This window comes from Fringilla coelebs (genome assembly GCF_963513975.1).
Source record: "Fringilla coelebs genome assembly, chromosome: Z".
Taxonomy (NCBI): Eukaryota; Metazoa; Chordata; class Aves; order Passeriformes; family Fringillidae; genus Fringilla; species Fringilla coelebs.
The window spans coordinates 18,908,913-19,472,338 of record NC_140031.1 but is presented as its reverse complement, the minus strand read 5'-3'; the positions used below and the strand labels follow the sequence as shown (position 1 = coordinate 19,472,338).

Sequence of the window (563,426 nt, the reverse complement as noted above, 5' to 3'; positions counted from 1 at the left end):
AAATAGTGTTGAATGCTTTGAGGAGCCTATGCAGGTAACTGTGCTTTTGTAGTTAAGCCCTAGCCTTAATGGGTGTGCAAAAGAAAGGATATTGTGAAATAATTTTGCATTAATAACTATCATTTTATGTGCTTCCTAGCTCTTGGCTCTAGTAGCTTAATATGCCGTGTTTTGTCCATAGCACAATGACTGTTGTCCAGTACTTCTGTCGTTATATAACCCTCAGGTTTGTGAGAAACTCTTCAATTTAATAAACCTTCCTTTAGCAAAAAGAAGCAGAAGTGGGTACAGGAGCAAGTGCTCTGAACTGACTTGGCTTGGGTCCAGGTGAACTAAAATTAACACAATTGAACTTGGACTGTCTAAGCCGAAAAGCACCGAGGCATTCGCGCTGTGCTGCTCTCCACACCTTTGGGGAACACAGTGCAGGAATGCCTGGTATGTTTTGGAATGAGAGGCCTGCTTCTCGCACCAGTGTGTAACCTCAGCTAGCAACCTTTTCAATCTGCATCCAGAATGGCTGTGCAAACTTACCTCATGCATACACTTACTTCAAACAAGAAATTTGTGTGAATGGAAATACACTGCTATCTTTAAGTTCTTCTGGGATGCTATCAAACAAGCTCATCCTAAATCTTCAAAACACCTGAATTCTTTTACCCAGTATGTGTTTCTGAATTTCCACACATAGAATTAATCAGAGAAAACATTGACCCATTTCTGTTCTTAGCAACAGAGCATGGTATATTGTGAGGCAGATAAACAAAATGGCTATTTTTCTGGCAAAATCCAGTTTATTTTTTCCTACTTTGGGGCAAGAAGAGGGTGTGGTTGGTTGACCCTGCCTGACTGGCAGGTGCTCACCACAGCTGCTCTCTTTCTCTCTCTCTCTGTCTTCTCTACTGGGCAGGACAGAGAACATATAACAAAAGGCTCATGGATCAAGATAAGTCTGGGGACAGATAACTCACAAATTACTGCCATGGGCAAATGAGTCTTGACTCAAGAAAATTTATTTCGTTTATTACCAATCAAATCAAAGCAGGATAATGAGAAAAATAAAAGCCAAATCTTGAAACACCTTGGCCCCATCCCTCCCTTTTTTTTCAGACTCAACTTTACTCCTAAATTTTCTGCCCACTCTCCCAGCGGTGCAAGGGAATGGGTAATGGGAGTCGCACTCAGTTCATCAAGTTATCTCTGGCACTCCTTCCTCTTCTCACTCTGCTCCTGCTCCATCACAGGGTTCCACCTGTGGGAAACAGTCCTCCCTGAACTTCTCCATTGTGGGTTTCTCCTATGCTGATACAGTACTCCACAAACTGCTCTCGTGTGTGTCCCTCCCGCGGGGTCCAGTTCTGCAGGAACTGCCTGCTTCAGCATGGCTCCTCCACAAGTTCTGCCTGCAGACCTGCTGCAGAGTGGGCTCCTCTCGCTGTGGGGCCGCAGGTCCTGCCAGGAGCCTACTCCCATATGGGTTTCCCATCCACAGCCTTCTTCAGGCATCCACCTGCTGTGGAGTGGAGTCCTGCAGGAGCTGCAGGTTCATATTGAGTGGTGTTTTTTCTGTAGTCAGATAATTTGTGATGATGTGCATCCGCTTACCGTCGTAGTACTTTCTTACAGCGCTCTCACTTTCTTAGGAAAGAAGGAGGGAAGGAGGGAGTCAACGTTTGAGCCAGGCATCCTGTTGTACTGCCTGATTTCCCAAACTATTCTGCATACTTGCTTGCGTTTGATTATACTCATAATATTTGCAAAATATTAACTGATCTGAAATAACTAATGATTTATTCCAGATTACCTGTCTGCTTATTTTACAGGTATTTAAGAGCATAAATAAAAAATTCTGTCAGGTTTTATCTGCTTTCTTGTCAGGAAATTGAACCAAAGGAAAAGAAGACCTTTAATGAATTTCAATGTCAATTGTGTAAGAAAAGACCAAAATAGACTTGGTTTATAACATCAGAAAAAGTTTTCTTTCTATATAGCTTTATTTATTTTCACAGATAGAGGACAAAGGCACAAATGTGAATCATCCCTTTTTATGAACTTTAGGAAGAGCTTTGTATTATTTTTTTCAGCATATATTCTCCAAGGTGTACACTTTTGGTGGGAAGCGTTTTTCAAAATATGTAACTATCTTTGCTTGGGGAACATAGTCTTTTTGTTTGTAACCACAAACTTCTGTCACTGCAGGCTTTAAGAAATTGGAAATTGCCTAACCATAGCATTGCAGAGTTTAATTGCATAGCATTCACATTTTTTTCTGATGCTAATATATCGAACACTTAGACATGCTCTGTTATCAGAATAAGGACCAGACTCTATGTATGACCTCTATAATTCCATCTCCTAACTTGTTTCTTATGAATCAAGTTCTCTAAGTGTGATTCCGTGATTGCATTTGATTGCCTACTAGAACAGCAAGACTATTAGTCTATGTATGTAGAGTGTTAGCTTGAAACATTGCACAAAACCATAGGTCAACAGCTGGAGAAAGGTCTAGAAAGTGAGTCCTGTGCGAGGAGCTGAGGGAGATGGGGGTGTTTATCCTGGAGAAAAGGAGGCTCAGGGGAGCCTTATGGCTCTCTATAACTGCCTGAAAGGAGGCTTGGCTGGGTGAAGCCACAGCCCTCCTTTCCCAGGCAACTACTGCCAGAATGGGGGGGGGCACAGCCTCAAGCTATACCAGGAGATGTTTAGACTGGACCTAAGGAAGAATTTCTTACTTGGAAGGGTGGTCAAACACTGGAATAAGCTGCCCAGGGAGGTGATGGAGTCACCATCCCTGACCATGTTCAAGAAATGACTGGACATGACACTTAGTGTTTTGTTCTAGCTGACAATGCGGTGTTTGGCCAAAGGTTGCACTCAATAGCTTTGCAGATCTTTTCCATCATTAATTGTTCTGTGGTTATGTAAGTTTGGAAGAATAAGTGAAATTGTTGAGGTTAATGCAAAGAGGGGATGGGGGGAAAACACATTCATGTAGAAAGGTGAGACATAAGAGTAGATATTGTTTGGACCAAATAAGTGGAGTAATATTGGAAGGAGCTGCGCCTTTTCGCACTGTCAAGATGTCTGCTATAGTTATGTGGGAATTCTCTGGCACTGTTAGTATGGTTTCATTCAGCATTATACATGAACGTATGAAAAACAGAAATTAAAATAATACACAAGAGGGTAATCAAAAAGACTCAGTAATGAGACTAGCTGAGTTTGATATTCTCTTAATGAATATTAAATTAGGAGAAAACCTGCAAAGCAGAGATGTTTACCTGTGGGTAGCTATGGATTTATCAGGAAAGAGGAAAGCCCATTATCTTTTATTCTTTTCATAGGTCTCTTTGAAGGCCAGCAGTTGGCTGGGTGGTTTTCACCTGGGAACATGTTTCTGTCTTCACCAAAATGAAATATAAAGCTGTGGGAGGGAAAAGGTGTCTAAGAGTTCTTTGTGAAGAACTGCTGAAAGCTAACATGTGCTCTGGAGGCATCTTTCATGCAACTTTTTAAAGGACTGTTAATTTGTGATAAACAATAATAAAACCATGTGGTGTTCTGTTACCAGAAAAACCCTTGCAAATTTACTTGAGAGAAGTAAAAAAACTACTAAGCATTTTCAGGGACAAAGCTGAAGCTGTGAATTGTTCTGTGCTACCTGTTAGGATTAGAGGCATATCTCCACTGTTTCAACCTTTCCAGTGTTACATGCATTTCCATATCTAAAGAACAGGGAAGTTGCAAAAATATGCCATCAAGAGTTCTTTTAGTCTTGTGTTTGCCTTTCAATATATTGCAGAAAATATTTTCTGTAAGGATGCTTGCTTTGCAATACTATGCTGTAATATGAATTGTGTTTGACTGCTGTGGGTTTCAAGAAAGAGATTGATGGGTAGTCTGCATCTGCAATACTTCCATGGGCAGAGATACCTTTCTATTTTGGATCCCATTTTAGAAATCTTTGTAGCAGTAGGACAGTTATTTCCTCAGATTGCCTTAAAAGCTTAAAAGGTGCTAACTGGTATGTTGTTTTTGTGAAAGCAGTTTTGAGAGATACAAACTGGTGGGTTAAATTAGGAACTTTTTCACCACTTCTTTTTCTTAGTTACCTAGCGGTGTCTGTGGGGAATATTTTGCTGTTACTCTATAGCAGCCTCAAAAATGTATGAAGAATAGGTATGCTATCGTCTAAGTAATAGACAGCAGGTTTTGTGTTCCTGGAGCCTTGATCAGGGCAATATCTTTGCTCAAGAGGTCTAAGGATTTTGACACATAATTGTAACTGATGCTTGCAAATTCTTGCAAAAGACCAAGAATCAGTCCAGGTTCTAACTGCCATTCTTTTGCAGGGAATATATGAGAATGATGTTTTATCACAGGCAGAAGTTCAACCTATATTACAATAACAGTAATTTTTGTTTCATTTTTTATCAAAGAAGTATCTCTAGGATGATCTATATATGAATAACAAACTGCACAGGATTTGTAAATATGTTTTATTTCTTCAAAATATGCTCTATTCTTACTGTAGCTTTTGCAATCTTTTAGTATTATGGATTTTATTTTCCTTTTTATGCACCCTATTCCACCTTCTCTTTCTCTCTCATACCTCAAAGATGCTTCTTTCAATAAGCCTATGTCATTGCCAGCTCTTTGGGAGGGTCTTTAAAAGATTCTGATATTTTGTGCAATTCTAGTAATTCTAGTAATTTCAATGCTGCTGAATTCAATCTTATGTTTGGAATTCTATTCTGTTTCATCTTCTTTTTTCAGGGGAGTTTTGAAGATACTGTGCCTCTTTTGGAGGGTCACTGAATCTTTGAGGGATTTGTAATGGCACTATAATTCTGGGAAAACAATAATTTTGCTGCAGGCTGTCCTGATTTTACAGGAAGCTCTGAGGCATTTCCTTAGATGGTAAAGAAGCAAAATGTTTTGTTTTGTTTTTTTAAATCTTATGCACACGTACCGTAGTAGTGCTTGAAATGCCTCACATTAACCATCCTTTAGATTTTTACTGAGACATGGGGTTTCCTTTGCTTGGAGCAGTTGCCTGTGAGTCTCACTGATTGGCACCATGCAATTGCCTTTGCAGGGCTGCCAGCCCTCCAGTATGCGCCACGCCTTTGAAAAGCACAAGAACATATTTCTAAGTTGTGTTTCCAAATGCATTTCTTTCAGTTAAATAGGTAAGCTTTTATCCAGAGTCTCACACCAGTGAGATTCTTCAGGCTAATGTCCAAGCGTCAAAACTTGCATCAGCTACAGCTGTTCAGCATTAACCCCAGTGTGCTGCATCTCTCTACTTGCAACAAGTCTTTTGCTCCCCTGCCACCCCATGGATCCTTTGCCTCCCCCATCTTAAAAACCCAAACTGACTTTGCTTCTCTGACTACAGCCTCCTGAATTATTTCACTCTTCCTCTTTCTTGTGAACACTTCTGTTTTTAGCGACTGTATTCCTTTGTAACTCTTTCCTAATTGCTGCCTTGGTTAACTTCTTTCTTGGCAAGCAAATTTAGGAATCCTAACAAACTGTCCTGGGTAAGGGCTGTCATGTTTACACAGTTACAAATTCTTTGACTTCAATCTGGGTAGCTTGTCCTAAAGATTAAAGTGTGTGTTCTTTGAGCTGAAGTTTCAAAAAAAAAACCCTTCTCTCCTGTACTATCTAAAAGTTGAGAATTTTCATCTAGTATGCCTAAATGTCATTATTTCCTTCTATATTTGTCCTTTTAATTTATTGTATAGTTTATAGTAATGATGTTCCTAACAAAAGATCTGCATAACATTCAGAGTATTTCAAGAGACAACTGCATCATTATGAAGAGAGAAATTTTAGTAACAGGATCTCGTTGTCTAAGAGATGAAGCATAGCAAACTAAATCAATTAGAAATCCAACTTAGACAAATCTGGATTAGAGTTTAGGAGCCAATTATTTTTTATAGTAGTGGAAACAGGTAGCCACTGAAAATGCTTACAAAGGTGTTGAATCTTAAACAACACCTTAAACAAAAGAATCTTTAAATCAGTATGAAGTAGTACTTGAAAAGTTTATAAAGTTTTTGTCTTTTTTCCCAAAGCTCAACTTTTTCCTGTTCTGAGTCAGCCAGCCATTATTCTTAATTAAAACAAGAATTGTTTTCCTGCATTAAGTGTTGCCTTCTATACTGGACCACCTAGGTCCCTTACATTAATGAAACAGCCTTTCTTCTTTCCTATTGCATGGTTCTTTAGTAAGATTCAATTTCAAATGTCTCTCACATTGGATAAATCCTTCAGCAATTAAGATATTGACAAATACACTCACTAAAAGCATTTAAGAGTTTGTCTCTACAGTTTGTAGATAATTTTCATAGAAACATTTCTTTATTTATAAATAAAATTAAGTATGAATAAGTATCTCTTTATTTAGACCCCCTATGACATTAATAATGTAGATATTATTGATCTAAAAACCGTATCTCAAATGCATGTTTCCACTGGCTTGTCAGGGCAAGACAAGTTTCAGCTGTTAAGTTTTTTTGAGGTAAAAGGGAGTAGATTCAAAAAAGGGGTAGTTTCTCCAGTCCATTTTTTGCCTAGGAAAATGAGGAACTCCTTTGTGCTGATGTCTGCTGACATTAAGGTGAGATGCAGGAAACTCGGTTAATGGAAAGCTGTGGTTCAGCCATTGATGAAGGCTCCTTTTTAAAGGCTGTGGTTTGGCACTGTGGGTTGTTTTTTTGTTTGTTTGTTTTGTTTGGCTTCGAGGTTTTTTGGGGTTTTTTTTTGGGGGGGGGTTAGGTTGTTTTTTGTTCCTTTGTTTGTCTGTTGTTTTTGGTTTTATTTTTGTCTTCAGTAGCTCCTGAACTTCATAATATGTATTATAGAAACAGGACTTATGCAAGATTGTGTCTAATGCCAAATCTATACATATTGAAAAGTGCCTGATAGTCAAGTAAATATGCTCTAAAGGTCAGCTGGCTAGGATGCACTGTCTAACATTTTAGTTGCCAAGGAACTTGAACAATATTTTTTAAAGAGTAAAAGATACTCTGCTCTTCCATTGTGACACCTAAAAAGGTTATAGTATAAATTACTTATAAATATCTAGACACATCTCAACACTGGTGATTTTGTCTCATTTTTTTAAAGAACAAGTAATACCAGTGAAAAAATCTAGTATTCTGTATCAGAAATGAAAGATGTTTCTAAAGGAACTCGGAATCCTATTCATTACATTGTGATTTATCTGTAAAAAAAAAAAATCTCTTCCTCCCTGGTGTATTTCTTGAAGAGCCCTTTTCTTGAATATGAAAAATGGAAAGTTATTTAAACTTTTACACTGGACATAGAATAACTTTATTTATATTTATACATCTTTAACTATGTTCGGATTGGGGAACAAGAAGCTGGAAAGATGAGCTGTGGATTAGGGACCTGGGGGTTGAACATGAGCCAGCAGTGCCCTGGCAGCCAGGAGGGCCAAGCGTGTCCTGTGGGCATCAGGGACAGCATCAGCAGCCGGGCAAGGGAGGGGATTGTCCTGCTCTGCTCTGCACTGGGGCAGCCTCACCTCGAGTGCTGGGGGCACTTTTGGGTATCACGTATATGAAAGTCATTAAACCATTAGAGAGCACCCAAAGAAGGGCAGGCACTGATCTCTTCTCTGGTGAGCAATGACAGAACCCAAAGGAATGGCCTGAAGTTGTGTTCAGGGAGGTTTAGGCTGGATATCTGGAAAATGTCCTCCCCACAGAGGGTGTTGCCTTTTAATTTTTGTACGCGTCCTCTGGTTCTGGGGTGGTTTTTTGGGGAAAATATGTTTTCTGTTATCCAAAGGGAGCTTATATAATGGTTTTCCTAAATCACTTTTTATATATAGAGTTCTCAGCACCTCTAAACTCTATGGTAGCCCTCTCCTACTTCCCATTTATGATCTATCTTCTTGATTACTGAGTGGTCAGAATAGAAGAGATGAGAAAATAAAGTGGCACTGTAACACTCAGTTCTTACTCTGTTCTTTCCCAAAAGCAATTTAACATTTCTTCTGACATTTGGCAGCTTGCACATTTTGTGCCAATTGTTTCATTATGTTGTCACATTGCTAAATTTTTAGGTTACGCAGATGTGACCACAAACTGGTGTTGACTCATGACTGGCCGAGCCTATGGAATGCAGTTGGTGCAATAGTGCTCTCCATTTGAATAAGGTGATTTGCTTACTTTCATTGCTGGCTGAATATGCAAAGAAGTTCTTGTGGATGCTTTGCAAGCCCTTACTTGTGGCTTGCAATATACTTTATGGGAAATGTGATCTCCAGTGAACCATCAACCACTTTGAACTCTAACAACAAATTCATCATTGTTATCAATTTGTATACTTTTCTCAAATTATCATAAAACCTAATCTGGTTCGACAGTAATTACCAGAGTTCCTCTGTAAATATAGCTTTCTTAGAAACAGAGGACAGTGAATTAAATTTCTTCTTTTAATACCTGTATATTTGAAAAGTCACCATATTATATTTTTTTTCTTTTTCTCTTGTCTCAGAGGATGGACAATATCTGCCTAAGACTACCCACTTGTCATTTCTTGCCTTGTCAGACAAATCTGTGTGAATCTGTTTAAAAATCAAGGTCATACAGTTTTTCTGTGTGATAGCTATAGCCTTCTCTTCTATAGATATCTGGGTTTTTGTGTGGTTGTTTTTTTGTTTGTTTGTTTGAATCTCTCAACCCTTCCTCCTGACCCTGGGTAGTGTAGCTGCGGTACTTAAGGCACAGCCTAAGGATAATTGGGCAATTCTGTATACTGTTTATTTTTTAGGAGTCTATAGCAACAGCCGTCTGTTTTCCCTTGCTACTCTAAAAAACAGACCACAGAAAGATGGTTGAAATTTTCAGTGATTACAGAAATTGGTCTTTTGCAGTACAAGATAATTAACAATTATGGATTAGTATGAAAATTTCTCCTCATATTGACTATAAATTACAGTATCTTATATTATTTCTGGGTCTGTGTGTATGTAGTAACATGTTTCCTCTGTTAGGAAGAAAGATAAAGATCCACTCAAGACTATATGGCTTCTGCTCATTTTATGTCCATAATCTTCAGAATAAGTTATTTTCTGTTGCTTTATATAATTCTCCAGTGTAGTGGGTTGACCCTGGTTGGATACCAAGCTCTGTTTGTCACACCCCTCCTCAACTGTACGAGGGAGAGGAAACTAAAGTTCCATGAATTGAGATAAGATCAGGGAGAGATAACTCAACAATTATGCTCACAGACAAAAGCAACTGGACTCGAGGAAATAAATTTAATTTATTACCAAAGTAGTGTAATGAGAAACAAAAACAAACTTTAAAATACCGGACCCCCAACCCTCCCTTCTTCCTGGACTTCACTCCAGAATTCTCTACCTTCTCCCTTGCAGCAATGCACCAGAAATGGGCAATAGGGATTATGGTCAGGAGCTCTCCAGCTCCTTCATCCTTGCACTCTCTCCCTGTCTGCCATGTGCATCCCTCCTGTGGGGCTGCAGCTCTTCATGAACAGTTCCAGCATGTGTTCCTCCAGCTAGGTGCAGTGCATCATTAACAGCTTGCTCCTGAGTGGTTTCCCTGCAGAGCCACAAGTCCTGACAGCAAACCTGCTGCTGGAATGACAGCTGCAGGAATGACAGCTGCTGGAATGACAGCTGCAGGACACTGATGAACTGCTTTTAAATACTGGGCACTTGATTTGGCCCTGAAATATATTTTAGCCTGGAAGACAACTGATTTTACTTTGCTAACACAAATGTATCAGTTACATTGTTCTCAAATCTTTAGATAGGTTGTGTGTTGAGAGGAATTGTCTCAGAATGGAAAATCTAAAAAATGTTCAGAATATTATTGATATTGTGATAATCTATGAAAACTGAGATTTCTTCCTATTCTTCATCTCCAAGTAACCACTGCAGGGAAACATGAAATTGGAATATACACTTTGTGTTCTAGGATGTTTGATCTTTGCTTCAGAGATCTGGCCGAACATAATGAGCAACAATGTCATGGGATTTTTTCTTAAGCAGTTTTATCACACAAAGCTAAAAGATGTACAAAAGGAAACTATTGCTATTCCAAAGATGTCATTATTTTTTTAAGGAAGTGAAATTATTTACATATATTTACCAAGGAGAGAGAACTTGCAATGGAGATACCATCTTAAACAGGTAAGCCAGATATATAGTCTTAAAGGCCAAAGAACTATTTTAAGTGGCAGTTGATTCTCAAAAAACAGCTTAGAATTTTTAAATTAATGTGTATGAAATTATGTTCTTAAATTGAGTTGAATTCCTTGTGTTAGTTATGTGAAACTGCAAGAGTTTTCATCACATCCCTCAACTTGTTTATTCTTCAACTTCAAGTAACAGTTTGAACTAGTAATTTTTGAACTCATCCAACTCTATAAAGATCAGACTCGTGCCTGCACTTCCAGTGTCTACTGTCAAATAGCTTATCATGCTATGTGAAACAGGGTTAAAGGTTTAGTACCAGGCTTAAACAATGGTCTTCCTTACTGCTAAGGCTTCAAATTTCATTTAGGGGCTGATTACACAGATGCCCTGAAGACTAATTTCTCCCACTCAACCTGTGCTCAAATGCAAAGGTCAAGTTTTCACTGTATGTGACAATAAAACAAAACTAGTCATTATTCTGTCTCCCAAGTGGGATGAACAGATTTCAGTTCCAACAGCAACTGAAGAATCTCAGAGAATTCAACAGTTTTGCAAGACTTTAGCTAGTACACTCTCTCTGAAAATGAACAACACTGAATCCAGGAACTTAATAACCTCTGATGAATTTAATAATGTCTAAAAAAGAAGTTTATCACAAGGATGGTTGAGAAACTGATAGCACTAGAAAGAAAACTATTAAGACTGCTGCCTTGCCTGCCAAAGCAACTTACACTAACAGGGAAAAATAATAAAAGTGCTGAAAAAGATCTATCAAAAAGATCAGACTCAGCAACATTAACAGTAGTGATGTAGCTGGTAAATTACTTATTTTAAGCTTAAAAAGAGAAATACTTGGAATTTCTGGGTGTGATCTTCAGTTAGAAATTAAAGTTCCTCTATCTGTGATTCAAATTGCTGGTCCTTTAGTGTAAATCAAAAATTCTGACAGACACAGTGCAGCAAGAGGCTTTTCTATTATTTTATTACTATAGAAGAAGGAATGTCCTGATTTTGGCCATCCCACTCTAATATAAGTGGGAAGAGAATGAGGATAGATGGGAATCTTTTTCAGTTCTAGAAAGTGTACAAGTAGATGTAAATTGTTTGATGGATAGGATATTTTTTCCTTCAGTATAAGATATATAGCAATTTACTATGAAAAGAATATTGCTATGCCAATATAGAAGTTGGTAGTGTGGTCATATAGAGAATATTGGGATGGCTTCCAAATGAGAAATGACTAAAGAGACCAGCACTTGTCAAGAGAATGGATGGTGGAGGAGTAGAATTGATGTCTATAATATAATGAGAGAGAAAAAGAATAAGGAACAATTATTTGTTACATCTTCAAATAGAAAAACTGGGAATCATCAGCTGACCTTTGGGTGAGGTATTGCATTTGGAGCTAAAAGACATGGGTTTTAATACGTTCTAGTTAAACTGTGGCCTTCTATCTAGCAAGTTCTGGTAAGTGCTTAAGGCTTATGTGGATTTAAAGTGTGACAATAAAATAATGGAAGAAAATAATTAACTGGGAGTTATTATTAATCCATGATGATTTGTCTCAGTGCATTGCTGATCCATCACTTGCTGAAGTGCCCAAATGCATTCTGGAGAGATGTTTTTCACCTGTTCACTATTTTAGTGGCATTTTCTACTTGCTCATGTGAGAGAGGATCCCAAATTCTTTGAAACTTAAGTCTGACATGTGTGGCATTCTTACCACAGAGCTGTCCACTGCTATGGAAACCAATGAAGTTTCAGTCTAATGCGATTTCAAAGCTTTTACCCCCTGCAGAACATAACAGACCTGACTGTTCCAGCTGGAAGGAACCTACAACTCTAGTGTGGCTACTGGTGTCTGCTAGGGCTTAGTGCTGTGCCCAGTCCTGTTCAATGCCTTTATTGATGATCTGGATGGTGAAAGGATTGAGTAAATTAGTAACTTCACAGCACAAAGTACAGCAGGAGTGTCGATCTGCTGAAGAGTAGGAAGGCTCTGCAAACAGGGGTGGAGAAGAGCAATAGATAGGGAAAGATGTGCAGTGTGACGTTTAACAAGACCAAGTGAAAAGTCCAATACTTCAGCCATAACAATGCCAGGCAGCACTACAGGCAGGGGAAAGAGTGGCAGGAAAGCTGCCCAGCAGAAAATGATGTGGAGGGCCTTGCTGACAGTGGCTGAACATGGTCCATGGTGTGCTCAAGGGGCCAAGAAGGCCAGTGGCATCCTGTCTTGGATCAGCAATAGTGTGGCAAGCAGGACTAGGGAAGAAATTTTCCTGCTGTACTTGACACTGGTCAAGCCACACTTTGAGCCCTTTTCTGGGCCCCTCAGTTCAGGAAGGACAATGAGATAGGACAATGAGACTCCAGAGAAAGGCAACAGAGCTTGGAACGATCTGGAGAGAGTCCTGTGAGGAGTGGCTGAGGGAGCTGGGGATGTTTGTCCTGGAGAGAAGGAGGCTCAGGGGAAACCTTGTCACTTCCTACAATGGCCTGAATGAAGGCAGTGGGGCCAGATGGGTGTCAGTCTCTTCTCCCAGGTCACCAGCGACAGGAAGACAGGACACAGCCTTAAGCTGTGCCAGGGGATGTCCAGGTTGGACATGAGGAAGAATTTCTTCACAGAAAGGGCCATTAAGCACTGGAATGGCCTGCACAGGTAGGTGGTGGAGTCACTGTCCCTGAAGGTATTGAACGAAAGACTGGATGTGGCACTCAGTGCCATGGTCTAGTTGACAATGTGGTGGTGTTCAGCGGGACTTGATGATTCCAGAGGTGTTTTTCAATATAAATGATTCTGTCATTTTGTGAACAATCATCCACTCCCACTGTCTGACCACTTCAGGGTTGAGGAAAAGCTGCAGCATATTTTCAAGGGCTTTATCTAAATGCCTCTTAAACACTGACAGTCTGGGGGTGTCAACTAACTCTCCAAGAAGCGTATTCCAGGATTTGAACAATCTCCTGCTGATGAAATGTTTGCCAATGTACAGTCTAAACCAGTCCTGGCTTAGCTTTGAAGCATTCTCATAGTTCACAGAATCACAGAATTGGTAAGATTCAAAGGGAACACTGGAGATCAGCTAGTACACCCTCTCTTCTCAAGCAGGATCCCCCAGGGCACTTTATCCAGGAGTGAATTCAGATGTTTTGAATAGCTCCAAAGAGGAAGACTCCACAGACTTTCTGGACACCTGGGAGGAGAAATCAGCACCTGTGTCTCAAGTTCCTCTTCTCAGGGAGAGTAGACAGCAATGAGGTCATCCCTCAATCTCCTTGAATCTAAACTAGACGAGACAGAAGTCCTCAGCTTCTCCTTGTAAGACGTTCTTTCCAGCCCTCTCACCAGTCTTCTTGCTTTCCTCTGGATGCATTTGAGTACTTTAATGTCCTTAAATTGTGGGGCCCAGAACCATACACAATACTCAAGGTGACTATATTTACATTTACAAATTTATTGAAATTACGTTATGAAGACAGAAAGACATTGCCTCTTTTTGGGATGAGTTTAAGAAGACACAGAATGTTCAAGTGTTCCCTCTGAAGTTTTCAACTCTATATGAGTTAAAAACCTCCAGAAAAGGCTGCGTATGATCTATGTCTAGACAGGGAATACACTGTGATGACTTAAAAAAAGGATGAATTGAGCAGAATGTGCTTTAAACCATAACTCAGCTTGCAGGCTATTGCTTTTTATGAGCAGAGCAAGAGAGAAGAAAGGTTGAAAGGAAGAGCCAGCATTGTTTTGCCTGTCACAGACTTATAAAATTTGATTGCGGTTTAAAGATGACACTGGTAGTTCTTAAAAACTATTTCACGCTCTTCAGACAATTGTTTTCAGTTAGTGTTTTGCAACCAATGGTGTGACCTGCTCTGCTTACAACTTGATTGCCTAATATTTTCCCACCAGAGAGAAAACTCTTAAATCTCTTACATCCTTGTTCACAACATTTGTTTGAGAAAACGAATACCAGGACTGAGAGAACTGCTTTGTTTACGGCCTTTTTACTCAAATCTTATCCAGAACTAGCTGAGCTATCCAAAGTATTTAATTGCCAGTTTTTTTTTTTTTTAGAAGAAAGAAAACGGCAATGTGCTAAAATAATTGCACATGTGAACTCAGTGAGCTGGGTTCACACTGCTGCTGCCAGAGTGACAGCTGCTGCTTCACTGAGAATATCTGAGACTGCCAGAGGGGGTGAAAAGAAAGACTGGGGCAATAGTCCAGCCCCTTACAAATTTGTCGCTACCATTGAACTTGTGGGGCTCCCAAAAAGGTAAAATGCAGACTGTTTTTTATTCCCCTCCTCTTCTCCTTTGACTTGTAACTTTATTTTCTTACTTGACAGCCTTGAACTATTCCCTTCTATCTCACAGTGACTTAGTGGGGGTCTCAGAAAGTATTTCTTTTTTCTCTGCTGCTAATATGACTCTGCATGCATCTCCTGACTCATACCACCCCTGGGAATTGCACTAGACAGAAAACATGCTGTTTTAATCTTCCCCACTCTTTTGTACCTGGTTCTATTTATAGGAGATCAACATACAACAAGTAGTTCAAATATTTCTATTTTACCCAACTGGAAGCAAGGAAAGAAAAGCCTGATATTCTCAGCTTAAGATACAGGGAGAGATAATGGCAGGGCTCATTCTACAGTATTCAGTCTCACTCCATGAGCGCCAGTGCTTAGCCTCAGTGATACATCCATCCAAGTTCCTGGTCTTGTCAATAATATCTTCAAATGGTAACTGTGCTTATGTGCTTACTCTGCTGCGTAGACCAGCAGCTGTCAGAGTTCCCTAACCATGATGGAAATTTTAGAGTGGCAGATATAGTGCACAGTGGTTTTTTCTGAGTATAAACGTGGGAAGCAATGTACAAATCACTTTTCTTCTATCAAGAAAAGTCTCCTCTGAAAATCCTGTACAAAATACTACAGTTTCTAAAATCCAGTCTCAGAAGTTGAAAAGGACGGGTTTTACAGCTAGTCTCTAACACTGCTGCAATCCCTTCCCAAAGGACTCCAAACTTCCTTCCTTCAGGGACTTGAACGCATCAGTTTTGTGCCTAACTGTACAGCTGTCATTTTTAAACTTTCTAGGGCCTAGATTGGTTGTCAATGCAAAAAAGTTCTAGTACAATCAGATTTTTCTGGGAGTAAGAAAGTAGAAGCTTTGTAGGGCTTCCCCAGCTGGATACTTACAAGGTTTTTCAACAGGGTGGCAAGCAGATTGGGTCTGCTATGTTCTGAACTTCAGTTAGCTGCTTTCATAGCTTATCTGGCATATGTCTGAGCATAAGGTTTATCATTCTTTTAAAGACATGCTCTCTTAGTATCTTGGAGATAGTTTCTTCATTCCTGACCAGATGTTACTAGTTACTATGGAGAAAATTAGTCCTCTAGATTATGGAGTTTCTCTTCCATCACTTTATCTTTGTTTCTTTCCTTTGTGGAAGAAAGAATATGTCTAAGTGAAAACATTTATTTTTAATACATATCTGTCTTCCGTGAGCCTGTCCCTTCAATCAAGCTTCCTGTGGATCTGTACGAGTCTGTTTGTCTGCAGCTAATGAGACTTCTAATGCTGTCCCCATACCTTCTTCTCTTTCTGGAATAGTTTTATTACTTTACTCCCTTCATCTACCAGCCTTTGTGGGTGAACTGATTTCCCTTGCCTCCAGCCTTTCATTGCTCTAAATGTGACTGCTTTCCAGATTTAACAGTCTTTCATCATTGCTACTCTGGGATATAGGTAATACAACTTTAAAATCATAAAGCTGATCCTACACATGCAGGATGTTCAGTCCTACAGAAGTAGTTTATACAAGCTCATGGCCTCCTAGGTAGTTTTTAAGCTATAACTTGCTGCAGTACGTAGGGATGGAGGTGGGTGTCTTGTGGCTTAAATTCTGAAGTAAGAGTCAGAAGATGGAATTCAATTCCAGAGTCAGTGATCACAGGAAAAGTTGCTTAATATTGTGTCTCCCTCAGCATATGTTAAACTGAGAAGAATACTACACTCCTACAATTTTTAATACGTATCGTATAGAGTGTGTGTGTTTCCATTCTCTGTATGTGAAATGAATTTTATATCTAGGATTTATTAAAAGAAAAAGTATGTTTATAATAAAACCTATTTGCTTTCTTTTTTATTCTTTTCTATCAGTTCTTTTCTGTTTCTTGGAGATGGAGATGGTGGACATGTCTTCCACTAAGTATCCCATATAGCTCACTTTCAAATGTGGGCCTTTGGGCTGAATTAGTCAGTCTGGCTTAGTGCAACTGTTCTATTAACAAAATCAGTAACTTGTTGGTTGAGCTGCTGAAATAAGAATATTTACTAAATACCAAATTGGTTTAGAATTTCTTTATATATATATATATATTTCTATAAATCAGTCTTAAAGTATCTCCATTCTGAGAAAAGTACAAGCACATGTGTATAATACAATATATTTCATGCAGGCTCAAGGCAGGCTAGTAATACAGCCAAAGCGTACAACTCTGTTCTTCCTCTATGCAGAACTCAAAATTCCTATTGAATTTGCCAGTTAACTGGGCATCTAGTAGTTTCTTTAGCACTGGCTAAGCTTTTTCATGTGCATGTGAACCTGTAGTACAGATGAATCCGATGAATACCTGGTTTCCTAAATGAATTCATGCATATTTTAATCAACTATTTTTTTTTTTAAATTTGCTATGTGTTTAGTGTTTCTTCAGCTTGTTTTCTGTAGACACATAATGTAACCTGAACTAAAGGTTGTTCTTGTTTACTGTAAGCAGGAGTTCCACATTCTTTTGTATACTCTCTTGCTAAATCTTTATAGGGTTACATGCTGGATGAAGTCCTTCTGCTTCTGACGTAGAATGTGTATTCATGGATCATATGTTCCATTCCTTGCATATTTTCCATGTTTTTTTGTGTGCAGTTCAAATGATTTCCTTCACAAAACTGCCATAAAGAGTACAAAATTATTTTATGATCTGGTGTTTGTTGGCATTGCTGCTGTATCAAGTAAAATCAGCATCTGGAGACATGAACAACTTGTTTATTAAACTACTGTATGCTTGGTTATACATCATTCAGAACACAGTGTTTGTTCCCAAATAGTATCAGAGCAACCTTATTCTTCATGTAATATTCAGCAGATTATATCTGCTGATTAATCAGATGAATAAAGAGTCACAATTTCTCTTGTAGCCTGTCTGTAGATCTCTACTTCCATTGTTCATATCTGCAATTACTAAAATGCCCTAGCATGTAGAGTTCCGCTGCTGTTTTTAGAGCAGGGTGCGATAGCAATATGGCTATCTGTTAATATATTGCATGTATGCATTGCAAGGGGTGATTTTGTAACTTATATAGTTAGCCCACAGAGATAAACTGGTAGCAATTACTTCTGTATGAACGTCATGGATTGCAGGTAACCTTAGGAGAGCAAAGCACAAATGCACTCTGCGAGAGCAAGTACATCTGCAGGTGTCTAAGCTTGCAAATACCTTGTCATCAGTAAGACACTTTTGGAGCTGCAGGAATAAAGGCGTGTGAAACCTAAGGGACGAGCAGCAAAATTCACGGTGGGCTTGAAAGTGGGTTGAGAAAATTAATATACATGGAAATGTAATTTTTATGGTTTAACAGCAGCTGGTAGCTAAGCTTGGTCACTCATCCCCCACTAAGATGGGGGAGAAAATCAGAAGAGCAAAAGTGAGAAAACCTGTGGATTGACACAAAGGCAGTGTAACCACTTTCCAAGGACAGACAGGCATTCAGCTGTCTCCAAAAGAGTGGGGCCCCGTCATGTTTAACAGTGATTTGAGAAAACAAACACCATCACTCTAATCATCCTTCCCCTTCCTCCTGCTGTCCCCAGCTTTATATGCTGAGCACGTTGCCATATGGAATGGGATATGCTGTGGGTCAGTGGAGGTCAGCCTTCCCAGCTGTGTCTGTCCTGTAGCTCCTTGTGCCCCCCAGCATCCTGGCTGGTGAGGAGGGTGAGTAGCAGAAATATTTTTGATGCTGCGTGGGCCCTGCTCAGCAATAGCTGATATATGTTTGGGTTATCAAGGCTATTTCCAGCAAAAATCACACATATAAACACATGCCAGCTATTATGGAGAAAATTAAACCAAATCAAAACCAACATGTTAACTTAATTGTGCATTCTTCTTTTGGAGAACCTAATTGCCACTGACAAAAGTAGTCCTTTTTTCACAGGTACCAAGTGAGCTAGGAGAGATGAGGAATGAAGTGCCTTCTATCAGCACTTTCCCATAAAGACTGCTGTAGCTACCAAGCTGCCTCACTCATACCTAAGCTGTGCCTGCCTCTTCTAGCCAGATCAGTCTACTATGCCCAGACACTTTAATGTATGAAAATGGGATTCCCCTTCAGTTTGCCAGAAAGATTATCTCCAGGCAAGTAAGTGATGAAGTTCTTGCTTGACGTTTTCCCTTTAAGCAGTATGCTACAGCATTTTAAAAAGTTTTCAGCTAACAAAATAATTTCAAACATTGGCAAAGAAAAATTCTTTGTGGATGAACCATTTAAAAAAACTGTAACTGGCAGACGAATGCATGACTTTTAAGGGTGCTGACTTTATTAGTTGATGTGAAGTTGATATCGGTGTGGCAGACTCAGAAACAAAATAAATCAGGGAGTTCTGAAAGGCAGCCAAGTACAGAAAGAATGACTTACATGCAGAAAACTCCTATTATGGAGATGAATAATTTAACAAGATAGAAAAAGAGGATATGTTATCTTAAGTACTGAAGGATTAACTGTATTACTTTACCTCAGACAATCCTTATTCAGTGAAGACTTTTCTCAAGTGCAGATATTATTTCAGTTAAGTTATTTGATTTTAAATTGAACTACAGTAAACTGGCAATGTGATACAGTCCACAGTTATACAGCAAATAAGGGAATGGTACCAATTTCTTGCAGTACTCAGTGAATTTTGTTTTCAAAACACTGAATGTGGGTGTCAGGTTACATGTAAAACCCTGCGCCGGTGGAAATGGTAGGAGTTAATAGTCTTTGTGATCTTGAGAAGCAAAACGAGAGACTGCCACTCTTTGAAGATATATCTGAGAGTTGTGGTAGGTTCCTTTGTTGAAAGACTTAGAGCTAACACATTTGCATTTTATTTGGGAAAGTTATTAAAAGAAGCAAAAGGTGTAAAAAGGATGTTTTTGATACGGATGTGGGGGAGGCATTCCCCCTCTAACCAAAGCCTTTTATGAAGCCAGTGTCTGGTGGGGCAGAAGGGACAACTCTGAAGCCTGCTTGGGTGGAAAGGCAGACTGCTACTTGAACTAATCTGAGAAAAAGCACTTTAGCATGTGTGTATATATATTCACTTGCTTTTTTCATTAGCAAGTGCTTTTCTTTGGAGGAGGTTATTCCTCAGTCATGGAAAAAAAATCAGCTGGCAGTTGCTTTATTTTCCTTGTGTATGGAAAGCAGGGAGCTGAAATTGAAAATTATAGGGTTTTCTTCTTCAGATCAGAGACATGGCTTGCAAAGGTAACTAACTCAAGCTCTAAACCTGTGAAACCATTTTGTTTGTCAAATAGCATTTGGGCTGGTGACAAGGTGAATATAGAATGTTGAATATGAACAGATAACTGAAGATTTTGTACATCCCATAGGTGTGACTAGAATACTTTCAAATTGATAGGTTATATTGTATAATATTATCCCTTAAAAATATATTTTTAAGCAATCAATTCACCAATGCTCTTTGGTTTACCAATGCTGTTCTTTGGAGGTGGCTGCTCTTTAGTCCTGGTGGAACTGTAGAATCTTGAAATGAAGTCATTCCTTTCACATGTTGCTCAAGAATCTGTGGAACATTGAGAATTTTTTCTAATTAATAGAAACAACACAACTGAATAGCACCTTCAGTGTCTGTTACAAATTGTTAACATTCAGCATACTGGTTTTTTTCCTTTTTGCATTGTAAGTGTACATCAAGACATATTTAAAAGGATGCAGTGCTGAAAAACTTCATGATTACTATAGTAGACTCTAAACCTGGGGAGGAGCCTGCCTTTGCCTACATTTGCAAAAAGACATGATTCATGAGAGTAAAGGCTTTTGTCTCCCTAATTTAAGTTATGGTGCCCAGCAGGACAAGGTGGTTCAAGTGGTCATCTGTAACTTCTAGCTGTCTTCTGGGAAAGAGTCCAAAACTACAAAATATCTCTAGAATCTGTTTAATATGGTATCATGACATCAAACACAAGAGTCTGTTTTATACAATGCATTTTGTCCAGGAGATTTTAGAAATTATTATGGTATGGATTGCAAGAGGAAGAAGAAAAGGAAAGGAATATGAAGAATAATTCTATCTGGAAGGGATTTAATGATGGACAAAACAAACCTACATGATTTCCATTTTTGTCAAATTCATGCAGTTACCCCAGGTTATCCATATTTTCATTCAGTATCACTAGGATTTCTGTATAAGCAGGCCAACAGCATATTTCAAAAACTATAGCTTTTTATGTATTAAGGATAATTTCTTATCTTTTTAGTAGTAGAAATTTTAACAACACAGAGAATTCAGTGGACATATTTATAGAAAAATAATTCAGTAAGGTCCAAATTTTTATCTTGACAGATTTCTCTGTTTTTCATTAGATGAAAGTATACATTTTATTTTACACTGCTTTATGAAATAAACTATAATAATAAATATTTCCATGTTTATTTAATATTAAATATCTAATATTAATTAAAAATAAATTGATTTCTCTTAATCTAAAGCACTTCATTAAAGTTATTTATCAGAAAAAGAAATCAAAATAATGTCAGTTTCAAATTGGTCAAACCCAGGTTTTGAAACCATGGAATGTCCCAGGAAGAACAACTTTGGCTCCATATGCTGTAATATGCAACTTCTGGTCTGTTCATATTGTTTAAAATGTTTTTTTTTCTTGCTTATTACAATTAATAATGTGTCTTCAATAAGACTCATTCTATTGTGCCTCTTTCTTAAATGATGGTCTTTTAAATCTTAAATCCTAGGACCATGCAGATGGCTTTCCAGGAAGGATGGCTTGTTAATGCACTGAAGCCACCTGCCATCTGTAGAAAGAATAATCTTACTCTAATCAGATTTTATGGAAGGATGTTTCACATTTAGATGTAGCATTAAATTAACAGCAGCAGAACAGTGAAACAATTGCGTAAGAAATATAAATCCAGTTTTATAGCTTTTTGTCAGTATTGTGAAAAATAATCACTGCTAAGGAAGATGGTGGTCTTCTGAAATGTTTTAGCAGATGCTACAAATATTTGACTACAGTACTGGCCATCAGACTGCAATGGAGGATTTTCATGTTGACTGGAATTTATTCTGTTTTTTTTAACAAATGAAACTGTGATTTTCCTTTTTTCCCCCTCTCCTCTTTACATGCTTCCCTCTCTCTACACAGAAGGCAATCCTAGATAAGCAGATTAATATGTGGGATAGCTCCTCTTCATTGTTCTGTGCAGCACTTTCAGCTTTTCATAGCCAGTTGGACTTGTTAGGAGAAGCTGAGCGATTGGTTGTTTCCTGGGCTCCGTTTCATAAATTATAGCCCAGCATGCATGAGCATGATTCCTACGGTTGCAGTAATCCAGAGGCCTGTCAGTTCCTGACTTTATGCATGTTTATTTCTACTCGTTCTATAATATTGCACTGGAATTTCCTGTCTTAGATAGTTTGCTATTGCATCGCCAGGACTCTGTGAGTAATTTTGACTTTTTCTACTCTGTTAATTACGTACTGTAAACAAGAATGCTTGTGTTTAGGAAGTAGTTCACTGGCAGCTAACATTTGAGATTCTGTGCTGTTTAAGATCAGGTAAGCAAACTTTGTAGCTCTTCTCTTGCTAGGTTTGAAACATGATGTTACATGTGGTCAGTGGGTTTGGTGTTCACGCGTGTCTGAAATAGACTGTCTTGCCCCATAGATTTTATTCTTCAACAATAAAATATAGTGGTGTTGCATTACACCTCATTTGTGCCTAGTTAATGCATGTGGCATGTCTCACATTTTCAAGAATAATGTATACTAGCAATTGTGGTAGAACTAATGAAGAAAGGCACCGATTCTGAGCTTGTAATATGCTAGAGAATTCTCACTCCTTTCACACTCCCCCCTTTTCCTCTAAATAAGAACAGACATCAGTAAAAAGGCAGGATAGTGTTAACAACTGCAAGGTTTAACACCCTCCCCTGACCCCCCTCCCTCCCCCACCCCTTTTTTAAGTGCTGTGATGTTTTCCTTAATTTGTAGAGATTTTTTTTTTGTGGCAAGCAACATGACAGCATGTTGGAGTTCAGACTTTTAAAAGCAAATTCTACCCACAGTGAACTAGAAACCTGTGGGAAATGCTGTACTGGACCTGTGGTTTAATCAGATGGAGTTATCACAGTAAATCCCTTGCTGGTTTCCTGAGATTATCAAGTGTTACAGCTGCACAACTCAGGTTTAAAACAATAGAGCAACAGATTGAAGTCAGAAATTAGAAAGCTACTAAGGTAATACTCTACACTTCTCTCAAAAATGCTCTAAGATCTTTCATTGCTATAAACACATGTCTATGCAAAGAACTTTCCAGGTTGCTTTTTTTTCCAATGGAAATGTCACTTTGCTGTGCAGTGTAATAAAGCTAGTGTTTGCTGGTAAATAGCTTGGGTTATATGAAGAAGCACAGACGTTCTGCTAGCAATATATAAACCTATGCTCTTTCTTATTAGTTTTCTTTTTTGACTTAGCTTTTCAGATAAAATTGTGTGACTAAATAACTTTAAATAGTAAATATTCTTCAGACACTTGCCTTGATCTTTCTAGTATATATTATTGCTCCTGGTTATATAAAGAACCCTTGTAAAACTTCTCTAGATATCTTTTTTTGCTAGCAAAGAAATTATTTTTCGACCCTGAAATAGAAAAACAGAAATGTAATTTTAGCAATATTGCTGCTTACATGTCTTGCATTGTAATGCCCAGATGCTTGCAAGATTAAAGTGACCATCACAAACTGAAAATGAACACTATGTTGATTCTGCCTCAAATATCTTTGTTAGATGTGGATCAGCAAAGTGAATAGCTTAGCTCCTCTAAATGGCTTTATGAAGTTTAACAAAAGAGGTTTGCTTTTACAGACAATATTTGAAGTAACGTTTGCCAATTTACCATAATGGTCATATAAAGCAAGTAGATATGCTACTCCGTTTGTTAATATTAAACCTAAAGCACAGTGAAATCACTTTGACCAAAATGATATGCATTAAATGAGATCATGAACTACATTATAAATTAATAATTCCTATGATATTTATGGAATAAGAAATAAGAATACAAAGTTCTCTTAGACATGTAACCTGGTCTCAGCAGATTTTCTCTGACTTATGTGATGCACAAGGAATTAAGCTGGTGAGACATTAAACTTGGAGAATGTGGTATTGTAGTCTGAACAGCCTTGTCATGTCTCATCTGAATGGAAGTTATTTCTGCCAGGAAATTTTTTTTCATATAGTCAGGCTATTTAGCTCTGAACAGTGCTACTTTGCATCTGTGCTCAACAGAAAAGAGGGACTGTGGAAAAAAAACTGGCAAGTTTGAGTGTCCTATGATGCTGTGTTTGCTGTGATCCTAAGGTGAGCAATGTGCTGTTGCCAAGCACATGGGCTGCTAGCAATTCTGTTAATACCATGTTTCTAGCTGAAACTGTGTTGAGACAGAATTCTGTATGTGCTGTTTGGAATCTAACATATCTCAAGCAGTGCCTTCAGGCTGGATCAAAGTCCTATTGTGCTGGATGCTGTTCAAACAAGTAGTGAAAGGAAGTCCTTGCCCTTATGAGATTATAAGCTAAACAGGGTGGCAGGCACAGGATGGGTATGTGCACAGCTTAAACATAACCTTGGGCAAGTCAGAGCAGGTCGGCAGCTAAAGAAGGAATGAAATTCTGGAATATATTTGCAATATAGTGTTGTATTATTCATATCAGCAGCAAAGACCTGAGGCAGTGAAGGTCCACATTAGGACACATGTTTGATCCAAGAAGCAGCATAGGTGCATTGTGCCAAAGCTAATTAGACCAGAATTAGCTTGCACTGAACATTTTACTGCTTCTTGTCTAGAGGCTCCCATAATTCATAGCTCAGGGCCTCTGATGCTACTTAAAAGAAACTTTTTGTCTTCTCTTAAGCGAACTGATTCTTGCAATGTTTTACATCTACTTTAGGAAGGCTAGATATCTAGAGTTTTAGAAATCTTTGGAAAAGTTTTCTCAAGTGTTTAGAAGTAAGGCTCAGATTTGCAGCCTTGTTTAAGACACGCCAGAGGCTCTTTATAAATGCAAGGGAGTTTAACTTCAAAAGGAAGACACCAGAAGTTATAGCTTTTACATAGTACCTAGCTTATGTCCTTCTGTCTTTTTTGTTTGCATTCGTGTATAGCTGAAGCAAGTAAAATTCATGTGTGTTAGTCTCCTTAAATTTAAGGTTGATATTAAGAAATGCTTTACATAACCTGAAAAAAGGTATAAAAATAAGCTCCCATTGAAGATCTGGTGTTTTCCATGTGAATGCAGATGTCCATGTCAGCAACGGTTAGCCCATATTCAATAATTCATGGCAGCCTTGGGAATTAAGCACTGGTCAAAGTTAGTAGAGGATCAGACAGGACCTTCTGTTGCTATTCCTATAACTATGTAATTTTGTTTGAAAATATTAAACGACTTCATGTGTGGTGCTATTTGTCTGAAACAAATATTTCTGCATACCTCAATTTAACAGATATAAAATACTTTTTGTTTAAACAAGAATGTATTTATGTGACTGTACTGTCATGGTTCTATGTTGTAACCTGTCATAGAAAATGTTATAGAAATTTTTTATTCACAAGAAACTATAAAGAATTTTGCTGAGCCAAATGTATACTGAGCCTTTTCTTCTCTCATTTACAGTGGTCTCTCAAAATTTCGAAATTAATTATGCACTCTGTCAAGATTATTCCAGAGCTTAAAAATAAATAAATAGGTTAAGATTAAAAAATATTTCTTTTTTCTTTTCTTTTTTACTGGAAAATGTTTTGCCCTCTTCCTGGATGATCATTAAGCATTTGAATGGTCATGGAAACAAGCAAGAAAGTGCAATAGTGCCTTGTATCCTCTTAAAACAGCATAAACCTACATCTTTGATGTCTGTATGTTCTGATAGGCCATCCAGCAGATTGAAAAGTGTGAGGAGGGCAGTGGGAGAGAGGAAAGAAGGAGAACTAGAAGGAAAAACAAGCGAGTTCTTATCACATTTGGAAGAAACCAAAGGGAATAACAGGGAATATTGAAATGAAAATTAGCTGTTCTGACCCGTACCTTAAAAGTATCTTTAAAATGTTGATTTATAGTATTAAAATATGTGATGCAATGTGAGGGGAAAAGAAAAAGTCTCTAAGTCATATTAACAAATCAGCTCTTGGCATCCTTCTGTAATTTTTTCTTTGTAGTCACTTTGTGTATGATAGTTATGCAGTGAACTTACTGATAATAAAATATACCTCAAAGATGAATGTGTGGATGCTCATAGTAGGTGAGAATTTACATTTGTATAGACGTGGAAAAGTCTTATTATTTGCAGGTATTTGCATTCTCAGGATCAAGGACAGAATTGTTTTGGGTTTTTTTGTGTCAAGATTTGAGTTTTGTGCATCTCAGGTAAAAGTAATTCTCTGTTCCTGTGTCCCTGCTTGCTCTGCTTGAATGAAAGTATTGTTACCCAAAGTAGAATACAGATGTATTTACATTTTCAGGCACTAACACAAACATTCTGCCCAAGTAGCATAGCTCCTGGCTTGTGTGCAGAACATGCTGTTCACTCAGGGCTCGCTGGAACTTGCTGTTCTCTACATGAGAAATGATGGTGTCTTTTACATTAAATAATTTGCTAGCAAGTTTTACCTGTCATGATGATTTGGAAAGCTAGCAAAGCTCAACCTGGCTGTAGCCTGGAATCTGAATTTTAGCCTGCAGACAGTCTGTTAGCTTTCTTGATGCATCATATTCTAAATACAATCTCATTTATATCTCCAGTTCTGACAAAGCAGACCAAAATATTTTTGAATATTCAGGGTCCTAGGCTCTTGAGTAAGGACTGTAGGTCTATATTTTGTAGTTTGCCAAAATGAAAAATGAAATTATTTTAGTTTAGTAATGGATTTGAAAAGCTAAAGGGAGAAAAACAGCTTTTTGTGTATTATATGTATTATATGTACAATATTAGCTGTGTATAAAATTTTTATTAAAGTGTGGATGACAAAAATTGTATTTGATGTGTGTTTGTATGTGGTCTGAGGGTAAGATAGGAACCGAAGTGGAAGAAGGTGGTTTTATGGCCCGTGACAGAAAAGGATAAAGATGGAATAAAGGGACTCTGCTGTATAAATCGAGCTGACAAAGCTTGAAAGCTGTTTTATACTCCATTTCACTGGTAAACCAGAATTTTGAGAACATAAGGGATGTGCACGCTGTGAAGTGTGATTAATCAAATCTATGTTTGTCTGCAGTTGTAGTTATCCTGAGCAGTTCTCCCAAGTCTTTTCTGGTTAGTTAAGAAAAATTGCGTTTGACTGCAGTACATAAATGTCTGGCACAGTAGAGGAAAGCAATTCACAGCTGATCTTGATATGAAGAATTTCAATATGTGACTCAATCAGTATTTGGTGATAAAGATATTTCCCTTAAGGTACCATATTTTGCAAATGCAATTAAAAATAAAAGTGTTAAATTTTATGTTATAAATTTGAACACATGGGCTTTTTTAACATTAAGTGCCCTTATATATTTCTTTGTACACTATTTAAAGTACTACATGTGATAATTTATGATGATTAACGCCCAAGCCAGAGTTAGCATGTGGCTGTACATGTACAACAATTTACATGAACAACTAAAAATTGAATTTTTTTGATGATGATTTTGCTTGATGTTTTTTAATCCTTGAATATAAAATTTCATTCAATCTGAATTAAAAAAAAATTCTTATTTAAAATGAATATGTAATAGTTAAGATGTCCAAGTGTAGTATGTCAATTCCTTATCTTATTATCTAGGGATCTTCTCCCTAAACTCTTTGAGTTCTGGGCATTGATGTCAAAGTTTGTGGTTTCATTAATTTATAGCCAAGGAGTCTGCACTGATTCCTATCTTTCTGTCTCTTCCTTCTGCTTTCATGAGTAAATTGATATGGAAAAGAAGGTATATTTGCATGAGAATGAATTTTCTACTTTCTTTACCCTCAGTACATGCATACATTGATATAAAATTAGTGTGGTGATTAGATATTTAAGAGCACAAACCATCACTTACACAAAGAAAATCTATAAAATGAAAATTATACTTGAAAAACCTCTTAAAAATTAAATCAAACGCCGAGTTTTTTAATATTTGCACTTTTCAGAATCTGAATACTATATGCAGCTTCTGGACTCAGCTCATGTGGAGGTTTGAACATCTGTGGCTCATCCATGCAAACAGATGGTGAGATCTGTGATGTCCCAGGCACTTGTGGTGAAACGTGGTGTCTGACAGAAATGCATTTGTACATTCACCTATTTCTGACCATTAAAATGACTGGCTTTTCTCCAGCCTTCTTGTATATGAAATTTCTAGAAGTGTGCAGCCCTTGATCTGAACATACTGTTATTTGCCTCTGTTATCCCCATATGGATGCTTCCCATCAAGATATTTAATTACGAAGAGAGGGGAAATTGTTAATCACTAATCTTTTTTATAATAGATTCCCAGTTAGTGGATATAGCGCACCATGTGTGTATACAGTAAATGAAACAATTAGCTGAGACCCGAAAACACCAGTTATCAATAAGCTCTGATTGCAATTAAAATTAAAAGTTATAGGAACATATACCCCATGCCCTGTTAATTGATATTGTGGGGTATTTTTATTTAAACATAAATCTTTCCTTTGAAAAGCATCTGTTGCTCTGAATAAAGTTTATTTTGGATGAAGACAGTTGCTTCCAATGGCAAAACAAAATCTTGAAACATAAATTGTGGTCATTACAGTAATTTCCTGAAATCTTCTCACACAAATAACTCTAAGGCCCTTTATTCAATATTCAGATTGAATTGCTTTTTTGTGTGCATAGCTGTGGGAATACTAGTGTATAGGATAACCCATAGGAAGAGATAGTCATAATACTGGTGTTCACAAAAAATGCAATAGAGAATGATCATCAGTCTAGTGTTTTTTCTGTGGAAGAGAAATAATGAAAGGCGAATTTTAAAATACAGGGAAAATGTAGCACTAGAAGAGAGCTACTGCAATGGGATGAATTCAGTCTCCTATGTCCAGGTTTGCAGTGCAATAGGAAAATTCAGCAGGAGTAGAAAGGGAAAAAAGAGCCTCCTATAGGCTATTTGACAACATTCATTAGCATACTTGGTAGGGCAGGAAAAGAATAAGGTAAAGGGTAGAAAATAAACTAGGAAATGTCTACTTTGCAATGTGTTAGACTGAAAAATTTGAAGGTGATATTTATGGATAAAAGACCTGACTTTTCTTATATTATCTTCTTTCTGAATGCGCTGTTTCAACAAAGGAAGCTAGCTTCAGCCACTGATTCTTAATTCTGCCTCTTAGTGAGTCTTATTGCAGCTAAGAGCAAAATACCACCTTCAAACTCTGTTATTAACATGTGATAAAATCATTCTAAGTACTTCCCAGTCCTTAGAATGGCTAAGATTCTAAGCTTTTTAATATAATCCCTGGGTTTAGATACTCTTGATCTATCTAAACTATGTTGAGCATTATTTTAAATAGTCATCTCTTCACAGAAGATGCTCTTCAAACTTAGAAGGTTTTCATGGCTCATTGAAGTTTCCTCTTTCAGAGATACGAAGCAATATAGCATGTCAGTTGTATTAGTGTTAGGACAGCCTGTTCTGGGGAAAAAACCATACTTATGCTCTCTGGAATTTGCTCTTTCATAGTCATGGTTTGCTGCAAGTGGACCACTTAGAGTTATAACGATACTTTGCTGATGGAAAGAAAAGTGTGTTTTGCTCTTGTGACTTTTTTTTTCTTTTTAAAGCTGAGATCTGTTTGCAGAACTGCAAGGTTAGAATCCTTAATAATTCAGGTATGAATTTCCCTATGAAGTTAGAAGCATGCACTCACCCATGTTATGCAGCTCTGTCTTGTTCAGGCTTCATTTGTTTATTTATCTCTCTCTCCACTCCCCATATTCCCCTCCCTCATGAAAAGTATCTAAAACTGTTTTGAAAATTATGCTTCTGTGCAGAAAACTTCTTGCATGTGAAATATGAGTAGTATGAAGTCTGACACATCCAGTATGCTCTGGAGTCTGGTGATGAGATACTTAAAGATCAAACAACAGCCTAGGACAGTAAGAGCTGGGGGAGACAGACACAGTGAATATTTGTCTGTTCTTCCTTCTGGGAACAGGACCCACCATGTCCTGCCTTCCAGACCATGCTAGCTGGCAGGGCTAGTACAATGCCAGGAAACATGTTTGTAGGTCCTGTAGTGGATCATATGCCCAGGGCTCAAACTTGTGCCCCAACCACACTTTGCTTGGCTTTTGGGAGTTCAGGTCTGTCTGGTGTGTTTGCTTATAAAGCTGCTGTGTTGCCTTTTGTCTGGGTAACTTCTCAGCCTGCTTCCTACACCAGCTGACCAGCTTCCTGGTCAGCTGCTCTTTGCTTGCTTGGAAACGCAGGTCCTCCCCAGCCAACAGCCTTCTAGTTGTCCAAAGAAGGGCATGTCCATGAGGAAAACCCCACAGGTAAGAGGAAATGCTCTCTCCAGAGCAGGGACTGCACATTCAGGATGCACACTGCCAGGGGAACCCACTGCATGCTTTGCACAAAATTTGTATGTGAGTGCTTTGGGCACAGTCTGCGGCTGACCTGAGAGTGCCCAGAGGTGTGGCTCCACAACAACCTCCTCTGTGCTTCAGCTGGCTTGCTGCAAGTTTGCTCTAGGAGTTTTGTGTAAAAAGACTTAAGAAAACTGTGAGTAAACACTGGATTGAGACTTTGCATGGGAAGCTGTATATGAGCTCACATGTTGTTTATGTTTACAACATATAGAGATAGCAAAAAAGGAAACAGCACAAAATATTTTAAAGTTTAAACAAGAAGTTAAGCTAATGGCTTTCAGTAGATTTGTCTGCTGGGAATTAGGTACTAATACGGTACCTTGCTGTTTTGTGTTAGCAATGCATTTTGGATACTCACAGTGAAAAGTTTGAAGAATGCATCTTTTGCCTGCTTTTGCACCTTGCAGTATATTTATATTAAAGCCTGCAGGTTTTTGTCTGTTTACCATAGGGATAACACATGACAACTTAATGTTCATGAATTTTTTCAGCACTTTGTATTTTCTTAGTCTGTTATTGATTTGATTTACACCATTATATATCTAACTATTCAACATTGCATATGTACTTTAGTTTGGATAAAGTTGTTTTCTCATGTGGGGAAAAAATATTATCATTCTGCTTCAGGGAATTGTTTGACATATGCATTAAATAAAAATTTAAAAATTTGGATTGGTGATTCCTTAGAAGATCTGAAATCATGTTGTTTGAGAGAGTTATTCCATAAACAGACAGACTCTAAAAATATAAATACATGCACACAAACATCCAGCACACAGATATATCACTGGGTGAGAAAAATCTGAGCCCAAATCTGAACCCTACTATTGAAGAACCAAACCTTACAGGTACCAATTTATGTGCAAATTCTTGCTGACATACTCTGAAAATGTTTCAAAGTAAGCTGTACTGTGTGATGATCACTAGTGACTGAATTTAAGCGCAAGCGATTTGGAAGGCTTACTTTGACAGAATGACAATTTCTAGTAATTTATAGGTCTTCTTATTCTTATTCTTTATTTTTTCCCTAGTTGCTACTTAAACTCATTTTCTCATCATTCAGATTTCTAAGTCATTCACTGTCAAACAGTAATTTTGGAATTCAATTATTCTTTTACTAATAAAATTCAGGAAAAGAGCTTAAACAAAACCATATAAATTATCAAATTGCAAATAGTCTATTTTAAAAGTAGCATAAAGCTAAAATAATTTGTAATATTAATCAATTCATGAAATTAACTAGATAATTCTAAATGTTTCAAGGAAGCCAGTTACATGACAAGATTTTACATGGAACTAGATTCGAAGAAGTATAAACCAGCATCAGATTTTAGCATGTTGTGCAGCCAGCCCATGCTAATTTAAATTTAAATCTTTAAAAGCAAAATGCAGGTAAAACATGAGACTGTAGTAAAATTTTAGGACTCCTACTGTAAGTTACTCCTGTGCAGATGATTCATGAAGGGAAAAGAAGGGAAGGAAAGCAGATATGATCAGCAGTTTCATCTCCATTTGCTGCCTTGGGACAGAGTCTATGGGTTTATTTTCAGGTTTTCTTCTGTATTATTGTCCAGCCTAGAGAAGTCTCTTGGGAGACCCTTTTATCATTTAGGAATATTTGCAGAGGTAGTTAAAAGCACATTCCTATGTGCTTCACCTATGGAAATTTTCTTATTGCTTTTTCCATATTAACTGAACTCTTTGGCTAACCTGTATTCCAAAAATTCAGTTTGAAGTACACATGGGTTGAGGGAAACCTCACTCCAAACAAAAGAAGCTTTGCTAAATTTACCAGTGACTGAAAATAAGTTTGTATAAGGAGAAGAGTAAAGGAATTTTTATCTAAGAAGTGTATCCGGAGGGTGCTTATCAGTGGTTACCACATGACCCTTCTGTGGTTGTACCCAAAAGCAGCAGTCTCTTCAGAGAGCAGAGGGGAAGGGGAGCCCCTGGCGCAGCCCAGAGTCACAGCGGAGTTGGGGCAGATGGCAGCAGCTTCACAGTGAGGAACCACTGCAGCAGTGGCTCTGTCAGTATTTGCTGCCTTGCTGCCTTCTGTACTGGGAAGTGCTTCACACATTCACCCCTGAACCAGGACAGGCGTGTGTTTGTTGTTGTCTGACAAAGCATATCTGTGTACCAGCATTAGCCGGGCTTGAGATGCAGCTGACCATCTGGACCCTGAATTTCTAAAGTATTCTTTCCAAATCAGGCTTAGCATTCCCCTCTGCTCCATATTCATCTGGTTTTAATTCTGTTTCTTGGGAAATATGTTGCTGATAGATACTGGGCAGATCCTGTACAGCCGGAAGTTTTCACCTTCATGTTTTAAAGAGCAAATAATAATTTTGAATCCAAACGTTTGCAGACTTGTAAGAGATTCTTTAGACAAACTTCAGTAAAAATGTGGTTATGAATTGAAAAGAATTTTTAAAAGCTTTGCACAAGGTTTTCAGAGGAAATGAATGTTTTAAATTGAATTCACGGGTTTAATTCCTCACAGCCATTCTGTTATATGTAAATGATTACATTATTTAGATGATGCAAATATTAAGTACCACTGTTATGATACTTGTATTAGTTTTGTTTAAAAACCACTGAAAAAAAACCAAAATAATATTTTCTTTTTCCTGGTTAAATATTGGGTGAATGATGGAAGGAAACTGTATGGATAGTTTGGCCAAATGAAGACAGCCTTTCCTTTCCAAAGCAAGGTCAGGAATTAATCTTCCTGTTGAAATAAATGCCAAAGCTACTGAAAGACAGGTAAAATGCATAGGATTCCTTTAGCTCCTTAAGCGAATTTATGTGCTGTTGAGCAACTGACTAATGCTTATAACAATTTAAGTTGCATGTATAACCTAAAGTCATACATTCTTTTTATCATATTTTTTGCCTAACAATCCCCTGTTTGCTTTTAATTACAATAGAGAGAACCACAGAGTAGTCATGGCTGGATGGTTTATCTGGAGATCATTTGGCTCAATCCCTTTGGTTACCTAATTGGGCTGGCCAGATCCATGTCCAGCCCCTTAACATTTTTGAGTACTTTAGCTCCTTTTGCTTTTTTAGGTTTTTTTAATCAAGATATTTTTCCAAATTAAGTTCAGCACACAAAAGTGCCTGTCATAGTCTGTTTGCGTAGAACAGACTTTCTTTGTTGGAAAAAAAACTTCTTTTGGAAGATATTTCTCTAAAAAAAGATGTCCTTTTTTCACAACAGGAACACAAAAAGCTCGCAAACTATGGAAACAGGAAAGTTTGAAAATTCTTTTAAAAGAAAATTTGTAATGAGAGAATTGCCTCGAGGCTCACCCAGTTATCACAAACACAGAACTCTGTCTACAAAATAATCAAGGTGATCTACAACAAATAACAGGGAATCTTGACTAAGGAAGCAAACACTGGGGAAAACAGGAAAGAAAAAGAACCTGTATCCAAGTTTGTCCCCAAACAGTTTGTAGATGAAAGGTTATTTTCATTAAGGCATGTACTTGTGGAAGGAGCAGAGTTGCAATTTGTTGACAAAAAGATAAAAGGCCTTCAGGTCTTCATATGTATTTCTATAGTAAAAATACACATTGACAAATTGAGAAGAATGGAGCAGTAAATACTTGGATATTTACCTATGGTGGAGTGTAAGCACTGCCTGTCCTAGTTTGTTCTTTACTTGTGTTCTTCTTCCTTTACTGAATGTTTGTGTATTGCACAGATGTTGGCATTTCTAACTTTCAGGTTAATCTCAATATGCCCTTTGTCTAACTCTTTGTCAATACAATGGAATGGGGATCTAGAGGTAGAAACGCATGGGATAAATCTCTTGTACAGTAACAGGTAATGTAAATAGAGTATTTTTTTATGTGTTTACCTTAAAAGTTAAAGGCACTTTTCTATTTTACGCTATAATGTAAAATAGAAAATCAAATGAAAGACTGAGCATCATGATCTTTCTAGATGTCTTTGTCATGAAAAGAACTCAATAGTTGGGAGGAAATCAATGTCCTTCAAGGATGCCTCGTATCACCAGGTAGGCTCTTCTAAAGTTTATGAGTTAATCCATAAATATTTGGCACTGTCTGTGCTTCAGCTGAATTTTGCCAGAAAGTTTTGCAAGATTTTTTTCTTTTATGTTAGGCCGCTTCTCTCACTGCGGAAATGTGTCAGAGAGTTTGCTGTACTTCTGTCACATTAATAGGTAGGATTGTTTTTGTGCTTAGAAGTATTTGGGCTGATGCTCCCCTCAGCAGAATAGTGTTCACAATCTCTCTGGGCCATCTGTGCTGATGAACAGCCACCTTTATAGTGTGCCTGCTGCCCCTGGCTGTGGCAGCAGAGCTGCTCTGCCCCCGAGCCTACTCGGCATCCCCACCACGCCCTGCCAAAAGGTGCAAAGCGCCTGCCTGAACTTTCCTGCCAGCAGAGACAAAAATGCAAACAAGCTGCATGAGGGCAGTGGGAGATGGGAGGTAAGGGCCTCCCAAGGGCGTCCCTGAAGGCTGAAAAGTCATCAGCCAGCTCTAAGGCTGTCTCCAGTGCCTCTATCATTCCTGTCCCCTGGAGAGCCAGCATGACTTGGGATAGCACAGGGTACCTCCATGAGGGGTTTGGGAAAACTGAACAGGCCAGAGGAGCCACTGATGCCCACAGCTTTGGGACAGCCACTGTGAGGAGCCACAGCCAATGTTCTCCTCAAATGCAGCACTCCTGGTTAGGATCACAGGTCCACATCCTTCCTTTGTGTGTGCCCACCAGGGCTCTGGACTAAAAACCACAGTAAGGGCAGAGAGGGCAGTGCCATGGCGGACAATTCCCAGAGATGTCACAGGGTTCAGGTGAGGACAGCAGATACTACAAAGCTGGAAAGACTCTGCTTCAGAGGATCTTGTCCTGGCCCGGTGGGGATGGTTTACCTCAGGTCCGATTCCGTGGTGAGAGGCCAATGACTGTGAACACAAGGGCCTGGCAGTGGGATCGCACACGTGGGGAATCCTGCTGGCTTCCTCGGTGCAAAGAAGAGCTTTGACTCAGCTTCCCTGAGGGCTGTCATGGGAGAAGGACTCACCTGTGGTGTCCACTGGGAAAGCCCCGCAGAACACAGAGAATGGTTGAGTCTGGAAAGGTTCTGTGGAGGTCACCTTGTGCTCAGGCAGGGCCTCCTAGCGCCGGCTACCCAGCACCACGAACAGAGCCTTTCCAAGGGCCTGCAAGGAAAGGAACCCCACAGATTCTCCTGTGCCCAACATTCAGAGCCAGCCAGCTGAATTTCAGTTCTTATCCCTTGCCCCTTCTCTGGTCACTGGGTAACACTGGCTGACCATTCCCTCAGCTGTTCCTCCTATATGGGTAGTCCATTCACTGGAGCTCAACCAGTCCATCTTATTGACTCACTAGGGGAGTCTCTTGAGTATTTCCTTGCATTTTTTTTGTCAAATGTTTTCAAATTGCCATTTCAAAGATGTTTGAAGTTTTTGTAAAGTGTCAAATAACAGTAAAGGAAATCAAATTTAGTCCCCATGACCTAATAAGATATTTGATAGGATTGGAGTAATGAAGTAAATTTGCTGAATGATGTGACTAGGATAACTCTATTAACAGGCAGTAATGTTTCAGGCTGTGATTATAATTTGAATAATTAGTTCTTCCTCTTCTTTCATAACCCCTTCCAGCCCTCCCCTTTAAATATTCAGGAAAGTATATGTCTTTGACCTGTGCCAGCAGTAGGCCTCAAACTATATTTATTAAATTCTTTGAGGGGTCACAACCTACAGGATGCAATAAAGAGCTGTGTAATATTGTGCTGCGGTGCAACTCTTACAGCTTCCTGTGAGTCCTCTTGAAGTGCGAAACTATCTTAGCTGGTATTTATTTAGCAACAAGAGCACCTGTAGAAATGAAACCAGGATCTAGCAGAACTGAGAATTATGGAAATGTTTGCCTTTGGATGACAGATTCCATCAAGGCAGAAATTAATTTTCAGTTTATATACAGAGTGGTTTTGCGAACTGATTCTCAGTACTATATTTTTTTAAATATATGAATGTATCTTAAACATTTTTTGCTATAGGCAACAGTGTTGATCCTGGCTGTATTCTATTGGAGGTTTTTGCCATTTTATTCTTGTCAGTTTCAATAAAGAATGTGAGTCAGAATTTTCTCCTTCTCTCCAGGGTCCAGATAAGGCTTCATCTCCCTGATGCTTTGGGAAAAACAGATATGCCAGAGAAAAAGAAGCAGAGCACATTTTCCTTTTTCTATTAGTGGGATATTTCTGAAAAATGAAGGAATTGTTGGCTTGGGAGAAATTTGTTAGAGAAGAATGTTCCTGTTTTTTCAGATTACTTGGTGCTAATCAGTGCAACAAAAGTAACACTATTTGTAAGAAAATTTTATAGCATTTAAATGAGCTAAACTTAGGGCTCAGAGGGGATGGTGAATACCTCTTTTGAGAGTTTGTCCCCAAAATTGTCTGATAAAGGTTTTGCTGCTGGGCAAATAGAGGGTTCCACAGGCCCTGATAAATGTATTGGCTGGGGTTGAGTGGAGTCATCTGCTAAAGCCATGCACTGTAGTACTCTGGGAATTCTAGACATTTATTCACCTATGCACGATCACCTCACTTCTTATGAAGTAGCGCTTGAAGTCATTCAAGTGCCCTCAGGATCAATTTTTTTTTTCCATTACTGCCTTCTACTATAACACACTGAGAAGGAAAAACACTCAAATAAGTTGTTTGATAGTCTTATTTTACTGTTCTTTACAAGAACGGCCTACATATTTGGATAATATATTCTTAGAAACAATATGTCTGAAATACTTGCTTGGTAAATTTTCTATTTTCATCCTGCAACCTGGCCTTGAATACAGCTCCTGTATGACAGCCTGAAGAGAGGGGTGAAAACTAGACAAAATGTGCCAGTGGATGAAGAGCTAATGCTCCAATATGGAAAATGAAACAAATATATTTCAGTTGGAAATGTGGATTTCAAGGTGATTCTTCTGTTGACTGAGAACTGAATGAGGGTTTTGGACTTCTGTGAAATGCAGTGAAAATTGCAGTAAGTCCAGGAAGGTGAGCAATAGGCTTTTTCTGAGAAGAGAGTGAGTAGTGTGAGTACACACACATACAGGACTTTATGTTTAATATATAGTGCAAACATGTTATAGATATGTGTGCAGGGCTTCTTCTGATGCTGTCCTTAAAAGCTGTGTCCACATAATTGCAGTAAATAGCCAAAAGTGAGAAATCAAAGTAGTGCTGCAGAGACATCCAAGAGGATATGTCAGTAATGGCCCAAATAAATTTTGCAAAAACAATGTAAAACTACTAGTAGAAAATATCCAGAACAGTACATTTGAACTGACTGAGAGTATTTGAGAAGATGAAAGATACAGTACAAAAAATCAGGGATTTTTAACTTGTGAGCAGTAGCTGATTACATGAAGAAAACTTTCAGGAGACAAAGAATCACTAAGTAGGAAACTGACCATGCCTTTCCAAGATGCAAAAAGGACCCTGCAAATGCAATTCAGATGTCAAGCAGCATGCATAATTGTAATGAAGCTGAGAGGCAATAACGCCTCTAAATATGCTTCTAAAATAAAAAAAAAAGCCTTTTTTTTTTTTTACTTTTTTTTTCTTTTTTTTGATTTTCAGTATGAGAAAATTAAAGGAAGCGGGGAATGAAAACAAAAATTGTCTCAAATTAATTGCAAGGTAGAAATCAAATATGACTCATAAGCTAGTAAGGATGACTCAGTTGTCAGTTTCAACATTTTCAAAGAAAGGGTGACATTTGCACTAAAACATAGCTGTGGATTTTGTTGACCGAAAATGAGAATAAGGAGGTTTGAGTGGTGGGAACTTGCAATTTGCAAAGTCTGTGTTCCCTGACTTTGCATTTCTTAGTTCAGCTACGCTTCATCCAGGAAATTTTATTATGAGTGGGCATGCCTGCCAGGATGGTGCCATTTAGGGTTAAACAAGAGAGCCTGGTGTATAGAGCTGCTCAAGTACACCAATGTTTCATGCTGATTTATTTTCCTAATGGGGCAAGTTTTCTAAACTTGGCTTTAGCTAAGTACTGAAGGATGATTTCAAATGTCTAAACATGGGGACCCACACAAGAAAATTTTAGGCCAACTTTTATACAACTTCACGGTATCTGAAGATTAAAATTCCCACAAAGGGAATTTATGCTCCTGTTTCCCCTGAAAAACTTATTAGTTGTGTATTTACACAAGGAAGTGCCTAGCTAAATTTTAAATGTGCTTTTATTATGACAGTCATTATGTACATTGGGAAAAGACATGCAAGAAGCTAAATAGGAAAAGTGCCCTTAAATTGAAGATATTTCTCTTCTTGACAGTTCAAAGTTTTTGTTATGCATCTTTAACAGGAAAATCCCTGAAATGAATTAATAATTCATCTTCAAGTGTGTCTGGCTTAGCTAGCATTGCTCACTGACTTTTTAATGTATCAGACATGAATAAGAATAGTTCAAGTAAACTTGGCATTCTGCAGAGAAAATTTGAAAATATTTATTTACTTTCATGTGCTACCCTTCACACAAAATGGAGTGCAAATACCAATAACAAAATGATTTACAGCAGGAGGCTGGCAAAATTATACCTAATCTTCTATTTTTCCTCAAAGGAACTTAAAATTTGCATTTTTTCAGAGAATATGCTCAAGCTGTTTATGGTCAAGTATGACAAATCTCACAAATTGGTAGAACATATCTTCCAGCCAATAAAGCATAATCTTATATTTCAGTAGAAAATGAAGCCACTATTTAGAGTAAAAATTTAATTAAAGAAATATTGTCTCTTTCTGAATGGAAGAACTCTACAATAAATGACATAAACAACAAAAATAAGATTTTTCACCTCTAAGGTTTCCTTAATTTAAGGTTGTTTTATGATTTGAAAGCAATTAATCCTCATTAGGTGTCCTGTCCCTCGCATATTTTATTAATCCTAAATTAACCAAATTGAGGTACATCATAGTTTAATTATTTGTCTGAGTTAAGAAAAAACCCTTTCATTTATATAACAATCACAGATTGTATATTTCAAGCCTTTTGAGGCTGTCCAGTGGAAGTATTTGGGTTTCTTTGTATTTTTGTACGGGCATCTGAAGCCAGTACTTGGGGAAATAAGGAAGAACACCATATGACATTAGAGCTCAGACCGATTTCTCCTCTTTCCTCTGTACCAAGAGCGAAGGTCCTCAATTTGTCACAGGTACAGTAGGGCATGAAACTGGTGTTGCACCCAAAAGGTTCCCTACTGCTCTATGGGAGACACATGGTTAAGGTGGAGTAAAGGTGATTGTCCACATTGAAATTCAATGGCAGAGATAAATTCCTGACAAAAACTTGATGTTCACAGGGGGGCCATAGTGTTTAAATGAAAGAAGTAAGAACAAATACAACCTTTTGGTGCAATGTAAAGATGAAGAAAAGAAGAAATCTGCATTTCTAATCTTAGATACTAAGTTTATTCTCTCGTGTCATAATTTCTTGTGTCAGTAGAGTTATTCTGTTGATTCACTGTACAATGGGACAGAAACAGATTTTAGATGTTCTGTCAGTCTGATATTATCTGATATTTATTTACTTTTTTTACTTCTCGTAAGAGTAGTTTGGATCCTTATGATTTAAGACTTGTCATAATTAGGGATTTTGTACTTTCCTGCCTGGAAAGTTCAGTGCAGACTGTATATGGCATTTTCAGGCATCTGATAAGAATCAAGGGAGATGCAGGGCAGAGGACTGCTTTATTTAGAAGTGTATATAAAAGGAAATGCCCTAAGAAAGTTGCTTAGTTGGAACAAGAATTGTAAAAGTAAACATGTTAGTTCATTTCAAAAAAGTACAAACCTTGATAATATACGTGTGTACATAAAGACATTGAAGCATCATTTTAAATTATGGTCTCTCACACTACCCATTTAAGAGCTTGAAAAAACTCCTTTTTTTATTTTTATTTAAACAGTTTCTTCTCAGAAGCTAAAGTTTAGTAGTAACTCTTAAAAATATCACTGAGAGCATGTTTGTTATTGGTATAACACCCCCCAATTCTGGTGGACAAAACCATGTTTTAATTTGGATGATATATGCAAAATGGAATTCCCTAGATGTATAGGAAAGCAATAATGAAAGTTCCTGCTTTAATTTGGTTGTGGTTTTAAGGGGTTTCTGGCTTTTAGATCCAGAGTTCTCTTGCCCTGGAATGGCCTAGTGCAGAGTTCTGCAGTCAAAGCTGCAGATATTGAATCTGGTTTTCTAAAGGGGCCGGAATAAAGGCTTTTTGCTGTCCTTCTCAATGGCAGAGTTGCAGTTTCATTTTGTAACAATCATTTTCTGAGCTTTTTGCTCTACCAGTTGTTGGACAAATTTTGCCTGGATCTGTATTGTTTGACCCCTTTGCATGAGCTGATATTAGCTCTTGTCCCATTAGTCAGAGTTCAGCAGAGATGCAGACTGTTTCTCAGAACATCATTGTCTGTCTCTCAGAAAGGTTATGAGTTTCTTTAAGCTGGTCATGACATTCTTCCATCCACCCCCTCAGGGTCTACAGGGTAGTAAGGAGCTGTGAAGTTTGACAAACTAGATAAATATATGTCTTAAAGCAAAGCAGCTGTTCAACTTCCTCCTTCCCCCTCACTGTGCAGTTCTGGGAGTGCAGCATTCCCATCACTATATTCCCACACTTCAGTGGTCAGTATCATCCTGACTTGCAGTCCTCTCTTCTAAGGATTGGTTTTTACTGTTTATTTCTTTTCTGGGTAAAAATGTCAGCTGATTCCTTACTTCAGAACAGACAAGAAGGGCAGTTTCCTTTCTTTTCTATGATGAGAGCAGTCCCATGATGGACATGGAAAGCAAGCTGTAGCTCTCCAGAGTTTAATCACGTGCTTAATGTGTTCCATTACAGGAAGGGGGTCCATGTGTTCCACCCTAGCAGGAGAGGAGCTGACCCTTTGAGAGCCTCTGAAACACTGGAGCACATTGACATGTGCAATCATGTGCAGCAGCTATCTGTTGTCAAAGCTGCTGGCACAGCCTCTATCTTAGGACAACTTCAACGCTGAGCATCTTTTACTGCCTTGTGGTTTTCAGATGCCCATCACTCTTCAAATCTGATATAGGAAGAAAAGTGCTCATCTAGCTGCCTAGGAGCAGAAAAAGCATTCAGAAACAAAGGCTATGTAATCAAACCAGAAGTGTTTATGAGAGTCCATAAGCAATAAGTACTGTGATACTGCAATCTGCATGGCTGTAACTATTAAACATCACTCAAACCTTCCAGACATTTTTCCCATCTCTCCCACTCTGCATTAGTATTCTTTTCATTCTTTTGAGAACAGATGAAAGGAAACAAGTAGGCATTTGTAAAGCAAATGCCCTTTTCTTCAAAAAGTACAGGGCAAATAGGCAGTAGTTTGTGTAGGTATAGAAGTCCAGTATGGCTCTGTTTTGTGCTGCTGGAATCAGTGCAGTTATTATTAAGGCTGTTTGGAGTATTGCCTTGTAACAATGTACACGAGCTCAGTTTGGCTACAGGATGTGATCAATACAAGGAGCCATTTCATGGCCATTTCTGGTCACAGTTACCTCTGAATGTTCAAGTGGTCCTGGGGATTTGGCTCAATTTGCTTTTTTGCTAGTTCTCTTTTTTCCAGCAAGGTGTTTTCTAGTGGCTTATTTCTTTGGCTCCTTCTAGGGTACTAGCTTCCTTTTGGCTTTGCTGGGGATTAAAAGCCCCTGCTTACCAAGAATCATCTGCATCTATACCTTCCTGATTTTCTTACAGTTTTCACCGTTAAAAGATATTTTTGTTTGCTAGATACTTTACTTTATGTTTTGGAATTTTCCATTCCTTTGACCTGCCTCTTTTCTTCCTACCAGCAAAATAGGGAAGAATGGATTTCACCAAGATATAACGTACATTTCAGGCCAGGGCTCTTTATGCACTAAAAGTCTTTCCCTCTTTGTCACTAAATTTCCTTATTTGGAGTAGGTATGCATACACTAGCATCCTTGTCTCTTAAATTCCAGGAATGTTTCTGGCAAAACAAAGTCTTGAAAACAAATACCTAGAAATTACTGCGAACTGCTACATTAAATCACACTTTTTTATAGACTCAGTTCACATATTCCCAATGCTTTTTGCATGTTTTACTACTGAAGGAGTTAAATTCAAGTTAACCATTATTTTCCAGAAACCTTACATAGCACAGAAGTGATATCCTTGAAAAGAAATGTAATGTAAAGTAAAACAATAATCTTGTACATGGGTAAACAAATGGTATAGCATTTTGCTTCAGTAATTCATGTGAACCATAGTTGTTTCATGAATTCTGAGCCAGAGTTACTTTACTGTCTGCAGTCTGACTTGTGGCCACCCCTATGTGGCAACAAATGCAAGTGAGTAGCATGTGCTTAGGATCCTTCTTCTAATATATGCTATGGCTTGATAAAGCAGCATTAAATGTCTGTTTCTTTCTGCATCCTCTGGAAAGCAAGGGGGGATCCTTAAAACTCGGAGTACTCGTATTGGGTATAATATTTGCAGCTCCCCTCATCAGTGTATTTTGGCACAATAAGGACTTGAACTATGTGGGATCTTGGCTTTTATCTGCAAATCCACAGTTAGAAAAAGGTCATGTCTGTCACCAAATCTAATGAAAACAATATGTTTCAATGTTCACAGTGAAACAAACCCTGGAAACTCCTTTCAGGTGACATGAGACGTTTTGTTTCTGTTTTAATGATAATTCTATGTTCTCTAAAACTATAACAATATGAGTTCTGTTGAATGGCAGATAAAAATGTTCCTTTTCTAAAAAGGTCAAAGCAATTCTTCAGCTATATCAAAGTGTATTTTAGCTCTGAAAATATCTTTCTGAAGCAAACTTACTTAGAAATGAATAAATTTCCACATAGTCAATTTTCCTTGATGAAATACCTCCTTGAAAATTTTTGACTAGTTTAGTTAGTACCTAAAGAAATACCTCAGTAATAGCTCATGCTTCTTAGGACTCTGGATGGAAGCTGTTTTCATCTGGAACTACATTCATTCTCCTCAGGTTTGCACTCCTGGTTGTTTCAGTGATGAGAATAAAAATGTATTTTTTCTTTCAGGTTCATTTTTTGATACAGTCGTGTGATGTGCTGCCAACAGTTTCACCCAGTCTGGATTAAGATTTACAAGGACCCAAGTGGGGTGTCCTCTGTGCAAAGCAACCAAACATCTGTGTGAGACAAGTACAACCACAGGCCACATGGATAACCAAGAAATTTTCTGTACAGCAGCAAACACAGCCAGAAGTTTAGAGACTAGGTTGGCAGCAGCCTTAGAGCTTTTTGATGTAGAGCAGAAGAAAGTCATGAATGGCTGTTAAGCCTGGTTCCAGTGCAGAAAAAGGTTTAGCTGCATGCTCAAAAGAAAAGGATGGAGTTAATTTGTAATTGGTAAGAGAATTTTGTAAGGAAATTTGCCATCTTCAGCTGAAGATTTAAAGTGCATTCTAAATAAGGAAGGAAGCTGAGGCATGAAAGTATCCAGTTTGGAAAATTATGGTGATTCTTGATATTGAAGTCTCTTGGTGGAAGTATGCAACAGGAAATGCAGGTGAATAAAGCAACAGTGAATAAGTACATGTGGAACTGAGAATAGATCTACTAAGATACAAGCCTCTGAAAGAAAAAGAAAACCTTTAGACATGATGTTTTTGTTTTGATGCAGTTGTCACATTTAAAAGTTCCAGAACAAAATTAGCAATCTTTCTTTCTAGAGGAAAATTATGCAAAATTAGCATACTAGTGCTAAGCTGGACTGCCAGGCCTACCGGTCTCTCACTCCTTATTTCCAAGTGATTGACTCTAATTCTTTTGATCAACTGAAGTATATCTAGCAGATGATTCAATTTGCCATAGTGTAATGGTAGAAGCAATAACTGTCTCTATAAATATTTTTTATATTTAATTGAAATTAGAAATGATGGACATGGCTCTTTAGAATTTTAAACGGTAGTTTAAATTGGTAGTTTTAAAATGTAGCTGCCGATGTAACCTTAAATGTCTGGTTTGAAATTGCTTCATTACAGAACTATAAGGAACATATAGGGAAACGGCAGATGAAATTAATGCATATGAACAATCACCCACATGCGTACTGATTCCCTACTTTAATTTCACTTTTCCTGTGTGCTGATGAGGTAGTTACTTTGTTTTGATCTTTGAAAGCTCATTAAGAACACTCATTAAGCCTCAGAATACTCAGTGAAGTATAGCTTCTGCTGTTACATGCAGGGTACAGTTCAATAACCTTTTCAGATTATAACAATTTGGAGGTAATCAGGAATAGTACCCCAGAGACAGGGTTACTGAAACATGATATAGATAAAAACAAACATAGAGATGTCAGGCTGATGTCTTGTCTAGGCTGGCACCACTATCATATTTTAAGATGCTCAAAGTTAAGCTTTGTCACAAATAGATTGGAAACCAAATGAAAAGTACTGACACTTCGGCTGTACTTGTGCAAATTGGTTATTTTAATATCAGTCTCCTTCTTGCTCTTTCTTTCTTGTTAACTTGAATTCCTTTACACATTTATTCTTCATTAAATTCTAAATTTTATCTGTGTTGTTGTCTGTCCCCTCCTGCTCTCCAGGGAGGAAATCTTTTAGGCCCCTTTCTAAACTCTTTCCAAACTTTCTGAATTTTTAGTAATGTGTGCCACATCACTCCTGCCAGCATCCTCAGATCTTTCCTATGAGGCTAGGGATCTGTTGCTTTTGAACTGAAACAGCATAAAATATTGCATTTAAATGTATGACAGCTCATAGAGCACTTAGAAAACAACAAGAGTAGGAGTGCACAAGCAAGCTTCGGTTTGCTGAGGGATGAAGCTCATACAAAATTCCGTAGGGTTAGTTTTCCTGTTCCTGTGTTAAGGAAAATCATGCTTATCCCTAAATGAAGAATGCAAAACTTTACATAAATTATTAGCTGAGAATTATCATCTGCAACTTTTCTTGCACATAATAGACCCTTTTCTTTTGGTTCAGTCTTATCTCTCAGTCCATTGCTATCAGCTTCTCATGAGGCATCAGTCCCTTTTCCCCATGATGCTCTGCTTCACAGGTTTCATGTTTTTTGGCTCATTCTGCAATTAAGATGGTTCCTGTCTCTGCCATCCTTTCTCCTCCCTGCTCCCTTCTCCAAATGTGCTCAACAGCTGTTTGCTTTCTCTGTTGCACATTTGATTCTCTGACTCATGCATCAATAAAAGAACCTGCCACAGATGAATGGGAGCAAAGCTGAGATGTCTCTCAAAATGGTTGCTTTAAAAAGTCTGCTTGCTTCCTTACACCTATGTCACCTGGAGGGTCTGACAAGTCTTGATAAACTTCTGAAGGTTTAGGCAGTCCAGTGACTGAATGAGGAAGTCAGGAAGCAAAGGCATTGGGATTTTCTGTCTGCTGTAGCCCAGGGAGACTCAGAGGGAGACTGTTCAGTTCCGGTCCTTGGGCTGGGCAAGGAAGAAGGAAGTGCCCTCCTCTGTTAGCAATCCTGTGTTGTCAGAACAGGGAATTGAGTGAAATGGAGGCTTAAGTAGGGACATGGCTGAGTCTTAGTGTCAGCTGAGCACATGGTTTACTGTGTCCGCTAGCTAAACTAAGAGTCTCCCTTTTTGGCAGTATTGAACTAAAACATCAGCTGAGGTTTTATCTCTGATTTAGCTTTTCAAAACAGCTATTTTTTTAATCTGGGGCAGGTATACCTCATAGAATTGTTGCTGGGGCTCCATTTCATCTTTGAGCCAGCAGCACTCAGAGCCCAAGGGCAAATGAGTCACCTAAGGAAGAAGGAGCAGTGGCAGAGCTGGGCTTAAGCAGGAAGAGATCATCACAGGAATCTCTATCTGATGTAGATAGACTTTTCTTAACCTTAACCAGAAGATCTGCCAGAGCAGTGGCATGATGCTACAAGAATTCTCTTAAGTCTTATTAGGCTCTACCCAAGGGCAGTGAATAAAAGGCTCCTGTACAGTTGTGAATCAATGAATTAGAAAAAAAAATTGTTTTCATATCTTTACAAGCATAATGTTTTTATTTGCCACTGCTAATTACTTTTCCAATTTGGAATAATAAGTAATTAATTTAAAAATAATTATATTCAAACTCAGCTATAACTCAGAATTAACTTTTGTTAATTGCCAAACGAAATAAAATTTTGGTAGTCAGCATGGCTTTTGAGGGGAATGAGAGATCATCAAAGTAAATTAAATTAGGAGCGCAATTGGGAAAATAAAGGCTTTTCAGTATACAGATAATTTCAATATTCAACGTTTATTTTTTGAGGATATTCTGTTTCAGATTTAAAATATTCTAAGTTTTTAATATCAAATAATTTTCATATTAAACCAGGTCTTCCTGGATGTTTGAATTATTATTTCCACTTATTAGATTGCATCTTTACATGACCTCTACCTTGAGATGACTGTTCCTTAATTTAGCATGCCAGTGTCAGAAAGGATTATGTTGCACCACAGAAGGCCATTTAGAAGAGAAGTCTGATTCACCCCAGATGGGGTTCTCTAGAGAAATAAAGTATAACTTCAGCACGCAATTCAGATGCTGGAATTTTGTTGAAGTGTGAATGGTGGCAAAGGTCAAGGGCCCATTTTTCCCTCTAACATAGGATCATAAAATGTTTTGGGTTGGAAGAGACCTCAAGATCAGCTGGGTCCAAAATCCCTGCCATGGGCTGGCAACCTTTCATGAGACCAGGTTACTTAGAGCCCCATTCAACCCAGTCTTGAGCACCTCCATGGATAGGGAGTCCCCTGCCTTTCAGACAGTCTGTTCCAGTATCTCAACACACTTACAGCTAAGAATTTCTTCCTGATATCTAATCTAATCCATCCTACCCTCCTTCAGCTCTTCCTGTGTCCTAACCTACATGCCATTCTCTAGCCTTTTTGTAAGCCCTGTTGAAATACTGAAAGGTGCTGTAAAGGTCTCCCTGAAGCCTTCTCTTCTTCAGTCTGAACAACCCCAGGTTTCTCAGTCTCACACAGGGAATGTACTCCAGCTCTATGATCACCTTAGGTGCTCTCCTCTTCAGTCATTCCTACAGGTCCATGTCTTTCTTGTGTGGGGGACCCCAGAGTTGAACGCAGCACGTGTGGCGTCTCACCAGAGCAGAACAGAGGGGGAGAATTCCCTCCTTTCACCTGCTGGCCACACTGTTTTTGATGCAGCCCAGGATGCAGTTGGCAAGTGCACATCGTTGACTCATACTGAGCTTTTCATCTTCAAACACCAAGTCTGTGCTGCCAGGCTTGTTCTCAGCCCATTCTCTGCCCAGCCTGTATGTGTGCTTGGGACTGCCCTGACCCAGGTGCAGGATCTTACACTTGCCCTTGTTAAACTTCACGAGGTTTGCGGAGTCTCACCTCTCAAGCCTGTCAAGGTACCTTTGGATGGGATCCCTTTCCTTCAGTTTCTTAACTGTGCCTCATAGCCTGCTGTCATTGGCAATTTGCTGAGGTTGAACTTAATCCCCCGTGTCCAAATTGCTGGCAAAGATGTTGGAAAGATCTGGTCCCCATACTGACCCCTGGAGAACAATACATGTCTCCACTTGGACAGCATGCTGTTGACTGCAACTCTATGTCTGTGACCATCCACCCAATTTTTCATCCACCCATCAAAATCTGTGTTTCTCTAGTTTAAGGGCAATGATGTTATGCAGAACAGTGTCAAATGCTCAAGTCCAGGTAGATGACATTTGTTGCACTTCTCTAATCCCCTCTGCTGTAACCCCATCACAATAAGCCAATTTTGTCAGGCATGATTTGCCTTCAGTTGAATCATGTTGGTTGTCACCATGTGCTTTGTATAACATGGTTATTTCCCATGTGCTTTAGTGTAGTTCCCAGAAAGATCTACTCCTAGATCCTGCCAGGCACTGAGGTGAGACTGGCTGGCCTATAGTTACCTGGGTCTTCCTTATCTCCTCTTTCAAAAATGGGGGTTATGTTTCCCCTTTTCTGGTCAATGGGAACTTCACCAAGCTGCCATGACTTAAATATGACAGAGAGGGGCTTAGCCACTTCTTCGGCCAGTTCCCTCAGGACCTACAGATGTATCTCCTTGCAATTGTTTACTTTCAGATTCCTTAGACGTTCTTCATTCTCCCAGTCCCTGCTTTCAAATTCTGCAACTGGAGCAGTGTGGCTGGAATGCTTGCTGGTAAAACACTGAGGCAAAAAATCATGGACTGCCTTGGCATTCTCCATGTCCTTTGTACCTGGGTCTCCTATATCCCTCCTGAGAGGAGCACATTTTCCCTCGTCTTTCTTTTATCATTGATACACCCAAAGAAGCTTTTTTTGTTACTCTTGATAGCCTTGGCCAGGTTTACTTGTGCCAGTACTTTATCTATCCTTTAACAATCTTCTGGATATTTGGGCCATTTTTCTGCATTGCTCCCCTGCAGGATACCTGTCCCTTTTTCAGCGTCCTGTTTATCCAGGAGTTCCTTGTTCATCCATGCAAGCTTCCTGGACTTCCCTAATTTTTTCTTCATAGGGATGCATTATTTCTGAGCCTGGAGGAGAAAATCATCCAGCTTGAATATCATCCAGCTCTCTTGGGTTCCTGTTTCTTCCAGGATGCTATCCCATGGCACTCCACCAGGGAGACCCTTGAAGAGAACAAAGTTTGCTCTCCTTGGAGTCCAGGGTAATTAGCCTGCTGTGCACCCTCCTCACTACCCTAAATATCTCAAACTTCACCATTTCATGGTCACCACAATCCAGACTGGGCTTGAGCTCCACATTCCCCACCAGCCTGTCCTGGTTGGTTACAAAAAAGACCAGCCCAACACCTAGCCTTATTGGCTCCTCTATCGCTTGGCAGAAGAAGTTGTTAACGTGTTCCAAGAACCCTCTAGATTGTTTAAGCCCACTGTATTGTCCCTCCAACAGATATTGGGGTGGTTGAAGTTCCCCATGAGAACCAAGATATGTGAATATGAGGCCACTCCTCTCTGTGTGTAGAAGATCTCATCAGCTTGATCTTTCTGTTCAGGCAGCCTCAGAGACTTACTATAGAATCACTTGTCCCTGCTCTCCCTTTAATCCTGACCCATAAACTCTAATTCAGCTCATCATCTATCCCCAGCTGGAGTTCCAGGCACTCTGTTATCGTAGAGGGCATCACCACCTTCTCATTTTCCCTGCCTGTCCCTCCTAAAGAGCTTATATCTTTCCATTCTGACACTCCATGAGTTTCTGTGATGCCAATAAGTTCAGAGGCCTGCAGGCAAGTGCAAGTCTCTAGTTCCACCTGGGGAATCCCAAGCTGAGTGCATTATGACTTTCTGTCTGGAGTGTCTGGAATTCCTCGGGGCTGTGCTTCATGTATTTTCCTCTGGACCTGTGTAGCCCCTATAGACTCTAAGCATCCCTTGCTGTCTCTGGCTCACTGGTGTGAGTGGATGGCCTGTCATCCCATGCCTTATCACTGTTAAACCTGATGATATCCACCTCTCCCATCATATCTCATTTAAAGCCATAGAAACAAATCTCGGCCAAAGATGATTTTTCCCTTTTGAGAGAGGTGAACCCTTTCTGAACTCAGCAAGTCTGGCGCCACTTAGGCCATCCCATTATCAAAGATCACCAAATTTTGGTGGTCACGAGGTCATTTATTAGTAGACTGAGTCTATCTGTTTTCTGTCTATGCTGTCACCTGCACCTGAAAGAGCAGAAATAAGAATAACCTTAGGATGTGATTCCCTCAAAAATTGTACCAATGCCTTGAAGTCTCTTTTGATGACATTTCTACTATGTCTTGCATTTTTATGGCGGTGCATAAGGAACACCAGCAACAAGTAATGGCTGAAAAAAGGAAAAAGAAAATTCCTGAAATCTGAATCTTAGTTTCCTATCTGAATTTTGGTGGAAGAGTGTCTAAGAAGGATGCAGAACTAGAAAAAACACAGATAATGCTTCCCCTTAATATTCTTCTAATTTGCAACACACTCCAAGATGTCCCTATGCTGAAATAGATGTAGATGTAGAATTTCCTGAATCAGACATGTTTTCTGTTTGGGTCAGAATCATACAGATCAATTTTTCATGTGAAAACCCATCTGCAACAAGCTTTGTCTTACCCACCTCCTTCTGTAAGCACATCTTCCACTGGCAATGAATGAGAAATTAAATTTAATATTGGACTGTTTTAAAAGAAATGTTTTGCCTCTTTCCAGTTCTTTCAGAATATGCTGTGTTTGTTCAAATCAACCAGAACTAAATAAACGAAATGCCTATTTTTAAGTGATTTTTTTTTTTTCTTTTTAAGATTGAATTTTATGCTGTGTGGAAATAGAAAAGAAAATCTTCAGTAACGAAAATCTTAGTTATCTGCTATCCTGCTCTTGAAAACACTCCCAAAAAAGAGAGAGTAGTGATTTTTCAGTAACCAATTCTGAGTTTCAAATAATAAATCAATAATCCTTGAGCAAGATTGAAGTCATTTTGTTCTTTGTTATGCTGGTTTGTCACAACTTGTTAGGAGGATTTATTTCCCTTTGGGACCGTGACACTGCTGCCATGACAACAGTAATTCACAAAGCCAGATTTATCCCATGATATATAAAATTATGGAAACTGTCTAGGATGTTGCTAAGTATTATATATTTTCTTTTCTTTTGTTAGTAATTTAACTTGGTGGGTGGATAATAACACCACCAAGTTTGGAAGCTTTCAGATGCCGATTTGCCTATTTCATTCTATATGGAAGTTTTCTTGCAGAAAGTTCCAAATCTGATACAAAATTTGTTTTGCACATGATGAGCCTTCGGTAAGATGCAACAGCATTAGCAGAAGTCCAGGTAATTCAACCGGATAGGTTTAAGTGCGTGATCTTCATAGCTATTTTTTATGACTCAACGTCATTTTCTATTACATTTTGGGTAGAAAGGGAATGTTAGCACAATTTATTCACTACCATATGCTTGTTCTCAGGCTATATTACAAATAGGTCTATTTCCTAGGCATTACAAGGGGCTTTCAGCAGTAGAAAAGTCTGTTTTGAGCTCAGGAAGCATCAAAACAGTTCCCATCCAAGTTTTCTTTCTGTAGGAGAAGTACTGCACTTTCCAGTGCAAGCCTGATATCAGCTTGATAAGTAATGGTGATTTTGTCAAGCCCTTTCCATCACATCTCTAATTTGTCAAAGCAGAATAAGCATGATTTCCTTGCATTTCATCTGTTCTCATTTTCCACTTAATGATTTTTTTTTTCCCTAAAAAGTGTTAAGTGACAGTTAGCAGTGCTGGCACTGTTTCCCGAGACATTTAAAAAGTAAAACAAGGGGAAAATGTCCCTTCCCATTTCCAAAGTTTTTTATAAGGATTAATTTCACCTTCCAGTGTCTTGTGCAGGATTGACAAATGAAAGCAGTGGAGTCACCAGTTTTCTGCTCTCTAGTTTCCACATATTGCCTGCCATAGTGATATGGAGAATCTTTTAACTTTCTCCTTCCACTACTCTGTTCAGGCTGTTTGGGTTCTGAGCTGGCAGCCATGTGTAGGTTTGGGTGGTTAATTGGCTGGTGGTAACACACGGAACTGAGAGTTGTTTCTTCTTTACTCATCAGAGAAAAGACTGAGCTGAATGACATTTTTTAGCAAGATGGGTTGGTCCATGTGCTGTCAGTCAGACCATGTTAAAATTAAAACAGTTTGTGCGCTCTTGCAGTTCTGCTCAAAATCTCCCAGTGGTACTTTGACATTAGGTACTTTGACCTTTGCTATTAGGTCTGCGAGCTGCATGCCTGGAGTTTTGAACTGGGTTTTGGATCAGCCCCATGGCTATGAAATCCATAGTGACCACTTTTCCCTTGTCCTCTATGAGTGGAATTTGTTACATCCCTTCCTGAAGTGGAACCAGTGGCAGTGAGCATTGCGTTGTTCCTGAAATATGCCTCTATGAGGATAGGTAATCCCACTGAGATTGTTCTGGTTTGTGTTTTTTAATAGAAAACAATAGACTGTTAAATAAAATAAAGACTTTGCACTGAAGTAGAGTGATTCATTTAAAATATTTTAGATTCATTTTAGACTGGACAAAATGACATTTATGTCTGCCATTTCTTATAGCTATTTGGTTCAAATTTCTGTGTGCCCTTTGGACTTTGAATCATGATCCTTTCAAATTTTCAGGTCTTTCATGGTGTGTGGAACATTTCAAAAATATAACATTCTTTGACCTCCTCAGTCTCTGGAATTTCCCTTTTCTCCCCCTCCATATTCCTGCATCCATTTTCTAATTTTTTTGGTGGATGAACTTCAGTCCCTTCAGGAAAATTCTACTGCACTCCTCCTTCTGTCCTTCTCTGTCCTTACAGGCAAGACAGAGCAAACTTGGTTTCATAGATCATAGGTTTTTGGCTTTTCTGTGTTGTGGCCATCCCAGGAGTGATTAGGAATGAGTATTCCATGCCTCCATCTTATAGAAATTTTGCAGTCTTTGCTTCTAACCCTATAGCAGAAGACAGAAAAATTTTATATATCTTGTGATTGGTATTCAGTATTGCAATAACTTCTTTAAATCAACCAGAATCAATAGACTTTTGTGAGATAAATTTTACAATAATTCTGGAGGTGCTGTAGAAATCAAAAGTAAAATACTTTAGATTTCATATCCATGCTTAGAACATATGATTGCTTCAATTTTCTCTTAACTATTTACTGTGTCCTTCTAAGGACTTCTGCTTCTAAGTATCTTTATCTGTGTGGGGTCATTCTGACAGTAAGTTAATGTGGCATCTTCCATAATGTGGGTCTAGGGGTGCTCGAAGTGAGATTCCCTGGATACAAATCTGTGGCTATTTACTGTGGATGTCTTTGAAAACCTTTCTCAAATCTGAGCTGCAATTTTAAAGTATTTTTTTAAACTATTACATACTTGTTTATCACTTCAGCCCCTCTCTCATTTTCTTGAATACCTGTGCTGCTTTCTTAAATTTGGTTTTGATCTAATCTTTATGTAACCTGCCTGTGGATAGCACAGCAATCAATCTTTCCCCTCATCCTTTACAAAGCTGATAGAACAGTGGCAGCAGCAAAGGCTAGTGTTGAGTCTCGCCTACTGAAAAGGAAAAAGTTGGACTTGCTGGCGAGTATAATTAATATTAAATAAAATATCTCCCCACCCCCTTATCATATGGGCTTAGATGATAGCGCCTTCTTCCCTTGCTCTTTCTTATAATTTTCCCTTTTTATTTTTCAGGGAAAGAGAAAAAATAAGCTTGCATTTCATTTGAATAAAAATTATTTTGCAACATTAGAAACATTGGGAATAGTCCCATTTTCAACCAATTCCAGGCATGGCTTTATTCTTTGCTTGTTTGATTAACATGATGACTTGGGTTAGAACATTTTTTTCTCAAATCCTTTACCTACAATTTCTGCTGTAGGCACAAGCTGTTTTCTGGCACTTTTGAATGGCTCAGTGATCTGAGACTCTCTGGATGCTGGAAGTTGAGTTTAGGACTCCAGAGGCAGTGAATATTTAGGACTCTTGTTTACTGTAACACATATGGTAATATGACAGTCTCCACTTGTTTGCATCTCTTCTAGGGAATCTTATTTAAATTCATTAATCTGCATTCAGCAGTGAATATCAAGCATTGCCACTTCTTAATACATGACATGCTGCCTTGCATAACCACCATTGCTATATTAGTTAACTTTCAGCTAATTATTTTTTGACTGCAGTATCATCTATGACTATTGTCTCCACATAATTAACATGCAAAGACAGAGACCTGCTGGTTTGGCTTTTTTTTAACTTTGTGAAAGAAGGAATTATTGTAAGAAGTGTTATTAATGGAAGAGAAAGTGGATAAAAATCAATCAATAATATATATTAAAAAAGAGTTTTTCCAAAGGAATTCTAGAGACAAAAGTTATTACTTCTACTGGTTAGGATTAAGACCTTTGCCTACTGAAGTACCATTTGGGCTGAGTATCAAAATCCTGTGCTCCTTATTTGAATATTAAATACCAGCAGTTTGATATGGCAATTACTGTTCAGTTCAGTGCAAATACAGGAAGGATAAAAGTTTGTGATATATCTTTCCAAGGCAAAGTTCTCTTGTGGTAAAGCTTTGTAATGTGAAACCAGAAAGACACTTCAGAATACAACTTCATTAGAGATCTGAAACTTAAATAATTTAATTTATAAATTGAAAACTTCATTCATTAAGAAGGTTGAATTAGGAGAGTGAAATAATGTTCAGAACAATTTGTTTTAAAAATATAGAAGAAATCATGGAACAGTGAAAGCATAGCTGTACTCAGTTGCACTGGTTGATGTGCCATGGCTTTGATATATATATATTCAGAAAATGTACAGAATCCTGTTTACTTTTGGATTTAGATTGGTAAGGACTGCATTTTTATCTGTATATCTGGTAGTTGTTTTCCTTCAGTAGACCAAAACATATTTCTTGGTAAAATCACGGTGAGGTCTGAAGTGCACCATGAAATATGCAAACATGTACATGAGTGGATTTTTACAGTGCCTCATGAACAGTCTTTAGTTGCTGCCTTTCCCTGGGAACTTTGGTCACCTGCTGTAAGTCAGCTATTTTGAACACATCCCATTGCCTATTTCTGGCAATTAAAAAATATTTATTTAGTATTTTATTTTATTTACAAGGTAAAACTATTCTGACACTTTTCTATAATTGGGCTTTCTTTTAAATGTAAAAACTGCTGAAAATTTTTGCTGGAAAGACGGATTTATTAATCTCTAGTTATTTTATTAAAAATATTTTAGTTGGATGGATGATTTTAAACTGTACTACTTTCATTACACTCTTCATATAAATGTATATCAGTATCAGCTCACACTGAAAAGTAGGTGCACAGGGAATGTCTTAACCAGATCGTGTGTGTGGGGAAGGCATATGTGTTTTCTATAAGAGAAGATAAAAGCTGTTGAACTGCCAGAGGAATGAACTTATTTATTTCCCTGAAGTCTCAGCTCAGATTTCATTAAATATTTGAGCTTCTAAGGTGCTGGTGTATATTGGATTTTGAGAGAAGAATGTGAACATAGTCTGGGGCAAGTCTGTCCCACACAGGTTATCTTCAGCTGCTCGACTTGACAGAATCAGAGACAGATTCAGGGCCATTAAAGTAAAAAGTTTAAATGAATAAATGATATTTCTTAATAGAACAACTCTTTACTTTTAGTACTGGGTTTCTAGCTGTCATCTCTACATAACATTGAAGTTACTAACCAGCACCTGTCAGCACAGGACTCTGTTACATTTCATGCTGAGCCCTTGGTGAAATTGATTGAATTATCATTCTTAAGATTGCTAGATAACCATGAAAAGCTTTTTTTTTTTTTCTGATGTTGAATTATCACTTTATTTTAAATTCAGTTCAACTGAAGAAATTGTGGAGGTAAGTTTTTTACTACTCTGTTTTCATACATGTAATCTTGTTTTCATGGAGCAGTTTGTTCCTGTCCTTAAGAAACATTATTTTGCTTTGAAACATTAGAGTGACAATAGGTCCAGGGAACTCTGTTTAAAAAGTAGAGGAGAAATAAGTTAAAGGTTGTTAATCAACCAATAATTAGCAGGTTGAGTACAAAGCATGTAGGCCAAGGACTCTCTCAGTTGGGGTGGCTACCTTCTTGTGTTTTCATTACTTCAGACTTGACATAAGCATGGTGCAATACCGAATGGCTCCTGAACTAATCGCTGGGCATTTGATTTTCTTCTATTTGTCTGCCTTTTCTCAATGCACCTGTGGTTCCCATTCTTCCTGGCATAGTCCTGAAGGTCAATGGTCAGAGGAACATGAGTACCTAGGACATGTGAAAATTCTCTATTAGGTGCTTCTCAGTCTTTAAAGATTACATCAAATACTTCTGTTCTAGTGTGAATGGTTGTGAAGGATCAGAGCTTAAATGTACAAGCCATGAGACTTGCACATATGGATAAAAGCATTGTGGGCTAATATAGGTAAATCCAACTATTCCTAGATGTATCTGCACTTCCTAGATGTATCTGCACTTGAACATGCATTTTTTGGACTTCTCTTTCATCATTCTGCTGTTTGATGAAGAATTGTTGCTTGTGCATTTGATAGCATAATTTCATGGCTGACAAAGGAGTGAACGAAAAAGCAAACAATTCTATATAAGATACTCAGTTTGCTATTGAGTGAATGTAATATAAGGGAAGCTAATCTCTATGAGGATAGGGAAGTTATATTTTGAAATTGTCCATTTATCCTTTTAGTTTGTATAGAATTTATTTGTGACAGAGCAAAAAAATCAGCTTTAAACTTGTAGTAATGATAATGTCAACTTCTGGAGGAGGAAAAATCTTTCTTAGATGTTCTTCAGTTTTAGTGGTGCAAATGTATGTTCAGTTTTGAGCAGCTGTGGAATGCATTAAGAACTCCAGGAATAAAAATAATCAATATTAATTTATTTTCCCGGTGTTTCCTTCTTATATTACTTTTTACTCATTTGTACTTTCCTTCTTTTCTCCTGTGTCAGTGATGCTACCTGTTAACCATAAAGTCTCAGTCACCCTAAAACTCTGCTGAGTGCTGTATCCTGACAGTGGCCTGAAGTGGACATTTACAGAGTACAAGAGGGCATGTACAGAACAATGCTTTCTCTGACATTGCCTCCTAGCTTCTGATACAGAGATATGCATTGCAAATTAAATTAGGACTTTGTATTCCAAATAAATGATTTGTTTTGGGTTGATTCCAGAAAAGCCCAAACAAGGGAAATCATAAATCATAAATAAGTAGATTTTTCCAATTCTAAATATAAAACTGTCCCCACCTTTTGATGAATAAAGGACTGTTGCTTTGCAGGCACTAGTTCTTAATATGTTGTGAATATTCTTTCACTTTATAATCTGTTTCAGTAAAATACTATCTTCAGGAGAATATATATATATAAAAATGATATATTTTAAAATATATGATTTATTTATTACATATATACTTATATATTTTTAAAAGAGTAAAATGTGTTTTAGTGCTTTATGGGTTGCAGAATAACTTCCCAGTTGCTTCATGTAATTAGAATTTTGAATGCAGTATGAACAATAGGGTCTTTATTTCTGATGGATGAAAGTAACGTGAATTGTTATCCTATACTTATTAAAATATAGAATTTCATGCCACTTATTATCTAATATGTATGCTCATGCTACTTTATTTCTGTGCTTTATTTAGAATACAATTAAACATGCACAGTTTTGAGAGTAAACATGCATATTTCTTCCCAAAATGTGCAAGAAAACAACTAAGATACACTTGGGCTAACGGCTTGAAGAAAATATCTATGTTTCAAACAGGTATAATAACAGCAACTGCTGAGATATGCTGCCATAGCAGTATGCCTGCAGCGTATCATTGGTGGAGCTGTGTAATTGTTTTCCATGTGTCCTAAAATAGTTCCTATAATATCAGCTTTGTGGGCATATTTACTTGAAAATCAATAAAATTCTTGCTAAGAGTAAAATTCCTTGTAATAAATACCTACAGATCTGTTTTTTTCCTTATGAATTTGTTAGTACTGCTAGCTTAAAAATTGGTTTCAAAATCCATGCATGTAGTAACCTGTGTATGCCCTCATATTTCAAATAACCTTCCTTATTTTTGTAGCCTCTAGGTTTGGCTGGACAAGTAGCATAGGATATCTAAGCTTTAGGGATTTTGATTATCACCTTTAGCTCAAAGAATTTAGATGGTTAAACTCATAAGGAAATGTAAACTTCAGGGACTAGTTTCCGAGCTCTTCTTTTTTCAATATCACTTCTAAGTCTCACCACACACATACACACACAAAAACACCCTGTCTCCTTCACCCCCACCCTCCATCTCCCGTCTTTGACAAAGAACAGATTTTAAAGAGATTTATAATTCTGTGCAGTCCTTTGCCTTCAGTGGTCTTGAATGAAAACAAGCTGGCCTTTTTGCCTGCTAGCTAATTTGTGTCAACTATAAAACCACAGGATGATGAACTGGATTAAGGTATTCCACACATTTCCCAGAGGCCACCAAACAGCTTTTATTTGATAGTATAAGAGATGTGAAAAACTATGCAGAATTAGACCCTAAAGCCAAGCAACATATAACAAAATTTTCTTATTATGTGACCATTTATCCACCTAGTTCTGCAAAAACCCTAACACCCCACTTCTTCCCAAAACAGAATGGTAATATAATAGCATGAGGAAGAAAGATTAGGAGTGCAACTAGTTGATTTATACATAGTAACATTTAAAACTGATTTGTGTTTAGCTGTCTTGCTATCACTTCTTATGTCTAAACTGTTTTAGTGCTTATGATATTTACATACTTTTACTAAATTGTTATTTAAAGGAAATATTTTCTATTGCACTTCTGAAGGATGGTTAAGCTAAACGAAAATCATTGCTTATTTTCTTGTTTAATTTCTCCTGCATATGAATATGACAACCTTATTCAGGCAGTTGGTAGATAATATTAAAGCATCCCTGAATTTTTAGTCCAGTCCTCAGTACTGGAGGGTTAAGTCTACTGATGTTCCTCTTATCCAACCTGACATATGTCAAACAAACAAGGCAGGTCTAGAGCATAGATTTCCTGGGGGAGAGGATGAGGAATAAGAAGCTTGCATGTGGCTGTGGTTTGTGATGATGACTTTCTGCTGCAGATGCAGCTTCTGTTCCAATTTGCTCCTGGCTGGTGTAAGGGTTTCTGTGCCAGCAGGCTCAGTAACTGCTGAAACTAGGAGGAAACCTCCCAAATTACTAGCAAGCTTATTTGTGTGAGAACCATTCAAATAGAAGAAGACAAATTTTAAGCATGTTCCTGTAAGGTAAAGTAGTCACATTTCTGTGCTTTTAAAGATCACTTGGTAATTAGCATCAAATTTTTTTCTCCTAAAGTGGTGACAAAAATTACTGTTGTTTACTGACATATTTTATAACTGTAGGCATATGATTTGCTGTAGAGAAGCTACTTAAGTGAAGTTACTTTCTTATCACACACTCTATGTCCACATGCATGTGATTTTGTGCTGGTAGTACTTGCCTGAATGCAGTCATGACCATACTTTTATTTTTCCTTAGCAATTGGTAGCAGAGGAGCAAGAAGTCTTCGAATGGTTTCTAGTGTCTGAAGATTCATCTTATTTTTCTCCCTCTAGAGAAGGAAAAAGTTTTCTCAGCAAAAGGGGGAGAGCATATGATTATTCAGGTTTCTCTTCATGTACTTTCAGTTTTGACTGAATGCTCTAACCAAAGGTTAAGAAGGAAATTCTGGTAGTCTATTAATCTGCTGAATCTTTCAGCCTGAGACTGAGACCAAGGGTATGAAGTTCAATAAACCAAGTGTTGGGGTTTTCACTTCAGTCACAACAACCTCAGGAAGTGCCATGAGGTGGGATAGAGTGGCAGGAAACTTGTCCAGTGGAAAAGGACCTGTGGGTGCTGGTGACAGCAGCTGAGCACGAGCCAGGCTGTGCCCAGGTGGGCAGGAAGGGCAATGGCATCCTGGCCTGGATCAGCAATGGTGTGGCCAGCAGGGCCAGGGCAGGGATTGTCCCCCTGTGCTGGGCACTGCTGAGGCCACACCTCGAGTGCTGTGTCCAGCTCTGGGCCCTCCCTGCAGGAAAGGCCCTGAGGGGCTGGAGAGAGTCCAGAGAAGGGCAATGGAGCTGGGGCAGGGTCTGGAGCACAAGTCCTGTGAGCAGCAGCTGAGGGAGCTGGGGGTGTTTGTCCTGCAGAAAAGGAGGCTCGGGAGACTCCTAAACTGCCTGGAAGGAGGCTGTAGCGAGGTGGGGTTGTTCTCTTCTCCTGGGCAGCCTGTGACAGGACAAGAGGAAATTGCTTCAAACTGCACCAGGAGAGGTTCAGGTTGGACATGAAGAAGGATTTTTTCACAGAAAGGGTTGTTAAGCATTGGAAATGTCTGCCCAGGGAGGTGATGGAGTCTCCATCCATGGAGACTTGTTCAAGAAATTACTGGATATGGCACTTAGTGCCATGGCTTAATTGACATGGTGGCGATCAGTCAAAGTTTAGACTTGATTGTAGATGTCTTTTCCAACCTAAATGATTCTGTGATTCTGTGAAAACTCTGAGGGATACTGCTTACTGGGATCTGGTGTCAGCTTACTGCAACCTGTTGCAAGTTCTTTTAACAGTCAGCCTGTAACAGACGCAAGCAATTAGACATTCCAGGGTGTTGAAATAGTGTCTCTTGTACTTCTATACATAAGGCACATAAAGTAAAACCAAGGAAGGTAGTAAAGTGCTGGTAGCAGATAACACTGATATATATTTAGTGTAATGATAGTTATACAAGAGTGTATTAGGGTCAATCTGCTAAGGTGGGAAGAAAGGGCTGGCATTTCTCATTTCACTGAGATCCCTGCAGTAGCAAAGTTAGCATTTTTAATGTAAAATAACAGATGCAGGTAAATGCCTCTTCTATTCCTAAAAGATTTTGTAGCTTATATGAAACTTTCTTCTGACTGTCTAGTTTAGTTTACATGTATTACTAATGATTTTATGTAAATTGTGAGTTTTCTGCTGTATTATAAAATGACTCACATAAAATTAATTGATTCAGCATATCCCATACTTGTCTGGAATACTGCTTGTGTGTGTTTAATACTATCGAGATGGCTTTCAACACTTGTTTAAAATCCATGAGTCTATCATTTCTGGCATCCTTTTTTTACCACGTCTCTTCATTAATTTTTTCATGCTTCAAATGTGGGCTTGCTAGCCTGGTGATTGCAGGCCTTATTTTCTTGCTCAGTGGGCCTGAAGCGCTGTAATCTTTCTGTATCCATTAGATCAAGAGTATTAAATATTTCCTATGAATACTGATTGAAAATGTACTGTGTCAAGTGCTCTCTTGACTTCTATAAAAGCAGCGCTACTGTTCCTGAATATTCACCATGATAAATATACCAGCCACTGGCCTTCTGCTTTTGCTTAACTTGTATATTTCAATGCATTCAAAGTAAGCATTCTGTGTGGATATCTATATTAGGGTTGTACATTTTCAATTTATGTAGAAAAATATATTGTTTGTGAATTTACAAAATTAAAAGAAAGATAACACCTTTTTATAACTTTACTGTAGTGCAGAATCATTTTGGCTATGAATACCCTGAACTATATATAAATAAGGATAAAAAATTGCAAAGTGTGCCCTCCTTTAAAAAACTTAGATAGCAGAACAATGAAAAGAATGAAAGTAGCTTTTTATTGACCATAGTATGTCTGGAAATGACCTGTCACATCTGAAAAAGGTGGCTATTTTCAAAGGTACTGGTGTGGGGGAGGGAGAGAAGCAGGTTACTTCAGGGATGGGGAGGGGGGCAGAAATCACGTTGGTTTCCAGGCAGCTAACATTTGAAGAAGTGACATAATCAGCAGAATAAACATTATTTTTTGTAGGCAAGAAGTATATCATATAGACTTCAGAAAATTACCTCTAGCAATTTAGCCTTCTTGTGAAATGATTTTAAGTAAGTCAAGGTGAAGTACCTCAGTTTTTGAAAAAGCCGGTGAAGAAGAGAATGGCACCAATTCAGACTCATTTCTCCTCAGTGAAAGGAAGTAATCATTCAGCCAGTCTTTGCAAAGAAAATGGAGGAAGCACTAAGCCGTCTGAAATCAGAAAACACGGCAACTTTGAAAAGAAATGCTATTGATCAGAAAAATACAGCTACAGTTATATAGGTTACTATTAAAGTGCATTCTTTCTTGTTACCTTGTCCTACACTATTTCCAAGCTATTTCACACTGATTTGTTGGTTGCAGAGTGAGATTTTTCTACTGTGTGGCTGCAGAAGAAATACCTGTGTTAGAAAACATCTTGTAAAAGAATGAAAAGTTTTGGAATTGGAAAAAAAAAAAAAACCAACAATTGTTGCTTGTCTCCTGACCAAGATGGCAAGAAAAGTATTTTTATGGATTCTCATGATCACCATAATTGAAACAAATCAGTATTTGGAGACAGACATTATTAAATAATGCAAAATTAGTTGAAAATGAGACAGAACTACTCAGTTGCACTGGGCTTTTTTGTCTTAATTATTTTCATGGTTTTATAAGCATGTTGTTCTTTATAACTTTAAAGACATTGAGGCATGGAAATGAGTAATGGTTTCCTGAAGTTGAGAAGCTATCCCAAGCTAGCCACAAGCAACAGTATAAAAACTGCATACTTGTAATCTTTGATAATCTTTAATGGTGACAATTTAGGTTCTTGTGAAGAAAATAATTAGCATGGATCTTTTGCATCCAGGTGCCCAGCATTTAAATTTCTCCTCTTTGGTGAAACAGATGTTATTTCTCTTAAATGATTCCTTCAAGAAGAGTCTTAATTGGAATAGAGTACATTCATAATCCATACTGAACCAGACAGAAAGTTATTTGTGATTTCTCCCTCTCTCTCTACCTCTCTCTCCCTCCCCCTCTCTCTCTTCCTCTTTCTTCCCTTCCTTCTCAGGAAGGTTTGATTTTTCTTGTCTTTCTTTTCTGGCATAGTTTTTCTCCTTCTTAATTGTCCCCTGTCTTTTTCCATGCCAAGCTAGGGAAAAAAAAAAGTATGGTGAGAAAGAGAGAGTTGAAGAATACATAAAAACACAGAATCCATTTTTCTGGATTATTTCCAACCTTGAAAATACTGTAAAGACCCATGATTGTGTCTGTGATGTAGTATGGCAGAATCCACAAAGAATATTAAAGCTCTCCATGTAGCCCCATGTCCTGTCAGAGTTAGGCTTCTAGTGAGTTACTTTGTCTGTAGCCTGAGAGGTTTCTGGAATACAAATGTAGGCCTTCAGATCCCCCTGAAGTCACTCCTGATCTGTTACTCGTCATCTTGTTGCCTGTGCTGATCAACAAGTCTGCCTCTGATGAAGGGATAGTAAAACTGCTGCTTATATTCCTTCAGGCAGTCAGTTGGGCAAGATTAAACACCTAGTGAAGGTGGTCTGAGCTGCCTTACCTGGCCTGAATGGTGAGTGCCCCATAACCCATCCCTTCCACTGACAAAACCATTGAGAGGTTTGGTAAGGTTTAGAGGATGGTAAAAAGGTTTAGATGGATGGTGAAAACCGACTCAGGGACAGGTAATACCTTAAGTTATGACATATATTTGCTAAGTTGGGTGTTGATTCATCATGAAATGTTTAACAATTCTTCAGACAGGTTAATAGCATTTCAGTCTATGCTCACATCTAGAGGCTGCAATGTGTAATTTATGCTAGCAAGTGCCACTCATGGTGTCTGCTTCAAGGTCCATTTTAAATTGCACAAAAGTAATAAATACACACCACTAGTTGAGACAACAAGCAATAAGAGCACATATAGTCCTTAATTTTTACCACCTTGTTTTACACAAATTTCACTTTGTGTTCATGCTTATCAACTCTCCATCTGATTGCAGTTTTGCTTTTTAAAAATATGTTCTTTTATTTTGTTGCTATTCTATTGTTTCTGTTCTGATTATTAAACATTATAACTAGGGTATTGACACTTTCAATCAGTTTTTCCTTTGAATTCAGACATGTTCATGTGTCTTTACAACATGAACATCTCAATTTCATACCACTCCTACTATGTTAGGTTTTTGAAACAGCAGCCTATTTTAGGAGACTGGTCTACTATTCTTGATCATAGAATCATAGAATTGTTTGGATTATGAAAGTTCAAAGGTTCATGTCCAATTTTCCTGAAATAGGGACTTCTTAATCTAGATAACATTGCTTTGAGCCCCTTCCAGCCTAACCTTGAATGAGCCTTGACTTTGAATTCCCTGATCCAGGGGCAGGGTATCCCCCATCTTTCTGGGTGACCTGTTCCACTCGTTCACTACTCTCACCATAAAAATTTCTTCTATATATTTATACTGAATCTATCTTCTTTTAGTTTAAATCCATCACCCCTTGTTATGTCACAACAGACCCCATTAAAAAGTGTGTCCCCATATCCCTGTCATTCCTACTGGCCCATCCAGTGCACACTGATGGATCAGGTCCAGTTTTTCATCCACCAGTACCCTGAGACATTTTTGGCAAGGCTGCTCTTGGTCAGTTCATCCCTCAGCCTGTGTTGACAACAGAGTTGCTCTGACTCAGGTGCAGCACCTTGCACCTGGCCTCATCAAATCTCCTGAGGTTCACATGGGCCTCCTTCTTGAGCTTGTCCAGATCCTTCTGGATGTCACCCTGTCCTGCAGGGGGGTCAACAGCACCACTCTGCTTGGGGAAAGTTTTCTGAAAGCTTGTGGAAGTTTTCTCCTCTCAACCCCTCTATGTCATCAATGACGAAATTAAATAACACTGGTCCCAACCCTGGTACAAACACCTGATAGCACCACTTGTCACTGATATCCACCCAGACACTGCGCTGGGTACCACTAGTCTCTGGATGTGCCCATCCAGCCAATTTCTCAACCACTAGTCCATTCCATCCACTAGTCCAATGAATAGTCTGTTCATTGAAACCATCTCCTCCCCAATTTAGAGAGAAGGAGCAATGGAAGTCCAGATAAATGACATCTGTAGCCCTTGCCTTGTCTCATGCAGACACTGCATCACAGAAGGCCACTGGCTTGGTCACGACTTGCCCTTGGTGAAGCCATCCTGGCTGTCCCAAATTCCCTCCCTGTCCTCCTTAGCAACAGCTTCTGGGAGGGTCTGTTCCATGATCTACCCGGGCACAGAGGGAGGCTGACAACACATTAGTTCCCAGGGTACTGCTTTCTAAAGATGGATGCAATGTTTCCATTTCCCCAATCTCTGGGGACTTCACCTGACTGCCATGATTTGTCAAATATCATGGAAAGTGCTTGGCAGCTACATCAGCCAATTCCCCCTGGAATCTGGGATGCAATGTTGTTTGTTACTGCTCAGCAGTGCCTTTCAGACTCAGTCAAGCGGATTGTATAGAGCTGTCTTTGACTGTTTCATCTTTGCCTTAGAAATGTGATGGAGAGTAAGAGAGTGAGAAGGAGAAATACTTTTAAGAAAGGGTTTTACTACATAAAATGTACCCCTCAGCACAGTGTCTTTCGCCAGACTGTTTGGGGTATATGTTTTGTTTGCTAACGCTCTACCTTATTAGTACGGACTTTCTGGGAGTCTCGACAGTAGTAAACTTGTAGTAAACCTTGTAAAAAACCAATTTTTACAAGGTTTTGAGACACATTTGCAAGTGCTTGATACTGCCTAAATGACTAGTTAACCACATTTCCTCCTTTCCACAGCGACAAGTCAAGAAAAAGATAGTGCTCGAGGGGACCCATTTCTGACAATCACGGCCAGCATGAGTCAGTCTCTTAACACCAGATGGAGCTGCGGTTATGCAACCCCATGTGTCTATAGGTGAATTAAGGAGCAAGCAGATCTCCTTTCCCCCAGGCCTCAAGTCAGGTGCCAACTTGTCTGATGCACTTGGTACTCCTCTGGAAGTGCTCTATCTAAGAGCCATTTGCTGAGTACAGGAGTAGCAGTGTTTAAATTTAAAAAAATCCCTCTGAATTGTTTTAAATGGCACCATAAGAACTTGAAAAAAAAGGAAATCATATTTTGGGGAGAGGGGAGAGCTGCTTTTGTCCTTCACCTTTTTCTCCTTTAAGAAAAGGTGTCTAGAAAACTCTGGCTGTCATTCTCTGTGCTTTTAGTACAGGGTGGGGGTGGCAGTAAACACAGATTTTCTGCAGGGTAGAAAGGAAAGGCCTTGCAATCTGAAGTTGATGACTGAAGTGACAAAGCATTATAATAGTGCTGCAGCTGTTATCTTGTCATGAAGACAAAAAAATTCCCGTTATAAACTCAGTATTTTGTGTTTGGATAGGAAAGCTAGCTGTGCTTCTGTACGTCTCCAGGAAGCAGGAAGGAGAGATTACACTTCTAGTTAAGGTGGCACCCTTCTCTTTTTATTGGCTCAAAATTTCATTTGTTGGTACTTTTGAAAGTACTTTTTGCAAACCACTTAAATTTGAGTTTTTAAATACCACTTTTAAAAACAACAAATAACAGGGTAGTTGCACCATTAAAAAAAAGTAAAGAAAATAAAGGCAAATATCTGCTATCTGAACTTGAATTTGAATGCCCCAGACCAAAATTTTGTTTTACTTGCATGCAGTCTCAGTGTAAGTAGATAATGATGCAGTTACATTTTGTCAGAAAACATGTTCTAATGAGTATGTTTCAAGGCAGATGCGAATGAAGAAGTATCAGTAAGTAGGCTGTGTTTAATATCTGAGGAGACAGGCAGCTGGCAACTAGACCTGCTTCATCCTCTCTGTAGTCGCAGCAAGGTGAGATGGCTAACACCAGGGTGCCTCTGTCTTAGCATGTCCCTAAGCCTTCAGCATTAAGGAAATACATTACACATAATGATTCCTGTCTAGTCCTTGAAAAACTCATTATCTGGGGAGCTGAAGCATTGGTAGTGATTGATTTTTAAAAAAAATTTAACAGGTAGTTGTAGTCTATTAAAATGCTGAGGGACCTTCATCTTACCACTAAAATCCATGTCTCTGATAGTATCAAAGGATATCTCCCATTTCTTTAACCTGAATGACTGCATTTGATGTGAATTCACAGATAATACTGATCCTACTGAAATTCTTGCTGTTCACTGAAACTTCCTGTTTACTGAAAGATTTCTCTTCATCATGGTTGTGAGGGCCATGAATCTTAATCTCAGTGGCTTGCAGATTTGGACTCGCTTGTTCCTTCTAGTTCTCTTTTGCCTAGATTTTTTCTCTTTGGCTGTCACTGTGTTAGTCAGATCTGAAACTATGCAAATTCAGGAATTGTACTGCAGTTGAAAGTGTTTTCTATTTTGCACTGGCATTTCTTTCAGAGTTCAGCAAAATCTTCAAAATGTTCAGGCATCTCTTACCAGCTGATTTGAGTTTCTACCTTCTATCCATGACATACATTAGTCTTTGGTTTTGTTGTGGCGTATGTATCACTTCAGTACTCCTTGACTGGTAGACTCAAGAAAGAGTTAAAAGTAGAGATGTGTTTAAAGGGCAGTCTCTCACATTTTCTATGTAAAGTGTGTGTAATTTTCATGTCTGACAGATAGCATTGTATTATCTGGATGAATTGAAAGGGAATATTGTTAAAAATACTTTCAGGTTTTGTCTACGTATCTTGTCTTATCAAGCAATTTTTTATATACTTGTTCAATAGTAGAGCTATTGAACTTTGTGTAGGAATTCTTTGCTTTTTTTATTCAGAACCCACTGAATTTTTTGCTATAAAAATATTCACAAACAATCCATCCTCTCAATGAGTTTTAGATTTTTTCACCAGAATCTCCAGCATTTGGTTCATTTTTTTCTCACTTATGGCTAGTGGAGCAATCCACAAGTAAATGTTCTTCCTTGAGTCATTCAACCTTGTCTTGGCAGAATGGGATATAAAACCTTTACTATGATGATGATTCAGCTCAGAATATGCACATTTGACAGAAAAGACGCCTCTCATGTGAACTGAGAGTGTGCTGGTAAGATTATGGATTGTTTCCAATGTATTCACTTCAACTTCATGCAGCAGAAGTGAAAGTGTGTAGTTTGTTGTCTTCTCTATTTGCACTTTAAAAATATATTGAAACTGTAGCAATTGAATAAAAGATTACAGATTCAGTGTTTGCATTTACTGGGAAGCTTTAAACATTGAAGAAATTATCTCTGCAGGATGTGTGTCCCTTTACATATAAATCTTCATTTCTGCTAGGTGGAAATTGGAATTTAGTCCAATCTTAAACCACTCTATACTTCCCACTTGTCTATTTTCAAGTTATCTTTTCCTTTTGGCCACCCATGAGGCCTCTCTGGTGATTTTTCTCTGGCAGCTCCCTGCTGCTCCAAGGCACTCCAGGCTGTTATGCAGCAGACAGATACTGGCAGAGCGTGGGTGTAGAGCAGCAAGTGTGCTAATCAGCTGTGTGGCCTTCATTATGTCAGAAGTGACCCTGAGCACACATCCTCTACCATCTAATCCAAAAAAAATATAGAATACTTTCTTGAAGAGCAAGGATGAAGGGTAAATCTGGAAACACATTATTGAGGAATGTGCTTTGCTAAAATAGATTGCAATCACAAAGACCCCATCAAAAACCCCCACCAAAAAACCCCCAAACCATGTCCAAGTAGAGTGTTCTGTGATAGAGTGTTCTCTTCTTCCAGGGCTTTCCCTTGCACCAGGCAGCTTTAATGCACAGGAAGCAAATGTGGGTTATATTAGCATATTGTGGTTTGTTAAGTGTGAAAGAATAATTGTTATCAGATAATCAGACAGTTCTCTTGCCACAGATTTAATGAAGCTAGTGTGATCTGCATTATATTGAACATGTGTGGTTAAAATTCTATTCCTATAAACGCTTGTACTAGAGGATAGAAGTACATATGTGAGTCCTCAAAGTCCAGGACAAAGCATCAGAAATATACTGGTTGTGTTTCATAACTGAAGTGTCTGTGTTCCTTTTTGCTCTCCTTAAAGATACCACTTTTCAGTTCACCACATCTGGGTACCTAATCTTCTACATATTTTCCTGTTGCATAGAAATAGAAAGAGGGATTACAGAAATTTCAGAGAAATTTCTTGTCAGTGCAACAGCTCAGGAAAAGATGATGCAATATACTGTTACATAAAAATGTATTAGTTACTTTACTGTGACACAATCTGTTAGTTGCAAAATATATTTGCCAACACAGAACTACTTTCAGGCCACTTTGAAATGAATTGATAGTTTTACATTTCTGCTTTTCAGGTCTCAGTACTGAAAGCAAGTCTAGCAAATGTCTTTCTTTGGTTTTTTTTGTTGCTATTTAATGCAAAACTAAGGAGTGCTGCTCTTTCATCCTCTGTGTGCAAAAATGCACCTTTCCTTTTAATTGATTTTGTATATGGGGCAATATTGCAGTCAACCTGAATCTTTGTCATCATGTTTTGGATAGACTCTGAGCAGGACCTTGGACAGGACAAAAACCTCTTAGGTACAGTTGGCATTCTGAGAACAAGAAAACTAATCTTGCTTTATGATTTTTGGCAAAAGAGCTTCTGGAGACATCTCAAAGAACCACAAAGATTTGTAAATAAACAACGCTGGATACTCTGGAAAAGCATGGGGTATGCTTTTTTGCCAAAGAAAACTGGAGTTTACCTGCCAGAAAAAAGGAAGCCTGCCTTCCTTCAGATGAAATAAATACAAATGGAACTGTTGTCAGCTCCATCCATCCTCTGCTAAAAACTATGGAGCCTTTCCCTCACTAAAAAAGCTCTTTAAGCATTCTAGGCTTATCTGCAGTCAAATTTAGCAGCATGTATCATCAAAGGGGACAGTGTGGTGAGTGTTTCAGAAAGCTGCTAACAGCTGAACTGCGGCTCTTCCCCAAATGTCACACCACAGATAAATCAGAGCAGCCAAGCGCATACATCATAAAAAACTAACCATCCAATAAACCAATCAAATCAATAAAACAAAAAAAACCCAAACCAACAACAGCCACAACAACAGCAACAACAACAACAAATCTCCACAGATTACCTCTTTTTGAAAACATTTAGCAGCAGGACTACATAATGCAGGTTTCCAGGAGCGAAGCTTCAGTGGCAGGAACAGTAATTGATTGGTGCAGGAGAGCCACAAAGATTGTGCGGAGAGTGACAGCTTGTACTGACCTAGGTACTTCATAGTAAACATTTATTTTTATCCCTAAAATGAAAGATAAACCAAATTTCACAACAAGCAGCACCCTACAAAATTGTAATTCTTGGAGGGTGCTGCTCCAATTTTCTCCCATACTTCTTGCTAGTTTTTTTTGTAATAGGGATTAAATATTATTACTCCTACTTAGCTATGTCTCCTGCGACACTGGAGCAACAGTTTTTGCCTGTGGTATAAGTGATTCTTCAGATTTAGCCTTGAATAGATCTTTGGATTCTGAATGCAAGATTCCTTAGCCTGTCAATCTAGGGTACTACAGTATGTCTGGAATACTTCGTACACTCTGATCTAGATGTAATTTATTTATCTATTCTGTTGCTGTTTCAGTCCCAAGTGTTTCAAAGCATAAAACCACAAAGTTCCTGCTGAGAAAATAATGGTGAAATGAAAGGTCAAACCTTTTAGTACAGTGGCAGGTAAGCGGGGAATTTTGGCTGCCACCTTCAAAATTGTGGTAGATGTTATTTATGCTCTTAGATACTCTGCTTCATCACCACTTGCACTCTTTTCTGAGACAGTTTTAGACGCTGTTTAAGGAGGTGTTTAAGGTATTTTAGTTATGACTGCTCCCTCTTGTGCTCACACGGTTCTGCTCTCTTCTGTTGCATGGCCAGACAGATCAGGCTCTTGGATTTTGTGCTGAAATGGAAGAGATGCAGTAACTAGCTGGGTCAGAGCTTGGTCTCAGTGATTAAATGTCAGATGATGTGAATCACCATCCAAAGAACAGCATATACGGGGCGTTCAGCCTCCCAAAGGACAGCTGACTCACTTCTATGTCCTGCTCATCAGAGGGCTGGAATGAGAGCCAAGGCTGTTTGAACAGTCTGTGAGTTATGGATAATGCTTGGACTGGACAAGGAGGCTCTAACTAAGCGTGCAAACCCAGCCTGTTCCTGTGCAGCTCTGCTCAGCTGGCAGCCTGCATGGCAGGCCTTTGCTGTGAGTATTGCAGTGAGATGTTTGAAAAAAGAAAAAGGAATGCTGCATGGAATGAAGGGTTAATTGCTGGTTGCATATGAACTAGAAAGTGCCTTCAGGTGTAGGCAACAGAGTGGGAAGTGAGTAAAGACGAGCAGTGGAATATGCAATGCTAAGAAATTATGGAATTGTACCAGATCATTATGTCAGCATAATTCAATTCCATCTTTACTCAATTAACATACTTATCTGCCTCTTCACCAAAAGGCAGATAATATGGAGCTTCTATAAAAGAAAAGTATGGACTTTAATTTCTATTTACACTTGTGGAATCTCAAAGAACATATACAATGTATATATGATTAGAATGCAGGGGTTGAAGATGGTTGCTGACATCAGTGTATTAGCAGAAGATCAGTTTGAACTTTGAAAATAACCCCTCCCAGAATGAAGAAAACACCTTTTAACCTCTGAAAACTGTGCAACAAGGATGCCTGTGCTCAGCTGAGCAGTAGGGATGCAGTTCCCCAGGAGTGACATGCTGTGGCTGGCTGTTGGGGCAGGGTGGAGTGGTGGTTTCCCCTTCTCCCATCCCCTTGTCCGCCTTCTTTAAGAACAGATTAAAGGACTGGGATGGGGTTTTGCAGGTTGTGTGCGTACACCTCACCTCGAGTGCTGGGGGGAGGTTTGGGCAGCACAATGTAAGAAAGAAATGAAAGTGTTAGAGAGCATCCAAAGGAGGACAACAAAGATAGTGAAGGGTCTGAAAGGGAAGTTTTAGGAGGAGCAGCTGAGGTAATTTGGTTTCTTCAGCCTGGAGGAGACCAAGAGCAGACCCCATTGTTGTTTTCAACCTCCTCCCAAGAGGAAGCAGAGGGGCAGGTACTGATCTCTTCTCTGGTGAGCAGTGACAGGACCCTGAAGTTGTTCCAGGGGAAGTTTAGGTTCCATATCAAGAAAATGTTCTTCCCCCAGAGGGTGACTGGGCACTGGAACAGGCTCCCCAGGGAAGTGGTCACAGCACCAAGCCTGGCAGAGTTCAAGAAGTGTTTGGGCAATGCTCTCAGGCACAAATGTGATTCTTGGGGTGTCCTGTGTACAGCAGGGTAAGGAGTTGAACCAGGGATGATCCTTTTGGGCCCCTTCCAACTCAGTATATTCTATGGTACTGTGACTTTCTCATATCTCATTATCTTGTAGATGCTAAACACATCATATTGCATTGTACTTTTTTACAGTTATGTCATGAACCAGGGAAAGACAAGATAAACTTCAATGTATTGTCCTTGAATTTTTTGGTAGTCTTGGAAGCAGAACTTTGCTTGCTATAACTGAGTGCTTGCACTATTTTCTTGAGTGGCTCTGCCATTGCATGTGACTGGAAGGTGAAAATAAAACTCCGATGTGTTAAGGTTGAACACTGTTAATTTTGCTGTCTGTATTTGTTGGGCTGTACTTGATGTGTAGGGAACTTCCACTGCACTGGGCACTCATCCGCCCACGATTTCACTAGCTCACAAAAATATGTTGTAGTCACTGGGTTGGAAGAGAATTTGTTTTTTTCTGCTGCTGTCCCACAGCACAGGCAGATGTACCTATATTTCCACTTGAAAGAGGTTTTCCAGGAGCTTTCCAAAGAGGAAGGCCATGGTGTTTTCATTTAGTTATTCCATTACACTGCCTTCTGTGCTGTCAAATTTGCCCTAATATCAGCTCTTTATCTTTCTAACTGAAATAGATGGATTTAATTCTGTTTGCCATAACTGGCTGCAGTCTTGAGAAGATGTTCAGCTATTTATATTCCATTTATTTGAAACATTATTTATGCTAAATACTGAGGCAGTAGACTTGAAGACACCAGTGGGCCATTCACTGTTGTGGCTGGTGATTTCTTTGCAAGTCTGAATTATGCAAAACTAAAAATGATTTTTTGCTTATGTCTATCAAATTTTGATGTATATATATTTCTAATTCATAGATCAGTCTTGGGAATTTCACTCTCTGTAATGGGAATTTAGGGTCCAGATAAGTCATGAGGAAAAATTTGTGAACAAAAGGCACTCTTGTGATTCCTGCTGCATAGAGATAAATGCTCCAGATACTGTAGGTTATTTAGATTATCATGGTAATGTCAGTGCACTTGCTATGGAATTCAATTTCCTTTTTCCTATTCTCTTCCTAACACCATATTTGTGAATCAATTCACTAAATCCAAGGAAAATTTACTCGCATTTAAGTACACTCAATTTACTTAGGAGTCACAGTTATGCATACAAAATGCTATTTTGCTAGTGGTTGTCTTCAAAAACTGTGAAAAGTCCTCAGCTACTAATTATTTAATTAATTAATTGAAAAATTTATTTTAAATTAACTTACATGGATTTGAAACTTGACACTACATATTCAGGATTTGATTTACTACCAAATACTGTTAAGGCCTTTGAATTGTTCAGTAGTAATTTGATGGCATTATTAACCAAATCTTTTGAGGTTTTTGATCTGCAAGTTTGTAACATAAACTACTGAAAAAAGCATTAACATACGAGTAATAGGAGAAAAAATTGTCTCAGTTTTCCCTACATAATTTTTGTGTTTTGTGGTTTTCTGTCTTTTTGTTTGTTTTTGGTTTTGTTTTTCTTTTGTTTCTTTTTTTCTTTGTTTGCTTCTGTTGGTAAATTATGCATTTTCCATGAAAGTAGGCTCATGTCCTCCAATATATTATACTACAGTTGTATTACATCTTTTTTCCTTCTTGCACCCATTGCATTTTAAGAATAACTGGATAGGTACTTTAGCCTTTGAGGCAGTTACAAAGCACAAAATCATGTACAAATTTAATAATAATACTAAATTGCTGGCATTTTCAGCTTTGCATGTTACAATACAAGGAAGCATTACTTTTGACATATGTTTTTCAGTTTCTAGTCTTACTGGTACCTGTTGTACAGGTATATGTCTATGCTGCTGTTCCTTCTGAAGCTGCAGAAGGGACATCATTGCCACTCTGCATTTCATTATGTTTTAAACACTGAAGTGACTCATTAAGAGCAAATATTGTATTGCTTTTATTAGACTGTGTAAACCAGAAGTATTGAAAACCATTTCTCACTTTTAGTCTGTCACCAGATAAAATGTTAGATCATTAAACCAGTGCTATCATGTCTATAGCTTATCATGTTACCATTTAAAAGAAAAATTTTTATTTGACTCAAGTAAATCAGAAAACAAAGTTAAAGTAAAACCAAAATATGTTTTCTAGATAACTCTGCAATTTATATTATGTTTTATTAAGTGTTTTCTGCTTCTCTGTGGTTATTGCATGCGAGCAATTTAATCTTTCTTCAAGTACACCAGACACGGAAAAGAGTAACTCCAAAACGCATATATAGGTCCATTTCCCCAGCCATGGTCAACAAAATTTTTATGCAAGTACTACTTTGAAAACATTGGACTTTTCTCACAATGTGATTCAAGTAAGTTGTCCTGTACATTCTGTTTTTTGGTAAGGCATAGATCTTAATTTAAAAGAAAATGTTCCTCTTAGATGTTTTCTTTATCCATTTGTCAAACGAAAAAAGTGGAGCAGCATTTTTGGACACTAAAATTAGTGTTCATTGCCAGCCTGTTTCTGTGTTTGATGCATAGGAAAGCTCAAGCAATAAATAGCTCAATAAATGATCTGTGATATTCTATGAATACTGAGTTATACTATAAAAGTCTGAATCTCATGCATCTGGACATTTGCTTCAAAACTCTGAAAATACCCTATGCCCATTTTTTAGAAGTAACTACTTCCCCAGGAAACAAGTTTCTTTATCAGAAGTCCCACAGACACCTACAGACTGAGCTGGGCAATTCCTGAAACTTCAAAAAGTACTTTTTCCTGCAAAACCCATGGAAACCAACGAAACACAGATGCCTTGAAGTTTTCAAAGCTCTCACTGGGTAATTTTTGCAACCAGCAATTCTTTGAATATCTTTGATGTTAAAGTTTTATCCTGATCTGTGCTAACAACACTTATGGTCTGATAAAAATCTTTAGATAATAGACAGATAAATTGGAATTTCAAGGTAACAATTTTTTTTGAAGGGAAACTTATTTAAGAGATGTAATAACATTCAGTGATATTAGGATTTTAGTATAAAAAAAAATCAGAAAATCTCTTTGTCTTTTGTAAACGTTGTTTAAAAATATTTTCCAAAATGTCTGTATTCTTTGAGGTCTCTGCAGTAATTTCCAAGTGTGATGTCATGATTCATAGCCTCTTGAAAGTAGTATCTTGAATAATGGTGTGTGAAAAAAGACTTTGTTTACATAAATGGAGGTAGGTTATAAACTATAGTTCTTGCAAACTAGTCTAAACTATAGACCAGCAAGTACCATGTGATTGGATTTTAAAATTGTCAGAAGATATAACTTTTCAGCTTTATTTTTACTCCACACTGATCAAAGGGAATATATAGTATTTGATCTTCATTTTATGGGGCAGAGAATAGGCAGGGCATAGAGCAAAATTTTGATGTATTCAATTTTACTGGAAACCAATCAAAATCCTTGTCAAACTATACTCAGTTTTAAGGGACCAGTGTTGCAAGGGAGAGGTTGGTTAGACCCAACCAAGGTTTTCTGTCTGTAAGTATAACCAATCGGGTAGTCAAAAATCATACTGCCTTTTAAAGGTCTGATTCTGAAGCCCAGGCTAGGCATCCGGTCATCCTATGCAGCTGGAAAAGGTTAAGATGGTAATCTCATCCACAGTAACTTAATGCTGGCAGCAGCAGTAAAGTGAGTTGAGGGCTAGATCCCACCTCAGCCAGCTTTTCCTAGACAGAAATTTACTGTCCTGTCAGCTGCATCAGGAGACCAGGCTGCAAGCCACTGCACTGCAATGGCAGCGGCTGGAATAAAACAGCCCCCTACAAAACACATGTTGGGTGAGAAAGGCACTTTTATTCATTGAAGTGATCTGGTTTGAAATGTAGTCATGACAGATGTGTTGTGTTGGTGTAGCTGTGATGATACAAACCCCAGTGACACAGAGGGACAGGAGATCTGTAAAGCTCCTTTGCTGTGACACCAAAGTGTCTGCCACCTCTGTCCTCACGTCCTTTCTGTGGCTCACTGGAAGAGCTAAGTGACTCTATCAACACCTTACATCACAGTTGTGCCTCTCAGATAAATATGTGTAACATGATGGTGTGGACACCCTCTGTACTCTTCTTAAATTACAAGTATTAACTATGCATAATAAATAGGAAATGAGGAATTTTTAATGTAAAACTTATTGTCCATTAATTCCTAGCCCTTGTGAGGAATATTATAGAACACCTTAGAAATGAAATAGTCCATTCCATGGAAATAATAGTGATGTGTGTTTTTGTTTTTCTCCAGTTTAAACATTAAAAGGATGGTTTTTTCTTTCCTTTTTTCCCCCCATCCCTATTTTGGTGTAATTGTGTTATACTGTAAAATGAAAGATTTTGAAAAAGCCAGATATTTTGAAAACCTAAAATGAGGGGTTACAAATAATGTCAACAGCAGGTGAGTTGGGTCAGATCTGCTAATAAAAGGGAATAATTTTGTCAGCCAAAAGCCTTCTCTTTCTTCAGCTGTTCCAATACTTATCTCAGCCTAGCCCTGCTCATGTTTTTCAAGTCACCCTCATAAAAAGACATATCTTAGGCATGATTATGCTAAACCTATTCTGCTCACAGATTCTTGTCCTTGCTGAAAAGCATAAATGAAGAATTAAGTGGAAGGCTTCTGTAATCATAGCATGAATTTTTGTGAAAAAGTAATGTTATCACCTGTCTTCATATTTAAATTTTCCTCATTTTTTAAAAAAGGAAAAAAAGTTCTGGTGTAAATTAGCAATCTTCTTGCAAACTTTGAATGAACTTAAATTATTGGTATTCTGTAAAAAATGACACAAATCTGGAGATAAATCTTCAATAATAGATAAGTCCTGTTCTTACCAGGTGTCACTGTAGCACACTGTAGCAGAAATCTCTGCTCTTGCTAGCACACACAGATTAAGATTTCTATCTTTCCCTGTAATTGCTTATAAAGGAATTCCTTTTATTCACTTTAGAAATGTAATAGGGAATACAAGGAATTGGGAAGGTAATGTTATTTTTTCTAATCCCACCTTTTTTCCTTTGAACTGTGAACTGGTTCTGATAACTGAACAGTGTATTTGCATTTGGCTTTATTCACGACTGGTTTACTATGCTATTTGTGAAGGCAATTAAAATAATTGCAAATTCAATTGAAACTCAAATGTTTTCACTCCTGGCTGAACTTGGCTTTGCCTTTTGTTCTTGGCTAGCAGTTGTAGCTGCGTTGTCTAGACTTAATTTACATTTTGATTGAGTTCTAAACCTTCTTTACAGATGATGATGTACCAAGAGATTACACAACCATTTCAATAATGGGGAGAAAAGCACTTTTTATGATTTCTTTTAAATATGGAAGACTCAGCCATAAGGAAAAATATGTTACCAACGGAACAGAAATTAAAATTTGATAGCAATTTGACAGGAAACAAATTACACCAGAGGAATCATAGGAGCCAGATTGTAAAACTGATATTTCCCATAACTGTCAGCATTAGAAATCTTACCACTAGTACCAGCTGTATATCTACAGGCCATACTTATTTTATAGTCAGCTGAATTACAAATGGAAAGGTAGTTGAAGTAGTTTCCTTCTAAGATTAAAATTTCATTTACATTATTCTTTATGACATTTTAATATCATAACTGCCATAGATACAAAATAGCAACCTTTAAGCTACATAAAGAGAACTTTTTCTTAATTTTCCTTCATGGCACTCTGGTAGGTAGCTGAAAACCAAGATTTTTATATTCAATTTGTAGTTCTACAGAAGTTTTATTGGAAGAACATAATGAAATCTTTGATTATCTTGTTTGTGCTGATAGCCAGTATCTATACCTTTTGGTAAAGAAGTGCTGTGTATGTCAGTTAAAAGAAATTAATATAAAGCAAGATATTTTAGAAGAGAAATAGTGTTTTATTCTCCTAGGATTCAGGACTCAGAATGAATGCTGAATGTGTTTGTAAGTGAAGAGCTTCTAGTTGTGTTCTGACAATGTTTCCTTTTAAATTATCTGTACTTTTGTTTACATGTGAAGACAAAATTATTTGATGGTTGAGTCAAAAATAGTTAAAGGATCTTTTGACATTGGTTGTAGTTTCCCCCCATCTATTAAACAGGTAAAACAAAGAGATGTAAGGAGGTAGAGAAGGGAAATAGGAAAGAGATTTATTTATTTATTTATTTATTTATTTATTTAGTTAGTTAGTTAGTTAGTTAGTTAGTTAGTTAGTTAAACACCTTGTATGTGTAAACCCCTGCAATGCATCTCCTGTATGCTTAGTTACTTTGTTCTATTGTCACCTTTTCATTGCAACTTCTGAAACTGCCTAGTTACTAATTCCAAACAATGAGAAGCCTTATGTTCTACTGTAATTTGGAAAATTAGCCCAGCTGATTATCACAGTTCTACTAATGTAATTTAGCAGAGAAATATATAAAACTAATTATTGTAAAATATGCTATGTTGTTATATTTTAGTGAAGGACTAATAGTTCTGAAAAGGAAAAGAAAAGCAGTTTGCATCAAAATAACTTAAAAGAGGCAATTTACAAATGTACCAAGATAGCAAATTTTTTATGCTTGTGCTACACACTCATAAACCGAAGTACAGAGGAAAAGCTGACTTACTGTTGCACTCACTCTAAAACAGAGAAATAACAGGAATCTAATTCAGTTTTCTGAAGTCCAGCTGCAACAAAACAAGTTTACTTCTAATTTTACAGTTATAGCAGTTGCTAAGCCATCCTAAAATCATGGGCAAGATCTGATTCAGTTCTGTTGTTTTAATGGGATACTGCCTGTAGTTGGGCATATAAGAAAAATCAGCACTAACGTGATAAGCATTTTGTAACTTCCTCACTCGTTAATCTTCTAAAGCAGCATAATTGCATTAGAAAGGTACAATTAAGAAGAGTACTTCCTTTCACTGTGTTCCTTCCTATCTCAGCTAACTCGCCTGCATAGATGTTATTTGTTTGCATGACCTGAATCAGACCTCACTCAGTATCTAGATAATGGACTGAAAGTTCAAGATATACTTTAGTAAAGGAAGTGAACCTGGGACCATAAGTAAAAGTGGTGATATTCTAGTGAACTACTTGACTGGACTATTCCAGATGGAATTGTTTGAAGTATCTCTCCACTCTGTTTGAAAGTTGCATGTTTTCCAGTACTGCTTTCTGTTGTCCTAGATGCAAGCCTTAGCCTTTTGTCTCACCAAGAGAATCTCTTCAGCTGTTAGGTGGTAGCTGGTTCTTCTAATTCCCCTGTTGTGCACATAAGAACATGGGAAGTTACAGTCCTTGGCAGTAGGTATAGATTTCCAGAAGAATATTTTAGTTCATTCCTGTTGGTCTCCTAATAGAAAGTTAGAGTTTTGCTCAGCACTCTTAGTGAATGGATTTCAAAACAGTAATTGATAACTTACAAAGCTTACTGCTCTTTTAAGCAGGTTTACTAGACTAATGAGTCTACAGAAGATAAGCTTATTTATTGCAAAAGTTGGTCTGGAATTGATTATTTGCATTTATTGATAAACCAATGCAGTCATACAATGATTAGGAGCTTGTAGCCGAAGGCATGTACATGATATATTTGCAATAACATTGTGTATAAACAGCATTCTTTTAAAGGCTAGAAGGGACCATTGAGGACTTACAATCCCACCCTTCATAACACAAGCTTAGTCCGCACTAAGTCTTGCTCTGGACCCAGTCATCCAACCTGAAATAAAAACTTCAACAAAGATTAACCAAATGTGTCCCTTAATAAATATCCTAATTGTTACTCGACATTATTGTATTTTTCACTTGTAGGTTGAACCTATCTAATGTCAGTGGGATCCTTCTAGTGGTTAGAATCCTCAACACATTTCTAAACATGGAATCAACATCCTGATGTTATTCAAGTGTGATGAGCAGATGGCAGTAAGGTTAAAATATAAGTAAGGAACAAAGGAAGAATTTAATAGTCAGCTCAGGTATACTCATCACATCAGTGCTTTGCACTTAAGTGGTCTGCTTAAATTTAAACACATTTTTCTGCCTAAAAAGGGTGGTGACTTGCTGATGAGTACTTATTTAGATTCAGAGAGTCACTTCTTTCCAATTCTCCCTAATATGAGAAGATTGCTTCAAGTACCACTTAGGTCTCCCAAAAGATACTAACACAGAGGACTGCAAATTTGGTTTGGAATATTGAGAGTACAGTTACATTACATAGTCTATGCACAACTAACCTGAATAAACCTTCTTTTCACCTTTTCTGGGGTTGAAATTGATACTCAAGAGAGTGGATGCTTTCAGCTAGTGCTCTTGGAAATGATTGATTAGGCAGGTCTGTGCAAACTCTCATACAAGACAGGAGTGAAATGCCTCTGAACAATCTGTAGTATTCCTGCTGGTCCAGTCTGAGGCTCTCTTGAACAGAAAGCACAAAGTGTCCTAATTTGTGCAAATTTGTATCTCAGACTGTGTGGCGGTTTCTTCATATGCCCAAATATTAATTGATGTTTAGGTTAAGTGACCTCACTTGCCTTCCCACAGGTCTTGTGACTTTTGCATTACATACTGTGAAGAATCTCAGCTATTACCAACTAGAATACAGATTGCTGACTCACATTTAAGCATAATGCACTTGCCAGCTTGTGTAGCACGCAAAAAATAAAGAGGGTATTTACTATAATTCTGCACCTCTCACCACCAAATGCAAGCTCACCACCAAATGTTTTCTTTAGGCAAAACAGAAGAAGATTTTTGCAGTGAGGATGGTGAAATTCTGTAACACGTTGTCCAAGGAGGTGGTGAATATCCCATTCCTGGGCTCCTTCATGATCAGGTTGGACTGGGCTCTGAGCAACTTGATCTAATCGAAGATATCCCTGCCCATGGCAGGGGGATTGAGTTTGATGACCTTTAAAGGTCTCTTCTAAAACAAACCAATCTAAGATTCTACGAAATCTGTTCCAAGATATTCCTTAAAAAATGATGAAAAGATTTAAATGACACGTACTGACTTAGAAAGTGGAGCCTGATCTTAATTTCCTTTATTGTTTCACACGTATGGTTCAGTTTTTAAAATTTTTTGTTTTCCTTTTAATAGAGCTGGTGGTATTTTTGTGGTAACTGCTTCAGCCTCATACAAGTGTGCTTTAACAGAAAAACAACGAGACATTTAGCTATTCTTAATTCATAAACAAATGTTAAATAGCTCATGAGGTATTTTTCTTTTGAAATCAAGCAAAGTATGGGTAATCACAGATGAAGATATTTCAAACAGAAAAGCTTGTTACTTTACTTTTAGCTTCTCTTTTAGAATTGTTATAAAATATGGCCTGGAAACAGTACTCTAATCTATATTAGATTAGTGGCTCTCTATCCTCCACCTTCCCATTTTGCATATTGCTGTTTTAGGTCTTCTTTTCAATTCTTGGAAATATTATTTTTATTGGGAAAAATTTTGCTTAAGTAGCAGAAACATTAGGAGTAAATGTATTTGTCATACACAAAATGAATGTCTTTTTATGTCCTTGTAGGTTATTTAACTAATTTCCTTTTTGGAATGCCATGTTGTCCATGAATCTTGGTTTAAAATGAGACATTTCTGTAAATGAAGGGAAGACAAATGAAATGACAGAAACTTGCTGGATTTTTCTTGCTTGCAGGTGCTTTCTTACTCTCTTGTTTCCCACAGTTACTAGGTAGTGTTTTGGTTTTCATTTGTTCTTCTTACTTTGTTTTTGTTTTTGTTTGCTTGTTTTTTAGTTTGTTTTGGTTTGTTTTTTCCCCCTTACCCTGAGTTTCCCTGAAAAAGCAGGGATTTACTGTGTTAGTGATTCCACTTAAAATCCAACATGGTATATGAATTGCTGTTTTGCTTGTGAGTACTCATTTCTCTGAGCAGAAAGCACCATTAATTTTACATTATCAAACAGCACAATTGGCTTCTTTATCAAGGAATTACATGCTGAATAACCATATTATCAGTGATAGCACAATAACGAGTAAAGGAGTGGGTATAGGTTTGTGCTTGAAGGGGGTAAAATTAGACATTGAAGAGGCGAAGGGATTTCCTCAAATTATTTTTTTAAAAACTGATAAAACTGTAGCTGGGTATGCTTTCCATCTATAGGTTGTTCTCTAGAATGAATACCAACTAATGCTAAATACATTCTCTCTGTGAGATTATTTGTATACTAAATATACTAAGGTATATATAGATATTAGGTATAGATTGATATTACTGGTGTTGTTTTTTTTATAGTTATTTATTTTTTAAATTCAGAATCTCTCAAATATTATTTCTTTCTCAGACTTTAGTGGTACTAATACAAGTGGTGTCTTTCTAGTCTCAAGAATTCATGGTACTGCACAGGGGAATTTATTAATAATTAACCTATGATTTATCTTCTTTGGGGGACCCTCTTGATTTCAGGAAGAATTTCTAATTTATTTGAAGAATGTGAGACTTTGTTTTATCAATGCAGTGAACATTCTAATTTTAATTATTATTTTAATACATTTAAGGAAAGGAAGAAAATACGATGTTTCATAACTGTGAGATACAGCTTGTATAAAGGACAATTCTACTGTGTTAAGTGATTGTGTAGCTCTTAGGTGGCATCTAAGTGATCTGGCTATGTCTGGTTAGCTGCATGTGCATTGTTTTAGAGTAGTGTGGCAAATGATAATCCTATTATTTTAGAACCTGTATTAATCTGAAAAATGTTGCAGGCCTTTATTTGTCAACCTCTAAGGAGAGAGACTTAAATGGAAGACAGAGAATGAACACCTACACAGCTGCTATTACATATTTATTTCCAAAAATACTTTGAAAAATCTGTCAATGCCTTTAGAATTCACATTCTGTTTAAGTTTAAACTGCTCTTTACTTGATGCTTTGTCAATACACTGATTCTTAGTTTTCTCAGCTGAAAACTCAATAGCCTCTTAGACAATTTTATACTTGGCATTCAATGTTTCTTGAAGCAGAGGAACAAAAATTAATGCAAACATTACATTCTTTAAAGGATGCAATGGCAGTTGATGAAGTGGTCTGAGGCTTTAAAAATAATAGGCAGCTAATCTCTTTGTGACCACATCATTGTTCTCTGAGATTCCCAGTGAGACTGCTCATGACATACCCTGATATATGTCTTGTTGGTTTCCAAGGTGGAACAATTCGTGATCTATTTCTATATGTTCACTTGTCTGTCCTGTTCTTTTTGCTGCAAGTGGCTCTAAAAATGTCAGGAAGGACTGTGAGAAGCAGTGCAGTGAAGCACTCACTGTGGGCCTGCACAGAGAGATCGGAACACAGAAGGGTGAAGGACAGTAGCTTCTGCAATCCTTCCTTTATCTCTTTATCTTCTTCCAAATATATTGTATTTTGGGGCAGAAAGGGCTTAAACAGAAATATAGCAGGCTTGCAACGATGAATATAATGTACTTCGTTGTTATTTTTTAAATAGCCCTTTTGTTTTAAGCTGCTCTACAATTACATGTCAAGTCAGAATTCTTTAGTTTCACAAAAAACAGTGTTAACCCTTTTTTTTCCTCAAAAAAAATCAGTTTCTTGCCTTTTTTCCCCCCTGTGTATTGTGATAGCATATTCAAGAAAAATTAGAAAAATATGATAACAGTTGAGCAGGGCACCTTCCAAAAATGATGTAATAATGAAACTGAGTGTCAGCCTTCAAAAAAATAGAAGGATGTACGAAGGATATAAAGGCTTGCTATTTAAAGCCTTCCAATAAATGGCATTTATCATGCTAGTGATGAGTCAGTAAGTTTTTTGTTTCCTTGCTTGTTTACTTCATTTTGTTTGTTTGTTTTCCTTGTGAGGTCATGTTTTTGCATGGTTTGAGTCTTTCAGTTTGATCCTGTAAAAGCTAAATTAAAACACAGAACTGCTGAAATAATTTTTTCTTATGGTCTTCCTATAGATCATTTGCAATCCTGGCTTGAGTGTGTTTGAAAACCATATTAATGAAAGGAGAGGAAGCAACACTCCCAACAGGGAGAATGACTGCTCCTGCATTTGGCTCACAGACCCTGAGGGTTAATTCTACTTGGTCTGTGCCGGAAACTCCACAGCCAAAGGCCACTTATTCAGAAGTACTGATGTGAGGAAGTCCCTGTCACTTTCTCCTCATTCTAATTTGACCCATGAAGCCTGTGCAGTTTCTTCCCACTTCTTGAGCTTCTGCATCTTTCCAGATGCACGTACTGATGAGTGACCTCACCAGCAAACCGTGCTCAACTTTTCTGCTGGTAGAAAAAATATTGCTGCATATTCCATTTGCTGCACAAACATGTTTTACTAGTTACAATATCAATCAGACAATGTGAATTTACATAACAGCTACATAATCAGGCAAAACAGGAGATGAGATTAGAAGACGAAGGTTTTTGTGCTTAGCCAAAGATCCATAATACCATTTCTGAGCTTTATGCATTTCTAAGGACTTGCTGACTTGTGTAGGGTATCTAACTACATTTCAAGTAGAGTCTTTAATCTTGTCAAAATGCAATAATTTGGAGCTTTTATTGCATCAATATAAGTATTGCTTTTAGATGACAGGAGTGTGAAACTGAGGTCCTGTTCACTTTTCATCATTCAAAATACCATTGGTCTGTTGAAATAAAACAAGGATATAAAAATCTGTGTTTGGACATGGATTCTGAAACAACTATTTATGACAAATATTTCATAATTTAGGGCTCTTTCTTATGAAATACCATAAGGATTTATTTTGCTTAAACTGAATGCATTATATAACCTCACATAGTCTGGTTCACAGAAGCAAGGAGACCTAAGGTCTTAGATGCCTTGCATTTATCTCTACTCCAAAATGGAAAATACTTGCTCTCCAGGCCTCATGTAATACATGGCTGCTTTGTGTGAAAGCACTTGAAGAATGATCTAGATGCAGACCATATTATATTCTTCTAAGATTGGATTTGTAACAAGGCCAATCTTCCTACTCAATTTATCTTTCAATTTGCGAGTGAGTTAGTGGAGTGCTGTTTTGAATGATGGAGACTTAAGTTCAAGGATAATGAAAAATTAGAAAATACTTGGGCAAAATGACCTGACATGACAAGACTCGAGGAGTTCAATCAAATGGATTAGAGAAGACAGAAAGCGGCACAGCATTAAAGGTCCAAATACTGAAGAAAAGCAAATTTGGATGATTTAATATCATAAGTTATTTTGTAGAATTTGAGCGCTGTCAATCACAATACTAGTTTTAAGATTGTCATGGAGTCTTCAACGTGGCAACATTTTAATCAAAATTTGATATTTTAAGAGTGAATCTTGTAATATAAATGGCAATTAATTCCATGCGAACATTTGGATTGTGCAGGTAATTGAGTTTGATCAAAATGACAACTTTAAATTTTGTAGTCATGCAAGTTGTTTTAAATTAGAAATAGAGAAAGGAAGAATATATAGGGATGCTTTTAGAAACCTGTATGTGTATAAAACTTTTATATTTTTCAATGACTTTTCAATTAAATGCATACAGCTGAAATGGAATACATTTTGAAATTTTTAATGCATTGAATTAAATTGTCTTTTAATAAAAGAACATCTAAAGGTTGTGTAATGATCTAAGGATGTCTAATCTAAGGATTTCTAATGTGCAGTATTTTATCTCTTTGAGGCACAGAAAAGCTGTTTGCTTCAGAAGTCCTTGTTTGCTTGCTGACATTTGTAAAACAGTGAGAAGTTCAGCTAAAAACATATTGAGCCATACATGACACCACTACATACATGCCATACATGTTGAGCCATACATGACAGCATGCCAACATATTGAGCCATACATGACACATCATTTTTCTTCTGTGGGATGAGTGGTCATATCTTATATTAACACTTAGATGCCAGTTGTTACTTTGATTTAAATAAAATGTGATTTTGGCATTTGTTATCTAAACCAAGTATTTTTCCTACTGCTTTATACTTAAATTTGTCAACAGAACAAGTAGAGCAGAATGAACACTTTGTGTGATGTGCTACTTTTGAAAGATTGCCTTCTGCTCTTCTTCAGTTACTTCAGTGCTTTGTGCCGTTTGGGTTTTTTCTTTTTGTCTGTCGTCTTAATTGGATCACAATGTGCTCAACATATAATAGACCTGCACTACAGTGTTGGTCTTCTAAGACATTGATACATGTTTTAATTTGTATAATATTTCAGGTATGTTTTGCCTGTTTCTGTCAGCATAATAGTTCCATTTCAACTTGTTAACTCAGTATTGCTATATTTTATTTTCTGGCTTTAAACTGTCTGTTTTTACAGTTACAAAAAAAAATGCTTAAAAGTGTGATTATTAATTCCTGAATTGTTGACTTATTTTGGTCATGGTCACTTGAAATGCACCAAGCTGAGAGATAGGCTTTCCTATTTCTTATTGTTAGACTCCAGAGTTTGTTAGATGTCTGGTTAAGACTTTTACAGTAAATGAGTGTGGGTCTTTTGCTATTCTCAAGGTGGGGTATTGTTGATTTTATCTCAGTTTCATGAGAAAATTCTTGGAAAGGGACAAGATCAAAGATAGAAGCAGTCTCAAGAGGAATAATAAAAAGTTCCTTCAAAGACAAATATTAAATCCACAGTGCATTCTCCTTTTCATTCTTCATTGAGCAAGTAGACATCTTTTTCTGGGGAGAAAAAGACATGAGGTATTCCAAAAGCCTTTCAGCTGGTCAAATGTTATGACTTACCATTGCCAGTATTTTATCCCTCTCTTACTACCTCTACTATATTACTCAGACCATCTTACCAATGATCTAAGAGAGAACATTTTTACAGTTCAGTCTCTTTAGATTTAAATAGCTTACAATTTAGCATGACATTTATTTACCTTTTTATTCTATAGAAGAGAGTGATTATTTGAATCTGTACAAAAATATCATGTAACATTTACTTTACCATACATTTTTTCTTTTTAACAAATATATTCAATTACTCTTCTCATCCTATTTCATTTTAGCCCCTAAAAAGAAATTGAAAAAATTACTTCAGTTCTGCTCCAAGAAATAACTTTTTGATGACGGTGATGTAGGCTTGCATGTTTATCTTTGCACTTTTTTTCTAGGCAGTTTGTGATATAAGCGGAAAATATACTGTAACAATAGCCAATACATTACTATATTAAAATAAAGCCAGGATGATTTTGTTTTCTTCATTCAAAACTGACAAAGAATTTGCAAATTAAATATAGCAATTATCTTTATAATCTAGAAATTGAAATGGATGTCATTTATGTTTTGTTTTACTGTGCATTGTGAGGTTATATACACCGTAGGAAAAAACCCACATAACTAAGAATGTAAAAAGGGACCTAATCTATTCCCTTATTGTTTCTTTGAATTGAAAATGTATTTATTTGAAAAGCATGAATATATCTGTAGTTTTCTAGCTGATAAAGTTTATTCAAACTTCAGGAGACTTAATTTATGATAAACAAATGTATCAGAGGCATTTTGAATACCAGGACAATACTCTGGCTTATGTTGTTCCTGACCTGGAAGTTGCTGGAGTCTTGGAGATTGTGCAAGGATAACATCATCTATTCTCTTGCTCCTGCATGGGCATCTGGTGAAAAAAAAATAGATTGTGTCAAATGGGCTTTTAATCTGATAATTTTGACCCATTTTTCTGCTTGTTTAATTATAGTAATGATTTGAAATAAAAGAGAAAATTGTGGATAAGTAACCTTATGCAAAAATTTTCATGCCAACTCTATTTCTAATTGTCATTTTTAGTTACTTCCTTTACTCTAATATGCAGGATACAGTTATTGTCAGACTCTGGATTCCAGTGAGGTATCATAAAAAGTTACCAGCCTTATGGTTACCACATTAGCTGGAGTTAGTAATGCCGCATTAAGAGCACCTTCCTCCTCTCAAGACAAAATGAAACAACTGGTACAGCTTTCACAGTGCTCATGGGCATTTGTTTTACTGTGTCCAACATTAGTAAAGTATAGATGGCCATTATGTCCTTTCCTACGGTTTTGTGAGTTCTTCCTGCACTAAGAACTGTGGTTTGCAAAGCAGTTTACATGCACTCCAAGGAGTGTACGTCTGTCCCTGCCAAAAACACCCTTACCAGAGCTTGGCTTTCTCTTCTTGTGATCCTTTAATGCCAAGAACCTTTAATGCCATCTCACATGCAGGGTGGGATGGCTGGCTGTCCAGCTTCATGATGGTGGCAATCAGTATAACCTGTGTATGTCCCTGAGAAGGTAATTTTGTCTGGCATTTCCTTCATGTTGTAACAGATAGCATGCTAGATAAAGGCCTTGTGTACAAACAGAAGTGAATTAATTTAATTAAAGCAAGTTGGTCATTTTGAGCAACTTCTGTATTGATGTTCTTGATTCCTTAGCTTAGCTAAGCTCCTTTTCAAAATAACCTTTGTTAATCCTGATTTAAAATGTTAGTTATTATCAATCATTTGAAAATAGATGAACTATCAGTATTTAAATACTTCTATTAAAATTAATGACTTAAATCTTCTTCAAAGAGTCAATGCGAGTCAAAGCTGGTTGTAGATTGGACATGACCCATATTTTTCTCAATTAGGATAAAGACAGACTAGTAATGGTCAGACTTGACTGTACAATGAGCCATAAAATATTCTAGAAAGATATACATCTGAATTTTCATGATTTGGTAAAGTAAGTAAGCCCAAACATTTCAGTTGTATTTCATTTTTAAAGGAGCTTCTGCAGACCCTGGGCTCATTATTTATTTTGGAAGGACGGCTTTTGGATTATGTTTGTTGGTGGGTTTCTTTAAAAATCTGATATTTACTTTTACTCCCAAATCCTGTGTATCATCCATCTTTTTAATATTTTTAGATTTGCTATCATGCTCAGATATTTAAAGAGTAGGATATCGACTTGGAAAAATGAAATATAATCTCAACTTTAACACAAACATCTTGACGAGGGAACTCATCTGCGCCCATTCTGTGTGACAGAAGAAAAAAATAATAAATAGAATATTTGGGGATGCCTGAAAACACAAAGAACAGATCTAAGCCATCTCCATTAGGATTTCTGTGCTGAATAGTAACTGGTTAGTGCCACGGGTATAGCAGCTACCTTTCTTTTCAGTGAGGGGACAAAGAACAACCTTTTCTTCAGTAAGCACTTAATCAGTGGAGGCTACTGCCCTTAAAGTCTGCCTGCAGAATGGACTAAGCAAAAGATGTGGTGTGGAAGCTGTCAAATTACTTTCACAGCTAGCTTTTAAGGATCGTCAGGACAAAACAACAAAGCACAGGGTTAGAAAAAGATATGGGCATAGCAAATAATTTTATAGTTGGGAGTTAGAGCTCTAAGAAAAGGTACTGAATTTTACTTTTTTCTGATGAGCTCTCTTCTCAGGGATCTCTCTTCTCAGCCACCTGCAAGAATAGTTGGGATTGCATCAGAGATGAAAAACACTGATGTTATTATGAAGTTTTTCTGCAGTGATATAATCTGTGAATTTTGGGCTATATCTTCCTTGCAAGTGCCATAGTCACAATTTTAAAATAGAAAATTAGATACTTCAAAAAAGAGTTTGCTACATTTTTGTCATTAAATGTATCATGAAATCCCTTATTAACATTCTTACCATTTCAGAGAATGGGCATTTAACATAAGCATATCAGTATCTATTCCAGAGGTTGTAATAATTTTTGTGAGAGAAAAAGGAAAGAAATAATTTTTTCCTGCTTTTCCCTGATGTACTAAATCATAAGCTATTTTTTAAATTTTTCACCAATTTGTGTTCTACCTGTAGTAGCATTTGCTGCACTTTGTATCTGATATTTCTAACTCCTACGCTACAAAATCCCTGAAGTTCCACTAAGAGAGGACATTGACAAAGTAATAAAAATGTTTTTGCCTTTTTTTTTTTTTTTTGTTAATCGTGCACTGTACACAGCAGAGCTATCTTGGAGTTGTTTGTGTATTTTTGGCTCATTTAATCCCAGTAGAGAATCGCTATGGCTAACTAACTCCAACCTGTGGATTCTAGTGAAGGTGTAACAACCCTCTTTATTTGTTTCTAATTTATCAAAAATAGTTAATGCATCTATATTGCTCTTCATAGCAGTGACTGAATATAGGTGCAAGGATGGATATTTCTAGTGTCATTTAAATGTGCTTATACAAGAACAGTGAAGAAATTTGGTTTTGAACGCCAACTGTTAGTTCTCCTTAAAATTTAGCAGTTCTAGGAGCTTATCCCGTTACACAGATGTAAGCTAAATGTGAAAAGGAAGCTTTGAAAGGTCCCAGACAGATGTTTACGATGGAGCAAAGTGAAACTGAACAAGTTGGTTGTCATGGTTTGACCCTGGCGAAATGCCAATGCCCCCATGAAAGTACTTCCTCCCTGGTGTCTGCTGTGAGATGTGATCAGAAACAGAGCAAAGCAGGCTCCAACTTAGGAATAAAAGGGGAAAAACTTTATTAACCTACAACTATATATAAAGAGAAACACGCAGAACTCGGAATGAAAACCTTCCAAAAACATTCGTCCTTCCCCCACCCCCCCACCAAATTTCCAATACATCCACCCCTCAGATCATCAACTCTCAGTCCATCACCATCTTTTAGATAATCAATTCTCAAATAATCAAGGAGAGAGGAGTCTCTCTTGCACCACGGGCTTCCCCTGGACACACAGTTGAAACCTCTTGTGTTTCCCTGTCACACGTGGCACCGCCCGGAGATCATTTGCCATGGTGACATCTTCCTTCCATGCCCAGTGCTCTCACCACTGCGCATGGACGAGAGCTCTTCTAGGGTTCTCCTTTTCAAGGGTGTTTGCCCAGTTCCCAAAAAGCACAGTCTCTCACTTTTGGGACACCTGTCCCCCCCAGATTTCACCCCCTGGGGCCGAGGGGTCTCGAGAACAGAGATCTTCTTCTCCTTCCCTGAAGATGGAGGGCACCACCACCACCCTCCTCACCCGTCCTCTCTGTTCGTGCACTCCTTCACAGAACATCCCTGCCCTCTCTTGGCTCCGAGCCATTGCCTCCCCCTAAATGCAGTCTCTGTGCCACAGGAAAAATGGTTCTGTCCATGGCTGTACAAGAAAAGTCCAGCCAAAGGCCACTCCATCACCTCCTCCCACCTAGGATTCTTCTCTACTTCTTCTCTCGTGGCTCATTTCCTCTTATCTCATCTCTATCTCTCTTCTCATTCAGCTCCAGGAGGAATCAGCATTTGCAAGGTTCCCATCACCCAAAAAAGGGTTAAAAGTCTCAGGCTCGGCCTGTCCGAACTCCCCCGCTGGCCCTGCCGGCGCCTCCTCCCCGCACCCCCCTTCTCCTTCTGGGCCGGCCGTGCTATCAAATCTCAGGGTGGCACAGGCACAGACACCGGCTCGCTCTCTCTCTCTCCTGGGGGTGCTGCCCGATGTCTCTCGGGGTTCCTCCACCCTTCCATCCTGCAGGGCCTTCTCCTCCCTTCTCTGTCCAAGGCCCGGCCTCCCTCAGCGGCCGCATGGCCTCCACTCCCCGCCCAGCCCGCAGCCGGGCAGGGCAGCTCTGAGCCCTTCCACAGACGGAACCCAAGAGCTTCCCCCGGGAGTTCTCAGCTTTTAACCCCCTGTGTTCTCACAGGCGTATCCATGTCCTCAGTGGCCACACCAGCTGCCAATATTCAAATCTTGTTGGTTTGACCGCAGCATCCCAAAAATCCCACTTCCTCTCAAAGCACGACATTGGTATAAAAAAGGTAAAATATATTCATTCCTTGAAGGAAAATTTGTGAAAATTTTACCATTAGGGTGCTTGTTCACACATCCTATTATTGTCAGTGTTTGCCTATTAATTTTTTTTTTTTAGTCAGCCCGGATGCTAATATAGAAAGACTGAGAAACAAGGAAGAAGGGAGACAATAATAATGCACAATTAATATTGTAACTTACTTGACATAACATAGATTTGTGGGATAACTTGACAGGAATAATACTATGAAAGAGGGAACATATAAAAAGGAAGATTTCTGCTGCTCTATTATTCACATATATATGCTTGGATTGGACTTCAGAATGCAGAAGGAACAGGATCTGCTGAAATTCCATGGACAATAATAGAAGGACAAACAATCAGGGGCACTATTGTGTTGATGCTGCATGGCATACCCCCAGATTTGTAAGGACAGGTAAACAGCGCTTTCCATGACCAGCTACAGACTAAATCAAAGCAGTGAATACTGCAGTACAAAATACTTGCCAGATATCTTTTCTGGGAGGTGTACTACAAGATGCTAATGGCCTATCAGATTTTTGACAATTTTGTTACAGCTTCTCTGTGTAGAAAACTGTAATACAGCTCAGATGAACACCAAGCAATGGGACTTAGTTGAGAATGCGGAAGTGGAGGACAACTACTTGAAGCTAATGAAAAGAAAAGAAAGTCAAAGAACAACAAAACAAAACCAATAAACTAGAAGAAGACAGACTCCAGACTTCAGTGCTGTTAGAAAGCTAATTGATGAAATTTCTTGTAATGCAAATTTAGGAAAAGTTGAGCTGTGTCAGACTAACAAAGTGAGAACAACAGCAAAGACACAAACTAATAGTAGATTTAGTGAAGGCAACATGAAAATAAATGAAGCTATTTTTATTGTCCCCAAAATGTCAAACATCACATAGGTATGCTGCAGTGTAAAGTGATGCTGCAGAGATGAAGAAGAGTGCATTAAGTAGGAATGGACGTGTGATATTTGTATATGGGAAAGGTTAACTGTATTTTACACATACATGGCAATGTTGAAATCAATATACCATGAGCTTTTCTGTGTAAGTTGGTTGTTTCCATACCAATATATGCATATTCTTATACTCAAAATATTTATGATATTTTTAAGGAATACTTTTCTTGAATTTAAGTATGTGCATATTTTAAAATCTGTCCATAAATTACAGCATTTAGAGAATATTTCCCTTTAGTTGCAATCTCTCATTTGTATGACTGTTGAGGGTTTTTTTATGTATTTATTGTACATAGTAGAGTTAAATTAAAGTGTACCACAGCATTCTTGTTTAACATCTCATATACTGAAGAAGTGCCATTTTGATAATTTTTATAACTTTGATCTAGGAAGAAATTGATATGATTTTTTTTTTTGTCTCATATTTTTTTAAAATGAGTATGCCACCTAAACTGTGTGGTTTGTGATAGAAGTGGCATATTGAATGGATTTTGAGCAATAATTTTTTTCAAGGATTTCAAATCTAAATATGCAAAATTATCCATTCAGAAGTTCTGATCAATGCAGATCCTCTTATCTAGTTGGGAAAACATTTTCTTCTGGATGAGATGGATCAGATGCTTTCTCACCTTCATGTGTTTTGCTTGAGCTGTGAATTAAATCCCTTCTTTATGTAAGTACTGTTGATTTTTATGGCCTCTCTTTAAGTGCTTCATGAAGTCATAGTCACACAAATTATCTTAGTCATAGTCCAATTAAATAGAATGAGAGCTCTGTTTGCATTTCAGAATTCTGTCTCCCACTCATCATAAATATAGCAAAATGTGTGTATTTTTGCACAGGCAAATATATGTGTGTATCACTATATATGAAAACATGTAAAAATATAACAGGCCTCACAGATTTGTTCCCAGACTGAGATCTCAAAATAGAAAGCAGTAGGATTGAAAACTAATTTTGATTTAAACTACGGGTTCTAGTGGTTAACTTTGCAGTTGGGTATAAAAGCCCAGCAGATCTTTGCTACACTGCAATATAATGCTAGATAATGAAAAAAATAGGCATACAGAATTAGTTTAGGATGATGGTGATGGACATGAAGACAGTTCAGAAAACCAGAAATTTTTTGTGCATTGTTCATATTGCGATTATTGTAACAGTCGTTTGTTACACAGTCTTTGAAGAAAAGCTTGAAGTTTGAGGAGAAATTTAAAGAAATAAAAAAATCTTATTATTTTGATTGGTGGAAGAACAAAAAACTTCTCACCAAGTCCCAAAATACTATCCTTGAACACAAAAGAATATTGTAGAAATTAATACAAAAACCTAAACTTACAGATTTAATGTTCAGTTTTGCAATTGTAACAGGATGATATAATCCAGTACTGAGCATATTACATCTAATAAAGAATGTCAAATGTGTACAATTATACTTGTTTACTTTCTAAAGATCCACTTAGGTTACTAGAATGGAAAAACAAGAGTGGGTCTGTGCCTGATGTAGGCTCTGTGATGTAATTTCCTATAATTTCATTATTCAGACATAAAATGATGTCATGTTGGAAACTACGACCACAAATATGTTTGCATTTGTTATGTACAATTCTGCAGTATTTTAGACTTGTCCTAATCCTAAAGAATTTATGAGTATAAACTTATGCCATTTCTCTAATCTGGTAAAAAGTCACGCCTCTGAAGTGCCAAGGACACAATAAATGGCCAGTTCTTTGTTTGACAGACCTTCAGTGCTGCAGGTTCAACCAGTTTACAGACTGTAAGTTGCAGTCTTTATGGGATTGTCATAGTTATTGCTATAGCCACAGTTCAGACAAGAACATACTTAATTCAAGAGAATAAGCTTCCAGAAATATTGACAGCTCCTCAAGGTGCACATAAAAGTAATTTTGCTGAATTTGTTGTGACTACATTCTGCTATTTATTTTTGTTCTGTTTAATTTTTCTTAACATTTTCTTTATCTTTACACTGAAAAATTTAGCAGTATCTCTACTGAGTAAGAACTTTAAGTCCCCAACTTTAAGTCCCTTGTAAATGCCAGGTCTTGCTGCTTATGTTACATGGTCCATATAAAGACCCAAGGCGTGGGTCCCCATCTTTTGTTCCCTGTTGCTTTCTATGGAGTACTTAGATTTCACGAGCCTCCCTGTCTGTAAAATTACTACTGGAGCATTTTACTATAAACACTCACCAGTGAAGAATTGGCAGTTAAAGCTTTTCATGTCTAAATTTCTGTAAGGAAGATTTAACTGGTATCTTGCCTGTGGGAATTAGTGTAGTAATCATTCTATGATTATGGATTAGTGAACATGTTCACTTGTGCAGTAAGCCAGTGGATGTACACATTCTGCATGTCAGCTTCTTTCTAAAAATTAAAAATCATGTTCTCAAAATCATCAAATCATAGAACATGCTGAGTTGGAAGGCACCCGTCAGGATCATCAATCCCAACTCTTGGCTATGTGCAAGTCACCCCAACAATCACACCACATGCCTGAGAGCATTGCCCAAACACTTTTTAAACTCAAACAAACTAGGTGCTGTGAACACTCCTCTGGGGAGCCTGTTCCAGTGCTCAGCCACCTTCTGGGAGAAGAACCTTTTCCTGATATCCAACTTAAATCTCTCCTGGCTCATTTTCATGCCATTTCCTCGAGTCCTGCCACTGGTCATGGGAATGAAGAGATCTTTTGCTTCTGAGGATATTGAAGAACACAGTGAGGTCTCCCCTCAGTTACCTCTTGTTCAGGCTGAGCTGACCAAATGACCTCAGCTGCTCCTCATATAGCTTCACTTCCAGACCTTCACCATCCTTGTTGTGCTCCTTTGGACACTCTCTTGCTGTTTAACTAATTTCTGGTACTTGAGCACCCAAAACTGCACACAGGACTCGAGGTGAGGCGATTCTGTGCCTGATGCCAGGCATGGATCCTGACCCAGGACATGTATGTCCCTCCTGGCTGTCAGGGCACTGCTGACTCATGTACAACTTGCCATTGACCAGGACCCCCCAGGGCCCTTTTTTGCAGTGTTTTTTTTCCAGCCTCTCACTTCCCACTCTGTCCATACACCCAGGGGTCCCATTGCAGGGGCAGAATCCAGGCCCTGCCCCTTTTAAACTTCATATGGTTCATGATTGCTCAGCCCTCTAATTTGATGAGGTTTCTCTGCAGGGCCTCTTTGCCCTTGAGGGAGTCAACAGCTCATCTCAACTTAGTGTCATCATCAAACTTAGTATTCTTCTAAGTTCTGTGTCAAAGTTGTTTATGAAGATGTTGAAGTGGGCCAAAGATGGAGCCCTGTGAGACCCCACTGGTGACAGGTTCCCAGTCTGATATCATCCCATTCACCGTAACCCTTTGTGTCCCACATGGGAGCCAGTTGCTTGCCCATTGCATAACACCATCCAGCTGTGGGCTGGGCATTTTGTCCAGGAAGACACTGTGAGAGATGGTATCAAAAACTTTGTTGAAGTTCAAAAAGTTCAAAAAGTTCACATCTACTGGTTTTGTTGATTAGCTAGGTGAGCTACCCTGTCTTAGGTTCAACAAGCAGGCCATTCATCTCACGAAGCTGTGCTGTTACCAGTGACTGCCTTGCCCCTCAGGTCTTTTTCAATACTTCCCAGAATATTTTTTTCTATTAATTTACCAGGCAATGAATTGACACTGACAGACCTGTAGTTTCTGGGGTCCTCCTTCCTGCCTTTCTTGAAAAGACAGTGTGTGCTGGCCTCCAGTCAGTTGGGACCTCTCAGGAGTCCCAAGACCGCTCAAAAGCCATTGAGAGAGGCAATTCAAACACATCATCCAGGTCTTTGAGGATTCTCTAATGAATCAGGCCCCATAGATTTGCAGGGATCCAGCTGGAGCAGCCAATACTGCACAGTTTCAGGGTCAGCTGGGAGCCGATCAGTCTCACAGTCATGGTCTGCCTGCTCAAGGTGCTGAGACTCCCTTGGTCTGCCATCAGTGTTGAAGACAGAGGCAAATAATGTGTTAAACACCTCTGCCTTGTCCATCCCCCTGTTTGTGAGGTGGCCACCCTCATCCTGTTGATGTTATTTTTACACTGCCTGTTGCCATATATTGCAATATATTTTTTTAAAAAAAGCCCTTTTTAGTGTTTCCCACAGTTCAGGTGGCTTCAACTCCAGCTGAGCTTTGGCTCATGAATTTTCTCTCTACAGTGGTGAGCAGCATCTCTGTATTATTTCCATGTCACCTGACTTTGCTTCCACTGGCCAGAAAACTTCCTTTATTGCTTTATTTCCAGGAGAACATTCCTGTTTAGCCAAGGTGGACTTCTGCCTCACCTTCTTGACTTCTGACATTTGGGAATTTCCTATTTCTGTGCACGAAGGAGGTGATGTTTAAAAAGCAGTCAGCACTGACAGAGCCCCGCACCAGCAGAAGCTTCTTCCCAGGAGGACTTTACTTATTAATCCCCTGAGCAGCCTGAGGTCTATTTTCCTCATGTCCAGAGTTCAGGTTTTGCTGGCACTTTTCCTTCTGTCAACAGAGATTTTAAAATCAATCTTTTTGCTGTGGCCAAGTCTCTGCTTTGCTCATGAGATCCACCCTTTTGGCAAGCAACAGATCAAGGATAATGTCTTTCCAAATCAGCTCTCTTAGGACTTGTTCCATAAAGTTGTCATCCAGGTCTTTAAGGAATCACTTGGCTCAGGCTGCACTAGCTGTGTGATGGTCCCAGTTAAATTCTGGCAAGCTGAAGTTCCCCATGAGGACAAGGGCAGTTCACCTGGAAGGCTCCCTTTGTTTCCCTAAGAATAATTCATCCGTGCCATTGTCCTGGCCAGGAGATCTATAGTAGATTCCCATTATGACATCCAGATTAATTGTTTGCCCCTTGATTCTTATCCAGAGGCTCTTGATTCAATCCAGAGGCTGACAACTGTGCCAGACATTACATACAATGCCACCCCTCCACCTCTTCCACCCTGCCTATGCAGGGCTGTAAGAGCTATAAGAAGAGCTTGTAAACAAACCAGCAAACCTGAGTCCTCTCTTCTTGAGGACTGTTTTTTGGAGTTTCTCTCTGTTTCTTCTGCCAGATGAGGGAGAAAAATTTGATCAAATAAAAGTATTTTTAGCCTTTCCTGAGTGTGTAGAGATAAAGTTTTAGATTTATCTTTGTTGTATCTAAAATCAAATTCTTTTCCTGAAGTTGATGTGATTTAAAAGAGACCTTATCTACACTGCTGGGATGATAAAAGTTATGACATCATGAAACTAGTGCCAGCTATAGTTTTGAAAGCTGCTGTCCAGCTGGAGATGAAAAGCCAGGAAAATCAAAAATACTAGACTACACCTTGTACATAGAGGAAACTGGGATTTCTCATTTGCAGTTGTTTGGGAGCGTGTTTGGGGTTTTTTTTGGTTTGTTTTTGAATTTTCTTTCCCTTTATTTTGTACTTCAAGTACTTTTAATGTGGATGCTTTTAAATTTTATTTTGGCAACAGCAAATTAATTGCTTGTATATTCAGAAAGCTGTGTTTTAGCTACCCTGTGAAGATTCTTCTGTTACTGGTTTTGACCACATTAGCTCCTCTTCCATAAGGAAGCTGCCTCCCATTGACAGAGAGTAAATATGATAAGCAGAAAATTAAACTTGTTTTGTAATAAAAATCTAGTAGTTCTATTAAAATAATGTCTATTTTAAAAATACTGAACCGCAGGTAAAACAAATTGATTTTGAGCTCCAATCTCCTTCAATTTCAGCCAAAGAAAGAATGACATAAGCTTGTATTTTATATGCCTTCTCAGTCCACTATCCTATAATAATAACCTTTCAAATTCAGGTGTGTCAAAAATAAGGACAGCTCAATATCAGTCACCTGAAGTAATTTCAGAGTAATTTGCTTCTCATTTTTTTCAAAATTTAAGTAAATTATGTAAGATCATCAAAAGATAGATGTGTGTCTTGTTTTATGATAGTCAAGATCTTTGTTATTAATATATTTGTGTTTTGGGGTCAAGAGCAAGAGATTAGCAATTTGACCTTGACAGTCATTGGTATGTGACAGGAATATAAAGCAGGAGGTTTATTTGGTGCAAACATGTCTGAAATTTTTCTAGTCTACAAAATCTCCTAACTATGTAATTCACTATTAGACAAAAAAGTATTAAAATCATGGCTGATTCAGTTGTTCCCTCAACTTAGATTTGCCAGCCCTGATTTTACTCCACCTCTTCTGTAGCTAAGTTCTATCCAAATACAAGATAGAAAATTATCATATATAAATGTTTTACTTCCAGCTTTTAAGAAATCTCTTCATCTGTTCCCAGCCCTCACCTGCATGAAGAATCTTACTTGCAAACATCTGTCTTAAATGGCACAACTGTTAGCCTTGCATAGCAAGTTTCAAGGATTTGTCACTTGGATCACACACCTCTCTTTAAGCAGTCATTTGTATGCAGTGTGTTATATGTTTTGATACAAAGCCAAATTCAGAGTTCCATTGCCTTGTACCACTTCAGTCTGGACCAGTTTCTCTGAAAACGCCCTGAGAAGATAATAGCATGAATTTGAGCAGCTTGGGGCAAAGAGACTATTTTTTAATAAACTCGAACAATGAAAAATAGGAAATATATGCAGTAGCAAATGTGAACAGAAGGAGGAAAATTACAATGGGTTTTAGAAAAGCACAAAGTGTGAAGAAATTACAGTGCTTTGAGGCACAGGTGAAAGTTAGTGCTGCCCATAAAAGAAACAAACCCCATTCATTATACAGCTACTGGGTTGCTCTGTAAGATCATAATGTGAATGCATATCATGGGTTGAAGGCAGAAAGCAACTACTGATGCCTTATAGTAAAAACATTTTTAAACTGGATAACATATGTTGATTTTAAAATATATTTGTTTTTAAGGCAAGCTCAAGTATGAATTTATCAAATATGAATTTTGTGTGCTAGGACTGCATCAGTAAATTTTATGAGTTGTAGTTACAGGAAGAAAAGTAAAGGTGGTTGTGTTATTCTGAAATGGTGTTATTGCTATCCTTTATTCAAATGAGTATAAGTAGAGATGGGGAAAGCGTGAACAGTTCCAGAAAAAGATTTCAAAACTTGTATAAGTAATATTCCATCTCCGCAATGGTATTCTCTCAAGTGCTTTCCATATTGCATGCAAAAATGCACGGAGAAACAGAGGGACAGCATTTCATCTTGTAGATGAGAAAATCAAGAACAAGGGATTCATGCCTTTAGAACAGAGCAATTCTATTTAGAGGGATAGGCTTTATCTGAACTTCAAAGGAAGTAGGCAACATATCAAATCAAGAGATTGTACTGAGATTTTTAAACCCTTTGAGGTGGATTTTTATCTGAGGTTTTAAATTCAAGATTTTGGGAAGGAAGATAATTCTGAAACAGCACATTTCAAAATGATGCATTCCCCTAGGTAATTTTTGTATCTCTAAAGAAAAGTAGATAGAGGTAGAAAATTTTTATCAAATAGGAAATTGGAAAAGACAGAAAACAGTGACAGGATTATTAGACACAGTGCAGGAGAAAAATGATGTGGTTTTATAATTTTTGTGTGTGTGTGTGTGTGTGTGTGTGTGTGTGTGTGTGTAGAACTTATAGAAGCCTAAGAAAAACAACTGAGGGGATATGAATATATAGTTTGCAATTTTTTGGGAAGTGAAAGAAACCTGTCATGGGAGAAAAAAAATGGGATAAAGATAGTTCTTGCAAAGGCATCCTTGAAAAATATGAAGTTTTGCCCAAATGAGGAAAATACAAAAGGTTATAAAATTTGAAATAGTACATATAAAAATCTAATGTGAAAGACCAAAATAGGGCAATAGAAACTAAAGTATAAAGATATAGGAATCTTTTAAGAAACCTCCTCGAGATCAGGAAGTCAGCTAGAGAGGTTGGAAGGACATAAGTAAAATAAAAGGAAAATTTAACAAAGGTCTACTACAGAAGAACTTGCAAACTCTCTTATGACAGGAATTTTCCTTGTAAGGTACATCAAAACCTGGCCCAGATTTAGGCAATAGTAGAAGAAATTGTTAAATAAGCAGATAAAATGGGCAAGGACTATCAAAAGAACACTTCTATAGAAGCCCACAAATTAAACAGATTAATTACTAACTCTGAAATATGAGCTTGCCAGGAAGCAGAGCTTTGTGCTGTTCTATATACTAAAAAGGTTTTGGGAAAAAAAAAGAGAATTTGGTAATACCAAGCTATCAATGGCTTTAAAGACAACTACACAAAATTGCAAAACTGCAGAATCTGATAAAATAGCAGATGAAATCTAAAACGAAAAGAAATACGAAGTGATGAGCACAGCAGTGGGAGCACAGCAAGTTTGAAGTTGCATGATGGACTTGGAATGAGCATCACTGTGTAGAAAAGGGTCTTTGAGCAAAAGCAAACAGATGTATGAATATGCTAGCTTGATGCTCAGAGGCCAAGGAAGAAGATGAAATATTAGGAAGTGCATGGAAACCAGCAGAATATGAAGCAGAGGTTGTTATGCTGGCACATATGTACCAAGACTGCCTGCATGTTCAGCAGTGCAGGAGGTTCTGGTCAGTTCTCTTGAAGGGTATGCATTTTTGTTACATAAATGTATCATCCATTCAGTGCTAGAGAATAGGCACATTGGAGGACTTGCAGACTATTACAGCTATTTTCAGACAGTTCCTCCATTAAAAAGAGTGCAATCTTGGAACAGTCATTACCCAACAGGCATAAACCTGGGACTAGCAGTGCCTGACCTTGTCAGTGCTGTTGTGTGGTGTGTGGTGTGAGGACACACACAGTGTTCTCTTGCATGTGTAACAGTCAGAATGTTTGTGAGAGAAGTTAACCTCGTACATAGAGTAGGACTGCGTGTACTTTGGGGAAAGACTGTGCTGTTTTGTTCAGTCTTGATGCAGTCCCTAGGACAGAATCAGACCAACCCAACAGCTGAGTCCTCAGTACTAACACAGAAGTGATTAATAAAATGCCAGCAATTGGTCTATAAGCTTAGAAACAAAGTTATCAAGTATACAGTCATAAGGAAAATATATTTAGGGGGAATACTCTTACCCCGAATTGCTTTTTCATGTCCCATCCCTAGATTCAAAACCTGACTAATTTCTCCAGCTTATATGTCTCTGTCTATCTGTTCTAAGGCATTTCTTGGGGTAAATGCTGGATACTTATTCTGGGATGAATGGACATTACTTGAAAAAAAAGGTAAGAAAATGCACTGAGTGGCCCTAAGTGTCTCTCTAGAGCTCATGCTGTATTCTGCTAAAATCATATTCCCTTGTCTCCAAAAATGAGACTTTATGATTTTAGCCCAGGAAAGAAAAAAAATAGCAATATTTTTACATTCCTCAGTGCTTTGTAACCTGCTACAGCAATTTTACTCCATCTTTTTTTTATTAAAAAATCCAGCATCCTTCTGGGCAGTACATTATCTAATACATACCTGTGATTAATGATATTTCTAGTAACAAGTCGTCCAAATTGTCTGGCATTGGTACTCGTGTTGTATCCATACAGCAATATGTCTTCAAAAAGCTTATGAAAATATACTCTCCTTCTTGTGTAAGCTGCTAGTGCTTCCTGAAAAGTGGTTCTCATAAACTTATTTCATGATTTTCAAATGTAAGAGAAAACTTAGGGCAAAGTAATTCTGCAGTGTTAACTTAATTTTTTTCCATAATGTCTTGGGAATTTACATTGTATCACAAAGAGACTAGAGTACTTAACAATGAAGGACTGACAGTAAAATTATTTAGTGTTATTGTTAAAAAAGATAATGGTAAATATTGTTTTGCTTTGAAAAATTAAAGAAAAATGCTCCTGCAAGTGTGATAAGAGTTTATGTCTATTCTGCTGAATTTAAATGTTAATGTTACTTGAATCAATGTCAAAATTAGCATTTACTGGAGAGAGACTGTTTACCTATCATTCATGCCTACAGAACAGGTTGTTGTAGAACAGGACATTTAAAAAACCCACTAAAATATTAAAACAGTTATTATTTAATTCAGCTTAGTTGACTGAGTTTAAAGTTTAAAGGCCATTTTCACACACTGTTCAGAGATGTTAATATTGTGTATAGTATATTTCTCCATGTAGATTCCATATAGTTTTGAAACACTGGATTTTATAGTAGTGTTTTTAAATTTAGAGAATATAAAGAAAGTAGAATTGATACAAACAAGGCTTTTATATATATATATTTAAACTCATGTAGCAATGACTTTTTTGATGGGGCATTCATAGTCTTGCTTGCTCTGCATTTAGTCAAGTAAAGTGGAATGGTCACACTCATGGCAATTATAATTTATTTTAAAGTAGTATAAAGGCTTTTTGAATATTGAATTTTTTGAAAAATGCCTACAATGAGAAACAAATTATTTAGAAAATATATAATTGAATTAAAGAAGGCAAAAAGCTAGTCTAACTAGGCAAGTTTGACTGATTTCTGGGTTATGCTTCAGACTTCTAAAAGAAATAAGAGACCAAATATATTCCTGTTATCATGCTACTGGTCTCTTATTTAAAGAAATAAGAGACCAGTAGCATGATAACAGGAATATATTTGGCTCTGAATATTCAAGTGTTTATTTGCACAGTTCTCTCTTAATAAGAGATTTCTCATGTCTCAGCCTATCTATAGAAATTGCTTTTTCCTACCCAGACATAACCAGGAAAATACAGAAGCTTGCTTAGCGTAGGAGACAGCATGTGCTGATGAAGGTTTTACCTTTCTTTCACATCTGTTCCAGTTGTCTAGGTCTTTCACAGCCTGTTGCTTTGGAGAATTTCTTCAATTGAGCTTAGCAGATTCATTGGAGTGTCTCTGCTCTTTTGTATTGGCTTTTTTTTAGTCCTTTTATTTTTTTTTTTTTGGTATGTGCTTGTGCTAGGGAAACTAGTCCAACTAAAATTATACAAAACATATTAAAGTGTTCCAGAAGTGGTCCTGGACACTGAATGAGTCATACACTGCAGATATAAGCTCAGGCCTTTCAGATCTTTATCTTCAGTTGTAAAGTGAGTGTGCTTTGCTTGGCTCTGAGATTAAAATCTGTAAACAACACATTTTTTCAGAGAAATGACAGTTTTCTTACAGCAGATTGGAGAGACAGAAGATCATCCCAGAGCTCTCTGTCCTGTATGATAATGTGCTTTTTTCCCTATCTATTTTACTGAAAGAAATTTGGCTACCTTACCAGCCCAGAACAGAAATAGAGACATGTCGAAGATAATCAGTATGAGTTCTTCATCTCACTCGTGTAAATGGATGTTGGGTGGCAACAGTGATTAAGCTCTATCTCAAATCTTTGTTGCAACTTTTATAGAAAGACTTTAGGCAGTGATTGGCAGCACAAATCACCGTTGAAAATCTTTCTAGATCATGAATATTTCCAAATGATTAAGTATAACATTGTGTGGTTGTCAACCAGAAAGGAGGAGAAAACTTTTATGGCTAGTGTTGTATTTTGCTAAACACAGCTCTGATGCAGACACAGGTGACCCTGGAGTCAGACTTAGTATAACTAACAATAATCTTGCCAGCTTCCAGCGGTTCTGCTCCCCAGAATCACTTCATTCTACATTGATATATTGAAAACCCTTTGCTCAGCTATCAGATAGCTGCCTAAGATAAACCACCTTAAACATCGTATATAAGAGTGAGCAAACACAACATAGCATGCAGAGTGTCAGTTCCTGATGGAATAAAATGTCTTCATCTTAGTTTCTGTTAAATTCCTGTTAGAGGGATGGATAGCTGTTGCACACAAGAGAGATTGTTCAAGGTCAAGTCATATGTGATAAATGGCATAAGAATTTCCCAGCTAGTTTGATGCATTCCTGTGCAAATTTTAGGGAGTTTAAAAAAAAATAAACACTAATAAAGAAATGTGAGGTTGTCTAACAAGTAGGAAAAGTGTAAGTTGTTGAATTGTGCAGCAACTCCTATTTTGCAGTGTTCTATAACTCTCTTGAAAGAAAATATGTTTTTTCTATAAAGAGACAGACATGCATGCAAACAAATAAACAACAATATCCCAGATGTCACAAGAACATAAATCTCCTGATTTACCCTGGAAACTGCTCAAGCAGTCTGTCAGATTTTTTTTGTTGTTTTTTATTCCTCCTCTTATGATATTTCTCTAGTATTTTTTTTGTAAATTTCTTACAACATGAATTGGTAACATTTTGTTCTGTATGAATGTGCCCTTTGCTTAATGGAACTTCACACCCTGAAAATATCTTGAAAGAGTAGTGAAAACTAGAGGTAGAAACAGATCATAAAGGCAAGCTGTTTTTATTGATTTTCCATCTCTTAATCACCTGTTCAAAAAAAAAAAAATTGTAATTGAGGTGAAATGCTTCAGTAGAAGCATTTACATTTTCATTGTCCTCTATAATTTAAAAGATAGACAATATCAGAAAAATCCTCAATTTGAAATCAACAGCTGTTTTGTTAATCTTTGTGGTGCTAACATTTTTTATGTATTTTATGTAATTTTTATAAATAGTTATTGTTTAGTCTTAATGACAAAGGTGATGAAATAAAAGTTTATATATATTGTTCTGCTTGTAGTCCAGAATTAATATCTTCTGTGTGAACTATTTTTTTTGCTAATATTTTGGACATAGCATGTTCAACAGGAATAAAATGCATAATACTTAAATGAAAATTTGGAAAGCTTGTAAGGTCTGGAAGAAGGGCATCTGTCTATACGACTCATGTCCCTGTTACAATAAATGGCACCAGTCTGGTGCTGCAAGTACCTCTGGGCTAGTTCAGTGAGGTCTTTTCTTGCGGTGTTATGTGTAAATTCTAGGAATTGCACCCACAGAAAAATGGAGATTAGGGCATCTTCTTCAGTCTCTTCAATCAAATGTACACAGAGCGAGAAATTACCTCTCCAGACTTCAGCCTAGTACTGAATAGCCTTCATTTTTCTCTTATTTTAAGAGCTCTACTATCCTGCTTTCTGGCTGTGACACAGACTGATGTGTTATGCCTGTTTTATGCCATAGAAGCATGTCTGTAACTGTCTACAACAGAACGTCACGTAATATGTAAACAAACATTTTACTCTCATTTAATGTGCTAGTACAACTTTCCTCAGTTAAATCCATAAACTTGTACCTTGATTTCATACATAGTTCTAGATATTTTATTGGACTTCTATGAATTTTGCTAATGCATCAACTAGTTTAATTAGCTACATGTATTTCTCTCTTGTGCATATTGCTGGAATAGATTGAGCAATGATTTATTTACTTTTGTGTCCATTGAAAAAGTAATGTGGGGATGCTCTTGTGGATACTGATTTTTGCTGATATAATTGATGTTATATTAGGATGTTTTACTGTAGCATCTCTGTTGGTCAGAAATTATACTTTATTTTGTCTGTGGGTGGCTGAGCTAAAGAAAAAAATATGTACAGAGATGTATCTGGCTCAAATGAGAATATCAATCTTTTAACTGTCTGATCTCAGAGGATCTGAATTTCCCTTTAATTGCACTCTTCCATAGTTATTGCAATGCATGTAGCCAGAGGCTGACAAATGCTTCTTTTCAAAGCTGTGATGCCATCCCATCATCAGTTGCTAGGGTATTTTGCTTAGTTATTGTTTTAATACAATGACAGATTTTTCAAATTCTGACAACTATATGAAAGTACCCCAGTGCTGGTTTAAGCATTTTTAGGCTCCTGGATTTGAAAATTAGTCTAGATGATCCTTTTTCTCTGAATTTTTAGCCTAACTCATGGTCTGAATAGCATATAAGTTTAAAAAATGCCATTTGACTGAGAAACTGGATAAAAATATCCAATAAGCCTTATTTTGTTATTACAAACAATACTGCCAATGTCTAGTTAAATGTAATTGTGGTAAAAAGCTTGTAATCAGAAGCCTGGAATCTTTTGCAATTTTTTGAGTTGGTATGCATCTGTTATTGACTGGAAAGCATGATCTATTCACGGGTATGCTTGCTGTATGGTTCAGGGCAACTATGTGTTGAATGATGTAGTGAGGCATGAAACATTTGTTCTGGTGGATCTTAGAATATGTGCAGCTTTTATACACTGATGAAGTGTCTCATGCCTGAATCTAGAACTTGAAAGGCCTTTGTTTTAATTATATAAATTTATTTCTTTCAGTAGAGAAGCTATTTGGATGATTGAGGGATAAAACCTCACCTTTGACTTGCAAAACACTCCTGATTTAGTCCTAGTCACCATGAATAAGAATACCTGTAGTCTACGTGGGAAGAGCAAGAGTGTAAGTAGAAGGTTTTCTTTTTCTTGCTTTTTTATTTAATATCAGTGTTATGCTATGCTACTTCTGTGTTGTATTAGCCTTTCAAATGCCACTTTCTGAGATGGAATGATAAAATCATTGTTATTTGTACCTTATTATACCTGTAACCTAAATAAATATGTGTGTGTCTTCAACACCCAGAGATAAGATTATTCAATAGTAGTGTGGTTTCAGTGACATTTTTCTATTATTTTTTTGTAATTTACACATTAATTTTCCACAATTTATTTTTCAAAAGGTTATTATTTTCTTGAGCATTCATTGAAATATAAGATTATATAATGTCCACATTGTACTCAGTTGCAAATGTATGCCCCTGCACTGATGTCAAGAACTGTATTTGATTTGATATGAAATATTGACTGTGAAGTATTCCAGGAGATTGATGAGAAAATAAGCTAATTAGATAAGCATCTTGGATATGGCTTAATTTTACCTATTTTCTGGTCTTTTTCATGTGTTTTGTCCTATATATATATATACATCTCTCTGTATCCAAGAGTACTTCTGAAACAGAGAAGTTTCGACAGTTCAGACTCTGAAAGATATTTTTTAACCTGCAAAATAAACTTCCTTAATTTCGTGTGAAGTCATAGAATATTTTGCTCTGTGAACTTAGAACCATCTGCAACTATTTTTTCTTTGAACTGGTTACATATAATATTTACTACTGCTTGTTGTTTTGAAATGGTAAAATACATAGTCTCAGAGAAATATTTTAAGCTATGTGGTGTCATGCTACATAAATAATTTTTTGACTACTGCTTGTAGAGGAATAGTGAAACTATTGAACTATTTCAACAAAAGTGACTTTGGAGAAGCCTCATTAGACTTGGTGAGGACAGCCAAAGATTTCATATAACATATCAAATCTTCCATTGTTCCACATGCCTGTCAATTTGAATTTTCATTGTCAAAGTCATCCCTGGTCTGCCAGACCAGTCATTTCATGAAAAGACCAACTAGTGAATAAGTAAAAATGCCATCAGTTGAATAATCTTAAAAAGAAAGATAGAATATAACTTCTATTTTTATTTAATGGGATGTTGTCACATATGTTCCAAGAAAGTTTTTGTCCTTTTAGGAAGCACAGGGATCAAGGTATTGGTTCAGTGGTTTCAGATGTCAGTGGACATAATTTACTTAATATGGAAGATGAACCTGCAGATATGTGTAAACATTTGGGTATTTTCACCAAATATAAAACTCAGCGTGCATCTTGAACTAACTGAGGCTAACTTTAACAGTGCAGCATAAGAGAAACTGCTGGTAGAAGACACTTTCCATTACTTTTCTGATAATACAATATCTATAGTACTGTTAAAATAATTTGCAAGTGATCTTGTAATTAAAAATATGTCTTTAATATTTATTAACTGTACTTCCAGTAGATTTTTAAATTCTATTACTTAACTATCCTCAGATGGCACATTATGTCTAATCCTACTAGACATTCTCTCTCTCCCTGATGGTTTGCACAGTATTACCACTCATTCTTTCATTGGTAGCCTATGGAGTTGCATTTAACTGCATTTGTGAAAAGGGTTTATATAATAGTAATTTCTTTCTTTCAGTGCTGCTCAAGCATTCAGTGAGGACATCAGCATCCATGTCCTTTCAGCCTGTGTGTACTATTTGTCTAATGCTTTTTCTTATGTATCCTTAGGTAGCTCTTTATTTCTTTTACAACTTTTCCTCTTAAATAATTTCCTCCTGTCCTTTTTTTTTTGTTCCTCTTTTCCCAGAATTTTCAAGGTATGATATTCTAGGTGGTCTAATGCTTCTAATTCCATGACTTACCATCTGGTACTTTTGAAAACACAGCTAAATCTTTGTCTCTCCCTGTCTCCTTCCCTCTCTCACTCCCTGCAATTTGTTTTCCTCCTCCATTTCCACCCCCTCCCCACGACAAAGTTACTTCTAGTAAAAAATGTAGTTTTAGTTAGTACTAATCACCCACAGAATGAGATCTTTTTGTGAACAACTTTTATAATAAAATAGTGAACTTGATTTTTTTTGTGTTTCAGAAGGGCTTAATATTATTTTCATAACTGCATAAGCAAGGCAAAGTATTTCCACACACTATTTCTACAGCTTTGCATATGTGCATATAATTGGTTCTTTATCAAAAAGCATGATGAAGTATATTTATTGGTACTTTCAAAATCAAACTTCCAGCCTATCTTCAATAAAACTAGCATAGCTTTACTGCCAGTTAGTACACCATTTATAATAAATAACTTTTCAACAAAGTATTGTGATAATTAGATTTCTTTGGGAGTATATTGGAGCATATTTGGTCAGCTAAAGGAAGTAAGAGTACTTTCAGGTGATAAGCATGCTAGTATCAAGAATGAAGTCTGAATGTCACACTGTGTGGGATTTTATCTTGGAATGTTGTGTCAGAAGTGAGTCAATCCTTGTGAAATCTGAAAGTAGCTATATCGCAAGAAAATGAACCAAGAAAGATAATATATTTAGCAACTGGGTCTGCTTAAACTGTGGCATTTTAACAGCTTCAACAACAACAAAAGAAAAGGAGTGGGGGGCAGGAAGCAAAATTTGAACTTTAAGGATTGTTTGTCTGCCTTTTAATTTATTATTATCTGTAAAATCCTAGAAGTGGAAGACTTTGAATTCATAAATATAAAAAATGTATTTTCAACAATGATAGGTTCGGGATAAACTACAGATCACTAATAGGAGACAAAGTGGCTCATAATTTATGATCAAAGCTGTAAAAGCAAAGTTTTGACCACTGGGGTCAAAAATGGTAGACCTCAAAATGGAATGCTCGCCGAAGAGAAGTTGCAGGAAAGATTCTCAGCTGCATGCAGAAGTTGTGAGCAGGGGGAGGTAATGGTGGAGGTCGCAAACCATGCAAATGCAAAGCAGGCAGGGAGCATCCATAGAAAAGTGCAAAGGAGGGCAGAAAGCTATTTTCAAACAGCTGACTCACAGAGATGTTTTCATCCAAAGTTCTTAGGGCTAGATTGTTATAACCTTTGCTTGTGATGTGGAGGAGTGAAGAGAAGTTGCACACTTCTTTTGTTCCTATGTTCATTTCTCCTTAGATGATGAATCTCAGAGAAGACAAGGGCCAAGGGCTCTTTGTCTGCCACTCCTCCTGAAGGGAGAAGGAATGTCATCCTGTCTACCCCAGACAAATGCACTACACTCCTCTGCTCACCAGCTAGAATAGTTAGTCAGCATCAGGGTAAGACTCAATACAAAAAATAGAGTGATGTTGTTCTCCACTGAGAGTGTGAAGGAATTGCAAAGAAGTTCAGTTCCAGCCCCTTTTCTGGCACAGCACTGTTCTGTCAGATAGAAATTCTTGCTTTAGGTCAATAGTTCTAAGTAAGCAATTTGTCAACAGAAAAACTTGCAGTGCTCCAGAAGTATTTTTCATAATAAAATTGCATTAGTTACAAATAAATTGATTTTTCTCTCATCACCAATGGTTAGGTCCATTTGTTATCTGATAGAAGGATACTTAGAGGGAGATGGCTTGGACTAACCATTCTTAATTAATGGGAAGCAATTACATTGCATATTCTTTGCCTTCTTCCACCTCTCTATCTGTAATACAATCTTTGCAAATGAAACAAGGGATAGAAAAGGCAAGGTGGGACATTGCTAAAGGGCAAATTGAAATTCATACAGTGGTGCTATTTTTCCCTTAATGTCACTGGTTGACTGGCAAAATGGACATTTTAGGCAACATGTTTCCTTACGTAAACCAGCAACTTTTGTAAGAAATCCCTGGCACAGCTTTCATCCTTTTTTTTTAACATTTCTTCTACAGGGCTAGTAGTTAATGCCTATTGTGAGACTCCAGTCTGAGAAACAATAGCTGGATTTGGATCCTATTAAATTAATTCTGTTATGTTAATTTACTATATTCACATAATATCCTTTTAGTTGTGGGATTACCTTTTGAAAACAGAGGAAAGGTACTATAGCAGGAATACATTAGTTTATTCCTGACAAAGATATTGTACATGTTCATTTCCTCCTACTCATTCTGGATTTTTTAATTTTAGTCTTCCACCCTCTCCAGTGGTGGAAGTTTTCTTCATGGAAGTTCAGGCTAATGTTTCCAGCTATCCTGTTCTGTTCAGATCTCAAAATCTATTCTCCTTACTCTTCTTTCTTCTGACTCTGACATTTCTTTAATTAATAGACATGCTTTTGTCATAAATCTCTCTCTTCTTCTCTTGACTCTTCTCCTAGCTCAGCTCCTGCCTACGCTCCTAATTAAGTTCCAGCCTTTTTGAAAGAAGTCTTACCTCCTTATCTAGGGCCTGGGCAGTACTTGCAATTTTGAGACATAACTGCAGCATTTTGGAACATGAAAATACTCCCACTCATGTGCTAACAGACATAAAAATCCTAATCTGTAACTCAAATGTCATCCACTATTATGCAGATTTAAATAATAATCTGTGGGGCAATGGTATTTATTTAGTCCAAATTACATCAACAGGAAAAAAAATCTCTTAATGGTTTGAGTGTGTCTGACAGAGAGTTTTATAGCTCAGTTATGCTAGCAAACTCCTGAATTACACCCTGGTCTCTATTTTTTGCAGTTGTTGCACATTTGTGTCATTGTCATCTCTTGTCCCAGTTCTTCCTATCTGCAACCATGATTGTCTGCTGGGAGGTTATGTCTTCTCAGCAATACATTTACTCAATTTTACTCAAATTTACTCAATTCTCCCACCCAGTGCTTGATTTCATGCTGTCTTGGAGAGGCACAGTATATGGTTCAGGCCCCCTTTCATGGGAAGAATTGGGAGGTGTCAACCATTTGTATCACAATTACATCTACTTTTTTGTTTTGCTCAGAGTAATTATCCCAAATCTGACACCAGATCCAGCCCTTTTGTTTTTACTGTTTGATGGAAATTGCTCCTACCTTTGGAATACTTTACTACAGTGGTAAAAATAATATTAAAAACCCCTGAAGATCTCACTGTATGACTATAAAGAAAAGATGCTTAACTTAAATAGTATAAACTTAAATGAAATAGATGTTAAAAGGTTAGAAAAGGAAAACATGGCTAGATTACTGGGTGTTGGAATAGGCAAATTAGGAGTAAAGACAATAAAGATTAGGACTTTATACATTGCACTTCACACTGAGGACAGCTAGTGGTCAGGGAAGAGTAAAGGAAAGGCAAGAATGTGGTGGATAATGTAATTAAAACAGAGTAATATTAAAGATTTATTGATCTCCCTACTTTTGCCTCCCACTTACTCATTATAGTATATTTCTAATCCATGACTGAGTTTCTAGACACTCTTCTTTCTTGAAATATGAAGATAGTCTTTCTGGCTCTTCAGTTTGCAAACACTGCATCTTTTGATTCCCTCTTTGAGACTAAATTTTGAAACGGTGCCTAGAAGAAGGCTGACTGATGCTGACAGAGTGAGGGATATAGGAGAATGAGCATGTAACTGATGCACACTGTATATGGATGGAAATGCCATATTGTGTAATTCCTTTTTTTAATACAAATTCTGTTCTTATTTGTCCCTCACTTGTGTTTTTAAATTGCAGGTAGTGATTGTCAATATCTATGCATCTGTCAGAGTGCAATGGGTATTGCATATTCAGATTCTCCTGCATGACAAGGGCCTTTAGATATTTCTAATAGAAATATTCAATATTTTCAATGGAAATTTAAAATTTCAAGACTTTGGAAGTATGATAGATACAGAGTACTAAACAATGGTAAGTAGCAGTCACATGGAAAATGTTTTTAGAGGAACAAATACTGTAGTAATGGCAGAACAATTTGCTAGATGTTTTTGTTGAAAATGGAAATGGCTTCATACTAGTTGTTATGTCAAAACAGATAATTCCCTGGCAAGGATTATTGTTCTTTGGCCACTGACAGCAAAAGGAGACATGAAGAACTAAAAACAATGAACAGCTGAGTAGTATTAAAACCTGAGTAGGTTGACAAGAGCAGTATATTCCCAAATTAAGACTGCCCTTCAACTCTTAGATAGTGGTCTTGCTGTTGGAGTTTTGCAACTTCTATTTTGTTTCTTCAGCAATGGCTTCAGAAACAGCTGTGACTGTATGTAAAAAATGAGAATTTTTTTCTTAATATTGTATTGTTCTTCCCTTGTGCCACAGGCAGTACATCTTGCCTTTTATCTATGCATGCATACATGTCTGTATACATAAATATAGAGCCTAGAAAGGCAGAAAGCATACGCTGTGTATGTCCATTAGGAAGCCCTTAATGAAGAAAGAGCATGATCAGATTTCCTTAAATGAATAAGAAGTTCCATTAAAAAAATCAAATCTCGTTCTGAAGAGGGCTAATATCAAACTTGCCTTTCTATGAAATATGTGGCTTCTCTCACTGAAATTGAAGCCTGTTACCTTACACAGGATGTCAGCAGGAACACTGCAAACTGCCTATGAACAGTGAAACCTCATTATCTGTAGCCCCTCAGCAGATGCATCTGGTGGCTTGAGGTTGAAAAACTTAATATTATCGATGAAAGGGCTGGTTAAATCTTCAGATTCTCACTTACTTCTTTCAGCCCTGGGAATTTCAGTTTTGTCTGTTTCTCTTCTATCTCTCTCCTTTTTAAACTTTATTATAACTTGGATCAAAACTCTGCTTAAGGTAAGAAAGAGTATGTTGGAGATCTGCGGAATTTCTGCTTTTCATTGAATCCTTTGATTCTATGATGCAATAGAGTTTGAGAACACAGTCAAGAGAAACAGAAATTTTAGGTCAGTTGCAGCTGAATATTTGTGGATAGATCTAAAATAGTATACTCAAAAGATCAAATGAGGCCTATTAAGTGTTTGTTTCACATCTCTGTAAATAGAGGGGTCAAAGAAAACAACTTTTTCAGTTTTTCCTTCCATATTCCACTTCTGCTGTTCGCAATTTTCACAATTAAATACGCAAAATAACTAGAAATTTCCCAGCTCCTCCCTTATAGAACCCATAAGTATTGTCCCTCAGTTAGACACTCCTAACAAAGATGAATTTTTATTTTGAAACCTCCAAAAGGCTGAGATTTACTGCCTCTGCCCTGTCAGTCCTAAGCTGGAAAAATAAAGGAGGCTCAAACTTGCTCTAGGGCTAGTACTTATCTCATATCAGATCATGCATTCCAGAAAATGATTTGATTTTGATTTTTCAAATCTGTTTTTCTTTTTTTTTTTTGCTGCTGCTGCGTTCTGTTCTCATACCCCCTCCCCCATCTGTGCCTTTTTTTTTAAAGTCAGGATAACTTGCCTAGAGACTAAATTACTTACCACTTCACCTTTTCTTTATAAGTATATAAAGCAATGGAAGCCTTTGAATCTGATGGATTTTCACTGTGATTTGTGGCCCTCCTGAAAACAAGGCATTCTCTGGTATAGCTTCTAAGCTTTTCTCTTGCTTTGGTTCCTAGCTGTTAGCTTGAACTTAGGCTTCTGACAGATGCTTATAGATTTTTCATGGCCGTATTTGCTTTTTTGGAGCATTTTCTGGGTCTCTGTTAGGATGCTAGACCATACATCTTCCTTTCCTATTCAAGATCCGGAAAGTAATGAAGGCAGTGCTGCAATGTCCAAAATAATTAGTCTGTTGCAATGTACAAATTAAACCAGATTCTGTCAGCTCTTTTGTCAGATATTACAGGTCAGAATATTGCAACACTTCATTTGGACATTTTGCTGTAATAATATGATATAATAATAAAAAACAGAGTTAAGATAATTAGGGCTCACCTGAAAAAGCAATATCAAAGAAATACTTAATTTAGTATTAAAGAAACACAGGTAATTTGCATGGTCTTAAATAAGTACAGACTACAACTCATTGCAAGATGTTTTTAAAAAACAAATTAGCATACATAGTATTTTTGGCTAAAGAACTGAAAAAAATCATCAAATTTTGTATGAGATGGGTGATATTTTTCGTTATACATGTTATGCTACTTATACATTTTAAATTACCATGCCCTGAGAAAATAGATTTCCAAACGTAAGTGAACAATTGAAAATACTGAAAGGCAATAATTTCCAATTCCTCCATTAGGTGAATAAACTACAGATTTCTACCTACATAATTTGAAACATAGACAAAAGCTATGACACTCTTATCTACATCCTTTTCTCTGCATGTTCTTCATAAATAATGGCAATTAATAGGAAACTTTCATCTCTTTCTGGAGCAGAAAATTGCATATCATTGATTTTTTAACCAGGGATCAATATCTGAATTGCATGGCACGTGCCAAGACCTAGATTTTGCTTAGTAACAACAGTATCTGAATATTAAAGTAAGAACAAATGAATTAGGATGGGAAGGGAAATTTAGATAGTGAGGAAAAATTTAGATTAAATTGTTGTATATCTACAAGTATCTGCTTCTGGCCTTGTTTTTGGTGTCTTTTCTTCAGAGAGAAGATGATAGATTTTTTTCATGATGCCTTTGAAAATTCCTCTAGAAATAATTTTCACTTATTATTCTCTTCATGAGAAACCAGCTCAGTGTCACGATCCAGAGTAGAAGATCAAATCTCAGTGGTTTTGCTATGCTTTTTTCAAAATAAAACAATTGTCTCAGGGCAAATATTCTTACTTAATGATCCTCTCTTGAGAGAGCAAATTAGGATTTCTCTGTTCCTCTTTTGAAACAGCAGCTCCTCTGTACAGGAAGTGGTTGTTTTAAAAAAGAAAAACGATAAACTTCATAGGAAAATGAGACTAGATAAGGCATTGAAAAAATAATATTTTTGCAGAATGTGTGGTTTTCTAACAGAAAACCTGTGAGAGGAGATGTGTGATGACAAAAATCAACATAGCAGTACCCAGACCTTCATCCATGTTGCTTTCCAGGCAGTTCTGGCATCTCTCTGTATGTTATTGAGCACTTTTTGCTTTCTTGCATCTTCAATTGCATCTTAGAAAAAGGAAACTCGTATAAAGGAGAGACAACAAAAATACCTGTCACTTATCCATGTAATTACTCTTATAGCTCTTTTCCATCCTGTGCCTTTGGGGTCGCTTCAGAGTGAAAAATCTCAGTTCATAAAATATATATAAAAATAGCAGTCTTTTCTATTCTTTTTGCATTTTATCTTGATCAAATAAAAATTGCTATGTTACTACCTGGACTGGTACATAATAGTAGCAAATCAAAAATAATTGGAACATTTAAAATTTTTTTGAGTCTCATTATAGAAGCCATAAATATCTCTATCAGAAGTGATCCATGTTTTCCAAACTACACTCTGGTTTCTTTGGTTGCACAGTGCCGTGTGTCGTGAAGCAGTCCCAGTTAACCATTTGCATTTTCTTAATCAGGAATGCATCAGAAGTCTGATCAGAACTGTTGCTATTTTACAAGCATCTGCTATTTTCATGATTGTGTCTTCCTCTTCATCTGCAATTCGGTACAAAGATTTAATTAAAGTAGTTAAAATAACAGACAACAGATGTGATCTACTCAACTACAAGTAAGCAGTTTGCGATTCCTCTGTGGATGAACAGAAATTAAAACAATTAAAATTCTGTAATTTATTTCAATTACTTTGTCTACCAAGTTTAGCTAAACACTGTTGTCTTGCAACATTGCTTTCCAATAGCTAATCATGTGGAATTCTTAGGAGCTGCCAACAGTTTTCACTATTTCATTTTGGAGATCAGAAATTCCTGCTTTTTTTCTGATTCCCTAATGAGAGTGTACCTTATCATTCTTTAATTCCTGGACTTTTTCTACATTAAGTAATCACAACACTATGCTCTTGTATGAGTTACCAGCAGCAAAAGTAGTGATTGGAATCTCTAAATCTTAATATTGTCCTAGCAATATAAGTAGTCTCATCTGCTGCATAAGTGTGGCTTGAATAATTCCTTGAGAAAGGTGTGTTTTGGTTGTTTCAACTGCAAGCTCAATTGTGAGTTCAATTGCAAGTTCAGTTGTGTCTGGGTATGCCTCAAGCCTTCACTTGCTTTCTTCAGCTACAGGATTTTATATTTGTAGAAAATTCTTTGCATACAGAAACATAAAATAATTTTTTTTTAAACTTTTTTTCTCTCAAAAAATGTCTAATTAGAATGAAATATATACAAATTAATTAGCTTGTGCTGACCATAATGTCCTAAGTTGTTAAGTTGCTGCCCAACAGACTTAATCACTCATCAGAGTAATCAAGATAAAACGGGATGCAAATTAGGAAGTAAATATATTGGATGTTTGTACCCTAATCATGCCTTTCCCTTCTTCCCCCCAGTGTTCACAAGTACTAGGTCTCTGTTCATTTTTTTCTTTAGTTAATCATATGTTCTTTTTCTGTTCCTCAATGCATAATAATTCCTTCTACTCTTCGAGTTTCTCTTTGTGATTCTGTTTTAAATTTTAACGTCTCTTCTGGCTGTGTTTCTGCATGAATATCCCTCTAAATAGTAAATGTAAAGTAACTAAAAAAATAATTCCACTATGTTGTTTAGGGTTGACTCAATGAATAGAGATGTAATAGACAAACCACAGTAAGAGTAGTGAGTTTGGGAAAGAATATTGTTCTCTCTATCAAAACATTGCAAACTAGCTGTGGTGCATAAACTGAAAGAATTAGTATGATGGAATTCATGCATCTCTGAATCACTACGGAAAATGTAAAATGCAAAAAAAAGTGCAGTTAAGTATCATATGGTTAAGTAGACCAAAGTACTACTTTCACAGAGCTGAATGATATTCTCTCCTCTGGAACAAAACTACTCTCTCAAGAAAAATATCTATTGACTTAGTAATATTCCTTGAAGATTTGCAAAAGAATCCTCAGAGTGCAATTTGAAATATGTTTAAAATCAATTTATTAATTTGCCATGGCTCTGGTAAGGTACCTTGTGATATGTAATACCTTAGGATATAAGGATGGTGTCCCTTTCACACTTAGCTTTGGTTTTTTTAGCTTTTCCATTATGCTTTACCTATAAGCTTTGGTTTTTTAGCTTTTCCATTATGCTTTACCTATAATGAGATCCTGCATGCTGGCTTTCAGTCAAGAGTAGTCTCAGTTAAAGAATGAGTGGTGGGACAGCACACAGTTACTAAAAGATACAGATCAGACAACCATGTATAAATGCTGTCCACACAACATTATATTTTCCCCTACCAGCCTCATCTATGTGGCAATAAGAGATAATGTTGGTGGAAGTTAAATTTTAAAATGGTGGTGTGAGAGCAGAGACATAAGTAAAACTTTCTCTCAGCCAGGCATCACAGATTTGTTAATGACACACTGACAATATTTTCATCAAATTGTTTGGAAAGAACCTTAAATATCATCTAGTTCCAACCTTCTGCAATGGGCCAGAACACCTGCCAGTAGACCAGGGCTCAAAACTCCATTCAGTCTGGCCTTGACCTGTGGATGGGGCATTCACACTTTCTCTGTGTGCTGTGTTCTAGTGCCTCACCAGCCTCACAAGAAAAATACTCTTTCTAATATCTACTCTAAATCTATCATGTTTCAGGCTAAAACATGTCCTGTCCTGTCCCCTTGTCCTGTCGCTGCCTTTGTAAAAAGTCTCTCCCCATCTTCCTACTTGGCTCCCTTCAGGTACTGGAAGGTGGCAATTATGCTGCTCCAAAGCTTTGTGTTCTGCAGTCTGAACAATGCCAATTCTCTCTGGAATTCCTTGTATGGAGGTGCTCTACCCCTTGATCATCTTGGTGTCCTTCCTCTGGACTTGCTCCAGCAGGCAGATGACCTTCCTGTGCGGGGGACCCCAGAGCTGGATGCAGCACTGCAGGTGGGGTTTTACAGGACTGTAGTTTGAGGACAATTGATGAAACAAAAAGAAAACTGTTGCTTTACATGGAGAATTTGCATCACAGTCTTTGGATCTTTTTCAGTCTGAAAAACCCGCAGAAATAAAAGCTACAAAAATTGCTGTGGTTGTTTCAGTGTTCAATATTCTCTCCTTACTTCCAGGAACAAAAACCAGGGAAAATAAAATAATGCTGGTATAGCAGTATAGCAACTCTTGAATCATCCCATAGGGAACAAGAGTTTGCTAACACAGTCTTATTTCCAATGCAATGGTGTCTACTTCAGGGTGTGTGTCAAGGATACTGGCAACTGCTCCAAGCAATAGCTCTCTATTCTGTCTTTTTCCATCCCTGACAGCATATGGCCCCCTGCCCCTCGTAGCTCCTTCTTCAGCTTTAAAATAAACACTCGTGTTACAGAAGTGTTTTCAGAGGGTGAAAACACTTTGTTGGTGTGAAGGTGAAAAGTTTGGGGTTACAACTCGGGTGAAAAGTTTGGGTGTTAGAATTATCTGTAATACAACTTGCTCACACAACTCTCATCAAAATTCTATTGTGGCGTTTTTCCCTTACAACAATCTATCATAGATGTCCAGCATTATTAAAATAAAAATCTATTTCTATCATAGATATCCAGCATTATTAAAATAAAAATCTATTTCACATGCAAGAATCTATTTAACGGGAGTAAAATTCCATTAATAAGGAACTCAGAAATAACATTGTAAGCATGCTTTCTTTAGAGGTGTGATAACCTGAAATTGTGGAGATCACAGTAGTAGCAGCAGATGTATTTGAAAGCACTTGTTCTTAGGTTGGTGCTCAGAGGTTGCAGGGCTGCCCAATAGCATGATTGTGTAGTGACTTTAAGTTGCTAGCTAGGTTAGTAAACAGGAGCAGTGAAAGACTCAAGAAATTGTATTTGTAACCATTTCTCTCTATTCATGAAGCACTAAAGAGTGTAAATTTTTCAAAGTACAGAAGAGAATCTAGGAATCTCTGTCTCTAGTGAAATCAGACAAAGTAAGATACATGACCTAGTGTCAGCATTTGATAAGCAGAAGAGTGGGGAAAAATGTTTGAAAGTCAGGATTTCTTACTGGAACATACATATGAAACAAACAGTCTAAATGTATGCAAAGAAAAATATAAATAATAAAAATTCCTTTATAAGCTCAGGACTTCTGGAGTTATGGCTATTTGTTGCCATTCATCTCCTGGAATAAAAACATGGAATGATTTCTCCTGCTGTGTAATTTTTTAGAGAAACTGTGCCTCAACATTTTTAACTGTGCATAAATGGATACATAAGATTTTCTAAGAGATTAATTTTTGAAAGCTTGCAGACTATTGCTAGAGAAGTCTTAAATTTTGTAAAAGGACAATATTTTAAATTATGTGACTAAGTTTGTATAATGTCAGTTTCAGAATAGGTGAAAATTTTGTCAATGTATGGACTGAGATAAGCTATTTGTCTACCTTGACCTCTGCTATATGGCACTACAAATTTTATCCAGATTTTGTACATTTTTATCTCTCACACCTATCCAAATGGTAAACCATCAACTTCCTCCTCCTCCTTTCCCCACAGTACATAGGGATTTTTTTATAATTTTTTTTTGAAAATAATGACTCTACAAAAAATAAATTTGTAATGCTATTGAATGAAATGGCTACAATGAGTGTAAAATAGATTATATTTGTAAGCACATTTATTGTTTGTGAAAAATAACATGTTAGCTGTTAATTGCCAGATTCTCAGGTGAAAACATTCTTAAGAAATTTTCCTGCCCACATGTTGAGTTACAGCCACTCTTTATGTCTGTACAGCACTGCATGTAGTGCCAGGAATGTGTTGCTCTGTCACCACCCATGCTTTGGGAGACTGGGAGCTCAAGCAGCAAATCTGTATTTTAAGAGCTGCAGAAAATTTTAGAAGTAGACACAAGGAGTGTGGATTTTATTGGTACTCAACAGCAGAAACCTCTGTACATATGTCTACTGTTACAATCTTTTTTTCATGCTGCTGTAACTTATATTTTTAAAATATAACACTTCTGTGTTCAAAGATCTGTGTATGACCAGAGAGATTGATGGCATAAAGAAGAATGGAAAGCAGTGAGGGAAACGTCTAGGATTTGAAGTGATTCCATAGTTCAGATGAGGTCTTATATTTTGGCATTATAACACCATTTTTATGGTGGTTATTCCAGGGGAAAACAAATTAAATAAATCAGTCTGATTTTGTTGGCTTTTTTTAAAGGAAATACCTTATAGAAGTTTTGTTGAAGATGCTTACAGTAAAATCTCCTTACTGCTTGGAAACTAAGGGATTTTAAATTAAACAGTATGCAAAATAGGTGGCCATAACTCATGTCTCATTGATGATGAGACAATGATGCCATAACTCATGTCTCATTTTGTTTTTTTATTTTTTGCATTTTAAGCAGATGAAGACTCTAGGATGATAGAGGCAATGTTATGGCCCCAATTCTGTCCTCTTCAAAGCAAGTTTTCAATTTTTCAATATTTAATATTTGCAGAAAGGAATCTATTGTGGAAGCCATTTGGAAATTTGGTTTTGGAGCAGGCCTCCCTTGTGTCCAAACACTAAGATGTAGGATAAATTGCTGATATGGCAGTGCCAAATTCAGCACACTGCAGCTCTTCCTGCTTGACCAGCTGTTATAAAACGTGACAGGTAACACAGCCTGAAAATGATCAAGGCCTTATGTTGACATAGGAGGGCATTTCAACTGTCACGCAGATGAGAGCTATTGACATTTACCTTTGCTTCATTACGTAGTTAATGTGATGTTTGGAAGTGATAGAAAATACTATTCATCAGTAGAGTGGTATATTTACAGTGGTCTGAGAAACTGCAGCAACAGTTAGATTTTTATGTACCCTACACTCAGTTGAGTAGATGGAACTATCAATCTCCCTCCTTTCACTGCTGGAATGAAAAGCATGAGGATGTTATTGCTTGTTTAAGAAATGGACAGTCTGTAACTCTTGAACCTCATGCAGCTTGAAAATGGTTACTAAAGAGAGTAGTTTAATTTGTAGCTTGATTCTGACAATTTATTCACTGATGTTAAATCATGCCTCAAACAGCATGGATTTAAGCCTGCTGCATGCACTGCATGTGTTGCAGTTGATTAAATAATTTGGCTTTAATAATTTATTTAAACAAATACTACTATGAAACAGCATGATTTAATATAAGGACGCATTAGTTAACCCTTGAGTCTTACTCTTTCTTTTCATATGTCTATGCCTACTCTCTGTCTAAAGGAGTAGGTCTAAAGAAGTATTCTCTAGGAAATCTATTAATGTGGTCAAATATTGAATTTAAAAGTCCACTGAAATACCTTTCAATCAAAAGATTTGGAGTAGTGGCCTTTTTCTAATTAAAACTGTGTATTAATCTCTAACTCAGTATAAGGCTCAGACTGGCCAGGAGAATTTAATTAAGTATCTCCCTCACAGCTGTCAGAGCGCCATGCCCTTTTTATCCGCCGAAGACTTGGTTTAAAACTTGACTACTTGAAACTTGTGGGGTAACATAATTAGTTCTTTTGGACTGCCTTCTCTAAAGCAAAATCAAGATCTTATAAAGCATTTGGAACGCCTGTGAGTGATAAAAATGGAAATGAAATATGTGCGATATTATACATATTGTTGGTAAATTTATACTGTAACTTGAAAGCTAATTGTGTTTCAAACACAATTTATCCATATCAGAGAAGAAATTGACTGTTCTGGAGATATGCCATTATCAAATCATACATATAACATAGAACTTCCTACGAAGCAATTTCTAAATGGAATTTTTGTGGAATGTATTCATTACTAACTTGAGCTAAAATTCCTAATGAGATACAGCTATGAATTCCTACCACTGAGGTAAGCCTAAGAATTTCCAAGTTAATTGTGCATAAAAAAGTTAAAATATGGAAATATGTAGTAGTAGCCTGCAAAAAGGGCTATGGTATACTTGAACCCATATGAAAAAGAGTGAAAAGGAGTATAAGCATTTTAAAGTAATTCAGATCTATAATTTTTGTATAGGTCATAAAATGTCTGAATCAGAAAAATGTGCTCTTGTTAATGATTTTCTTTCAATAAAATTTTATTTCAGCTGAATCAGAAAATGTTAAATCATAAATAAGTGTTGAGTAGAAAAAACTACCATAAAAATATTTAAATTTTGAATGAAAATATTCTTTTAGAATACAGTCCCTATAGAATGATTTAAGATAATTTGAAGTATATAAAAATGCAGAATCATGCCTTGAATTTCTTATCATGTTCTTCCTTCTTGTCATGTCTAAGAAATAGTTCTGCCCAAAATGAAAGTATTATTGTTTTTTTAAAAAAGATATTTGCTTGCTGTGTCTGAAATATTTTCCCTTTATGAATTATGGCTTTAAAAATTTTAATACTTGCTTACTGTCATTTAGGGCGGGGGCACTACAGTGTCCAGAAAAGTTAATTGAGCATGCTTTAAAGTATAATTTAAAAAATATGAGTTTTAAACCAGAATAATTTTAAAATGCATGATTGTTTTGCAATAGGATGCTTTAAGGTAATTATTTTATTTCATTTTCTATATAAGAAAATGCAACAATTTTAGTTTAGTTAGATTTCATTGGAACATTGGAACATCCCAAATTTGCTGATTAGTTAGTATGGAGAAGACAATGATCACTTTAAGAACCAAAGTTTGGACAAAGAATTATCTAAAGGATAGGCAGTAGGTTTTATTGAAGTGATATCTACAATGTTAGCGGGAGGTTACATAAATATTTCCTTTGTGGTTTGGTCAACTTGATTTATTTCAAGTCATGAAGCGTCATCTATAAATGGAAGTCTGTGACTATCTCCTGTGAAGATGTTACTGGCTTAGTGGTCTAGCTGAAATATAAAAAATTTAATAACTTGAAAGAAAAGTCACGCACATAGGGGAAATAATTACAAATAATCCTGCTTTAAATTGAAGGCTTGCTAACTTCAAAATACCAAAGACAAGACAGACCTCAGCCTCTTAGCAGAGTACAGATTGACTATGTGTTAACAACATGAACCTGCTGTGAAAAATGAAATGGAATTTTAGAACACATAAAGCAAGCTCTTTCTACCACTGAAATGAATACTGTTGTATTGTATAATGGAAAACATCCAGCTGGAATATATTATGCATTTCTCATTGTTTGAGCTAGTGAAAGGTTTTAATATATTGGGAGCACTATGACATGGACTAGTAATATGATGTCGTGCTGCTGAATACTCTTAGTGAAGACACTAGCAGTGACAGAAATGGATAAATAAAGTCTGGGAGCCAGGAAGAAATAAGATCTTGTTTAAACTGAAGGAAATATCAGTACCAAAAATAAAAAAATGGAGTGGTTATAAAGAAATTTAGATATTCAGGTAGAAGATATCAGAAAAGTGAGATTTCAAAGCAGACTTCTAACTAAATGAGTTGGAACAAATAATAATGATTATTTTGTGAAAGGAATTATGGATGCAGTAGTAGCAGAAGGCTTAATCTGGTGACAGAATAAGATTAATAGAATTTTTAACAGCAAGGTAAAGTAAGAAACATTTTATAGTTTGTGACCAGTGGATCAACATTTGGGCCTTCCAGGTTTACAGAATATGAAGTTGACAAGTTTCTTAATGAAGTTTCATTTGTCAGCCTGACAAGCTAGTTACAATTTCTGGTGAAGTAAATGATAAAATTTTTCTTGTGGCTTCCAGTTAAGAGAACTTTCGGGTATCAAAAAAAGAGTTTCTTAAAATACTGTCACTTTTGGGATATGAAGAGGGTCATTGTCAGTCATACCAGAGACATTCTGCTCAGGTCTAAGACTGGGAGCTGTGTTTTCTTCTGATTAGGAGACCTCCAAGGCAATTAATAATATCTAAAATGGGAGTGTGCTCCTTTCTCTGTGTAATAGGTAAAGAACCTCACTTCCAGACTGAAGTTACATTTAATCATTCAGACAATGAATATCCACGTCTGTGTTAACCTGTCTTTCCTACCCACTTCCTTAGACTTAGATTCTTTCCACTTGGGCCTTTATTTTCAAGTGATTGAGAAGCTACTGGGAGTGGAGCAAAGAGGAGAAAAATAAGTGATGTAAAGACAGAAGGAAGAGGAAAATAAGTGGTATTAGGACAGCATCAGACTGGTTTTTTTGCCGACTTTACATTTGGTTTTCCAGCAAAGTCTGCACATGTAGATTGCAGATGCAGAGAAAAATGTAGCTGCCCAATATATTTGTTTTTATATGAATCTGTGTTGCTGTTCTAATACAATCAAGTCTTAGGTGAGGACGTGCCTCGAAACTAGAAAAACAATGTGATCTTGTGTCTTCATTCTGAAAAAAAAAAATCTCCCTAATCTACTAAATTTAAAACAAGAATTTAGTTTTTGAGACAGGTAAACATGAATATACCTGCTCTGGCTTTTAGGATATTTACTTCTGTTAGTGAAATTTGGTGATTTACTTTGCGAAATCTGGGGGTAATTCCTAATACATCATTTACTTCCTCTGCTGGGATTTGTGTTTGGTTTTATATGACAACTTCTTTCAGTAGTGTTTGTTCTGAAATGATTTAATGCATAATGACTGATGTAATGAAAGATTTTATGGAGCTCTTAGACTGCATTGTGTGATGCATTCAAAGGTAGTTCAAATATATTTGGTGGAATTAGAAGATATGTCTCTGTTTCAAAAGAGATATATTTGGCATACCTTTCAAGTGAAAACAGGACAATGTAATAAAATCTTTCTCTTTAGGAAAAGGAATTTATTTTCTAATGTGTTTTTATCTCTGCCAGATTTTTCATGCTTCTGGCTGCTGAATTATTCAACATTTTTCTGCCACTCAGCATAAAAAAGAACACAAATGCCCACCTCAGCCCCATTTCCCCAAAAAACCTTAAACAAACCCACCAACCAGTCAACCAACCAAAAAACCCCACAAACAAACAAACAAAAAACCGAACAAACAAACTCCCCCAGGAAATAACAATAACAACTCCCCCAATCCCAATGGTATCTTTCCATCTTTAAAGAAATTTTTGGTCTAGAAAATTTTAAAATTAAATTGCTTTAAGTTAACATTATAGGAAGTTTGTTTACATCTCAATGTGAAATTCAAATAGCTTTTTATACTCATAATAGTCAAAATGTCAACACCCAGCTCAGTAAATACAATCTCTATGGGCATTACTTTTCATTCATGGACTCTGCAATATAGCAGTTTCTCTCCAGCTACAAGTGGTCCTCCAGCATTGCCTTTCCCTGTGTGTGTGCTATTTTCTTGCTCAATATGTCATATTTGATGAGTTCTTGAGGATTTTTGTCTAAAACACAATAACTATTAATGGCATTCCTCACAGAAGCAGACATGTCAGTTTTATAAGAGTTATGTTACATTAATATTTTTGGTGTTGACTTCTGATAAAATATTTCAAGTTAAAGCTTTTAACTTCAAGGTCTGTTTGTTTTTAGGATGGCACATAAACAGCAGCATTTCTCTGAGATGAATAATTATGGTCTTCAATTTTGGCTTTTTTTCTCTGCTTTTGTATGAGGGGGTTTATCTTTTTTCTTCCCCCATTCCACCCTGATGAACTCATGCTCTGGAGTCCATTGATACAACTCACAAAACAAGACATTTGGAACAATTTTTAATGATCAACAAAATATACTGAGGAGAAATTCAGTATCAAATGTGTTTAGTGCTGTAGATAGACAGTAAGTGCACCGGAAGAGGCACTTTGGGGAGATTTTAGGAGCACTTTGAATGTAACAAGTAGCATTAATCCCTAGTGTTCAAAAGCACTGAGATCTGTTTTCATAGCAGCGTGAGGTCTAGCACTCTTGAATAGGCTTCCTGCCCATCAGTACCATTATGTATAATGCCTCCTGAGAGTTGATGTTTTTTTGACAAATCTTCACTTGCCTGCAAGAGAGGATGCTTCAGCCAGCATAGGCGAGTTTTTCAGAGGTAGATTTAAGAATAATGGTTTTTAAAACTGTGAAGAATTTTGTTTCATACCCAATTGTGTAAATAAGCTCTGGGAGGAAGATGGGTTATCATTGCACAGAGTTAATAAAGGGAAAAACTGATCTGAAAAATTGGAACCTACAGATTACCATCAGCTGTGGGCATGCCTTACCAAAAACTGTTGGTTTAAAGCACATTGATGTAAGAATAGTTGTGTCAGGAGAGAACATGGGATCATTTAGCCAATATCAGGTCTCCTAAACTTCATTACTGCATTATTCTTCTTCAAGTGGATATTCTGGGTCTCTCCTTGGGCACACATAAAAACTTACAGTCTGCAATAGTGTCAGCAGTGTTCCATGGTTCAGCCAACTGTGGGGAGACTTATGTTCCCTTGTCTGCTTTGAACCTTACTCCTGCCATCTTCATTTGATGGTTCCTCCCTATTTACTTTATATACAAAAGAAATTTTCAAAGGTGATCCAATTCACTGGCTTTCACTGGTTTTGCCTGGGTATGAAGAAATTCCATTAATTTACATTTACTTCTATTTCTTGCAGTCTGACAAATCAAGGAGTAAATGTAGATGAATATTTAAAAATTAATCTACAGTCCCTAGTTTACAGAGTTCAGGAATGCAGAAGTGTTCTCTGTGCTTAGAACAGATAGAACTATAAAATTGTATGATTATCCAGTAAAAAATAATACTTCTAGTACCCCGAACTAGTACATTAAGAATGTAACCTGTACAATTTGCATGAAAATAGCCCCCTGAAAAAACATTTCTTTCATTCAATTTCTGTTTATTTTTAAAAGAAGAACTTTAGTTCAGATTTAAAACTCTTTCCCCTAGCAATTTCAATAGATAATACTGTATATTCTGGAGAGAAAGTATTTCAGTACCTGTCTTCAAGGGCCTTGTATTCAGCCTCACTTTGAGTGCCTCTGTAACCCTTCACCTAATATAACACTTGGCTCCTGATTTTCTGAGGCATAGAATTTGATTAGAGTAATGCAAAAAGAGCTGCTTGTAAATAAGAATCAACAATATAATCTGTGTTAGAAGAAGTTTAACCATTCTTTAAAAACAAACTTGTGATTTTGATTTCCTTATCTTAAATATAGCTCCAGATTTTTTATATAGACCAGCAGGTTCCTATCACTTGGCATACTCCTGCTAGTATAAACAGACACTCTTGTATACCATTTAATGTTAATTCTTAAAATTAAATTAGTATACAGAATGCATCTGTAGAGAATTGTTTTGCCAAATAAAGTTTAGAATTGTTAATACAATATGATTTTTCTACAGAGTGCTAAGGATATAAAACCTTTTTGTTTGAATAAAGAAGTGGTAAGGATACTAAATAACAAGATCAATTTATAGTCTATTTAAAAGACATGCTCACTGGAAATGGATTTCTTCCTCAGGAAGCAGAACTATCTGTCTTGAGTATTATGAAATAAAAAGGCAAATTAAATTCCTTGCTAAAGTGCTTTCAGCAGGCTGAAATCTGTGTCTGGAATCTGTTGCACAGCAAATCCTCATGGCACAGAATATTGTAGTTAAACTGCCTGAAATTTTAAAATTATTTCTTTAAATCAGTGTAGTCAAAGCAAACAGAATTACTTCATAAGATGAAATCATTAATATGCATAGATTGTTTGTTGTACCTTTTTGTTTGGGAAATCCTTTTGTGCTCGTGATATGTCTCATCCAGAGAATCCACATCCTATTCCTTATATTGGGAGATCCAATACTTACATCATTTATATTGCAGTGCATGGCTATAAACTAAAATTCTTTTTAAAAAAAATCCTGAAATATTCATAGACACTGACTCTGTGTGTCATTTTCCTCCTTCCCACATTTGCCCTGTATGAGCATATCCCTCATGTAAACCATTGCAGCAAGGTTTTTAAAGGACTTGCAAGTCAAATCTCTCATGTATACTGTTCTTCCTGAAAAAAAAATATGGGAAATAAGGAATCTCCACTGCTAGGAATTTGTTTCTCTTCTCTTTGTCCTTCTGTCTTCAAAATATTAAGTGAGTTGGTTAATTTCTGTTTTACAAAGACAAATAATTTCTTTTGAGTATTGGGTTAAAAATATGACTATGTTGAAAGGAGATGGAACTCTTTCCATTGGCCCCAGTGCAAGGATATTAAATGACATATTCTATACTGCAACATATTTGCGTTCTGGATCTTAGATTTGTTTCTCAGTGTAGAGAATTGATAGATTATTAATTATCTTACGGTCGTATTTTTTAGTTATTGATTTCAAATGGGTAAATTATTTGTTTAAGTCATATACAATTCAGTTTTGGAGATAAGGCTTACCCCTAGTGTGGTAAATAATACTAGAATTTAGGAAAAAAAAAAAGGTGACTGAGTGGGAATCTTTCTTTCCCCGAGTCTGGAGAATGAAGAGACAGTACTGGGCAAGATCCAGGAAAGGCCAGACAAGCAAAGTTTGTCCAACAACTCACCCACAGAACCAGGTGCATAGGGTGTTAGCACCTGGAGACTCCTTGCAGAGAGATACACAGTAGGAAGTGGCCATTTGTCACCCCAACACTATCTCTAGAGGTTTGCTGCCTGCCAAGAGGTTGCATCCATGGTATAAGAGAAAGGCTGCTGAACCAGCCGACTCATTCATTTCTTTCTAAGCAGCATTGAATAATGCTGGAACAAAGTGACCCACCCCTTCAAGAGATAAGTCCCCTGGAACAGTGCCTTCTCTATTGTCCTCCTCTACCCTCCCAGCCAGAGAAGGGGATTTGAGAAAAAGGAGATGGATTGAACAGGTGAAAGGCTGTCTTAATAGCTGGTGTCATGCTCAAAGTCTTAGCCTCTGTGATCTTTGTACGCTTCTGAGAAGCTGGACCTGTTTACAGTTCAAGTGTCCAAGTGTGAGCAAGAAAGTCCGGGTAATAAACTGTTTGGATGGAGAATTAAATTACATTAAATATGGAAAAACAATGATCTAAGAACTCAAGAAGAGCCAAAAGCTGTTGCGGCATTAGGAAGCAGCAGGGAAGCCAGTGTGAGCTCCCCCGAGGGAATTAGGGTAAGTTCCTCTAAAGAGGGCATGAGGCCAACAGTCCTGCCAAATTTGTCTGAACCAGAGCATGCAGCACACAGCATGGGAAACAAACAGGAGGGGCTGGGAGATTCTGCTCAGCTGAAAAACTGTGAGCTGATTACTACCACAGGAACTCAGGGGGATGAATTCTGTGGTTGCAGTGCTGTGGTAGATGGCAATAAAGTACTCAGAAGTGACAGGCAGAGGAGAGGTGAGTGGCTGGTTCTCAAACTGGGATTGCTTCAAGCTCTAGCTGAGGAGGAGAAATGCTCAGGTCAAGAATTTATGGGCGAACAAAGCCAACAAATAAAACTTTGTTTTCTATAAACAGATGCAAAAATGTTGTCAATGATGCCATTATATTGTAATTATTTTGCTTCCTTTTTGTAGTTTATTTATCATAAGTGTGAGATATACTTTTTTTAAAAATTTGTTTTTCTATTTTTTCCCTCCTCAAATTGTCCTTAACAGCTCAATGCCAAGACATGTTACAGCAATCATGAAGCTCTTCCTTCTCATTTTGCTAGGAAGAACAAAAAGGGCAGTGTGGCAGTTGCTCCTCTAACAGCACATTTCCTGCTTGACAGGAGCATCTGATATTCATTGGATCACTGCTCTGCTTTGCACAGCAGTACTATTGTTCTGGCTTCAACATCTATTTCAGGACTGTATTCAGTTTTAGGATAAAGGCTAAAAAAGGAAAAAAAATTGCAATAAATCAAAGTATAGCAGGTTTACACATGGTTTACCATCTGATCCTTCAGGCATTGTATCTTAATTCAGCACAATTTGCAACTCAGTCATATTTTTCTATATGTTATATATCCTAATGGTCTTTGAAAAAACTGTGTGGTACCAATCTCCAGTTTTTCACCTTAATCATAACAGTAAAAAGCTGTAGCATTTATGCTACTATGGAACATTCTTGATATATATCTATTTGATTGTGAATGTTCATTTTGTTGCTTATCAAATCCTTGTCTGAACTCAGTGGAACAGATTCTGTACTCCCCAATTTTATGTCAATGTGATTTTCTACAACTTTAGAGCTCTCCAGTTCTGAGGTCAAAATCTGGAGCTCATCTCCTATTGCTACTGATTTCAACTCAGCCAATAATCAGCAGTCTGCACAGTGACAATTTTTAGTGATTTTCCATATACATTGACACAGTTGGTTGTTGAGCCAGATTCGGTAATTTCAAGTCCTAGTGATTTTCTTCCATTATTAGTATTTGCCAGCATTTTTAGACTAGAAATCTTTAAAAACAAACAAACCAATATAGACTTAGTATGCAAAAACATTCATAATACAATTAACCACTATTTATATATTCTGTACTTAATCTGACATGTGCACTACTTATGTAGCAGAACAGCTGTAAACAGGCAACCGCTGTTTTAGAGAGTTTGTACTTTAGCATTACACAATGAATAACAGTAATAAATAGGAAGAGGAAAGGATACACAATGTGTACAAGAATTATGGTTTTTATGATTAGGTTCCAGAGTTTGAAGATCCTGTTTACAGAATCAAACAGAATCATTTAGATTGGAAAAGACTTCTAAGATCATCAAGTCTAACCTTTGGCTAATCACCACCTTGTCAACTAGACCCCAGCACTAAGTGCCACATTTACCCTGAGATTGTTTATGTGATACATCAAGAAATGTAAAGCCAAATAAAAGCAATAAACCCCCTTTACAAAAAGACACTGCAGTGAAATTTTGCATTCTATGGACTGCAGTCTAAAATTAATTTTTGATAAATGTGTAAGGTTTTATTTCTTAAAACATTAATCAGACCTGAATATAATTACTCTTGGGCTTTCTTTTTCAAAGATACTTTTATAATTCTTTATTTACATGCTGTCTCTCATTTTTTATTTAATATCTAACTGATAGCTAATCCTCTTTTTCATATTTCTGTCATATCTATGTCCATTTACATGGACATAGGGCGTAGGCATTGGCTTCTTTAGGAACAGATGGAAAGAAATGAATAGTGCTAAAATCACCACACCATTGTTTGTGCATTGCAATTCAAAGTTACTGCCCAGGATAACATACTACTTTGAGTTTAGGTTTAACACAATACAATAAGTCAGGTACAAGTTCGGTTTCTTGTATCTATTACTGAGATTGGAGTGCCTCAGCGTTAGTAGCTGCTGCAGCAACTTTTGCTAATTTGCTGTTACTCTAAAAAAGTGGTTTCAACATTGTGACACTGTGTTTCATTATGACATTAGAATAAATGTATGATAAGAACAGAAAATTATGTTGAAGAATATAATTTCTGAATTTATTATGGATCCAACTTCAAGCCTATGCAGTGCAAGATGAACAAAGACAAAATACAGTCCAGCAGAGGAAAGGCCACTGGTGTGTCCAGGACCTGGAGCTAATGAATTCAAAGGGGAGGCTGAGGTTGATGGGCTGGTTTGGCGTAGAGAAGAGAAGGCTCAGGCATGGGGAAACACACATCAGGCTACCACAGTCCAGAGGGGGATTGTAGAGGGGAGGTAGAGTGCTTCTCCTGAGGGGTGCCCAGTGAAACATCAAAAAGCAGCAACAATAAATTGCACCAAAGATTAACTTGTTGGGCAAAAAAGTGAAATCCTTCCTGTGGGAATGGTCCGCCACTGCAAAGAGCTGTGCACAGAGTCTGGAGCATATCCAAAAACAGGGTGTGCCCCAGTTCCACCTGAACAACCAGACTTAGCTTGGAAGCCGGACATGATGGGATAAGGATATCATGACAGATACCCTGTACATGTGCTCTCCAATTTTTCTTTTTTTAAATAAAGATCACAAGTGTGACTTTATTCATTTATTTATGAAAACAGTGCTTTGCAGACTGCGGGTAGGAGGATAGGGAGGGGTGTGTTTATGTCACCTCTTAGTCCCCTTCAGATCGGCTGAAATCACCAAGCAGAATTTCATATCAGAGGCTGTACTTGAGTATCTTTCTTTCCTCTTAAGCCTTGTGATAATTCCTACTCTGCCCCACCCTGTAAGTTGTGGGTAGGTACTGCTTGGGACTGCTTGAAAGGTGAAGTGCCACTGGGCACAAAGAGGATGTGAGTAGAATATGATAAATTCCTAAATTATCTCAGCTGCTGTTTCAGGTCACACTGCCTCAGCACTGAGCAGGGGGAAAATGCAGCTAGGTCTTAGTATGTGGGACAGCACCGAGGAAAAAGGGATGAATAGACCTTAGATAGAAGTACCCATAATGAAAACACAGTTTAGTTCTGAAAAGGTTACCGCTGTGTTCTTGAAGACAAAGAAGAAGAAAACCAACCCCATATTAGAAGAGAGTGACACATACAGCGTATTTTTTCAAAAATGTTTTGACCTATTAGTGTGTTAGAAGGAAAGCTACAGGTGGATCCACTGATCCTGTCACAGCAAAGAGTAAGATAGGAAAGGCAGACAGCCAGTTTGTGGGCCCAAAAATATCCCAGGATAGGTTCTCCCAGTGCAGCTGAATTCTTCCTGTGGAGGCCCCATCTGTGACACAACCTGGTTCTTCAGTTGTTGCATAACTTATATATAGGGCTGAATGTACCTTGAAAAATGTCAATCCTTGTCCTAGGAGATTTTGATAGGAATAACAGAAAGATAATTACAGCATTTAATGGACCGTGAGATGTATGTGTATTATTTATGTATACTGAATTCTTAAAGACAAGATAAGAAATTATTGTCAATATATGCCATTAGAAAGAGTACAATAATTTTTCAATCTTATAAAATTAAATTATAGGAGCAATTTTCTTTAAAAAAAGTTACATTTCAACAATTTTTAGCTTTTGTAGAGATTTCAAGATTATGTTATGTTATTCAATGGCAGCACAAAACGACAAGGCTTGCGCTGGAATGCTGTTTTCATGCTTGATGAAGCCTGAAGAACTTAAGCTTTTCTGTCAAGTGCTGAAAGCCAGTTCAATATAGCCCTTAATACCTGGAACAGAGTGAGGAGATGAGGGAATAAAGTTTCCCTTCCTAATCAACCTTAGAATAGATAGTTTTGACAGATAAGTTTGGCAATTTATTTCTTCTACGGGCACATTCTATGTGACTAGAAATTGTTAAGATGAGTCTAATAACACTTGATAACACTCTAGGAAGATTACTGGGTACAGAGACTTTTAGCTCCAGTTTACTAGCACAAATCCAGTCAAGGTGGAGCTTCAGGGTTGCCTTCAAATGAACATAAGTGCTGAAATGAACATAAACAGAGCTGAACTGACTGTTGTGGATTAAGTGTCTATGGTACAACATTTGTGTAACAGAACTCATAACCATGATGAGGAGATGATTGGCTTCTACTTTGCAAACAAAGAAACTGGAAGAGAACTTTTTTAGAAGTATGGTTGCCATCTAGGAATATGATTCCAGGTCCCATTTGGAATATATTCTGCTACCCACTTCAATTTTCCTTCCTTGAACATAGTAACTCTGAATCTGTATAAACAATAACAGGTTTCATATAAGTTCCTGCAGCAATGGAAATATGCTACTTTTTTTTCTCCAGAGCAAAAAGTAATAATGGGAAACTTGAATGGTTTTTTGGTTTGTGTGTGGTTTTTTTTGCTTTTTTTTTTTTGTTTCCTTGCAAATTGAAAGTATCCTTATTTGGATGAAGTATGATGAAAAAATAAAAATAGGAAGAGCAGAGTCATCAAATGCTGAATGGTATCACAGTGTTCTTGAACGGCAGGTGTCCATAAAAAGGCAAATAATAAATTAAGGACAATACATATATTGTGATAATGGAATTTTACTTGTAGCAGCTAACATATTTGTAAAAGTAACCTCTATGTTTTTTCATTCATCTTTTTCATAGGCATGTATGCAAGTAGGCTCATTAATAACACTTAGATGCCCATGATGGAGGAATGCACACACTATGCAACACACTAGACATCAGAATATGCATACTGAATATTGCAAATGTGCCTATTGTATCTTTCCCTGGATTAGTTACCATAGAAGTATATAAATGAAAAATGGCTACATTTGTTATTAGTCAAGGAATAAAAGTAGGAGAATGCCATTAATATTGTGTAGGTGAAGTTGAAATAACCTGTTCAGTACTTTTGGAGGAATCCTGTTGCTATCCAGAGTCTGATTAGTTGTTCCTGGTTGCTGCTTGCATTTAAATGTGATGACTTTTTTATCAGAACAAAACTATTTGTTTTCTTGAAGTGGTGCTAATAGTGATGGAGGGGAGATTGCATTTCTGTACTTTCTGCTAAATCTGTCTTTCTTGCATATGTATAATGTCAGTAAAACAGTAGAGTAGTATAGCTGATTTAATTTATGTAATTTCTTCTGGCTTAGCCTGAAATGATGGTGGAGGTTTCTCTTAGTTCAGCAAAGAAAAATAAACTACCAGAAGGGTACAGAAATATTCCTTTTTTATTGGTCCTTTTGCCAGCTTCTGCAGCATCCATAAAGAGTGAATCCATCACTATCTACTTCACTGATATTGAGTGCTCTGGAGGACTGCTAATTCTTCTGTTGCATCCTTTATGTGAGAACTCAAGAAGGGAAACCATAAAAAACCTTTGAAAAGCCTTAAGAAGTTTCGAATTTTTTCACTTTCTTCTTTAATATTGCAACACAAACCCAAACATTTCAGAAACATATGAAAAATATAATTTTTAAACTATTTATTTTCTGTTTTTCAGTTAGGCAACAATAGGAATATCAATTAGTGGTTTACAAACCTATTTTAAATATTTCACTGGATTATTTTTTTGTTACTGGACAGGCCTGTACAAGATTTTATGACTGACCTCATGTTTTAACTCTAGCAGACAACTAAGTGCCACACAGCTGTTGGCTCACTTCTTGCCATACTCCAGTACTGTGGGGAGGAGAATCAGAAAAATATAGGACCTGTGGGTTGAGAAAAGAACAGGTTAACATTTGAAATAAACTAATATATACTACTAGCAGTAATGAAAAGAGAGATAAAGAGAGAGGAATAAGACCCCAGATAAACAAATGATGAGCAAAACAAGGTCTCACCACCTGCTGACTGATGCTCAGCCTATCTCCCAGCAGTGATTGACTCGTCTGGTCAACTCCCCCCAGTTTATAACTAGGCATGATATCCTGTGGTATGGAATATCTCTTTGTCTGGTTCAGGCCATGCTGCTACCCAGATTCTTGTGTATCTGCTGACAGGCAGAGCACAGGACGCTGAAAAGTCCTTGATTTAGGGTAAGCATTAATTAGCAACAAAAAAAAAAAATCGGTGTATTATCACTATTCTCCCTTTACTGGTAAACACTAAAAATACTATTCTCATATTAATCCCAAAACACAGTAGTTGTACCAGCTGCTACAAAGAAAATGCACTCTATAAGTCTATCAATCAGCCCTAAAAAATGTACATTGAATTCCTTCCATTGAGTGATTTTGGGCTTCTTTGGCAGTCTTTCAAGAAAAATTGTGTATGGTGCTCGAATATTGCAGGAAGAAGCCAGTTCTCATTCCATCACTGCTGTGCTAGTCCAGTTTCACCAAAGTTCATCCTTCATTAATCTGAACGATTTTACTGTAATACTCTTGATATGTTGGCCAAAAGTGAGGTGAGCTCAGATCCCCATGTCTGTAGTGATGGAAAAGGATGCTTGTAGCTCCAAGAAAAGTGATAATTTATAATATTTTATAGTAATTAACAGAATGCAATGTAATCAGTTTGTTATTCTCATCCAAATTCAAATCCCTTTGGGGTACACAATGGATTTCCTCCTTCATTACCCATGAAGTCCATCTGTGTCCTTGAGTAAAAGCAGTTCCACAAAAGGATTTGCCTCTTTTTGAGTCAGGAATAACCCAGACTGGCTTTCTCAGAATATTTTCTAGGAGCACTATGGGAACTTTGTCCCTTACTACAGTATATAAAAGGTTTGATTGGGCAGGGCCAGCTTGCTGACCAGTCCCCACGAGTTGAGTAGCCCAGCAGCTTTTACTCAATGAGCATCCCAGCATTTGAAGACCCCACCTCCCACTGCTCTCCATGTAGTGTTTAAGAGTCCATTGGATGGATGCTGCTGGATGGATGCCCATATTTACATTTCAGCCATCATTCTCCATAGAAGAGGGGCTTTAACTGCCTGACTTTCTTAATTGCAGCATGTGTTTTGTACTCATGAGTACCCTGTGCAATAGTGTCCATGACTAAGCTCACATCTCAGCCAAGAGCACACATACAGGCTGCATCTCTTCCCTGATGGCTCGAAGAATCATGGGCTCACCAGCCTAAAAATAACTCAATCTTATTTTGCCAATCCAGATCTACCCAAGATGCTTTAATCCTGGTAGTCTGATTCACCTGTTGGTTATTTCAATATTTTTCTGTGGTTCACCTCTTGTGTGCATGAACATCATTGTCATATACATTCACATAGGCTTTCCACAGGGGCAGGAATATCTTGGCACAATTAAGTAGTTTAAAAATTTATCTCTCTTACCCTCACTACTTTAAATGCTAGAAAACTTCTCTACTCAAGCACACCTTAATTTATTTGGTATTCTTTCCAGTGCATAGACTGTATCAGCATTTTGAAAGGATGATTGGTTAATACCTTTTTTCTTTAGTCATCCACTCTGAGCAAATTTCATAAAATATAAGTCTAATTATACTCCTTACAATACTACTAAAAAATGTTCTTGATAATGCATGTTCTCATAGAACATGCATTAATTAATCTGCAGTCCAAATATTTCGTAATGTCATGTTTAAAAAAGTGAATAAAATTGATCCGAGTAGCAAACCAGCAGAACACTGGAAATAGTAAATAAAAACTTAACACAGGAAAAAAAATTTCAAAGCATATTAACTTTTTAAACTATCACTATTAACCTATTACACAAAAAAAATGTGTAAACACACCAAAATATAACTCTATTATCACAAACATTAGTATGCAAGTTTCAGTCAATATCTTTGATGCTGTCCCTTGGCTAGAATAATATTCTGATCATAATACAGAGTTATGAATGTTGCACCACAGAAGATCTGACATTTGTCAACAAAACAGAGGGAAACTTGACTTAATCTAGTCGGCAGTTAGCTGTCTTATGAAAATTACAGCAGCTTTGTTAGCAAATGTATTCAAGTTATTCTAAAAAATTTTGATAGTGAAGAAGGGCAATATGAAGTGAATTGCAAGCAGTTAGAATAAGAATTCCTGACAGAGTCAGAAAGTGAAGCATCTAGTGATTCTAAACAGGACAAAATTTCAATATCCTGTTGCCATATATCTGATTTTCTGATAATAAGGAACGTAGGAGAGTGTCAGAAAAATATTAAATGAGGCGAGGAAAATGGCAATGAGATAGTTAACATGTCGTGGAACAGAGACCTATTAAAGCAGTAATGCTTAAATGTGAAGCATGTGGACACAGTATTACCTCTCTTCTGTAACGCTGAAAGCGTCACTAAAGATTGCCAGACAGACTTCAGTCCATCTGAACAACTGCTGGTTCAAAGAGATGTGATAGACACAGATTAGCTGCTACAGTGGGCTATTTACATTATTTTTCATTAGTCTGGTAAAGAGTCATAAGTAGCTGATAGATGTGATTATACTGGGATAATACCAGGACCTTAGCGAAAAGGTCTAATGCTCAATTTAATGATCTTGACTCTTGCACTATTCAGTGAGATGAAAGAAATGGTAACTACCAGTTCTGTAGTTAATAATAAATGTGATTTTCTAGAATAATATGTAATTCTCTTCTAAAGGTAATTGCTTATTACAGAAAACTTTACTGAAACTTTTCAGTCTAAAATAGCTCAAAAAGAAAATATCCCAAGAATAGCACTAAATAATGAAAGTGATCCACAGGGTTCACATCCATAAGCTGATAAACTTTTTTCTGATAATTCAGGTCATTGACCAGGTCATTTTGTATCCACATTGTGAAAAAACAAGAAGAGCTTTAAAACTATGAAATCAAATGTGAAACACTTATAGCCAAAGCTTCAGATTAGGCTTGTCTTTCAAAACATGATTTAGAGGAGAACTTGCTGCAGTGCATTGATAAAGAATAGCGAGTGATTTGAAGATGAAATTGGAAATTATAGGCATTTCTAGCCTTGCTAGATTTCCCAATGAGTTCTGAAATTCAAAACTTTTAAAATCCCCTAGCCCCCATGCTAGTCTAGCAAGTGGTGGGCATCCTCCTGGGAAGTTTCTACCTTTTGCTCAACAAGTTATCCTTTGGTGAAATTTGTTGTTGCTGCCTTCTGACCTTTCACTGAGCACTCCTGGGAAGAAGCAGTATACCTCTACTTCTCTCAATCACTCTCAAGATTGTGGAAGTCTGAAGTGAGTTTTCCCCATGTCTGAGCCTTCTCTTCTCCAGACCAAACTAACCCACCTACTTCAGCCTCCCCTTTGAATACCATTTGCTTCAGTTCCTGGCCACACCAGTGGCCTTTCTTCTGCTGGATTCTCTGCATTTTGTCCTTATTCCTCTTACACTGGGTAGGCTCAAAGCTGGATCCAGCATATTTCATATCCATGCCCATGATTATGAAGAGGAAAAGGAAAGAAGAGTAAATTAGTCACCTCCCTTCCTTGTGTTCTTGCAGCCTGTTATTTATTTGAAGTCTATTCCAAGAAACATCAATACCTCATCAATACATCAGGTTTTTTTGTTTCTTAGATAATGTGCATTAAAATCCAATATGTAGAGAAAATATGGAATATATTCACTAATGCTTAAAAAACTACTGTCTTATGTATGCTGTGATATTCAGTGTTTACTTAGAGCTGTTAGGAATGGGGAATATATTGTATTACTGTAAAAAAAAATATAAAAGAATAGACCAGGAGGGAAAAACAATATCTTTGGCCTGTGACAAAATATCATGAGGATAAACTAAGTACATCTTCCAATAATAGTCACCATTTTTGCAATCATGACAAACATTTTTCCCATATTACATTAATTATCATAGTAGTGTGCAAAAATTGCCAAAGATGATAATCCAGCTAGGCAATCTAGAATTTTTCTGATTTTCCTTCCTAGGATAAAAATAAGAGGTAAGCAAAGTTGTTCAAATACTTTCAATTAATTTCTTTCTTTCAATCAATATCCTCTGGAGTTATGCCTACTTGGGTAAATGTAAAAACCTATTTCCACCTTTTGAAACACAGTCTCAGTTTTTTCTATTTTACAAATAGCTCCTAATTTGATACTATAACATTATTTTTACAGCAAGTTAAGTCCTCTACTTATTTTTTTTTATTTGAAAAGAAGAAACAAATCATTAACTTACTAACACAAATAGCATTCTATATATATACTCTCTTAAAGGTATACTAAAAAGAGAGTATATTAAATTCTTACCTAGGTCTTACCTAAAATCTCAGGAGGGACCTGAGATTTTAGTTGTTCTTTTTTTTTTAATGCTGAATCCCGATGCCAAGATTTTTTGGTGTTTTTTAGAAATTTTGTTGCAGAAATGGAGAATGAAGAATAACACATTCATTAAACCCAAAATTTTCATTTTGGACTCCTTAAAGCCAGCGGTCTAGAACTTAAGGCTATTGTTTATAGTTGTACTTGTCCTGGCTAATATTTACTGTACACGGTAATATTGATACTGAGATGCTTCCAGTGTGCAGCTGCTTCTATGATTAGAAAAAACCCTCAGTTGCCCAAAGTTGATTAAAATAAGAAGTTTACATCCTGGCTTCCAATCAACATCATTGCCAGAAAATTAAAAGCCATCTGGTCTGCAAGGCCTGACTGGAATCTTACACTTGAATTGCCTTATCATACCATACAAATTAATTTTTCATTTCTTTCAAGCCCTTCATGGAGAAAATTAAAATTATGAGAAAAATAATATTTGCCTCCATTTCAGAGTTCTTATTTCAGTAGAGAATGAGACAACTTATCCTGTATTATAAAGGATTCATTCTGTGTTCTTAAAGAACATAGAACTTACATGCCTATGTAAAAATGTCTGTATTAGTAAGAAGCAACAGATACTTAGGACATTTACTTAAAGTAAAATAAAATTAGCATCTTTAGTATATTAAAATTTTAACATTTCTGAAAAGGAATTTAATTTGCTTTGTAGTCACTATACCCACAGTTCAGGTTACAAATACAAATGTTGACTCTGAATCACATCTGTATTGAGCATTCATCCAATATATCTTCACAATTACTCAGTATGTAATTTTTTTCACTGAGTAACTTGAAAAATAGAATCTATTCTAAGAAAATTTGTAAGCATGGAGTTTCATTAAAACCTTGTTACTGTTTTCTCTCCCTGCTCTTTTTGCCCAAACTTATTTCTGCTAGGCCACTTGCCAACATATTTCTAGTGACAGCCTTTTACTGCATCCATTTATGAAATCCCTCTCTCTCCTGTTTAGAGAGAAGGATGTTCGGGGAGATTGTGTCCAAGGCTTTACAGAAGTCCTGGTAAATGACATTTAACCCTTACTTATCCACTGATTTGGTCAGTCCATCATAGAGGGCCACTGGATTGGTCAGGAAGGACTTTCCCTTGGTGAAGCTGTGTCAGCTGTCTCAAATCACCTCCCTGTCCTCCTTAGCGCAGCTTCTAGGAGGATCTGTTCCATTATCTTCCCAAGCAGAGAGGGGAGGCTGATGGGTCAGCAGTTCCTAAGGTACTCCTTCCACTCTTTTTAAAGATGGGTGAAATGTTTCCCTTTTTCCAGTCACCTGGGAGTTCTCCTGACTGCCATGATTTGGCTTGGCAGCTACATCACATCACATATTTCCCCGAGGACTCTGTGATGCATCTCATCAGGCACTAAAGTCTTATGTACATTTGGGTTCCGCAGGTGGTCATGAACCTGATTTTTACTTACAGTGGGAGAGACTTTGCTCCCCCCATCCCCACCTTGAGGTTCACCCACTCAAGAGGTTGGGAAGAGATATTGTCAGTACCTCAGCTTCCTCATCCTTTATTTTTACCAATTTGCCAGCCATGTTCATCAGAAGAGTACGCTTTTCTGACCTGCCTTTCTAGCTGTCCCTTATCAAGATCAGCACCAGCTGTATCTTTTGTCTTGCTGACCCCATCCCTACACAACCAGGCAGCATTCCTATACTCTTCCTAGGTTACCTGTCCTGTCGTGTGAGTTCTTGCCCCTTTAACCAGCAGGTCCTGACTTTTCCATCCCAGTTTCTTCCCTTCCTTTCCTGATTTCTTACTCTGAGTCAAGAACTGCTGTGGTTTTGGGAAAATATCTTGAAAGATCTGCCAGCGTCTTTCTGCTCCCTTGTCCGTGAGGCAGTTTCCCATGTCATCCTACTGACTAATTCCTTGAGCAGCTGGAGTTTGCTTTCCTAAAATTCAGAGTTCTGACTATACACTTCACCTGTCCCATATTCCTCAGGACTGCAGATCCACCAGTGATGTTCACTGCAGCCCTGGCTGCCTCCATCCTTGATGTCACCCATGAGCTCACTTGCACTGGTGACCATCAGGTCCAGGAACAGATCCCTCTGTCAGGGCTGTCCATTACCTGGCTTAGGAAGTGCATTCCATCCATGCATTCCAACAGCCCCCTGGATTGCCTACAGCTCACTGTGCTTCTTTTCCAGCAGATGTTGAGGGTTGAAGTGCCCCAGCAGGATGAGATCAGGTGAGTTCAGTGCCTCCTGTGCTGGGGCAAGAAGGTGTTGTTGTCAACAGGCTCCCCTTGCTCAGCAGCCTCTAACAGACACCATCCACAAGGTTCCCTTTGTTACCTCAGTCTCTGATTCTCACCCAAGAAGTTTTGATCTGTTTGTGGCTGTTCTTCAGAGGCAGCCCTTCATATTCCAATAATTTCTTGATGTAGAAGGCAACCCACTGAGAGTCCTCCTGAAAGGCTGTCCCTCCTGAACAGCCTGTAGCCATCAGGTGGCCACACTCATCATGAGATTCATCCCACCATCTTTCAGAGATGGCAACTGGTTCATACCCTTTTAGCAGCACAGTGACTTCCAGCTCCTCCTGTTTGTTGTCCATCTGTACCCATTGGTGTAGAGGCACTTCAGCTGTGCTGTTGGCCATGTCACCTTCTCAGAAGAACATGCTGGAAATATTTCAGTTGTGTTCACCTATTGGCTCCTATCACCTCTGGAGCCCTTGGCACACTGTAAGACAAGCTTTAAGCCCAGCACCAGGATTAATTTTATAAAAGTTAAATTATTAATTCTAAGTAGCATCAGTTTATAATGAACCACAGATTAAACCCTAAATTCTGCATTGAAGCAACTTGTATGCCAACACAAATTCCCTTCTGCTGATATGTCAGTGTTGTGAGTAGCAACCTCAGCAAGCAGGACGTAAAGAGAAATAATACTTTTAACTGCTGGCAGCTATTTCTTCTTTGGATACCTGTCCAAGTGTTTTTTAAATTTGTAAGATATGTAGCCAGCTCTGTTATCCAATTTATCACTACACTGCCTGCCTGCCTTAGCCTGAACCTTAAAAGCAAGTACCTTAAATTCAGCTTATTCTGCAATTGAAGGAAGGCTGAACAAACACAAATATTCTGCCACAGCATTTGTTCAGGAAGGAGTTCATTTAATCATTTCAGATTTTGGGATGCCTTTTTTCCCCCTTTCTGCTTCAGATATACGCGTTGCTATCAGAAAAGAGAAGCTTCTCAGCGAATCCTGTTGATTCTAACCAACAATGCTAAAGCTTTAGTGGTGTTAATTTTTTATAAAGAGTATATGAATAGGACTATCTAAAGACTATATATAAAGTCTTTATATATATATAAAGACTATATGAAATAGATAATTTGGGATGGTTTTAAATTGATACATTTTCATTAATTAATAGGGGAAGTGATGACAGGGCTTTTGAAATACATCAGTGCAATGAACTTTTGTGTTGTGCTTTGTGTTTGTCTTCAAAATTTATTATTGAGTATTTTTGGTAATCTTCATTTTTTGATGTTCTCAGACAGCAAAGCACCAAATTTTTTCTCTTTTGCTAAACATGAAAAGATCTTTCATCATATTAATTGTAAATGTATAATAAAAACATATTAAATATTGTAAAACGCCACAAAACAATTTTCAAGTAGTTCTTATTGGATAAGAAGAAATTTTCAATGCGGGATATTTTTAGTCCATCAAGTATATATTAAACATATGGGAACACTTACTTAAATATTTTTATCTCTATTGGTTAGAGTACTTTCAACGACCTAAATTGTTTGTGTTGTATCAGGGAACTTAGGGAGGTTATATTAATTTTAGGGAGGCTACATTATGATGTTGACTGCTTTCTGTGTCTGCAAGTGTGGCATAAATCCTGGTCTCAATGCACCTGCTCTAATGATACACTAATTGGTGTGATAGAATTATGTTTATTTCCCATAAAAATTAATTTGCCAGTAAAAAAACCCAAGAAGACATCTCATTCACTTGATGAATATGAGCCAGTCTATTTTGAAGTAATTTCTTTCTGTAAATCAGGTAATAAAATACACTAAAGTGCTTTATTTTGAAGGGAAATAATAAAACGCAAGCTTTGTGAGATTCACAAGGATAAACGGTCTGGGATTTTTGATGTTATTCTATCTGTGGAAAGCTATTTTATTGTTTTTGATATATTGTTTGTACACAGTGGTGCTGCTATGCTGAAATAGACATGTTCAGAGTAAGGAATTTATCTACATCACAGAATCCCAGAACAGGGAGGGGACCACAAGTGGGTCATCTGGACCAATCTCCCAGGTCAAGCAGGGCCATCCTAGAGCACATGACACAGGACTGCATCTAGGCGGTTCTGGAGTGACTCCAGTGGGGGAGACTCCACAACTTCTCTGGGAAATCTGTTCCACTGTCTAGTCATCTGCCCAGTAAAGAAGTTCTTCGTCACATTCAAGTGACACTTCTGTGTGTCAGTTTCTGCCCATTGCTTCTTCTGCTATTGCTTGGCACTGCCTGGTCCATCCTCTTGACACCCTCCCATCAGACACTGATTTACATTGATCAGGTCCTCTCTCAGACTCTTCCTGGGGCAGAACAGGCCCAGCTTTCTCAGTCTTTTCCCACAAGAGAGATCCTTAGGTGCCCTTATTATCTTTGCTATCCTTTACTGCATCTGCTTTAGGAGTCCCATGTCTCTCTTGTCCTGAGGAGCCCAGAACTGGACACAGCACTCCAGCTGAGGCCTCAGCAGGGCTGAGTAGAGGGGCAGGATCACCTCCCTCCAGCTGCTGGCAATGCTCTCCCTAATGCCCCCAGGGTACCATTGGCCTCCTTGGCCACCAGGACATGCCTGGCCACCATGGACAGCCTCTTGTCCACCAGGACCCCAGGTCCCTCTCCACAGAGCTGCTCCCCAGCGGGTCAGCCCCAGCCTGTGCTGGTGCCTGGGGCTGCTCCTCCCCACATGCAGAACCCTGCACTTTCCCTTGCTGAATTTCAGCCATTTCTCTGCCCATCTCTCCAAGCTGTCGAGGTCCTCTGAAGGGCTGCATGGCCCTCTGGGGTATCGGCCCCTGCTCCCAGCTCTGCATCCTCAGCAAACTGGCTCAGAGCATCTGTCCCTTCACCCCAGTCACTGGTGAGCAAGTTAAACAGTCCTGGGCCCTGTCTGAGCCCTGGGGAACAGCACCAGTGACTGCATCCAGCTGGACCCTGGGCCAGTGACTGCATCCAGCTGGGTTCTGCCATTCAGCCAGTTCTCAATGCTCCTCACTGTCCACTCATCCAGTCCACAACTCTTGAGTTTTCCTACAAGAATGTTGTGAGAGACAGTATCAAAAGCCTTGCTGAAGTAGAGGTTCCAGTGCTCTCCCCTCCTCCATCCAGGTAGTTTCATCATAAAAGTCGATCAGGTTGGTCAAGCATGATTTTTCTGCAGTGAATCCATGCTGACTATTCCTGATCACCTTGTTATCTACAGGAACTTCCAGGGACTGAGGTGAGGCTGACTGAAATTAGGCCCCTCTGTCCTCCTTCTTGTTCTTTTGGGGTGATATTTGCTTTCTTCCAGGCCTCAGGAACCTCTCCTGATCTCCACAACCTTTCAAAGGGGATATAAGGACTGGCCTCACTATGGTGTGCACCAGCTCTCTCAGCACTCGTGGATGCATCCTGGCAGGGCCCATGGACTTCACCTTCTCAGGTCTGCCCAGGTATTCTCAGCATCCATCCTTCTCGATCAAGGGAAAGCCTTCCTTCCAAGATTCCTTTCTCCTGGATTTGTGAGTCAGAGACCCGCAGGTCAACATCTGGTATTGGCCTGGTATTGCCAGTGAAAACCAGTGAAAAGAAGACATTCAGTAGCTCTTCCTTCTCCGTCTCCTCTTTTACCAGGGTTCTTCCCCCATCATTTAGTAATAGGTCCACATTATCCTTTGTTTTCCTTTTGCTATTACTATACCTGAAAAATCCCTCATTGTCATTGACAGCTTGAGCCACCAATGTATATTCTGCAATTTTAACTGAAATAGCTTTTAGATTTCCATAAATTTAGGAATGTATTTCTAGTAATATCTAAATTCTTTACAAGAGAATTAATTGGGAAACAGTGTTCATTTGTATCAATCTAATGTTCCATGAAAGAAAAAAGTTGCTTGATTTTGAGTTCTTTGGCTGTTACAGAAATTGATCTATTAGGAAAGATTCATTTAGCATTGAAAATGTTTGGTATTAGAAATAAAATATTTTCAGTACTTGAAAACATTATTTCTATCATTACTATGATCTTAGGTTTCATGTTTCTAAATATTTTTTACAACATAGCCGAGAAGAATAATCTGCATATCCAAGTTGTTCATAAATACATGCTTCTACTCCACTAAATCTCTCTACAAATTCCAGAAGTTTTTGCCACACATATGCTCTTTTAAGAGCATTGTTGCAATTTTTCCTCCTTTGTTCCTCATTTCTACCATGATGATAGACAGAGATCCATACAACATAAGGGATTTTGAATATTATTATATTCAAGTATGAAATTGTGACACAACAGAAACAGAAAAAGATATAATTTCTTTATGTGGATTATACAGATTGGGAAGGGAAAAGGGAATGTAGAAATTAAAGATGACTTCAAAGAGGACATACAGATTGGAGCATGAATGAAAAGCTAATATAATAGGTGTCACAAATCAGATTGTCTCATTAAATAAAATAAGTATATCAAAGAGATGAAGTATGCACATGTTGTTCACTTATGTTGATCTGTGATCTTTCCACAATAAAATTTTATGAACATGAAATGCTTTATAAAGTCATAGGCTTATGATTCATCAACTGAACAGGTTGGTTTTGGCTGGCCACCAGAGACAGGAGACCAGAACTCGTCAAATAAAAACTGAATGTTCTGCAAGGAATTTCCTGTACAGAAGCCGGTTCAATGACAGAAATTGTTATGAACTAAGTTCTAAATTCTAATTCATTCAAATACCATTATGCCCAGATGCTATTACCACTAGAATTGTTGCATATACCCGCGCATATATATATATATATATATATATATATATATATACACATATATATATACACACATATATATATATATATACACACACAAACACAAATACAAGATAAACTTGATTGCATTACTTAGCATGGCTGTTGCTAAAGCAAATTTGAAAATTTGCTAGCTGTGATTCCAAGAGAATGCATTTCACAGCCTTAGAATGAAGACAAGATATTATAACTGAAGATTTTCAGCAGGAGGAGCGGATGTTGGGGGAGGAGTGGTAACTTTGGTTAGATGCTTTTTTCCAGTTCTACCAACTGGTGGTCCAATTTCCCCACTGCATCATAAGAAACATGAAGAGTATCTTCCACAGCTTGTTACCCTACAGTATGGTGTTGCATCAGTGCATATTATTTGAAGGCCAGTGGTGAGCTCATGCCACACTGTTTCACAGAGATATAAAAAAGCAATTCTAAAACTCAGATGAACAATATCCTCCCCAGCATCCCCCCCCCCGCCCCCCATTTTCTGTAGTAATTAAAATAAAAGCAAATTAATATAATAAAACTGTATTAGATGGATTGAAATTTAAATTGCATCCATTTCGAATACTTGCTTATTTGAAGAGAGTAACAGATGCCAAATTAAACTATTTTCATAGCCATGGGAATGTGGCAAAATATGTATTGTGGGCCCTCCTGCCGGAACAGAGCATGTTCTCTGAAGGAGCAGAAGTTATGACTTTGGATGTATTTTAATGGGGAAGGATTAAAAAAAAGGAAAAAAGGAGTCCCCCTAGTCTAAAGAATTGATATGAATATTAGGGAATGTGAAATGTTTCTGCCATTTCCATCAATCAGAAATAGGGAATGGGTGACCATTTTGAAGAGAGTTCTTCCTACATGGATATGATTTGGAAAGAGAGCATTTATTTATTGATTTTATCAAGTGTACTATAGAGTAGCAGACAGGAGTTACGGAATATTCTGAGTTGGAAGGGACCCAAAGGATCATCAATTCAGCTTTAAAGCAAATGGCCCATATGGGGAATAAACACACAACCATGGCTTTGTTGCCACCATTCTCTGACCAGCTGAGAGCTCTTGGGCAGCTTCAGCTAGTATTGATTCTCTTGGAAATAACAGAATAAACTAAGATTTTGCTGAGCTAATTTTATTTCAGGGGAATAATTCTAGAGATTAATTTGTCCCTCTAACTTAATTACTTTACCTTTCTATGGAATTTTTCCTCATCTGAATTAATGGCTTATTTGGCCTACCTAAAATTCACTGCTACCTTGGACATGATTTTATTTTTGTCCATTAAAGTAATTTTGTTTCCATCTGGTTCTGTTACGCTGAGAATCCAGCTGCCTTGGACTCTTAGTTCTTTCAGGACTTGATGCCATATAGCGGAACTCCACTTTTCAACTGCTTTGTACACCTTTCTTCATAGTGCTTTATCTGGTCTTTTGGTCTACCCTTAATTATATGCGCAATCCTAAATATACTGGTCTAGAAGCTAGTCTAGAACAAAGGATAAGTTCTGTAAATATGGTTTCTGAAGTTTTTAAGTTAGATGAGTATATTTCTTCTTGTATAGCTATGCACTTTACATACTGTAAAAGCATGGAGGTTTTTCTTAAGTGTAGCGTTTTGTTGTTGGTTTTCGATTTTTTTAAAGACCTAAGAATAGCTTAATTTAAAGCTATTTTCTTTCCAGCTTCTGTAATTGAAGAGAAGGAAATTTCAGTTTTGTGTCCTCTTAAATTTAGGAAGCATAAGAAAGTAAAGGGCAGTAAATACACTTTTGTAACATCAAGCCGTAACAAGAGGAGCTATTAAAATAAATCTTCAAACCAGCGTGAATTCAGCCTTACGTGTGCAGGAAGTAAGTATGTATGCTCAGATTAGTTATTTTGTGGGTGGTACTATTTTTTGGGAGGGAAGAGTATGTGATCTTTGTGTACAGTCTGAGGGCATCCTGATATGCATTACATTCACATTGTTTTATCCCCCTTGCTCTGGGCTGCCTGCATAAGGGACGATGGGCTTTGCTTCAAGTATTTACCATTCATTATTGGTGTGTGCAGTTGAAAAGAAACAATGATCAGGAAAACATACTTAGAAAATGAACTGGCAGAAATGTCTGCTAACTTGGCAGACCAGCCAAAAAAAGGGAGGCATTTACTGTGAAGACACAAAACAGCTCTTTTCAGTTCATGCTGTATAGAAGCCAAGGACCTACACCTTGAATTGTATTTTACTAGCATTTGGCAAAGAAAATCTGTACTCAGTGGAAATGAAAATAGGTAATCTCTCTACCTTAGTCTTCAATCAGTGCTTTGTTGCAACTGTCAGCTGTTTCTTTCTAGCGCCTGACTCGGAGCATGATAGAAATTTGAGCAGCAACTTGGCTTAAACTTGTGAGTGGGGGCATTGATGGGTGTCTTTAGAACTCATTTGCAGGAATTCAAGCATGACTTCCCTTGGCCTTCAGACAGACCACCGGGACTTCTGCTCTTGAGCTGGAAGGTGAAGGTCCTGCTAGACAGAACAATTCCTGTCTAAAGCACTCCATTCATGCCTTATAAGCAAATTGCTGTCTGATAGGTTACTTGACACACTGGTTATACAAGATTTCTTTTCTCTGGGAGAGATACTAAACAAATGCTTTACTATTACTAGGTGGAAGTATTAAAAACAGGTCTCTATTTACCATATCATGAAACAAATTTGGGGATTTTTTTATTCCTGCACTTTCTACTGTTAAATTTTTTAAACAGATAAAAATCCTTCTGTGAATGTATTATTTTAATTGATGCCATGGCTTTTGTTAGAAAAATAATCATGGTCTTTAACTTTCTAATTCATCATCCAGGGGCTATTTGTAATGTTTTAGTCAGAATAGTAATATTTTTAATTGAAAACCTGATCACATTTTTAATTATTAATGAATGAATGAATAAATTAATTAAAATTGTAAGTGTGGTGGGTTAATTTTGCTGCGTTTGACAGTAATTGTGTAGGATAGTCTAAGCAAAAATTGAATCAATCTGTCACTGCATCTGCTCAAAAAGATTTTATTAAGAAGCTGAAGTTCAGTACCATTTTATGAATGGCCTTGAAAATAGTATTTTGAAAAAACATGTATTATGAAAGTTGGGCCAAATATTCCACACTTGAGTTCTCTTTTCACCATTAATGTTGCCTGCAAGAAATAAAACAAAGCTTTGGGATAGGAAAATATAAAGGTAAGGTTTAGTTTTTTGCATCTATATGTACATACTTGCTGCTAATGTTAACACTTCAGGATAAAAATCCAACATTATAAAAGTAATAATTAGTAAAAAACTTACCAAGCAGGAAATGGTTGATTAAAGACAGAAGATTTTTAAAGATGCATAAAAGTGCTGTAAAGATTGATTGACAAAAATTACTGAGTATCAGTGGTCAGTTCAGGTATTTTTATTGTTCCAGTCTTAAGACATGCATTGCTTTTTTACTACCATTTTGAAAAATTTTTACTAGCATTCTGAAAAATGCTGAAATCATGTCCTTAGCCAGTGGAATCCATGTCAAGCCTACCTGAAATCTTGTTTCCAAGGATTCTTCACACTCAGATCTTAGCAATCCTTAAGCTGTACAAACGCTGGCTAATAGACTTAGCTACAGTGTCTATTTCTTGTTATAACTTGAGTAGTTATGAAGTATAGAGGGAGAGGTTAGAATAGCCCAATTCTCAAATTTTAGATGGAGAAGTGAGCAGTCATTTACCATATCTGCAAGACTTAATTGGGATTGGGTGTGCATGGAACTCTTCCCTAAAGAAACTTGAGGCCAGGTGGAGGACTGTGGTTTTAAACAGCTACTAATGATTCATTTGTGGTTCCTAAATTATGTTATTACCCACCAGGATGGATCATAAATTTCATAATCTTGTCACAACATTCAGTAGCAATGTGGTAGTACAGCAAAATGAATTCATACAAGGTGTAGCTCATATAAAGAAGGGGGCGCAAGTGACTCCTGTTTGTATGAAGTTTAAGGGTAAATGCTGAGATATGCACCCAATGTGGGGCAGCCCTGGCTGTGCAGACAGACTGGGGAATGAGAGGCTGCAGAGCAGGGCCATGGAAAGGGCCCTGGGCTCTGGTCATGGCAAGCTGAACATGAGCCAGCAGTGCCCTGGCAGCCAGGAGGGCCCCCCACGTCCTGTGGGCATCAGGGACAGCATCAGCAGCCGGGCAAGGGAGGGGATTGTCCTGCTCTGCTCTGAGCTGGGGCAGCCTCACCTCGAGTGCTGGGGGCACTTTTGGGGGCCAGAGTGTAGGAAAGATATTAAAATAGTTTTCTCTCACCTGCCAACACACACTTAAGTATTTTACTTGATGGGGACACAGTGTCCTGTAAAATGATAAAATTATTTTTCTCTGTGAAGCAGTGTGTAGATTATTTCTGGTTTGTATATTATATCTGAGTGGCAGTATTTAGAAAACAAGGGTCTAGGTTTGCCAATACTGATAAAACAGTAGTAACTAAAAATTAGCATCTTTACTGCTGCTTATTTGTACAAACACGCTTGTTTTGCACAGAAGCTAAGCATAACTCTTTCATACATTCATTATAAACTACTTGAGTTTTTGCAGCAACTTTATAATTACATCAATTTATTTTCTGAACTTTTAGTATGTCCCAGAAAATGGAGATAGAACCATTTTGTTTCATCAGTAGCTGCTTCATGTTTAACAGGTCTTTTTGAGGAAATAAATGTAAAGAAAAGCTATGCCAATAGAAATTAGTGGTTTCTTTTTTCCACAGGTACTTTGTTCATCTAAACAGAAAAGAACTTGGCTTTATATCCTGATGTTGCAGAACCCTACTCCCAGCTTTGGACTTTTGACCCCTCATCCTTAGGCTCTTCACAGAATGCTTTTCTTTCCAGAAGGCAATTAACCAGAAAACTACATGTCCTATTGATTAGTAAAAGAATTTCTTCTTTCCTATTTCACAAAAACACCACTCACTCACTCATTCACTCAAAAAACAAAAACAAAACAAAAAAAAAAACCCACAAACAACCAAAACGAAAAACAAAACCCAAAAGCAAAAGCAAAAAAACCCCCAAAAAAACAAACCAACTTTTTCTCTGGCAATATGCACTTACCTTTGGCACAAGTCCCTGTGGTACATGGATTTAAACAGCAAAGACAGAACCTTAGATCTGCTCCCTGAATTAGAATACGATAGAATAGGAATAGTTCAGTTGGAAGAGACCTGCAATGATCATCCAGTCCAACTGCCCGACTACTTCAGGGCTGACCAAAAGCTACAGCCTGTTGCTAAGGGCAACATGCCCTTAGCATTTGTTGTCCAAATGTCTCTTAAACACTGATGGGCTGGGGGCACTGGCCTCCTCTCTAGGAAGCCTGTTCCTGGGTTATAACACCCTCTTGGTAAATAAATGCTTTCTAATGCCTGGGCTAAACCTCCCCTGCCTCAGCTTTGAAGCATTCCTATGTGAATACCAGGGAAAGGAGATCAGCACCCCTCTCTCCATCTCTCCTTCTCAGGAAGCTGCAGAGAGCCATGAGGTCACCCATGAGGTCACCCCTCAGCCTCCTTCTCGCCAAAGAGACAAACTCCAAATCCTGAATTGCTTCTCACAGGACATACCTTCTAGCCCTTTCACCAGCTTCAGTTCAGGACAGCTGAAGAGGTGCTTGCAGGACCAATTTTTGTGTAAGATAAAAAATACTGATATACTACCTCAGTTGCTTTGTCTGGATCTAAGACATTTTTAATAATCCCTTTTTTATTGTATTATGATATTTGGACAGCGTGGAGTGACTATAAGATGATACAGTACACTTTGAGACTGCCCAGTGCTGCTTTGGAGGGTAATTGGGTGATTGAGACATATGAGAACCTTATTATCCTATGCAGAAATGGAGGAAAAAGAAGTTACTGCGTAAAATGTTTCTATATGTTTTGACCTATGCCTACCCTGCAGCACCAACCCAATGCTTCTCATGATACATGGAGAGATCATGGAAAGTGCTACAGATACTAGGCAGGTAAAACTGAGAATTCTGATTCTTTCTTGATGCCATTAAGTTCTTTGCCTGAGGCAACTAAACATTAAGGGAAAATATGCACAGGGCAAAAATTGGGCTCTGCAGTTTATTTGAATACACCCATTAACTTGACCAAAAAGGTATGTTTTCTGTAATGCAGATATTGCTTTCTTATGGAGCTATGATATATTATGTTTTTTATGCATTGTGATGTTTTTTTCATCCAAAAGCCCTTTTATTTGCAGAGGTTAACTTCTATCAATTATTGTAAATTATAAATGTTCACTGAAAATCTTATACTATTTGTCATAAAAGTAGCAAGTAATAAAATTGCTGATCATTCATTTAGAAATAGTTTAACACTGAGAATGAACGGGAAGCTAACTATCCCATACATGAGGAAAACCAGATTACATAGAGCCATATATTTGCAGTCTCATAGTGCACCCATCCCAAGCCTCGAACTTTGAGATCTTGAGATTGAAAATGAAAACACAGATATTAACTTCTTGCAGTGTTAGCGTTCCTAATAATACAGTTCTTTATGGGGGGCCTCACAGCAGAGAATGATTGGACATGCCGAATAAACTTTAATGCTCTGATACAAAGTAAATGTTCAGCACCTGGGGAGTCTCTTGTTATTTTAGAATGGTTATCATTTTCTGTGTGAATTTCTATTATTTTGTCTTGAACTTCATGGGAATTTATAGGAAACCTGTGATGTATCATTAGACCAACACAATTATTTCATAAAAAGACATTTTGTTCCAGTTCATTAATGTTGGAATACTTACTAAATTATGTAGTTAGCATTATGGGATTTTATACAGTTACTAACTCCTGTGGTCCTATCTTCACAACAGGAGACTCCTTAGGTGAAAGTATCTGATTTTTTCTTAAGGCATTTTACTTCCTCTGAAGTGATGCTTGATATGAAGATCTATTTTCCTCCAGTATTTCATTATCTTAAGTTTACTGAAGTACTTAGAGAGCTTAGAGGGCTCATATAATTACATGAACATCTAAGAAAAGCAATTGGGACATTACTGATTAACATTTTTCTGTCTTATTGTAGATGACAACAGGAACTGAGTGCTAATTCATGAATGAGCTTTCCCAAAAACACTACAGGGTGGGTTACACTCAGAGTGCAACGAGGGAATTTTTTCTAGGTAAATAGAATCACAGAATCATTAAGGCTAAAGGATCTACATGTTTTTGGAAAGCTTCCAGGGACAATGATCTCTCCATTTGCCTTGTCAGCTTGTTCTACCACCTTCTCAATGCAGAAATTTTTTCTAACATCCAATGTAAACCTCCCTAGGTGCAACTTCAGGCCTTTTACTCTTGTCCTATCACTTGTTACCTGGGATTAAATACAGACCAACACCTTCTTACACCCTCCTTCCTTCAGGTAGAGAGCAATTAGATCTCCTCTTTTCTTTTTCTCCTCTCTCTAGAGCTTTCTTTTCTCCAGGCTAAACAACCCCAGCTTCCTCAGAAACTCCTCATAAAACTTGTTCTCCAAATAGTTTGGCAAAGTTGTCAAGAGTACAGCAAAAGCAGGTAAAGGGCATGGTGACTGTCGACACTACTCCTGGAAATTTGGCAGGCCAGCAGACCCTTCAGTGGTGTTTCCAGCTTGGGTTCCATGGCAGGACAACCCAGGGAGTCAGTCTACAACTTTAACATTGCTCATGATTCCTGTAAAAATAGAATACTTTAAAAATTAATTCATAGCTTTTAAAAATCAGTCTAAATTTAAAAGTAGCTAGAAACACAGAATTTATCTTGGGCTAGTAATTCTTGTCGCTATACAGATGTATTTAAAAATATTAATACTATGGTAATCAGTGATGCAAATTGGTGAGATTTGCTGAGACCTTACCAGAACCTATCATTTGACCTATCATTGGTTGATCACCTCATGTCCTAAAAGTTATTGGAGAACTCAGACTTGCATTGGAAAAGGAAAATGACAGCCTGGATGAAAAAACTGAAAAACCAAACAAACAACAGGAATTTGGTATTAAATACATGAGCATAATCCACAGTTAATTGTCACAATATACTGTTTTAACCCCAAATTTTACATACTTAGATTATAAATAGATTATTTTTATATAGATCTGGAATAATACTGGAAATTTGGAAAATTAATGCTGAAGAAATAGAATTAAAGAAAACTTAAGAGGGAAAAAAACTTCATGTCGCTGTGTTTAAGAATTTTTTTTAATAGGGTAAGGTAAGACTTTATAGGGATCAGATTTCCTTTGTTCTCAGGTTTACAAGGGTTTTTTCCCTGCCTGCGTCTGATAGGGAAGCAGGTTTTTTGTTTTGGTTTGGTTTTTTGTTTTGTTTTGTTTTGTTTGTTTTGGGTTTTTTTGTTGATCACTAAGCAAGCCTGAAATAGTTAGCTGTAAGTCTGATCTAATGTGAAAATGACAATAAGTCATTAATTCAATAAATGTAGTATAGATTTTTCTTTAAATGTATGTCATTTGCAACATATACTTTCTTTTGTTTTTGTTTTTTTGTTTCTCTGTGTGTGTATGTAGATGTATGAAATTGATAATCACCAGTGAGGGAGAACTTACAAATATATGAGCAGTTACAGTTGAACTCTTAGGCTATGCAACAGGAAAATTATATTTTTATGTCCCAGTGTTTTTCAGTTAATCTTTAATTTATATAACCCCCCTCACCAATTCCCAGACGAAACTAAAAAAATACCTTGCTATTATTTGAACATAATCTTCCTCTTGGTTTATTTCAGTTCTAACTGAAATGATTCTTAATGTACTGCTGTTATTGTGAGGAACAAAACATGACAGAGCTGCTGGAATTATGCTTCAACATATGATTAAAGAAGAGAGAAGCGTAAAATCATTGTGGTTGCAGAAGCCCTTTAAGAGCATTAAGTCAAAATGTAAATTTAACCCCACCAAGTTTAGTTCTAACCCATGTCCCTAAGTGCCTCATTTATACGTCTTTTAAATACCTCCATTGATTGTGACTCTACCTCTCTGAGCAGCTAGCTCCAATGCTTGACAACTCTTTTCATGAAGTAATTTTTCCTGATATCCAGCCTGAAACTCTGGCACACCTTGAGGCCATTTCCTCTTGCTTATTACTTGAGAGAAAGATCTACTCCCACCTGGGCACAGCCTCCTTCCAGAGAATCTCCCCTGAGCCTCCTTTTCCCCAGGCTAAACACCCCCAGCTCCCTCAGCTGCTGCTCACAGGACTTGTGCTCCAGACCCTGCCCCAGCTCCATTGCCCTTCTCTGGACTCTCTCCAGCCCCTCAGGGCCTTTCCTGCAGGGAGGGCCCAGAGCTGGACACAGCACTCGAGGTGTGGCCTCAGCAGTGCCCAGCACAGGGGGACAATCCCTGCCCTGGCCCTGCTGCCCACACCATTGCTGATCCAGGCCAGGATGCCATTGCCCTTCTTGCCCACCTGGGCACAGCCTGGCTCGTGCTCAGCTGCTGTCACCAGCACCCCCAGGTCCTTTTCCATGGGGCAGCTTTCCAGGTATGCTGCCCCAAACCTATGTGGTGTTTTTGTGACCCAAGAGCAGGATCCAGCATTTCATCTTGTTAAAGGTAAATGATCTTTTCCTAGTACATTTAAAATGGAGGGTTTTTTTCTCCTATAAGTTACAGGTCTTATAGAAAAGCCAGTAACAGCAGTGTCAGGAATAAATTTTTTGGTTTTAAAGATTTTTCTATTGTAAATTATTACTGCTAGTGTTTTAAAGTACATCAAAAGTGATGCAAGTGCAGTTAGACTAATGATAAGAGCCAGCAGGGTTTGGAAATGATTTAAGGGACAAATGTTTTAAATTGAAAATCAGTAACCCTTGCTGTGTCTTCTTCTCAAGAAAGACTTAAAATAAAAATATACCAAGTTTCAACTTCTTCTTCATGAAAATGTCCAGAGTAACACAAAAATCCTGTTGAATCTAGTACAAGGAATTGTTATTATAAAGTGAAATTATCACTTCAGCATTTGGAGATGCTTTTGGGAGTCCCATATTGTCATCATATGTATGGAAGCAGTCCAATGGTAAGATGTTGTAGAACAAGTGAAGACCTAAAAGGTACACTGAAATAGTGTTTTAAAAACACTAGTTTTAAAAAAAACAAGTTTTAAAAAAATTAATTTGACTACTTTAAACAAATTAAATAATTTTTAAAAGTATTTTAGAAAAGATTGAGTCTATAATGAGTTAACATTTATAGGATAAAAGGAAAGATTATGACATTTAGTTTTCTTTCTAGAAATGATGTTGCAGTAGTCCATTTGAAACCAAGCAAAGAGCAAGCATGAAAATTCATAAATCATAAATTGCATAACCTAAAGGGAGGCCAATGGTGAAGAGAAAAACTTTTCACAAAAGATAATAGTGAAAAGAAATGATTTTCTGGAATGTCAGAAATTTCAAACAGTGTCAATAAGCTGTAATTTTACTAATTTTAGGGATGCACAGATATGTGACAAAATAATTTTGGGTGTATAAGACTTACTCCCACAAGAATATTTACTATGGGAACTGGGAAGAAAAATCTAGCATGTCTCTAAGGCTGTGCAGGTGGAAAAGGAATCTCATTGATTTTTACACAAGACAAGGAACAGAGGGACAAGCGCCTGAAATGTATGTGTATTCTTTTATATGCTACTAAATCAAGACTGGGGAATTCAAGTTTATGGAGGTTTTATTTGCATATAAAGAGCAAATAGTCAGCAAATTGACAAAAAGATGCCTGTACAGTGCAGCTGTTTAAGAAGAAAACAGACAGTTATCCATTAGAAAAGCCAGCAGATGAATATGAATACAGAAGAAACAGCATGATCACCTAGGGGTATGGGTATTTTGTTAGTACTGAGTCCTGATGCAGGTGAATAATTTGGCTTTTGTACATAAATGAATAACTTTCAACATCAGTGATTTTATGTGCCACTAAACTATTGCAGTTTAATAATGAAAACAGAAAAAAATCAATTAGAAATAGTTCAAAATATGAATTAAGATTAAATGGGAGGTAAAGTGTGAACTTCTAATAAAGAACCTCAACATTCAATAAGTGAATAGATGACAATGACTGATAGCTGATGGTGAGTCATCTGTTACACTGCTTCCAGAATTCAGAGCACCAGAACAAGAAATAATATGAAGAAAGAGCTTTGTAGTAGAGAAAAATTGTACACATTTTCAGCAGGGACAGGCTGATTCATTTTAGTTTTAAGGGTTCTCAGAAGAAAATATGAAGTAGAAACAAAAAGAAGCATGACATATGCATGGGTGCCTAAGGAGATGAGCTAGTAGAATTTTTATGCAACCCCAAAGAAATGAATGAGATGAGTCAGAAAATAACTATAAATGATCTTTTAAAAGTGCAGTACTTTTTCCAGTGGATACTATGAGATCGAAACTCATTTTTTTGTAGTCTAATATAAATATTAAAGTATTATAAGCTAAAATGGTGATAAATTTTAGTAACTTGATATGACAGAGCAGAAGTATAGCTTGGAGTCACATTGAGCTGAATTACTTAGTCTAATATGTAAAAGTTGAACCTCTTTTTTCACTTGAGGATTCCTGAAGTTCTGCTCTGATACATGATTACCTACCACATTGAGAAATTCCTTTTCTTCTCTCCTATCCCATACCTTTTCCAGTCCTGAGCAGCTAGGCAAGGTTCGAAGGCAGTGAAGAGGTGCTGGAAATGAAGGATTCCCCACCATGAGTCAGGCAGCTTTCATAAAATACTACCATCCTCAAACTGCACAAAACTCAAGCAATTATATATCATACCTGCTGCTGTTTCTTTATTTTTCCTCCCTGTTTTAGCCTCTCAAAACTGTATTTTGTCAAGGCAGGGACAGGACTTATTGGTGCCTGCAAATGGGGATGCTGGTTCAACTCATTCCATTCAGTCTGGTCTGAACTGTGACGAAAGTTCAGTTTTGTGACCATGCTATGCTTTTTTCAGCAGAAGGAACTGACTGGATTTGCCCACCATAATGATACAAAGTGAAGCATTTCCTCTATCACTGTGTTCCTCTACCACACCTACTGCTTAACAAAAACAATCAGCTCCTACAGTGCATTCTAATATGACCGAAATTTTGTGGGTTTTTCAATACTGAAACTCAGTGTGTCAGAACTGCAAAGCATTTTACACCACTTAAAGACAAATTAAGCAGATTATCCAAGTTGCTTTCTTCTCTTAGAAAATTGATTCTTTAGAGCAGTATAGCCTTCCTCATCATGGAATTAAAGAAGTAATTTTTTCTTTGTAGAAATTACTACTGCAGGGAGCAGCTGCTGAAACATCACCTCTAGTCAGCCTTGCTGTGGCTGTTGTTGCTCTATACAACTTTGGGAGACTACCCCTCTCTTTCTGGGTCATTGTAGGCTAGTTCAAAACTAGTTAACTTACTCTGCATCAGAGCATGTCCTGCATTATGGCACCCTTTTTCATTATTGTAGGCACTGACAATATCAGCTTGCATTTTCAACATCCTATAACATGTGTGTGGTGGGATTTTTAATTCACTTTTATCATTAGAAAAGAAAACAATTTGGGAAGACTGAAACTTCCCATACAAATGTAGATGAGACCTGATGAGTCATTCACTGAAGATTACCCTGGATACAAAACTGGATTTCTCATTAGAATAATTCAATTCCTTGCTTTTCTCTCCACATGCACTGTGCTATTCTGGTTTATATTTAATTTGGACAAGAACTAGTCTGTAACTTATCTATGTAGATGAAGAGTAAGTCTCTTCCCACCCGCCTCAGAAGTAATTAGTTGTAGGTAATGATCTGTTTCAATAGGAGAAATTGAGAAAGACCTACTCCAGCAGAGCCAATACTTTAGTGAAATCCTTCTGAGAGGACAGCAGGGGAGTGAAGTCCTTGTGTTTTATGACTGGAGTGCTGTGATGGATCAATACTGGCTCTATAAGAAGGACAATGAGGAGGAAAGCTGTCTTTCATTTAGGAGAGCAGCAGGAATAAAGGAAAGGAGCTCTGCCTATTGTGAGATGATGAGCCAGCTGAAAACATAAGTATTGGGGTTAGTGGTCAGACTAACTTCAGTGGTGTTGTGGTAGGGGCTTTCTTCAGATGTCCTTGTCAAGAAGAGGTAGTAGATCAAAGATGATCTGGAGGAAGCCTCACATTTACAGGCCTTAGTCCTTTCACAAGGCACATGCAACCTAGGAAACTTCTGGAGTGCTTTGATGACTACTTCTGATGCAGGCAATCAAGGCACCAACAAGGAGGAGCTATCAAATGGGCCTGATACTTAAACATGGAGACCTGAAGAGCAGTTGAATGTGGGCAACAGCCTCAGCTGTAAAGGCTGTGGGATGTGTGCAGTTCAGGATCATGAGAGGAAGGAAAAGAGAAATGACAAGATAACAAGAATTAGCAAGAGAGTATGCTTTGGCTTGTTGAGGGGTTTCCTAGAAAGGGGACACAGCCGTGGTGAGAAGAGTGGACCAGGAGACCTGGTTGCTTTTCATGGATCACCTTCTCTAAGCTCAAGAAGAGCACATGCCAACAAAGGGAAGATCAAGTAGTTGTTGGAGGAGGCCTGCACGTAATAAAGAACTCCTTAATTCCTGATAAACCTCAAACATTAAAATGAAGCATACAAGAAGGGAAGGCAGGGGCATGTGACTCAGGTAAAATACAGAAATACTGTTTGAGCATACAAAGAAGGGGTTGCAAAAGCCAAATTCATATTCAGTTGAATCTGGAGAAAGATGTAAAAAAGCAACAGGAAAAGTTTCTACAGGTACATCAGCAGTAAGAAGAAGACTAGGGAAAATATGGGTCTGCTGCCGAATGGGTCATGGGACCTGATAACAAGAGGGAAAACACCAAACTACTCTAAATACACACTGGAGATTGCCATCTGGAAAGAAGATGGGCAGAAAAGTACCTGGGCACCCTAGTGAACAAGCTCAGCACGAGGCAGCAGTATGTCTTTGTAGCAAAAAAGCCTAAGAGGATGCTGGACAGCATTAGTAAAAGCACTCCTAATTTGTCAAGTAGAGCTATTCTTTCCCTCTATTCAGCCCTACTGGAAGCATATCAGGAGTGCTGTGTTATGTTCTGGGTGCCCCACTATAAGAAAATAATGAATCATTAAATGAATGCAGCAAAGAATCATGAAAATGATTAAGGAAAGTGAGCATGTGACATACAGGAGAAGGCTGAGGGCTGGAACTGTTTAGCCTGGAGAAGAGAAGGCTCTGGGGTGAGGTATCACTGGGTATAAATACTTCTTGTGGGAGTATTTATAATGGAACCAGTTTCTGCTTAGTAGTGCTTACTGACAAGGCAAAAAGCAATGGGCATATATTAACTATTGAAACACAAGAATTTCATCTGAACACAACAAAACACCTTTTTAATGTATTAAATTTTATTTATTTATTAACTATGTATTTTTAAAATTATTATTATTATTTTCTGATTGAGAGATGGTCAAACACTATTCAAAGTGTTTGAAGGCCGAGTTGTCCAGAGAGACTAAGGAGTAGCCTGTTGATAAGTTCAGAACCTGACTTGACACCATCCTGACAAACTAGTCTCTGAGCTTCCTTGAACTAGACAACCCCACAGAATTCCTCCCAGCTCAGTGATTAGGTGATTCACTCTTGGTTGATTTGGTTTCCAAGACATTGTGGTGTCCTGGACTATTTAACTCTGAGAGGAAAGGTTGGAAAACATACATTTTGAACTTTGCTTTTTATGAAAATGTTGAAAGAACTTTCTTTTCATATGTCATAGAATAAGAAGATTTCTGACATGGAACAGTGAGGCAGTATACAAAACCAATTTCCTCCTCAACTCTGATGGCATAAGTGTTCTTGGAAGAGAGTGTACTTGTGCAACATTATATAAAATGTCAGCATGATGTCCTTGTTATGGAACTGGTTTATATCAAGTTTTTACCTTGAGCTATGATTGAATTAACTCAAGCAATAGTATTGACCTGCTGAAACATGAACACAGAGAGGTAGCAGCCCTATCTGACCCCTCTATAAGATTACAATCTCAAATGCTATTATAATTTGAATTTCTGCCCCTACCTTGGCAGTTCAAGTGATCTGAGTTCAAATAATTCTTTTACTGAGGTTTTAATGTGCAGAGGAAGTGCCAGAATTTAGCTGTATTTAAACTGTACTTTGATTTTCAAAAAGATAAGCCTTGTGGAGAGAAGATGGTTATAGTAATAAATTTATACTGTTTTATTAATCAGTAGTTGTTATACTACTTCATAATAAAATAATATATTTGGGTGGTTGTCTGATTTGCTTTAAGACTTTTATTCATCCTCCTTCTTTTCTTTGTAATTTTCCTGTCTTTTTATTTCGAGTATTTAGATATTAAGGCAGTGCCTTGTTAGCTATCAAATATGTCTTTAGCAGAACTTTCCATATACTTTTATTGAGACAGTAGTTTGTGTAGGCCCTTTTTTTAAATCAAATCATGATGTAAAAACACAGGAGGGCCATCCTGAAATTATGGCTTTTGTTGTGTGCACTTTGTTTTACTTGCATTTGTCAAGTTATATTTTTACAATTAGATGCAGTAAGAAGTTTTTTATTATTATTACTTAATAGAATATAAGCATCTAACTTAAGCAGGATGGTCTTACTAGTTCATGTTTCAACAAATTGACAGCTATTGATGGCAAGAAATTGCAATATTTTTAATAAATCAGTATATATTGAAATTTATTTCCTTGTCTTCCTGCAACAACATTATTCAAAGTATTCCCCATATAAAACTATAGGATTCTATTTCCCTTTTGACCTGAGGATATAAAATAGGGCATCTTCCTTCCTTGTAGTTTTCTTCCTTTTAAAAATTAGTCTGAACTAATAGGTGCAAATAAAGATTTTTTGTCAGGGACTGTTCTCAATTATGTTTACTGGGGAACTTTATAGATACCTGTTTGGAAGGTAATGCACTGAAAAATCAAAGCTAGTTTTTAATTTTCTGAAAAAAAAATCCTGAAGTTAATAATTCCACTGATTTTGAGTCTTAAGACCAGGCTGGATGGGGCTCTGAATAACCTGGTCTATTGGTGGTTTCCCTGCTCATTGCAGGGGGATTGGAATGAGAAGATCTTTAAGTTCCCCCCCAATCCAAATCATTCTGTAGTTCTACGATTCTAAGATATTTCAAAAGATTCTACTTTGTGACAAGTAACCAAAATGTACATGGGAAATATAAAACTACTAAAAGTATACATGGTAAAGGTTTGTTAATGACCTATTTCAACTCAGAATAGAGTTGGAAATTGTGAGTGTTCTGCAAAAATCACCTCAATAGCCAGCAGTGAAAAGTCAAATAATATATTAGATATGGTCCAGAAAGACATAGAGAATAAAGTAATAACCTGCATGCATTTAAAAGCCAAGCAGAGTATTTTTTTTGCAGAAAATGTAGAAATAAAAATTGTAAAGTGTAAGTTGTATAAATAGGTTGAAAAAACCCACATAAATTAATAGAATTAACTATGAGTTTCTAATCCTAAATGTAACAGCCCAAATGAAACCTCTAGGTCAGAATATCTTAAACTTGATTTTAATGAAGGAATATTAGCAAGATGGAGGTGGATCACTTTTAGTCTTGGTCTTTTTCTAACAGTTTCCCTAATAATCTCTTTCAAAATGCCATTAGATAGGACACTGGGGTAGGTGTAGAATTAATATGAAATGTATAGCCATCTCTTCCTGTGTCAAACAAGGTAAGAAACTGTGATGCTCACTTTTTTTTTTTTTTAATTACAGAATTAAAACTGTATATATTTATTTATTCTGAATAGAGAGTAAAATATTTATTTGTTCTGAATAAAAACTTTATGGTATCAACTGCTTACTATTCTGTTACTAAACAGAACACCCTGGTAAAATTTAAGCCAACAATAGTAAACTAATGATAACTAAAAGTCTTGTTCATGCAGTAGTTTAATCTTGGTGAACTACAAGGATATGTGTTCTGTACCTTGGGTTGCAATTTCAAAGTACATTATGAAGATTTCAGAAGCTTCTGTAATTTATTTCTTGTTAGTGTAAAACACAAGCATATTTATCTTTTACTGTTTCCTGGTAAAGTGAACTGCATATTAACATTCTCTTAAAGTAACAGCCATAACTCCAAATCTGTATATTGTCAAGTTTAGTATTGCCCTGCTTATGAAGTTGGCTTAGAAACAGCTTGAAATACAAGAAGTACACCCCAACTAGAAGGATGGAGTTGTCTTCCCATTTAAACCATAGCTGGATTGCTTTAAGGCAGGTCTGATCTTTTACCATAAAAAGATCATATTAAAATAATACCTTGGAAAATTGGAAGAATAAAATTTTGCTATACAGAAGCTTTTGGTTCCATTCCTCTACTTGTAGTTTAGTGTTTGTCATTGTGTAACCTTAGCCAGCAAACAAGTACAATGCAGTTGCTTGCTCACTCCCTCACCAGCAGGATGGAAAAGGGAATTGGAAGGGTAAAAGCTGGAAAACTCATGGGTTGAAATAAAAGGCAGCTTAATAGGGAGCACCAAAGCTTCACACATAAGCACAGAAGCAAAGAAAAGCGAGGAATGAATTAATTGCTTCCTGTGGACAGGCAGGAGTTCAGCCATCTCCAGGAGAGAAGGGCCCAAACACACACAGTGGTAACTTGGGAAGACAAACTCCTCACTTCAAATGTCTCCCCATTTCCTCCTTCTTCCCCCACTTTATACAGTGAGCATGATGCCACACGGTCTGGAATATCCCTTTGCTCAGCTGGGGTCACCTGTCCTGGCTGTGTTCCCTCCCAGGCACTCTCAGTCCCCTCACCACCATGGCAGTACAAAAAGCAGAAAATGCCTTGGCTCTCTGTGAGCCCTGCTCAGCAACAGCAAAAACATCTCTGTATTGTCAGCCCTGTGTCCAGCACAAATCCAAAGCACAGCCCCATGCCAGCCACTGGGGAGAAAATTAACTCTGCCTCAGCCAAGAGCAGTATAACGTCTTTAAGGAATATTTATTTAAGTACAACAAAGAATAATTGCATTATGACAGAAGATTATACTCTGTTATTTTGTTTAATTCAACTAACTCTGATAGGTTTTTCTTAAAGAAAATGAAACCTTTCAAGTGAGTTAATGCTAGATATTCATCTGTTTGTTGTTCCTTGGTTTTTAAAGTCTGGTAAATTTCATAAAATTCTGAAACTTTGTGAAAGTGTACTTAAATTGCAAGTTTCCAGAACATCATAAAAGCAAGAGTAGCTTAGCTGGATTACATTTAGATCAGAAATTATTGTTTTTCTCTCTTGGTGCTGCTAGATATCTCTATTCAAACTGATAATTTGTTCTAAATTCTTAGAACACATGTTCTAATAATTTTTAAATATTATTCTTTCCTATAGCTTTTTTTAAAGGATGGTATATTTCAATACCACTTCTATTTTTTAAAAATTTATTTTCCCTAAAAGTTAGGAAGATTAGTGTGTTATTCAGCTCTACTTGCAGAGAGAGGATAAGGATAAGGAGACAGGTTAAACCAGATGTCAGCCTTTGAAAAACCTGTAGCCTCAGAACATTAAAAAAGAGCATTTTGGACTCATGATACTGGTGGGTTTATGCTTTTTTTTCTTCAGCTTGACAAACTTTTCCCAGGTAAGTCACAAAACATATTCTGGTAAAACTCATTTACAGAAATGAGTCTGTATCTTTTCCTCATCTAATGTTTCTTTTGTCCCAGCAGTTAGGTTTCCTAAACTTGTCTTGCATGTTATCAATACTCATGGAACTAGCCTCATCTATCCTTTCTTGCTGGAAGGAAGATTTTTTTACTTTTTTTTTTTCATTCAGACTTCCCTAGAACAAGCTAATTTCTTATGCTGGTAATGCATTGAATGCATTACCAGCACAAGAAAATGCAAATTTTCTGCAAAAATTATTAATTAGTCGTTACAACAAGGAAATTGCAATGCTTTCAGATATATATCCTGAAAAACTGAGTCATCCAATAGTTGTATGGTCAAAGGATGATAAAATGAACAAGAGTAGTGTGTGTAGTAAAAAAAAGACAAAACTTACTTCAGTAATATTGAGGTTAATGTGTTTTAATTTGCATTTCTGAGGACATAAGAGTATACGTAAGCTTTGTCCCAGTCTCAAATATTTGACATAACTGGCATAAAGGAAACCTGGTGGGATTAGTCCATAGACTGGAGTGCCCTGCTATATGGCTACAGGCTGTCCAGGAGGGATAGGCAAGCAGAAGAGGCAGAGTGGCATATAAATGGACAAGTTAAAATGCATGGAGTTCACATTTAGCAATGTCAGTTTAGGCAATATCTAATCTGAAAAATTTCAGAATATATACTGGAAATACAGAGAGGCCAAATCTGTATTTTAGCGTATACGCCTAAGTAATCATATGACCTGCCAAATAACTCTGATTCTTAGAGTGGAAATATAGGAGGTAAAGACACATGGGTAAAGCTTTATACTCAGAGTTGCAACTGGACTCTCATTAAAAAATAAGAATTTCCCTTTTAGGAAAAAAAATGACCTCTGTAAACTACTTTTCTGTGGCTATGTCTTAAAATAAAACTCCACTACCAGGAGTAGTAGGGGGTCTCAACATTTTGCAATGTGCTTGTAATGTTATGACCCTATTTTAGCATATTTATTGGAAAAAATTTACAAATGAATAGTTTTATTTCCAGAAGCTGGATGAGATCAGTGAAAGGAATTCATCCTAGTACTTCTGGCAATAAAATCACTTGTTTCAGGATCTGAAAGAAAAATCTTAACATGAATACTTTGTCAGCTTCCTCTTGTATGTCACTATCATAAAGGTGCATTTACAGCAATAAGTAAGTAATTGTTTCAAAGCTTTGACTTATCCTCAAAGATTCGATATATGTGATGCCACATAACTCTTTTCTTTAGGTAATGCGATGGAAGAAGCTTTTTTCCATGTTAGGAACTTCACTTTTTTGCACATGTGCATGTCAACTTCCTTTTCATGCAGAGGCGAGTACACTTCACAGAACTACAGATAATAGCAAACCAACTCATTTTTTAATAACAACAGCTACTATACAATTAATGCAAATATAGGTGAGCCTTTGCTTCTTGATTTTTCAAGTACCATTAACAGGCTAAATCTTGTACTAGCCTTTTTGGAACATTCTGACAAGTATGTAGCTTAGTTATGAATTCCATAGGATTTGAGATTATTACTGAAGGAGGTCCTCCTACACAACTGACAATGCATCATGAAGCTGAGGTGTGAGTAGTCTTGTCTTACTGAAGCCCACAAAACCTAGGTTTGTATACCTACGGTCTTTTCATTATATGTGCAGCAGAGGATGCAGTACTCTTGGCATAATCTCCTATAGGAACAGATCTGAAATTCAAAACTATATCATCAACGTGACTTTGAATAAATTGCTTCAGTTATTTTTTTTCCTGCTTTTGGCATGATGTTTTCATTGCTGAGCATGTCCCTGTCTGCAGACAATTTTCCAAAAATATGCTGTCAGAAGAATAGTTGCTAGAGATAAAGAAGAAGAGCTTGTGGGAAATTTTCTGATTAAAGAAATATAAGACTAAGAAAACTGTCCAACATATTAGCACCTGAGCTGAAGACATTGGAAAGGTACACAAAGTCCTGAGGCTAGAGCCTTGGATTTTAGACCTTTGGGATAGGTAGACCTACTTAAACTCTGAGACAGACCTACCCTATTCCTTTCCAGGAAACAAATGACAGGACAAGAGGAAACAACCTCAAGATGTACCACAGGAGGTTTGGACTGGACATCAGGGAAAATTTCTCCACTGAAGTTGTTGTGAAACATTGGATCAGACTGCCCAGGAAAGTGCTTGAGTCATAATCCCTGGAGGTGTTAAGAAGATGTAGACGTGCAGATGGGGTGCTTAGATATGTGGCTTGCTGGTGGACCTGGAAGCGTTAGTTTTACAATTGGGCTCAATGATATGAAAAATCTTTCCCAAACTAAATGATTCTATAATTCTTAAGAATGCAGCTCAGGATCAAGGATTCTTTATTTCAGTCAGACCTCATTTTTCTGCTAAATTGAGAATAACCTCATGCAGATGAGTTTGGGAAACTGAAAATCTGGTAGGAAATTTCCAGGGACTCTGCCTCAGAGACAGACATACTTGAACAGCATTATTTTTGTCATCAGTTTCATGTTACAAAACTTTTCCAAGTTACAAAACTTTGTCATATATACCCCCAAAATCACAATTGTTCATTTGAGGAGGTTTCCTATAAAGTCAAACTCACAGTATTCTTCTAACATCTGTGTAGTAATATGACTTATTTCTTTGTATGATATTGGTAGGTCCACTCCTCTACTGGAATTTGAGCCCTGTCATTTGTTCTCTTAGAACAGGTGTTTTTCCAGTTATTTTAGACTTCCTGTGCTTCCCAGGATTTGTCATTCCCAAAGGAGACAAAGGACCCTTTACTGTATTTTTTAGACCTTTTCTGTGAAAATAATTTGTTCTGTTGAATTAAAACAATTTTTTTCCTTAGAAAACTCTACATATTGATGACCTGCAAAGGATTTCCTTTCCATTTGACCCAAACATATAATTTGCATCCTTCTAAATACATAACAGAAATAAACATGGGTATTCCTTGTACTATTAATAATTCCACTATTTCAATCTGTTTAACCATATTATTACTAATAATTTTTAATTTTTTTAATGTAAATGAGTACTTAATTTATTCAGAAATGCATAATCACATTTTAAATGGTGCAATTATTTCAAAACACTTGAAGAAACATAGAGCAAAAATTATTCTAAACATATGTAGAGTCTTTTTTCACTAAAAATATTTGCATCATAAAAAAAAAAAAAAAGCAAAAGAATTGCCTGACAGAATAAAAGTTAATTTTATTAAACTATGATTTTAGGAGTATGAATCATCATTGTTTTCTCCTTTTCCATACTGCAAGTAATGAATAGCAATAAATCTAGTCACAGTGAAATGCATCATTGAAATGGTCTGTGAATAATATATTCTCATTTACTTTTTAATAAAAATTAGAGAATCCAAGAGCAGGAACATTTACTGGTTTGATAGTTTCCTTGAGTTTCAAAGTATTTAAATAGTTATTGGTGAGGAAGAAGTGAAGAGAATGTAGGAATGGAAAGAAGAGCATTGCTTGAAAGAAGACTAGTGTATTTAGTCTAGATCTAAAATAGTTATGCTAATAAATAGTGGTTGTGGATCTCAAAACCACTCATAGCTTGATGGGAATTGTGTCAGTTCTCCAGGTATAGAAGCTAAGGCATGGTGATAGTGAAAGTATTGCCAGTGCCATTAACATTCAGAGTAAAGCAGAAAAGAGAGTCCCAATAGTAATACTATCAAGCCAGCAGCTATTCTTTGTATCCTGTAAATATATTACTGGTTTGTAAAACACTAAGTACCTTGCCACTGTCTTTTTGGAGGAACTGTCTGAACACTTAAGGTAATAGTAAATACTGCTATGTAATCTTTTAATAATGCATAAAATCATTATTTCTTATTCTAAGTAAAAATATAGAAGTATTATTTAGGTGTTTTCATCTAAATATTCTGTTGTAAATGAAAGAATTATTTTTTATAGATGTAGGTAGAATTATTATAGATTATTATTTTCTGACTCAAGCCAGTCCTGAGTCATAAAGCTGAGTCAAGGAGTTGTTTTCTAGGTGGGATAGTAACAACCCTATTATTCATTAGGAGAAAGAGTGTCAAACCTCCGAAATGAGCCTCTGGCTCTTTGGTACTCAGCATGCCTTTGGGCTGCAGGTAAACAAACTGAGGTGATTACTTTAGCCTATTTTTCAGATAACTTATGATTCAATTCTGCTATTGGACATGACATTGAAATGCAAGAACACAAGGTGCTGTACCCTTTTCCCCCCAACTAGTATTCTTTTAAAGAGCACTGTGCTAGCGTGTCAAAGTTGTTGGAAGAATGACTGCAGCACTGATTTTTCTAAGTACTTTTCACTGATTTGCCTATTTGTTCATTCAAGAGAAGGGAAAAACTTCAGGATACCAATAGTCATTTGATCCATGTCACAAGATTGAGCTTCCATTGGAAAAAAAGGGAAGCTGCGCTAGGGTGAGTTGGTTAGGGATGATTCAAGAACTGACACTACACACTTTGTTAGAGATGTATGCTGTGATGCTTTTAAAAAATATTTTCACGAAATGCTGAGGAAGGTGAGAAATAGATAATCTTGTTCAGTGTGTCAAATGGTCTGCAGAGAAGTGGCAAAAAAATCTAGCCTGCATTTCAGTGTCAGGACTCTTTACTTTTTGACTTTTCTCAGGCTGTTTTTATTTTCTGGCAATCTTGTGATATGTGGCTGACTTTTGTTCATTAGGTTACAATGGCTTATTTTTGCACAAAAATCTATGCCTACTAACGAGCAATTACTGATAAGAACTAAGAAACATGCCTGCTAATTAGAAAGCTAGCAAACGATCCCTTGAGCATTAAGTTAACCAACCAGGAAAAAATGAAAAAAGGAAACAGACACTTTAAATGTCCCAGCCCAGAGTCTGCTCTGGACAAAAAGTGTTGAAGTAAGTTAATTGGTATCTGAAAGGTTGCCATGTTCTAGAATTCAGTTAATTGGTTACAGGGCAGGGATTAACAGAGAGTCTTCCAGACCTTTAAGGTAAAAAAGAAAGCCTAATATGTTCCATTTAACTGATTTCATGAACAGACACTTTACAGTAACTTTTTTTCTTTGTACATTCTCAGAGATAAGAAAATGTTAGGAGCAGAACTATTTCTTGTTTCCGTTTTATCAGCAATCATGAGCTTGGATCATTTTATGTAGCAGATGACATACCTGCCATTCCAAAGCCTGGTATTCATTTTTAGTGAGTGGTTTTGTGGTAATGACAGCAATGGCTTTTGCTATGCTTGCTCAACAATTTCATGACGGAATACTGGTACAAATTGCCTAAAATTCTGTTAATACATATAACGCTTCTTAAAACCATGGTGAAAAATTAGGCAAATCTACCAAAGCATGTTTCTCTTCTGTTTCCCAAGATGGATAAAATCATTATGACGAACATTTCCTGGTTTAGATGCCTGAGCATTTGTACTTGACTAGGTGGCAAGTTTTTCCACAAATTGATTTAATTTTCATTGTCACTGAAATAAACATTAGGTGTCTATTATTCCATTTCTGCAAAGCTTGGCCTTAATATTTGTGTTGGAACTTTTCCATTTCTCTCTGACTTTGTTCAGATCACATTCCTCTACCTCTCTCGTTTTTGAATAGGAATTGAAGAAACTGCCCAGTGAGTGCACTTTCTCAATTCAGCTATCTAGTTCTGACTGTGTGTGGCTCCAATTCAAGGATTTTTATGGTGTTTGGAGTTTTCCCAAAAAAACCCAACTGGTGAAATGTACCAAAAAATCCTCATGTGATAGATTATTTTTAGCTTTGATATCAGCATTTTTAATTTCTTGCAGAGCTATAATTAATTTAATTATTGTTTTTAATTTATTCAGCTGTCTTAAATATACACTATGCACACACTGAAAATAAAAACATAAACTTCTCCCTGGATGACTATAACACATTAATTCTTGCCATGTTTTTACAGTGATTGATTTTACTGTTGATTTCCTTCAGAGTATTTGCATTAATGCATACCATTTTATAATATTTGTTTTCTTAAATTATATTGCAGCCAAATTAAGAAAAATAGCTAAATTATTAATTAAGATTTAATGATTAAAAATTGGAAACCATTTGCTTACAGCAACTGCTCAAACTCCAAGTACAAATGGAGCTCTCATTAATGTCACTGTGGCGGGCTGACCTTGACAGGATGCCAAGTGTCCACCGAAGCCATTCTATCACTCCCACTTCTCAGTGGAAAGGGAAGAGAAAGTATGATAAGAGGCTTAGGGGTTGAGATAAGGCTAGGAATAGGCCACTCACCAATTACCATCATAGGAAAAACTGACTTGACCTGAGGAAGTTCAATACAATACCAATGAAAACAGAATAGGTTAGTGAAACAAAACACCTTCCAACCCCTCCTCCCTCTCTTTTGCCTCAACTTTACTCCAGAATTCTCTATCTTGTCCTCTCCATGTAGAGTAGGAGGATAGGGAATGGGGGCTGCAGGCAGTTCATCATGTTGTTTCCACTGCTCTCTCCTCCCCTGGAGGAGTACTCACAATTTTCTCCTGCTCTGCCTTGTGATGCCTCCCACTGGAGAAAGTTCTCCACAACTGAGAACCTGAGTCCTTCCCATAGGCTGCAGTTGTGCTCCAGCAGGGGTCCCTTCCACAAGGTGCAGTCCTTCGGCAACAGGCTGCTCCAGCAGGGGTTCCCCATGGGGATCACAAATCCTGACAGTACACCTGCTCAAGCAAGGGCTTCCAATGGAGTTACAGCTTCCTCTCAGGCATCCACCTGCTCTGGCCTGGGTCTCCTCCAGGGGCTGCAGGTGGATCTCTGCATCCCCTGGGACCTCCACGGGCTGCAGGGCCACAGCTGTCTCACCATGGTCTGCACCAGGGGCTGCAGGGGAACCTCAGCTTTGATGCCTGGAGCATTTCCTGCCCCTCTTTTTCCTCTGACCTGGGCACCTGCAGAGCTGTTGCTCTCACATGTTCTCGTTCCTCTCTCCGGCTGCAAACGCTCAAGAGTTTTCTTCTTTTTCTGAAATAACTTACCTCAGAGGTGCCACCACCACTACAGATGGGCTAGGCAGTGTGTCCATCTTGCAGCTAGTTGGTATTGGTTCTGTCAGACATGGCAATAACTTCTGTTTTCACAGGAGTGACCCCTGTAGCCACCCCCCCCACCAAGATCTCTCCAAAAAGTAAACTTTTTGAGACTTTTCTCTCACACTGGTGAAACAGCTGTTTGTTAAAGGCTTGAGAAACTTTCAGAGCAAATTTCTTCCCCTTTAAATCATTACTAGGTGGAGTTTTCCTAATTGAATTATTTGCCATTCTTCTTTGACCCAGAGAATATTACCATATCTTTAGATGATTAAATTGCAAATAATGTTTACTAATGTTTAAACAAAAGATTTAATTAGGGCCTCAACTTCAAAGGTTCTAAGACCTATGGTGGTTGCTTTAAAAGCTTGGCTCTTACTGTTAGCATGAAATTATTGTAAGTAAGAAAGATGGGAGTTGGCATGCCTGAGAAAATATAAGATGAAGTTTCTTGTATTTTTAGTCAAGAGATGTATTGTTTTAAATCTCTGATTACTACTTAGAAAAAAAAATTATTATCAGTCTATGGACCCTCAGTTCTTCCAAAAGATAGGATAACTTGTAGGGAATCATATATATTGTGGGAAAGAAATTTGTCTGATGGAAAGATTTTGTTCCCTATAGAGGTGTGAATAAGTATTTTAGATAGCAGCGTGCTAATCTTATGATAAAAATACTTTCTCTTTGCTTTTAAAACCACAGATTCTTTAAATCCTTGACATTTTTATTATATTTTTCCATTCCTTTCAACTTCCTTAAGAATGACATTAAAGTGCAAATAGTATTTATTAGAAACTAAGTTACAGAAAGGAAATAAAAGAGTTATCAAATTAACATCATGAGTATTTCTTATATGGTGGATACTTTTTTGCCTTCATCACAGGTTTCAGAAGAAGCTCTGCATCACAGCACTGAGGATGAAGACCCTTCCCAGGGAATGGAGCCCTATCTCGTGCGGAGATTATCGTCCCGTAACATTCAGCTTCCCCCACTGGCTTTCAGGCAGTTAGAACAGGCAGACTGGGATAAAAAGAATGATACTGAGACTATCCCAAGGCCCACGACTCTTCCACTGAGGATACCTCCTCTGATTGCCATTACAGCTGCTGAGTCCAGCAGGTAAGATCCAGCAATTTATGTATTCAACATTTCCTGGGGCAGGTACGGGGCTGCTGGTGCTGCTAGTAGGAGAAAAGTTTATTTCTCTTCTAAAGCCACTAAATGAAAAAGCTGAATGAAATGTCTGTAAATTTGTGCCTGACACTTGGTAAATTTGGTTGTAAAGCTTTGACATATCTAGAACAAACTCTAAAAAATTTTTTTTCTGAACATTATTAATACATCATATTCTGAAAAAAGGTTTCTGGAGGCTTTATTGAACATTTGTGATGATGAAGGGAAGGAGGAGGTAGAGGATGAAAGAACCTTTTTATACACAGAATTTTTTTTAAATTATACAACTTCAAAACTAGTTCCAAGAAATCCTGAGGGGATTTTCTCTGCTCTTGTATTGTTTACATTATTTGTCACATAAATAGTTTGAAATTATTTGGTTATAGTGATTTCTATTGTAGTTTTTTCACACTACATTTGTGAATTTTTATAAAATATGTTTTCTAAAGTAAACTTTCCTGTTCTTAAATTTTATGATAACATACTATTTTCTGTCCTTATTTTCCAAAATATAAAGTGTTTAGTATGAAAGATTTGCTTACAATGGTGAAGACAGCACAGCTGTTTGGTGACATGATAATATATAAGGAAAAGGTAACACGAAAACACTAAGAGCTAAAATGCAGTCCTTAAGAATTTTAGCACATATGTTCTGAGAGAATACTCTATTCTGAACAATGTAGTTATGAAAAGAATGTAGGACTTGTAGTACATGAGTAAACCCATAAGTATTCATTAGCGTGCTTAGCCAAAAAGCCAGCTAATATTAACATTGAATTTAATACCATTTCCCATATCTTATTTCCTCCTAGATACCTTTATTTTTTGAAGAAGTTAGACCCATTCTTGTAATATGATCATAGAAATACTGACTACATCCATAAAAGCATGTAAACATTTAGATTGTTTACAAATGAAAATACTATTTGGAGAGCTAAATGTAATGAAATTTAGTGTTGTTTTGAAGATAGGCTGGTGTCTTGATTTTTGGTTTTTATACATGGAGTCTGGAGAGAAGATTGTCTGAGATATGGGAGCAAAATAGTGCAATGCTTCTAGTAATAGTGACTGGGGAAAAAAAAAGTGTGATCCTGATGTGATGCATCAGGAAGATTAGAAAGGAGAATGAAAAATATTGTCTGATGAAAGCAGCTGAGTGATTATAAATTTCTGGAGACTGCATTATTTTCTTTTTCTCTGGATTTAAATACACCAGAGAAAGACATTTCGAAGGTTACACAAATAACAAATCTAAAACATTGTGGTTACTATGCGTAGCTATCAGCTGTACTCAGAGAATGATTGCTTCTTTGAGAGGCTTCTCTGTGGGTATGAATCTCTCCTCAGCCATAAGAGATAGCTTTGTACCCTGTCTATGCCATTTATTCCTGTGGTTTGGTAAGAATGTGTTTTGAAGATGGACAAAACAAGATTTATTCTGCGAGTGACAGAGAAACAGCAGACAGATTGTTGAATGGAACTGCCGGGCTGTTTAAACAAATAAACTAAATCTAAACACAACAGCAAAAGCAATTGTAATTTTGATCTTACTTTGTAATATAAGATCTTTAGCTTTTATGATTCTTTCTTAGCTAAAGAGCAATTACAGTGATACAGAAAGAATATTGTTCAAGAAATTAAATTTCTCTAGATGTTTAGTGCTGTTTTTTGGTTGTTAGCTCTCTCTCAAGCAGCTATGAATTTCCCATTTACATGCTTATTATGCCAGCCAAACAGCTGGAGAAAGCTATCCTTTTATCTGTCTTCTCATCTGCATGAAAGTGCATAAAATTAGGGGTCCTATTATGTCTGTAGAAATGCAGCTTGCTCCCCTGCTTTTGAAATGTGCAGTTGAGGAAAGGGAATCAAAGTGTGGGTGTGACGATTCTCTGTTTTCAGTAGGTAAATGAAGGTAGAAGAGCATTTGTGTCACAGAAAGTCATTCTAAAGCAGAAGAATTTCACCATAGAAAACATCCTGAATTATAAATGTATGGTTTTGGAAGAATATACTAAAAGAATAAAAAAAATAGCATTATAAGCCCTTATGCTTAGATTTAAATGACTGGAATGTGCAAAATAAAAACAATTACAGTGGATGTAGTTTTTAAAATAAAATACATTTTTAAAATAAAATATTCCTGGACATGCACAAATGCATGTGTGTATATACACATTCCCATTTTTATTTTCTTTTTCTCTCCCTTTTTCTCTCTATGCTGTCACAGGATTGTTTCAAACTTGTTTCACAGTTTTTTTCACTTCTAGATTGTTTCACAAGTTGTGCTTTGTAGACCAATTAAAACAAAGTTTATATTAAAAAAAAACCCAAAACAACTAAACAAAATCCAAACAGCAGCACAGGTTGAAAGCTGGAAAGCAAACTTTCAGTAATGTTTTTCTTAATCTTTTATACTTTGTAAACCCTTATCCCTCTGACTCTGAGACATCACAATGTCTTGCCATTTCTTTCACCCTTCTAATTTCATTCCACGCATACATGGAGCCAGATTCTTATTTTTTTCATACAGGTTAGACTGAGACTCTAATAGAGATCCTTGTTAAGATGAAAAATTTATGTCTCCTATTGAAGTATGACATGCAAAAATGCTTATTGTGCTATAAGAATAAGTGCTTGAAAATTCGTAGACTGACCCTGCAGCTGGTATCATCCTTACCATTATAAAATGTAATAATTGCCAGACCTTCTACGGAAAAGATTAGAAACAGGCTTTTAAGGCTAGAAACAATTACTTTTAATACGTCCTTTTTCTTTTTCTCTTTCTTTTTCTTTTTCTTTTCTTTATTTATTTTTATTTTATAAACAATAACCTGTATACATATGGAATATGAAATGTGATATTTTACTGTAAGCTGGGATAGCTTGGCTGTTTGGGGTGTGGTGCATGCTCTGCCCAGTCTTCCTCAAATAACTGTAACTAAATTTACTGATGGCTTTGGTGTAAGCAACAGCTATAATGGCATCTAATAGGGGATGCACAGAAAAGATGTTATTGATGGTAGAATGCTTTTGCTTTCTCCAAAGTAGATGGTATGAAAATGGTGGGGGATTATTATGTATGGAAAGTTATTTATTTGAGGATATTTAAGGTTTTTATCCTACCTACTTTATAATAACTATTTCAAAAGTTTCCTTTGTTACCTCTGTATTCAACCAATAGCCAGAGCTCCTGCCCTGATTCAACACTCTAGCAAATATTTATATTATTTAGCATGTGTGAGACCATATATTTGATTTCTTTTTTAAACACTTGTACTTGTGATTTAGGATAACTGATCAAATTTCTCCGTAATGAGGGTATTGATTTGTCCAAAGCTCCATGAAATATGATGAAAGTCCATTCAATCATTTTTATTCTGGAAACAATCTCTGCATTGTCTTACTCCAAAGAAGAAATGGTGATGAGAAGGTGGGATAGGACACAGCCCCTACTGAACACTGCGAATTACCACAGCACATATACATTTCCTTTCCATGGCACATATCCAAGCATTTCTTTGTTTTGCCTTTTAAAAATAGCTTTTTCAGTGAAAAAGGACTATCCCAGTCGTTGCTGTGATGCTTGTGTCCTTTTAACACATGTGACTGACAAAAACAGATGGAAAATGTCAAGTTCATTGCGTGTAAACTCCAGAAATAAGAGAACATCAAACACTTGAAGATTTCATTAAAAGCATTATTTGAAAGCAAAATGTTATTTTCTAATCAAAAGGTGCTTAGAAAGGCTTTAATTACAAAAATACCTAAAATAATCTGGTGTTTCATTTAGTTATCTGTGATTTTGTATGGAAACAGTCTCTTCCTACTATTTATCCTAGTCTTTGCTCAAACATCATTTGAGAGAGATTATTATAATTGTACAACATAAAATCTATTTTAAACTGCTTTCGTATTGCTTATGTACAACTCAGAGTGGGCATATTATTGTGTTTATGAATCTCTAGGGAGCTACAAGAACAACTTACATGACAGCTAATTTCTGAAGTATCTTTTTTGCAATGTTCTTTCTGTCTTAATTTATGTTTTTCCTTAATTCAAATTTTGTGGATTAGAAAGTCACTACACTGCTTAAAACTTATGTGTTTTATGATCCACTAAAGAGGCAATCAACACTCTCTATATTGGAAATCAGATATAAACTTGATTTAAAATTATCCTCAAGCCCTTTCAAGAGGAACTTAACATTTTCAATATCTGTTTTTGAAAAAAAATATTAACAAATTGTTATTAGCATTATCACTGTAAGTTTGATATTATGGCGACACAGAATCAGAGTCTAGTTTCAAGCTAAATATGTGTTGATGCCTACCACTTGCTTGCATATTGTCTTTTTTGTGTCCAAGAAATACCTCAAAGACCAGATTTTGTCCTCTGTATTCAGGGCAAGAAAGGCTTTTTCAAATGTTAGAAACTGAAATATGGGAATCCTGAGCCATAATTTTGATGTTACTCACTTACTATACCAGCAAACTATTTTTAAAAGAACAGCTAGGATGCTAAATTTTCATCATTGTTTTAAAGAAATAAGTGTTAGAAAGAGATCATAAAACCAGTAAGATTTGACCATAGCTGAGTAACACACAATAAAAATAAAATCTGATAAAATCTGCTCTTCAGGTTTATTTGCAACTCAGTAGTGTACATAGTGAAAAATAAGTGGGAACTATGGTTTAGATACTTCTTAAAGAGAAAGAGAGCGAAAAAAGGGAAAATTTGTTATTTCATTTATTTTTTTAACTCAGAATTATGACCTTGAGTCTGCCAAGTAGTAACCTTTCTCAGGAGTTTAGGCTCTCTTCAACAGCATCTGTGCTCCCTGAGTCACCTGCTAGTAAAGAATAACGAGAAGCAACACAGTAATTCTTAGTTCTTCTTTTTATTGCATATTTCTTTATTTTAAAAGCATTATAAACATGAGAAAATCTTCATGACACCCCTGGACAACCTTTCCAATTAGTGAAAACACTGTGTTATGTTCATTTTGTGCATAGGAAAGCTTGCACACAAACAAGAAGTGCAACTGGCCAAGCCTAAGGAACAAGCCAGGAATCAAACTATGAAGAGAATTTGAGAGTTTTTTACTCCTGTTTTTGTGTCTGCTTTATTCTATGTGCTTGCTGAGGATAGATCTTGGGCGGGGGGGGGAATATGCTTTACATTTATCTCAGCCTTTAAACTATGTCAAAGAGAATTTTATTGATCAGGTCTTAGAAGGTTTTAAATTGTTAGCAGTAGGAGTTAAGCACATTACGTTGATATGCATCCAGACTCACACTGAACCTGTATTTCCATCATACTGGCTCAGTCACATCAAACTCTGACTGCAGTATCTGTTGTGAAGAAAAACATATTTAATGATTGTGGAAACCAAAACTGAGTCAGCATTTAAGTGCACTTTTCCCAGTGGGAAAAATTAGTGGGAATTTTTGAGGCTAAGTGGATGCTAGAAGCTTCAATGTTGTGGAACCCAAGCTTTGGCTTTTAAGAGAGTCTTCTGTTCTGGTGACCAGTTCATAATTTCCATGGTGCTATATGGATCCTGGAATCATTTTGGAGAACAATATAAAAATAATCCTGTTGGTCAAGAGCTGTATTGTTTTGGTGCTTAAGAGATGTAAGGAAGCTGTGAAGATGGCAGATCCTATATCAGAACACTTATTGGCATAATAGTATTTCTTATTATTTGAGCATAACTTCAGATGACACAATTAGCTCCAGCCCCTCATCTCCCAAATAAAAGGATTTTTGTAAATTTATGTCTAGCCTTAGGTGAATTATTTAAATCTGATGCCCAGGTGGATGACATGGAGGACAGCAGGTACTGTGTACAGTTAAGTCTATTAAATATTCTGAAATCCTTTTTAAAAATTGGAATTTTGATCAACTCTTGCTCTTTTACTTAACAATGGTAAAAAATCTAATTTTTCCATTTGATTATGTAATTATATAGCATAGACTGGAAACATGTTATGGTAAATTGTGGATGAATACTTTATGTGTACATGTATATTTTAGTTTAGGAAAGAAAATATAATTATTGTTTAAAATATGTATTTTGAAATAGTTACTTTCAAAAAATGGACAATCTGAAAAAATCTTAAACAATACTATGTGGCTCCAGGAACTTAAACCTAACTTGATCTTTCCCCAAAGTGGGTGGTATCTTCTCCTTCTCAAAACATTGCTTTTGGTCAAGTTGAGGCCTGAGAACAGACCTTGTCAGTAAAATAAGGAAAAGAAGGGTTGGGATACTTCAACACTTTCCACATCCCTTGTCACTTGGTTTGCTACTCCATTCAGCGGCAAGCCCGTGTTTACCTTTTCCTTATTTTTGTCTTTGATGCACCTTTTTGTTACCCTTCGTCTCAGTTGCCTGGTTCATCCTCAGTTGAGCTTTGGCTTTACTGGTGCCATTCCCGAAAAGCCAGGGGATACTTCAGTATTCCTTCCTGGAAATGTTTCTTCTTCTACCACCTACACTTATTTTTTTATCTCTATCAGAGGTCCTCTGTTCAACCAATTTGGTGTCCTTCTCTTGTTTCTAAGCCCTCAATCACAGTTTGTCTATTATACTAGAAGAAAGTGACTCAATGGCTGATTATGTAGTATTTTTATGATTAAAGTATTATTTTAATATTCAATTTTGGTTAAAGTCCTGTATAATTCCATAAAAGGGGGGAGGGGGATTTTAAATATGACTAGACTCTGTTCTTTGGTTTTTCATTTGCATAATTTTCTCTGTATTAAACAGAGTAGGAGACTTTTTGCTTGTTCTACAGCTTTGGTTTTTTTAAAGAGACAGATAATTTGCTAAATGACCCCTTTAAATGGTTTCTCTTGATGATTCTTCTTCGTCTACTGAACAGTCATCTGCTTAGATGGTTATTGGTGCCAAGGTCTACAGCGACAATGGCTCACTAGACTCATTAGACTGCTTCTAGTGGGTTAAAATTTCAGTGAGGGGGCAGAAGGCTGGGCATTCATTAACACAGCTTTACTTCCTGTACCATAAGTGGTCAATGTATTTTATTAATATTTCTTAAAAGATTTGTAATTTTTAGGTATTGTCTGGGGGTTTTTGGGTAGTTAAGCAGCAAAGTAATTATTTTGTCAAAATACTTCTTTGGGCAGGTAGTCAATCAAACCCAAAGTCACACACTAATCAAAATTGTGAGAAACTGAAGATAGTGATTCACCAATGATAGTGCAGTGTGAAAAGTAATGCATAACACAATAATATTTTAATATATACTTCTTCACTATGTCATATTTACACCAATTTAGACATAACGAAATCAGAAAGCCTTTCCAGACAGAGGAATACATTTCACAAGGATTTTTTTTATGATGGAAATTATTCTTTTACATTAGCTTCACTAGTGAAGATGTGCTGGGCTCTCTCTGACTGACATTTCAATCACCTTTATAGCAGTGGCATATAAATACAAACAAGAAACTGGACTGCCAAAGGCACATAAAGTTAAAGGAAAAAAGAAATCACTTCAAAAGAGTGGGTGAATCCAGCCTTTGGGACAATTTCATCCAAGATGCCTTGGCCCAGGACAATATGGTTCATTGCTGAGGGAGAGCACAGAGAAGCTCAGAGTCAATTGGTGTGGTTGTATGAAAAACAATGCCGGGTCTCTGAGCAGCCAAAGCACATGAGAATCAAATCAGAAACATATTTACATCTTTCTATGGGTCTGTTTGCAAAGTTCCTGCTGTATGATCTCTGTTAAGACTGATTTACAGGTTTTATTGTCAATGGCGATTCTTTCTCTAAATTAGCAAGTGACAAGGAGTTGCACAGGCAAAGAAAGGCGTCGGGGTTTGGAATGGGAGGAAATTCAGGGAAGTGATGCAAAGCTTCTTGTGTAACTGACAGTCTGTTGAACCACTGAGAAGCCGGACACGCCTCTGTGAAACACACATGCTAAAGACGAAAAACCCCGGGAACTTTCTCTTTCCCTTCCAGTCAGGAGCGAGGTGCTGCGGCTGGGGAGGCCCGTCCCGGGGCCGGGCCCGCCGGCCCTTCCGCGGGGCTGGGCTGCCTTTCCCCGGGCCGCCTGCCGGCTCTTCCCCCGTCTATTCCCGGGCAGGGGGAGGGGGTGCCGCGGGCCGGATGGAGCCGGCCTCGCTAACATCGGGCTGCTTGCTACACCTCCCCAGCCCGGGGCCCAGCCGCATCCGCCGAGCCCCGGGAGCAGCCCAGGGTCGGCGCTGAGATTGTACCCCGTGGGAGTTGCCCGCCACCATCGGGCAGGGGGAAGGAGAAGGGCACCCCCCGCCCCAGTCCCGACGTGCTGCTCCTGAGTTGCGGCCTGGCTGATGCGATCCCAGCCGTCTGGCCCAGCTGCCATCCAGAACACCCAGCTCCAGGGGGGACAGGTGGCCATTTGGACAGCCCAGGCATGATGTTAACGCTTCCAGTGCTTCAATCCTCCCTGGAGTGAGAGAAAAGAACAAGATGCAAGTATGTAAATGAACGACATAAGGACATCAAGGTCAGTGAGGAAGAAGTCCCAGATGGGAAGGGTGAGGAGGAGACGCTTTGTTTTTGGAGCTGAAATCCTCCTGTAAGCTATGGAGAAAAGACTCTTTTTCCTTATAATGCATGAAATTATGGGGAGATGAAAGTGTTCAAATTGATATCGAGCAAAGGCCTCCATGCTAAGATAAGCAGATGTTGAAATGGCTGTGGTGCCATGAGAAGTTTGGTCAGAGAAAGAGAGAGGAAAGTAGTCCTGTGCTTCCAGGAGGAGGAGATCTCTGTTCCCAGGGATGAAGATGCTTTTAGAAATAGATAATGAGAAATTTTGCCTTTGAACAGCTCATCTTTAAAACAATACCCCATAAGTCGACATGGCTCTTTGACAAGCTGTGGGAAGGCTTGTGACAATGGGAAGGACTTCACGATGGCAGGGTTCCCCAGGGCAGCTGCTATTCGTGACAAATTGAGAGCCATTTCTTTCCTCTTGGGGAGAAGTCTCCACAACCTTAACAAGAGTGACTTCTCTCCCTAAGTGAGCTGAAGAAATACTATTTTAGAGGTGGTAAACTGACTGGAAATTTCAAGCTTTGTTTTTTCACATTGTCAGTGGGAGAGAAAAGGTGGGGGGGCGGGGAGCAGAAGTGTTCTGAAGGGTTTGTTTTGATTCTTACTACTTTTTTTCTTTACTTTTAATAAAATTTTTGTTATACCCTTTTAAAGTTTGGAGTCTGCTTTGCCTTTCTCCTAATCCTGTCCCATAGCAGGAAGTGGGTGTATTGGTGATTGGCCAGCACTGAAACTGCCACATTTCTTAGGTGCATTGGCCAGGAAAATCTCAAAATTGGGGAAATCTTGAGTTGGAGAACCAAAACCACTACAAAAGGGTCTGGGCTGTGTAGGGAATCAAGAGGTTGTCAGCATTTCTTACATCACTTTAGTACAATTGTGTGGAAATAAGCTTCTGATCACATAACGCAGTAATTCATAAACACAGTTCATTGCAAAATTGAATGCTATTTTATGTCCTTATTCTCTTTATAACTTAAGCTATCCTTGGCTAAAAAATTCTCTGAGAGAGAAGTGGGTGGATTTTTAGGCAGTTACATGCCTTTGTAAGTGTATAAATTATGGCTGTCCCATTCTTTCTTATGGCTAGTACAGGTTACAGGATGCTGTCTGGAAGACTCTTGGTCTGGTTAAGTGTAGTCATTCTCTCACAAAATGCATCATCATAGTTTTTCTGGACCATGGCCATCTGTTAACAGGATGCATTCCTTCAGCTTGATTCTGTATAAATTTCATCCATGTTCAGACTATTGGTAACCGTAGCTTAACTAATACATAAGCATGTGCATAGCAAGGCCTTAATTTGTTTTATAAGTTTATCTTTTCAATGTATTTGCAGTAACAGTTCACATTACTTGTAAATGATGCAGTTACAGCAGATTCCAAATGTCACTTTGGAATTTGAACATCCAACAGCTTTCAAGATTGATGTTTAAATAGTGTAAAATATAACACCTAGGTATATATAGAATAATTTAGATAATGGTGATAAGGCATTTCACTTGTAGGATTATACATTGTTGCAATAGAAAAAGAATTTGCATAATGTGAAAATTTACAAAAATGTTATTTCATTAAATGACATAATTTTTTTGAAACTTTATTTAGAGAAAAAGATAATTTTGTATTCTTACTGATGAAAGTTAATTTTCTTTTCACTATGGAGCAGTTTTTTAATTTAATTAATATACGCTCATATATATAATTAAGAATAAAGCTTAAATTGAGAAAGTCAGATTTTATTTTATTGAATTTATTTATCAATTCTTTGATTCCCTTTAAAAAAATAAAGTGGAAAAATCATAGAGCAGAAGATGAATAAAATTCTAGTTTGGAACACAGGGGAATAAATAGGATCTGAAAACAGGAAGTGGTTTTCTTTGCATTTGTAATCAAAATGATACATTGAAATGATTCAGCATAGAAAGTGATTTCCACTTATATATTTTACACTAGGTATACTCTCTGAGAACAGTTTTTAAGTAAATTTATTCAACTACTAACTTTATTTTTCTGTTTCTGTTTTAAAACTTCAGATTATCTTCTAGTTTCCCTGTCACATCACATCAGATAAAGAGTGGACATTAGGTCTCTGAAAAGAAAATTAATCAGATCCTCTTCAGAAAAATCACCGTAGTTTATCTTTCCATAAAATCATCTTCTTTAAAAGACATGAAATCTACAAAGTGGAGATTAAAAGAAAGAATTTCAAAACTATCTTGTAAAAATATGTGGACAGATAGTTTTTTGCTATTGTTGTAGGAAAGAAAGTAGAAGGGCTAAGCCATGAAAGGCTGTGGCTCTGGTTTTACCTCTTTCCAAGCAGTGAATAAATTTTAGGGGATGTTTTTCTTAGGTCTGTTGCTTTAACTTCTGAGTACAGACTGAATACTCCATGTGATAGAGTAAGATCTGGGTATTACTTTCAACAAAGTATGTTTCTGTGCAGTCCCAGGTAATGTCCAGGAAGTAGTTTTATTCTGTTCTCTTTTGCCACATCCCTTTTCAACTATAATTTTCTTTAATTCAAAGGTAACTCTTTTCTTTTTTCTGATAGGGGTGACACATTGATTAAATATAACAGCTTGATGATGTGAAAAGTGTGATTAGGTAGATACAGCACCTCACAGCCCTTACAATTAAATGTTTCATTATGACACTCTATGGCCATATCAGATCAAACGTCAGATATGTCTACATATTCTTAACAAAAAATAATTTTTGGTAGCTGTATATGACAATAATTTTGTAAGCCTTGTGAGAAATTCATTGAACAGTAGAATTTCAAACATTACAATTGAGACAAGTCAGCAGTGTAGATTTTCAGCTGCCTTTATCTAGTTTTATATACAAGCAATTAGATGTTTATGACAACTTCGAAAAGTTTGAGGGAGTTGTGTCTTTCTCTGACTGCAGTCATACTGCAGCATTTCCCCCCTTAGTTTCCTTCTGTTAATCTCTTTCAGCACATATTTCCTTTCTCCTCCAGATGCTTTCATTCCTGCAGATGTTTATTTTATTCCCCATAGACTGTTAAAACATCTATTAATCACACTATTCTGCTTTTCTTAGCCTACCACAATGTAAGATAGTTCTCTTCTATGTTCTGTGCTGGTTTTGTAACTGTTCCTTATCTTTGACAGAAGACCTGAGTTCAGTATGTTTCAAAGTTATTACCACTGGACCCAGGCATGATTGATGGAGTACCTTGAGTAGACTGCATACAGTAGCTTAAGAAATGTGCTTTAGTGACTTATGCTATATTGAGTACCATCGTTTCTAAGATATTTTATGTTAAAAATATTATTTAATGCTTTGTGCTATTGTGGGAAATGAACTGTCAGGTTTTTCATAGGTAACATAAATTCAAATGGGAATAGTACCACTTGATATATATAGAGAGAGAAAACTGCAGCAAGATAGTCAATAAGTAAATTCAAGAAGTAAAGCTTGATGTCATGCTAGTTCTTTTCCACAGTCAACAGCCTAATCATATTTCACATTTGCAAAAGTAAAACGTGAAAAAATTCTTAGCCCCAAATATGGCTGTTGAAATGCTTTATTTTTTTATGTACGCATGAATCAGTAGTAATTGCTCTTCTGCATCAAATGTGAGTATATAATTGTACTTTTTGATTCACAGATTAATTGGTGTAAATTCTGACAATATCTACACTTTTGTCATGGTTGACAAAAAATTTCTAAAATTAATAATTTTGTCCTGTTTATGTTTCACAAATAATTTCTAAAATTTTTCGATTTAGAACATTTAGAAGGTTTAGAAGAATCTTGCAAAGCCTGATTCTTCTGCATGAAGAGATGGTGGCAAAATCTTTTTTAATTAATTGGTGACAGGATGTGGACTACACAGAGGTGCTAAAAGCTGTGTGGGAGGTTAATGTAAAGACACCAGTATCTGGGGTTTTCTCTGGAGATAGTTCCGTAAATTTAGCCTTAATTGAAAACAGAGAGAAAAAAAAATCTTAAGAAGATTTTTTTGGTTAAGTAAAAATTATATTCTAGAGTGCAGTTATTTAAAAATGTTAGAACTGTGTGTAGAACTAATGTGTAGAACTACGATATTTCTAATGTAGTAGAGGAGGAAATCACACAAAAAATGAAGGAGATATTGTAAAAGCCTTTAAACCCCTAATATAAAGATAACAACATGGAGCAAGAAAAATTGGGTTTTCTGTAGTTTAAAAATCTTTAAGCTCTTCATTAACATGGTTATATTTCAGGTGATTGTTACTGGTTTCCTGGATAACTCCAAGGTTGCATGCACTTTAGAGAAGATTTACACAAAATAAAGTAGAAGTTGACAACCTGAAAAACATCTCCATCCCTACAGATGAATATCCTTGAGAGTTATATTTCTTTCAATATTAGTTAATACTGAATTTGTATTAGAAAGTTTTCTATGGTTCTGATGACCTGGCCTCTTAGGATTTTTCTTCTTGCCAAATACCTTAGTGCGTAATCACATCGTGTCTGTTGCGGTTTTCGGGATCTCCATTACTGGCAATAGAACCTGAGTATACCAAATCCCAAGTCAAATGTAAGTAGCATTTCAATTACAGGCTGAATTTAAGAGCCATTATTCCTTTGATATGTGCTTGCCCTTACATAACACCTGTTGACAGATGTGAAATCTGCAATTTACGAGAAGGTGAGGAATTTCTAGGAGTTTATAGGTGTAAGAGTTTCCCCTTTATTTGAGGACAGTGAGTTCAATATTGTGTTGTTTTGCCTAGACTTGATACATCTTGAATTTTGAAAATAAAAGCTCCCCTAAAAAAGCTCCAGCAATAAAAAAATCTTAGAAGTATTGGTGAGACCAGTCTTCCAAAGCCCAAGTAAAGACGAGAAACAGACCTTGAAGTGTGTTGAAAAAATCCAGGAATAAATTGCTCAAGTTATTTTAAATGTTGAGCAGAAGTAGCCTGAGATGATCAGGACAGTAATGTCAGAGAACATGTATTAGAGAAAACTGAAATACAATTGTAGTTGTTGCAATTTTCAAAAAGCATTTGAGGTTTCTGCTTTTCAGCTTAAATATCATTGGCAGTAGTGTAGCTAAAAGTAATTGAAGTCAGAGAAGCAACAACCAACCCTTAACTTAATTTTAATTCAGACCTTTGAACAGCTGCACTTCAAATGAAAATAAATCTTCGCACTTCAGTCTCAGAGTGTCAGCATAGTCAATTAAATAAAAAATTTGCAAAGCCTCTGTAGAATGCTTTCCAACGAGCCTTGATGATGGTGCAGGTTTATAGAAGTAACATAGTCGTCTAATACAGCAGTAGTAATTGGTACTTTCTTTTGCACCAATTCATTAGATGCTATTAGTATTCCAATGAGAAAAAAAATATTTGTGTGCTCTCTTTTGGCTTTATAGCTTATTTAGAAATCCAGTAAAAAACGAAACAAAACAATTTGTAATTGATCTTTCATTTGATTCCAGGTGGTAAGACTAGGACCTTTAGCATAGGGAATTCAGTAATTGTTACCTGCTTTGTTTAATTAAACATTAAAATAATTTAAATAATAGAGATAGCTTAGAAAGGTTATTACATAAATAGCCTGCACTCCAGAAAAATTTCTGAAGATGTTTGGAGAAAACTTCTCCCTGTACAAAACACAAAAAGTCTAATTTGTAAGCCAAGCTTGAGTGTGGTAAGGCATTTGCCAAGAAGCAATGTGAAGACAAGCAAAGAAATCTCCTGGAAAAGCTATGCTACCATTTTCATACATTTTGTCAAGGTGCATGGAGTATGACTGAAGTAATGGAGAGTATCAGGGAACTGTGATGAAAATTAGTAAATTACATTGTTGGAATTGTTTAAATTAATATAATTTCTCCTTCTATAGCATTTTCCATATGAAAGATCAAGAGCTGTATGATGCTTAATAGCTACATAGTTACAAATTTATCAATTATACAGTGTGCTTAACTAAGAATTAGAAGGGTATGCCACAACACATTGAAGAGTGCAAAATGCTTTGGAAAACAGCGAGAATATTTTTAATACCAGTAGAGTTGTGAAAGAGAATGAACTAAGAATATAAAATTCACTTAGAAGTTAAAGTAGGATTTTTTTCTCTCAATCATTTCAAGTGAAATTTCCCAACACTACCAGTTTTATGACAGCATTTACTGTCAGCAATTATTTCAGTAATAAAAGCAGTAAGTGGATTACAATTTCTTACTGAGCACTATCTCTCAGTCAAAGAAATCATGAGTGTTTAGCTACTGGTGGTGGTTTTTACTTCAACATTAAGTGAATATTAGCTATCCATCATGAATAAGATCAAAAGTGATGATTTCATCATCTGAGTGATCAGTGGTGCTCAAAATCCTAATTCCCTGATGTATGAGGTGTTTGATTGTATCTGAATCTCAAGTTTTAATGAAACCATTTTTTGTTATTTCACATTGTGAGAAAATAACCTGGTACTTAATTTATTCTGTAAGTAGATATTACAGCATTTGTTCTTCCTAAAAGGATATAGATTAAACACAGTTTTGGGAAAGTATTCATTAGCAACATGGAAAGATGCTGTTTTGCTTATGAATACCCTCATGATACGGAATATGGGAACATTCTTTCTTTAAAGAGTTCCCTTCCCTATAAAAGAAACATTGAGATGTATAATCTCCAAACTACCAGTAACAGAAATGGAAACATAAAATTTTCAAAGAGTTCCCCCTTAATTCTGAGGTGTTTACCACATTCTAACAATAGCAGCTGAGCACTGATATTTTCCAGTCTCCTTGACCCATCTTAATCCCTTTTTGAGTACAAAATTAACACATTCTGATTGCACTGGGCCACGTTAGTACAAGCAGCACGTAGTCACAGTGCTCTAAAAGAGGTAATAATTTCTAAGTCTAGTATTGCCTCTGTAAAGCTGATGATGAGCTAGAGGAAAAGCAGGGCAACAGTGCTTCAGTTAACACTGACCCAGGAGAGACACAGCTGGGAATGGTTTCAGAGTTTCTCTCTTTGTGATTGCTGCCTTGGATAGTGACAAACTGGCTAGCATCCCTGTAGGGTTTTTAAATTCTGCAAATATCAAGCAAAAGCTCAAATTTCTGTTTTATTTTTTTAGAGGACAGAAAAGTATGTTTTAATAATTCCATCTTTATTTCTCTCCACTTGAAAATACCGGTGAGAGGAAAGAGGGAGGTGAAGAGAATGGGTGGGTGCTAGCTGAAGTGATAAGATCAGATAAAAGCATTCCACCACTTCTGTAAAAGGAGTAATTTGAAAAACATGGCATTATACTGTGCAAACAGTTGCCTATGAGATCTTTCACATTGTCTCTGGAGGGCAGTACTCTTCTTATGCAAGTGATTAATTCGACAAATGTGATGGAATTTTCAGCCAATGAAATTTCATACTTACAGAGTATAACTAAACCTGATATATCGTACAGGCTTCAGGCAAATACTGCAATTTAAATAATGTTCACTTGTAGCTCAAATATGAGCTGAACACTCCAAATTTCAATGAAGACAGCAGAAGAACCTCCTAGTGGTTTGAAAAAAAACCTCCTCCTTTTTGCTGGATGACTGTCAAACCAATATGACCTAAGCTCAGAAAATGAACACATTAATATCACCAGGGTGTTTCAGCAAGTATAACATGACTAATTACAATTTTGATAAATAATGCTTTAAAACCTTTTTTTAGTCTTGAAGTTAACATCCTTCAGTATAGACCTTAACTTTAAAAAATAACAGAAGGAAAATTAAATTGCCAATATTTACACTCACATGCATTAATGGATGCTACTTTCTCCTCTATCCTTCATTTAAATAACAAGTATTCCATCAGCATGCAAAATTACATTTTATTGTTCAAACTCTTAACATTTTTGATTCACCAAAAACAAGTAATAAAGGATGTCTTAACTGGAAATGTAGTTTGTTAAGAAAAATTACATCTACATGACTTGCTTACTGAAGAATAATTTATTTTTTAAAAATGACCAATCCTTATTCTTGAGTATGTAATTAAAAATATGAAGTTTCTCCTCTGTTATAAATTTTTACACTTTAATTTATTTCAATGCATTATATTTTAAAATTCTGCTCTGTATCTGACAAAGTTAAGATTAGGTGCAGGTTAAGGACGTCTAGTAACAGAAATATATGACACAGATGAATGTAATTTCATTCTCAATGCTGTTTCCAAGAAGAAGATAAACTCTATTATTCATTCTAATGATGGTATAGAATCTACTGCTGTATTTAGAAACACAAATAAAATAAGATAATGTATATTTTCAGGAGGGCTTGAGTGTAATTAACTGGAATCTATTGGCAGGAGCCTTTCCATTCATTTGCCTTCTTACTACCTGAGAACAGTCAGCTAAAATACATATATTGCTATTCCTGCAAAGTTACTTTTTAAAATCTAACTTAAAAAACATTTTTACATTCTATCTTGCTTGATAGTTGGAGACTGTTAAACTGTTAAAGCTGAGTGAGACCTTAAAAAAATTAAAGAGGTGAAGAGAAAAAAGTATCTAATTAAAAGAGTTGTTTCAACATTATTCCAACTAAAAATATTGGTTCAGTTGAATTGATGAAATATGTAGAGGTGTCTAATTTTTTTTTTTTGTTGTTGTTTGATTTTGTATCTTTAAGAGAATTTAAATAGCAGATATAAGGGAGGGTTCAGTAACCCAAACTCTGATCAGAAATTTTGAAACACATTAAGACAATGAGTAGTAAGCTTCACATAAGACTTGGGTAATAGAAAGGACCCCTAGAATTATACTGCCTAGTTCTGAATAAATAGCTTATCTATCTTTATTCAAAAGCTCAATCTTTGCCAGTTAGAATTTGAATTTTCTAGCAGCTTTAAAAAGAGATTGATGAAAACTTTAAATCATACAAAACTCACCTGCCTTGGATTTTGCCTGGAGTGCTCCAGGTTTTGTGGTTTTTTGTAAGTTTTTGTCCTAATGTTTGTTATTTCTTTATGGTTTCATGCTTTTTTTTTTTTTTTTTTTTTTTTTTTTTTTTTTTTTTTTTTTTGCCAAGAGTTTAGTGCAACTAGGTTTAAGAGATTTTTTTTTAACTGGTAGACTTTTGTGTTTGTCAGAAGTCAGAGTAAAATCAAGAGGATTTCAAGCTGTGCAATAATGTCTTACAGAAATGAAATGCTCATAAACACCTAAAACCTGAAATCACTATTTTCCATAAAAGTGTAACCCTAAAAAAATATTTTGGATGCCACCCATGGTCCTCTGTCTGAAGCGAGCAGATCAGTAATTCAACTAATAGAATGTAAAAGAAACTGCAGAAGTATCTTTATCCTTCAAACCTTGTTCAAAGTGGGTTAAGTGCTCCATTAGTGATGTTTTTCCTGATCAATGGATGATGAAGAGTAGCTGTATTAGCTGGGAACTACTTCGGAAAAAAGTTTCAGTCAATGTAGCACCATCCCCTATTGCTACATGAAAAAGAAACTCCACAGAGACTGTCTTAGGGCTTATGCTTCGTCTAATTTGCTGCTGTGGTACAGTGGAGAGGAGGAAATGGAAAGAGCACTAACTATGCTAAATCCCTTCTCTTGCTCTTGTACTATCCAACTGGTAAAATAATAACTGCTGCTGTTGTTTCCTACTCCAGCTGCAAATCAAGGCAGTCAAGTAAATGTTAAGATCTGTCCCCTTTTACGTTCAGTAATTACATAGTGCTAGGGAGAATTGAGTATGTGGTTTTCAGCATGATTCTGAAATAAGAGGGAGTCTTTGCTCACTGCTCCAAGTGGGAGGTTACATGAAATTGTGAACTTAGTGGGTGCAAAATGTCTCTCATCTCAGTCAGCTCAGCTTTTCATCAGCAGAGCTCTGCACCAGCCTAGGGGTGTCAAAGCCCAGGCTTTAGCTTTGTCTGTCCGTGTAGCTGCGCTATCAAATACTTGGTTCTTACATACTTGACATATTTTAAAGTACCTGGGTAAAAGGAAAGGGTTGGCTTTGTATGTCAGGATATTTCTCTGTGTCTGGTTTGTGATGAATGTATTGCACTGGACTAAACTCAGTGCTTTAATACACAAAGCAAGAATACAATCTATACAGAAAAGCTATGCTTTTACAATTGAAATGTCAATACATTCAAAGAAACATCCTCCTGGTATACATAAACTCCATAAAATATAGAAATTGTTAGCTTTGGGTTTATATTCTGATTTTGAAAGGTATGTAGTACTTTGTATTGTAGCAAATACTTACAAGGATATGATTTCTGGTTTGCTTTATATTATAAATTAATTTGGTATCTATATCACTGATTCCAAGTAGATCTTTGAATCCATTATGACTGAACACAGGAAAAGTTAAAAAGCACTCAAAAATATCATCTGTAGGGTAATAAATTTAGCACTTTAAGTATACTAATATATAGAAGACACTAGATAAGATAGCTAATCAGATTGCAATGTTAGGGTTTTTTTTCAAAACTGGAAAGTTATTCCTTACTTAAAAATATATCAAAAATAAATCCCCATAGAACTACCTGCAGGAATATCTTTCACAAACTGGGAAAAACAGCCTTCCTAACAAGTGATAAGACTCAAGCTTGCATATTTATACAGTTCTAGATTAATCCCCTCTTTATCATGTTAATAGTAATTTCAGTAGAATTAGATTATGGAGTCATTCCATTATTTACAAAAGGCATTCAACAAAAAAGATTATTGATAATTTCTTTCTGCAGTAGGATTTCAGAATACATATTGAAACAGATACAGTGGTCTTAGTTTTACTGCGGCTTGTTTGCAATGGCAAAGAAGTTTGAGTAATTTAAAAAAAATTCTACAAACAGATTGTGTGATACCTATATGGATATATTATTGTTGTATTTTCTTTTTCTAGGATTTGAAGTCACACAACTAATAAAATATTCTATATTTATTCAGTCCTCTACTTTTTAAAGCACTCATTTTTTCCTTTTTAATATGCTTTCTGTTGAGTTATAGAATGATGATCTGCTGAATTCCTTTTACATTGCTAGCAGCAGGAATGTGTTTCTGTCTTATGAGTCAGATGTGACACAAAAATTTATATGAACAGCTAGTGACTCTGCACTGTATCTGAAATTCAATCTTACTGGACTTAAAAGACCTCAGTGAATCTGTGTATGTAAAATATGGTACAGTTTTTTAAGTGCAATTGCACTGAATTATAACAGGACTAATATTAATGCTGAAGTTAGTAGTGAATTCTACTGAACAAAATGTACTGTCATCTATGTTCAGGTGTTACCATTGTTTCTTTTGTTGTAGAGATGATGGAAGTTATTTCCTCTTACTTTACCACTGTTTACAAAGTCTGTAAACTATTAAAAAAGCATCTTCTCTGACATGAAATGGGGGGATACTGTTAGCCTCTTAATTAAATAGCTGAATAAAATTTCCTTTTTAATCCACTTGTACTGGTTAACTCCTTAATATATTGTTGTCTTCTTCAATTATGTGTTTTTATTTCAATTTAGATTTTTTTTCTATTGCACTTGAAATATATTAATATTTCATTTATACTTTGCCCAAAAATAAAAGACAGCAGTTTTTAAGGACTGTGTGTCATTATTATGCCAGGAAATGAAGGTAAAAAATAAGGGGGTCCCTATTATTTTTCTGTTTGTCAGAACTACTTATCTTTAGTGCAGTACTGTCACAAATGTCTGTTAAGAATTGCAGTGCTGTTCAGAAGGAGTAAGTGATATGGCAGTTTATGTAGTACACTGTGAATACTAGCACCATCAGCTGAAGAGAGCCTTGAAAATATTATCAAAACCTTTGCAAACAAATCTACAAAAGCAAGTGGAATTGTTATTTTTTGAAAGTAATTCTTTCTATTATTCTAAGTACTTCTTGAAAGCAAGGGCATGCTTTTAAAAAAAAATATTTGGAAGGTTAGGAATAACATAAAATGGCTTTCTTTTACAAGGTAAAATGTTACATTTTATTTTATGAATCTTTGTGCATTTTGGTATCATGTACACAGAAAGCTCTGTATAAGGCGGGGCTTCCAAGTTGGGCGTGGCCAGAGAAGTGGTTCTTATATTTGAGCCTCAACTCACCAAAGAGTTTCTTGTGAGGAGGCTCAGGCACATTCTAGGAAAATGGAAAGAATGGTATTCTTCTAAATAATTTTCAGTTACAATTCTCAAATATAGACTGTTCTATTGCTATTGAGTCATCACCAAACTAAGTACTTCTGAGGATTCTGTGTGAAATAAGCTAGGCAGGTAAGAAAAAACTTTAATTCATATAGGAAATATTGACAAAAAGGTATTATATATTTCTCTTATTATTTCTCTGTTTGTTTGATTTTTAGAAAATGCTGCTAGCTTCCATTTTTACATTGTGTTTTGCAGGGAAGTATAAATATTTTTTGTAAATGTTGTACATGGTCTTGGCATGCTGGTGTAATAAAAAGCTGGTCATATAAACATTCTTTTTAAAATTTAAATACAAAGATTGGTAGGTGACATGAAATTCAGATATTTAGGAGTATCTGAATATATTTATACTTTTTTACATATACTTTATACATGGCCTTTTTACTGTGCCATGTCTTGTGCTCTATGGTACAGATTCTATTTGTGTGAAATACTGTAGCAACATTCTATTTGTGTCTTTTTGATGAAGGTTTTGAGAAACACTTTGTAAATTTAGAACCGCATTATTTTTAATACTGTAAAATGGACATTCAAATGAAATACAGCAATGCTGTTATTAAAAAAAGAGGCTCCTTTTATGAAGTCTCATTGGCATGAAGGTACAGTAAGGTTTCTGCACAAGAAAAAACCACACACACAATCTAACAGAAACAGAAAAATAAAAGGAAAAAAAACCCCAATCAACCAAAAAGAAAAACCAAATCAAAGATAGTCAGAAAATAATTAAGAATTTATATAGATTTCACCATTAATTCTAATGCAGTACTTCAACTTCTTGTGCAAATATTGGCATTTTATTGTACAGGAGGTTGTACTTCTGCTGTATTTTCTGTGCTTCTCAGAGACAATTTTTTAATTTAAAATGCTAATATGCTTTGATTATTTGTCAAATTGAACTTGGTGTCTAAAACATTGGGCAAACTCTGAAAATATGAGATTGAATGGGGAATACCAAAAGTGCCTTATTAGCTCAAATATAAGTTACTGCCAAAATGCAATGCCAGTGTCAAACCAAAGGGCATCCATGAGGCTGCTGGTTGTTATCTGTGGGAAGTGATGGTGGTTAAGGGAAATCCCTGTCAGCTGGGAAAAGGTCACTGTTATACCCACTCTTAAGAAAGGCAAGAAAAATAATGGAAGTATACTATAGACTTACTGGTCTCATGTATTGGTGGAAAGCTCCAAGCACAATTCTAAATCTATTTTCTAAAAGCAGGAAGATAGATAGGACTATTCAATACTGTGATTTACCAAAGGCAAATAATTTGTGTTTGACCTGATTGTGTTCCATTTTGAAAAGACTGTTCGGGATACATATAAAGAACAGTGGGTATAAAACACTTTCAGCTTAGTAAGGATTTTGAAATAATCCCTCAAAACATTTATGTTTTGAAACTGAGGAAGTCTCAACTGGATGAACAGACTGTTAGATAGGACTGAAGTGTAGATAATGGTCTTCCAGAATCTGGCTGGCAGGTGGTAAAACGTACATCACCAGAAGGAGCTGACACCAGAGCCCATGTTGAACTGTAGAGTTTGGCACCCACACAGGATAACCTAAAGCACAGGCTAGCAAGTGACTGACTAGATCATGGCCCCACTGGAAAGGATCTGGGTGCTTTAGTGGACTGTAGGGTGGGTACACAGCTCAACAGTGCACTTTTCATCATAAATAAAGCAAAATACATGCCAAAATGACTGCAGGCAGTGGATGAATGGGAATGCTGGAAACCCAGAAAGGGCTACCAGGATGGCCCAAGAGCACATGACCAGTGATGAGTGCTTGAGGGACAAAGCTTGCTGGGTCTGGTGTGGAAGAGGTAAGAGACAATCTAAAGGCAGCCTGCAGCTATGGGAAGATTAGTTGAAAAAGACAGCAAATTTAAGGTCTTGTCAGTGCTGGCATGCTGTTTAACAAGGGGCAAGGGCCCCTGATTGGAAGGTTCAGATTGAACATCAAGAAAATTGTCTTCATTAGGGATGTGGTGAAGCATCCTAGCAGGTCATCCACAGAGGCTGGTGAATTTCTGTTGAAGAGTTTTGAGATTCAGAGAAAGCTGTGGCTGATGTGATCTAGTATTGATGATAACCCCATTGTGAGCTTGAGGTTAGATTGGACAATCTTATGAAGGCTCTTCTAAATGTCAGTTCTGTGATTCTGTGCAATTATAGCGCAATTGATCACAGAAGTTTTCTCTAATTTTAGGGTAGAGGGAACTAGCAATTGTGAAATACAGTCCCCTTGCAATATCCCTCCTGGAGGTCAACAAGGATAAAAAGTTATTTCTCTTCTCCGAGTTTTTCACAGAATTGCATCCTATATGCCTATATTCTATGATGAAATTATCCCCAGTTACATTTTGGGTATAATTCTCTCCTGTTGTCTGACTTGAGTATTTTTCATTGCCCCATTTTTGTCTCCTGTACATGCTGTCAAAACTGCCACAGCTGGGAAAATGGTAGCACCTAAAATGTCTGGCTTGGAAATAGTCTTAAATGTCTGGATAAAAAGCAGAAGAATCAGAACTTGGCAAATGTGATCTCAAGTTCAAGTTTCCTTCAATGGAAGCAATACTTTGGCTCTTTCCGGTACTTATAATATTTATTTAAATTTATTATTTTCTGGGGGATTTTTGCTAAAATGAACAGTTTTTAGGGCAGAAGAGAAGACCTGAAGGGATGGTGTGTGATTACTAGGATTATCTATGAACTCATGGCTCAAAGAAACACAGGCTGGGAGTTTTGCCCAACAAAATCTTCTATGTATATGTTTGGAGGGTGAGTCTTAATTTAAGGAGCACTGTATGTTTAGATGGAAGGCTGACTTTTAAGATGGGGAACACAAAAAAAAGTACCTCAACACATTAAAGAGTTGTCATAAGTGTACTTTTGCATTAATAAAGAATTAAGTTCAGAGAGAACTTTATGAGGATTAAGATGATTACATACCTGTGATGGAAAGGCAAAAGGATTGGCAAGACCAATTTTATGATTGAGGAAGTAGAATTTGTGCATGAAGCTAATCAGAACAATCTAATGAGTAGATGAACACTGATTAGAAGAAAATGTATGTTTTTGTAAAGATACTGTAGGAGACACATTTTTGCAATGCTTTCTTAGTACTAATTGCTTAGTACTGATACTCTGGCAAACAGAAGGACCAAACAAATTCATATTAATAGTTTTCAAATGCATGTGTCCTTTTCATATTTTATCAGAAGGGTAGAGATTATAATTTTGCCCTGAATAAAAACTGCTGGATTTTAGAATTTTAGCACACAGAACAAATATCAATGCTTTTTTAAAAAAAAAAAAAGTAACCTAATAGAATGCAATTCCCTTCCAGTGTGAATTATTGGTTGTACATGAGCACAAAAGAATTTGAAATGTAAAACTAATTTAAAAGATCTCTTTAGTACAAAGTTCCTGTTCTGTAGATTTTAACTTTAAATAATTTTTTCCCGCGGCAGTTATAAAGTCCTGAAGCTAGTGGTATGTCATATAAAAGCTTCTCTGTAGCAGTAGGCTCACCATCGCTATAATTAAACCTTCCTCGCCTTGATTTGCAGCCAGTCTTACTCCTTGCAGGAAGGGAGCTTACTCATCGGCGAAGACAAGACCAGGGGAAGGTTTCAAGTTGGGAAACACGATTTCTGAACCTGATGTGGACTGAAAGCACGATATAGGAAATAAGGAGTGGCGGGAGGGGGAGTTTAAGAAGTGAGAACCCATTTTTAACCCACCTCAAAGTTCTCGGTGAACAGGGGCGCGAGCAACTTTGCCACCTGCCGTCGCCGGCAGTGAGAGTCCCTCTGGAGGGAGTCCTGTCCGGCCAGCAGCCACGGCCTCAGGAAGGGAGAGGCGCTCCTCGGGAGAGGGGGGCTGCAGCATCAGCGGCACTGAACCCCTCCGCATTCACTCCCGGTCCCGGTCCTATTCCCGCCCCCGCGCCCTGTCGGCATCGCCGTCGCGCCCTCTCCCACCTCCCGCACACCCCAGCACTCCCTGCCCCCGACCACCGCCCCCTGTCGGGTCTGCTCTCTCTCGCCCGGGCTCTAGCCTGGCTTTAAATATTTCCGAGCGGGATGCCAGCCCCTCCTCTCCTCCTCCTCCTCCTCCTCCCCCTCTCCCCGCCTCCCCTCCCGCGGAGCAGTCAAAGACCCGGCGGCGCGGCTGCCCCAGCCGCTCCCACAGTCGGGCGAGGGGTGGCGCGGCAGGAGCTGTCCAACTTTTCAGCACAGTTTCCTCGCCGCTGCCCGCAGGAAGGCGGCAGCCGCCGCCCCTGCCCGCCCGCCCGGCGCGGCCCGACCGCCGGCAGCATGGAGGCGGAGAGCAGCAGCGGCTTGTCCGCGATGCCCAGCGGCAGCGACGGCGGCAACGACGGTAGCGGGGGTCTCAAAGCCCCGAAGCATCTGTGGCGGCAAGATCAGCACTACCCACCGCAGCTGCGACAGCACCAGTTCCTCCAGCACCAGCAGCACCCCGGGCAGCCGCCGCCGTCTCCCGTCTCGCGGGGCCGCTGCCTGGCCGGGGCTCGCGTCAGGCACCGCGGCTACTCCGACACGGAGCGGTACCTCTACTGCCAAGCCATGGACCGCGCCTCCTACGCCGTGGAGACCGGCCACCGGCCCGGCTTGAAAAAATCGCGGATGTCCTGGCCCTCCTCCTTCCAGGGACTCAGACGGTAGGAGAGGGCTTGGCCCAGCGCTCCAGCCGCGCGTGTTGGGGGTGCGGCGGAGGAGCGCCGCTCCCGGCCGCGGGGACGGGATTCAGCGGCGGCCGCTGAGGGGTGGGCACCGCGGGACTCCCGTCCGACCGGCCTCCCTTCCCCCGCCGGCAAGGATAAGGAAGGGGCACCCTGCGGTTGCAGAGGCTCCGAAAGGGAGGTGGGCTCGGGGTGCGCAGCCGTGCTGGGGACCCGGACCCCAGGCTGGGACGCTGCACGGAAGCCCCGCTCCGGGCTTGCCTGAAGCGGGCGTGACCGGGGCACGGGCGGTGCCGCGTCGTCCCGTGCACGCCTGTCTGTGGGTGGAAAAGCGGCCACGAAACACGTGGGTGGGAGCGGGACGGCGTCTGTGCCGGCACAGAGCCGTGCGCGGGGCGGGCAGCGGGGCCGCGCTTCCCCTGCGCCGCTCCGCTGCCTCCCCGGCTGCCCCTCCTCGCTCGAGCTGCCCGCGCTCCCCGGGAACCTTCAGCGCTGCTGCCGAGCGGGAAGGACTCAATTTGTGTGATGTTTTACAAAGTTAAAATAATGAGAGCTCTGGAGGGTGGGAAACAGTCTGGCGAATCCAGGGTTAGGGTCCTGTTAGTTGAATGGGCTTAGTTGAGAAAATAGGCTAATGGTTTCTTAGCCAGAGGGAGGACTCCGTCATCTACTAGTCTATTGTTCCCCTTTAAATGAGCTGTGAATTTATTTTTCAGTGTGTAGCTTACCAATGCCTATTTTACCCTTGATGGCTGTAACAGGCATCTGTTTTAAAATCAAATTCTCTGTCAAAATCAGAAAGATGCTGAATCTGAAGAATCAATTTATTATTCGGACTTCATGTTTAGTAGCTGGAACCACTTCCTTTTAGTAGAAAGACACACGCTTGCACTTGAATTTTAAGCAGACATTGTGAATAAAGGATTTATGGAGAGAATGGTGGGCAAAGGGACAATACTTGATACTGAGAGACTCTGTAGGTTTTTGATTTCCTGGATAATCAGATTTTTTAGTGTGATATGCTTGATGAATAAATAATAGAATCCTTTCTGAACGAAGATTGCTTTGTGTGTTTCTGTGGTGCACACCGCATTCTTTATTATGGAGCCTTGGCCATAAATCTGAAAAAGACATACTTGAATATTCTCTGTCAGTGTTAGCTCTGTTTCTACCTAACAGTAACTTCATCTCCTCTTCATATATAATTAAGAAATAAAAAGAGATTCAGCAATTGTAAATTAGAACAGTATTTTCAAATAAGTAATCTTTAAATATGTCTTTTAATATCTTTGGTTTCCACACAGCCATTCTGCTGCTACACATTTGTATCCCTTCTGTGAACTAATTCTTGTCTGAAGTTAATGATGCTAAATTTTTCACCATGTAAGATTTGAAAGAAGAAATAATATTCGAAAATTAACAAATGTTCATATTAAAGCTTTTTTCAATGCATTCCTGTTTCTTTTATATAAAAACCCCTCTAGGGGTCTTGTGTTTTTGACCTTTAAGACTGAGTGCAGAATTTCTGTTTTGTAATAGTAAAAAAGTTTAATTTTTATATATCATAATGATTGGCTTGAATATATTCAGCATTATTCCATAAGTGATTAGTTATTGAGGGGATACTAAGTCAAAGTGGAAAGGGAGAGTACACATACTATTTCTTCTATTAGGATTTCAGGGCCATTTTAAATTACAATTCATATGACACCTCTTTAAATAGGAATTAAAACTTACTTCAATATGAAAAGTATTTTTGTTTTTTAAACCTTCATTCTATTTCTGTTTTATTAGCATAAAAATGTTGTTTTGACAAGACATGCTGCTTAACTGAGGTCACTGGATTTTATTTTAATTTTATGGGATTACTAAAAATGCTTCAGATGTGCTTCCCTTTTGGAAGTCGTGAAGCAAAGCAGAGTAAAGAAGTTCAATATAATTCACCATCAAATTACTTTCTTATAACAAAGTCTCACAGTAAAACATCTTGAATGAAGCAAACAACTATAGTATGGAAACGCAAAACAAACTGTAACTAATTGCTTTACAAATATATTCAAGAAGTATCAGAAAAAGGATGGTCTTCACAGGACTTTCATTTCAAGGTTTCAGTCAATTGCTAATTTCCCCCCTCATCTTTTTTGCATAAAAAGCAAAGAAAAATATCTTCAAGAAGGGACTTGCAAAACCCCCCAATATTTTAGTGAAAGACACCTGTCCTTTTAGTAGTATTGCAGTTCCCTTCTCGTATTTAGACATTTTTATACTTCTCCCCTATTTAAACTCTTTTCAAAAGAACATTCCTGAATGGATTCCTTTGGATTTATTGTGGTGTAAGGAGACAAGTTTGTACTTCAGAAGACCTCAAAGTACTCTGAATATGGTGGATAAAACTGTCTAGAACTGGGGAAAATTTGGTATAAAAGTATGGCAAATGCATCAAAAGATAGGGGTAGTATAATACACTGATGTCTCAAATGTCAGAAAATTAAATCTATGTAATTGTTTTTCCAGAATTGATTTTGTTTCACTCTACACATATAGCATTTCTGAAAATCTCAATGAAAATCATAAAGGACACTTAATAAACCAAATATACAACTTTGAAGTATTTTCTCTTTTAAGTTTGGTAGAGAATTTAAAAATATGTAACAGTTGCATTTTTTAAAAGAAATGAGAAGGAGAAATTATATATGTGACAATTTGAGTTAGAACTGACTAGTACATCTTTATTAGTCAAACTGAAGAGAATTGACATTTAAAAGGCAAAATCAGCTAGCAAAGATTCTAAACTGAATTGGTTGGAAACTGCTATATGCTTGTAGTTTGTGATACTAACTACTGCTTATAATCATTCCAATGCTTTCTCTGTCTCTTCATGACTATCACTAACTTTGCACTCAACTTGTATAGAACTGTGCTGTAGCTCCTTCAAGGAATACAGCAGCATTTCATTATACAGAAGTACATGTCAGGATCGTCGACTAATGTTTTTTGCATAAAAGTCAAGATTATTCATGCATTTCTAAATTAGAAGGTAAGTGTTTTGAATTCATATACACAAGAACTATACGAAAACCAGGATAGTCAAAAAGATGATGTGATTATCTGTGATCCAGGGGTTCTTGCCAATTGTTTATTGTGTGGTCTTGTGCAAGTCATTTAATCTCTCTCTGACAGTATTTTCTCTTATGTAAAAGAAAACCAGAAACAGGGTAATTACAGGTTCATGCTAAAGTGAATTTTTAGAGCACAGAATAAAAAGAACTATGTAATAATAAATTGTAGTCGTGGAATTGAGAAATAAATACTTCAACTCAAATAATTTTCTAGTCAATAAAACAAAATACTCTGTGTAATAAATTAAGCTATTCTGGTTATCTCCATAAATTTCAGGTATCTCTTCACACATAACTAGCACTGTTGTGTGGTTTATATACACAGGCTAATTGTTTATAGAAAACCCCACCTTGGCATTTTTAAAGGCCATTAGTCACGTGTCAATCAAATCATCTTGCCATATCATCTTTCTATGTTCTATTTTTCACTACTGAAATTTCAGATGGAAAAAATTAGAGAACAATCACCATCAGTCCTAATTCCACTAGTTGTAGAATTTCCCAGAATGTCATATACTTAAAATATATATTAGTCTCTTAGTTTCTTTTTGTCAGGTTTCCCAGGGAATTATTATTTTACAATATGTCCTCTGTAAATTTTATCTCCAGTGTTGTTTTTGCTTAGGATTTCACAAAAGCAACTTTTCGTCAATGTTTAAACATAAACATCCACCCAATGGTCAGGCAAGACTAGGTTTTACAATCCAGTAATCCATGTGTTTGTTCCCTATTACTGTCTATTTAAAAAACTGCTTTTGTAAGTGAAAAAATGTCAGAAAAACTACTTTCATTAAAATTAGTTGCTGTCAAAAAAATCTACTTGCTCTCTTTCCATTTCATGTGTGGGATCCAATCTGACCAAATAGCATTCATTACTCCATTGCTTACATATGAAGATTGCTCTAAAGTATGATTACTTTTCTTGAAGTGTCAATCTTGTCCTTATACCACTCAATAACAGCTAATAAACCAGAATAACTCTCAAAATTGAATGCAGCATAATATTTCAGTTGCCCAGAGGCTTTATTCTCTATTAGGAGAAGAAAGGAGGTTTATGCATTAGTGTCTTGACTTTCTGAAGTCTGGGATATTGTATACCACTCTAATAATTTAGATAGATAAACTCTTGGGCTTTGCAGCTACACATAGAGCGATAAAAGGAACAGCTACTTTGCAAATCTGTTTGGTTCTCCAATAAAAAGCACACCTCTTTCCATCTTAAGTCCCATTTCTTCCTCCTGCTAGGTTTAGAAAGCTCATCTTCATCTATTATGTCTTAGCTACTTCCACACAAACAAAGGAAAAGGAACATGAGTGTTTTCCAGCTAACATGCCCATAACTAACATTCTCAGAATTTAGCAACGGTTTCTAATTTAGAATTTTGTTGTTTACTTGTTTGGCAGCGTATTATTGCTTTGTTTACTACTACGTAGTACTGGCACCCAAGATGTTAAGATAATTGGCATATGGTATCCCTACTTCAGAGACACAAATAAATTTTACATCTTAGTAAACATTGTTGGATTACTGTTCTTTTTAATTGTCTGTAGAGATAAATTAAGTAAGATACTTATGTTGTCAATATTTTAAATAAGTGATTATTAAGGGTGTTATTTTCATGTTTTGAAAGGCTTACATTTTCTGATTGTTAGAGTTGTGTTACCTGAACTATATGAGTAGCATTAATTTTCATGCTGCTGGAACTTGTAAAATATGAGCTTTTAAAATTCACATATTCAAATATATTTTAATATGAATGTTGCTGAGAATGAATGGTTCAGATTTCTTAATTTAATAAGTATACACCTGATAATTTAACAGGACAATTTCTTCATAATCAAACAGAGAATAATCAGGATTTAAATACTTTTTAAAAAAGATGTAGCTATATGAAGTTCTACTTAAAATTATTATCGTCACTGTTAAATATATTCCTATATTTTAAATAGGATTTAATATAGGAATATTATTTGAGTATTAGTGAAGATGTCTGTTGAACACACAAGCTCATGGTGTCAGGTCAGTGGTGCTCAGCTGATGTAAACATGTGGAGACAGCAGGTGCACAGTTGAAGAGTAATTTAGATGGAACTTCTGTGTAAAACACTAGAAGAACCTTACTAGGTTTCTTCAAAAGTAATTTTAAACAGTGTTAAATGATTTTAACTGCATTTTAGTCTTCCTTTAGAGAAGACTGGAGCTGGCACGAGAACCTGTGAGATTCATGTTTAAACTATGAATGTGAGAGGAAGCTGGGGATATACAGGAAAGCAGGGCAATACCATTTGACTGCTGAAGAGTTTACCTCAATGGACAAGCTCCAAGAATGACTTTTTGCTATTGGAAGGCAAAGGTTTAATGAAAAAGGGTGTTGGACAAACATCACTCTGTGTTGGTTGATTTGAAAGTAGGGTGATTTGAAAGTAGGTTGGTCCTTGCCAATGTGAAGAACGTCAATGTTCTTTTCCCATCATCAGTATAAGGTATTTAGTAGATCTAGAAGAGATTAGCTTTGAGTTTATTTTCATGAACAAGAATACAGGTTATTTCTTAGAACAAGAGGATTTTTTTGGTAATAGAGTGGATCCGCCACCTTTTCAGAATCAAATCCAAAGCTCTTCCAGTAATCTAAAGAAACTAGATTCAGTAATTAGAAATTAGATTTAGTAATGCATGTTTAGACTGCATATTTAAAGGTGACAAGGTGACAATAACATTTGCTAATAGGAATGAAAATGTATAGACAAGATTTCAAATTCTGTTAATATTTATTTTGATCCTGTTGCCTGCATCTCTTCCTTAATGTTTAAGGCCTTAAGTTTCATATAGCAAGGATTACAGGAGGGAAGCTTTCTACTAATAGCAATTACTAATAGCAGTTAGTAGCTAGGACAGGTCCCACATTGTTCTTTCTCCAAAATCTTCTCAAAGGTGTCTGTTCTGTCACCTGTGTGTTTCTAATGACTTAGCGTGTCCTTACTAAGCTAACCCTTTAGCTTAGTAATGTGCCTGCCATTGCAGGTACATTGCCATTGCCTTGCTACTTTCAGTTATTTTAAACAGGTCAGTATTACAGTGTTACAAGACAGTATTTGTGCCAAAGTGCAAAGTATCTTTTAGTAAAAAGTATCTTCCACTAAAGAAAAATAACCACACACTGATGATACATAAGACAAATCCACCTGCTCAGTTAATTTAGCACATACAAACAAATATGAAAGGGCAAAAGAGAAATTATGGATATATAGCACTATACAATCATGGAATCATGGAATGATTTATGTTGGAAAGGATCTCTGTAAGTCACTTGGTCCAACCATTGCTCGAGGAAGATCTATTGAGAACAGATTGCCCAGTTCAGTCTTGAACACTCGCAGGGAAAGAGGTTCTACAGTCTCTCTGGACAAACTGTTTCAGGATTTGACTCTTCCATGGTAAAACACTTTTCCAATACCCAGTAAGAATTTGCTTTGTTCTGACTTGGGTCCTTTGCTTCACATCATATCCCTGTGTACTTCCAAGAGACTCACTCCATCTTCTTTGAATCCATTCTCTGATAAGGGAGGTAGCATACTTCCCTCAGTGCAGTCTCACAAATGTGCAATAGCAATTTCACAGGCCAACTGGGAAATGCAGTGTTCTTAGTGTTGTTTTCAATGCTATTTATTACATACACAGTGAGAGGATTGACTGATTCCTTTGGTAGATTAGTTTGCATAGACTATCCCCTCACTCTCTCCTTGTCTGGGATCTGTAACATCTTGTCTCTCTGCTTTCATGGAGAGATTTCAGCTGCAAGAATACTCAGGAGAAATAAAGACAGGAAAATACCACCGTGATTTCCAATCAAATATTTTGTTGAGGACTTTAATATCTCTCAGAGATGTTATGAATATTTCCCCTCTTGTCCCTCCTGTCTTGGCCAAGATGATCTAAGGCCTATGCAGCTCCAGACAGGAAAAGTAAGTATAATGGGAATGGTTTTCTCTGGGCCATCCATCCACCCTTCTAATTCCAGAAATTAAAACAATGAAAACCAAACCTCATTCAGAAAATCTCTGGTCCAATACTTTAACCTATGCTCTGACTACTGAACTTGACTTTCTGTTACTTCCAGTATTCTGAGGTTTCAGTTATGCCCTTCTAGGGTTTCAGTTTTCATGACACAGTGCCATGAAAATTGGAGATTGCAAACTAATTTTGAAACCCCAATTACTTTTTTCTTTTTGCCATTGCCATTATAAGATCTTCCAAAAGATGTTTCAAAATTTAGCCTCCCTGGGAAGAAATTGTTCTTGACTGTGCAGTGTAGAAAACTTCCCATAAGCTTATCTCACACAACAAGAGAAGTCTAGAGTGAAAAAAAATCCCAAAAAGCTACCATCTTTGAGGACTTGAAAGTCACTAGAAAATTCAAAATATATGTGATAAGAGCTTAGCTTGGTTTAGTTATTCTTCCTGAACAAAAGTCTTAGAGCATTATTAACATGGAGAAGTAGTAGTGTAAAATGAGCACTTGGTCATAAATGGGGGAGGGGGTAATAAAAACCTCAAAACATCCAAGAATTATTTAGGTGTATATGTGTATACATAGATGTAGATGTATGTGTATATATGCAAAGACAACTGAAGCATATTCAGTCACAGAGAATTAAGTCCAACTCTGTAAATTTAGAGGGGTTCAGTTAATAATGAGTTTTTATTAAATACAGAGCTCATGAAGCAAAGGTTAGTTTTCCACTCTTCTAGGATATGTTATAACAGAGTGATGAAAATCTCATGTCTGATTCTGGAACTGAGAAACCATTGGATGATCATTTATCATTACAGTTTTTCAGACCTGTATTTTGACATGTGATCACATTTGTGTTTGTTTACATCAGATGATCGTAAAAAGTAATGAGAGTCAGAGCAGTTGCTATTCAAATAACCTTTCCTGTGTTTTGGAAAGGTAATTAGTTGTTTACAATTATTACCTCTACACTCATAATTTTAGGTAAACTCATAATAAACTTCCTCTGTTTTTTTACTTATTTTTTCTCTCCACTTAGTAAATGAAATAGCATCAAGTATTTCAAGGCAAAGTTAGGTTCTCAAGAAACAGACTTTTTATCAAATTGAAAAGACATGCTACTAGTGAGAAAGTATATGGCAGGAGGATGAACATTATGTTGAACAGCTTTACTCACTGTTATAATATCGAATAAAAAATACCACAGATTTGAGGTGCTTTCTTGTGGATGCACTTTTGGGTGCTCTTCTCTCTTTCCCTCTCTCAAACACTTGAGAGAACATAAAACATTACTAATGTCCTATCCAATGACAGGATAATGATATAAAGGGTGGCTGGATGTACGTATGTGCTCCAGGAACTGATGTTCATTTAATCTCCCTCTTTCTACTTACAAACCTTAGATTATCAACAAATCAATTTCTCTGTGCAGGAACGTTCTAGGAATTTTTTAGGCATAATCTGTGCTTGGCTGAGAATAAAAACAGCTTACAGCTAAGATAGGTATTTTACATATTTACATTGTTCATAGGGTTTCCCATATGTGAGTGGAAAAATGTCTCTGGGATATTTAACATTACAAAAAATGCACTAAAGATCTATTTTATTTTCATCAGTGAGTAAGGAATACTTAATAGCATAAAATACAAATTACTCAGGTACTTACCTCAATTTCTGTTTTCCTTTAGTGTGACTTAAAAAAATGCTAAAGAAACTGATAACATTAACAACTAGTAACACTCTGAGGACACTAAGAAACAAAGATATTGGATAGAAATTGATAGGAGGAAACAGAGCCTACCACTAAATATTCACTGAAATTTTCTGGCAAGTCTCACCATATTTTGGCCAGTGTTCTCACTGGCTTCTGTCAGTCTGTCTCTGTAGTGATTTGTTGTCTTTCCTTAGGAAATAAATAAATTTACAGTCATGCTTAATGACTGTAACTAACAGTTACTAACAGTAACAGGAAGGGTGTTCAGCTGGAAAATATAAATTTTCCTAGTGTAGCCAACAGAGCGGTTTAGATGTATGGCAGGAGATTGTTCTGAGCAAAGTAGTTTTCCTCCCACCTTATACTGCCAGAAACTCTACATGTTGTTAGGAAAGTACAAATAAGAGAGCTTCCCATGTTGATCTCCTGAAGACTATCAGATTTAAGGAGGATTTTGTTTTAGCATTGTATTTTTCTTTTGGAAAGGTTGTACAATATTCAAAACAACTTTTTGTTGAAGGCATTAAAGCAAACCTTTTATATACAAATTTTAAAACTGGATGGCAAAAAATATCATCCATTTATTAGAATGGAATCCTAAAGATAAGAGATTTCATAGCTGGAAGAGAGCTCATAGCAGAATCAGCTGTACCTGTTGCAGGTATTTTCTTGCTTCCTTGCTTTCTTGCTTTCTCCACTGCTTTGTCTCTCTCTCTCTCCCTTTCTCTCTCTATTTCTTTTTTTTCTCTCTCTCTCTCTTTCTCTCTTTCTTTTCTGCCTCCCCCACCTTTCTGGTGGTCTAATCTGGGAGTTCCTTTCTTCTACACCCTTCCCATTTTTAAGCCATACCTTTCATTATATAACATGTCCAAAACTGTTTCAAGCCTTCAGCTCTACGCTGGATGTGCATGGAGCAGGGGCATATACAAAGTGTTCTACAAGATGCACCTCATATATTTATCCTAGTTTTATGATTGATTTTTTTTTTCCAACAGCATGGAAGTAGTCTGTCATAAATGGATTGTAATGTACAGTAATCTGAAATGCTCTTCAAGAAAACTGCTATCTAATGCTGAAGTTCTACAGTTTCCACCAGTTGTGCTCTTGCAAATCCCCAAACAGATATCAAGTACTTTGAGCTTGTGAAGCATGAAAAATTACCATAATCAAAACAGCTTTATTTACACCAAGTAACATGTAGTATAGGGTCTGTAGGAAGCCCTATTAGATTGCTAAAACTTTTGATGCAACATTTAGTAGTCCATAAACATCTCGAAGAAATGCTTGGAACTTGATAGTCCCATTGAAATAACAGGCAAACACTGATGCTGTAGTAGAAGTGTTAGTGTAATATAAGTGCAGGGTAGTATAAAAATAAGATGTAGTTTTTGGTTGGGTTTTATTATTGAGAAATGCATTCTCAAAGGAAATTAAGGAAGTAACTTGAAGTGCCTCTTTTCTTGGGGAAATATAAAGAAAATAATTAAATTATTAATTGTGAAATTCTTATGTCTATTAAATAATGTAGAAATATAGCATAATGAATAAAAACAACTGACTAGTCCTTACATGGATCACACTCAGAAGCAAAATTATATCAGCAAAATTTCAACTGTAAAAGTTCTCTATACACTTTTCCAGAATGAACATTAAATCTTTTTAGACCTATTTAACTTTTAATGAGAATAAATGCGGTTGAAAAATTAATGACTGGATCAAGGAAGAAGAAAATTATCAGATATGGCAAATATTTTTTTGTATTGTTTTAGAAAACCTTGGTGCCCAGAATGCAAATTAAAGTAGTTGATTCTATTTCTATTTAAAGAACCTATCTTTTGCTTAATTTATAGCTGCCCTTAATAAGAGTAAGGAAATGTGATGTTTAATTTGAAGTGCAGGTCAGAGGAAAAAAAACTTAGTTTGAGATTATGGTAACAAAACTGAAAGAACTAGGAAATTAAACTGATACAGAAAATTAGAGAAATTAGCAGATTGAAACATATGTGCATTTTCTATCCTCAGAATATATGATATTCAAAAATTTTTATGGGTGCAAAAATTAGATATTAGCTGAAAAATTATTATATCTACTCAAGTAGATGTCAATTTATTTCAAATTACAGAACTTAGTCACTTAAATTCTTCCTTTATATACTTTGCATTAAGTTTAAGGTAATGCATTTTTTACTACATGTGACCGTGAAAAAGGAAAACTTCTGCTACAATTTCTACTTCCCCTTCCAAGAGCTATGTGCAATAAACTAATTGAAGTCCGAATTTCAGTAAACTTTGTCCCTTTAGGCTTTTCAACAGAGAGGTGGTAAGGCCAAGAAATCCCAGAGCATTACAAGCTTATTTCTAAGGAAAAATCTTCTGTTAGAACTAAAAGACTTTTGGTTTAATATGAGCCTTAACATTGCAAAGCCAACTTCATCACCTGTGTGCCCTTCTCACCAAATAAAAAAAGAGAATCAAAGAGAGTTTTCCAATATAAAATTCAAACGGTTCTGACATTTCTTAGCTGTATAGTTTTATTCAGGTAAGAAACTGAATGCTTTTTCAAGATACTGCTCTGTGACAGCAGGGTTTACAGTCATTAGCAATGTGATATGATGGACTGAACATATGTTTTAAATGCAGGGTATAATCAAGCAACAATTCTAGTAGCAATTTACCCCTGTTCTTACTCTAGCTCAAATGTACTGAAGTTTGAATTTTTATTTAATTTATTAAATTATTTAGATTTATTTACAGATTTTTGATTCTCCAGTTTTACCCTAATTTGCAGCAGAAAAAAAAAAATTATTATTGTAGATGAAAAAAAATCCCACAATGTTGAATTAAAATAATCAATGAAAATTCATAATTGATCTCTCAATATGAACTTCATGTTCTGAAGAGTGGAACTTATTACAAACTTAGCAAGCAATTATTTAAAACCCCCTGGAATAACTTGTTTGCAAAAAAATAAGTTTAAAGTGAGTGGCGACTTCTAGAGTAGAAGTCAATTTTCAGTAGAAAAATAAATAAAGCTGCCAGGATATCCTGTGCTTTTTACTGGTTTCATAAGTACAAAGAGTTTGACACAACAGGTGTAAGTTCTTCCATATCTGATACCCAGTTTGAAGTTTTTTGCCTGTAAGAAAGGATATATGTCCAGCTGATAACTCTTACCCCATATGTGAAAGCTCTGTAAGAAAATCTAATATGTTTGTGAATATGTATGCCTCAGCAGGAAAAAATATGCTTAAAGACAGACTAAGGTACTGTTAATATTCTGTTTCCAAAGTTCTTACCATGATATACGTGTAAAATTGCATGTCTTAAGCAGAAATAAAAACATACAAAAAACTGACTGATATTGAACAGTTTGGAAATGTTGAATTTTGCTTTCCTGTCTTTTATTCTAGACAAGAATGATGATTAACTGATTGTGTATTGAACATATACCCATTTCCTTGCTTCTAAGAAATTGTTCTAGGACTTAGATAGCTATTTTAGTTTATTACATGGATCATATTAACATTAAAGATGTTATCAGAGATTAAAAAATAAGTTACTTTCAAAATACTAAATTACCCAGCTGGATCTTTCAGCTTTAATTTCACTGGTGATTATATCTTCCTCAACATACTTAGTGTCTCTTTTTGTTATTTAAATATTATTAAATTTGGTTTGCCCTAAGTTTAATTTTATGCATTTTAAAGAAGATAATTTCATTTCTATAATGCTGTTCTAAACTTTCAAAAGTGTTTCTGAAAACTGTAGTTAAAATAACTCCTTTTTCAGTAATTCCTAAAATCCACATTAATAAAATCTGCTGCAGTGATTATGCTATTTTGGTGGATTTGAAAGGAACTGGATTAAATCCAGAGAATTTTTAGTGTTGCATTATCATAGATTTGTTTAGATTGGAAAAGGCCCTAAAGATTGTTGAGTCCAACTACTAATCCAGCGCTGCCAAATCCACCAATAAACCATGTCCCCAAGGGCCACATCTACGTGTCTTTTCAAAACCCCCAGAGATGGTGACTCAGTCACTTCCCTGGGCAGCCTGTTACAATGCTAGACAACCCTTTTGGTGGAGAATTATCTACCAATATCCAAACCATTTCCTTTTGTCTTCTCACTTGCTACCCAGGAGAAGAGGCCAATCCCCCCTGTCTAGAGTTTCCTTTCAGGCAGTTGTAGAGTGATAATGTCTCCCCTGAGCCTCCTTTTCTGCAGGACAAACACCCCCAGCTCCCTCAGCTGCTGCTCACAGACTTGTGCTCCAGACCCTGCCCCAGCTCCATTGCCCTTCTCTGGACTCTCTCCAGCCCCTCAGGGCCTTTCCTGCAGGGAGGGCCCAGAGCTGGACACAGCACTCGAGGTGTTAGCTGGCTCGTGCTCAGCTGCTGTCACCAGCACCCCCAGGTCCTTTTCCACTGGGCAGCTTTCCAGGTATGCTGCCCCACGCCTGTGGTGCTGTATATGATGTTTTTGTGATTCAAGAGCAGGACTCGGCACTGGGCCTTGTTAACGTCACGCCATTGGCCTTGGCCCATGGATCCAGCCTGCCCAGATCCTTCTGTGGATCTTCCTGCCCTCCAGCAGATCAACAATCCTGCCCAACCCCGTGTCATCTGCAGAGTGTCTGAGACCACACTCAGTCCCCTTGTTCAGGTGATCAATAAAGACATTAAACAGGTATAGGCCTGTTCACCTTCACTCTCTGGGCCTGGCCATCCAGACAGTTTTTAATCCAGGAAAGAATGACCCATCCAAGTCTTGAACAGCTGGTTTCTCCAGAAGGATACTGTAGAAAATAGTGTGAAAGGCTTTACTGAAGGCCAGGCAGACAACATTCACAACCTCTCACTCATCCATTCAGCAGGTCGTCTTTGTTGTAGAAGGAGATCAGGTTGGTCAAACAGGAGCTGCCTTTCCTGGCATGGAACGTATGCTGGCTGTTCCCAACCCCCTTGATTGTTCGACTGAACTTGCTGTAGGGCAGCATTCAAGATGATTCAGTCCTTGACTTTTCCTGGACTGTGATCAGTAGTTCCCTAGGTCCTCTTTCTGACCCTTCTTGTAAAGGGGCATCAGATTTGCCAACATCCAGTTAACTGGGACCTGCCCAGGTGAGCAGGATGGCAGGTAAGTGCTCGAATGTGGCCTGGGGAGCACTTCTGTGGGCGCAGTCTCCTCCAGGCTGAACTTCTGCGGGCTCCTCCAGGACCCCTGGGTGGATCCCATCTGACACCATAGACTTGTGCAGTCAAAGTGGTCTAGGAGGTGGCTGACCATTTCCTCCTGGATCATGGGGGCTTCTTTCAGCTTCCTGTCCTTGTCTTCAGTTCAGAGGGTGGGTACCCAAAGAACCAAGTCTTACTAATTAACACGGTGGCAAAGAAGGCATGAAGTGCCTCAGCCTTTTCACCAGTCAAGGCTGGAAGTTCTCCTTGGTCCTCTTCTTGCTGCTGATGCATTTTTAGAAACATTTTTTGTTGTCCTTTACTACAGTAGCCAGATTAGGTGCTAGCTGGGCTTTAATCTTTCTAATTTTTTCTCCATATAGGCTCATGATGTTGTTGTAGTCCTCTTGAATTGCCTATCCCTTCTTCCAAAGGTCATGAGATCCATTTTTTCCCCATTAGTTTCAGAGTTCCAGCCAAAGGAGTTAGGATAAACTGTGGTGGATAAAAAAAATATATGTGGCCTACATAAATTAAGATTTAATAATATTTATATATTCTAAATATAGAATTTATTTACTATATAGAACAGCTAGTATAATAAACATATGGTTGATAAAAACCATTTAAATTTATGTTTTGATTAATAAAAATGTTACATAGGTAGAAATTTAAAAATGTAAGATATATTTTGTGTCTTTTACATTATTAGATGTTACATTTTGAAGCTAGCACAAACTTTTCTCAATTTTCTTAGAAAAAAAAAATCCCAATTTCTGGTATCTTATGTATTGCATACATTTAATTTTACATGAATAGAATGTAGCTAGTTATTCAAAGTGATATGAAGCATTCTTTTATTGAGACACAATATCAAATTTTAGAAGCTAGAAAGTATGTATTACTTTCAAAACTGACTCAATAAAAGAAAGTAGTTATTTATAGCCTTTCTATATCTGTTATTAGGCTACCACTGCCTTGGTTTTGGTAGCATTGAAGCCTCAGATGGAGTAGTGAGTCATTCCAAAGATCAAACTGTCTGTAATAAGTCAAAAGATTCTAGAATTTAGGTATATGGAAGGGCCTGCAGATGCAAGGAAAAGAGGCAGTACTTAGGGGGAAACTTAGCCTAGATCAGAATTCTAAGGTGTCACAAAAAGATTTCCTTCCATAGATAAGCCTTCTTGTCACTTAAAATTGTGGAGACAAATGTTTTAGCTGAAGTGTGTTGGAATATTGGATCAACACAATAAATCAGTTTTTTAGTATTTACCTAAACAGTATAATTGAAAAATACCAATATATTGATGATATATTGATATTGATGATAGCGAAAAAGCATCACCCTCTGATTATGTTGGTTCTCTGAAGGAAAGCATTTCTCCACTGCTTGCACTGTACAGCTTTTAAATTATATGAATTTCTGCTTCCACTGATTTTATAAATACTTCTGAGTTTTATGAATTTCTGTGAGCACTTTTTCATCTTGGCACAAGCAGAAGGGTATCTGAGTGAGAGGAAGGTGGTGGAATCAGATAAAATCACCTTTTTTAAAATTGCTTAGAAGGAACTTAATGGACTGACCTTTGGGAAAATATTAAAATTTAACAGCAGTAAAATTTCTGTGTACTGTAAGTGGTGCAGATGCTAATTTTAAGTAGCTTTTCTTTCAATATACTTTAATATTTTTGCTGTTTGAGATGTCAGGCCTTACTTTTGATATTGGAGGATTTTTTTCTGTGAAATGCTAATAGTGGCTGTCACCTGGCATCTGAATAGGCTCAATGTATGGAAGGATGTATGGTTTGAAAATAAATCTACAGTACTTGATCCCATGCTGAATTGTTTACTGGTCAGGACTTAATAAGTTGAAGTCATATTAATATATAATATTATCAATATTTTTTCCAAATATCAAGGAAAAGCAGTCACTCCAGTGTAGAATAATGTGTTAGTTGAGCAAATTACTCTCTGGTGGATTTCTCACTAGCTGTAAGAAGAACATTTCCAACTTGTTTTGAAAACTTGACAAGTGTTAATTCTGAGTTGATATCCTCAGCTGATTTGCAAGTGGGAGTTTTCACAGAGGAAGTAAGATGTAGATAAGGAGGGAATAACTAATGACCAACCTTGAAAGGAGCAGCTTCTATTTGATGCTGTAGAAAGGGGGAAAAGACAACAGGAGACTAGGTAATTTTCTTTGCAGCAGTGTTCTGTGATTAAAGTAGATGTAAATTAATGAGAACCTGGATGTTCGTACCTTTGCAGATGGATAGGAAAAATTGCATCTGAGATATGAAAAAAAGAGTTTTTCATTTCAGTGTGCACCTATTGCCTTGCATGCAGTCCTGAACAAGTATTAGTTACAGAATATATTTGTACTCCTGGGCAACTATGTTCAGTTTTGTTTAGTTACATAGAATCACAGAATAGCCTGACTTGGAATGGACCCAAAAGTGCCCTTGACTTCAGCTCCTGGCCCTGCGCAGGACAGCTCAGGAATCATACCATGTGCTTGAGAGCATTGTCCAAACACTTGAACTGTGTCAGGCTAGTGCTGTGGCCACTTCTCTGGGGAGCCTGTTTCAGTGCCCAGCCACTCTCTGCATGAAGTAACTTTTCCTAATACCCAGCCTAAACCTCCCCTGACACAACTTCAGGCCATTTCACTGGCCTCAGTCCTGTCACTGGAGACCAGAGAGAAAAGATCGGTGCCTGCCCCTCCTCTACCCCTCCCAAGGAACCCCTCAGTCTCCTCCAGGCTGAACCATCCTTGCACCATCTAACCTCAACCCTATATAGAGGAGTTGTGCATCATATGGATTTATTTTATGAATTCTGTCGGCTCAGAATCATATATATGCTCTAGTACTTGATGCCTTTTATTTCCTATTTATTTTTCTAAATATTTTTTGTTTATGATGTATTTCAGCAGGAATCCTATAGCATGATTTTTTGATAAATATGAAATAAATATGCTGTTATCCATTTGTAAGGGAAATGTGAAAAAAAGCCCTGAGAGATGTCTCCCAGCATGTCTAGAATCTATCTATCAGTAAAAGAGAAGCATACCTCCAGATATTTTCATAGCAGGTTCAGCATTCCAGTGAAACTCTATGTTTATTTTGCCAGGAAGGCCTGTTCTTTCACTAACATGTGGGTAATGATTGTTCTCAACTAACTCATTCAGTTGTTTGACAATGAGACTCCCACACCACTACATTTTGTCACATTATAGCACATCCTCTCCTTTTTTTGTCAAAACCATCACTTTTAGACCTTCATGGCTAACATTAATACCATAGTAATTAGAGGAAATTTGTAAACTGGATTTATCAGGGGTACTTTGAGAAGTATTAGGTATTGGTGAAAGAATTAGATTAATTTCAATTTATAATTCAATTATATAATATATATATTTATTTCAACTTATTGAAACAGAATTTATTTTGCGTATAATTTGTTGAAGTATAATTTATTTCAATTTAATTTTTTTCTCTGTTTCTTTTATTTTTTATTTTAATTTAGTGATCTAAAAAAGGTATTTCCCTGCTCTTGACTGAGGAAAGAACTGCAAGTAACTCATTTACAATGAAGTGGGATTACAAACCTAGATTTTTTCTAGCACACTGTGCAGAGGCTATAGCCTGAAAAGTACCTCAATTATTCATAAAGCTCTCACAAAACTCCCATTTTGAAGATTCAAAAATTACTTGCATGAAGATTGCCAGCTAAAATGGAAGGACATGCAAAATAATATTCAAGTTTTGTTGGATGAATCTCTAGAAAAGTTCCTTTTAGAGTTAACACAAAATAATTTTTTACTAGGTATGTGAGGAGTTGATAGTTGAGGAAAAACTGCAACTGAAGAATAAGATACTCCACGTTTTCTGTCAGGTTAGGATTGAAAACAATTTGGTACTGGGGTAGTGGCAATATAAGCCTCATATATTAGCTTAATTCCCAGCAATCAGTTAATACAGTTACGTACAATGGGTAAATAACAGACATTTAGGCTTCAGATACCTGATAGCAATTCTATATAGTACTGTTCATATGGTCTTTGTTCTGAACATAAAATCTGCTTCACCTTTAGAAAAACTGCATTCTTCCAAATGAAAAAATAAAAAAGGTCAGAAATTTTGGACAAGGATTTATCCTTGAGATAATTTTCAATAAAGTGAATCTTGAAATATATAATATTTGGGTAGACAGGCTTGGCATGTTTTTTTTAATATTAATGTTTTTAATATTCATGTTTAATATTCATGCTATTATATTTATGCGACTATATAATATTGGTACATGTATATGTATTATCTGAACACTCATGTGTATGTGTGATTCTGGTGATTTATTGAAAGAATATAAAAAGACCAGCATCAGAGAGGTTGTAAATGTAAGTTAAATGTCTGTACAAACAGCTGTTCTGTGTTACCATTAGGAGTAATTGCACTGCTTTTGTTGTCTGTGTCTGTATGAAGCAGGGACATTCTACTGTCTCTATGTTTAGAACATAATGAAAATTATAGACTTAGTAATAATAGATTAAATATAAAATGTCTTGAGACTAAGCAATGTACATTAATTATGACTGTGACACCTTTATTAAAATGGAGATTATATATGCATGTGAGAAAATATATTAGGAAGAAATTGAAATAAAGTAAATCAGTAGCCACTTTATAGAGAATTTGGTTCAATGGACATAAATATTCTACACTTTCACTGAATAGGAAGTCTAGAAAAAACAATGTTTTCCTTAGGGATCAATCTCAAATTCCATATATATATAATTTATTCTTGCTGTTGCTGTATAAATAACAGGTTTGATAAATACAGTTGTAAAATTAACTTCTTGTAAATTTGGGATATATTGGGATTTTCTCTATTCCTGCTTTCATTATTTGGAATAAAAAGTGATGAGAAAGAAAGAGGGAAATCTTTATTACTATCTAAACCTACAGTGGGAATTCCTACAAATAAACTGGAAACTGAAACTGGAAACAGAACACTGGAACATGCATCAGGTCTATTTTTTAAGTTCCACCTTACAGACTATGAAAGAGATCTACCCAGAGAATGGCTATCAAACACAAGTTCTGTCAATCTATCTATTATTCAATTATTATATATTATTATATGGCAAGTTAGCCATTAATCAATATATATATGGCTCTGCATATAGGAAATAAAACTGTAAGTCCAGTCCCATTTGAATCTGGTGATGAGAATTTGTTCCTCAGTTTTGAATATGGTGATGAGAATTTGTTTTCCCCCTGTTTCATGAGAAAGACAGAACTTCTTTAAAAATGCAGGTAAATGGACAGTTTTTCAATCTGTGAATGTGATTTGTTTTCTGAGTTATACCTTGTTTTTTGACAGTCAGCTATGCTCACTGTTCACTTCCTTGCTACTTAATGGAGAATTGGCAATAAAAACCCCCACTCTAGCTGTGTAATCTGAAGTGCTCTTAATTAAAGGATAAAGTTTCCAAGAAAATGAACAGCTTTTAAAAAGATTTGCCATTTTCCAAAATCTAAGTATATTATAATATCCAACAGGTACTCTGCTGTTTTTTTTGGGTTTTGGTGTTTTTGCTTTTTTGGTCACAATACATCTTTTTTATAAAATGCTGTGAATTAGTTATAAATGTGCATAAATAGGTGTTTGCGGGGAACACTTACCCTGTTTTGCTGGTTGTTTTGCCAGATGATATGGTCATATCTAGTGTGAGGTTTTCTATGTAGTACAGGAAGAAGGTGTGCTGTTTGAAGAGTAGGGAGGAAGTACCTAACTTAGTGGTATGCCTTTTATTGCTTTGCTTTTTCTAAAATGAATTTACCTACCATATTATTTAAAAAAACCAAAAAAACCCCAAACATCCAAATTCTGCAAGTCTCCTGGGAAAAACTTCCTAGGTTTCCAGCTACAGAGAAAGACACCTATGCAGGCAGAGGTTACTTCTCTAACTAGGTAGTTAGCTTAAATTCTGCTCTACTGCTTTCTTTAAATTGAAAGGTTAATGAAAGTCCTGTGACTTACATGTCAAGCTAGACATCCCATAGCAGGGTATATCATAAAACTGTGGAATACTGAACAGCGAAATGAGATATAGCTCTGGATTTTGCTCAGGCCTTTCATAGTTTTCATCAAAATGCTGCTTTGTCTGGTACCTTAGGTACCATCATGTAGGTAATAGGAAATTTCTAGAATTTAATATTAAGGGTCTATGGAAGAGTGATGATACAATGTATAAGTAATTGTAGAAATCTATAGAACACTGAATTCTAATCTTTTTTCACAATAAACTCATATGTGCAGCTCTTTAGAAGACGGTCTATTGTATGACTCATATTTCCTTAAGCACTTGAGATTGTGTGTTTCCCTAGAGAAGGGAAAGGATGCTGAATACTATCTGGAGGAAATGATAACACAAACTGTAATTTGTAGTTCAGGTTAATTTAAAATGATATTTTTATTGTAGTGCAATTTAGAAATTTTAGTACTCAGAGGATGAGATACTTCAGAATGGACAGCTAAGGTGATGTTGCACTATACAAAAGGATTGAAGAATACTGCCTTTCAGACCTTTGTTGATGATTACTCTTTTTGAAGAAATGGTCCTGTGTGAGTTTTGTCTTAAACAGTCTTCTGTGGGATATGCAGCATATCTTGATTGATACTTGATGATATCTCCACCCTCTTTATTTTTCTTTTCACATTTATGTATTTTATATTGTTTTAAAATGAGATAATAAATGTGGTTAACATATTCTTCCTGTTTTATTTTTCCCAGCTGTTTGAATTTATCTATATAATACTCTTATTTAGTAAATTTAAACTAGTGAAGAATCAGCATAACACTGAGACCTACCTGACAATGTCAAAAACTAATTTCAGCTGATTTTTGGTAGAGTACCTCCAATGTAAGTAGTTCTAGGAGGATGTCACATCATTTTATTATTGTGTAAACAGAGTTTGGAGAGTAAAGAAAGGCTCTGACAGAGAGTTTTAAAATGAAATTAGGAAAACACTGAAGTGGTAATGAAGATGAAATTTCAGCAGAATCCTACAGGTTGATCTATAACACAGTAAAATTAAACCAAAGTTTTCAATTATAGAATTCAAGTTAGATATCAAAAAGTTAAGACTACAGGTACATAAAAGAGACTGAAAATCTTTGAGGAAGACAGAGACAGAATTGTAGTGAATAATTGTTGTGAATCTACAATTTTTTTCAATAGTGGCTATATAACATTTTCATATTTTCTTCATTTAAAGCTGTAATATTTCAGCACTATAATAATGGTAGTCTAGTTATGCAATTGCTCATCACTGAAAAAACATAATCAAGACATATTACCAAGAACAGATTTTTAATTCAAAGTGTATGTTTTTTTTTTTTTTTTTTTTTTTTGTGGAATTGAGGTAAAGATATTGAAATAGTTGAAACGGTGCAATTTACTAATTTCAAATTTTGCTGTTCTTCTAATGAAACTTTTGTGGGCTGAAAAAAGCTGTGGTTCATTACTATTTTTCTTTCTTTGATCAATTTTACTGAAGTTTTGGTTGTAATCCCTGGTGTTCAACCTGCCTTTTGTTTGACAAGAACCTGACAGGACAAATTGAAATGATAATTTGTCATTACTATACATAAGTGGAACCCTCACAGATATAATGTAGCAAAACCACCATCACATTTTCCCAGACTGTGTTTATTGCCATTTAAAACACTTTTATTGTACAAGGTCATGTTGTGCACTACAACATTTCATTTTTTGTTGACAGTAATTATTCTTCCAGTTCAATGAAAAACAAGTTTGTAATGCTTTTCATGAAAATGATTACTTGGAGATACTGCCAAATTTTAGATAACCTTTCACATTATTAAGAAGTATATGAGCTTCAGCTGCCAGGAATAAAGGCAGAATAATATTCTCTTACATTAATTTTGAATGTTTCACTTTCTGTTGTTTATTGCCTTTGTACATTTTAATGGTAGTTTTGCCACAACAGTAGCTTACAGCCTGTGGTGTGGACAGGGCATATATGGCCAATAGGAATTATTCACATTTTAGTAGTTTAAAGATTGCTGACCCATATTTATATGTGCAAAGTATCTCATCCTTGAATTAAAGTTCACTCTATAATAGAAACTTTTTTGGTACTTGTATATGTCTGTATATCCAAGTCATTGTATATATCTGTATATTTGTTTACATCTGTATATCCAAAAATCAAAAATACTATTTTTGCATTCATATATACTCTTAATTTAAATTTCATCATCAGACAGCTGGTGAAGATTATGGCGGCAATAGTGTAAGACAGATGGCAGATTTTTCAAGAGAAATCTTGGCTGCTTTAGGCATCCCATTGAATTATTTGCTTTCACATCTATTCAGCATTGCAGGACTACCTTGGGAAAAGTGGGAACATTGGGCATAGTAATATTTTGCATATGCAAGTTGAATACCTTTTATCCTGGATACTCAAAAATATTTATTATTATTTGTCATAAAAATCTATACTTGTGTAATTGTATGTATAAACACAAGTTTCCTCAAGGAAATTGTTATTTAATATCAACTACAAAACAAAGTGAATGAAAAAATGCAGGCATTTTTTTTAAAAAGTGTTTTATCTTGAAAAAAATTAAATGTCCCTATACCCCATCTTAAATTAATTAAATACCAGTCAATGACACAAGTATAATTTGCAGTCATAAACAGAAGCAGATCCAAACTCGGCATCATAGTGTAGGAAACTGAGCACCAAAGCAGCATCTGTGTCTTCTCCTACTAGTAAACTGATACTATTTTCTGCCTTGAGTTTCTGTGTTTAAAGCTGTTTTAAGTAGCAAGGTACAGGGAGCTGTTTTCTTATTTGTGCAGGCCACTCCAAGAAGAAATATGACTGATGAGTGCATTCTATCATTTCCTGTCAAGCCAGCAAAGAAGCTGACTCTAGCAAACAAGAGTTAGCAGTTCTCCTGAAAAAATAACAGTAGAGAACAGTTTTAGATTTGATCAGGAAGTATAATGACAGCAGGATGCTGTTACTTCAGAATGTAATAATTGACACACAATGTAAATAATAAGAATAGAATATTTAAACAGTTAACCGTTTCATTTAATATAACTTTTGATCAATTCCTGAAGTTACAATTAGAGAAAACATCCAGTAGAGTTGGTTCTTGCTAAAAGAGGATGCAGTCCATCACTTCCCTAGAATATTTGCAACATAAATAATTTTATGCTTCTCTATGCAGAGCTTTGATAATATTTCAGTATTTTTTTAAAATGTAACTAATTTTCAGATTTAAGTTCTTAATCAATATTTGTCATGCAACTGCTGTATTGTACATGTTTTACATCCTAAGACTGTTAGGATATGTACCTCATTTCAAGATAACAGTTCAAACTGATCTAAAACAAACGTAAAGAAAAATCAGATCTGTGATCTCATGTCTGAACTGTCTGCAACAGCTCTACAGAAATTCATGCTAGTTCAGAGTATATGCAAATTTAGGGAGGAGTGCATCAGAATCAAAGCTTTGTTTAATAAGATAAATATACTAATAGAATTCTATTGTGAGCCACTGGTAGGAGTAGAAAGTCTATAATCCTGACTGCATGCCTTATTAATAACCCAGACTACCATTTTCTAAGCTTGAAAAATTAGTTTAAGGAACAGCAGAAGGAAGAGATCCTGCTTAGCTACAGATTGGGGTCTTGCGGTTGATTGGTTTTGGTGTCTGAAGCAGTATGTTCTCAAAATGAATATTTTAAACACAGTTGCATCATCCATAAATATTCTATTCCATGTGTGTCCTTTGGATGCAAAGTTCACAGTAAGCCTACTTAGTGAAGCTGCAAATACAATTTTTCTCCCTTACCTAGCTTCCATACAGAATGTACAATCAATAAATACTGTTGCTTCGACTTTCTTAATCTTTACAGCTTCTTCCTTTAATTGGTCATTATGAAATAAACTCACATTCTCCTTAGAACATAATCAGACTAAACATATTTAAGTATTGGTAGCATGATATTTAATATTTTAACCTGAGACCCTTTCCTTTCTAGCTGAAGGTTTATTTTGAATAATGGTAATTGGAAAAGTTTTATTTAAATTATTTGTTTATACTTTTATTAATAAAGCCGTTCTTCCTATCAAAATGCAAAATTTCATATTTATGGAAAATATTCCAAGAATTCCAAATATTTATGGAAAATATTCCAAGAAAAACTAAAAATCCCACATCTCTATAATTACCAAGAAGAAGTGTAGAAAGTTATTTAGAAATATATAGTTTAAGTTTAATCCTCTATCCATGTTTATAAACTTTAAAAAACTTATAAAATTAAGTTTCAAGAAAGGGATACCTGTTTATTTACACCTGTAGAATCTCTTGAACTCTTGCCTGTTATTTCAGGGCAGGTTTAATATACTCTCCAGCTGCCTCCTTTACTCCAGATGACACAGAATATACTAAATTTTGTATTTAATTCAGTTGTAAATTAATTGGGATTCTGTGGAGATATTGGTGGGAATAATTTCAAATGACACATCTTTCTCACTTGATTTACTGTGCAAATGATATGGCTGATTCAAAGGGAAAGGTAAAAAATACATGGTTTGAGAAGCAAGGAGACCCCATTTCAAAAAGTGACCATCTTAATCTACAGCCGAGTAACATTCTGAGCATCTGATTTTTGAATAATTTTTTCCTTCACTTTGTACCAGTACTTTGTTCTAGGGAAAAATTTTGTCTGGAGCTAATTTTATCAGAGAAGTGTCCAGGTTTCAACACTGCAACTTTAAAATAAATTTATTTTGGCTATCCATAACGAATAACATTCTGCTGAAGAGCTGACTTCTATAGTTTCAGAAAAAGTTCAGTTCTCTGGTAGTTAGGTTTTTAGAAATATTATTTTAATGCAATTATTCTGTCATTTAGCTGTTGAATGTTTCCTTCTCCTCTTTTTTTCTTCATTTGGTTTAGCCCTTATTTCCAATCTACAGCAAAACCATATATTTTACACATCCAAATCCATTAGGTTGCCTGGATTTCTGTTGTTTGTTTCTGGTTTTGTTTGTTTTTTCATTTCTGTAAAAATGTTTATTATGTTATATAAGAAATGATTAATAGATGGCCATATAAAAAATTAATAGCTTTCATAAGATATTGTTGTTGCTTCATATTCTGAGTGCTTGATGTGTGAACAAATTCATTCCAAGGCCCCTTTTAACTGCCTAACCACCCTCTGCACATGTGTACATATTTATTTATGAAGCTTTGCCTGTTAAATATTATTTTGTAGTTTATCTAATTTTAACGATGTGGAGAACTGGTTAGTTTTTAGCGGTGTGCCAAAATCACAAGTATCTGTGTAATTTATTTGGTTTTGATTTTGAAAACTAGCTTCTGGGGCTGGTTTGGATATGTGGCATTTTAACCACCATAGTGGGGGACACTGTATTCTGCTGAGAGGATTGAAGAGAAAATTATGTGTCAGCTTAGTAAAGTGCAGTTTTAACTTTGAGCAGTGTCCCAGAAAGAGGTTGTGTGTTATAACATAAAAAAGAACAAAGAAACCCAAGAATAGCTTTCGATATTATTGAAGCCAAATACTTTTTCATTTGATCAAAATCTAACCTATCAATCATGATCTTACTAAAGTGCTAGTAATAATCAGAATGTTATTTATTTCCTACAAGAAAAACTTGCTTAATATTATACTGAAGCCCTTTTTTGGTGTTGCTAGTGCACCTCACCACTGTTTCTTGCTACCTGCTTAAGATGCTTCATTGGAGCATTCAAAGAACTCTTCTGAACTAACTTGAACATTGTTAAACCTATTTAGTAAGAAACTTCTTCCCTCTCCCGAGAAACAACTAAGAGATACCATTATTACAAAATATATGCCGCTGTTATTTGATGACAAAAAAATTCAACCATTGGAAATAGATAAATGCTATTATTAGGGTGTCAGTATGCAAATCAAAAAGAGGACATACTTTGTTTTGGTTTTTAAAATAATAGGGTAAATTTTGGAAATTTAAACACCAAAGGAAGTATTGGTTTTGCATATTGGTATTTAAATCACACCTCAGGCAATACATTTTTGAAAATGGCAATAGTTTGCAGGCATCTGTAGATTTTCATTTGTTTATTTATATAGGGCTAGGTTAAATATATGGTGAATGAAACAGCTCAGGTAACAGAAAGTTGTGAACTACTTACAATGGTAGAAAAATAAAATGATTGTTACTCCATTATGTGTAATTAAAGGGAAGAAGAGAAAAATCAGACATTGCAATTTTTGTTTTGTGGAATGGTAAATACATTTTGAATGGGAAGAACTAGAAAGAAAGATTTCTATGGATCCTTGGTAGGATCTGATGGTCAGCTGATTTAATCATTACAGTGCCCCTGAGCTAATTTAAAGAAGATGGGGTCATAGTCTTATTTATTTTTAATTTTCATGAATCAAATAATTAAGAACATGACCCAAATCTGAATGAATCAATCTTTTTTCTGGATAGGAAATTTGTACTTATCCTGGATAGATAGTGGAAACTGTGTTTTGAAATAGCCTTTCCTTCTTTTTATTGCTCTGACTTCTGTTCTGCCCTGTTTTTATAAAATATAAACAATTTAGGTAAAATTAAGATGGATTTTCCCAATAAATCAGAGCTTGTGAGAAGTTAAAAAATCTGTTTATTTTCAATACACAATACTTTCTTCAATAATATGCTTGCAAGTGTTTTCTCACGTTTTCCGTTTCACTAGTAGCCGGAGTAAAGACACTGAATACGACTTTGTCGAGGCCAAAGCCCGGATCTTTTTCTAAGGAAGTGGGCCCCCTCTACTGTTAGACGGGAGGAAATGCTGTTGCATGCCAGTTTCTTTTTTCTTAACAAACTAGCAAGTACGAAGATGACATAGGAAGGAAAATGCAATAACCAAAACCTCAGATTTTTTTTTTCTTTATTCATAATGCAGCATGGATTGTATGTAGAGATGTGGCATTCTATTCTCATTTTATGCATGTGGTGTTCACAATCTGTAGAGTCTCAGGAAAAATGAAGGACTGTGTACAGGACTTGGTGACTTGTCAGATCTCGAACTCTCATGTTTCTGGCTGCTTAGCATCAGGCAACTAGTTTTTCATCCGTACTTCTACCTGTCAGACTTCACCCGGGCTTCAGGAACTTTTTTTTTTTCCTTTTGTCTCTGTGTGTGTTTATGGCTGTTGGTAAATCTGTATTTCAATAATATCACTTCTGCTATAAAAGTAACCTTTTAAAAATAAATTTGATGGCAGCATTGAGTGCCAGAGAGCCATATTTTTACACTGGTACCTGAAAAAAAAGGACAAATTTTATTTTCTTCTGCTGTAAAGTAAAGAGATGCATTAACTACAGGTTACTTACCTAATCACTGATGAAAGAAATATAGAAATTGCACTTTTGAAGACTGCCTTCTCTGGAACGGTTTGATAGTTGTTTTAATAACAGCAACTTGGTGGTTGTTTTTCTTTCAGTTAATGAGAGTGTTAAAACTTCTTGGATCAGTACTAATAAAAGTACTTCTTAAGGCACACCTTAACACTATGAAGGCAGTTTCCTTATCTGCGTGAGTTTTCATATCCTGTAAAGATAACCTAGCTATAGGTATTTTAAGTCCTTTGAATTATTCAGATTTTATTTTAAAATATGAAGAGGTATTTATGAAAGGCAGTCTTTGTCATATGCAAAGAGAAAGATTTCTTTTATCCACTTGTCAGCTCTTTTAAGTATGAAAACATTAGAACTTGTTGAAAAAGGTTAGAAAAGATGTTTTTACTGTAGTATGTGCTCCATTAACATAAAAAAGAAATGGAATTTTCTTAATTGTAGTCTGAGAGAAACTAACTGAATACTCACTCCATTTATGACAGAAGAATGGGATTTGCATTATCATACAGTTACTACAGTTGAAGATAAGAAGTATGTAAGAATCTGAGGCGATGTTGTAAGGAGTGTATTCAAGAGACTTTCATACTGTATTTCTGTATTCTAAAAGCAGTACTTTCAAAGGTGAGATATCTCTCCTGCTGCGCAGTGTTCTTAATATGGCAGTTCTGGGAGGGGAAAATGCATTTTAAAAATGCTGTATCTTCAGGTGATACTTTAAAAAAATTATAACATTATCATTAGAAATCTCTGAAAGTCTCTGTATTTCCCTGACAATGATTACATTACTGTTATTTTTTTATCCCAACAATCATGCTTTATGCAAGCGGAGATGGAAGTGTTTTCTCCTTAGAAATAACTTAATTTTACATAAAATATAGATCCAAATTCACTTATAAATCTACTCCAAGTCTATTCAGAATTGAAAATGACTAAAACTAGCAAATTCATAAGAAATTGCATTGCAGTAACAGCTATTGGGAGTCATCATTATAAATTTGCTGTGCTGCTGGGTTTCTCCGGGATGACCAGCTCCTGACACCGACAGTCCGAGCGGGCTGCCCCCAGAAAGGTGTCCAGTCCGGGCTGTGACTGCAGGGCACGGCTGCTCTACAGCACAGGGGACTGCAGACTGCACCGAGGGTAGGCACAAGGATCAAGAAGAGGTCTTCTGCATGGTCTCCAAAGAACTTTATTCCCAGGGGTCCAGGGACAGAAAGACACACTCAACAGCATACATCAGCTTATAAAGGGGAGGAGGTCCCAGGGGCGGATACACTCTTTGACCAATTGGGAGAAACTGTGGGGTGGAACACAAGGCTGGCAATACAATGTTTAAACCAATAGGGGACTACAGGGGAGGAGAATAACTTAAACAAGTGGGGTTTTGAAGGGTACAAAATTGATAGGGAAACTTCTAGAGAAAGGGGCAGGCTTGGGGAGGGATTGGAACAGAGGGACAGGTCTTTGGGAGATAGACGACAGCGCAGGGGGGAAAAGGAACAATCCATCAGTAATAAAATATGCTGTAACAGTGCAAAATCGGAAAGATTATAAAACTGACCACTAAAAATGCATTACAATCAAAAAACACACTGCCACATAAATTTTCATCAATTCTTTATAATTTTACAGAAAATCTGTTTATTCTTATATTCCTTATTCTTATATTATCTTCCTGGTACTTCCGCATATCTAATCTTTCAGGCTTGCAATAAAGACATTTTGTGAGTACTGCACTCTGAAATTCCTCCGCTTTGTGCACATTTCTAAATTCCTTACTCTCACTTCCTGTCTGCAAGCAAACCTTATGCTTATTCTGATGTCTTTAGGTATCTGTTGTTTTCTTTTGGTGTCCTCATTTTTTCCCTCTGCTGTGATACGCAGAACACTATTATTAGAAAAGTCTGGTTTTATTCAACCGGGGTTTTTCCTTTTGTTCCTAAACTTATGATTGAATACATTTGTTCCTCCTCTTTTTTCCACTCCACATGAAGTTAAAACTCAAATTGCTCATCTTCAATTCTCTGCAGTTTCCATTTCAGAAATTCTTTTTTGCTAGCTTTCCCCTCTTGCATGTTAACGTGATTTTTAACTATTAAATGGAGCACACTGTTAACTCTTCCTTAGAACAGTTGTTTGTAGAGAGGGCAATGGTTCATCAGGTCCAGAATTTCTTTTTTTGACTGTAATTTTCTCTATAGGCAAGTTTCTAAGAAAAACTCTTGTAAGAAAAGGTGTAAAAACACCATGACCATATATCAGAAGCCTACTGAAAACATTTTCATCTCTCAGCCATTTTCATTTTTGAGTCTTCTATGCAGGATGTGGATCCTATAGAATTAACAACGGCATGGATTTCTTTTCTATGAACTTGTTTAGTGTGCCATTCAGCTCATACAAACTTTTGTTATCTGTAGCCTCTCTTCACAAAGACTTCCAGAGATCAACTATTTGTTAAATAAAGAACTGAATTGTTCATATTTGAACTTCATCCCCACTAGCTTCATGTCATGCCTGGTCCCCAATCAGAAAACAGAACAAAATATTTAGCATATTGCCTTTCCTTTGATACAATCTTGCAGATGAATTTGCCTCTGCTGTATTTGCTTGTATTCTGTTTTTCTTATATATTTGTAGTGTATTATTGTGGGCTTAACATAATTATGAAAACCTGTATTAATTTTAAAATTTCTCTGGTCCATAATAGTGAGCGATAAGGAAACCTGCAGTCTCAGGGAGTCCCATATGTGCCTGAGATCTCTAGCCAGCCTCCTGCTACAGCATGTTGCTCAGGCACTGCCTTCTTTGGTTTTGAGTATCTCCATGGGTAGAGTGTCTACAGCCTCTTGGGACAGTGTGTTCCAATGTTCAGCCATCCTCATGGGAATTCTTTTTTTATACATCCAGTCGGAATATAACCGGTTCCAGTATGTATCTTCTGCCACTTATCCTTGCAGTTCTGCTGTGAGTCTCACTCCCTCTTCTCTACACCTTCCTATTAGGTGATTGCAGACAGTGCTGAGGTCCCAACTTAGTTTTCTTTCCTTAGAGGTAAACAAACCTACTTTTCTTAGTCTTTGAGTCATTCTCTGGACTAGCTCCACTATGTCAGTGTCTTTCTTGCACTTAGAAGCCCAAAAGTTAGCATGCTATTCTCCATGTGGTCTTAAGATGGTGAAAATCATTCCCTTCACTCTGCTAAGAACACTTTAGTTAATGCAGATGAATATGTCACCTTCATTACTACAAGGACACACTGTGGAAGCTTATTAGCTTACTAAGTTCCAGAAACCTCTGGTCTTTTCTGGGTGGCTTTTACCTGGCTAGACAGAAAAATGCCTGTACCTACTGCACGAGGTTATCCCATTCCAGCTACAACATTTTGCTGAACTAATCATTGTTGAACTCCTTGGCAATTCTGGCATCAAAATACTTTTTATGTCCCAAATAGCAGCCTTGCCTTCCACTTATCAGCCACCCCCAGTCTGGTGTTATCAAAACTGCAGTTCTCTGTTGCAGATGCAGACAAATCAGATTCTTTTGCAGCCTGGAGATGTAGGTTAAAAATAGAAATTCAGATATTTCAATTTTTAAGACTAAATGTGTTTGAACAAAAAAAGAAAACTTTTATTATTGGTTAAAAACAGCTAGTAATTTGACTGCTAAAGAACAGTCAAACTGTTATGGTGAAAGTCACTGAATAGCCACAAAGTGCAAGAGAGTACCTTCATGCTTATTCGGTGCAAAGTAAGATTAAAAAAAAAAGATCAAAAAATTGTCGCTAATGGAAGGTTGCAGGTGCTATGTTTTTCTTCCTCTCTGGGTTCCTATGTTCCATACTTGCTCAGCCTGCCTCTGCAGTGACCGTGTTTGCCATGCTGTGTTTATTTGCAGGCACTTAGAGGAGCTCAGTTAGAAGCAGTTTTTAGGGTTTCAGTCTAGTGCCACCACTTTGCCTCTCACACAGCTGGCCTGTCATTCCTCCCATCCTCCAGTCACTTTTAACACAGTGTGCATAAGGAATTATACTTGGTGCTTCCAATTTCATAACTTCAAAAAAATTAAATTCTATGAACCGATTAACATCCTGTGAGGGAAAGAACTGCTGTCTGAAGACATTCCAGGCTTCCAATATTATCTAGAATGACTGGGACAACATGCTTAACTCTGATTGAAATGTACAGACTTTGCCTCTTCAGGTGGGAAGTGTGAATCAAACTTTTTCTACTGATCAGTGATTACAAAAAAAATACAGTTCCACTGGGATAAAGGGTCACTGGTTATTAGAGAACTACTTGAATTAATTTAATTTGATTAAGGATCTGCACTTTCCTTGAATTTGGGATGATTTTGCCAACTCTTGTGTGTAATTTTACTCTCCTCTAGAACTTCATTTTTTCCAGTAAACATGGTGTTTTCCTCCCTGCCACTCTTACTCAAGTTACATTGAAGAAAACCTGCTATTTTAAATTTCTACTTTGCTTCCTCCACTTTAAAACCTGGATCACATTTTTAATCAAGTCCAGCCTTTTTCTGGTTCCATGCTGTATTACTTGCAGCTGTGCCTCCCCTTATCTGTAGTGGAGGTTATAATTTCTAGGTATGTTTAGAAGACAAAAATTAAGAGGTAAAATGGCAGTTGCAGCATGGAAAATTGGAATAGCACTGCTGTGGTTTAATGCAGCTGGCAACTAAGCATACCACAGAACTGGAAGGTAAGAAAACTCATGAATTGAGATAAATGGCATAGAAAAGGAAGTAAATTATAATGATAAGGATGATGATGATGATGACAATAATAATAATAATAATAATAATAATAATAATAATAATAATAATAATAATAATAATAATAATAATAATAATAATAATAATAATATAGTAGTAGTAGTAATAAATAGTAGTAGTAATAAAGTTGGAACACACAATACAAGTGATGCCCAGGGCAATTGCTGATCTCTCCCTAATTGATGCCTGGACACTTTCTAAACAGTGGCCTCCAGCCGGCTTTCCTGCTTTTTTAATGTACTAAGCATGATGTCATATAGTATGTCCCCTCAGCCAGTTTGGGTCAGCTTGTGTGTCCAACTTTTTTGCTGGCTGGGCATGAGAAGCAGGGAAGTCTTTGACTTAGAATAACTGCTACTTAGGAACAATTAAAGCCATCAGTGGTTTACCAATGTTAGTCTCATGTTGAATCCAAAAACAGAGCATTGTACAGCTACTAGAAAGAAAATTAACTCTATCCCAGCCAAAACCAGGACCATATTTGCTACCATTATTTAATACCATTTACAAAATATTCATGTTCCACACTTTCCAATTAATCACCTTGCCTGTCTTTTGATATATACACATAGAAACCATTCCCTTAGAAATGAAAATATTCTCCTCAGGGAAAATTTAGCTTTTTCTCAGTGGGTACTTTTCCTTTTGGTTTTAAAATGACAGAATTGCAGAACAGTAAAAGTTGGAAGGGGTTAACCTGGTACAATATCTCTGCTCAAGCAAGACCATCCTAGAGCACGTGGTGCAGGATTGTTTCCAGACATTTCTGGAATATCTGCGGTAAGGGAGACTCCACAACCTCTCCAGACAACCTGTTCCAGTGCTCTGTAGGCCACCAGCACAGTAAAGAAGTTCTTCCTTATTGTGCAGGTGGAATTTCTGTGCACCATTTTCTGCCTGCTGCCTCTTGTCTTGTTTGGCACCACCGAGGACAGCGTGGTCCATCCTCTTCTGTACATACCTGCACACACTGACAAGTTCCCATCTCAGTCATCTCTTCTCGAGGCTGAACAGGCCCAGCTCACTCAACTTTTTACTTGTAAAAGAGATGCTCCAGTCCATTTATCATGTTTCTTACCCTTGGCTGGAGCTGCTTCAGGAGTCCCATGTCTCTCTTGTCCTGAGGAGCCCAGCACTGGACACAGCACCCCAGGTGAAACCTCAGCAGGGCTGAGTAGATGAGCAGGATCACCTCCTTTGATCACAGTGAGATCAAAGTCCTGTGACTGCATACAGATCTATATTTCATCCTGTTTGTTTCCCATATTTCAAATATTGTTTTACATTTGATTGTGTCAGTATCCCAGTAAGACTGCAGAGGGATGCTCCATAGTCCTGTCTTGTAATTAAGTCTTTCACTATTTGTGCTTGCTTGACCCTCCTTTTGCTACTGGGGTGGTCACTATAGCTCTGCCTTCCCACACCTTGTCTCTTCAAGACTGGAAATATTCCTATCCCCCTTCAAAGCTGGTTTAAGGTCTCTCAACAAGCCCTGGTAGCTTGTCAGGGGTAGCTCCATTTTTTACCAGCAGTCTTGATTTTGTTTGAACTGTGATCAAAACCCCATTTTTTTTTCTCATAAGACCTGTCTCAAAGTCAGATACCCATCTGCATGTTTATCCTGTTTCTTGCCCCATCATTTAGAGCAAGTGGCAGGACAGAAGAAAATACAGCATGTGCCCCATGTCCCTTGACCTGTTGTCCCAAGGCCCTAGGTTCTGTCTTAACTGTCCACAACATTTCTGTTGGGACCTCATCACTGCTCACCTAGAAAACCAGTAGATGGTGATAATCTGTGGGCTGAACTAGGCTGGGAAGTTTCTTGGCGACATCCTTACCTGGGCCTCAGTGTTAATACACCTCCTGGTGCCTTGGGTATAGTTAGAATATTGGGCCCTTCATTCCTCTAAAACGGGGACTGCGACTCTTCTTTTCTTCATATTTGAGGAGACTGTGATGCAAGGGGTAGGCTGCCCTGCCCTAGGCAATCCCTCTATCCCAGAAGAATCTTCATCCACTTCCTCATTTCCCTGTTTTTCAGATTCCAGGGCCTCAGAGGGTCAAGGTATAAATAGACTCAATATTTATTCTAAATGGTTATCTTAGGAAGATATCTAATTATCTCAAATATAATAAAACCCCCAGACATTGTGAAAATAAGAAACAAACAGCAGAATTATAAAACTAAACAAACACTAAGCTGCTTTATGATTTGTCCTTTGGATTATCTCTTTCAGTTAATAGATTTCATATTTTGAAAAGAAATCCCACTGAATCCTTATTTCCTTTTCTGATCGCTGACAAATGTTTTTTTAGTGAGCTTTATGTGTGTTCTTTGCTAACATTAAATAGAATGTTAGCTTAAATAGAAGATGCTATGTTAGCATAGAAAGTATAATATAAAGTTCAGCTTAGAATTTTGGGTTCTGCAATTGCAAATCTTTCATTTAATTTTTTGTCAAGTTAGTATGATTTGGTTTCAGAGATCCAATCTGGGAGTGTGACTGTAACACAAATATTTAACATATTCTGTAAAGATCTGCTGATTGTTCTTACCCTCAGTTTTATAAATGAAAAAAGAGACATTTTAATTACAGTTATATCTGACACGAATGTTTGAAACATTTAACTTCCCTGAAAATACAGGTATCCCTTAAATCAGTGGTAAATTGCTGGTACAGATTTATTAATTCTACCTTTAAGAACTCTGGTTTAGGATTTTTCCTGTAGAGGGTGACAGAGTACTGATGATTTCTCATTTCATTGTCGGAGTTCTAGAGATTGTTTCTGTCCCCATTGAAGTCAATAGACATAGACTTAGAGAAAAATTCTCTGTAATAATAATTTTGGCCAGTTTATCAAGTGGTCTTAAAGCCCTGCTAATTATATTTGTTGCCTAAATATACCAGTTTTCTTTATCTCACAGACTTCTGAAGTCCTTTGGAGTATCTGATAGCAGATTTAAATCTGAAGATTTAAATATATTTTCAGATTTAAATATATTTCAGATTTAAATAAATACAATTTATATTTATATATATTTTTATTTTTCTGTATTTATGATTGCCATATGATGTATGTCAGTAAATAATTTTCTAGATAGAGATACTAAAATGCCCACTCTGTTTCCATTTTCTCTAGGACATTATTTATACCTATATTTATAACTTTCTATATTGTGCATCATACTGTAGTTTCGTACAACACCGATCTCTTACTATACAAAAATTTATAAGGCACATGCAACCAAAAGGATTTTTGAAGGTTTCTTTCCAAGTACATATAAAAAAAGTAACAGTATTTAAAACTGCAGAGTAGCATTCTGCAAGATAGAATAAATTTCAGTAAAAGATTTATGGAACCTGCTTAAGTCCTACTTAAGATTAAGAAAGACACACTATAGAATTGGCAAGCACATAAATGCCTACTTTTGATTACGGAGAGGTTTCTGAAATTCATACTTTTTGGGACAATTCTATAAGGAAAAAAGTGTTATGCATTCGAAGTATCACAATCCCAAGCATTTCCATGAAGGGAGGACATTTTTTTCCCTTGAAACTCTTTCAGGGCTCCAATTCTTAATAACACTGTAGAAGAGAATCCTTTGTGTTATTTACGTTCCAGTTCTTTCAAATCTGCAAAGTGACCAGCTTAACATATATAGAAAAGATACAGAAATTACTCCAGGTGAATTGTATGAATAGTTTTTTTGATGTTACACTTTATTTTATCAAAATTTTAGGGATTTCAGACTTTGAAAAAACCAACTTACAGTAATGGATTTGAACTGAAGCATTTGTAAATTCAACAACCTAAAAAGGAATCTCTAGGGTCTGAGGCATCCTGTGATATTAAACCCTGTTAAATAGCTATGCTCCTCTTTTAATGCACTTACTTTTTTGCCATTAAGTAGTAGCTCATCTTCAGACAATTAATTAGTTATGCAGTCTTATTGTAGACTTTTAGACTCATCTTCTTTTCTTCTAATTTCTCACAGTTTTGTAAATATTTCTTTGAATTCTTCTCAGCTTTTAGTGCATGATCAAAATAACAAATTATTTGAAGTACAGCAGATGGTGTAGTTTTCTTATAAAGTAAACTCTCTGTGCTTGTGTCTGACCTCAGAGAAATGTACTTGTTTATTTGTGCATTGCATTCTGGCTTAACCACTATGCTTGGAGAGCTTGGGTTAAGTCTAGTTTGGTAAGACAGATTGCTTGTGCTGGCTTGAGAAATAAACTCTAAAGTTGAGGAATCTGGAATGTCGATGTACTTTTTTGCTAAGTACTTATGATACTTTATTATCTTTAGAATTTTACAAAGTCATGATGCGTTCACTGATATATCAATAGGCAAAACTGTGCTCCCAAGATTAGTCTATACAGTTTTCTAAAGGTTCTAACAGTATCTATATGAGTCTACCCTTAAGAGGTCTAAGATTACAACCAAAAAGTTGCTTAGCTGCTCTGCTATTAAATAAAGTCTACATCCCTATGAAACACAGACTAGGGGATTGGACTCAGCATGGTTCCTTCTGTGCTGTGTCCTTTCCACTGACCTCTCCTTTCCCTTCTCCTCAGGACTGGTCTTCAAAGCAATTTATGCTTGTAATTGTTTTTTGCTCATGTGGACCAAGTACTTTCCTTGGAATTAACTAATAGTCATCAGATATATTTCTGCATTGCAGTGGCAGAAATGCTGCCTAACATTCCTCCCATTCTTTGACATAATTTTGTAGAAGTACATTAATTTCCCTTAATCTTACCCCATAAATTGTGGGTTTTTTTGTTTGTTTGTTTCTGTAGAATCATGACAACATTTGCAAACATGGGAAAAAAATGATTGATGAAGTCACATTTTACTGACTTGCAAAGTGAATCTGAACTGATATTCTGACACATTTTTATTAGAAATTTCTCAAGAATGGAAGTGCTCTGGAATTTTAAGTCACCGCAAATGGTTTTATTGTAGTGCTAAACATACCATACCCAGCTTCATGTGTATTCTGTTCTTCTTTTGAAAATATATTTGTAAATGTATGTGTATCTGATCATGATTTTGAAAGGTGCTTTCATGCCATTTTAGGTAATATTGTTATGTTAGGATGTTAAAAATGTACTTAGATCAAAGACAAAAAGTGAATACAGCAGCTTAGAATTTCCTTCGAATATTTAGAGGTGCGTGTGTTTCCTGTACCTTGGTCTCTTAAAGGTTTTATCTCTTGGTGTATGCCTGCCATTTCTGTGTAAGTGCAACTAATCCCCTTCTTAGTTACCTGTAGGAAGCTGCATGGTACCTGCGGTCTCCTCAGCAGGCCGTGCACATAACTGCTAGGAAAACATTAGTCTGATAAACATTAGTCTGATAAATATTACCCTGCAAATGGCAAATCCATGAAAACTGTCCTAGCTCTTTGAGAAGGTGACAGTTGACATGTACTGAACTTTGCTAACACATAACATTTTATTAAGACTTCTATCACCTGATTATTTCTTCTTTTATCCTTTTCTTCTTCACTACTATGCTCTTCAATTTATTAACCTCTCTTTCTAAATAAGAATCATATTGCCATCCAAGATTTTCTACTTTATCTGGAACAATTCTCTTCTGTCACCCCATACTTTGGGTATTGTGTTATTTACTCCAGGAAATTAAACCATGGCCTACCAGCCATTCTTCACAACCACCTCTGACTCTTTCTTCTTTTCTCTCCACTTCTGTACCACTGTCAGGTGCCCTAGTGCCTCAGCATGGTCTGGCCTCACAGCTGCTCCTGCTTTGAGCAGGAGAGTGGACTTGATCAGGGGAGGCCATTATCAGCTTCTCTGGTCCCGTGATACTGATTTGCCTGCTTTCAAAGAAGTAACACATTGGAGGGTTGTTTTTCGCTTGCTTTCCTATGTGTCTGGAATTCTCTTCTTGGTCCCAAGTAAGATGTAAAAAAAATTCTGCTCCTTTCAAGTGACTGCATTTATTCTCTCATAAGAAAAACTCTGTTCAAGGTAATTTAAAATAGACACAATCACATAATAGATTTTATACGTTGATTAGCAGTTAAAATATTAAAATAAGTTTATCATACTCTCTGTTCAAAGTAGTTGTTACAAAGAAAGAACTTTAAAATGCTTGTTTGTTGTCTTTTATGTGAGATCAAATACTTGTTTAATCTTGCACAGTATTCTCTGCAGAACCAATTAACTTATTCTTTCTATATGCAGCAGCTCAGAAACTCTTTGTAATTAACAGAAAAGTAAGCACTTTAAGCTTGTATTATTTTTAAAGTACATTTTTCATAAAGTACATATTTCTTAGGAAAATTTGTGAAAAGTACAAGAACAGAACACTTCAATTTCATTTTTAGTAGCTTTAGGTGGTCACTGGAACACAATAAAAGCTACTGTCACTTCTAGAATTTTTTTGTAATGAATTTCCCTCATTAGGAGATTCTAGTTTTGTGCTTTTGCCTTGAGCTTTATAATGATGCAGTTAAATGTATAGCTGGTAGAATTACATCAGTTCTTGTTATAACTTTTACCTATGAGATGTGACTATTCAAAATCTGCAAAATTAGATTTAACTGTCAGTGCCTTTAAATAGGACAATGCAACATGCTTAAAGCACTGTCAAGATGAACTTTTGAAAATTAGGCATGTATCAGCACTTGAATTTCTTTTTTCAAAAGGACCAGTAAATATACATATTTGTTTTGATTGAATTTAATAGAATTTTTCAATTATTTCATTTCAATACAGAAGAGCACAGAAAAGTAACTCATCGGGATAAAACATGTAAAACTACTTTTTTGAGGAAAAAGTATTTTCAAATTTTTATTAATAATTTCGGTGATCTTTGTAAGAAAATGAGATGTTTTTATTAAAATACAGTCTAATAGGGCTGTTTCTCAATTAATCTTTATAGAAAAGGAAGTACTTCGCTGTTTTAAAAAAAAAAATCAATGGGAAATGCTATTTTTTCTTTATGGAACAGTTTTCTTTCAATACTTTATTCTAGTGCCTGCATAAATGCCTCATGGTACTGGCAGTTTTCTGCTTTATCTTCCCCCAATTACTGACTCTTAACCTGAGCATTTTGTCTAACTCACATAATGCTTATTTGATATTGCTGGACGTTAGATCTCTGCTTTTTATTACAGTGAAGACTGTTCATGTTTCTAGTCTATAATAAAAATCAGTCCTGAGGCTTTAATTTAAATTTATGAGCGTGCTTGAGACTTTTCATAGCTTTTCTTTTTCCTTTGAGGACAAAAAGGAGGAAGATGGGCCAGAAGGAGGTATCTGGGACATGGTTAATCTATGTTCAGAAATTTAACCTACTAACACACTCAGGAAAAGCATTTCATTAGCTATTAATGCAAATAATGAATTGGTTCACTTCTGTTAAAAGGATTTATCCTGCTGTTCTAAGTACATGGTGTCTTACCTCTTTGAAAATGCAACAAACCTTCTCAACACCTGTAATGCAAGGTGTCAATGGCCCTTGTTGACTTAGTTGGAAAACAAGGGTAATAAAACTGCTGATCCATGGGCTTTCCTCTACTATAATTACCTTTGAAACATAGAACACCTTAAAATATGATCCCAGGCCTACTGTGATAAATATTAACAATCTTAATGACATCATCGATTGTTGATCTCCAATGGGTCACTTTGACTACTTTTATAAAGCCACTGCAGTTGTCTGAAGACTATACTTTGGAATAGACATCAGATGGCAGTATTTCATAGTATAAAAGAACATAACTCTCCTTATAGAGACAGCATTATCTAAAAGAAGTACTTGGAGTTATTATGCAATTGCTAGTGTTTTTTTACTAAAGAAGAAAAAATAACATTCTAACAGAGGGCGATATGTTTGTTCTTCACAGTTAAAAACATTTCAATATATATCATGCTTTTATTTTGTCTACTTGTTGAAGACCAGTTCTGTGTGTACTACTCTGCCAATCAAGAAAGTGTGAAAGCAGTTATTGTGGTAGTTATGTGTTAGTTAGGACTTAATAAAATCTTTTGTCTGTCTGTGAAATAACACCTTATCTCCAGTTTAAATTTTATTCTTAATGAAGCAGCTTAAAATTTTGGTTTTTGGTAGTTTTAATAATAACTGAGCTTTATTCTATATTTGGTCAGTGTCAATTTTTACATAATGATTAAATTTTCTATAAAATCTTAGAAAAATACCCAAAAACATAATGCACAGTGATTTCTGCATTCTGTAGTGCTGTTCAATACTGAGTTAAATTTGCAAGTACATTGTTATCAAATTTCACATATGACGCAGTACAGTTAAAACTTGTCTACATAATGGAGTTGACACCTGATAGCAATGTCATTCTTAATGTAAGCTGACCTTTCCTCTGCTGCTTTCATCTACTTCTGTCAGCATCATGATGTTCCCTTTATAATCCTCATCAGGAATTGTGGCTTCAGTGCTAAGTACAAAGGTGATTCCTCTCCATTGTGAGAGAAAGCTTCTTTTGCAGGATTTCTGATTTTGCTGCAAAACAGGGAGCAGTATTTGCCTTTCACACCTGGTCATGCAATTGTAAACGCCGTTAATCTCACTGAAAGCCGAGACACTCTGTGCGCTTCAAAGCAAATTCTTATTCACAAAGGAAATTCTAAGAGAAAGTATAAGAGGAACAGTAGATTGTGACAATAAAAAATATATTAAATCAGTGCTCTGATTTTAGAAAGATATCTCTCACAGAGAAATCTCTGACAAAACGTTGATTCTTTGTTCCTGTAGGATGGACAGGAAGAAGTATGGTTATAACTGAAAAGACTGTTGTTGTTACTGTGGCTGTAAAACAAAACTTTAAGCAAATTTTTGCCTACTTCCCTTTATAATTCATCTGCTATTAGTGAGTTATCAACACAGTTTAGCATGCTTATAAAATCTTTGTCTTCCATAATAAATGAAGTTAGTTATTTTATTAAAACTGTAAGAAAGTATAAGGCTCAGATTTGATTGACAAAGTTGTTGTTGTATCATGAAATTGCACCAACATCTTATTTGCATAATTACATGAAAATAAATATGAAATTTATTAGCTGTATGCATTCAACAAATAAATACAGCTAGCAATAAATGTAAGCCTTTTTATCTTCTGGAAGTTCTCTTTGCATTGCTTTTGATATTTTATCTCCCCATCAGCTGTGAATAGAAAAAAGGCATTTCCTTAGTTCAAACCATGGTAATATTATGATGAAAATACTAAAATGAGATTGTCTCATTAAACACATACTAGTAGCTGTCATAGTCTTATTGTATGTGCATCTCTTAAATGTTAGGTTTGTTTTTCTGAAGAATATAAGGTAGCAAGTATCAGACTTTCCTAAATGCATTTGAAAACTGGTTGTGATAAACTGACTCGAGGGCAGGGAGGAGAAGGCAGAAACTAAGCCCTTTTGCACTATTTAATTGTAGCATTTTTTAGCTTAATAGGTAGCAATCTGGAATCTTAATTTTTTCCTGGGGACAAAGAAGAACAGGGTAGATCCTTGAAAAAACAGAAGAGGTTGTTCAGCAGTCCCCCTGCCTCTCCACCTCCCTGAAGGTGCAGGAATAAGCAAAGGAAAGAATAATCAAACAAAAGGAGCACACATCTGATGTTTAAGCCCTCCTCCAGCACTTTTTATGTACATAACCAGAAGTCACTCAAGCAGCTGCAGCACATTAGTTACGATAGTTTAACAGGCAGCTTTACAGCTCTGATAAAGATTGTGCTAAAGCAATTTCTTCCTCCCGTGCTCGCTTGCTATGATAGCTCAGAAGTGATCTTTGGCAGCAGGGCTGTGAAAGGAGTGGTAATGTTTAATCGGTTTCTGTGGAGGAGTTAGCTTGCTTTTTCCTTTGTAGATCATTATCTATAGAAAGGCGTTAAGGGCAGGCAACACCATGTTGAAAACAGAATAGGCTGAACTGGTGCAGGGTCTCTGAACAGTTCTTGGGAACTGATTTAGAACGGAAATATTTTAAGCAGTTAGGCCAACATTCGATTGTATTAGACCTTAATAACAAAGTTACTTGAGAAACATGGCTCAGCAGACAAGTCCAGACAATTTGCCTGTTCCTGAAGTGGATAATACACACAGTCAAAATCCATGGCTAAATGAAGATCTTGTGAAGACCCTGAGGGAAAACCTGTTGCAGCATGAAAAGTCCAGGACAACTCGAAAATCTTCACCTGCTTCTCCCCGGCTGTGTCCAGTTATTTCTCCCCGAAATTCTCCAAGGCTCTTGAGAAGGATGTTTTTAAATAGCAACATACCAAAACAGCGTCGTTTCACTGTGGCACATACCTGGTAAGTGCTGAGGTGGTTGAGATAAAATATTAATTTTTTTAATGGAATATTTATCTCCGTGGCGTTCGTGCTTCTGTTTCTTGGTTTGATCTCTGCATTAATCTCTCTGATTGAAATAGAGTGTTGTTCTGCCCAGAGTGACTTGGCAGTTATTTTCTTTAATGTGCCTGTTGAAAAAATATATATATTTTTTTAATTGACAATTTTGGGCCACTCAACCTCTTAGCAGAATAACATAAGTCTATTTATCTTAACAGTGCTCAAATTAAGAAGGGCATGATAAAGAAGAATGACAGCAACACATATTTCATGTGAAGCAGTGATTTTTATTAAAGCAGTTGCTAGAAAAACAGGAAATGTGGCAAGGGAAGGTCTTGGTAAATGATTGACTAGTAGTATTTCTTTGGTAACTTGATCACTTCTTAGATGTGGTTGTGATCAAATCTAAAGAGGACACTCATTTTTTGTATCTATCTCCTGTAAAACAGCAGTATTATTTCATTACTTTAAAAGTTATTCTTTCAAAAGAGGTTGTATATGAGATTATTGTAACTCAAAACCACATTTGTGTTTGCATTGATGGTCCTGAGATGTTTGGGTTTTTTGCTTGTGAGTTCTTCCCTATCCCCACCCCCCACCCCATTATTCCTCTAACAAAATTGTAATATAAAGAAAGGAGGGTGATGACATTTGTTCAAAGAAAACAAGTCATGCATTCTAAGCAGCAAATGAATATGCTCTTGAAGTTTATCTTCATTTGTCTGAAATTAGATCTACACTATAGGTATGTGATTGGTATCTGCATTGCACATTGAGTACTAGTGTGCTTAAATCTTTACTATGTATGTATTTATGTAAAGTATTTCTCGTATAAAATAATATTTTTACCACTGAAAAGCATAAGAAAAACATATGCCTTTATAATTTAAGAATAATTTTTTGAAACCAATGTACCTGTTCAGATATTGCATGTGTAAAATAGAAAACAATGAAATCAGGATATTTAATGTTTCTTTAACAATTATGCATAAATCCCAACTGCTGTTCTGTGTTAGATGATTTATAAAACATTCTATGCATAAGAATGTGCAATGTGGTTAAAAAAATAATTCAGGCAGATCTGGATTACAATGTTAGAAAACATGAAAAAAAAATTCTGAATATTTAAAGAGGGAAATTATTGTGTGTGATTATGCATGTGTAGGCAGTCCAGTATGACAGACAAAGAAAGGGGACAGATGCGAAGTTAACACACATATTTGGGCAGGCATCATAAAAGGAAACAGGCTTGCATAGTATTAAAAAGTGAAATTTTATTTAAATGCACTTTCTCTGGTGTAGAATGCCTTTTTCACTCTTAGTGTAGAATGCCATTTTCACCATGATGAGTGTTGAAAACACTTGGGGTTTTCCCAAATATGTTAAATACTAGACCTGAAATCAATACTTCGTTGTTATGATTTATGAGATGGGCTGATCAGGGTAATAATGTCTTTTTCCAGCAAGTAGAGAGTACAGAGTCAAGCAGCAAGTTACAATGAATTATCTGAGAAGCTGCAAAGAATAATATTTCTTCTTTTTCTTTCTGAAGTGACAAAGCAATGACATACATGATCAGACTTACAAGCTTATGGGCTTACAAAGGGTGTACAAAATTTATTTGTTGCCAAAGAACATAAAATCTGTAGTTACTGATATGTCCTCACTTGGTTATCTAGTCAGAAAACTGAGATGCTATGTGATAGACCTGTAGCTACATAGGCACTATAGTAATTTTAATTTCATGTGCATATAATCCACTTTAGACAGCTTATAGGAAAAAAGTGCAGTTGAAAATGGAGTAGCTGTGACCTTAATTCAAAATGTTATACTATGAAGGATCCATTCTGGGGTTAGTTTGGCCCACTGTAGTAATGAACATCTCTGCTTTATTTTCCTAATGTAATCAGTTTTGTAATTTAAGAAAAGTTGAATTCGTGTATGCATCTTTTTTGTTTAGTGCACTGTTCATACAGGCGTTAAAAATGTTAATGTTCTTACTCAAACTACCAGTAAGTTGCTAAGCCATTCTCACTTTGCAAAATGCCCCTAATTTTATTTTTTTTATGTTCTTATTTTTTTCTGGTGATTAGATTATGTATATAGATAGCATAAGAAGTAAATGTATGATACTGAAGATACTGCTGTGTGTTGCAGTGATGCCAAACAGCCACCACAGAGTGCTAAAACCCCCTAATTTAGATTGTACCTAGCTCCCTGATTTCAAGGTTCTGAAACAGCATTCACATAAGTCAAGAAGTGAGTGGGAGCTTAATGAATTGTTCTGGTAATCCATTTCTCCCCCTTCTTTATCATAAAGTCTGTAGCTCACCCTCTCTAAAAGCTTGGATTGTAGAACTTTTGACACCAAAATGCATTTTCTTTATCACGTGACCATTATCTTTTCACAGTAATAATTGGGTTATCACTTTCAGTCATTTTACAAGTCCTTGTCGACTTCCCTCTTTTTATTCTTCTCTAGCTGTACCCCTGAATTCATTCAAACACTTGAAAGATAAACTGCTACTTTAAGGATTTTAGAGAGGAAAAGGTACAGCCTTCAGAGTTGAAATAGAAGAGTTTAAGTGGCAGAGGTGCATAAGGCCTTCATTTTTGTTGGAGAAATTGCTGAATATCCCTCAGTTTCTGAGAATGTTAGTTCTGCCTAAAACTGAAATTAAAACTAGTTATCTTGAACTTTTAGCCTGGATTCCTCTCAGTCTATAAACAATATCAGTCTACAATCTGTAGGAAAAAACCACAGAAACTGCAAGTGTTTAAGTTTTGTGGCCAGAATTTCAAGCAAACTCTACCCAAACCTAAATTCCATTTCCTCACAAATCTGTCTTATATTGTATTACTGTAAAAGTATTCATAATGCTTTAAGATCTCACCAATATAGTGACACATATTACCACCACAGCACATTTTACAGCTGGACTTGGACAAGATAAATTAAGTCCTCTGGTATCTGCTTGACAAAATCATTTTCTGGATTGTCTTGATTTGTTCTTCATAATGCTTTTAAAATGGGCTGATTACCTCGGTGCCTTTTGGCAGGACAGCTCTGTCCTGCCAAGGGTGGAATCACACATGCTTTTATTTGTGAGGAGAGAGGGAAAGGGACTGTCAGCTCCCATCTGTGTGGACATCCAGTGTGTGTGATCCCTCACACACACACTGTCCAAAGATCTGTGGAAGGATGTTTAGATACTTTAACCATGCACTCTCAGTTAACTCATGTGGAAAGTCAGCTTTCCTTAATTTTCTATGAAAAATTCCTTTCTGTAAGGGGAGGAAAGGCAAGAAAGATAAATATTTGGAGCAGGATAGTAAGGTCAGTGGAACATAACAACTAAATTATATCTGTTTAATTGAAAGGATGAAGTCATGGAACACATGTGCTTGGTTTTTTTTGACTTTTGTTTGCTGCCCTGATACTTCTCAGTGAATACAAAATGATGAAATTGTTGGTTTTTTGTTGTACATAAGTTTGGAGAGTCTATTTGCTGCCTTTGTGATTTGTGTTTGTGTGTGCGTTCAGAGACAGCAACAAGTGATATATGCCTGTCTTCTAAGTCATATAAAGTGAATTTGTTTATTCACAGGTCCAGTGTGAGGGTTCCTCTGATAACTGTTCCCTCTCCAGCTCTTATGGAGTTCATTTAGTACTTCCTGATGCTTCAGGGCTTTGTGCTCTTTTTTTTTTAACATGTAACCCCAAACCTAAGAATTTAATGCAATTAAAGATACAAGTATGTGCTCAGTTAAATGGAGAACTTTTATCTGAATTTAGTCAGTCTTTGTCCCCACCCATAGTAAATATTTTACGTTGACTTTGGCATTCAGATATGAAAACGATAGATGCCTTAGAAATAGTTTAGATAGATATGGGCAAGGTGTGCCATTTTAAGTTTCAGGAATGTAACTGTCATAAGTGTACCCATAAAAACAGGTTTGTCTTTATTGCACAATATCTTTTCATGCACTTTTACTGCTAATTACAAAAAACAACAGATCCCCAAGTGTTAGCTATAGGTAGATTGCAGAAGAGCAACTTAATTTGATGTGATTCTACACGGCCTGGTTCAGTGCATTTCAACTATGAAACCAGAATGAAGCTCTACCACACTGAATCAATATATTTTTTATCACAATTTTCTTCCAACTTTCAGTACAAATTTTGCTAAAAGATTAATACCTGTGTTTTCCTCTCTGTCACTACTCTGTACTTTTCAGTACCTAAAGTAATTACATTTTGGCATATGGAAGTAATTTGAAAAGGAAGACATGTCAAAGCAGGTATCTATACAAGATAGTAAGTGAATAACTATTTCAGAAAACCAAACATCCAAAGCAACATGGTCATCAGATTGTAGGAGGTTCTGTCCCTTTTCTCCATGCTGGTGAGACCCCACCTGGAATACTGCATACAGTTCTGGGGTCTAGGCGGAGGAATTACATTAACCTGTTGAAGCAGGTTCAGAGAAGGGACAAAAAACAATCAGAAGGATGGGACACTTCTCCTGTGAGGAAAGGCTTGGAGAGTAGGAGTTGTTCCGCCTGGAGATGAGGCTTCATATAGAGTTTAAGACGGGATTGCTTGAGTAAGATGATGTTTGCCATCAAGTTACTGAGTTGCATCAAAAAATAAGGTGTAGTTTTACAAGGGCAAGTGATGGATTCTGCACCCAAGACAGGGCCATGCTGGCTGTGTGTAGACTGAGGAACGGGAGGCTGGACAGCAGTGCCATGGAAAGGGCCCTGGGCTCTGGTCCATGGCACGTTGAACATGAGCCAGCAGTGCCCTGGCAGCCAGGAGGGCCAAGCGTGTCCTGGGGGCATCAGGGACAGCATCAGCAGCCAGGCAAGGGAGGGGATTGTCCTGCTCTGCTCTGCACTGGGGCAGCCTCACCTCGAGTGCTGGGGGCACTTTTGGGTGCCACAATAAAAAAAAAGACAACAACCTATTAGAGAGCATCCAAGGATGGTGAAGGGTCTGGAAGGGAAGTCATGTGAAGAGTGCCTCAGGTCACTTGATTTATTCAGCCTGGAGGAGACTTGAGGAGAGACCTCATTGCAATTCACAACTTCCTTGTGAGGGAAAATGGAGGGGTAGGTACTGATCTTTTCATTCTTGTGATTGGTTACAGTACTCAGGGAAATAGCATGAAGCTGGGTCAGGGGATGGTTTGGTTGTATATCTGGAAAACATATTTCCCCCAGAGGGTGGTTGGGCACTGGAACAGGCTCCCCAGTGCAGTGGTCACAGCACCAAGCCTGAAACAGTTAAAACCCAATTTAAATAACACTGTCAGGTGCATGGTGTGACACTTGGGTTGTCCTCTGTATGGCCAGGAGTTGGACTTGATGCTCCTGCTGGTCTCTTCCAACTCAGCATATTCTATATTATATGACAATAAAGAGCATGTATACCTAGGTAATCTCACTAGTTCTTATTCAGTTTTAAAAAAATCTCAGTTTCTTCTATTATTGGTTTCTCTGGGTCTGGATTGAAGGCACTTTAGACTGTAGTCCATGTTCGGACTCAAGTGTTTATTATTTCTTATCAGTAAAACAGTCTCATTACTGTGAGTTTGGCAGCTTTTCATTAGAAGGCACAAAATGGCTAACTATCTCTTGTTACAAGGTCTTTTAAGACTAAACTATCCAATTAAGAAAGATTTTTTCCCCTTTTAACCCAATAACTGATCCCACAGAGCCCGCAATGCAGACTTTTCTGCCCATTTACAAAACATCACCCAACCCTTGAAAAAGAAGGAAGAAGAAGCAGGAAGAAGGAACTCAGGGTGATGTCCTGTGCTCTCCATCTGGCTTCCATCCACAACATACTAAAAATCCCAAAGCCTAAATTTCTCACCCAAGTGATACACCTACATGACTCTCTATTTCACACTCTTGTGGATTCTAGTCTATCTTGAAGTCTAGGAAATTTTCTCCGTGAGTAACAGTCAGAGTCAGTGCTCTCCTGGGGGTCAGGACATCCCAGAACAGACAGAGAAATATTCCCAGTGTTCTGGGTTTCCACATTCTACTACTTCCTTGTTTTTCTCACATAAACTTTATTCACACTTTCTAAATCAGATCACTCTTATTACATGAAGTTTTAGTCAAGGTAACACCTGGCATATTAAAATGGACTCTATTCCAATTTTTTCAGATTTTAGACCGAGCTAAACCACTCCTTTTCTACAAAAATATGTGAACGGCTTTACATAAAATATACCATCTTGTATAAGGTAACTCAATCCACATATCCACTCTTGAAATTCTGTTACATTAGGAGGTGCATGCTTGTATGGATGCATAGGTTAGGGCAGAAAAAAGAATAAGCTTTGAGAACATGATGCTCTCAGATATTTTACAGAATAGTTTGTGGTAAGCTAAGAATGCTTCACAATGGTATTAACTCCTGACAAATTTATTTACCATAGATAAATAATACTGCTTCTCCACAGCTAAAGAAGATGAGGAAAAAGTTAATCTTTCCATAAGAAAGAAATGGCAAAGATGCATTTTCTCAAATAAGAGTTGTGTTAAAGAGAGCTTATAGTTCTGGGTAGGAAATTGAAAACCACTTCAGAAAGATCAGTGAGCAATCAAAGATTAAATTCTAAGTTTTTATTGTAAAGGACAAATAAATGAGCAAGGAAGAACAGAGTGAGAGAGTGATAGATTTGGCTGACTAGATTTGGCAGTACAGGAATTGTAATATATAAAAATACCTGTTGCATGTCTCCTTTTCTTTCAAAATAACATGTGGAAAATACTCAAACCATTTTGACTAAGCCTTTTTCCCTTGCCTGTGACCTGCTTGCCTTCTAAAATTGGAATTTCATCAGTTTTAGTTATTGAAGTATTATGCCTGGACCAGGCTATTTTCTGACCTATTGCCTTTAATGGCATGTCCTGTGTTAGACAGAATTTGAGAGAAATTCTAAAAAAAATTAGCAGCAGTGAAACAGAGTTCTTGGAGTTCTCCTTTTGTTTAGCACCTATCTCAAAACCTAAAACCACTTTGCTGAAATGCTACTGAATCCCAGCATTTTTTTTATATCTTACTCTAGTTGTATTGCAACCAATTATACATGACTGTAAATGTTTTAAATATTGTACTCTTGTGATATGGTATAATCTGTTTTCTAGTTTTTTGGGGTTTTTTTAAATATACAAAAAGTTTCAGTAGGTTTGCTACAAGTTTTTTACTTTACAGTGTAACACAAGCCTGTTACACTCAAGCAGCTTTCCACATTGCTCCTTACTGCATTACTCTGACTGCAGTTTGCAAATTTGCTATTTTCATTTGCATGAGTAAATTACTATTTTATTGGTGTTAAAAGCTTATTGGTTCTTGACCCATGCCATGGGATCTTGCCTGGTTTTTTTTTTTTTTGCAGTTTGACACAAAGTTTTATGACAGCTCAAATTTGTATTGCAAAGTGAGCTGTTCCCTCCATCTGGAGTTTCGAGTCTTCTGTACTTTGGCCTTCAAAATTTCAGAAGATCCATACACAAAACATTAAAGTTTCCAATGTTTTACAAAATCTTCAGAAGTTTGTTTCCCTTTTTGTTTTCTTGCATTAATTCATGTCTTTAGGTGTGTTTGTCATGGGAATAGATTCTACAATTTTTTTAGCACAGTCTAACAATGAGCTAGCTTTTTCTTTCATACATTCTTGAAAAGCTTCATCTTCTTTGGGATTTGCAAGTATTACTCAATTTTTTCCCCTCTTGTGACATTTTTCTGTATCTCATGACCTTTTTGGTGTTTTACTTTTCTGTTTCATTTAGTACTGCACATGAATTTTTCCATTCATCATCCAGGAGAACACTGAGCTTAAAATTTGCAAGAGTTTGTTCCAACAACAGATAAATTAACATTTAAGTGAGAAAGAAGATTGGGAGAAGGGTCTCATAATCTCTGTCTGTCAAGCTACCAGCACTTTAAGGAGCAACTGTTAAGTGGAACCAGCAAATTTTACTCTGTCAGTGGGCAGAGTACTATTAGACTTCTACTTTATTTGGAAAAGCAGTGAAACATTTGCAGAAGGCTGATTTCTGTCCTGATCTGGGGGAAATGTGCAGGTTTAGAACTGTTGTCTGTCTTCAAGTTCTTTAGGCTGTATATGCTGTGGTCCCTCTGTTGTGGTGGGATGGTGCCAGAGCTGTCCTTTCATTCATTCACTCATAATGTTTGATCTTGGTCACTAGAGAAGCTTGTTAATATTGTCATCTGCTCTCACTGCAGAGTTTTACAGAATAATCTTGTAAAATTTCTATTGGTATCCTGTGTAGTATATTATATTATATTATACTATACATTGTATTATACTATATTGTGCTATATAGTAAACTTAGTAAATCTGTTCTGTGTTGACTTTTCGTCTTCTAAGCCCTCAAAAAGCTCTTATCTTCTTTGTCATCAAACAGGACATGACAGTTTGTGGCTAATGCTTCATATTGGCAGAAAACTTTTCTTCTGGTAGTTGTACATTCCCCTCTTAGTAAATACTCAGTATCTCCTATCTGTTATCTTCAGTGGTTTATTTTCACTAAACCTCTGCATTCAGTTGTTTAAAAAAGGACGCATACAGAATTAATCAGAAAAAAGTAAAATTTACATGCACAGGATGAAATATAAGAAAAGAAGGATATACTGTGTTTCATTTATTTTTCTTTTTAATGAAGAAACACTCATGGTAGTATTGTAATGTTTTAATTATTACCTGTTTTCTTTTTAGATTGTATTTTTCTTTGTGATCACATCTCCTTGGTATTCTTCAGTGTACCAAATTTACCAACACTCATTAAGTAGTCTTATTATAACATAGAGCTTATCAGTTATATTCTCACTGTGACAAGTGCTTAACAGGTGTATTCCTGATAGTGGAGTAAAGTTATTGTAGGCTACTAGTAGCAGACTTTTATTGTTCATATAAAGTTGGAATATTTTAAGGTGTCATAAAATATAAAAGCGAATGGCATATAATTAAATGTATTATGGACCAGACTAACTGCAGCTGGAATTTCCAGGAACTTTCGTAGTGTTCTTCAATGCACTAATTTATATCTGAGATAGTTCTCTTTATAACTTTTTACTAATTAAAAAAATCGAACGAAATAATTGTGAACAAAGTGATTGAACATATGAACTATGGATTTTGAATATATAGTGGATTTTTTGTGGTTTTTTGGATTTTATGGATTTTGCGTTTTTTACGGATTTTGTGGATTTTTGTGGTTTTTATGGATTTTGAATACATAGTGGATTTTTTGAATACATAGTGGATTTTTTGTGGTTTATACTTTATCGGGCTTCTTTCATAAATATGCATCTGCTGAACCTGACAGTCTCCAGAATAAGTTAGAGTGGACTAGATAATGAATCTCTACAAAGTGTTTTAAGAACATCTGTCTATATATTAATTTTTCCTCCCTTTTATTCAAAATAAATTTTTTCATTTTATCTTCATTTGGAAAAAAATATATTCCCATATTAAATAAGTATGCATTTCTGATGTGCATTTTAATGTTGTAAGAGTCTTCCAGATATATGCAAATAATTGATTTGTTTGACCCTTACTATAAACATAATTTTGTATTACACAAGACACATACAATCACAGATAGCATATATTATTTTCTTTTGGGGATGGGGTGGTTCAGTGAATGACGAATCAGACAAGTTAGCTGTTGTATTTCAAATCTTAATACAAAACTGTAAGAACCTTTGAAATCTGGTTCAGGTTCATAAGCACTAAAATATAAATAATTTTGAAATATTTGCCTCTTGGACCTCCTCATTATTATGCACATTTTCATGATAGAGATTAAATTCTCCAAAGGTGTTAATTACAATCGTAGCATGTGGTACACTACAGAACCAAAAAAGAGAATAATGACTTGTGTAAATGCATGCTGTCATGGGAAATAGAATAGACCACATACTTAAATGTAGAAATCCAGTCAGATTACTAAAAATGTTCATTATGATGCCAAAGAAATTACTGTATGATGAACTATATTCCCCACATAAAAAAAAAAATTCTCATAGAATAAATATTTGAAACTTCTAAACAACAGCCTGTTTCACTCATTTCCAAGTCTGTGAGAGCTAAGTTAGCTATGCCAGCTACAAGATGACCATTTTAAGAATCATTGTTTACTTAAATGTTTCTCACATTTTGTGGGTAATAGCTGCTGTCTGGTGCCTTCTTTGTGGTTCTCCTGTGAGTGTGTTCAGGATGGTGTCATAAACTTCACTTGTAAGAAACAAATTACAAATGCTTTGTTGATGTACCAAATTTCATCCATAGATGTGACTGTTTTAACAAGATTCTATCCAAGGTACACTCAACTATTTACAGCATGGAGGGCAGGGTCGGACAAAGCTGTCAGGGAGGCCCATTCATTGAGCCTGAGCTTCAGACAGGGCCCCCTTGCTTTCTAAACAACTCAGAGAGGAGTTTAGGTGGGGCTGGATCCAGTCCTAGCAGCGCAGACTCGGTTTATGGGCAGTGGTTTATGTCTGCAGGATTGTATGTACAACCAATCCTTTGTGTCACTCAGCTGAGATGTCCAAGTTTAACACGCAGTTAAATTTAAAAGCCATTTTAATCCCTTACTGAGGATGTGCTGCTGCAAGGAAGTGCTCACCCCTGAGGTGTCACCTGGACAGACATCCCTGTGCAGGAGGAGATCCTGGTGTGCAGCCAGCTCCCTGCAGGACAGCCCCGGGGCCCTGGGCTGCTCCCTGCTCCTGGCTCGCAGTCACAGTCGCACAGCAGCAAGGTGTGTGGATCAGTGCTCCAGACAGCCCTTGGGCAGGTTTCATCCAGGGCCCGAGGTCCAGAGTCAGCTGGGTGCAGCCATCACAGCCCCCAGTGGTGATTGTGGCGTCAGCTGGGGCTGGGGCTGGGGGGAGCACACTGCCACAGCATTGACTGTGTTTGTCTGCAGTGGCTGTGCAAGGTATATGTGTATGAGTATGTGTGTGTGTGTATGTGTATGTGTGTATGTGTATTTGTATATGTGTATATCTGTATGTGTATATGTGTATATATGTATATATGTATGTGCGTGTGTGTGTATGTATATGTGTATATGTGTATGTGTATATATGTATATGTGTATGTGTATATGTGTATGTGTATATATGTATGTGTATGTGTGTGTATGTATATGTATGTGTATATGTGTATATGTATATGTATATGTGTATATATTTATATGTGTATGTGTCTATGCATATGTGTGTGTGTATATGTATGTGTATGTGTGTGTGTGTATGTATATGTATATGCGTATATGTGTATGTGTATATGCATATGTGTATGTGTATATATGTATGTGTGTGTGTGTATGTATATGTGTATATGTATATGTGTATGTGTGTGTATATGTATATGTGTCTATATGTATATGTGTATGTGTATATGCATATGTGTATGTGTATATATGTATGTGTATGTGTGTGTATGTATATGTGTATGTGTATATATGTATATGTGTATGTGTGTGTGTGTGTATGTATATGTGTATGTGTATATATGTATGTGTATGTGTATACATATACGTGTATGTTTATGATGTCTGTGTCTATGTCTGTGCATCAGAGCAGGAGTTGTTGCAGCCGCAGCCACACAACAGTTGGTGCTGTCTGGTGGCACTAATATAGCAGAACACCTGTGACAATTTCAAACTTTTGGCCTTTCATCAACAATAACTTGCCAGGAGAAACAACACGTGTAGTAGGGAGGGGAGTGGACTAAGAGAAAAATCACATCCCATTATGTGACTCTTGCAAGCAATTTGAGAAGTAACTAGCACTGAACCATGTTGGGTTTAAGGTTGGACTGAATCTTTCGGTGTGTAAAAAGTCATCTCAATGGAAAAATACAGATTTCAGATAGAGCTTGTGAGGAATTTTCTAATAAAATATTGCAAAATACAAAATTATTGTAACTGAAATATTTAATTTGAAATACTTCAGAATTTCTCATCCACATGAACTCCAAGGAATTGCTGAGAGTAAGGAATACTTTGTTTCAACTTCTCATCTTTTAGTAAATTCACTGTATACTCAGTGGTCATATCAGCCAATTATTTTCTAATTTTCTCTTTTACATCATATTTTATCCAAGTATGTTTCTGGCCTCTATTGTGGGGCTTTGCTCCAGTCTGGAAGTGTTCCCTTGGAACACTCTCATAGGCACTGCTATCTCTTCATAATAGTGTTCTGATACCCATTATTCCAAATAGGAAGGTCAGCATCATATCAACCATGCTTTCAGAAGTATGATATTCAATATTTCATTACATGGAAGTCCTTCTGTGAGGGAAAAAAAGTAAATAATTTTGTTATTTCTTTGTTAATAATATTTTAAATTGATTTTTTTCAGACAATTGTTCAAATATTTTATGACTTGTGTGAGAATCTTGTAATATGGCTTGTAAAGCAACAACCCTGAATGAATGTACTTCCTAAGAATACACATTGTCAGTATTTTTATTAAAAAAATGTATAACAAAAAAAATCAAAAATGTCTTCTCAATTATAAATCTTCTCTACAGAATCTTTGTGAAGATTGTTTTTTGGTAAGTTGTTGTAACTCCCTTTTTGTCCTTATTTAAAATTATCTGCCATAACATTGTCCTGCTCTTCACATAACAGTTGTGGGTTTTTTAGATTATAAGGCTTTCTAGAGGATGACAGTCTCGTCTTCTTTCAGAGATTATATTACAAGGTAGAGGTCAGACTCTGTGCTGATGAATTTAAAGTACATGCTTTATGAATCTTTGTAAGCAGATCAATAAAAGTAAATTTTTAAAAATCAATTCTGTTTCAAACTGTGAAACAAGAATAGTTTAACCTTATGTCCAATGAATTGTTGAGAGATGTGACTATTTAATCATTAATTACTAATTTGTAAATTAAACTAGATTCTGAATAGACAGCATCAGAAAGGGTTTTCACAACCCCTTCAAGACTGTGGAGCATCTATTGCAAATCTTGTGAGTATACTGGGCAGGAGTAGCTCAGTTTCTGTTGTGAGGCCTTTTTTTCACATGAGGTGGAGGGAATAAAAATGAAAGTGCTGTGATTCCAAGGAAGGAAACCTGTCTTTCATTCTCCAGATATTCTCATCTATATAGTTCTCCAGACTATGTCCTTCATTTAATTAGAAACTGCTCTTACAAAATGCCTTACAAAAGCATTTGTGTGTTGTGTCTTTGCTACAAGCTGCTAGTTGCGTGTCCAAAGGGCAAAGATTGTCACCAATCAAAAATAAACAAAATAAATTTATCAATATTTAAAAGCCATATAAAAGAGTTAGCAATTATTTGAATGCACATGATGAAACATTATTAAAATGGCAAGGGCAGGTAAAAACCTTGGCCTGTAAAAGTCGCTTGCTAATATTTTCTTCGTATAATCTTGTGCTGTGAACTTAAGCTGTTCAATAGTGGCTGTTTCCATCCATACCCTTTCTGTGACAGAACATTATGCTTTAGTTGTCACAGAAGGAATTATAAAGAAGACAAAAAAGAATTACTTTGAAATGGAAATCACCTAATATTATAAAGGCAGTAATTTCTTTACAACCAATAGGGCGTCATGTGTTATTTCATGAAAGAACTGAAATTTAGAAAACTTGGTTGGAAAGTTCAGAAAGCCTACATCAGAAAATAAATGGCTTTTCCAGAATTTAGTGTATATAATGCAAAAGAAACTCTTCAATAGAAAGATGATGTAGTTACTAATGGATACAGTCTTCATTTGTAAAACAAAATTGTTACACAAAATGTAATTTAATCCTCTTAAGGATGTTTAAACCTTGGAGTAGGCTTAGCTCTTTATATAGATTCTGCAAAGGTAACTAATACTTTTGCATACCTAATTCCATCTGTATAATAATTTACAGAGAAGCTTACTGTTTAAGTGTGACTTTTGCAAGGTAGACTGGCCAAAAATATTATGTTTTGCAGATGGTAAAATAAGGGCTTCAGGAGGAACAGAAGTCTTAGATAAGGACTTCAAGATGAGCAACTGGAAGTATAAAGGTAGCTGGTTTTAGGGCATTTGAGTACAGATGAAGTAGCCTGGGTGAGAGTATGACACAAAACTCTACCACCTAGCAGTGTCAGCAGTGTTAAGATTTGAGGCATAGGAAGGCTGGAGAAAAACGAGAATTGTAATGCTTGGGTGTATATGAAAGTAATTTGATTGAAAGCCAGTAAAATTGTCTGACTCAGTTTTGACTTCTTGAGGACTAATGACGCCTCAGTATGTTGACAAACAGGTTGCAGTGCAGGCCACCTACTGCAGTATCAATGACCATCTAATTTCAGACTATTTTAATTCCTGTAAAGTTCTTAAACACAATTGTTATTTACCTATTACAATCCAGTCTAATGAGTGAGAAATTATGACTCTTTCTGTAGCAAGGCCCTGTTCTGTGTGCTATAACAACTACTAATTTATCAGTCGTTCTCTAGAAATTTTAATTGCTTTCATATTCATTCTGACATAGCTATGTGATTGCATGTAACATGATGGATTTTGGTATTAATTTGAAGGTTTTTTTACCTTTTCAGGAGTTTTTTTTCCCTTAAAATGATGGTGTTTGAATATCATTACATTTTCATGCAGCGGCTAATAAAAATAATCAGTATCATATTTAGACTAAAATGTGATATGGCTCAAAATTAATTTAAATTGTTTAAATAATAAAAATACTACCACAAAAAAATCTGGATAATGATTTCCTGCTTGTAACTACAAGAGGAAAAGTCCAGCTTTTCTATAAAAAGACTGTTACAATATTGCTTATGCTGGTAATTTATAGCTAATTTTTGAAGGTAAAATCTTTGGGTGAGGATTGGGAAACATTTTAATGCTTCCTAATTAGTTTATTAATAGAGATTCATTAATTTATTTCAATAGAGTGAAATAAATGATAACAAAATTATTTCAGTAAAGTGTTAAATCATAACACCTAATCATTAATTATGAATTATGTTGTGAGAATAAGTCAAAACATTCTGGGATTTTTTTTAGCTGTGCTATCAGTTGCTATGCTTTTGAGTCAACAAAGTTGTTTATAATATATTGTTCTAATTTCTAAATACTTAACATAAAACATTATAATATTTATCTCAGGAATGTTTTGGAAAATATTGGAAAAAATATTGAGAAGTATGAAATGTGTCATTGCCTAGAGGTTAAGAAAATGTTCAGGTTTTATCTTTTGAATACAAAATACTCACTTATAATTTTTTATGGTGTCAACATTCCAGGTATTGTAGTAATCTAAGAAAACAGTTTTGAATTTTTTAACTCTAGCAGAAATTAAAGCAATAAAACTTCAGGTGTTCTTGACATATAGTTGTTAGAGTACCCAGTGACCTGTAGCAAAAAACCTGAAACATTAATGTAGTTGAGCATGACAAATACATCCAAACCAATTTATCTGGGTTGTTACCAGACCTAGCAGTTCATATGTGCCACACTAGCCTTGACTATTCAGTCCAAAGCTCAGTTGTGTCTGATTCACAGGAAGAGCAGTCAATGCAAGTTTACCTGCTTTGATAAAGGCACAGACATCCTCTGCAGTGGAGAAAATGTCAAACATGGGATTGCAGAGTAGTGGCTCCTTCTTAAACATAGAGTCTATGTTCCCTTTTTTACATTACAGTTTCTAGTGTCTTTTGCATTACAGTTTCCAATGTCTTCAAAAACTGAGGGCCTCAGTTTGAGGCCCTTTTGCCTCGTTCTCTGTTTGGAAAATACATTTGTTCTGCTCACCCAAAGTATTACTGGTCTGATGGAAAAGATTGTTGTGATCACTGTTAATGAACATGTCTGTCATTATGTGTGCTGTACACAAAGGGCAAATTATGGCTGCTTGGACAAACAAGTTTAGCATTTTTAACACTTAAGAGCCTGTCCTAAAATCTTTATAACCTTTCCTGTAGGTGTTTTCTGAGTGTGGGTTTGCCTTTTTTTGGTAATTTTTAATGAAAAAAATGACATCATTTATGTTGTCTTCTTCATTACTTTTCGCTGTATATTTTTATCAGGAGGGATTTTCAGGGAGGTGAATGAATTTATGAATTTTCTAATGTCGGGATGCTGGAGCCACATAGTATCTGACTAAGTGCATTAGACATCTATTAATATATTCAAGATGGGTGAACATGCCACACTGCAGAAATTACACTTTTTAATTTATTTATATTTTTTAAAAAATTTGTGGGATTGTATTTTCCAGGCATTCGACTGGTTTTTGAGCAAGAAATTTTAAATATTTTGTTTTCCATATAATTTCTTTTACTTGAAGGTAATCTAAACCATTTGGGATGAAAAAAGATGGTTCTTTCCCAGCAAAGTTCTCTTGGCTGATCTTGGCATGTTTCTATAATGGTTACCTATTAGGGATTTAACTAGAAAGGATATGGTGACTTGTTGAAGTCTAAAACGCTTTTTTTTTTTTAAGTTTTGCATTTTAAAGGGAGAGGACTCTATTTTCTCAGCTAAACTAAAGATCTGAATACAAAAAAAAAAAAAAAATCACCTTCAGAAAATAGGTATTCAAATTAAATACTAAAGAATTACAATGTGGAAATTTAAAGTCCAAATATCTTTCTATATTCTCTGGGGGCTTAATTAATTTTAATTTTCCATCCTACTTCTTGTTTGTGTGTATTTCCATACTCACAACTGCAGCAAAAACAGCCGCAGTTTTTATTCATGGTTTTGCTTTCCATGAAATGTCTATCATTTAGGTGGTGACTCATTCTGTAGATAAGGGTTAAAAGCCCTATGGCAAAATAAACTATTTCTTCGCTTTCTGATGCCTCTTGTATATTGTAAGGGTAATAACCTTCCTGAGATCTTCATGTGTGCTACTTCTGCACCTGTAAGACCCCTGAATTTTGCAGAACATTCACTGAAACTGTGAAAAGAAAGTATTCTTTTTATATAGCTCTGAGAAAAACAGAAACGGGTGAGGAAAGTAAAAGAAAACATTCCTATTCTAATAGTAATTACACTGACATTAGAAGCACAAAATATTTTTCTTCCAGGGCAAATGATGACTATTTGTATGGTAGCAAAAACATCTTTGTTAATTGTTAAATTCAAGCTGGAGCAATGCAAATATTATAGTCCTACTGTAATAACGACTACAGAGATTGTTCCAGAGGCAAAAAAAAAAAAAAAAAAAAAAAAAGAAAAGAAGGAAACAATGAACTAAAATTCCATTTTAAAAGAAAAATAATTTAAACAGCAAATTTGAATTAGCTATTGGAAACTGAATTTAGATGAAATTCTCCTTGCTCTTGCACTCTGTGAAAAAGAAGAATAGAAAATTAATGTCATGCTGACCATTTCCTTACTGTGAAAAATGTAGAGGGAGTGGTGGGTAAAATATTATGATAGTCAATCATAGTTAAATTAATTTTGCCTAGACTATTGTTGTGTAAATAAGCTTTGTTCAAAACCTAAGACCAACAGAAATGTAAATATTCTTTTTAAATGTAGTTTACATTTCTTTATATCCTAAATAAAATACCCAAATGTTTGACATTTGTTGCTGCCAATTCAGAAAGACAGGAATGCAATCATAAAATTAATATTATTTAAAAAAAAAAAGAAAAAAAAAGAAAAAAGAGTCAAATCAGGAATGACAGTCAAGGGAAAACATATCACTTCAGTACATAAAAGGAAAGACAGAAAGCACAAGCCACCTATTTATGTCTCAAAGACTAATCAAAGGAATTTTTTTGTTGAGTTTGTTGAAGTAGTAACCTGAGAGTATTTTTGTATATATTAAAGTTGCATGAGTATATTGTAAAGCTTTACTTTTTTTTTTTTGTTCATCATAATAACCCATCCATTTAGAAACTGATAAAACATTAATAAAATGACCTTAGTTTGGAAAACAAAATCTATTGTTGTTTCTGACCAGCTTAGACGTCCCATGCAGAAGTTGGGAGAATGAATGTATTGAATTACCAGAAACATGGCAAAATAATTGGTCTCCTTGCAAACTGATTTGTCTCAGTCACTGAGTGAAGCATAAACATCGGAGCTGTGAGACTTTATTGTTCTTTGAACTGCACTGCTTTTGATAGTTGGAGGCCATGGGTGCCAGGGGAGCGCCAGGTCTAAGCACGCAGGGAAAGGGTGTGGGTGGTGTGCTGTCAGAAGCAGTCTGCTGGCTGCTTAATCCACTCAGGTTAGAGATCATTTTGCAGTGAACTGTTGCTGCCCTGAGGGCTGGTACCTTGTCTGTGGCTCTGAGCAAGTCTTCTTCCACAGCTGAGACCAGAATTATAGCTGCTTGAGGAATAAATTGTCTCCTGTAATCATGTTATCTTATAAGCCATATGTTTATAATATATGCTACATTTATATCATAGATATATTTACAGAGGGGAAAGTAGAAACTCTGCTTGTTTACTTTTAACATAATCTGATTCACTATTACATGCAAGTACTTACATATTGTATGTCACTACAGAAATACACATTTCAAATACGCAGTGACTGAAAACCATTGCAATTGCTTAAACGTAAATATTCTAGTTTTTTGAATAGCCACATAGGTAAATTTGCAGAAGAGCTGCAACAGTATAGATTTGTTAAAGATTTTAAAAACTCTGGTTTTCCAGTGATGGAACTACAAGAGCGAACAGGAACACCCCAGAAAGTAAGCAAAACCAAAAAGATTAGTTTTAACTGATCTCTAACGAAATTATTCCTTTTAAACACACTTCTTTGTAACAAATACTTTAGATTTATTTTTATTACTTGTTTTGGAGGTCATTTTCACCAAGTTAACTCAGACTGCTTTAACTTAGGATGAGTATCCCTATTACTGTTCAATATGATTAAAGTAAGCACCTTTAAATTAAATCTTCTGTGGAACAGCCGATGCTCAAGCTTCTAAATGTCCTCTGCCAGAAGTCTACCTCCTCTCCATTTTCTAATCCACCTGAATCAAAAGAGGAGTAAGTTAAGAACTGGCAAAGTTATGTGGCTGTCCTAAAATCATGGAATGTCTTGCATTGGAAGGGACTCTAAAGATCAGCTAGTTCCGAACCCCCAGTCACCATGGGCAGGGACACCTTCTGCTGGACCCCATTGCTCTGAGTCCCATCCATCCCGGCCTGGAACACCTCCAGGAATGGGACAGCCACAGCCTCTCTGGGCAGCCTGTTCCAGTGCCTCACCACCTTCACAGTGAAGAATTTCTTCCTAATACTGGTCCAAACCTACGGTCTTTCAGTTTGAAGCCATTGCCCCTTGCCCTCTCACTGCTTGCCGATGTAAAAAGTCTCTCTCCATCTTCCTTGTAAGCTCCCTGCAGGTACTGGAAGGCTGCACCTCTAGGCTTTCTCTTTTCCAGTCTGAACAAAACCAATTCTCTCAGCCTTTCCTCACAGCAGAGGTGATCCATCTCTCCATCTCCCTCATCCATCCTTGTGATCCTTCTCTGGACTGAAATTTGATTTTAATGTCATTTTAGTGGTAGGTGCTTACTTAGGGACTTTCTCCAAGGAGTGGCTATGTGGATTATACAGACAGACAGTGTTTCAGAAAAAGGATGTCCTCTAACATGGCTAAAAGGGATGGAATACAGGAAAAAAAAAAAAAAAAAAGAAAAGGATTGGAACACATGAAGTGGAAGAAGTAAATGCTTATATTTAAACTGCATGATAATTATGAGTTCTAGCACCTTTTGGAACAAAGACCAGCATGCTGCATAGCCATTACTTTCCTGTGTTGCTTGGAAACTGAAGTGAAATAACCCTCTTCATTTGCAGCTTGCCCTAGCTCTCCCCTGCTGAAGTGTTTGATACCTTAGAACAGAATATGTACTGAGCAGAACACAACATCGGTAAACCCATTAACTATGTGGGGGTTTTTAAAGTGTGATTAGTTCTACTACTTAGCAGTACAATACCACAGGAAAAAAAAAAAGAAGTAAATTTTCAGGTGGAGGTAATATAGGACTATTTCAGTTCTGTTAATCAGCAGTGTGTTTTCAATGAAAAATAGAACTAATTTGTATATTTATAGTATCAATATCCTGTCTAAAAAACTGATATGTTTTGTACTTGGCAAACTTTGGCAAATTATGCCAATTTCTAAAGTAAGAAGTAAAAATCTTGGATGGTAACCCTTCAATATCTATAATTTAAAATACTTCTTGAAAACAGTAGAATTAATAGTCCCAATGAAAGACAAGTGAATCTTATAGAGCTTAATTAAAATTAGCCAATTTTGGTTCCAAGTATCCCCCCCTCACCACCCCTCCCCCCAAAAAAAAAAACCCCAACAAATTTTTGTGGTGTGAAGAATAAACCCAAACTTTTTGTTACTGGTCAAGTTATTTTCAAAGACTAGATCTTTCTGCTTAAACAGCTGTATAATGGAAACTAATTTTGTCTGATAATGTGCAGTTTCTAAGAAAAGTTTTATTTTTGTAGTCAAAGACTCTTTGAGATATTTTTCTGGACAAAAAGAAGAATTTTGTGCAAGTGTTATTTTTCAGTCCAGCAAAGTCTGTACAAAAGAGTACAGGACTGGCTTAAGGTCTAGGTCCCTGCATACCTCTCTAAATAGCCCAAAATTAATTTCATTGATCAAGTCTAATTCCAAGTATTAAAGGCCAGTATTAGTATTTCTAAAGTTGTGTAAATTCTGTCATGCATTGGAATTAAGTATATTGTGCACAACCTAAAAGTCATTAACATACCTTCAGTTCATCAGAGCTTGTTTCAGGTTTTGTAGTTTCACACAGGTAGGTAATGGGTTTTTTCTAGCCCACTCTATAATTCCTTTTGAAAACAACTCAGTGTTTATGTGTGTAACATTTGCTGTATAACCTGACAAATGATTGAGATAAGAAAAGTATTCAAAAAAGTTAAAGGAAGAGCAGAAAACCAAAGCAATTTTTCTTCTATCACAGTTCACTAAAATATAACTTAGGCTGTATTTTACAGGTTAATTTTCGATTGCAAGGGATGAATTTAATGCTTGCTTCAGACAGAGACCAACAACTGCTGAAAAAAAATAAGTAAAATTAGTAAGTTTATGTGTTCACATGTTTTTCATTTAGTATGTCCAAAATAATTGAAATACATAAGACTATTACGTCCATCTATCTGTGAAATCAGTGTTATTACCTAAAGATCAGATGGTGACAAGCATGATGCTGTATTTTTAATAGAATTGTTTTTGGAGAGAGAAGGAAGATTTGTTTTTTGGAGAATCCAGAGAATTTCTAGCAAGCATACCTTTGTTCTGTACTGAACAAACTCCAGAAACTTTTTGGAATTAAAAAAAATCCTTTTAGTGCAGTGGGCTTTCATAGAAGAAAAACATCCTTCAAACTAGTTAGAGGGTGTGGTGGATTTGGGGTTTTTGTGGGGGAGAAGGGGATATGTTAAGTTTTATGCTCGTGTTTCTTTTGTTTCCTTTGTTTTTTTTTTTTTCCTTTTTATTTTTTTAATGGATTTTTTTAAATGAGTTTGCAAATGTAAGTAACATGATCCAGTTCTTTTTTCAGACGTGGATTTCAAAATAGCTTTTTAAATTGTACCCTGTAATAGCTACTAGAGTCAAGGCTATCAAGCAATAGTGATTCCATGCAAAGGAGCATGTTGAAGAAAGCTCATTAGCAATAAATACAAGAATACAAGAGGGGAAAAAACAACTTTAGCTATGCGTAGCTAACAATGGATCTTAAATAGCACTCCGGGTTCTAACAGTCATTGTGGGGAGTTGTCTGAAAATATCTATTTGGTGCTAAGCAGGAGTTTTAAAAGATGATGCAATTGTTAGGAGTTATTAGAAAAGAAATAGTGAAAAAAGCAAAATTGATCAGATTGACGAAGATGCCTCAGTTTGGAAAAGAGCTTGGGTTTCTATGAAAATATACACAGATGTGAGGTGATGAGGAAATCTGGAAAAGTCACTTGCTATTTCTCATGTAAGAATAAGATTACTCAGTGTTGATCAGGCAGCAGGTTTAAAATAAATTCTATTTTCTCAGCATAATAAAGGTATTTATGTGAATGTCAAAGTATACGTGTGATTAAATAGGTTTAGGCAAAATCCAAGGATGAAAGCCTGTTGAGAGCCATTCAACACAATGATGATGTGTATTTAACCACAACTTCATCTTTCCATATTCTGAAAGGAAATGTTGAGAGAAATGCCAGTCTGTTTTGAAGTTCTGTTTTCACATTTTGCATGAGCACCTGTTAGTAGCCTCTGCCAGAGAGTCAAAAACTCAGCTAGGTCAATTTGTACTCCAGCCCAGTGAGGATGTGTCTGTGTGTGCGTGTGACTGGAGAGTTTGTATGTCTGTATCCAACCAGTGCTACCTGGAGGGTTCCCAAATAGAAAAGATATTTTAAGAACTATTAACGTGAATTCAGTGGTATCATGTGCGACTGAAATTACTCCCCAGTATATAAGTGTGAAAATTGACTGTATCAAGGGCAGGAAATCCTTCTTTTCAGTAATTAGTAATAGTCCTCTGAAGACTTCTCTTGCTCACCTGAGCTGGCTGTCATTTTCATATACCCTGACTATTGTTTATCCGCCTGCTAGACAGTGTTTCATCAGCCTCAAATTCTGTTGAACTACTGTCATTGCTCATCTCATGGGAACAGTGACTAATTCATCTTTTGAGAGATTCTACACTTACTTTCAGTGTAAGCAACATTGTATCTTAACATTCTTCATTACTTATAAGAACAGTGGCCAAACTGAGATGAGAAAAAGGAAAACAAAAGGTGCCTGTAGTAACCTGGATAATCACTAGCAAACCTTTACCAAGAACTCAAACAGCTTGATAAATTTTGCTTTAAATACTTGACTCTTTGATAACTTGGTTGATCTCATTTATTAATTTTACTTGGATTAATTCCCATCCTGAAAGGTTATGTACAAGTTTCTTTGTGTTCAAGACCAAAGACCCAGTCAAGGTATGGGTGGGACTGGGTGGGACTATACAGCACTGGTAAGGCTTAGGGGCAGAGATTTGGGAATATCTTAGTGTTGTTTGACTGCTCAAACTAGCCTTTTTTGGTATTGCAGAAAGGAAATGAAAATACCATGCTGTGCCTCTTGCCTAGGCAGATTTATCTTGCCATTAAATAATTACAAAGCAGAAGATTTTCAGTATTTTTAGGATGTGGACATATTATGTTGCATTTGTTAAAAGTTTGTAGTTGAATAGTCAGAATAGGAATGTTTAAGAAGGAGTTGTTTCAGGTGTGCACCTTGGTGTCTTTTTTCCTTTTTCTTGTGGAATAATGTAAAATCCACTGCTGTTGTCCATGGTGCTTTAACTTGGCATGTGTGTGACATGCATCAGAAATGTGTAAGACTAAAAAGTGGATCTTTTATTCAAAAGAACAGCAAACAGGCAGTGGCCTGCTGTCAGGTAAAAATAATTTCCCAGGAATTTCACAGTATTTAAGCAGATTAAAGATGAGTAGAGATTTTTTGTGATCACTGGTTATTTGTTTATTATATTTATTTGGTTAAAAGCTATCATGTTTTTCATTTTAGAGGACATTTTGGGATAGTGCTATAATGCAACATTTAATCTACTGCAGAAGGCATAAAATGTGGTTTAGATTTTACTTTATAACTGACTTCATTGACTTTCTACCTGCTTTCCTCTGGAAATATTTCAGATGGTTTTGTGTGTTCATGTAGTTATATCTGCCCTTTGTTAATTGATGTAATTTTATCAATTATGTTTCTTCTTATCTGGTGTTTTTTGTGCATATTTGGCATTTTTGGTAGCAAATTAAAACTCTTCACTTGACTGTCTATACTTGATTAGAGTATGGCTAAATATATCAAGCAGAAAAATTTAAACAGAGTTTGAAATGTAGCCAGCTGACTTATGGATTCATGGAGCTGTATCATTATATGTATATAAAAAGCATATGTTTACTGCAAGTCATTTTTAAGATAAAGCAACATAAAACAGCAATGGCTGTTGCATACTCTCTTTGATCTATATTGGTTATGTCAGTTAGGATATTCTAGATTGAGAGATCCTAAACAATTTATTGGCAGGTCAAAATGTCTGAATTAACAACTGATTAAAAATTAACAATTGAGTAGCTGTTACGACTTCAGCTCTTGTTATAGTGGGGCAAATCACCATGTGAATTTACAGTATATTCCCTGTTTTCCATATGTTTGTCATTGATGCCTCATGTTCCAGTACTCTTTTGCGCATAATTAAACAATATAAAGCTATACATAAGTATTTAGCCACAAACTGTTGTGCTTTGTGCAGCATTTTGGAAGTTGGTCTGTGTTTGCTGTCTGGTCCTTCTCTGCAGTCTCTTCCCTGGCTCCCTCTGGCAGTAGCTGCTTGCACAGACACTCTACACCAGTTTTAGGGAGAAGAATGTGATTAAGATTAGCCTCACTCGCTCCTTGTTACTCTGCTGAGAAATGTGTTTGAACAGAGCAGATTTGCAGACTTTTTGTAAGCTTGCTGAGTCCTAAGTAAGAATGCAAAAATGGGAAATTCTAATGAGAACTGTAGGAAGATGAGAATTGCAGTGCTTCTCATTGCACTTCAGACAGCAGGCCTGAAGCCTTCCCAAGTTATGTCATGTCACCCCTTAAGAGTGTGTTTCCAGCAGCAAAGCAGAAGGAAAGAAAGGAAAAAGAAGGGAAAAGTGGTGTAAGGGGGAGGCTGGTTTTTATCTTTTTTAAAATCTAAATTATCCTAGAAATATATTCCTTGGTAAAAGGATCTTTGTTGGACAATCCCAGGTATTGTGTGTTTTAAAAAGCATCACTCACACTGAGTGCAGAGCCTTGGTTAATGTGAGAACTGACTCTTCTTCTACTAAGAAAAAAAAAAGCCATATTGCATAGTTTCTTATCTGTTGCATAGTAAAAATGAGCATATGAGCAAACAACACAGAGCAATAAACTGGTAAAAACTTGCAACCCCAGGAAGACTTGTCAGTGTTTCAGTTTTATAGTTACTATCTGCCTCTACTTTCCTGGCCTGAACCCTAGCATTACTAGATCTTCAATTTATACATTCTGGCTTGCCAGATGCTTTGAAATATGACATCCTAGAACTTAGCCCAGAGTTCTGTGATTGAGTTTGGAAGCGTATGGCAAAGCTCAATATTTCATTTGGACTACCAGTGCAAATAGTTCACAATATGAAGTTGTCAAATTTGTCAGGAAAGAACAGCAACAGGCAATTGAAACATACACTTCAGAGGGTGCAGGTTATTGATATGAATGAAAGTATATTCCCTGCTAATTATTTTGGGGCTGTAAAGTACCAGTATAATGACTTCAGAGATTAAAAAATTCATTCATAAAGGATGTCAGGTTGACCAATGTTTGGGGTATGCTGTTGGTAGTATTACAATGGATTAATAATAGTAACAGAGCACAGTGTTAGAAACTGCAAGACAATGATATAGTAACACCAAAGAGAGAGCGAGAAAGTAATCCATTGCTTTTAGACAATTAGAATTAGGTAGGTAATTAGGTAGGTGATCATGATAAATTTCTCGTTTCAGATAGAGCCCAGTTAGCTGAGCTTGCCTGTGAAGTCCTACCTCCTCAAAGCAGATTTGCCTAAGAAGCTGTCTCATGTGGCTTTCTAAGAGCACTGCAGCAAAAAGAAAAGAAAATACTATATAGAAGTAATAGAAAAAGTGAATAGAAAAAAAGTGAATCATGAAACAATGTAGATTATAATTACAATCTTTAAAGAAAGATTAATTGTGACTTGGATTTCTTTTCATAAGGTAATTAGTCCCTATTATTTGCTGAAGAAAGACTTGAAACAAATCCATTATTGTGTATATATATTTTAGTCTATTATTGTCATTAAAGTAATTATCCTACTATAATAGTGGATAAAAGATAATGTGCCTTGCAAATTTACAATATTCATTGAAGTACTTGTTGTCTTGAATATACTAAAAAGCAGCTCATACAGAAATGCTAAAACTGGAATAAAGCAATTTCCTGTTGGTCTAGGCAATAATTTAGAGCAGAATTTGAGGCAGAATGTTTGTATGTAGCAAAGATACCACAAGGTATGAAACCACACTGTGAGTTTTCTTCTTCCTACCTCCCTATATATTTTGATATTATAGGACACAACTTTTGACAAACAGAAGTGCGTACATGGATAAGATTTATAAGTAAAATACTTTTTGTAAAACTTTCAAACTTTTAAGTGCAGATGCTTTCTAAGGAAAATCTCGGTGGTTTTGTATTTCATAGTTGAAAAAGAGTAAGGAAACAACGCTTTCTGTACATAACAGACAGATTGTATGTGCTTTTTCCTGAGAATGGAAATACCTATCATTAGTAAGCAAAGTAATAAAAGTAATTGATTTGCTCTTTTCAAATTTGAGACTGATTTTCAGCTGTTACACAAATACCAGAAGTGCTACTCTACAAATGCTAAAAGGGCCACAGAGAAATTACATTCTAAGGAAAAAATTGCAGAGGAAGATGAATAAAGTATACAATTGGTGCTTAAAGTAGTCTACAGAACATAAATGAGCTGAAAAATATTCGGGTTTTTTTAAATGGGATTTAAAGAAAACATGCATGATTTATAATAATTTCATGTGGCTTTTAAAATTTTAATTTTTTTTTAAACAAGTAATTTTTTAAAATAATTTATTTTAGTTTAGTATTAAAAAGATGTCAAAAAAGAGAAGCTCTTTGACAAGCATATGAAGTGTTGTAAAATAGGCATTTAAAATGATACAATAGTTTACCAATATATTTACACAAGAAAGATTAATTTTTCTCTATTAAATGTAAATTAGACTTTATTTTTGAGTATGTTTTTATATAGACCCACAGAATTTTTGAGGCTACAAGGGACTTCTGAAGGCCATCTAGTCCAGCCTTCCTCTCAAGCAGGGTCACATAGAACAGGTTGCCCAGGACAACTTCCAGAGGGCTCCTGAGTATGTCTAAGGAGGGTGCCTCCACAACCTCTCTAGGCAACCTGTGCCTGTGCTCACCCTCACAGCAAGAAGAAAATGTTTCCTGGTATTCAAAGGGAACCACTTGTGTTTTAGTACCCCTTGCCTCTGATCTTGTCACTCAGCACTGCTGCGAGGAGACTGATTCCATCTTCTTTGTAACATGCCTGCAGATATTGACATAGATTGATATGACAGCTCAAACCCTTCTCTTGTCTTCTTGAGGCTTAACAGTTCCAGCTTTACCAGTCTGTCTTCATGTGAGAGATGCTCCAAACCCGTGATCATATCAGTGGTCTTTTCCTGAACTCTTTTAAAAAAGAGTTACGTGTTTCTCTTATCCTGGACATGATACTCCACGCATGGCTTCATCAGAGCTGAGCAGGAGAAAAGGATCACCCCTCTCAATCTGATGGCAACTCTCTTCCCAGTGTAGTCCAAGGCCATGAACCCTCTTTGCCTAAGGGCACAGTGCTGGCTGACATTCAGCTTTGTGCTCTCTAGGATCCACTGGAGCTTTGAAGGAAAGCTGCTTTCCAACAGGGTGGCTTGCAGCAGCTACTGCTCTATTGCTCTATTCCTTGTGTAACTGCAGGAGGTTCCTGTCAGCCTGTTTCTCCAGCCTTTTGAGATTCCTTTAGATGGAGGCATGAACCTCTGGGTGTATAAACCACACCTTCCAGTTTTGAGTCATAGGCAAACTTCTTGAGGCTATGCTCTGCCCCGTCATCCAGAATAATGATGATATTGAGCAAAGCTGGATCTAGTGCTGATGCCTAGGGTACAGAACTAGATGTTGGCCTGAACTAGGTTTCATGCTATGGATCACTGCCCTATGGATCCAGCTATTCCACCAGTTTTCAGTCTGCTTCACTGTCTACTCATCCAGCCCATGCCCTATTATATTGTTTCTGAAGAACTTATGGGAGATTATTATCAAAAGCCCTTTTGAAGTAGAGGTAGACAATATCTTGCTATTAGATTTTGAGGAGTAATCCTCTCTTTCTCATGTGACTTTGCACAGTGCAAAGTTTGATTTTTATTTTTTATTTTGTGTGAATGTCATATATAAATAATAAAAAATTTTGAGTTCAGTTGTATTAGGATTCTTTTCTCCCCTTTATGACACAAAAATTATTGTGCTTTTGAACAGTTTCATCAGTAGGATTCCCTATGGGCTCTCAGAAATGCCTGTATGCTCTGCTCCTCTGTTCCAATGAATGTGCCATTGGTAATAGCCAATAGGGCTATCAATGAGGTGGTTAATTTCTCTTGCTTTTGAGAATACAAAATGATGGATGCTGTTGCCTGTATTTGAGCAGAAGAAAAAGTAGCTACAGAAAGGTTTGTTTTAGAATGCTAACAACTCTGAATTTATATTATCAGATTGAGTGTGTAAGACTTATATTTACACAGAAAAGAAAAATACAAGAAAAATTTTATTTAAAATATTCAGCAACTATTCCATTATAATTTGCTTTGCATAGTTGCATCCTTAGTTGCATACACTGAGAACCAAAGGGACAGTGAAAGACAGCATCCTGCACATGAGATCCTAATGTTTAAAAGATAACATGTAATGCAGGTGTCAGGAGGATCATGTCTGTGGATAGGTCATAGTTTCTCAGCTCCTATTTATTTTGCTGCAAATTTGGTAGTTAGGCAGCCAGCCTAAGGCTAGTTGGAAGTCCTTATTTTATAAATAAGGAGGAAAATAAAATGATACTCTATAAAGCCCTTGCTCAATTAAACTGAGGAAAAATAACTCCTGGGATATATTATTTTCTGTCTGAATATTTGCATTATTTTTATAGCATATTTTTCTGTCTTTATAATTAATAAGGAAGCAAGCAAGCAGTGTAAGTTTTATGATATCAAATTAGTTCTTTAAATATACTAAGCTCATAATTATTTTTTTGTTGTGTAATATCTCATACATAGCACAGTTAGGTTGTCAGTTTGTTGGCAGACTCACAATTATGTCTTTTGGTGTTGTGAAGCTGTGTGCTTTGTGAAACTCTGTTTTTCTAATATCTAAGCATTAATTATAATGTTTCAAAGCAAAAACCCCAAAGACTAAACTTGCAGAAGTTGATACAGAGAATATGTGCTTGTGCTTTTTGGTTAATTTTTCTATGATTTCTGCCATCCTAGTACAATTACATTAAACAAAAGATGTAGTTTGCACAGTATTTTTAAGTCCTTTTGATGCCATGAAATTAATATGAGTCATTTGGCTAAAATAGCTTAATTTCCAGTTTCCAGTAATCCTTGTAGAGTCTTAATGTTCCAGTTCAATTTCTGGATTATTCCTAATCTTGCTTCCTAACAGAAAGAATGCAAACATAATCAAGTTTTTTGGAAATTAGAGAATTTAAGGTACATGTTTAAGGGAAGAAGGGAAAAAAAAAGAAAAAAAGAGAACATACAAGGACCTCAGTTGATCAGGGAACAGCCAAGAGCATAATGTGGGCTGGTACAAAAGCAGGGTAATACTCTTATGTTTTCCATTGTATCAACCACGAGAAATATTTACTTTTTAAATATATTTCAAAATATATATTTACTTTTAATATTTCAAGCTGTGAACTATTGATAATTTTAAATGCTTAGCCAAATTGATACTATAACATAGAGTGGAACAAGTAACAAGTAACCTATCTCAAAAATTCATGTTTAAGGCTATTTGATAGTATTTACACTATCTTGTAAACTGACACCACATGTTAGGGGTATTTACTGCTCTGTTCTGCAAAATGCCACACAAGTGGAAGGAAGGATAACCTGTGGCTCAGAAGTGAATTTTCTTGGCATATTTGTGTAGGTAGAATGGCCATTCCCTGCTGACACACACTATTGAACTACTTCAGTGAGCTCACAAATCAACTAAACCCAACAAAAAAACCTGGAACTACACAGTATTAAAAATTTTAATTGTTTTATACTTAAAAATTAAGTGATGATAAGGTTTCAGTGCTCCTGAGCATATGAATACTGTCAGTATCTCAATAGTGATTTCAGGCTCATGTAGACTTCTGTGCAGGCCTAGAGTCTCCAATTTTATTTTGAGATTCTTGAGAACTGGGATGAAAAAGAAATTATTCTTTGTGTTCCTTTTCTTTCTTGTTTTTCCACTTCTTTGGTATTTTAAAAAAAATAATAACATTAAGGTTTTTTTCTGTGGGTATATTCAGTAATCTGTACTAAGCACTTCATACAACTTGCCTGTGAAATAGCTTTTAGACTTCCATCATCTAGGTGGAAGTTTCCACAGCAATGGACAGCAGGCAAACTTCCAGTCTGCTACAACTTTTATAGGATATGTGGGAAAATAGCATATGTTGGAAGATAATCTTATGAGGAATCCTTAAGTGATCTGGAATTTTAAAATTTTTTTTCCCTAGTATTCGGGCAAATCCTGATCTGTATAACTTCTTTTTTTTTTTTTTTGGCTTTATGTAAACAATTTTCAAAAGCTAGTGTAATGACTACAATTAAAAAGACCGTGTGAAGCAGGACAGCCTACTGTTTTGAGTGAACTTAAGATATATATGTCTGTTGTTTGGAGTTTTAGTTTGGGCTAAAATCTTTGCTGCCACCTCTTTCTGATGGTGTTCTGGCTGTTCTAGCTGTATATTGTGACTGGGATAAGAAAAGTCAAAAAGACACATCCTTCCAGCTTTGTTCTGCGTATCATGGACAGATGGGCATGTTTGCTGGAACCACAAAATTCCTAGGTTGGCGAAAGTGGAGCGTTTGCGGTATAGATAAGAAAAAAAAAAAAAGCCAATTACTATTGTAACCAGGTTACTGGGCAGAGCTTTACAACACCCAGTGCAGCAGCTTCACTGCTATTTCATAGATACATAATATAGCTCAATCTGGTCTGGTTCCCGACACCGTGTTTTGCTGTGCAGAAGTAGCTCACAACAAACAGAACGTGGTGTGAAACAAATTAATGTCTTACATTTCCTCATGTCATAACAGACCTGTTGCATCAAATCACATTCTTACCTCTAGTTTGAACAGGTACTGAGACCTTTCTGTACTTAACAAATGCTCAGGCATCCTTGTTGCTGTGGAGTACTGATTTATTATGCCTGCAGATGCAAAGGAATTGAAACATTTATATACAGCAACACAAAACAATTAAGAATAGCTCTACCAGAGTATGGATCAACCCTATGCAGAAATAGAAGTAATTGGTCATAAGATTAACTTGGGGTTTGTTTCAGGGGCTTTTGAATGGTTTTTTTGCAGTTTCTGATTTTGCTTTTTGGTTTTGCTTTTTGTTGTTGATTTTTTTTCCCCATTCATGCTTGTGCATACAAAAATTTAGAGACTGTTTTACACCACTGGATCTGCTCTTGTAACCTATGCCTAAGCTCAACCAAGAAATTCGCAGCTTAGAAATTTCTACACATCAAGAAATTTCTCTTGTGTACTTCTTGGGTTTTTTCCCCTCCTCTCTGCAAGAACTAAAAACAAAAGAATGCTTCATGATTTAGTTGTTTGAAATGATTTTAAAGAATTAGATTAATCATATTTTTTTCTCCATTGTATGTCACACAGCTGTGTGTTTGAGGACTAAAATATTGTTTCAGTTTGATTATTGACTGATCCTTTGATCAAGTAAATTTTGTGTTATAATGTTGCTTTTTTTCTTTTTACCCTATCAAAATTAGACAACACATGGAATTGAAAAATTTGATCTATGAATATATAAGGTTGCTAAACATTTAAATTATTTTGAGCTGAGATACTAAAAAGAGTTAGAACTTCAGGGTGGCATGAAATTAGAGCTATCTGAAATTAGAGCATAAAACTGCATAAAAATATAAACTCTTAACATTTTAAACAACCTACTTAGAAATGCAGATGGTTAAAACCTTTTTCAACATATTTTTCTGTTGCAACTGACTGAAAATTTGAATGTAGGGTAGGTATCAGAACTTTGCAAGTCTTTTTAGACCTCAAAAGTTGTGATTTTCCAAAATTAAGAGGGAAAAATGGAAACAAAGCTCATGTAAGAATATTTGTAAATTATCTGTGAGTATTCATGATGAATGGAGTCTAAGTTGCAAATCTAGGAATATGTTTTGGCTGGAACTTTTGCCAGTACAAAGTCTGTGAGTACAATATTGTGATGCACTGGCTTTTTAAGGATCCTAATATGTAGATGTGTCTCTGCATAGATATTTAATGTCTCTTTCTGTTTATTTGCTTTTTACATTAAGTAGCATTTCTGAAGAAGTACACAATTTAGTGGGTATTTGCATTGTGCCCTTCTATGAATTCATATGTCCAGTGAGTACATGCAAAATCTTTTAATATCTTGAGATTTTTAACTCATCAGAAATTACTGTCATGTGTAATTAAATCTTTCTGCTCTGTTCTCTGGATTTTGAATGAGATCTGTAGGAAGCACATCAACAAGTATGCTCTTGTCCTCTTCTCTGACACACGCTGCTTCAGATGAGTGCAGTATTAATGGTACTTTTCCATGTTTAGAACTCAAGTACGAAAACCTGTAAGTGATTTAACTGCAGTGTTTTCAGCTACTAATGATATTGGCCCATCACTCTCATTTTACTGCAAATCTGAAATCAGACGAGTTACTTTGAATGGTACTGTTAAAAAAAAAAATAAAAATTGCAGACCTGCATGAAGATTTATATCAGTATAGTATCAGTATAAATATCAGTAAATATATGAGAACTTCCTTCAAAATTCTTGAAGCTTATATGCAAAGAGTTTTAAGGAACAAAACTAGGAGAGAATACAAACTATTTACTCAATGAAAGATTCAGGATTTTCAGAAATTGATATTCTGAGCTCTAGTGATATGATTCAGCAAACTATAGCAAGGCCTATTTTCAAAGGAAATGGTAAACATTTAAAGAAAAAATATTTAAGGCTACTAATGGCTAATTTGCATGTTAAGTTATACATTTGGATTAAAAGATGCTATAAACCACTTTATCCCTGGGTGGTTGGAAATTGTAAATATATGTGGTTTTAAAATTTATATGAGTATCAGTGATCTAAAGCATAGATACAATTGTATTATGAAATATCTTATGAACCAAATGATACACAAAAATCTTGTCTAATGATGACATTTCTGTGGTCTGTATAATTATTGTACTGGCAGACATGAGTGAAAGCTGGAACACACAGTGCAGGAGCATTTTTATATTCCAGTAATTCTGATGAACCCTTTTCTGGACTATATGTAGGTACCTAAGCTGCTTTAAAATTCATGCAAAACAATGCTGCATTTTCAGAAGTTATATTTTCACTTCATACTAGGAAATACAGAAAATAAATTAAGAGAATTTGCAAGGTACAAGGTTGAAGATGACATTCTTCATCTCTATTTGCAACTGACACATATCTGCCCATACATATGCTGCCTTAGGAAGCAGCAACGCATTCAGGAACCAATAGACTTACATTAACTGTACCGATATTTTATATGTGTTGAAGATGTGAATCACTGGACTGGGCTCTACTCCTCTTCTGGTAAGCTCACTTTTCTTTTTTTGTACCCTCCCCAATTTACTCTGGACAAGATTCCTGGACTTCTACTGTTCCGTGTTAGAAATACATATGCAGAGTCATCTGCTAGTTACGCTTTTCTATGCCTGTGTTCTTAAAACTTGACCTGCTCTTCCTGGAGACTGGGAGGAGACTATATGCAGATCCCTTGGGTGTTCCTAGATCAGGGTAGAGGAAGATTGGAAAATTCACTTCATGCAGCATAGGTATTAGAGATTCTTCTACTAAGAAGTTTCTCAGTGATAGTATGTGGTAAAACAGACATTAATTTGTGATTTCTACAGCGCAGCTTTAGACACCCTCAGTGTTTTTCAGGAGTTTGCTCAGAGGGTCTCTTAAAGACCTCTTAGTCTGTAATTTAACTGCAAAATAGGGTGTAACAGGGAGGCTCCTGTGGCTCTGAGCAGTCAGTACAGATAAAGCGATGCCTGCATTGCCTGTCCTTGTGAGTCCCACTGGCCACAGAGCTCTGTGTACACAGACCTGGTACCTGCCATCTGGTTTCACTGTGCTTATGTTCTGTTCACATATTACAGGGCTTCTCTGCTATGCACAACAAAGGCCTGAAGGTGGACTATCTTTGCAATGCACTCCCAAGCCAGACTAAAACACAATATAGATGCAGCCTTGAACTGTGGGCATTTTATCTAATTTGCTGATTTTGCAAAGTTGTTTTACAGAAAGAAAACATGCTTATGTTCCTTAAACAACAGCACCATAAGATTGTCATATAGAAAAAGAACTCTGAAATGAGTGAAAAATTATGGGGTTTTTTTCTGAAATGTAAAGTTTGGTCAAATATATAAAAATGGGTTATATATGACTGTTATCACTCTGAACAAATATATGGACCAAATAACTAAATAAGACATTTCCTCTTTTCCAGCAACAATTACAAATTTTATACTTTCTCTCTAATGTGGAAAAACAGATGGAGTTTAGAGTATAATTTCTTGTAAATAACCCTACTTTAATGAAATTTACTTCTTGTTAGGCAAACTTGAGTTGTTTTTAATACTATATTATTTTATCATCATCCTAAACTTCAGCTAAGTTGGTGGTTGAGATTTTTCCATTGTAATTAGAAACAATACTTTTTGTATCTAAATGATGCCACTTATTTTATTAATAATTTATTAATACTTAAATGTTGGTTTTTTTAGGCAGGAAAAAAAAAGAGTAGATGGAGAAGTCTTTAATCTAGAATCTTTATTTTGAAAACTATGATCAATAATAAGAATTTACTATTGTAGATATTTTGATTGCTTTTTCCAAAGTTCTCTGGTGTTTCTCTTAATGGAATTAAAATGAAATTTGATGTGTTTACCAATTCCTTTAATGCCTTTAGAGGTGCTCTGTTTAAAACTTGGTACAGACTCAAAAGGCAAAACATCTTTGTCCACTTCTTTTAACGCAAACAAGTATGCTTATAAATCTTTTATTTCACAATGCCTGTTTTTAGGAATTTCCAAGTGTTCTTTACATACATAACAGGAGAAAGATAATATAAGGTCAGCACAAATTTTGAGTACATTTTCATTTGTGTTACTTTTCAGAACACATTTGCAAATATGTCTAAATTTCATAGTTATCCAATAGAATTCATATACATATATAAACTATTGGCATAAAACGACATATTGCAGAAATATGCTCCAGTATTTTCCTGAACTAAAATGGCCTGGTATATTATGTGCATTTTTTCTCTAACAAGGAAATAGACAATTAAATTACTGTACCATTACTGAAAAAGCCTTCTAAGTTAATTTTAAATTTTATCAGAAAAAAGGGAAGAACCATACAATTATATATAGAACACCCTGGATAATGTAGATACTGTGGAAATAAGAACTCCAGGTTTCTGTAACAAATTTCCCATCGAGGACAGCTAGAAAGGAGCCCAGAATGGTACAACAGAGCCCCCTATGTTACAATGATGTGATGTCCGGTGCCTTTTTTGTAGCACATAATTAATAGAACATAAAATTAACTGCTAAATAATACATATGCTGTTTTACACAACATTATGTTGTCAAGTTAATAAGGAGAAAACTGAATAAGTTCCACAGTATACAAACAATTTTATGAAGAACTGGCACGCAGAAATGCGAGTACAAATTTTATTTCCCAGAAATTCATTCACAGTCTTGGACGCTACGAGGGAAGTTATGCCTTCTGCAGAAAGAAAACCCAGAAAAAGAAAAATTGTTTAGAAAAAATTACAGAAACTAATGTTGCTTAACTCCTGCATTTCAATCTATAACTGCAGTGCTACCATGACGTTTGTATCTTATTCTATATGTTGTGGGCAGAACAATATAAATTCTTAAATTTCTTAGTGTAGCCTCCATGTTGGGGGCAAGACGTAAGAATATAAATAGTTCACTTGTTTTTGCTCGTTTTACAAAAGAGTCTGTCAAATGCAAGTTATAATTTCCTGTCTTCTGAAAATGCCAATGTGTAAGAATTTATAATCTGGGGACATTTACTTTGCAAAATTAAGATGTTGTGCATTTCAGTGCTGCTGGATACAGATTCAAGCAAGCAAGACAATTTAACTCTTGTTTTGTTTTTCTTTTGTGCTGATTTTTAACATGAAAAGCAGTTCATCTTGAAGCTGCAGGGAGTATATTGTGGCCACAAGTGTAGAGGTGAATGTGTATTCATATAGTCCTGCATAAGGAAGACAGAGTTGTGATTTTCTGTCTTGTCACTAGATGTCATTGTTTTTCTCAACAATATTGCTACTAGACATTTGAAAAGTCCAATATTTCAATGAGTACATATAATTCAATGACAGGGGTTATAAAGAAGAGAGTTTTTTTTCTTTAAAGGAAGTGAGATGTCTTTCATAATTTGTTTTGTTGGTTGTGATTTGCTGTCTATTTGTGTAAAGTTCTGCGCACGGGCTGCATGAATGAAGGCTGCCCATTCACCTTGCTCTAACCACTTCACACTGAATAGATGAAGCTCTGCAGAACAGACTGTTTGTACCATTGCAGAGAATAGCTAAAGATGAGTGGGACAGGGGAGAGCCTGACTGGGAAAATGTCAGGGAGACCACAGTATGAAAAGAGCTAGGCAAAAATTCTGAGCAAAGCAAAGAGTGGGATGAGTGGCCAGACCAAAGCAATGGGAGAAAGTGAGTCTTTTCCCAAGGGCATGGCTGGGAATACATTGTTGGCAGACACTTGGGAGGTCTGTTTTTGGATTGAGGGTGAACTGTAAGGGAAGAATCCACTCTGTGGTCAGGGTCATCCTTATTGATAAAAAGGCATGTTTATTGATCAAGCATCATTCAGGTGTATTCAATGTCTCTCTCTCAAAGCTACTTGAGATGATCTCATTACCACCTTATGCTATCTGGCATGAGGGTGTGCAAAGATTCATTGTCAAAGATCACCCTAACTCATTGTCAGAGCTAAGCTTTTCTATTTTCTGTTTTCCTTTTCTTTTTTCCCTAATCACATTCTAAGTGAATGTCTTAGTCTTTTTTTTACAGAGTGTCAATAAAAGATATAAGTAATTACAGGTTAATATTGTCCTCTTGCTTGATGTGTGCTAAATTAATTTGGAAAGAAGATGGTTCTGAAAGACAGATAATACTTCCCTAACATTACTATAAAAAGGGAACCTTTGCAATTTTCACAGCCATAATTCATGTAAAAAAAATTGTTAGATATTTATATCGTATTCTTTCCTGAATAAGGGCAATTTGATCACTTATAAAAACAAATGTTTCAAACTTTAAACTCTCTTTTCCACTTTCCTATGTGAGATACAGTATATTAATTCCTATTCCTTTACTAGATTAACCTCTCATGAAAATTTTGTGAAATTAGGTTGCTAATGCATGTGTGTATAAGTTATGGGCTAATTTTTATCTTAATATCTTATTTTTAAAACAACTGCCTTAGAGATTTTATATAATATAATATCAGTTTTGTCTTCTAAATTCTATGGAAAAAAATCCTTGTGACTTTCAAAATTATTTTATAGCAGGCAGGTGCAAAGCTTATATCAGAAAACTATTTCAATAGGAATGACAAACAAAAATATAATAAGTTGTTCCAATGAAAAAAAATGCTACTTTAAGGTTTTCATAAGGCTTTATTTTGGAATGGATTTCAAGACAAAAGGGGAGCAACAAGTTGTTGTGCTGGTTACATTACATTCATTAATTAGCAGCCATTCAGATATTTGGCAGTCATCTTTTCTAATTATTTGGAGAAATCTGTTTATGTAGGATGTACTGCAATTTAAAAAATATTTTATTTTTTTATGATTTTGTTTTATATATGTAATATATAAATAGTTTTTCACTTGTACGATGTTTCTTGTCTTGGATATATATATCTCTTGATATATATATATATCATATATATATATATATCTTAATTTAAACACATGTACAGCTATATTATATAATGTAGAAATCCAAGTTTGGTTTTTTTTCTGTATGTATTATTTGTTGCAATGTAGACTATGAGTTCTAATATGAAGCCTATCATAGCAAAAAAAAAATGTGGAGGTAGAATTTTCCTTCTGAAACTGAAGTGAATTTTCATAGTGAAACTGATTTGTATCATTGCAAATTAAAAGTTTCAGATTTGTAACTTCTTATCCTCAAGGTCTAGGTGTATTTCTTAGTGTGATTATTTTCAATGACAGATTAAATGGAAAAAAAAGTGTGGGTTGGGAATGTGCCTTCTTAATGCTAGGTTCTGTGGCCAGGTTATGACTTTGACCTGATCAGCCAGAAGTTAATTCTCTCAGTAGTGTCAAAGAGAAGTTCTAACATCTCTGTAATCAATTATTCACTGTACCAGAGGTACTGGTAAGAAACTCACAGTTCCTCATATCTGTTATTTGCCTTCTGTTAATTGTCCTTACTGCTGAGCCTAAAAGTGTTTGAAACACTCCTTGGAATTAGCTTTTGATAGTTGTGGGTTACAGGCCACATTCAATGATCTCTAGTAGTTGCCATTAACATCATTCAGACCTCAGTAATAAGAAAGTGGGTTTGGAATACAACCATGGCTTTTATTTTCTTTTCTTAAATTGCTGCCTTGGTTTTTGAGTGCGCTTCTTTTTATTGTCCTTGATAAAACCTTCACTTGCTGATGTCTTGAACTGAATTCCATTCCAGCATGTATCATACTTTCTTACAGTGCTTGCTATAAATAAGAAATCTGGAACTCTGTGGACTCAAAAATGAAGTCAAAACTACCACACTGTTGCCATATTAATGAGGAAGATATCAGGATAGTTATTACATTCAGGCTGGCCTTGGAGGTTTTTTGTGTATCTGACATAGCTTAGCTAATTATAAGCTATAGTGCTTTAAGCCATGAAAGCCCATGGCACTGTACAAACAAAAAGTGAGTTAAATTCTTAGGGATTATAAGCATGAAAATGGATTATCAGTAGGAACCTTTTTAACTCAGCAATTTTCTTGTTAGAACCTAAAGTTGAAAACAATATATCTTTCAAAACAATTAGATTTTTATAGCCGGAGATGAAACAGCCATTTTGTTCTCAGTATCTATATTTATTAAAATTAAAATTAGTCTATATGTGTATATTTTTATAAGACAAGCATTTAGTTACCTTTTACAGAAAAAAAAAAAGAACGAATCTAGTGCTGACCTGTCCTTAAGCCTGCATTTCCTTTATAAGGCAATTCCAAACCCTCATTTATTTCCGTTAGTAAATCCTTCCCACAACAGTGCTATGATCTTGACTTTCCTCTTTGCATAATGACAGTCAAATATACAAGTGCTTGGAGAGAATTAAACTTCTGTGTTTCAGAAATGAATGAGGTACAGAACATGGATCTTGACTTTTGCACGTCTCTGTGCATCTCTGACCTCAGTACCAGGGAAGGTCACGGAGCAGCTCATCTCGAGTGCCATCAGGTGGCACGTGCAGGACAGCCAGGGGACCAGGCTCCACCAGAAGGGGTTTGATCTCCTGTTGGATCACCAGGTCCTGTTTGATCTCCTTCTGTGACAGGGGGACCCACTCAGTCAGTGCAGGAAAGGCTGTGGATGTTCTGTGCCTGGATTTCAGTAAAGCCTTCGACACTCTCTCCCACGGCATTCACCTGGAGAAAAGGGCTGTACATGGCTTGGGGTGTGCTGTGCACTGGCTACAAACCTATCTGGATAGCTGAGCTCAGAAAGTGGAGGTGGATGGGGTTACATCCAGCTTGCAGTCAGTCACCAGTGCAGTTCCCTAGGCTTCAGTGTAAGGGTCAGCTCTGTTTAATGTCCTTTTTGATCATCTGGACAAGAGGATTTGGACAATCTCAGTCAGTTTGCACACAAAACCAAGTTGGGCAGGAGCTGATCTGCTGGAGGGCAGGAAGGCTCTGCAGAGGGATCTGGGCAGGCTGGATCCATGGGCTGAGGCCAATGGTGTGTGGTTCAACAAGGCCCAGTCCTGAGCCAGCCCTTGGATCCCAACAACCCCAGGCAGCTCCACAGGCCGTATTGGGTTTAGGTAGACAGGTTTTGGAAGTGCGGTGGGAAGAGTGGTGGAGAGTGTGCAGGAGCGGGTTCTGTGAGAAGCTGTGAGAGGCTTTCCCTGAGTCCAAGCCAATGACAGCTGGCTCCAAGATGGAACCTCCACTACCCAAGGCCAAGCAAATCAGAGGTGGTAGTAGCATATATAAGATGAAAAAAAATCTTATTATGTACTTGTAGTCGCTCTTGTGGTAGAGAAGACAAGAGTGAGAATATATGAGAGTAACAACTCTGCAGACACCAAGGTGAGTGCAGAAGCAGGGGCAGGAGGGGCTGTAGGGGCTAGAGCTGAGGTTCCCCTCAGCCCATGGTGCAGACAGCACCATGGTGAGGCAGCTGTGGCCCTGCAGCCCATGGACGTCCCTGGGGATGCAGAGATCCACTTGCAGTCCATGAAGGATACCCACACTGGAGCAGGTAGATACCCATGAAGAACTGTAGCCTGTGAGAAAGAATCCTCTGGAGAAATCTGGGAAGGACTCTCCTTTGGGAGTGACCCCACTTTGGAGCAAGGGAAGGACTGCTCTCCCTGAGCAGCAGCAAGAATAAACTGTGGTGACCTGAGAGTAACCTCCATTCCTCATCTCCCTCTGCTGCTGTGGGGGAGGAGGTAAACACTGGGAAGGAGGTTAGGATTGGTGAAGATATTTTAAGATTAATTTTACTTCTCATTATCCTGTTCTGATTTCAAGTGTTAATACATTCAATTAATATCCTGAAGTTGAAATTCTTTTATTTGTGATGGTTGTTGGCGAGTGATATCTCCCTGTCCTTACCTCAGCTCATGAGCCTTTTGTTATATTTTCTCACCCCTGTCCAGTGGCACAGGGATAGGTGAGTACCTGGCATCCAGGAAGGGTCAAATGACCATACAAATTTAGAACAGAGTGGCTGGAAAGGACCTGTGGGTGCTGGTGACAGCAGCTGAGCACGAGCCAGGCTGTGCCCAGGTGGGCAGGAAGGGCAATGGCATCCTGGCCTGGATCAGCAATGGTGTGGCCAGCAGGGCCAGGGCAGGGATTGTCCCCCTGTGCTGGGCACTGCTGAGGCCACACCTCGAGTGCTGTGTCCAGCTCTGGGCCCTCCCTGCAGGAAAGGCCCTGAGGGGCTGGAGAGAGTCCAGAGAAGGGCAGTGGAGCTGGGGCAGGGTCTGGAGCACAAGGTCCTGTGAGCAGCAGCTGAGGGAGCTGGGGGTGTTTGTCCTACAGAAAAGAAGGCTCAGGGGTGACATTATCACTCTCTGCAAGTGCCTGGAAGGGGGCTGTGGCAGGTGGGGGTCAGCTCCTCTCTTAGGTAAGACAAGAGATAACAAGAGATAAGACATGAGGAAATGGCCTTGAATTGTACCAGGGGAGGTTTAAATTGGATATTAGGAAAAATTTCTTCACTGAATTGTGGCCAGGCCTTGGATCAGGCTTCCCAGGAAAGTGCTGGAATAAGTGTCCCTGGAAGTGTTCAAAACTCTGTGGATGTGGCCCTTGGGGACATGGTTTAGTGATGGACTTGGCAGTGCTGGGTTAACCATCAGTCTTGATGATCTTAAGAGTCTTTTCCAACCTAAATGATTCTATGATCCTATGATTCTCAATTATCCAATACTGGATTCATCAGTCAGCTCACTCAAGTAAGACGATTAAGCAGTAATGTACAGTTCAGTGGTAAGGTGTACTAAATCAAAAATATCTCTGATTTTTTCAGTTTGAGGACCATGCTTAAGCAGGTGTGATAACCCCTACTGAAATAAGGGGAGCAGTAGACATTGTCAGGGACATAAAATACAGCAAAGGAGTTTCTACAGATTTCTGCCTAAAGAAACTGTCATTAACATTATTTTCCAAAATATTTTGTATGAAATATGATGTTGTACACAGTGAACTGTTAGTGGGCATATTTAATACTGTACTGCCTTGAAAACAGTATGCTAGAGTATTGCAAGTAGTGTGCATGCCTATTAATGATGTCTGATGTCCTTAGCAATGAGGAGAGAAAAATGGGGATAGATGTCTAGATAAGCAGAAAAAGAAAGTGAGAACAATATGCATCTGTAAGGGAGACCTAATATAAATTAATTTGTGCTTTCACTGGGCAAAAGTAGTATCTGAATACCCAGATCTGGCTGAAAAATGGGAACTGGCTCTTGGGGAGAAGGAATTTTAATATTTTCTTTGTATCTGGAACAAACTCAAAATTTTTGAATTTATAAACATAAAATTTAAGTGACAGTGAACAGCCATTTCCCCATGTTTTCCAATATCGAAATGTTTCAAAATGTATTTAATTGTGATATTGGAAGATGAAGTGCCAGTTCTTCCTCTGCATGTGTCAGCACTGAACTTCAATGTGCATTTCCCACAACACTACTGATTCCTTTAAAAGGATTTCTGGAAACAGGATCTAAGCATGCAGTCTGATTTAGCACTTTCTCAGTCTGTTTAGCCTTTTATGATCTGCAGGGCAATGGGTCCAGTTTTAATTTTATAGATAATGAGATCAAATCAAAATATCCTCTTTTACCTCCTTTAATGTTTTGTCCTTGTCCCCTTCCTTCTGCTCTCACCACCTTAGTCTGGATTATAATTTCGAGAATGTAGAATTGTCAAAATCAGAACACCATAGGTATTAAAATGAACAAAAAACTGCAATCAGCATCCTGCTGTTTCTTCCCACTCTCCAGCTGAAAACTCTGTGAATTTTCTATAGCAGGTTTTCTATAAAACCTATAGTGCAACAGTTTTCTTTTCTGTCTTTTTTTTTTCTTTTGAATTAGCCACAGTGTTATACAAAGAGTTACAAAACAAAATAAGTTTCTCATATCTCATATTTGCAAAAATATCCATCCAAGTTTTCTTAAAATTCAGCAGTCTTAAATCACTCTGGATAGAGAAGTTCCTCTTTCTGATGAATTCTCAGTGCTAGCTTAATTATACTGCTTGAAGTACCATTTTCCTTTTGCTGTCTTCTTCAGAAAAATTTGGCAGCCTACCAAAATAACCGTACACACAAAATTTCTAAAACTCAAGGTTTCCTGCATCAACAGGGCAACATCAGCAGATTTTGTGGGCAAATCTGGAAGCCAATGTGTGAGTTGTCACAGCAGGTACAGCATGGCAACTCCTCATCTGACCAAGCTATAGCAGACAGGTGTAATCAGGGGTATGATGATTTAACACTTCCTGAGCAGTGCTCACACCTAGTCCCCAGCTCCAGACAGTGGCCACAGTAGAGACAAGAGCTTTCTCCAACAAAGGTATATCACTTCTGCATGGCAGAGATATTAATTAGCAAGATGGGAATACGGGCAAATCAAAAAATTTCAGCTTTATGCCTGGGCAGGTGAGTTTTGTTCTTGTTCTCTATATAGATCTATAATGGTGCGGCATTTAATTATTTAATCTTATTTTTAATTTGGATCCTGTTTGGCTGGCAGGCACAGTCAAGGTTCACTGAAGAATGGCACCAGCTAAAACAATTTTACAGCAAAAAGCAGCAGAGGGTAAAGACAGAAAAACATTACAGACACTGATGAGAGGAAGACCACTTAATCTATAACACTGAAATGATAATGAATTTATGTAATGTTGTCAAGACAAATTTCTCTTGACTGTTTTTTGTTTTTCTGAAGCTGGTACTGTAAAAGGCTGCGGTCAAAATCTTTTTGTTTTATATTTAATTTTTCTATTAGTTTTATTTTTGCCATTTTTTATAGCCTCTTTATTACTGTCTTAACAATTAAAATTTAATTCTCACTTTTTCTCATTAATTTTAGTCTTCTTGCCTCAAAAAAACTTCAGCATGTGTAATATGTCTTTGCATTGAAGAGCAGCAAGAAATGTACCTAGTTCCATTCAAAAAGGAAAGAATACATACCCCTTTCTTTGTAAATCCGGTATTAATTTGTTTATTGATGGTATCAAGGATGACATTACAGAAGTTAACGTTTCTTGTAACTATTACTTCTATTGTAATAGTTACAAATAAAGATATCCAATTGCCTAAAGGCATAAGAAACATAGAATCTCTGAATCAAAAGGACTAAAGTGCAGTATTTCAAATAATTTGATTTAATATCAGTATTCCCTGTGATGTACCATGTCATGAAAACAGTACTTGCAAAGTTGCGAAATTTTACATCTGGCTTATCAGTTGATGAAAAATATGAAGCAGTGACAGCAAAATAAATAAAATGTGGTGAAATCTATAAGCGTAACAGGAAATGCATTTTCAGCTGCCAGCAACTGAAATATCTATTAAATATATTTAGCACTACACAGCCACTACAGTATAAGTTACAACTATTGGAAGCTGCTTGCCTTAGGACATAAATGAGTCTTTTACACAGTCCAAGAAATCAACTATTTCATGCCAGGAAATGTTAGTTCACAAAACTTCCTGTTTCCACCTCCTTCTTTAAATTCTTAAAGATGTCAGACAGATTTTTTCAAAAAATTTTACAACAGATGTTCTAGGTATAGTTTTGGATTAAAAAATGTTGCCATGGGGACTTTTGTTTCAGAAAACAGTATTAGTATTGTTGTCAGGCATTTCAAATAAGTTTGTCTTGTCCCCAAGTTTAGAACCAAAACAAGCTTATTTATGAAACAATGTACAAAGAAGCATTTTAAAAAGAATGCCACTCCATAAACCTGATGTAACAATAAGAGTCTTGTTCAAGCTTTGGCAACATGCTATTGACATCCTGTTAGACTGATACAATGCCAAAAAAACCCCTAAAGTGGCAAGACATACTGCTACAGATTATAATAGTCTTTCCGTGTCACAAGGAATAAAAATTAAAAAAAAAAGGCCCAAACCTAAACCAAACCAAAAAAACCAACCAGTATTTAGGAAGAGTAGCTTCATTACGATTCCATCTGCTGCCAGGACTCTCAGAAAGTTAAAGTTACCCTAATTCCTGACCAGGCATTTAAAATCAGTATGCTGAAAAGTTAAACTGGCTGTAAGAAGCAGTGGCTTATTCTTCAGAGGTGAAGGGGAAAAAAGAGTGATTAAAAAATATTTATTTTGCCAGATTGTTTTGTCAATAATGAAAATAAGAAATATGATTGTATTTTTTTGCTTTACAATCTATGATTTTCCCTTTCCTTCTTCTTTTCCTTCTCCTAATCATTTTAAGAAAACAAAACAAAAATCCTAAACCAAACCCAAACACAGAATCCTCTAAACACCCTCAAGGATGAATCACAGTTATGAAGTCTTGAAGGATACAAAGAAGTCTCTTGCTATACTTTCAGTTGTTTGCATGCTAGTTGAAATCCATATCCACCACTTATTATCTTTAAATATCTATACTATAGTAATTATTTTCAAAAAAAAAACAACTGTAATAAACAGCAAGCACTCAAAATGTTGAGTTCTGTATTATAATAGATTTTAGTTTCCAGTGAGAAGCAGTTTTCCAGAAACTTTAAATAAAAGATGTTGTCATCAAATTAAAAAATGGTGGCAATAATATTTTAAGATCATAAAAATAGTATGAAAAATAAATGGCGACTGAACTGGGGAATTGCTTCAAATATACACATCTATAGTGTATCTTGATTAGTAAAAATAAGTGAGAACTTTAAAGGAGATGAACATTTCTTTAGGTAAAATACCAGAAAAATTCAAACAAAAAAATTTAAATCAGTGATTGAAATATTGAAATTATTGAAATTATTTCCATTTACCAATTTAAATTATATAAAACTTTAAAGATTTAAATATCTATTTAAATCTCTCCAACCAAACTGGGGGAGTAAATCTCTTCTGTCTTTGTTAGAAGAACTTTTATCCCAAGTTATCAAGACCTTCTGCCTAATATTCTGAGTGCATTTTGGACTGAGACCTAAGGCCATTTCACAGCTGTCTGGTTAGACTGTCCTCACAGAATGAACTCTACAAAGATTAAAGAAATCTCCCATCCACCCTGAAAATAGCATCAGTTACTGAGTATGATGCGTAAATTAAATGATACAGAGTGGTCCATGCTGCTCAGGACCTTATGGTGGGCTGTCTTTGCATACCATTTGGGTCTGAATTCCCTCTGGATTCTGCGTGATTCTGTTAAGACAGCAAGATAATTATTATTATAATTATTTTTTATACATTTATTTGGAAGTGTTTGAAATAATAAATGATAACACAGGGTGTATTGCAGCCCACCACAGTTCTGCTTTTACACTGTGTGGCTTGGGCTTTTGCATGAAGGCTTTAAGTGGTATTTAGGGATAAAAAATTCTAGGATAGCAGTGGAGGATTGTGTAGGTCACAGGAAAAGAAACTTGATGCATTCTGGTCTATACCACTTGCTGGAACTCATCTTCAGGATGAACTACTTCAGGACCTTATCCTGATTTTGTCTTAGAGAGAAGTAGCTGGAGTGGTCTGGAAAAGGGCCATGGAGAGACTGTGGCTCCAGATCCTGGCAGCTCATGGGCTGTCTTTGTGCAGTGTGAGCACAGCCCATGCTGAGGCTTGCAGTGCCACAGGTGACAATGCTGTTGGTAGCTAAGGAAGTTCAGTCTTAATCCTCTATGTGTATTGATCAAAAGATCTGAGTGTGGAGCTAGACAGACCCACAGTTTAAATCTTTGTGTCTGCGGTTATTTGGTGACCACAACCAGAAGATTTTGATACGTTACTTTAAAAAGTGCAGTCCACAGATGTTTCAAAGAATGATTTGGAAGTATGGAGAATATTTTCATGCCATCTACAGGACTGCTACAGGACTTATCAAAGGCCTAAATAAGAACAGTTTTATATTTAAAGCTAATAAGGCATTCCTACCTGAACATTTTTTATTGGCAAGGCTTATGACAGAGATTCATCTTGTTCTTGAGAAGTTCTGGTTGGTGGTGGTGTTGAAAGGAATTGCATTTATTATCCAAATGGAGCAGCATACACTGCAATTTACCTGCACCACAGCTTTGAGCAGACACTGTTGGACAAAACTAAACCACATCCTATAAGGGACATTATTGGATAATTTGAAAACTAATTATTGGATATTAAGTGTGGAAAGATTACCTAAGAAAGCAGCGCACTAAAGTAATTAATATTTATATGCTTTCTAACCTGGCAGGGAAAGTTATGACAATCTTCCATCACTGTACAAAGTTAGGAAGATATATAAAGATATTTTAAAATGAATCATTCAAAAAGCCCCACAAAACAAAACCAACCCCCTTCAAAGCCAAAAGAAAAAACAAGCAAGGAACTGAAAAGTTTAAACTACATTTTACTGATAAAATTCATGGGCTAGACTTTGTTGACATTTGTTTCTTTTTAAAAACTGCTGCCTATAGTGATCTCTCCCAGGTTTAAAATGCAAGAACCAAAATACTTTATCCAACAGACAATTCCTGGGGACAATAATAATAACAATAAGAAAAGATTTTTTTGTGTTTCCAACTCTTCCACTCTGCTTTGTAACATTTTTTTCTTTTTATTTTTTGTACAAAATACAAGATCTCTTTCCCAAGAAAGGTTGGACAAGATGATTTTCTGAAGTCCATTCCAACCTGGTCTTTTTTATGCCTCCATGACTCTAAATGGCATTGCAAAAATTTTGTAGCTCACCAGTACCTGAAAGACAATTATTAATTCAGATATATGGGCTTGCAGAAATGCTGACAGTCTGACCTTCAGCTCAGTATAAATGTTGATCAGTGAAGCATTGCTTGTTTCTCCACATTGAAAACAAACTAACCAAACAAACCACACACACAAAAACCTAGACAAAACAAACAAAAACCAACAGTAAACCAGAACTGACTGGTCCTCCTAAGAATTTATTTACTTTTCTTCAAAAGAAAGACAGCCAATTTATATTTTCCATTTTTACAGATGTGCCACAAGCTGCAGCATACCTTTACAGTACCTTCTCACATGCTTTGCTCAATTGTGTCAGAATTTTTCCATATCATGGTTAAGGGCTTCTACTTTTGGAAATCTGTATTTATAATTTCTTTTAAACATTGGCTGTTTCAGATCATTGCTTTTCTGGAATAAATGCGTTATTTTTTAGGAGATTTCTTTTCAATATGCTTGTGAGCTAATTACCAGACAGTCCAGGCATAGTTTTGAAAATTATTGTGCTCTAGTACTTTCAGCTATTTCAGCCTATTTTCTGTGTGTGCTTATACTTTTAGTGAATGTATACAGATGGACTATGACTTTAGAAAATGCTTAATCTGTGTCCTCCAAGTCTTGCCTTGAGATTTCTACAGAAATGTTATTCACTTGTGAAATAGTTACTGTAAGAATAGTTACCGTACTTGTAAAACTCAAAAAAGAGTATATTTTCTAGATTTTTTTTCCTAAGGAAAAAATATAATGATTTAGGGCTGGAGGGAGGAGGGAGTATTCTTATATGACAAGCTAATAATTTTTTCCCCCAAATCTGTAATTATATTTTCTTTGCCTTTGTCCTGGAATTAAGTTGAATTGTGTGGAAAAAAAAGCTTTTTATGAACAATGGAATAATTACAGAAGCTATGTAAAAAGTACCTTTCCTAGAGAAATGAATGCATGTCTATCTAAAATGCACATGGAAGAGGAATATATCTTTAAGCCTTCCTTAAGAACATGCTTAAAATTTTACAAGATTTGTTTGTATCTTTCATCTTTTAAAAAATCTTATGTATTGATATATTTTATAAAGAATATTTGCATGATGATGATTTTAGGTGTGACTGAATACATCTGGTTTCAATGCTGTTACCAACTTCATAGCTAAAACATGAGTGTTTAAGGCATACTGCATCTTATGTAAGCTGTCATTTTATTGCTATAAAACAGAGTGCCTGTCTAAATACTTCAACTGGGTCAATGTAATAAGATTTCAAAACCAATGTTCAAAACATCTCAATAAATTTAGAGCACATGAAGAAGCTTTTTTTTTCTATAAAACTTCCTCGTCCAAACCCAAAGACATTTTATCAATGATTCTGAAATTCTATCAAATTATTCTGAAATTATATCAGATAATTTAAGGCGCTGGTATTAACTGCCTTGGTAATAAAAATCAGTACCTATCTTTGTATATTTGGATCTTTGTATATGCATGTGAGACCCCAGTTCCATGACTACTTTCTGAAAATAAAGAATTGCTCTTCTGTACAGTCTTTAGCTCTGTTAAGAAATGTATTAAGAGCTGATGGTTTAAAAATATTTTTAATAGCATTTTTTTCACATGAAAATCTTGCTGATTGATAATTAAGTCTCTAGTTAGTAAAATGCTACTTATATACTGATTCCTAACATGTTCAGATATTTGTCCATTTTCTCATATTACATATAGAATATTTTAAAAATTCATGAACGGTGATGAAACGATCTTCCAGGAAGCTTGTCACAGTTTAAAAATAGCCCCCTGTACTGTTTAATTGCAATTGGCCATCAAACTCATATAAGTATCACAAAGGAATTTATTATTGAACAGTATTGCACTGTTGGTGTATTAATTAGATTAATTATATTTGGCAGTCACAGATAGCCTTACATCTTTAAAACATGTTATGAAGAATAATTAACCTTCACAAAATTATGTAAGAGATCTAAATGACACTGAAAATATGCTCTCTGGGAGTGATTTCTTTGTGTAGGATAGACCAGGTATTGTACAATACTAAAATAAAAAAAATTATGTTGAAAATTTCTCTCATCCTCTTTCACAGTATTTATGCATATTTTTTTATAAAAGCCTTAATAATTACTTCTTATATGGTATAAGAAATATATACACATAATATCTTATGTGTAGAAGATATCTATGTACTGCTGAAATATTAGTACAGAGAAATGTAAAAAGACCGAATGAAAAACACTGTAAATTAAGGATTCAGAATATATCCATAGGCCTATGAAAGAGCAGAATGTATACGAATATTTCAACCAGTGTACGCGTTATGAAATGATGTTTCATTAAACTTCAATTTCTGCCTTTTACCTTCTAATAAATTTACATAAAATTATTTGAAACATACTTCTGTTTCAAGATGAGTTGCAGTAGTGGGTGCAAGTAAAAATGTTAAACATCTTGGATTAACTATAGAAAATCTACATGTCAAGATTTCATGTCACTTGATTTACCATCAGAAATTCCATTTGGGTTTTTACAGTGCACCAGCTCTCAGTTTAGAAATCTTCTTCAATTAAACATAACATTTCCTCTTGACATCTGGGGAAAATGCTATATGTTTATGCTACAATAACTACATGACTACTTATTTTAAATAGTTATTGCTACAACAGTAATTGTAAAATAAGTTTGAAAATTTCCTGTGAACTTTATTGCTTGTGAATCTAAAGATGTTTTCACGTTTTCAGACTTTTTCAAATTTTTGTTCCACATAAGAAATAATATAAAACTAAGTTCAGTTGTGAGCTTTCTGAAGTATAAGCAAAAAGAAGTACCTACTGCTCAAATAATGGAACTGAGAGTTTTATGTCCATTTCTGTATTGCTTTCTAAGAACTAAACTGAGAAGAGAAGCAGGTGGTCTCAGGTTTAGTTAATATTCCCTTCCATACAGATGTCAGTTTCTGTGCAGGTAGAATCTACAACAGCTACTTCATTCTTGAAGTAGCAACTGGCAATTTTATGTTTTGTATGATTTCTGTGCTAATTTAATATGGCATATTCCAATGAAAAAAAGCCAAACCTGGGTTTCAGTGTTACCAGCATAGTCAATTTGCCTGATTTTTCAACAGCCGAGCTTTCCAAATTCCTATTCATTCACTGGAGCTGCTCTATGTCCAGCCCTTTAGAGGACAATTTCAAATGTTCAGTCTTAATTTAGGTAATTCTGTTATTCTCCTAGTTTTGAAAAATAATAATTTGCCCTTCATCTATTCATTTTTTTAGAAAGAAAGTATCGCACCATGGCCTTTCAAGTGATCAAAAACAGCCAGAAAAGAAAATCCCTCTTAATTTTTCAAGTAGTCCAAGTTTTACTTTTAGAGTTTAAACATGGATTTAAATGACTGTTTAGAACCATTTTTGCCAAGCATTTTTCAACTCAACCTTGCTTGAGAAAATGGAAAATTTTCTGATGTTATAAGTAGCAAACTTGCGGTCATAGTAACAGCGATCTATAAAATAATACAAAAGACCTATTTGACCCCTATCAAGTGCAAGATATGAAATGCATGCATTCTTTTCTCCACAGAATATTTTCTAGAGAACGATAGTCTTCTGGATGAACTGGCAGTGAAGTATATGAATTGTTGTATATATATAAATTGTAACAGCATATAAATTGAAGAAAATAGTAAAGCAGCAATTTTCTATTTATATCAGTATTGAAACAAGCTTAAAGTACCTGACAAAACATTGTGAGAAGATATAAAATACTCAGATACTGGAAACAGGCTTTAGTTGTAATGACATTTTGATAACAGGTTTATTTAGTTGGCAACCTAGGACAGTGTTTCTTGGAAAAGTCATTCAGTAGCTTCTCAGTTTTAGCTTAGTATATGCAATAGAAAGCATATTATGCTTCTATCTTATATTTTGTGTTCCAAAGATCACTTCCACAATGAGTTATCACACAATATATACCTTTGGCATGGACTAGTGTTTCATTATTATAACAGGCAAATCGCGAGGGTAGTAAGAAATTATATGTGTAACTTCACTATCATTTTGTAGCGAGCAGTGAGATAGTGCTGTCCCCAGTTCCCTACATTAATTGAGAGAGAATATTTGAGAATGTAAACATATCCAGCTTTAAGGATGATGTAATTTACTCAGAAAAATCAGTGACTGACCTATGTTACTAATAACAGCTGTTCTGTTTCTTCATGCACACAAGATTTCAAGCTATAGAGAGAAAAAATCAGAGCCTTCTCTGAACACTCCAGAAAACACATGAGCATCACTTGCTCAGGAAAATATATTTGGGTTTATTCAGATGGGTGTTTTTATTCCATTTAATTACCAAAAAATTATCTACCTAGTTTTGAAAATAGGGAATATCCGCAAAACAGGCTTTGAAAGCACGCTCTTTTTCTTTATTTTAGTGAACTTATCCAATATTCAACTTTATTGGAGAATGTCATGTGAAGGCATGCATAAGAGCTTTTAATACTTGGTTTTAGAGGAATTATGGCTACTTATCAGAATACCAGGAAATAATAGTATTCTAGTAACTTTAATTAAAAGAATGCCTGGAAAATTTATATTTAGGGGAATATAACTTTAAAATGCATCTGTTTTCTTGACTAATCTTTTCTTCTAATCTCTTAGATTTTGTCTACATTGTGCTTGATATTAATACTAAGACATTGTTTTAATATCTGTATTTTTGAATTAATAGCAAAAGCAGTGTGATTACTATGGCCCAAACATAGCATGACAAGTGTTTCTAGTTCAAGCACGTGCTACCCTGGCTTTCCATAATGTTAAGAAGCTTCCATGTTTCTCATGGGTTATGTTGGCAAAGTACTGTAAAACCAATCTGTCATGAAAGCTTTCCAAATTTCCCAAGTGTTAATAGCTAGTGACCAGAGGGCATGACTTTACAGACCTAATCTTCTGACTGGACCTTTTGATGTCTGCCTTTGTACCAGTGATATGTTCTTTTTTTCTGTCATCAAATGCTAGGGAAAAAAAAAAGTCAAATATCAAATAGGTGTCTTATGTTTGCAGTAATAATTTAGTTCTCAACTTCCCTTGAGTAGATGTAAAATTTAGGATGTAAATATAGGATATAGTGCAATGCCTTGCCATTGGTCTTCAGGGATAATGGGGAACTAGGCCTAGACTCAACTCAACTGATCCTGCAAAGACATTAAATGTATGACTGACTTAAAGTGTATGGGTCTTATCACATTTCACCATCTCATCTGACTAAAATAATTTGCAAAATGGAGGGATTCCTCTGAAGAATATTTCAGTAGACTGACAAGAGACGAGTCAGTAGTTGATCTGTCACCTAAAGTTGTCTGTCTCAGAGATATTTAATTTAGGAGTCTGTTCTTCCAAAACTTTGAAAGCATGTAGAAAAAAGAACGCGCATTTTTATGTTTTGTGTGCTTCCGAAAAGTGGCAGTTTATAAGCATTATACTTTTCACGGGCTGAAGTATATTTTGAGGGAAGACTTCCATTTCTCCCAAATGTATTTGAGGAAATAATCGATAAAGCTTCAGAACTTCTCAGTTTGTTTACAATAGCACAGTTAGTGGTTAACACCATGGATGGCATTCAGCATTTTTAGAGATGTAAATGCAGTAGGACTTGGACTTCAAACTTTAGAAAGGCTACTCTAATCTCATGCAAATTTGTACTTCAATCTGCAAATCAGAGGTTTGCTACTTAGATTGTCACATGTTTGCTCTTTATTGTACTCCTTTAAATAATAAATTAAAAAAAAAACTAAGAACGGCTTTGTATACAGGGAATATTGGCCCATTTTCATCTTACAAATCTCATTAAGTACTTTATAATCAGCTTATTATTCTGCTTCTGTTAAGAATGTTTTAGTCCACTTCTCTATGTAATGAATAATAATTTCCCTCTGTTTTCTACTTATTTTAGGATGGTAAACTGTTTGAGATAAAGATCTTATATTTTTCTATGTTTCTTAGTAAGCCTAAGCATCTGTGGTTCTATGCAGCTACAAAATTCTAAAATTAAATACTTGTCCATAGCTACATCCCAGGTACATATGCATAAACAATTAAACAATCTTTTATTCAGCAATATATATTAGAGCAACTTCTGTATACTATTACTGGGATGGTGAGAATTTCTTAATATTATAAAAAAATCCATTTTATTTTCCTATTATATTTTGCTGGGAAACAGAACTGTTATCTGAATTAGCTTTCCTTTGGGTACTCAGCAGTTTAAATTATGTGTTAATTCTTAAACAGCTTTTACTTAAGAAGTTGACTCTAGCTCCAATGTCTTTTCAAGTATGAGTTTTAGTTCTCATACCTGAATTCAAGTTATAAATTTATGTACCTTTGTCAGAATACAAGTTGTCACTTAATGCTAGAAATTGCCAGAAATAGAAAACACAATCACAAATTCACATTTTGGCGACATCTGACAAAAAGGAAAAAAAATATACTTGTGTACAAAGGGCAATTATCATGATAATTCCTGTCTAAAGAATTATTTATCAGTGGCTGTGTGTAAAAATGGGTGGACAGCATTACATATTCAGACCCCTGGAGGCTGTTGAACTGGTTTTAGAAACATATGGGAAAGGCAATTAGAAAATAAAAAAAGTGTCAGCTTGCAGAAGTTAGCTCTCTGGGATTTGTACATCCACTGGTAGAGGCAGGAGAATTACAGTTTGATGAATTGAAGATAATACTGAACATGAAAAGAAAGATGTTCCATATAGATAAAAAAAGTTTGTTGGGCGAGTATTTCCTGGAATCAGTACAAGGAATTATGATATTATGAGAAACTTAAAAACTTCTCGTGTTTGTATTGCATAGAAAAGTCTATAAAATATGGTAAGGACTGAAAAGTCTGATAAATCCAATCTTTATCAATATTCAATGAATGAACAGAAAGCAGAAGGTGCATAGTGTTAATACAGAAAATTATTTTAAGCATCAAGACAGGCATGATAGATAATAGGAAAAAAAGTATTTACATATAAATTACTACAATTTATCGGGAAACAAATCTCATGCAATAATGCTCTTAAGTTAAGGGGACTGGATGACCTTTGTTCAAGAACTTTGAAAGAATTGGTACAGGAAATCTCACTCTTGTAGGGATTGTTAATAAGATTTTAATATCAGGAACAAAATAATATTAAACATGTTACTCGTATTTTAACATATCAGCAGTTATCTAGACTGGTACACAGCCTTTTTCATTTAAGAAAGAAAAAGTTTTGAAGACTTTTGAAGAGTTATTAGTCATCAAGACAAATACAAATTGGATAAAAATGTTATGTGTTTGCTAAATTAATTTGCTCTCTGCAACCTAATTCTGCAGACAAAATAGTTGGTGGTCTCATAGAGGTGATTTTTGTGATAATGTTACTTGGGAAATTGTTATTTAAAATAGAAAACATGAGTATAAGTAAGGAATTTTAAGGCAGATTAGGAGGTAGTAACAAAAGAAAAAAAGGACTGTAAGAAGGTAATATTATTTCCTAAGTAAAATACTACTAGAGTTCAAGTATTTCACTGAGCACTTTTATCCATGGAGTGCACTAGTGACATTTTCATGTGACTCAGTGTTAGGAAACTACCACTACAGAGAAGAGTCAGATTACAGGAACTTGCAGTAGTTCAGTAGGAGGGAATGTAAAGCTTACATGTTTGACGTCCTGACATTTTTTGAAACTATGAAAGAAAACAGAAAGTCTATTGATGACAATGAGCATAGGCTGACCACAACTGAAAAGCAAGTTCAGTGACTCAATACTACTTATATTACCTTCATAATTGCTAACCTTTTTTATGACATGATCTCAGTGTTGAAATGGTTTGATTTTCAAGGCCTGAAGGTTTTGATATAATACATTTATTGCTGACTAGGTTACAAACAGGCCAAAAGTATTTGTTTATAAATAAAATTAAAAGCAAAAAAAACAAGGCAAATAAAATAAATCAAATAAAAAAGATTTTCATTCATTACTGTACATTACCTCTCAAATATCCAACTTCATATTCCCATTTCAGAATGAAATTATAGTAAGATGTGTCATTTTTGGTTTTTTTTTCTCAGAAAAGTTATATCAAATTTGATAGAAAGCTGGAAGAGCTAAGTTATTTATTATTAAAATAACAACAAAAATTACAAAATTCATTAAGGCATCTGAAGAAGTTTTAGGAATCCTCACACAGAAAATATTCATTTTCGTTTCTTAAAAAGAAAAGAATTATAGTATGTCTATTTCCATCTGAAAAATAACATGAAAAATTTTTGATGAATAAACAGTTCCAGACAAAACTAAATTATTTTAATGGGTCATTAATGATTCTAATGGGTATCTACAACTTAGATTTTCAAGAAGCTTTTTCGAGATTATTAAGAAGATTATTCGAATGTCTCAACCCTATTATAAATCATAAATTGAAATTTAGTTTATTGAAGTGCTTATTTCACATCAGAAAAACATATTTGATATAAATATAAGATATATTAAGAGAAATGAGATTTCAGTAAAAAATATCCCAAAGCATTGTCCTGTGTTTTACATGTGCCTATTCTACTGCTTTTCCTTCCCCATCCTCGAAAAGAAACTACCTAGATAGGAAAGTCTCAAAATACAGTATGTCTAAGTAAGATTCCACAAGCATTTTCAAGAAAAGTCCTTTTTCTCTGTTTCTTGTTGTAAGTCATAACTGAATTGTTCAATTCAGGTAGTTATAATTCCTTTTACAAAATATACTTATGTTCAGAATAATGTATCATGCTTGGTAATATAGGAAGAAGCCATCTTCACTAAGCTGATGTGCAACTGTGTAGTGAATGTAATGCAAACATTACCAGATATGGTAAAAAAAAAAAAAAAAAATCAAACAAAAAGTTTTACCAAGTAAAATTTCATCCTACACTCTGAACAGTGTTCTATTTGAAATGCTGTTGACCACAACAATGTACAACAATCTCCATATTATAGAACAGGTCTCCATATTATAGAACATGAATATTTGCTGGACATTTATTCAATCTGACTTCAGTTTGCTAACATTATATAAATAAAAAACTGCCATCGTTTTCTCATGGTTTCCATTTTACAGTTGTGAAAACATACAATTTGTTTCCTTGAATAACTGCTGTCAAACTGTATTTGGGAATTTCAGTCATATCTAGTATTTTCAGTGAGGTAAAATTTTAGAATTTGTGGTTACTGGAAGTCTTTTCCTGTTTCACAGCAGACATGCATCGGAACTGGGAGTGTGTTACCAGGCCTATATTTCACAGCAGTAACATGACTCCTTACAGAGTGCTCAAGCTCTGCTTCTGGCCAAAAATAAGGTAGCTAGGACATAAGAGGCAAAATATCTTAATAAACATGAGTCTGAACTATCACTTATTTTAATATTTTAAGTCTGTACTCTGTCAGCAAACTAGAATAGTTGCTTTTCTTGCTTTTTTTTAAGGCAAAGAAGATTCACTGGTCAGTCAGTAGGTAGGAAAAGGGATACAATGGGAAAAGAAAGAACAATAATCTGCACCTCTTATTTACATTTCTTTTGTATAGATGTAAAGTTTCTGTTTATATTTCTGGAATGATTTTTAAGGCATCTGAACCCTGTCTTATGTAATAGTAAGATATGAGTTTTTGAGCAAAACCTGTGGTGCTTAATCTAGGGAGGTATGTTGCTATAAAGGACATTTATTTTTCTTCAGGTATCACCAACCAGTGGTAATCAGGACAGAAAGATTATTTCTTTTCAAATGAGATCAAAAGATAGTTTATTCTCCTTGAGATGCCCTCGCATTCTTTCCCACACCACTCCTTCTATGCCAGTTTAAATCTGTGGAGCCTTAAGGATCTTTTATATCAGCTATAAGACATAAATGGCACAACAAAAGTATAACAACAACTGATACTCACTAAATGAGATAAGGAAAAATAACTATTTTTTATACAACTAAGAAGATTTTACATTTTAAAATGAGATTACTGAAAAAATCTCTTGCTCTAATTGAAGGGAAAAGAGAGAGACACAGAACAAGCTAAGAATTTAATAGAAGACACATAAAATATTCATTTTTCAAAAAGTTTTTGACCTGAAGATTCTTTGGACTTCAAAAAGGGCTGAAGCTTGGATGGAGAATGTTCTGCTCAAATTACATTTATAGTTCAGCACATCATTTTCAGAACAAAAATATACTTGATAACTAAGCTCTTTTTGTTCTTAAGGGATAGCCGCAAGCTCTTAGCAACATTACCTAATTCATGATTGTTGTTCAAAACTGAATATATGTTTTTTGAAGTTTTGTCTTTTAGTAGTCATTTCAATGCAATAATTATGACTCTAAGCTCTCAAGCCCTCGGGGCAAGTTATGTGGTTTATTTCCCCACTGCATAGTGCTCATTTAGACCTCTCTGGGTACAGGAAACAAATTTTCTGTCATTTTTCAGTTCAAAGTGTCTAAAATCATGTGAGACTCTGTCAGAACCCACTGGGGTGATGTTCCTATAACATGACACCAAATGCATGTGGCTTGTCTTATGATTCATCATGAAAATATCTGAGGGTGGAAGGTCTTTAGGGATTTAACAAGACTGTATAGGGAGAATAGGGACAAACTACTGCTATCTTGGACTGCTTGTAGCAAGTGCTTCTAAGTTGTACAGGTTTTTCTTTCTGAAGATCTACCTTCCCTATTCCAGAACAGAGTCCGATAGAGAGCTAATTTACTTGCAGGGCAGACGGCAGAGGAAGAACACAGGACAGAATCCTAAGTTTCTTGTCTTGACATACACTCATATGACACTTGTTTGTGAGCGAAGAAGTCTAAAATGTGTTAAGGAGCTCACTGGGTTTATCTGCTCACACTGATGAGGATGCTAATGAGATGAATTTGTGCCTTTACTTTCTATGCTAGTATTACTGAAGTCAGCTTGTAGGGACCTAAGAAGTTGTATGACTATCATAAAAGACCTATAAAAGACCTATCATTTGGATGATTTTCTTCAACTATGTGCACTGGGATACATTTCTTACCATTTCATTAACCACACTGATATTTTAATCTATGTGGTCTTCATGGAAAGTTTATAAATAATGATGCCATCCTAAGACTCAAAATATAGAAATTAATTCCAAATGTGGACATTTTTCACATCCATCTGTTATATTTTCATAATATCGCATATAAATATATATTAGGTGAGTGCTAATTTTTCTGTTTTAAATAATCTCTTTACCTTTTTTTTTTTTCTTAAAAATGCATGGAAAAATGCTATCCTTTTTATTTTTTTAATAAGAAGTTTTATTTCAGCCTTCTTCCAAAAGCTTGAAATTATTGTGTGCACTGGTCAGTTATGTTAGCAATATATTTATTGCATGCACTGGAGTTTACTTCCAGAAACTTTTCTTTATAATGGTAGCATATTTCAGGCTCTACAACCATTTGTTACTTGGAGCATTTTTTGAAACTTTTTAATGGACTTAAACAGTTTGATAAGCTTTTTTTATTGATACAAATCCAGAATCTACTAGTTTAAGTCACCCGCTCATCTTGCATATTCTTAAAAAATCTGCCATTGGCCATTATTACTATTTAATAATGACACTGATGATGAAAAATTTAATGATGAAATTTCTGTGAAATCATATTAGGAGATTGCTTTTCAGCATTGCTTTAGGAATTATTGTTACCTTTCCAGATACAGCTATTGCTCTTTGTACTACTGTATTTTAAGAAAAATATTTTATCCTTTTTTTTTTTTGCCCCCATTTTATAAAAATTGAAAGATACAGCAAATTAAACTGATCTCTTTGGAAAATTTGGATTCAATCTAGGCATACAAATGTTAGTCCTATACGCCCCTGGTACAGTTTTCTTCTCAGGATGTGTACATCTGTATGATATATATTTATCGGTTTTATTGAGTTTTGTATTAAAAATCTAACACTGGCAGAATAGTTCTTATCTCAGTACTATCATAATTTAGAAAGATATGCAGTGAAAGGACATCAGATACAAGGTTTTAAAATAAAAGACAGTTGATTCAGAATAGGTGTTGGAAAGAAATTTTTTAAAATGTCAAATACTGGAACAGATTCCCCAGAGAGCTGGTAGATGTTCCATCCCTGGAAGCATTCAAGATCAGGTTGGACAGGGCTCTAAAACACCTGATCTAGTTGAAGATGTCCCTGTCATTGCAGGGGGTTAGGACTAAATGACCTTTAAACGTGCCTTCCAACCCAAACCATTCTATGCAGGATAATGGCCAGAAATGTTAGAAGGGAAACTTCCTCTGATGTCTGCTAGTGCATTTGCATCTATGACAGGAGCAAAGAAAATATTCTAGAGGACTTCAGTTTAACAGCCATAGGTCTAAGTCAATTTTTAAGTGAATTTTCTGGTATGGATAGTAATTGAAAATCTGAGTGCTGTGAGAGGAAGACTGCATGGAAATGGAGATGCAAATTTCCTCTCTTTGGTTTGTCTTCTCTGAAAAAACAGGATGGAAAGGTGTGTGCAATTTTGCAATGTTAGATTAAAAATAAGGTAAATAGATCATATTCTTTAATCCTCCCTTTTTAGATATTTCACTGGGCAACAAGAACTGAAAGATTCCCAATACTATTAAGAGAGAGAAAGAGGATAGATCCTCACTCTATAGTCCAATGCAACTATTATTGGAAGTCAGAAATAGTTCTACAAAAATACTTTGTCCTGACTAATTCAGTGGAAAATAGTCAAGAAGACTGTATAATGATTGGAGTCTAGGTTTCCTCCACATCAGGGAGGAGTCATAATTACTCGTAGACTCCTCATCTATTATCTACCCTCCAACTTCTTCATGCCTAGTCGAAATTCTGCTTGAATGAAGAAGATGGACTCACTGTCGTATAGCCTAAATTCTACTGGTCAGAGCATTCTTCTGGTAACCAAGGAATCAAATTAATATCTGCTTCCAATTTTGGTTGGTAGATTTTATGAGGTAAAGTCTCTGCTCTGGAAAGCTCATATGTTGTGCACCCTAGTTTGCTGGTGAGTTCTTTAACAGGTTTGTAATACTGTATAGTAACTTTGTATACGCCCACACTTCTTCTGCAACTCTGCTTCTGAATGAAATTAGCTGAGTCAATGGGTGCTATGCTTTGTGCTGAACTTAACACTAAAGAAAAACAGAGAAATTGTAACACATATTCAGAACAGACTCATTCACAGATTTCAAAAGCTGTAAGTGACAGGTCAGTGCTGAGAAGCTATTTCTCAAGATAGTACAAGTCATTATGTAAGTCTAGTGTTGAAAATGTCAGTGCCTGTGAGTGATCGGGCAAGCATGCACTGAGATAAGTGCAATATGAAATAGTAATGATGGTGCAGATTTGTGTGGCATTTGCTACAGTTAATATTCCATAATAAGTTTACCTGGCTTAAAGAAAGCAGTAGATAACTGGAATAGATATGACTTTTTTCATATTCAGGTTAATCTCGCGATGTTGCAGTTTTTAGAATTTTGTTCAAATTGTCTTCAAATGTCTCTGGGATAAATTCCTGAACTGATTGGGAGGTGTGGTATAGGGGTGCTTTTTACATAAAGCATTAAAATAACATAGTTATAACAGCTTACTAGGTCCCTTTAAAGTCATACTAAATTATATATTTTAGTTTTGTAGCATCTTTGTGAAAAATGCTGACTTTCATTCTCATTATTTCTAATTCTCAGAGTATGCTTTCTATCATGGTTGTACTTAAATGACAAAAAAAAGTCACCTTTTGTTTAGAGTAGTAGAACATAAATGATGCTACAGCCCCTTTAAATTTTGTAATCTTTTGTACTTTTGTGCTGTAAGTCTTCAAATAGTTAGTAATATCAGTAATATACAAATATTGAGTAATATAAAAATGTGTGTTGCAGTATAGGCTCCCTTTTTATTACTGAATTGAAATAAATGCCATTTCACTGTCAATACACTGTGACATTCAAGTACTTTAATATTTTATTCTTTCTTCAGAGTGGCATCAACTCTACTAGGGCTAATTTGGGGTATTGTAGAATAGGGTTGTGACAAGCAACAGAAATGATCTTAAGGAAATAGGATCTATGCAAATGTGACGTGCAATAGCTTATCGTGTTACTCCCAAGTTCACCCACACCCTGATCAAATACAAAGTCTTATCACACGTTTTAATGTCATTGAAGTTGCAGCTGGCTTCCATACTGCAGGATTTCCTGTCCAAAAGGGCAATGGGTCGTTAGAAGTTTAAGAAGCCTTAGTACAGTGTAAACGATTTAGAAGAATGGCAAGCAAACAATGTATGCCCTGGGTATGCTGAAGTATAAAAGTCTAGGAATCTTTTACATCTCAGTACAGATCAACATGGTGAACTCTGCTTCCTGCGCGTCTCTTTTCCTGCAGATTTTTGCACTTCCATGCAAAATTTTCAGTGTTTTCTGTCACCCTGGAGGCACGGACCGTCCTAAGGAAGGCTCTTCTGCTAGTGCCCCGTCCTTCCCCTCCATCCCGGGCGGGTGGGAGCGGCAGGGCAGGTTGCGCGGTGCCGGGAGAACCCACCTAGAGGGCCCCCTTGACGCCAGCACAGCCTCTGCCAGGCAGAGCCCTCTCCGCAGCCGAGCCCAGTCTGCTGCAGGACCAGTGCCACGCAGCCCGACACTGTCCGGGGCTGCCGCGGCTGCTGCTGCTGCTGCTGCTGGGCGAGGAGACCAGCAGCCCGAGGGCAGGCTGGAAATTCTGGTCCGGGAAAGGGAAGTGTGAGCCTGTTGACTCTGCATTGCTTCAAAATAGATGCCGTCTCTGTAGCCTGGGCTTAAGAATCTTCCCGAGGATGTTTGCCAGAGCGTAAGGAGTGATAACTACTGTCTGGGAGCTGAATTGGGAAAAAAGGACAGCAGAGAAAGAATGCTTAGGTAACATGGGACTTAGAGCTTTGCTTTCGTTTTGCAACATACAAATTGATGCACGTGGGTTTATATACAGTATAATATCAAAACAGAACTAGACTCTGCAGTGAGAGTCAATAGCTTAGTCATTTCACTTAAAGGGAGCAGGCAGCCTTATTACGGGGTTAGACAGCAAAAATGAATTTGATCATGACATGATCATATCTCTTGATGGTATCTAACTCTAGTCCTGTCCTATGGAGTGGAAAAAGCATACTTCCTTCCTTCTTTATTAGCTGAAGAAACAAAGTCAAAGTATCAGATTCAGAGAGAAGTTTGGGGTTGTTGTACAAGGCTATTAAACATCCTTCTGTTCCCCAGGCTCGTAAGAAAGGAAAACTGCATTAAATTGATCATTGATGAATATGTGTCTAAGAAAGAAGAAAAAGCAGTATTCATTTCTGAACATGGCAAAGCAGTCTGAAGTTACACATCTCTCCCTAAACACTGATTTGGCACAGATGGCAAGAAACTATCTTTTAACTAACCTTTTCCAACTGTCCAAAATGCTGCATATGAAGATGCTTTAATTCACAGTCAAAGCACTTGGATTTTTATCAAGGCAAACTGTTGGCATTGTCAGAACAGTTTCTGTATACTGATTAGTTTAATGTTTTTTTTAAAATAGCAAGTGATGCATAAATGGATGGACGTGTACCTAGAAAACCCTATGAGAAGTCTTTCACTGGATCCTGGGAATTTTTATTTTTGTGGATTACAGTAATTCTTGCAATAATCCCTGCTGTTGACTGCTCATGCAGTTGTTCTGGCATGCATCTATGAATACCATAACAGATAAATCAGTCTGACAAGGAAAACACTAATGTTGGAAGACCTGTGAACATGATGCATGTGAATAATTTCCCCTTTAGGAGGCATTCATGGATATGGTGAGTAATCAATACACATTATAGACTGTTAAACTCAAAATGCTTGTTTGCAAAATACTGTGACAACTACCAGATGCTATGTTTTTACCAAAATAAATGTCAAGTGAGGACTAACAGAGCTAAGAGAAAAATGAAAATCAGACAGAGATAGTAGTGATGAAGTAATATGAGTTTAGCACTCCTTCATATTTGCAAAACAGGCAAGTCATAGAAATTGTATTGTTATGGTCTTGTTTTCTTACATAAGCATTTTGAGCAAGGTGATGTATTTTCTTCCTGTATCAAAGGAATAGTTCTTTACATTTCTTTCTTAGCCTGATTTGAAGAAAATAACGAAGGAACATTTTTCTCCTATGGTTGGTTTTTCCTAGAACTTATTTATTTATATACTTTCAAGTGACCTGAAAAAAATGCTCATTCATATGGCAATTCAGTAATCATTTATTAAAGATATGCGTAAATGCTGTAGAGTGTTTTTGTATGGGAGGTTCTCCAATGTGGCTGTTTGAAAGACAATCATATAGCATTAAAATCCCTTTATCATCATTAAAACATCTGTTTCCTCTTTGAATCACAGGCATCTATAGTTCTTCCTGACTGAAAAATTTTTCTACTTGCCTCGCAACACAGTGCAGTCAACTTGCTTATAAATTCTACCAGTGGTTGTTGCGTCATGTCTTCTTCCTGATGCTGGAATTAGTGTCTTGGTTAGTGCTTAATGAAGATTGTTAGCTAAGGCAAAAATACTTCCCCATAAAACTTTTGCCCTTTGGGTAAATACTAAGGCTTTCAGAACACTGAAAGCAAACCCATTTGGGAAGCTACTGAAGCAAACCGGCCCAAGAGAGGCCGGCCGGCCGAGGGGCCGGCTGCAGGGCAGTGCGGGCGCTGTGCGGGCCGGGCCGGGCCGGGCCGGGCCGCGCCGCCGGGACACGCCGGGGCCGCGCGGGACCGCGCCGCCGTCACCGCCTGCGCGCCGCCAATGGCAGCGCCCGCGCGCCGCGCGTCACCGCGGGGGGCGGCGCCGCGCGCCGAGCGGACAATGAGCGGGCGCGCGCTGCTGCCGGCGCCTCGGTCGGTGCCGTTAATGACGGCCGGTACCGCCTGGCCCTGGGACCCTTCCGGGCTCTGTAGAGCCCCGTGAGAGCCAGCTTCAAACCGCATCCCCCCACCGCAAAATTATTAGCGAGATCTCGCATGTGCTTCCTCTTCCTTTTTGGCGGTTTTTTTTAGCAGTGTGCTGGAAAGGACACTGCAGGTGTGCCCGTACCTGACAGGGAAAGCGCTTCCATTGTCTTCTAAGGATATGCTTTACTTCTGATTTTATTAACTTAGAGAAGCGTTTTAAGCACTCCTTAAGCCACAGGTTAATCTCCTGACTAAGCATTTTTCAAACATGAGCAGTGAAATCTGCTGAAAGGCGTTAGGAACGAGCCGTCCGTTTTTTATTTATCTTCTCTAAAAGCTGGTTACCTGTCTTCCCTGTCTGCTCCTTGGCAGCCCTTGCTGTCTGTCACAGTATGTGCGCCCATTGTCTGGGGAAGCCCAGCAGAAGTGTTTTATGGGAAGACAAAGGAAGATAATTACATGTTCTATATTTGCTATTTTAACTGAATGCAAACCATACCATGGTTTCTGCCTGCATTTGTGCTTACCTAATTACGGGCCTTAATTTAGAATGCAAATGTTTTTAGCATGCTGTTGTTCATGTCAGCTCTCAGAGAATAGGCAAGTTTGCTTATTCATGCTACAGTAGGTCTGTAAGGGGCATTTTTGAGTGTCAGGTTGTTAAGTCGCGAGTCACCGGTTTTCTTTTAATTCTGAAGCTTCAAAAATCCATGCAATGACTGTAAGGTATGCTATCCTTTTCTAGTGAGAGTAGAAGTTTCATGAAATGATCTGTATATGTATATACTCTCTCGTGCTACTTTGAGATGTCCTTTAGAGGATGACAATGAAGATAAAAGAAAGAATATCTTTCGTGGGACTCAAATAGTTTTATGTTTATTAATACGAATACTAGTTTAATAATGTTCCTTCAGTGCTGATGCAACACATCAAAGGTGCCCTTTGGCCTGTGTCATATGCTTCGTGATGTTTGTAACCTCTATGAGCATGCAAAACCAAATATTTTAGAACTAGATAATTGATATTATTTTCTGTACCTTAGAGACATGCATTTTTTCTTCATGTGCCAGTTCCTGCTTGTCTTTCATGGAAAATGGGGAGAAAGAGTGGTGGGGAATTAAAATGTGAACCTTTCTGAAATACAATTTAATTTTTTGAATCTCCAGGATTTATGTTGTGTAACAAGCCAAGGGAGTGGATATGTCTTTTGTGTTAGGCCGTCTATTTGGATTTAGGGAAAGACCAGCCAAAAAAGTGATGGTCTGTATAGCAGGGTTTGATTTGGAACCCATAACCTTTAGTAAATGTAGTGAAAATCCCAGTATCTGAACCCTCCTGATTATGTTAGCAAAAGTAGGAACGGACTACTGGCAAAAAGCAGCACTAAAATGTGTATGTTCCTAGGCAGTATGACTGGGAGCACAACTATATCAGACAGATAAATGTAGCTATAATGTAAATAGACTCTAAGTAGCTTACAAAGCAGAGACTGGAGTAAGCAAAGTAGGGTTTTTTGTCTGAAACTCTTTCAGAGTTTGGATAACAGAGGAGCAAATGTAAAATACATTAAAGAGGTGCAGTGGTTGGAGCAAGTGATGTCCTGGGTGAGCATAAAGTTAGGCCTGGAAATACTGACACATTTGTGGTGATAACTGAAGGAGTAGGATTTTATAGCTACTTACCACATTGCACACTATGCAGCATAAATTATGGATCAACAGTATGTTGCCAGCCTACTGCCATTCACACTGGAAATTATTTTAGAAACATTTACTGCTGAGTTATGTAACCTGGCTTTCCTTTCCATTGCATTCAATCTGCATTTGTGATGACAAACCAAATAAAGATATATTCAATTTTAGCTTGCTTAATTACATAAACAATGACTACATGTGCCTTTTAGTTTTACCATAAGGAAAATAGAAGTGGAAAAACTATGTCTGCCTTTAAACTGGAAAAGATTTTAAATTAATCCACAGGTTAATACCTTACCTTCAGAATCAAAAATGTAACCTGTGACTGTTCATCCTTTTCTATCACATTTCAGCCTATTAAGATTGAATAAAATTTAGTTTGCTTATCAGGACTGGGAATAAAAGAAAAACAAAATCTTGTTTCCTTTTAAATCCTTCCATATTTATTTGAGTATTAATGTTCAATATACTTAAATGAAAAACAGTGCAAAATGCATGGTTATACATGTTATGCTTTGCCTCATATAAATTTTATTTTTAAGTGTTTTTTCAAAAATTTCTTAGTATCATCATTTATCATCAATAACATGATTTGTCATCAGTGCTTCCCTAACAGGGGAGGTCATGGCTGACTGCAGGTTGGCCAGTTTGATGACCATCCCCAGGAAGAGCTGGAAGGAGGATCTGGGGAACTATAGGCCTGTCAGCCTGACCTTGGTCCTGGGGAAGGTCATGGAACAGATCGCCTTGAGTTCCATTTTGTGGCACTTGAAGGACAAACAGAGGGTCAGGCTCAGTCCGCATGGATTTGGAAAGGCAGGTTCTGTGTGACTGACCTGATTGCCTTTATGACCAGGTGACCTGCCCCGCTGATGAGGGAAAGGCCATGGATGTGGCCTACCTGGGCTACAGGGAAGCCTTTCCCACAGCAACCCTGTTTCCCACAGCATTCTCCTGGAAAAGCTGACTGCCCATGGAATGAACAGGCGCACCCTTTGCTGGATTAAAAGCTGTCAGGATGGCTGGGCCCAGAGAGAGGCTGGGAATGGAGCGACATCCAGGTGGGGACAGTCACAAGTGACATTCCCTGAGCTCAGGATTGGGACCAGCCCTGTTCAGTTTATTTATTGATGATCTGAATGAGGGTGTTGAGTGCGCCCACAGTAAATTCACAGATGACACCAGGCTGGGTGGGAGTGATGATCTGGGGGGCAGGAAGGCTCTGCAGAGGGATCTGGGCAGGCTGGATCATGGCTGAGGCCACTGGGGTGAGGTTCAACAAGGCCCAGTGCTGGGTCCTGCCCTTGGGTCACAACAGCCCCAGGCAGCTCCACAGGCTGGGGCAGAGGGGCTGGAAAGGACCTGGGGGTGCTGGTGACAGCAGCTGAGCACGAGCCAGGCTGTGCCCAGGTGGGCAGGAAGGGCAATGGCATCCTGGCCTGGATCAGCAATGGTGTGGCCAGCAGGGCCAGGGCAGGGATTGTCCTCCTGCATTTGGCTTCTGTGCTGATGAGGCCACACCTTGAATCTTGTGTCCAGCTCGGATCCCCCCACTCCATGAAAGACACTGAGGTGCTGGAGCAAGGCCAGAGATGGGCAATGGAAGTGAGGGAGAGAAGGGTGTTTATCCTGGAGAAAAGGAGTCTCAGGGGTGGCGTTGTCACACTCCAGAACAGCCTGAAAGGAGATTGTAGCCAGGTGGGCCTTGACCTCTTCTCCCAGGAAACACGTGGCAGGGTAAGAGGACATGGCCTTAGGGGGTTCAACTGGGACATCAGGAAGAATATCTTCACTGAATGTGTTGTTAAGCTTTAGAATGTGCTGCCCGGGGAGATGGTAAAGTCACCATCCCTGAGGTGTTCAAGAAATTACTAGAGATGACACTTAGTTCTGTGATCTAGTTGACAAGGTGGTCAGTTTAAGGTTGGAGTCCGTGATCTTCAAGGTCCTTTCCTAGTCAAATGATTCTGTGATTAGTAAATCCCTGAAAGAATGCAATTGTTAATAAACTTCAGTCTTCTGGTTTTGCCAGTATTCTAAAATAATGATGCCAAATTTTTTATTTTTGCCTCTTATGGAATGCTACATGACTTTCAGCCAGCCAAAATTGGTTTGGCTTTCTATTATTATGCAAGTCATTCTAGTCTATAAAAGTAGAATGGGTAACTGTAAAGAAAACTGATGGAAAATGAAGATATTATGCTAATTCCTGAAATCAACTTTTCGTTATGTTCCTAGGATGTGATGAGTCACCTCAGCTCATGAAGTTATCATGGGGAACTGAATCTGACCAGTGCTATGCCCTTCTCATGGCATAACTGTTCACTTCTAACAGAAATGTTTCATGCAGTATTTATTCCTCTGCTTTTTCTAGAAGAATTTTATTATTTATATTTTATAGTGGGGAAAGAAAAAAGGCTTCTTTCCTAACGACATTTCAATACAGTATTTAATTAGCTTTCATATATTTTATAGTTAACATATGAGCCCTAGAGGAACATCTCAGTTTATCCTTTGGAAATCTGGATTTGAACCTGAATTTGGAAAAAAAAAAAAGATTTCCTGAACTAAGAAACAATCTTTAAGAGCAAAGAATGTTCATCTCTGAACAGTAGATTTTGACAGTACTGCTAAATATGAAAGCATACTTCCCTAAATATGCTTTCATAATATGCTTTTAGCATACCTAAATCCCTGTTTTCTTATGCTCAGTGACAGGTGAAACGTTTCTCTGGGCATAGTCAAAGTCTATTTCTCAAGTAAGAATTAATGTAGTGGGAAGTAGTAGGATACTGACAGAAACAAAGAGTTTAATTTTAAAGTATCTTAAGCCTTTTTCCTTTGTATTTATTATACCTTATCTGCCCAGTAGCATCTAACCAGCATTCAACATGCTGAATTTCAGATAAGAGATGAAATAATTTCTGCTGTTTGGAAGCAGCACAAGGGTTCATTTGTTTTTATTATATTGGCAGTCATTTGACTTACTGTAATGTTTGCATGTGAAAAGTTGAAAGTACTCCAGATACCGTACTCAGCTTAGCCTGTCAGCACTCCTGATACGTAGGTTAGATATGTATCTGTATATGTGTATGTAAATTACCCCTTACCACAGAATGCTCTATGGTCTTCCATACAGTAGTTATGGCACATTTGCATAAAAATAGTATGAACTCTAATTCATCAATTTGGTTGTCCTAGATAGATGAGTATGCTGTTGGGATTCTAATCTATTTTTCCAGAATAATGAGATCACATAACTTGCATTTTCAAATTACTATTATGTTAATATTACCACAACTGACTCAAACTGAACTTTTTTATATTTGAAATGTGGATCTTGCCAAGCCCTGTCTTCTGGCATTGCGTCCTCAGCATATAATCTGTAAATGAAGCTGTTATTCTCCAGCTCAATCCTTTTGATGTACTACTGTTTTTGTCAATTTGGTTTGAAAACACTGACGCACTATGTCTCATTATAAGTAGGGGACATATTTTAACCAGGCATTTTCAGGCTAAGTAAGTAGGGGACATATTTTAACCAGTCATTTTCAGGCTAAGTTAAAGTAATTTTTGAAGCATCCTATAAACTTGCTGAAAGTTTTGCTGTCACTTAATATAATCCTGATTTATATCTTAATAGAAAATCAAGTCACAATTGTAGGAACTAAACTGATGTTTCTTCTACTCATAAAACACCAGTTGAGTGTTCATGCAGTTTTTCTACAGTCTTTTAACTCTTAACTGCACTCTTAACAGTCAAAAAGAGTTGCCTTTTCTTTGGAAAGAGTTAATCCATATTGCAGTTTCATGCAGCAAAATCTACCGTGCACCACTACCTACGAGGTATAATTTAATAATTAAGCAAAAACTTCAAATCCAATTAAGGTATTATTGCATTAGGTACAACTGATTACATATTTTTTTATTTATAAGTAATTTAATTCTGAAGTATTTGTATAATTTATAGAGTGTTTTGTAAGTGGGTAAGTGGATGCTTATATTGTTTCTAAACATTGTGGCCTGAGTTTAGTGGGTGTGGTCTTCATTAGAAGAGGAATGGTTCCTACTGAAAAAAGAAATTATAGTGTTAAATAAAAGGGTAAATTAGCAGGTTTACTTGAAATCCATTTGGCATTCATAGACAGCCAAAGAATTGTCCGCGTCTGTAAGTGAAGATTGACTATTTTGTTTGGTATTTTCAACACAGTATTTGTGGGCAGGGAGAAGAGTAGAGAGAGGGGGAGACAACAGCAAAAATATATTGAAAGCTGACAGAAGATTAAGAAGGTTGGCCAACAATTATAATTTACAGCTTATTGTACTTTCATTTCACTGAAATAGAATTAGTTAGGTTTCAGGAACACACTACACTAAATGGCAACTTTTGTTCTAATACTAATTCAGTATTGCCTGCTGAAACCTAAACTGAGTACATGCTGCTAGATATTTTGTGACTCACTTAACTCTTTGATCATAGCAGAATGATTTAGGATAATTGTTATTTTAACCATTACAAAATGCAAGAATATTTCTGGTAAAAGCTACTTGTCAGTAGATGTTAATAAACAGAATAATTTTCCCACTGTGACTCACTCCATGGAATTAGCAAAATGGAGGGCACAAAATAAAAGGCTTCAAAGGAGTTGATAATATCAAGCACAGCATCTGAAAAAGGAATTAAGAATTTTTTTAAGAAACTATTTTTAAGTGTCTGATCCATTTCTACTATGAAGAATGTAAAAATATTAAGAGAAAGGGCATTTATTTCTCTAATTTTCCAACTAGCTAAATTGCTATTCCTAGATTACCTTGAGAATTTATTACTCCTTTTTTAAAATGTGTAGTAAAAAATGGTATGAAGATTCGTATTTTGCCTTATTTAGGCAGGCAGTAACTCTTCTGTTATTGTGAACTGAATAAAACAATTTCCTGAAGATTAAAGATATTCAACCTCTGGAAAACTATAGTGAAATTGGGTATACCCAAGTCTCAGATTCAGTTATGCGAAGGAATCTGTTTCTTTTAGTTCAATTTGCCTTAGTTAATCTCTCAAAAAAATGATCTCTAGTCTACTTATGTCACAAATTTTAATTTTACTGAATGACTTCACTCAGTAACATTACAAAAAATGTGAAAGATTTAATTTTTTTTTCTCATGAGGCATGGCTTCATATTTTAAATTGTCTGAAGCAATCAGTTTAGATTGCATTATTCATATTGCCTCTTTTTAATTGGTTTACTTTAGTATGACAGATGATTGCTTGTTCCCTTCATGAAAACAGATAATTCTTAAAGAGGTGAAAAGAGATTACTTTAGCTCTTTCCATCTGCAATGAAATCTAGCTCCTTATGTAATGACCAAATTCACTGACCAAATTCTTAGCTTAAGTCACTACCAAAGGTTTGATCTGACGTGTGGATACATTTTTTATCTCAGTACCTGAGGTTTAAATTGTATGGATTATCACATAGATGTAACTCTTACAGAACGTTTGTGTGTCCTTTTCAAGTTGTTGGGCTTGGCACAATAGTTATTTAATGAAATTCTAAGGTCAGGTCTATGCTTATTTGAATAAAAACATGATATTTAGAACAATTTAAGAAAAAAAGGAGATTCCATATTGCTTCATAGCATTTTATATTCCATTATTTTCATGTGTCTTATTCACATTATTAATGGATTTATTTTTTTTTACATGTTTATTTGAACAGATTTTAAAGGTCGAGTTCTTAAACCATCAGTTTTTTAAGAGCAATTTTTTTTCTGTTGATGTCACTATACTTTCTGTAACTTACAAACAAGGAAGTTTTCAGTTTAACTTCCTTTAAACTGGAAAAAAAAAGTACAGCTGATTTTTTTATATACCTTGGAGATTCAGAACACAGCAGGCCCTTCATGGTGAAATAGCCTTTCTGGTAGTAGTAGAAGCAGCATGCTTAGAGGCTTATAGATCCCAGTGATATATGCAAATGGATATTAGGGAAGAGATGTTTCAAAAGTTGGTTTGTTTACCTTTGCATCTGTGACAGCCTACCCCTCTACAGTATTCAGCTATATTCTCTGTAGGCAAATAGTGCCTTCAGGGAACAAGGAATGCCCTCAAGGGAGTGAGTCGATTTTAGTTACCAAATTGTTGATTGCAGTGTTATTTTCATTTAGTTTACAGATAAATACTTGAGATATATTTTAAAAAAAGCAGGTTTAATGTGGTTTTGACTGATATTTTAAGAAGATTTAGTTTGATGGATCTGGAATTCAGTTGGTATTTTTTATTTTTACTGAATATTGACCAGTAAAGAATTATCTTGATACAAAAGATCATAGTTTCACAGAATGGTTTGTGTTAGAAGAACCTTAAGGATTCATCCAGATCCAGCCTTCATACCATGAACTTTCACCAAGTTATCCAGAGCTTCATCCAGTTTTGTCTTGGGTTCCTCTAGGGATGATGAGTCCACAATTTCTGGACAACCTGTTCCAGTGCCTCACCACTCCCACAGTAAGAAATTTCTTCCTAATATCTGACCTAAACCTCTTTCTTTTCAGTTTAAAGTCATTCCTCCTTGTCTATGTCCTTGTAAAAATTCACTCTCTGGCTTTCCTTTAGTCCCCCTTCAGGTATTAAGAAGTGGTATAAGATCTTCCCAGACCCTTCTTTTCTCCAGGGTGGACAGCCCCAACTCACTCAACCTTTCATCTTGGGAGGGGTGTTCTATGCATCTAATAATTTTTGTGGCCCTCCTCTAGATCCATGTCCTTCTGATGCTCAGAACTCCAAAAATGAATATATCACTGCAGGTGGGGTCTCTCCAGAGCAGAGCAGAGCAGAGCAGTGCAGTGCAGAGCAGAGCAGAGCAGAGGGGCAGAATCCCCTCCCTGGCCCTGCTGTCCTGCTGCTCTGGATGCAGCCCAGGACAGGTTTGGCTTTCGGGGCTGTGAGTGCCCATGGCTGTGTCAAATTGAGCTTTTAGTTCACAAATCCCAAAGTCTCTTTTCCCAAAGCTGCTCTCAATCCGTTCTCCAGGTCTAAGATTTTATGCATCTTAGGACATTTTGGAAGTTTTGTTTTCAAGGTCTGTGAATTTATGAATGTCATCTTCCACTGTTACTTCTTGTGATCATTTGTCTTTAACAGAGTAAGTGTAATAATTGAAAAAGGAGTGAGGCATGTTATCTATATATGCACTCTCAAAACTTCAGATGGAGGAACAAGTATCATGTCACATTCAGTATCTAGATGCATTCAGAAGTGTATGGAAATCAATACCTCAATTAAACTAAAATGTGAATATTCAGGACAAAAAATGCAATTTTAATAGGTTGTATTTATTGAAATAACAACCTACAAATCATACCATCCTCCACTAGCAGGTTTATTTACTAATATAGCACCAGTCTGAGAAGTAAATATATTGAGCTTTGTATTCTATTGCATCCATTCCTCAACTTATTTATATATAGGAATCTAAATAATAACTTAGTCTTCCAACTTTAGATACTTTATTTAATCCTTAAACTCAGAGAGATGTATTTTATCCAATGCTTTTCAATTTGTGGGGGATCCAAAAGTTCCCAGCAACTGTCTTGAAATCTGTCACTCATGTTTTTTTCCCTGCCCATTATAAAGTATCCATTCATGCAATTGATCTCATGGCATAACTGCCTAACAAACATGGCCTCTAATGCTATTAGGCTTCTGTGTTTTGCCTTTCCTCAATATTTCGATTTGTAAATAGTGGTTATGAACTTTTACAGACATTCCAAATTAGCCACACAAATTCATTTGCTCTGTTTGGCTTCTGTGTGTATTCTACTATATGACAATATTTTCATCTTGCCTGTCCATCATGTCGTCTTTGTAGTTTTCAAAAGTTTTATTGTCTTCTTCATGTTTTCAAATAAACAACACACAAGATGAAATAAAAATTGCCATTTTCTCCACAAGGTACTTATAGTTTTGACATATGAAGAAATTAACACCTGGGAGAAAAGTGGGACATAAATTCCTTGAATGTTAGGATAGTATTGTAGAGAAAAGCATATTTTCATGTACAGGCTGACACATACAAAGCCCTACATTGACTTATTTTTTGACATAACTTCAGCCCTTCCACATTTCTAACTGGTTGTCTCAAATGCTGAGAGAGTGTAGGGTTTTTTTGTCTTTAACACTGATATCTTGGAGATTTGGGGAAGGTTACAAATCAACTTCTTATTTCTTTGTTACTGTTTGTACTTTTCACCTTGAATGTCTTGGGAATGCTCTTCAGGGTAAAAGTAAAGCAGACACTCTGTAGTTCCCCACAGAATTTTCCGTCTTTTTTAATAACTAGCATAGAGAGTGGTCTTTCTCATGGAATATCTGTGGCAGAGTAATCTGTCCTGTGAAGGTAAAATCCTAGAAATTGCACAGACAAGAAAAGTACTGCTGTGTGTTTGGTTTTGTATTCCCCTTTCTAATTCAACAGATTTTGAATATCCAGCCCACAAATACTGAAATTACCCTTTCTGACATTAGAGAGATTTTTACGAAGAGGTTTAGTTTTGGCTATTAGACACTACATTTGGATAAAAATGGAGTTAAGGTGCAATGTTAGTTATAAGTATAGTAAGTATTTTCAAATCTTAAATGCTGTTATGCTTAATCATTGAATCACACATATACTATACATATCTTTTAGTAAGAATGGAATCTCTATACACTGTATATAATCCTCAAAGCCTAATCATATTTCTTTCTGTAGGATTTCTTTTTGTGAGGAGATGTGGCTTGTGGTGAAGTAACTGCCTCTGGGAATGCCACAGTCACAAAAAGGTATGCATGCTGAGCTGCAGCTGAGCTAATATCTGCCTATTTATGGCAACCAAGCAGGAATCAGAGATTAAGTCATCATAAGGTAGGGATTGTACCAGATAGAGGCTCACTTGTTTGTTCCATGAAGTGGAAGAAGGATTTTAGCGAAGATGATTTAGAGCATTGCTTATCCCCTGCAAAGTGACTATGAATAAAAGTCGTAAGAAGTTTTTTGCATAATGAGCTTTTTTGAACCATGGCTACATGCAATCCTTCTAGAAGATCAGATGTTCAGGTCATTGTTTCATTTTGTATACAATATATTAAAAAAAAAAATTGGAGAGGTAAAATGAAAGTGTTTCATGAGCAGAATACAGTATAATGTATCAGAATTTGCATTTAGAACTTTATGTAGAAACACAGATAGTGGCATCTGTATTAAATAAAAATATAATTAAATCACTGGTGAAAACAAACACACCTGCAAATTTTCAGTCTTTCTCTTTCCGACTTTCATTGATATATTTCATTTTTGCCATCCCCTGACACAAAAAAAACCCCAAGTGCTCAAAAATGAGTATCTCCTTATCTAGTACTTATAAGAAAGATTTTTTTACCTGGAAAATATAAAATACACAAACATACTTGTGACTGTGAGTTTAAGTTCACTTTCCTGGAATGCTATTTACTTTCTGTATATTCACAGGTATTTTACTGGATTTTAATCAAATAAATAGATACAGAAGGCAGGAAGAAATGCTTTGAAATGCTTTTATATGTATATGTCTCTATATAAGAAAGTATTTATATATGGGGATTTTTTCCTGGCTTCTTAAAGAAATGAAGCCTACATCATCATATATACATCTTTTTGCTCCCTTTTATAGCTTTGGAACCTGTCTTCTGATTTAAATGATGAAATCATTTAGATGAAATCATTTTAAAACTTAAGATCTTTTATATAACAGTCTTGGTTAGAAAATACCTTCAGTTTGTGCTATCCGTATGTAAATGACTTCTGAGTCCTGACAGTGGCCAGGCAAAGCCCTTGTAGAGCTATGTGTCTGCTCAGTGCTTCCCACCTCCTGTACCCTCAAACTGAGCTTGTGCTGGTGCATCACTGGGGAGGAAAATGTCTCAGCTTTGTGCAGCAACTTACTCTTACAGTTCAGGTGTACTGTGACAATGATGCCAGTGAAGATGCCAGTCTGTTATTAGAAATAGGAGAGTCCAAGCATTATCCATGTAGACCTGTTCAGGACAGAAACACAGACAGAATGGAGTCTTCAGTGATGATTAATCCATATCTCTGATAGCCATGGATGTTAATCTCTTAACATCAGTCTGAATACTTTCAAGAATCTGTCATACAGATCTTAAGTGCTTTAGCTGCTTTAGCTCCTGAAGAGGAATGTCCTTACAGAATGGCAGGCTAGTCCAGTTGTGTTATCCTTCCACATACTCAATGGTACCATTAGAGACAGGATTGGGAAAGTACCAGAACTTCTCAAAGCAACAATGATGCAATATTTTCCTTATCAAAAATGTGCTCAGTATTCTACTGCCAATTACAAAAAACAAAGAATGAGATAGTTAGAAGCATTCCTAAATTTCATAAAAACCTACTTTTCTTTTTTAGCTATTCACCAGTGCTTGAAGTGCTCTAAAAATGCTGAGTACTCAAGATGCCTCAGTTTTAGGTTTCAAGAATGTAAGTTTAGGACATTGATACATTTGGAATGAGATTTGTTGTAGCAGCAGTGAGTGCTACAGGCTTTAAGATGTATCATATTTCTGATGTCAAAAGAGGTTTTGGCATCCTGGGTAAGTTTTGCACTATCATTAATGTCGTTAATGTTTGTCGGGGGATGCTTTGAAAAAAGCAAGGATGACCTTTTTTTTAAGTGTTCTGAGTCTCTTGGGGGATCACATAGAATCAGGGAATGGTTTGGGTTGGAGGGGACCTTTAAAGGTCATCTAGTCCAACCCCCTCTGCAATAAGCAGGGACAACGTCTTCAACTAGATCAGGTTACTCAGAGGCCATTTCCAGCTTGACATTAAATGTTTCCAGGAAAAGGACATCCACCACCTCTCTAGACAACTTGTTCCAATATTTCACTACCTTCATTATAAAAAATTTCTCCCGTAGTTTTAGACTGAGCTTACCTTCTTTCAGCTTTAGAACCATTACCCCTTGTCCTATAACTATGTTAAAAGGTCTGTCCCCATCTTTCTTATAAACTCCCTCTCAGTACTGAAAAGCTACGATAAGGTCACCATGGAGACTTCTCATGATGAACAACCCCAATTCTTTTAGCCTTTATTTGTAGTTAAGCTGTTCTACTCCTCTGATCATCTTCATGGCCCTCCTCTGAACTCACTCCAAAGGGTCCTATCCTTCTGTCATGTGCTGAGTACTCCAAACCTGGACACTCTACTCCAGGTGGGGTCTCAGCAGAACAGAGTAGAGCAGAAGGGCAATCCCCTCCCTGCCCTGCTGCCCACGGGGCTCTGGGTGCAGCCCAGGACACATTTGGCTCTCTGGGCTGTGAGTGTCATGGCTGGGTCATGTCCAGCCTCTCAGCCAGCAGCACCCCCAAGTCCTTCTGGGTAGGGCTGCTCTCAATCCCTTTATTCACCAGCCTGTGTTGTTGTTTATTGTTGCTCCAGCCCAGATTCAGGACTTTGTACCTGGCCTTGTTCAACCTCATAAAATTCACATGAATTCACTTCTTGAACTTGTCCAGGTCCTTCTGTCTGGTAGTCAATCCTTCATGTCAATGGTCCCACTCATCTTGGAGTCATCTGCAAACTTACTCCTGGTCCCAGTATGGGACACCACTCATCACTGATTCGTGGTTGCCACTACTCTCTGGATGCAACCAGCCAGCTAATTTCTCATTCGCTATCTAGTCTATCCATCAAATGAATCTCTCTCTAATTTGGAGAGAAGGATGTTGTGGGGTTCCATGTTAAAGACTTTACAGAAGTCAAGGACTTTAGCCATAGCCCTTCCTTTTTTTACTGATGCAGTAATTTCATCACAAAAGGCCACCAGGTTGGTCAGGCAGGTTGCCCTTGGTGAAGCCATGCTGGCTGTCTTGAATCACCTCCAGGTCCTCCAAGAACATTAGCACAGTTTCTAGGAGGATTGCTTCATGATCTTCTCAGGAACAGAGGGGAAGCTAACAGGTCAGTAATTCCTGGAGTCCTATTTTGACTCTTTTTAAAAATGGATGCAACATTTTCCTTTTTCCAGTCACTAGGGACTTCACCTTATTGCCATGACATTTAGGTAGCTGCGGTCAAGGATTTTTAAGTGAGACTTTCTGTTATGAATATAGACAGTTTCCTTTTCAGGAGAAAACAATATATGATATGATTGAATTCTTTTTATTTACATTAGAAGTCAGGACAGGGAAATTAAAAAATGGTGTGCAAGTATGTTCAGTGATCTATATTGTTATTGCACATAGGTTTTCAACTACTGAACATGAAAGTTCCAAACACACTGTGAAATTGAATGGCAAATATTGGATAATTTTTGTATTCTAAATACATACCTGCAATGATAGGAAATGGCAGAGTCTAAGAGAATTCTTATTAAAGAAAAAACCCAACATAATTTTAGAAAAGTAACCTTTGATAAAGATGTACTTGAGATGGTTAAAGAAATATCTTGGCGGTGGCTCCTCTACTGTTGCAGAGTTTTAAGGGCAAGTTTGACCAACATGGCTAGGCAGATTTAGCTACCACTGGATTTTCTAATACTTCTCTGTTAGAGCTGTGTTGGCAAAATAGAAGAAATCAATGGGGTTTAATTGGCCACTGGAACAGACTTTCAATGGGATATTGGAGAAAGGCATGAAAATAATTGACTGTTGCATGTTAAAAATAGCTGTGAAGAGGTTTGTACAACGTGGAGCCTGTGACAGCAGAGCAGCTAGAAAATCCATTCTGGTGAATGAATTCATTTAAGTACTTTTTTTTGATTCATTGGTTGGGGATTTTTTTTACATTTGCTTTCTTTGTTTGTTTGCATTTTTTATTTGCCATTTTTGAGGACTAAATTTTTTGGAATAACAAAGATTTGGTATAATTGTTTTAGTGATGTAACTACTTTTTTAAGTAAGTATAATTGATATCTAAAATGTATAAAATTAATATTGAAGTATATTTTAAATTATATTTGATATGTATTTGGGTTCTCATTGCATCTTAACATTAATATATTTTTTAAAATAGTGTATGAATTATTTACCCTTTCAAAAATAAATTTCTACAGGCTAGTGATCAGCTACTTCTTTTAAAGTTACAAAAACAAGGAAAGAAATTCATGAAACTGTGATCAAAGTAGATTCTTTGTATAATATTAGATCCATGAAGAAAGTTCAAAAAGTCATTTAAAACTTTGAAAATGGGATTTCTAAGAGTAGACCAAGGCATTCTTTGAAAACCATTCTTTGGTTTCCATTAATATCAGAACACTTTTGGCTTAAATTGCATTAGTAATTTCAACATGGAAAAAGGTAGTTCATTGGAAAAAGGTAGTTATGTGCTGGAGCAGTCTGCCAAGCTCACATGAGTTTATGGTTCTGATGGTATCCTCATCCACCAAAAATAACAGCAAGAATGCAGGGAGTTTGTTTTCTCCCATTGCACAGTCTTGTAGAATGCACTGAATACTAGGTCACGCAGTAATCTTATGGGTCTTTATTGCAGTTCTTTTTGCTGAGACATTACATTTTACATAGAATGCTCCCATAGTGATTCTGTATCAAGGTGAATAGGGCAATCAGCAAGCAGCAGAAGCAATTAAATGTAGATCCTATTGTCTCATGGCAGAGCTGTTTAATAAATTATGATGCCTCTAGCAGTAGCTTCTTATCTCAATAGGTTTTTCATCTCAATGAGAAAAACAGATTAAAAATAATTTATGAATAATCCAAATTGATTTTAAAGGGTTTTCTATGAGATAACTAAATAAAAAATCTATTTACTTCAGCAGTATTATTTGCAAACTTCTTTTCCCTTTTCCTTGTTAAATTATTTTATAATCCTTTAATACTTAGGGCTCATACCTCATTTGGATAAAAAAAAACTAACATGGCTGAGCACAACTGCTTTCTATAATTGAACATAACTTTGATGACAGCTTTCAATTTCACTATGCTGTTTAATACAAGTATTTTCAACCTGGTCTGGTGTGAAATATCTCTTTAAATTAGTCTCAAGATACTAATCTATTAAGTAAAAAGTACAGTAAACAGTGTACTTATTATCCGTGCATCACAAATACAATAATTCTATTATTTCTGCTGAAGATTTTTGTATGTATTATATGCTCAGACAAAATGCATACTTTTCTGTAATTTCTGAATTCAAATGTTTTCTAATAAACTAAGTAACCTAAAGTAATATATTAAGGGTTTTTTTTGCTAACATGTTAAACTGCTAATAAGAGCTTGTATAGTTTTTACTGACAACCTAATTTTCTCTTACCTTATTCATGAATTATTTGGGTGAAATTTTATATCACTTTATTTCCTTTGTGCATATTCTATAATATCTGAAATAAAGTGACAAGTATACTATGCTCTTTCTGTCTCATTCAATTGTAGAAATGATTTCTATTTTGATTTAGCTTGTGTATTTGGCAATATGGTACATTGTTTTTACTTTTCCTCACTAGACATAAAGGATAGATGTTTTAAAAGATTATTTTTATAAGGTGTTTGTTTAACAGCTTCCAGATAACATTTCAAGCATGTAATTTGAGTCATATTTAAGAGTGCATTCTTTTTTATTTCTCCAATAATGCTTGCTACATTTGGTGCTTATTTGCATTACATTTCATGTTTCACTATTATTTGCAGTAGTTTTATGATTATATTTTCAGTTACTTTTAGTTCCTATAAAATACATCTTTTCTTCATAAGACAGCATTAGTACCCCTGATAGGATTTTTCTGTGTAGTTATTGCTGTGCATCTTGCTGCAAGCATTATAGAACACTGATACCAATAACATATAGGATGGAAAGCATGACTGCTGGAACATAAAAAAGTGTTTTCTCTCCTTAATTTTTTAAGGGTAATAGATTAATGAGAAAATATTTTCTGAAAAATGGTAAACTAGCAAACATCTCACCTTATTTTCTTGGTGTGTTTCCCCCCCACCCCCAGTCAAGATGAAATATCTTCAGCAGAAGTTTCAGAATACTCATTGCACGATTTTTTTCTCACATACCCTACTTTTGTGTACAGACTGTGACTATAAATATCAGAAAGTTTCTAGTGAATTGTATTCTCATTGGTGAGCTTTTAGTACCCAGTAGGGCTTTTTAGCTCTGTATGTGATTAATAGGTCAGTTCTGAGTTCTCAGAGTACTATTTCAGTGCCTCATAATCCAGCTCTGCTGTAGCTAATTTCATTGAGACGTCAGCAGCTATTATTCTCACCAATGTTACTGGTATCACTCTTAAGGACCCATGTGACTGCTCTTCTCCTTTTTCTCTAGTCCTAATGATATCTTTCACTTTGCAACACATCAGACACCTGTTTTAATGTAATTGGACTTCACTTCTTCTGTGTCATCATTAAGCCCTTTTATTTTCACATTTATATCTTACTAAAAAAGGATGGTTTGAAGATTTCTGAACTGAGTTTTCAGTAAAAAAGAACCTATGTTCTCATCACAGTCAGGAAGGAACAAACAAAAACTCAAGCCAAAGTAATGTAATATTACAATCATAAGATCTTATGTATCTGCTAACAGGATATAAGGCACATTGCTGCAAGGAATGTAAGGATAAGTAAAATCTTCCATACTAAATGGTCTTTTGCTTTCCAGTAGTCATGAATCTATTCTGACTGAATATTAATAGAAGTCTAACTTGAAGTGGCTAAAAGATAATGGGTCCAGTAGAAACCCAAGAACTCAGGGTAGATTTAGGGGAAAGCTCGATTAAGTTATGAAAAGAATTAGGTGAGATAGTGATGCTCTAGATATTCTATAAAAGTAGAGAATATGGGTAATTTGAAATGTGCCAGTCTTAAATAATTTGCAGAGGCATTACAAAGTAGTTGCTGTTTCTGATAGATTTCTGTTCAGAAAAATGTTTTCAAAAGGTATATGAAAAATTGCCATGATTGTAGAAGGAAAGAACCCTACATACCCGATTTTATTTTTATTTTTTATTCTGTAAATTTTTTACATTTTAAAATGCTCTTTCCATTCTAATGGCAGCAATGAAAACTTGTGCCATGGTTCTCAAATGACCTGCTTAAGAATCTTTGAAAATTGTACAGTAATTGGTAAACTGAATTTTTTTAAGGCTTGATTCTACACATGCAAGACTTCACACTGAGATTTTTTTGAGTGAGTTTTGTTTTATAATTATAAAATTATTAATCATCAAGTAGGATTATTGTTCCCCTTTTCCTTCACCCTTCTTTTTCTCTTTTTTTTTAGCAGTTGTTTACAGTTTTTAAACAAATTTTATATTTCTTTAATTCTTTTTCTTTAAATTGACATGTGTTACTACTGAAGGAGCCAATCAGTTCTTATCTTCAGCCTGAGATACCATGGTCATATTTTTCCAACCACTCACACTGCTGAGCACAGAACAACATACTGAGACAGGTTGAGGAAAATGAAAAAGAAAGGTTTCAGTTTTTAAATTAATACCCTATTTTTACTTTGGTGTGTGAGGTGAGGTTCTCTCACTTTTTTCTTTCACTGCAATTTCTTCTGTATCTGAATCCTGATCTAATAAAATCAACATGTTTGAATGAAAAATCTTGGTTATAAAGTGGGTATTTAAAATAATCCAGATCTCTATCCCACAAAATGCAATGATATCTTTGCTTAATTAAAAATTAAGGGATTTTTAAAATTTAAACTAAAATTTAAAAAAAATCACTTGCTGGCATAAGAGATTGATTTTTGGAACCAGTGAAATAATTCTAATTTTAGAATATATAGACATGAGCCAAAGAGAGCTGAGCTTGCTAAATATTTTTCAAAGTCAAAGCATTATTGTGTATGTTTCCAGCCCTAGGTTGTGAATGTGAAAACAGTATCTGGATAGCTTTTCATTCAGTATGATAGTCCAGAACTATTTTATTTTTAGCTATCAACAAAATTAGTAAGTTCATTGTTTGTATACTTTTCAATGTCAAACTAAATTCCTGAGGACAAACATTTTGCCTTTTAGGAATAAGAAACAAAAGATGTTGTGTCAAACAGTGTTTTATTGTCTTAAACAGGACACCAAGTCCCATTAGGGTTTCTGCCTGGAAGTGGCCCCCTCCCTTTATATGAGAAATAGCATATTGACTGAGCTGCTGTGTTCTCAGGGATTCCCTAAAGTCCTTAGCTTATGTTGTGGCAAGGAAAAAGCCAAATTGCCCCACAGCCCAGTACTCAACTCAATGAACTGTGTGTTGTGGAAGACCTGAGGCTCACACTCATCAAAGCTGCAGTGTGCTTATTACTCATGATAATGTCCTCTGTAAAAGGATGGCAGCTCTTAGAGGTCAAACTCTTTTCTGGTTTTTAGCATTCTAAATAGTTTTGAAGCTATGCTTTCACATGATATTAACTGGCCTCAAATTACATGTTGGTAATAATACCCATTAAAAGTGTAGAGATGGAATCTGCAACAGCCTGTGATACCACTCTGTAGCTACCAGCTTTTTCTCTGTGAATCTATGTTTAAGCAGGACTCTTAAAGTGCATCATTTTCTTCTTCTCAGAGCTGATTATTAATCTAATAGATTAAATATTAATATTAATTTTTTTTTGTTGTCTGCCCTATACATGAGTCATTAGAATTTAATTTTTATATATATATATATATATGTAAATTCAACAGTTGCCTCTGTTTTCATACACTAATTATTCTTGACAAAACTTTATATCCAGTATCACTCTGTGGCTTAAGTGTTTTGGAAGGCCTTTTTCACAAGCCTTAGAGTCTCATGCCAATTAAAATATTTGAATTTTCACGAAATCCTTTCTATTAGGATTATTTAAAAAGTTGTAATTTTACATTTCACCCAGACTTCTTTTTGAAAACGTATTTTTTTTAAGATGGGAATCAGTAGGTAAGAGGCCTTGGTATCCTTCAAGTTTATATTTTAATTTAAGGGACATATAAGCCAAGGTTTCTTATGGATCAGAATGTAGTTTGAGGGAGTAATTAAATGTAAATCCATAGATTATCAAGCTTGATGGGGATCATTCTAAATGGTTAACTGTGCATTATGTACCATTTTTTGAGACACAAAGATCTTTAGCTTAATTTTGAAGTAACAACTTTTATTCTCTCTTTCAAATAAGGAATGCTTAAATGAAAAGTTCCATACAAATAAACTAAATTGAAATACCTCATTTTTCTGTGGCACTTGTAGGAAGGCTGAAATTGTTCTGGGAATATAGGTAGGATTTACTGTCTGGAATTTTTCTTCTTAAGAGAATGGTATAGCTCTTTTTCTTAAGGTGGCAGGAATGCTTCTGCCTCCAGCTCAACCAGAAGAGGTGATATATGATATTGATAAACTAAGAAAGAAGGACTAATGATGCATTGATTTTTTATTGTGATTTGCTTTGGTCTAGCATAGATTTCTTGAAATTTTCAGAAAAGTAGAAAAATTTTTAGAGAAAATAAGTGCTATGCCTCATTTGTCACTTTAAGGTCTTCTTACCTACTGCTTTATATATAATGGAAACACAGTCTTTCTCAATCAAATTTTTATAACTACCATTAGTAGATTAGACTCGTTGATCTTCAGACTAGTTCTTTCCACTATGAGGTACCTTTCTGCATCATGGTTTTCGTCAACAGATACGGGCTAAGTTTGTTGGCAATAAAAACACATTAATGGAAAATTTGAGGGAAATGAGAAGGCCTACAAAAATCTCAAGGGTATCAATGTATTTGCAACATACTAAAGGGCACAATTTCATCTACTGCGGTTTTCTCTCACTTATTTATTTTCCCACTAAATTTGATCATAACAACTATACAAAGTGTGACTGTTGAAAGGATTAAGAGAACCCCATGACAGAATATTTGAAATTTTCTTTCTTACTTGCTTCATTAAGCATCTTGTTTGTTTCTGTCATAAGGACACTGAGGCCATATCTGGTTTTAAGTTTATTTTATGCTTAGAGTCACAGAATCATTAAGATCTATCTTTATTTCAGTTCCTTCCTTTTGGAGGAAATAGGGAAATGTCTGTAATGACAATCTAGTGTCTTAATTGTAATGATTTTTTATAGGAGGTAGAACTACCGCTGTATGTAATATGGCAATTTGCAAATATGAAGTGCTGGGCTTTATAGGGTGCTTTGCAGGAAAGAATATGTGTCAGAGGTTAATAGAGCTTTTCAAATACTGAAAAAACACAGCTTTGTTCAATTCTGTCTTAATCTTAGCAGCTTGCATGATATGTTTGACACCAATTCTTGAATATGATGCTGTTGCACAAGTCACATTAGATTTAGATTTGGGAAGGACCACAAAAGGTTCTAGGCTATCAAACTGTCTTCTGTGACAGTTCATGTGAGAAGATTATAGATAAATGTGAATTTTGAGTATTTCCAAAATCTCCTTTGATAACACAGTGATTTTCTCTGACTGTCAGGTTTTGAGCTAGAATGATGCAAGACAGCTTCTAACCTAAATGCCAAAGGTAGATTTTAGTTTCTATTTAAACTTTGTCACTTTCTACCCCACCCCTCCTGCCTAAACCTCCCCCACCCTGCCCCAGACTTGAAAATGATAGATTGCATACCTTTCTCTGTAGGAGATAGAAGTTGCTTTTGTGTGTGTGGGGGGGGGGGGGGGGGGGATGGGATGAGGTGGGTGGGGAGGAAGCAGGGTTACAGGAGTGGGGGAAAAGATGGGAAGTAACATGCAACATCCTTTTCCCAGAAGTTGGAAAACAGTGTTGGAAAATAATTTTCTCTTGTCTTAAGAAATCTGGAATTTGGGTCTGCAATTCTAAGGTTCTTCTCTTACTTTTGCATATCAGTGGTCCAGTTATATAGTTGCCCAGTTGTATAATGAACACTACTCTAGAAAGCAATCAGGAGCAGAATATTTAAACTATATTTTTATGTTTGCATGGGGAGCTTATTTTTAAAAATGTTTATTGTGTGAGAGAACTGAAGGCTTGTTTTTATGTCATTATTTATTTCATTTATTTTATTTCTATATTTTCTAGGATATTTTATTATAGTGGTAAAATTTTTTTTATTTAATACTGTGCTTCCTATAAAAATATCAAAGTTCATTTTTGAAAGGTAATTAGTTTAATTCATTTCTGTTTACCAAATTTACAGGGAGATAAATGGAAGCACAGGAAGCAGTTTCACCTGTAGTGTTTTTAAAAAAAATGTTATTTGTTATTATTACAGTTGAATGTAAAGATTATAATTAAGATTAAGATTTTTGTTTTGATAGCTTACATGTTGAAACTCACAGTAAGAAGTAACCTCTGCCTTGAAGAGTTTAATCCAGATTCAGAGACGGGGTTGGGGTAGAATTCAAAGGTAGAGAGAAGTGCATAACAAGGACAAAATGTTTGTGGGGTCCTGAAGGTTAACTTCTGCTTTCTGCTCTATTTCTTTCTGCATTGTACTGTAGCTCATACTACATCATCTTGTCCAGATAAAACTGTTTTAGTTCAATTGTATTGTATATGGTCGGTTATATTGTGTAATGGTACTTTAGGAATGGATGTAATGGGTGAAACCCGTGATACCTCTAGACTGGTATTGATGCTTTTAAACAGATGTTCACAGGAGAAAGTGCAATATGATACTTCCCACAGCACTGCTCTCCCAGTCTCCAATTATTTTCAGCTCATGTATTTCCTAAGCTTTTGTCCAGTGTCTTCTGGAAACTTTGTAAACCTTTTCATTATCAACATCCTTTGTCAGGAAATCCCTTGAGTAACAACAATCTGTTGTGTGAAGAACATCCTTCATTGTTAGTTGGAATGCAATATCATATTTTTTTTTTTGAACTTTTGAACTCTCTGAAATTTAGATTTGTGAAACTTACTTAGGGAATACTGGGTAATGTTAGATAGTATCAGTTTCTCGCTGAAGAAAATCTTGTTCACGTTCTTATTTTTTTAGAGGAAGTTGTTTTATCATGTGCAAAAAAGAAACCATCTTTGAGGCTCATGGCAATTGTTTGTCAGTCTTTAACCTTGTTTTGCCCTCTTTTGAATAAGGCCATTGCAAAAGCCTTAGAAAAATATTTCTTAAAATTTTTGGATGTCATGCATTTCCTTGCCTTCTCTATCTGTGCTCAGATGGAAAAATATTACCTAACAGCAAAGATGACTGTTAGTGGTTTGGACTTCTTTTCTTACAGTTTTTAATGTTCTTGCTGTAGAAATTTTAGTTTTACAGTTTGTTTTTTTTTTTTTCCTGTCTTATCATTTATGCTATAGAGAAAACATTTTTTAGTTGGGTTTATTTCTGTTGTGAGCCAGGGACAGGCAGGAATAGAAGTATAAGGTCAGAAATTTTATACCCACTTTTGAAGACAATGTCATTATCAACAATTATCTGTCCTTACTTCATGTACTTCAATATAGTGGGACATAACACTAAGTAGTCTGATTCAGAGTTGGAATATTTACAGTTACAAAAGTATTTAAAATGTTTAAATACTTTTCCTGACTGTACCAAACCAATTGTGCCTTGTAAATCTCAAATGATCTTAATGATGGGGAATATGGAAATCACCAGTTACAGTCTCATGAACTTTTTATGTGCATGCAAATTGAGTAGTTGCAAAGAGGCTTTTTAATAGACTCCCTGTTTCCTCTCATTGAAGTTTACAGAATATACTAAGGCATGATTTCACATGAAGCTGTTTAAATAAGCATTATATATGTCACCTTTGTAGCAAAGAGCAAAACTATTGTTTGTGCACTTGCATGAAAGCAAACCTAATCTTGTTAAAAACAAGATTTGAAGTTAGGAAATGTTAGGAAAAAAGTTAGAAAATGTTGCAATATCAGTAATTTTCATCTTATGGTGACTGGAAAGTTGGCATTCCTATGCATGTGAGTTACTTGTTCCAAATGCACAAAAGCATAATGTAGCTTCCACAGTACACCTTATCCCTTCGCTGCTTTGGCAGTTGCCCAATATTTCTTATTCTGTCGATACCCCAGGACTTCTTGTTCAAAATAAACAATTTAAAATCTGCACCAGATTTGAAAAGGCCTATTTCTTCTTGCACTCTTCCCATTGTAGAAGCTACGTGCTTTACAAAGATTTAAAGCTGTGCTGTAACAGCACTGATGAAGTATCATCGGGTCTGTTCTACAGATAGGGATTTGGAAGATGAAGTACTGTCCATTAATGTGGGGTAAGTAATTTGCAGTATTCAGAAATTAACTATCCAGCATTTCTAGTTCTTCAGTAGTACAAAACATAGTACAAATACTGTTCAAATCAACTTTTTTGCAGTTGGGAATGTGCTTTCTACTAATCTTTCTTCAAAGCTCAGAGCCAAGCACTACCAAAATTAAGGGAGGTGCCTGTGGAAATCAGCTTTGAAGAGTGTGGGTGTGACTGAAGGTAGGCGCCCCATTACCACACAGGAGCTCAGAAAACTCATTTTACAAAACTACAATGTCAATAGTGAGCTATCTTTGGATTTATACCCACTATAAAAATTTCTAGCTTTGTGAATAATTTTAGGTAAATCTATAAATAACTAAAAAGTAACATCTTAAAAGAAATATCAGGGAATTCTAATGATCAACAGTGTTATATTTTTGACAAAAGTACTTATTTTGAATCATAAATGCAGATTAGTACTAGATTCTGTCACTGTCGTATATGAATAATTTGCACAAGAAAGAATATTTTATGCAGTAACTTTTTCCTAAATGGAATTAAATAATGACCACCAGGTTAATTCTTAAATACATCTTTGCCTCTTAAGAAAACTGTTTTGCTTTTCCAAGGATTTATTTTCCTGGACCATTACCTGATAAATAGCCACTTGTTTCAGTAATGCTTAATGACGCAGGACCCATCTGGCATTATATCAGGATGTGCAGCTGGCTATTAATTACTGAAAACTCCTCCGCAGCTCAAATGAAACCATCCACCAAAGACCTGATTGAACAGATTCTTTCTTCTTCTTTCTTCTATAGCACTAAAAACAAAGAAGGAGTAAATAATTCATACTTATTTACTAAGTTAGTCATGGATACTAAAGTTTCCAGCAACATGAATGTTGATTGCATCAATGATTTCTATTCTCCACTTGTCCTCACTTTTATTCTTGAAACAATATAGTAGTTTCTCTTTTGAATTGTCCTTCCAGCTTTATGGGATGTAAAGTTTGTTTTGCTTTAAAGGGTTATAGTTTAACAATGCATACAGTTTTGCAAATGATTTTGTACCTTCATCCCTGCCTGGAAGAAGTGAGGTGCTGCAGGTTGATGTTGTCAGGGCCAGCCTGGATGCAGCATGAATGTGCCTCGCCCATGGGTACTCAGTGGGGTGCAGCACTGATAAGTACATGATCATGGTCATGGCCACACATATCAGCACAGATAGAACCACTTGGCATTCAAGGCAAGCCCAAACAGCTCTGTTTGCATCTCATGTCCTCGTCTGGCTGATCAGGATGAAGGTCTGTTAGTGGGACATACATATGTTGGTGGTTCCTCCGGAGGGTGGACTGAAGTCCCAGTAGTTATGTGTTCAGCAGCTGGTCCCTGCTTTCATCATTTCTGTCAGTGTGCATGTGTGCAGGTGGACGCCCACACACACTTTGGATCTCTTAATGACCAGGCTTTGAGACCCAACCCAATCAAACCCTGGCAGGCTCTGCTGCCTTCCACTCAAACACTTGCACATAAAGATCAGCTATAACCTGGACCCCGTGGTAGCTGCCTTCTCCAGATGCCTTGCTCACAGCACATGGCTCCCAGGCCACTCAGACTGCCCACTGGCTAGCTTGTCTTGACGGTCGTTGACAAATACGCAGGGACTTTGTCCAGTGCTGACACATCTATGAGCTGTCTGGCCCCAGCTGCTTTGGCATAGAACAAATAGCCCCTTTCCCAGGAACAGAGTAGGGTGTGCAGTTTAGTTAGCAAACAGAACAGACTGGGGATTTGATACAGGAGGTAGTCAGACAAGGGAACCAACCACCTGCTTCAACCCCTCATCCCTCTATTTTGCCTTGCTTGTTCCTCTGCAAACCACCTTATTTGTCTTTTGCTTCCTCCCCTGGACATCCCAGCCTGTCTCTTCCAAGCCCAAAGTGCTCCTGATACCCTATAACTTGTCCCATGCCCCATGGCAGTAACCCTTCAGTCTGTAAGGTGCAGTGAGGAGCTTCTCCCATCAGTTCCCCAGGGAGGGGCCAGGTGGGGACTCCCTTTCTGTGACTGAGCTATTGGGGTATCACTTCTCCCATCGTGGCTCTGTGCTCCTCTGTGTCTGTGAATGTATGTAGAAATTAATTACATTGCCTGTATGGTTCTACTGTTACTCATTTTGAGTGATTTCTGCAGTTTTACATACACTAAGTGCTATATCTTTAAAAGTGTACACTAAGAAAAATGTACATGGAAGGAAGAAAGTTTAAAAAATGTACTGAAAAAAGAAATGTATTTTGTAGGAAAGCACAGCAGAAGTAAATGGGGTATTGTGTCATAACTGTAATGGAAGTTTACTAGTAAGAAAATGGCCCTACAAGCTATTTAATGGAAAGAGATCAAAAAAAAGGTTCTTTATGTTAAGATGTCACTAAATCGTATTAGTAAGCATTTTATGGAAATGTATTGGATGTTTTACAAGCTGTTGTGGCTGTGTTATTGGTCATCTCATAGAAAAAAAAAAAGGGGTAAATGTCTTTCTGGCTTTGACAGCACCCCTGAACTGGCATTGACAGAGAGCTTGTCAAGGCAAATAGCCTCTGCAGTCCCACTCCAGACTTGTACATTTTGTAATAAATTTTTGTACACTTCTAGAGGTCAGACATCCAAGGAATGCTGGAGGCCAAATGTGGTCTGACTCCACCAATTATTTAGCTGTTTAAATGAGCTGTCCTGAATAAATAAGTGAGCCTGGGCATTTGAAAAATGAGTGCATGGTAGCTGGAGCTGAAGACTTGGCAGAAATACTTGTTCAGCGGGCTAGCATCACAGCCAGGTAATTGGTTCATACAGCAGTATTTTTTCTGGTCTCAGAGAGGAAGGAAGTCTCAGTCTGTACATGTTACTAATCTGCCATGCCTCAACATTCTGATTTTTGGAAGAAAATGTACACTGTGAAAAGTCTATCACTGATCCTCACAAAATATGTATTTTTATGTATTTCTTAACTTAAGTAAATTTTGTATCAATCTGGTATAAGAGCAAAATTATTTGTTGCAAAAATTAAATTGGGTGTTTAGTTCCTGGGAGAAGTTGGGAAGAGTGAGTTGTGGTAAACCATATGCTTAGCTTGTACAGACTGTGTTGCTGCTTTGTTTTCTATGTTCCCTTTTCAGGCTCGGGGTTTTTTTGGTTTTGTTTTTTTTTTTTTTTTTAGTGGTAAAATGTTGAGCAGTGAAAGTGGCAAGGAAAGAGGAACTTCTCTAGTTAATTTTGCAATGTGTAGCAATTCCCTTGTTTTGTGTAAAAAAACTACAGAAACTCACTAATTTTAATCAACTGTATTTTAGCCTTGAGGGATCAAAACTTTCAAAAATATTTCCCAAGTTTTATATAATACTGCTAGATTTAAACTCCAAAAATCCTTGTCTTTGCTGTTGGGTTGATGCTTGAGGGTCCTCAGTAATGAAGATGAGGTTTGTATTCCAGAAGAAAAAAACTGTAATATGTTACAGCTGCTGAGTTTCACTGTGTGCCCTAGAATGATGAAATTGCTTCCCTGGCTACTGCCTGGGAGGAGCTGGTAGTAGTAAATTTGCTGTTTAAAACAGCCACTGTTCACATACAGAGCCATCCTCAGCATTCCACTGTCATATGAGGGGATGCAGCCTTTGAGCACTGTGTGTAGAAGAGGAGAAGCCATGCTGTCTGCTCAAGCAGACTGTGCTTCCCTAGGAACTTGTTCCTTTATTGACAGCCTGGGGAACTCCCTTGCCTCCCTGGACCCCCACTCTTACTTGTGGTGGCCTACTGCAGTGGGCAACTACAGAGATTAAATGGGCTCAGTGCTGCATTGCATTTTCAAGTTTCCCTGGAGATGCTGGGAACAGGCTGAGTAACTAAAAGTTGAGATTCTTGCAGTTATTAGCTGACATTTTAGAAAGAAATTCAAGGTCTTGTCAGACCGTGTAGTGATAGGATGAACAATGAAATTCCAACCAACTTTGCAGAAATACTGCAGCTTTGTAGAAAAATGTGCTGATTAATACTACTCGCTCTTTGTATGAAGCTTGAAGATAACAATAAATATGCATATTTACACATCTATGTCTGGTTGTTAGAAAACGAACTACTGTTGAAATCCTTGTAATTTTATAACCACTATTTTTAAATGAAAGCAACTTATTAAATTGGGAAGTGGTAATTTTAAAAGTAAATTATATCTGAAACTCGGCACAAAGAAAGGGTTAGGTATTCAACAGTAAATGAAAGAGCTGCAAAGCAACATGAGGTAGGAGACAAACTTGGTGAGTAGAATGGGAACACACTAATCTTTATTAAGGGAATTACTTTATCTGTATCTGTAGAACTTCATTATATCATACACATTTTCTAGAGAAAATGGCTTTTTTTCCCCCAAAAAAATTCAGAAATAAGATTAAAGGTCATAAATCTTGTAAATTAAATAAAGTACACTGCATTAATTTTGAAATTCTCTTTCTAAGACAAGAAAGAAATGGAAGTAAAAATGCCTTCTTTGTGAAGAATAACAGGAAAAGTATGCTTATGGAGAAAATTCAAAAATTCAGGTATCAGAAGAGAAACAAGAAGTCATTCCGATTATAACAACCATTAATGATGAAGTTTGCTTTAACAAAGTGCTGCTTGAAATAAATCAAGTAATGATTTTTTTTTTAGTTAAAGAAGAAAATCCCTCAGAGCAATAATTTCTGACTTTATAATAATCTAAGTAGATGACTTGTTTTGCATGGAAGTCACCTTTACACTGGAACAGAGAATAGCTAATGTGGAGGCAATTATCTAATAACCCAAGAATGTGAAGTTTTGAAATGACAGCTGCAAAATGTAGTAGAAAGCATCTACAGTCTGTTGCTTGAAAAGGCCCCTTTTAGTTTCTCATAGAGTTTGTGTAGAAATATTTGTTTCTTACTTGGGAACAGCTGACATTTCAAGTGAATCCTGCAGAGAAATTTGAACTACCTTGATAGAATAGAGGCTTTTTCAATTGAGTTTGTGAGCTGTACACGCCTGAAGTTCAGTTCTGCTGTTCTCTGTCTTCTGCTTTGTGTCAAAAGCTTGAAAATCCTTATGCTTTCAAACACATATATGGTGGAACTGTACATGATTGCTGACATTCTACAGGAAAATGCCTTAGCATTTTCAAATTGTGATTTTATAGTACTAACATCTTAAAATGTTCTATGAAGCTCGGAAGTAAAACATCAGATTCTGCTGAGGCCAATGTCAACTTTCTCATTGATCTGCAGCTGAGGATTTAAAAAAGTGTTTGAGAGAAAGTCTTTAGAGAGACAAAGAATTGTTAATAATATTCTGTACTTTTAACCCATTAGTGACATTTCTTGGACCCACTGGTGATTTTCTACACAGCTCCAGTATGTGTAACATGGACATCATAATGGTTCTACAGAGCAAGCGCCATTTTTTGACATCGTCTATTTAACAGGACTAAATTTTCCTTCTTTTTGTTGGTCTGAAAAACAATATGCAGGCTGCAGAGGAAATACCCCTTTCTTGTACTTTTTATGCCTTTTATAAGGTTAAGAATTTCATCATAATCCTGCATCCCAGTGCTCTGCATGAACACTGGCCAGACTTTATACAGCAGGCAGGAACATTTCCTGAAGTAAATAATGCCAAGGAAAACCACATGCAGGATGTATGCTTGGGTTCTCTGCACCTTTTATAGTCCTAGACTGAGTAAATTGGTGCCAGGGGGGTTTCCTCATATTGTTCTATTATGTTTCACAGACTTCTCTATTTTTAAATGAATTCGTATTTCTCTTTAAATTGGCTGGAAAAGCATTTGGAATGAAACTCTTTTCTTTCTTTGTATTTTTATTTTGCTGAAAAAATTATAAGTTTAGAGAACCTTGTTATTTTTTTCTTCAGATTCTGCTATCTTAAAAAAAATAAATATAGCATATTTATCTTATTTCTGCATATATAGTCTAGGAATCAATTGTAATACTAAAGAATTATAGGCAGGTAATCTACATTTGAATCCAACTATTTGGGAGGGGGAAAAGAAACAACAAAAAAAATTACTTCTGACATTATAATTTATGAAGTCACATAAACACATTTCAATTTAAATTCAGTCCTTCACCTCTTTGTTATGATACTTTCTAGCACCACTACTTTTTAGACTATGTGTTTATCTCACAGCTTCAGCAGAAGTTCTTTGACAATTTTTTTAAGAAGAATTGCAAAGGTCAAATGAATATTTCAAATAATTCTTCATTTCATTATTTCTACATAAAAAGATAAAATGAAGGTAACCTTTTCTCATACTCTTGCTTTCTGTGTGTAGTTGAGTTTGTCACATCTTTACATTCTCTACTGTTTTCTATTTTCTACTTTGAATTTTATGAATTTTGAATTCTGCAGTGATATCCACACAGTAGTAGCTGAGAGACTTGTCAGCCTATTGTCCTTTGAAAATTTAGGCCAAATCTAAAATTATCACCTGGTGGTTTATTAAACAGTACTAAAACACAAGAAAAAATTATGTTATTATCACAAATAAAGGAGAAAAAGGAGAAAAAGAAAGTGCCAAAAGGGCAACTCTTTTTATATACAGCCTGCTAACACACCTAACTAAGATCTGTGACCTTTTTCTCAGCATCATTTGTTCTGGCCATTGTGCTGTGCATTTAAGTGTCTAATGCGTATTGATTTTGATACAGGAAGTTATGTACCTGAGCTGGAGGGGAGAATCAAAATCTCCAGTGCCTTGCTTGGCAGTCAGTATTTTAATTTTCCATGAGAACAGTCTGAAGAAAATCCAAAAAAGGGTATTAATTTTCAGAAGCAGTCAAATGGAAATGAAAAATTAATTTGCCTATCTGCTTCTCTCTTTTTTTTTTTCTTCGCTCTGTCCTATGACTGCTGAATGTAAACCAAGGCTATTTAAGTTCGATAAAGTAGTTATCTGCTCAGCTGATAAATATTGCACAGGTTCTTAGGTAAGTCTTTAGGCCTCTCTCAGTACCACAACATGCAGAAGATCTAAACTATTACATGACTTCTGATATGTTATGCCTGCTCCCTACCACGCTTACCATGCCATTATCTTAGTTTGTTTTCTTGGTTGTATTAATTTATCTGGATCTGCCTATGTCAGTTCGTTTTCCATGGATTCTTGGACTTGGAGATGGGAAATAAGTTTGTTCTAGCCGTTCTGTTCAGCAGCTAACAGTGTGTATTGATGCAGAAATATAAAGGTGCTGACAACAGTGGGAGGCCCTTCAGGTTGCTGAATGTTGACAGTTGTCATTTTAAATTTGAAAAAATCACATGTATTTACTCTTCTATAGCTTCTGATTATCTACATAATTTATTCAATTTATCAGGTGTTCCTTTAATATTTAATATATTCATCCATTATTCTTAAATTAGTTTTCATATTGATTGCCTGAAAAATAATTTTGAAAATTAAATTGAATGGTTGTTATTACTTCTATCAGAATGAAAGACATGAAGGTAACTGAAGAGATCATTATGTAGCGGTTTGATGCAGGATCACATACATCCAGAAACTTTATAAAGATTTTAAGTAACCTAATTGATCTGTCGTGAATGGTATCCAATGAGCAGGAAATGTGTTTCAGGTTTTGGGCATTGTTATCTTTAAAATGGCATCTAGGCCAAATCATCCTGGCTCCAAATTATGCAAGATTCTTGTCTAAGCTCAGAGAACAAGGTGAATAATCAATCAGTGTATTTTCACTGTGTTGTTCTCAGTGTCCAGGTTACCAATATCAATTGCATGTTAATCCATCTGTCTTAAATGTTTTTCATCACTTTTCTACTTATAAAATCAACTCTTAGTCACTTCATGCTTTACTTCAAAACTGTAATGGAAACGTGATACAGTCTAAGGGACTTCATTCAAGATGTGGCATTACTACTTGACAGAAGTTTCTTTCTATATTTACTTCTGAACATGTCATTCAAATATTAATTGAATCTAACCCCAGCATCCCTGTTTAATTCATGTGTATGTCACATAAAACACTACCTAAAATTTTGCTAAACTTAAAATAGATCAAACATACATTTTTCTGATCGGTTATTTTGCCAAAGAAAGTCATAATAATCTGGAAAGATTTTAATCTATTTTGGCTGCTTATTATTAGTAACCTTATCCTTTAGAGTCTTGGTTAGCAATCTAATTTTCATATTGGAGTTGAGGTGGGTCCTTCTCCTTTTCCATAGTGGCATTGTCTGCCCACTCAAGTACCCTGTGCTCTCACTGGCATTCTGCATTTTATGGAAAAAATTGCTTTTCTAAATATTATTTCAGAGAGTTATGTGGTGTGATGTGATAGACACAAACACGTTGGGGTGGATTTCACTTTCTCCTGATGATTCTCTAGCAAGTATTTCCACTGTCATTATTTGGACACTATTTTAAAATTGTTTGATACCTAATAAAATGACAATACTTCTATTATATTTATATCAAACAAAAAAAAATCCTGTTATTATTTTTAAAAATGTCAAACAGCGCTTTAAAATTTTTCAACAGACTTTGAAGTAGTTATTACAACTGGGAAAATTATTTACAAGATTCTACAAAAATTATTAATTATATTTTTTGTCTTTGTTTTCTTTTGGTTCATAGTGACTTAAAAGTATCAGTAATGACAATGTGCAAATCTTTCAGTGCCAGTGATGGAGAGGTATCATGTACATATTTTATGTGTACCTGAGGTGCTGCAAGTTATGAAAAACTTTTAGCCCATATAACATGGCCAATAAAATATTCCCTGAACTAGGATTTCCAGTTCTTTATACTGTTAATTAGGAAAATAATGAAATGAGTTCACTAAATACTGGTTTAATATGAGTGTGTGAATGTGCTTTTTGGTTTAGGGATAACCATATGAGCAGTATATTTTATAGTTGACTCAGAAGGTACTTACCTACTCCTTTTGTAGGAAAGAGTAGCCAGAAAAAACATTGGTTCATTTTGCTAGAGAATGTGCTTAGAATTTTAAAACTATGAAGACTTTTATATTACTCAGATAGGAGTTCATACTTTTCAATGTACTGAAGCAGAAATTTGAAATATTGTTAATAATCTGTTAAACTTCTTGTGATACTAATATGTACAAGACAGGTCTATTTAAGAATTATTCAACATAGCCAACAAATATTCTCAAGATATCAACACAAATTAACCAAAATTGGTTTATACTCTGTCATACATATTTGCTCTGAACTGTGATGAACTGAAACCATTTTTCAACACTAATTTGTGAAGATTTAGCTGTCAGGTTGAAGACATTTTAGGTTTTACTTTGAACATTTCTTTTGCTTTAGCTTCAGTTCTGCGGAAAAGAATAATAACCTTATATTGTTAAAACAACATAGATAAGTTATGAAACAATGTGGACCAGGTTTGGCCTTCATCTGAAAGTTAGGCTACTCTATAAGGTAGCAGTGGTGTATCTCAGGCATTTTTTTACTAGGCTGCCAAGTGTCAGTTTCCCAGTGGGAATGTGCCCCTTCTACAGCATCCTGCAGCATATGGATCCTTGCACTTCCCACCAATCCTCTGTGCCTAGGGCAGCAGGCTCCAGCATCCAGTAGCATCTGGCAGGCTCAGGTATGCAGTAGCAGTGATCTGAAAGGACAACTAGCTTCAGAATATGTGCAATTGTCTTTCTGTCACTATCAATCCCTTTTATTAGAAGTACTTTATTTGATTCTGGGATAAGTATATGAACATATATTTCAAGTTTCTTCATTGGAACTGAACAAAATAGAAAAATAGTTGCATGGCCAAACATAGAAAAATATTGTTGTTTTTGAACATGACAAATCCTAGAAGATTGAGACAAACTGTGAGAAGAAAATTCAGGGAAACCTGGAGCCACCTCATATTGGTCAGGCTCATAGAATCACATTCTAAAGTGATGTTTGAATTTACCTTTAATCAAAAATAATATAACTGAGCATTCTCTTACTATTCTGTATTGCACCATTTAACAAAGCCATTCATTAAATGTTTAGTGCAAAGTTGTACCAAATTATTTGGGTGTGAAAAAATTTTGAAAAGGTTTGTGCAAGCCTAACTGTAGCAACTCTGCAGAATCTGTAATGAGAGAAAGATTATATAATTATTCAGTTCCTTACTCTCAATTTGACTTATAGCAATTAATCTGCCCATTTTATTTCCTTGTGATGAATTGCCTAATGAATTAAAACATTTTTCATCTTAGTGCCCACTTACTTTTATTTAAGACCCCAAACTCCTGGTCCAACTAAGGAATCCAACTAAGTGGGGTATTGCTGATGAAAAATAGTCCAAAACTTGAATCTTACACCAATAAAGGCAAGAATTTATTTCAAATGCACTCTGAAACCTATTAAAAGAGCATAAATTTCTTTAGGAATTGGTGATATACTTTCTGTCACTTGTTTATTTTCCTTTTTAAGTTTACCTTTGATATTCTAAAAAGGTGTAGATGCAATCGTTAAAGTGTCAATTTCTCTCTTTCTGGTGTACTCTCTCACACATGTATCACAGAATTTTTTTATGTTGTTTTATTTATCTTGGATTTCCAGGATCTTTTCCCCTATATGTGAGGAGGGGAATAAATTCGACCCCATCATCTGATATCTTTATCTCCTTGGCTCTGCAAGCCCTAATACCTTTCATTACCAGATTTTAATTTCAGAATATTCTAATCTCCAGCAAAGAAATAAAGCATTTGAATTTTAGTAGCTCTTTGTGTGTTCTTTTTCTGACATGAAACACTTGAAATGAGAAGTTATTTCCTTAGTTTTAATGATCTTTTGTTATTTAAATAGCTAAAATATATAACAATTGTGCTAATCAGATTTCTATTACTGATTCTCTTGTCTAGCTGACCAGTTATTTTCTGTGATTTTCCGCTTTAAATTTAAGGGGTTTTGATAGAACATCATTCTTATATATTTTTAGAGAGTATTAAGTACAGTAACTCACAGGGGCCTGTAGAATTTGCTGGAATATAAAATAAAATTTAGAAAATTGATGCCATTGATTCATAATGGGTTTTTTTCAGTCTTTTTTATATGTGATAGATTCATCCTTTTTGTTTTGTTTTGTTTCAATTTTATTGTTTAAAGCCAAATTTACTGGTCTATTCCTAATAAGAAATTTACAGTCCTGAAAATGGCATAGGATGGTGGGAAGGAAGATGAGGGGATGATAAGGAAGTTTAGTCTCTAATCACATTTTTGTGCCAGAGTTAGGGGGGGAACTGTGTCCTTTTACTCTTTCAGCACTTTGCATGTCAGCACAGGCAGCATATACATTTTGTTCATTTTATCAACAGCTTTTTAGTATGATTTCTCAGGAAGGAAATAAATATGTTACGTAAATTAGGCCCAGGGTTTGTGTCATGTCTCTTTCAGATTCTGTAAACTCTATTTTCAAAGTGGTAGCTTCTCTCTCAGTGGCAGAACTGCTCTTAGCAGTTCAATACAGCTGTAGTTCCCCAAAGTGAGTAAGATGAATATAAGTAAGAACTACCATGAAACCTGACATTCTGGCTTAGTCACTGGAGGTTTAGGCAGGAGAAACCTTCAGTGATGAAACTAAAGCTGTTAAGCCTCAACTGCAAAGTCATAATTTTTGTACAGAAGTCCTGTACAGTCTAGTGTACATCAGCACTAGAATTATGGGACCACTCGCTGTCTCTGGTTACAAGCTAATGAAATTTTCAGAGTTATTAAAAAAGTACAGTGTTTATAATCTGAGTCTTACTTTGTCCTAGAGAATCAACAGCGATGGCCATAGTATACATTCTAATGCAATAAAATTATAAAAGATATTCAAGAAACAGTGTTTAATTGGTCTGTGTGTTTGCCTGCTGTGAGATTAATATAGAGTCAGGTGTAGTAGTGGATTTCAAAAGAAGCCAAATATTTTTAGCATTAAGATTTTAGCATTAGCATTTTACTGCTAGGAGAGGTATAGCTAGCTAAGCTTCCAAATGCCAGCTGATTTACTGCAGAGTCCATGTGAGGAGTTCCCTCAGCTGCACACAAAACAGTTCACAGAGTACTCTTTACAGCCTAAAAGTTAGTGGCCATTTCCCTGTTTCCACAGCTATTGAGGCAAGGAAATAATACTTCCAGGTTAAGTTTAATAAATATATTCTCTGTGTCATTGCTCCCTTACACATGTGCTTACAATGTCTCCTATTCATAATTGTTGTCGCTGTTCATAGAATTATCATGAGATGTTTATCGATTTTGTACATTTTACTTATTTCCTTGAAATGTGTAAATGATTACCTAGTTAACGTGGGAAACAACTGGTAATTGAGCTTTTGCTTTGAGTCATGAATTAAAAAGTCTTTTGTTACTAGTTTTTTTGAATTTCTTAATTTTTCATGTCCCCATTTGGAGTATTTTTTTCTCTTTAGTAGAATTGGGTGCAGTATACATTATTTAAAAAAAAAAGAAACTGATACTGATGCAGATGAACTTTCATGAGGAACTATTTTTTAATTTCAAAAGGTACAATGATAATATTTTGGGCATGTTACTTTTATTTTTTTCCTTTTATTATCTTTGCCTTTTTTATACTTATCTATACAGAACTTAATATTTAAATTTTTTTAAGGACACTGTGATGCATAGTTTCTGAATAGCCCTATATTACTTTTAGCTCTGCAATCAGGGTTGCTGGTATTGCAGAGAAAGACACTTACCTTCTGAAGAAAATTTTCCACACTTACAGGATTTTCATAAAATATTTGGTTTCAGAAGATAAATTCTGAGACCATTATCACATTTCAAATTTATCTAGATAATTGTTTAAAGAGCTAGAACTGCAGATTTTTTTTCTTTTTTAATTATCTGGCCCCAAGGCTAAGGTTAATGAGTAAAGCAATAATCATGATAAAAGAAACCTGAACAAAACCCAAACATTAAAAAAAAAAAAAAAAAGCAAGAAGAGTTCTGAAAAGAAATGTTCAAATTTGTAATTAAATAAGGGCAAAATCAACAAACCAACAAAACCAATGGAATCTAGTGTAGCTTATGAGATATAAATAATTTGTTAAGCATGTGGGGAAAGTGAAGATATTTGTTCTTCGCATGCATTTGTTGTTTTTAGAAGAAATCGCTGATAAATTCAGAGCTTTCTCTTCTTTCAGAGGTTTTGTCAAAATGCTTTTCATGTTTGTCACTGACTTTTCCTTTGCCTCCTCTCCACCTCAGGACATATTTCTAAGTAGGAGCTATCTAATATTTTCATGAAATATTCTAAAAATTCTAATCCACAATATAATGTCTATATTTGGGATCATGTTTTGAGATACCCTCGGTGAATTCTTTTCTGTTTCTCTCTCACATATGTTTAAAAAAGACTTCCTGATTTTTGTTTCACCCCCAAATTCCTCTCCTTCCCGCATTCCTCTCCCCTGTCGCGCTCCTGGCTGTGAAGAGAGGCTGGCTCGCACAGCCTGGCTTGGAGCGCCCCCTGCTGCAGAACGCCACTGAGATTTGTTCTGCTCGATTAACTTCAACTAATAATGCAGCCTTGCCTAACAGCTTTTTCTTTGAAATTTAGCCACTTTTACATATATGCAAGCTGAGTCAGACCAAGCAATTTGTTCCCAGACACGTAATAAGTAAAATTGTCTAAAAGACATAGGTGGAACTTGCAGTCAATGAAAGATTTCAATGAAGATTTCAGTGAAGATTTCAAGAAGTTGTTTTACTAAGCTGAATTCATTAGGATTCCAAAGTCTTTATTTTTTAAAATATATTGATTTTTTGTTCTTATAATTTAAAACCAAGTGTTAAACAATACCAATACAATTTCTCCTTGCAAGCCTGAGTCACTTCATATTAACATGAATCCCTATTAATCTTGCCATGACGCCTAGTCCAGTCAGTACTTTAAACAGTGAAAGGAAAATTTCTCTAACTAACCTTGGTAGCCAACCTAAGTATCTGGTAATAAACATGATCTGTGAGAAAGCAAAAAAAAAAAATTATTTCTGACGATCAAGATATAAGACAATTCCAATTATTTTCTGTTTCAAAATCATGCTGATTTATATGCTAAATATTTGCCTACTTTTCTTTCTCTGATATTTTCTCAAAATATTGGTATTTGAATTGATGCTATGCATACTTCCATAAGCTATTTGTGAGACGCAATCAAGAAGCAAAGAAATTTAATTTCATGCTCCTCTTTCAGCAGCCTTTCCAGGAAGAATATTCATAGCAAAATCAATTCATTATTCAGCTGGTGGACATTTTTTGGTATTCTTAGAATAACAGATATTGCTAAATGCCCTGATGAGCTCTCTTCCCTTCAGGGTTTGCTAGAATGACTAGACTTCCTGTTTTGTAAAAAAGTATCTTTACAGTCTTTTTAACCCACCAGACTGAAAAATCAGTGACTGTACCAAGGGGGGGGGGGAAGCGCGAAGCTAAAAAGTTTTATCTCTGAAGGGAAGTAGAAGGTTATATCCTTGGTAATGCTTGGAGTTGAAAGGCTGAAACCATGATTCTGATTGTTTTTCAGAAGAATTTTGCAACGATTTACAACGAAGTAAGTCCTGCGGGTTTCTTAACTGATGCAGCAGAGCAAAGATTTATGCTCTTATAAAGGAGAAAGAAGGATTAAATATTGAAATAAAACCATTCAACTTTAATTTTTGAAATAATAGTTTGAGCTTTATAAAGTATTGTTTGCAGATTCCCTAAAGTTTAGGATTATGTTCTGTCAGGAATAGGGAGACATCAGTGCTCTGATGAGTTCAAGAATTGTATTGAGATAAGCAGAAGGTGCTGACTATCTTTGAGCCTAATATGTATTAACAAATGGACACCTTATGCAAAAATATTCAACTTTTCAGATGCCCTGAGAACTCACACCCATCTTTATTACAAAGTTTATATTCAAGCTGAAACATTTTGATTGAGGAAGACAAATACTTATTTCAAACTATTGTACATGGATTGTGACAAACAGAGCATTTGAGTATAAAGTCTATAAACTAGAAACTATCAGTGTAGAAGCCTCATAAAGTGAAAGGATACAAAGAGAACTGGAGATCCAAGAGAATTAAGAAAGTTTTTACAAGACTCTAGGTGAATCACCTTAGCAATTCACTTTATATTGTATCAGATGAAAGATGTCAGTCTATCAATATTAAGGAACTAAATGGATTTAATTAATAGTTTTGTTCTTTCATTGGTATAGCAGGCAGAACAGAAATCAGCTTGAAAAAAACCCCAAAAGTTAGAAAATTGTAAAAAATATTATATACTGATTAAATGAGGGAGTTGAACCAATTTTACTCCTCCAGCAAAGAACTGAAAGTTAGTCCAGCAGCAGAACAGACATATGGATAACAGCACAATAGCTTAATAAGGGAAGATACATATTACAAAAATATTAGAAGTTTGAGTGAATGATAGATGAAGAAAATTTAGAAACAATATATAAATTTTAAGTAGAATATTTAAATAGATATTTCACAAATAATTTTCCAACATTTGCACAGATTCTTCAACAGCACTTTTTAGTGGTATGTTGTCTTTCAAACAGGATTAATTTATTTGATTTAACAATCTTTCTTATTCAATGAGTTGGATTAGGTGATCACAGTAGTCAGTTTTAGCCTCACAATTTCTAATGCAGTTTGTGTTGATTAAAGTACAGCCTACATGTCAGTCATTATCTTTTATTCCACAGACTGTGGTACACATGGGTAATGCTAAGGTAACTGTGAGATCTCATGTAATAATTTTCTAAAGTGAAAAAAACTCATTCAGGCATTACTCTGACTATGCATTCATTATGAGGAGTGAAAACTATTGTAAAGGCAAGGTAGAAAAAATACACTTCATCATGACATCTATTAAATATATAATAATTTAAGAGCTGGTTTTCTTGCGTAATGATAGTCCCCAGCACCTTGGTAAACTTTAAAGATCCTCTTTTGGAAAAGTAAAACAGTGAGAAAAAGCTGTACTAGTAGCACAGTGCTGTTGTTAAATCAAAGAAAAAGACATCTTGAAAGATTTGATGACTTGAAAACATTCATAAAGTTGCTACTACACTAGTAAGTTCCTTCAATATGCATGCAGTTCTTGTGCTAAGGAAATGGCTATTTTTCCCACCACTTCCCAAAAAAGCCTCTAAATTAACAAAATGTTAGTATGCTCTGGAATCACCCCCAAGGTCCTTTGAATCACACCAAGTGTTAGGACCCTATCTGCACATCTCTCTGAGCTGTAGCAACCCATCTGCTGAAGTGTGGCAGAGTTAAATTTCAATGCTTCAAGATCTGCTGCATTAAGGAAGTCCTGTTGTTCTTTTGCAGAGTATGCTCATGCCACTTTTTTCTAGCTCTGACACATTTTGTGAGATACTGCATTAGAAATGAAGCATAGTTTTACATTATAAGAACAAATTCTGTTATCATAAAAGACTAAATCATCTATTGATGTGTTTTCAGTGGGGGTGTTGTTCACCTAGATGCAGATAATTTGGCTTAATGTCATAGTTCACAATACACTCAGATTTATTCTTATTCTTTTCAACTTCTCAACATCACCACCTGGTAGGACTGGAATATGCAAGAAAGAAAAAGAAAAGATAGCTTTGTTACTTGGATCTGATTGTATTATTTCCTGCTGTGACAATCTATGCTTTGTGATGAAAGTCTGTTAACATTGTTAGATTTAAGGAGCAAAAAAATCTTCCTTTATTGAAAAGGAAAAGTAGCGAGTAAATAAAATTACTTGGGCATCTTCATTTGGTCATTAGTAGGTTATTTTCATCTTCTGTGACTGAGAAAAAAATATTTCCAGAAAAGACCAAAATGCTTTCTTACAGAATTAGAAGCTAATGGTTTTGGAATGCTATGAAAATATTACTTCTAGTCATAGATATTTACTATTTTCTATTTACTTACAGAATAAATTAGATATGTAACTGATAAAAGGATTTAATAGAAATACTCTGGTATGGTACTTATTAATTTTACTGACGTATGGTTTTTTTATGTTAGGCAATCTAAAATATGGGCTTACAATGCTTTGTGAAAATGCTTACAGTGTTCTTTAAAATATTAATATTATTTTCATATGGATGTACTTACAGAAATAATAGTTTTTTTGGCCTTTTGTTAAGGATTTTAAGAATTAAATTAAGTTTATAATTTGCTTATTTCTCTCTGTAAATTAATTTTGTTGCAAAGTAAAGGAGATTAAAATCCCTTTCTAATTGTATATATAGGGCCTTTTAATGGAAAGACCTATAAAACCTCAAGTGTAAATACACTTTAAATCTATTCTAGTGTATTTAACTCATCTGGGGTATTTTAGAATGAAATAATATAAACCCAAAATATGAAATTAATATTAAAATCCCTTTCTAATTGTATATATAGGGCCTTATAATGGAAAGACCTACAAAATAAGTGTAAATACACTTTAAATCTATTCTAGTGTATTTAACTCTTCTGGGCTATTTTAGAATGAAATAATATAAACCCAAAAAAATTCACCTCCACAATATTCAGTTAGTATAAAAATATTTCAAAACATATGCGTGGAGTATCCAAATCATTAATGGTCAGGTTTATTAGAGGAGTTAAACAAACAACATCTTGTGTAAAGTGGACTAATTTTGTAAAGTACTACTGGCCAAGTTGAAGATTTCTGGAAGAAATTGTAAATTATTTTGCCATTACAAACTTTTTCCAAACTTAAAATCATTACAATAAATAATACGAGTTTTAAAGCTTTAAGTATAAGTACTGTGACTCTATTGCAGCAGAGGACCCTTCATGACTGCAGCATTTTCTTATTTGGGATGCTCTCCTTTGTTTGTAAAGGTATCCTCACCTGCAGGCACAAAATACCTGAGCACAATATGTGGCACATCAATAAATGACATCTGTTTTCTACCAAGTTATTAATAATAGATGCAGTAGTTTTGTTTATTTTTAGACTGAGAAAATGAAAAGGTTTTGCAGGAAAGTTTTGGGAAATATTTCCTCATAATAAAAGACAGTTTTCTTCCATATCCCTGATCAGCCGTGGTGAGCAGCAGGATGCTGCTCTGGGTTGCACATTCAGCTGTTGAGGCAATTGGTTCTGAGATTTCACATGTGGGAAGGGCAGTGAGGGACAGGACTGAACCAGTTCCTGGAGAGGGAGAAGCCTGGGAAGAACAGGCATAGTTGCTTGGTGTACCCACATCCCTGGCAGCATCTCTGTCTGCTCTTTCCTAATGGCATTGAAAAGTTTGAAAACAATGTTTACTGCCTGGTTGCAATTCCTGCTCTGTCTGCTGGAGCCAGAAATGGATGCAGTTATTGTTGCAGTGGGGAATAGTTAAGCTATGATTTCTCTAGGGGCTGAGTAATGATATCCATTTCTGGGTCTTTTTCTGCTCTTGTTTTTTTTACGCTATGGCTTTGTGTTAATGTCTAAATGGAACCTGGGCTCATCTTTTCTTCTGTTTTTGTTTATTTGACAATGCTTGAGAACTGGTTTTGTTTCCCTAAAAAGAAATGGAGTGAGATAATTGTGTGCAGGTGTATTCCTTTGGCTCTAGGAAAATTCAGTAAAACATCTGCAGATCAGGTTTCTTCACCTCTTATTTAGGTGCTCAGAGAAATAGTAGTAGGCTATTGGGAAACAAGAAACTTGTAGGAAAATGTCATGATAAGAATACAGAGTTTATTTTGGTCCAGCTTTACTGTTTAAATTTGGACTTAGATTTGTTGTCATTACAAGTAATTGACTACTAAATCTTGGCTGTACAGGTAAGAAAAATCTTTCTACCTGTGGTTGCATGGTTGCATCCCATTGTAAACAGTCTAAGTGAGTTGATCCACTGGGCCACAGGTAGTTATGGTAAAGAACGTTTTTCTTCAGAGCATCCTCTTCAACTCATCTTCAGGGTATCCTTATTTCTGTGTGTATGGCTGAGCAGGATCAACATTCTGTATTCTACAGCTCATAGTAGGACTGCAGCACTTATAAATTTCCTATAATCTATAGGATATATCTGTAGAATAGATTTCTATTTATGGCAAAATAGAATTTTAGTGGAAAGTCAGAATTTGTAATTTGCGTTTTTGCAAACAGGACTTCAAAGTTTTTTTTAAAGGTATTATTGGAATGCTGTTCTAATTTATGCAAGTATTTGAAAGAGTTATTTGTTCATATGTTAGCAATCATGAAAATCTTTTTCTATTTGCCCTTAATGCTGAGGCATGTGACTAAGGTGAGGGGGAGGGAAGAGAAGAGAATGGGAGAGAAGGGTGCTGTTTCCTTGGCAACAGGCACTCAGGGCACAGGTGGCATCTGTCTTGAAGGCTGTTTAACAAAGCATGCAGGAAAATATGAAAGAAAGCATAGAATTTCTGTGGCAAGAGAAGGATTTTCTCAATCAGTCCCAAATAACTCAAAACACTTCCAAAAAAAGTCTCAGCTGATTTGGTTGTGAATTTGTATAAAAGTTAATAGCAAATAAACATTTATGTTTATTACTCAAAAAAAAAAAGTCAGGAAAAATATCCTAGAAGTGAGTGAATTCTAGTAATCATGGTCCTGATATTGCAAACTTATAATGGTCAACTTTAAGTTGGAAGTAATTCTGGAGAGATGGGACCCTCACAGATGTCAGAAGCTAGCTAAGCAAATTATAGCTTTTCAGGCAGCTTGGTATTACTGGCACTGGGAATGCTGAAAGCAATTTGGAAGTTATCTTCTGTGGGTGTTCTTCTTGTAAGGAGCACATATGCATTTAATTTTTTGCAATGTAAAGGTAACCTGAGAATCAGTGTAAAAAGAAGATTGTATAATATACTCTTGCAATTTTGAATCCATATTCTGTTCTGAATTTTCACAATTAGTGATTCACAAAAATCTGCTAAGACTTTGCTATTTCTCCATTAGACCTAAATTCAGAGGAATGAAATCTGTGTTAATCAACCTCTTGCCAATTAAGTTGAATATACTTTTCTCTGAAAGTTTGCTTTTTGACAAAATTGTCTTCAATTCGTTGTTTCGATACAATAGTTTTAAAATGAAACTTGAATTTTTCATTTGTGTCTGGAATTGCAGCAGTTATATCAGAAAAATATATGGCAAATGTGGTAGATGTAGTTAGTGTGTGTGTATTGCAAAAATAGCTAACACCAATGAAAACAAAATAAATGTCCATTTTATAGAAAATTGTATTATTTTATCGAGTATTTTCAAAGACGGTGTGCTTCATTTTTCAGTTTGGAAGCACTTTTTTTTTCAAAGTGTTCAAAAAAGCAGGGAACTGGATCAAATCATATTTGGTTTGTTGGTGAGAATTTGGAAAGAAAAGACAGCACCAAAGGAGGTACAATTCAGCCTAGATATAAAAAATATAATTTTTGGGATAAGGTTAGTGAAACAATGCAACAGGTTGCCCAGAGGTATGGTGGATGTCCTTTTCCTGGACTGGAAACATGTAAGATAAAGCTGGACAGGCCTCTGAGTAACCTGACCTAGTGCCATGCTCATGGCCAAGGAGGTTGCACTGGATGACCTTTAAGGGTTCCTTCTGACCAGAACCATTCCACTCATCTATTCTATGATTCTATCATACAGGTGTATATCCAGACAGAGGTGGTCCAGCCAAAACATGTAGCTCCAGTTGCAGGATCATGACTCTTCCCAACAGATGTTGAAATTTTCAAGATTAAGCTTCTTGGGGTTTTGCTTCTTTCTACTTGCTGTACTGGATACAGGCAGGAGCTCTATGGAATTTACAGGTGTACAAAAGATGAAAGAAGCAGTATGAGAACAGCAGCTCCGTGTTTCATTGGTCATTTGGAAGTATATTTTTAAGCACTGAGGGAGAAATAAATTGATTTACTATTTGTGATGAGTAATCCATAGAAATTTTTCTACGGTATTTCTCCAATGAAAGTGCAGAAATACTAAAAATTTGACTGCCTTCCACCAACTTGCCACATTTCTTTCTTAAAAGCATCGCAGGGTTTTGCCTGGTTTTTAGCAGGAATCTCCAGAGTTCCCTTCAATCCCACTATTCTGAGTTCTATGTACATGTACTAAAAGAAGACATAGTATATAAAGGATTAAATAAAACCTACTGAATGCAGGTGATTACTAGGTCCTGAGTTTTTCTTGAGAGATTTGGGATGGGGGAAATGTGTGATCTGCTGCATTTTTAACACATATTTTAGGCTGGAATTAACATGTGAGTATTGAGGATATATTTGCAGAAAGGTTAAAACATTTATCAAAATGTAGTGAAGGTTATTTCCAATCTTAGATCCTAAATGAATTTGTCTTCTGAGTGCTTTAATATCAAGACACATGAGACATTACAGATGGATTGGTTTTGGTGCCCTAATTATTGACACTTGATAGACAAAAACTCTATTACTCTCAGTAAAGGATTTTATTTTAAAGGCCAGAGTTCCCATTCGTACATTATGAAGTGCCAGCTATTAGAAATATAACACACAAATTAAAGGACAGGAAAGTGAAGCAATTTGCCCCAGATTATGCAAACCCACTGGATACAAGCAAGAAGCAAACAGATTTCCTCACTTGTAGTCACAGGCTTCACATTTCAGAAGAGCAAATACATATCAAATTACTTTCAAAAAAGATTACAATTGAAGTATTGGGGAATCAGAAAACATCAATATAAAGGTAGTTTCTTCAGTTCACCCTCTCAATGTGAGTGCTGTTTTGAAATCTTTAATTACATGGACACTGTGATATCCTCTTTGATGAAAAAGGGAAGAAATGTTATTTATCTTTATTTAAAAATTATAGTGTCCCATTCAGACCTAGGGACACTCGGTAATTACATTACAAGATTTTGTCATGACATAAGAGCTATCTAAATACACCTTTAAAGGGGCATCTGTAACTAATAGCTATTGAAAACTTTACACTAACCATGCAAACAGACATTACTTTTTGTCCCAGGATATTTTTTGAATTTTATTCCATTTTAAGAAAATCACTTAGCATTTCATATTAGTTTAAAGTGTTGGCATATTGCAACTAAGAACTAAGAAGAAAGTATAGTGAAGACTAGTGTAGTGTAAACCAGATAATCTCTAGGGAGTGTAATTTTGATATGTTTTGGTCCCCAGAAGCCAGTTTACAGATTTTTTTTTACAGCACTAACTGATTGGCTTGTGGATGCCAAGCATGTTGAATCCAGTATTTCTAGATATAAATTTTCATCTTTTTATATTTAATGTGTGTTGTATGCAGTTGTAACATTCACCAATTATTATCTCAATCTACAGATCCAAAATTGACTATTATATATCTACGACTATTATTTTATATATCTAAGCATTTTGTTTAAAAGACGTTTATTATGGAAAAATTTAATATTTTTAGTAAATAAGAAGGTAAATTAACTGTATTTTGCTAGTAAATAGCACTATTCTGAAATATCCAAAAGGACAGGGATGGATGTCACTTTGAATTAATTAGACACAGGTGCTACAGTGAAAAGGGTGATTTTTGCCAGTCAGTATTGGTACACTGCTGGCTTCTGCTCTGAGTAACTTAACAACTTGTAAGACTACATGAATTTTGTATTCTATGCATCTGTAATTAAGGTGTTAAATCAAAGTAAATGAAAACAAAACCTGGATGATTTGGTAAGCTGTGGAATTAAGTAACTTTTCTCCTTATATTTTTTTTTATAGTTGCCCAGAAAAAAAAATTATAGTGATACTATAAAGATTATAAGAAGGATGTATTGTGCTTCATTTATATTCACAATTATCCTAAAGAATGCTCATCAGTTTTTATATGAATGACTCTTCATAATGCAGTACCATACAAAGTGCAAGTGTTTCTGGAGTCTCTTAACAGTTTGAAAACAGGGTGCATATAAATGAGAATTAGCATCACAGAATCATAGGATGATTTGTGTTGAAAGGGACCTTAAAGGTCATCTAGTTCTAAACTCTGTGCCAGGGGTAAGATTGTCACCCTCTTGATCAGGTTGTTCAGGGTCCCATCTAACCTGATCTTGAGCACTTGCAGGGTTAGGGAATGCACAGCATCTCTGGGCAACAGGCTCCAGCGCTTCAGCAATCTCTGAGTAGACACTTTCTTGCTAACATCTAATCTAAACCTGCCTTCTTTCAATTTTAAACCATTACCCCTTGTCCTGTATCCCTTATCAGACTATAGACTATCCCTGTTTTTTGTAAGACTCCTCCAGGTAGTGGACGAGTTAACCGGCCGCAGACAGGAGCATTTACTGCAGAACTAGTGTTTTAGCCATATGTTATGGCCTAAACTATTGAAGTATTTGCCTGGGTAACTTTTGCTAAAGAGAGAGCTGGTTTCCTCTGCATTGCAAGGCAACTTTAGATTACTAGTTCTTAGATTTGATCTGGTGCTGGATGACATGAATCATGCACCAGCCTAGCTGGTTCAGCTAGGACTTGTGGGAAGCAGTTGTGCTGTAGGTGTCTTTTATTTCCTAAGTGTTTCCAGCATTGCATTCACCTGCTTGTCCCTTAACATATTTCTGGGAAGTGCTGTCTCACAGGTTATGGGCAATACAACAGCAGTTTCTCATGTAAAACTTCCTTATCCTACCTCGGTAAATATTATTGAGAAAAAGATACAAGCATTTTCAAAATAGCTATTAATTGGAAAATATGGTGTCTGTGGATGAGGTTGGTACTAGCACAATCACAGAATCACAGAATCACAGAATTTCTAGGTTGGAAGAGACCTTTAAGATCATCGAGTCCAACCCATGTTCTAAAACCTCAACTAGATCATGGCACCAAGTGCCACATCCAGTCTTTTTTTAAACACATTGAGGGATGGTGACTCCACCACCACCCTGGGCAGATGATTCCAGTATTTGATCACTCTTTCTGTGAAACACTTCCTCCTTAATTTGAGCCTGTATCTCCCTTGGCACAGCTTGAGACTATGTCCTCTTGTTCTGTCTGTTGTTGCCCGGAGAAAGAGACTGACCCCCAGCTCACCACAGCCACCCTTCAGGAACTTGTAGAGTGTGATAAGTGTGAGTGAGGAGAGTGAGGAGAGTGAGTCTCCTTTTCTCCAGACTGAACAACCCCAGCTCCCTCAGTCGTTCTTCATACGGCTTGTGTTCCAAGCCCCTCTCCAGCCTCGTTGCTCTCGCTCAAGTGTCTCAACGTCCTTCCCAAACTGAGGGGCCAGAACTGGACACAGCACTCGAGGTGCTGCCTCAGCAGTGCCGAGTACAGGGGAAGGGTGACCTCCCTGCTCCTGCTGGCCACACTATTCCTGATACTGGCCAGGATGCCCTTGGCCTTCTTGGCCACCTGGGCACGCTGCTGGCTCGTGTTCAGCCGACTGTCAACCGGCACCCCCAGGTCCCTTTCTGCCTGAGCACTGTCCAGCCACACCATCCCCAGCCTGTAGAGTTGCAGGGGTTATTGTGGCCAAAATGCAGGACTCGGCACTTGGACTTATTGAACTTCATCCCATTAGATTCTGCCCATCCATCCAACCGTTCCAAGTCCCTCTGCAAAGCCCTCCGTCCCACTAGTAGATCAACACACGCTCCCAGCTTAGTGTCATCTGCAAATTTACTAATGAAAGAAAGATTCTAAACCCTCTTCCATGTCATCAATAAAAATATTAAACAGAACTGGCCCCAGCACAGACCCCTGAGGGACACCACTGGTGACTGGCCAACAGCTGGATGCAGCACCATTCACCACCGCTCTTATCTTATCATATCTTATCATCCATACCTTCTGAAGTATACAACCTTTTTGTGTTCTTTCCTGTTAACAAATAAAATGCTGTTTCTGTTATCTTGATTGTATGTCAGTGATATCACTGGCCATTTTTCCTAACTTCTGAGAATAACACATGATTATCATTGCCATTGCAACTTTTGAAATCCTTAAAATGTAGTGTATCCCATGTTCTTTTCTTTGGAATGAAGTCCTGCAAAATATATCAGAAATTTAATATTGGTTGTGTCTTACTGCTTGAATAGTCATATAGTTATGCACAAATACATGATCTTAAAAAAACGAGCTATACGATTAGGTTATCATGTATTTATTAGATTATTTGTATTTATTTTCCAGAGGTTTGTTTTTTCATTGAAATGCTTGAAGTCTATCGGAATTACAAGTACCACACCCACTTTAAATATATGGAAAGTTGTAAAGAGGAAAATTGCAGTGGGGAAGAAGGCAGAGCAGCAGTAGATATAAGGCAATTCAATGCTACAACTTCTCTACAATTGTTTAATTAATCTCTTTGAAACATATTTTCTTCTCTAGCCATCATGATTTTCAATAATGTGATTCAGAATCCTAAATAATGCTCATGTGGGAGCACATTAAGGTATGCCCATAATTAAGGCTCAAATAAATAGGAGTGTAAATTTTGTATTCATAGGTGAAACCTCATCACTGCTTTACCTTGCCTGGTAGGCATGGGAAGCAGACTTTCCTAAAAGGGCTAATGTCCCTTGCATCAGAGCTATTGCAGCAAGCAGGATTATCAATCAGATAATCCACCAAGCAGGATTATCAACCAGAACTGCCACTCTCCATTGACTCCACGTGACCCCACACAGTCACACAGGATCCCCGTGAGACCTGAAGGCACCTGAAAGAAGAGGTTTGACACCAAACTAAGCACACGGAAGTATACAAAAGACAGAAAGTGTTTGGGAGGAGGAAAGAAAACAGTATTAGATGGTAGAAATACTGCTGTACAGAGTAAACAACATGTTCTTTTCGTGATCAATACTCATACAAGAGCCCATATGTGCCTCTTCTGTTGTCAGTTCCTCTATCTATCAGTGTTATGCTGTCATAAACTAAAAGCAGAAGCACGCAAAGATGACTTTCTCTGCCTAATGTCTGTCATCAGCATGTGAGAAACATTTTTTTCTTTGATCTCCTTTACTAAGAAGAACAAATGAAAGAGTAGAAGGACAGCTAATGCTCAGTGTGTTGTGGCAGTGCCATGTAGCAGTCAGTTTTCAAATATTCATTATCCAAGCATTTTTATTCTGTAGTCTAGTGAGAAGCAAATTATACTTCTTCATCTGGTTTCTACAAAAAAGGCTGAGAGGATTTTAATATATTTGGGGGCAGAAACTAAAATTGCTCCAGATTTCTTCTTGTCTTTGTAATTCTTCCTCCAGCTGTGGCTTTAATTAGTTCTGCAACAGCACCACCGAGAATCTATCCTTCAATGCCAACATTTGAACATTTTAAATGTACATGCTCTTGCATGTAAAGATAATAGATTTAAAAAGATGGAAATTTCTAAAGTTGTATGTAATTTTGGGCTTTATGATAAATTTGGCTGCAATATTTAAACTATCAGAGAATTTCATCTAAATGATAACAGAAGCTCATCCTTTCCATCCTCCATCTGCAGATATATACAAATATCAACATACAAATACTGACTGCCAAGTGTTTCCTGGATGTGTCCTTCTCATAAGGCATGAGGGGGCATGTCTGACTGACAAATAAGTAATGGTAGACAAACATTATATCCATGAATGGCTGGGATTCCTCACCACATGTCTCAGCAAGACATTCCTCCACTCAACTCTCACCAGTGTCCTACTGTCAATGGAAAAAGTCTGTGATGGCTCCATTAATAGTCTGAAGTGCCTGAGATAAAAGCCACACTAGCAGACAATCTAAGAAGCCCCACTGAGGAAGTTAACACATCAACCTGGGCTAATAAGGCCCACTGAGAATGGGAGCACATTAACTTGGGCTTGACTCTGTCCAATGCAATTACACAGCACAACTTCTCAGTTTTTCCTGCATCTAGGTCTGCTAGCAGAAGCTTTGACATTGCCCAGAACCCAGCAGGGTATGAATTGTTGCCGCTGTACTTCAACAAGTAAACCTACAAGTCTTTGTCAGAAGCTGGTATCTTTAAAAGGTCTGGCTATTTGAAAATCATGAATGTTCTAGCTTTTTACATAAAAGTTATAGCCTCCTTAGCTAAATTAAAGCTAAACCAGTTACCCTTACCCCTGTGCTGGTTGAATGACATATAAAATCTTCCCTTTCTTAGAACTGCTTTGCAGCTCTCTTATCACTGAAGCAAGCATGAGGAAAGAGGGAGAGAGATTGAGCTATTTTAGGATAGCATACAGGGATGTGCATCATATTTTGATCCTCTGGGTCTGAAGAAGTATCTAAATCTGTATGCACTGCTTGGCAAAGTTAGCTGTACTCTACACCAGCACAACATACTGCCTTAATGTGTTACAACAGAAAAAAACCCACTTTCAAATGAGGATTTTTTGATGCTGCTGATCTTTCTTTTGGCCTTAATATTAGAAAATTCCTTGTGGCATTTGTCGCAGGTATTTTCTTATAATCTTCTTACTTCTGATATCCCCTAAGGGTAAAAGAATAGATGTAATGAGAGCAAAGGAGATGTCTTAAAAACCTGTTTTGACAAACAGTGAAAATGTAAGTCAACCTACAGATGTAAAATATGGAAGTGTCAGTTGTCAGGTTCTCCTGACTATAAATACTTTTAGCCTTTATGTACTGAGAAATTTAGTTAATAATATTCATTCCTTCAGCCACTTAAGGTCTTTTTCATCCTGTTTCTGCTCAGTGCTGTACCTATTCCAGAAAAAAATTCCACTCCAGTTTTTTTTTTCCCCTAAGAGTTATGTCCAATATAAACTTCAGTTTTGTAAGAGCTCTAATTCAGGTCTAATAAAAGGCTTTTTGTCACACTTTTCTTCTAGAATTTTGTTACTAATTTCCATTTATAAATTATTAAGCAAAACTATTAAATGTGGTAAAAACCCCAGTATTTTTAATAAAATATAATGTCAGCATTTTTAGCAATGCATGATACACACACAATTGCTATCATGGTGATTTATAGGACCTCTAAAAAAAAACTTCCAGCTCTCAAAAACAGGGCTGGTAAATGATGAACAGGAAAGCATAGAGGGAAGTGTTTTACAGTAGCAATGGCTTCTAATGTGTGTCAAATTCACTTTTATAACCTTGTATTCTTCATGAGACTCTTCAGTGTCACTTCTGGACTGAGCTTTCAGATATTCATTAATGATATTTTCACAGTACTTCTGCTGAAAGTATAACATGTTGCAAATTCAGTAGTACTGAATAAAAGGGATTTTATTTCTTTGGTTTGAAGTTTTTTTACTTGTGGAGAGCTTTATTTCTGTGCATATGCAACTGAGATGATAGCACACACACTTTTTGATACTGAAGATGATATTTTTTAAAGCACTAATTCTTAACTGTTTATTGTTAGCACAGTTTGGAGTAATTACTAGAGAGAAACACTGTACTGAGAACTGGTAAAATCCTGGTTGTCTGGTCATATTTGAAATGCAGAGCATTTTTATATCCTCTTACAGAGTTCTTCCTAAAACTCAAGCAATTTTTATAATGTTTTTCCAATTTGTGGCATGAATATTTTTGATGGAATTAAATAGCAAAGAAACTTTAGTGATCTTAAAATGCTTTCAATATTTTAATTTTATTCTATCTAAAATTTGATGAATCTCTAGGTACAGTGACTGAAAAACTGTTTTTTCTATGAAGATATAAGAGCTCAAAGTTTACTTGCATGTTTTGGTATTACTAAATACAGTTACATTCAATGATACTAAAATAAAACTAATTTTAAATTCAACTGTAAGAAAATATATACTGGAAGCTAATGATTGTGGCTGGTAATTGAAATTAAAATTTTAATTCTATTGTCCACAGAAACTGTCAAAAATAAGTGCTCTACTAAATTTTAAATATTGCAATGAAGATTTTTGACAAAAATCAGAAAGATTTTTTAATATCTGAAGAAACATAGTGTGCTATATATATGTGCTAACTTCACATTAGTTGTGCATTAATTAATAATTAAAATACCTTAGGCAAAACAATAAATTTTTCTAGCACTTCTGTAAGTATTTCTATATGCTCCTGATATAAATACAAGTTGTAAGCTTCCATATTCTAATGATTTTTCTCTCAATGTTCTGTTTTCTAGGTAAGTACTCTGTCTTTTTCTTCCTAACTTCTTGAAGTTCAATGAAAGAAGTAAAAATCAAGACAACAAAAATGAAGGGCTGTTTGGTAAGAATTTACTTTGGTTTCCATGCTTATCTACTTTTTTCTTTTAAGAATTGAAGCAATGCATCCATTACAGAGGATAAGTTTGTGTAGAACTGGTGAGAGAACCCTCTAAGAGGAGCAGTTCATGAAATGCTGGTGGCACTGCTGGACTGCCCAGGTGCACTGCAGGCAGCACTGCCTCCTCTCCTGGTAAACACTGTTAGGGTAAAGGCTCTTCTATTTCCTACAAGGCTGAAATACATATGTGCTGAGTTTTTGTGGAAGAAGTCTCTATGTTTGAAAGTTATTTGGCTCATATCAAAGATGGACGAAACTGCCCTTTTGGAAGAGGTGTTATACAAGGCACCTGAAGCAGTGAAGTGCAATTACTAAAGTACAATTTGATCTTGCTTCCTTGAAGGGAAAAGAGGCAATTACAAGGCAATAGCAAAAAGTGAAAAATAGGGGAAAATGCCTTTAACTGTGGCCCTTTTTAGTTTGTCTCACAACCATTTGATGAAGCAGTTAAACAGATGGCCTTCTGAACTTCTCCAAAATACATTGTCTGTGCTCAGTTGAAGCTATTTATGGAGCTATTATTGATAGTTTCTATTGTAGCTACAGTTACAGGAATGCCGGATACAACCTTAGCCAGGCTAGGACCAATAACTTTTAGTTAGAAGGCCAAGGAGAGTAAAAAGAGAAACAACAGAGGAGGAGACTGAGGATAATTACAGGTAAAATGACACAAGTGACTGTTTTTACAGCAGAAACATGAATCTCACACACCAGTGCTTTTCAGAGCCTAACCAAAGATATTTGAGGTCATGAACCATTCTCCAAAACAGAGTTTTTGAAAGCTTAATGGTGCTAAGGGCATTCCAGAGGTCCTGGACATGACCATGGAAGACTGACATGCTGGCAGAGATTAAACTCATCTATCTACCTGACCTTTGCAGTACCAGTGTCACACTGGTAAATGCTCCAGGACTCATACTGGTCCAGGAATCTCTACACGTTCCACTGCAAAACTCAAGTTCTTGTGCTTACTAGACACTAAAACTTCTCTGACACATCTGAAAAATACTTATAAATTTTAACCTTGTATGAATTTTGTTTGCCTAATTATACACCACCTGCACTAAATTTCACTATATTTGTGTTCACACACATACAGATATACGTATATATGTATGAAATATGAAATATATATATATCTGAAATATGTATATCTGAAACTCTGGTAAAAAGTTAAATTGTTTTTGAGCTATATAGTTTGGAAAATGAAAATTAAAACAGCTCAAAAAAAAAAAATTACTTGAAGAAAGATTCGAAGGCTAAAGAGGACAAGACTAAACAGTACTGACTGCAATTTTTGGAATGATGGGTGAAGAACTCCATCTTGATTAAAAGTAAAGAGAATAGAAGCAATATTTAGTATTTCCCCCATTTAAAAAAATGTCTAATTCAGCTTTTCAATACCTAAAGAGGTTCAGATTGCCTTAAAAGGGTACAGGTTACTAAAAATAGGAGATTTTAATGTCAATTGTAAATGCAAACTTCTGTGTATTGTACATAATGAAATTATTTAATCTCACTGTGAAAATCAGATATTCCTCTAATTAAAAGAAAATGAAATGAATTTATAGGAGCAACAAGAGCAACAAATCAAAAACCACACATGCAGGATTTTTCACATTTTAAATGTTCATTTAGTGACTTGATGAGTCTACATAGTGACTGTACTAAAATCTTTAAGACTTCTTTACTTGTTTCAAGAATATCAGAGAGAAAAATAATGGCTAATATTATAAAGACATATTTTTATGTATGTATTTTCATAATAGATGATGTTTTTCAGATGTATAGTAGATAACATATTTCAGGCAAAAAATGGTTTGATAAGAAGTATGCTACCAAATCAACCTGTAGAGGCAATACCAGGGTTTTAGCATAGCAAGTGATAGCTGAATAGGGAAATTAGAAAATTAACTAAGGTTTCATTATAAGGAGTTAAAAAATTCATGCAAGTTATGTCTAGATTTTGCTGCTCAAGATACTAAAAATAGTATATCATATTCTGAGCTGTTGTGAAAAATAAACTGTCTTTCAAAGTGGTTTTTTTTTCCTTTTTTTTTTCCCTTGTAAAATTTTTTTTATTCTGCAGTTCTGTTAAGAAAAAAAGAAAGCAAAACCATTGAAATAATCAGTAAAATCTTGTAAAGTTTCAACACCATATTCCACAATATTTTCCTTCAGACTAATACGTCATATGTAAAGGGAGAGGTTAAATATGTATCTATTTTTGTATACAGATAAATATGTATAAAACACGCCTTTGATTATGTGTGCATTCCATATAACTTTAAAATTCTTGTAATTTAAAATACCCTTTGAGGGAGAGGAGGGAGTTCTGTGGTATGGTAAAAATCAGCCATGACACATAGGCCTGGCAACCTCTTATTTTCTGGTGCTAGCAGATTGCACGGTTCTGTAAGCTTTCTGACAGAAAATTAGGTTGAATCTGACTTTTGTGAGTTTTTTGACTAGGAGCCTGTTGAGAACTGCCTACTGTGATCTCTGTATTGCCATCCTCAAGGCACAAATAATAGAATCATTCAGAAAGGGTGCCTTAGAGGAAAGGAATTGGGGCTTGAAAGGTAGAATGAATTTCTTTTGTACCATGCAAAATAAAGAAACAGACTTTTTTCAAGCAAGATTTTTTATTTATTTCTGCAGGGACCATTCAACTGTGCAAATTGTACTATTTAGGTAATATCTTGTGTACACACATAATATCTTACAATAGCTCATGCATGCACAAGTGACAATGTTGACAAATGATGCAAACATAATTGCATTCTCATAAACACAGAGCAAGCTGAAATAAAATGCAGCCTTGCTTTGGAGTTGTTTCTAATTTTTATTTTTTTTAATCCAATCTTTTTTGGGTTTAAATATTGGCATTTTATATTCTAGCAATTTCTGCTGATGTTTTCCTAACATGTTTTGTCAAAACAATTTAATATTCAGCTCTTCTTTCTGCTAGAGGAAAACTGTATGTAAATCATGTATTTAGTAGCAAAATCTTATTGACTTAAAAGCTTGAGGGTTTTTTTTAATGAAACCTTTGTTGTCTAGAATACAGTGGGCTTTTACTGGGTTTTGGATGCATTTTCTTTGTCATTCCCAAACTTGTTGCATTATAGTATAGACATAGAATTAAGCCCTGAGAATGTGTTCTTCAAAAGACCAAATGATGTATCTTCTAACAGGCTCTTACAGGCATTAAGGCTGTGAAGTCATAAGAACAGGAGTAGTAAATTGTTGTTTTGGAACAAATGGGCTAAGAAAAGAGGAGCAATCATGGTAGTGTGTGCTACAGATGATGACAGCAGAAATGGAAATGTACCTGGTTTGTGTTGTTGGAGCTAAGATAAGCTCAAAATCTTTACTCTTATCTCATTTTGAGGCAAGTACTCTCACATGTTCAAGATAACATCAGATAACTATAAGGTTATTGCATACTTTCCATATTTGGAATGCATGTAAAATTACTAACATAATATACTCAGACTTCTGCTTAATCCTAATGCAAATAAGTCTGCACTATCGAGCTAGATGACTCTGGTACAGTGACCTTCTTGCATATAGAAAATGGAAGGTATCTAGAGGGAAATTACAGGACCCATGTTTTTCCATTTACTTTTGGGTTTGTGACCAATGTGAGGGTAGTAATCCTTGGGTAAGTTTTTCTAAATTGCTCACCTTTTTGAGGCCAGAGGAGTACACTCTTTCCTGACTCTTCTACAAGTTGTGTGTTTTTGCTTTCTTTCATTTTTGACCTGGAGCAGGCAAACACAGTCTAGCATGCCAGTCTGTACCCTGTCATTAGAGATGCACAGGAAACTTTCAACATTGTTGAGTGGAGATGAGCTTTATTGTCTTGCTCTCTACCCTTTCAACTTAGCACAACCTGCCTTGTTTTATCTGCATGACTCTATTCCCCATTTTCTCTCCTATTCCAGATATCCTTTGGGGATATGCTCCGTTTGTTGTCCCTAACCTTGTTGTTCACTGGCAACAAAACAAAAAATTGTCCTGCTTTTACAAATACTTAAGTCTTCTAAAAAGTGAAAAAACATATTTTGAGATCTTACTTATGTGTTGTACACATAAATATATCATGATGCTATCCTGCAAAATTTTACTCTTTCTTCTTCTACATCTTAGCCTTATTTGCTTCAAGTGTTTGACATGGCAATGGCTTGTCAGACATAAACCATTGTGACTCTGGTCATTTTTAGTTGCTGGGGTTCTCAAGAGAAAATTCCATCATAGTCTGAAACCGTATTTGGATGAGACCATGTCTTGTTCCTAAATGGAACTATGATGTACAGTGACTACATCCAGAGTACAAATTCATTCTGTGCTCATACAGTTCTGAGGTCCGATTTCACCTTATTCTTGTGACATCCAAAAGCCTCCACTGCAACTGACTCTGTTACACGCTTTCCTCCAAAGAAGGTTTCTCTTTGTACTGTGTTACTTCCTCAGACTTAAAATCAGTTCCCTGTGATTCATGAACAGTTTCATTTTGGCCTTTTTCAAACTGCTCTGCTTATATAGCTTCTTTATGCAGTATTCTTTTCCAAATGGCTGCTTCCTTAACTGGAAGCACACAAAAGCTTTTAGCACAAATAATGGCTAAACCTCCCTAAGGGACTCTTCACAGCAACATCAACAGAAATCTGTTACTAAAGCAACAAAACTCCACTGAAATCAAGGTAATAATTAATTGGTAACATCTGCAAAATTTTAATTTCATCCATGCTTTATTGGATGGAAAGAACAACACTATAGAGAGTCTTCTCTGTGATTTCTGGGGAGAGAAAAAAGGTGACCAAATTTGCCTGAATAGATAAAAAGGCTAAGTTCATGCAGAGAGTTCTGTCCTGCTATGATCACAGAGTGTATCTTTGAGTATGTCTTCCATCAAAATAAAGGCTTGCTCTATCCACATATCCACATTCAAGTAAGACTCTCAGAGTCTATCTTGGAGACACAGCAGTTCTCAAAATGTTCTAACAAGCAGCATGATGTTCAGCTGTGTCAAACATATAAAGTTAGCAGGATCACATGACAAATTTAAGACTGGATTACAGTCTGACTGATTATGCTGGTACCCCTCATTTCAACTATCCTGAGGGTGGAAAATCTATCAGTTGTCCACAATTGAATCTACACTGACACGTACATAAACAAAAGGGACTGTGATCTTTATAACTTGCCTAAATCCAGCTCTGGAAATAACTTGCCTGCTTTTCTCTCAGGGCTTGCTAGGCAATGTTCCTGAAATTTTTCCCAGGCATTTTACCTGCTGTAATTATACCTAAGATGTCATCATGTGTCATCTGGTGCTTTTCTCAGGTTTAACTTCAAGCCATAGAAAACATGAAAATGTTGACAAGGGTCACCTTAGCATTTGTATTTATAACGTACTAATTAATGTCAACACTACAGAGCAGATTAATTTCATTTTCTCCACCAGTTTAAGTCTCTGATAACACAGGAGTTGGTAGCCTTTAATTGGTAATCTTTAGCAGTTTGAATGAGAAATTTAAATGGACTTCAAATTTAAGGCCATGAAAGGACAACCAGCCTTTTAGTACTAAGCTTCAAGAACTTTGTGATCATGGTTATTTACTTGACTGTAAATTGTTATGTGTTAACAATTATTTACAATACAAAATTGAGATAATATCTTGATTTTAATTTTTCTCCTCACTTTTCTATTGCTCTTCATCACATGTTACTGATTTTGGAAGAACTGTAAAGTAATATTTGCAAATGCTTAGTGACCGTATTGTTCTCCTTAACTCATGCTCTGCAGCTCACCCCAGGAAGCAGTATGACTCATTTCATACAATGAAGCCATTTTGAAAAGAAATATTTTTTATGAAGTGGTGGTGGCTTGCATTTTCTCATGATAGAAATCAGATCTTAACCACAATAGACATAGAATACAAACAGGTACATCCATTATATTGGAAGAGAGGATGAATAAATAATAATAATTTTAAGCTCTTTGAAAACGGGGGAGAGGAAACCTTACTCACCTCTTCCTGCATGAGAAATAAAACTGCTTTTTTATTACAAAAAGCAAATCTTAATAGCATACCTGTCACCCCACTTACAGCAATGCAGAAACTGTGTTCCTGTGTGTGGAAGCAGATTCTCTGTTCATTTCAGTTGCAAATCAGCATGTAATTTTCTCTGCAGTGCGTGAAGTTTATTTGTAGCAGAGATAAGAATTGGGATGATGGTATCAAGAAAAAGACTTCAATACTCAACATGGTTGGTGCAGCACAAAGTGTTGCAGCTATCATAGTGAATAAGCTAAACTGCAGTACTCATAAGATCTCTGTGGAAAAAAAGGGAATTCATTTTTTCTATATAGACTGTGTTTTATGCAGTATTTTCTTAACTGGGAATGTTCTCATATTTCCTATTTGCTTCATCTGCTACAACATACTAAAAATTCCATACCAAAAAAAAAGCATTCACAAACGTATGTTGCAAACTTTGACATTCTAGATTTATAAATAATTAAATTATGCTTATTTAATAAAGTTCATTTTCATTGTGCATACATGGATAGTCTTCAGATGTTTAATTGTGAGCTTTTACAAAGGACCTTAACTTTATGTATTCAATGAGACTGACAGGACAGTTTCTTATTTTGTCTTCACTGTTTTTTATGGAGAATCCCCATGCCTTTTCTTGCCCTTTTAAAAAACACCTGTCCCACTGGCTATAGAATATTGTGAGTCCTGACTAGTAAAAAAGTTTATTCCCTTTTTCATTTTTCTGAAGTGTTCAACAGTGTAATATCTGGGTCTGTACTTATCTTTACAGTAACCTGAACATCTAAAATGGTAGCAGCTCTTCTATTGTCAGACACGGGAAGATCAATGTCAAAAATATATGCCATATTTTTTGGGTATTTAATTTACAAACTAATGATCTGATTGTTATATTTTGTGGGGTTTTTTTATTGCATCTTTTTGGTCATATTGCTTACCAAAACCACTTACAAATTAATGTTCAGCATTTCCACAGAAGAGGCAAAAAGGATCCCATGATACACCTGGTTAAAGGCAGACATCACTATTGTAGACAGTACTTTTGGGGATGTTGCATTAGGCACTTTTAATGGAAAAGACATCAGTACTCTTTGGAATAATTTCTTTCATTGTTGAACTTTGAATATTCATCTTAGCAAAACATGACAGCTTTCGTTGCTCTTTCAGTTGATAACTGGAATTGGTTCGCCAGGGGCTCGATGAGCACCCTAATCCACACAAGGACAGGAGGGAAGCTGGAGGCAGCTCAGTTATGTGTATGCACACACACATGTGTGTGTACATACACCTACATGTACATGTACATGTACATATCTTTGTCCAGGCTCAGCTCTGACAGGTTGTGGCAGTCAAAACTGTTGTAAGACACTCAGGATCTTAAGAGTTATTTAATTTTCAAATGTAAGAAAAAGATATTTAAGTCTTGATTCCTCAACAAACCCTTCACTCTTTAGGGTGATAGATCATACTATAAATCACTGAATCATAGATACAGTGCTGTAAACAAGGTATTGTAAAAATTTCCTGGAGCAAGGAGAACTCAGCTTCTTAGAATGTATATCAGACTATATCCCGTAATTATGCTGGATCACCCTGTTTTTAATGCAAGAGTTCCTCCTTTTTCCTAGATAATGTAGAATTAAGACTCCTTTGCCTTCAGGAAAGGATTTTTTCCAGCAGTACAATTAAGTTAAAGGCACATCCTTCTGCTCCTTCTCTCATATGTGATTTATGTGGGGTGTGACAGGCATATGAACAATATCACTGTGAGTTTTGCTTTATTTTGTTTTGGTCTATAGGAAGGTTTTAAGACAGCCTAGTTATATCATTCAGAGAAGAGATAAAGAATACTATTAGATCTATACTATAAATTTTAAAATGTCGAGGAATGTGGAGGTGAATTTGTACGAAATAGAGATATCTATTCCTTAGAGTTTTTTTATGGGAATCAAAAAGCCTTTGTAATGTCAGTGTTAGAGAGGACAGCACAGTTCTTCACTTTCTTCATGGAGTTGTTAATAAAAAAATAGAAGAGTTGAAAACTAACCAGAAGTCATAACCTTTATAAACTGACAGTTTGTGATGGAAAACATCTCTCTTGAAAATTAATTATCTATGGAAACCTGTAGTGAAATACACAGCCTGATGTACAACATGTGCATTTGCCATGGTTTTCAACCCAGCTACAGATGAAACGTCATGCAGCCACTTGCTCTACCCCTTTTCTTTTCCCCCTGCTGCCTCCCCAATGGAATGGGGAGGAGAATAAAAGTGAATCTTCTATATTGAGACAATAGTTTAATGATTGAAAATAAAATACAATAAAATAATAATTTTAAATAATAAAAATGATAATAAAGAGGAAAAAAAAGCCCAAGTGTTGTACAATACAGTTTTTCACCTCCTGCTGGCTGAAGCCAGACTCATGTTCCTGAACCTAGATCAGCTACGCTTCCCAGTAACTCACTCCAGTCCTAGGCATGACTTCTGTGGTGTGGAATATCCCTTTGGTCACTTTGGATCACCTGTGCTGGCTGTGCTCCATCCCAGTTTTGTTAGGTTTTTTGGGGGTTTATTTTGCATATCTCCTCACTGGCAGAGCATGAGACAAGGGAAAAATAAAAGTCCTTGACTTAGCATAAGCACAACTTGACAAAAACCAAAACATCAGTGTGTTAGCAACACTGTTTTCACCTGAATCCTAAACATAGCACTGTAATAGCTTCTGAGAAGAAAATGTCTACTCCAGCTGAAACCAATATTGTAAATAAAATAGAATAAAGAGAATTAAAAAAAGAACAGAGTTATATACCTAAAAAAATGGACTCAGAAATAACTTGATTATTAATCTATGCAAAATATAAAATTTAATTGATAAATTTTATTTATTTAAATTTATTTATTCAATTTAAATAAATTAATTTAATTTAATGCTTCCAGCATCTAACATTTCTATATCTTTTTTTTGCCTATTCAGTAAACAGCATTGGTAATAGTAACTTGATATTCTAAATATAGTAGTAGCAACCCATGTTCACGATAGATGTTCTTTTGGTGAGATGAATAAACAGATTTTTTCTGCTGTGCAATTGCTGCAGTATGTCATTAATATCCAGTAATGAATGACATTATATACAGTGACACTATCTATGCTTGCAGATTGAATTGAATAAGAACTCCTGATTTTTTAATTTCTTCTATTCATCAGCTATTTTCTGCACCTAAATAATTCTTCTGTCAGAAGAATGTGATTTCCTTGCTATAAGATAGCTGAAATTCAATTTTTCATACCTTTTGGTTTTTTTGGAAATATGCATGCCAAGTAAAGGGCAGGCTTCTGGACCCATGTTGCATGGGGTGCTGTGCAGAGTGGATCCACTGCAGCTATTCTGATGGCTTAATGATATGTGAGGTAGAGAATAGAAGGTCTTCATTAATGATTCCCTGCATTATTTAATGAGATAAAGGGAAGCAAAAGTGTGTAGGAGTCAATTGAGAAAAACAGGTCTTCAAGAGCAGCAGCATGTAGCTCTACATTTCAATAGGAAAAGTGTATTGGCAGATTTAAAAGAACATATGTTAAAGCCAGATCCATCTTTGTAAGACAAATCTAAACATTAAAAATTGAAGCCAAGTATATGCTGTTATTGAACATTTGTCTAACTCCTTTGAACTGGGGAGTCTTTTCCAGTATGTATTTGACATAGACTATATAAAACCATCTTCATTATCCCCATATGTAACAGAAGGACTCCCAATATGTCTATGCAATCTGTGCAGTGGTGTAAGCAAGAGCTGGGTCTTATTCACAACTTTATTATATGACCCATATGTTACAAATTTTTTGTACTATATGTTCTACATAGTGCCATATGTTCAAATAACTACCAATTGGCATGGAACTTAATAAAAAACTCCATGCAAATAGTTTTGGACAATTCATGCAATAGCCTTCTTTTTAAGTGCAATTAGCAGTACATTATTTAGGAAATTAATTCTCCAAAATGTGGGAGAGGCAATCAAATATTCATCAATAAAGAAGATATGTGTTGAAATAATACTTGTATTCTCATTTTTCTTTTGCCTTTTCATTTAGAGTTAAAAAATTGCACATATTCAGCAATCAGGAAATGTTCAACAGCAATATTTTAAATAGTTATTTAGACAAATAAATATGTACATATGATGGGAAAATCTTCAAAACAATCATGGGAAGGGGAGCTTCGTCCAGTTTATTAATCTATAAATGAAGGTTCTTAATTATAATTGTATTCTGGACAGACCATATCTTCCTCAGAAAAGTTTGTCATGTGTTGCCAAACCATTTTCATGCTATCTGTCAATTCTTTGTCTATATCATATTTGGTCATATTATTGGTTATATTTGGTTTCATATATTGGTTATAGTCATATTTCTGGGAAAAAATTGTTGTCACAAGGAAAAAGGTCTAGTCAGTAGATAGAAACTGACACTATATAGATGAAGAAAAATCTTTTCATATATTTGGGCTGTGAGCCTGACTTTTACTTAAAATGTTTGCTAGTCTAGTGAAACCCGTGATATTGGCTGAGGGGCATCTATTTGAGACTCTACAATCTAACAGTAGTAATAGGAGTAACAGGAGTAAAAATCTTATACCATTTTCTCTCATACAGCAAGAGAAGATTTTCTAATTATTCTTTAATATCTAATTATTTCTCGATGTCAAACTAACTTTTAAAAGCATTTCAAAAATTGTTAAAATTTGATACATAAAAAAAATATAATACAAATATACTGTATGCCAAAATGAATGTAATTCCTTAAAAGACACAAGGTTAGTATTCTGCATTTAGTTAGACTTGGGTGTATGAATAAAAGATAATGAAAATGTAACTTTTGTTAAGTTAAAATTTAAAAAAAGTGTTGAAAAACTTTTCATAAGGCAACTTAAAAGGTAGATGGTTTATTAATACTTGAATCTTCAATGATATTATAGGCAAAAACTATGATTAAGTTTAATTTCATTTTTGTCAAGTGTTTTGAGATATTTAAATTAAACTGTGTGGCAGTCCAGAATATCAATATCTATCCACACAGTAAAATCTCAGATGGATTAGTTTTACATCAACTTAAATATATCAGATTCAAAAACTGAAGATATTTATTTAATATAAATTTTGATTTTGATTTTAGAGAATTTTTGAGTATTGTAACATACTGTAGACCACATCTTCATGGAAAAATTTAGATGCCTCTTAAAATATCAAGATTATTTCGTTTTAATTTTTCTTCCAAAATTCCACAAAAGTCAATCCAACCTCAAAGTGCCTTGATATATCCTGATGCAAAACTTTTCCATTGAAATTTCCCTTGAGAATAATTTAAATAACCTAAATTAGCTGCACACTCACTATTTTGGAAATATTACATTGAAGTAAGTTCACTTTTTCTGGCTGCATACTGTACAAAGGTGTTAAAACTTAAGATGTGTTTAAGATATTGTTTTTAAAAATTCATCCTTCATGGGGGAAGAAAAGACCTCTCAGCTCTCAGACAAGTTCCATGGAGCATGTCTGGTATCAGTGAGACTTCAAAATTTTAATGGCTCCACACTCTGAATCTACCCAAATGAGATAAAAATTGTAATGTCCAATAGGCTGTTCAGATTTGTAGAAAGTGCTTTGCAGTTGATATAATATTCCATCCCATGTGATCCCAGGCCATGAGATGGGAAGATATTGTTTGCTGTAAATTTCCCATAAAATTTTCATGGCCTCCAACAACACATAACTGGGAGGAAGTTTGGAGCCTCCCAGTTCTTTTAGTCTACTGCTGATGAGGGCAACCTGGTGGCTGCGGTGCAGGCATCAGCACTGCAATGGAGAATTTACTGTCACAGAATGGCTCCTGAAGTGCTGTTGTGCCCACTTTAATTCCTTCTTGGTGAAGAATCTTCAATGCATAAATTAAATCAATTTTATATCTGGAACAAATATTTCCAGTTGTGCATATGTACCCATTATGAAATGAAAATAAACTATTCCACTTCATTCACAAGTGAAAAACTGTTCCATATATAAAAATACTGGTTTAAAATCAACTTTAGTTGCACTTAAATTACCCCAAATATAAACAAACAAAAAACCCCACCAAACAAGAACCCAATAAGCAAGCTATAACTGAGGAAAAACCCTCTGATTTTTCTTAGATTTTCTTAGATTTTCTTATTTTTAGATTTGCCTGCTTTCCTTACCTTTTTCTCTTTTCTTTTTCTTCCTTAACTAAAGAGCTAATAGGTGTGGTATTCAATTTCCTTGCTTTTTAGCTTGGGGTTTTATTTCTTCATAGTAACTGTATTTGCATGTTGGAGAATGGCTACTTGAGGCTTAGGTTAGATATATTTATTTATTTTAGCTTTGTGTTGTACAAAGCTGAAGTAGTTTCAGAAAGATTTTATAACAGCTGGTATTTTATGACCTAAGTAGAGTCAGATGTGGCCTTATACCAATGTCACATTTTAAAGACGGGTGCATATTTTCAGCTCACATCAGTCACATTTTCATCTTTCCAAGAAAATGGATTCCTCTTAGAGTGGGTGTTAATGCAAGAGAAAGTTTACCTGGATTGAATTCAATCTTAAAATAGCTGTGCATGCAAAGTTATACAGAAAAACAGTGTCAGGAAACAGATAGAATTAAGAACAACCTATGAAAAATCTTATGCATTACATATATCATTTGCCTCAGATGCAAGGAAAACACAAAGCATAGATGACTGTCCCCCTTTTCCTGTTTTTTTCATCATCCTGCAAGCCCTTTGACACCTGCCAATGGTCCATGACAAATTGCTTGCTCCCAGCAAGGCACTGAGGGTGGCAGCGCTTGGAGCAGCTGCATTGTGATTGCAGGCCAGAACACCCCTCTGATGCATCTGAACTTTTGAATTCCTGATTCACCTTCATTTTAGCTGTTCCAAGGCAAGGCATCCTGCTTCCCATTCTGTTGGACATCTCTGGTGCCTGTCTGCTTTCACTGAGGTATATTGGGCACATTCTCGCAATTCACTTCTTTTTCCTTCTGTAGTGAACCGCAGTCTGGGAAAGGTAAGTGTCACCTGTCTGGAACCAGGCATAGGGTATTCCCCTTCTGGGAACAGTCCTGCATCCATTGTTCTCACAAGGTGCCATATCTTCCTTTCTGTCTTGTTTCCTGTAAGGTTTCCACCTTTGCAGCTTCCTTTGATTTAATGCTGGGAATTCAAAAAGATTAATACCAGCCAGATAGATTGAGGTGCTTATAAAACTTGTACATGATACACACAAAATAGCCCCAGTTTTCTAGTTCTCCATGAGAGTTTTTTTTCTGTCCCTCAGATTCTGTCCCTCTGTCCCTCAGATTCTCATGCTGTAGTATTAAATGCACTTCATAATTTCATTGTGTGTGAAAGTAGCACTGTAGTACCATTTTCTGGATTTTTTTGTAGTTGGGACCTCTAACAACATTGCACAGAGACTGAAATAGTGAAGGCCAAGTAGATGTAGTTTCATAAATAAAGAGAATTCCATGGAAAATTTTGAATTGTTGAATTGTATAAAATGTCTTATAGATATGAGAAAACAACTTTATATATTGTTGTTTTTCAGAGACAGAGTAGATTATTAGAGTTATTCACATTTCATTACTTTGTATTAGTGGAAAATGCTTTGTTATTCAATAAGAAACATACCTCAGAATATGAAACTTCATAAAATACATAATAAATTATATGATCTTCATTTAGTCTTCATAGAGATAAAATTCTGAAATTAGTTGTAGAGCAAATTTAATAAGTCTGAGTTCACATCATGAATCTTTAAAGTTATTTGACCATTTCAAGTCTACCAGTGGGTAGATCCTCCTTCTCCCTTTTGATCTTTTGATATATGCAAAAACATCTCTTCAGGTCCACCTGCTTCTTCAAAGCGAATTCAGTCTGTGGCTTTTCAAATATGTCTTAACCGATTAAACTCTGCTTACAGTCTGTCCCCCCCCGCCAAAAATAAAATATTTAAAAGATTAAATTATTAGGGCTAGTGTCCACAGGTGAGGAAATCTCTTCCTGAGCGACTTTCTACTTTATCTGCTTAATTGGTAATTGGTTGGAGTATGACTGGGTGGAAATAAACAGACCACTTCCTGCATCCATGATGGTGACAGATGCAGCTGAGATGAGGACCATTTGCTTTCCAGGCACAGGACTGCTCAGCTCCTTTGGAGCAGCATACTCCAGTGACCTTGACTATGTAACATTTTGTTTCCAGTTTTCCCAGGAACGCATCCTTTGGGCTTTTAGTCTTGTGCTGCTTTTGCTGGGATAAAATGAGTTTACCACCTAGCTGTGATCACCTGGCTCTGGGGAAAGTGGCTAGATTCCAGAATGCTTGCGCTCATGGATCGCCTTATGCTATTAACAAGCCAATTGATATTAAACAGCAAAGGAGATGGTATGAGACTTTATTATTCTTCAGCAAAGTGTTTGCATTGTCTACAGCTTGCTGCCTTTAAACCTTCTGTGCTTGTGTGTAGAGAGAGCCGGAGAAGGGGTGTGCTATAAAAACCATTTCGCTGTTTGTGTGCTCAGTATTGAATCATGGAAGAGGAGTGTAATGAAAAAAGAAAAAGGTACAATACCAGGTAACAGAAAAAAATTATAGCAGCAGAAAATTACATTTGTGCCATATGTGTGTGCAGTTACCAATAATTAGGAAGTTTTTAAGGGATAAAAGGTCAAATGAAGGCTATTGTCTTTAAATTTCAAGTAAAATATATACGAGGAATTTGACTACTGACAAATTATTTCTTAATTCAGTTTGTCAGATATTATCAGCATTATGCATGACATTAGATACTTTCTATCTTTTTCTTTGGAATATATTGGTTACATATTTTAGCAAAATAGCTAAAACATCCTTTTGCATACTGTTCATTGTGGCAGAATTTCCATCCAATTTTATCAAACTGTGGCATGAATAGAAACTTCCTTTATTAATGGACTTAAAGGAGGTACTGAAAATTTGTGTGTAAAAAATCACTCTCCCTTGATTTTGTCCCACTGGAAACAAAAAGGATGCAAAGTCCCACATCAGATCAGAGAAACAGGGATATCTGATTAGTGTTTTAGCTTTTTTGAGTTAAAAAAAAAAAAAAGAGATACTAATGAAAAAAAACTGCCTTGACTTTTATACCAGCTGCCTTACTCCAAATCATTTCAGGTGAAATCAATATTTATAGCCTAAAATCCTTCATGTATTTATATATTTCATAGTATTTTAAATTGAAATTACCAGGTTATATGCAGATTTTAAATGGAAATGCAAATTTTGACTAGGAGAATGAAAAATCTGCTGGATAACTTCAATGAAAACCTTTCTCCAGTTGAAAAAAAAATTACTTTTTCATAATATTTCTTATGTTATTTAAAAAAAATACTGTTAGAAAGGTAACCACACTAATATGAAAATTTTGAGTACTTTTTACTGTAATACTTAGTGAGCCCATGATTTTGCTACAAAATCTAATTTTCTCTTAATTGCTTACAGTTTGAAAAATCAGTGTAATACATCATTTTCCCCAAGAATTTATTTTGTTATCCTAGGATAGTATCAGGCTATGCTAAAGCTTGAGATTTGATTTTGATATTAGAAGGGTATATTTCTCTGGTCTGTTGTTGATTCCTCACCATGTAGACTTCCGTGTTTGCTGAGTACATATCAATATAACTTCATCAGAGCTGGTGATATACTGGGGAGAAAAAACAAACCAACAGTGAAATACAAATGATCTTGTACAAAGGCACAACTTGATTTTACAACTAGTGATTAATTTTTTGTCTGTAAGCCAGAGAAAATTCCTCTGTTACATGGCATTAAGAGTGGGAAACATATCCCAGTCTCAGTTGTCTTTAAAGAATATGGAGGGTGGTGCTCGCATCTGCTGAATATGATATGATTTATCTGTCAGTCTCCATCTTCATGGCCTTTCTAAGGTGTCACACCAATCTGGAGGTTACTGCACAATTGCCTTTCAGAAAGCTGATGATCTCTTGTTTAATAACTGTTCTAGTTAAGATTTTAACCTTTATTATATTGATGGGATACTTTGGTCTCTGTTTTTGTAAGAGGTTGATGCATCGTGTGACTATCCATTCTTCTCCTCCGTTTTGTGACAGCTCAAACACAAATCAGTTTAAAAAAAATAATATAAGTAATTGAAGATCTTCCACAGTTTCATTGTTTCCTACTTTTTGTTTCACCTTCATTAGAAAACTCATAAACAACATTGCAGGATTGTTCTTTTTACATTTGGGACTACTTGCTGACTTTTCCAGGGAGAAGAGATTCTATGTACAAGATAATTTGAAGTATGTACAAAATGCATACGGGTCACATTTTTCAGTGCATTAGCTCGAGGCAAGTGTTGTAAAAATTGCAGGTGAAGAATTTCTACGCAAAATATAATTATTAGTGTTGTCATGCCAAGTTTTATTTAGGAGCTTGTAAGAGACTAGAATTCAAACTATTTAAAAGGATTAAGACAAATGGGAGAATTTATATAGTGGAAATGAAAATATTTATTGTAACTTTGAAGCCAGAACTTGAAGTAAACCATGTAACATTTAAGATGACTGGGTCACTGAGAATGCTTCTACCTCCAAACAACCAAATTAGTCTTTCCGAGGGTGGATTTGCAATGAGAGTTTTCATGGCTAAAACTACAGTGTGAATAGAAGAACTTTTATGGGTATTGTTTGCCATTAGGTAGCATTTGTTTATTGCGTTCAGTGGGTGTGTGAGATTCAAGAGGTTTTTTTGCAAAGATCACATTCTGCGTTGCTTGACATGCAAGTTGTCTCCTTGCTGACTTTGTTTTTGTTATCAAAGCAAAAATATCATCAAGGTTTAGGGAAGTACTTGCATCTTTCATAACAAGGGACTCAGGAGTTGAGAGGTAGACATATTGAGGTTGTATAGTTAGAACTATGAATTACCCTAATAAGTGCAAATCTCATTTTAGAGAAAAAAAAAACCAATCACTTACACTTGCACATATAAACCTTCTAAATAGACACACATACAAATATATACATTTTGAATTTAGGTAATACTTGTTTTCATGACTGTTACCAAAACTAAGGCAATCATCTCTATTTCAGTAGTGCTAGCTGGATGTTTCCCAGTGTGTCTTGAAAACTAATACCTTTTACAGAAATGTATAACACTAAATTCCTTGAAGACTTTCAAACTGATAATTCCATATTATCTTTAGGAAGAAATGTGTCAAATGTTTGTTTCAAAGGAGATTTTTTATTTTAGATTTTTTATATAAAGCTTCTACGGGCTAATAAAAAAAATCCCCAACAAATGGGAGAAACAGTTCAGGTTTCTAATACCAAATACATTTAAATTAACCTATATGGTAGCCTTTTAAAATTTTTTGTCACTTGAAATTTCTGCATCAGTATTTTGTTCTGGAATAGGATGAAATGTCAGGATTGCAATACTACCAGTTGGAGCAAAAAAATTGTTCGTGATATTGGCACACCCAGGAGTACAAATAGAGGGTTTTGTTGAATCACCAAGGTAGTTGCCATTTTGTAATGATATCAGTTAAATGTTTAAATTCCAATGTCGCAGTGGTTAGGACTTAGACTAACAGCAATGTTTTAGTTACATCTTCATGTCCATAGAAACAGAATGAAACAATCAGTGAATCCCAATATATGGTGAACAATGTTGCAAAGCTCACCCTGTTCCAAGAAGGAGGACCTGTTTTTTCCTACTGAAAAATAAAAATGGACCCCAGAGGGAAATTATATCCAACATGTAGAGGGAAAATATTTCTCTTTGAAATATAATATGTCATACACACTGTAAATGAAGTGCTTTTGTGGCCTAGTAGAGCTGGAAGTGACAACTTAATGAGCACTTGGCTAGTCACATATTGATATAAAACTTGAGTATATAACCCTATCATTAGTGCTTCTTAATCTGTGCCACAAGCAGACACAAACCAGGGAGCTGAATTGCTGTTTAATTTATTTCTGTTCTGTTCTCATTTGGTGTGAGCAACTTCATTTCAGAGGCAGGTCTTGTGTTGAAACATTTTACTACTCTATTTTGTCTGAAATGCTCTCTAAAAACTACTCTTTATTTAAAAAGTGTTTATCTAAAGTGTGTTGCTTCATCATTTGAAAACTGTGTCATATTCTTTCAGCTTTCTGTGTTATAACTCTCCCCTGGATAGATTATTTTTGAAATTAAACTTCTGGAGCATTTGAAAGAGATGTTGCTTAGTAGGTTATTGTGTGATCAAAAAAGTTTAGCAGCAAACTGAGGAAGACGCTCAGCTGATTTACAACTGATTCTGTTCCTTACTGTAAAATTCCCATTCCTTTTTCTACCTCATCCTCTATTGCCCTGGATGGTGTTTTTCTGGTTTGGGAGCAATCTGAACAAAGGTAGAATTGGTCCAGCAAAGAAATGATGACAGTGGATTTTTTCAGGAATTACAATGACTCACAGATATCAAAGTAGTTTAAAAATTGTATTTTTGGTTGCAGCAATAAGTACTGGAGAGGTATTATTGAAGTGTGCAAGGCCTGTTACTTTTAGATTGTAGTTTGCTAATCACTAATTAAATATTATGCAGTAGTACTTGAGGATGAGGGGAAAAGAGTAAGAACAACAGAGTAATTTTTCTTTCTATTAATTTAGCTTGACAGTAGGGTCTGATTTCAAACTTTCTCTTCACTGAAAGCAATGTTCTGAAACCAAGTAGTTATTTCCTAAGTCACCTGACTTAAGTAACACTGTATTGCAGACAAATACACCAGTCAGAATGTAAAATGCTCTCTCAGTCCTAAGAAAAGAGCAGTTCTGTCACTAGCAACCAATTTTAGACTGCTGACAGCTGCACTTCTTATTAGCTTTAACTGAACATGTTAAAGACATTATCTAAATATCTGGGCAATTCTTTATTTTCATACAGTGTGATAGATCAAGAGAAATAAGGAGAACAAACAAAGCTCCATTCTTAAAGGTTGAGGGAAGAGCTACCTGAAGTGCAGCAGTCATCCTAAGGGCTGAGGCATGGGGCTGTGCTACCTCATTTCATTCATCTTTGGTAACAACTCTTGCCTTTTGCAGTCAGAAGAAAAAAAAGTTCCTCACCTTCAGTCTCAGCTAGTGTGATTTGAGAGCTTGGGCAGACATACAGAAAGTAAAATTAGGTAACTCAAGCTCTCAGTCACCGCTCTTAGCCTGCTGTTCTGCTGATAACAATTAAACAGGTGTTTGATCTGTTTGTGAATCAATTTCTGAACCCCAGCTGTGTCTGGATTTGGCCCTGGGTATTAATTTACTGTCTAGTTTAGTGAGGCAGTAGTACCTTCTACTATTTCTGTCTTTTAGATGTTATAATATATTTTCCATCAAAATTTAAAGCTAAAACATTTAGTCTGTGGCTTGTCATAGCCTAAAAAGTTACATAACAGTCTGGCTATGAAGAAGAATCATTTTAAGCGTAGCTGCCTATTTGAGTCTTGGTCTTCATGATGAGAATGTTCCTTAATGATTTATCACACAATCATTTTATATGCACCTGGCAGGCAATTAAGTTGAAAAGAAGCCCTGACAGGCTTTTTGGACCAGGCAAATTAGGACTAACCATTGTAATGCTCTTTAGCAGGATAACTGGACTAGTATTGAGGAAAACTATAGGAAAGCTATGCTACTATCCCTTGAGAGACTTGCAAGCAAAGCAGTTATGGTCGTTTGCATTTAATTGGTATGAGTATCCATCTTTAAATGTATTTTCAGAAAATAACAAATGTTTAATATCAAGTAGGCTGAATGAAACAAACTTTTGTGGAGATAGTAAGTGGTGAAACAGAAAGAAATTCAATGACAATCAAGGGAGGGATCAAAAGGCTTAGTGTCATGGCAGAGATCAAATCCAGATGAAATTCACTGTAGACAAATACAAAATGTTTAGGAAGAGGAAATAGACTGTGTAAATAGGTGGGCAGTTCTGCAAAGAGCTATTAGGAGAGGACTTGTAGACCATGGGGAATAACAAACATGGTGGTGATAGTCCATCTCAAATATACTAACCTTGGTATATTCCAACCTTACCAAGCTTGGAAAGGACCACAGTGTGCTGAGTATTGAACAGCAGAACAGGTTTAAATAAAAGCTGATAAATATGAGGTTAAGATGTGTGGAAAAAAAAAAATGGCTCTGAACTACCAAGTTCCATTCAGAAACAAAATCTTGATGCTTTAATAGCTCCCCAAAAACAATATGTCAGCATTGTTTGGCAGCCAAAGAAGAAAATTATATCTGGAGTTGTGCTGAAAAATGTAAACAACAGAAATCTCCTGATTCCAAAAAAAGGGTAGTTGAAAATGCTACAGAAAAAGCAAACACGATGAATAGCAGGAACATCTCAGAAACTGAAAAAGACTAGGGATTTTCAGCTTAGAAAAGAAGGACAACTGGAAAGTTTGAGGAAGATTATGAAGACTGTGTCTGGATAACAGCTGCTCAGTCTCTTCTTCAGAACAATGACAGAGCACTGGTCAGGGAAGACACTTTTCCATGAAATATGTGGTTAAGGTATGGAAATCTTCATCAAAGGAGGTTCTTATTGAGTTTACATGTGTCAAAAAAGCAATTTATATTTACATGTTTAATTATTTATTTATTTGCTATCATGGTTATCAGTGGGCTGAGTTGCTGACTGAGCTTTGTTTATTGTGATGGGCCATAGGAATGTGCAAATGGAAGTTTAAATATGGGATCAATGGGCAACACTAAGTATATTGTGTGACAGCAGTTATCAGTCAACATGAAGCCTCCTGTCTGATGGGAGAGCTGTTGTGTGTGAGCCATGGGGATTCTGCATGTGGCCTGGAACACATTACTTCTACTAACATGCTGTGATGAGTTAACCACAGCTGGATGCCAGGTGCCCACCAAGCCCCCCACCTCAGCAGAACAGTGGGGACAGAAAATAAGATGGAAAAACTTTTAGGTCAAAATAAAAACAGTTTAACAAAGTACAAGCAAAGACTGTATGGAAGCAAAGGAAAAAATTTATTTTGTTCTCTATTTCCCATCAGTACATGATATTCAGCCACTTCTTGGAAAGCAGGGCTTCAGAACTCATAGACCTTTCTTCTGAAGACAAATATGAAGAGTAACAGTTTTCTCTGTTCTATCTCTTAGCTTTTGCTGCAGGGCACCTATATGGTATGGAATAACCCTTTGGTCAGCTGCACCCCCTTCCTTGATTTTGCCCATGCCCAGCCTACTGATGCAGGGAGGTTGTGTTGGGAGTGCCAGCACTTCCCAGCAGCCCCAAAGCACAGGTGGGTTTGAAGCGATAGGCAGTATAAATAAACTCCACAACCAGAGATAGTTATGAAGTGGGTATGTACGTCAGCGCCCGGCACAAGCGAGATAGCTCTGATGAAAACTTGTGCCCCGAGCCTCAGTCTGGCCCACATCTTTATTCACAAAGGTGTTCCATATGCAATACATTGCACAACTTTCCCATGCATAGTCAACCCCTGGCCCCGCCTGTCCTCACCTTGCATGGCAATCAGGTCCACGCCCTTCTGGGCATGCATTCTTTGCTGTGGTGGTCGCACAGGGGTCCCTCGGTGGTCTCTGAGGCTGAAGGCCATGGTCTTCCTCATGACTGAACTCTTGAACTTTTCTCCTTTGCGCGTGCGCTCTTGGTCCCTTGGTGCTTATCTGAGTATGTCTGTCGGCCTTGATCAGCTTGGAGACAGAGGAGCTCCTTTATCTGGGCTCTTTGCATCCCTTGGTCTCCTCTGGTATTGTTCTTTATGCAAGAAGCTTCAGAAATTTGCATTTTCCTATGCCCTTTGTACCATGGCAGAGATTTCTTAAGTAAAAGGGTTAAAATTCAACACATAGTTCTATAGGCTAAACTTTAAATGCTTATTTCCTATGGCTAACTCAAGTGAATTTCAAAAATCTCTGTTTGGTTTTCAGCATCTTCCTGGGTACCACTGCAAAAGCACAGCACTGTGAGGACTGCAATGGGGAAAACTAACTCTGTCTCGGCCAGACCCAATGCTCACACACCCCTGAATTTCACCTTGGTCTTGTATCAAAGATAGTTAATAGCTATTTTTCAGCTACTAACATTCCTGTGGGCATATGAGTAATTTACGGGGTAGTGCAGATGCATTAAGTTACTTTAATGTAAATGAAAAATTTTCAAAGAAATTCCAAAAGAACTTAATTTTTTAGATATTTCTACTGATGAGATCACAGCGTTTCAGAAACTGGCACAGTATAGTAACATTTAAATTTTCTAGAGTAGTAGTTTGCCAAAGTTGATGAAGCTTTCAAAAATTGGTTGTGAGCTGGATAGTAGGCTTGAATATTTATCTTTATCTCCTCTTATACAGAAACTCAGCTAAGATTTTTTTTTTACGTGTTCCAATACTGAGTTTTATAGCTGCAGCTCCCTTCATGTAGAAAAGATCTGTGTATGATATGGACCTATTTTTTTTTTTTGTTGCTGCTCTTAATACTCCAAGTCTGCTTTATAATTCATGTGGCAAATATCCATCATAACACTGATCTAAAATAATTCACTTTTAATTTATATACACTGCTAAGAATCAAACATATTAGGAAGCCGTCCACTGAACTTTATAAGCACCCTGATAAATTATAAGATGAATAGTTTATGTTAACAAGTAGAAAAATTCTATATTTTCCTTAAGCTGGCAGTATGTTTCAATAAAAGCAACATACATGGCTGTTAGAAAAGCTTATTGGATATATCAGCTAACAAAGAGCTTCTAAGAAGTAAATGAGAACCAGAAAAAGATGTTGGCAAATAGATAAAGATTTTTTTTAACTTAGTAATGGAAATGCACATTTAAATAGCTTTATGACTGAGACAAATTTATGACCAAAACCAAGAAAATTTAAAGCAGATGCTTGTATGCTGGAGCAAGTTCATGACTTGATAATGGTGCATTTCAGCCATTAAAATTAGAGTGGCATAGATGCAAACCAGAAGTGTGGACACTACGCATATTTGCTTTTCACATGTCCTCCTTTGAGTTTTCAAAGGCCTTATTCCAGAGCCAAATATGCTTGGTATCTTAGATAGAAATATTAAGGCAATATGAAGACTTCAGTTTTTTACTATTTTAGGAAAAATGATTAGTTTGAATTAGATGCCTAAACTGAGGGATTCATCTTTCACTAATGGCTACTAAGGACTGGTAGTACTGCTAAATTCTTGCTAATTATTACTATATTTTTAAGGAAAGATATTGATGCAGCTCATGCTATTTCAGTCGTACTTTCTCATTCTGTTATGAATTTCTCAGTTATGGATGCAGACCTAGATAAAGTCAATTAATTTGAATTTTATGTCACTTGTTCTTCCTGGAGTTCTTTGCAATCTGCTTCATATTGCTTTGACAATCTAAAATAATCCTAAAATGGAAATTAATTTTCTTTGCCACTCCTTACAGCTAAGATTTTGCTAAGCTGCCATCCAAAAAAAAAAAAAAAAAAAAAAACCATGAAAAAAACAAAAAACCCAACAAAAAACCAACCCAAATAAAGCAGGTTGTTATTTTCAAATTTACTTTCCAATTTATAAATCATATAATTACTTGTATTTGCAATCAATTCTGATCAGTCATCAGTCTGCTCTCTTCTACTTGTAACTTTTTTTCTCACTCTTTCATCAGTAAATTATTGCAGGTGACTGTTCAGTGATATAATAATTTGAAGAAAAGAGTTCTTTATGCTTTGCTGGTTCATAAAATAACTCCAAATTTTTTCCAGGCTTTTTCCACACAAATATAGTCCTCTGTATTACAGTTCACTCATCTTTCATTTGCATCTGCTCTAGTGCTGTTGTGATTAAGCTCTATAGCAATCTCAAGATAGAATATGGCATAATGAATTCAGTCTCTCTTCAAACATGTTATTAAAATGCTTTTTCTTGTCACTTAAACATCATTCAGATGACACTACCATTCTGATACTTGTTAACTGTGTTTCCTAAAATGTTGCTGTTATTAGAGTGGATCACTAATACATCTTTTTGGGCTGGGAAATCAATCATATCCGTGTATTTTCTACTTATGAGATATTGCAGAAATAGATAATTCTGAATTGTGCTCAGTTTAATCAGAAATGTTTGGGAACCCAAAGATTTTCTGTTGAATTTCAGGGTCGCCATAAAAGCACTTTATAAAAGGTTGTATTTTCCTGAAAAAAAAAAAGTGAAAACACAAATATCAACTTTAATACATTTAGATAACTTTTTTCCTTCTGATATTGTTTAATTGATTAGCCCATTGGAATTATATGAATATAAGAGCCTGTGTGTGGCTGAAATGTTTTTAGTTCACAGCTAATAACCCTGAGCCCTAGTTCACTTTGAAGGTTCCTAGGTATTGCAGTTAATCATAATAAGCAGAGATAATAAGAAATACTGTTGTTGAACTTTGAGATTAGCTATTGCTTTACTGATGAGAAAGTAAATGTATGGGGTAGACATTCTTAGTACTGATTATTTCTGAAACGTGTGATATGGCATCTCTCTGAAATAAAACATCTATTGAAGAAATGTCACTTATCAAAGGGACGCTAGGTCTGAACTGCTGAAAAGAGGATTTTCAAGGTTGGATGGAATAGCATTCAGCTTCACAAAATAAAATTATTAGGAATGTGGATTCTTTATCACAAAATAGAATCTCCCAAAGGAAATATCAAACACAAGGCAATACCAAGACTGTCACTAAATGTGCTTTCCTCAAGATGACAGCTGTAATGGGACATAGTCTGCTGATTTATCACAGCAGAATATCCTGCCTCTATAAAAAAGAGAAAACTTTATGACAATTTATCTGAGATATGTCCACTGTCATTCTCTAGTACTGTACTAGTCTCTCCCATGATGCTGTGGCATTTTAGAGCCACAAAGCCAGACATTTCCTAGCCTAATTCCCCTCTCTTCCCTCACTGGCAGAGAACAAAAAACCAAATGCCCCATTCCCAATCCCTCATTTGCAAGGCATGACAGAGCCAGGTGTACTGAGAATTTGAAAATGGGTCATAAACTAGCCAACAAAATGATTGCTTGGAAAATGAGAAAGACAATTCTCCAACCATTGTATAATGACTTGTGTGAAAAAAGGTGCTTACAGTAAGAAGCAACACTATGTGCTTGATTTCCTGCCTAGCAAGGTAAGTGTAGAATACACTCTGCAATCCACTATTCCACAATGAAGAAAAGAGTTTAAAAGTATTGGTTAAAAATGAAAATAGGCCTTGAAAGTCATAATAGCACATTAAATTTCTATCCTTTTTGTGTGGTTCTTAAGCAGTTTCTTTAGCAAAAAAGAATGTGTTTTTAAGATTAGAAATTTGAAGTAAAGGGACTTAGCAAGCAAAAGAAATTAAATTAGTGCAGCTACATCCTAACAATAATCAACTGGATTGTGATTCAACTCCCAACCCAATTATTTAAAAGCAAAGATTGTTAAAAATCACCCAAATTTATTTGTGAGTACTGAAATGAGAGGGGCACCTCTAAAGTTTTGTCCAAACCTGACCTTTAAGGTAAGTGAAATTAATCATATTTTCAAGATGCGTTTCTTTGTTCATTACTCTACAGATTAGTGAAAATATTTCAAATTAAACTAACTTTTAAGTAATTGAAAGTAAGTGATGGAAATTCTTTTCATGTTGAAACAATAGGGTTTTTTTGCAATAGGAACAAATAAAGCTATCTAGAATAGTTTCTTGAGTTACCAGAAACAATGTAGAACACCGGATGAGAAGTCAACGTTTTTTAAAATTCCATAGAAGAATATCCCATAATTACCATTTTATGAAATGTAGGCTTTCTGCATTTGCATGTGCATGTGTAGACACTGCTGAAATAAGGGTGAATTTTGAAATAGAAATGATACTGTGAGGGTGTTCAAGCTCCTGATATCCTATTTACTAAAAGAGGAAAGTTTAGAGAACCCAGAACTATCCTTGAAGATAGAAGTTTCATTTTTAAGAATTTAAGATGATTATTTATATTTAAGCGTTCCTGGTTTAAATGCACATGAGAAATATAGATTGCTGCCAATACACGTGTAAGTTTTTGAAGAATTTAATAGCTTCTTGTCTGACTTTACTAATGCAGGAAAATTGATTCACTACTTGGTTATTGGTCTGATGTTCACTTGAACTTTTTAATTCAAAATATTTTAGAAATAGCATAAAATACACCACTAAATAATTCATAAGTTTTAAATATTCAGTATTTTAATTCAGAATCCACTTGCTTGATAAATAGCTTTTGGGATTTAAAGAATGAAATAAATGTAAGACTATATGTATTGCAAAGCAAGCAAAGCACATCCAGGAGGCAGTTTGATTTGTGGGGCAAAAGGAAAGTGAGTAACATGACAAATGTCAGCAATTCATGTGGCATGAGTGACAGGAGGATTGAGCTAACCTTATGAAGTTCAGTGAGGAGAAACATAGAATAACCCAGGCACAGAGTAAATAGCTAACTGACAATTGTGCTGAAAAGCACCTGGAGATATTGATGGACATCTGGTTGAATATGGGCTAGTAGCACACTTTCACCATGAACAGAACAAGCTGCATACTGAGATACATTAGGAGATCTGTGGCCAGCAGATCAATGAAAGCAGTTATGTTCATCATAAATTGTGAGTTACTGAAATACTTCTTGTAGTTCTGGGACTCCAATTAAACAGGAATTTGGAGAAGCCATCAGAAGTCCAGTAAGGGAGCTTGCAAGGAGGACTAAAGAGATGTTCAAGTTTACTCAAGTAGGAAAGAGGAACTATGGGGGATCTAATAGTCTGAAGCTAATAGTAGCAGGCTAATAACAGCTAGTGAAGGATAGTTGCAAATAGTGACATAGAAATCTGTTCTTCATCATGAACAGTGTTCTAAACAGGGACAATGGTCACAAATTGACTTTGGGTCTTTGTATCTGGTTTTGATATACTTTTTTTTTCCCCGACTGTGAGGGTAGTGCAGTGTTCCATCTGACACCTGGAGATGCTGTTAGTTCTTCAGCTTTGAAAATTTCTCAGACTCAAGTAGATGAAGTAATGTCTGGAATATTCAGTATTGGTGATAGCCCACTTTCCAGCAGGAGACTGGGAGAGATGAGTTTCTGAGGCCTCTCCATCTAGTGTCTGACTTTGTGGTTCATTGCTGCAATGCTTGAGTACTGTATGGCAGAAGTGTTTTCCTTTACAATGGGATCCGATTGATGAGGGACTAATATTGCTTTCTTCCTGTAAATGGGTACTGAATAGAGAAAAAGTAAGATCAAAGTTTCACTCTTCATTTTATTAACTTGGTTGAATGCCTTAAAGATTTGTTGTAAACTTCTTTAATTGTCACAAAAATCTTTCTTTACCTTCATCTGTGTTTATGGACTTAGCACATTAGCAAAGCTAACTCAGGTGGCCAGAATATGAAGGAAATATAACTGCTACGAATTTTAGTTCTTCTGCCTTCAATTTCCTTAATAATAAGGTCAATCTTCAAGTTCTATAATTTCACATTGTATTTACTACATAGCTATGAGACATTCTTCTCTTGTCTTATCTGTCCATACTTTCCCCTCTGCAGCTTCATCTTAGTGGATGATGTAGACTTCAGCGGGTAAAAGGTGTATAAGGTCCTTTCCTTAAATATTGTAGCACAATACACAATGTGCAAGGAGGACAGAGGCATTTCCACAATTAAAGACATTTTCATTTAGCCGGTTTTTTCTTCAAGACTAGGTATTGAAAATGCTGGAAATTGTGTACATACACATTCTAATTCTCAGTGTGCTTTTTTAACACAAGAATTCCTTTTTGCATCTTGGCTGCTTGAAACAAAAAAAAGGTGAATACTTTTTAAATCATTTATACTAGCAGAAAAAATTAACACGTATCAACTGAATTAGTAATATTAATTGGATAAACAGTCAGGATTGGATTAATAAAAAGTCTAGTAGAAAACAAGAGTTCCATGTATTTCCCCCCAGTAACTGATAAGAGACCTCAAAGGACAAGGAAGAGTTTGTCTAAGCCAATTCTCTTGAGGATTTTTGAATCAAGGCTTGTTGAGACAGCGCTGAGAGGTGTGAGTTTACTGTAGACATGGAATTAGGGATCCTCCATTCTGCCCACTAAATTTCCCAACACTGTCACCAGATGAGTACAGAATTACTGCTTTCTTCAGTCTGTGATAGGCAGTTTTGTAACAAATACAGCAATTACATAAAACTAAGTGGCCAATGTAATATGTGAATGTTATATAGTTGTTCTTAGTGAGTGAAAAATGGTCTACTACACAGCCTGCATAATCCCAAGGCTCTGAAACAAAGCCATGCAAAACATTTTGAATTAAAAAGCCAGAAATTAGACTTTCAATGTTGAGTGGCTCCAATGTTCTGTTCCCTTCACAGAAGCCAATTGCTAACATTTCTGAGATAATGTATTATACTTGACTCTTAAGTGTTTATTGAATTGGAATCCTGGAAAGCAAAGTAATTTTTTTCTTGTCCTGGTTTGATATTTTTTTAATTGAATGTTTTGCATTGTGGTCTTCATGAACATGTAATTAAATTGCTAAATGTAATTATTCATGAGTGGAGATCGTTATGTTAAAAAAATAATGTTTATTTGATTTACATAAGAAGCTATTGCTGAGAGGGACTATAATATTTTTGTTAAAATATAATGCTTAATATACAGTTACCAGACCACAGCAGATGATCATATAGAAAAGCACAGGTACACTTTGAATTTTGAAATTCCGGGGCACTCTTTCTACTCTCCGAACACCTGTTTCACTAATTTATCTTTTAAATAAGATGATCCTATTTAAAAGATAATTTTAAAGATTACACAATTAGTTTATCTTATTTGAATACTAGGCATATTATCTACCTCAAAAGTTATTGTTGCTCTCAAATCAAGGCGAACCTTCCTCTGAAGAGTATATTGCTTTTTTGAAGCAGAGAGAAACTTGTAAGTTTTTGCAGCATTAATACTTATTTGGCAATATTTCATTTTGTCTTTCACTTTGAAGTTAGCTGAAAAGGATTATTCTTGTCAAATAATGGCTATACCAATGTCACTGTGCAATAACTTTGGCGCAAGATGGAACTTCAACACTTAAAACTAGGGAGGAAAACTCAGCAGAACTTATGGGATTAACTTCATTCGGTAGTGTCTTCAGTTGCCAAGTGACTAGATCATTATAATATAAGGTGAGCCAGGCAGCCTACACCTATTCTGGTGACATTGGTGGTGGTGACATTGTCTATCTGATGTCAGGTGGGCAGGATAATCCATGACACTGCCAAAATACTAACATTATTGAAAAATTGTTAGGTTTGGGATTTCTTACCAGAAAAAGACAGTGAATGCATGGTGTGGACAGACATAGCAAATCTGTCTCAGTCTTGGAAAGGCAGCTCTACAGACAGAAAAAAACTCATATTTTATGAAAATCACAATTTTTTCACTTCTATCCAATTTAACAGATGCATTTCAACTGGTTATAAGAATAAATCCATCAGAAAAGTTTACAGTTGAAAATATTTTAAATATCTGGACTTCTTATGAGAAGAAATATTGACAAAATAAGAAAATTTGGAGAAACATTAACAATCAGCAAAGTCTTTATTGTTAAGTAGATAAAATTATTAAGTGATACTAAATTACTTATATTGAGTTAAAACTTGACTAGAAATGGCAAAATGTCGTGAAGATTTCTTACCAGCATAATAGACATGAGATCAATGTACTTTACAGCTGCATTTCCTGGTTTCAGCCATGATTGACTGATGACTCAGCTTCTTCTGTTACCATCAATTTACAGAAATATCATTGAACTAATTTCCAAAATGTCTTTATTCACTCAACTAAATATTGTCTGTTCTCCAGAACTGTGAAGCTGATAAAAATGTTTTAGTGTACTGGCAACCAATTTTGCAAATCAGCTTAGTACTCAACATTTTTTTCAAATGTAACCTTGCAATACAATATATAATCACAACTTCTACATAATTTGAGACTATTGAGCAACAGAAGTGCTGACTTACACCTTGAAAATAGAGAAAAAAAAATCTGTTATGAAACCAAGTTGATAATCACTGCTAGGAACTTTCAGATCTCTATTTTCCTTTTACTTATGCTCTTAAAAGTACTAGTAACTCTGCTCCAAATTTCTATATTTAGCATGAATAAATTTTCTTCTACTAGTTAATGCAACTATAAAAGCCTAGCACAAATTCCCAAGGTATGCAGCCAAAGTCACGTAAAGTATTTCAAGTCTTGGGGAAAAGCTTAGATGATTGTGCGGGCTTTCACTGAGACTTTGTTATAAGGGGAAAATAATTTTTGGCTGAAAGTGGTTGAAAGATATATTTCTTCTCTCACCAAAACATGTTTATGGTAATGAAGCAATTTCTCCCATGAATTGAAAAGAAAAAAAGAGGAAAAATATTTTAGACTAGAAATTTCCTTCTCCCTTCCCCAGAAATTTTTTGAATTTTAAACCAGAAGTTTCTTCAGTCGTATTTCCTCTGTCACCTCTGTGTGTCTTATAACATCTCCTATTCCTTTCTTGTCTGATAACTTCAAACTGTTTTTACAGTTCTTGTAGATTTCCATCTTCCCTTATTTTCTCAGAGTACTGCATCATTCTGTGTGGAGCCATTTTCTTATCCTTTTCTGTGGCTTTAATTAAATCTTCTGCATACTCAAATTTTAGCTAGATGCATCTGACTGCAGGACTGGTACCTTGCGGTTTCTTGAGCCTTGGCTTTTCATGAAACAATATTGCCATTCATTTTCTGAACAAAGGGCTTTGTCTGCTTCTACACACACACACACACACACACTGCATTCTCTATAATTTTGTGTTGGAAACTAAGAAAAAAATATACTTAATAAAAAGTAATATTTTGATGTACAAATAAGTAAAAGACAGCATAGTGCAAAATAATCTAATCTGAGTTTTTAATCTGAAATAGAATGTGAAAAGATAACTTTTTTCCAAAGGTTATCCAAAGTACCATCACTGCATTTATCTGTTTGTGGAATGTCTGCTGCTAATTGTTTTTCCATGTGTTCTTATTAATAGTTTTCCATATTTTCTTTCTGAAAATAATTTAAAAAACCCTCTGTTTGGATCTTTGTTCTACTGTTCCAATTTACTAGTCTAATTCTTTGGTGTAGAAAACTTCATATAAATCTATTATTGGCATGTTCATGTGAAAGGAAATAATCATGGATGAACAGCTGTATCTAAATTCTCTACAGGCAGTCTGTGTCTTGCAACTTCATATCATGGTAAATGGTGATAGTTCTTTTTCTTATTTTCGTTTTCAAAAGAACCGTTTTAAAAATTTGTGGGATACAAGGAATTCCGCATTTTCAGTTCTGTCAGGGTCTAAGAGGAAAAGAAGTCTTCACTGTCTCCATTTCAGATCCTCTGTCTAAAATTTATTTCTTTTTTTGTTTAGAATTAATCTTCAGTTTCATTGACTTTTTAGGAACAGACAAGATGGAGGGGTATCAGTAGTGAATGCGTTTGGGGTTTAGATTTATTTTCTCATGGCAAGTGAAATTCTTAGGGTTTGATTGGGTTTTCTTTTAAGTACATATGAAGACAGCCCTGGCTGTTGAAATAATGGGCTGCCTTGGTGGAGCTGTGAGGTGGCAGCGTGCCCTGTCACACAGGGCCAGGGGTGCTGTAGGCATGAGGACATCAAGTGGCCAGTGACAAAGAGCTGTCCTTGAGCAAGACTCTGAGCCATGTCACAACTTGAAAATGCACAGTTTTTGCTTTTCATACATCCAGGATTTGATCCTTTCTTAATGAGCACAAACTGTTACTGGGGGATTTATTCCCAAGCTGCTGAATTAAATTCTAATTTATGAATCATGCTGGGCATGCATGTCAGCAGTTGGTATGGGAATTGTGTATTGGAGAGGGTCCCAATAGTCCTCACAATTTCAAATACTGAACAGGTATATGCAAGTAAAACACAGATGGTTGCTGCTTTTTCTTTTTTAAGAAAAAAAATGTATTTCAACCTCAGCTACTAAGAGAGGCATAAGTCAGCCTTGCTGCTGCAATCATCTTTAAATTGGTTCATTTGTTACTAGTCCTACCTTACAGTCCCACGGTGTTGAGATTGAGTAATATGTTAAGTGCTTTGAATTTTATACAGCTCACATTTTTAAATGCTAGGAATTGTGCTTCTCTTAAAAACGTTGTCTAACGCCTGTTGTCTGAGGGTTTTAAGCTCTTAAGAATCCAGGGAAGGAACTTGCTCCAGTTTAGGACAGCCCTCTGAATGAAGATGTGACCTGAGCATGTGAGAGGTGTCAGAGCTACTGCAACCAAGAGGCAGCTGCTCAAAATGGTCATTGCAGCTCAAAGATGAGCTGAGCTCACTACACAGACACATCTAGTGGCAGCTAGCTGAGCAAACCCCTCCAAAGGAAGAAGATGACCAGGTTATGGATATGTCATTATTTTAGAAGTAATTGTTCTGAGAGGAACATTTTTATTTTATTGAACACCAGAGGGCATGGAAGAGTGTTTCTAGAGAGGGAGAGAAGCTTTGCAGGCATGTTAAAGCACTTCTGAAATTCCATAGCTTTCATGAAATCAAAACCTGCCAAAAGTGTGACTGCTTTACATCATCACAGAATCTCTCAGGCTGGAAGGCACCTCTGGAAGTCCTTTAGTCCAACCCCCCTGCTCAAACAGGGTCACCTGAAGCAGGTGGTCCTAGACCATGCCACTTGTTATCTTTATGCCTTTATACATAGTTTTTATGTGCTCTCAACATGAAGTGACTAAAACTATTATGCTATAGTTTTGCATCATATTTTTTATTTCTGTCAAGAATGTTTCAGTAAATTATTAATGAATTTTCTTCACTCACCTGCAGTAACAAATGGTTTAATATAACTTTTCACATCTGTTCAGTTTTTAGGGTAACTTGCAATGCCAAGAATTACCTTTTTCATCCTACTTCAACTTACATTTCACTGCTTGAAAAACAGTTATTTACAGATGGGTAGTTTTCATTTTGATAAACTGTTGAAACACACAAAATAGATACCTAAACTGTTTGATTGAATACTTTATTTATCAATTCTCTTAAAATATAAAATATGTATAATATTGGTTAAGTCAATTTGTTCCTTTAAGACTTTAACAATACTGGGAAAGTTTGAATTTTGAATCGATATTTGTGTATAGAGACAAGAGAGTTATCTCCACTTTTTCTGTGCAGGCATCACTTCAGGGATCTTATAGTATTTTTTTCTGCCATGTTGACTACTAATTCACTCTAGCCATTTTCACAGGGTACATTTTCTTGGAGACTAAAGGTAAACTACAGTTTGTTAATTCTCTTAAGATTGTGTCCTGGGCAGACCTGATGCCTTTTCTCTAATTGTTTCTAATTTTCTCTAATTGTTCCTTTCTTCTGAATAAGACTTTGATGCACAAGACTGTGTCCCTGTTTAAGAACTTGCTTATAATGTTGTTCATCATCTTTAAAAGACAGATGGATGTACCTATCTGAGCAGCAGGAGAATTGATCCATGCTTTTTCACTGTCACACAGATAAACAGGGCTGAGTTGTACAGTCTTTAAGACTCAGATTTCCCAAGTCTTGCTGGCAGCAAATTCTATCTTCTGCTGCTCAGGCATTGAAGCAGGATCTTTATTTCCACCTTTCCAAAAGATCACTTAATATTATACATGATGCAAACAACATCATGTGTGTTAACAGCAAATTCAGTAAATTGAAATGTGGACTATGAACTTGGCTTATTTCTTTCTCATTTCAGCACTGTCCAGAACTGCCCCATTTTTTGTCCTTGTCCTAAGGCACTTCTCAAATTAGCTCTGATCTAAGTGACTCTGATGCTGCTTCTGTTGCAGTCACCTAGAAGTAGAATGCGTTCCTGCCAAATAGTTTTTGAAATCCCACTAAAAGCATAGGATTTTGTGTTCAGGGCAAGGAATGACTATAATTCCCTGACAGATCTTTGTGGAATCAAAGAAAAAATTGAAAGGCTTCCTAGGTAATTTGATGAATATACATTTTGTTTATCTGTGAAATCCCCTTTCAATAAGCCAGCTCCAAACATGAGTCAAAGGTGCCTGGTAATCGTTTGCATAAGCTCTTCAATTTCATTTGTACTAAAATTAGGTTCCTCAGTAGTTCTAGAGACGCCATTTGTCCTTGAAGTTTATCAGCATCCTTTGGAAGAACAGATAAATAGAAAAGCTTTGATTTCAGCAGTGATTTAAAAAGCAAGGACTAAAGCAAACATTTCTTATGCAAAACATTTTTTTGAAAAGAAAAATTTAATAAATAAAATAAAGTTTCTTGGAAAATTACCAGAAATTACAGCATTTCTATAAGAGGTTCAATCTGGCTACCATTTTAAAAATTATTTTCAATCATGTTTTTAACAGAATTCTGTAGTTTATAATTCTATAAACTGAAGATCAGTGCTCACTGCTTGTATAACATTTATAGATAACCATAGTAGTGTGTACCAGGGATAACATGTTTACACAGGCTGCAGGGGCTGTCAGAGAAACTCAGAGAAAAAACTTGCCCAGTAAAAGTTGGTGCAAATTTTGTAAAAACTCTCCTAGACACGTTTCAATAGTCTTAACATTGCTGCATGGCTTAGCAATTTCATTATTAAAATAACTTATTTCTGAGCTCAGATCTCTCCTGGTTTTCATTCTGATATTCCCTTCTTGATGATATCTGTCACCTATAGTAGGTAGTGTCTGTATGCATGACTAATGGAAGAGCTATCTGCTCAGGCTGGTATATTTTTGACATCTCTCTTCTTGCTCTCCAGTATTAGTACTTTAATCTGTAGGAAAGAATTTCACACTTTTTTAATCCTTCATACACTTATCTATTCATGTGATTTGCTTAGAGCACAGACACAGTCATTTTACTTTCTGAGCGGGAGCTTCATCAAATGACTGGTGACAATGACAAGAGCATCAAACTTCCTCTCATTTTAAATTAGTCATCACCATTTACAATAATTTCCACATATTAAATAAATGAGAGGCCACAAATAGTTAATGACTGATGAGACAAAACCCTTTATAATGCATTTCAAATCAGGTTGTATCTGTGAAATAGCACTAGCAAAAAATACATTGCTTTAAAAGTTACTGAAAAAGCAAAGACAGATATTTCATTATGTTTTCAGAATTATTATATATTTCCTAATTACAAAACGAAGTAAGTATGTGCTTGTGTATGCATATTTGTACGTCCTCCTTCTAGATAATTTTAAACCCTTTAGTGCAATCATTTTATAGGAATCTGGGAGATCATTAAAACAATTAGAAGTTCACAATGGCCATAAGCTATATATGTGAGAAACCCTTTTGACAGAAGGGCTACAGGCTATGCTGAGTCTTTATAAATCACAAAAAATTCTTAGCAGACCATTCTTATGGAATCACAAGAGTAGTGTCACTACTACCAATCACTTCAGAAACCACTGTTCAATAAAAAAGCCTTACAGAAATACTTTACCAGATTTTTTTTCACAGACACAGACTGCACAATTAAGCCCTAAAACTAAGAAGGGATGATAAATAATAAAAATCGGAAAGCATTTGCAGTGCAAAGAGATACCAGTCTTGGGCAGACAATTCAGGTCTACAAAACAAATCAAGGAGAGATCATGCCTTTTTCTTGATACTTGATCCCAAATGAAATAACTTGTGATTTATTTTGCATTGTACACTTTAATAGGGCCAAGCTGGTATCAAAGGTAATATATATTCAGACTTCCTGAGGTGTTTTTGGTTTAGGGTGACCCTTTTTTTGCAGGTGAAAAAGGAATACTTCAAATTTCAGAATACTTCAAATTTCAGGATACTTTTTACAGAGGAAAATATGTCTGTTATGAATTATAATATTCTGAATAAAGAAATAATGTAAAAAATTGAAGTTAGAAGAATTTTTTAAAAATATGCTTAAAGTTGTCCAAAACCTAAATGAAATATAGAAACTAATTTTATTTAATTCTAGGCCTTACACATTTTTAGCTTTCCAGCATAAACTTTTCTTGCAGTATCTCTATGTGAAAATAAACACTATTATTCTACTGGGGAAAATGAGAATGTAATTTTATCCTAAATTCAAATTGTTCCCTTGTAATTCTTGTTTTGGAGGTTGTGTTTCATTTGTTTTGATGGCAAGTCAGAAAGTAAAAAAGCAGGGAAAATATCTAGTCCATAACAAAATTTACATGAATATTATTAAATTATCTATAATTTGAATTGTGCAAGATATATCTTTGAAATGGTGGGTAAATATTTGATTCTAGCTATACAAAATTCAGTGGCGTTTAGTTTGGAGATGTCTAACAAAACCATAAAACAGTGTTTGAAAACAGAAGGAACAGCTCTGAGAGAAGCATCTGAAAAATGCTGTATGCTAATGTAAACCATCCTGCCTGCTGTAATGACCTCAGTTTGAACTCTTTCCAAGTTTCCAGTTGTTGATAAATAAGAATTTTTTAAACAACACAACAGAGTTTATATCATAGAACCATAGAAACATAATGATTTGAGTTAGAAGGGACCTTAAATATCATCTAGTTTTGAACCCCCTGCTATGGCCAGAGACACCTTCCACTAGCCCAGGTTAGTCATATCTCCATCCAGTCTGGCTTTGAACACTTCCAGGAATGTGGATTCCACAGCTTCTCTGGGCAACCTGTTCCACTACTGCACCACACTCGCAGCAAAAAACTTCCTCCCGATGACTAATCTAAACCTGTTCTCTTTCTGTTTGAAACCATTCCCCCTAGTCCTGTCACTACAGACTCTTGTACTCCTTGTAGCTCCCTCCTGGTAATGTAAGGTCACCCTAAAGCCTTCTCTGTTCCAAGATGAGCCAACACGTCTTTTTCACAAAAGATCCACCCATCCCTGTTATTATCCTTGTGACCTCCTCTGGACTTGCTCCAACAGGTCTATGTCCTTCCTGTGCTGGCTGACAGGTTGGTACCTCCAGAGTCTTCCTTTCTACCCTTTTCAAACAGTGGCACATTTCCCCCTCCCCTTTTCCAGTCTCCTGGGACTTCACTCAACTGCCATGACTTTTCAAACATCATGGAGAGTGGCTTGGCACCTACAGCTGCTGTTTCCCTCTGGACTCTGGGATGCATCTCACCAGGTCCCATTGATTTATGCACATTCAGGTTCTTCAGGTGGTCACCAATCTGATCTTTACTTACAGAGGGAGGGACTTTGCACCCCCAGTCCCCATCCTGCTCTCCATCCACTTGAGAAATGTGGGAAGAGAGGCTATCACTGAAGCCGGAGGCAAAAATATTGTTGAGTATCTTGGCCTTTTCCTCATCTTTGTTACCAGTTTTACAGCCTTGCTCAACAGGGGCCATTTCTCCTTCTTTGACCTTCCTTTTCTGATTAACACACCCATAGGAGCCCTTCTTTGTGTTCCTTGCCAAGTTCAGCTTGAGCTTTGTCTTGGTTTTCTGACCTCATCCTAAATAATCATCCTTCCTGTGTCACCCATCCTAGCTTCATCTTTTTATGCAGTTCCTTCTTTTTCTTTAGTTTGACCAGTAGATCCCAACTCAGCCATGCCATTGCCATTGTCACAATAGGAACTGTAACATCCTTTTTCTCAAGGCACAACACTGAATACAATAGGACCACACAGAGGATACAGGCTTTGGGAAGGCTGCCCAGAGAGGGAGCATGACTGTGCAGGAGCCAGAAAGGGAGAGTGCAGGAAAGCCCTCTGCTTAAAAGTATCCTTATAGTCTTTTTTCTATTCTGCTTCCTACATCTACCACTATTTCATCTGTCAAAATAGGAAAGTATACCACGTCTGTGAGGATATTTATGTTTATGACCAGACCTAGTTACTTACAGGAGGTTTTACACTTACCTGACTTCAACAAAAATAAACTGTAATTTCTTGTGGGTTTATGTGCTCATTGTTACTTTACGTTTCAAATTTTTAATTATGGTAAATATTATTTTGCTATTTATTGATACAAATCTTTTCTGTATAAAGCAGTAGTTGACATATGTGAGAGAATAGTAAAAATGTTTCTAAAAATTCACCTTTTGTGGATCCTGTAAATCTGAAGCTATCATGGCAGACTACAGGGGTACCATCAAGCAACTAGGAATGTGGGGCTGATATCCGTCAAAAAATGTAGAGCAGAAGTTGCAATCACAAAACTGCATAGAATGTCAAAGATATGGCACCACAATTTTTAGTTACAGTATTAATTTCTGTAAGAGGTGTGGATTATTGTTGAATGCAATGATTGATTATATCTCTTTTATATAAAACCATGAATTTGTTCCCTCACACTATTGAGCTATTTTTCAAAAAAAACAGTTGCTGCTTTCTAAAAAGCAGCAACTTCACGTCAAATCATTTTAAGTTATCTGATTGTTTCCAGAAATGTTTTGTTTTGGTCTGAAAGAAAAGAGAAATGGAAGGAAGAGTCTAGCAACTTCTCTGTAGAAGTCAAGTTGTATTACAGACTTATTTGCTTCTTTGTTTCTTTGAATTTCTGTAGGCACTGTGACATGTTTTGGTACAGTGATTTACTGCATGCCACTACACAGTGACAATAAGTGGTTTTGATATCAAGGTATAAATTTAGTCTTTACTAATCTCGTAAGAGGCTTATTTCTATGACCTTATTGTGGATGCCTTCATTAGACGACTTTGCCACAGTGAAGGAAAGGCGCCAAGGAGGAAAGAGAGCTCACAATAAGTGTGTTCAGATTATTTGGTTCAGTTTTTTTATTAAAAGAAATAAAAAGGCAAATGTTGCTGCTGCATGAATGTGTTGTACAAAATCCTATTTAGAAACAGAATGTTGAAAGGAAAAAAACCCTGGCAATATTAAAATACTTAGGATAGAATTATAAAAATGGAAGCATCCCTGGCTTTATTTACCCAAAGAGAAATATTGATCTTGGCAAAGCACAAATTCAGTATTATTCAGGCATGCCTAAAGTGATCTATTAATCAGTCAGACGTTAATGATATAATGATTTTGAAGAAGACTATAGCTTATGATACTCAGAAGGCACCTTACTAACCACTGTAATTCCATTCCTTTGAAAATTAGTTGCTACATTATTTTAATTCAATTATATAGTCGATACTTTTAACTGCTCAAACAAAAAAAAATTTTCTTGGCCTTAAGGCTTTCACCTGTGAATCCCACATATTGAAAAGTTATTTTGTGATGATATTGTCTGTTGATGCTGTAGCACATTTGTCAGTGTAAAAGGAGAAAAATGGTTCCTCCAAGGAGAAAAATATAGCCAGTTATATTTATAATCTTTCTGAAGAGCGTACTTACTCATAGTACACTTTACCATGCAAACAGATAATTTCATCAGATAATTGATGGATAGTTGTGATTTATCCCTAGAAATTTATTTTTCTGAGTCTCTGAACTTGTCTGGTAAAGACCTGAGTAATTCTAAATTTTTATCTTTAACCTTGATCTGGGTGAAAGTTTCTTCTTGATCACATTTCTTATGAATAAAAGTATCTGAATTTGTTTTGTTTCAAGATAATTGGAAGGGGAGAATACTCTGCCTATCTGTGTTGAGAGATCATAGCCAGGGTGAGAGCCACTTGCTTTTAGCACTACTAAAGGTAGGCTGAAATGGTTGTATGCGAGAGTTGAGGCTTGAACAAAAAATTAATAATAAACCAAAAAAGAAGTGCAAACCTAGCCAGCCAAACAAACAACAAAAATACACTGAACTGGATTGACCTCAGGTAGGAAGGAACTGAGTTCCATTCTCAACATCACTGGTGGTAATACAATGCAGAAGTAATGTCATCGAGAAAAGCTGCGAAGTGGCCTGAAAATTATCTACCAGACTGTGATGTCCTTTCTTAGAGTGGCTGATCTCTTGTAGATCATTAAGCCTTCTAAGGAAAGCTGCTTAATGTTATAAATTGATTCTCTTAAGAAACTGTGAGGATGGAAGACACACTTGAAAAGACTTGAGAATTAAACAAAGAGGCAATTGAGGGCTTTGTGATCATGTTTCCAGCAGCAGTTTTGGTCCCTGTGTACTAGCTCCGTGCTGTGCTAGGGGCACACATTGAGGGATGCAGCAGATTTTAATTTTGGGAGGGGGTGGGGGTGTTTGTTCATTTGGCTTTTTTTCCTCTCCATACTCTTAGCTGCCTGATGTCAGTTGGACCAGGTTGTTCAAATAGAACCCATATTAAAAATACTTTGAACTGTTAAGAATTTGAGGGGTTTTGTCTGGGCAGCAGTGAATAATCAGAGCATTGGCTATTTCTGGTCTCCCTTAGCTCCACAGTTCTGTGCTCTTTAGTGGCTGCTGTAACTATCTAAGGGTTTACCATAAGAGTTCTCACTTGAATAATGCGATAAGAGCCCTGAATATAGGAGATGTTTATGCAAAGGGCAAGCCTCACGCAGCAGGAAATCCCAGTTATCCCTTTAGCCTCTGCTCTCAGCCAGCCACATCTCTGCCAAAGCATACCATAGGAAAAGGACGTACCCTTACACAGTTACGAGCATTTCATGATTAGTGTGGGGCACTTCCAGCACTACTGTCCTGTGTCCCCTCAGGGATATACTTATTAGACAGTTTTAGAATTATCTTTTCCCATGGCCTTTCTGTGGGATCCTTTCGGAGCCTATATGCCTCGTCCATCTCCAAGAAATAAGATGAGATTTCGCTTTTTGAAGTCCTACAGGTATCTCTTCTGGTGGCTTACGGTGCAATTGACAGTGATAATAGTTGCAACTGTGGATCTTTCTTATTCTCCTAGAGCATTACAGTATATTAAAAAAATGGAAATGGCTTGTATTAATTGTGACTCTCTTGAGCTTGTGAAGGTTTTGCTTGAACATGGTATATCAGGAAAAAAGGTATTGTTACTGTATAAGAAAAAATCCTGTGAACAAGTGATCATGGAAGTTTATGAAACAGCACTTTTCAAGTAAATTATAACTTTGGATATTTTTGGCATACCAAGCTGGGGGAAAAGGTAGATTAATGTTTATGTCAGTGTTGTTATGAAAATAATAATTCTAATTATTCTCAGTGCTTATTTTAAATTAGCTTATTTAAATAAAAAATTTGACACACTGATATAGAATACCAAACCTGAATCAATATTTATACTTGTGAGACTTTTGCCAGAAAATCATATTAGTTAATTAGTTTTGTGTTAAACATCTTTGGAACTAAGTTTAACGAATGAGAAAAACACACAGATTGTATTTTTTCCTAAACTATTGTTTAAAAATAGCAGTAGCAATGCTTGATTTTCATTATTTGTTAGATTGCTTTTGGTAATTGAATCAATATTCATTCTTCAACTTCCTTACATTTATTACAGATTCCCTCCTTACAGATTCATACATATTTTCAAATAAAAACTCTTACAATCCTCCCACTTGCATATAATTAATTGAAAAACTTACAACAAACATTAATTGAAAAACTTACAACATATCATTGTAATGAAAACTTTTCAATCAATGGAACATTCAGAATTATTTGCTCACATGTACAACACAAAATGCCTCAGAGTACAAATGCTTTATGTAAGATTACTTATAGCAAACACTATATATATATATTATTAAGAAGAACTCACTAGGTACTGTTTACTTCTCTCAGTGTTTTCTTTTGTAAAAGTTAGCCTGTTCATACAGAACATACCACTTCCTAGGTTTATGACAAAAAGAATAATAACAGTTAAAGGTATTAGAATCTGTTCAAAATTAGATCATAGAGTTCTCTTAAGAAATCTTATTGTAGGGGATTTTTTTGCTTAAAGTAAGCTGCTTATGTTTCTTTTGCAAACTTATATCAATATATCGTTATCTATTTATATTTCCATCTATCTATCTAATTGCTTTAAAGACAAAAAAAGAAACATGTTTCATGCAACATGTTAATATAGGGTCTGATTATTTTCATTATTATGTACATATTGCACTTTTTCTAATTTTTCAATATAGCAAAGTGAAAATATTCTTAAAAGTTGTTAATTTAGCTAAAAAAAAAAGGAACCTTTACAATAAGTCCAGAGGTGTGAATGAATTTTGTGTTACCCTGGAGTGTTACACGTTTATTTTTCAGGAGCTTTTAAGAACTAAGATGAGGTTGAAGATAATTTTAAAAAACCCCATCATAGTTGTATTACTGAATTTGAGCCCTATTCTTTGCTATTGCTGTTTAATTTAACTGTAAGTCTCTAACAGGAGAAATAGAAATCCTTAATATACATATATTGCTGTGTCACTGCCATGGCTCCATTCACACTGTAGGTTATATTTAGAAATCTACTACAAAATTTTACGGTACTCAGTGCCTATGTAAATTAATAACCTTGTTTATGTCAGCTGACAGTTCTGCTCATGGTACTCAACCATTTGATGTCAAGGGACTTTGGTTTCTAAAACTATGTCTCTGACAGTGGTGCTCATGCATTTCCTGGTGAATATTGTTCAGCAAACCATTTAAATTGTGAAGTTTGCCATAATTTTAAATTTTCTTTTCTTACATTTTGGGAAAAACCAAAATTTTTATTTTGTGAGATGCTCATAATCCATTGATTAAATAGACCATCATGTTTTAATTTATATACCTAATTTCTGGGAGATTCTGTGATACATTGATGCCCCTTACAGGCAAATTAAGAATGCCACCTTATAGCAAAATAGTGAATTAAGTTTCTTTGCTCATCAGGAAGTGCTTTCAGAAGATAAAAGAAGACTCAGGTTGATGCAAGTTTTCTCACTTTAGGGGAAAAATATGCCTTGAAGAAATGCAATTCTTCTAAGAAGAGCTGGCATGTAATACAGTCAGAGCTCTTCTTAGTCCACTTGTCCCATCAAATAAACCACGTCTTAAAAACTTCAGCAAATTGAACTGAACAAAAACAAAGCCGACTAAAAGAGCTGGTAGATACATTTATGATTGACTCTGCACTAGAAATGCAAATATTCACAGAATTAGATGTAGAACCAAGGCCAGGAGTCAGTTCTTCTCAGAGGGGAGACTCAGCAAACCACCAAAACAATTTACATAACTTCTTGCAGGCTGGAGGAGGAGGGTTGTTTAGTTTTGTAGGGATGTGTACTCACTCTGTTCTCAGGAAGATGAACATTCTTCTACTTCAATACAAAAAAAAGTGTACATCATTATTTTTGCTTCCATAACACACAGATTAGTTCCCCTCTTTTTCTTTTTGTTTCCCCTCTCCCTTTTTTTTCCTTTCATTTTAAAGCCTTGAGTCTCTCTAAATTGAAGCACACCTCCCTTACTGAAATGCAGTAAGGATACAGTTTTCCTGCTGCTTTTAGATTTGCTCAGGAAAACAGCCCTAGATGTGACTGTAAAATCTATATCCTAGTAGCAGCACAGTTACACTTTTAGAGCCTCATGAAACCTCTGAATAATGAATAGAGATAGGAGCTTTAGAAGCTTTTTTCATGACCACTAAATCCTGTCACACATGGATGAAGAACTAAAGCCCCTATCAAAATTACCTGCACATTACTGAGATGCACAAATAAGAACATTATATGACACTCAGTCCTGCTAGATACTAAACACACCTCCCACTGACCTAGTGACAGGTCCTCAGGACCACTTAGAAGATTCTCCAGAAGCATCAGGATCTGCCCGGCTGGTCATTAAGTCTTCTTTTTCCACCATATGTTTCGCCATTTGTGAAAAGCACAATGACTATGCTGACTAAAACCTTTCTGTGGAGATAATTTTGTAGAGATGGTGAGGTCCAAAGTAAAATGGATGTTATAGAGAAGTGGAACAGTCAACAATATGCATTAACTTGAATAATCAAATTATTAGTAAGTTTTTTAATTATTACATTGTCAGAACTACATCTTCATTCAGTTAGCTGTGGAGATACAATTCCTGAAACAGTAATCATGACATTTGTACCTTTCATCTGGAAAAGCAAGACATGTTCTTTGTTGGGTGATGTGATTTTCTTTTGTACTGCTTTCTTTCTGTTTTTCTTCTTTGGCGGCCATTTGGCATAGTTCCCTGGACTAGAGGAACAGTCATGTGGCTGAAGCTGCTGCCAACACCACTTCTGCAGCCAGCTGCTCATGGCATTTGTACATAAGAAGGCAGATTTCCTCCTGCCAGATAATTGTACTCCAAGCCACTAAACTCTTGGGAACTGGGCTGGAAAGTGGTATATCTCTCTCAAACAGCAGTTTGAGAGAGGAATTGTAGGAATTCCTTCTCTAAGGGGATTTCTGAATTATGTCAAAGCTGTCTTAGTGAAAAGAGTGCAATATCAAAAATTTTAGTGCTACAAGCTTGGTGATGAAATGGAAATAGAAACCAGATTAAAGTTTATTATTTTATTTATTAGGCATTACAGTCCCAGCTCAGTGGAAATATCTTGGTTCTATTTGACCAGCCATTCAACATTTTCTGGGAAATAAAATATTTGAATGCATGAGTGTGAACTTTCCTAGTGAGCCTTATGAATCACCCATTTGATTTCATATTTAACTTTTCCTGTTCTGTAATTCATAGAATGCCATGTCACTGCTAATGGGATGTTTTGAACCTCACTCAGATTTATTTTAGATGGATTTACATGTCAAAATATCATCTATCCAATTCAGACATTTGGCAATGTTGACTTGAAGTCCTGGGAAAAGCGGCAAAATAGCAAGGCACATTGCAAGTCAGATTAAGTAGCAGTAGGAGAGCAGGTGCAAGTGAATCACACTTAACTCTGTGTTGCTGCAGGCTTACCTCCTTGTCAAAACTTCCTACAGAGTCCCTGATAGTGAATAAATATAATCTCAATACCATTTTCTAACAGCTCAGAAAGACAAGCTCCAGTCCTTAGGTCTCAAAAACCAAGAAAAACCTGCAGAGATGTAACATGTTCATAAGTTTCAGCTTTTTATTATTTTTTTAATATAGCTGATCATCATACAGATAGGTAAAGCAAATCTATTACCGTGGAACAGGTTGAATCTGTCAGTGCTTCTTATTGCTGCTTCTGATTAGTGTTACCTGAGTGCTTCTTCAGTGGGATTTTGTGGTTCTTGCTGCAGCCTTGGAAGTGATGAAATTAGCATGAAATAAACAGAAAACATATCTATATATGAATTATATCTATAGGTATTTTATTGACAATTTTTTCAAATTTATGCTTAAGCATGTTCTGACAGCCAGAGCCAGATCTTCTATAAATAACCAAAGGAAACATTCCTTCATATAGAGTGAGGTAAAGTATGATGACTAGTGTTGCTACAGTTTACAGTAAATAAATGGCTGGGCTTTGCTGTTTGTGGCTAAAACAACCCCACACAAAGCCAGCATTTGAGATGGAGCTAGGCCCAGACACTAGCATCTCTTGGGATACATAAAAAGATTGCACTCACCATAAACGCCAGGAAATACACAGTTTGATTTACAAATTGTAGATGTCCATGAATATTTATGTAAATGTCAGAAGTATCTGGCTTGTAATTCCCTGATGTATCACAAATTCTGGGAGCACTATAAATAGACCTATCATTCAATCTGATACTGAATGCATCAGGAACAAGCTGACGCAAGTTCAGCGTGTACCATGTCCAAATGTTGTAATTAATTTCTAGATACCTCATTAAGTAAGAAAAGTAGTACAAGGGTAACATATTAATGTTTCTTTTATGGCATTCTAGAATTTGCTTTTTTCCATTATGGATCTGAATAGTTGGGGGGGTTTTTTGGTTCCTGGGGTTTTTTGGGTTTTTTTGTTTGTTTGTTTGTGGCCTTTTGTTTATTTGCTGTTGTTGTTTTGCTTTTGTTTTTTGTTTGGTTGGGTTTTTTTGTTTTTAAATGGAAAACTGACATTTCCTATTGGAACTAGTAAATCTAATTGATTTTTGTGCCTTAGGAACCTAATAATCTCCAGGTCATTTTGTTTTTCAGTTGTATTAATGAGAGGAATTTGTGAGTAACAATTGGAAACTTCTTTAATATGCTGAAAGGTCATTTAATGCTCTAAAGCACCTTTCTTCATGGGGCAATAAATGAAAATTAGAGTGAAAAATAAGAGGTTTCTGCCCACCCAGAGGGGTCTGGCACAAACACCAGTCTGGTGCCCTTAGCAGCAGGGACAGTTATACTTCAGTACATGGGTGGTCCATGTAAACTAATCCAGCTCTTGGTTTCTGCCAGCAGTCAGCAGCAAATATTTGAATGGGAACAGTAAGAAACTTGGTGGTTACAGTATAATCTTCCTTGAGGGATAATCTCCTCAACATTTTCAGTAGTTCCTGTGTATGTGTATGCCAGAACTCTCCTTTATTACTTAGCCTAGAAAATCTGAGTATTTTACTTAGTCACACTAAATGTTGATAATATAATAAAAAAAATTGCTGAATTTTTATCTTTTGCAGTATTTTTTGACACTCACTTCCACAGATGAACCCTATGCAATGTACAAGATTTTATTCATCCTGATGTCCAATTTTCCCAATAATAGAAGTATTGTGACTCAAGGATTTGTTGTTTTATATGTTTGTAGGCCACTCTTTTTCATCAGCTTTCTAACTAATCTTTTCACACAAAAATTTTGTGGCCATATTATTCATGTTGCCAATCACTTAATGCCTCCTCCTGTCTCAATGCTCTTTTGAATGCAGAATGATCAGAAGCAAACACAGAGCTTCTGATGAGGACAGTAGATCTAGAATTAAAATATTACTCAAGGAAAAAAAAAAATCCATTATGAAACTTCTATTACTCCCCTCTATCTCATTTCTGATATAGATTAATAGACTTGCTGATTAACTGATTTTAAGTGTTGAGCAATAATCTCCCATTCCTGGTGGTGTCTGTACTGGCCAGGCTAGCTATTCTGTGTTCTTAACCCTGTTGGGTAGCCTTACTTCCATTACTGCCTACTTTTGAGTTCATCTCTCCCCATTCTCTTTGTCAGAGAAGTTTACAAAGATACAGTATTGTATAAAAACAACAGGGATCATTTCAGTAGGTAGAATTTCAGTCTCACTAAAAATTTTAGCATTTTTAAAAGAAAAATAACCACCCAACCTTTTGGCAAATAGCTTTACATAATTTTCTATGGGAAGAACATTTTTATTTTCAGATAAGGAAACATAAAATGTAATTCAGATTTTCTTTTTTTGTAGTGTCTCTTCAGGATTTCTGACTTGTTAGAAGGCTAGGAAGTCCTTCAGGAAATATATCATAATGCATGCAGCTGAAGATATGGGGGGGTTTTAGCAGTAGGAGGCGGCAGATGTTTCCCATCAACATACCCATACACTTGATCATTATATACATGTGTGCTAGATAAACAGTCTGCACACATACAAACACACGTGTGGGTGTTTCCTACGCTGAACTGTACAAACTATGACAAGTTTTCCAGGAAGAAGCTGAATACACAGCACTTACTTTATTGTTTGTCCACATTAACTCGGTTTTCCTTTATTTGTTTTACCTTTGCAACGTTTCCAGTCAATACTTGGCTCTTCAGAGACTTAGCTTTCACAGTCTTTGGTACAAGTTTCTGTTGCAGTTGTAAAAGTAAATGACACAGTTGAACAAACACCAGGATCAGATAAACTCTTGTTGACACTAACTGAAGTTTTTTAGCTAGTAAAGAAATCTGAAATGGAAAAAAAAACAACCCAAAACTGTTTAAAGGGGGATATAATCTTCTTCAGGTGGAGGAGGGGAAGCCTTACTTTTTTTCTTGTTATGACAAACATAGGTGAAGCAAAGGGACAAATGTAACAAATACATAAATTTATGACTCCTGCTGAAGCTACATGTGCATTACTTTGACAGATGGTATGAGTTATCCTGTGAATCCAGCTCAATTGGCAGCTTAGTAGGGAAGTGGTCATTGCAGATGGAGCAGAATCTGCTGCTCAGACAGCTCTGGTGTAAGGCACAAGCTTCGTGTAGCACTGTGAAGCAGATGTATCTTTTACTTTCATAGGTACTAATAGGTGTGGATGCATTCTTAAATTTACTTGGTTTTCCTAAGTGTGTGAAATTTACTTAAGCTTCCAATTGCATCATTTTTCTTTACTTTTACTCTTCCTTGTGACATAAAAAGAAAATGTAAATATGGTCATGCAAACATTAAACTAGAAACTCAGAGAGACCAATTGTTTTTAGCAACAAATTTCACCTGATTTATACCATGCACTGTAGGCTAAGTCAAGTGTTTCAACATCATTTGCACTCCATTGAACCAGGGACTGGACAATCAGAAAATTGATCATTTGGAAACTGGGTTATGTCACTAAAACAGTGGAAGCAAAATCCACCAAGTTAAATTTCTACTCGTGGCAAAGGAAAAAATTAAGTTTCTTTTAAGCATCATATGAGAAAAACATGAACTTGCCATGCAATATCTAGAAGTAATGAGTTCATCAAGAAAAGTGCCATTGGCACCTGAGAATCAGGAAGAAATTTACACTAGTCTAGCATATGTGGTTAATCTTGTGAACCTTCACAAAATTAACCACATATGTTGTGAATCTTATGAAGAAAATGTTGATTTGTGAAGAAATGTTTCTGTTTCAAATAAAGGAGATAAAAATGAGGGGGGAAAAAGAAAAAAAAAGATGTATAAAGGGAATGTAATTTCTTAGCATTGATCCTAGCATTCAGATGCTTCCCTTAATGAGGTAGTCATGCAGTCTTAATGAGAGTGTAAGTGGCAAATGGTGTTTGTTCCACGTCTCCTCTTGGCTACAGTCTTTGTTTAAGCTCTCTCCCACATGACACAGTAAAGTGTTATTTGGAGCCTGGAACATGACATATTTGAGGCTTATCTCATTTTGGCATAAAAATACACGCAGTTCTGTTTTACAATAAACTCTGCTTGCTGTCATAGGAGACCAAAAGAATTCTAGACAGAGTGGTTTTACATTACAAATACAAGCACACATTAATGCCAAAATAGGGTTTATTGTTCATAGATAAGAATAAAGTTATTTTAAACATGTGTTATATTAATCTATAGGTGGGGCCAATAGCCAAATGTAGTGTTATGCCATTAAAAATCTGTTTCATGATACTGACAAAATTTCGTCCTCAAATACAGATGAACAGATGTGTCCATGATACACAAAAGATTTAAGTTTTGCTGTCACAGTTCTTCATGCTTAACTACCCCTATTAGACTGCAATTAAAATATAACTTTTATTTATACTGTACATAATTTTCATTCTGTATTACTAAATACACCATATATTAATTATAAAATCATGTAATATTTAAATATAAATATGTAGTAATACATATTAGATATTGTCTTCTAAACATCTAGTCATACAATGATATGACTGCCTTATAAATGCTGAAAGTCACAAACTGTATATTTTTGTAAAAATCTGATTTTAAACCTCTTTTTAGGTAGCTTGATGTTGTCAAAAAGTGCTAGCTCCTCTGATTTTCGTGAGTACTAGGTGAGGCCCCTGTTGAACCTGCAGAGTGAATAAAACAACACAAAAATCTTTTCATCTGGTGAACTGCGATGAGATGGCACGACATGGCAAGGGGGCTGTAGCCAGGTGGTGGCCAGACTCTTCTCCCAAAAGTCTTAAGCTATGCCAGGGGAATTTTAAGCTAGACATTAGAAAAAAAAAATTCTTGACAGAAAGAGTGGTTGAGAGGCATTGGAATGGGCTGCCCAGGGAAATGTGGAGTCACTATCCCTGGAGGTGTGTAAAAAAAGACTGGATATGGCACTCAGTGCCATGGTTTTGTTTACAAGGTGGTTTTAGGTCATAGGCTGGACTTAATAACCTCCATGGTCTTTTCCAACCTAGTTAATTCTGTGATTCTGTGACAGGGCCATGTCAGTAATGCTAACTACTCCTGCTCCCTGGAATGGAATTTGAGGGGCCAAAATACTCTTCAGGGCTCAGGTGATTGTAGTAGCTTTCATACCAAGAAGGGTTTGCAGCATTTCTACTGCCTCAAAATAGATTGGTCTCAGTTTTCTACAGGAATATATTGTTTTCTGTTTACATATATTACAGTACAGTCCACTCCAACTGTTTTTTAGTTGTATCTTGGAGAATTGCAAGAGTTTGTGTAAAAAGTCTTTCTTTTTTCCTTATAGAGGGTTTATCAAAACCAGAAAAGCTAGGTGCTTTCTTAAGACACATTTGAGATTTTCATCTAAAACCTTGACGCTAGAAACTTTAAGAAAAATACTTAGTCTGTGAGACTGGAAATATAATTTCAGAGGGTAGCAAGGCAGAATACTGTGACTTTGACAGCCACACCCTGAAATATTTAGCTATCTATAATTCTAGTTTTCACTGCACAGAGTGGATGTGTGACCCAGAGTGGTTATTGTAGTGCCCTGCTTCTTTTTCTGGGGTTCAAAGTAGAGAGCTGTTAGGCAGCAGTATAAGGAATTCACCCAGACTAATGTTTAATGTTGTCAAGCAAAGCTCACCAGCTTCTTCTTCCCTGACATTCTTCCAAGACAACGATTTCCCAGCTGTCTAATGCAACTGTTTCAGGAAGTAGGGAAAGGAGCAGACAGTCCTGGAAAAGCTGTGCTTGCTCTTTCCACTACTGGAAAGATTTGCTGGATTTGTACTATCTTCACTCTTTTAAAGAAAAAACTGGTCTTTGACCGAGAAGATAGTTTATAATTTGGACCTTTTATTTTGAATTAATATGTTGTGCTGATTATGGCTTACAGTAGCTAATGTAAGTTTAAATGAAGGAGGATAAAAAGCAGCCAGAGGATGCAGTGAAAATTATTTATTGCAGTGTAGAGCCATCTAATTGATCTGCAGTTCACCAGGTTCTTGACTTTCAAAAAGAAAAATCAATGGATTATATTAGCAATTTATTGTAAATATTTTCTCACATGTTGCTTCTAAATGGTTTAGACAGCATTTCCTTTTGATGCAATATATTTATTTGATCCTGGAACATTTAATTCACCGTTAAATGTCATACACTCTGTTACTATAAAAGGATAAAACTGCTTCCAAGTACATATTGTTTCAGTAAGACATGAGCTTTTTCATGCCAGCTCTTCGGGTTTACAAAGTCACTTCAAAATAGCTGCTTGAGAAATTATGGTGATAATGTAAAGCAACATAAAACTCTCTGTGGTAACAATATAAGGTGTTCTTGTACATCTGCTCTTGAAGTCCCACAGTGCTTATCCTAACTTTGGGCAGCAGCATTATTTTTGCATTTATACTGGGTCTTCTAGGAAAGTAAAGTATGAATGTAATGTTAGAAAGTCATTGTGGTTCTACATCCTTAAGGAATGGTATTTTTTTCTTCTTTTTAATTTTTACATCTTTAATTCTTCTGTGTTTAATATTTTTATGCATAATCTAAGTATTTTTTTAATTGTAGTTGTTATCCTATTCACTAATTGAAGTAATTATAGAATTTCTGCCATGCTTTAGGAATTTATTTCTGGCTAATGAATTGCCTGCTTTAGTTACCTTCTTTCTCTTTCTTATGTCAGTAAGAATATGTACTAACTATGATTTCATTTACCATTGGTGTATTACACTTGATTGATATGCTATCTATGAATTTTTTTTTTCATACATAACAGGAAGATAGAGAAAATTTTGTCTTTATTTTCTGTATTTCTAATAATCTAGTGATTTCTTTAGGTTTTGTCAGCACAAGCCTAAGATAAAATTTGAAAAAATTGGATATTATTTTTCATCCACAAATGTCAGGTTTCACAGCAGCACTGTAGTACCTCTGGACTCAGAGTTGCCATTTAAGAAATGGTTAACCACAGGAGATTCAGAGGAGTCACAGAATTAACTTCTATAGATTTGATATACAGGTTTTATTTGGCAACATGACAGAAAACTACAGAGCAAAGAGTGGAAAGGAGAAAAGTTAAGGGGGGAATAGTGTGCAATGAAAGAGACAGGGTATGACAGTGGGACCTCTGTCTATTCACTCTGCAGCAAAAACCACACCACACTACTCCAGCTCATTTTTTTTTATTTTTCTATTTTGAAGGGCTGAAATTGTTTCCCAGCTGCCTAGAGCCTTTTGATCTGTAATGCCCATTTATAGCAAAACAATATTTGGAGCTCCTTCAAGACAGGAGTTCCTAGAGGTGACACTCTACCCTGGTGAGTTACCTTCATGGTTACACCTTACCCAGCTCAAGAGAACATGGTATGCATTCCCTTCCAGTAATATAAATTAACTGATTATAAGTATTTATCTAATATATAACTAGTAATATGTGTAAGGGCCAGGCATAGGTCAGAGCCATCCCAGGTTGCCAGTAGCCAGTAGAAACCAGAATGCAGATGCCTGTAATGAATAAAATCTTCATTATAGTTTTCAATGCAAAATTTTATAGCAAACCCTCAGCATTGGCAAACATGGCAAGCCAGGGGTGCTAACACACAGAAATTTCCTGTTTCCAGCTTCAAACTGTATTCATAAAATTTTACATAATTTTTTTAGCAGTTCTGTATCTCTCACAGCCACTGTAATTGGACAGGCATTTATTTATTTTGGAACCTACTCTACCATAGTGAATTTAGTATCACTAAAAAAATTTTGTTTATGATTCTTGTGGGCAAATATTCAGTATTTGCGAGGCACCTGTTGATGCCTCTAAATATAACCAAAAATATGACAAAAACTTAAAGGCTCTCTAAAGAAAATTTTAATGAAGGAAATACCATTTAAGCAATGCTGCTGGGAATTTAATTTAAAAATTTACTTTCTGTACTATCCAGGCCACCCAAGTGCCTACAGGCACTGAAATTTCCTAGTATAGCAGCTCACAGGACCAAAACAACATTCCTGCTCCACACGTGTTCGGAGGTCTGCACATTTTGGAGTAATAGACAGTAAACCAGTATTGCTTCAGCTCCTCCCTCTTAGAACTGCTGTAAAGTAAATTAGTTGATGCTGTAAAATTTAGTTTGTGTAAAACATCACCTTGAAATCTAGCATTTAATCTTCAATTATTTTGAAATGTACAAAGAGTTAGTGCTTGCTGATAAGGAAGTCAAGAGGTTTTGTTGTTGTTCTTTTCCATTTTTAGTTCAAAACAGAACTTGCACTTTTTCCCCCTCAAAAACAAAACCAAAATTTTGTGGGCTAGTTAAAAGAGATAGTACAGGGGAGCTCTAAGATGTTGATCAATGCTGAATATTTCTGAGTGTATTAAACAGAAGCCACATGCACTAAAGAAACAAACTTACATTTCACCTGTAATTTGGTATGCACTCAAATTTGTGAAGAATGTTCTGCAGCACACTGTAGTTAGGGTCCACTGGTGTGTTAGACAAAAGTAGAGGAAAAATTATTTAAGGATTGGCTCTTTGACATCTATTTTATTTGGTTCAACTTTGATATTTGCATGTTTTGTGAGATTTTTTTATATATAAATTAGTAAAAAATATAAAATAGTGGTCAGGGAAAAAAAAAATCTGAGGTAGTTTGGCTTCTTGCTACTTATGCCAGTAAGTTTACAGGGAAAAATGTTTTCCAAGAACTATAGGAAACAAAGTTAACTGAACTGAACCTATCTTGCTGAGATGATTGTCAGGAAAACAACATATCAGAATGAATAATCCAAGTTTTTTAAAACCAAGGAAATACATGGGCTGCAAAAGATTTAGGGAATAATTTAACACAAAATTCAAATGGATGCTTGACACGGATAGTCCAGTAGAGTTGCATTTCTAACTTTTATATATTAAGAGAGAGAAGTGACAGTGGGACACATGAAAAAATACCAGCCCTGAGATGTGAAGAGGGTCTCCAGTTGTTTATTCAAATAGAAACCTAGTTACAAAAGCTGAAGATGCATTTAGTTCATTATTTACTTTATATTTTGTTCTTGCTAGTTATATGCTTTGGTTTTTTAAACATAAGTCCATATTTGTTTGGTGAGGCTTCTGTCTTAGTCTTACTGCAAACTGACTTAAAAAAGAGTATCGTGATATATTATTGCTGCGGGCTTTTTCCTCTAATGGTGTAAATAAGCCATCAGTTTCCTGAGTAGTTAGAGTTAGTGTTTGCTGAAGTTACAATGCAAAATGAGGCAGGAAAGCATTATTAGCAATCATCAACTTCAATTTATAAATCAATTGTAACAGAGTAAAAATCAGTGTGTGTACCTAAGATCTGTCATGTCAACTAAATATATTGAGCAGTTAAATACCAGTTTGTGTACTTAATAGCCATGTTTGCTGTAGCAAGTCTTAGTTGTTCAAGAATAATGGCCCATCAGCTGAGCCTGAAAGAGATCCTAGACCGATTTCAGACCTGAGTAAGATGACAAACCATAGGGGAAAAAGTGAGATCTGAAGTGTAAATTGAAGAAATGCAAGTCAAGTATTATCGGAAATTATTATCTTAACATTGCTTTTTGTGTAGCAGTGATAGTATTAGTTGTACTTTTTTTGTAATACATGTCATGTTTTCCACTTTAGGGACAAGTTATTACTTTTTTGACTGATATACCTAATAAAGGAAGAGCAACGGGTTCTCTCACTCCATTGTAGCTGCTCCGCATCATCAAAATGGCATCTCTTAAAAGGGCTGAAGTGGGATAACTTTGAATGTGGTGCTGTCATGCATATTCATATTTAAACAGTAGATTCATGTCTATACTACAAACTGGAATTACTGAAGTTCTATCAGTTCCACATATTTGTGGATACATCTCTACAGGAGAGAAAGATTCAAGTTATTAATTTCATTACGTACTACAAGAGACAAAACATTAAATAAGCTTCATGTTAAAAATAAAAACTAGACCAAACACAGGATACATGAAGGATGACTGTATTATAGTAGGGCCATAAAGATTGTTTAGAAAAGTGATTTAACTATTCTGATGTTCAATGGCTTTTCTTCATTAAGGTTTTGTTTGTTGATAAGTGTTGAAGAGAACTTATTGTCAGGAAAATTACTCATATTATTCTTAAGCTCCAATGAATTTGGTTTTCTCTAACGATCTGAAAACTCCTTAGCCATAAGGGGTTTAGAGAGTTGAAGGAGGCCTATTTAAAACGTCATTCTCCAAAACAAAGCAAAGCCAAGCCAGAGGACTTGACAGAGCTTAAAGGCAAAAGTCTTAGGCCCACAAAATGAGATTTTTCATATCGAATTTTTTCATCTGTTAAGAATGCAATGCCTCTCCAAAACTACCTCAATCAATTTTTTTTTAATGAAAATCCATGGATTCTCATTACTGTAGTGTACTTTATCTCCTGTACTGGACATAATCATAGAAAATAGACAAGGTCTGCAACCTAGAATCATCTTTCTGAAGCAGTGGAGGGAGGTCAAAAACAAGAGGATCTTTGTTGTATCTCATCCCTCAATGTGCCGTGCAAAAGGCAAGACAGGGAATTGAAAGTTGTCATTTTGCTGGACACTAAAATCAATAGAACCACAGAGCCATTGTTATTTTCAAGCATATAGTTTCCTTAAAATCCCACTCGTCACCTTCTATTCTATAGGGGCTGTGTCTCTTTTTTTGCTCTCCACAGATCTGTTATTTGTTTCCTTTTCAGTATCTCTTTCTTCTTGAGTGCTCTTTTGTTTTGTTTTGTTTTGTTTTGTTTTCCTGTTGGTTTGTTTTATTCTAGCACTGTCAAATCACTTTTTGAGAGACATCTTTTTCTGAAAATCTGAGATCTCTATGCCTTTCTTTGATTAAGAATTTAGAGCTTTACTATATTTGAACTCTGACTTACTTTGGCACTACAGGTTTAATTGTCAGTATCTACATATATGAAAACATTCATTCAGATCTTAGAAGGACAGAAGGCCAGTTTTATTTTGAAAATGAAACCAATCCTTTTCCAACATCCGTACTATTTTAGAAGTCAAGAACTGATATTTAGTACAAATATCTACTGACCTATATTTCAGAAATTTTTGGTCATCCCTATCAAGGCTGTGAATGAGTAGATCTGAAGGTACATTGCATTCCTGAGAGCTCAGCCTCTTCCCTGAGACCTCTGAGCCTCCAGTAATGTGCAGCCTGGCACATGTCTGGGTCAGGCAACTCAGCCACAGCTCCTAGCACTTAATTTGCTGGGACTGGGCATGCAGAGGGTCTGTATTAAAAAAAACCTTGTGCTTATCCTCAGACAGGAGGATGCAAACCTTTGCATGAAGTGCAAAGCTGAGAAATGCAATCATAATTCTAGTAGTCGTGGTTTTCAAATGGGTTTTTCTCACTTTCTTGAGTTAAAATAATACCTTTGTATTGCTCTAGGTAGTTGAAATTTTATAAATTTCTAGAAAAATTCTGAGTCTTTATTTTCCTTTAATGCCTCTGAGAAAGAATATTGCCAGAATTAGTGGTTGCTATAAATGGTTCTGTGTAAGCTTTTTCAGAATAGAGATTTCTGCACAGAGCTTTCTCTAAAATTAAGACTTTTTTGAACCATCTGGACTAGAGTCATAAAGAAAGTAAGCAACAGAGTGCTTGAGGGGAAAGCTGCTATGCTGGAAAGAAAACAGAAGAACTTCCAATGCACTGTTTGGAGGATTTTGGAGAAAAGAGATGGGATAAATAAGCTCCAGATAGTCATAGCATTATTAACTTTATCAACACTGTTATATACAGTTTAAAATAAACATTGAAGAAGTCCTAGTTTTTGTCCTGCAGTCAGAGCAATATGTATTAGATTGAGAACTTATTAAGCAAAGCAGCTTAGTAGCTCATCCTTGTCTTTGCAAAAATGTCATTCTAACTGAGAAAGGTTTTAGATGCCAAGACTTTTTTTAAGTTGTAAAAGGCAAAAGTGAATAATTTAGTTGTGTTCTTGCCCAAAGTAAATAGAACACAATGGGTAGAAACAGAAGGGAAAATTTCCCTGCCAGTTTCCCTCTTCTTAAATGTCACTTTATTTGGATGATGATCAGCTGGATTGACTTTGCAAGACTGACTTTATTTACACATACAAAACTCCTTAAACAGCAAAAATAAATTCAAACATTTTGTAACTTCATATTCCAGAGACAGTAATGCGCATCTTGCTGTGATTTGTAAACCTGCCAGTGTACTTCGAATGCTAGTTCAAATTAAAAGTTTTGAAATATGTGCATATGAGCATGTAAATTAAAATAATATATTATTACAGCCAACATTTAATGTCAATAGTTGACTTGAGCAATATTTGCAATATAAAATACAAAACCATTTTCTGAATTTTTGCTATAGTGAATTATAAAAGAAAAACATTTCACTGTCACAATATTTGTAGAATAAATTTTTCCAGAATTTCTATAAATTAATCTTCATGTAAGCTTTCACATAGAGAAAACTTAGATGATTTTATTTCAGTGCTTTCATAGGTAATCTCTGGTGATAACTAAAAAAAAATCTGAAGTGTCTTTTCACCCCAGTCTGTTTAATTTCTTAACCCACCTTTAGACATGTAAAAAAGGAAAGCAAACAAACCACCCTGCAAAATTACACACAAAATGCTCACAGTAGTTTAAAAGGGCTGATTCTGGTTTTTGTAGGTTTTGTGCAAACACACTGAAATACAGCCCATATGGCCTTGATCAACAGTGAACACATTCTGTTAGACATGCTGCATAAATTAAGTTGTTTCAAATAAGAACTGCTTCAATTTAGATTTCTTTTCTTTATATTCATGGAATAGATCCTCATGGAAGCAAGGAAGTGAACCAAGATAGCCATGATTTCACTAAGGACAAAAACGGCCTGACCAACCTCTGTGCCCTCCTGTGACTGCAATGCTCAGAAACGGAAGACCAACTGGTGTAATCTGCCTGGGCTTCTGAAAGATTTAAGCACAGTTTCCCATGGGATCATAAACTCCAAACTGTTGATTTAGAGTTGGATTTTAAGGGTAAATTAAGGAAAGGGTGAGATGGATGCAGCCAGAGAGCTGCAGTCAATGGCTCTGTGTCCAGACAGAGGCCAGTGATGAGTGGTGTCCCTCAGGGCTGCCTTGGGACCGATGCTCTTCAGGATCTTTATCAGTGACAGAGGCAGTGGGACCGAGGGCACCCTCAGTACATCTGCAGTGACAGGAAGCTGAGCAGTGCAGGTGGCACTGCAGAAAGATGGGATGCCATCCAGGGGCATCAGGACAACCTTGAGAACTGAGACCATGAGAAGCTAAGGATGTTTAAAAAGTTGAAGCACTAGGGGCTGCGGCACAGTCAGAGCAGTCCCAGACATGAATACAGAACTGGGAGTAGCACTTTTTAGAGCAGCCAAGAAGGACTTGGATCTCATGGCTAAAAGCTGGACATGACCCAGCAATGTACCCTTGCAGCCCAGAGAGCCAAACGTGTCCTGGGCTGCATCCAGAGCAGGGTGGGCAGCAGGACAAGGAGGGGATTCTGCCCCTCTGCTCTGCTCTGGTGAAACCCCACCTGCAGTGCTGCATCAGCTCTGGGGTCACAGCACAGGAAGAACCTGTTGGAGCGAGTCCAGAGGAGACCACAGAGATAATGAGCAAGCTGGAGTTCCTTTTCTGTGAAGAGAGGCTGAGAGTGTTGGGTTTTTAAGCCTGGAGAGGAGAAGGCTCCAGGAAGACTACATTTCAGCCTTCTAATAGTTAAAGTGACTTAGAAAAAAGAGGGAGAACAACTTTTTACAGGGATAGGTAGTGATAGAACAAGGGAGAATGCCTTTAAAATTAAAAAAGAGAGAGCTAGATTAGATATTAGGAAGAAATTATTTATTCAGACATTAGTGAGGCACTAGAACAGGTTGCATAGAGAAGTTTTGAATGCCCTTTCCCTGGCTTCGTTCATGGCCAGGTTTGATGGGGCTCTGACTAGACTGGTCTAGTGGAAGGTGTTTCTGCCAATGGCAGAAGGGTTGGAATTAGGTGATATTTAAGATCCTTTCTAACCCAAGCCATTCTATGTTTCTATGACTTTCTCTTTTTTTTTAAGGAAATATGTTGTAAATTTGATGAGCACCATTTAATTAAAAAAATAACACCCTAAATAAAGAGGAAGATTTGGTGCCTTTCATCTTATTTTAGTCAGAGATTCTCTTTTTCTGCATGTAACATAGCAGCATATATCTAGAAGGAAGTTAGCTGGATTTAATTCAATGTGAAAAACAGAGATAGCTTAGCTAATCAAATACTGAAGGAGGCCCTCAAGAGAAAGAATAGATTGATTTGCTATTTTAGAAGGCCATAATGTGTAAAACACTAGCTAGGTATGAAGTGAAACTTTACTGGTCTCAGAATTGCTGTCCTACAGGAAGCATGCTGAGGTCTACATGTAAGTATTCCTCTGTGTATATGCATATAATAGGCTAAGCTGTGACATGTTTGATGACACATAAAGTATCTCACTCATAGAAGGGTAAAGAGGAAAGATGCCAAAGATGGCAATGCACTGGCAATTCTGAAATGCTTGTCTCCAATTTAGACAATATCAATTTCTAGCTACTGTCATCTCTGGTGGTATTTACAGCCAGTCTTGCTAAGAGTCTCTTTGGGATTTAGAGTGCAACATGGTTTTCTTGTGCCTGGTACATTGTTTAAAATGGGGAAATTCAAACATATAAATATGGAATAAAGAGTTCAGATAGATCTAACAAATTTGTCCTAAACTGAGAAGAAATTTCGAATCAATGAATAACAGAACCTACTGTATTTATCCCTCCAGATGCCTGAATATTCAGAAGAAGTAGGTCTTATGTGAGTTTTCAGTGGTAGGCTTAACTGTTGTACTATATACATGGATATTCCTTTTGATCACTTTGCTTTTTCTCCCCTGGGAAGGAATGAGGGGAGAAGTCAGCAGTGCAGCTCTTTTTTTTTTTTACTACATTAGATATGGATTGGGGCAGTGTGTCTTGGCATTGTTCATCTCTCACAAAATCCAAATATGATATAAGGCCAAATATGAAAATATGTCAAGTTTATATTTCTATAAAAGGAAAAAAATTAATCCTATCTACATTTAGTTCAACTGCTATAAGTAAGAGAGTAGTGGGGCAAAATCTGCCTTGCACAGGTTATATAAACTTACAGGTTTTATCCTGGTACTGTAGAATTTATCAAATACATCTTGAATTGTCTAAAACCTAGGTTTCTAACATAAAATAAGCAGGAAGCCATAGTCCACAGAAGGACAGATAGACAGCTGAGAGGAGCAGTTCTGTCTGTCTTAAAATAGATGTCTGAATCATGGAAACAGACTACCCCAGCAAGTGCCTATCAGAGCTGTCTCTAGCAGGAGCCTAGCTGACCAGTTTAAATGAGCAACCAATCCTCTGGCAGCTCAAGGCTAGTGAGAAAACTCCTTTCTTAGTGTGCCTTGTTTAACTCTTAGTGAATAATTCATGACAAGTAATGTACTCCCAATGTAACCTTCATTTGTTCTCCAGAAGCTCTCCAGTAACTTGCAACTTTTTAGAATACATAGCTTTTTTCCTTTAATTACAGCTTTGAGTTTGACAGTTTTGCATTAAAAATTGAACACATTTTGTACTTTTAAGTGTTCATATAAAAATTTTGGAGTTTTTTTTTGGTTTTTTTTTTTTCACCTCATACAAGCCAGATTAAACCTTTGGAGTTTTCCATACCTCAAAAACAAACAGAAGTGAAACATGAGTAGCAAATTTTATACAAATTCAAGTGGAATTTTTGAAATACAAGTGTCATGGAGGTATTCTTCCTTTTCAAGTAAGGCTTTGTAACATAATGCATAATTAAGATTTAATTTTAGTTCCTGACATTTTTCTGAAGGACTTAGAAGTATGGATGATGTCATTCTACCAAACAAGAGTCTTATCCATGTCTGACTCATTCAGACCATGATCCCATACCTGTGGATGCCAAGTTTCCAGTGAAGAACATGGAGAAATCCACTCTACTGTTTTGTAGAGAACCCTTCTGTTACACTAATGTGGTTACCTCACCTCAGATTTGCTTTCAGATGACTTTCTGACAGTAAAAGTTTATTGTTTCCAAAAAGACAAAATATTACAGAAACATTCACTTTTGAGTATGCATGGCTGGGTTGGGCAGGTTTTCTGTTAATGTTTGGTTATTGTTCTAGACAAGACAAAGTTGGGGAAAAAAAAGTGCTTTACTATATAAGGCTAGCTAACATGCTTAAAATTTAAGTATAAATTTTCACACTGTACATACAAGTTTTGTTTGCTTGAAACAATGGTCTGTATGTACTGTCGAAATACATACATAGTGTTGGAATGGTGGTATTCCTAAGAGTCTTCCAAACTTCTCTTGTTAATCTCACACTGTCCCATTCTTCTGAACAAGATGATGATGATGAAAGAAGGCATGTCTTACAAAACATAATGGTTCTCTGATAGTGAGCCTGACACTTGAGAGTGACTTTGTCCAGGACCAGTCATAATTATGAAAGCTTTGCAAAAGGAATACAATTCTCTCTTGCCTTTCCTGGCAGCCACTGCTTCATTTGAAACAAAAAAAAAAAAAAAAAGAAAAAAACAACAAAAAAAACCCCCCAAACAACAACAACAAAAAAAAATAGAAAAAATGTTAGTCTGCTTTTTTTTAGCCTAAAAAAGCAGGCATATTACTCTTGGAAACCATAGCTACTGCTTAACTCCCTACTGAGTTGAGTATGAACCACCAATGTTTATTTTTAAGCAACTATTTAGCTAGCAAATTGTAGTCTGAGTTTGTGTCAAGCAAATAGTTCAAAACCAGAAGGTCTGATGGAAACATTGATAGATTTTTCCTTTAACCTTGTAATTAGTGCTGTATTACTCCAGTAAACCCATTTAGATCTGACAAAAGTCTATGTTTTTGTAATGCAACTTGTATTTTTATATGTCTATGTGTTCATACATATATATATATGTCTCTCCATGGTTCAATCTAGGGGGAATTTTTATGTTTCTTAAAAAAAAAATAAAAATAATACCAGCTCAAAAAACTAGGCTGCCTTAGGTCAGCTGAAGTTCAAAGTCATCTAGGAGGGTAGTATTTAAGTGTAGGCTGTTCACTGGTATACAATGTTAATTCAACATTAGCAGATATCATTTATTCCAGCCTTAATGACTGATGTAACCACAGCATAGCTGATGGCCCTGTTTGCCTGAAATATAATGTTTCTCAGAAAAAAAGTATTCTCCTACTCCTAAAAATTAGCTATTTTTATTTTTGTTTTGAATCTCTAGCAATGAAGATTTGCACAGGTTCTATTTCTATTTTTGCAATGGAATCTATGTTGACCAACAATGGTCAGTTAGTACTGAGGTTGCTAACCTCTAATTGCATAACTGATTAAATCAAATTAAAAGTAGGCAGGAATAAAGGCAGAAGGACATGACTTTGCTATGCAAGGGAGCGAGGCACTGTGAGGCCTCTCTATGACTCTTACCTCATTTGCTACTCATGGTACAGCTCAGGCAGCAGCCCCTGGCAGCTTCATAGGAAACTGGGATCAAGCATCTCCAGACAAGGCATCATATTAGAATTGGGTATTCTTACAGAAGACCCTCTCTGCTGTGAGGGCGATGAGAAGTTTTGCACATTTAATTCTGTGTAAGGCCTTTGTAGAGCACAGAGTAACTTTGTTTACACAGCAGGCTCTGAGCTAATAAACCATATTTATAAGTTGGGTAGCTCAATCCATGCAGCTGGATGTGAGTGGATACAGAAAGGAAACACCAGTGACGCGTGTCATGCTTCTGCTCTGCCCTTTGGTTTGCCTTTTTTCATTCTTATGAATTCTACACTCTAGTTATAACTAAAAAAGGAACATTTTTTAGTTCTCTTATTTATACAGTAGTTATGTGCAACTTTTTCCTCTTTGATAAAGAACTCATCAAAAGGGAATAGGCTGTTACCTAGACACAAATCACAAAGTTTAGTTTTTTTGAATTCTAAACCTACAAAAAAAAAAGTTTTTAGAGTCACTTGCTATGTTGAGCAGCGGCAAAATCTGCATCTGGGTTAAAAATTTGTTTCTCAAATTCTCTGACTTAATACTTATTTTTGAAAGATACATCTCCTGAACCTATACATGCATTGCTAGTTCTTAGACCCATTCATGTAGGTAATATAAGAACATTTTATTAATCTTTTCTGCCCTTCAGCTTGTTATGCAGTACAGGACAATGAGAGGATACTCCAGTCCGTGGATGAGCTAGAATCAACTGGGCAACTTAAGAGTTTCACAAAGCTAATTGGTGTGGTGCTTAATTTGTGAAAAAATGTTTCCTACAGTGGAATGTGTGCTCCAGCAGATTGGAAATGTTGATTTCAAGTTTAAATGCATATTCTTTATTTATTGAAAACTGTATTTCACATAAATGTGGAAACTGGAAAGTATATATGAAGAAAGCAAAGATACAAACTGTGAGCAAGACGAGATGCAACAGTAACTAAGAAATAACATGGATAGTCCTGAGTGAATGAGCCCAGCTGCAAGTTTTTAAAAATATTTTAGCTATACTACTCGAAAAAAACCCAGGGTGAAACAAAGATTGTGTATCAAAAGGCAACAGATTGTTTTATAGCTTTCATTTGGTAATGTGTATTCCAAATGCTACATTTAAGAGCCCAGTAGTTATTTATGTCTGAAGGCTTGAAGTTGTGAATCCATTTCTTCAGCTTTAATAGAGCAGCAATAAATGCCTGGCTCCTATTGCATGTTTTTTCATCAGTTTGATATCCAAGTGCTTTTCAAGCAGCATTATGTGGGTTATCCCTGTTTTAAAAACTAGGAAGACAAGTTGTTTAAGTATGTTTAAGTAAGTTAATGTTAATGTTTAAGTAAGTTTTCCATAACCTGAAGAAAGAGATGTTCCCAAGCAAGGAACAAAAGAATCAGTCCTGTACCTCATTCCCTAAGACATGCTGTTGGCAATTAATTTTAATATTAAATTCTTTGCACTGTAGCACTGGAATAATTCAATTAGTTACTAATATAAAGATAAGTAACTAAAATGTAAGTGTGCTCAAAGTGGGCTGAATCCAGCACACTTTTCATTTAATGTTGTTTTGTTTCTGTAACTTTTTTCCTTAGGCCTTTACTATACAGCTAAAACCTCAGTTGATGATACATGCAAGTAAAAAATATTGCTGCTTTTCTTGATTCTTTTATTATTAGTGTATTTAGTAGTAGAGAATGTCACCATCTTTTAGTAGTTTCATTAATTTTAAATATTTTCTTCATTATTTTTATTATACAATCACCACTTGTCTTCAACGTGGTGGCATCCTAGGAATTCTCTTCCAAAGCCTTCTTCCTGCCACCATAAATAAAAAAAAAAAAAAAGGATTCCAAAAAGGAAAAAAATATGGGTTTGTTAAGGGTTCTTTCTAAGTTACAGGATTATGTGCAAATCAGCCATTTAAACAATGGTCATTTCTCTATTCTCTTAACTTTCCTTAATTCTTTTTTCTCTTAATTCCTCAAATTATGAGAAATTTAGAGTTTTTTATGATTTGACCCCAACTACAAAAATAAATGCTACACTGTCTTCTATGAGCTCAGTGGACTAGTATTCTCCTATCTTTACATAAAACTTAGATCTGCCTTCAGTGCGTTAATTGTAGCACAACAGATTTTATGTATGAATTAGAGCCTATTGTTAACTGCCAAAGTTGTTCTAAGAGGTTCTCTAGAACCCTCTCTAGAAAAAACTTAGCCTTTCTCATGATGAATATTAAGAGGCTCCTTTGTTTTAGCTTCCACAAAGTCAACTGACTAATTTCAGATAAGACTAACATTCCCTAGAAGTCTGTGAGCTCTCCTTCCTACTTGTTGGCTCCCTTTTTTGGGGGAAGCCTATGAGTCCAATGTTGCTCCTTGAAGACAGTCTCTGACTTGGCCACTTGAAGTATGGTTGCTTAATATATATTTCATACTGGTTGAAGTTAGTAGGCACTTGGAGAACAGGAGTTTATTTCTAAAGAGATGAGGGTGCAGACTAACGAAGAAGCAAATTGGCAGTGGGCGTTAGTTAATGAGATGGAGAACTGTAACCCCATGAGGACTTTTTTTCTGAATTGCCATTGAAAAACAGTGGCTCAAATTGAGTACCTGCAACTAGCATGTATTTATACTGTAGCAGCAGTAGTGTTTAGTATCTATGTTAATATTTCTTGTAATATCTCTAGTAATGACAAGTAAGAAGCAACATCTTGTCTGATACACTATTGAAAACAGACCATCCTGGGATATTTACTTTGTGGCAAAGCAGAAATAGCCTTTGAATATTCCATTTCAGTATGGTATTGCAAAAAACTTAGTCAAAAGCTCTATTTTGGTTAATTTTGTTTTCCTGTGTAAAATTGGAGTAATGTTTATATTTATAAACTATAAATAATCAACAAAACTAAAAAAAAAACCAGCTTTAAAATGGCCAAGTATTCTGCAACAGTCAAGGATCTCTATTTTATCTGATTTTTTTAAAAATTACCTATTCTGTCTATTAAAGAAATAAAAAAGTTTCACAACATGGTGCCTGATTTATGTGCACTTCTATAGATGTGTGACCTGCACAGTGACTGACCCAACTGTTACTAAAGGTCTGTGACTGTATGACCCTTCGAGCTAAATTTACCACAGATGCCTTTTCTTTTCATTGAAGCTAACTTTTTTGATTCCATAGAACCCCTCCAAAAGGTCCTTTGCCAGTCACTAAGTGATATTTCAGAGATAAGTGCCAGAAAACACTGAAAACATGAAGAACAGAATGCAGAGCAAGAAACACTATTAACATTCCTCCTTCTGTTGTGGAACAATTTGTATGCAGATCACTGGCAAAAGCCTCCAGGCCAGTTAGGATCTTTCCTGGTGATATACAGTGTAGTTGGTAATAGATTTTATTGTACTATTATAAAATAAAGTGCAAAGGTTGTAGAAAGCCTTACACACATTCTAATTTGATTAATTCTTTTGATATTTTGATGCATAATCTGCTTATCATGTTTTCCTTCTATTTGCCAAATCTATATAAATTTTATAAAAGCAATCTTCAGCGCTTGTTTTCATTATTAACATAGATGCACTCCCATCCAAAATCACGTACTGCAACACTTGTAGAGACTGCAAAGGAATGGATATTAAGCATGTAAACACTTGTTCAGCAATAAATTTGTTCTTTCAGTTTGAAACCAATTCTAACACTGTTCAGAGCATTTTCAAAAATTTATAAATTAAACAAAGTAATCCCTACCTTGTTTGCTGCATTTCCCCCTCTTTTAATGCTGAAATTGCCAAATATATCAACATAGGAATTAACTCTCAAAGCTTTTATGGTAATTTTTTGGCAAGAAATTATGAATGCAATATTGTTTTGTGATGCATAAACTATTATTGTAATTATTATAACAGAAAAAGATATCTGCAGTACAGCAGAAAGTATATAATCTTCTAGTTCTTCAACTAAAGTATTTTGTCCTTCAGTGATTAATAACAATCACTATCTGTATATGTGTTTGACTTTAACAGTCTACAACGAATTTAATTTTTACTTAACTTCCCCCCAGTGTTTTGAATACCTTTCAGACAGGGAATGCTTTCTGGTTTGTGAAGTACTTTTTAACAGTATCTAAGCAAGTATTCATTCCAAATCAACTGAAACCCTTACCCAGAAATGTAATTTTTCCCTTTCTCTTTCTCATAAAGGTAAGGGTAAGGGTTTTAGTTGATTTGGAATGAAAAAAAAATCTTTGTTCCTTTCTTTACTCCACAGAGACTAATTTATCTAGCATGTCTGTAAGTTAAATTTCTTTGCAAACTCAGAAATATTACTGTAACTTGCATTCATCCTTTCCTTTCATTTATTATCCAGAAGTATTTTTTTTCCTTTTTCTTTTTTCTTTTTTTTTTTTTTTTTAATGTTATTGACCTTTAAACCTGTTGTTATCAAACTGAAAGAAAGAGATAGGGACTCTTTTCAGCTGCCTTCATTCTCATGTGACCTGAAGGGAGAATAGGTTCAAAATAGACTAGTTCCTCCCAGGGCAATACAAGACAGAGGAGAAAAGCACTGTCATTTCCGAACAGCACAGTGCTAGAGTAAACTCAGCATGAAAAAGGAAGGAGTTGCAGCATGTTAGAATTCTTTCTCCACAGCCTGGATTTTTACACAAGACGGATTTGGAGGGTGTTAAAAAGCAGAGGATTTTTAAAATTACTTTGAAATGGAGTACTTTGAGAATGAGCTTTTTAAGGACAACTGACGCCTGACTGCTAGTAGTACTGAAGGAATTTTTCAAAATGAGCATTGTTATGAAGCCAAGATCCCGATCTACCAGCTCCTTAAGGACTGCCGACGCAATGTGGTAATGTGGTTCACTTGTTTCTTTCAGGCTCTCTATTATGACACAAAGATATGTCCCAAGAAAGTCACAGGCTTTAACTGGGATTTCATAGATATTGCATAGTTATTGAAGATGTTCAGCTGCTGAGTTGCACAATTGTTAATAAGAAACAAAATTATGTAGCTTTTTGTTGTAAAATACAGTGTATTTAATTTTTAATAAGAGAACCCTTTTTGTACTTTTTGTAACATATTACACAGATTTTATCCATTCAGCAATCGGGCTCAATCCTTACAGTTAGAGATGCCATGTAAAAATCTTCAGTACACTTATTTCAGTAAGAGAACTCATAACACGAAGCTTGCATTTCTGGAGGCTGGAGAGTAAAATGAAGTTATAGGTTGTGTGAGCTATTTTGGGATGCTTACATGTAGTTGTGCTGCATAAATAGACTGACTGGTAGAGATGTGTTCTGGGAAGCAGCAGACTTTGTAGCAGCATGTGTGAGACTGTGCTGTGTTATGCTTTATGTGTTTCCCCTGCTCTCTGAGGCTTAGAGGAGTAGAAGTAGTCTGTGATATTGATCTGTCTGTATAATTTTCATGCATATTTTTCAGTTATTAATCAGCAAAACTTTGTCTTTTTTATAATTCTTTTTTCTTTATGCTTTTTAAGCATCACTTCATGCTTTTTAAAACTTGGTAGGCGCTGACAGGATAGCTTTCTATGAAGTATGAGAAATAAATTCCATTTACTCTCTTAATGTGTCCCATATTTTGTCCTTCTCTCTGTGTCTTAATAAAACCATCATAATTTTAATAAACACATAATAGAATGATTGTTCAGAGCTATATTTTACAGGTATAAAAGATGCATTTTAAAATATAGTTTTTTGTAATATATAAATGGCTGATGTGTTACTGAGGGATAGACTAGTGACTAAATACAGTTCTTTTTGAGGATATACATCCAGTAATTTAATATTAGCCTTATAAAACCTTTATGTTTCAAATAGTTCTGGCTCTGAGCTAAAGCCATATCAGTATTACTGTTAAAGCAGATAGAAATTTCCAGTTACCTTTTACTGAAACCATTTTGTAGTAAAAGGAAATTAAACAAATACACTACTCAATCTAAAGAGTAGTCCTAGTTGTTCTCAGAAAATCTTAAGGCAAAGTTCTGCTGAAATAAATGCAGCGAGTAGTGTCTCTATGTCTTTATTAAAATTCAATGCCATGTTGGTAAACTAAGTATTGCTAACGTGCTGCATTCTGTGGGGTGTCTCCAAGGAAGTGAGCTAAAACATACATACCTTAGCTATTACGTACGGCTGTGCAAATAAATCAGGACCTCTGATTAAGTTTGCCTTTTTTTTTTTATTTTGGTTGTTGACTGCCTCCATTAATTCTTGCAGGAAAAATATATTTCAGAAAAAAAAACCCGTGTAACTAATAGTAGCAAGCTAATTTGAGCACCAAGTATTTTGTCTCAAATACCTTCCTGCCTGCCTTTTGTTGCTGTGGCCTTTAGTCACAGCGCTAATCTGATATCTGAGAATACCTGTTCTGCTGGTTGTAAACTGGGAGTCCTCTGCTACCCTGCTGTTTGGGAACACGACCTGAGCTCGCTCAGAGGTGGCTCTCAGGGAGACACTTGAAGGCTGCTGGAGAGGGTACATGCTGTTCTGTGGCAGTGTGGAGCAGAGCCAGGCAGGCCCTGTCCCAGCCAGAGGGAAAACGGAGTGCAGAGATAAGAGAGAATGGGAGGGCACTGCTGGCTGCCCACTCAGAGCTCCGCTGTCTGGGGGAGCTGGCAGCTGAGGCCAGCCCACCCTGCCCGTGCTGCCCAGCCTGCCTCCCGCAGGGTGGACCTGAGCGGGACCACTTCCCAAACCGTCTGCTTGACTTCGCTCCGTGTGCTTCGTTGTCCGAGTCTGTGGGCTTGTACCTGTGGGTCAGCGCCTTCCTACGCTTCTCTAGGAGACAGCAACCACAGTATAGTCTTGCCACAGTATTAATGCCTCGGAAAAAATTAAATCAGGGTTAGACCAGAAGCACTGGTAGGTGTTCAGGCCAGAAGACAGAAAGAGCATAATTATCCTTTTTGAATCTCTTGATGTAGTGATCCCACTCTATGTGCTCTAAGAGGAGCAGGAGTGCCTGGGAGGAAGGAGCAGATGGGTCTCAAGACCACAGGGACTGACAGGATTGTTTCGCAGTATGGATACCCCTCTTGCAAGGGTTTGAGAACAAATTATCCCAGATTTCCTCTACCATTTCTCATGTGAATAAAGTTCCTGTGAAGTTCAGAGACTGGGCTCCCAATGCACAGAGGCCAGTGAAAGGACAGAAGAGATGTAAACATGAGACAGAGAAACCTCTGCTCTTGGTGCCCTGAAATCAGACTCCCTCTTTGCCCAAGAGATGCAGTAAGCTCAGTGTAAACACATGTGAGTGGTGAAAGCACGGTATTCTTTTCAGTATCAATATTAGAAAGCCATCAAAGGGTATCTCCACGTGTGGTACTATGATGGGTGCCCCAGCTGACTTGGAGCAGATGCAGGTGAGCCCAGGCTGTGCTGACGCCTCTCCTTTAAAGCCGCGTGGATTGGGGATGGCTGCTATTTACTGCGATAGTAGGGTCTGTAGGCAAACCTTCTCTTTCCAATGTGACTTGTTAAATGTATCCTGATTTTATGGTGACTGAAGTAAAAGCAGATGGCTGGTATTTATACAAAACAAGAAAGTGACTTATATTAGGGTTTTACCTGTTACATTATTGCTGCTCAATTCTACCATCCATTCCCACTCATTCCTCAATTCAGGGTGTGATTGTGAAGTGTGGTTTTATATCATAAATCTTCTGGACAATAATCTAGAAGGGATAAATGTTTGTGCAGACTTTTCAAATAAGACAATTGATGTTCTTTTTATTCCAGAGAAGAAATAACAAGGAAGTAAAGAAATCACAGTGAATTAAACTTTGGCTGAGACAGCTGAATGATAATATGATTACATTTTTTGACTATTGTCCACTCAACAGTAAAGCAGTAGTGTTCCACTGAAAATGTCATATTTCCATTGATTTTTCCTTCTGTAGGGAAAGAAAAGTTTGAACGTATGAAAAAAATCAATTTGGAAGAACTGAATTAAAATTTTGGAACCTTAAATGGGAAGCTGAAAATGTTTGCTTGATGGCAAGTCAAGCAAGCAGCCTCAGTTGTTGGACGGCACTTACTGCCTGGAAATGGTGCAGTTGATCAGACCTTAGAACTGCCTTTGTTTTTCATGATGTATATAACTAGCCAAAAGAGCTATAGGCCTCTGGAGTACTGTCAGCTTTTTTCCATAATTCTTTCTGCATTATGTGTGACTAGAGATAGTTACATATCTACTTTGTGAGTTGGCATTACTGGATTTTATTTTGCTTTTTTGAACTTTGGCCAGTTCAGACTTTTCTGGGTTTTGGAACTTAGGGTCAATTGACCTGCAAAGGGCACAGCCTGTCTAGTGACCCAGAGAGCAGAGGTCTTCAACAATTCAGTCTGTGATATTATATAAAACAATGCAACCGCTCTTTCTTAGTCCTAGGAGTGAGTGATATTGCTTGTCTGCAATATGATGGAAGTTACGGAGAGGTGTTGTCATTTCTCAGTCTATGACATAGTTATAGATAAGTGGGGCAAAACTGATCTCTTGCATGGACTTTCTCTGACCTTTAATATGTGGATCTCAAGAGGGATGCTATGTAAAATTTTATTGAATGGAGACAGCAAAATTCTTGTGGCTTGACATCAGTGAATAGCATTGTTTCTGGAGCAGAAGAGCTAGAACAAACAAACGAGCTGACATTCAGCTCTGCTGACCTCAGTGCACTGCTTTCCTGACTTAAAGGTCCTGTGAAGTGGAAGTCTGGAGTAAGTGTGACCCAATCTTTTGGTAGCACTGTCTGACAGGAGGAAGCTCTGGCTACATCACCCTGTTTTGAAACTGGCCATCCCAAAGCAATTCAGTTCCTTGGTTAATCCCTTAATAGCAAGCCTATTGCCATTACAAAGATGACGAATATATTCAATAAATTAAACTGGATGAGTCATATATGTGGAGGTTATTATTGTCAGACAGGTATTTAAAGTCAGCTGCTGACTTCCAGGATGGGAATCCCAATGCTGGTGAGATCAAGGGTACGCCTTGAAGTAATTTTGTCTATAGGGCAGAGAATGTTAACATAGGTAAATGTAACTGTGCACAATGTTAATATAGCTTCATATCACTTTGCTGCTAAAGGGTTAAGGCCTTTTATTTATGTGTTGGGTGAATTTCTTTTCCTCTAGAGTATTATGATTGTCTGTGTGAGGCATTGTTGGTGATATTATTTGCCCTTTGTTGCCATATCTTATAAAACTGCTCTTAAACAAAAGAGGGTTGGGACATCACATAATATCCAGTTGCACTTTTAGTAGTTGAAGGTATTGAATAGAGTGCACTGGGAAAGTTCAGTGCAAGCTGCACACCATTCAAATTTGTAGGTAGGGATTGAAGTACAAGTATCATATGTAAAATGGTGGGACTTCTGAAAGTTGAGGAAAGCCTTCAAGCTATAGATATAGTCTTTCCTACATGAAGTCTGACTCTGATGGACTTCATAGGTGACTTCATTAGGAAAAATAGGCTTTCATAAGCAGTATCAGCCTCAAATCTAGATAACCATAGAAATTCAAGGTGGTATATATGCTTTTATTTATTGTTCAGTGCTAGTGAGGAAGTCTGCAAAGTCAGCATCACACTATTTTCCAGGCTGGGATATGTTAAAAACTTTTATTTTTACAAAATGAAAGGGAAAAATTGCGGTTTTGTCAACAAAGTTGTGGTGGGTTTTGAAATTATCGAGTAGTCTATTTTCTAACAGAATAAGACATGTCCTAATGGGCCTGGCCAATAGTCTTCCTAACCTAGTATTCTCTCATTTCCTGTAGCAACAGAAATACCTGAGTCCCTGTCCCACCTGAGTCCCTGTCCCGTTTCTGCAGTCTATCATGTTGCCCAGCCTTTACTGATGTTGTATTAGGGATGTTACAGGGTTCACCCTGGCCTTTTCTTTTTCAAATCTTCTATGTTTGCCTACAGATTTGCCTAACCTCTTTTCTGAATTTGCCAATAAATTGTCTTCCCCTACAGCCTTCTGACAACCTTTCACCTATGTAGGAAAGCCACTTTCTTTAGTGTGCTTTAAGATGAGTTCTGTCATTGCAGCATTTTATGAAAGAGTCTGCATTCACTTATCCAACATCTTGATTCTGTGATGTTCAGTTATAACCTCCTCAGCCTTTTCTTGTAGACATGGAAAAGTTGTAGGCTTCTTATATTTTCCTAAATGTCTTACTGCCCCATCCCTTGATCATTTTAGCTCCCATTCATTGTGTTTCCTCAAAGACTGCTGTGTCTTTGAAATACAAAGACCAAAGGAGGCATTACCCAAGATGTGAACGCACAAATGTTCTCACACATTGGTAAAATTATGCCTGTTTTTTTTTTCCTCAGCACCTTTCTTGATGTTCAGTATGGTGTTAGCTTTTTTATGCCATTTCAATTTGATCTATATTTTTAAATTATTTTACTGGGTTTTTTCATCCATTTTTTTAGCATGTTCCCATCTCTGTATTTTTGTAGAGCAGAAGAATTAGAGTTGCCATCATAAAATCCAGTTACTTTAACAATAATATGAGAATAACTCCTCATTGAAATAAGAAATATGGCTTTTTTAAAATAAACTAACATTGCAAATCATGCCAAAGAGAACAAATTGCAAAGTGTGATTCCAGCGAAGAAAGGCAGTTCCTCCGAGACACTTTCTTTCAAGCTACATCCAGATTAACTCATGTGAAATTCTTTCTCTACCACACACAACCACACAATTTAGTTCTCTGCACTCACTTGAGTGTATTAACAACACAGTTTCAGTTTTCCTGAAAAAATAATCTTGTCTTTACAGTACAGTTCTTGCTCCTTTTCCTCGAGCACATCTGGTATGTTATCAGCTTGTGGACAAAGCTCCTCTCAAATCTAACAACCATGAAGTGAAGGTGTGACACTTCGGTGGCTATCCCTAGTGTGAAATAAGGGAGAGGACAGCAAGTTCCATGGATGACCAAAAGCCCATTTACAGGTGGTTCAAGTGAGGATGGAAGGTAGTCCCAAGCTGGATCAATGCTGAGATACCATGATGGAAGTCTTCTCCCTTGCCTTCCATTACACCCTGTCTGAACCTTTCGTTTGCATCGAATTCCACATGGAGGGGTTGTCTTTCTTCCTACCTTGTATTCTGAGAGGCACAATTACAGTATAAAGCATAACAGGTGGGATTCAGCTCATCCAGACAGATTTTTATCATACCTGGTGTAGTAACTTCTTCGTGGAAAGAAATATTTACTCTCAGAGTATGATGTGTCTGTGACATATTTTGGATGTCTGCCTCAGAAAAAGAGGTACTCTTAATGTCAGTGATTTTATCAGCCTAAGCACCACTCAACAAAATGTAATACATATACATGAAATCTAACTTGTATGTGGACACCTGCAGTATGCATAATATAGCCAGATTAATTATTTCTGATGCAACTAACGTAGCTTATGCTGAATAAATGCTTTAATATTTACTAGTTTTACTTTTATCTTATAATATAAGGGGAAGATTCACATAACATACGGGAAGTCTAGTATGGAATAGGAAGTATTAGAACACAACAGCAGGAATAAACCAACTGCTTAGGCTAAATATAGTATGGAAAGAACCAGTCAAAGTGAGGTCATTTCACAACCATGAAATCACTAAGCAGTGATGTCATCATTCCAATGACAGCACAAATTACTTAATCTCATTATTGTGACTCCCATCGGATTTAAGCTATGGTGGTTTCTAATTCAGACTAATATGCACTAGAGCATGTTTCTTAGCTCCCAGTACACAACCAGAAGTAGATTTCAGCTAGAAGTAGATTTTTTATTTGGTACCATTGCTGATACAGTGCAGATGGGGGCATTAATGACTTAGATAGGTGCATAGGATGATATTATATGACCTATTAAATATTTTTTCATCAAAAAAAGATAAAACTTTTCAGATCTATAATGTATAAAATGACAGAACAGTTTCAGAAGCTAAATGGCAGAAACAGACTTGTCCATCTGACCTCATTTTCAAGGATTTGAGGCACAGAGAAGAACTGATGATTTAAATTTGTTGCTTCTCTATTTCCTTTTCAAGTTTTACAACAGCATTTTTTGATGCCTTTATAAACAAACTCAAATGCTAATACATTCAAAACTCACACACTAATTCAAAAATAATTTTCTCTATATTATTTATGAAATATTTTCCCCTTCTATAAAAATGTTAAGCATTTAAAAAAAGAAAGATTTTTGCTACAGAAACATTAAAAACTTCCTTTTTGTTTGATAGATCTCTCAAAATAAATCCAGCACAGATCAATTTTTAAAAATTCATTCTAGTTTCATCGTGCTTTCTTTCAATTTAGTAATTTAAAATCATTATTCAAATAAACTATTTGAATAAAAATTTGGCTTAGACTTGAAAAAAGGAATTTATTTTTATGAAAAACCTTTCAGTATTTCTGAAATGTATTCTTAAATTTCTTTTAATAATTGTAAACTTTTTGTAGTTTGTTTTTTTTTTTTTTTAAGTTTCAATTTTGGGGTAATGATATCAGTTAGTTATTTAAATTTTGAAGAACTTCCCATATGGAGTTACATAATAACCTAAAAAAAAAAATCTCTCTATGGCATGTACACAAAAAAATTTTCAAAAAAAATTTCTACATTCCTACAGTACAACACATGGCAAATAGTTTGATGTTGGTGCTTGCTGTATTGCCCAGGGAGCTGGTGGGAGGGTGCTGTAACAAGGGCAGTTAACCCTCTGACACTGTGACAGGCTGCTTGTGGAACCCCAGTGACTAATTCCCCGTGGAGTTGTGGTACATCTCATAGCTGCTGCTAGCATCCACCCCCAGACACATCAGGGCAGACTGCAGCAAGCGCTTTTAGGAAATTCTTTCCAAGAGGTGTATACACAGAAGTCAACAGCCAGTCACTATGAAAGCTCCTTGGGTGCTGCTGCCCTGAAGAATCCCCTACACAAGATCAGTTATATAAGATCATCTTCTTCTCAGAGCTTTATATTCATAATCATCTTTATTGTCTCAGACGTTTCCACATTTAGTAGTTTTAAGCTTGTGAGCCGTGCTTTCATTTGATATGCGGTCTTTCCTTGACTTAACAAACATGTATTTTTCTCTTGTCCTAGACCTCTAAATATGCCTTGTTATTGGGTTCTGACACTGTAACTAGTTTACCTTTACTCCCTCCCATTTGCACATTTTCTGTCCGAGTTTCCAGCTGAGTTGGAAACAGCCTTGCCATTTGAATGCCATTAAAATTTACCTTTGCAAGACTGCCAGAAAACAGTCCTTTTCTTACTGTTAACTCCACTTAATGAAAAGAATACTGGTTTCAACTTTGGCCTTCAAAACCGCCAGATATAAAATAGGTATTTTTATGTCTAAAACTGAGCAATGGCAGTACTGCAGCTTCCATCCTTCCTGGTTCAACATCTCCTACACACCCTTATTGCTGTATCATTAATTCAGATATGTTCAAATAAGTTTAATTCTTTTAGTATATTTGCACCTTAGATGTTGACACCTGTAAAGTTGGTCAAAAGTCCTTTTGTGGAAATGTGCATATCTACTTGAAATATATCATCGATATTATACGGTACAATTTACACTTTCCTTGCTTGTATCTGTGTATTTTCCAGGTGTGTCCAGTGAACAAAAAAATTTATTTACCTCTCAAAATGTGAGTTGTATATCTTCACATTTATTGTGAGAAGACACAATGTGATAAAGCCTGCACTCCTTATGTTCTCTGAGACCAAGTGAAGTGCATCACACTTCCAGAAGTAAACCTCTTGGTCTTGCCAGTATTAAGTCTTGCTGATTTCATTGCATGCCATCCTGAAGCATCTGAATCAAGCCGTATGCATAAATTCCTTTTTTCTTTTCCTGATTTTAACTTTTGTTCCAGACAAATATTTTACTTTCATAAAAATCTTTATTTCGTCAATCTTCTATTGTGTTCTCCCTTAGTATAGCTTGAGTGATTTTTATACACTCAAGTCTAATAGTCACACAACATTCTCAGCTCTCATATTTAAAATTAAAAATTTAATGATTATAAAAAATATTGTAAATTTCACAAATTAAAAGGTGAGGAAAAGATCTGTTGCTTTTAAAATAATACCATTTGAAGACAATCCTTTCACCTATGCTTACATAGTCAACACGGGAATTCATATAAGTCCAGAGGGCTGTTAGAAAATCAGAAATGACATCCTTATACAGACAGGTGCTCCCAGATTTCCTCTGAGAGTTCTCTCCCCAGGGACTTCTGGGGAGGCTGACCTTCAAGTTTAGACATCTGACCAAACCTGTGCTGTTAATTTTCTCTGTGTGATCTAATAAAACCTGTTTTTTCAAGTTTGGCTTGAAAAAAATGGCCAAAAAGAGATTTTTTGGGGTGTATTTACTTCTTGTTCTTGATTAATATGTATATTTGCTTTGTATCTTTTGCATAAAGATGGTGTGATAATGCTTTTTTCTGTTGGTGTTGAAGTGTACACAGGAAAAAGGAAATACACAGGAAGGACATTTGATAGACTGAATTGCCATTTCACAGATGCTGGATAGATTTTGTCCAATTCCTCTGTGCAGTTTTTAATTATTTTTCTTCTGTTAAATCTGAAACTGCATAAAAAAATGTTGGCAGGTATAGCCCCATTTTGTGGAGAGAAATATGATTAAGTAAAGATGAACATTTAAAAGTCAGCAGGCCTGTGCTTGCAGTAAGAGTGTGAGACTCCTATTTAAGCTTCCTCTGACAGACCCAATAAGGGTAAAATGGAACATATTTGCCTATGACAAATGAAAATGTCACTTCACGAAAGAAAAGCAGTAACATCAGTACCTCAGCTGGTAGATGTTCTGGTTATATACTGATCAGCAGATGTTTTTTAGTGGCAGAGGCCACATTAGGCTCTTGTTGCACTCCTTGCATACTTATTTTGGCTGCCAAACACACAGTTACCCTGAGAAGTTCAGTAGTGGAAAGGGGGAAAAACCCACCATGTTCTTACTGGCTGTAAATTGAACTAGGGCTCTGCAGGGATCCCTTGCTGATGCTGGAGACTGAAGAACCTTTTCCCACCCACTGTCATTGTTGCACAAATTTTCTTCAAATCATTTTCATTGATGTGAAAGCAATTAAAAATGTACAAACACCATTCCATCTGAGCGTGCTTCTGTAAAGCATGGCTTGAAACAAATTTGCAGTAGGCAGCTAGGTTGAAAAGAACATTTACAAAGATATTAGGGCTTCCAAATGAGTTTCATGTTTTGTTTATGTAATAGTCAATTTTACATTACTTTAGGCTTAAAATAGTACTGAATTCTGAAATCGGAATATATAAACTAATATAATTTGGTTTCCTACTATTCTTTTTATCTCTTCCCAGTCATTCAACCACTTGGACATGAAACAGTTCTTGTAATACAGGTTGCAGTTTCAAATATACTCCGCTCAGTCCTGGCATCTTGTTTACATGGGAGCAACTGTTCATTTAAATGGAAAAAAAAGTCTATACTATAAATTAAGTAAATGCTTATTTACAGAAGCAGACAATTGGGTTTTGATAGCTTTTCATTCCTGGCTCATATTCTTTCTCTTCTTCCATCCTTTTTAAATTTCTTTAGGTTTATTTGCCCTTTAATACCCACTACTTTAGAATTTAATTTTTCAGAGATTCTGAAAAAGTCAAACCAGTCCTGATTGTGTTCTGTCAACAGAACGGGCTGAAAGGAGAATTGGGTGTGTGTCAGGAACTATTGTGATTCCTTTCTGTCCAGATCGAATAACAATGTTTCCCTGACTTCTTTTTTGCCTTTATTCTGCGGAATAAACCTCTGGATGAATAAGATAATGAGATAGTAGATGTGTGCCTTTCCTGTGATAAGGGAAAAAAAACATTCTGGTCAAGTCACTCTGGCTGTTCTTTGGTTTGTGTCTTGGACAGGGAACATTTTGGCTCTGTCTTTCCTTTCATAACATATCCTTTCATTACTCGCAATTCTTTACTTGTGCTTTAAAAACAGGCTTTAGAAATTTGAAATGTAATGTTTCCCTAATGTGCAGCTCATAATACACTGAAACCTGCACTGTAAGTATCCCAATACCTCCAAAGTTGCAGTATTACTGCTCAATGCCCATTTCTATAACTACTTTATTAGCTCTAGAAGACAGACAGTGTCCAAAGAGATGAGTAGATTGTTAACTTCTCCCCCTCTTCAGTATATTTAAATCCTGATTTGATATTTTTTTTCTGCCTTAAGTTGCTAACTGTTCAAAATATATTTCACAATAGAAAGAGATCTGTGATTTAGAGCTCAAAGACAGTAAAGCTGTATACCAGGCTGTTACCACTGTTACCTGTTATTACAGGAAATCCTGGTGATAATAATCTTTCATTTTTACCCACACAGAGAGGAAATCTGTCAAGAATCAAGGAGTAATTGACACAGGGTGTGTGTGTAGGGGGGGAATTACAGTATTCAAGAGGAAATATACATAACACAAGGGGTCTTCTAAAAGAATATTTTTGAAAGGTGTGAGAAGAGAATACAGGTATCAAAGCCAGTGGGACCCCTTGGTCTAAATTTGCTGATCATCAGTGGTAGGCACTAACCTTGTATAATTAATTACTTTTTAAAAGTTCAACCTATTCTGTGTCAGTTCTGAAGCAAACTGTTCAGACGCCCTTCATTTAATGAGCTGGAAAATGATGCTGGCTGGCTCAGTGATATTGAAGGTGTGCCCTTTGCAGCCTAGTCTGCAAAAGCTTGGTTTTTGATTTATCCTCTAGGGAACACTCCCCAAGCTAATCTCTGTTTTGGTTTTTGTTTTAATATCCCTTTTGACATTAGTCAAGACGTGATAGTCACCTCAGTGCCATCTGCTCTGAACTCCATGCTGTTAAGGAAAGATCTATTCTTGCCTAGTTTTCAGTATGACCAAAATGACTGTTTAGGTTTGGTGCCATGTAGAGTCCAGGACATTTGAGAAAACATATTAAGTGACTCAGTTGATATTGGCACAGGCACTGTTTTTATGCTTGGTAACACTATGATTAGTGACTTAATTGCTGACATATGTTTTCCATTCTTTAAGGGTCAGAGACGTGAGCTGGGAAAACATTAGGAACCATTCTTTGAACCCCTAGTGATGGTGTCAGCCTCCATAAACTCAGCATTTGTGGCAACTCAAATACCGCAATTGCCTATTAAAAGGATTTTTTCTCTTACAACTGTGATCCTGTTATCAATCAGTTTGTAACTAATGTTCTTGTTGTTACAAACACGCACAGAGAGCCCTTCTCAATGAATCTGAATTTCACCTGAAGAGATCTGCATTTCCATAAAGCCAGAACCTTAGAATGAATTGTGTTGGAAGGGACCTTAAAGATCATCTGTCTGCAACCTCCTTGTCATGGGCAGAGACACTTTTCCTCCGCTAGGTCAGGTTACTGACAGCCCCATCCAGCACAGCCCTGAAGACTTCCAGGGATGAGATTAACATGCCAGGGTTTAGGCCTTACTCATATTTATCAGCAGTGCCACAGTTTTTCTTTGATTCACAGATAGTAATTACATTTGCATTTTTGGCAAGCAGGATGTTCACAGCTGTGAAGCAATGTATTTTTCTCCTTGGAATATCCATTCTTGAAAAAGGCTGGAAATGAATAACTAGGAAATGACATTTTGTAAAGCCATCACAGCTTTTCATCTTGTCCAAACAGCTTTTCCACCACAGAAAGACTTCCCACCCCCACAGTTTCTCCCCATGTTGGTAAGATGACCATATGACTGTTACTGATATTGCACATTTATAACTTTCTTACAATTATTTATTTTAAAAGTAAAATATTGCTTTGTATTCATGCTATCAATATGACACATATATCATTACATGGGTTTAGATGGATGAGAAGCATTCATTTTTCAGTTTCCAGTAGCTCCTCATAATGTTTTGCTTCATCACCTAAAACTGATTGATTTCCTAACCAGTAGTTATGTTCTTATTGGTTCCTGGTACTAGAAATAGAAGTTCTGTATGATTCATTGTAACTGAAATCAAAACACTGTATCTTTTTTAACATTCAGATAGGCCAGCTGCTCTCTCTGCCTTCTCAATTTTTATATTTTTCTATTTGAGGTATTGAGCATGGTAATATTTGGGCTTTTATTTCAAAATAAGATTTTATTTTAGTTTAAATACTTGCTGGCAATTGGAAATCTAGAATCAAAAGTGAAGAGTTAGTTTGCAAGAACTTTCCAATTGCTTTCAAAAATCCTTGGAAGACACCACTTAAATAAAATAATAATAAAATTGTGATAATAATTGAAATTCCAATTGAGTTTTTTTTATCTAAAAAAGAAAATCTAAGGGCTATCAGCTCAGAATGTACTTTTGCTCACTAGCAGATCCCTTTTCTCAAATCTTTAATATGAAGTATTGAGAAGTATAATTTTGTTAGCTGCAGATAGATATTTCCTAAAAGGGATGAGCCTGCTTAAAGTATTCTTTATTGTTTCTTCTCCTTTTTCCAGACATGCCTAGTCTATTCCCTTTTGCCTGCTGCTCCTCTTTTTCAAGTGTATGAATCTTGTCAAGGATTTTACCATAAAAATACTGGTGAATAATGATTTTGAGAGCAAACTTCTGAAGCTCTTTCACCTTGCTATCTCTGTGTGGCTCAGAACCAGCATCTGGTTTCAGAGTTTCTAGTTCATTTGATGTTAAATTAGCCTCAGACACTGTATTCATTGATGGTAAATTAAAGGACCCGTTTCCTGAAATTTAACTTTGCAGAATGAGGTCTTATGCAATATTTTTTATTGCGGGTGCTTGGAAAATAAATTAAATCCAGCTTCTCATAAAGGATGGAATATAGAGACAAACACAAACGTTACTGCATAATGTAATAGTTCTTAAAGATTTAAGTGATACAGATAACTGTTTATTTCACCTTCTCCCATGTCAGGGAATGGTATGAACTTTAATATTTAAACTATAAGCAAAAATTTCTGCCTTACCTCTCTTCTCTAAATACTCATTGAGGAATTTATTTTGTTTTAATCAAACATTCAATTTTTCAAGCATGCCATCCCTTAAATTTTACAAATCCATGAATATTCTGAAAATTTATGCTTACTAAACTGCACTTCTGATACTGAAGTTCATTAGCAAAAACTGTATTTATTGACTGCTACCTAATGCATTGGAGAAGTCAGATATATATTTTTTTTTTCAGTTTTCATTGCTTTAACTATTAACAATCACAGAAAAATTTCAGAGGAAAATAGTACACAAACCTGTTATCTTTTTTAATAGTCTGTGTTTCTCATGGATAAACAAAAAGCTCTGTGGGCAAAAAGCCATGGCTGGGAGGGGTAAAAAAAGAATAGTGTGGGAAGATATGTACTAATGAGGCTTCCTTAATGCAAAACTACAAAATTCCCAGGAGGAATACTTGCCCATGTGCTGTCCTGGCAGGGCTGTGTAGTAGGATATTCTAAGCACATATTTAGCCACTGACAGTAATTTTCACCTCAGTAGTGTTTCATCTGGTGCATTAATTGTCCATTTAACTTTTTTCTTATTATTTTTTTATTTATTTAGTCCTTTCTGTTACTGTTCTGAAAAAATACCCGCAACTGAACAAAACCAAACAAACCATTTAATTCTGTCTGAAAGGAGAATTCAGAATGGCTTGCTTTGTCTTGTAGAACTACCACATGGTGAAACAAAAAATAAAATCACATTTTAAAAACATCTAATCAGCTTCTCACCTAAGTGAGAAAGATTTCCTTCTTTGTTTCCTTGTATTTTTTTAATAAAATTTCTTACAATAAGTGTTTAGTGAAGGGTGTTTGTTTGGTTGCTTGCTGGTGGTTTATTTTGCTTTTTTTTTCCTTTTATCTTTTTTCTCCATTATTCCCTTGTTTTACATGGAAATGTTACTGAAATACCTCCTGTTCTAATGTCTTTAGCTGCATTTTTATGGAGGGGATCTTGAAAAACACATGTACCAAAACAAGTAAATGCTATTCTTCTATTCTTCCTATTCCTTCACAGGATTTCTATGAGGAAAACCAGTAAATTTTCTAAATTTCTCATTTCCTCACCTATATCTGCTTTTGATAAACCTTAAAAAACAATGCTTCTGATTCTTCTCTTGTTACTACTCCTAATTTCCTACTACCAAATTAAAACACCCACTACTAAAATTAATTGGTATTAATTTTAGGTAGTATGTAGGTTTTAATTTGTTTTGTTTTGGTTGTTTTTAAGGTTCAGAACTCTTGGCTCTTTACAAAGTTCCCATTTTGCAGGTAGGGAAATGTAAGCACAGAAGAGGATAAAATTATTCAGTCAGGATGACTCACCCAGCGAGAGAACAGGTTTTTGTATCCTCTTATTCTACTTTATTCCCACAAAAGAAACAGATGCAACAAAGGATATCCTGATAGTTTGTCCCTCCTCCAGTTGCCTGGGCCCCCCTTCCCGTCTGCTTAGGGTTTCTCCTGGAGAGCCACAGACTGTCTGTGAGCTCTGCAGCAGGTCGTGGGTCAGGCGCGGTGATGGATGGTGCGCGCACAGCGGTGCCGGCTGGGAGGGCACAGCACCAGGGCTGTGTGTGGGCAGCGTGGCAGGGCTTTGGGTACCTGAGTTTTGCTGAAAAGCACTGCTCGAAAAGCAGTTTTTATTTGACTAAATCGTTTTGTGTGCAATTACAAGACGTCAGGGCAAAATAGATGAAGAAGTTGTTCCGAAAGCAGCAATGTTACACAGATATTTTTTTCATCTGTAGATGAGAGATTGTGGACTTTCTCTCTTGGATTGTGCATTTTTTAATGTTTCCTGAGGGATATAATCACCTCCTTGGCGCCAGCAATTATGGCGTGTCCTATCCCAGTTTTAGTAATGACATCAGGATCAAGAAAATAGACGTTTGGAATCTAGTTGCCTGACAACTCTTTTTTGCACTAAGTCAATAAATAATGCACAATTTTTCCTGGTAACAGGAAATTTCATTATACAAAAAATGCCTTTATGCTTTTGATTTTTTTTTTTTTCTATTTGTAAACATACGTCATGTTAATCATTTTGTCCTAAGATATTCTATAGTTTAGTTGTTATGATTTGTCCAGACTTTTGAATGATTTTGTTAGTTTAAACATGCATTCTTTTGGAGTTCAGGGAAGGGCTTGTGGAAAGGATGGGAAAAGGCAGCACATTTTGCCCAATGGAGAAATGCAGCTAATGAGCTGTTACAGCAGGGAAGATGGTTGATGGACTAAAGCAGTCAAAAGCAATCATCACCCCTCCCAAATTTTTAGTACAAATTAGAGAACAAAACTTATTCTATGGAATTGGTTTGTTCTTACAGATAACTCTGCTGAGAAATTTTTAGCTGGCCTTGATAGATCTACGGATATATATTTCGGCATTGCACTAGGCTGAGTTTTAAATTTTAATAGAATAATTTGGTCTTGCTTTGTGAGAAGAATTTCACAGAGGAATTTGTTTTGCAATACACAGTGATTTTTAACAGCTTTGGCTTGCCAGGTCACTCACATTTATTAAAAAAAATGTTTTTCAGCTGCTCTTTTAATTAACTGCATATAACCTTCCAGTTTTAATACTGGAAAAAAATGCCTTGCTGCAAGCAATGTAAACTGGCACTTCTGTTACTGCATTCCTTCACAGAGAAAGACTCATTTCTTTGATGAGACATGCTTAGCTTAGCACTCTGTGTGGCATCTGAAGTCTGTGGCAATCAGTGCTGGAGGTTTTTCTCTCATTTCTAGTTAATTTTTTAATAGTCTGAGCATTTTTAGACTTTTGTTCCTTTAGATATTCTAACAAATGTGAGTTGTATAATATGTATAGTAATTTCACACCTCATAATATTTTCTTTGTTTTATTAATACAAAAAGCACTAAATTTATAGCTCTGTAGGTTTTGCTTTGTCACATTTCCTTTCAGAGTCCAACAGCCATTTACTCAATAAATGATCTTACAGTGACTGGTAGAAACAGACTATATAGGAGCATGAGAGACTGTAACAAGAACATGCCTATATTACAGTAGTAGTTAATGCAAATGAGACTGTGAACGAAGTGTTCCAATGATCTCGAGGGTGAGCAGAAGATGAAGTTAATCAAACATGCATTACAACCAAAATGAAATGTGGTCTTCCTCTATGTACTAATCTTTAGAAGGCAAACCTGCAACGCTGCATTTGAAATCAGTTTTCTGATAGTCTGCTATTAACAGCTGTTGGCAGTGCTACAGCAGGCTAAAATAGAAAACTGGAGATAAGTAAGGGTCTTCAACATGTGCTCAAATGTAAATACAGTAACCTGATATAGATGTTATTATGACTGAAAAGTCAAGAACAAAAGCCAAGATTGCATTTAACTTTGGAACTTTGGTTTAGTCCCGTGCATAAATAATTTTATACTTTACCTATGTGGTTCTATAATATTTTTACTTCATGAGAGCATGACGGCTTAAGCATATGGATACCTCAAGAAGGAAAAATACTTAACCAGTGAGGCATGATAAACCAGTCACTTACCTGGTGTGACTGGTTCATTATCAGGTGCTTTGCAGCTTGAGCAATTGTTTCCAATTCCTGATAATAAAATCACTCTTACTTCTCCATAGCCCTTTGATCAGTACCTGTCTTCTGTGGCAAAAGATACAAAATCCCCCCACAGGGGCTTCTTCCTCAGGGTCCTCTGAGACTCTGGGCAAAACAGGAGATTTAAAAAAAAACAGATTTTCAGATTTTTTTCTATAATGCTGATACATGAGGTGACAGACTTAAGCTTAGCCTATACTTATAACTTTTTGAAATTTATGCAAAGATTCACAGAATCAGTAAAAAACCATAACATTTTGCAGACACTTGGCTAAACCCTGTTTTGTACAACAAAATATGAGTCACTAGAGTATCTCACAAAACAGTTCCCAGAATGTCTTAAATATGAAAAAATGTTATTTTCTCTGTCATTTTCTATGAACACTTGACCCTCCTTCCCTCTTAAAAACTTGGGAGGAAAATTGCAGCACAGAATTTAGTAATTTAGCAACAAGAAAAGACAGTTCTATACAGAGGAACACCAGTCAGCTCTCCTAGGTAATGCTATTAGGCATTGTAATAATACATTTAACATTAAAATAATGTCCTAAAAATCAGGAAAAACAAGACCCAAATGATTCATTATTGTAGATTATAATTTGCTTTGGACTATTGACATGAATTATCATTGACATTACATGCACTCAGTGAGTGTTCTCAGGGTCTAACACAAGTGTAAATGTGTATGCACAAGATAATTCATCTCAGCAATCTTCCAAGGTTAGCTGCTGAACTTGTTACCCTTTAAAGGTTGTTGCTTGGATGTGGCAAAGAACTTCCAGAACTCAAATCACTACATATACCTTAATACTTTAAGTAGGAGTCTAGGGAAGAGGAAGAGACAAAAATCCAATGCCTGGAATTTAAAGAACTGAAGTGGAAAGGATAAACCAATTTTGTTAAACTAAAGTATAAAAATTTTAGAACTCTGAAGGTCTTAGTACCTTGAGCTTTTACTCTTTACAAAATGTATAGTTTGCTTTCAATGATAATTACTATTAATATATCCAACACAGATTCTTGTGGAAGTAGAATTTGTTTGTGATTAATTTTAATTGCCAGCAATTACTTATTGCTATGAGAGGAATGCTACAATGGTGTGAGAAAAAAAAATAAATTGTTTCCTGTCAAATATAGTTATGTATCCTTTACCTAGAGCTTTCATTGTCATGGGCAATCTTGAACAATACCTAAAGAAACAATGGCAATTTCTTACCTATCTGTCTCCTGTCCACCTTCCTCTGAAGCTGGCCTTGATTTCATGTTGATATTTATGTGTGCACATTGTACTGGTGAAACAAATCATCCTCTATGTGCGAGGAGCCTATCATTTGGGCTTTAGAGCTTCTTCCCTTTGGGCCTTTCTGTCCACAGCCCTTATCCATTTTCTTCAATGCAGAGTTTTTGAAGAAAATGTTGCTTAAGGTCAGTTGTCCAAGGATTTAATAATTGTGAACTAAGTGATGCTGAGGATTGCAGGTCCTCCTGTCATAATGGTCACACTGCATCACACGATGGCTCACTGGATCTCTTTCTAAGAAGGACCTGGGCCTATTTGAATGAGTCCAGAGAAGGCCACAAAGAAGATCAGGGGGCTGTAGCACACTTCCAGGGGCATGGGCTGAGAGAGCTGAGCTTGTTCAGCCTGGAGAAGAGAAGGGAGATTTAGAACCCCAGGGGGACATTAGAACACCTTCCAATACCTGAAGGGGGCCTACAAGAGACTCAAGAGAGATGTTTTATGAGAGTGACAAGAATGTAGTGACAAGAGACAAGGTAATGGCTTTAAGATGAAGAAGGATAACTTTAGATTAAGCATTAGAAAGAAACTCCTCATTGTGAGGATGGTAAACCTCTGGAACAGGTTGTTCGGAAAAGTCGTGAATGCCCCATCCCTGGAAGTGTTCAAGGTCAGGTTGGATGGAGATCTAAAAAAACGGATCTGGTGGAAAGTGTATTCCTGTTCATGGCAGGTGGGCTGAAATGAGATAATTTGTGGCCACTTAAAAACCAAACCAGTCTGTGCTTCTATCATTCTGTGCCGTATTTTCTGGTATGGGAAAATAGCATGAGGTAACCACGGACGCTTAGTCCTGGCTCCTTCTGTCACAGGTACTCCTTGCGAAAGGTCTTTGTCATTAAACACAGGAAATGTGTTTAAAAAGCCATTTCTTCTGTGACCTAGCATTTATCACCATTGGGGCTGTATATGAGGACATTTCAGAAAGATGTGTTTTGCTGGGAAACTTCATAATCCATATTAGTGTTATCCCTTGGAATATTTTTACCCATGATATGGACTCTGTGTTTTCATCAGTACTGTGGGGTATTGATTTAAATATTATAGGTCTGAGAAACTCCCTGTTTTCTTACATTTGCTTCATCACACCAGTAATTACTAAAGAATACATAAGAAATTTAATGACTTTAGATAATGGCATGTGACTAGATTCACAGAAAGAGGAGGCTGAGCACTTTTAGTGTATTTAGTTTTCCATCCCTGGCACAAGTTTGGTTCTCAACCATATTCTGCTAATATCTTAGGGAAATAGCATTTTAACTAGAGTTAGGAAACATGCTTCATGAATGGCTTGTATATTTTTATTAATTGATAAATAAGCATTTTTATATGCTTTGAAATTTTATTCTACAACATTTAAAATAAGAGAAAATTGATGGCACTGTGTATTACAGTAAATTCATGCCATATGGTCACATGGTACAAGTTGGTTTTGTATCCCAGCTTCCAAATACTGCCCGAAAACTAGTGATGCAGAAAAAGAGGTTGGTATATTTGGATTAAAACTCACCCTGGAAAGAAAAACAATTTTTCTTGAACTTGGATAAACTAGGTAAAGTGATTTTTTTAAAAAAGATCTGAATATAGTTCAGTATTCATGCCACCCAGAGGAACCTAAACAGGCTGAAAAAATGGGTGCATCGGAATCTTGTGAAGTTTAGTGAGACCAAGTGCAAGGTGCTGGACATGGGACAGGGCAACACCTAAGGGGATGAACAGATCAATAACAGCTCCAGGGAGAAGGACTTGTGGGGCTGGACATGCCCCAGCCATGGGCACTCACAGCCCAGAGAGCCACACGTGTCCTGGGCTGCACCCAGAGCAGGGTGGGCAGCAGGGCAGGGAGGGGATTCTGCCCCTCTGCTCTGCCCTGCTGAGACCCCACTGCAGTGCTGCATCAGCTCTGGGGTCACAGCACAGCAAGGACATGGACCTGCTGGAGGGAGTCCAGAGGAGGCCACAAAGATGATCAGAGGGATGGAGCACCTCTCCTCTTAGGAAATACTAAGAGTTAGGTATGTACAGCCTGGAAAAGAGAGGGCTTTGGGTGACCTAATTGCAGTCTTCAAGTACCCCAAGAGAATTTACTGGAAGGATGGAGAGAGGCCATTCCCAAGAGCATGTGAATTCACAGGACAAGGGGAATGGCTTCAAAGTGAAAGAAAGTGGGTTTGGATTAGATATTAGAAAAAAATTCTTTACTGTGAGGGTGGTGAGGCACAGGAACAGGTTGCCCAGGAAAGTTGTGGATTCTCCATCCATGGGGATCATAGAAACATAAACCCACCTAATGACTTAAGTGAATGGTGACAGATAGACTGCAATCACATAATGACAGTAGTGGAATGGAGAGCCATCAGTCCAGCTGAGACTGCAGTCTTAGAAATGCATTTGAAGTGTACCTGCAGCAATGCCATACAGGGGTGGCAAGGACCAGCAGGTTTGTGGGGTACTTGGAGCACCCCAGCACTTGCTGCCTAGTCTTTCTCATGTCTGGATCAAGTGGTTCTGTTTTTCAACATTATTTTCCTCAGATTGCCCAAAATACTTCTAATTCCTCAACATTTTCTGCAGGTCATTTGTCATTCAGATCTCAGCTGCCACAGATTTTAGCAGAAGCATTGGGAAAAAGAGGCTTGGTGGCTTTTTTTGTTATCTAAAAGTATAAATATTGATCCCCTTAGGTCTATTAGATCAGAAGAACCTTATAAAGTGACTTAAATCTAGTAAAAGCATGAACAGATTACCACATTTCTTGGAAATTATTTTTCATTTCATTTGTCTCGTGGTTCTTGAATTGTTGTTATACTAAAAAAGACAACTATTTCAGCTTCAAAGAAACATCAAAACATCAAATCCATCTGATAGGATCTGGAATTTAGCATTCAATTTGAGCATCACATTAGTAGAAAGAAGTTGACTCCCAAGACAAAGTTTAGAGAATAAAACTTGCCAGGTGAGGGATGATATTCTCTCTGAGGAAAAAAATAAAAGGAATAACGAAGGGAATCCCAGTACAGCTGACTGAGTACAACACTCAAGTTGATGTAATAGGTGCCTTAAAAAAGAGCTTCATACCAAATGGGTAGACCACTGAGGTATAATTAAGAATAATGAGGTTACACTGTGGAAAGCACATCTTCAGTTGAGTATCAGGAAACAATTCAAAGCTAAAGTACCAAAGAAATTGAATAGTCTTCACAGGAAACTCCTTGCCTGGAAACTTCATAACAAAACATGAAGCAGTTTGTTTTGAGAGATTGGATTTCCTGAGATGCTTGCTCGAAAAACATGACCCAGAAGATAAATAGACAGTCAGAGTTCCTTTGTTAACATGTTTGAGTTTACCAGTTCTTACTAATGTTGGTTTTTTGTCCTACACATCTTCTATTTGCCCTTTTCCTGGGCTTTCAATACTGTCTTATAATTTTGGACCTAATAGCCTAGTACACTCAAATGCTTCTAAAAACTGTTATGTCAACAGAAAAAGCCAAGTTCTACTGCTAAAGAAAAAAAAAAAGAAAATCACAAAATCCCATTTTTATTCTTTTGCTTGGAACTTTGATACGGGAAAATCTACCCACATCACTTCTAAATATGGAGTTAATCATAGGGCTTGCTTTCTGAACCACTGGAACTCAACTGGAAACTCAAAGCCACAACCAGATATTTGGCTTGAATTCTACATGAAAATTCAGATTTAGATCATATGTTCCTTCTAAAATCATTTGGTTACAATTGACTGGAAATATTTTAAGTAATGGAAGGCAAAAATTTTTCTTAATTTTGCTAGAAAGAAAATAAAAATATCAATCCACATATAAACACTTTTTTCTTCAAATGTAGAGAGTAGGTATTATATTCCTTTTAAAATATCAATACAAATGTTTTTATTTTTCTTCCCTCATTTTACTGAGGTTTTTTTGTTGTTTTGGTGGGGTTTTTTTGGTGTTTTGATTTTTGGGGTTTTTTTTGGTTTTTTTTTTTTAAAGTATTCTTGGGGGAAAAGACAGAAAGAAAGGAGATAACCAGATGTAGATTCTTCTGCATCACTGGGTAGACACTCAGTAAGGAAACATTTTGAAAGGTCCCCAAAAAAATAATTAGCCTAGTATTCAATTATATAAATCTACTGATTTAGTTTTACTTGGTTTTTACTTGTTTTTTTTTCTGATGCTGCAGGTTGGTCTATTCAACACCTAAAATCTTTTGGGAGCCTGTAGCAGGAGCAGACTAGTGGCAACTTATTTCTTTATGATAAAGAAAATTCTAAAGCTTCATCTTTCACTTTGGGGTAACTATGTCGGCCAAAAAAAAAGGGACCCCCAAGTCAGCTGTAGTAAGAATTTAATGCTTAGTTTATTAATAAGCAATAAAAAGGCCCAAGTGAAATCACAAAGACCTGCCATGGAATCTTAGGTAGAAGCACACTCTGGCGTTTCTCTACAATCCTCCATATTCATGGTGCATTCCATCAGCTGTGGTGACACACTGCTTATTTAAATCTGAAGCAATCCAAGAAATAAATTCAGATTCTGCTTTTGAAGGCAGCATCCGTTCCTTCCCTTTCTCCACTTGCTAAGACCTCTTTCCTCAGAGAGGGGCTCCTGTCCTGGGGCACAAACAATAAATAGTTTACCCTTTCCTTGGAACCTTACGTTTTTATTACCTTGCTTTTGCTCTAAATTAGATCCTGCTCAAAGGGAGTTGCTGCAGGGCAGGTCTTCTCTGCTAATTTCAGTGAATTACAACTGCTACACCAAATGCACCTATCTTGTGTAATATTTGGATTGTGCTACCAGGTGAAAAAACAGGACACAACTTCTTGGAAGTGAGGACATTGAGAAGTGTATGTAGGTCATAGCACAGATGGCTGGAGAGATTGCTTGACACTAGGACAATGGACTCCTTTGATGGGGGAAAAAAAGTGCTCCTCCAGAACTTGCCTGTCCCTCTGTAATGCTAAAGATGGCCTTAAAAGATAAGATGTCCCCAAGAGGTTCAATTAATTTGGCTCTCCCTCCCTGTAGTTTCCAAGATGAAAGTGGGAAGACACTTAAAGGGGAATAACAGGAGTACAATTTGCATTCTTAAAAAGTCTAGTAAGTTCTTCATTTCAGGGTGAAATTTATTTCCTTCTCTCTCCCACTATTGCATACTTCTCTAAAAATAAAAACCACACAAAAATTAAAGAAAATACCTCCTCCCCCCCCAAAAAAAAGAATGCTTCAGAATTAGTGCTAAATTCTCAGTACTAAGGAAAACCAACACTAAGATTTTCTATTCAGCCTTAATTACAAACTCTTGGGTATAGTGATTATGATGCCGTGATTCCCTATGTCACTAATATCTATATTTTATATATAGGCCTCCACATTTTTTCTTTTAGCAGCATGGCAGAGAGTGGGAAACCATTTTTTAGGGACTCAAAAAGAAGTCCACAGTTTCTTTCAATATGCAAAGAAGCTGTGCAATCATTAACAACAAACAAGTGCTGCTAAGATTCAGAATCAGGATCCAGAACCTCTCTTGTTCTTGCCACAGAGTCCTAGTATTGTCTGAAGCAAATATCTAACATTCTTCCAATCTTCCTAAAGTCTGCTTGGGGGTTTATTTGTACTTTTTGTGTTAGGAGCACAAGGGAGATCAGCCATGAATGTTTACAACTCACTCAGCTTTGTCCCCATCTTAGTACAGAGCATGGATGACAGAAAGTGGGTAAGAAGTGCAAACAACATGAGCAGCCAAACAAGGAAACAAATTCTGAATTTCATCTCATGTCAAGTTTGTCAGCACTGAACACTGAATAAGGCGGGCTCTAAAGATAAAAACTATCCACTAATGCCTTAAAACATTTTGTCAAAATGCAGACACAAAAGTTGCTGAATTATCACTGACTTTTCAGGGCTTTGGCATCTCTGGAGTTGCAGCAAAGCTCTTTGAACACAGAAAATTCTGTGATGTCTGTGCCAAATGCCTGTCACCAAAGGCAGTTTCAGTTTGCATGCATTATGCAAAGTGCCCAGGGCTGGTTGCAGAGAAATGGTGTAGAATTCTGTCTTTGAATTGCCACTTGCTACCTGCAAAATGAAAGCAAAAGAGTTCCTGTCCTCTTTAGTAACAACTTCCATGAAGATGTTGTTCTGTTTCTCTGTTCTTTCTAACTCACAGCATATTCTTGCTGTGGCTTAAAACTTACTAAGAGTGAAAAGATAAATTTGAAACAAGCACAGCTGACTTTTAGCAATTTCTGTTCAGGCAAGTTAAAGAGCCTGCCCTATTTTGCGCATTAAACTTTTGATTTTTTCAGCGTATGCAACAACAAAGAGAAAATAACTGGTGTTGAAGTGTTCAATTCCCCATTCTGATTCTCTCTTCTTTTGATACAGTGTAGTTAGAAGTACGGTTTCTTAAAAATAAGAGATGTCATTCAGACAAAGAAACAATTTATATGTTTTTCATTGTAATAACTCTTTTTTCGATTTAGAATTCTACAAGCCTTGTATCTGAAAGTGTTGGGAAATGTCTCAGAAAGATCTAAATAAGACAGAACTACTACAACATTTCAGAAAAATTTTAATGTGAATATAGGTTTCTGGAAAAAAAAAGTTCTCTATTCACACTTTCCTTTGACTGTAGAGCTGAACGCTATTTTTCTTGATGCATATTTTCTTGGAAAAGCAGGAGGCAAACCCAGCTGATCTATTTGGATCCTGCTTTTTGGGCTTTACACCCATCTAGTGGTCCCCACGCAGTACAACAGCACAAAATTTCTGTTGCAACAGCAGCCTCTGGCACAAGTTTGTCTTTACCTGGTGATGCAAACCAAAGGACCTCTCCCAGGTGAAACTGCAGTTCTACCTAACAGATTTCTAAATTTTAAAAATTGATTATGTTACAATCTGGGAGTGAAATAATTTGTAGAGGCCTGCCTTGGTTTCTGACTGGAAGAAATTGTTGGTAATATAATATTCATGTCATGTCCACAAAAGGGGGATGAAGAAAATAAAAACCCTGCAAATAAAACCATATTTGTTTAATGCAACTGAATACTTTTGATTCAGTTGAATATTTAAGTCCACTGTTAAATAAATCAATTTAGTATTAAATCTTTATATAAAATTTTCATTCTGTAAGAGGGACTTGCATTAATCTTCATTTATTTATATCCAGTTTTTAACTTTTGTTTTAAAATTCCCAGTCAAGCTCATATATATTTGAAATGATGCTGTCATTGCAGAAATTAGTCTTACTGAGAACAGTCTTCTGTTTTACCTGAAATTGCAGGAATTATCTCCCCTCTGTCCTCAATAGAAAAACAAAATATACAGACTATGTATTGATTAAGAGTTCATGTTTACCTGAAGCTGTTTAAAGGGTATAAAAGTTATTCAGGAAACAAAATATTAATGTTCGGAAATTTGGATATGATGAGCTAAACCCTTCATTACCATTGTGATTATTTTGCCCTCCTGCAATATTTAGGAATTCAAGCTAAAAAGATATTGATTGATAAAAAGTAATAGTAGTCATGCTAGTAAGAATGGAAATGTGGTTATGAACCAATGACACTACGAGCTGCAAAGGACATTTTACTGAAGCATTCATGGTATCTTGATATTTCCAATACATTCTCAAATACCCTTTGTGAGCAGATTTCACAGTCATCACAGAGATGCAGCAAATAGAAGAAATGAAAGTCAAAGAGGAACTCTGCACAGTCCAAGATCACCTAGACGGCTGGTGCCAGAACTCTAATTTGTTGTCTTATGGCTTTCTTAGTTTGTGGTTCATGAAGCAGTAGGACATTTTAAGACACAGGCATAATCAAATCAAATCAGTCCTGGAAAGAAGTGTCTGTGTTTGGATTTACTGACAGGTGATTGTTCTGAAAACTACAGTGAAAAGAGAATTAAATTACTGTGCTCTCTTGAATTTTTTAAACAATATTTTCTGCGTTTATTTTTTTAAAAAAGAGAAACAGACAAACCAACTACATTTGCTTTTCTACATTCAAACTGTAAATGGTGAATACAAAGAAAATAATTTAGTCTGAATGTGGCAGTAAGCCAGTAAGTTCTAGAAATATGTGCAAAGTAAAAATAAACAATGAAATAAATAATGCAACAAAAATCTATCCTCTGCCAGGCAGTGTGCATCTGTGTCAAAATAAGCAATATATCTTTCTTTGATTAGTTAATTTAAGAAGAGAAAAAAAGGTCATAGGAATCCTGTCACTTCAGCAAAGGATTGAAGTGGCAACCTCATTGAAACCTCTGGTCAATGGGAGATAAAACAAGCAGAGTAGCATGCACCAGCTTGTTTCAGCCTGAAGTCTAATCAACAGCTGACTCGCCCTGCATCTTTTCTGCTGTCCTTATCTGTAACTGGAAACCTGTGTGTGTCCTTCAAATGAACACCATTTTCAAAAGAATACTTCATATGGGTTAAACAAAAATGCATAATATGCTGCTAATGCTTATCTATTTTTTAAATATTATGTGAATGATCCTCCGTTGATCCCCCATTCTTACGTGCTTTAGCAGTGTTATTTTTGTCCCCATTACTATGGCAAATGAGCCTAGAGAGCTAGTTTTGCTAATCCACACATTTGTAACCTCTCAGACTGCATACCACAAGACATCCAAACATGAAGACACATGCTGCAAAAAGCCTCCATACACTACCAGGTGGAGCTGTTGGGCTATCAAGCAGCACAGATTGCCATGAACACATCCTCTCAGCACCACTCACCCTGTATCAGCGTCTAATTGTTTGCAGACTCCTGTTCAAGGTCTTTGCAATGATTTTCAAAGCCCTTTGTAGAAATATTACCATCTATGTAAAACAGTGTCTACTCTCTCCTTCTCTTTCTTTCTTTAAACTCGTCCTTCAGCCTCTCTAGAGAAAAATGTTCTCTAGGAATGATAAGCCTCTTTACCACTCTTCATACCAAACACAACAATCAAAAGTGCTGAATCTAAACTGTGGGGTTCAAAGACACAAACAGCTACAGAAGTTCTTCTGCTTGGCCATTAACAAAGGACTCACTGCTTCCATCTGTTTGCAAAACAGCAAACCTAATGCAGGCAGATGTGCTCAAGCACACGCCTGTGCCTTAATGCCACTGCAGCACTTTTTTTACTGGCACAAGATAAAGTATGTGCTTGAAATATTTTTGTAGTAACAAAATATTAGGATTGGGTACTTAATAAGGAAAAAGCCCCCCTCTGCCTTAGCAGTGGGAGACAGGATAATTGGTGTCCAGCTCAGGAGACGTGGGACCTGAAGAAGTAAATAGTGAAATATCATGTTTCTGCTGGTATAGAGCTCGTGAATACTCTACATGCAGAGAAGTAGAAAGCTTCCTGTATTTCTTATAACTTGGGACTTTTCTCTACCAATTTTCTTTTACTTCAGCCTTGGGGGATTTCTTGTTTATCAGTAATTTTAAAGTATCTCTCCTGTGTGGCTTGTGGTTTTTTTGTAGCAGTGGACATGACCAGGTCTTTATTTCTCCATTACTATCAAGAAGCAATTAGCTGTGATAATTATCAGAAGGGTGTTTATTATATTTTAAAATTCTTAGGTCAATAACATTAAAAAAAAATCTCTTTTTTTTTTTTGCAGTTTCGATGTAGACAATGGTACATCATCAGGACGAAGTCCCTTGGACCCCATGACAAGCCCTGGGTCAGGGCTAATACTTCAGGCAAATTTTGTCCACAGCCAACGTAGGGAGTCTTTCCTTTACCGGTCAGACAGTGATTATGATCTGTCTCCAAAGTCCATGTCCAGGAATTCCTCCATTGCCAGTGATATGTAAGTACCTTATGAAATACTTCTAGTCTATAATTTGTCCAATATCAAGACTTTTGCAGCCACAAGAAATTTTTTTTAAGTCAGACTGTAATCACTTATGCCAGTGAAGTAATGGAAAATTGTTTGTTTATTTCTTTAATGAAGATTATTCTTGTTCCTGTGGCTTTTTGAAGGATATCATGAGAGTGCACTTGACATGTTTATGCTCTCTATTAGCTTTGACAGAATAGTAATGATAGTCAATACTGGTGTACTAAAACTGTAAGGAGAGCTATTTTCTGGCTCTTAAGTTATTTTCAAGAGAAACAATACAGACTCAATTAATGCTTCTTCATGATTTTAAGAAATAGATTACATTTATTTCCAACTGGGTTCTTTTAAATTTTTAGACAAAAGATTTACCAGCTGGAAGAAAATGATATATTTGAGAGAGAAAAAATTATCTCAAATACCGTCTTAACTAAAAGAAAAAATTCTAACAAAAGACCTTTTTAAGCTTATTCTGTCCTCTCTCACTATTCTGTGAAGTGTGTATTTTCTGCTACTAAGTCCTGCTTTTCAAGTATATGTGGACCCCAGGTTCCATCTGTAGTGGAAGTAATGCAAATCTCTGTTTATTAGTAAGGTGCCAAAAATATTTAAATGTTCCATCTTCTAGTCACTTCTAAGTAGGAGAAATTATTAACTCTTTTTTTCTTGGTTGGGTTTTCTTTGCCTAAATGGCTCAAACTTGCATGGCCAAATTGGTGTTTATAGTTCAAATAGATATCTAAAATAAAGGGTCAGGCTTGTCAGAATACCACAGTGAATGCTGGCTTTTAATGAGGCAAGGACCTATAGATATTTCCTTTGAAAAAAAAAAGAGTAGGCAGAAAAAAGAATAAGAGTATTCATAAAAATGAGTGAAATTAGAGCTGATATTTAACTAAAAGTCATAAATGAACACTCCTATTTTTTTCATCTTATATAATTTTTAGAGCTGTTGTTTTGTTTAATTATCGCTCTTTTTCTATGTAGAGTTTCAAGGTAAGAACATTTCCTGCCTTTAGAGAAGGTTAGTGTAAGGTCTATGACTCAGTTAAGATCTGTGGATTGAAATACTCAGTAAGCTTTGTGCCAAATGTGACCAGTTTTGTTGAGACAAAATGGGTTAGAACAAAAAAAAAACCTCATCTGGCTTTGTTATAAAAAAAATGCATTTTTCTTGGGAATAGTAACCCCTTTCCAGCAAATCTTCCTCTGACAGATGTCCTTTTTTATGGAGAGAGAAGATTCAAGCTTTTATTATGGCACCTGTACCAGGATAACATTTGTAAAGATTTTTACATTCAGGAGGACAATCCAGCTGACTGCATTGCTTAGATGAGTCATTTCAATGAAAGATTCAATTAGTGCTCCATCCTTGAACTCATAATCCACTTAATTTCCTAGAATTTTGGGTAATATTTCAGCACATGGCAGTAAATTGGATAAACAATATAATTACTGAAACAGCACACATTTTCCCCCTTTTTTCCCTCTCTATTTTCTTTTCAAATTTTTCTGGAAACACATTTACATATAAAATTTATTTGACCTCACATCTTGATAGATTTTCAAAGTCTCTTGTCACAGATGAACCTTTGTACTAAGAAGGTAAATATTCCTACCACTATTTTGGAGGGGAGCACATTAGGAAATGTAAAAAGCAAGTTGTTCTCACCATGGAATACTAATAATTTATCAATAATTCTAATTATAATAAGCTTAGCTGTATCACAGAAATTAAGAGAACAAAAGAGGGAAAAGTTTAAAATGATAAAATAGCATGGAATAAAAAATAAAAGTCACAAAAGTCCTTACGTATGTATTCAAACATAAACTGAATGTGCTTATGGAAAGAAAACCCATTGAATATTACTAAAATAATGAAACGATTCTGATTCAGGACCTTGCTAAATGAAGTGGAAGATGAAAGTGTTGACAGGGGAAGTACACAAATTTTACGTTTGTTTCAAATTATCCTATTTCCCTTTCGCATCTATATACATGCTTAATTATTTTTTGTTTTTTAAACATGAGCAATATATATTACAAAATATACACATCATTCAGGTAATGTAAGTCAATTAATTGTACACAGCAGCTTAGCCTAGATCTCCTGATTCTTCAACCAGCCTCAATATTTCACTTTGCAAAGAAAAAGACAATGCAAAAGGCATACGCTTTTTATTTGAATGGGGTAGAACATAAAGAATTCTGGCATTTCCATTGCTCTGAAATACTGAACTTGGAATAATACATTCCAGTCAGTAGCAATGCTTCAAAATTTTAGTCAGATGTGGAATGTCATGTTAAGACAGCCAGTGGATGGCAGTGCTAAAGTGCTAAATTCATCGTGTCATTATTTATTACGTATGCAGCTCCATCCAAGGAAAGGAACAAGTTGTGCTCAGTTGTTTGCACACCCAAAATGAAAAAATGGGCTCTGCTACAAACAACCTATAAAGCCAAAGTAAAAGATGATAACCAAGGGACTAATACAGTCAGATACTATCCTCAGGAGAAGATACAATGCGAGTCACTATGCTCAAAATAGTAAACCTCACAGAGAAAGCAAATGATGTTTCATTCAGGGAGTTGAGATGGAAAGTAAAGAAACAAGGGCAGAGAAGGGACAGGTGGAAAGTTTTTTAAAATCAGAAAATGTAAAGTACAGTTTCATTAATTAGTTATGGAAAAGAATAAAAAGACAGGATGAATACAAGGCTGGTTTGATGACAGAAGGTTAGTGGTGCAATTGTGGGTGCAGTTCAGCAGAAAAAGCACCTGAGTATAAGAAAAGAAAAGCACATAAATTGGTGTGGGGGTCAATAACATTGTTTTAGTTATCCCTTGGAAGAAATAACATGGTCTTGGAGAATAATAAATGCAGGACATGGAGATTATCTACAGAGATTAGGACAATCTGCTAAAGTTTGTGAATTGGAGTGGTGAATAGTTTAGACAGGAAGATACAAGGTCCAAGACAGATGAGCACAGGCATGTTGTGAAGCCTCTCTGTGGGATTTCCAGCAGAGAAAAGGATGTGCAAGAGAAAAAGTAACTGAATGAGGCAGTGAGGGGTAATGAGATAATATGAGGAATTATAGTTCAGGGTCTGTGATGAAAGACAGGAAAACAAGTTTAAAGGGAAGGAAAATAAAGAATGAAAAACAAAACAAAACAAAAAACAACAACAACAAAAAAAATTCCCAACACAGAGGAGAAAGAAAATAGTGTCTAGATGAAAGATGTGCAAAATCATTATTGGAAAAATTGTCAGGCCTATATTTGAACACCATAGTGAAGCAGAGAGCTGTGTGGATGTTTTGCTGAGGTGGTCTGATTGCTTAATGCTGACATGTTTGAACTGCTGTGGCTGTCCAGAACTTGCAAATACAGGAAGAGGTTGAAGTGATAACACTTTTTATACTCTTTCTTGTTTAGCGATCACTGCCCTGGTTAATGGAGGAATAGATCAAATTAGTAGAGAATTTCTGTTTTAGCAGAGCCCAGGTGTCTAATCAGGTTAAAAAATAGGTTCCTAGAAAATAAAAAGCCAATAAGCTGTCCAGTGCTGCATCACAGCCCATGTTTTATACCACTCTGAAGGGCAAAAACATGTATAATCTCCCTGTGATTCTGAAAAAGCAGACCAGAGGATAGCAGTCTAGACCAGAGTACCAAGACATTCTCAGTAGACAAGTCTGCCCCAGCTCCACTGTTTTTCTGAGTGTAAGAAGACATCTTCTGACCTCTCATTTAAGTCTGTTCTTCTCCCATTTCCACAAGCTCTCAGAACACAGCCCAGCACATCCTGGTTCCATCAGGACTTGGCCAGATGAACCTCACTCATAAAAAAGCAACTGCTGGGGGAGTTTTACAGCTTTCTTTAGAGAAGGTCAGCATTGTTTTCATCATCAGCTTATCACCATAAGTTCCAACTAGTAATATTACACAAAATTTTCTGATTTCTATTAAAACTTGCTTGCATGCATTAAAGGAGCAGATCCCACCCAAGGGACTGCAGGGTCACTGGTCTGGGGATCTGCTAAATGGCCACCACACACCCATTCCCTGACCTGGACAACCTGCTGCTACTCTGTCAGTAACTTCTGAAGACAGCAGCATCCCTCTGCTGCTGTCTGTCATAAAAGAAATAGCAAGAGGATGAAGTTTTCTCCAGGATATTTTCCCTCCAGCTACAGTTACAGAGGATATATTTTCTCGTCCTCTAAGGCAAGCTTTTTCTTTTTTTTTTCTGAGCCAGTAAGGCCTAGTTTTATTAATTAAATATTGTGATTATGACTCTTAAGTTATGGAGAAAAAACACACCATTTTCATGAAAAGTGCTAGCCAAGATTCTAGGGCAGTAGACAAGACATGTGGTTACTGAGAAGTGTAATTGCACTTCAGTTTAAAAATTAGAAATTATCTATTCTCCAGAAAGTTTGCAGCTGAAATTCCTTTTAATCATATTATTTTCTAGGGATCTCTGATTTTTTTTTATTTCATGGTTATTACTGTCTGAAAATGAACAGTTAAACTTCAGTCAAGCCTACTCTAAAAAAGAAGCATTTTCTATGTGTGACTCTGTTTAGAAACAATTTTTAATTTAAAAAATACATTCAATTGCTTGAGATATTTATTTGTTCATGTAAAGAAATGTATTTACATCACTTAAGGGAAAAGAGACAAATATTTTGCTTCGTTGTGTTTTTCTTTTTTTTTTAAGGTCCTTAAATTAAAGTTGCAGGTTGCAGCTTAAATTAATCTAAGTAATTTGCAAGTCACTTACAATATTTTTTTGAGCTATAAACAAAAAAAAAAAAAAAAAAAAAGAAAGAAAAAGAGATTACTCTGTCGTTTCTGGTTGTTTGACACATTTTAGAGGTGGAATTTAAAACAAAGAAATCAGAATGCAACTAGTTTTAAGTTGAATAATAAATTTGTGTTAACTTTATTTGTTGATCAGGAAATTGGTTATGTTGGAAAACAAAAAGAAAGCCTTTTTGCATGGAGAAGATTTTATCTGCGTTTTATTCAGGGGAGAATTTTTGTTGATGAAATGCAAATATATTTTATTTACTTTCAACCAATACAGAATCATGATTGGTTTTGTGTGAGATTGCTAAAACCTTACAATTTTCCAAACAGCTCTCAGTTGTTAAACACATCACTTCCCCTTCAAACACTTTAAATGTTTTAGGTTTTTTTCTTCCCTCCTCTGGAAAAAAAGGATGTTTGAAGGAAAATAAGTTATTAGTGAAGTTACAACCGAAACAGACTGAATTTCTACATCTTTTCAGTCACAGATGGCATGTTCTTAAAAATATGGTACCATAACCAAGTCTTAGCTCGGATTTCAGGTGCATCACAACACCACTACTCCCTGGGCTTGCAACACTGATCATCAGTGGAGAGGAAGGTGGACTTGTGCATTTTGTGTGCCTGCAATACTGGAGGATAGGAGCAGTGTGAGGAGAGGCAGCTTTGTAAAAAGGTAGCTTTGTAAAACACTTTTGAATGTTTTGTGGAGATCTCTTTTGGACTGTTTTTCTGGCTCAGTGATAACCTACACGCCCAGGTCAAATTTATTTCAAAACCGAGAAGAACATTAGCTGTCATTCCACCCTTCAGGGCAAAACCTGAATGTTCTGAATTTTTTTAATGGCACTAATGCTCAGTTCGTTTTAGAGTTCAATCCCTGAAAGTGTACAGTCTGAAGAGCTGATGGTTTTTCCTTGTTTTTCTTGAAGTCAGCTTGTTTCTTCTTACATACATTTAGGGACCTTTGAATTTAGTTAAGGAACCATTTTTTTATAAACATTTTTATAAGCCTCGCTGTGGCTGGTTGATAGCAAGTTCTCTCAGGCTGGGTTGAATTGCATGAGTGCCTTGTTCTCAGCAGCTCTGCTATCTCTTTTAAGGAGGGAATCTTTCAGCCTGCATCAGTAGGAGGCTCACATGGAAAGTCATGTAGTCTTATTCTTCAGAAGTAACACACCCATATCAGTTTTAAACACTTAAGCATGTGGGACAGGGACAAGCAAGCAACCAAATACATGATGATTAAAAGCAGTTACAGGTACAATATACACATTTTATTTTAATTTGCAGCAAGGTAAAAGTTTATGTATGTAAGCTAATGCAGTCAAAACTCACTAACAGTAACTCATTACGTGGCACTAACTTGATTGCTTCCAGTCATGTATGCAAACCCAGTCACTAATTTTCTAAAATCTGAGAAGAAAACAGAACAACACTGTAGTCTCTGATGCCTGTTTGTTTTCCAGCCTTGATATAGCTAAATGATCATTTTGGTTATATGAACAGTCCTATAGTGGCGCTGCTGAGTTGGCCTGGACACCTCTGATTGAGTCCATCATTTTTCTCATTCAATGTCCTATCTCCAGCTCAATTTAACCTCTCCTTCAATGCACAGAACAAAGCCCCACACTGCTGTAGCTGCTTTTCCCCTACCATTGCTTCAGTGACCCCCAGGAGAACTACCTGCTGATTTCAGAAGGAAAACCACCTGCAGCAGTGGCCTCTGGCAAGGCTGTGCTCTGTTTCCCTTCAGGACCGAGTGATTCTGTCAGACTCAGTGGAGGCCAGTTGCTCAGTTAGTAACCCAGCATTCTCATGTAATCTAAAGGGTCTGCTATGCAATGACAGAACTGAAGCATTGAAGCTTGGTGAATGACTAGGGCAACGTGATACAAATTATTTCTTGAGTTATCTGTGTTTTTTTATGCTACACACCAAGTCAGAACCCTACTGTGATGGTCCACCACAGCACTCCCTACGTGATTACCTCAGGCAGATTACTCGAGTCAGATGTGCGAGTACAGTGTCCTTGAAAAGGTTTGAGCTTCTGATAAAAGTAGCTGGGACTGATATAAGAGATCCTGGTGCTGCTCAAACTCTTCCAAAGGTGTTAGGAGACTTTCTTGGTAGATGTAAGAAGCACGGTAGTGTTCCTACAGAGCATTATTTTGGATGGGAAAAAATAGTAATTATTCCTGGTTTTTTGAGATAGTCAGCCAATTCTCATTCTAGCTCATCCAGCAATTCTAAATGAAGCTTCTGGATTTGATGGGTCCTAGTTCAGATCACTGTCTATGAGACCTGAAATAGCCCTTGTCACGCAGCAAAATCTTTTCTTTTTTTTTAAATCTGGTCAAAAGTAGAGGCACTATGAAATGAAAGAGAGCTATTAATGCACAGTGAGATATACACATAACCCGATAGTATGTACCTGATAGTGCCTGGATTAAACCTCAAAGTACTGATTTAGAATTGCTAATACTGTTCCTTTCCAGTTAGTCTGTAAGACATGTGGTCCTTTTGTCTTTCCAAGTCTTGAGAGAGCTTCTCACTTTGGGTGCTATTGCAGTTTAGCTTGAATTAAAATTGCATTTTGGGTAACTTAGCACTGATGTCTGCAATAGGGTAAATTTCAAGAATTCAAAGGCTTCTTTCAAGCCTAATCAAGTGGATCTTCAGGACCTAAGATGCTAAAAAGGCAACATGAAAAATTAAAGTATTTTCTTATATAAGATAAAGGTTGTATCTAGAAAACTCCAGGTACTTTAGTACATAACATGTGTGTATTAGCCAAATGTACAAATTCAATTTTTTTTTGAGGTGTTTTGATCTCTGTAAGGCAGACAAGAATTGTTTTCTTAATGAACATCATAGTGGAGTAACTTGATTTGTGCTCCCTATGAAGTCAATTGGGGTCTTTGGAAAGACTTATATCTGAAGTTTTCACTAGTAACATTTATGCTGGAGGAATTTTTTCTCCCTTTAGTCTGTCTTTCTAAATCTCACTTGCTTAGTTAGACAGTCCAAGGAGAATTACTATAACAGCATTCTTTAGGCTGGGATAATGGACTTCTCAGGTGCTGTGGCTTTTTTGGGCCAATCCTCCTTCATCTGGTTAAGCTCGATTAAATTAACTGTACTGAACTCCCAATATTACAGCAATACTTTTTCACTAATTAGGGCTAGCTGTGTTGCTGAATTAGACAGATGTATCAGGAGGACATAACTGCACAGTGTTACAGAAAATTGTGGTGTTCTGAAACACTCAGACAATAGTTGATGAGAGTCTGCTTCATTCAGGGTCTAATTTCTGTGGTTTCAAGTAGCTCTTTTTAACAATCCTCTTACGTACATATTCGCAGAATTAAAATGCTCTGGGAAAAACAACCCCCTCTTCTATAGCTCATGGCTCTGATACCAATTTTAATTGCTTGTTCTCTCAGCCCTAAGCCCCAGCTTGCTCACAATGTCATAGACTCTATCCCCTGCCTGAGATGCCAAATCATCCCCCAGATTGTGCTTACCCTTTCAAAGACATGCAAATCACTAATAACCCACTGGCTATCTAGGAAAAGGTGTAACCCCATTTTGGAATGTGGGCAAAACCTGAAGAGCTGCTACTTACACTCATTTAGTCTTGGCTTTTCAAGCAAGGCCTAAGCTATCTCAGGGCTCAAAAATTTTTTCTCAAAGTCTTTAAAAATTGAGATGGCATGACTTAGGCACTATTCCTCCAGAATAAGCTGACTTGGAACACTATGATTTCTGACTTCACACAGTTAATTTTGCAAACCAACCCGTTTGTATTTTTCAAATGCAGATGATGATGATAAATATCAAGCTGCATGGAGCAGGCAGCCACTGCTGCTCGCTTTCATCAAAGCACAGCTTCTGATAGCTAGTACCATTACCATTGCCATATCAGGGTGCAATCTAGAATCATTTTTCATTGCTACTAAAATGTGAACCAGACTAATGTGAATACTTCAGCATACTTAATTAATATGTTTTCAACTATGAAATGTGATTGGGACAGAAAAGAAAATCCTGGCAGATAGGGTACTCCATCATATTCTCCATCTTTCATTTGTAGTTCTGTATATGATATAATTCCCACAAACGAAACACAAATGTTACATCTAAGCTGACACATGCTATTGGACAGTAAACATACAGCCTTGTATGCAGAAATGAGTGGATGCAATGTTCAATCCCAGTCTAGATGTTTACACTGCAAAAGGCAGCTGCCGTATATTTTCTTACGCAAACAGAAGACTACCTTAGTGTCAATCTTCTTATACAGTTCATTAAAAATGGAGTCAATTCATATGACAACGTGATGAAAGCAGATGAAAGTAGTGCTATGAAAGCTCTTGATGTGGAGCTTCACTCAGGGATTCTGTACAGCCACTGTCCTTTTGGACTTTTCAACTCAGTTGGTAGCTTTATTCTTTCAAATGGTTTATGTCCAAAGTTGGTAGCCAGAGAATCCAACACAGACTATTCCAGTTGGATTCAAGGCCTGACAGCTATCCTCAGCCAGTATTTCTCCTGAGAATATAAGTACAGTTTTAATTCAAGGGGAGGAGTGTTGCAAACCAATAAGATCATACTTTAAGCTGGTACATTTGAGTCAAACTGGTGTAAATATGTATGTTTTCTCCCCTCTATTCAAACAAGGCAGAGCTCCTATTTATCCTGTTTATAACTTCATAACTTCAATGCATGTCCTAAAGATCACTCAGTTGGTATTCATGTAAAAGTCTAGAAAGCCCTAGAAAATCTTAATCTGTGTTACTATGGCCTTTAGAAAGACAAACTTTGAGGACTTTCCCTGTGAAGCTCCACAGGGGCAAGTTCCTTGCTCTCCTCGTGGTCTCCAAAGCCTGGTGTTTTCTTTCTCCTTAATGGTTATAGTGAGATTTTTCTAACTGCTATAAAAAAATCCACTCTTTTTTAAGTGTATCCTGATAGGTCTGCAGAATATCTCTCTAGTTACTTCTCTTATTAGATGTTATATTAAATTATGACAGTTTAATTATGAAGTAAAAGTTATGCAGTTACCCTGTCTTATTCTTGTGTTAATCTTCCTGCCTGCTCCTCTGTCTGTCCATGCATCTCTAAGTTCCTTATTATTAGGGGAAAAGTTAATTACTGTTCTGTGATTGGGATAGAAGAGACAAATTGATGCAAATCCTGAGGAAAGGAAGCAGAACTTTTGTACTGAACATGTTCAACTAGCTTCTGACTTAACACAGAACTTTCATCTCCTCTCAGGGTGGGGATCAGCATAGGTTATAGGGTGTGAGTTCAAGTGTCATATAGGAAATGTTATGAAGAAAAAGTAGAAATTTGCAGAAGTTTAGGCTTCACCACTTTACCGTGGCTAAAAGCTTGCAATGTGGTACATAACCTTCGGTCTGCTAAAGAGAATTTTGCTGGTGTTTTATGTAGCAGTCATTAATCTCATGTGGGCCAGTGCATGTTTTAGCAATGTCCATTAGCAGTGATGGAGAACTGATCATTTTAAATTTTGGGACTCTGTGAAAAATATTCTGTTTTCAAATCTGTATTTCCTTTGAAAAATTAAGAGGTGAGCAAGTATGCTGGGCATTCTAGTTAAGAGAGTCTAATACTGATGTGAACAATTTCTTCTAGCTTTAAAGGCTAATACCTTTGTCTGTATTTAGAAGCTTGTGGCATATTGCAGTATTTATGCTCCCTCTTGCTTCTGCATACAGATGAGTGGCACTATCCTGTCTGGAATCCAGATTGAAACACCCATCAGCTTCCATGTCATCTAGAGAGGAGGACACTGATACACTGTAGTGCTTATTACACTGTAATGCACTCTGTATGTATCCGTGGCATTTTGAATCATGTGTTCTTGCTCTTCTGTATTAAAACTACCACAACTTCTTTGGACATGTCTGCTCTATTTTTGAACCATCTCACCTTGTCCAGATTTTCTGACCCAATGTATATCAAAGATTTCTCACCACCTTTTATGATTGCATTGCAGTTCAAGTGGTCTGGTGAGTGCTAAACTATTTTGAGAAAGCTGTGGATATCTGTCCGTTCAGTATCAGGTTCACCAAAATAATGATAGTAACTGGACTTGTTGCTCTTGACACAAGAGAGATTTGAAAAGTGAAAATCAAGTCCTGGCTTGATTTCAATACATTAAATTACTACTTAATCAAGCCTCTTCTGAAGAATTACAAGCTACAGTATGATATCGGTGTTCCTCAGTGAAATACAGTCCAGAAACCACTCAAGTAGAATTAAATTTGAAAATGAGAAAAGTGGGATCATGTTATTTTACATAAAAGAATAAAAGATCCTCCAGGACAGAAAGCCAAGAACATGTAGCTGTTGCCTTTTATGGGCGCCTCAGCATCCACAGAGTGGCAAACAGGGGCTAAGTGGGAAGAAGAGGAAGTACCATCTATAATAAAAAATCCCACAGGAGATTTTGAGGAGAACAATCTTATTTTCATATTTTTTGCCAATCTGAAATTAACTGTTAGTGACTATGTTTCAGGAGTTGTCTAGTACTTTTAGGCACTGGTGAATATTTTGTGCATTTGTGTCATATATTGGGCATTCAGAGTGTTTGCCACTGTTAGATGCTAGAAAGAAACATCTCCATCTCACTGCCTTATTTACAGGTAGAAACAATTGAATATTGTTGTTCTTTGTCCAGTGCTGCTGCTACCTGTAAACACTTTCATCTTCATAATTCTGCCCTTTCATAATTTCCAAATGTATAGATTAGACTAAAAAGTGGCTTTATGCTTTGAGCTGAGCTCCCTTTAAATGTCAAAAAAGAAGCAAAAAATGGAGCAGCTCTATGCAAATAATAAAAGTATCCTTTATAAAAGATAAGAAATTAAAGGACTACTGAGAAACATTTAAGCCATCTGTCACATATCAGATAATGCCATTTCACAGAACTCAAAGACAAAGAGCATAATTTTCCTGGAAGTGAAGTAGCATAGTCACACTCTCTTTCAGTGGAGAACAGGATAAAAAAAAAAAGAAAAAAGGCACTTGGCTTATCTTCTGCTAAAAGCCTTTATGTAATTCATTAAGCAACCCTTATCTAAAATTATAGTGTAGGGCATTCGCTGATGTTTTCCTGACTCAATGAAAACATAAAGAGGTACTAAACCCAGGTGGTCATTAACTCTCCTGTTAATGCTCCGGGCTGATTCATGTTGTCTATTATACCCGATTGGATTTGGCTTCCCTGAGCAATTAAAGCCTCTGAGTTCATCCTATGGAGGACACGTTTCTTTTGGTTTGTTCTAAGAGTCAGGCTTATATGCTTTCTGTCCAGTCTGGGCCTCTGGTTTCACCTGAAGCAATACCCTATTGCAACCACTCCTGCAAAGACTGCGCACGAAATGCAAATTTCTTCCACAGAGTGTCTAAAAATCCATTCTTCTATTATGAAAGGACTAAACGAGATGATAATAAAAATGGTTACAGAGTTATTAAACATTCTGATGATCCTAATATTGGGGAGTTTTTTTTCATCCTTACAGACTGATTGTACAGCGGTACAGATTGCACATACTGCTTTTTAATTAGGTTCTTGCAGTATCTGCAAACTCTTGCTGTCTTGTGAACAGTATATAAATTATAAGAATAATGTTGTAGCAAGTCAAACAAAAGTCACGTTTCTCCATTTATCAGCCTTTTTCTAATTAGATTTTCATGGACTTGAAATCTAATGTTCAAAACTCATATTATATGCTTAAACTTGAATAATATTAAAATTGTACCAAATCAATGTTAGTTTCTGTTAGAAGTTGCAACTTGTAACTCATCAATTCATTACAGGGAAGTACAAGAAAATTAAAAACGTATTGTATTTTTGCCTTTGGAAAATTTCTTTTCATCTTGATAGCTGCCATATAGAGGATAGGATAACTGAAAATGCCAAATTTTCCATGTCCCTGTGCTTTGACCTGTGATCCTCAGTGCTGCAGATGTTACCTTTGTGCCCTTCTGTCTACCTGTGTACTGTACTGTAAAAACTACTGACTGTAGGTTTGACAAACATTTCAAGTAGCAGTGTTTCTTGCTGAAGAGTAGGAACCCCACTTTCTCTTCCTGCCTTCTGCCCTACAGTGTGTCATCCTGGCACCTTGTCCTTGCCTCCCCGCCATGGCGGCGAGGCTGTCACAGTGACAGCACACCCTTGGTCACAGGTCTCATAACTGCAGAAGTCTCAGTTAGTTTGGAAGTTTTAGTAGGTTTTTATTAATCTCTGATGTGCTTCCCAGCCATCCGCCCATTCTGTCCTGGTGACAACCCTTCATGGAGTCACTTTTGGAACATTCAGCTCTATCCTTTGGGACGCCGTGTCTGTAGATTAATCTCGGATGGTCAGACACCTGCCATACCCACAGCACAGAAAGTGGCTGGTCTGTCAACATTCCCATAGACTTGACGGGCAGTTGGGCAATAACTGAGACGATACTTGCTTTTCAGAGTGTGTGTGGAGCAATGATAAAGTGTAACTGCAGAAGAATAAAGTGTACTGCATTGTAAAACCTAATTTTCTTTCTGCTGAAGCAGCAAATTTTTCTAACTCACAACTCTGCTTATTTTTTTCAGACATGGAGATGACTTGATTGTGACACCATTTGCTCAGGTAGGAACAGCTTTGTCATATTTCTCACATGGCCTTGTAATTTGGAGACAAAATGGCCAAACCAGTTGCTTTCTGTTGTTGATGTTATATTTGTTGCCTGAAACAAGAAAAGTGTTTCAACAGAAAGTCATAAACCTCCCACTCTGTTAACTATATCTCTTTTCCTTAACACTTTTTGATTATCTGAAAAGTTGAAGTGCAACAGAATGACAAACGCCCTTGATCTCTTCCAAATAGTGTAGTAGGCAGTCATGATTAAGACAAATCTCTGATTCCTGTTATTCTGTTATTTTTCGAATTAAAATTTCTCCACTTGAACATCATTTATGAATTAAATACAATGAGATTTTTATACATGTGATAAATTTTACCCAGAACACTTATGTTCCCTTACCAAACCAGGTTTGTTTTTTCTATTCAGACTCTGGTTTATAAAATACCAGTTTAAAATTCTTCCTAATTCAAACTAAAAAGCTACAGTTTTTCACGAGAGAGCTTTCTTATAAAAGTATGAAAAATTAACATTGCTTTGCCTTGAACCCATGATGATGGGTTTTACTCCAAAACAGATAGGATTTAAAATAAAATTACTGTAATTATGAAGTCATACGTGATTGAAGATGAATGGAAAGAGAAAGATTGAGTCACACAGCAGTGTCAAATAAGAATATTATAAGAATATAATATATATTATGTAGAATATATTTTATATATAATATATAATATTATATACATCATATGTCATGCATATATAATATACATGCCACATATAAGCACATGCAGCAGCTTCAGCCACACTATGCATGTTGCTTCAGTCAAATAATAAGCTGTTAAAAGAATATTAATTAAATACTTTATTATATATTTAATTATATTGCCAAAAGGTTCAATGTTTATAAGACTGAATCAAGTCCTTATTATGAATAAAACCATTATATTTTACTAGCAGAGGAAATATTAAGCAAGGGCCTTTTATAAAATACTCTGAAATCTCCACTGTACTCTGAATATGCAAATTTGATGACATATATAATTGGTTTTAATCCATGCTGAATTGAAAATAAGTCAGTTTGCTTCCTGATTTTTGGAAAGAAAAACATAACGAGATTAATACTGTTTAGTTAGTCCAAGGTATTTTTTATTATCTTAACAGTAGCTTGACCACTGCCAGTCATTGCTAGTTCTTTACTTTTTGTTACAAACTGTCAATAATTTATTCTTTTTTTTCTTTGGTGTCCTACTCACTTCCTACCTCCTGTATACATTTAAGGTGCTATGAAAAGAGAGTTGTGCACTCCTCAACTCAGATCCCCGAAACGCAGCTTCCCATTGCTGCTTTTGTTATTCTTCAGATGGGTTCACCAGGAACCCAGCCTAGCCTGGGCTGAGAAAAAAAATTGGTCAACTTCTACAAAGACATACCATGATTAGTGTTGCTGCTTTCTCCCATTTCCAGCCTAGCTCAAATAAACTCATGGTTCCTCTCTGACATCAGCTGAACAACCTCTCCCCTGACAGAGGGGTTCATCTTTTTACCCTCACAGGGCACAAAATCCTTTGCCTTCAGTTGCCTTCAGAAGAGAGCGCCTATGCCACTTATAACCTGAAGATGCTCCTACATTCACTGTCTGCTACCTTACATGAAATTAAGTCCAGAAAGGAAGCAGTTCATCTATGTTGTCTTCCCCAATGCATAAAGCTTGTAAGAGCCTGCAGACATTTCCTGCATTCTCAGGGGATAACTCCCTCTTTCTCTGGCCTGCACCAAGTCCCTAAATCAACTGTGCCTCTTAGAGGAGATATTTCTACTTTTTTACTTTTTCTGGTAGTCTAGACAATCTCATTCCCTATGTCCTTTGGAGTTTATGGGGACTGAACTGCAAATTAAGGTTTTGTAATTATTTATAATGCATGAAGTACTAGGGTATAATGGGCTATTAACTTCCAGACTCAAATGCTTTTCTTATTTTAAAGAAATAAGTAGAATTATGTAAAAAAATTTTCCTCCTCTGCAAGTCAGCCTTACTTCAGGCAGAAAATTGTTTGTTTATGAGGGGAACAAAAAAATAGAGGCAAACTACTGCCTTTGTATTGCAGACATATTATTGTTAAATAACAGCCAAAGGTCCCAGACTAACCTGCCCACGAAACCTTTTACAGTGGTTTTGCAACGTGCCTTCCATTTTCTGTCAGCACACTGGAGCAGAGATAGATCAGTCTCACTTATGCAGAAATTGATTCTGAAACCACTTTTTTTGTTCCAGGTTCTGGCCAGCCTGCGTACTGTCCGAAATAACTTTGCTGCATTAACCAATTTACAAGACCGGGCACCCAGCAAGTGAGTGTCATTTTCTGGCCACTGAACTTTTTGCAGTGATACTTTTTTACTGTAAGTTGAGAAGATGAATATGAGTTATAGATTTCAGTCTGTGCCACCAAACCTGCATAAATCAATGATGAGGAATAAGTTTATTAATCCCTAAAGATGTTATAGTTGGTGGCTGAGATAATAGCCCCCTTGCCTTCTAATTGATCTTGCAATTGTTGTCCTTGCATAAACTTGGAGTAGGTTTTTTCACCTTATGTGATTTTAGATAAAGTAGTCATATGTCTAAGATCATTCAAAGATGACCATTCAGGCACAGTCTGAGTATGGCAAATGAAACAGAGCGAGGAGATGGCTGCACTCACTGAGATCTGCTTGCATGATCTGAACCTACAACTCTACCTCGCTCATTCAAGGTAGTGATTCCTGAGACAGCATAAATATGATCTCTCTCCAGTCATGTTAAAGCATCACAGTTAACACTAACACAGTTAGTTACACTGGCAAATGTAGTGAAGTAATTTCCCTCACCCAAAGCATGCATCTTGAAACCTAGAAGGAATTAGCATTTCAAAGAAAAGAATGTCTTTGTATATGTTTATAAGTTGCACTTCAAACTATGTATTTGCTCTAGATGTGATTAGGCAGGCTTTTAATAAACCTGTAAGTTCCTAAAATATTCCTGTCCCGGAGTTCCCAAATAAATTCCCAAGTAATGTATTTTCTGTTGTATTGTTCAAGAATTCAGTCATCAGGGAATTTTTCAGACTTAAACCTTTTTTCATTTCCTTTTTAATAGAAGATCACCAATGTGTAGCCAACCATCTATTAACAAAGCAACTATAACAGGTAAGAATAATTTGTTTATAAAAAGCATCTAACTGAAAAATGCATGTTATAATAGTAAATATATATTGCTTCATGTACTTATATTGCTTCATATCCTTATATTTGTTTTATTAAAGAGGTTTTGAGTTTTTGAGTCACATAGTGACTCAAATTGGTGACTTCTAGTGTTCAGTCCTGTTAACTTATGATTTCTATTTTATTATTTCAGTTTTAATTTAAGTTCTTTCCCAATTCCTTTTCCTTATATACCAGTGTGGGACCATGTAGTGAATAATTTAATTAGTAACTTTCTGCAAGGAAATCTAGTAGAAAAAATGGATATGAGGAATCCATTCATCTTTCTTTTTGGGACACAGAGTTCTGTAGCTATGGAAACACAAAGTCTTCACTTTAAAAGCGCTTATGCTATGAGGAAAAATGTTCAAAACTAAATTTTCTGATTTAGAGTTGTAAATCCTGTTTTTATAGCATTGGTATGAGAAATAAATTTCCTTTTGAAAGATAGCATTATTTCTAAGGAAACATTGACTTAAAGACTAGCAGTGTAAATGACATTAATATTTTGGAAAATTTTACCCCACGCTACTTTTGGTTATTTTGATAACAACTTCATCTTGGATGTCTTTATGGAAATACACTTTATTGGACCCCATATTTTTTACATTGTGTTAATTCACAACTTACACTGTGGAATTTTCCTGGGTGGTTCTTTCCCTATTGTCCTCTGTCAGAGTGAAAGAGCATTTGCTTTTCTTCTTGATCAAAGTATACAGACACTTACTAAACAGGCAAATTATCACTTAAACCACAACCAGAAATGCAATTTGCCATAATTTTCAAAATAATTTTTAATTGAATTATACATTTATATCTCTAAGAAAAAAAAAGGTACATCAGCAATTTTGAGGAGCAGTGTAGCTTTTCAATGTTCAATAGTTTCTGCCTTTAGGCACTGGAATATGTTAAAATTAATGGGCTTTTTCAGATAACCTCTCACCTTAAAAGGACCTGGTCTTGGCAGTTCTGTACAGTCTTATTCTCCTAGGAGCTTGCACAATATGAACATTTGTGTGTAGGGCTCATCAGGGGACAGAGGGTTATGTGTTTAAATCTATACCATATACAGAAAGGCATCATGTTAATTAAATAATAGAAAGAAGATATATCTATATATGTGGATCAATTATATTAATGACCCTTTGTTAATATGCTTCTTGAAGTAATTCTGGGCATTGGTTTAAGATTGCTCTCTATAAACAATTTCAGTTATGAATATTATATCTATTTTCGATTTTGTGATTTGTTTCATAGCAGAGTAATCCAGAAATATGTTAACCGGAGACAGAGAAACTCAAATATAGGGCTCTTTCTTTAACTCCAAGGGACTAACTTTAGAAAACATAGTGAAATTCATGACAGTAAAAGAAAAAGATATCCAGAAGAGAAGATGTTCAGTGAACACTACCTTACATGCTCTCCCACAGCTACTTGCCTAAGGTCACCTTCTTTTCACCAGCAGGAGAAGCTGTTCAGACAGCAGGACCCAAGACACTCTCTGCTGGAAGATGCTATTGCTCTTTTTAAATTCTCCCTGATCTGAAGGTTTCTATTCAGTTAATCCTCAGAGTGAACTCCACATGTCAGCCATAAATCATCTGAAATTTTAAAGTTTAGAAAGGAGGTACCACAGTCAGCTCTCCAATTAATCTAGAAAATTCTTTGCCAATAAATTCAAAAGCAGCAAGAAAAGGCAAAGAATAGTAAGGATAATTTAGTCTAACTTAATTTAGTCTGATTTCTCAGAGATACTGATGGAATTTTTGTGCCCAAATTATGCATCGAAATGGATGATCAGAAACCTGTGTGCACTGGATAAAAGTGGTTGAAAGACTTTAATGATATAACAAAGATATTAAGCCTCTATAAAGCATGAAAATGGCTACAATTCATTTTGACTATTGAATGGAAATTGAGGCTGGATACTATTTTGCATGAAAGGATTTGCCCGTTCTTAGTTATAAGCTGGTTTTGATATTTCCATGGCAACAAATTTCATGGCATCGGTGCAGAAATATGCATAGGTTTGTTCTTGGGGCATATAGAATCCTAGTAAAATGCCTTAACAGCAGTACGTTAAAAAGGAAGATTAAAAACACTTCTGCTATAATTCACAGAATAATTGAAAGCCCGTTCAGATGCTACTAAGTTTTTTGAATTCTTGTGGGGAGCATTCAAAATGTAGCTTATAGAGATCCTTCCTGCTGAGAGGTCCTCCTGGTTTTGCTGCTCTCAGAGTTTGTGTCATGGAGTATCCATAAAAATACACCAGCTAGGGCAGAGCCTCATCATGTCATCCAGATGGCTCAGCTTGCAATCTCAGCAAGAACTTACTGACAAGGTGGCAATCTGGGTGACTGGAGGGCACAGTGTCACTAAGCTGTATTGATGACAAACCAGAAAACAGTCACTTCAGATGGATATTTTATGTTGCTAAGCTTCCTGAAAGATATGTCTCTGGGAAGATTCTCTCTGAGGGAAAGGATGATCACAGAAGGGAACTACTGCAGAAGATATGGAGGTACCAACAAAGGAAACATGCAAAGCAATCTGGTAAAGCCAAGTAACTAAGAGAGCAAGAGCAAAATTCTCTCCTTTGCTGTTTTAAGAATTCGCCACAAGGCATAAATTTGTGGCAGCATACCTTAGCAAAAAAGTAAGAAACTATGACATTAAGAAGTGAAGCAGCACAGGAATCATCTGTTCAAATTCTTAGAAGCAACAGCCACCATGGTAGCCTTAAAATATATGGTGATTTTTCAAAGTAAATATGTAGCATTTGTGGTCAAAACAAAGTCTTTTCTATTCAATATATCCACATGAATTCTTATTGGAAACTGTGTTGAAAGCAGCTAATGAATATCAATGATAAACAATACCATGTTAATTATCAGATGGCTATGCTATAGTGTACTGAGTATTCCTTTTGCAGACAAATTAGGGAGCAGGACATGGGAGCTTTTCATGTAACAATAGAATTTTTAGATGACACCTTTCTTACTTTCTTTAGACTCTAGGATGTAAATATCAGTTTTAACTACAGTCTGTGTGAATAAGCAGAGATGAAAACTTACTTCTGTTAGAAGTCTTCAAAAGGATACGAATTTCCTATAAGTGCCATCTCTGTCTCATGACTAAGACCAGCCTGCAATAATAGGGTTTGCTGAACAGTTCTCTCATGGTTGGTGTTCTGTACTTCAATCAAAAGAGAGGTTTCTCTCACTATGAATCATATTTTCTGGTGTTTCATTTCAAACTGACAGTAACTCTCTTAACACAAACAGTGAAATACAAATATTTTGTTTTCAAAACAAAGGAACTATCTGTGACTTGAGGATTGAGCTTGCTTTAGTCATTGTCTGAGCCCTCACCTGGAGTACTGCACCTAGATCTGGGCCCCACAGCATAAGAAAGACTTGTACCTGCTTGAGCCAGTCCAGAGAAAGCCATGATCAGGGATGATCAGAGAGGGATGGACCTCCTCTCCCGTGAGGACAGGCTGGCAGACTTGCTTTGCTCTGTTCAGAGAAGGGGAGGGTGATATTATATAAGAAAGTAAAAGTCTTCAAGTACATAAAGGGCCTGACAGGAAAGCTGAAGAGGGACTCTTTACAAGTGTTTGTCATGATGGGACAAGGGGAAATGGTTTTAAGCTGAAAGAGGGTAGATTTACAGTAGATATTAGGAAGAAATTCTGAGCGTGCTGGAACATGTTGCCCAGAGAAGATCTGAATGCTCCATCCCAGGAAGTGTTCAAGCAGGGGCTCTGAACAACCTGGTCTAGTGGAAGGTGTTGAAACTAGATAGTCTTTAAAGTTTTTTTCAACCCATTATATTTTGCATTTCAGAGCATATTTAGATTTAGCTTCCATTGAGATCCTTCCATCTGACCCATGAAGTTCTGTAACCAAGTAGCAATGCAGATGTTGGTTGTTTTAGCTGGCTTCAGCTATCTCATTTTTGCAAAACAAACACAATTTTTCCAAGTGTTTTGAATATAGGATTGATAATCAGCAACTTTAGTGGAGTTGAACAATTCTAGTGGAGTTTAACCAGTTCCCCATCATTACTGTGAAAAGCACTTTCAAGTGACCTGTATATTGTTTTCTTAAACAATCAATAATATTTTTCGTAAATAGGACAGATTTGGAAAAGAGCCTTATTTACATCAGGTACTCTTTTCAGTTAATCATTAAAATTCCTTATCTAGGTCATGATCACCAAACAGAGAGTTATCTCACTTATAGCCTTGTTAACCACAACACAAACAAAATCATATTGCTTTGTGAGATACAGGGCACAAATTACATTCAGACTGAAATTCATTCATACATCCCCTGACTCATAGGAAGTAAGGTATGCAGCTAACAGGTAAGGCATCAAAGAGCCTGCACCCAGACCTCCAAATTTCCCCATCTTTGGGGCTGAATTAGCAGCTTTATCCCTGGCACATGCAGAGTTTGTGAGCATTTGATACTAATACATCGAATCCATATTTGCTTGCATTCAGAAAAATTATTTTCAGAGTCATAGTTGGTGCAGTTCTTTCATGTGCTACAATTTAAAAAATAGCTGCTTAAATGGAGTCATTTGGTACACTGGTTTCCCTTTTAAAAAAGCATTGTCTCCAGCCCCATTAGTTTAGGGAAGAGTCTGTTATTAACAGGATACAACTGTGTAGGCTTGCTGAATGCTTTCTTCATCTTGATTTGTAGAGTTTTAATTCATGTTACAAAAGTTTTCTAACCCAAAGGCTTCAAATAAAATTTATATGTAGGGCTCTTTTAGGGTGAGTGGGTTTGTAGAACAGTGATTAACCTTAAGGCAGAACTGGAGGAAGAGGACTGACATGGTTTTGAACCAGATAAGCCGTCACATTCAAGGAAGTGAATAAAACCAGGCCACAAAATAGACACTCTCTATATTTGAATAGTGTTCTTCAACACTGATACCTGATAGGCAAATATGTAAGCTTTCATAAAATAGAAAGTTAAACAAAGAAATATATGCCATAGTTTATAAGATTCATGGCAGGAATGCCCATATAATTTAAAATAACCATTTGAAACAAAAATTAGAAAATAAAAGGAGATGTTATGCAGTGTGTAGACAACAACATTTGTCCTTGTGTATGAATTCAATTTTTCAACAGTCTCTTTCAGTAGAAATATGTGGTGGTTATTAAAGTGCATAGAGACTAGAACCCATCATAGGGCTGACCTTTACTTTTTATCTTCATCTAGCACTTCAGGTTACTTTTCATAAGACTGCAGTGTAGTAGAGCCTTGATTTTGTTTCAGACTCGCACATTTTGGAGTTAGATGGGGGATATATTTAAAAAGAAAACAACAGAGACATTATCAATCTCCACTTCCACAATCTGATATGCAACCCCATATAAATCTTTGCTTCTTACTTTCAAATTGGCCTCATATTTTGCTGCTCCAGTAAAAGTCCTTATATCACTATTTCACCCAAACTGTCCACTTCACCGGAAAGAGAGACAGGGTGACAAGCTTCGTGTGCTTCTTCTCCTTTCAGCCTGTGTTCCTGACAGGCACTGGTAGTCTAGGACAGCAGAGAACTGTACATGACACCAGGCTGTATTTATTGTATTCATAACAACAGAAAAACAACTGAAAAGAGTGAAATGTAGTTTGTTTTTAGGACAGAGTTGAGAAGAATCAGAAAGAAAAATAGGACCCTTGCCTGTGTCATTTTTCTCCTTCCTATTACAAATGCAGTCTGATAAATACAGAAAATAAAACTGAGGCAGCTGTGGTTTATGGTATGACTTGGTTGCAGACAGTACCTTCTTTTCACGTCTTCATTTCTGATCTGAGTGTACCTTCTTTTCACATCTTCATTTCTGATCAGGGACGCATTATCACCTGTCCAATCTAAAATATTTATTTGAAAGCAGATATTTTTTCCTTTAATAGATTACTGAGAAACTGGCCTATTCTAGCCTATTTACATTCCTGAGCATCTATTTAAAAATTAAGGGCTACATTGAAATCACCCATTAAACTGCATAAGTTCTACTTTTATTATATGCAGGTTCCTGAGTAAGGAGCCTGAACATTGCAGTGAATCAGAGAGGCCAGAAGCCATGGTCAGACAACCCTGGAGACAAGCTACAACAAAACCTCCCTTTTCTGTATTTTCTCCCTCTGCTCTCATGTATTTTGCTTTACATCATGCAAAATGACTCATCTTCAATTGAAAGGTGTAATCCCAGGTCTGGTGGTAGGGACATCCACTAGTGCCTACTGCACTTTCTCAAGAACTAGGATTAAAAATTTCAAGAATAAGCAATGCCTAGAATTCAGTCTTCTGCTCTCAGGCCAGAAGTTACAACACATTAATGTTTAAATAATTAATTAAAAAGACCTCTTTTTCCAATGTTAGGTAACTCAGCTCAGAAAATCTTTGATAGTGTGAGCTGGTCATCATAGAAACAACTGATTGGTGTACAGTAATGTATTCAGACGTGCCCCTGTGCTTCATGCTTCCAGTTGGCTCTCTTGTGATTAAATCCCTCTGAACAACCACATGCATTCTTCATAGTCAGGGGAGGCCAGCAAGTGTCTCAGGGAGCCCACATGCTCTGCAGAGGCCCTAAACCCCCACACTGCCTGTGCAAAATCTTGAGTTATCCCATGGACATTACTTTGGTGTAACTATCCATGAGAAACACCAGCAGTGGGCAGCCTAGCATAGTCCCAAATATTCTAAAGTATTCTCTACAGAAACCTGGCAGAGAAGAGCTGCTGTGAAAATTTTACCAAATTTGACTTTGGGAGGAATGATGGGAGGCAGTGAAAGAGACAGTAGTTCTTACTGTCTGTTCTTACTCTTCTCACTTGAAGTGTTAAACGTGCCAAGGTGTGACTTTAAAATTTCCTAATCAAACCCAAACCACAGTACTTAGCAAGGCTTTCATAGCTCAATGACTCTTCCTTTCTGCTAATAGAGTTGTAAAATTTATGTTCTTTTGTCATAGTCTTTGAACAGCTCTCTGTTAAGAAGATTATCTCTATTTTGAGTAGAGGCAAACCTTTTTTTGATCCCATTATGATCATATTCTGAGTTAATGAAATAGCTGTTGTCATATGTGTATAGTTTTAGTTGTTATGAAATATTAAAAATTATTCCCAAATATTTGCATTCAAATGTTAGCATAAAATTTCCAATCTGATTAATCATTCCTTCTGCACACAGTATTTTAAATTATTTTCTCTGATGATACTTATATTCGAAGGTTTAAATTATATATGAATTCAGACAGATGTTAAGCCAAATAAAAAATACAGATGAGAGACAAAAATTTAGGACCTATGTCTTAAATAATAGGATATTATGATAAAAATAAAAGGTTTCTTTTCTTAATTACCATAAGCACAGTAGGATTATATCCAAGCGAGTGAATTTAGCCACTATATTGCTTACTGCTGTACCAAAAAAATCTGAATTAAATCAGGAGCATATTACAGAAGTGAATATTGGATTAGTAAGCATTTACAAATTCCCCTTGTACCAAGTAAGTCATATGCTAATAACTTAATGCACATACTATAAGAACTATTTACTAACTAGTCTTTAATTTAAGGCATGCAAAGATGACTAGAATAAAAAGCCTAGGAAGAAGTCTGTGCCATAGAAATAAAGGAGAAAATCAAACAACAGTTTCAAAACCTGGAAAGCTGAGCTACCCCAATGGGATTTGGGAAAGTCCAACAGATGATGGTAGGCAACTAATGGGAAAGAAAACAGTATTTGTTTTGGGATGAGTCTTCAATGTTGTTAATATCATTATTGTAGATGTGGTTGGTTTTGCTATTAATACTGCAGGGTTTGAACTCTGCTTTTCAAAGGGAAAAAGAAAAATCAGAATTTTGTGTAGGTTCATTCTTTTAAATGGGATTTCATCGAATACAAGCAATGGCAAATGATACCTGACCCCTAAATTGTGTTTTGTATTCTGCCCTTTCTCTGCCCTGTATGTATATATGACCTATTTCAGTATTTCAGCTGCAGAAATACATTTCTTCTCTGGTGGCTTCCTCCTTTTTTTTTTTTTTTTTTTTGTGGGTTTGGAGGTGAATCTCAAAATATTTTTTGCATATTAGATATAAGATAATGATTAGATAATTTAAGTCTCATCAAATTTCATCTCATGAATCTCATCACAATCTGATCTGTTTGTTTGAATCTCATCATTCTTCATACAATTTTCAACTCTGAAAACCTATCACATAAAGGAGGTGAGCAGAGAGGTGCTAGCCCTACAGCCATATATGTTTTTGCAGTTTGAGGTGGTATTTTCAAAGAGCAAGCAGCTGACTTAGTATGCATATGCCTTTCACATGGGAAAACAACAGTCAAGTGGTTAAACCATGTAGTTATCATGTGCTTCTGCTGTTTGGAAATGTATATTACTACCTATCAGCCATAGATATCCACTGTATCATATTGTAAAACCCAAGTCTGCTTCCCTTGCTTCTGCTGGTACTCATGATGAAATCTGCCAGTATTTGCTTTGCTGAGTAAAAGCTGAAACTGCAGCACCAATTAGTCTTTTACAACACTCCTCTTTGGTCTAGTGCAGTTCTACTCTCCTTGCAGATTTATCCTCCCTTGATTTCTGTTTTGTGTTTGGTTTATTTCTTCCTTAGGAGGTAGGGGTGGCTGTAAGATATGGTGCAATGAACAGCTGTGGTGTGGGAAGCTACTAGGAACAAAAAGGCTCCTTGTAGCCTCAGTATGTGCTCCAAACGAGAAGGGCACAACTCTGTTCCACAAATACTATTATCTAAACATACAAGACAGAGTTGGTGCTCAAAGGAATAAATGTTTCTTCAACAAATAATACGTTTTTGGTAAGACCAGTAGCCAGTTCTACTTTGAAAGCTCTTTTCTCCAAAAAAAATGTTAGTCTTCTCTATAAAAAAGGGCTATAAAAAATTGCTCATATTTTCCAAAAGAGACTCCATATCCTTGAAGATTGGTTGTTAAAATAAATAGATATTTCTACTTCACAGTATACATAAATTTATTCATAAGCATTTATTTTTGAAAACTGTATGCATTGATGGTTCTGTGAGAGGTCAGTTCTGCAAGCATTATTTCCAGTCACAGCTCAATCCTGCAGAGCTGAATTAAAAAACATCTACTATGGCCTCATAACCTTTGAAAAATAAAAAACATTTACATAAGGATTCTAAAGACTAAAATTCCATAGAATAAAATCAAAATATAATAAAAATTTTCTTTAAAAATATAGTTCTTTCAAAGTAACAACTCCATCAGTGAAAAGTACACCATAAAAAAATCCATCTTTCTCCTAATAAAATGTAATTAATGTAATTTTTTTTACATTTGTTCAGCAAGTTGGTGGAAAAGACAGATTATCCTTCTACTGTCTGAGTTACTGATTAGCTCCTCATCTGGCAGTGCTTAGACAAGTTTGTTTGGAAGCTAGTGTTATTATTTCAGTGCAGGGAAAAAGCTTCCCTAGCGCATTCTCAGGCAGCCTTGCAAACGAGGAGGACTACAAGATGTATAAATATCTCTCAGCTTGTTCTGTTTAGTGAGCAGACACCAACAGAGATGAAGAAGTACAAAGTGACTTTCATCCACCAGAATAAATGCTCAGTGTTAGTATATCCCCAGGCTAAAGCCCACAATCTCACAGATTCATGGCTAGAACATTAAAACTGGTTTACCTATGATCAGATCCCTAGCATCAGTAACAACATAGCTTTAAATAAAAGTTATCACATGTATGAAGACCATACTAGCCACTTTCCTTTCCACAAGATTGCTTCTAGAAGTTGTCAAGCTTGTCTCTGTGTTGTGTTGCTGGAGAATGGACACTTACCAGGTGACAGTCAGGATCATTAACAAAGGCTTTAGTCTGTGCAACCTGCATGGTAAACTAAAGCATCAGTTTATTATAGAGAAGATTGTTCTCTACATCTAATGCTCAGTTGTGAATTGGTTTAGCAGAGGAACAGGACTCAGAAATAGTTTTCTTGACTTTGTTCACTTCATGCAACCTGTTCTGTTAGCTGAGGCTGGAAACAGAAACTGTCCTTGAAAGGGGCAGGGCAGGGTGGAAGGTCTTCTACAGTCTTCTGTAAAAGGTTTCTCCATGAAGAGAAAGAATGTTCATGGTGCTAAGACAGCCACTATTTCTATCTGGTCATATTTCAAGGCTTCAAGTTTTGCTTATTGCCATTACAGAAAATCCTGTAATATGAAAACATGGCTTCAGTGTTACTAACACTTTGGAAATGTGGAGCTGAGAATAAATGTCAGTCTCTCCTATGAAGTGGAAATGTTGGCACAATAGACTGAAGTCCACCACAGCTGTAAATGGGAATGGAATTTCCAGGTACTCCTAAGGCAAAGAACATGGATCAGTGGTTGCCTTTGTGCATGAGTCTGTTAGGTGGATTTATCAGAAACACCCAGCAAAAATTTACATTTGAGGAAATAAATATCCTCTGGCTACAAATTCTGGGGGAAAAAACCATAACCTGGCTTCTAATTTTTAAATTTTTTTACTTTTAATTTAATATATTGTTATGCCATTCTGAAACACTGTATATATTTACTTTGTATAGGTAGTTACTTGCCAGTTCAATGTTCTACTACTTTCATATTGTACTCAAAATTATTACAAGTTTATTTTTTAAAATATACTTATCTGAAGAGTAGTTTTTAAAATTTTACTTACTCCTGTAAGTGCACAAAGAACTTTCTATGGTGTAGGGACCATCTTTGCTGCTATATTGATGATCTTAAATGGACTCTACATCATAGACAAATAAAAGTCTTATCTCATTTGAAAGAGTTACACAATCAGAATTTGTTTTATAAGCCTAATCTCAGAGCCCTCCCAATAACTTCTGAATTTCTTTTGACATCTATGCATAAACAAAGACAAATACATTATTTTCCCAGAACCAGAGACTCTTGAGTTCACAGGCAGTACCAATGGACTTGGGCCATAAAACTCCACATTCAGAGCTGATAGTTCCACTGGATCTTAAAACTATTGCATTCAATAGAAACAGAATTCAGGGAAAATTGCTTTCCAAGATTCTGTCATTGATCATTATGCATGATTCTTAACCATTTTTTTAATAGTATATTTTTAATGAGTGGAAATCTGGGTTTCATTTCATTCATTTCTCAGTTACTGCTCTTGGTTTGACTGTCCAGTCTGGAATTGAAGTAACAACCTCGGTGAATAGAATTTGATTACATTTTTTCAGGCCTGGCCAAGATGTGACTTAATTTTTTTTGTTTCTCTTTCTCTGTATTTTCACCTCACTAAAAAAGTGGTATGAATGATAGCAGTCCTCTCACAACTCACCACTTAGTATTATAGGTCTTTTCATTGAAAGAGGTGATGGCTGGTTGGTATTTGCACCTTTATTGCTGTGTCTGGAAGAGTGACGACAACAACAGCCCAATTTTAAAAATTAAGGAATTTAGTCATGGCTTTAGGGAGCTGTCTGTAAATGGATTAAGCCTGGTTGCCTCAAACCATTTTTGACAGTTTTTTCAGTCTTTTTTAAGCAAAGGCCAACTGTAGCTTAATCCTGTTGATGCAGCAGGACAATTTTATAACACATCTGACCTTCTGAAGAAGAATCACTATTTTGAAGAACATAGGTATAGGACAGGGTCTGTTTTTATATTTCTTCCCTTACATTGTATTCATGCTTGTAAGAGACAGTTGCCACCATAATTAAGAATAATATATGACTATCAGATTAAGAAAATACTGCTAAATTTCCACTCCCTTCTCTTCTAATTCAATCTTTTTGAGCCTATTACTTTCTGCAGAAATTACTCACTTCCTGTAATTGGAAAAAAAAAAGCATTGGAAATGAGTGATATGCTTACTAGCAGAAAAGGAATATGTATAATTTCTATATGCTTTTTCTATCTCATTATCTCTGCATAACCATCCACTTGAAGAAAAGCTTCCTAAAACAGAAGTAACAACATTTGTGAAGTGCAGATATTACAATGAAACAAGAACCTCAGAGTGTGTCTACTGCTCTGTCAGTCTGTTGTGCTTTGCCTCTGCAAGTCCATCAAAGTTCCACTTCCCACTTTGTGGGCTGAAGTCATACACAGGACCAACAGCTGTAATTATTTTGCAAAGTGATGGAGTTTCAAGTATTTTTGCTAGGACTGAACATTTGGCTCTCACTTTTTGGTGGGTGGGAGTGGTAATGATTCATTACGTTCACAGTACATCAGTTGCAAATTGTTCGTTAAGATGTATCTGACTGTAAAATCAGAAACAATCCAGGAATTGGTATTACTATGTAAAAAACCTGGGGCTTAAATGACGCTAACACATTTCATTCAAAAGGGAATTTTGCTTTCCATTCAAGGAAATTAACTGGGATAATTTTATAAAATGGAGTTTGTTGGATTTTGTACATGTGAGTATATATAGAAGATGTTGGGGAGGTATAAACAACATATAAAGTGTTGTTTAAAGTGTTGTGAGTAAAGGTTTGGACAGGAGAGGAAAGCATGTAAGAACAGACATTTTGGGACATTTATAGCAACAGCTAATAAGGATACCTGACCATCAGCCAAGTCACATGTTATGAGGTGCACACCAGACCGACATACTATATGGATGCTGCAGATTTCAGTGTAAGTCCTATAAGGCTTGATGTCCTATAAGGCTTGATGTCATCAAGCCAGTCTGACAAACTAATCACTGTCCTCTCCCATGGTTTCCTCAGCAGTTCAGGCTTGGAATTCATTTTATCTCATAGAGTTCTTTTTCCCTTTTGTTTTCTGCAACACAGCGTCTGCAGTTTGATGGAATATCCTGCCTGCATATCAGTGGCCTTGACATCTCAGCTGCCACACATGCTTCTTAATGCCTGTTCTTTCCACCCGGTTTTCCCAGCATCATCTTGAACATTCAAGCATTGCATCCCTATAGCTTAAATACTCCCTAAGGAATGTTAGTTGTCAAACACTTTCGCCCATGGTGCCAGGTGTTTCTCACCCTCCTGCTGCTGTAGTTAGCTAGGATGCTATCGAAAACAGATGCTAGGTGTGACAGGACACCACCACGGAAGGGGAAAGACTCAGCCCCGCGGGGTTGAAGGTTTTAGACACTTCGCCTGGAAGCCGCATTGTTCAAACCTTCAGTGCCTTTAGGAAAACAACTTTTCCCTGTCTCTCGACTGAGCTCCCCTCGGTGCCGGCTGCCCGGCTCAGCCCGCGCTCCCCCGGCACCCTCTCCGCCGATGGCGGGGAGCAGAGCCGGCTCCGGGCCGGGTAACCCGTGTGCCGAAACGCGGCTCGTCCGGCGCCGGGCGCTGTCGGGGACAGGGCTGGACGGGGCGAGGCCGGCCGGAGGGCACGGCCCGAGGCTGTGACAAGCGATGGCGCTGGCGGCAGCGGGAGCGGGGCTGCGGAGCGGCAAGCGGCGCTCGGAGCGTCCGTCCCGCTGCTCCGCCGCTCCCGAGGCGGGCCGCGCCCGTTGACATTGCACACCGGGCACACAAAGCCAGAGCTGCGCCACCGACACGGCCCGCGGTTGGAGCCGAGCTCTTACGTGTCTGCAATCTGCGTGGTCATGTTTGTGGAGCCATGGATGGAAGACACCTTAAATATCATCTTCCAAACCCTCTGCCATAGGCAGGGACGCCTCGACTTGGCCAGGCTGCTGACTGCCTTATCCAGCCTGGCCCTGAACACTTTCAGGAACAGGGCATCCACTTTCCTGGGCAACCTGTTCCAGTGCTTCCCCATTCTCACAGTAAAGAATTTCTTTCTGACATCTGATGCAAACCTCTCTCCTTTCTGTTTAAAGCTATGCTTGCCCAAATAAAATGCACCTCTCCAGCTGCCTTGTAAATTGCCTTTATGTAAACAAATGGCACAATAAGGCCACTCTTCTCTTTTCAGGCTGAACAACCCCAATTCCCTTTGCCTTTCATAGTTAGTTGGACCTGTAAGGGAGAGGTTTAGATGCTTCTGTAAATTTGTGTTTTGATGAGGAAGAAAACAAAGTCTCTTAATTGGAATCACCTTAAAAATACACTGTGGTAGTAACTGTATGTACTTTCATACAATGTACAAATAATTTTGTATTTCCTTGTATATTAACTACTGAATTAACTAATTAGCTACTCTAATTCCTCAACATCTCTATAAACTCATAAAAACCATCAACAACTTCTCTATAAAGTGTAAAATCAAAATCAGATGTCAGGTATGCTTTTCAACTTGCAAATAAATCTCAGCATGTCTTATTCAACCCCATCAAATTTGTAGCTGCTCTGTTTAGTCTTATTTATGGCTTTATTCCTTTTTTTGATGTTTGGCATTTCTAGTGTCCCTACTTCTTAATACATGCTTTAAAATTGGCTTCAAATGAGACAGCTTCAGTAGGATGACACTTTTTCTGGTTCAGGCTTTAGTTGTACACTGCACATAAGATATATATGGGGATATATGTACCTTTCCAAAGATCTTGTGAGTCTGTGCAATGAGTGAGAATTCTGTTCTTCAAGTTCTAGAGCCATAAATTAGGGTGTTCTTCAAGTCCTAGAGCCATAAATACAGCAATAGTGTCAGGAAAGAGGAAAATTTCCCCATCTAGAACATTTACACGTGACCAAAAAAACTCCTTTCATCCTACATCTTGAAGTCAGCAATCTGCTTAGAGGATCTCCTAACTCTGTGTGCCTTTCCCTCTGTTGACTTTGGACGTGTCACTGTGATCTCTGAAAATCCCCCTGCTAGCAACGTGAAACAGTTCCCATTTTCAGATTTAAAAGTAGATACTTTATGAGACAGTCTAGAAAACATAGCTGAAAGAGACAGTTTGTGCCCAACTGTGGCACTCTATAACTGGATTATAACTGAATGCTGCTGAAATTGGCTAGCTTTTTGTAGCCTTGTGGATGTGGACACGAATTCACTTAAATGAAACACTTTTAAACTAATTTCCCAGACAGCAGTGGTTGCCCTGAAATGAGAATGCCCCTGTTTGCTGAGTACACATCAACCATTGCACAGCACTCTCAGTTTGCTTAGCTCCTATTTAATTTTCCTAGTTACTTTTATAGTTTTCTTCAGTGTAAGCCTAGACATCATATATCTGACACTGTGTATTAATATCACATCTATTTGCTCAGTAATCCATAACAAAAGAGAATTATGCATTAAAAAGAGAGAGAGAGAAAAAGAGAGAGAGAATTTACAGTGATGCTTTCTGTATTTCTCTAAAGGGATTTTCCAAATCCCTTTAATGACAAATTTCCTGCATTTAGATACTGTGCTTCATGAAATAACTCGGCTAAGGACAATGCAAGTGGTATTACCTGTAGTCCTTTATGTGGTGCTTGACTTGAATTCATTTACCATATAAAATCATTAGACTGTATCAGAACTATTTCAATGTACAGAAATTGTAAAAGGAGCTTTATTTTAATTGAGCTGTCCTTGAAATAAGTTGAGTGACTATATGTTGAATCGTAACATTTACCATGTGAATTATTGAGTTAGATAGCTGTTATCATTAGTTAGATTAATTACCTAGTAGTTGTTGTTAATATAAATATTCATTAGTAGTTTTTATCTTTCACATTTCTGATAAATTTGCTTAAAATATCATAAAGAAGAATTTTATTTTTTATCAGTATCATAAAGGTAGAAGATCTACAAGGATTGGAAGTGGTTCTGTTTGCATCATTCATGTAATAAAATTTATGTTATTAATATGCAAGTAGTATGTATGGCCTTATCAATTGAACTAGAAAATACATACTGTAATGAAGACACAAATCACAGAAGGAGAGGTCTGACTGTGTTTCCCAGGACTAGCCATCCAGCATTGATGTATATTACAAAATACCAGTTCTTTCTCGTGGTCTTTCTCAGTCCAACCTGAGCTGCTGCATGAAGCAGTTGCCATTCTGCACAGTGCCCATGGCACAGTCACCTTCAGGGAAGCTTGCACAGGAGGTTTCTTGCAACTGGTGCCTCTTGCAAGCATCCTGGATATTCTCGTACTGCAACACCTCTGGTATCAATGGTGTTTTGAAACACAACATCACAATAGTGTTTTGCTACCTTTCAGAGTCAGAATCTAAGAAAAACCGTCCATTTTCCTTAAAGGATAAGCACTTCTAGATTTACTTGTTTTTAAAAAATGAAAATACTGTAAAAGAAAATTGTTGTATAGTCAGCTTTGGAAAATAATGAGAACATATATCATTTCTGTACATTTTGCCCTCCACCAGTTCTGTCTTATGCAGCTTTTTAAATCTAGAACAGAATTAACACTTAACATGAGCATCCTAGATGATTTAGTTTTAAATCTGGATGTTGACTATTTACCCTCTGTTACACAATCAGAAGTAGGAAGGCAGTAACAGAAGCAGTGAAGTTAGCTGAACTGTCTGTGTGAAAAAGCCAAAATACTAAGGATGTTAGGCTGACATGTTTTTGTCCCCTGATTATAACTTGCAGTGTAAGGACTAACTCATTCCAGCTAAAGTCTGAAAAACAGTAAATATTTTTGTATTGGAAGAATTTACTAGTTGCAGGTAATAAACTTTTTAACATGGGATTTTTCAGTACTTCTGAGGATGTTTGAGTTCACACTCTGATCTTCTTGATTGTTGGCATCACTGATTTAATAACAAGAGTCTCCCTTTTTGTTATCAGTACTACTGTACCATAAGTAGCTCCAGGCCTAGATGAGGGCTTGTACTGGTAAGCTATAGCTGCTGGTCTGTGTTTCAAAGAGGTTTTTATTATTATTAGAACAGAAAGGAAGAAAGCCATAAATGGGTAGATTCAGAAGAAAGGAATGATGGAATTACGAAGCAAAAATTCACTCTGATGGCATTATCTGGGATGAGAGGCAGTTGATGCAAAACAGCAGCAGCCTTCGTTTTAGCAGTTTCAAATACATAACAGCAATTGGAACACAGGGGCATAATTTCAGTGAGGATGGTATAGCCTTGCTAACATATTGACAAGACCCCGCATCTGTGAAACTGCAGTAAAACTGCAAATGTCACAGTTTAAAGGCGAAGGGACCCAGATAAGTAGTGTCTCAGGACCGAGTCAGGAATGAGCTTGAAAGACAGCTCGTAAAATACTTAAACCCTAGTGCAAATGGCTAATTTTTGGTACATTAGAAAAGAAGTAGCCATAGGAGGGGTGTTATGAATTATGTGAACATACAGAGACTGAGCAAGCTAGGGAGATCAGGTCTATATTAATGTTTTCGCAAAGTTTTAAAACTGTTCTGTTATCTATTTTCTTGGTGAAAGTTATGACCAAGGTCATGCCAATTGCCAGATCCTGCTGCCATGAAGCACCTGCTGGGTATATTCTTACCCAAGCCCTGAAATTGTTTCTAAGAAGTATCTAATAAACATGTTTCTTTGTACCTTAATGATGCTTTTGTTACTGTTACTGGAATTGCATTGATGTTTACAGGTCTCCTACTGATCAGGTTAACACATGTAATAGCTCATAAGAGGAGCTATTTATTTTCTAGATTTGCCTGTGCAAGCCTGAACTATTAGGTTCTGCAAATCGATGCTAACAACATGAAAAGAAAAAGCAATAGGCTTTAAAGCATAAAGTAAGTTACACTTAATCAATATAAACAATAAAATCTAGAGTCTTTTCGGCAATATTTTGAGAAAAATTAGAAAGGCCATGCCTCATTGTTAGCCAGGTGTACAATTTAAAGTTCTTGTTGACTTTGTTTAAAGATAATAATAGATAGAGCTGTGCTCTTATTAAATAGCTCTGACTTTGAATTCAAGGAAACTCTAAGAATAAAACTGCATGTTTAATGTTTATTTGTGACTTCTGATAGTTAAATACAGGAATTCCTTGTAAATCATTATGAGTTTTTCATAATTTCCAATAAGAGAAATAATAGCTAAAGGGGGTATGAAATAAAAGCAAACTATAAAGGTTGTGTAAGCATATTCAGTGAAATAATGAAATAGCTCAGGAAATGTTCAACAATAAAAAACCATTAGGCATCCATGAAGGTTGTTATAGAGAAATTTTAAAGGTCATGCTTGCATTTAACTTGGTGATAAAAGAAAAAACTACTTTTCCTAGGTACTTTATCTGAACATCAACAACACAGCTGTAAAGAAACCATAAAATCAATAACATCCTTTTGTTTCATTGACATTATGTGCATAGAGCTACATTAACTGTACCAAAAATATCTCTTTTGTGTCAGTGAGTTCCAACAGACAAAGAAGGAGAAAGAAATGAATATGCTGCCGCTTACAGAGTAATAGCTTAAAAAAATAATAAGCATCCTGCCCTGGGTACTGCATTTAATTTAATTTAATTTTATTTTATTGGAAAGACACAGTCCTTTCTTGTGGACTTGGGACAAAAATGCCTCACTTTTCTGCCTGTACCTTGTTTTTTGCAGGCCTGACATCATACTGCGAGCTGACATCACTGCAAAACCCTAATTTAAATTTTATGTGCTTTACATTTGTTTACATTTGAACTTGGCATTCTCTTTGAAGTCTGTTGACATCTATTATCCCTTACTCTTTCAACCTTCTTACCAGAGGATGTTGGCTGACATTATTACTTACCTCATTAACGCTGTAATAGTTGTGGGATTCCAAATTTTAATTATATTGCAGTATGCACTGTTCTGTTAAGAATCTTTCACACAATGAAGTGGGTACCACATGGAATCAGTAAAGTACATTTGTTGTATATTTTATCTTTGTTTAATTATATATTAATTTGTTTATTAATCTGACTGACAAATAAAAAAATAGCCTTCTGGGAAAGCATCACCAGGCTGGAGTGCAGGAACTTGAAGAATAGTTTATATTTATTTGGTAAGAATCTATATTTCAGGCTTTCATTAAAAAAAATTAAATAATGGAAGTTAAAATAATTTTTAAAGGATATTCATAATTGAGGCAAAGGGGACATTAATGTTAAACTTGGCTACACACTATTCATGGATGTTCATGGAGATTTGCAATTAATGTTTAAGTAAAGGAGTCTTATATAGACAGTGCTCTTGGGCATTGTGGGGTTTTTGGGGGGTGGTGCTGTGCAGTGCCAGTAGCAGGACTCAATGATTCTTGTGGGTTCTTTCCAGCTCAGCTTATTCTGTGCCTCTGTGATTCTGTTTTAGAAAGACATGGCAGGGCAGACTGAATTTATGTGTGGAGATGCACAATGATAAACAATTTTCTGGTCCCAAATCTTTAAATGATAGTGTGGAGCACAGGTTTTTACTTCTTAACATCTCACCACTGACTACTTTCATGCACTTTGTTGCCACCGATGTCATGAATTTGGGTGAGTGATTCTGAATGTTTATGCATATTAGAGACTTTCATAGAGTGTCCTTACACCAGTCTATTTATAGTGATTAAAAATGCTAATCTAGGAAGGCTGTAAAGTGCTTCTCAATAGGTATTTGTCAAGTAGAGCAGAGCAGTGAAATACTTGTAGGTTATATGTAGGGACTATAAACCAATGTCTATGTAAAAAGCAGAAAGAAAGCAAAGGAGGAAAATTATAAATTCAGTGCTGAATTTTGGGAGTAACTTAGACCTGTTGAAAATATTAATATGAATTATTTGCACCTACAATAGTAAACAGAAGTAATCAAAATTATTTTAAATCACAAAAAAGCCAAAACTGCTCTCATTTATCTTAAAGTAGGAGAGAAAATATGAGTAAAGGGAAAATTAACCTTAGTCTTTTTTAGGACATCACCAAGTGTGAGGATCTAAGGACATATGCCATTGCTGCACTCATGTGTGGAAATAATGACATCAGATACACTGGTACTGAGCTCACCATGACAACCTTTTCCTTTTGGGTAACAGTAGTCTGTAAATTTCCAAAATCATTTAAAATATGAGCTACTAATCACATGGAATGTGCTTTAGCTATGTATTAGGACTGAATCATTTGGGAATTCGTTGTAGGATGATAAAAGTTTCTATTTCTATAAATCAGGACTAGTTTCAGTAGGTAGAAGATTCAATTCTGATGGATTAGGTAAATACAATCCCTGGTTCCAAGAAACACTTTTGCTTTGGACTTGTCCTTCACTGTTGAGTAGTGTGCTCTTATCCTCATCCAAAAGTTCATACTTGCTTAAGTGACATATTATAAAATATAATTTTACATTTAAATATTTTAAAAAGTGTAGTAAACATTAGAAATTTTGCTGAAGTAAGTTTAATGCATTTCTGGTGGAATGATAATTTAGAATTTAAAAGAAATATGACAGAACTGTCTGCTTTCCGGCACTCCAAATTTCTCCATGGAACAACAGAGAGCAAAATTCTTTTAGGAACATGCTTCCTTCAGCATATTCCTCCTCTGTCACATTGTGGCTGTCCCATTGATGCCCAAGCATCTCAGGACTTCTGTTATGCGCATGATGTTTAAAAACTTTATAATCTGATATCTTTTCCTCCTTAGTAATAAGTTTCGTGTTCTGACTGAGCTAATTGCACAGCCCTCCTTATCATGTTAAACAATGTGGCAACAATGTGGGTTTTTTTGCTTTGCCCAACCTTTGCCTTTTTTATTCAGACCTGATGCAGGACTCATGGTTGATGACTGAATTGTAAGCCACTAATTGTATTTGTACCAACAAAGCGTAACTTTTGTTAGCACACAGCCACCTGCAAGTATAACATATTCCACCTGAATGCTAGGGAGATTGTATTTCCTCTCACATTCTCTTCCATCACGAATTTCTTCTTCCACCTAACTGCTTTGCTAATATTAAATTTTTTTCTTATGATAAGGAGAACTTATTTTTTTTTAATTTGCTTCCCTAGCAAAACAAACTGGAAACTTCCTATATTTTTATTTATTGCAGCAGATATAAATGGAACACTTGCTCCCTTCCCAAGCATAACATCTTGCTCTTTTGGGTACACTGAGAACTGTCATTCAAATATCACAGCCCTTGGTGGTGCAGTGTTATGGAACACTTGAGTTAGCTATGTCTTTTATTTTCTCTGAGAGCTTGCTATCACTACCATATTAACTTTAGCTGCAAGTCATATTTTGCCCCAAAATTATTCTTGCGTTATTGGTGATGCAAGTCAAATTGTGATCCAAAATTATTCTTGTTGTAAATAGATAATTTTGGAGTTAACAGGGTAACTGAGAATCATTTTAATCACATTACTTCTGGATAAGTGTGATTCCTGGGTGCAATCCTGAGCTGAATTTCAGAGATCTGACTTCTGGTCACAGTTGTGGCTAAGCAAGGTAGATAGTACAGATTTCATAACTTATTTTTCCTCTCTGTGACTCTCTGTTGGATATATACAGATACTTTAGGTTGTGAACTGTGTCTTAACACAATGTTCTTCAGCAAGTACCAGTAGAGACTTGAAGTTCAGTTTTTTAACTTCCTTAGCATTACTATAGTATGTATAATTAATCCATCTTAAACCAGCTAGTTACCAAACTTCTGTGGAAATGTACAAGTCCATGAAAAAAAAAATGCTTATTTGATTTTTTCATGTAATGTAATACATATTTCCCATTGCCTCACTTTATTTCTCTGTAGTGAAAAAAAAAGTCATTAGACTGATAGGCACCATAAATTTAGATAAAATGAATTTTCAGCTGTTATTCTTGCTTGCAAAGAGCTATACTGATAACACCTATGAGCAGATGAATGCTACTGTTATGTGAAATCTTACTCTAAAACATTGCGTATTTCTTCCACTTGATCTTCATCTGTAAGGGATTATAGACTTTTTTGGCTGGGTTCTTTTCATGTAATGATACTCTACATACTAAGGATGGGGAGCTGGAAGGCATGATGAGGATTCTTGCTAAGAATAATTGGCTTCTACTGTGTGAAGCAGCTCAAATATTGTATTACAGTATGTAATTTGGGTGTGCATATTGCCTGTAGTTCAAAGCATTTCATTAATCTGGAGCAGAAAGCTGAGCTTCCTTTAGGCTGTCTCCTTACATATTTATTGAGCAAGCTACATGCAGCGCTTGAGAAAAGATTGCCACTTCCAGGTGTGGACAGAGTTCTCTTTGGAATATAAAGAAATTCATTCTAGTCTTTTTCTTTCAATTTTTTTTTCCTAATGGCTGCTATATTCTGCCAATTAGTCTTGTGGCTTTCTATTAAATCTAAAAACTTCTTTCCTGGCATATGGAAGTGTATGACAAGAGTAGTTGTGGAGCTCTCTGTGGGTTGGTAAAAGAATTCTTATATCCTTATATACGTGCTATTTATTAAACTTTAGCAGTGTTCTCAAAAGCAGGCTTCTGCCAGTTCAGATTTATCATCTGTAACATATAGAGACATTGGAGTTCTTTGTTCAGTTGAATCTGTCTTGTTTTCTTGTCTCCAAACACTTTTTATGTGCTTCTCCTACTCCTTATCCATACATATGCCTTTAGACTCTGCTCTGATATTTTTCTTCTTCAGCTTGAAGGGACAGGAGAGATTGAAGGTGCATTTCTCCTCATCCTAAAGGAAAAGCCCAAGCATTTTAAACTACCTAGGTCTTTACCTATCCACAGTCAAAGCAAAGATCATCTGAATTCTAGAAGTTATGAGCTGTCCTCAGAATTTTACAGGACAGTATTTCTATAGGAATAATTCAGGTTGGACAGGGCTCTAAACAAATTGATCCAGTTAACGATGTCTTTGTTCATTGCAAGAAGTTTGGATTAGACAACCTTTGAGAGGTCCCTGCCAACTTGAACTACTCCATGATTCTATGAAACTGTGAAGTATCCCTGGCAGGAGGTAAAAAATATGCAATTTTGATGACTGTTAGGTGCATGTGGCTCACTTCACTGAATCATCCCAGAGGAGAAAATCATTTGTCTGATTGTCTGATTTCATACACAGCACATGCCTTCCTGCTGTGAGCTCAGCAGCACACAGTCCCTAAGAGCCTCATCCTGTGACTCTTCAAGTGAGACACACCAGGGTGGCCCACGCTGCAGTTCACCAGCCCCCTGTGCCTGGCAAGCAGGGCCAGCAGCAGTCAACCAGGCTCAGGGGCTGTTATTTCTCTTTGAGAAAAGAAATGCTGTGTTGACTATTAACTGTTTTAAGGTTTGTGCTAATGAGAGGTAACTTTGTAGATTATGTCAATCACCCATTTTTGCCTTTCACATTTCATTACCTTGACCTCTTGTCCAAACTCGCTGGAACATATAACTTGTCCTGTTTGCTGGACTAACTTTACAGACTTATCATCTTACTCCTGAGTTTGAATTCATTTGTATAAACAAATGCAACCTACAGGCCACATCCTCACCTACAGAAAATCAGTGTGCCACTATTAAAATCTGATGTCTACCTACGGCTAAGATGTAGTCATTTATTTTTCCATGATTTCCTTTGCAGAGATGAACTGTGTTTTAGAGGATAAGGTGTTAAAATTATACCTCTGCATACAAAACACTCACCTTAAAAAGAGACTGACCTTTACAGTGGACCAAATGGAATTTAAATCATAACACTCTTCTGAATTTAAGGTTAAAACAGGTTGCAAAGCCTATTAAGATGCAATCTAGAGACACAACAATAGTTGTGTCACAGAGGTTAAGAGAACTTACCTGATAATCAAAGCATGATTTAAAATTTCTTATGGCAGAATGTTCAGCCACTTGTTCAAGCTTGCTATGTGTTTATTTCTAATGAACACACATTTCTTTAAAATTAATCAGTTTTTAACTGATTCTGGTCACTAGCAGTGTTTCTCAGGACTCAGAATTAGGCCCAGTCCTGTTCAATATCTTTATTGATTATCTGAATTAGGGGATTGAGTGTAGCCTCAGTAAGTTTGGGGACCACATCATGTTGGATGGTAGTATTGGAAGGCTTTAGAGAGGGGTTTGGAGATGTGAGATAGATGGGCTGAAACTGACAGTGTGAGATTCAACAAGGCCAAGTGCCAGGTCCTGCCCTTGGGTCACAACAGCCCCAGGCAGTGCCAGGGCTGGGACAGAGGGGCTGGAAAGGACCTGGGGGTGCTGGTGACAGCAGCTGAGCACGAGCCAGGCTGTGCCCAGGTGGGCAGGAAGGGCAATGGCATCCTGGCCTGGATCAGCAATGGTGTGGCCAGCAGGGCCAGGGCAGGGATTGTCCCCCTGTGCTGGGCACTGCTGAGGCCACACCTTAAGAGGTCAAAAAAGAAAACACAACAATCACTGTCATTTTACAACCTCTATTCATCACTCCTTCTATCACTCCTGACAACCCTGGAGTGACACTTCAGTGAAATTCTGGTTTGTTGCAGTCAGTGGGAGCTATGCACAGGAATTCCTTGGAGCTGTGGTTTTAGCTGCTGTTCTTTTCCTGTTGAAAAGTTTTATAATCTAATGACTATTCTCTATTTATAACATTTTCCCTCTTGGAAAATTCATTGTCTCATTCTGGAGTCTGACCAAATTGAGCATCTCTTCTTGTTTTTTATCTAATCTCATTCTTTTTCAATCAGCTGCTATATTCCTGATTGAATTTCATTATCTACCACAATGACTTCCAAAACAATCAAAGCAAATGTTCATCATGACTATATTTGGTATTTTTTAACTCCTCATATTGAGGACTTCCCTGTAGCAGGTACAATAAGCTTGATGTGCATGCTGCTGGACACCAGTGCCCACCAAACCTGCTCTGTCACTCCTGCCCTCAACTGGACAGAGAGAAAGAACAAAAGGGTCACAGGCTGAGATAAGGCCAGAAAGAGATTACTCAATGGTTACCATCACAGGCAAAACAGACTTGACTTAGGAAAATTAGTTTAATTTATTAACAATCAGATCAAAGTAGGATAGTGAGAATTAAAACTCAAATCTTAAAATCACCCTTCCATCTTGTCCCCTACTTCCTGTGCTTAACTTCTTTCCCTGTTTCCTCTACCTCTTCCTCTCCAGTGTTGCAGGGGAGTGGGTAATGGAGGTTATGGTTAGTTCATCACACATTGTTTCTGTCACTGCTTCTTCCTCAAGACAGGACTCATTCACCTGCTCCACCCTGGGGTATCTCCCACTGGAGACAGTTCTCTGCACACTTCCCCAACATGAGCCCTTCCCACTGACTGCAGTTCTTCACAAACTGCTCCAGCATGTGTTGCTTCCACAGCTTGCAGCACCTTAGGTGCAGCCTGCTCTGGCATGGGTGCCCCACAAGTCGCAGGTCCCTGCCAAGACCTCACTCCAGCACAGGTTTCCTGGGGTCACAGCTGACTCCCAGGCTTCCAGCTGCTCCAGCATGAGTCTCCTCCGTGGGCTGCAGCTGCCTCCCCTTGATCTGCACCATGGGCTGCAAGGGAATCTCAGCCCTGGCACCTGGAGCACCTCCTGCTCTTCCTTCTGCACTGACCTTGGTGTCTTCAGGGCTGTTTCTGTCACATATCCTCACCTTTTCTGGCCACAGTTTGCTTCTGCACAATAACATTTTTCCTCTCAAATACATTATCCCAGAGATATTGCCACGGACACTGACAGACTCAGGCTTGGCCTGTGGTGGATCCATCCTGGAGTTGCCTAGCACTGCTTAATAATATAGTTTAAAAAATTTTATGTATCTTATTTTACAATATTTTCATTTTAACTGATGACTGATAACATCTAAAATGCCTATGCTTCCCTGAAAAATGTTGAAAGACTTATCTTTCCCTTGAATGAACTGATTTCACCAGCAACATATATCACCTCCTGATGCTCTAATTCTTCAGGGGAAAAGTGGTGTTGGCCCCCAGATCTTAGAACAGTTTGTTTTGTTTTTTAAAATGCAATTGCTGGAAATGCAGAAGTCCACACCTGAATTTTGTTACTAGGACTAAAACTGTTGCTTTTTTTCCCCCTTCTTTAAAAAAAAAAAGTTTTGATAACTTCCATGGTTCAGTTTTGTGTTCTGTACGTTAGATCATATTACTTGGATTGGGTTTTTTTAATTTCTGTTTTGATTTTTACATGTTATGTTCTTTGTCTTTTATATTATCCTGTGGTTTGACAAAAAGCAAAATGAGAAGAAAAATTGTACTGGTCACTTGCAGGTCTAGAAGGGGATAAGCTTCCTGTTTATTCATACCGAAAGAACACTAACAGAAAAAAAACTAGGGACAAGACCCTGAATTTTGATGTCTTTGTACCATCTAATTCCTGAATATGTCTCTGAATATTTATAAGTAGTTATGCAAAAACCAAGGAGATTATAAAAATATTTAAGACAACAGTAAAATTTTTGTTAGAATTACCTAACTAAAACCAGAGTTTATCCACCATCTTAGTCTTATAGGCAAAAGGATTATTCACTTCTTTAGCATTGTCACAGAGAAATATCAAATTTTACAAGAGATGGTGGAGATGATCTGTACATTTTGTAGAGTAAGGGTCTGATTCAGCACATATTCACTGGGAATAATCTGTCAAGAGTATCCATTCAGACAAGAATTTTACATTTTTCCATTGTCATTAGTAGAACGTGAGAGTTCAGTGGTAAAGAGTGTGCTGCTAACCCAAAGGCTGATTCAGACACCACTTCACCTGGGAAAAAAGCTTTAAAAACTAAATAAATATTGAAACTAAAAGGGATATTTGCCAGTTGCCTCTGTTCTTATTTTAGGGAAGGGTGCAAAAGCATAGCCTCTCTGTGCTATGTAAATACAACATAGCTAATTGTGTGTGGAGGGAAGAACAGTTTCATGAAAACAAAGAAGAAAACTTCATTCATGCTACTGCCCTATCTTCTGCTTTCAGGAAGAAAGATGATTGAAGTTGTGTGTTCTTGTATTTCTCCTTTTGCTTTGTTGAAAAGAAAGCACTCTTCCTGCTACGCAGTTGGGGCGAGGCTGAGAACTTTCCACTCTCCTGCAACATCTGAGGTTCTGAGATAAAGCCTCTCTCTGCTCACTCTTACCATCAGTTAAATTAGTTTATCTTAGCAATATCATACATCTCTGTTTAAATTAGAATTAACACCAAAAAATGTAACATTTTAGAATACTTCCCTTAGGAAATAGGTGTGCATTACCAATTATTAACCTTTGAAATCACTGGCCACTGCCAGCTAAATCTGATAGCAAGGTAGTAATTTATTACATGCATTAAGTATAAACTCTGCAAAAATGGTGAATTTATAAAAGAGTCTATTAACACTGTCTTCAAACAAACAAACAGACACCCACAACATGCATTTTGAGCACATATCTTATTAGACACCCGAGGATTTATATGAAGAACAGCCATAGTGAATGCCTTAACTCTTGAGTTAAGGCATTAACTTTCATTCAGTTTTCCCACTTTATCAGACACTAGGAATTCTACTCAGGTTTTTTGGCAAAGACAAAGACAGATTAAGCTTTTTTTAGACTTTGGCATGATATTTTTTTTCGTATAGTGTGAACTCAGTCTGCACCCATGCATGTCAGGGAGTTCAGCTGTCAAGTCAACTACATAAAGACACAAAAGCTTAAGGAAAGAGACTTTAGCTGCTTTGGTACTTACCAATAACTTCATTTTTATTTTATTCCACAGTGATATCTGAATATTTATCTGGAAAGTTTCTAAAGAACACTCAAACACAAACATAAAAGGTGCAATAAAAGTCTTTCCCAAATAAAACCCCCAATTTTCACATTTCTGCTTGATCTAAGCGAGTTCCAGTTGATAATGAACATTTGCTGCAGAACAGAGTTGCTAGGTTTTCGAGCTATCAACATCTCAGGCAAAACCAATAGTAATCTGCTCAAAAGTGAAGATGATTTCTAATGAACACTTTTTGATAAAAACTTGAGCTGTTCCTTCGTGTTCAGATTATATGTCCTAAGAAAGCAGGAAAACAAAACTGTGACTTGGTCTTTTTAATAGTGAAATTTTACACATTTATGTTTAGTGATTTTTATGTCTTGTTTTCATTATAATATCCATACCAATTTACATGAAAAGATCTCTTCAGCAAAATCCTGATAGGAACAGTGTAATATCCTTCAATCCCTTCTAGCAGGGCCAAAGACTATTACAGAATTGCAAACACGACAGCATCACCATTTGGGCCCCCCACTTTTTTACCAAAATGGCTTTTATTTTCTCAATTGCTCATTTAATCACTGAATGGTGGAAACTGAAAGGGACTTCTGCAGGCCACACAGTCCAATCCCCCTGCTTAGGCAGGGCCAGCTGTAGCTGGTTGCCTAGTTTATGTCCTGATGGCTTTTGAAGATTTAAAAGCGCAGAGACTCCACAGAACAACCTATGCCAGTGCTCAGTCACCCTCGCAGGGAAAGTTTTGCAATGTTCAGAGGGAACATCCTGTTGTTTAGTTTGTGCCTGTTCCCTCTGATTTTGTTCCACTTTGAAAACCTTTCACTTCTCTCATTATGTTGAATCAACAGCAGTATCCTTCTTGGAAAGAAACTGGCTTACAGCTACAGGGGAAACTGATTTGAGGATATATCCTCTCCATTAGAAGAAATATTTTTTCTATGATATAAAAATAGGACAAGAAAGCAACTTGAGCAGTGAATCCATTATTGAACTACTTGTCTATGAGAATATAGAATTGACACAATTCTCTCACAACTGTTGGGAGAAAAAGAGATTTTAAAAAGAAACAGACCTTTTCTCAAAAATAAGTTTTTTCATGAGAAAAGCAATAAAAATGCATTAAAAGGACATTGTGCTACTTGAGCTACTTGAAAATCAAGATCTTCCCCCTTTTTCTTCATTTTGGGCAAGCTTGATTGCTTGATGAAAAGGCTTACTTCTTTTCTTTAGTGAGTAAGTGACAGTGGTCCTTCTAGCAAATTCTTATAGGCAGTGGAGTAAGGAATGTGTTAGTACTTTGCCAAATTGGTCAGAGGAGAAAAGAGCACTGGGTAGGGATGAGCGGTAACAGAAGAACATTCATTTGGCCTTGCTGGATATTTGATAATAGCAAAGAGTTTCACACTGAAAAATTTTGGTGTGCTTTGTCATTGAGGCAGCAAATTATTTAAATATACTGTCTGTACTGAATGCATGTTTTCCTGGTTGGCTTCAACTGAAAACACTTTTTTTTTTTTTTTAATATTCTGCCTTACTATGGCTCTCAAGACAGTTCAGACAAATTTGCAAATACTTCATACAGAAATTGTTCTAGACTTTGGGGCAAATTATATCAGTATGAGTAACTTTGTTCCAGACCTTTTTTCCAAGAAATAGATACAATGATAACAGGAAAAAAAGCCAGCACAAGTTAGCAGTCCCACACAGAGAAACTGAAACAGTAATGATACAGTTCTTTATTTAAAGGAATCAGAAGTGTTTTATTTTCTCTAAACTAACTGCTTTTTCAAGAGCCCAGTAAGTTTTTCCTAGACATCTGCAGTGTTCCTGTTACCTGGTCTCATAACAATATAAACACATACTTTTTATCCTTTTGCCCTTGACATAGAGTCTTAGTACACAGAGATATTGTTACATGAGGTATTTGGTTCGTTCTAAGTGCATGAGAGAAATAAAATCTGTTTCGGGAATAAAAATTACTTTTTTCCTAGATCCTCATTTAATGTGTGTTTTGTTTGTACGATTCTTTATGCACTTCTTTTTTATTATGTAACTATAATCAAGTATTTTGACAAGTTGAGCATAACTGGAATTTATCATTTTCCTCCTATTGTACCCTGAAAGTTTCTACCTTCTCTGTTCATGGAGATAAGGCAGTTTTCACAGCCTAAGGCCAGTGCTACTTGTATAAAGCAGTATATCCTTGTCATTTGGACAGTCTCTGTATGTGTAAGGCTACTAACATGTACAAGGAATTTCTTTTTACTTTGAGAAGAAACTTGGAGATATTCCTAGCATGGAAAAAATTAGTGTTATGAGTGGGACCTTAAAGACACTTGCTGAGAAACCTGCTGCAGCTGAGGGGTTTTCCCAGATGCTCATTCCAAAATCTGATCAAGGTTTTTCAGTGATAGTAGAGAGATGTGCACAAATTTCTAGGTGTTAAACAAAAATACCTTTCATAATTACATTTTATCAAAAGTAACACATGTGAACACTCCACAAGAGAGATCAATACAGGCTGTTGTGACTTAACATTTTAAGTCATAATATGTGTGATGTTTCTCAGTAGATATAAAAAAATTAAGTTGCAAGAAAATGGATGCTATTTCTCTGATGAATAAGAGCTAATATGTCTATAATTAATAGAAACTATCAATATTGACTAAATATATCAGTCACTTAAATCTTAGGCCATCAGTTCAGTCTCTAAGTTTTATAAAAAAAAATATTGACTTGAACCTCTGAGGATTTTATTGAAATGGTAGTTGTAAGGGAAACTGAAAAATCTTGGTTCTGCAATTCTGTTGCTCCAAACTTCAAGCAGTTGGCTGAAGAGCAAAAAGATGGACAGAAAATTCAGGGATGATGTCCAGGGTCTAAATCTCACGGTAGATCATAGAACCATAAAATGGTTTGGGTTGGAAGATCATCTACTTCTAAACCCCCTGCCATGGGCAAGGCCACTTTTTAGCAGACCAGATTGCTCCGAGCTCCATCCAACCTGGCTTTGAACACTTCCAGGGATGGGGCATCCATAGCTTTTCTCGGCAACCTGTTCCAGTGCCTCACCACCTTTGTAGTAAAGACCTCCTCCTAACCTAATCTAAACCTACTTTCTTTCAGTTTTAAGCCATTTCTCCTTGTCCTGTCACTACATTCACTTTTAAAAAGTTTCTCTGCATCTTCCTCGACAGTTCCCTTCAGGTACTGGAAAACCACAATTAGGTCACCCCAAGGCCTTCTCTTTTCCAGGTTAAATTATCCCAATGCAGTCTTTCCTCATAGGAGAGGTGCTCCACCCCTCTGACCATGCTTGTGCATCACACTTGTGGTCTCCTCTGGACTTGCTCCAGCAGGTCCATGTCATTGCTGTGCTGTGACCCCAGAGCTGATGCAGCCCTGCAGTGGGGTTTCAGCAGAGCAGAGCAGAGGGGCAGAATCCCCTCCCTGCCCTGCTGCCCACCCTGCTCTGGGTGCAGCCCAGGACACGTGTGGCTCTCTGGGCTGTGACCCAGTGCTCATGGCAGGGCATGCCCAGCCTCTCACCCACAGCACCCCCAGTCCTTCTGGGCAGGGCTGCTCTGGCTCTGTTCATCCCCAGCCTGTGCTGATACCAGGGATTACCTCAACCTGAATGCAGCACAAGCACTTGGTCTATTAAATACCATGGAGTTCCCGTGGGCCACATCTTCCCAGCTTGTCCAGGTCCCTTTGGATGACATCCCATCCTTCAGGTGTGTTAACAGCACCACTCAGCTTGGGGTCATCTGCAAATCTGCTGAGGGTGCACTCGATCCCTTTGTCTACATCACTGATGAAGATATTTAGTAACTCTGGTCCCAGTACAGACCCCTGAGGGCACCACTTGTCACTGATGTCTGTTGAGACTCTTAAGTCCTTGGCTACAACCCTCTAGATGTGACCATCCAACCAATTTATTATCCATCTAATAGTCCACTTCTCCAATTCACCTCTCTCCAAATTAGAGAGTAGAATGTTGTGAGGGACCATGTCAAAGGATTTACAGAAGTCCAGGATACCCACACCCCTTCTCTTCTCCACTGATGCAGCCAGCCCACTACAAAAGGCCACTGGGTTGGTCAGGCAGGGCTTGACCCTGGTGAAGCTGGGCTGGTCTCTCAAATCACTCCCCTGTCCTCCATGTGCCTTAGCACAGCTTCTAGAGGGATTTGTTCCATGATCTTCCCAGGCACAGAAGTGACCTTTTCAGGTCAGTAGTTCCCAGGGTACTCTTCCTACCCTTTTTAAAGATGGGCACAATGTTTCCAGTCACAAAGGACTTCTTACCTGACTGCCATGACTTTTCAAATGTCCTGGAGAGTGGCTTGGTACAACTATATCAGCCATTTAGCTGAAGACACTGGGATGTATCCCATTAGATGCCATAGACTTATCTACGTTAGGGGTTCTTAGGTAAACCTGATCTTCCCTTGCAATGGCTTTGCTATCCCAGTCCCCATCCATCTGTCTGTCCTCTCAAGAGGAGTGCAAAGAGAGAAATGAAGATTGTGACAAAGATTTGTTGAGTACCTTAGCTTTCTTTTAATCTGTTGTTACCAGTTTATTTCTAGCATTGTTTATCAGAGGGTGCACCTTTTTTGACTTTTCTTTTCTGGTTAGATCTTCCATTCATTTAGAATAGCCTGGAGGTTTTTAGAGCTTCTTCCAGCAGCCTGCAGCTCCAAAAGACAGTACACATGCCAAGACTCTCTGGATCACATCACTGCTTAGCAGAGTTCTTGTCTTGCCTCCAAGACACTCCCATTTTAAGGCAAGTTGTCAAAGCTCTTCCCTGTGTGCTTGCTGAGTCAACTCTTTTCCAGGATCTTTGCATCACTTAGATGATCTCAACTGATCAGGCAATAATGAAGAATCTGTACTTATTTTTTGATTTTGCTGTCTTGAAATTCATTAAAATACTACAAAGATTAGTGCAAATACACTTGAGTACTTTTCTACTTGAGTGGAAAAGTATAATACTACTTTTTGTTCTCCAGGAGTAGCAGAATAACATATATGAAAATCATGACAAACCATTACGTGAAGTGGACACTCCATAAGTATTGCCATATAGTAATTTTTCCCTTCAAAATTTTTGAACAGAAATTGTTCCCAAATAACCATGTGAGTTAAAGCACAGCCATCTATGGTGGTGTGTTAGGCACTGTGCTAAGAATCAAGTCTTTTATAAACACAGACAGTAGAACACTTTAAAAAAATAGCTGTGCGGTGCCAAAAGATTATGGTAGAACTTTTTCTTTCTGCTAGCCTTTCATTCGTTGTTTTTTTGGTTTTTTTGCTATGTACCATACTGAAAGCTACATATATTGGAATTGCCTGTAATCTGTAAACTGAAAAGAGAACACTTGCTGTCACTTCCTTTTTTCTAAAAGCATATACAAAATAACATGCAAATTCTTAAAGCAGCTGGTGTTAAAATGTTTTCTTCCTCATATTAGAGCCTAATGAGACATAAAAGAACCTTTGACATTTCAAGATGCCTCTCATTTACAGAAGTTAATCTGTTTTAAGACTTCATCATCTGGGTGGGGAAGCTTGATCATGTGTCTAAAACAAAAAAAAACGATTGGTAGATCAGTCCTGGATCTAATTACAGGGTGCTATCTTAGAGGTAACAGAGAAGTCAGAAACAGTGTTGTGAGGCTCTCAAAGCTGCACAGCTGATAATTATTCTTTTATTCTTAGCTTAGTGGCACCGGAGTGTTATACTTGAAAAGCTGTTAACCTCAACATTTTCCACCACATTGTATAACAACAAAAGTGTGGGCCAAATTTAGAGCTTTGGTACTGTTCAGAAAAAAGCTTTCCTACGGTTGTTCTGCCCTTCAGAACTGCAGGTGTGCTTGTTTGATGGGTACTTTGCCATCATTTAGAAAACCTTTTATTTCCATTTAAGATTGGTCTGACAGCTCTGAGTTCTAAGAATTGTCAGGAGGTGCCAAGTCCAGCAAGTCTTAAACCTAGCACTGGCCATCAGAATTTTACTTAGCCCGAGTGGTCAGTCGGGTCCCCACGGCAGTCACAGACTCTTGAAGTGTGGCAGTCTGAAGTGGGAGATTGTGAGAAGAAACCTGAGGGTGAGGTACTTGTGAGTGATGGATTCTGCTTTTTAATGTGCTTTGAGATGTACTGGTAAGGTAAATAGTAGATAAAGATTCCTGAATGTAAGGTGACATTGGTAATGTATATATTTTTGCTAAATAAATAGCAAACTGAACACTTTATTAGTTTTACCTGAATATTGTATCCCTTGAGTTTATTTTGTTGTGTTTATACTTCTCATACTTTCATACTTAACCTTACCTACATAATCTCTTAAATATTAGAAGGGATGCTAAGAAGGAAGATCTTGTTAAGAAAAACATGGTTCACAGTATCTGATTTTCAAGAATTGCTGTTGGGCAGGCTTCAGGCTAGCAGGAAAATAACATCCTACAAATCTGCTTTACTGTTTTCAAGAACTATTGATCTGTGATGTGTGTTGTATTATAGACCATCATGGATTCTCTTTCAATAGATAAACAGGCTGGAAATCCTGACTTTATTGGCCAGGGAATTCCTTTGGATGAGACAGCATTTGTAGTAAGTATGCATCTGAATGACAGAGTTTACAATTTAATGGGAAGGGTTTTTGTTGAGTATTGGTTAATGTGTTTACTGCACTGGCAAACACTGCAAATTTTTCATTACACGGTTCTGCCAATTAATCTCAATTCAAACTTCTTCCTGTGTTACTTTCTGTCAGATGACAGTGAACTTTATTCAAAATTTTGGGGTGTTTTTGCAATAGCTATGAGTATGGGAAGTTTAAAAGCTGTGAGGGAATTTGAAGTTTCTGAGCATGTGCTCAGAAACATAAAAAGATACAGGTCTAGCATCCAGGATGTTGTACAGTAATGCACTGAGCTATTTGATAGTAGTCCATGCTGGGATGTTTTATTTGAAAAGGAGTTTTAGTTAATTTCTTTTTCTGATTTTTTGCTTGTCTGACATTTTGAAAATAAGGTTCATTTGATGTGAAACAAGTTAAGAGAGATGTTATACATGTGAAACAAGTCAAGGGAGATGTTATAGATGTCCATAACAAGCCCATCGAAGAAATTTTTCTCTGCCTTGGAGGAATGTTTGCATGTAGCTGATCTAGATGTGTCCATGCAGGCAGTTTCAAAATTTGATGTTTCAGATACACGGCTTGCAGGATAGAATACCTGGGCTAAAACTCACTCAGCTCTGAGTTCAATATGGAGAAGTATTCTTGCCTTCAGTTCTACATTAAAATAGAAAATAGACAGGCTTGCACTCTGTATATAGGCTTATTTTTCTAAAATTATTTGCATACTGACAGATTTCCTGTTGTTGGGGAGTTATTGAAGAAGGGTATGTCTTCCTGTCTGTAACTGAAACTTCTGCAGGACAGTTAGTTCCAATTGAATATTTAGCAATTTTGGTAAAATCCTGGTCATTATTGGGTTCATTTCCCATACTGTGTTCCTATGTCCAGTTCCAAAACCTTTTCATCAGTTCTTTTGTGCTTACAGCCAACATGCAATACTTTGTGCCTGCTCTAGCACACACACGCACACAGACTTTGGGTTAGAACAAACACGACTGCAGTTATGTGAGCACTCCTTTGACAGCTGCCGCTTCGGCGGCCCGGCGTTGTTCGGAGCACTCACATGTGCTCTTACACCTTCCCCCACGCTTCTATAAAGGTTACCCGCTTAATTTCTGATGGTGCCGCGGTCGGTAGGTAAGAGAAGGACGGGGAGGACGGCTCAGCGCTCCTGCCGGCGGGGTCCGGGGGGCTGTGGGTGCCCTCCGCAGCCGTGCCCCCGCGCCGTCCGTGCCCCGCCGCGGCGCCGGGGCGAGGTGCGGAGCCGGAGCCTCCCCCGAGGGGGCGGCGCTGCGGGCGGCAGCGGCCCCGGGGCGGGCGGCGAGTCGAGGCTGGGGGCGAGCCCCGCAGGACCAAAGTTACTTGCCCGCGCCGCCCCGGTGTCCGCGGAGAGCGCGGCCCAGCGGAGGGGCAGAGCCGCTGCCCGCGGCGGCAGAATGCGGGAGCAGCGCCCGTGTCCGGGCACCGGGCAGCGGAGGATGGGCGCGCTGGCGCTCCCCGTGAGCCCTGTGAAACGCTTGCGAACTGAACGCGCCTTTCCCTGTCTTTTCGCAGAGGAGGCCTACCAAAAACTTGCTAGCGAGACCATGGAGGAGCTGGACTGGTGCCTGGACCAGCTGGAGACCCTGCAGACCAGGCACTCCGTCAGCGAAATGGCCTCGAACAAGGTAGGAGCCCGCGGGCTTGGCCCCGCCGCCGCGCTCCCCCCTGAGTGCCGGCCGGGGGTCGCGGCAGCCGGGGCTGTGCCGGGTCAGGGGCGGCCGGAGGGGCCAGGGCGCTGGAGCGGCCCCGGGCGGAGAAACTTGATCTGGGCAAGCAGTGTCCAGCGTAGGTTTGGGAGCGGGAGCGGCAGCTGGTTCTGTTGTGGTTTTATATACCAATTCTTTTAAATTTCAGTGCAAGTTGTCAAAGTGATGCAGGTCTTGTAAAGCTACACTGTTTTCTTGTGTGCGTCAGTTTAAAAACAAAAAGAGATTGTTCAGGGCTGCTGGCAATTATCTCTTCAGTTGCTCCTTCTTTTCACAGAACCCCATACAGAATTAGGGATCTTTCCTAGAAACGGTGTAGAAAGTAGCATGAAAGGTGATAAAGATAGTTCCTGAGCCCAGAGGAGCTGTATGGTGGATTCAACTTGTAAACAATGATGATGACAGCTCTCATAACGCTATTTGTTATGAAAGAACATGCTCTCAACCAAAGTGCCATCACAATAGGCACCTACCTCCAGAGGTGTGCTTCTGCAACAGAGTGCGCTCCTCCTTCGCATCCTGGAAGCTGAGGATTTGCATTATCTGGGAACTCTGTGATGGGATCTGCTATGGTGTGTATGTGCTTTGGTTTGCAATTTGAATTTGAGTTTCCACATCTTTCATTCATAAGTAAAATTTCTTTCCTGATTTTGATTTGAAAGAAATATGCAGGTATATTTCTGGAGTTAGTTTATTTTAAGGTGAATTAATAAAAGTGCTATGTTACTTCAAAATTTATTTCTATATTTTTAATCAGCTGAGTACTTGAACAACAACATATGCAATTAGAAATTATAAGAAAGCTTTAATTACACAGGATATTTTTCCTACTGTTATGTTTGCAAAGGCAGATGATGATATTTTAGCATCTTTTAACCATTTTAGTTGTAGTTATTGTTTTAAGTTGGAAGATAGTTGTTTTGACTCAGCTTATGCTTTCTTAATACTCTACTGTCTTGCTTTGACTGCTCTTACCAAGTATCTGCTCTTTGTTATTGACTGTTTTTAAGTTTCTGTTGAAGTGTGCCTGAATGTCAGATCTGAAGTATCTTCACACTTGTGCAGTTTAATCCCACAATGTAATATTCCCTGTGTTTTTCCTGGCTTTACAGACGCTTAGCACCAATTTGAGTTCTGTTTTAAGAGTTTCCTGCCTGGCATTATGCTATTCTCAGAACTGCGTTTTCAGTTTTTATTGCAGCTGAAAGATCTTGTTACTCAGTACCTATTGTGTATGCATCTGTAAGCTACAAAGTCAAGAGTTTCCAAGGCTGTTTCAGCACTGTATAACTCTGAGACTTTGTTTCCAAAGGGAGCCAGATCAGATTGACACATGCAACCTGCTCTTTTCTTGCTAACAAGTTTGAACACCTGTCAATTTCCTGGCTTGTGATGTTTGTATAACCATTCTTTCAAAAAATGCTGCATTTTCTTCAAGTATTTATTTCTTAACTCCGTATAACAGATGAGATATGCAGTGTCTTTGATTGACAGTGAGGATAAGCTGCTTCTAGAATGAGGTAAAACTAATTGCAAATCAATGTTTTTAGGGTTTGCCAAGTATATTCAGATTTTTACAAAAAGAGGACATTTTAAAAATAAAATTTTACAACTGATTTGCAGTTATAGGTAGACTCAGAGGTGCTACTGAGTTTGATACTATGTTTTGTTTGTACTTGTTTGAATAAGTAAGCATTTTCATTCTCTTTTTGGAAATCTAACTCCTTGTATACAAATTTGTGTCATCTTTCATTTGGGAGGTTTTTGTTTTGGTCGTTAAGATAATAAAAAAAAACAAACAAAGAACAGACAAAACCACCAAAAAATCCAAACCAAAAACAACAAAGTGTAAATCTATGCCACTAACCAGCATGTGAACAATCTTGAATATAAACCAGCAAGCTCATAATATAGTGTGAGAAAAATTAACGCAGGAGGATCTTCAGTTCGGGATATAGAAGGTTATTCTGAAGAATAATTTCAATTCTTATTACTGAAACATACCCAGCATTTATACAATACCTCCTATATTAATATAACTGCAAACTTCGACCTCTCAGTGAGGCATATAGATAAATTATACTATTTTACCTTCGTGAGAAACTGAAGAAGAAAAGCTTTGCTCAAGGCTGAGAACAGAGACTTCAGTAAAAAAGTGAACATGCAAAAGTATTTTGCACTCTATCTGAAGAGTAGGTCCTGTAAAATCAGATGAGAAAGTCAGGAAAAGGAATGTTGGTGGTAGAGAAGAACATAGTTTCTCACAGTCTTACTCTCTTTCCTCTTGTCTGGCTCTCTCAAAGAACCAACCCACAAGACTGCCTGATTGTTGGTGGGGTGTTTTTTCTCTCTGGACTTTCAGCTACTTCCCTTAACTATTTCTCTCCCCTTTATTTTGTATGCAGCAGCATTTTCATCAGTATAATTTTTCTTTATTTGTGTGAATAAATGCAAGACATGAGAGGCGGCATAAGAATTGAACTCAGCACTAGGTAAGAATTTCTGCCCAATGTGGAAAGGCTGCCATAGCAGAGGAAAAAAAAAACAAACCAGGGTGGGAGCAGTATTTCATGTCCTAAATGCTTGGAGTAATCAAGGGAGTGAGTCTTAACTCCAGCCCCTTCTGTGCAGTGAGTTGACAGTCTGAACTGTTGGCTTCATCTGTTTGGAATCCCTTTACTGTTGTAATGCTTGCGTAGGACAAGCATTAGCATATCCCAATCCAGGGATATTTATTTTGTTTAGATGCCCCTCATGCTCAATTAGCAGTAGTCTATGACGTGCCAGCTCACAGCTTTGGATGACGGAAGGTGGAATGACGCAGATACATAAGAAGATCCTTCTTCTCCCTACTTAAAATTGATTAAAGCAGTAGTGACAGGGTGCAATCCACAACCTCTGGATGTGCCCCGGTATGCTGTGGGACAAAGTGTTACCCAAAAACTTTGAAAGCAGGCTGCAGCTCTGTTCTGTAGGAAGCCTGCCGTGATGCTTGGCTGCCTACTTTACATCAGTATGATTTAAATATCCAGATGATTTCCCATTTCCCAGCCTCCCCATAATACAAAGATTTCCAAATACTTGCAGCCATTGAATGTGAAGTAACTGATTGATGGACCTCAGTACACCCAGAGGCATAGTTTGTAAACAGTGTGATTTTGAAAGGACATAGTATGTAGTTGTATGGTCACTTGTTGTGATGAATCTTGCAGTACTTGGTGTTTACTTATATTGCTAGCTTCTGAAATGGGGTACTAGCAAGAGAAAACCAACTTTTTAAAAGCACAGGAAGTTTGTCATCTTCATTCTCCACTAGAAACCCTTTAAAGTTTTCAAAGGTTCCAAAGCAAACATATAAGAAGCATCTTAAATTTAGAAAATTGACTAAAATGTCTTTCATTTTTGGAGAACTGTCTGGTTTTCTGTATCATGTAATCTTAATATTGCCTGATATTAGTGGACTGTAGTATTGTTGTGTTTTTCTGAGTAATGCTTTCTTGAATAGATAAGATATAATTTTAGGAAATGGTTTTCAAATCTGGGTCATTAGAGATAGGATCCCAAGGCATAATTAGATGTCACTGTTTAACTGTTCAGATTTCCACATATCCCAACCCAAATCACTTTTTGTTAAACTGAATTGTGAGTAATATCTCCTGAAAAATATGGGGTTTAGGAGGCTACTAACTTGTTGATTGTGATTGTTGATTGTGATTTCTAACTTTAGATACAGCTGCACTTTTATGCACATATAAAATATTTAAAATTTCCAAGTTGCATAGTGATGATTCTTTCCTTTTTTTCTTTCTTTTTTCTTTTTTTTTTTTTTTTAATGACTAGCACCCTGGGGTTTTTTTCCTGCTAAATAAGATTAAAGCAATATTTAATATATTTTCAACTCTCTGGGAGAAGAATTGTCTTCTTCCAGTATGCAGTTTACCACCACTTAATTTATGGATCTGAGGGTTATTCTGTGATAGACAATACACAAATTAAAAATTCCAGGAATAAAGATGTAGCAATTCCTCTCTGTTAGATAGCATTATTTGTAGATTAGTCAAACATGGAGGAGTATGTATAATGAAACTTGTTTGCAAAAGTGTATTTTCACTTCTGTAATCATGATTTTGCAAGCATCTCTTGTTGGGTGCTTTATGTGCCTAGGTGTCTGAACTTAGACATGGGAAAAGTTTCAAACTGAGTTGTTGTTGTTTCAGCTTTAGGTCTCCTGCAGATGATGTTTTTTGCAGGATTTGCTAATAACTGGTAAAGAGCAAGGGTTTAGAAGATGTCAGTCATAGGGCACTTCTTTCCCTCTACAAATGCAAATGAATACCCTTGTCCAGGAATCTCTTTTAGGTATTAGAGCTGAGAAAATTTTGATTTAATTTACTACATTAACTACAAATCTACTTTTTAAGTGTAGATTTTCTTATAATTGTCCAGGTTGTAAACCAGTATGTGCAGATGCTTACAGATTAGAGTAGAAGTCTATTTACAGACAGTTACTAGTGCTATTTACTTTTTAAAAAAAATTCTGAGATTTCTTTTGGTGATTTGAAAATACCCAAAGTATCAATTTTATTCACCAACTAATGTCCAAAGCCTACCCTCATGTAACACAGGGCTTATATTTATAGTTCTGAACTTATCACCTACTATGTACCTTTAAACAATAATCTTAGTGATACTTTATTTTTTAAAAAATTACTTACCTGTAAATATTTAATGTAAACCATTACAAGACAACTTGAAATCTGTTCCGTTACTTTTTGGTTTTTTAATCTTTCCTCCTCTGCTACTTTGAGCTGGTTTGTAATCACATTTTCTTACTGCTAAAAAGTATTTTTCCTTTCATCTTTTCAGCACTGTAAAGCTCACACAGGTAATGGGTGGCTGACTAACATAATATCTGGGGAAAGAGTGAGTCTAAATTTATTACTTAGGTCAAATACGGGACCATGTATAAACCCTAAAATACTTCAAACAGAGGTGCTGTGTTACCTTCACGGTGTTTTCCCAGGAAAGCCCTGCTGCCAGCATTCCAGCAGGAACCTTGCTGGGGTGAAAAAAGCAGGGCCAGAGCCCCTTGGCAGCTCTTACCCAAAAGCCCCCACTGAATGGAGGAGCATTATTGTGTTACCCCAGGCTGACAGTAGCTCTCTGAGTTTGCCCAGGCTCAGAATAAATGGAGCTGATGACAGACTGACTTCTGATTTAGTCCATCCATCTGTTTTATCATTGTCTTGTTCTGTGAAAAAGCTTAAGTGCTGTGGTGGCCGGTACTTTTGTAGGGTCCTAGATAGGCTGTGTCTAGAACTAATCAACGTGACTGAGTCTTTTGTTAACAGGCTAGATTTTACCCTTGTCTTTTTTCTGTTCTTGCTTCCAGCTTTGAGGTTAGGTTCATGGCACAGTGAGGAGCTTGTCTTCAAAAATTACCTTTTGTATATAAAAGCATAATTTTTTTGCAATGGTTTTTCCAAATGTGGAAGCTCAGCTTGAGTAAAATTGTCTCCTCTGTCACAGCCACTGGTTAAATTGACCTGTTTCCAGTTAAGGGACAAGATAATATGTCATATCCACTTAGGAGGATTTAAACATCGGTCATTCACTTGGCTTAGCTACTGCATATAAAAAATAGGTGCTGGAAACATAGCACTAGAAAAGAAATTTGTTTTTTTCAAGAGCAAATATACACTTTGTTATACGGCAGTCCTCTTATATAATGTCTGGCAATGCCATTGCATTTGCATGGCTGACATTATGGTACAATTTGGTCTTAAATTGTCGGATCTCTAAGAAAATCTGAGGATTTGGTTAGCTCTTCAGAATACTACTTGTGATTAAAATTGTGATTAAGGGGCAGCTGTTAGCCAGAAACAGCTTGTTCAGTGCAGTGTCAGGAAATTTTTTATTCATTAAAGATTTCAGTTTGTACTGTAACAAAGTAAAGGTATGTTGATAGGTGGCAAGCCTCAGCTTTAGTTAATGCACACTTGTGTGGCTTCCCCAATTTTGTTGTACTTTATAGCAAACGAAAAGGGCAAGAGTATTGTGGAGGTAAGAAAGGACTAGGTTTCTAGGAAAACTGCTTGCTTTCCATTCACTGAAGCCAGACTGAAAGAAATTTAAGACCTCTGGGCTTGAGTGCAGTTCCCTGTACACAACCTTACTTGCTCTCATGTGAAATTTCTCATGCTGGAGAGCAGCAGGCTTGCTCGGGGGTAACTGCAGTGATGAGTGAGGTGTACATTTATGTATACGTAAAAAAATAACAGGAGACAGCACTTTCCTTGCTATACAGGGATGTGCTGCAGCTAAAGATAAAGGGTGAAACTCGCCTTCCTGCAGAGGCTTTGCACCAGCCACTCTTTATCATTTATGGACACCTCCATCTTCTCAGAAACAAGAGGATGGAGTAGTGGTGCCACTTCAGCTGTGGCTGAATCTCCTCTGTACAAATCCTGCTGCTTCCATAGGGGTTGTGGGGTTGCTGAAAAACGAGAAAAATCATGAAACATAGTTTTTCTGCTAGGACAGTGAAGTAAATGGGGTGAGTGGGTCTCAAGGCAACTGAGCTGTAAGCAGCTCTCACTCCTTGTGTGGGTACATAGTGGCGATCATTGGCCTCCTCGGGCCATGACAACCAGGCAGTTGTGACTTCAAAACATCTTAAATCTGTGGTAGGGTCAGCCTCTTCCCCATTTTTTGGGACTCTTCTCCAACAGAATTATCCAGCTTAGGCTATCCAGTTCTGCACCAATGGAAAGGAGCCTGGAGTTCATAGACATAACAGTTGATACAAAGAGCACTGGTATTTCGAGGCTCAAAAACAAGATAGGAACTCTGAATCTTACAGATTCAGTTATTATGTTAAATTTTAGAGGAAAAATAGGTTTTTGCATTTCTGCTTCACTGCTTTTTGAAAGGTCCTGGATGTAAGAGATGTGTAAAAAAGAGATTATGCCTCTCAGAAGGTTGCTATTATTTAACACTTTACAGCTTTTTAGCTGCTTCTAAGATTGCAGAGCTTCTTGGTCCCTAATAACTTGATAATTTCTTCCATAAATATAAACAAATTGTCCATGCCAACATACAAACAGACCTTTTTTTGTAGCCTCTTTAATTATAGGAAATACCACAGTATGAAAGATTCTTTCCTTTAGCAAAATGGGACAGAAAAACCAGACAAAATGTTACAGAGTAAATAACTAGGGTGTAATATGGGAAAACTACATTATTTTCAACCACCATAATAACAGATTTTAAAATTATGAAATTTTTCCAGGAATTGAATTATTTAGTTAAGAAGCAGACATCATTGTGGCTTTTTTTTTTTTTTTTTGGCATTTACAAAAAAAATATTTTTTTTATAAAAACTTTTATTTAGAAAGGTTTTTCATGGGTATGCATATCTAATAACTTCCTTCTTAGTAATAAGGTGGTGTTCATGACCACTGAAAGGTATAAGAAGTATCTAAATACTTGTGATGGTATTTAGAGCCAAGAATGCTGTCATTGTATTCCTGGTAGGCTTTACTAGGGGTTAGACTGTAACATATGAAGAATTTAGGAAAGCAGTGGCCATCCTTTTTTTTTTTTTTTAATCAATTTTGTGTTTCTAATAAGAGGCAGCTTCTACTATTATATGAAGTTTTGGTACAACAAATATGGTATTTGCTGAAATGACACTTCAGACTTTGTCTCATAAAGACACCGTACTAAGAAGTTGTTCTCCTGTTTCAGTTATATTAGTGGGGGTTTTGGTATCATCTGCTAAAACTTTACATGTCTAGGAGACTCACCACAGGATAAAGTATATTGTAGATATTTCCCCATCTGTGATTTTTGCTTTGTTTGTTTTTGTTTTTGTTTTTGTTTTTGTTTTTGTTTTCATTTTCGTTTTGTTTTGTTTTTTTTAATAAAGCTTATTTCAGTAGAAATTGATCCCGGTTAACTCACAACTGGTCCCCATGCAAGCTGCAAAACCGAACCTAGGCAAGCTAAGGCATGATGGAAAGTGATGCTACTCATCCTGCCTTGAAACCATGTGAGCAGGGCGGTGGGCAGCACCTGCCTCTTGAGCTTGTTCAGCTCTGAGCAGGTCAGAGGTGGACCTGCCCTGTGACTGCCCTGTTTTGTGCCTGGTGGGCACGATGTGCTGCCATGGGGGACTGCTGCTTCATCTGGATCGACAGCCAAGGGAGGAGGCACTGCTCTGCTAGGGCAAGTTCAAGTTCTGCCTGCTGTTCTCTCTCTTTGCCTGCTCCAGGTGTTGAAAAGGAGATGCACAAACAGCAGCACCATCTCCAATTGCCAGCAGTGGAGCAGCACTGAATCAAGCTAATGTGTCAGGCCTGATTAGAAGATTCTCTAGAAACAAAATTTAAACAGCTTGCTGCTTTTATTAAGTTGTAGTCCACTAATATATGGTCAGCTGATGCAAATGAGCTGGTTGAATACTTGTATAAGATCCTACAGGACGACAATACCATCAAGTAAACTTTCCACTCAGAATTGCTGCTGGTTTATGCAAAATGAAGTCAATGTTAATTTTATTCTGGAATAACAGCCAAGACTTACAGGAAATATGTATGGTTAACTTCAACCTCCTAACCATTCCACTACGTCAGTCATATTACCCAGATGTGTAAGTCCAGGAGTATTTTTTGATGCATGTAAATATGTGTGGGTTTTAATTGAATTTGTTTACATGATTTAGAGGACCTGTAAAAGCAGGCATTAATGTACTTAAACCAGGCTATCTGATTTGTGTTCAAGGTTGACTGTACAGCCTTAATGCAGTAGTTTTATCGAGGGTTACAGACTGCCAGCTGAGATACTAATATTTTCATAAACATAATTTTTGTGATCCAGAATCAGCTGTTATAACAGAGATGTCTTTTTCTAATGACCAAGAGTAAAATAGATAGCAATAAAGATACTTTAGTTACCATTAAATCAAATTGTAAGAAGAGGACTCCAAACTGGGTAGGTAGAATTTTATAATAAAATATGGTTCTCTTGTTCTATACCGATATCTGTCAATAGATTCAGAACCCCTGCACCAGTTGGTACTTAAAAAGTTATTTCAGTTGCAGGGACTAGGTATGAAGATATTTTTTCCTACTGTCTCCCAGTGTAGTGGTTTATATTGAGCATTGTAAAATATTAATGGAAGGACTATTTTATGTAGAAAGAGTGACTTTTCATAATATATCACCCCCCTTTGGTGCTTCAAAGGGTCATTGAAATGAAGTGAGGATGTGATTCATGTGTACTTGCTGACACAAGGAAGCAGTTAATATTTTCAGAGCTGATCAGAACAAAGGAAGGATAAACATCCTAGGTTTCATTTAGTTTATGCTCTTTAGCAGTATTTCTACAAACTTCATGCCTGGTACATGGAAAAAGTAGTTCAACTAATGAGTAGAAGGCACAGTAGAGCTTAGAGTAAGAAAAAAAAAATAGCAGGATAGTGCTCTTTCACTAATAGAGTAGAAAGCAGTCTGTGGAACAGAAAAAAATAAAAAGCAGGCTGCTGGACCTGAGCATCTTTAAGTATGTTTTAATGAAAAATTGACAAGACAGACTAGAAAACAGACTTTTTTTACACACGTAATAATGTTCTGAGTAGTTGATGTGTTTGCCAAACTTTATTTGCACCATGATAAGTAATGACAAATTTAAGGAACATATGAATTTGTATTTTTAATTATTTGATAACTTTAAAAAAAATAAAATTACTCTTGGCTTCTGCAAATGGTTATGCAGGTGTGCTACTGCTGGCTTTACATGTGGTTGATGTTTTTGAGTATGTCAGCAGTAGTGAGACTTTTGCCTACTGTTGGTAAGCTTTGTGGCCACAATACATTGGTGAATTTATTACTTCCTATACAATGGGGACACCCTGATACCTTAAAAATGATGCATGGGTAATATGAGAGTCTCTAACACTTTGGTTTTGGCTGTGGTTTCTCCATGCACAAAGGGACTTCCTCTACAACTACGCATGAAACAATGTTTTCAGTTTGGTAGCTGAAATGAATGAATAAAATAATTATATTTGAAGGTTAATTATGAGCATGTTTGTAAGGATGTTTCTTTACTGAACTCTTGTTATTTGAATTAAACTTCTCACTTCTTTGAGGTTCAATAGCAGCATCTCAGAAGCGGGGGAACCAACAGATACTTGAGACCTTGCAAAACGCAATTTTTCTTTCTAAACCTGTAGTTAGCTGGGATTCTTCCCTCTTAGCCTTAACCCCTGTTCAGCTTCTGCCGCCACAGAGAACTGGAGCTTTAAAGTACTTCTGCAGCCTAATCCGGGTGCATTTTTTTGCGAGAGATGTAACGCGTGTCGAAGCAGACCTTGTGTTGGTGTTGCAGGGAGAGTGCTCCGATTCCTCTGCATTTCTGCCCTCTGCTGCTTGCTGATCTCCTCGGCAGAGGTGCCGGCTCCTGCTGCTCCTGCTGCTCCTGCTGCTGCTGCTGTGAATGCTCGCCCCAAGATCCAGGCACCCCGATAGGAACCGCCTGGGCCTGTCCTAAACAAACAGGTCCAGGGGAAAAGGGCAAGCCTAACCTATGCCGTGGCCAAAGCAACAAGCAGAGATGAGGGTTCCCTTTTGTAGTAGGTTGTGGCCTCTCAGCAAGAAGCCAGAAAGTGTCCTTGATGCTTTGGCAAAACTATTCTGGGTGTACCTGTCAGAGTCTTTCTGTTTTACACTGCTTTCAGGAAAACAGCTTTTAAAAGACAAACAAACAAAAGATATTCAATTTGTAAGAATGCCTTTAAATTAATTTTTCTTTTTTTTGCTTGCAATGGAAGTTTCAGGTGGAGAACTTAAAAGCACGTTTAGTCCTAGGGGTGTTAATATAATGAATTTTTTGACAAATTACTGAATATTTGTTTGGCTGCATAAACTTTAAAGCCCAGCACCCAGATTTCTCAGTAATATGACTGTGTATTTTTCCTGTGCTCTGAATATTTGATGCAGGTAAGATTGCTTTTTGAAATTCCATAGTGTCCCCCCTCCCCCCCCCCCCCCCCTTTCCCCTTATCATCAGTAAAAAGTGATGTGTGTCTTCTAGCTGGGATGGATTTTCTGTAGCTCTTTTTGTTTGTTGCTGAAAAGGTTTCAGGAAGAAGAATTTTTTGATACTTTTGATATGTTTGGTAGTCAGAGCTTGGCATTTCTAGCACAGCTTTCTGTTCATACATCCATTTAAAAAATGCAGTGGCTAAATTTTAAATACAAGATGAAAAAGTGCTCTAAAAATTTGTACAAAAACAAATCTTTGTATTTGGAAGCTAAAACAATTTTTTTGGTATGGTCAGGAATATACATCTGTAATTTGATCTTTTTTCCCAGGCCTGTGAAAGATAGATAGGAATGAAAATACAAAATAAAACTGTGCTGTTGGGATAAAATAAATCTGCAGGAAGAAAAATAGTTTGATAACTATGCTGTGGTGTTTTGTCTTTTCAGCTAGATACTATTCCTGCGCTCATGTGTCTTTTAGATTGTATAGATGTGGTGTAAATAAAAGTATGCTGATGTATGTAGGCAGTTTTGTTTGTTCTTGAAATTGTTATCAGAGCTTGAAAAATGTCCCAGCTGTAGAAACTAAAGCTGCCTTACTGATCAGAGGCAGAATGAGAGGACAGATGTTGAGTTTTAAATCTTATTACAACCTGTTATTTCAATAGTGTGGCTAGGTAGGAAATCGTGCCTTAATTACTCTTGAGGGAAGAGTTATGTGGTTTTTTTTTTTTGTTTGTTTGTTTTCTTTCTTTATTTCCTTCTACCCTGTCTTGGCTATTGTGAAATAGCATGCTGTATACAAATCTTTGTGTTCTCCAGCATCTCATTTCACCCCCACATCCTGCCCAGCAGTGATGTCTCACCTTTGGGTGTTGCACATAATTTTTTGAATGGTGAGAGTTGCACTGACCTGTACTGTGTCTGCTGATTGTTGTGATGGACTCATAGGTAGCAGCACTGCAAGGGATAAGATCCACTTTGACTTGTACTTCTTCTTCCAGACTACCAGGGGTCTTTGAGAAGTCTGTTTTCAAACTTGGACAAATCACACTGCTTTGCTTCATAGTCCTTTTTCTCGCAGAAAATTTTCTAATCAAGACCTGGGACTTTAGCTGGTATTAGGAACTTATATTTTAATAGGTGACTAATATCGTGATGCAGTGGAAAATATCCAAGGCAAATCCTCATTTTAGTCAGGAAAAGTATGTGTTCTGCTTACACTGGACTGGGTAATATTGGGAATTCTCACCACCTCATGCACAGAGAAAACAGTCTAAAAATGAAAAACATTTTGTTTTTAAAAGCTAGGATTAAGAATTTTACATGTGCAGCAGTAGAGTAAGAAGTAATTAACAATATAGGCATATCAATCTTGTGAAGTGAGTATGAAAATTAACTTAAATATTCGCTGAAGTTTTCAAATATTGCATCTCATTTTGAATGGACTTTGCCTTAGATGAGACATAAACTCCTGGCTAACTTCACAGTCCTGCATGGATGAACTGCATTTATTGCATGGTTTCAGGTTTTTTCTCAGGTTTGGACATTGAACATAAGATGGCATTGGACAGGAGTGGTTAGGACTAACGTACCCGGGCATCACTCTTGTTGTCTGGGACATTTGAACACTTTGTGTGAATTCAACTAGCTGGAGCTAGTGAGAGTCTTTAGATTTATTTCATCAGGCTGGGAATGGAGCCCAAAGCTGCTTTTATTTGTCATTGTTGTCACTTTGATAAAGGGCTGATAGAATCAGCTGTTCACAGGAGCTTCTCTGGAAGACTGGAGAAAGCTTATTTAGACTCAAACTGTGAGCTTTTTTGACGTTTCTATCCTTGTCAGGGGAAAAGTGGGCTTCTGCATGTATGCCCAAGTAATTGGATAGGCTGATGTCTTTCTGCATTTGCTAAAGTCTTTCTGGTGTTTTGTGTGCTGCTCAGAGCCTTTTGAGCTGCTGCAAATATTGTATGTAAATTGGCAAAAAAGCAGACAAAGTTTCCCAGGTTGTTTTTTTTTTAACAAATGAAAATGTGAGCCAAGGATGACGATGCCATACCTATTTAGCCCTTTCTGGTTTTGTGTGATTTTAAGATTTTTTTCAAATTAGGGATGATTTTTATAGAGACATAAGAGTAGCTATCTAAGAGGACTGAAATATGAAAAATGCATTGATTCCTGTTAAATTACCTAATAATAATGAAAGATTAATAGAAAACCTTTTACTTGAATAATGTCTGTGCATTTTGTATCCATATTGCAAGTCCATCAGAGAGTACAGCTCAATCTAATATTGTATTTCTGTTAGTGGAGCCTAATCAGTTTTCAGTATGTGATCTTACTTTCATGTTTTTTAATCTACTTTTCACTTCAAATTTTGTATGAATGACGAGATTCATTAGTTGAGTGTTCAGAAGAAGTGACTGTTTATGGGTTATCATTGGTTAAACAGGGATTTTTAATTTTAAATGAAGTTTTCTTTAAGGCTTTTCTATGCTACCTAAGCTCATAAGTGAACTGAATTATCAAAACTAAAGTATGTTAATTTGTTATGAATGCACTTTTAATGATTGTTAAGTACAAAATATAAACTTAATATAAGCCATGCATAAAAGCAGCGTTAGCAAAAGGGGATTACTGTATGGTGTTACAGTATATAGTGGAAACTGCTAAATACAAGCCACATTGGAGCATTTTAAAAGAAAATATTGATTTAACTATCAAACTGTTTACTTGGAAATACGGATTTATTGTCAAACTGAGGTTTCTCAGGAACAGCACTAATTCTTGTAGAAAAATCATCATAAAAGCATTTTCTACATTTGAACAGTCAGTTGTGAGTAATATTAAAATATTGGAAAACAACCCGTGTAGGATGACTACATGGGTGCCTCTCCCCTAAAATCCATTTCTACAATGTTAATGAGAAATGCATATGTTTTTACTCAAATGTGTGACTTGAGATACTCATGGTGATTGCTAGATTAGTTTCACAAAAAGAAAAGAAACTCATGCAGGTGAGAGAACTCCTACAAAATTTCTACTGTTGTGATAACTGTTGGAGACTGATAGGTGTAGGGGTTGTATGAGTTTTAGCTCTCTTAGCTAAAACCTGGTGCAAAAATGGCTGTATTTGGAAGGGCTTCTGGCTGTATAGCCTGTGGACTCTGAGCTGGTGAGGTCTGAGCCTTGTAGCACAAGAATGGTTCTGGATTAATACCTCTGTTTCACAACAACCTACACTGTGGAGTAGGAAGGAACAAAACGCTCTTGGGATGGAGTGATGCAGGTCTGCATTCACGGAAGAGCCTCCAAAGGGGACTTGGGACAGTGAGGAGTGTTCACCGTCAGGCATGGCTGTGTCTCTTGCCCTTATCAGCACTTGGCCCACATCTCCTGGCATGGCCTGGTCTGAGCCTGCTGAGCCCTGGCTGTGTGTGAGCTCATCCGTGGCCGCTGAACTGAGTGCCAGGCAGTGGAGCAGAGCCGGTCCGTGTGATGGGAATGCAGCAGCGCCCAGCGTGCGCTGTCCGCACCGCGCGAGAAGCAGAGACCCTCACGGCACTCGGTTTCTGTGTCTAGCATGAGGGGCACATCACTGCTATCTGTAGGCAAGGAGTAGGAAACATACCACAAGCTGCCTCATGCACATACTGAGACTTCCTGTAAGAGGGATTTAAACCACAGAGGTAATAAGCATGCCGTTCAGGAAACTACAGAGCTGCCTTTGGCCTGGTTATGTTATCATGTCTCCATCCCTCTCATGTGGAGCCATAAACCCAACTTCACAGTATGCCTGAATGTGGGACTGGAAACCACTTGGGTTTTGTGATTGCTTGCTTAATTTGACCTAGAGGCATTCAGGTGAAATGCTCACTTCTACAGAAAAACAACATGAATTTTTTTTTGTTTCCCTATGTGCATGAGACAAGGGTGCAATGGATGAGACTAGTTGTTTCTCTTGTTCTAGATGAATAGACGTTCATTATTTTGTGAATCTTTGTAGGTGTGGAGCATATTTCTAACTTCTAAATAAATAACCAAATGAAAGGTATGAAGGACACATTGAAATGAGCATTATCATTTCTTCCTTGAAAGAACAATGATGCTTTCACATGCACCTTAGTAAGAAATACAACAGCCATGGTTTAATAAGAACTGGAGTGTGAACCAACAAAATTGCATGAACAAGTTGCAGTTGGCTTTCAAAATGTTGGTGTCTACAGTGTGTGATTTGTAGGCATTTGCTAAGGCATGTTTATCAGAGCTATATTGAGCTTGCTGCAGTGTTAGTAATCACTTCATATTCCACAAATCTCTGGTTTTGTCTGTGGAATCTTTTTTTTTTTTCTTTCACAGCTGTACAAAGATGAATGAAAAACTCATTTCTTTTAGCATGAAATTGCAACTATTCAGCGGTATTTCTGATGAACTTGATTTTGGCGAGGTCTGCAGTAGGAACACATCATTAAAATAAGAATGTCATGTTACAGGAGAAGTCAGATTAATCCTGCAATACCTGTAAAAACTGAGGTTTGTTCTTGCATAGCTAACTAGCTTTCTGTATGAAATAGGAATCCCTGTAAAGCTTAGTTTGTACTGGTATAGCTGTATCAGTATTAGGATAAGTGTGCCATTGCAGCTTTCTGAATTATGACACCTCTTTGTACTTTTCCTAGATGTAGCTATCTGTAAAAATGTGTAATATGGGTATAAACTTCTTTCATAGCTATGCTATGGTAAATAGTTACAGGGTGTTTATTTATTTGCAGAGTGCATCTACATAATAAAATAGAAATGAGGTTTTCATACAATTCTGCATTTTTAGGGTCATTGATATGTAAGTTGCCAATATTCTGTCAGAGGAATAGCCACCCGAACTATTTCTTGCTACTTTCTGTCTCCTCAAATCTGCTGTCATAACTTCAGCTGTTGTCATACCCTGGTCGACCTTTCCCTGATCTAAATTGGTTTTTAACAGTAGCTTCTGTAAAATTGACATAGTTATGATAGGATCATAATCAGGGGAAAATAAATACATAGAAGAATATTGTAAAAAGATTAATATTTGTTGAAATTAAACTCCATATAGTGTGGGGTGGTTTTTAGAGACTATTACCTACATATGTAATCTGTCATTATGTGGAAAACTTTAAAGAGAATGGTTAGTGTATGTTGTGTGTTAAAGGATTGACAGTGGTCCCCAAAATAAGAGTTGAAATAGGTGTTTTTTCTGTTGCCTGTGCAATTGCTCACAAGTGTCTATTGAAAATGCTGCAGCTGTAGAGAATACCTATAAAGACCCTGCTCTGGTATGGCTGAAAATTTTATGAACCACATTGTGACATTTACAATCTGAAAAAAGCTTCATGTTCCTACATAATCATAGCTAATGCTTTTATTATCACTAGAGGGCAGTAAATACAAACACTGAATTACGTATCTTATCAGAATGTGTTAATTTTTTCTTTGTTTTTTTTTTTGTTAAATTTAAAATAACAAGGGAGCCTTACTCTTTATTAAACACCTTAGCTCCTGGGTTTTACTACATATTTCCCCTAAAATAGTTCAAAGGAACATCGTCATCTCAGTTTGTTTAGCAACATATAATTCTTGTATTTTATGCATAAGAATTCTATATTCCAAATAAAAAAATCTGAAAAATGATACTGCATAGGCTATTCCATAATTTTTAACAAATGTAATTCGGACAAGCTGAAGGCTTCCAAGAAAACCCTTTTAAAGTAGTATAATCGTGCTGCAGTTACCACACTTAAAACTTTCTTCAAAAGAACTGGAGATAAGTTCTACTTATGATCATCAGTTCTCAGCCACCAGTGAAGTTCATCTCTCATTGATATCAGCATGAGACACAGCTTTGTATCTGTCCCTGCAGCTCACTTAGTGTGTGGCAGCTGGTCGCCACAGCTGAAGCAACTTCTCGTACTTGTAAAATTACTAATTGATTGGGACTTTTTACTTAAATCCTACAGTTTCTCTTCTGGATTCGAACCCAGAGAATTTTGGTGAGGCTGGTTGATTCAGCATAGTTTTCTTGTCTCTGGCTGTCCTGCTGCTTCCTCTAGTCTGGTTCTCGGTTTTGGCTGAGTCCATCCACATGCTCTTGCTTGCTGGATGAAATGACCATTCTTTTCTGCTGTGGTCTTCCAGCACTGAGTAGACTCTCCATTCTGTGGGGAAGCTTTGGTGGTGTACATACCAGCACAACTCACAGATGGAGCTGGCTAGTGCTGTGAGAACAGTGCTGCGTTTGTGACGGGTAGGAGCTGGATTTGGCACGGGTGGTTTTTGCTGTTCTCTGATGTGCGAAGGTCAGCCTAAAAATCATAGAATCATAGAAATGTTTGGGTTGGAAGGGACCTTAAAGATTATCTAGTTCTAACCCCCTGCCACAGGCCTTATTTTTTCATGTTTTCAAAGGCTCTTCATTTGGCTTATGGGGATTGTTCAGGCTATCTGTTCTTGTTTGTAATGCATACAAGAAATTGTTTGTAATGCATTCAAAAATCTTGAAAACTAAAACTGGTGATATGCTTAGATGTCTACTTCTTTGCTTTACTTTTTGCTCCTAACTAGACAAGATGCGCTACATCCAGCACACTTGTATTCAGAATTGATGCTCAGACACCTCTCAAAACGTTCTTAGTGCAATTTCATAGTCAAGCCAAGGGGCTGCATTTGAGAGCACTGCTCTTCTCTCAAAGCTAAGAACAGTTTTGTATTACCCATCACTTATCTGTAGTAGGAAAGACCAAGGTGGTAAGTCTCCCATGTGACAGTTCATTCAGTTCATGCAACTGAATCACAGAGTCAGAGAGTAAGGTTGAAAGTGACCCCAGTGGGTGTCATCTGGTCCCACCTTTTTGCTCAAGCAGGACCATCCTGGAGCACATTGCATGGGATTGAGTCCAGATGGTCCTTGAATATGTCCAGTGAGGGAGACTACACAGCCTCTCTGGCAGTCTGTTCCCGTGCAGTCACCCACGTAGTAAGGTTCTTCCTCATGTTCAGGGTGAACTTTCTGTGCATCAGTTTCTGCCCATTGTCTCTTGTACTACTGCTCGGCACCACTGAGAAGAGCCTGGTCCATGCTTTTAACATCCTGTCTTCAGATATTGTACACATTGATGAGGTTCCCTCTCAGTCCTTTCTTCTTGAAGCTGAACATGCCCAGCTCCCTCAGCCTTTCATTGCAAAGGAGATGCTCCAGCCCCTAAATCATCTTTGCTTCCCTCTTCCAGACTTGTCCCATGTCTCTCTTGTCCTGAGAAGCCCAGAACTGGACACAGCACTCCAGGTGAGGGGCTGAATAGAAGGGCAGGATCACCCTCTGTGACCTGCTGGCAAAGCTCTTCCTACTACACCCAGGGTACCACTGACCTTCCCTGTGTCATCTTAGTGCGTGTTGGCTTCAGCCCAGTTGGTTTGAAGCAGTTTCAGCTGCCTTTCATTGCTTCTTGTTGCTTCTTTGGTGCTAGAGAATCAGGTCTGGTGTGCTGTGTTTTCTTATTTTCAGAATTCTCCACAGTAGCTGTGGGCTTAGAAGTTAAATAGACTGAGGTTTTTCTTTTATTACAGAAGATTTTCTCTGTCACATTAATAATATTTGCAAGTTTTTTTCCCTACACAATGTACATAATAGAAATTAGGAAAAGATACACTAAAGCTGTGTGACTGTTCCATTACATGTGTTGCCAGAATAAGGGGCTATAGAGCCTCTCTTTTTGTTTAGAGGCACAGAAGACAGGGATTTTTGGGGGTGACAGTATCACTATGAAATGCCCTGTTGACATACTCTTCAGGGTTCCTGCTTTCCTCAGGGTAGTTTACCTAGTCATGAACCGTGTTCCTTATTGATGATGTCCTTGCAGACATTAAATTCCCTGAACTGTATGTAGTTTTCCCCTTAAATTCCCTGAGCTGTAGTTTACATCAATGATGTCAACATTCTAAACAAGCAAGACTGCTGGTGGTGACTTTTACACCTTCACAGTTTATCCCAAGAATGACTGCTCCTCCCAATTTCTGTTCTCAGGAAATTTTCACACTGTAAATCATCACAGTAGTGATGTAATTGCAGATTATCAAGGAAGATATTTAGTACCATAGAACAGTTTTGAGTCATGCAAAACCTTACTTAAAACAGTCCCATTAGATGAAGACAGACTGTTTATGACCATTAGGAATGAGTCTATAATCAGATTCTTAGCCCACTCAATGTATCTTCTCTCAACATTGGGACTGGTATAGAATATTTTACAGTTATAGATCAAATGCTCTATGACAGCTCAAGAATATTACATGTTCAAACACATAAATGATAGGGACTGGTATTAATTACACTTTTATATCTCACTTCCTTATCGAGGAAAAACATGGAATATGCACATATCAGCTTTTCTGCCATTATACCTGGGACCGGGGTTTCATGAAGTGGTCTGAATATACCTGTCCATTCTGCTTGGGAATTTTAATTAGCACAAATTAACATTTTTAAAGTCTTTAAAAGTATGCTAAAATGGAACATTGCAGCTCCTGGGATTCCTGCCAGGTCACATTTGTTAAGGGTGCTAGGGGACTTCATCATCTTTGAGTCCTTCAAGGATATTTTCTTGATTCTTTCAAAACACATAACAGTGCTCATTAAAAACTTCTCTTTTTTTATGAATTGTTTTATTATTCGCTTACTATAATTTCAAATTGCACTTTCCCATTTCCATATACTTTGATTGATTGGAACCATTGTAGTAAATGTCATTATATCTTTCCTCCTTCATGTTTTATCTTCATGGATGCATATTTGTACAAAAAACAAGAATCTCTACATTTTGTTTTTCTTATCTTGAATTCCTTTAGATATTTAGTTAGTGGCAGCTATTTGCCATGCACTCATCTATCCAGCATAACCTCCTCTAGTTATTCCATGATCGTAACCTGGGAATATAGGAGGAAAATCAACTAAAACCGTTCTTGTAAAAAAGAGCTGGTGACAAATTCCTGACTCTCCACATCTACGATCATGCTGCCAAAGTCAGGAGGCATGCTTTCTAAATCAGTGAAGTCATACCATTAAATTCTATAACAGCAATCATCAATTTTATGAGGTTGAGACTATGAGTCTTGAAAAAATACCAGTCAGTAATAAGCAGTGTGTATCAGGTGTAATTGCCTACTACCAGTATAGTTAATAAGGAGGTAGAGTGAATTGATGTAACGTATATTTACATTGGAGGGAAATGATTTTTCCTGTTTTTATATCAAAATGACCTAGCAAATATCTTGATAAACACCATTCTTCAATAAATTCAACCAACTGTAACTCCGTAATTCTTATAGATGTATCTTTGTCTCATACATTAGTGGAGTAGAAAAAAATTTTGATTTTTTTTTTTAATACATGCTTAACATCTGGTGTAATTTACATACCAGCCTTTTTAAATATTTCTTATCTGAATCAAGTTCTTTTGGGAACAGTTCTTTGGGAAGAGTTGTTAATATTTCATGAGGAAACAGCCTCTAGTAGCAAAGTAAGAAAAAAATATTTAAGACTTGACTTTCTCGTGTCTTCTCATACAACCTATTGCAACCAAAATTTCATACCCACATGCTTCATTCCTAAAGCAGCTAAAAGTTATTTTACCATTTTCTAAATCATGCTTGAAATTGCTTCCTGAAGAAAGGTGTCATTTTTCGAGTTCTGTGTTGATGCTGGGTAGGTGGCAGCAGTGCTCTCTTGTGGATGATAGGAAGACAACGAAGGGCAAATGTAGAGAAGTTTTATATTCAGCATTATGAAGTTGAGCTGGAAGAATCAGGAGAAATATTTTCTAAAAGTTCCTTTTGACTTCTTTAATGCCTAGACTGACACTCTGAATACTAGACAATCTTGCTGAGTGTCTAGTAACCCCAGGTCTGTTTTCAAATCTTAATTGTTTTATATAAATCTAGCTTCATCGATTCAGACCAAGTATAACTGTGAATATTAAAATGTGTCAGAAATGTTTTATATTATCTATTTTAAGGCAAGCCTTCCACATGAAAATACTTTAAGTACTGATAATCTGTTGATTGTATCCTGTTGTCATACTGCTCTAGGTTTCTCTGCTGTAAGGAAGAGATTTGCTGATATCATTTTTTGCCCTAATGATCTTTACAGGCTCAATTATTTTTGAAGCATGTAGTGTTGCTGACTGCTTCAGCCAAAACCTCTCGTATGACCATTCTCAGTCAGCATCTTCCAGCAAATCAGCAGTGTGGGATTAGGCTGAGCGCTGCACCTCATTCAGCTTGTTCTTAGGCATTTGCCCATTGTCACTCTCCCTTTCTTTTGACACGACAAAGACTCAGAAATTTGCTGCAGTAGTGCATGTGCCTTGCACAGAGTGGAGCAAGATAATCAGAGAACCATAGAATGGCTTGGGTTGGAAGGGACTTCAAAGATCATCTAGTTCAAACCCCCCCTGCCGTGGGCATAATGTATTCCTCCTTTCAGGTTTTGGTCTCTGAGTGGCAGATGGTGGGATCTTTTATTTAATGCTTGAGTCAGCTCACTGACACACTCCACTTTCAATCAATCCCTTCTTTTTTTCAATCAATGCCTTCTTTTCATGATGTATAGCTGTAATTGATTATAATAATCTGCTGAGGCAAAAAGAGCAAAAGTTTAATAAATACAGTGAGAATTTGAGGATCTTATTATCTCACTTCTTACATCTCCATGGAAGCTTAACATTTTCTGGGAATTGTAAGACATGTGACTTGCTTTAGCATAATAGTAACTGCATTTATCTCTTTAAATAAAAAAGCATTAGCAGCCTGGCCCAATAGTCTGAGGTAGATCAGTTTTTAATGTAGATGGCATAAAAGCCAAAAAAATTTTCATTGTTTAAGTACACCATAAACTACTCAAGAAATGAGATAGATCTCTGGGTTTCTTTCCCATAAAAAACACCTCAAAATATACTTTTCTTCCATATAAAAAAATAAACCCACTAGGCAAAGCAGACAGATGTTTGCACAATACTAATTTTGACTGCTTGGATAGCGTGTCCATTGAAAACTGGTAAATGCTGCTGAAGTGACGAGACTTTAGCCCAATTATTTTTGAATGGCATGTGAATGCTGCAGGCAGGGATGCCATTAGGAAAGGACATTTGCTGTGAGGGGAAAAAAAAAAAAAAGAAAAAAAATAAATATCCCATGCCCAGGAGAGTCCCCAGAATCAGCCAATGGGAAATTACTGTACATCATGATACCAGCCCTGTGGATTTATATCTTTTAGGGTGACACACTATTGGCTGCTAGTATGGCTGTATGGGAGGGATTGCTGCCACTGTCTGTAGCATCCTCTTCAGGTCCTTATTTGGTAGCTGTTGATAGAGCAAGTCTTTGAGCAGCTGAGCATCTTGACATACATTATTCATTAAATCCTGGTGTTCAGGAAATATGCATATCCCTAGCTCTTCAGAAATTTCTTCAGCTCGTACAATATGTGTCTTCAACGTTGCCTCTGAGTGCTTGGAGTTTCACAAATGGCATTTATACAGTCGGAAGACCACACGGTTGGATTTCATTTCAGTATGCCTCCTGAGCACACAGTTGCTGAGGACCTGAAGACCAGCACAAAGAATTAGGAGAGGGAAGACAGAATCTTTATTCTTGGAAGTCTTTTGCAGTGTCAGATAGCAAAGAACTGATAGCTTAGATTGGTAGTATAGCAAAAATCAAAAATGCCTGAGGCAAATTATTTACTCTCAGTTTCTTGGGGCTACATAAAGGTAGGATTTTGTTTTACCTTTTAAGAACTTTGATTTATGGTGCATGATTGCATGATCACTGCATAGTGTGAGGATTTGTGGATGATATGATTATGAATAATTTGAAGTGAAAAATATGACAACAAGCCTTTGTTCAGCAAGAAGAATGAACTGCACAGTATAGTATTTCTTAGAAACTGTACTGGGACTTTAAAAATAATATTACTTCAGTGAATGATTAGACCAAGCCTAAAGCCAAAAAAATTCAGAAGAGTTTTGTGTTCTTTCAGAAAAAGGTTGCTACAAATCTGTATTTCTAGCCACTAAAAGGTTTTAAAAAACTCCAAATACCTCAAACAGAGATACTATACAATAGAAGAGAGCATGAGTAAAGAAGCTGAGGATAATGGGTGGATGCATGACTCATACGGGTTTTAATAGCTGAAGAAAGGTGAAATTATGAACACTGTGTTTCAACAGCATTTTTGTAGCCTCTGTGAGTGTGACAGCTTATTGATGAAAACATTGGAAATTGCCATCTTTTAATACTGATCTATATTGTTATCTGGGGCAGTGTGAACTAGCTTGAAATAGCAATACTGCTAGAAAATGGAATTAAATAAGCTTTATCTCTTTTATGGAAAAGTTTTGCATCAAGGAGTTAAATCAGTATGCCTGTCAACACGCAGAACTGGAATGCACTTAATAGAAAACCACATCTGAGCTTTGGTTTATCCCTAAAAAATTATGTTTGTGCTTAAGAAAAAGGCTGCTGCTTGTATACTTTTATAATTGCTATCGAGCGTGTAAAAAGAAATAAATTTTCCTGTGCTTGACATACAATAATTGTACCAAATAATTCTGCTTTAAAGAAATTCTGATTTCTCCTGAACTAAATAAGGCATATGTTGAATTAAGTTACTAAAATTGCTAAAAATAGCACAACACAATTGAATTTGCGTAATTGAATTTCTTTTATTAATACCTACATTAGATATATGTCTTTTAAAATAGAAGTGCAAAGCCTAATTATGTCCAACTATGAGTATTTTTAGCTAATGCTGAATTGTTACAATATATTATCAAGGATTTTGATCAGTCATCTGTGAAGAAATTCATTCCATTATGCTAGCTAGGTAGATTACTTTCTTGTTTGCCAAAACAATAAGATGAAATTACTTTGCATTTCAACTAAAAGTAATTTGTTGTAATTTACTAGAAAGTATGTCCTGCATTTCTAGGCAGCTGTTGTCATGTTCGTCTTGCTAAATCAGAAATATTCAATCACCAATTAAAAAAAAAATTAAAGTTCACTCATCTGTTTATCCTTTAGAATTCATAGACTTTTTTTCTAATTGAAGTTTAGCAGAGACCATGGTATAATTGAGTACACATGGGGAAAAAATGTTCTTTTATGGAGAGTGTCCTGAACTGTCTGCAGCCAAGGATTTTAGTTTAGTCGTCCTTGAGCACAATTTTATTACAGCACTTTTTGAGAGAAAAAATGTGAGAAGAAGAAAAGACGTTCTGTTTTTTGTGACATTCAAAACAATTATGTAGAGAATTCATAAAATTCTGACAATTGAAATATCTTTTTCGCAGATTGTAGTAAAAGATATAAGATGTATCTTATTCTCATTGTTTGTAATATAAGATATAACGTTGCATATGTTTCTATCCCTTATTATTTACATATTTCTGAGTGCTTCAGGCTATACTTTATCTCCTGTGAATTATATTTTGGAAAATGTGAATGTTTACCCCTGGTTTTTGTTGAGTACCTTTTACTGAATAAAATCAGCTCCACTCATTTTGGTGACATCACAATGACAGCCTTAGATATATCTGCCTTTCTGCAGCTTATTACAAAAAACAGTGCCTGGCCTTGATACTAATTAAACCCATGGGCTTCCAACACAAACCTTTAGCTATTAAGAATGCTGTTTATGTATCTAGAATGCTTTTAAAATCAAAGATAGTTTTGCATCCATAAGCAGTACAGACAGAAGCCTTATGTTAATTTGTAAGGCTGACTTATTTAAAATTCCTTGTTATATTGTAGAATACAAACTTTTAAAATCTAGTAATATAATATAGTTCATTCATTTTGAGATGAAAGCATATTCTAAAAATAACATTGGTAGTTATTTCAGAAACAAATAGTCATGTAAGTTGAATGTTCCAAGTATTAGTAGTATGTTCCATGGATGTAATCTATTTCTTGTAAGTTTTTAGAAATGTTACCTGGAAAAGAAGCAGCCACAAAGGCTGAAACTGGGATCTTTGCCCCAAGGGTTTGGGAGCTAGTGCTATGAGAGTCCTCTGTCACTTTTAGCATTTTTATTCCAGCCTCCTCTGGGCTTGGGACTTGATAAATGCTCAAACTGAAGGCCAGGCAGGACTGGGCTTTTTGGTCCAAGTTTCACCTTCAGTATTGGTGCCAAAGGCTGTGTTGGAGGCAGCCTCTTTACAGTCCCTGGGATGCAGCAGGTTTCTCTACAGGAACAGAAAGCCTGTGTGGAAGAGACCCTGCTGCTGCAGAGAGTCTACAGCAAAAATGGTTCTGTGTGCTTCCTCCTGACACAGCTAGTTGCTGGCTTCTTCTTAAGCTCTTTGTTATTTAGTAAAGAACTTTACACAAAATTTGTAAAATCCTCTAAAGTGTAAACAATAACCTCAATATATATGAAGCGTGTAGTGCAAACTTATTCATGGCCATAAATCAACTCTATTTGGATCTTGGAGTTGGTGATTCTTTCTAACATAGGTTCAAATTCTTCCAAAAAATGTACCAATGCTCTGGTTGCTGTCTGGGAACATGGTTACTCCAAAAGTTTGTCTGTGTTTTTCTGTGTGTCTTTGCTGGCATCAGGAAAGTATCCTATTTTTCAAAAGAATTCCTCCATGTATGCTTATCCTAGGCTGACAGCAGTAATATAGATACAGAGATATGCACATGTTGGGCTTTAGCCCAGAAAGACCTAAACTACAAACCTCTTCTTTGGAACTTTAAACAATTAGGAAATTGTTCTCAGTTCATTATCATTAATGTATATACCTTTATTCTCATGTATTACAGTTTTTGCTACAGCAGACTTTTCAGGTATATAAAGGGAGATAAAGGTGCACATCTACTCTTTTCACTTTAGAGACATTTTTAATGTTATTTGAATGCTCTGCTTGTATTTGTGTTGAGGGCTCTGCTTCTTATTCCCCCCATCCCCCTAACCCCAGCTGAGATTAAAATCTAAAATAAATAGAAACAAATGAGATTTAAAAAATTCTGCTTAGGGAAATATTTTTGGGGTATTTTTTAGAAAAGACCTTATGGCTCCATTGCTCTGACATTAGTATTTGGCAATGAAGAACTGTATAATTGACTTAATGGGCATTTTATTGCCAGTTCATTTTCAGAGTGATTTTCTAAGAATATATTCAAGGATTGCTGTATTCCAAAGGAATGTATGTGTCATTTTTCCAACCTAACAATGCCTACTGGGATGTGTGAAAATCTTTCTTAGAAAAATACAATATATGCATAGATCAGCCAAAAACCTCTGCTTCCTCCCCATGCTGAGCTCGCATATCATAATTAAATTTATGATTTGAATGTTTGTTAATAACAAGAGTTTTGATCTTTATAATTTATTTTCTTGAATTTGGAAAGTATATGGCATTCAGATTTTTAAAATTCTTATTTGGAGTATCATCTTTAATATTTACTGCTGTTAGGAACAGGGTGGTTTTATGTCCTCTGACTTGTTTTGAACATAACATGCAACATGTTATTTTCAGGAGGCCAAATTATGAGATTGTGGATTCTAGATAAGTTTCAAGCACTTTTGGGTGTTTCTTGGATAAATAAAACATTGTTGGCTCATGGATGTAACCACCTTCTCTTGTTGGCAATAAGAGCTTGAGGGAGCCATTTGAGAGGCAAACTTTTCATTACAAAGTAATTATGCAGAGCTGCGTAAGAGTTATTATGTATGGGTGCACTTGGGCCCAAATTAAATCTTTGAGAAATAGGTCAAATTGGGAAAAAAAATAGGGTTAAATTTGTTTTTGTTGTTTTGTTTGTTTTTATCTTAGAAAAAGGGGTTTTTTCCTCAAAAGGCAAGTTATGAAATGTAAGCGGACTGAGTAATGTACAGATACAGTGAAACAGAGTATAAACAAAAAAATGCCTGAATGTCTTGATTGCTGTTTGTCTCTCATGTTTGATTTTTTTAATATTCTCAAAGAGCATTATTGTTCTGCATCAGCAACTGCTGTCTGCATATGGTCTTCAGCTTCATCTGATTCAATGGCAATGATGGTTGTAAGGCTTTGTCAGATAATTAGAAAAATCAAAACAGTTCTCTAAACTCCTGCTTAGTCCAGAAGTTTTCATGTCAATTAAAGTTTTGGTCCTGTGGCGTCAGCAACATGTGAAAGAGTATGAGGAAATTGTGCAGCTACAGTTCTTCAAAGCCAAAGGCATCTCCAATTGAATTTGCTCTCAGCAGGAGGGCCTTGCAGAGGCTGAGGGACTTGTTCCACTTTACACCCTTGTTCAGCAGTAACACAGACTATTCTGCAGTTCTCATGCAGATGGTTGAGTTTGCCTGTTCTACTGACTTGTGGGGTGATGGCAGGTGGGAAGATGAGGGTTTGCATCAGATTAGTGGGGAACACAGCACTAGAAAAGAGTGTCATGTACCTTCCATTTGCTATGGATATTCATACAAAAAATACTGAGCTGAAAATTCTTAGAGAATATATGCTCCAGAAGTTCCATAAGATGATTCCCAGTATGCAATAACAAACCTCTCTACCCACTCCACGCATTTAAATTTATTATTTGGGAGGAAAAAAAATCCTTCCTATTTCCTGTGTCAGGTACCTGCAAATACTGATTAGTTCCTCTTTCAAAGCTGGAAAACCTTTAAGGAGACATTCTGAAGAGTACATGCCAGTGGTGGCTAGAGGGTCGTTTTTTTCCAGAGTGTGGAACATGACACAATTATTGTTTTTCTGCAGCAAAAACAGCAACACCAAGTTGGATATTATGCAGAAGTGTTTACTAGGAAACAACCAGGGAGATGAGGATCTATCGAAGTTAGAATCCAGTGAACTAGCTAATGAAATTTAGGAAGAGAGAATATTGAAGTAGTAATGGATAAACTGATGACATGCCTGGAAGTTAATGTGGTTTTGTCAACTCCTGACATATTATTAATATTCCTGTACTCAATATTTAATTTGAAGCTGCAGTCTCTGGATGCCATCCAGAGACAAGCTATTCCATGACATCTTCAGTTTTTGTCTTATATATTACAGTTTCTCACCTTTTGTGGGAACAGAAGAAAAAGTGTGTACGCACTTAAGTGTGCTAAGTGTTTAAAAGTTTAAAGACAGACTTTTAAGAAAAAGGTCTTGGTATTTTTAGACCAAGCAATAAAATTTTCACTTTATTGTTTCATAAACTTGGCTTGATTTTTCTACATTTGACATTGGTGACAAACATTAGGCGTTGCTGAAGAGGTTGTGACTGTTTTTTTCTGGAATGCTTAGCTCTGTAGTTCTTATAGTATGTGTAGCTGTGTTGGCAGTATGGTTCTAATTTTCAGACATGTGTTGAGCACTTCCTAGCACATGAGATCAAGGCTGAGCCTTTGGCTTGAGACTAAAGTAGGATTCAGTCTTTTTAGTTCTGGAACTTCCTGAGCTGATAGCATGTCAGGATGGCAGGAAAAATGCAGTGGCTAATGGTTAGAATGTTTTATTAAAGGTAATTTTTTGGGCATATTGTAAGCCATATGGTAATTGCTGGCTTAAGAAGATATTGTGAAGAATATAACACCTCTCATTATGCAAGGCTACTTTGAAGAAATAGCTTTGATGATTCCAGGGAAATGCGAATGGGATAGTTAATATTTACTACAGTGGTTCATCTCCTTTGAAGAAGAGTAAACTATAAATTACCAGTTTTCAACACAGAGGAATGTTTACATGTATATACTCTAAGGGTAGCTATTCCTTGGTATAGGGGATAGTCATGACTGCATGGAGAAGGTAAAAGGTGATTCCGAAAGTTGCACGAATAATTTTGCTTTGTAAAGAGAAAAGATGACTGAGAAATCTAACAACAAAATTAAAGGATGGCACAATAGGAGGCAAAATTCAATAGTGACAGATGCATGCTAATTTTCATTGGCAAGAGTTGGAATTATTTGTAAGTATTGCTGCCTTTTGTTTATTGGTAATATCAAGGCAGAGCTACAGTCAATGAAAACGCATCTAAGACAGTGAGACCTGTACTATGCGATTTACTGTGAAGCATAATACCACAGGATATCATTTCACCCTGAAGTCTAGAAGGAATCAAGAAAGGCTCAGTGATTTGTACCTAATTAATTTTACATTCAATGGAATATTAGTATCTGCTTCTATCCTATAGACTGCCTAGAGTGAATTGCTAACTAAGAGGGAAAGAGAAGGTGTTTCCACAGATGGGTATTTTCTACCCCAATGTTTCTTGGAAATGCTTGCAGTTTTCTGAGCTAGTGGAATGGTCAAGTCATTGGTTGAGTATAGTAATTTTAGGTCTGAGACAACAAAACCTCTTTTCATATTGGCTAGTCTGAAATCAATAAGATATTTGGATTGTTTGGAGCAATGTTGTCAAGTAATTTTGAGTAGATTAATGATGAGAGGTAAGATAGATTTGAAATGTTACCTAATGAATTGCAAAAAACTCAAAAACAGCTTAATTTGCAAATATTGTGAGACAACTAGTAGAGAACAGCTCCAACATAAATACATTTATATTTACTTTCCAAATTAAAATCGAAAAATTGGAAAGACGATATTATAACTTGTGTGTGTGCAAATACCTTGGAGTTTTCTGTTACTAGTAGGACACTGTACCTTAGTCATTGAATTGCTGTGGTGTATTTTAGGTATTTTAGGAGGTTAAGAATGACATTGTCCAATCCATGAATAAGATGGTTGGGTGGATCATTGGTACATGTGATTTCCTCTTTCACAGTATATATTCTTGATGCCATAGTGTATATATATATATATATAATGTATTCTTAATGCCATGTTCTTTCCCCAGTTATAAAGTGACTGCATGTTCTTATTCTAACTAAAATATATCTTGATGTAGCTAACTTTACACTTTTTGTTTTCTTTTCCAGTTTAAAAGAATGCTCAACCGTGAGCTAACCCACCTCTCTGAAATGAGCAGGTCAGGCAATCAAGTCTCAGAATATATATCAAACACTTTCTTAGGTAAGAATATGAAGAGCTAACTTTTTTGCCTTTGGGGGGTTTTTATATCTCTCTGGGCTGTGTTACAGCCTAAAAGCAAGTGGCTTTCCATATTAATTTCTGCTTTCAGAAACTGTGCATTTAGTATATTGTTGTCAGCATTTGTGCAGAGAGATCAGGTTAGATCCACTTCCTCACAGCTCAATTAGTTTGTGTAGGTGATTTCCCTGTACGTGTAATTGCAGACAAATATTCAGGTACATATTACAACTACTATATTGATACCATATTAAGAAATTAATATAATGAATTATAGAGCGTCACAGAGCTTCACAGAATATTCTTTTGAGTTGGAAGGGACTCAAAAGAATCAAGTCCAACTCAGAAGTGTATGGCCCATACAGGGCTCAAACCTACAACCTTGCTTTATTAGCACCATGCGCTAACCAACTGGGTTAGTCTCAGAGTGGTAATTATATATATATTTATATATTAAAGAGAATTCTGCCACTGTATTTTCCTACTGGAATTACTGCAGAGGTTTCAGTGTGTTGGAAGCACATAAGTACATGTAACTTCATAGAATCTCACAGCAAGCAGTTAGGATATTTTCGTATTCCCTGACTGCACATGCATAGTTTGGTGCATGTGACTGAATAAACATCTGAATAGACTTTTTCCAGAAAGTTTTTGCAGCTCAAGATCTTGGCATGTGAGCATTAACAAAAGCCCAACACAATATTACAAAGAACATGTTTCCTTAACCACGGCTTTTTTTTTTCTTTTAAAAGTCATGAAAATCAAGAAAACTTTCACATAGCTGATTTTGAACATGAAGATAAAGATACTATACCAATCTCAAAACGTTTTGAGCAAAATACCATTGGCTCATAAAGACGGTGTGTAATAGGAGATGCACAGTGAAATGCATCTAAATTAGGATAACAAGTACTTTAACAAGTGACAGTCATACATGTTAATATCCATCTTATTCTGTGTGAGAATAACAAAAAGCTGGTGCTTTTTGTGGCTTTTTTGAAAGAAGTGGGGTTTCTGTGAAGTACATTTAATCCTGTCACCCTGTCCAAAGTGGATGGCTGAATGTGTCTGTTCAGCTGGCCCATGGTTGCAGCAGTGCGCCAACTGCTGCAGCACAGCCGGGTTTCAGACAGAGGGAGAGGGATAAGCCTCTGCCACAGACAGTAATATTGCTCAGCTTCATGTGCCCTGAAAACCACCATGTGCAGTTGCCTGAAAGGATGACCCACTTAGGCTGTGGAGACTGAGATGCCAGCTCTGCTTGCTTTCACCTAAAAGCTTGAGACTTACTTTGACAGGGTAAAGAAATGCATCCATCAGCCTTTCGCATGAGATCTCAGTCACAAGCAGAAAGAGGGCTGGAAAGGGAATCACTTCTAATTTACTGGACCATGGGTACTGTTTTCTGTCTGCATGAAAAACTACATACTTAGAATTGTAGGTACAAGAGCAGCACAATAGTGAAAACACCTCATATATGGACGTGTTACTTAAATATTTTCAAAATATGCAGTCTGAGTATGTAGGTTCTGAAAATCTATGCAAAGAGATAACTTTCTCTCCCTGGAAGTATTTTATGAGTTTATTATCTAATTTCTTTTTTTAATACATAGCTTACCTCCTCTATATCTACAAAATTTTTCACATTTGTAAGTTAGGAAGGTGACATGAGAAAACAGGATTTTCTGTTTTTATTATTAAAAAAAGCACCACCAAAAAAAAAAAAACAAAAAAAAACAAAAAAAAACCAAAACCCAAAACAACAACAAAAAAAACAAACCAAAACTGTTTTCCTTTAGGGATATATGTATGTTTGAAGTTATTTACAATGATAAGAAATATAATCTGTGTATAAGCATAAGGCTCCTACATTGTGTATAATAATATGCGAAGTTTCCTTTTCCAGCATCATTAACCTGTTTTCTATGAATGGAAGATGTTTGAGAACCTGCAATTGAGGATAGCATAAAGAGGGTCAAAATGGCAAGCTGCCTTTTCTGGATGTTCAGATGGGCACAGCCCTCTGTGCTCAAAGTTGCAAAAGCAGAGGCAGTCCCCCCGAGTTTCTCTGGAGATTTAAGTCATTCAGACAGACCCTTCCTTTCAGCTGAGTTAGTCTGACAGCTCAGCTAATGAACCCCTGTTTGATGGGTCTAAGCTTTGTGCATATGGCTGAAACCATAAACATCAAAGCACAGGCACGAGTCACAGCTCCTCATCTGTTGTCAGTTTGCACCAGACAAGGGCTGCCCTGCTCTGCCTCCCCTTTTTCTCCTTACAAGGAGAAGTATGATGGGGTAGCCAGGGGACTCAGTGCTGTAGGCTACAACCTGGTGACATTTCCAAAGTCTCTTCTTCATTGTGATTTGTTTGGAATTTCAGGTATCCATTAAATGTATCTGATAAAGGGTAATTAAAAAAAAAAAGGGCAGAAAAAAAGGTGAAGAAGCAAACATATAAAAAGGTCATAATTAGAAATGAATTTGCTAACCTCATCTTGTTTCAAAGTCTGTATTGGAAATGAATATTGCAGAAAGTAAAAAATACACATGTAAAAATCCCAATTTTTCTTACTTTCTTTTCAGATTTTGTTTTGGTTTAAAGTTTTTTTAGCTGTTTTGGCTCATCTCCTGTATCAGAAACATCTTTTCTGGATTTTTATGATTTTATTAGTATATTCCTTAAGGTCTAGAAAAGGTGGAGGTACATTTCGGCAAAGAAAAAGAGGTAATTTGAAGGCAGTCATTAAACTCTAGTAGATTGAAAAACAGTATGAATGAAAGAAACAAAAAATAATTAGTGTTCCTAGTAGTTTTTTTCAGAAAAGCCCTTCATTGCACTAACTTTGGCTTCTTTGAAGCAGATGTTTGCTTTGCTCCACAACCCCATACTGGTTGTGCAGCAAGCCTGTGGCAGTTGCCTAAATATATTTTACTCTCAGTTTAATTCTTGTCTAAAGTTTTGCTGGCACATATGTTGATAAATTTTATTAAGTGATGCTGCTGATACTGCTACGGAGGCAAAAGCCCACAGCAAAATTCAGAAGTTAACAAAGCACTTTCTCGTATTGTCATTATTATTGACTCTAGTTGGGAGGTGCAGAAATGCTGCATTGGTGGCATGAACTGCCAGAAATCCAAAGTGCTTGTAGATGTGGCTTGGAAAGCACAAAAGGCTTTCCAAATTGTACAGTCTTAGTAGACAGGACCAGTCCACAAGTATCAAATTCTTTGAATCTCCAAGTCTTGAAAAAGTTTTCTAAAGGTTTAAATGAGGACACACATAGACAGCTTTTGAAATACAATTTCAGAGAAAGAAAATTATTTTTTCTTGCAAAGTGTATTCCTGTGCAGTTGTAATAACATTTTTATACTGAGTTGATTGACCCTTTCTACAGCACTAGGAATATGGCAGAAGTGGTAATCAGACAGTCATAAGTTGCTTTTAAAGCCAATTCAGAAATAATGAGGCAATTTGAGTAAAAGAGATCTGCTTTTACTGAAGTATAGGTCTATATTTAACTTTCCATGGGTTTAGTGATCTTGATAAAAAGAATCCAAATCTTAAAAGAGGTTGTTCTAAGAATTAAAAAGTCCACAAGGTGCAACTCAAAAGTGAATTTTATAATATTTATAATTATTTTATAAATTATTCTCTTTTTATGCATTCTTTTGAAGACAAGCAACATGAAGTTGAAATCCCTTCTCCAACACAGAAAGAGAAAGAGAAAAAGAAGAGGCCAATGTCCCAGATCAGTGGAGTCAAAAAACTCATGCACAGCTCCAGCCTAACTAATTCCAGTATTCCCAGGTTTGGAGTTAAAACAGACCAAGAAGATGTCCTTGCCAAGGTAGAGAATATTTATATGTCCTTGAAATTATATAAACAGAGTGTGGATTTTTCTGTATTATTCCATCCTCTGCTTATACACATTGATTTCAAGCTGCAGTGCCAAGGATTTCTATCACTTGAAATAGTCCAAATTTGTTGGAGTGGAAGAATAGCAAGTAAAATCAGAATCAGACCATAAGAGTTAATTTCAGCATGAAGACAATTTCATCTGGCATTTGTGTATGCATTAAGAAAGCTTCCTATTCATAAATAATATCTGAACATTGAAGAGTAAACATATTGTATAGTGTCACAGGAATGAAAATGTATTTATAACAGTAAACTTATTTTTAAAAAATGCACGAGAGTATATAACATTAGAACTACCCTTCCTATTTTTAGCTGTAACATTTTATGTGCATTCTTTTTCTTATTTTTTAATGAAATTTCTTACTATTTTCTGCACCAGCAGCTATCTACTTGGTAATAACAGAAAATTTATGCCTCTCCTAACATTTTCAGGAATCTTATTTGAAGAGTGTTTCTGAGACCAGGGAGAGAGCAGAGAATTGCCGCATCTCTGGAGGTTTTCTCCTTACTGAACTTCATTGTCAATAGACAGTGAGACAGCAAAGTGTGTCAGTTAAACTCATTCAAGATACTGTAGAGTTTTTCCCTCTGGAGCAATCCACTTAAGAGGCAGTCTTTCCTTCTTAGACAACTAAAATATGAAAAATGGGTAGTTGTAAATTCTCATATTGCAAGATTAGTAGCAGCTGCAGAGTTTAGAGTTTAGCCCTTGCAAGGTTCAGCATGTAACTTGCACAGTGGCCAGGTCTTAATGAGTCCTCTGTTTATAATTGCTTCTCTCAAAAATTACAGACATTTTTATGTTAGCTTTCAACCCGTTCATTGCTTGATTTTACTCTAGGAACTTGAAGATTTGAACAAGTGGGGCCTTCAGGTTTTCAGAGTAGCAGAGTTATCTGGAAACAGACCTCTGACTGTCATCATGCACACTATTTTTCAGGCAAGTATGAGCAGTCATGCTGCTTTTTTCTTATCTTGGAGACTGTTCTGTTCTTTGAAATCTAATTGTTTTTCCTTTACTTTTATAGGAGCGGGACTTGTTAAAAACTTTTAAGATTCCAGCAGATACTTTAATAACTTACTTGATGACTCTGGAAGACCATTACCATGCAGATGTGGCGTACCACAATAACATACACGCTGCAGATGTTGTTCAGTCAACCCATGTCCTACTGTCAACCCCAGCATTAGAGGTAAACTACACTGAAGAAGATCAGTGGCAGTCATGAGAGAAGGGGATGCACTGGGAGTCTCCTAAACTAAATATTAAAGATCTTAGTTTCTGCAATGTTTTTAAAATAAATCTTAGCGTTTCTTTAATGAATTCTGTTATTTTAAAGATATTTTGTGAGGAACAAAGTTACATGTAATTATTGTGCAGAAAACATCCCTTCTTTCATTTTAAATCATGGACATTTTCACTGTCATAATCTTTTCACTGTAACACAAGGCATATCTTGTTTCTACCATCCTATTATTTATGCTACATCCTGTTCTGTAGTTATTTCCCATGTGGGATTCTGCCTAACCACAGTAAGTGGAAGTTCTTAGGAAAGTTTTTTCTGATCTGGAAAGACTACTTTTGTATTTATTTCTAAGGCAGATTGGAATATGTACTAAATTTTCACTGGACTATCTCTTTTTTTACACTACTCCCCCCTCAATAACTATTTCAAAACTTTTTGGGAAAACAATTGATCTGTTCTTTTTGTAGCAATTCTCTCCTTGAAAGTTCCTAAATCTCTGAAGTAGAAGGATGGGAAAGATGGATATATACCCTCTTTTAAGCACAGTTCAGGTCTTAACATAGCAACATTGATGTTGATATATCCCAGCAAACAGAAAAATTCAGGTAAAGGAAGCAGTAGAAATTTTATTAGTTTGAAAGGATTTAACTTCATTTTCAAGAAGAGCTGCATTTTGACTCTCCTATAATGGTCAATCTTTCATGTTACTGAATACATCTGTATTACCTTCTTCTTGAAAAGAGGGTGATAAGTGGATCTTGGCAGGTTTGGATCCTCAAAGACTTGGAAATCTCTTGAGAAAAATTTTCTTTTTCTCAAGAAGATCAGATAATATTCTTAAAACACCACTGGCTTCACCACACAGCTGAGCTAGTCATCAGTAAAATTTTGGGGTTTTTTTCAGACCTGTTTTTTTTCATGGCCTCCTTCTCAGCAGAGCTTTAGCTGGTGAAATGGCAATGACTGCCCAGTGCCACTGCTGGTCTTTTTTTCCCTTTTGAGCTGTCCTTGATCAGTTTGAAAAGGACTTGTATCATGTAGGTGCTTCTGACAAGAGGGCACTGGGCTCAGTGACGTTCAAAGTCCATTGCAGGGCTCTTTTCCCATCTTCCTAGTAATCTCATACAAATGGAAAATCAGTAAATGCTAAGTGAGATGATGTGTAGTCTGTCACTATTTCCTTTATAGAGGACATGTGCATCTTTCAAATTCAGGGGAGTGGCAGAATTTAGTGATGCTCTCTGTATGAAGTACAAATCACTTTACTTTGGCCAAACTTGAAATATTTATGAAATTCTACATAATTGATGATTTTACAAAGGGTTTGATAGCTTGTGTGTAAAATCTCTAGAGATCATAGTATATTTTAAATGTGTTTTGCTTGGTCACATCCAGATTCAAGTAAAATCATTTTTATTGAACACACTTTTTCACTGTTTGGTGATAGTCATTTCTGTTTCATTATATTCTAGGCAGTGTTCACTGATTTGGAGATTCTTGCAGCAATTTTTGCCAGTGCAATACATGATGTAGATCATCCTGGGGTTTCAAACCAATTTCTTATCAACACAAGTAAGTTTGATGTTTAGTGTTTTTTCTCAAAAATTTGCTGTGAGGTTTGCACATAGCAACTGAAAAATACTGCCAGTTCATTTGTTTGCTTCTATCTCTAACTTTTCTCAGTAAATAGATAGATGTTTATATTTTAAACCTGATATTACTTTGCATTTCTTCTAACTTTAGAAATTATTTACATGGTACACTCTAGCAAGAATTACTAAGGTATAAACTATAAACCTGGCATTGTTTCAATGTATTGCATGTTTCCTTTCCTGGAAATATAGTTGATTTACATTAAATAGATAAACTTTTAGGAAGAGAATGAAGGAAGATTAAAAAAAAAAAAAGGCAAGACAAGAATTTATGTGTTTATATTGAAAACATATGGCGTGACCAAGGATAGAAATTCAGAAAGCAGAAAAGCAAGTTTCTTTTTAGAAAACAGACAGTCAGGACAATCTCTGCCTGGATCCTGTACTTGGCTTTCGATCTCTCATGCTTTGTAGACTGATTTTCCTCACCCTCTTTCTGCAGCTATGATAAACATGTTTGGTTTTTTTCTGACCCCAATGTTATCTCCAAATTTGAAACCCAGTGTACTTCTGCCTTCCTCAAGGCTATTGTTGGCAGCATTTCTGAACCTCCATCCCCTCAGTCATCTACTGAAAGAAAAACACTGTTAACTTTATTGAACCTGATCGTGACATATTTACTCAATAGTTTGTTGCCCCAGTGGCAGCTTGCTTGGATTTTGTTGCCTTATGTCACTATTATTGCCCTTTGTAGGTCAGTACAAGTTCCATCATACTATATTATTTCTTCTGCTCTCTGACAACTTCTCCTTTTATGATAACTGACCCAGAAGGGCAAAATTTAAATAATACTAACAATCCAAGTGCAAAAGAAGAAAAAGCAACAGAAATGGAAGCATATCTAGGGTTGTGTATTTGATCCATCTGTTTGCACATTTATAGATACTGTCACTTCTGCACATGGACAGAATCTATTTCACAGGTGTTAAAATAGAATGACCCCAAATCAGCAGTAGAGTTTGGAGAAGGGAGCTCCTCCTCTGACTCATTGCTGCTGTATATTCAAATAAGACATTCACTTCAGTTTAGCCTGCACCTAGTTTTGTTTGTCTCAATGGCCTAAGGGCCATCCTATAATGAAATTGAATTTTATGACTCATCCTCATGAAAGAGGATTAAGATTGACTCTGGATTTTTTTGTGCTTTACTGGGGACCAGTACAGTTCAGCAGTGCAGGCAGAGAGTGAATCAAGCTTTGTGCAAGAACCAAAGAATTCTTAATTGAATCTTAAGAGTGGGCATATATAAGTAAAGCTTTTTCTTTGCTTGTTGAGTCAGGAATTGAGTACCAGGTTATGCTGGTGGCTCCAAGGTTCTGTGAGGTAACCAATGAATTGTTTAGGTTTAAGAGTGTTGATTTAGTTGAAGACATGAGTAGTGGTGCATAAAGCTTTTACTTCTAGTTAGACAGATGGAAATTCAGCTATTGTAGGAGTCATGCTGACAATTATCAGCCTAGAAAATATATCTAGTTTTTCTCAATTCAGCTTTTGATAAAGGAGTCTTATGTGTCAGTCAAAAAAAACCAGTACTTGAAACTTTCAGCTGTTGCAAGGCTGAAAGAAACAAAGAGATTTTGTTTATTTTAAATTGTTCTGTGTACAAGGAAGAAACTGGAGGGACAGAGACAGAAAAAGATCATCAAATGTTGGCTTCTCAAATCCAAAATTTTCCTAACCTTTAGAAGATAATTTACTTCCATCTAACTTTGTTTCTCCAATAAACCAAACAATGTATTAAAATTTCACTAAGTATAAGAATGCATTAAAAAAAAATATATAGACTTAGTTACTTAAAGTACGTACATATTTGCCATATTTTCTTTTTTTCTTTTATAATTAGTCTTTTGACTTTTCTGACTATTATTTTCCTATACAAAGTCTATTACAGAGTGGTTGACTAAATGAATCCCTCTTGAATTCAATTAAATAACAAATGTGAAGTATATTAGCATCAGAGTAGATGTTTATTTTACCACTGTAACTCTGTCCTTCCAGAAAAATATTCTTGAATCTTACAATGTGTTACAGAGGTTACCAAGGGGGAACTTTCTTCAATTTTTATATCCATTTTGAAGCTGATTGCATTTTAACTGTGTCTGTAGCTCCAGCTCTTCCAAAGTATTTTGGCAATGTGGAGTGTTTTGCAGTTGCAGCAAATCAGAAGGCTGTTTGAAAGGAAAATAAACTAATGCCTGATTTCTGCATGAGAAAAACAAGTATGCAAGCTTTGTATGTGTTCTGTGAAAGACAAAAGAGAGATCATTTTACAAACTTGCTTTCTTTCTGCTTTTGCTGTTATGGTTTTGCTGGTTTTGGGACAAGGAAAGGCAGAGGAACACTTTCTTGTTTCAACAGATCGATTTATTCAAGACAGGAGAGGAAGACAGCAGGAGAATAGATAATGAGATTAATGAAATCTGAAGATCAAAGCTTTTCAAGACCTCCTGTTGAACCAGAGGCATTTTAAAATATAGCTGGTGTAAAAGAAAAAAAGAGGACTAAGAGTGGAATAGACTGATGTATGTTTAGACTTAGGCTAGAACAGCCGTAATAAACAGAAGTTACTATAGCACAGGAAAAGTGTGATTACATAAAAATTATTTGAGTTTTTTTGTGATAGATTTATTTACAAGCTGTATCTTAAAGCATATGCAGTCTGACTGGGCAGCTTTCCTGGGTTAAAGCTAAAGCTGTGCAGACAGTTTTGCAACTGCTTTGATTTTTCAGAGCAGTCGTTCAGCAGGTCCTAGCTGACCTTACACGTGTGCCTAGCACAGACATGGCTGGGAAGTGTGTGCCATTCCCACAGCCATGTGGGGTGACTGAGGTAAGAATAATTCCATTGGTGAAGACAGCGTTGCAGACAGCATCAGGGACTGACTATGCCCAAACACAAGGCAGCACTCAAGGCCAGTGCCTGCAGTTTCACACCACATGACCTTACATGAAAAAGACAGAAGCATAGCTGGTTCTGTCCATACCACCAGGCTTCAGCTGTCATGGACTAATGACTGTAAGCCTAGCTCACTAGGCATCTTAGCATCTTAGATAACTGCAGAAAGACATGAATTGAAAATCGAGAAGCTGGTGCTCCTCAGCGGACCTGTAGAAAAGCCTCAGCAGTGCTGGGAAGCTGAAACTTGACCAACAGTAGAATTTTAGGTGTTGTGACGGAGAGAGGCATGAGAAGACGACACATCAGTGTGTTTTAGTTGAGTTGTGTTTATGCATATATTAATGCATATATTATCCATATAATATTTTCTAAGTTACCTCTTGCAGATATGAAAATTTATTCTAAAAACTAACTTTCTTATATTTTTTCTAACTTGACACTCCAGGCACATGTTCCTGTGTCATTGCAAAGCCTTTTCTTTGTTTTGCTCAACTTTGTCTTGACCTAGAAAGTTATTCAGTGAATAATTCTGTAACTTTCAGGGCTGCTTCTAAAAGTTTATCTGCAAATCTTGTTATGCATGTAATGAATTTGAAAAAGATCTTAGGGGATTTGGTAGAAGCACAGGCTTTAGTAACATTCTGCCCTGCAATTGTTATTGCAGATTCTGAACTCGCCTTGATGTACAATGACTCATCAGTACTGGAGAATCATCACTTGGCTGTGGGTTTCAAGCTGCTGCAGGAAGAAAATTGTGACATTTTCCAGAATTTGACCAAAAAACAGAGACAATCATTGAGGAAAATGGTCATTGACATTGTGAGTTTTGAGATTTTGTCTTCCACAGAGCTAGGACATTGAATAATAAAGCACAGGAGCATTTTATGATAAATGACATGTCATCAGGCCCATAAACTTGAAGTTTTGTTGTATCGCCCAAATAGTGGGGTCTTTTCAGTTCCACTCACTTTCTATGCATTTCTGGAAGGCCTACTATTCTGTTTCAAGCTGGTTTTGTAATGACATGATGCCATTCTACCGTTACAGGTAGAAATTTGCTACTGAATTAAAAATTAATTTGGGCTGATCAGTTCATTCTGAGCAATGTTGAACAATGATTTTGTCATATTCTTTAAAAAACTAATACGAGAACCTACTATTACAAATATATAGAAATCTTACTTGTATCATGTATTCAGACATAGAAGCTATGGGTTCCTTTCAAAAATGTTGATTTATATGTTCAATTATTTTTCAAAAGAGTCCAGTAGAATAATTTACATGGTGTTCATTTTTTGTTTCTTTTTTCTAGGTACTTGCAACAGATATGTCTAAGCATATGAATCTACTGGCTGATTTAAAAACTATGGTTGAAACTAAGAAAGTGACCAGTTCTGGTGTCCTGCTTCTTGATAACTATTCAGACAGGATTCAGGTAAGGAAATGCATCTGAAAATGTTCACCTGTATTACATACTTAGTAACATTGTCTTCCCCGTTTTCCAGCAGGGATTAGAGCACACCATGATTTGCTTCCTTCACACCATGATTTGCTGCTTCCCTCTGTTTCCTGCCTGGTCTAAATTACATGGTCCTCCCTGGTCTAAATTATAGTGATTCTCTGGGAGACTAGCAAAGTGCTAGGGTAGTTCAGGACTAAATGAGGCTTGGGCCTTCCCTTCAAATTATCAAAAAATGATTCTCCTTCTCCCAAGGATTTTGTGACCTTTATAGCAGCAGAAGCAGTGGAAGCCAGGTAATTCATGGCTATTACTGCAAGTGCGAAAAGTACACAAGCACTTGAGTTTTGGCTGTTTAGAATAAATTTTGCATTATGTGTATCTTCAAGATTTTGTTCTACAGTCACCAAAAATGTAAATAAAAAAGGAGCTGCTTTTCTTCAGTGCAATAACACCACAATGTATCCTAGGTTCTTCAGAATATGGTGCACTGTGCAGATCTGAGCAACCCTACCAAGCCGCTCCATCTCTACCGCCAATGGACAGATAGAATAATGGAGGAATTTTTCCGTCAGGGAGACCGGGAACGAGAGAGGGGAATGGAGATAAGTCCCATGTGTGATAAGCACAATGCATCTGTAGAAAAATCACAGGTAATTTATTTTATAAGGTGGTTAAACCTTTCAGAAGAAAAGGATGGTACATAGTCATGTTTTGAAAAATTTCTGAATGCACTTTTTTCTTTTCTTCCTCTGAGTTTGTTAATTCAGCTCCTCAGTTGTAAGTGAGGCAAATTGAGACTTACTGTGGAAACATAGTGCATGGCAGTATGTTTGCTGAAGGGATTCCATCACTGTCCTGACCTGAAAAGCAGCATGCATGCCAAAAGAAATTGTTTTACAGCTGACTGGGGTTTCCTTCAAAAACATAATTAAATATAAAGCAGGTATTTAGCTCACTAGATGCAGTGGAGTTGTTTCGAATGAGCAGTTCACTTGAAAACAAATGCTTTCCCATGCCCTTATCCAATATCCTGAATCAGACTTCTGAAAACTAAAAGACCTTATCTGTTATATAAACTAGTATGGTTTTCTTTCAGCCACCTCTAAGGGTAATGTATCTTGTGTCTCTCCCTAGCATTATATTTCTCATACTTTGCATGACTTACCCATTTCTCTGTGAGTAATCATATTCTTGCATTATTTGAAACAGGTGGGTTTTATAGATTACATTGTTCATCCTTTGTGGGAGACGTGGGCAGATCTTGTTCACCCGGATGCCCAGGATATCTTAGATACACTGGAGGACAATCGAGAATGGTACCAGAGCACAATCCCTAGAAGTCCCTCTCCTGCACCTGAAGAAAAGGAAGAGGGAAAACAGGGTCAAGCTGAAAAATTCCAGTTTGAACTAACGCTGGAGGAAGACGGTGAGTCAGACACCGAAAAGGACAGTGGAAGTCAAGTAGAAGAAGACACCAGCTTCAGTGACTCCAAGACTCTTTGCACCCAGGATTCAGAATCCACTGAAATTCCTCTTGATGAGCAAGTAGGGGAAGAAGTGGAGGAGGAGGAGCACCAAACAGCAGAGCCTTGTATGGTAGAAGAACATTCTCATGACACATAACAATGAAAACACAGTCTCTTTCTCTCTTGCTCACTCCCTTTCTTTTCCTCTTTCACTCTTTTTTTTTTTTTTTTTTTCTGGCAGGGGGGTGGGGGTGCGGGGGGACTGGGATGTTTTCAGTTTTGTTACGGATTTTTTCTTTTTCTTTTTGTTTTTTTAAATGTAGGCAATGATTTCCAAAGTATATGTCACATACTACAACCATGGTCAGAGCTTGGTGTTTTCTGCAGAATGATTGTTGATCAAAACTGAAGTTGATGATTCAGTTTGGCACTCAGGAATATTGTAAACAGAATTTTCACCTCCATGCTGTCAGAAAGCAGGGGGAGAACATCCATAAATTGCATTTTAATAAGGTCTCTATTTGGCAGATTCCATTAAATAAAGCAAATGCTTTCAGAGGAGTACCACCTGCCAAACGAATGTTGGTGTGCTTTGATAGTTTTTGAATTCATGGTATTGTAAGACATTGGATAATGTGCATCTGTAGAGGAAACAGACAGAAAAAACATTGAGGTTCCTACTGGAAAACAAATTCACAAAAATGATGGGACCCAAATGGATTCTGTTACCAACATGAAGATAAGCTGTGAAAATTACATAATTTTCTAATTTCTAATATTCTGAGACATGACTGAAAAAAATGTGACCCAGTGGGTTGCAGTAACCTCTCCATTTTGTATAATATGTGAAAGAGAGATCTTTTTTAGAGCTCACTTTTATTAAATATACCAAGGTATTATATTTAAAAAAAAACCCCTCACTTTCATCTGCCACTATTTTTTTTTCCAAAGAGTAATTTACAAGTTTTCAGTACAAATCTGTACTACACTGGATAATACTTGTAGGGCTTTTTCTTTATTTTTTTTTTTTTTTTTGGCACCTTAGAATGTCATGGTAATATTAAGCTGTAAATGTCTATTATTTTATATATTAGTGAGTTCCATGAGTATTCTTTGTGTTACATAAAACTTTTTCAGTAGGATAGCTTTTTTTGTTTATTTGTTTTTTCATCACAATTTTCCCAGATATGTTAATGGACTTATACAGTGCTTTTGTCCTCATAGTAGCCCGATCCTGCCAACTCTGTCTTACTACAAGAAGTGGTCCTGGTGATACCAGCCGGGACCACTGACATTAGGATTTACAGGACCAGAGCCTGTAAAAAGAGTAATGAATTGTCATCAGTACAAAAGCACCTCTTTTGCTATTCTAATCAATTTTGTTCCTCTGAAACATGGTTTTTCAGACTGCTTTTGTCTGGGAGCTAGAGACTGCTAAATCAGAACAGACTAATACAATGTATGAAATACTTGTTCTGGTGCAGAAACTCATTAGTGTAATATTTCCAACTTATGACTCCTAGTAACTTTTAATCTGAGTAGCTACCTAGTTAAAGCATTTGCTAATCTGAGATGTGTACAACATAAAAATGATGACTAGTGTTATTTTTTCATGTCTGTCGCTAGAAGAGCCAGGCCAGTCTTGTCTTTTTATATTATTGTGTAAGCGAGCAGTGCATCATCAGAGTTGTGGTTTTCTCCATATTATTTCAGTCTTAGATCTTTTCATCCTTTTTCCAGTTTGTGCTAAGAGAATCCTACCTTTCAGTTTGATTGGTACTGAAAGCTTTCGTTACTTGGAAAGCTAAAGGGAGGTAGGAGTTCATCTTTGTCATTTTTCAGTCTTGATGTTTGGTCACATGGAGGAAGAGATTTTATTTCCTCCACTTTACTCCTCATTAGATTGTAGTTTTGAGTGTAGAAGATGGGAAATAGTTGCCTACGGATGCTAACAGACTCCTGCGTTGCAAAACTCTGTTAAAATGACAATATCAAGATAATTTCTTAACAAAAGGTGATAGCAGCAGCCATTATTTTCCCTTTGGATATTTTTGTAGCAAATTTGCTGATATGAATGCAGTTACTTTTAAATTACCAGAGATCTAGAATAAAAACCTGATTTAAACTAATTGGCTAATAGTTCAACTTCTAAATGAATTTTGCATTCTTCTATATCCAGGTCATAATTTTTTTTACCATTAGCCCTTACAGGGCCTCAGCACAGAAGATGCAGAAGGAGTAAAAAGAATGAAGATAAATCCTGGGATTTTTTGTGTTTTGAATTTTTTTTAATTCCTTTTTTTTTCATTATTTCTTACTGAACCTGATCCATCTAAAAGTCCTTTCAGCCCCGCAAGAGTGCCTGGAACCTCAGTAGTGGAAAAGCAATATAAATTCCAGAATAACCAGTAGGACCTGGAAGGTTTTGTTTCTGCACTAATTGAAAGTAAATAAACATAAAACCATATTGTGAGATATACACCTGTACATGTGGACAATCAAATCATAGAAAATTATACCATTTCTTAGAGTTGGGGATATAATGCACTGTACAATCTTTTTTTTCCTCTTTTGCCAAAGTGTGTTTTAGCATTGTACACTGCTTTAAAACAATACAATTTACAAGTGGCTTTATGTGTTGTGAATATTTTTGCCATAAAAAATGCAGTGAGTGGATATTGAGTGGGAGGAAAAAAGAAATATCACCTTGTTTATAACAGTACACTTTAGCTTGCAAGTTGCTGTACTCAGTGATGCTGTATTTAAATTCTTTAATTGTTTTGTGTCATTAAAAAAGGATAATGAAAGAATATAGATAGAACAAATAGCATTCAGAAGTTTAAAACTTGAATGAAATGGATTTTATAGAAAGCTTTGACAGTTCTTTTCAAATGCGTTATTTATTTTTTGTGCCATGCATTTTTCTCACCAAATGACCTTACCTGTAATACAGTCTTGTTTGTCTCTGTTTACAACCATGTATTTATTGTAATGTACATACTGTAATGTTAATTGTAAATTATCAGTTCTTATTATAACATCATCCTTGTCAGGGTGGTGTTGCTGTATCTGGAAACTCTTGGTGAGAGAATGACTATTGTGTATACATATTCCTTGTACATTTCTTCTCCTGTAATATATTCAGTGTCACCATAGAGCTCGTTTATGGAAGATTCAAGAAGAGTATAAAATACATAAAGATATATCGATTTAAAAAGCTGCAGGTCTTTGGTCCCAGGGCTGTGCCTTAACTTTAAACAATATTTTCTTGTTTAGCTGCATTTGAAAGTAAGGTAGCCTTGGGGCTGGGGCTGGGCATTTCTACATATTTTTAGTTGCTAACTGATGGGGGATACTCTTACGAGCCAATATGTGTAATACTACAATAAATTTTCATTCTTGACCCTGCTGGAAGTTCAAGCTTTTGCAGACTTCTGGTAATGTAATTTTATTGTCTCTGAATATCTTTTTACAGCCTGTAATTGGGGATTCTTGCAGCCATTTTTTGTTCCTAAAAAAGATAAATAATTGATGCTGCATTTCAGTGCTGAAATGCACTGAAACAGCTTTGGAAAGCATCTCTAATAAACATTTGATTTTAATGCGTATTGTGAAATGGAATGATCAGAATTAAGAGGGTGTAACTCATACACTTTTACAATTGTCTGTAATGTCTCTTCTTTAGTAGCACAAATGATCACTGTATAAGCAGAATCCATAGTAGGATATACAACTTCAGCCTTGGAAATGCTTTCCAATATTAGTGTTACAAGTAGCCAAAGTTTATTTTATATAGGTGTAGCTAAAGCTTTGTGCAGGTGTGTGTAGCATAGTGCACTAGCTCTCCAGAAGAGCAGTAAACTGTTAGATGTTTTAATAACACTACTATTAGGTTTGCAGGTTGGACTGAGCAACTCTTGCTGTTTGACTTGTCACATTGCTCCAGATAACTCAGAGCTGGCATCATTGAATTTGCCAGAATGAGGTAAAAGCCTCTTCTCCATTCCAGTGATGCCCAGCCCTTGTAACTTGCGACTTATTCACGAAAGGAGAGATTCTTTTCCAAGAAAACACAGAATCTCCTTTTTGACACAAACTGTAGATTTTAGCAGCCCTGGCCCAAAGGAATTCGAATGCTTTTGTTTTATATGGTCTAAAAGGGACACTACAACAACAGAAATCCTGAACAATTTCTTGTTACTGTTTTAATTCGGTATTTTCTTTGGGGATGTCTTGAGAGTGGCAACTTGTGTGAACATTGCACATGGCTATTCTTTCACTGGTTTCTTAGCCTCTCTTACAGCCTATGGGTTAGTACTGTACATCAATACCTTCATATGAAATTTTATATGCAATGGAAATAAAAGCATGTGTTGATTCTGCCTAGTTACTGCATTTTAATTTTTTTTTTGAAAGTTAACTTTTTTACATGTGTCCCATAGTTTTGACAGCTTAAGAGAAAACACATTGTCAGAATAATTTGATTACCATATTTCGTCAGAATAGTGTTTCACATAGATAATACAAAATTAATATGAGCAAATGAGAAAAGTCAATCAAATTTGGTATTTTTTATGAAGCCTAATCCACAAAGGCTTGACTTATAGCTATAACAGAAAGGCATACAGTCTTGGTTTTCAGAAAATTTTACCACTGGCTTCAATGGCTTTAAAGAAACTAGATGTCAAGGAGTTGTCTAGAGGAACAATGTGCTGCCTTACCACAAAAAAACATAACCAAACCAAACCAAACAAACTAAAACAAAACAAAAAAAAAATGTACCACAGTTAGACATTGTCACAATCTTTGCTGGATAATAAAAAGAAATTGCTCTTAAAAGTAAAATTCATAAATTATAGTGTTTTGTTGAGGAAGAAATATGGTCTTAATGTGAGTCCAAATCTTAAAGTGGTTTTCAGGCACCTTTTAGGTGCCTGGCTTTCAGGATCAGTATGACATTTTGTGGAATTCTTTGCTTAACTGAAAATAGTTCATGGTTGAATTAAAAAAAAAAAAATGTTCATTTTGGTCTTTAAGTCTCATAGGTTCTTCTTTGGGTTTAGGGATTTGTTTGCAAGGAGAATGAATTCTTAGGACTCCTTTTTCATTCACACCTTTGTGTCAGAAAATGCTGATAAACGCTGTGTGGGGAAGATGAAGGATGCTGCAGTGGGTGGATAAATTAGATTATGTCTGTCACTCCTGTCAGGCTCCTTCTTGCATGTTTCTAGCAACCCTAATAAGAAAATGGCTTGCATACATCATGGCTATTATTACAAGGAAGAAGGAGTCCCAAATTATTGTTGACAGTTCTAAAACCTTTTCAGTAAGCATAAGCCTGAAGCTGGCAGCAGTAGCTCATGGCTTCCTTCCTACATCCTCTGGCATCACTTTGTCAGTCTCTGCGTGTGGAAATAATGAATCAGAATAGAGAAGTTTCAGGGCAAAACCAAAATGTATCCCCTGTTTCAGTGCAGACAGCTGCTGCTGTAACAGTTCAATGTATTTATGAACAAATGACTCTTCTATTTCCTAATGAGACAAATAGTCTGAATAGCTGCAGCTTTGTTTGCTTAATCTCTCTGCAACGTGGAAAATGAAAGTCACAGCTACTAGCACACGTAGTGTTTACTGGAATGATCAGTCCAATTTCCATCCAGCTGTGATTAATTTTGCTTAGGTTTTTCCAGGAAAAAAAAATAGAGAAAAGTTCAAATATGTTATAAAAGCCTTAGTTAGTTCAATTTAGTTTAGTCTGGAGAATAAAGAAAATCTCTTGCTTCCTCCTGTCAAACTGGTTGAGAAATCTGCAAAAGGTAATAAAGGGAGATAGGAAGTCCAAACAGAAATCAGAGTGACAAATTGGGAGCAAAACCTGAGCAGGGAGAAGTAACCTCCAAATAAAATAATCTCATCTCATCAAAGACATCCGATAATTTGAATATGGACATTAGGCGAACTGAGTTTGAGTTTGATTTTTGTCTCAGTTCCTTGGGTACAAAGCTGTATTTTTTTGCCTTTTTGCAAAGCAAATATTTTGAGTTCTTTGAAGTCACTGGTAAAAACCGTTTACATAGTTAAGAAGTATATATAAAAATATAAAAATTGTTCGATACAACACAGAGTTAATCTCAGCTTTAAAGACTAAAAATGTGGGATGACTGTCTCAGATAAACAAGACCTTAGCGTGGGAGATATCACACCTGAGTAAACAGCCCTTAGTGAAAGCAAGAGGAAGAAGACATGGGACTCCAGATAGTGTTAATTAACTAGTGCTTATGAGCAGGGAAGACAGCAAATACTGACATCAGAAACTCATCAATCATGTTACCTCCAGTCCTACCCCCATCCTTCTCTAACATCCATTGAATTCGGATGCCTACAATATCAGCATTTCTATTATGCAGCAGAGACCACTTTTTGTTTATCTGAAGAAGTCTGGAAAACAAATAGAGGTTTTGCAGCATGTAGTAGTCGAACTGCAGAGGCATACTTTGTACATATGTTGGACTTGGCTTGCAGCAAATGCCTGCAAGCCATCATTTCATGGGGCTAGGCAGAGACAGTTAAGGTTAGCTTAAAATCCTCAGAATCTTCTGAGCCTCCAGAAAACTAATAGCCAAATCCCTTAAGAACTTAAATTAATTATTTTACCATGTGCTGGTTTTGTCAGGGGTAGAGTTAATTGTCTTCACAGGGACTGTGTTTTAGACTGGACACAGGGCTGACAATACAGAGATGTTTTTGCTGTTGCTGAGCAGGGCTCACACAGAGCCAAGGCTTTTTCTGCTTTTTGTACTGCCATGGTGGTGAGGGGACTGAGAGTGCCTGGGAGGGAACACAGCCAGGACAGGTGACCCCAGCTGAGCAAAGGGATATTCCAGACCGTGTGACACCATAAAGTGAGGGAAGAAGGAGGGAGAGGGGACATTTGGAATGAGGAGTTTGTCTTCCCAAGTCACCATTATGTATCATTAGGCCTTGCTCTCATGGCAAGCAGTGAATTCACTCCTTGTTTTGCTTTGCTTGTATGCACAGATTTTGCTTTCCCTATTAAACTGTACATCAGCCCACGAGTTCTCCAGCTTCTCCCTTCTGATTCCCTCCCAGCCTCATTTGTGGGGAAGCAGCTTGTAGAGCTTGGTTGATGGCTGGGGTTAAACCAAGACAAGATCCCATTGAAACCTATCAAAAGTGGTCTGTCTGGGGTTGCCTTGAAGTATGGAAGAGTATGAAACCCAGGGAAACACACGAGTAAGGAGAGAGAAGGAGGAAATGTTTAAAGGAAATGTGTGGGGAAAAAAGAACCAAAAAACACGTTTGAATAAGAGATAATTGCAATCTGGCTCAGTGTTTTGACATTTCTTATCAGGGATGCAGCCTCTAACTGTGTCCTCTGAAGTTCTCCTGTGCAGTAAGCATACAGAATTTCACAGTGAGAAGTGATGGACAGGTTGGAGAAGTGAGGAGAGAAAGAAAAAAGATCCTTCACTCAAGGAGTGTCTCAAACCACAGCCACTGCTGCTCTGGGGAAGACTGATGAGCAGCAAGTCACAAAACCCATCCCTGTGAGCTGTGTCTGTTACACACTGATGCTCTGAGCTGCACAGTTGCTCTTTGCCCATGCAGCAGTGCAGCCAGAGTCACAGCCCAGTGCTCACTGCTCAGGGCAGCATGCTGGCTGCAGCGCCAGCCGCTCTGAAGTCATTCCCAGAGGTGGACATCCCTGAAAACTGCCAGTGCCCTGAGGCTGAAATGCACCCCAAAACTCTCACAGGTGCTGTCAAGGGCAGCTGCCCCAGAGAGAACCCTGCTGTGCTCCTGCGGGCTGCCATGGAGGGCTGCCCCCTCACCTGGGGACAGCCGGCAGTAGCTGGCACACTCTGTAAATTTCAAAGGCCTTTAAATCTTTTTTCCCCAAACGGGAGTGGGGTGCTACACCATTTGGAGCCTCTGATCTGCACGCTCAAGAGCACAGCAAAATCACGGCAGATGTGAGACACAGAGAGTGTCCCCAGCAGGGGCACAGGACACAGGCTGTCTCCTAGCACCCTCTTCGGTCAGTAATTAGTAAAAACGAACATCACTAGTATTCAACTTATTCATTATTCTGTCCAAGCTGAAAAAGCCTTCAGCAGCATGACTTCTAACTGAACTAGTAATGATTTGGTGTCTTTTCCCTGCAGGTAATTAAAATAACTCTCAAGTCCATGCTTCATTAGAAATGTTTGTTGTCTATTTTTTCCTCACCAGAATTCCCTCCATAAATATTAATACCTTCTGGTGCTTCTCCCAGGCCTGCTGCTGCCTGGAGAGACTAGTGAGGACTCCCTTTAAAAATATACTGTTGCAGAACCATTCAGCCTTTGTGTCTGAGTAAGTTGGCAACAAGCCTCAGACCCTCTGGTCTGCCAGATTTGCCGTTCCAGTGCTCCACCAGCCTGGAGGAGTGGGAGCCCTCAGCACGTCTTCCTTGTGGGATGCCTGCAACAGCAGTCCTGGAGCTCCTCTGCTGCCATCAGCTTGCACAAGATGCCAGACTGGAGAAACTGTGCACAGTGGTGCAGGATTTCTCTTTGACAGTTTTAATGTGCGGTAGAATCCTCGGGGCTTTGTGCTTGGAGAGTGGTGGAAATCATAACCAAGAGCAATGGCACTGTTTTGTGGGGATGAGTGGGGAGGTGTGGCACAGCAGCCAGGGTGATGTTTTGGGATGCTGGTACTGTTGTTTCCCACAGCCAACCTAAAAAGTTGGAGGGTCTTTTTTAGACATGTTTGAACAATTTTCTGATGCATTTCTGCAGAGTCCTGCAGTTCTCCTTGTAGCTGCAGCTCTCCCTGGCATCACTATTGGTGTTTATTTCCCAGGGGAGCAGACACTGGCATTTGGCTCCTTTTAGCAAAAGGTATCCTGATGGTGGTACCCAAACTTTCCTCTGCTGCACAGGATTCTGGAGCAATGGAGATGAAATCCCATTGGTACTCTCCCCACCCTTTCAGGAGCTACCCAGCAGCATTCCCACTGCTTTCTGGGGACATGTGATGCCCCTGCAGGGACCCTCGATGCAGGGGTGCTGCTGGCTGTGCCACAACCCTGGGCTGCACATCCTGCTGCCGTGCTGCTGCCATGGCACTGCAGAGGAGCAGCTTAGCCAGTCACTGGCCGATGCAATGGGATTTTTTTGTGCTCATGGTGGGAGGAAAATGCTGCTTTGGGCACATGCTAATCTCTACACATTCATTTCAGTACAAAACAGCATGCTATTGTGTAAAATAGATCAGAAAGCCCTTTGAAGTAGACTTCCTATCCAAAACCCCATGTTGCATTTCCAGGTATCGCTATTGGACTGTTTTGTATGTGACTTGATGGTGTCATACGGAGACCACTCTGCCTCTGATAAATTGACATTTCCTCTAGCTGGATAGAGCTTTGTACCTGATTTAGAAAGAAAAAGGGAGGGAATGGGGATTTAATTTTGGGCCGCTGGAAATCCAGCAAATCTGAAAGCATTAGCAAGGGCGGGTATGAATCATTCCTTTCTTCTTTGTGCTACTTCAGATGAACTGCTCTTATGTTCAGCTTCATTAATAATTAATACAGTAGGGAAGCGGGGCTCAGCCGTGTTATCTTCTGTCACAGCCAAAGGGCATGTCTGCAGATCCACACAGCTGCTCTTGCACCAAGGCTCTGGGAAGGACTGCTCCATGTGTTAGAGAAGTGAACAGAAATCTGCGCTTCTTGCTGCAGCTAATAGTGGTAGATGACAAAATGTGAAGGCACCATACAAGGTGAGATGAAGGTGACATGAAGGTTCTCCAGGAAGAGAAAACAAGCACACCATAGGGAACACAACCTTGACATCTGCAGCACGGCTGACACAGCAGCACACTCATGCTTCTTAGAGGAGAGGGAAACATGATGTTTCTGAGAATCTCTTAAGTAACAGCTGAAAATCCTGAGTTTTTTTCATGAGGCACATTGCATTAAAATGAGGACTGCCTGGGTCTTGGTGCCCTTGCAGCCTCCTGAGCCCACTCTGCAAAGGTACCTGGTTCTGCTGCTTGCCTGGTCCCAAACTCCCACCCAAATATCTCTCAGGAATGGCTGATGCAGGGAAGTGCACAAGGGCATAATCCTGGCTGAGGAATTATGTTATAGTGAGCAACTGAGCAGAGAGGGAAATGGTGGATAAGGGGATGCTGGGACACCTTTTGGGTAACAGTAAAGCTCCACATTCAGCATGCACTGAGAGACAGAGGCCACAGCATTCTTACAGGCTGAGGGAGGAACCTTCTGCTGTCACACTTCTGGAGCAAGGAGGAAAAGAGACTTTGGGCAAATGTCTACAGGATAGCTTGTGTGAAGTAAGTCAGGCCCCTGAAAACATCTGCGGTGAACACTAGCATGGCAGATTGGCATCCTATTTTAGTCCCTCTACAACTTATTTTATCATCTCGTCTCACTAACAAAAACTAGCAACTTCCTCCAATACTGAGGGAAATTAATGCCTGATTACTTTGAGCAATTATCCATGTCAACGTGGTGGGTTGGTTGTTTGACAGCTGTTAAAAAGCTTTAGTTCAGTTGAAGTGGTGTGTGTCTGCAAGTTAGGGCTTTCTGAAAAGCTTTTACAGTACAGCAATCACCAATACTTAAGTGAGCTTTTGAAACTAGCTCCTATGGGAAGGTTATTGTGTTTCTAATGTGTGCTTGGTTTGAAAAAGCATATAGATGTGTATGCACCCAGATAGAGATAGATATAGTTAGATAGATAGATAGATAGATAGATAGATAGATAGATAGATGGATAGATAGATAGATGGATGGA

At 36.6% G+C, this 563,426-nt stretch overlaps 1 protein-coding gene across 3 annotated transcripts; it reads left to right on the top strand.

Annotated features, from left to right (window-relative positions):
- Positions 1-242,392: 242,392 nt before the first annotated feature.
- On the top strand, positions 242,393-556,977 carry PDE4D (phosphodiesterase 4D; the record flags this gene model as incomplete). 3 transcript variants are annotated; one of them, XM_084225218.1, is made up of 15 exons in its annotated part: positions 242,393-242,661; positions 456,882-457,073; positions 470,553-470,589; positions 472,854-472,927; positions 473,715-473,764; positions 509,634-509,746; positions 539,840-539,933; positions 543,629-543,801; positions 544,714-544,812; positions 544,901-545,065; positions 546,592-546,691; positions 550,334-550,488; positions 550,982-551,104; positions 551,599-551,781; positions 552,341-556,977. In XM_084225218.1, 15 exons carry the CDS (start codon positions 242,393-242,395, stop codon positions 552,752-552,754), a joined length of 2,241 nt encoding a protein of 746 aa, XP_084081344.1. In that variant the 3' UTR covers positions 552,755-556,977. The 3 variants fall into 3 exon arrangements, with proteins under 3 accessions (XP_084081344.1, XP_084081345.1, XP_084081346.1); XM_084225219.1 differs by lacking the exon at positions 242,393-242,661 and adding an exon at positions 401,405-401,543; XM_084225220.1 differs by lacking the exon at positions 242,393-242,661 and adding an exon at positions 427,832-428,131.
- Between the last annotated feature and the right edge of the window lie 6,449 nt (positions 556,978-563,426).